Source organism: Balaenoptera borealis, assembly GCF_965194805.1.
Source record: "Balaenoptera borealis genome assembly, chromosome: 3".
Lineage (NCBI taxonomy): Eukaryota > Metazoa > Chordata > Mammalia > Artiodactyla > Balaenopteridae > Balaenoptera > Balaenoptera borealis.
Window position 1 is genome coordinate 170,889,493 of NC_138866.1, and position 487,587 is coordinate 171,377,079.

At 40.5% G+C, this 487,587-nt stretch overlaps 3 protein-coding genes, 4 long non-coding RNA genes and 1 pseudogene across 27 annotated transcripts; 2 read left to right on the plus strand and 6 right to left on the minus strand.

The window, feature by feature from the left end:
- Nucleotides 1–119,255: 119,255 nt before the first annotated feature.
- Nucleotides 119,256–126,895, minus strand: LOC309625685 (2-iminobutanoate/2-iminopropanoate deaminase pseudogene; annotated as a pseudogene). The gene has a single exon. The product of its transcript is annotated as a 2-iminobutanoate/2-iminopropanoate deaminase pseudogene (transcript).
- Nucleotides 126,896–194,586: 67,691 nt separating this feature from the next.
- On the minus strand, nucleotides 194,587–196,685 carry LOC309626268 (uncharacterized protein). The gene is made up of 2 exons (XM_082386797.1): nucleotides 196,122–196,685; nucleotides 194,587–195,693 (listed from the first exon to the last, which is right to left on the minus strand). The coding sequence occupies exons 1-2, from the start codon at nucleotides 196,547–196,549 to the stop codon at nucleotides 195,558–195,560; spliced, it is 564 nt and encodes a 187-aa protein (XP_082242923.1). The 5' UTR covers nucleotides 196,550–196,685; the 3' UTR covers nucleotides 194,587–195,557.
- A 16,089-nt stretch (nucleotides 196,686–212,774) lies between these two features.
- SKIDA1 (SKI/DACH domain containing 1) lies at nucleotides 212,775–226,261 on the minus strand. Of its 7 annotated transcripts, none has more exons than XM_082385355.1 (2): nucleotides 224,569–226,261; nucleotides 212,775–218,634 (listed from the first exon to the last, which is right to left on the minus strand). In XM_082385355.1, the coding sequence occupies exon 2, from the start codon at nucleotides 216,811–216,813 to the stop codon at nucleotides 214,069–214,071; it is 2,745 nt and encodes a 914-aa protein (XP_082241481.1). In that variant the 5' UTR covers nucleotides 216,814–218,634; nucleotides 224,569–226,261; the 3' UTR covers nucleotides 212,775–214,068. The 7 variants fall into 7 exon arrangements, with proteins under 7 accessions (XP_082241481.1, XP_082241480.1, XP_082241479.1 ...); XM_082385354.1 differs by having other exon boundaries at nucleotides 212,775–220,467; XM_082385353.1 differs by having other exon boundaries at nucleotides 212,775–222,887.
- A 6,876-nt stretch (nucleotides 226,262–233,137) lies between these two features.
- On the plus strand, nucleotides 233,138–485,067 carry MLLT10 (MLLT10 histone lysine methyltransferase DOT1L cofactor). Of its 14 annotated transcripts, none has more exons than XR_014242616.1 (24): nucleotides 233,138–233,564; nucleotides 233,697–233,856; nucleotides 236,389–236,468; nucleotides 284,304–284,358; nucleotides 325,865–325,974; nucleotides 340,020–340,123; nucleotides 343,729–343,822; nucleotides 345,750–345,845; nucleotides 375,685–375,780; nucleotides 406,974–407,226; nucleotides 410,520–411,089; nucleotides 418,293–418,337; nucleotides 419,186–419,218; nucleotides 455,589–455,767; nucleotides 469,034–469,151; nucleotides 470,506–470,578; nucleotides 473,623–473,777; nucleotides 475,714–475,902; nucleotides 476,518–476,606; nucleotides 476,742–477,103; nucleotides 478,159–478,255; nucleotides 481,920–482,114; nucleotides 482,789–482,915; nucleotides 483,854–485,067. XR_014242616.1 is itself a non-coding variant. In XM_082385304.1 (23 exons), exons 2-23 carry the CDS (start codon nucleotides 233,697–233,699, stop codon nucleotides 483,896–483,898), a joined length of 3,198 nt encoding a protein of 1,065 aa, XP_082241430.1. In that variant the 5' UTR covers nucleotides 233,138–233,564; the 3' UTR covers nucleotides 483,899–485,067. The 14 variants fall into 14 exon arrangements, 12 of the variants coding, with proteins under 12 accessions (XP_082241430.1, XP_082241436.1, XP_082241438.1 ...); XR_014242617.1 differs by having other exon boundaries at nucleotides 481,920–482,108; XM_082385304.1 differs by lacking the exon at nucleotides 482,789–482,915.
- Nucleotides 237,218–284,296, minus strand: LOC309625730. The gene is made up of 2 exons (XR_014242713.1): nucleotides 283,138–284,296; nucleotides 237,218–239,290 (listed from the first exon to the last, which is right to left on the minus strand). It is a non-coding gene; the product is annotated as an uncharacterized lncRNA (long non-coding RNA).
- LOC309625749 lies at nucleotides 308,459–311,242 on the minus strand. Its single transcript, XR_014242731.1, has 2 exons — nucleotides 309,657–311,242; nucleotides 308,459–309,620 (listed from the first exon to the last, which is right to left on the minus strand). It is a non-coding gene; the product is annotated as an uncharacterized lncRNA (long non-coding RNA).
- On the minus strand, nucleotides 329,097–340,007 carry LOC309625761. The gene is made up of 2 exons (XR_014242743.1): nucleotides 334,206–340,007; nucleotides 329,097–333,799 (listed from the first exon to the last, which is right to left on the minus strand). It is a non-coding gene; the product is annotated as an uncharacterized lncRNA (long non-coding RNA).
- LOC309625733 lies at nucleotides 392,479–396,931 on the plus strand. The gene is made up of 2 exons (XR_014242716.1): nucleotides 392,479–393,008; nucleotides 393,325–396,931. It is a non-coding gene; the product is annotated as an uncharacterized lncRNA (long non-coding RNA).
- Nucleotides 485,068–487,587: the final 2,520 nt, after the last annotated feature.

The following is a 487,587-nucleotide window of genomic DNA, read 5'->3' on the forward strand; positions in this document are numbered from 1 at the left end:
TGCCGGCCTCCAAAATAAAGCAAACTGTCCTTTCCACCAACCTTGCCTCTTTATTGGCTTTTGAGCAGCCAGCAGCCAGACCCCACTTTCGGTAACAGTAGGACACAAGCTCATTTACTCATTTTTATTGAGAACTCTGCGGCAGCACTTCTGGGTACATGCAGTGATGAGTAAGACAAAGCAGCTGCCTTCATGGAACTCATATTCTAATGGAGGAGACAAGCAAATGCATAGATAATAAAATGTATTATTTATTACAGAGGTATCTGCTTTAAAGAAAAATACTAGAGGATAAGAAGACAGAGTGATGTTGGGGGAGCCAGCAGTATCAGTCGCAAGCGGAAGAGAACACGGGAGGAGGTGCAGTCAGCTCAGTGACACCAACGAGCAAGCTAGTGATGGATGACCTGGAGAAAGAGCCTCCCTGGAAGAGACAGTAAAAAGCCTTGCAGCAGAACACATTTGCCAAGTCCAAGGAACAGAAAGCCAGCCAGTGTGACCAGCAGAATTGGGTAAGGAGAAGAATGGTAGAAAATGAGGTTAGAAAACAAAGCAGCAACCAGATCATGTAGGTCTCTGACCCATGCTGCTGACCTTGGATTTGAGGTTAGGTGTTCTAGGAAGACTTTAGAGGGTTTTGAGCAGGAGAGTGACTTGGTCTGACTTAGAGTTTTAAACAATCACTTAAGTTTCTATATGAAAGTGGACCACAAAAGAGCCAGGGTGGTAGGCCGGGGACCTATTAGGAAGTTGCAGCAGCTGAGGGGAGCCGTGATTACAGCTCAGATTGGAACGGTAGTGGTAGAGGAAGTGAAAATTGGTCATATTGGAATATTTCGAAGATGGAGCAAATAGTACTTGCTGAACAATTGAACACGGGACGTGAAGGAGAAACAAGAATGAAGGGCAACTCCTAGATTTTAGGCCTGAGCAACTGTGCGAAACGGGGTGCCATTTGCCGAGAGCTAGAACACTGGGGGGCAAGTAGGTTTAGGTGAGAAAGTCAATAATTCTATTTTAGATATTAAGTAGGAGATGCTTATTTGACATCCAAGAGGTGCTGAGTAGGCAGTGGGATATATAAATCTGAAGTTCAAGGAAGGAGTCTGGGTTGGAAATAAAGTTGAGATTCACCAGCATTCCTGAGTCACTAAAACCATGGGACTGGAAAAGGCCAAATCAGCTTTAATAGATCCAGAGAAGCCAACTGAACTCACAGGAGCCCCCTCCAATGACCTGTCACTCAGCAGGACTCTCCCTTAATGTTTCAGAAAGCTTGAAAGCCATCAATTTGTCCGGAGGGAAGAGACATGGAACAGCTGGCTTCCTCCAGAAGAGGCCAAAACAAGGCTTGGCTGTGAGGTATAACCAACACCCAAAGCCTCTTTCACAGAGAGAAAGGAGCAGACCTATAGAGATCAAAGAACAAGGGCCTTGAAAAGGTCACACAAATACAGCCAGAGGTCAGAAGAACCGGAAGCATGGATGTTTTTAGAACTCGACAATTGTTCTCCAAAAAGTGAGTGTACGGTGGCATTCGTCATTCACGGCAGTACATTAACTAGCATCTCTGAACTGAGAACAGCAAATAAAAACATTTGGGGTCACTAAAACTCTTACAGATTGCAGCTGTTAAAAAAAGATGTTTACCTTGTTCGCACACATAATTAGGGATCAAGGCTGCGTCAAGGCGGAAAAGGCATTTTACATCATGTATTGATTTATGACACACCTACCTCATCTGAGATGTGGAGATCATTCATGCTTCCTGAAATATAGGTCATCAGTCAAATCTCCCAGAACATATTACGAAATGGAAAAGAAATGACTTTTTTTTTTAAATGATATATTGCACCGTCTTGTAGCCCTTTATGGTAGAGAAGGGTTCAAGGCCACTGGCTTTGACATTCATAGCCCCCATAGTTTTTATTTATATGATAAAGTAGAAGTTGTTCCTCTCCAAATCGATTTTCCCTTCACCTGTACAAGATTAGCGTTCAGTAATTCTTTCTACAGGTGTTTTGTATCAAATCAATTCCCAATGCCTCTCACGGTCTCAATCACCGAACAGAAAATTACCATGGTTAGCAGTTTGGGGCAATGGCTGGAAATATAACCAAAAAAGACTACACCAAACGTTTAACAACTGAATTTTACACTGTTGTTGCTTCCAAATGTTTTGTTGTTCTGGTGCTATTTACTTACCTACTTTAAAAGTTTTTTAATAATAAGAAAAATAATTTAAAAACTCTAAAGATTCCCCCATTGCCTATCAAATTAAGTATAAACTTAAATCTGATATATTTTAGGCCACAAAATGAACCCAAAACTCTCTGCAGTCTCATAAGCACCGCACCTCCTTCTAAACTTCACTAACAACAATAACACCAACAGCAGCAGCAATAATAATAGCTAACACTTTTCAAGCATTTACTATAAATCAGGAGCAGGTCCAAGAGTTTCACACGTCTTAAAGAATTTAGGGCTTCCCTGGTGGCGCAGTGGTTGAGAATCTGCCTGCCAATGCAGGGGACATGGGTTCGAGCCCTGGTCTGGGAAGATCCCACATGCCGCAGAGCAACTAGGCCCGTGAGCCACAACTACTGAGCCTGCGCGTCTGGAGCCTGTGCTCCGCAACGAGAGAGGCCGTGATAGTGAGAGGCCCGCACACCGCGATGAAGAGTAGCCCCCACTTGCTGCAACTAGAGAAAGCCCTCGCACAGAAACGAAGACCCAACACAGCCATAAATAAATAAATAAGTAAACTAAAAAAATAAATATTAAAAAAAAAAAAAATTAATCCTCACAACTAGCCAGTGAGGTACTATTATTATCCCACCTCTTTACAGATAGAGGACTGAGGCCCAAAGAGGTTCGTGACTTATCTAAGGTCACAGTAGAATGCAGTAGAGCTGGGATCTAAATCCAGGCAGCCTGGAGCCTGAGCCTAAACACTTCACCACTTACATCCTTGAACTTGATGATTTTGTGGGTCCTTCTCTACCCTGCATCTTCAATACACTCCTTGAAAAAAAATCCATTCTGTCAAAGCCCATTTCACATGCCACGTCTTCCATGAGGAGTTGTTGGCTACTCCCATCAAATTAACATCTAATCTTCCTTGGAGCTTATGCAGCATTTTCTTCATGTTTTCGTATCTCCTTGATGACCCTAATTATATTCTACCTTTATCTATTGTTGGGTTTTTGACTTAGACCCTTCAGTAGCCTGCAAACCGTTGAGCACAGGGACTAAATCATCTTCATCCCTACATCCCGAGCAGCAGCTAGCAGAGTCCCTGGAACACTGAAGGCTCTGGATAAATGTGTTCAGCTAGTGAACTTTCTTCTTTGTTTCAGTCTAAATTTTCCCAGGGTGCAAAACAAAAACTAGTCTCAGCTTACAGGTGTGGTATAATGTGTCCTGGCCTTGTGTTATGTCAACCTCAGCACTGTTGAGAGAAAGCCAAATAAGTATTCCCCCATTTTCCATAAAGTCATTTCAGGGAAAAGGATAATTGTGTGGATTGGTACTTGCCATGTCAGCTAGGCAAATGTCCTAAATAGTTGCACTTTTTCCTAAGAGCTTAAGACGTAATCCAATTTTGCAATTTCATGAAAGTGAATATAGCTTTTCCTCTAAAATAAAGAAGAATGTGGGGAGGGGGGGATTGGATGAAGGTAATCAAAAGGGACAAACTTTCAGTTATAAGATAAATAAGTACTAGGGATGTAATGTACAACATGATAAATATAATTAACACTGCTGTAGGTTATATATGAAAAGTTATTAAGAGAGTAAATCCTGAGTTCTCATCACAAGGAAACAATTTTTTCTATTTATTTAATTTTGTATCTATATGAGATGATAGATGTTCACTAAACTTATTGTGGTAACCATTTCATGATGTATCAATATGTAAGTCAGATCCCTATGTTGTACACCTTAAACTTACACAGTGCTGTATGTCAATTAAATCTCAATAAAACTGAAGGATAAATAAATAAAATGAAGGAGGGAGGGCGGGGGGAGAAGAAGCTGGACTTCTTCTTCTAGGAAACTCAGCCCCCATCAAAAAAAAAAAAAAACACCGTGTAACTGCGTGGCAGGTGGCTGACTAGCTAAAGCGCGAGGTGTCTCTGATGTTGGTTTGGCAGGTTCAGGTTACCAAGAAAACGAAGGCTCTGGTTACCTTGACAACGCAGGAAACCCAGGGCTACAGCACGTTTGACTAAACTCCCTTTCAAAGCCTTCGTGGATTCAAAACCATTTTATCAGAACTACACGCCCGCAACTCTTGTTTCTGCGATAGAGTAAAAGTGCATCAGAAATGTGTTTTCCGGTAAATACATGTTTTGTTTCATGGATAAAGTTACACCGCTTTAATAACTCTGAGACACCCACTCTCCTATCTTGAGCTGCCTTGGTTGTTATCTCTACTGCCCAAAGTGTCTGAAGAAGAGTCCCAATGCTGTTCCAATTTACCCAGTGAGATGGGACAGCACAATTTACTTTTTTTTACAAGCACATTACAATGAGCTTTGGCCTCATGTTCGGATGCTAAGTATCTCACTCTTCATTAAAAAGAAAACTTCCTAGAAATTGTAATTTGATGAGATCAAATTATTTCCTCGGGGATCTAGTCAGTGGTTGCTGAGACCAAGGGAAACAGACACCTGTAAAACTCCTGCCCCGACCTTGCAGCCCTACTCAGCTACCCTCTCACTCCTGCCTCAGCCCTTTGCAGGCTCAGGGGAAGGACCTATTTTCAAGACTTCCAAACCTAGGATCTCTGGAGTGCTACTCCTCTAGAAGCTCCGGGGTTCCGCTCTTTGGGACCCTACCCACCCATCACCCCCATCTGCCAGAGCCTGTGGGACCTCGACCCCTCTCCCTTGAATTGCTGGAGTATGATCTTGGCCAACCTGGTGAGAACTCAGGATAGACTTTCCCATTAAAAACTGTTGTGAGTTGTATATATGTATATAATGGAATATTACTCAACCATGAAAAAAAAGAATGAAATTTTGCCATTTGCAAAAACATGGATGAACCTGGAGGGTATTACGTTTAGTGAAGTAAGTCAGACAGAGAAAAACAGATATTGTATGTTTTCACATATATGTGGAACCTAAAAAATAAAACAAACGAATGAATATAACCAAACAGAAACAGACTCACAGATACAGAGAACAAGCTAGTGGTCACCAGTAGGGAGAGGGTTGGGGGAAGGGGCAAGATATGGAAAGGGGATTAAGAGGTGCAAACTACTATGTGTTCAATAAATAAGATACAAGGATGTAACGTACAGCACAGGGAATATAACCAATATTTTATAATAACTTTAAGTGGAGTATAATCTACAAAAATGTCAAATCACTATGCCATACACCTGAAACAAATATAATATTACAAATCAACCATACTTCAATTTTTTTTAAAAGTATTGTAAGTGAGAGTTAATATCTGTATTCCGTTGGTACCATAAAATATGAGCTAAATTGAATTTTATAGACTGGCCTAACTACCCTTCCATGCCTGATAGCACTCTTTCTACCAGGAACATTTTCTAAGTTCAAACCAGTTAAGTTACAAACTCTTGAAACTTAATATTCAGTTGGATTCTGCCCATATTTACAGTTTTTCAATGTACTTTACATATTAGAAATCCCTTTATTAGTTTAAGATCATAAAGATTCATTGCATATAAATATAGCCTGGAGAAAATCAATCACTTGTTTTGCTAAAAAAAAAAAAAAAAAAAAAAAAGGAAAAAGAAAAGCAGTCATTATAATGTATTAAATATAAAAGTAACATTTAATATCCTTACAAGTTATTATTGGATTTATTTTTCCACGTTTTTAAAATTTATAACAGAGTTACAAGCTCAGAATTTAAAATATCATCTCTTAGTTTTGGCTAGCTTATGATAAGTAAGAAAAATCTTAAGATTAGAAGAAAACATTATTAACAAAGTTCTATTTCCTGGATTTAGTGTCTTCTATGATGTCCCCCCAGAACAAGCAGAGGGAACTCATTTTCAGAAACAGAACAGGGCAAAAAAAAACAGTATCAGAACTTCTCCCAAACTGTCTACAACTTGTGGCATGTGGAGCATTTTCTATTGAGCCCCGTTTTCTGGGTTTTCATACTTGGATTTCCTGCCTCTTCTGTTGCTTTATTTTTATGAACTTCACAGATTTGTGAAAAGGGGATTTCTTCCCACATTGGACCATGTTACCCTATCCTTTCAAATGTTTATTCCTGGGCATACACTCACGCTTCTGTCCTGATTTTATGTTAGTATCTCTCTAACATGCAATGAACTCCTCCTTCACAAAGTCAGAAGCTAGAAAACTCTGATGCCTGCAAAAAAAAAGAAAAGCAAGAGGCCAGGCCAGCCTGAACCAGGCCACCAAGCTGCCCATGGACCGAACTCCTTCAGCTCCCAGATTCTATTCCCAGGTGACACATTTGAGGCTGTTCTGCCTCCTGCATCTGGAAACATCTCTCCTACATGGAGCCGCACGAGTGACGGATGTTTTGCAAAGTAGTCAACGCAGCACTAACACAATCATGGCTGACATCTCTGCCTTTGTGCTAGAAAAATGTCCTTAGTGTATACTCTTGCCAAATGTTTTATGGTTGATGTTTAATTGTCATAAGAAGTCATTTGCTAGAGGCTGGAAAGAGAGACTGGCCTGTGAGATTTTTCTCCACACCAGGAGATCAGGAAAGGAGGTTCAGGTCCTACAGGGAGATCAGGACACAGGGACATCTGAGTCCAGTGTGGCCAGCAAGGGGGTGATAACCCTACCCAGCAATAAAGAAGAATTAAAAGACTAAGCCTGTGATGTTTTGTAAAATCAGACCAGGATCTGGTATCCCACATCTGTCTCAGTACATCTTGGTTCTTGAATTGACCCATATTTCCTCTAAGAAATGTCCTGTTGTACTGGCTGAGGGACACACAACTTACCTGGGCAAACAGAAGAAAGGAGGCATTTTACTAACAATCTATAGGTAGTTTGTATTTGCAAAGTATTTAGAGCATGTCAACATATCAAATGGCTAAAAAATTGACTGTTGTTCTTCAAGCCGGGACTGGAGAAAGGACTCGTTTGTTCAAATACCTCTATCTAAGGGAGTTGTAAACCAAGTCACAGGCAAAGTGACACATGGAATGTTCTCAAGGGCTAGGGAGGAAGGGCCAGAAAGAAAAAAGCAGCGGTTAACCCCGAGCATATTGCTGCCTTGGAAATCCAGCAGGCTCCTTCTCATAGCCAGGTTTGAGGTCTCGAGTATTTCTCATCTCACGAGGGTCTCAAAATGCTTTGGCCTTTGCTCTCTCAGCCATGCACACCTGAAGGAATGAATGATCAGGGGACCGATTAACAAAGCTGATTGCTACACCCTGGTGAGTCTCCAGTTGGAATCTGTTACAGCCCCCCTGTTCCAGGAGTGGGAAGTATCTAATGAGTGTGGTTAAAACTCACTGTAGAGGGAATTTCCTGGTAGTCAAATGCTTAGGACTTCACGCTTTCACTGCAAGGGGCACGGGTTTGACCCTGGTTGGGAAACTAAGATCCCACAAGCCGCGCGGCCAAAAAAAAAAAAAAAAAAAAAAAATCACTGTAGACCTCCATTCAAGATGTCCAAATCCCTGGTGAAAAAAGAAATAGCCAGTCTGTCAACCTGCAGGACCAAGCATAATCTAGCCGCTTCATAGGTAGGTGCTCCTGGGTGATTTATCATATTAACATTATTATTAACTAACAACAGGTATTGGGTCTTTACAACATGCCAGGAACCATGCCAACCACTTTACAAGCATTATCCCCTTAAATATTGCCAGCTACTGTATGAGGCAGGGACCACGGCCCTACCCGCCATGGTAGAACATATGCAAACATCAACCAGTGCTCCTTTCTCCATCCTGCCCCCATAGAGCAGCAATGAGCATGCTACACTCACCCCCTCAGTGTAAGGACGTTCCAGTAGAAATATAAAAAGAAAAAGTCTATTCTCAGTTACCAAATGTGCTTATGGAACTCAAAGAAAATAACTTGAGAGAAAAGGGTGCATTTATGAAGATGTAATTTATTTTTAATTTTTTACCTAAAAGAATTATAACAAAAACTAGCAATCCTCCATCCTACCCCTTCCCACTCTCCCCTAGCCTAAACCTTGGGAGTCACAACTTTCAACTCTTTAAACTTATTCTTATGTTTATTTTCTTATTCCCGAATTATGTACTTATACTGCTGTAGAGTGACTTCTCAATATTAAATATTTTCTATTGACTTTCTGTTATGGTAGATGAACTTCCACACCACCACCTCCACTTTCCCACCCTCCAATCTCCCAAAATAATTATATCGTAAGTTTCAGTTAAATCAGTTATTTACATTTATACTATTTTGATTGTGGGAATACTGTTTCACTTCATGGCCAAGTAGTGTACTATGATTACATTTCCTTTCTTGAATAATTAATTAGTAGACTAAAATTGTGGGGGTTTTCCCCACCTGGTAGAATGCCTCTCTCAAGATAGCAATAAAGATCAGCTATCAAAAAAGAAAGTTATTTTTGGCATGCCTGGGTTTGTGGTCTGAAATTTTATATCCACTCTACCTATTTTAGAGATTTTAAAAATTGGGGATTAGAGAAAATAAATACCTTGCCTAAATTCACACAGCTGTTAAGTGGTAGATCTAGCATTCAAACTCAAGACTATTCCCTTGAGGGCCTCTGTTCTTAAATGCTGTTGTTCCCTTGGAGATAAAGCCAACACACAGGACTTCCCTGGTGGTCCAGTGGGTAAGACTCCGTGCTCCCAATGCAGGGGGCCCGGGTTAGATCCCTGGTCGGGGAACTAGATCCCACAAGCATGCCACAACTAAGAGTCTGCATGCCGCAACTAAAAGATCCCACATGCAGCAACGAAGACCCAGCGCAGCCAAAATAAATAAATAAATATTTAAAATTTTAAAAAAAAGCCAACACACAGACTACAATTTTCCAAGAGGCCAATCCCACCTGTAGAATCCACATACCTTTAAAACAGTGGTTGTCAAACTTTAACATGCATAAGAATCACCAGGAGAGCTTGTTAAAACACCAGGGCCCCACTCCCAGATAGTATTCCAATTCAGTAAGTTGGGATGAGCCAGAGAATTTGCATTTCCCATCAGCTCACAGGTTAAATGATACTGATGCTCCTTGTCCAGGACACTCTTTGAGAACCACTGGCCTAATCGAATAGGAATTCCTAAGGACTGGTCAGGGACCTCCCATCCTGATGGGAAAAGAGTACAGGAGACACTGCCCAGCCCCTGACCTCATGTCATTCTCCAAAGGCCCCTGACTGAGCCATTCATTAAGTCTGAAGAAGAAAAAAAAGAGTGATTTATCCACCCTGTTTAGAGTTTAGGTTTTGGCTGAGAAGAGCCACAGACATTCAGAAAAACCTGTTTCTGATACAGTACCTGAATCTGAATAGCCCCATTAATACTATAAAAAGTTACCAATTTCTTAAGGAAAACTCTCAGTATAAACCTAGTTGTGAGGAATAAGCCTCCAGAAAGGAAGACAGCAAACACAGAACCTGGCCTCTGGCTGGTAACCATCAAGTTACAATCAGCCATTGATGGCCGCTATAAAGCCATCAGTTTACCACAAGCACAGGAGCAAGACAGGTGCCACCTCAGTGCCTCCTCGTGTTGGGAAGAAGTCACTGGGTTTAACCCTAGTGGTGAAAGGAGGCACCTCACCTGCCTCATTCCAAGAAGGAAATCCACAACTCTACCTTAAAAAAAAAAAGTCGGCATTTATAAAGGTCTACATCCTGAAAGAAAACATTTGGGGAGAAAGAGATAATACTGAACCCAAGAAAGCAGAAAGCTTAAACACAAGTGGAGACAGTGAATTTGGCCCATACCTATGAAAAATATCAGATAATTTATCAATTTAGACTAGACACATGTCAAACTATTGTGTACCTTATTCTATTTTGAATATCCTACTGAATAGACTGTACAAGCTTAATAATATTTATCAAATCAATTGTTGACTACAAGCAGTTTGTCCTCGTAAGAAAGTAGTGGTTTATCCTTGTATGTTTTTACTCATGTTTTCACAAAAACCTGTACACAAATGTTTATAGCAATTCTATTCATATTTACCAAAATCTGGAAACAACTCAAATGTCCTTCAACTGTTTAATGGATTTTTAAATTGTGGTACATCCATACAATGGAATACTATTCAGCAATAAAAAGGAACTAGCTATTGATACATGTAACAATTAGGATGAATCTCAAAAACATTAGGCTAAGTGAAACCAGCCTCTAAAGGTTACACACTATATGATTCCATTTCCTTGACATTCTTGAGAAGACAAAACCATAGTGATGGGGAAAAGATCAGTAGTTGCTGGGGTGAGGTGGTGGGGGAGGATGTGAATATAAAGGTACAGCACAAGGGAATTTGGGAGGGTGCTGGAACTACTCTGTCTGCTGGTGTGGTGGTGGTGACATGAATCTATACCTGTGTTTAAATTCACAGAGCTGTACAGCAAAAGGAAAAAAAAGACCATTTTATGTATGACAGTTGTTTTAGGTTTGTTGAATATAAGTGAACTATTTAAAAGTCACTTAGAAATACGTGAAGTTTTTTTTTTTTTTAAGCATAAAGAAACTTTAGATAACAGGAAGTATGGAGGTAGGGTAGTTTCAGAATTGGTTTGGGGACTCACTGACACCACCAGCGACATGGGCTTTTTCCATTTTTCTGCCTCAGCAGCAGCAGCAAGTTGGCTTGTCCGAAGGCTAGGACTGCTCCTGGTTGCCAGATAACTGTAGCAGTTCATGCAGCTCATTCAGGTGGCACCATAGCCAGTAGAAGAGAGACTGTTCCTTTCTTTGTGATTCTTCTTTTTCAAGATTTTTTTATTGTGGTAGAATATACATAATATAAAATTTCCTATTTTAACCATTTCTAACTATACAGTTCATTGGCATTAAGTACATTCACATTGTTGTGCAACCATCACCACCACCCATCTCCAGAACTTCCTCATCATCTCATACTGAAAGTCTGTACTCACTAAATAATAATTCCCCATTTCCCCCTCCCACCAGAGCCTGGGAACCACGGTTCTGCTTTCTATCTCTATGAATGGCTATCCTAGGTACCTCGCGTAAGAGGAATCATGATTGCATCTGCCCTTTTGTGTCTGGCTTATTACTTAGCATAATGTTTGCAAAGTTTATCCATGTTGTAGCCTGTATCAGAATTTCATTCCTTTTTAAAGCTGAATAATATTCCATTGTATGTATGTACTACATTTTGTTTATTCATTCACCCATCAATTGACATTTGGGTTGTTTATACATTTTGACAATTATGAATAATGCTGCTGTTAAGATTGGTGCTCAGATATCTGTTTGAGTCTCTTCTTTCAATTCTTTTTGTGCAGAAGTTAAATTGCTGGATCAAATGATAATTCTATGTTTAATTTTTTGAGAAACTGCCATTCTGTTTTCCAAAGTGACTGCACCATTTTATATTCCCACTAGCAATGCAGAAGAGGTACCAATTTATCTACACCATCACTAACACTTGTTGTTTTCTGCTATTTTAATAACAGTCATCCTAATAGGTGTGAAGCTTCCTCTTCCTGTGCCTCTCACTGTGGTTTTGATTTGCGTTTCCTAATGGTAAATGATGTTGAGCATCTTTTCATATGCTTATTGGCCATTTGTAGACAGTCTTTGGAGAAATGTCTATTTAAGTCCTTTGCCCAGGTTGAATTACATTGTTTGTTTTGTTGTTGTGGATTCTTAGTTTTTTATATATTCTGTATATTAATCCCTTATCAGATATATGATTTGTAAATATTTTCTCCCATTCTGTGGGTTGGCTTTTTACTCTGCTGACAGTATCCTTTCATGCACAAAAGTTTTAAATTTTGATAAAGTCCAATTTGTCTAGTCTTTTGTTGCCTGTGCTTTTGGTGTCATATCCAAGAAATCACTGCCAAACCCAATATCATAAGGTATTTGCCCTATGTTTTCTTACAAGAATTTTATAATTTTAGGTCTTATATTTAGGTCTTTGATCCATTTGAGTTAATTTTTGTATATGTATTAGGTAGAGGGAAGATCTTATTTAAACATTTTAATTTTTATTTAGTATCATTTAAAACAATTATTCAAATATTAAATTTATCTTTATAAGCCCCTCAATATAGTTCCTGAGTTTATCTAAAACCTTATATCTTAACATACTTCTTACAGTCTCAATACTGAGTTGTTCACAAGACAATTCTTACCCAAAAGGTACATCCAGACATTCCTCTAGGATCTGTCCAATAGAATTTTCTATAATGAAGGAAATTTCTTTGCACAGTCCAATACAGTAGCCACTAGCCACATGTAGCCATTGAGTACTTAAAATATGGCAAGGGTAACAGAGGAATTTGATTTTTAATTGTATTTAATTTTAATTAATTCAAATTTAAATACCCTTGTGTGGCTAGTGCCTACCATATTGTACAATGTCTACATATAGTACAACGTCTAGATTCTCTTAAGCTTTTCCCCCCAGAAAGTTATATACTCAGCTTTTTGTATTATTCTAGCTTTTCACACAAAAGCCTTCAGCACCTCACACTGATACTATACCCTTAGTTTAAGGTTAGATATAAGAAATGCCAAAAGAAAAATGTCCTTGAATTTCCTACAGAATTCCTATTAAAGAAATCATATTTCATGGTAGTCTCTGTTCCCTCTATAAATGCCCTTTATGACAGAGTCCTCTCATATCCAGTAATTTTAAAGCAATTTTTTCATCTTTTGGCATTAAGGTATGCTTCCTTGTACTAATAATAAGGTCCTTATAATCTTTCATCTTTCCCTTCTTTTCTTGGTTGCCCAGAAACCCAGGGCTAAGAAGAAGTACTTTTTGACGAATTGTAATTGTTTCTCTTAAACTTAAGTTTTCTAGTTATAATTATTTTCTCCTCTCCCCACCCCTCGCTCACTTTATGCTCCCATAAAATACACTATCTTTGCTTGTGATCTTCTACCTTGATTGTAGTGATTTGGTAGTATCTGTTTCTTTTATTTCCTTTTCAAGTAGTAGCTAGAGAGATACACAGTGATGTGGCAATTTTAACCTCAGTGCTACTCAGATACAAATAGAAAATGTAACTTGTTCATTTTCTACAACTGTTTACTCTTCCTCATGAGCCCCCATCCTTTTGGGTAGTAGCCAGGGTTGGGGAAGGCTATTTAAACTGCCAGTTTGTGGTAGCTCAGCCTCATCAGGTTGAAATAGTCCATTTCAGTTAGATCAATCTCTTTTGGGTGAATGTTCAGTGTTTAATTTTTCCTCTACCTGTGTAGTAGGTTGAATAGTTTCCCCCCCAAAAGTCACGTCCACTTGGAACCTGTGAATGTAATCTTATGTCTTCTTTTCCAAGAGTTCTCAAAATGGGGAACAGGGTAGAGAAATCCTCCTCAGCTTTCAGCTTCCCTCTCTCCCCATCTAAAGCCAGCCCCACATCCCGGGATGCTGATCCAAGGAGGGAAGTCAGGACTCATGTGTCTGCCGCTGGCTTCCTCTTCCTGTGTCTCTTCATGCTACATCCTCGGGACTGAAAGGCGCCAGCTTCTACCACTTCCCACGCATATCATAGCCTTGGCTTATAGAAAAGCCTAACGTTCAAGTCCCCCAGCTTTCGATGCATTAAAAGGAGCTTAAGAAACTTAGAAAACACTTCCTCTATTTCAAAGTCTGGTTTTCAATAGTCTTGCTGTGGACTCAAACATCCTATTTTGGATATCAAACACTTAACATTGATTCGGTCTTTCTTTTTGCATTTCTGTGTAATAATCCTAATCCTCCCCAAGGCAAGTAAATGCCCCTGGCAGAATAGGTGGAAATTCACACAAGCACTGAAGGCATACAAGAAAAGCCAAAAGTTGTTGGTAGATAAATAGATGATAGATAGATACAGATATATAGATGATAGAAAGAGAGAGAGAGGGAGGGAGAAAGAGAGAGAGAAGAAAGAAAGAAAGAAAGAAAGAAAGAAAGAAAGAAAGAAAGAAAGAAAGAAAGAAAGAAAGGAAGGAAGGAAGAAAGAAAGAGACAGAAAGAAAGGGAGGAACCCAGATAGATACATAGATAGATATTTTATATTAGCCTCCTTACAGGGAGATAGAAGGAAAATAAATTCCACTCTTTAATTTTAGGTGAATTCATTTTGGATCTTGTGATTCTTGTTGGGAGTTTTTAAGGAACTGAATTATCCAACAGTATAGGCCCGTAGATACTACACATAAAGTATGTACAACTTCACTGGGCAGAAAATATATGAATGTACAGAACAATAAGGGAGTCACGTGAAGGCTGCCTTAAAGCACATACGGGTAGTATGCCCTGCCTACCAAAGCAAGGCAGAAACCAGAGACCGCTGGCTGTGGGGTGTCCAGAGCAGGGAGGGCATGAGTCACAAGCAGAGGCAGCTTTAGGGAGGCAGAGTGGACGGCGGGAAGATAATCTGGGCACTGCTGCCCACAGTTTTCAGGTCAGGGCACACGGAGAAAGAAATATTGGCTTGGCATGCTGGGATGAACTAGAGGAGATTGAGGGAGGTGGCCACTTACATAGTACTAAGAGGAGAAAATTCTTACTTTTTAACCTTACATAATGATAAGGAGAAAAAATGTCAATTATTAGGGAATTTATTAAATATAAATTTTCATGAATTCCAAATAAACCTTTCTGATGTATTTAAATGAGAAACTTGAGCTTACTTGCAAGAATATAACATTTTTCCACTAAGTTATGCCAACAATGGCAAAAATGCCAGTTTTTTAAGGATCATATCTTCAAATTCTTGAACATCATCATCAGTGAGAAACTTTGCACAAATATGTGCTGAAGAACTTAAACCTATTTTTACAACTATCAAAAATGTACAGCAGTTGAAATTATATTTAAAGCCTCTATTAGTGATTCCTGGGAAAACCTGGTGGTCCAGTGGTTAGGACTCCACACTTCCATTGCAGGGGGCACAGGTTCTATCCCTGGTCGGGGAAAATCCTGCAAGTTGTGCAGCCAAAAAAAAAAAAAAAAAAAACTCTACTATAAAAAAAATGCCTATTCTTTATTGATAAATGTGACATTTAAATGCCTTATGATAATATGGATGGATTTCTAATTTAATCAGACCTCTATAAAGAGAATTTCAATATACTGACATATTCTTAATTTGCAGAGTGTACACGTATTGTTAAGGCAATTCATGGGTGGCTAGCTTGGACACCGCTTCAAGGACCTACCATCCACAAATGGACAGAAGTATCTGAACTACGTACAGAGGAAGATTTAGGACCACCCTGCGAGCTGCACCCACTAGGAGCCCCTGGACTCCACTCCATACCACTTGACTGCTCGGCCCTTGGGCAGGTGTCTTACACCCCGGGGACCTGGAACATGAACCGGACGCACCCAGGCAGCTGGTCCAGAACAGCAGGGACCCCGCTCTGTGGCTGGCTGCTGAGGTCAGTCCTGCCGGCGGACTATCTCCTTAGCCACAGGGTGCACTGTGGTGGGTCCTGGAAAGAAGGTGTCCCTGGAGCCCTCAGCCTAGGGACCCATGGGACAGTCGTCAGACTCTGCTCCCTCTCAGGGGCCCCAAACAAATCAACTGGAGTCTGAGGGTGATTCTCCCAGGAGCTCCAGCCACACCAGGCCCTGCAAGGCTACCCTACAAGTTGAAGAGAGCAATAGCTCACGGGCACTTCCTTATAGCCCATGAGAGGCACATATGGGAACTAGAGAGAGAGAACATCAAGTCCAAAGGCCAGATATGAGACTCAGCTGAGTATGTCCGTTATGGATGGAAAAAAAGACTAGTGGAGCTGGGAACCAAGCTGAAAGCTGGAAGAGATAAAAGTAGAGAGGCTAAGACAGCCAGAAGCAGGAAACGCATGCTCAGGAGCTGCCGTGCGATTTCATAATAAAGCCCCGCTAAGAAGTATTTCCCAGAGTGTAAGCTGTGCTGACCAACTGGCCCCTTGGGCTTTAACTCCCCTGAACCTGCAGGCTGTGCTTCCTGGGGCAGAAAACAGAGTGACACAAGCGTGCAGGAGGCATGGGACGCTGACTTGAGCCGAAGCTTGCACGGAACTTACCTCTGAGGCCGAGGCCGAAGTGAGGGGACACCAAGGGGTGTGGCACAAGGTGAGACTCCTGTGCACGAGAGCCGTTCAGAAAAGAGAGGGATCGTATTGGCTGGGAAGACTCCTGAGGGTAGCTGGGCCTGATCCAGGTCGTGCAAGATGGTGGAATTTGGGTGGAAAGAAGTCAGAGGACATTCAAAGCAAAGAAATAATATGATCAAAGACTACGAGGTGGGGGCGAGCCCAGCAAAGGACAGTGAGGGCAGAGAGAGCCTTGCCAAAGGGACACGCGGGAAATGAGAGCCGTGTAGGCAGGGGCCAGGTGCCACCCCACCTCCATGACAGGTCAATTGCAACAGAGAAACGAAGCTACCTGACTTATGCCAGAGAGCACTTGGGCAGGGCCAGCCTTACAGCTCAACCACTCTCTGCCCACATTTAGGGTCTCCTACAGCACTGGCCAGCTACCATGCATTCAGGTGTCGATTCATTCCGCACACACGTGTGGAGCCTTTTATGCGGCAGGCACTGTGCTGGGGGCTGAGCGTGCAAAGAAAAATAAGTCAGGGACTTCCCTGGTGGCGCAGTGGTTAAGAATCCGCCTGCCAATGCAGGGGACACGGGTTCGAGCCCTGCTCCGGGAAAATCCCACATGCGGTGGAGCAACTTAAGCCTGCACTCCTAGAGCCCGTGCTCCGCAACGAGAGAAGGCACCGCAATGAGAAACCCTTGCACCACAACGAAGAGTAGCCCCCGCTCGCCGCAACTAGAGAAAGTCCGAGTGCACAGCAACGAAGACCCAATACAGCCACAAATAAAATAAATAATTAAATAAATTTATTTTTTAAAAAAAGAAAAAGAAGTCACAAGGCTGCCTTGTCTGTTGCTGGAGATGACAAGGAAATAGATTTTTTCCCACGGAATAATAGGTAATATTTACTGAGGACCTACTTTGGGTCTGGCACTGTTCTATGTGCTTTAAGTGTTTGAACTCCTTTACTCCTCACAACAATCCTGTGAGAGGGGTAGTATTATGTCCCCATTTTATGGATAAGGAAATCGAAGGCCAGAGATGTTAAGTAACTTGCCCCAAGTGGTACAGCTGGTAGGCTGGTGACAGTGCCTGAATTGGGACACACACTCTTAATCACCAGTCTGTGCTGGTCGTTCTCCGGGGAAGGTAAGGAGGAAAGCACATGGATGCAAGAAGAGTGAGGGTTCAGCTCTAAAACTGATCCGGGACTTCCCTGGAGGTCCAGTGGTTAAGACTCCACGCTTCTACTGCAGGGGGCGCACTTCGATCCCTGGTCAGGGAACTAAGATCCTGCATGCAGTATGGCGTAGCCAAAAAAAAAAAAAAACTGATCCAAACAGCCTCCTAGTTCATCCCCACCCTTCCCTCCTAGGGTTCAGATGTAACTCTCCTCTCTGCTCTTGCCCACCCCTCCCTCCAGCCTTTCCCTACCCCGAAGATCAGGGCCTGGAGGGGACCTATGGTCATTGCTTCACCAGCATCCAACCCCTCCCATGCTTCCCTCTTGCAAACAGCACCCGGATTTTCCTTCAAGGGAACTCCAATCTTCCTGGTGGCAAAGCCCTGTGCTTGGGGTGGGATTGCCCCGCCTGTACACCCAGCTCCAGGGGATGCCCTGATTGGCCTAAGCCAGTCAGCAGCATTCCACCCCCCACCACCACCCCCGCCCCACCCCCCCCACCCCGTGCCACAGTGAAGGCTGCAGGGATGGGTAGTAATCGAGGCCTAAACCAATCAGCCCTGGCATTTCTGTGGCCACGAGGATCGCAAGTGCACCCCTGCAAGTCGGGGATGACCCCAGGTAGACTGGGGAGACGCAAGACTTCGTCTGTTGTTTGAAGGAGAGAGAGCTTCTCACTCGCTCTCTCTGAACACAAATACGGAGGCACATGGCCAAAGGCAGCCAGCAACCACCTTCACCAGGACAGAGGCCAGCCTCGGAATAAATCCGATACCACTGGGGGCAAAGCAGGAAGAGAGAAAGAAACCCCGTCCTTGGTGATATCACTGAATGACTGGATCCAACCAGCCTAGCCCTGCCTGAGGTCTGGGCCCTCCCATTAGGCAAAGCAGTATGGTTCTTCATTGCCTGAACCAGTCTGAATTGGGTTAGGTTGAAACGAAAGGATTCCTTCGTGATTGAGGTCCCCAGGAAGCCCCAGAACTTAACAATCCATCCGAGAATCTAGTCCAGACTTCTGCAGCCTCTGGCCCTTTGAGGACATCTCCAGACAGGAGTGGGTCATCCAGCTCCATCTTTCCCAAAGGCGCAGAAGGCTCTGGAAGAGCCCAGGCCCACAGTGTGCCAAAACAGTCAACAGGACCTGCTGGCTCCAGACACAGTCTGACGGGCTTCTTTCTTCTATCATTGCGTTTTCCATTTTCTTGTTTGCAGTTAGAAACATTTCCTTTTAATTTAGATAATTTCTCCCTTTTTCTTTTGCCTTCCTTTAAAATAGATCTGTACTGAAATGCCGCTTTGCAAACTGCCCTTGATTTTTCGTGTTCATTTGTTCAAGTATTTGGTAGGTTTGCAGCCAAGAAGCCTTAGGCTCTGGATCATTACGTTCCTCTGTTTTCCCTTTTCAAGTACTCAGTTAAAACCCATGATGAAACCAGACAGGCAGGGCTTTCAGGCATTTTTCTGAAGGTCGAGCCCTCCTCTTAGGCACCCCGGTCAGCCGGTGCTTGTACCTAGTAGCTCCTAAGAGCCAAGAATGCTGCCCTTCTGCGTGCCCTTCACTAAAGCAGCCACGCACAAAACAGCAAATCATTCAGACTGCAGGAATTTTCTTCAGAGATTCTTCTAAAAGCTCGGAGCAACAAACAATAAAATCTTGCAAGATAACATTCAAAACACTGGAAGAAACAAGCTCTCCCCATGTTTAAAAATCCCACGGAGGTGTGTAGAAGCGCAGCTGTAGCCACGAGGACAAGACGCTTTTCCATTTAAGTCACTAAGAAGGGAGAGTTGATGGCAATGGAGCTTTGATCCGTTGATCCTCTTATCGGCTGGCTTTCTTTGGTTGTTCTGCTTGTGAGGATATGCGTTTGTTTGAATCACTAATACTTTTTGCAGGTCTTGGCTGCAAAAAATATTAGTGATTAGGCTAAACACACCCCGGGGAAATGGTGGGTGTCGTCAGTCTGTACACGTAAGAAGCATCAGAGAAGTGGGGCTCACGAGACTCCAGGCCTCCCTGCTTATGCTTCTCTGCATGGAGGGTGACAGAGGATTCTCTAAAAAGGGAGCAAAATTATTGTGATTCCAAACTTCAAGAATGGACCCTGTGGGGTTTCCCTGGTGGCGCAGTGGTTGAGAATCTGCCTGCTAATGCAGGGGACACAGGTTCGAGCCCTGGTGTGGGAAGATCCCACATGCCGCGGAGCAACTGGGCCCGTGAGCCACAACTACTGAGCCTGCGCATCTGGAGCCTGTGGTCCGCAACAAGAGAGGCCGCGCACCGCGATGAAGAGTGGCCCCCGCTCGCCACAACTAGAGAAAGCCCTGGCACAGAAACAAAGACCCAGCACAAACAAAAAAATAATAATAATAATAAATAAATAAATAAATAAAACTTAAGAATGGACCCTGAGCCACACGATGAAAATGTTTTCATCCTGAGCACCCCGCCTGTAACCTAAAGAGCAGGGAGTGTCAGCTCCAACACATGCCCACGTGCAAACAAGAAGAAGTTCCCTGTGGCCTCCTCCGAGCCAGATGCACGCCCCCAGACTGTCACCAGGGCTGGGGCAGTGTGGCCGGAGAAAGCAAGGAAACTGCCCGCAAGGGTTCAGTCCAAACTAGCGCCTGGGATAATGAGCAGAGGCCGAAGAATTCTGAAAGCCGAAAGGCCCTCGCTTTTGTGAGGCTGCCCCCAACTGAAGGCAGACAAAAAAGGCAAAGATGAAATAAAACGGACTTTGTCTTACTAACCTGGCACGCCTGCTGATCAGTGGCTTAGCTGGCAAATTGCAAGGACCTCGATGGGAGGTTGGAAACTCAACAAGTCTCTGTCACTATGGAAACGGCTCAAATGAACCCCGAGAACGAAGGACCTCGGTCTGGGGAAAATGTCGGAGGAGGATGGGTGTTGCCTGGAATCTGCCATCCGCTAAAGCTGTGCCGGGGAGGAGGTTTAAGTGATGGAACAAATGCCTTTGCATCCTGAAGTCAACACAAGATGGTTGCCCCCAGGGCACAGGATTTAGAAATAATGGTGCCCTCTCTCCCCTGGGCTGGGGGCTGCCCCAGCTGCGAGAGTCTCTGCTGCCTGCAGGGCACAGCTGGCTCCGGGCCTCTGGCCCACGGGGCCTCTGAAGAGTGTCGGCCTTGCAGGGCCTATGGCACCAGAGCTGGAAACAGGGTGAAACCAGGGGAAGCAAAACTCATCTGGGATAGGAAACGAACCTGGGCCTTTAACTAATTCAAAGCTGTGGGCAGTTAAGTACAGAGCTGGATGCTCTCTCAGGAGGTGATCGGATCAAGGGCATATTTTGTAAAAGAAATTTCCCCAGAAAAGCCTCATTTGTGAGATAAGGCCTGGCTTGTGTCTGAGCTGGGGGATGGGGGCTGAGGGCTGGACTTAATGACATCTGTCCTTCCTTCCAGCCTGTGATTCCATGATAATTGCTGGCGAGTGTAGTGATTTCCAGTACAGCATGATTACAAGGCGCTCTCTAAATGCACAGTGTAGACATTCTAATAGCACGTTGGAGACAATTACCCAGACAGGAGATTACACAAAGGCAATAACTACCAGCATCGGGGGCAGAAAAGGCCGTCTGAAAACAGTTCCCACAGTCCCTGGGGGGTGGGGGGGTTAAGGAGGTGCAAATTTGTTATTCACTTTGAGTCTTCAGTGGATGCACAGATGTAGTTCTGTATTTTGTGCTCTCGTAATAATAATAATGGCAAGATAATAATAATAACAACAGCAGCTGAACACTTCACTATGTTCTAGGCATTATCCTAAGCACTTTCACGTGTATTAGCCTATTTTAATCCCCATATTTACTCTATGTTCTGGATTCTGCATTTGAAGAGACTGTTCCCAGTCGTGCACTCAGAAGCTTAGACGCTGGCTGGTGTTGGACGCACATCCACTTTACCCTGTGTCCTCGCTGAGGTGGCCCTGTAGGGACACAGCCTGGGAGCAGGAGCGGGCTGGAAAGGCAAAGGGGAGACACAAAGGACATCTCCACCCGCCCCGGGATGCGTCCTGGGACAGCGCTGGGCCATCTCAGAGGCCTTTCGGGCAGCATGTGGCCACCGTGTGAGGGGCTGGAGAAGAGGCATTTGCTGGATCTCGGTCCCAAGAGAGGCCTGGGCCATTGCCCCCGCCTCGACCGCCCCAGCAGGGGCAGAGGGCTGAACGGAGCAAGCCGACCCCCTCCTACAGGCACTATCCTCGGCTCTTCTTCCCATTCACTCAAAACATTAGCTGTGTGGGTTCTTACGAGATGTGAGCGGGAGTTTAAGCCGAACTGTGCTTCCTTTCTGGATGCCTGTGTCTTTTCTCAAATAATCCCAAACCTTTAGGGAAAGCACTATGGTTAAGATCACTCAAACTCAACGAAAGAGAAATCCTGAGCTTGGTTTTCAACCTTTGGAGTTTGAAGTGCCTTTAAACACCCAAGAGCTGGGCCCAGAGGAGATGAGGATATTGGAGTCCTCTGCCCACAGGGACCCTGAAGCTCCAAGACGACTGCCATCCCCGGTGTGGGGGGGGGCAGGGGAGAGGAGAAGGTCCCAAGTGGAGGGTCTGGTCAGTTGCCAACCTCTCCCACTCCACGTCCAGCCACTGGCCTGCACTGTCCAGGATCACCGAACCTGTCCTCGTCCTTAGATCAGCTGCCACACCTCCTCCTTCTCCCCCTCCACAGACACCGGAAGGAGGGGGTCTCCATGCGGGTCTAACACTTTCTAGACTCTGAGAATTTTAAATTACAACCTTCAAATGAGAATCACGTCTGCAGGTAGCTTGCAGGGAATTAGGAGCATTAGCTAGTGCTCTCTAGCCCCACTTCCCCTGGACCTGCCTTCAGGGGCCAGGAAGAAGGAGCGGGCACCTCTGCAACTGGGTCCCGGCCACAGACAGCTAAACAGAACCCAGGAGACAGGGCAGGTCCAGGTCCAAGGCCACCCACCGCTGGAAGGAGACAGGCAGGAACTGGTATTCTTCATAGGAACTAGAGCAAAAGGCTCTGCATTGCTTTTGAAATGGGGGGAATTTGCAATCCATTCAGAAGATAATACAGCACGTTAATTAAGAGCGTGGATTTTAGAGTCAGACAGACCTGGATTTGACTTGCACCCAAATGTGCAATAGCTAGCGTGATGACCTTGAACAAACTTATAAAATCTCTCAACCTCAGTGACCTCATCTGTAAGATGAGGTCAATATAATAAACTCCTGTCTATTAAATTGCTTTCAGCTGCAAATAATGAAGACTCCTAAATCAATGGCTTAACCAATAAGCAGATTTTTTTTTTTAATCTCACACGACCAGAAATCCAAAATCAGAGCAGCCTCTAAGCCCAGCCCATCAGGGCCCTGGTTCAACTTCTCTGCGCGTTGGCTTCATCTTCAGGCTAGTAGCACCATGGCTGCTGCAATTCCAGACACTTTATCTAGATAATAGCAACAACCAGAGGGGGGGAAAAAATGGGGAGCTGTTTCTTTGAATTGAGAAAAAGAAAGTTTTCCCAGAAGCCCCCAGCAGCCCTCTTCTCCCTTCTATTGTCCAGACACGGATCACATTCAGAGTTGCTGTTGGCCTACACCCCACCTTTATGCAAATTGGAGAAAGTCACCTCTTCTTCAAACAAGGTGTGGCTTCGGGAGGGCACCCAGCTGCTTGCTCTGGGCAGTGACTGTGTACATGCCTGCTCTGCTAAATGCTTTCTCAGTGGAGGGTACTGACGTGGACTTATGCTCTAGAACCACATTGTCCAATATGGCAACCATCAGTCACACAGGGCTTTTTAATCTTAGAGTAATTAAAATTAAATAAAAGTTAAAATTCAATTCCTCAGTCACACTAGGCACATTTCAAGCACTCAGTAGCTATACGTGGCTAGTGGCTACTGTATTGGTACACGCAAAACATGTTTGTCATCACAGAAAGGTCTGGGGGACAGAGCTGCTCTATGATTCAGCCAGAGTCTTCATGCTTGAACACTCTGATCAGTTAATATATGTCTACGATGTGAATGGTGCCTCTTTAGATGTGGTGCCTTTGTGTTGTGCTCAAGCCCAGGTAGGGCAGCCCTGACCACATGCTCATTCCTAAACCAATCACTGGCAAGGGAGACAAGACCCACCCAAGGATTGATTGGCTCAGCCTTCGGCCAATCATGACTCAGCCCTGGTGTTCGAAAGGCACCCCTCCCACAGTGCATGGCCACTCAGAAGAGAGTGGAAATTATAGAATTAAGACCGTACCAGCAAAGGAGTGGGTGAATTGGGGGTCTGAATACAACTCATAGTTCATTGTAAGAGTTAAATAAAATAATAGATCCAAAGCAGTTTGTATGATGCCTAGAATATAATAATTACTTAATGGACTTCAGCTGTCATAATCATTATTGGTTAATAGTTACATCTAAATTGTGTTTTGGCCACTGCCAAAGCTGAGCTTCTCACAAGAAGGTGAAGAAACACCACAGGGGTTCCCAAGTTCCTGCTGAGAACAACAGAGAAATAGAGGACACTTGTCACCTGTCCTCCCCAGTTGGCTTTGCATGAGGGCATCCCCAAGTGTGTCACAGCCTGAGTCCTCAGAGCGGGGCTGGCTGCGTGCGAAGCCCCAACAGCCATCTCAGGCAGGCCGGGCTCAAGCAAACGGGCCCCCCACAAGAGAATGTGAATTCTCACAGCCACCTCCAGAAAGAAAGGGCTGGGTTCACAGGGATGGGATCTCCCAGATAAAACCTTGCAAGAGCTTTGGGCTTCTTGGGAAACACTCTCAGTGAGCACAGTAGATGTAGTTGCTTTCATCTCCTTCACCCCCTAAAGACTCGGTGTTTAATATTCCTAAGCAGGCCAATTTGTCAAACAAAATAATAAATGTTCATGGTTTAAAATATCCAGCAACACCAGAACATTTTGACTTCAAAGCCTCTATTCTCTTTCATTATCAAATATTACAAAATATCAACACATTAGGATGGAGCCCACAGCTCATGAATGCTGAATATAATTGCATCAGGCTGTCCATACTGGCTTTTCCACTGGGCTGAATCTGTAGTTTATCAAGATTTGCTGTAGGGAATATATTTGCATATAGAGTGAGCGCCAATGTATAATAGAGTAAAAAGTTTACCTCCGAGGTGGTGGCCCTCCCTCCCAGCCTTGGTCTCTGGATCAGCTCTCTGCTGCCTTCTGTTAAATCTCATGGTAACTTGATTTGCACAGAGCAAATACTAAAAAGGTGGTAAGACCCAGCTAGGCTAATGAGACAACGTACAGAACTTAAGAGAAAGTTGAGGAGTTCTTTGTGTGTTATCAGATTCTCTATTGCTAATGTGCATGAACTCCATGAAAAATTACAGTAAGAAAATGATTAACATCTGAAACAGGTTCAACTATCTTTCTAGCCATTATCTCAAACTTACCACAACTGAACCTGTATCCGCAAAGCAAAACTCTCTGGAATTCCACTGAATAGTGGCATCATCTGGTGGACATAAGTGATACTGCAACTCCTCTACACATTTTTGCCATCCTTCTGTGAAAAATATTAATTTCTTAATTGTGTTAAATTGCTCAAGAATTGCTGTAAGCTACTGAAGTTTCCTCTACGCACATCTTCAGTTAAGTGGCACGTCTCCAAATTAGTGTAGCACTGACAGACCATTGTTCAAGCTTATAATCTGATAGAGTCTGAGCCTGTTTTCCATACTTTTCTAACGGTTTGGTGCATAGATCTTATTTCACCTCAAAAGGTCATGGGGACTTCCCTGGTGGTCCAGTGGTTAAGACTCCATTCTCCCAAGGCAGGGGGCACGGGTTCAATCCCCGGTCAGGGAACTAGCTCCCACATATATGCCTCAACCAGGAGTCCGCATGCCGCAACTAAGACCCGGCACAGCCAAATAAATAAATATTTAAAAAATAAAAATAAAAAAAGGTCATGGACTCCTTGAGGGCAAGTCTTTTAACTCTCTTATACACCGTATGCTTCCTACTATCTTAGTGGGTTCTGATAAGGGCTTGCTAAGGACTGAATAATTTACATAAGTATCTATATTAAGGCAAGCAGAACTCTGCAGTAGAAAGTGTACAGAATTTGAAAACAATACCGGGTTCTTGCTCCAGATCTTCCATTTGATGGCTATGTGGCACGGGGTCATCTCTAAAAGGTGGTTTCTGGATCTGTAAATTGGGTATATTAACAGTCTACTCACAGCATTATTTTGAAGAATGAATGAGATCATCAGAGTGAAAGGCAGTGTAAACTGTTAAGTTCTTGTTAGTTGCTCTTAGTGTCCTTTATATCCATCTTCCCTGAGCAGTTTCATTTGCACTTTTGCTTTAAGTTATTGTTATTATATCCATTACGGTCATCCTACCATTAAATTGCAAGATAAATTCTCCCCTTAAGCCCAGGACCACTCTGGCTATCTCTCTCCTTGGAGATGCAGAATGGACAAATCTCCTTTTTACACTCCCCCCAACAAGAACAAACAAACAGACGCCCAGGTACCAGAGAGAGAGGAGATCTGACTCAGCATCCGCTCACTGAAGGCAACTTGGGTCATTCATTCACTGACTGGAGGTTTCAAATAATGGAATTTGACAACCAGCCAGCGGGGGTTGGGAGGGGGGAACCAGTGGGCTCTCGGGCCCTTGGACAAGGTTAATAGAAGAGTGGTTTGTGTGGAGATGGGAGCTCCCCCACTTCCCAGATCCACTCTGAAGAGACCACATCCAGGACACAATATGCAGCTCTGAGCACCAATCTCTAACACTTAACCAGGACAGAGCACCTAAAGAAGCAGGACTCTCCCTTTGAGGGCCAGTCCTGTGAAAGAGGGAATTAACTTTCTCTGAAGGAGGATAAAGATGAAAGGGAGCTTCAGGGAAATAGGTTTCATTTCTGTGTAAGAATAAACTGTCTAATAGTCCTGAAAGGAGTGGGATGGAGAAAATTCCCAGCCTGGGGGACACCCTCTCCTTGAGCTGAGCTGAGGGGTTCATCACAGGGCTGGTAGAACTCGCAAAGCCTTTCGGTTGTGACCCACTTTGAGATGCTAGGGTTCCATTCCATATTCCATCTCTGTTGACTTTGAGGAGGGGACAGTCTCTCCCTGTGCCCTACAACCTCTACCAAGCATTGCTCTGTGGTCCAGCTGTAACACTTCTGAAGGGAAACACAAGAAAGACCGCCAGGCAGAGAGCGGAGCACCCCTCAGAATGCAAACTCTAGTCATGCCCTTGGGGGCTAAGACCCAGGAGCCAGGGTGCTGCTAAGTGCTGCTCTGCCCGTCCAAAGGGGCTCCCCCTCCTGAGACTGAAGGCTCCCTGGGGTTCTCAGCCTATCCCCATGTGTGACTTACCCTTTCACCTTCCTCACCATCACCCTTCCCCTTGCCAGAATTTGCTTACCCGCTCCCAGCTGATGCTGTCAGTTTTGTTCACATTGGCTCCAATGAGCCCCACCTCCCAACATTCACAGCCTTTGTAATTCTCTCCCCTTGAGTAACTTGCTTCTAATCAACAGAATATTGCAACGTTGAGGGGATGTTATTTCCACGCTGAGGTTACAAAACATTCTAACTTCCATTTTGTTAGGAGACTCTCCTGCTGTCCTTAAAAGCAAGCTGTCAGGTTAGAGAGACCCACGTAGCAAGAAACTGGGCAGAATCCAGCCAGCAATCAGTAAGGAGCCAAGACTCTCAGCCAACAGCCCTTGAAGATATGAATCCTGCCCACAGCCACGTCTGTTAGTTTAGAAGTAGATCCTTCCCCAGTTGAGCCTTCAGATGAGACTCCCATCCTGGTCAACACTTCTCTTGCAGTCTCATGACAGACTCTGAAGTAGAGGGTCCTCAAATGAAACCATGCCCAGATTCCTGACCCAGAGGTATTAGAGATAATAAATGTGTGTTATTTTAAGCCATTTTAGGCTTTCAATGAATGCACAGGCTCTCTGCATCTTTCTGCCCGAGGACATTCTCTGGCCTTAGAAGCATGCTTGGCCCCAGCCAATAACACTGCAGGAGCATCCCTCAGCCATCGGAGTTGGATAAGTTTCCCCAGCTTCCTGATCTTCAATGGCATGATTCCAAATATGCAGTATCTCAGAATGTTCCTAGCAGATTGAACCCCAGTTGCTCAGAGAGGTAATCAGTCCTTAACATACCCTTTACTAGCTCTCCTCCCTTCCCTTTCTCACTTCCCCACTCCTTCATTATGTTTACTGAGATCACCTCTGACAAAACTACTTGTCTGTCCCATATGCTTGTCTGCTTTAAATTAGAACCTAAACCAACACAGACCCATCACCTTACCATCTTACTGGGCTTATGAAAACCTAGAATCTTTTCCCTAAGTGTCAGAGTACTACTTTTATGAGGTTGATCCACATCCTTGGCAAAAAGTCTTCATCCCACCACAACCCTCCACCTCCCCACCCACATTCCCCAGAGAGACTCTGGAGCAGCCTTTCAAGTCTTTGCCCCAAGACCAGACATCACTTCCCATAAATCTTCCACTTCTTCCTCAGGGAAGCTTCTTGTCACCAAAACTGAGCTGCAAGGAGAACTTGGCAGTATGTCAGTCAAACCTTACTGCCCATGTCCTATAGGTACATGGCCTGGGGCCAATGTGCCTAATATTTCACGAAAATCTTTGTTCAAAGCAGTTCTGCCTGCACTAAGCAGAATAAGCCCCACTCTTTATTCATTTTGCTTCTAGTTCTGCTCTTCATTCATTCACTCGTTTATTAATTTGATTAAGCATGTGTTCCCCAGGCATCATGGAGGACCTCAACTCTAGGCACCAAGCAACATCTCTGAGTGGGTCCTTTGTATCTCATAAGCTTCCTACTGGCGTCTCAAAGTCTTGGGGGGTGGGGCTTGAGGGGGTGAAAGCCATTGTCATCAACTTGCATATTCTTAAAAATCATTAAAATGTCAGGTCCTGTCTGTTTCCCCCTCCTTGCCTATTTCTGCAACAGTGTCCCTTGTTGATGAATTGGCCTCAGATACTTATTTGTAGTGCTAACAAGTCCTCTGGGCTTCCCTGGGTGCAGGATTCTCAGCTACTCTCATTCTCTTCCTACTTGACCTTGAAGCTATGATCATGTTTTCCCACTGGCAAGTAGGAGGGCATTCTGGTCATCACCAAATGTCTCGTCCTCAGCAGCCTCCCTTAAAGGCGGCTTCACTGGATGGGTGCCTTTCTTCTGGGAGACTCAGACCCACCATCTCCATTCTGGGTTTAGCTCTAAAGGATTTCCACAGGCTCTGCAGGACATTTTCATTGTCCTGATTTCTCCAGGAAAGATTTCAAATGCAAATAAGATGGTTTATGTCTCTAAAAACGGTGAGTATGTTATTGAAACCTCAGTAGACGGAGCCCTATTGCAGGCTGAGCAATCAGTGTGGCCAGGCAAACCTGAGGTTAGTGATGTCTTCAAAGCTCCAAATTCTCCTTCAGTGAGCTCCCCAACTGTGCCTTCCAAAACACAGTGTTTTGGTTTTGTTCTAGAACATTCTACCTTGCCAAAATTCATTGTTGAGCCATTTGGTGTTGTGTGGCCCAACCTCTTCCTCCCCATTTGAGGTTGTGTTGCTAGAATTCAGCCATCAGGGGCCTGTCAGCTCTGTGATTCCTAGGTGGGGCTAGGTAAGTGCTTCCCAGCATTTCTGGTCCCTTGGCGGGGGTCTATGGTTCTTTTCTTGCTCACAGAACAACTGGCAGCCCTCTGATGTCCAAAGCCCTTAACTGGCCTTGCCTGTGCACAACTTCACCTCTAGTGATAAGAGCCATTTCCTGGCTGTGAAACCCTGGGCATGTTCCCTGACCTCTGAGCCTCGTCTTCTTCATCCAGGAAACAGGGCTGTTCCCAGGGTTCAACGAAATCATGTAAGTTATGCAAAGAGTGAGCTTAGCTCCCTAGCAATCCCCACCCTAACCGCTCTAGGCCTCTGCAGTCCAAGGCAGAAGCCACTAGCTCCATGTGGCTATTTGACATTTAAATTGAAATGAATTAAAATTCAGTTCCTTGTAAGTGGGCTGAAGAGGGGAAATGACCTCTGGTTTGGATGGAGAGGGATAATGAAAGACTTTTTCAGTGCAACAAAGAAAAAAATCAGTCCCTCACTTAGACTGGCCACATTTCAATGACTCAATAGCCACATGGAGCTGGTGGCTACAATGTAGGACATTTCCATGACCACAGAAAGTTCTGTTGGGGAATTTAAAAGATTCCGGTGCCCAGGTGGCACCCCTGAGCACTTATATCTGAATTGTCTATGCTAGACACTCTCCACAACCGAACTCTATATTCCTGAATATTCCACTTGCACACACTAACCTCTGACCCCCAGCTAGAGAATGCCTCAGAGATGTGTCCCTCTCCTAAACTCTAAGGCATTTGCTTCCTACCTCTGAGCCTCATTTGGCACCAAACCCCCTCCTCCCTCAGATTGTTCCTCCTTCCTGCACCTGGCTGTTCATGGCCCTGCTAGGCTGTGAGCATCTGTGGGGTAAGAACCAGGCAGGATTGTTCCTCCTCTCGGAACTTCCAGAGCACTGGCCTGAGACCCCAGCAGACCCTACACACAATCCTGTCTCCTGTCTTCTATCAGATGTTCAGCTCCTCGAGGGCAGGACCGGCCTCTATCTTTAGAGACCTCATGGCCCCTTACAGATGAAACCCCTCAAGGATATGAGCATGAGCTGATTCCAGCCGCCCTGGGACAGACTGCACTGTTTGTTGGGAAACTGGAGAAATATTTAAACTGACCTTGCTTCTTACAGCATTAGCTACCAGTCGATCGGTTTTTAAAGAGCAACTACCGAGTGCACAACCCCATCATGGGTGCAAAAAAGGGCCAGGGGAGTTTTCACAGCGTCATCACATTTAGTTCTCACAGTAACTTGTAAGAAAAGAACTAATGTTCCCATTTTACAGACGAACTAACTGAGGCTTGGTGAGTTTAGAAAACATACCCAAGAACCCAGTTAGTCAAGGGTAGATTCAGAATTTAAACCCTGGGTCTTTCAGATTAAAAAGCCCATGCTTTTTCTACTGTCCTAGGTAGCCAATATCTGTCCCAGCACAGTGGTGGTGATGAAAGGTAAGACAAGCACAGAGAGCAATCAATGAATATAAGATCACTGATAGAGGTTCAATAAAACAAGATGCTACCTTGGCCATTAGGGTGAAAGAAAAGAGCTAGACTCTCCTAAATAAAGCAGGCTGGAACTGGGTCTTTAAAAACGACTTCCATAAAATCAGTGGACATGAAGAGGGGAGGGACAAGATAGGGATAGGGGATTAAGAGGTGCCAATTACTATATATAAAATAATAAGCCACAGGATATATCGTACAGCACAGGGAATATAGCCCATATTTTATAATAACTTGAAACGGAGTGTAATCTACAAAATTTTTGAATCACTTTGTTGTACCCCTGAAACTAATATTGTAAATCAAAAACAACAAAAAGAAGTCAATGGACGTGACATTAAAGATGGTCCAGGCAGACTATGTTTATATGGAAAGGCTCCGAGCCTCTTGTTCAGAGGAACAGAAAAGGCGAGAGGCGGGGATGACGATCGGGGATAATAACAGAAGGTATTGGTTATTGAGCACTGAGTAATGCCAGGCACTAACTCTCACTCACTAATGTTTTATCCCACTAATCCACACAATAATATTATTGATCCTATCATTATTCCCATTTGACCAATGAGGAAACGGAAGCTTAGAAAGGTTAAGTCTGTCCCCCGAAGTCACACAGCAAGTGAGAATTATAAATAAATCCTCATACCTGTTGACTAAAAGTAGCCCAAGAGGAATGAGGCATCCATACTCCCTGTAAAGGAATGGGCTTTGATGTCACACTGCCTGGGTCTGTGCCCAGCTTCCACATCTCACAGTGGCATGTCCTCGTGCAGGACACTCTCTACGACTGTGTCCTCTGTGTGTGTCTCATTTGTAAAATGGGAGTAATTCTAGTACCTACTTCGTTGGGTTGTTGTCTGTATTAAATGACAAAAGGTGCATCATTGAGGGCAAATCGTAAGTGCTCAGGAAATTGTAGTTTTTTTTTTTTCATCTTTGAAGTATAGTTGATTTACAATATTGCATTAGTTTCAGGTGTACAGATAGTGATTTGGGTGTTTTTTGCAGATTACATTCCATTATAGATTAATCCCCTGTGCTATAGGGTAAATCCTTGTTGCTTATCTATTTTTATGTATAGTAGTTTGTATCTGTTAACCCTGTACTCCTAATTTATCTCCCCCCCTCTTCCCCTTTGGTAACCGTAAGTTTTTTTCTATGTCTGTGAGTCTGTTTCTGTTCTGTATATAGATTCATTTGTATTATTTTTTTAGATTCCACATGTAAATGATATCATATAGTATTTGTCTTTCTCTGTCTGTCTTATTTCCCTAAGCATAATATTCTCTAGCTGTTGTTATCAGCATCTGAATGATGATTGACTCCCTGAGGGGAAGAGCCAGCACCAGGGAAAATTCTGGTTGACGGGGCCAGAATACATGGCCAGATTACATGGCCTCAGAGCATGTGGCACTGCTCAGCTGGTCCCAACAGGCTCTCTGAAGAGAACCAGTCTAATCCAGCTGTGGGTTTGGGCTGCTCTGTGAGGAGGACCTAGACCCACAGAACCCGTACCTGATAGGCCTGGGAGGAGCTTTCAAATTTCTCGGGGGCCATCCTCCACTGAGGGACTCAGGCCGGCACTGCTTCTAACAGGGTTGCTCCACTTTTAGCTGTTTAATGTGTTAGGGGGTCTATGTGAGAATTCATTTGAGTAAAGATTCTGCTAAGAAGAAGCAGAGAGGGAGGGAGGACGTTTGAGAGCCACAGAGAGTACAACCCTCTCCTTGTGCAGATGGGAGGGTCTGATGCCCAGAGCAGTTAGGCCATCTGCCCCGAGCTGCACAGCCAGGGAGCTCTTAGCTGGGCCATGATCAGAATCAGGCCTTTCCTCCCCGACCCCCTGCCTGGGCTGCGGCAGATCTGGGGCCTCCTCCAGGGGGCACTCTGCCCATTGTATTTTTTTTTAATTTATTTTATTTATTTGGTTGCGTGGGGTCTTAGTTTTCCCATCATATTTTACGCGAATGGTGCCTCCCTGGGGTCCTGTAACTCCAGGGCCTGGCAATTAGAAAGCTCAAAGCCCCAGTTCCCTTCAGAAAGATCACGGCCATGATCAGAATGTCTTATGTGCATTAATGTTCAAATTAGAGATCAGCAACTTACAGGACAGTTAATATTTGGCTTTCGCAGGCCATTCTGTCTGTTGCCCTCTCTCACGTCTGCTGTGATAGCACAAAGCAGCTGCAGACAGTAAGCGAAGGAATCCATGGGGACTATGTTCCAAAAAAACTTTTTTTATGGACACTGAAATTTGAATTTCTTCTGCTGTTCATGTGTTATAAGGTACTCTTTTCATTTTCATCAACACTTAAAAAATATAAAAACCATTCTTAGCTTGCAGGCGATACAAAAACAGGCAGCAGGCTGAATTCTGCCCATAGTTCACGTGATTTGTTCATATTCTTGTCGCTCCTGAGCTTTGTAAGAGTTATGAAAAGTTGGAGGGCAAGTATAAAACGCACTTCCTACAAACATATATGGACCACAGCTCAGAGAGATTAATCTTATACCATAACCCTGTCTCTGAAAAGCCTCTGCCTCTCTGGAGAAGCTACAGGGTCCCCTAGAGACCCTAGAAGGAGACAGTTTTGAAATAACCTTCTGCTGGAGGCTGCCTAGAATCTGAGTTGATGGTCACCAAGGTCTTTTTCAGGATTTGTTCCACAAGCCGAAACCCCAGCGATGCCCCCTCAGCAAACTGGCAGCGGCCTGGGGTACAGGACACACGGGCAGAAGTCACACAACTGTCCCTTCCAGGTGTGTAGATTTCATTTCTACGTATGAGTGCTCACTCACACACTCCCAGGAACACCAAACCCAGAAGATCAGAGTTCAGTGCTGCCCTTCCAGCATGGCCCTAGGCTCTAGAAGAAAAAAGTAATTCCAAGTCCACACAGGAGCTGGACTTGGGATAGAGAGTGAGTGGGGAGGAAGATTCGAGGATTTCCAGCCCGCAGAAGCGCGTGAGGCAGAGAGGCTTCTGGGGGATGAATTGGGACAAGTTAGAAAGACGGGTGGCAAGAAGGTGTGGATGGCAAACGGGGGTCCCCCTGAGTCAGGAAGGAGCCCAGACTTGATGTAAGAGGGATTATGGGTTTCTTTGAGGAGAGAAGTGATATGAAGAAAGCAGGGAAATGCATTTTAATCCAGCAATGTTGTATAGGATTGTAGAGAAAGTAGCAGAAAGTCCAGGAGAAATGTCTAATTCAGGAAACTGTTGGAGTATCCCAGGGGGGAGCTCAAGGGAGCCTGACCCACAGAGGTGGCCCCAAGCTCACACACAAAGCCAAGTGCAAAGGCCCTTCCAAAGGAAGGCCCAGATTCACTAGACCTGGAGGGCCCAGCCAAGTTAACAGGGCCTCCAGTGGACCCAGCCTGGGTGAGTGGACAGAGATGGGATGTTGGTAGAAGCAGACTGTTTCCTCCTCCTAGGAATCTTCAGTTTGTCCACACTTACTACAATTAGTATAAATATGGTAAGCCTCCCAGGCAAAGTCCCAGCACTCAAGCTTAGTACAAGCTCTTTCCTTTTCTTTTCTTTTTTCAATTAATAGACTTTATTTTTTAGAGCAGCTTTAAGTTCGTAGCAAAACTGAGCAGAAAGTACAGAAAGTTCCTACATACCCCCCGTCCCTGCACACATACACCTGCCCTACTATCGACATCCTACAAGTGGTACATTCGTTCTAATCCATGAACCTGCATTGACACCACATAAGCCTCCTCCAAAGTCCACGGTTTACATTAGGGTTCACTCTGGCTGTTGTACATTTTGTGGGCTTTGACGACGGTATAACGACACGTATCCCCCATTTACAGTATCAGACAGTATCATTTCACTGCCCTCAAAATCCCCTGTGCTCCCTTTGGTCCTCCCTCCCCCCAACCCCCTGCTATCTACTGAACTTTTTACCATCTTCATGGTTTTGCCTTTTCCAGTATGTCATAAACCTTTTTCTTTTTGAAAAATAAGTGACTTTATTTTTAAGTAATACCTGCAGAGGTACAACATTCGAAAGATACAGTTTAAAAAAAAGTCTCTCTCCTTCTGTCCAGCAGCCAGCACTCACTCACCCAGTTCCCTTCCTACCAGTTCACACACACATACACACACACACACACACACATGCGCGTGCATTTGTGTGTGTGTGTGTGTGTGTGTGACTTTTGAGGGGAGATGTTGAAAATGAGGTGCTAGCAAGACGATTAGGAAAAGAGATCGGTAAACGTCCACAACAATGGAAAAGGAATTCTGGTGAAAGGTCAGACCTGCATATGTAGATTCAGGACCCCAACCCAGTGGGGCAGCTGAGAAGGGATGAACTCTCCCGGGGAGAGCAGTGAGCACAAACTAGAGATCCAGGCCTGGGGAGTTCCTTCACTGCAAGTATTTCTTAGAACCTACTATGAGCGAGGCCCTGTGGGGAGCACTGACATAAGGAAAGGTGCAGACAAAACAGAGGTTTGAGCAGGAGGCTGCAGGGAAGTGTAAATACCACAGCATCCTGGAAGGAAGCCAAGGAAAGAGTCTGTACAAAAGGGAATGTTACCCCTTTGCCACTGGATCTAGGAGCATTAAGACAAACAAAAAACTAGGGACTCTGGCAAAAAGAGGCCATGGTGAGAGCAATTTCAGCTGGATCCTGGGGAACAAAGCCAGATATTGAATGAATAGGGAATGCATCCTGAAGAAATGGAGGTCAGGGGCTTCCCTGGTGGCGCAGTGGTTGAGAGTCTGCCTGCTAATGCGGGGGACACGGGTTCGAGCCCTGGTCTGGGAAGATCCCACATGCCGCGGAGCAACTGGGCCCGTGAGCCACAACTACTGAGGCTGCGCGTCTGGAGCCCGTGCTCCGCAGCAAGAGAGGCCGCAACGGTGAGAGGCCCGCGCACCGCGATGAAGAGTGGCCCCCACTTGCCGCAACTAGAGAAAGCCCTCGCACAGAAACGAAGACCCAACACAACCACAAATTAATTAATTAATTAATTAATTAATTAATTAAAAATAAGAAGAAGGGATCAACCCCTTTAAAAAAAAAAAAAAGAAATGGAGGTCAGGAAAGAAAACATTTTACGACGGGTCATAACCCTTTATCTAAAACCTTTGGAGTCGGATGCAAATATTTCAGGATTCAGACCTTTTTGGATTTTAGAAAGGTAATACAGTGCACACCACCATGTTAGATTAGATATAACACACCCAGCAGAGTCGGGGATAAGCCCCCCTAATCAAACACATCAATGTTTCTGCAGTGAATCGTAAGAATATTCACACCAAGTCGGACAGATTAAGATCATAAAGCTTGAGCTTCATCTTAAGAAAATCTTTTTTGTTTTCAGAGCTTTTGGGGTTTCAGAGCAGATAAGAGCCAAGTAAGGGATCTGAGCTGAATTTCTTTTCAGCTTTTAGGTCGAGCATCACAGGCTTATTTAATATCTGGAATAAAGTCTTTTACCTCCACAAATAGTGAAGCTCCCTCAAGGGGTTTCACGCATGTGTTCTTCCTTTTAACTGGACCCTCAGTGGCTTGAAGACAGGATTCAAGTCTGATTGTCTTCGGGTCCTCAGCACAGGGCATAGCACCTGACCCATAGGACATGCCCCAAAATTTTGGCTGCACTGAATTTTCATGACCTCTAATAAGGCCTCTGCACAGCCCTGATCACTGTCGCATCTTGGCTCTTTCTGTGGCCCAACCTCCAGCCCGTCTGCCCAAGCTCCAGAACTACTTTCTCCTCTATTGATATGCAGCTGGCACATCCTATTTCTCTTCTTAAATCCAAACTCAATAGCCATCTGTTTGTTCTGGTATTCTAGCACTAATTGCCATTCCTGATTTTGTTTGATATGTTTGACCTGGTATTTTAGAACTAACTCTTAATTGTGTTTTTATTTAATATGGATGGCACATATAAAGCAAGAGCATAAGGAGTGCTATATAAATGCAAATTTTATTGTATTTCACTCCAGACCTCAGAGATTTGCCAAACTTGGTTCTGCTCTGAAGAAGTTCTCCCCTGGGGGCTTAGGGAAGTCTCTCTCTCTCTCTCTCCCTAACACAACTTCCTCAAAGCTGGGCAAATAGAGAGAAACACCCATCATACACAAGCCAACATCTCACTGACTGGTCCACCAACACCAAGGCCTTCAAATTTTACTGAGTTTTGTGTAAAATTAACATAACTCACGGGAGGTCATGACATTTTTTGTCTCCCTTTTGTGAACTGGTTGAACATTTTGCATTAAGAAGCGGTATTCTAACTGGGTCACTATGCCGCCACATAAAGTTTAAGTTTGCAATGTGAAGAGGACTGCTTTCATTTTCTGCTTTTTGAAGAACAGATTCACCATTACAGAAATGTGCCATTAACCAGTAGATAATTGATACAACTTGCAAAGCTCCACTGAAATTTTTCAAGATAAGCTATTCCACTTCTCCAGGAAGTGTCTAAAGTTATTATTTTAATGAGATTTCAGACTTTGTGAGAATTGAGTAAAGCATCAGTTGAGAGCAAAGGAGTAACTCTTACAACTTGTGAATCACCCTATTCAGGGGCCACTGAGTCACCACACTTGGTCCCTATGCAGCCAAGGCGGCCCCCATGCCACGTAGCGTTTATGCTCCCGCTGTCCAGAGCCTTAATTTTGAACTTCTCACCCTGACCCATTCCTCAGGCCACATTCCATGCAGCTCTCAAGTCTTCTGGCTTTTGACATCATTGTTCATTCTTCCATTTCTGGTTTGCCCCTCTCTTTAGACTTGGCCCTCAAATTATCTTCCTAGCTACGACCTTGGCTTTCTCTCAGCCAGTCTATGAAAGGATGAATGAATGGATTTTATTTTCTTTTCTCTCTTAGTCACTGATTCCATCCCACTGTGTCCTTGAAACAGTCCAATAAGTTATACATGTCTGCAATGTGAATAGCATATTTGGTTTTCATCGCTGGGAACAGAAAATGCTGGCCATTTCAGGAATCTTTCTATCTTTAATGGTTTATTTAATAACATTCTCTGTAGCCCAGAGCTGGTCATGGAAAATTACTAACATTCCCCATTTGTGGGGCATGGCCAGGCCAATGAAAAGCTACCAATATTATTATGAAGTCTCTGTTAATATCTGAAGAGAACTGCCACATTAAGAAAGACATTCTGGACTTGCCTGGTGGCACAGTGGTTAAGAATCCACCTGCCAATGCAGGGGACACAAGTTCGAGCCCTGGTCCAGGAAGATACTACATGCCACAGAGCAACTAAGCCCGTGTGCCACAACTACTGAGCCTGCACTCTAGAGCCCACGAGCCACAACTACCGAGACCACGTGCCACAACTACCGAAGCCCGCGTGCCTAGAGCCCATGCTCCACAACAAGAGAAGCCACTGCAATGAGAAGCCCGTGCACCAACGAAGAGTAGACCCCACTCACCGCAACTAGAGAAAGCCCGTGCGCAGCAACGAAGACCCAATGCAGCCAAAAATAAATAAATAATATAAATTAAAAAAAAAAAAGAAGGACATTCTGGTATTCCATGTGTTATCTCACATGTGTCACTGAGAGGTTGACTATGCCTCTACTATTTTTGGTCATTAGAAAACCAGATGTAGACCACAGCTGTGAAGATTGTAGGAATTGCACAAGAACTGGAAAGTCCATCTTTGTTTACACTGGAATGGCAGTAGTAGTAATGACAAGTATGACCAAGAAAAGGTGGTGGGGAGGCAGTGAGGCCATTCTGAAAGGAGAAGCCAGGTAAAGGGTCAAGAACCGAGTGATTAAGGTGAAAACCTGAACAGGACTCTATGATGAGACACCAAGGCCTGGTAAGGGTTCTAGAAGAGCCACTCCCAAAAGTAACCAGTAACAGACAAGCGAGCCTCAGCATCCAGGAAATCTGAAGACCACGGGGAAGTCAGCAGAGGCAAGTCAAGGTCAGGAAACCAGGAAGTCGTGAGAACACTGAGAGAGATGGTCATGAAGGGCCTTGGTTAAGAGTCTATATAAGCATATAGATGCTTATATGTGGAATGTAAAAAATACAACAAATGGGAATTCCCTGGCAGTCCAGTGGTTAGGACTCCACACTTCCACTGCAGGGGGCACGGGTTCGATCCCTGGTGGGGGAACTAAGATTCCCACAGGCCACGGAGCGTGGCAAGAAAAAAAGAAAAAAAAAAAAAAAAAGAAAACAACAGCAACAAACTAGTGAATATAACAAAAAAGAAGCTGACTCACAGATATAGAGAACTAGTGGTTACCAGTGGGGAGAGGGAAGAGGGGAGGGGCAAATTATGGGTAGGGGCTTAAGAGGCACAAAATACTCTGTATAAAATAAATAAGCTACAAGGATATATAGTACAACCAGGAAATCTAGCCAATATTTTATAATAACTATAAATGGCGCATAACCTTTTAAAAAATTGTGAATCACTATATTGTACACCTATAACTTATATACTATTATACATCAACCATACTTCAATTTCAAAAAAAGTCTAAAAAAATCAAAGAACCAGATAAAGCCTATGTTCATATCCAAATACTTCATGAGTGATGCCAGGTAAGCTACTATCTCTCTGAGCCTCAATTTTCTCATCTGAAAGAAAAGGAATAAGAACAGTAGCCTGTATCCCCATGGGGCTGTGAGGATGAAAATGAGATCACGCACAGAGAGTGCTTAGCCAAGTCCCTGGCACCTAGAAACCACTGAATAAATGGTGATCAATATGGCACCAGTCATCAAGGGGGTGAAGTAATAACAAGACATGAAAATAATTGCCATCTGCCTTCTTTTATGTTTTATGATAGAGCAGGAACGGGGACCTAAGCCTGATTGGTCCTGAACCTGAAAGAATGAGTGGGAACATAATTGCCCTGGTTGAATGAGCACCTTGTGGCCACAGGGGAATCCTGACACCAGCCTGAAGCTGGGTGGGAGCTCAACGACTCAGTATTCAGGGGGGACTGTCTGGGTGACAAGCATGCAACTCGTTCCTTTAGCTAAATGGTCTCCATTTTACTTTGATTCCAGCCCAGACCACCGGCAATCCAAGTAAAGTGTCTCATGTCCTCAGATTTGCATTTTCTGGACCGTGCTTTGGAATCATGCCCTTGGCTCACTTGGAGGGATGCTTAACAGCAGCTCCATGAACCTGGCTGTTGAAAATACGACGCTGTGGACTTTGTCCCTTATACCAGCAGTCCCCAACCATTTTGGCACCAGGGACCCGTTTCATGGAAGACAGTTTTTCCACGGACGGGGGAGGGGATGGCTCAGGCGGTAATGCGAGCGATGGGGAGCGGCAGAAGAAGCTCCGCTTGGTCCCCCTCTGCTCACCTCCTGCCGTGCGGCCTGGTTCCTAACAGGCCGTGGACCGGTACCAGTCTGCGGCCCAGGGGTTGGGGACCCCTGCCTTATCCCACATAACGCCCCTTTCTCAGGTCTCTAGGAAATGATCAAAACCACAAGGCCAGAATTCCTCCAGAGCAACTGGTGTGCTTTCATCTTGTGGAAAGTGAGATTTTTAACGTAAAACTGGGACTTCCCTGGTGGCGCAGTGGTTGAGAATCCGCCTGCCAATGCAGGCGACACGGGTTCGAACCCTGGTCTGGGAAGATCCCACATGCCTCAGAGCAACTAAGCCCGTGCGCCACAACTACTGAGCCTGCGCTCTAGAGCCCGTGAGCCACAACTACTGAGCCCACGTGCTACAACTACTGAAGCCCGCGCACCGCAACAAAGAGTAGCCCCTGCTCACCGCAACTAGAGAAAGCCCGTGCGCAGCAATGAAGACCCAATGCAGCCAAAAATGAATAAATAAAATAAATAAATTTAAAAAAATAATAAACGTAAGGCCAGCGTTCCTCTTTGCTTTGACCTTCAGGAAACTCACAGCTGAATTTAGACCCCATTGAGCAATTATGCAGGCCCTTCAGTTATACAGTTCACCCTAATATATTTTCGTTACTTAATTTTAACATTCTGAGTCTTGACCAGGGGTCGGAAAACAGCAGTTCACGGGCAAATCCTGCCTGCTGCCTGTTTATGGTTCCAGTGAACACAATAGACCCCTTGACTGTTTTCTACAGCTGCTGTGGCAACACAACAGCAGAGTTGATACTTGTAGCAGAAACTGTGTGGGCCAAAAAGCCCCAAATCTTTTTTTTTTTCTTTTTAATTATGTTGTGTTAGTTTCAGGTGTACAGCAAAGTGATTCAGTTTTTTGTTTCTTTTGTTTTTCTAATTTTTTGGCCACGCTGTGTGGCATGCCGGATCTTAGTTCCCCCACCAGGGATCGAACCCAGGTCCCCTGCATTGGCAGCACGGAGTGTTAACAACTGGACCTTAACAAGTGGACCGCCAGGGAGGGCCCACAAAAGCCCCAAATCTTGCTCTAGACTTATTTTCTTCCCATTGTGTTTTCTTGATTTTTACCTGGTTGTGTGTTTTGGAAGCTGCCTCAAATCCATTTTGGAAGAAAGCAAGTTCTAAACAAGCTAACATTAAAGAGAGGCAAAGAGGGCCATCGGATTCACTATAGTTCTTCACACACACACACACACACACACACACACACACACACACACGAGACTACAGGAAATTGGAACAACCCTCCCTGGTGTTTGCATAGATATTCTACCCTCATGCACGGAGCTATAGTCAGAGCAAAAGGAATCATCACATTTCCCCAGACTGGATTTCAGTCCTGGGTCTTGAGGATTCCTATCTCCTAGAACTCATTAAAGTTGTTCTTCTCCCTAAGAGCCTTACTAAGCTCCTCCAAATAATCAGTTTTCAGAAGGTCCCACTAGAAGCTAAAAGAAGAAATATTGGGCAAGGAGAAGGGAGTGCGCTGAGGCAAGAAGCCTGGGAGGGCTGGAGGCCCTGTGAGCCTTTCCGCTCAGTGCCAAGCTTGACATGGAGACTGGGTCATGACGATGACAATTACGAAAAATAAAAACCTGACTTCTTTCCTAATTAAATCCACATGCAGATAATAATTGCTGTTACGCGTTTAATGCCCAGACTTGTCCCTCTTCCAAAAAAGTGAAAATATCAGTCAGGCTATATAACTTAGTAATGCTCTTAAATCTGACTTAATAAGGAGCAAAACATCTGATTTTCAAGGTATTTGGTGTTTGGTTCTCTCTAGCTGAAAGTGGTTTTATTTTTCTCTCCACACAGGATATTTCTAGGGAGAGCCTTTCATCAAAAACAACCAATTTCAGGGCATGTGTTTATTTTGTATAAAATGTACACGTTTCCTAAGATCAAGTTTAATTAACAAAGCATTGTATGGTCTTATCTAGCAAAATCCTGAAAAATGGAAGTTGGCCATTAAAGTGTAAACCAGCATATCATTAAAACTGCAAGATGATCTTGGTCTCTCACCACCTAATGTCAATGCAAAAGACTGCATTTAAGAGGAAATTTATGGCTCAGGGTAAAATAAACAGTAGGCCCCTGAGAAATTTACTGAGAAAGTAACTTTAGGGACTTTTTCCCTGAAAACGGTTCAAGCCTTAAGCAACTGCAATTATACTTTTAATCTTACAGTAAATACTGTCTTTATAATTAGGAAAACATCCCTTGTGCCTAGTCTCTTAAAAGGGACTTTCCCCCCACCCCATTCACTTAAAAAGAAAATCAGCGTTTTACATTTTCTGGTGATGTCATAAGGAAAACCATGAAGGCCTCAATCACATGAAAGAAAAATCACATGGGCATCAAACTTAAAATTGTATCTTGGCAGAATAGGAAAGATACATTGCTTCCTTTGGTTTCTTTAGAACATAAGAGATTTTGTATCACTCACATTCTTGGCCTTTTTTTCCACCCACACAGGGAAACCAGGAGGAATGCAGGAATCAAAGAGCTGCATTCCTCTTCGCCACAAAGTACTCACACTTGGCGAAAGGCAAAGATTTGGGTCATCATTTTTTAAATGATTGCCAAGCAGTGAGGAGCTCAGGCTGAGCACAAGTAACAGCCTCCACAATCCCTTCCAGCCCTGCGCCTGTGGCGTCGACCACAGAGCCTGTTTGCAGGGAAAAAATCCAAATTTCTGTGTCCCAAGGGGAGGCATTCATTACTCAGCAGCACCCGCTTTGACCTCATAAGTAGGACAAGTGTTGTTTGCTGTGGGCAAGACTTTTTGACTTCCCTGTAAATGGTTTCTGCATCTAGTCCAATAGAATGGGTGTGGAAGTGTATTTATTGCAACCACAAGGATGTGCAAATTTATTTATAGTATAAACGGTCCTTTCCACAAGTCCTAGCTGTCAACAACTCCCTGTTTTCCTGGAGTACCCCAGGAGCCAAGAATGTTTTGTTTCTGAAGCCTGGTACCTGGAGAGCTAAAATAACAATCTTGTTAATGAGAAGACAATGACACTAACTGCTGTTTTGCAGTGTTTCCACGGGCCATACCTTTTAATTGCTGGCAATTTAACAGTCTGTAATGAGTACATCGTCCCTCTTCTTTTTGCACACAGCCCGTTGAGCGCGGTCGAAGCAGGAGTTTATTTTGTGTACGGAGCCGAGAAGACTTATTAAAAGCTGACGGAAGCGTTTGGAATGAGGAGTTTATTTTGACTGGCGAGGTATGTCTTGATGGTTTGCATTCAGATGCGAGAGAAAAAAAGAGATAAAGTGGATTAGCCTCAATCATCTGGGAGATGACATTTCTCTCCGTGTTTGAGGTATTTTATGAATTAGAGAATGGGACTGATTTTGAAGCCTAAATTAATTTAATCTGTTTGCTTTTGTTTGCTGCAGCAGCTGCAGCGACTCACCCTCCTTCTTTGAAAATCTTCAGCTTCGAGGGTCTGGGTTTAGACGAGCCAGTGCAGCCGGTGAGTGGCGGTAGGGAGGAGGCTGCCTTGGGTGGGGAAGGGAGTCGGTGTTCAGTTTCCCCCGGTGGACCGTCTGGCATTCCCCGATGGGGTTTTGTCTCCAGCTTCAAGCTAGACGCTCTCACACTTGCCCATCATGCTTTTTATTAAAGGACAACTTGCCAGCAGAAGCCAACAGGAGGGAAAGAAAGGAAATTATTATCCCAACTCCTTTTCCTCCTAGCACATTTTCATTGGGGCAGCGTGAGGGGGACCTTCAGGGTGAAGATGAAAGAGGCAGAAATGTTCCCATCGTTCATGGCCCATTAACGGTGCCTGACACCCAAGTCTCCCACACATTCCGCGCACCCGTAAAACCCCAGTTGTGTTAGAATCCGGATTTCTTTGGTGCGGTAGACGGGCCAATACGCTCGAATTCTTGATCATAACCATGCACATGGGTCCCGTAATCTTCCTAACTCCACCTCGGAAGGTGAGGGTTCCGTGTTTCCTAGCAGGACATGGAGAAAGTGTCTTTACAATAACATTGTCTGAATGTTCACAGTCAATATTCCCAAAACTCTCGGTTACTAAAAAGGAGATTAAGTTAACCTGGTTCATCCCAATACCAATCCACCACCAAATCAGGTTGGCTTATCACAGCCTGATAACACCGATGAGAGCCGATTTCAAAGTTGAGGGAAAGAAAAGTGAAATTTGCCTATCCTGGTGCTTGATTCGGGATTTCAGATAATATAACTCCTCCCCACGCTCCACCCCCCAACTTGGTCTGGAAGGAAAGTAAGTGAGCCAATTTTAGAAAAAGAAGTACTTGGAGAAATCAAGACGGCGCAAGAAGTGTCCAAGGACCGTCACAACTCACTGGTCAATTTCTGGTGGCAGAATGTTATTGAAAGTCTACATGGCATTTATGGATTCATTTCTATGAGGCCCTTTGAAGTTATAAGCTGGAGAAAAGGAAACTTGATGAATTTTCTGATGAATCTCATTTATCAGGGCATTTGCCCTGTAACACAAGTCACCCTACTTGTAAAGTGTTTTGGATTTGGGTTTGGAAAGCTGTTCCTGCCATTTGGAGTTGGAAAGAATCAGGGCCTCCAGACTTTTTGCACGGGCACCTTGAGCTTAGAAAGTTTAAAAACAATGATAAATCTCCTTAAGCCTTTGAGATGGCAAAACAATCCCAAATCTTCAGAGAAGGCCCTGAGAGGTCAATGATCTTCCCCCAGCAATAGGGACAACTCCCAAGGGAGCCCAGCAGGAATTCCAGGCTATTCTCTAGGCTCTAGCTCCAATTTTCATTTAAATCAATCTCTATAAGCCTCTGTTTCCTCTTCGGTAAAATGGGAATGAGAATTTCTACAGGACAGATAACTGTGAAGACTCAGTGAAAGGATTATGTAAAGCATTTAAACCCCTTTGCATTGTCAATGTTGTGCTGTAATTATTGTTACTGTTATTATTATACCCATCAAACTGCATCTCCTCCCCTCTGGGAATTCATTTTGAGGTTATATCTTCTGGTCTTTTTTGTAAGATGGTTATTTGCAAGAAAATGAAGGATAGTCTTAGCCAATATAAAATGAGAAACAATTCTTCTAGGAGTACATATTCTGCCATCACTGGATTTTGACAGCAATACCACACTAGAAAACAAAACACTCCTAATCAATACTCGTCCAAGATTGCAGCTTTGGTCAAAATATACTTTTCTATTCTCTTTGTGTATGTGTTTGTGTGTTAAGGATATCAAGTCATCTAATTTTTTGAGCACCTACTCTGTGTTAAATGCCATACTAAATATTAAGGAGAACAGACAAATGTCAGAAAAAGCTATCTTCATTCAATCCATTTATGAACCCACTGTCAACATAATATAGTCCCTGTACTAGTCTGTCATTTGCAAGGGACAGATTCCCAATTGAGGCTGGCTTAAGAATAATTTATTAGCTTGTGCACCCCATGGAGTAACAGAGCAGTTTGCTGAAGGAGAAAGAACGCTACCTAGAAAGAAGAGAGATGTCAGCGCAGGTGGTTACAATCCACCACACCCCCGACTGATAACATCCTCCTCCTCATTCATATAAACCGCCCCGGGAGTTCATACAGATAGCACACAAACAAGAACTTCTTTTTTTACACTGACAAAATGATACTTGAATCTTCCGGGAATTAAATCAAAGCAGACAAAAGATTCATAACAAGTGGTCTTGCATAGGGAACAGTATTTCAGTGCCTCCACTCAGCCTAATTCTACAAACCTGGAGAGGTGGGAAGAACAAAGATATGCTCCTTCTACCCAGCCCCCCCACCCCTCACTGCAATCTCATGAAGCCTCGCGCTGGGCAAGCCAGGCACCTGCTCCAGAGCTGCTGCCCCCCCTGGCACGCACTGTACCAGAGATTAGGTACCCTTTTCCTGTTGACTCTCCCTCCCTCTAAACAGTAAGCTATTGAGGGACAGCGGTAGAGTCTGCCCTGCTCACAATTTTTTGCCCTACTATGTGCCGGGGGGGCGGGGCAGTGTGGGCACAGAAGTGAACAAAACAAAGCCCTTTTTCTCAGGGACCTTGCCTTCCCATGCACTAAACAGGTAAATATACATCAGATGTGAGAGGTGCTAAGAAGAAAGTGGAAAGACAAGAATGGGACCCTCCAGGCCTCGCCTTCCCTGGAGGTCTGGGAAGCCCTGGGGAGGAGCCTTCCCAGTGGCAAGAGGACTGATGTGGTCCGGAGTCCAGACCCACTCCCCACTCCCCACTCCATCCCTTGTGAAGAGCAGCATTGGGTGGGGCTGAGGGTGGAGGAGGGGGGCCGTGGTAAAGACTCGGGTTTTATGCTAAGTCAAATGAGAAGCTGTTGAAGAGTCTTGAACAGAGAAATTGTAGTATTAGAATTTGGGACATAAATGAAGGGGAACAGGACCTGCCACCTGAAAATATGCCACTTTGGCATAAGAATTATTTTGAGCTGAAGACATTTGCGTTCTTGAAATCCCTTATCTGCCTAAAAGCATTGCCTTCCCGAAGAACTCGTTTGTCATAAATCCCTTTCCAGGGAGCAACTCTAATCTATTCTAGAGACAGAAGCACCTCACCCAAACAGACAGTGTCACAAAACTACCATATTTCCTATCTCTTCTCCTATGAGCCCATTTATCTTACAAAAAAGTCATCTGTTCTTCCAGAAGTGCCCCTTTGCCCCTCCCCATCCCCTATGATTATGGTGTAGAAGCCCTAAAATCTAACCACCTCCTTGAGTCACATTTCCTAGTGAACTCCCCTGCCTAAATAGGTAATTAAATCTGTTTTCTTCTCTTGCTAACTTGTCTTTTGTCGATTTAATTTGCAGGCCCCCAAGAAAAACACTAAACAGGATAGAGAAAAAGGTTTTTCTCCCTGACACTTCTGTTCCACCAATGACCCATTCATATTTAGACTGAATACATGAAAACAGGTTTATTCTCAGAATTTGTGAAATGATATGTTAAAGTATATAAATTCCCTCCTAAAAACAACAAATATGTAAACATATATTTTTTTTATTTCAAAAGTTTATTAAGAAGCCCTGGTACTGGGAATTCCCCCCTGGCGGTCCAGTGGTTAGGACTCCGAGCTTCCACTGGAAGGGACTCAGGTTCGATCCCCAGTCGGGGAACTAAGATCCCACAAGCCAAGCGGCAAGGCCAAAAACAAAACAAAACAAAATCAGAAAAGAAGCCCTGCTACTAACAATCTGTCACATCTCCTTCTCAACTAATCTTATAGACAGAGAGTTCTTCAAGGGGCCTACCTGGGTTCTAACCTCAGAACTGTGGAATTTCACCCTCTCCGTCTGCTCTTCTTTCTCAAAGACAGGGAAACCGGGCCCCTGCTGGTTATAGAATTTGGGGGAAGGAGGGCAAAGGGAGAGCCCAGAGATAAATGACCCAAGGTCAATGGGCCAGTGGAGTGGTCTAGGATGGATTTTTTCCCTCCTTCAGATGAATAGCCACTGGGTAGAATGTTCTTTAGTCCTGAATCAACACGTCATCACTATCACCGTCCGTGCCAGGAACAATCCTTGTAATAATGCTTACATTCTCCTAAGAGAATACTGAAACATTTTTTCTGAGACACACTGCATTGTCTCCTTTGGGAAACTAGATGGGTGGAAACTCAGGGAAGTTAAATACTTGACTGAGATACTCAGAAGGTCAGCCGCTGACACGGAAAGGGATCATAAATGCAATTCAGTGAGCCTGGTTCCCATCAGCTACAGACACTTCATCTTGGTCTAAGTACTGTTCTTAGTATCTGTGTAACTTTGTCAAGTAAAACTGCACACTCTCTTGGACACAGTCTTCACACTATTTATTATCTACCAGGCCCTTTGATGTCTTAATTATATCTGACTTGCCTAGATTTAAAGTCCAGTGGCCAGAAACTAGGGTCTGGTCTCCCTACGTTCCAAAGAACCCAGAGAGCAACACAAATATGAGGACGACAAGTGTCCCAGGAAAAGTCCTCCGTAACCAACTCAGAAATGCGTGGGCATCGTTGGTCCAAGAAATAGGACTTTTTTCCACCTCCACCCCTTTGCCTATAAAAGCTCTATTTCTTGTTACTTTAAGTTTCTGACATCCTCTCAGGGAAAGGCTTGTATTCATGCAGCCTTGCAGAAAATAGCTCAGAACCCCACAATGGCAGCAGGAAACCCAAGAACTGAGTCACCCACTCAAGCCCCCCACCCTCTCCCTGGCCCTTAAAATGTCAATGTTATTAAATGCAACAGTCAGAGAATCAAACCTTTACCTGGGCCTGTCTTGTCTTTCTGTTGCTTCCTTCTTTCCCCTCCCGTTGTTCCTCCAACCCATACAAGGATTGATCTCTAGCTTCTCCAAAGCTGGCGCAGCTACTCTCTCTTTTTGCAGAAACAGCCTTCCATGGTCCCTGTGGCCCCCGTGGCCCAGTCTCAGGGGTCACGACCCTGTAAGTGGGGTCCTGAGCCCCACAGAATGGCTGCTGGAATTGGGCCCCTTTGCATCCTGTCCCCAGACAGAGACAAGGGGTTACTCCTGGGAGAAGACACACTTGAAAGAAGCACACTGCATTTCAAGGTACAACAGTTATCACGGGGAAATAACGGCTTCTTGTGTGGCTCTAACATTGGTAACTTGTTCTATTTCTGGCTTTCACTTAGGAAAAAAAGACATTGGTCCACAGATCTTACCGTGTTTTTCTGCTCACTCAAGACAATATAGATTCTAATTTTCAGTATCGTCCACGAGAATGTCTTCAAGTCAGCTGGAGCGATTCAGCTCTTGAATCTGACTTATAATATCATCTTGCATTCTTAAAGAACTTTCCGGCTTCGGAAGCACTTCACGTAGTACATTTCCTCACCAGGCCTTCAAGGCGGGCAAGGAAGCCGGAGACGGTCCCATTTTACCAGGGCTTCTAGCTGCTGGTGCAACAGCCTACCCACCAGAGCATGCTGCTGTGACGGGGGAGTGTCTCAAAAGCACTTAAAATGAGCCACATTTCACACTAATGAAATTGCACAAAATGCATAGTTACTTTTAAGACTTTGCACACTTTATTCAACAAATATTTTTTAAGCCCCTACACTGTGCCACCCTCTGGCTAGGCACTATGGGTACCGTCGAGAGCAAACAAACAGAAGGCATGGTCCCCTTAAGTTCTAATGGACAAGATACACATTAATCTGCAATCACACAAAGTTGCAACTTCGAAAGGTATAGGATGCTGACTTAGTCAAGGAGAGCTTCCTGAGGGAGTGACCCCTGAGCTGAGATGTGGAGGACTGTGGCATCAGGAGAGGAGAGAAGGAAACAATATTGCAAGGAGCGCATGGATGGTAAAGGGCCCCTGAGAAGGCCAATGCGGGGGAGCACAGGGCACGAGAAGCATGGGGCAGGGGCAGGATGAGGCTGGAGGGGGAGGGGGGCCCACGTGCAGGGATTTGTAGGATGGCTTCCGGACCTGAGTCCTTAGCATCAGGGTAACAGGAAGCCACTGAAGGGGAGGATCATGATGAAATGGACATCGTCAAACACCACACTGTGGGATTATGAGAGGGAAGGAATCAGAGTGCGGAAAGGTAACGAGTCCAATGCTGTTGAAGCAATTCATGTGAGAAATAATGAGAGCCAAGGGGCCTTCCCTGGCGGCCCAGTGGTTAGGGCTTTGTGCTTCCACTGCAGAGGCCATGGGTTTGATCCCTGGTCGGGGAACCAAGATTGCACAAGCCACATGGCCCGGCCAAAAGAAAAAAAAACCAGAAAGAAAGAATAAAAAGAAATAATAAGAGCCAAGACGAGAGTGGTGAGACAGAGAGGGAGAGAAACAGGAGGATTCCAGAAACAGGAAGTAAAACCAATAGGAGTGAATGATGGATTGGAAGTGAAATGAAGAGGAAGACGTCAAGGTGTCCTTTTTAAAGGAATATTTTGTACTTTAAAGATATTCACTTAAAGTACTTAAATGTATGTAAAATCAAGACTAATGTCCCCCAAAGGAAGCTGTATCAGGCTCTCTCTGTGTATCATAGTGGAGTTCTCAGACTTGGCATCTGTGGAGTGTCCCAACAGGTTCTGACAGCTTCTAGAGCATCCCTTACCCTAGGGTCTTGCTCATCTGACCTGATTGGTTCTTTAATGCACTGAGTGTTTAAGTAAATAGCCCAAAGTGATGGCGCAGCCAGGATTTACTGCTGAAGACAGAACTAGGTATGAATTGAGACATTGTGGCTTAGGAAATTAAGGCATTGCTATTTCCAGAATCTAAGAGTTAATATCATATCAATTTACAGAGGAGAAGTAAAACAACATTTAAACAAAAATTCATGAAGGAAGAAGGTGCATTCATCAGTTCATATTTTTATACCTTAAGGTATTTGAAGGTACTTTAAGGCATTTAAAGCAGAATGCAGAAATCAACCCAATCGCATGCCAAGGAATAAAAATTTCCCCAAGTTCAAATCCACACCATGAAGTTAGTGCTTTTTATTTCATTCAACAAATGTTTATTAAGTAAGCTAGCTTGGGAAAGTTATTTAACATTTTGGGTCTCAGATTCCACATTAGTAAACAGCAGATACTAAGAGTACCTGCTTTATAGGATTGTTGTAAGGATCAAGTGAGTCGACTGAGGTAAAACACTTAGACTAGCTCTGGTGCCTGGCTGCGTCTTCAATGCTATCGTCAGCCGCTCTCCCCCAGCCAACAAACATCTAATATAACCCTCTTTTCCTTTCCTCAAAGCCTTCCCGCGTGCATTTTCCTTCACGAAAACACCCTGCCTCTGGCTGGCTTCTATTCTTCCTTCATGTGTTGGAAGAGCAGGAAGAGCAGAAAAAGATACAGGGGCCAAAGCTGAAACACACACACACACACACACACACACACACACACACACACACAGTAGATAAGTATGTTTGTGTGTGCCAGTGCACACGTACCCGCACTTGCATATTTGTATATAAGTCAGCAGTACAACGCGAGTAGGATTGGAGGCAGTGTCTACATGAAATCAACGTTCTAACAGGAGCATGACACCCTCATGCAGTAAGTGACCACACTACTGTCCTCTGTGTTAACCTGATCTTTATAAGAATAGTTCACTCTGTTGTGGCCCCTGATGTTTGGGGGTTTTTTTTAAAGCAATTGTGAATGTATTAGGGAGATTCCAAAAAAGTGTACCATGGATTATCAAAAGCATGAAAAATCAGTCCTGAGAAGAAAGCTGTAATGATTGGAAGAAAGACAGGACTAACAGATGACCAAATGCCTGCCTCTAGAATGACCATTAGATGCCATTTTAGGGAAGGCTGGGTCTGTGGAAGACAGAGGAAACAGCTTCCTTACACCACAAGACAGACCATTTTTATGACAATATAGTACACTGAGAACTGGATTATTGGTGTCTAAAACATCTAGATTGTTTTTCCTAGAATTTAGAACCCCTGAGTTAGATCCCTGACCCTACCACTAACTCGCTGTGTGACTTTAGGTGAGCAATTAATCTCTCCAAGTTTCAGTTATTCTCTTCTGCCAAAAGCGAATAATAATATCTACCTCCTAGGTTTCTGTAAAGTTTTAATGAGATAATAATTTGTTCCTGGCTTCTAGTAACAATTCAACAAGAGCTGGCTCTACTCACCACTTCCTACCTTACTCCCTCAACACAGGTCAATCAGTATTAAGAAATTATGATCACAAATTATGATCACAAAGTAAAATACATTTTACTTCTGTTTAAGCTATATATAAGCATCATTGAGTGCAAAGAATACTAAATACCAAATGAAATTACTCTGCAAAGGATGCATTTGGAAAAAAGAAGGAGTTTGTTATGGAACAATCATTTTAAACAGAAACAAACAGCTTAAAAGGTAGCAAAGGCATTCTTGATGCATAAGCAGTAGTCCATAAGATCAATAAAAATGTTTAGGCAGTCAGCAATTTGGCTAATTCACATGGGTGACTGACTGGGAGAAAGAAGGCTAAAGAGTTAAATTTAGATAAAGGAACAAACTCTTCCTTAGAGACAACTTGAACATAGAGATTGCACCACACATTTTTGAGTGATAGAAATGGAAGAGATGTATGCCTCTTTTGTCCTTATCTTTTAAGGACAGCTGAACAAATGGTACATTCTTCAGGAATAGAGTAAGTGGTGATGAACCATGTGTTTTCCAATATGACCTGGAAAATGAGTGTCAGCATCTACAGTGGGGCTCTCCAACCCCTGGGAGGACCCATAACGCTGCTGTAGCAAAATCACCACGGATGACAGAGTGGATTGGTTTCTTTGACGTCAGGGGCATTGTTCATGCAGAATTCATTCCTCAAGGTCAAACAGTCCATCGAACTTATGAAGAAATTCCAAAGCCTCTGATAGATTCTCAGCATGGCAGAAGGAGGAAATTCTAGTTCAAGGCTCCAACTCAAACTAAGCCTCCGCAAAGTACTTTTTAAAAAATTTTTTCTTTTTCTTTTTACTTATTTATTTTGGCGGCGCCGAGCGGTATGCGGGATCTTGGTCCCCAGACTAGGGATGGAACCCCTGCAGTGGGAGCTCAGAGTCCTAACCATTGGACCGCCAGGGAATTCCCTGTAAAGTACTTTTGATATTAAAAAAAAAAAGAAAAAACCTGACAAGACGCCCTCTTTGACCAAACTTTAGTCAGGCTCCTCTGAACCTTCTTGATTATCAGCTTGGCCTCAACCTTTGGAAGTTAGGACAGTCTTTACTTTGCCCAATTTTAGCAAAATTCCTGCTAAATCAGTTTAGCTAGGATCCTCACCCTCAATATCTCATCACCCTCCATATGGGATCAAATTTCTCACCTCTTCTGCTTGGTATCACATCACCCTGGCCTGCCTTCAGCAAGAATCCTAAAAGTCTGTTTAGCCAGAATCCCCCTTTACCCAGATATAATTTTAGTAATTTTCCATCCACTGACCCCCACCCTGCTCCTTGGCTAGAAATCCCCACTTGTCCATTCAGAATGGAACCCAGTTCTGTACTGAGGTCTCTCTACCCCTATTACAATCATTCCTGAATAAAATCTACTTTCACAGCTCTAACTTCTGTCTGGCTCTAGTTTTCTTTAACACTTGCCAACCTGATCACTCATCTTTTCTGCAGTCTTGGCTCCAATTACATCTAACTGTTCCTCAAAATGAAATACACTCTCAGAAGATGAAGATTCCCCACCAATAAAGAAAGGTATATGAAAGTCTGTCAATGTTGTAGGCTTAGAAAATAAAATCAGGGAATTCCCTGGTGCTCCAGTGGTTAGGGACTCTGAGCTTCCACTGTAGGGGCCACGGGTTCAATCCCTGGTCAGGGAACTAAGATCCAGCAAGCCGAGTGCATGGCCAAAAACAAAAACAAAAACAAACAAACAAAAAAAACCAAGAGAGGGGTGTGGAAATCTTCACATTGTTTGAACAAATGGCCCCAGGTGACTACTTTAAAGGTGATAACAACTATGTAACAACTGTTTATGCTTTGTTTTTTGGAGATTATACTGCATCATAGGCACGGCTCTTGCACTCATTAGGTTAAGTCACAGACACACATCATGCAAGTACTTGAACTAACTTGGCTGAGGGTCTTGGTTATCTCCAGTTTGACTTCCTAGCTCACTTCTACAGATTCCTCTAAATAAAGCTCATTTTAAACGCTTTGGTCTCTGACGAAGTGAAGCTCTTTCTGAATGATTTTTCCTTACCCTCACTCCAGGCCCACAATATTCTAAGGAGTTTATTAATTTCCTTGCTGGTTATAGCCTGAGATGTCAGACCTCACCTTAGACTTCCTCTCTCTCTCTCTCTCTCCCCCTCCCTCCCTCTTTCCACTTTTGATTCCCTCGAGCTACCCAGTCCCCATTTACACCTGTCACTTCCCAAGACTTTCCCTACTGCCTCCTTCACCAGACTCTGTTCCAAAGTCTGGCAAGCAGAGTCCTTAGTTTCTGTTTGAACATCTATCCCTCTAACTGCCCTACAGGCCTCCACCCTCATCCATCCCCAGTCATCCCCCTGGGGCCTCAATCTCACATCCTAGGGCACCCGAGCCCCCTAACTCCACTTACTGGTCACTTCCACCTCCACCCCACCCCCACTAACAAGGCAAGGTGCCCAAGGCATCATTGTTCTCAACATAATCATTAGACTTTTCTATTCTTTTCCTTTTTTTTTTTTTTTTTGGCTGTGCGGCGCGGCTTGCTGGATCTTAGTTCCCCGACCAGGGATTGAATCCAGGCCCTCAGCAGTGAGAGCTCAGAGTTCCAACCACTGGACTGCCAGGAAATTCCACCATTAGACTTTTCTGAACTTAATTTTTTCTTTCTTTTCTTAAACAAAGGGATTTTTCACATTAGCAGTCAGGGCTTAGATTACCCATTCTGTCCAAGAGAAGTCCAGATGGGACAGTTTAGGGACAAGAGTTCATTTAGCAAGTCCTTGAGAGCCTGACGAACGACAGGCACTGTTCTCAGTTCAGGTGAGCCCAATGCTGAGCTGGGGCTCATGCTCTTGGCCTGTGGTCCAGCCAATGAGCCTGCTGGTCTCTTGACAGGCTGTTCAGCCCTCAGGCACAGCCTGGCCTGGGGGTCAAGGACCCAGAAGCCACCCAGCCAGTGGGAGCAAGAAGGTTGGTTGTAAGGTGAGAGGGCGGCCAGTACTGAGTACATCTAAAGACCCTTCTGTTGTTTTCCTTCAAATAACTTCCAAAGGGGAATAGCTTAGAAAAATCTGAGAGCATTCAAAGAACAAAGATGTGAAAGGGGCTGGAAAATAGGACCCACGAGGGATGGGGAAAATAAGCTATGATTCTTAGTCTGAGAACGAGAAAGTCTAGAGACCATTTCACAACGGCCTGCAAGGTTTAAAGGGATATTCCTCAGAGGATGGAGACCAGCTGTTCACAGTCTCTAGTGAGGACAGAACAAAAGGAAATGAGCTTCAGCTTCCACAGGAGTGACTTAAGCTAGAAAATAATCTCTGCCAATGAGGATATCAGGCTTGGGATAAGTTATCAAGGGAGATCAGGGCCGCTCCTCCTCTGTAGTTCTTCAAAACACGGAGGAGCCCATTTTCCTGGACAGATGGGGTGCAATTCTGTTGGCAGGCAAAGGAGGGGAAGGGGACCAACGTCCAGTCTCACCAGCCACGTGAGCCTATGACTTTTACAAATAGCTGGCGCTTTTGTGCAGCAGCATAATAGTTTTTTGGACTCTGGTATTTGCAGAATTGAGTCAGGGGAGAGGTAAAAGGGAAGGCATGTGAGGAATGAGAAAAAGGAAGAGAAACTATCATTTTTCCGTGGGAGAAGGAAGGAGAAACTGCAAATAACCAAAGCGGGCCCTTAGTAACTGTCAATTTCTCAAGTAAGAATCTCTTACTTTTTCGTATGAAAATTAGCTTCTATATAAATACACTAATTGGCCATTCTTTTCCTTTCTTTCCAGGTTTCCTGACATCCATTTGTACGGTCCCCTTATACCTTCAATATTAGCCTGTTTCAGTTTCCTGCACAGTAAAAGCCAAAGACAGATTCTTGCTATTGAATCCAACACTTTACAAATCCAAAGCCAGAATCTTTGGTATGACATTACCCATCTATTTAAACTCAAACCTGGCACCAAACTCCTAGATATTTTTCTTATTTTTAATTCCTTAAGACCTTTGAGTGTCTCTCCAGCCTTCAGCCCTTTTCATTAAGTCCAACACTGAAGGCTGACTCCTACGTCCCCAGCGCCAGTGTCTCTGAATCTGATGGGCATCCAGGGACAGCCATGCCCACGGAGCTCAAGTACCCAGAAACACTCCCCATCTCTCCACGGACGCAGGGCTCCAGGAGCCGGCCGGGAGCGGCCCTCACAGTGCAGAGCGTGACATCATCTGTTCCTGGCACCTGCTCCCACTCAGAGCAGGCCCTGAGGGTGACTGGAAGGAAGGAACACGTCTCTGAGTCTCAGCCAGTGTCCGGTGGTCCGCCCCTGGAGTGGCCACCCGAAGGACCACCTTCCTCAGGCAGCTGCAATGGCAGGTACCAGGCTGTGAGCCCCACCAGAGCTGAGCCTTCTCTGTCCTGTTCACTGGGTGTGTCCCCGGTGCCTAGAACAGTGCCTGGTACATGGAAGGGAGCATCAATATTGATATTCGGTGACTGAACTCACAGATGCCAGGGTAGGAAGAGGCCTTGGAGACCATCCATCCCTACCCCTCATTCCAGACAAAGTTCAGCATGAGGCCTTTCTCAGGCTTGTCACAATCCTTTTCTTTTCCTTTTCCTTTTTTTTCTGGCTGCACCTCGCAGCATGTGGGATCTTAGTTCCCTGACCAGGGATCGAACCCGTGCCCCCTGCAGTGGAAGCACAGAGTCCCAACTGCTGGACCACCAGGGAAGTCCCCAAGTCCACACTAAGATGTTAATGGGTACTAATGAATTTCTCTCTCTCTCTCTCCCCCTCTAGGACTCTAGGCCTGAAGTTGACCTTCCCTCAGACCCTCTTGCATCAGCCCCTTCCTTGCTGGGCAGTGCGCACTCATCCCCAGTTGCAGAGAAGAAAGGATTCTCCTCCATCGTGCCTGAATTCTTGAGTTGACGCCAAGAAACAGCCAGCTGGAGCAGAGCCAGTTGAGATAGAGTTTCACGCATCGGCCAAGAACAGATTCTGCCCAGGAACTCGCACTCACATAGCCCTGTCCAAGTAGAGTGAACACAGAGCGAGCCCTCACAAGCTGTAGGAAGCAAAAGGGTGGCACTCGGGGGCCCCAGGAAGCCCTGTCATCACCCCAACCCGGGGCTGCCAGCAAGCCCGTGCCAGAGGAAGTGGGCTGTGCTGCCAGAGGCTGTGCTGAGGTGAGACACAGGGTAAAGGCATCTGGCTAGCAGCAGTGCCAGCTCCCAAACCTGGCTGTGTGTGCCCAGAACCACCTGGGAGCTTTTTAAAAGCAGCTCCATTGCACCCAGGCTCAGATCTACCAACTGTGTCAGAATCACAGAGGGTAGGTCCCAGAATCTGTGTTTTTTGAAACGCTGTGATTCTGATGTCCAACCCACTTTGAATAACTGCCCTACTGGCTGATTGACCTACATTCTCTCCCTACAACTCTTTTTCCTCTTTGGGAGGGAATTTATCTCCTCAAGTTGCACCAGTAGACTGTCAGCATCACTGAGGCTTTCCTGTCATTTCCAGAATGAGTCTGGCTGTGCTCCTCTGGGTCACACGTGAGTGGCCATCCCTAAGCCAGAATCTCCACTGAGTAAATGAGGTGAGTTTGACTCTTCCTCTGTTATGAATTAGGGGATGAAAGGCAAGTGCAAACATTTGTTTATTCAATTCAGGAAACCCTAACACCCTCTCTGTCTTGGAGAGGGGTAGCAAAGGTGTGTTACCACATTCCTTAATCTCAGGAGCTGAGGGTCACGCGGAGGGAAGCTAGACACGTAAACGGCTGAGCAGGAAGAGATGCTAATGGAAGCAGAGGTTCCCCGGGTGGACACAATCTTTGCTGGGACGGGGAGGATTCTGGTCAGTCAGAATGGGAGAAGTAGGTCTCCTTTCACTGCACCTGCAGGCTCTGGTCCCAAGCACGTCCCAGGTGAGGGCACCTTTACAGATTTCTGGGGTTATCTTTTTTATTTCACCACTCAGCAGGCTCTGGCCCCCTCCAATGCTTATCACCTGGAGCTGGGCTCCCGGCTGATTTCATGGGACGGAGCCCTGTGTTTAAGCTCCACCTCCTTCTGGCTGAGGCACCATGTGACACCTGCCCCCGACTCCAGTTCCTTCCTGGCTTCTCTTGTCGCCTCTCCGGCCTCTGAATCCTACTCCCTGTGCCTCACAGCCTCTACACCACTGCTGCCAATGCCCTTGGTCACATTTCTCCCCACTTGTCACAGCCCTGCCTCTTGCCTCTTGCTGGCGCTCCATGACCCTGGTCACGTGACCTCGGAAATGTCACTCCTCTCTGTCAGCCCCATCTCCTGGTTTCATACTCTGCCCGCTTCATCTCCTACTGTTCCCTTCAACTGTCATTCTCCCTGCCCCCACCCCTCCCCTTATTCTATCTCTAATGGGAGCATCTGATGATATGAATCATAAGTGGAAAGCACACACTTAGAGGATTTCATGTATAAATGACACTGTTTTCCTTATTTACTATGACTGCCATGCAATTAGTTGCCCTTTAACCAGTGAGTTCTCCCAAAACAATGTCTTTAAAATAAAAATGCCCTTTAAATGTTTTCATCTTTATAAGATTTCTGTTCCGTGGTAATAATGGTGGTTGCTGCTTCTTTTATACACCTAAAGAGCTAGAGAATGTGCATTTATAGGAATTCTTAGCCTTCACTAAGCCTCTTAATTACCTCTTAATTTTAACAACACAATGCCTGGCCTCCACCTTCAGGTGTTTCCATTCAATCGACCTGAAGTTGGGCTCTGCATCAATATTTTAAACACACTTCCCAGGACAGGCTGATGTGCAGAAAGGCTTGAGAGTCACTGATTTATAGGAAAATCATTCATGATAAATGTATATTCAAATAGTCAATTCCTGGAAGTCTTGATTTACAGCAATGGTTCCTAACCAAATCCATCTGAAGCAAGGCAAAAGATCTTAAATACCGCCCTACCCCACCCACTCCCAATTACCACTAGAAAAGAACTCTGTGATAAGGAATTGAAAGGCAACAAATCCGTGAGTTTACATCTAAACCAATGCTATAGGTACCTTAAAGGTAACCCAGAAATCTTCTAATTTGCTAGTGTTTTATCCATTATTTAAAGAACACAAGTTATTATTCAAAAAACACAAATTCATTGGTAGCATATCACCAATGATATGTGCCTGAAGAAGGAAATGTTAGGGGGGATTATATAATCATTCACTTCAGCAATAAGCATATAGATGAATACACGGATTAGGGACTAGTTACTCGGAAATAATAGGCCCAAAATACTGTCTATAAAAATATGCACCTAGGGATTGGTTCAAGATGGCAGAGTAGAAGGACGTGTGTTCACTCCTTCTTGCGAGAGCACCAGAATGACAACTAACTGCTGAATAATCATTGACAGGAATACACCAGAACTCACCAAAAAAGATACTCCACATCCAAAGACAAAGGAGAAGCCGCAGTGAGACGGTAGGAGGGGCACACTCACAATAAAATCAAATCACATAACCGCTGGGTGGGTGACACACAAAGTGGAGAACAATTATACCACAGAAGTCCACCCACTGGCGTGAAGGTTCTGAGCCTCACGTCAGGCTTCCCAACCTGGGGGTCCAGCAACAGGAGGAAGAATTCCCAGAGAATCAGACTTTGAAGGCTAGCAAGATTTGACTGCAGGACTTCGACAGGACTGGGGGAAACAGAGACTCCACTCTTGGGGGCACACACAAAGTAGTGTGCACATCAGGACCCAGGGGGAAAGAGCAGTGACCCCATAGGAGACCAAACCAGACCTACCTGCTAGTGTTGGAGGGTCTCCTGCAGAGGTGGGGGGTGGCTGTGGCTCACCATGGGGACAATGACACTGGCTGCAGAAGTTCTGGGAAGTACTCCTTGGTGTGAGCCCTCTAGGAGTCCCTCATTAGCCCCACCAAAGAGCCTGTACACTCCAGTGCTAGGTCGGCTCAGGCCAAACAACCAACAGGGAGGGAACTCAGTGCCACCCATCAGCAGACAAGCAGATTAAAGTTTTACTGAGCTCTGCCCAGCAGAGCAACACCCAGCTCTACCCACCACCAGTCCCTCCCATCAGGAAGCTTGCACAAGCCTCTTAGATAGCCTCATCCACGAGAGGGCAGACAGCAGAAGCAAGAAGGACTACAATCCTGTAGCCTGTGGAAGGAACACCACATTCACAGAAAGACAGACAAAATGAAAAGGCAGAGGACTATGTACCAGATGAAGGAACAAGATAAAACCCCAGAAAAACAATTAAATTAAGTGGAGATAGGCAACCTTCCAGAAAAAGAATTCAGAATAATGATAGTGAAGATGATCCAGGACCTCGGAAAAAGAATAGAGACAAAGATAGAGAAGATGCAAGAAATGTTTAACAAAGACCTAGAAGAATTAGAGAACAAACAAACAGAGATGAACAAAACAATAACCGAAATGAAAAATACACTAGAAGAAATCAATAGTAGAATAACCAAGGCAGAAGAACGGATAAGTGACCTGGAAGACAGAATGGTGCAATTCATTGCCACAGAACAGAATAAAGAAAAAAGAATGAAAAGAAATGAAGACAGCCTAAGAGACCTCTGGGACAACATTAAATGCACCAACATTCGCATTATAGGGGTCCCAGAAGGAGAGGAGAAAGAGAAAGGACCCGAGAAAATATTTGAAGAAATTATAGTTGAAAACTTCCCTAACATGGGAAAGGAAATAGCCACCCAAGTCCAGGAAGTGCAGAGAGTCTCAGGCAGAACAAACCCAAGGAGAAACATGGCAAGACATATGGTAATCAAACTGACAAAAGTTAAAGACAAAAAAAAATTATTAAAAGCAACAAGGGAAAAACAACAAATAATATACAAGGGAACTCCCATAAGGTTAACAGCTGATTTCTCAGCAGAAACTCTACAAGCCAGAAGGAGTGGCACAGTACATTTAAAGTGATGAAAGGGAAGAACCTACAACCAAGATTACTCTACCTGGCAAGGATCGCATTAAGATTCGACGGAGAAATCAAAAGCTTTACAGACAAGCAAAAGCTAAGACAATTCAGCACCGCCAAACCAACTCTACAACAAATGCTAAAGGAACTTCTCTAAGTGGGAAACACAAGAGAAGAAACAAACAAACCCAAAACAATTAAGAAAATGGTAATAGGAACATATATATCGATAATTACCTTAAATGTGAATGGATTAATGCTCCAACCAAAGACACAGGCTCACGGATTGGATACAAAAACAAGACCCATATATATATGCTGTCTACAAGAGAGCCACTTCAGACCTAGGGACACACACAGACTGAAAGTGAGGGGATGGAAAAAGATATTCCATGCAAATGGAAATCAAAAGAAAGCTGGAGTAGCAATACTCATATCAGATAAAATAGACTTTAACATAAAGAATGTTACAAGAGATGAGTTAGGACACTACATAATGATCAAGGGATCAATCCAAGAAGAAGATATAATAATTATAAATATATATGAACCCAACATAGGAGTACCTCAGTACATAAGGCAAATGCTAACAGCTATAAGAGGAAATCGACAGTAACACAAAAATACTGGGGGACTTTAACACCTCACTTACACCAATGGACAGATCATCCAGACAGAAAATTAATGAAGAAACACAAGCTTTAAATGACACAATAGACCAGATAGATTTGATTGAGATTTATAGGACATTCCCTCCGAAAACAGCAGATTACACTTTCTTCTCAAGTGCACACAGAACATTCTCAGGATAGATCAATCTTGGGTCACAAATCAAGCCTCAGTAAATTTAAGAAAACTGAAATCATATCAAGCATCTTTTCTGACCACAACTCTATGAGATTAGAAAACAAATACAGGGGAAAAAATGTAAAAAACACAAACACATAGAGGCTAAACAATATGTTACTAAATAACCAAGAGATCTCTGAAGAAATCAAAGAGGAAATCAAAAAATACCAAGAGACAAATGACGAGAACACGATGATCCAAAACCTATGGGAGGCAGCAAAAGCCATTCTAAGAGGGAAGTTTATAGCAACAAAATCCTACCTCAAGAAACAAGAAAAATCTCAAATAAACAATCTAACCTTACACCTAAAGGAACTAGAGAAAGAAAAACAAACAAAACCCAAAGTTAGTAGAAAGAAAGAAATCATAAAGATCAGAGCAGAAATAAATGAAATAGCAACAAAGAAAACAATAGCAAAGATCAATAAAATTAAAAGCTGGTTCTGTGAGAAGATAAACAAAACTGATAAACCTTTAGCTAGACTCATCAAGAAAACGAGGGAGAGGACTCAAATCAATAAAATTAGAAATGAAAAAGAAGTTACAACAGACACCAAAGAAATACAAAGCATCCTAAGAGACTACTACAAGCAACTTTATGCCAATAAAATGGACAACCTGGAAGAAATGGACAAATTCTTAGAAAGGTATAACCTTCCAAGACTGAACCAGGAAGAAACAGAAAATATGAACAGACCAATCACAAGTAATGACATTAAAACTGTGATTAAAAACCTTCCAACAAACAAAAGTCCAGGACCAGTTGGCTTCACAGATGAATTCTATCAAACATTTAGAGAACAGCTAACACCCATCCTTCTCATACTCTTCCAAAAAATTACAGAGGAAGGAACAGTCCCAAACTCATTCTATGAGGCCACCATCACCCTGATACCAAAACCAGACAAAGATACTACAAAAAAAAGAAAATTACAGACCAATATCACTGATGAATATAGATGCAAAAATCCTCAACAAAATACTAGCAAACAGGATCCAACAACATATTAAAAGGATCATACACCATGATCAAGTGGGATTTATCCCAGGGATGCAAGGATTTTTCAGTATATGCAAATCAATCAATGTGATACACCATATTACCAAATTGAAGAATAAAAACCATGTGATCATCTCAATAGATGCAGAAAAAGCTTCTGACAAAATTCAACAGCCATTTATGATAAAAACTCTCCAGAAAGTGGGCAGAGAGGGAACCTACCTCAACATAATAAAGGCCATATACGAGAAACCCACAGCAAACATCATTCTCAATGGTGAAAAACTGAAAGCATTTCCTCTAAGATCAGGAACAAGAAAAGGGTGTCCACTCTCACCATTATTATTCAACATAGTTTTGGAAGTCCTAGCCATGGCAATCAGAGAAGAAAAAGAAATAAAAGGAATCCAAATTGGAAAAGAAGAAGTAAAACTGTCACTGTTTGCAGATGACAGGATACTACACATAGAGAATCCTAAAGATGCCACCAGAAAACTACTAGAGCTAATCAATGAATTTGGTAAAGTTGCAGGATACAAAATGAATGCACAGAAATCTCTTGCATTCCTACACACTAACAACGAAAGATCCGAAAGAGAAATTAAGGAAACAATCCCATTCACCACTGCAACAAAAAGAATAAAATATCTAGGAATAAACCTACCTAAGGAGGTCAAAGACATGTACTCAGAAAACTATAAGACGCTGATGCAAGAAATCAAAGATGACACAAACAGATGGAGAGATATACCATGTTCTTGGATTGGAAGAATCAATATTGTGAAGATGACTACAGTACCCAAAGCAATCTACGGATTCAATGCAATCCCTATCAAATTACCAATGGCATTTTTTACAGAACTAGAACAAAAAATCTTAAAATTTGTATAGAGACACAAAATACCCTGAATAGCCAAAGCAATATTGAGGGGAAAACGGAGCTGGAGGAACCAGACTCCCTGACTTCAGACTATACTACAAAGCTACAGTAATCAAGACAATATGGTACTGGCACAAAAACAGAAATATAGATCAATGGAACAGGATACAAAGCCCAGAGATAAACCCACACACCTATGGTCAACTAATCTATGACAAAAGAGGCAAGGATATACAATGGAGAAAAGACAGACTCTTCAATATGTGGTGCTGGGAAAACTGGACAGCTACATGTAAAAGAATGAAATTAGAACACTCCCTAACACCATACATAAAAAAAAACTCAAAATGGATTAAAGACCTAAATGTAAGACCAGACACTATAAAACTCTTAGAGGAAAACATAGGAAGAACACTCTTTGACGTAAATCACAGCAAGATATTTTTTGAGCCACTTCCTAGAGTAATGGAAATAAAAACAAAAGTAAACAAATGGGACCTAATGAAACTTAAAAGCTTCTGCATAGCAAAGGAAACTATAAATAAGACAAAAAGACAACCCCCAGAATGGAAGAAAATATTTGCAAACGAATCAACAGACAAAGGATTAATCTCCAAAATATATAAACAGCTCATGCAGCTCAATATCAAAAAAACAAACAACCCAATCAAAAAATGGGCAAAAGACCTAAATAGACACTTCTCCAAAGGAGACATACAGATGGCCAAGAGGCACATGAAAAGCTGCTCAATATCACTAATTATTAGAGAAATGCAAATCAAAACTACAATGAGGTATCACCTCACACCGGTCAGAATGGCCATAATCAAAAAATCTACAAACAATAAATGCTGGAGAGGGTATGGAGAAAAGGGAACCCTCTTGCACTATTGGTGGGAATGTAAATTGATACAGCCACTATGGAAAACAGTATGGAGGGTCCTTCAAAAACTAAAAATAGAGTTACCATACGACCCAGCAATCCCACTACTGGGCATATACCCAGAGAAAACCATAATTCAAAACAACACATGCACCCCAATGTTCACTGCAGCAATATTTACAATAGCCAGGTCATGGAAGCAACCTAAATGCCCACTGACAGACGAATGGATAAAGAAGAAGTGGTACATATATACAATGGAATATTACTCAGCCATAAAAAGGAACAAAATTGGGTCATCCGTAGAGACGTGGATGGACCTCGAGACTGTTGTAGAGACTGAAGTTAAATCAATAAGAGAAAAACAAGTATCATATATTAACCCATATATGTGGAATCTAGAAAAATGGTACAGATGAACCGGTTTGCAAGGCAGAAATAGAGAAACAGATGTAGAGAACAAACATATGGACACCACGGGGGGAAAGCGGAGGGGGGGATGAATTGGGAGATTGGGATTCACATATATACACTAATATGTATAAAATAGGTAAGTAATAAGAACCTGCTGTATAAAAAAATAAATAAATCAAAATTAAAAAAAAAAAATGCACCCCGTCAGAATGGCTATTGTTACCAAACTCAGGTTTGGCTGTGTTACTGGAAGCTCAGCCTCTCCGTACACCAGTGCTGAATCAAATCTCGGAGACAGTTTGGAGTGAAGTAGAAAACGACAGCTTTATTACTTTGTCAGGCAAAGGGGGGCACAGTGGGGTCCTGCCTCATAAAACTATGTGTCCCCCCCATCCTGGGAGGATTTGATGAGGGTTTATAACAGTGGTTCGGAGGGGGGGGTGTCTCTGACAAGATTAGGGTGTGAGCAGGGCCTGCCCTCCCTTGATCTCCTCTCAGGTGGTTGGGCTTCTAATCTTGACGAGCTTCTCTGGTCCCTTTAATCTTGCCTCAGTTGGTTTTTTTGGCTGCTCCTCCCTTGATGAGCAACTGTTCAATTCTGCCCTTTGGAACTCAGGGAAGGTCATGGAGGACGGAGTCTTGCTTACAAGAAATGGGGGACAAAAAGGCCTCCATGCCTGGGAGCCCCACAGGGCCCTGCTCGTTCCAGCTGCGCTGCTCGCCACTCAAAAGCCAATACTTGAGAGACAAGTGTTGGTTGGAAAGGAAAGTTTGCTTTATTCAGGAGACTGGCAACCTGGGGAGAAGGCAGACTCATGTCGAAAGACCAACTCAGAAGATTCTGTTCAACTGTGAAAGTTTTTAAAGGGAGAATCATTTGGGGAGGGGGTCAGAGTCTTTGTGATCTTCCACTGTGTATAGACTTTCTTCTGATTGATTGGTGGTGAGGTAACAGGGCAGTGCTCCAGGAATCTTATACTCAGCCTGAAGTTACCATCCTCTACCTGGGTGGGGGCCTTAGTTCTTACAGAAGAACTCAAAAATATTGTTCTGTATATTTCTTGTGGAGGAACCTGCGCCTTGCCCCTTGTTTCACTACTGTTTCTTGATGGCTCCCCCTTAGTTTCTGCATTCCCTCCCTTCCTTGATAAGCAACTGTTTGAATCTGCGCTTTGGAACTCAGGGAAGGTCAGGGAGGTTGAATGAAGCCTATTTCCTACAAACAAGAAATGGGGGACATGGAAAGGATTTGTACCTGGGAGGCACCCACAGGGTCCTTCTCCATTTCGCCATCATCAAAAAATCTACAAATAATAAATGCTGGAGAGATTGTAAAGAAAAGGTGAGATACACTGTTGGTGAGAATGTAAATTGGTGCAGCCACTATGGAAAACAGTATGCAGATTCCTTAAAAAACTAAAAATAGAACTACCATATGATCCTGCAATCCTACTCTTGGGTATATATCCAGAAAAGATAAAAACTCTAATTTGAAAAGATATATGCACCTTAATGTTCACAGCAGCACTATTTACAATAGCCAAGACATGGAAGCAACCTAAGTGTCCATTGACAGATGCATGGATAAAGAAGGTGTGAGATATATATATATCTATGTAGATATAGCTATAGATAGATATATATAGATATAATGGAATGTTACTCAGCCATAAAAAAAAGAATGAAATATTGACATTTGCAGCAACCCGGGTGGACCTAGAGATTATCATACTAGGTGACGTAAGTCAGACAGAGAAAGACAAATATCACATCATATCACTTGTATGTGGAATCAAAAAAAATTGACACAAATGAACTTATTTACAAAACAGAAACAGACTCATAGAGATAGAAAACAAATTTATGGTTACCAAAGGGGAAGCAGGGGAGGGATAGGAGTTTGGGATTAGCAGATACATATTATGATCTATAAAATGCATAAACAACAAGGACCTATTGTATAGATAGCACAGGGAACTATATTCAATATCTTGTAGTAACCTATAATGGAAAAGAATCTATAATGGAAAAAAAAAATACATATATATATATAAAACTGAATCACTTTGCTGTACTCCTGAAACTAACACAATATTGTAAATCAACTATACTTCAATTAAAAGATTAAAAATAAGAAAATTAAAATTAAAATATGCACCATGAACCCTATCACCATCACCAAACATTACTCAAACTAACAAGAATTTATTATCTAAAAGCATGACTAGAATCCATTTGAAATCACAACCAGCTAGACAAGTGATATGAGGCACCCTTTCCCAGGTTGCAAGAATTCCTTAAGTACCTGTGTTACCAACATTATTAGCATGGCCACCAACATCTTATAATACTGATGTAGTATTATCAGTAAATGCTGGTATGAAATAGATTTAATATTCAATGTAACTATTCTAAATTATTCACTAAGTTAGTGGTAAGTAGCTCTATAAATTGAATACAAAAATGAAAATTTTGCCTCATTTGCCCAAAAGAATCCCCCCCAAACACGTTTATTTTTAATGTGCATCAGTTCATAAGGAAAACACTCAAGGACCATCCTATGAGATTCCTAGTTTTTTTGAGGGATGTTATTTTACTGCCTTTTGAGACAGGAAGCGCGTTTTATTACTCTTCCTAAAATGCACGTTCAGGTACAAATCTGATCTCCCCGGTTACAAATACCCCTAAAAGCAAACTTTTTTTTATCGTAATGAATGTGTTCATTTATTCACCTGATCTTTCAGACAAAAAAAAAAAAAATCATGTCTTTAATAAGTGAGAAGATGTAAATAGCAAGTTAAGAGAAAAAAAAATCTACTTTGAATAGGACATTTTCCAAAGGCAAATTTGGTTTAGCTTGAATGACTTATCCAAGTCTTTGATGGAAAACAATTGAAAATAGGAAAAAATCAGCCTAAAAAAATAGAACAAGTATAAACTCAAATATTCAGCTCAAACAGGACCAGTGAGATCTGAATATAAGAAAATCCAGGAAACCTGAAAAAATCTAGAGTCTCTGAGCAAAGACACTAGCAGTCTGAGGCTTAGCTGAAGTAGAAAAATAAAATTTTAATTTTTGTTCATTCTCATTCTCTCAATTTCCAGAAACAAAATAGCTGCTAGTTCTTGGAACTTTAGAAGCTTGCAATTTGTGCATAATTACTTTAATAAGTATAAAATATATCCTATAAATAGCATAAAATAAGACATTAATTCTGCAAGTTTAAAAGTAAGATGAGAATTGCTATTTTTAATTTTCTGGAGAACAGGAAGTTCATTTAGTTTTTAACTCAGGACTTTCCAATACCTGGCACCATACTTTTTATATTACAGGTGTTAACCAAAACCATATTTCTTCAACTAACTCATGTGCCTTTAGTGCTTGTGGATCAGGGAAGATCCTAGGCATAAACAGCCCCTCCAAAAAGCCATCTTCCAGAATACAGATTTGCCTCTAAGCTCACCAGAACAAGCTACCCCTCATGTTTTGGGGGACTCAACTCCTGCTTTCCAACAGGGACTCTGTGTGGCAGCAACAGAACCCACATCTGAAAAGAAGAAGCCTCAAGCTTTCCAGGTTTTTGCTTCTTTTATAAGGTAATCAAGACCATACTCTCATCACTCACCGGTATTTCCCAAATGTCTTAGTCAGCTTGAGCTGCCATAACAAAACACCACAGAGTGGGCAGCTTAAACAACAGAATTTTATTTCTCAAGTTCCGGAGGCTGGAAATCCAAGATCAAGGTACAAGCTGACTCAGTTCCTGGTGAGGGCCCTCTTCCTGGCTTGCAGGCGGCTGTCTGCTCACTGTGTCCTCACATGGCCTTTCCTCCGTGTGTGTGTGTGTGTGTGTGTGTGTGTGTGTGTGTGTGTGTGTGTGTGTGTGTGTGTGTGTGTAGGGGGCTGTGTGTGCACACGCAGAGAGAGTGAAACCTCTGTCTTCTTATAAGGACACTAGTCCTATCAGATCAGGGCCCCACTCTTATGACTTCATCTGATCCTATACATACAAAGGCCCCCATCTCCAAATACTCCGTGGGCATTAGGGCTTCAACATATGAATTTTGTGAGGACACAAACATTCAGTCCGTAACCCCAAACTTTTCTGATCGTTAGGAATCCCCTAAAACACTTAAGACAAACCCAAACAAAACCAGATTCCCAGTGCCTGCCCGTGATAGTTTAGTTTCGTTTTGTTTAATATTTATTTATTTGGCTACACTGGGTCTTCGTTGCGGCACGCAGGATCTTTAGTTGCGGCATGTGGGATCTAGTTCCCTGACCAGGGATCGAACCCAGGCCCCTTGCATTGGGAGTGTGGAGTCTTAGCCACTGGACCACCAGGGAAGTCCCCTGCCTGTGATGTTCTGATTGCAGAAGGTGGAGCTGGGAATAGTCCAGGGTGATTCTGATGACCAGGCAAGTTTGTGAAACACTGACCTGCTCTGCAATGTCTAAAGTGTGAGTTGACCTTCTCTCCATCCAGACTCTTTTCCTTGATCTGGCAGGCTGGGCTGTTTGGACCCCATCATACCCAGAACTTTTTCATCTTTCCCAAGGGAAGCTCTGTACCCACTAAACACTAGCTTCCCATTCCCCCTGCCGCAGTCCCTGGCAACCACCATTCTGCATTCTGCTTTCTGTTTCTATGAATTTGACTACTCAAGGTACCTCATATAAGTGGGATCATACAATATTTGTCCTTCTGTGATTGACTTATTTCATTTAGCATAATGTCTTCAAGGTTCATGCATGTTATAGCACGTGTTGGAATTTCCTTCCTCTTTAAGGCTGAATATCCCATCGTATGCATACATTTTGTTTATTCATTCATCTGACAATGGACACTCAGGTTGCTTCTACCTTTTGGCTATTGTGAATAATGCTGCTGTGAACATGGTTGTACAAATATCTGTTCAAGTCTCTGCTTCTAATTCTTTTGGGTGTATACCCAGAAGTGGAACTGCTGGATCACATGGCAATTCTATGCCTAAGTTTTTGAGGAACTGCCATACTGTTTTCCACAGCAGCTGTACTATTTGGCATTCCCTCCAGCAGTGCACAAGGGTTCCAATTTCTCCACATTCTCATCATTATTTGTTATTTCCTGGTTTGTTTGTTTTTTTTAAATAATAGTCATCTTAATGGGTATAAGGTGGTATTTCCTTGCGGGCTTAATTTGCATTTCCCTAATTATCAGTGAAGAGTCTTTCTTTGAGGGAACAATAAAAGGAAAAATGTAGCTCCAAAGATTTAGGTTGGAAGATGATCCCAGGAAATGGAGGCAAATGTGCAGAATCACAATGAAAGAGAGAAAATGATGTGGGAATGCAGCCTTACAAATGTTAATCTCCAAAACATGCTTTAAAAATAAATGTAATGCTGTTTTAAACAAAACAAAATCAGGAGGGTATCACTACCCCCAAGGTATAATAAGAAATTGATAAATAAAATTAAAAAAAAAAAAAAAAAGGGCTTCCCTGGTGGCGCAGTGGTTGAGAATCTGCCTGCCAGTGAGGGGACACGGGTTCAAGCCCTGGTCTGGGAGGATCCCATATGCCGCGAAGCGACTAGGCCTGTGTGCCACAACTACTGAGCCTGCGCGTCTGGAGCCTGTGCTCCGCAATAAGAGAGGTCGCAATAGTGAGAGGCCTGCGCTCTGCGATGAAGAGTGGCCCCCGCTTGCCGCAACTAGAGAAAGCCCTCGCACAGAAACGAAGACCCAACACAGCCATAAATAAATAAATAAATAAATAAATAAATAAAATTTAAAAAAAAAAAAAAAAAGAAATTGAGTTGCCACGAATAAGCTCACAATGTACTCAAGCTACATGCGGAAAATCAAGAAATAACTGTGGCAACATTTCTCCCATATTAAAAAAAAAGGATCAGTTTATTTATTTACCACTTTAAAAATTCAGAGGAAATTCAATCTACCATGAGATCACTTTCACAGTGATAAATCAAACTGATAAAAATCTTTTTGCAGCTTGCTGGAAGATAGGAACAAAAATTGCTGTGTCACTTTAAAACATCAAAACCTAGTGTTTTGTCAGCCAACATTCTTTGCCCAGAAGATCTACAGGTCTGGGGTTAGGCAAGACTCCCCAGGAGAGGGATCCAGATAAGAGATTAGCAATAGGAAGTTTGGCATCAAGCAAGGGAATGTTCCAGAAAAACAACAGTGTCTAAATTCCTTCCCCAAGTACACATAGAGTGTCCATTCATAATACAGCCATAGGCTTTAAGAATGTAGACTAGTTTAGCCTAACAGATAGGTAAACACACTTAGAATCGGCATTTGAAAACTCACTCTAAAGGGAATTGATACTGCAAATTCTGTACAAAATACAGTATAAAAACAGTACTCCATTTACTGTGAAGTACACCAAGTCAGCATTATTTTTTGTGGTTTCTTTTCTTTCTCAGAGGCAGTCAGTTGCAGTGTCCCATATTATTTAACCAGACACTTAATTCTCATGCTTCTCCCTCCCTTCTCAAATTACATTACTGTCTTAAGAGGTCAAAAATAAAGCCTTAAGAATGTTCTGGGGGTTGCATTTCTCGTGAGTAACAGGCAGAAGTTCTGTACGAATCATCATTACTGAGGCAACTTGGTTTCGTTCTGATGTTAATTCAAGGTCTCCTGTTCAAAAAGGCTGCGGGCTAGGGTGCCAGGTTGCACACCTGTGATTAATTGATCTGAGTGCTGGAACTGCAATTGTTTCTTCACTTGGCTGCAGCTGAAACAGCAGCCATTGTCAGTAAAATAAGTGTAACCCTTGAGTGCCTGGCAGTGGATAAACAGGAGGAGAAGAGATGATGGGAGGTTAGGGCCCTCCTGGTGGTCAAGGAGAAGATCTGGTGTCCATGAAAAGTCAGGGAGGACCAGAGAACCGTCGGAAACAGATGGTCTCTCCTTTCTAGGCAAGCAGTAGAATTCATTTACCCTCATCAAAATGAGCATACTATTTTCTTTTTTTTTTTAACCACTTTAGCCTTTTTTTTTTTTTAATTTTTATTGGAGTATAGTTGATTTACAATGTTAAAATGAGCATAACATTTTCTGAGCTCAGCTCCTACAACCAAGATTTCTGTTGGGATAAACTTCGTGTAGCCAATGATTAGCAGTTCTGCCAAAGCTCTTTGAATAGCACTTGACTCTGCGCCAAGGGGAGAGAGACATGATCTAACCCATTGGCCCTCCCTGCCTGGGCAGGACAGCAGGTATCTCCCTCTGTGGGGATGAATGGATCAGATCATCTTAGCCTGCCATCATTAAACATCTGAATTATGAAACGAACTCCCCTTGTTCCAATTTCTGTGGTCACTAAGCAACTTCCTCTTACAGAATTTGACTTCCCATGTAACCTGCCTTCGCCGTTGGCCAAAGACTGCTAGTATTCAGTCCCCTTGGCCCTTTGAGTCATAGGAAATTGGCAGTTACTTTGGCTTTTCCATCACTCTTTGAGTTTGGTTCATGGGACTCCACCCCTGAGAAACATTCCACTCTCCACAATTCACGGATTGATAAATTAGGTTTCTGTTCTTCCAAGACTTAGGAGGACAGTTGTACATGATTAGTTGAATCTGCAGATGCAGAACCCTGGAGACTGAGGGCCGACAATGGGACCTGAGCATCCGTGGGTTTTGTTACCCACATCGGGTCCTGGAACCAATCCCCCAAGGATACCAGGGTCTGTTGGTGCCCCTACAACCACCCCCCAACTGTTCAGTGCTCAACTGTATGCTCCTTTTTAGTTCATTTATAGTCCCGATTTATATGCCCCCTGCCATACTTCCAGAGGCAGGAGATATGTTTATTCATCTCTGATATTTCAAGAATACTCAAGATACATTATTGAATGAAAAGTGCAAAATGCAAGGTAAAAAATATAGACACAGCAATACCATTTATTTGTGTTTTTAAATATATGCATCCAAAATTTTTGGAAGGATAAACAAGAGACTATTACCAGGATTTACCTCTGGGGATGGGTGGGGAGGAAGGAAAGGAGACTTCTACCTTTTCTGTTTTATCTTTTACGTTTTACCATGTCATGTATCAATTTTATAATTAAAAAGAAGTGAAAAGAAAGTTATATACTTGATAATATATAAATATTAAGATCACTCATCTGAAAAGATAGCTCAAAAGAGGAAATCTGAGAATCTCCAAATCTAATCCAACTGACCAGGGCATAGGGTGCATGACCCATGTGAGTCTAACCCAAGAAGCCTGCAGCTTATACCCCTTTGATGGGGATGTTTTAGCAGAAGAAGGATACACAGCATGGAGACCAGAAAAACCAGAGCCCCAAGGAGGAAGAATTCTTAGTGTTTATCCAGTCCTGTCCGGGTAGAGAGCCACTAGCTATGAGAACATAAATATGCTGGTTCCTGGAGAACTGGACTCCACCGTGGGGAAGGAGCAGTTCACCAGATTTATCACATCTGGATGGAACATTCTTCACGGCTACCCAAATCCCTTTGCTCTAATTTCATGCTCACCACATGTATTCCTGGCTGCTGGAGTGAATAACCCTGAAATCACATTGGCTTAAAGCAATAAAATTTGTCTCTGGCATGTCACATTCCAGTGACAGTTGGGGCACCAGTAAGCTCCACACAGTCCTTCAGGGACTCAGGACCATTTAATATTGTGGCTCCACCATCACCTGAGTCCTTGGAGTGGGTGGATGTGGAGGGAGAGGGTAGAGAAAGTACACCCACTCTTCAGATTCTTGGCCCAGAGGTAAACCTCACTTTTGCTCACATTCCAGTAGAAAGAACTCCTCGCGTGGCCCCATGCCCAGAAGGAGGACACGGTCGTGGGTGAGCATCACGCAATTTTCCAGTGATTAATTTGGTTTGTCTGGAATCCAAATCTAGAAAGGGGGAGCCTTGAAAGATGTATATAAGCATTTCCATCACCAGGGAGCTATGTCTCCTAACTTAAATTAATACATCATCTTTTTAGCTTATAATTCTATCATGACTTTACTGTTATTGCAAATTACCCCCTAAGAACTTATTCATCTCTATATAAAAAGATAAATGTTTCTGGGAATTCCCTGGTGGTCCAGTGTTTAGGACTCTGTGCTTTCACTGCTGAGGGCCCAGGTTCAATCCCTGGTCAGGGAACTAAGATCCCACAAGCCTCCCAGTACGGCCAAAAAAAAAAAAAAAAAAAAAGATAAATGTTTCTGAATTTGTAAACCTGAGGACATAGCTTTGGACCATGGTCATCACACCAGGACACTGCAAACCTGTGAGAACCCTTCTAACTGGCCAGATGGGCCAACCGCCACTATCTCTCCACCACTTCTCTCTAAAATTTCAGCTGTTCCAAGAACTGTCAGCTTCTGCCCATGCAGAAGTATGGTTTGGAGTTTATCTGAACACAGAAAAAATTTTTCAAACCCGAATTCCTTGTAAGTGACTAAGGGGCAGGTAAAGGGTGAAGTCCTCACATAGGCCAGGTGTCTTAGTCCCCTAGGGCAGCTGCAGCAAATCACCACAGCCTTGGTGGCTTAAAACAGTAGACAGTTTGGAGGCAAGAAGCCTGAAATCAGGGTGTTGGCAGGATCACACTCCTCCAAAAGCTCGAGGGGAGATTTCGTCCGGCTTCTTCCAGCTTCCGGTGATTCCAGGTGTCCCATGGCTTATGGGAGCATCACCCTAATCTCTGCCTCTGCCTTCACATGACCTTCTCCACCTGTGCCTTTATGTATTCTCCTTTTCTGCCTCATTTAAGGAGACTCGTCATTGGATTCAGAGCCCATCTAAACCCAGGGTGATCTCATCCCCAGATTCTTACCTTAATTACATCTGTCAAGGCTGTTATTCCAATTAAGATCACATTCTGAGGTTCCAGGTAAACATATCTTTTGGGGGGGACACCATGCAGCCTGCTACACCAAGTAAAAAGCTTCCTGCCCAATATCATGTTCCATTCATACAGGCCCTTAGCAAATGTTGACTGAGTAGCCCGGGGTTTCTCGCTTAAAGGATGTTACGTGGTGAGTGATGCTAGGAGGGGAAGCCAAGGGCCGCAAGCAGTCCTGCCAGGACACAGGGCAAACTCCAAAGCAGAAGTGCTTTTCTTTTTTTTCTTTTTTCTCCTTTTGGCCGCAACTTGTGGCTTTCGGGATCCAGAGACTGAGCCCAGGCCCTGACAGTGAAAGTGCCGAGCCCTAGCCACAGGACCACCACGGAAGTCCCAGAAGTGCTTTTCCTTATCTTCTAAATATTGAGATTATTTTTCAGTCTCTCAAACGTAAAAGACTGCCCTGAGCTTTTTTTTATATATATATAAATTTATTTATTTATCTTTGGCTGCCTTGGGTCTTTGTTGCTGTGCACGTGCTTTCTCTAGTTGCAGCGAGCAGGGGCTACTCTTCCGGGCGGTGTGCGGGCTTCTCATTGCGGTGGCTCCTCTTGTTGCGGAGCACGGACTCTAGGCGTGTGGGCTTCAGTAGTTGTGGCACGTGGGCTCAGTAGTTGTGGCTCACGGGCTTAGTTGCTCCGCAGCATGTAGGATCTTCCCGGCCCAGGGATTGAACCCGTGTCCCCTGCATTGGCAGGCGGATTCTTAACCACCGCGCCACCAGGGAAGTCCCCGCCCTGAGCTTTTATATTTGGCTATGGTGTCAAATTCCAACAGGGAACTCCCACAACCAACCTTTTTGTAACCAAGAGTTTCCATGCTCACTTAGGGCAGGAGATGCTGACAGTTAAGGCCTTGAGAGGAACAGGAGAGGGGACCCTGCAGCAGACTATGCTCAAGAATCCTGGTTTGTAAAGAGAACAGTGTGATGAGCAGGTGGGTGGCAAGGAGGACGACAGAGCAGCATTAGTACCTTGGATGGCAATCCCTGACTTGAAATTTTGAGGTCTAACGATGCAAGCTGAGAGGTCTCCTGTCACCTCTCCAGACATCCTATCATTGCCCTATGCAGTGCAGTTTTCCACATCAGAATGTTCTTTTCATCCTATATTGCTATTATCACACCATCAAGAGTAAAGAAACAGCTAGATCCCTACATGGTACTCACAGTTATTGGAAGCAGTAATGAAGAAGACAAACAGAATAAACTTAATGTGATGTGACACTTCTAATTGTATTGCTTTTTTTGCACCCTCCTTTACCATTTAGGGCTAGACACCTTGATATTTATGCAGAGAGGAAAGGAATGGTATCGATCTCTGTATCCAATGAATTCATGCCTTCTCCCACGTGGCACGAAAGCTTTTGTATTGCTAAATTCACTGTATTCCCAGCAGCCTAAGAAAAGTTTTTCTATTCATTGTTATATAGTGCTTTCTTCCTAAGAACCTTAATATTTACCCCATAGAGCACCTCATTTCACTCTCATGCCATTCTAAAGGTAGAATACATTATTATCATCCCTGGTTTTCAGATAGAAAAACAAAGGCATGCATCAAGGAGTTGGTGGGGGAAGGGTAGGGGATTAACATACAGAGAACATAAGAGACTTGTCCAGGGGACTTCCCTGGTGGTGCAGAGGTTAAGAATCTGCCTGCCAATGCAGGGGAAACGGGTTCAAGCCCTGGTCCAGGAAGATCCCACATGTTGCGGAGCAACTAAGCCTGTGCGCCACAACTACTGAGTAGCCCCCTCTCTCCGCAACTAGAGAAAGCCCATGCGCAGCAACTAAGACCCAACGCAGCCAAAAATTAATTAATTAATTAATTTTTTAAAAAAGAGAGAGAGAGAGGCTTGTCCAAAGTAATAAGATCAGTAACCAGAACTCCTAACTTGTTCTCTTGGCCAAACTAAAATGTCTGCTAAAAGACCTGACACAGAAGAATACTTTAAATGACTCCACAACAAAGAAATCTGACACATCCAGGGTGTATTCATTAGCTAGGACAAATGACCTGGTTTTACCAACAAATCACTGAAAATAGGGAAAAATCAAATACAGTGTGAGGATCTTGTCTGGATGCTAATTTGAAAAAACCAGCTGTAAAAATACATGTTAAGAGTGATCAGGAAAATTCATTCCTTACCTAGAAAAGCTTCCACAGAGGAGAGCTGGCCAGGCTGGAGGAGAGGAGGCAGGCCTACAGGCTGAGTGAATGCCATGGTCCTTAGCTTGGAAGAGACCACTTCAGGCTGTCGTTTCAGGGAATTCATTCAGCTGCCGAGCAAAGGGTGGGCTTGATGAGAAGGTGCCCCAAAGAGGTGGGATGAGATTGGAGCCCGTAACAAGAGTCTGGATGAAAAGATGAGGCAGTCCCAACCTTCTAACCTCAGGTGTTAGAAGGGACCGTACAGAGAGAGAGACTGAGAAGCAACATATTTAGAAGAGGAAAAATGGGGCTCCAGGACTGACTCAGTGTCTTCAGATCTTGCTCATCTAACAGTCTGGGACTTGCAGGTGGGTTTACCCCTGTTCCAGGCCGGCAGATGGCAGTTCTTCAACTCAGGGCTTCCCAGGTTTTCCAAGCTGTGGCCAAGCCAGACTGCAAGAAAGGGGGAAAGAGCTGAGTCCAGGACCAGAGATTCCCTCAAGTAAGTGAATCAGAAGTTGCTCCCAATACTCCTGCACACATTCCACTAGTGAGAGCTGAGTCACACAGCCACCCTTTGCTGTAAAGCAGGGGTCCCCAACCCCCGGGGCCAGACCGGTAGCGGTCCATGGCCTGTTAGGAACCAGGCCGCACAGCAGCAGGTGAGTGGCAGGTGAGCGAGCGACGCTTCATCTGTATTTACAGCTGCTGCCCATCGCTTGCATTACCGCCTGAGCTCCACCTCCTGGCAGATCAGCGGTGGCATTAGATTCTCATAGGAGCCCGAACCCTACTGTGAACTGTGCATGTGAGGGATCTAGGTTGCCCGCTCCTTATGAGAATCTAATGCCTGATGATCTGAGGGGAGTGGCTGCAAATACAGATGTGATCAGTAGCAGAGAGGTTTGACTGTACAGAGACCATAATAAATCAATTGCTTGCAGACTCATATCAAAACCCTATCAGTGAGCGGCAAGTGACAATTAAGCTGCATCTTATGGAGTAGACTGGACATAAGCAACACACTTCGGGTGTCACTGTCTCCCATCACCCCCAGATGGGACCATCTAGCTGCAGGAAAACAAGTTCAGGGCTCCCACTGATTCTGCATTATGGTGAGTTGTATAATTATTTCATTATATATTACAATGGAATAATAATAGAAATAAAGTGCACAATAAATGTCATGCACTTGAATCATCCCGAAACCATCCCCCCCACCGGCCAGTCCATGGAAAAATTGTCTTCCATGAAACCGGTCCCTGGTGCCAAAAAGGTTGGGGACCGCTGCTGTAAAGTTGGGAGGGGAGCAAGAAATTCAGTCCCTGGAAGTGCAGCCAAGATCCCCAGTACCATTCTAATACTAAGGAAGAAATGGGAGAACAGTTTGGTAGACAGCTAGGAGTCTCCACTACTGTTTTTCTTCACCTAGTGATGCCTGACTCTTTTTTCTTTTTTTTTTTTCAAAACAAAGTGCCCAGCTTATTACTCATCTAGATTAGTGTTTATTCCAAATTGTGATTAAGATATAAGAATTGCTTAAGTACTTACCTTATATAATAAAAATTACCATTACCCTGTTAGTGTATAATCTGTTTTCTGAATTTGTTGATACCATGTTCATATTGAAATAACTAGACATTAATAGGCAGTGCACATACTTGATATATCTTTGATTTTCTTCTGTTTTAGGATCGTACTTAATTCTTTAAGTGTGTATGTGAGTGTGAGAAACAAAATAGTAGTAAGCAGGTACAACAATATATAAGAGAGCAATACAGAAAAGGATTGCATTTCATTTATTAGATTCCCACTATTTTCATTGTTAGTGTACATAAGACAATTTTTTAAGTTATGAAAAACACTTTGAAAATGACTCCTTTACTTACACTGTAGATTTTTTCTCTTAAGGCAATCATGATATTTTACCTTTTCTTACAGTAATTTGATTCTTCCCTTTTCCTTATATTTTTCTTTTATATTTTTCTAACATATTCTAAAATTATTTTCAAGTGTAAGATTGCTTTGAAAAAATACCTACATAATACTGTGTGAGATAATCATTATCATTTTTTTCTCCACTACCTTCTCATCAAATAAAAAAAGCCAAGAGTGATATAACAGTTGCCAAAGAAACAAAACGCATCTCAGTTTTTCTGGGCTGGGATAGCTCGTGGCTTGCTGTTGCTAAAAGCAAATAAGATATACATATAAATAAATAAGGTACAGCCAAGAAGCTGTACTGTAGTTGTTTAGTTGAAAGGAAAGTTCAGGGCACATATAAGGTTCAAGATGACCTTCAAGGAGATCACAATGTCAGGATCCTGCCAAGTCACACACAAGGGAATAAAATGTAGACTGACATTTCAATCTTCCTTCCCCCAGTAATCCGTGCCACCCCTGTCATAACTAGAAACAATAGCACAGGAAATATCTGGTCCTTTCACTGGTGATTGCCAGTTCCAACTTAGCTAATTGCTTGAGTTTCTGAAAAACAAGGAATATTTCAGAAACCTCATTATGAAAAGAGATATTTGCAATTTACAGGTCAATGAGGCAAGCATCGTACACACCCAGATGTGACGTGGTCTCTGTTAGGAGAACTCCGGGAAGTTAACCAAGCTGTGTCTTATCTCAAGCTCACCACAATGCTGGGAGGCGCCAGAGCCAACTCTTGGGGCGGGGGTGGGGGGGTGGGGGGGGGTGGAGTTTGAGGACAGGAAAGATGCTCCCTAACCCACAATGTTATCATTGCAGTTAACAAGATGAATACTCTATACCTTAACTCTCCATGAACTCACTTCACAGTTTATTGAATTGAATTCTCTGATACACTATGCTAGGTGCCTGGGGTGCAGTTCAGTGAGGGAGATAATTATATAGACGGATGATGACAGTACCTAGGGAACAGTCTAGGCCAGATTCCAGAGAAGGAGCCAAGATACCTGCCTGAAGATCAGGAAGGGCTCCCAGCCACAGAGATGCTGGAGCTGAGGCAGACAGGGAGTAAGGGAATTCCACTAGCTTAGGTTGAACCCCAGAAAACAATTAACGATTTACATGTGACTTATGGTCACATGTTTAATTATTGGGTTTATAGGAATTAAACATTTAGGAAGGTTTAACAGCCAGACATCTGAAGTACTTAAAAAAGGAATCAACATATTTATTGGTCATAAATACAGTTTTAAATATGTAAACGTTTGGATTTGTTAATGGGGCCAAATATTAAAACCGTTGCTTAAAGTGTTGAGATCTGCTAGATTTATAAATAAAATAAATTTCTAAGTTGACCTTAAGAGAAGGAACTTGAATATTTGATGTTGCCTAAATGAACGACAGTTTCTAAAACCAGAGTAAACCTCCGAATGCACTTCTTGGTGGACAAAACTATCCTCAGCGACACCAAAAATCTCTTGTTTAACACCAGGAGTGTACTAGGCACAAAGGTACAATGATGAAAAGGGGGTCCTTGCTCTTGTAACCCCTATAGTCTAGCAGGGGAGAGCAGACGGTTACGAGGCAGTATTGGCTGTAACAGAGACAAGCAAAGGTACGGCTGGAACTTGAGTAACGGGGCACCCACACTGGGAGTCAGAAAACCGAGGGCGACCACGAGTTTGTCCAGCAGATTAAGTGGGGAAGGGGGTACAGTTCAAGCAGAAGCAAAGAAACGTGACAGCCTCAGCTACCAGTAATTCAGCATTCCTGAGTCAAAACTTGAGTGGGAAACAGGTACAGATAAAGTCAGAGAAGTAGACAGAGGCCAGATCATGAAGGGACTTGTGTCCCTGGGAAAGGCGGTTGCTTTAACCTGTAGGCAGTGGTGAGACATTAAAGAATTTCCATCCGATTTGATCCAATTTTCCTGTTACAGAGTTCACACTTGGAGAACAAAAGCGAACCAAGATGAAAGACAGGAAAATGACTGAAGTCCAGGTAAGAGAGAGTGGAGAGGGAGAGGGAAAATGAAAGCAGAAAACATTAAGATCAGGCTAAGGGCAAAATTAGTCCCTAAAGTACATTCTCTTGGGCCATGTACACCTTGCTGCAAAATTTATCAAATAGAAGAACAGAAGGGAAGGAAGAAGGGAAGGAGGCTGAGTCAGGAATTGAGGTGAGAGGCTGGGCTAGAGGTATGTTTTAGGCATCATGAACAAATAGATGGTGATTGAAGCCAGGTATATAAATGAGATTTTCCAAAGAGAGCATGTAGATGAGAAGGGAGAGAACAGGGCCAAGGATAAAAACAGGGGGAAAGTCCACACTGAAGGTGCAGGAAGAGGGAGAAAAATCCGGTCAAGGTGATGGACAAAGTTCAGCCCAAGAGGCAGGAAGTAATCCGGAGAGTGAGGTGTCCTGGTCTCAAGTGAGGGCAATATTTAAGGAGGCAGAGGAAGGTGAGCCCTGGTGTTAGAAGACCCACAGGATAAACACTCGTATCATGAGGTCCTGTCCAGTCACTGTGTGGAGATTCTCCCACCCTTACCTTTGTAACATTTCTGATAAAATTATAAAGGGGAAAGGAGTCTTCTCTGCTTTCTAATTGCCTTCTGTTCTCCTATCAGCCCATTAAACTCCTTGAACAGCAAACAGTCATTTGTCAGTGAACCCTTCTGTAGCATCGGACCCCCAATGACCACCTCTGCCTTAAGAAACTCTGCCCTTCTTTGGCCTCTGTGATTTAGCCCTTTTGTGGGGTTTTTTTCCCCTCCTCCCTCTCTCTTTCTCCCTCCCCCCCCCCCACCTTTCTCCTTTTCTTCTCTCTCTCACCCCCTTCTGCAGGCATTTCTCAAGGCTCAGTGTTCACTCCTCTGTTGGTCTCATTCTACACTCCTGGAATAATTCTGCCAGACTGATTTCATTTCCTTCTTCAGTTGTAATTTTTTGGCTGATATTTCCTGGAAACCACAAAACATTGCTATTGTAGTTATTCAATACATCATTGCAGGGAAAGAACTGCTAGAGGTACATATCCTACATCCAGAATCACAAATACAAATGGATACCTCATCCATTATGCCCTGATTCTCTTTTTCTATTATTATTTTCAAGTAGCTCTAGGCAGCTTGGTGCTTCCAAGCTTCTGGGACCATTGGCAAGAATAACAATGACTTATCCAACTGTGGCAACAAATCCAACCACACAACCCTCATTTCTGCAAGTGAGTTGAAAATTATGTATGGTCCTGCCTGCAAGAACTCACCCTGAGAATATAGTAGACCCGCCAAGAAGTCACATTGTCAGCACCACCCATGCAAGTGGGTAACACAGCATTAGCCTCTTATTTGTATAAAAAGTAGTTCTACGATTTTATCATATTTCGTCGATTCTAAGACATATTTTCACATTATTACTTCTCAGAAATTGAAATGCATCTTACAATTATAGTTAGCAGCACTTTTCTTTGTTATTGGAATGTGAAATAATGATGTGTCACAGATTTGATGGAGTTGGGGTATTTAAAGAATAAGATGCAAAAATAAATTAGTTTCACTCTGGGAGACAATAAGCACCGTGATTAAAAGGTGAGCTTAGAAATCACAGACTGGGTTTAAATTTCAGCTCTGACACATACTAGCTCTAAGAACGTGCAAAAGTTGCTTAACCTCTCTGAGTCTCCATTTTCCAACATGAAAAATTGGACTAAGGGACTAACAGTACCTAGGGTTTTGTGAGGTGGAAACATTATTGTGTGCTGTGCTTAACCAGCGCCTGGCACCTGGTAAATGCTCAGAACATCAGCTAGATTCCAGTCCTCTTGCTTTTTCAAAAGGAAAATCGGCAAGAAGCATAGGAACAGTATTGGATTCTTATTTTGAATGAACTAGGCAAACAACTCTCTCTCATCACTACAATGAAAGAGAAAGAAAAAATAAATAGCCTGCAATTCAGAGCTGAATCAATAGGCTTAGCAGATTCTCATGCTTGTAAATCATGAGCAAAGTTTCTACAGATGACAGATAGGTCGGTGCAGCTCCTTCTCCCCTACCTCACACCACTTGCAGACAGATAAAGCACATGTTACATACTAAACCCAAATTCACTCAGTAGGAGATCCACCTTCCCTCTGTGAGAGCCCAGTCTGGCTTCTGCAGCTACCAAGGTAGTCATCTTAGTCAAAGTGATATATTTACCAAAAATATTTGGTTTTTCTTCTAAGGAAGAAATTATAAAACTATAAGATATAATCTGATTTTAGTAAATATACATATGTTTATAGAAGAAGCACTGAAAGAATTTATACCAAGTTGCTAACTGGATAGTAAGATTATGAAACTTTTGTGTTTTCTTTTCATTCTATTTAAAAAAATTTTTGTTTGTATTCACTCTATTTTTAAATTTGTTAATAATTGAAATGAATTGCCTTTGTAAAAAATTCTTTTCTTGATCTTTTTCTTTTACAAAAGAAAAAAGAAGTGATTTGTTTTCAATAAAGTTTAGGAGAGATTCTCTTTAGCCAATGTCCCAGAGGTTATTTTTGTGAATTTAAACACATTTAGGAGACACTGTATTTCTTATGAAGGCTTTTAAAGAGTCCCCAGAAGGCTGTTGCAGGAAAGACATATTGTGGTGATAGATTCATACTAACTAATGAAAAGTCCACTCTGGCAATTCAGAGTAAAACAGGACTTTCTAAGCAGGCATAAGTGAACCCAGTGTAGAAGAGACAAAATAATCAGCTTACCCAGACACAGCCTGTGATAACTAGTTTCCTTTGAAGTATGAAGAACTGTCTTTTAAAAATTATATAGCAATGCAAAGCAACATTAATATCTGTCATCCAGCATGTCTTAGCAAATAGACAAACAGCAGTAGTGGAAACCAAGAAATGAGCTTCATTCCTAATCTTTTCTGTGTATTAGTTCATGTGTGAGCTAAGCTGCTGTAACAAAGAGACTCCGAAACGATGACTCAAACAATACAGTTTATTTCCCTCTCCTGTAGTCCCAGAGGGAAGTGGGTGGCATGGGGTGGTAAAGCAGCTGTGCTCTAGGACACAATCTATCTCATTGTTCTACCGGGCAGGAGGGTGGTACTCTCACCTGTGTGATCAGACCTTCACATCTGCATCTCTTCCCAAAGGAAGAGGAAGAAGAGGAAGGAGAAGGCAAGCAATTTCTCTCTAAGAAAGTGATGTGGAAGTTGCCCACATCACTTCAACTCACACCCAGCAGTGAGAACTAGATCATATAGCCCCACCTGCTACAAAAAAGGCTGGTCACCATCATGTCTACCTGCTAAAGTTCAGGGAGAAGGGTGTACAGAGCTAAAAGAAAAGGGGGCACTGGAGGCTAGCAAAATAGTTGCAATTTCTGCTGCAAAGAGTAATTTTTAATGGCATGTTTCTATCTTGAAATTTTGCATTCTTTTCTGTCCACCCACTTTCAAAATATAATTGATAAATATTTCAGGTGCAGTGGCCGCCAGCACCATTTCCTTGCTGGAAGAGACAAGGAAGGGCTTCTCCCCAAGAGCCTCTCGAGGGAGGGAGTCTCTGCCATCACCTTGGTTTCAGCCCAGTGATACTGATTGCAGACTTCTGGCCTCCAGAACTGTGAGAGAATAAATTTCCTGTTGTTTTTTGAGCCACCTCGGTAACTTTACGGCAGGAAATTAATACAGTGCCATTATCTTTGACTTTAGTCTTGGAAGTTTTTTCATAACCACAGCCCTTGGTCAAAATGTTCCAGCCTGATTCTAGTATTACCTAGAATCTGGAGTTAGCAACTTGAATTTAGCTGAGCATTTATCTAAGAAAAATAAATCTCTCTGGGCAAAAGGAGTGGGTTATAATTGATATTTAGAGTTTCATAAAAGTCAGAATAAACATGGGTGCCCTAGTTGGGGAATTTAAGGTTGGAAAGAGGAAAGAAAATTCCCAAAGTTCGTTTTCACTCATTAACTCATTCCGTAAATATTCACTGGACACCTGCCATGGGCCAGGCACCCGTGCTCAGAACTGGGGAAACAATGATGTATAAGATAAAGTTCCTCTAGGGACTTCATCTAGTTCAGTTTTCAGTGAAAGAAAGAGAAAAAGAAAGAAAGCCTAAAATGGAATAAATAAATTTGAGAAGCCCTCTTTATTAAAAGATGCAGAAAAACATGTGAAATACTTCATAACACCTCTCCAAACATTTTAATACTGTCTATGAACAAAACTAATGTTTTATGAAAAAAGAAAACCTTCCTGAATGTGGAAATTAATCCAGGAGAAGGTCAGCATATCACCTGACACAGAACAAGCCCCCAGGGCAGACACAGAAATGAAACATCCCAAAACACAAGATATTATGAGGGAACAAGAAGGCAGAGCAGATGCATTTGCTTTCTATTACCTCGTGTTTGCAAAGGATCTCAAAATCCTATAAAAGAAAAGCAAGTATAGAGTTTCTTAATTTCTAAAGCTGAACTCTCTTTAGCAGCTGAGTCAAATGAATTAAAAAACTAAATTATCACGTTCACCAATCTACATAAAACAATTTTCCTATATTTAGAGCCTACCATAATCCAAATTCTACTATAGGTTTAAAAAGTCTGAAGCTGACACAATTATCTTCATATATGGAGGGCAGGGGAGTCATAATAATCTAGGGGGCAAACCTAAATTGCCCACGGGATTCGACTACATAATCAAATTATCCAGTTCAAAGGGCAAGCTGTTTAATTCAAGACCATAAAGGAAAAGAAAAGCCCCCCTGTATTACTCCGTAAGTTTCCATGGCTTCATATTTTCGTGTGAAATTGCCTTGATTCTTCATTTTATTTTGCATTTTTAGACACAATCAGTGGGAATTTTTTCACTGGAAAGTGGCAAAGTGACAAGCATTCTTGCTAAAGAAATCTAATATCACACATCCTGACAAGTCTCTTTGGACTTCCCTCACTTCATTCAAAGATTCAGAAGTGTCTGACAGACTGGTAGGCAGGCCAGCAGGAACCTTATTTGCCTGAGGGCCTGAATAGCTTCCTGGGAATTCTACCACCCAAGGGAAGCTGGCAAAGGTCAGGCGTAAGCTTGGCCGGGGAACAATGCCTCCCTGGTCCCAGAGGAAGGGTGATTCTGAGTGCAGCCTGGTCTGTGAATTAGATTTGTCCAGCAGCCCAGCCCCCACGGTCTCAGGTCAGAATCCCAGAGAGGGACAGAAAAAACTACAACAGCGTTTTTAACTAAAATTTGCTGATCAACTGTAACATCACTGAAAGGGAATAGTCCGATATTATGTGTCTCTTAATGACAGGCATTAGGAACTGCTCTGCACCACCTATAAAGTATTCTCACCCTCAAAATAATAATAACAGTAACTGAAGCAGAATCAAATCAAGCCTCTGGACCTCATTATTACCAATTTCCAGGAAATTCAGGCAACAGAGAAGCATTTTGAACTATACCATGATGATACAATCAGCCAAATCGAGTATGTGGAAAATTCCACGGGAAAAATGACCAACTTCCTTCAACAAATACATAGTTTTTAAAAGGAGTAAGTGGGAATTATTGTTGATGACAAGAGACTCAAGAGACACAACCAGGGCTTCCCTGGTGGCGCAGTGGATAAGAATCCGCCTGCCAATGTGGGGAACACGCGTTCAAGCCCTGGGCGGGGAAGATCCCACATACCGCGGAGCAACTAAGCCAGTGCACCACAACTACTGAGGCTTCACTCTAGAGCACACAAGCCACAACTACTGAAGCCCGCATGCCACAACTACAGACGCCTGCACGCCTAGAGCCCATGCTCCACAACAAGAGAAGCCACTGTAATGAGAAACCCACGCACTGCAACTGAGGAGTAGCCCCAGCTCACCGCACCTAGAGAAAGCCTGCGCGCAGCAGCGAAGACCCAAAGCAGCCAAAGATTAATTAATTTAAAAAAGAGAGAGACACAACCAAATATATGTGCAGACCTTTTTCAGATCCTGATTCAAACAAACCATCGGTACAAAGACATTTTTGAGACAATTTGTCTTACAAAAGACAATTTTGAGACAAAAATCAAACATGGACTGAAAATTAGATAATATATTAAGAAATTGTTTTTTATTTTTTAAGGTATGATAATGTTGTGCTTATATTGCAGAAAGAGGCCCTTAACTTTTCAAGATAATAATGAAGCACTTAAGGGTGAAATGATATGATGTCTGGGATTTGCTTTAAAATATTCCAGTGGGGGGAATGGGGGGGAGGAAGATGATGAAGAGTAAGGTAGGAAGATAAAATAAGAAGGATAAAATATTGATTATTGTTGCAGCTGGCTGATGTCGGCAGGTGATTCGTTAATACTATTCTACGTTTGAATATGTTTGAAGTTTCCATAACAGAATTTTCAAAAAGTACATAAGGCACCATTTTATCTTTCCACTCTTACTTCCTACTGCCCTGCAACAGAAACTCTCCACACTAGGTAGCCTACCATCTCCAGGGTTCCACACCCATGACAACACTATCTTGAGATTCTCTCCTAAAGCACTTTTCTTAACTGTCCTTCCATACCCAGCTCAAATCCCTGCATCCTCCTCTAAAGCTTCCCAATAGTTCCCAAATATCATGAGCCTCTCTCCCTTCTCTGGATTCTCATAGCACTTCAAGTCAGTTGGCACTTGTTGTAGCTCGGTTTATTTTCTTGGTTAACTTTTTAGTGTTTTGCATCCCTGGTGGGGTTTAAGGCTCTCACATAGCAGGGCACACATTGGTTTGTTATTCTCTTCTTATTACTATTATTATTTGGTGGGGGGGGGGGTTGCCACACTGTGCAGCTTGCGGATCTCAGTTCCCCGACCAGGGATTGAACCTGGGCCCTCGGCAGTGAAAGCGCCGAGTCCTAACCACAGGACCGCCAGGGAATTCCTGGTTTGTTATTCTCTTGACTCAACTTCACCCCAGAATCTGTCCTAAATAATTTTGACTAATTAGTACATCATGGGGATGTCTCTTGAAAAGCCATGACCTAAAGAATAACCTGTTGAGACAAGAATCTGGAAACCTGAGCTAGTCCTTGCATTAGTCAGGGGTGCAAGTGACAGACAATTGGAACGTAGCGATTCAAATAACTGGAAAGTTGATGTGTAAATTCAGAGACCTGATGGTATTTTCATTTCCCTCTCCCCCTCCCCTTTCTCCATCTCTAAGGCTTTGCTACTTGTGACAGACCCAGTTCTTTTCAGCCCAGCTTAGACAGCCTGAAAGAGAAGGTAATTTTTTTCTCTCAACATGCATAGATACAAACCTCCGTGAAAGATTCTGATTGGTCCAGACTGCAACTCAGTGCCCATCCTTCAGTCAATCTCTGTGGCTAAAGGAATGGGGAAATACAATTGGCCAGTTCTGGATCACATGTGGTCCCTGTGGCCAGTGAATAAGCAGACACATGAGAACTGCATGAAGTGAGGGACTGACAGTTCCCCAAAGGAAGGTTACTAAAAGAATGGGGAAAGGAATGCTGAGAAGAATCCTTCCATCCCCAAAAATGACCTCCACCACAGCCCTAGTTCTCACCTGACACATGGTCCTGGGCCAGCTGTTTAATAATAACATAATAATTGTCACACTTTGTTGCACTCTTACTACATATCAGATAATGTGCCAGTACTCTGTAATGTAACTATGTGTACATTTATAAAGGAATATAATGTCTGTGCATTATCTCTCACCCTGTGAACAAGGTTAATGTTATTAGGCTCATTTTACAGTTGAAAACCGAAGATTTAAATAATCCAGAGGACCTGTGTCTTAGTTCAGGTTGCTATAACAAAGTACCATAGACTGGGAAGGCTTATAAATAACAGATATTTACTTCTCAAATTCTGGAGGCTGGAAGTCCAAGATCAGAGTGGCAGCATGATTAAGTCCTGGTGAGAACCCTCTTCCAGGTTGCAGACTGCCTTCTGGGTGTATCCTCACAGAAAGCAGAAAGAGAGAAAAGAAGCAAGCTCTCTCATGACTCTTAAAAGGCACTAATCCTATACTGAGGGCTCCACCCTCATGACCTCATCTAAGCCTAATCACCTCCCAAAGGCCCCACCTCCTAGTACCATCACATTGGGAGGCAGGGTTGTAATACTATATGAATTTTGAGGGGATACATTCAGTCCATGACAAACTGCTCAGTGCTACCTATGGGCTTTACAACAACGGCATGTCTGTGCTTCAGTTTCTGTCTATGTGGAGGTTCTTAATACCTCTCAACCTCACAGAGATGTTTTAAACATGAAAAGAAGTATGCCAAGGTTTTTGAGAGTTACTCATTCCTCCAGCATACCTGGCCCTGCATCTTCCCACCTGCAGCCTTCCAAGCCTTCAAGGCCATGTCCTCCAGAGCTCTCCTGACTCCTCCACTGCTATCAGGAATGCTCCTTGCTCTGGGTCCCCTGGCAACACACCCACAGCGCTCTCCTAGATGTGCCGGCTTCCCTTCCATATCACGGACAGGGATGTTCGCTTCTCCACTAGCCCATAGTTGCTGAGAAAGGGGATCATTTCTCATTTACTTTCATATATAGCATGTGTTTAACCCATCCATGATAGGTTTTAAACAAACATTTTAAAATTCATTAATACTTTTTTAAAATTAATTGATGTGTAAGGGAGGAGTTCCCCTTAGATTCAAGACACAGCTATTTGGGTTTCAAATAAAAGTACAGAATGTCAGACTACAAGAGGTCCCCTAGGGAATTTCCTGGCAGTCCAGTGGGCAGTACTCCGTGCTTTCACTGCCGAAGGAGCGGGTTCTATCCCTGGCTGGGGAACTAAGATCCTGCAAGCTGCGCAGCATGGCCAAAAAAAAAAAAAAAATGAGGTCCCCTAAATCCAGGGCCAGTCTGCAAACTATTTGTTACTGATCCACAGCAAAATAGGTCAAGAAACTGAGAATAAGCATGTAGTAACTTTTATAACAATTACGCTTGTCTGTTGAATTAACGATAAAGAGAAAGTTAGACTTGTATTCTGTACGTCTTTGCTTTTTAGACGTATTTTTCTAATAACTCATTTTTCCTGTATTTTATAAAGTTTCAGTGCAAAATGCACTGGGAAGTAAAAATAATAAGTCTGCACCAGAGATCATTTGAGCAGCACAATTTCATCTAAACTCTCACTCAGAGCAGAAGCCCTTTCTCTATTTCTGGCCAACCAGCCTCTAAGACTTTCCGGTAAACATTCAAAATTCGCACCACCTAATTTCCACTTGCAGATGGAAGTTTTTTCCTAACTTAACTATTTGTATTCTGACGTTGGAAGGTTCTCCTGCTCTGTCAGAGGAGTTGGGGCGCGACAGGCTTCAGAGAGGCTAATGTGGATCTGAGGCTCAGTTTTCTGCAAAAGAACGAACCTTCCATTTTTGACATTTTATGGTCCCAGGTTTCATTCATGAGCTTTTCTATCCCTCTGAGAATTGAGGCAAGTCCCTGCCACCAAGAATAGTCCAGTGCAACCACTCGCTTGAAGAAAGCTCCCTTTTTGACATTTAATGACTTGATTACACAACTACAGTACATCCCATGTACCATTTACATGGGATAAATAATACTAGATTATTTGAATCCAAATAAAGTAAAGGTTAATAGAGTTGCTGTAGAAAGCAGGTCTCTGCTTTCCTATAAATCGTTAAGTTTAGTAGTAGTAGCAATAACAATAATAATACAGCTAACAATTATTGAGTACCTATTATATGCCAAGCATTGGGTTAAGTGCTTTACATAAATTATCTCGTTTATTCTTCAAAATAACACTTAGAAAGGTAATGTATATTTCCTATCTGTATATTCCCATTATACAGATAAGAAAACTGAGGTATGGAGAGGTTAAGAAACTCTCCCAAACACATGGCTAAAGAGGGGTTGGGCCAAGATTAGAATCCTACTGATGTGAACCCCAGAGCCTGCATTCTTTTTTTTTTTTTAATTTATTTTATTTATTTATTTTTGGCTGCATTGAGTCTTTGTTGCTGTGCACAGGCTTTCTCTAGTTGTGGAGCGCGGGGGCTACTCTTCGTTGCGGTGTGCAGGCTTCTCATTGCGGTGGCTTGTCTTGTTGCAGAGCACGGGCTCTAGGCGCATGGGCTTCAGTAGTTGTGGCACACGGGCTCAGTAATTGTGGCTCATGGGCTCTAGAGCACAGGCTCAGTAGTTGTGGCACACAGGCTTAGTTGCTCCGTGGCATGTGGGCTCTTCCTGGAGCAGAGCTTGAACCCGTGTCCCCTCCATTAGCAGGTGGATTCTTAACCACTGCGTCACCAGGGAAGCCCCAGAGCCTGCATTCTTTCTTTTTTTTTTAAAGATTTTTTTTTTAATGTGGACCATTTTTAAAGCCTTTATTGAATTTATTACGACATTGCTTCCGTTTTATGTTTTGGTTTTTTGGCCACAAGGCATGTGGGATCTTAGCTCCCCAACCAGGGATTGAACCTGCCCTCCCTGCATTTGAAGGCAAAGTCTTTAACCACTGGACCGCCAGGGAAGTCCCAGAGTCTGCACTCTTAACCACCGTGACATGGGGAGGAGGGAAATGAAGGGCATAAACAAATAAAAAAAAGTGAAGTATGCTGATTTTTCAAATATGGGTGCTATATATTTTTTTTTAAATAAATTTATTTATTTATTTATGGCTGCATTGGGTCTTCGTTTTTGCACGCGAGCTTTCTCTAGTTGTGGTGAGCAGGGGCTACTCTTTGTTGCGGTGCACAGGCTTCTCTTGTTGCAGAGCACGGCCTTCAGTAGTTGTGGCACGTGGGCTCAGTAGTTGTGGCTCACAGGCTCAGTAGTTGTGGCACACGGGCCCAGCCGCTCCGCAGCATGTGGGATCTTCCCGGGCCAGGGCTCGAACCCGCATCCCCTGCACCGGCAGGCAGATTCTTAACCACTGTGCCACCAGAGAGGTCCCATGGGTGCTATATTTTTCATGTCAAATACTATTCAACTATTTATTTAAAATAATAAATTTGGGGCTTCCCTGGTGGCACAGTGGTTGAGAGTCTGCCTGTCAATGCAGGGGACACGGGTTCAAGCCCTGGTCCGGGAGGATCCCACATGCCGCGGAGCAACTAAGCCCGTGCACCACAGCTACTGAGCCTGTGCTCTAGAGCCCAAGAGCCACAACTACTGAGCCCGCACGCCTGGAGCCCGTGCTCTGCAACAAGAGAAGCCACCGCAATGAGAAGCCCGTGCACTGCAGCAAGAGTGGCCCCCGCTCACCACAACTAGAGAAAGCCCGTGCACAACAACGGAGACCCAACGCAGACAAAAATAAATAAATAAAATAAATAAATTTGTTTAAAAAAATCTATTAAAATAATAAATTTACTTAAAGTTATTTAAATAAAGCAACATGGCATTCTCTCAGTATTTTTAATAGATTGAATAAAACTAAAATCCCTCAGGCTTATTGTAATTAAGCCCACCTGCATGCAGACTACAAGAAACCCACTTTATTTTTTTTAATAGCCTTGGAATATTTATTTATTTATTTTTATTATTTTTATTTTTTTGGCCACAGAGCACAGCATGCGGGGATCTTAGTTCCCCCACTAGGGATTGAACCCACGCCCGCTGCAGTGGAAGCATGGCGTCTTAACCGCTGGACCACCAGGGAAGTCCCAAGAAACCCACTTTAATATTAAGATATAGTTTAGTTTAAAATAAAACAACAGAAAGAGACGTGGTATGCAAGCACTAGTGACAAGAAAGCTGGAATGACCATATTAATATCAGCCCCGGAGATTTTAGGTCAAGCCATATCATCAGAGAAAAAGAGAGACATTTCATATTGACAAAAGGTCAATTCATCACAAAGACATAGTGATTATAAATCTGTGCACCTAAAACCAGGGCTTTAAAAATACATGAAGCAAAAACTGACAGAACCAAAGGGATAAATAGACAAATCCACATTTGCCATAGAAGATTTCAACATTCTTTATTCACTAACTGACAGAACAAGTGTCAGAAAATCAGTAAGAATATATAAAACCTTACTATCGAAATCAATCAAATTGACTCAGTTGACATTTATGGAAGCTACAACTAATAACCATAGAATACACTTTTTTAAAAGTGGCATGGAATATTCATCAGTAAAGACCATATGCTAGGATACAAAATAAGTTTCAATAAATTTAAGAGGACTGAAATCACACCGAGTGTATTTGCCAACTATAACATAATTATATCAGAAATTTATAACAAAAAGAAATATATGAAATATCCAATTATTTTAATATTAAGAAATATACTATAAAATAACTTGTGGTTCAAAGAAGAAATGAAAATGGAAGTTCAAAAATATTTTGGGGCTTCCCGGGTGGTACAGTGGTTAAGAATCTGCCTGCCAACGCAGGGGAAATGGGTTTGAGCCCTGGTCCGGGAAGATACCACATGCCACATAGCAACTAAGCCCATGTGCCACAACTACTGAGCCTGTGGTCTAGAGCCCTCGAGCCACAACTACTGAAGCCCGCATGCCACCAACTACTTAAGCCTGTGCGCCTAGAGCCTGTGCTCCGCAACAAGAGAAGCCACCGCAATGAGAAGCCCATGCACCGCAACAAAGAGTAGCCCCCGCTCGCCGCAACTAGAGAAATAGCCTGTGCACAGCAACAAAGACCCAACGCAGCCAAAAATAAATAAATTTATTAAAAAAAAAGTTTTAATCAGTATAATTCATCACAATAACAGAAGTAAGTTATTGAAATAAGACAAGAAAAATAAATAAAAGACATACAGATTGGAAAGAAGAAATTAAAACCATCTTTCAACACAGATGAAATAATTATGAACACAGAAGTCATGAAGAATCCATAAAAATCTCATTCTGTCAGTTCAGTGCTCCTGGGTTTTTTCTTCTTGCTGTTTGTTCGTTTTGGTTTGGTTTTTTTGGTCAAGCCACATGGCTTGCAGGATCTTAGTTCCCCAACCAGGGATCAAACCTGGGGCCCCAGCAGTGTGAGCACCAAGTCCTAACCACTGGACCACCAAGGAATTCCCAGTGCTCCTGGGTTTTGAGTCAGTTGAGTTTGAACTGTTGGGAAGGTTCCTGGATGAATAAACTTTACAAATTTGTCAGACACTATCATCTAAAAATTCCATTGAAGTACAAGACAATCAACTATATGAATATTTTTGTTCCAGATATTTTTATCCAAGTACCTATAGATTTAACTAACATGCAAGTGAATAAACAGATATATATGTAGAAATCAATGTTAAGAAATTCCATGCAAAATGTAGAGAAATGTCTAAGAAATCTGAGTTTAGGAACTAAGATTCAGAGATTCTAGACCCTTCCTAAGTAGTATGTCCAAAACAAAACTGGTATCAGGTAAGCAACAGCCTGGATTCTATCTTCGGTTTATGACTGTATATGAAAAAGGAAATAAATTTGTAGAATAGATTCCATACTCTTTAAACCCTTTCTTAACACATTAAGTTACATGTTTTATTAAATGCTTTAGAAACATAGGTAATAAAGCAACTAATAACATGGCATAGGCTTTACCACAATTAAATAAACAAAATTTTAATTGCAGAAAATGTGTTCTACAGTAAAACACATACATACAGAGTCAAGAGCCTACCCTTTGACCTAATAATTCTATTCCTGGGATTTTAGCCTAAAGAAGTACAAGATTCCTGAATTGTTTATGCACAAAAATGTTCATTGTAACATTTTTTATAACAATAAAAGAATGGATTCTGCCTAGGCGTCCAACAAAAGTAAACCAGAGTTCAACCACAGGACAGACTATTACGTAGACATATATGAGATATAGAAAGATGTAATAATATGGGGAAAGTAATCATTGCTAACATTTATTGAGTACTTTCTGAAAGCCAGGAATGGTGTTAAGGGCTTTCTGTTGTGCTCCAAGGACAAAGAACAAGATAAACTCAAAGGGCCAATATTGCCAGAACAAAGAGTTACAGGACTCCTATCATTCTGTCACAATGTGACCATTGCAATGTCCCAGAGCCCCCCCCAAGCAGCATGCCCTGTCCCTTTCCCATCCCATATAAGGAAAGACATTTGCTCCGTTTTTCTCCCGCTCAGCACGCTGAAAGTATACATACTCTGCCCACTCAGCAGATGACTTGCAGTTTCCGTGGCTATGAAAACAGACAAGCAACCCACCCTTCTCTTTAATAAACGCTATTTTCCTTACACTCTGCCTTGTGTCTGGAAATTCTTTTCCAACCCGCGCTCGGACCACGACAGGCTTCACACATACTAGCTCATTCCATCTTCATAAGAGTCCTATTGGAAAAAGTCCTTTCATTGCTCCCATTTTAGAAATGAGAAAGTAATCTGTAGAAAGATTACTAACTTGTCCAAAGTCACACAGATATTGAGGAAGCTGGCATTTGAACCTAGGCAGTGATACTCCAGAGACTGCCTGCACTTTACCAGTGTTAAACCAAAAATATAGGATGCAAAATTATAGAAAGCGATCATCTCTCCTACATTTTCAAAAGGGGAGAGGGGGACAGAGGGGGGAAAATGCATCAGAAGATTAACAATGGTTTTCTCTGGGTGGGGAGTTCATGGGTTTTTTCCTTTCTACTTTCTGCATGTTCTAGGTTTTCAATAATATAAATAGAGATGTTTATCACAGACATTCATTTTAATCCACCTTCCAGTCCTTGCTTATGCATGGTCTTTTAAGGTAAAAAGGAAATGGCCCTCCCCCAGATCTGCCCTCCAAGGCCACACCTGGGAGGATTGGCTGTGTCCACTCATGCTGCCCAGGCAAAATTTACATGAGACAAGGGTCGGATTTAGCCTTCAATGCTGAAGACTCATTCAATTTGCCTGCACAAAGCCCATCCCTCTTGTCCCACTTTCTATGACCCTCTCCACCGGCTCCATTCCATTCCCCAGCTTGTGAATCCCTCTGAGGAAAACGACCTAGTGTAACTCACATTTCCATCCCTCTCCAGGCCTAGACCAGAACCTCACATATAACTCCCATATAATTTAATAAATAAAAATTTGAAAAGCCAAGATGCTGTGATCAGAAGAGAAAATTTCCCAGAACAAAAAAATATGACTATGGACTTCAAAGGGGAGGAGGTCTTCTCTCACCAGGTGGATCAGATCCTGCTCCAAGAAGGCGTGAGGATAATGTTCTAGCCCTGTGGTGCCCATTGGGATGCACCACCCAGATTCCCTCCTGTGGGGTGGGGCAGGGTGGGGGGCAGCAGGGCAGCAGAGTACAGACATCACTCCTCCAGCTGCCGGGAGTGTTGGCTGCTAACGGTCACAGTTGAATCTCTTCCCTCTCCCTAGAGGAAGACCACAACCAATGACTGGGAAGTGTCCTGGTTACAAAGACACTCAATCCGGGACGACTCCAAAGAGCCATCCCAGCTCTGAGCTCCCCTTGAGGTTGGCTGAGGCCCTCGTTATTGCCTCGTAGCTCAACCGTTCCCTCTGCTCAGTCCTGTTTCCTTCACTCCTTGAGCTGTTGATACCAAGCGCACCCCTCAACACGACTTCTGCATGCGAATCTCCATCTCGGAGTCTGTTTCCCAGAAACCTGACTTAAGAGAACCTCTGGAAAACAACAGGTCCCGCTGGGGCCTGATTGTTAATAAGACAGAGGTGCCTCACGTGGGTTGAGGCCAGGAGTTCAGCCAAGTGGGAGGATACCCAATAGATTTTTAAGTCTTAGGAAGGCAAGGGGCAAGTTCAAGAAGGTGGGTAGTGGGGGTGTTGGGGTCAAATGCAGGGAGGGGTGATTGAGTCCTGGTAGCCGTAGGCAGATAGAGTCCGATAGGTGAGGTGGGCAGGGAATGAGTAAACCAGTTTTAAATTACCTTAATAAGGAGGTTGGTTAACCATGATCCTAAGACAAAAACAGATTTCATACTGCCTGCTAGAAATCAGCACTAGTGACCCAAGGGTGTAGATTACACAGGCACAAAGCCAGAGGCTTCAAGAAAGAATTTGCCTTTTATTGAGGCAAATAGAGAAATGTTGGATTACCTCTCACAACACCCCATAAAGACTCTGGTTACAGGAAGCATTCCACAGGAGGAGATAATGTCCTTTCCATTAAATCCAGGTGCCAGCCAGCATCTCTGATAATCCTTGAAATTGCTATTGACAGCTATCTGTGGCACATCATCATGTCACGCACCATTCTGACAAAACATATATGAGGCACAAACGCTACCACCTCCACAGCTGTATCGTGACATCACAGCCATTTAGCTCATTGTGCCACTAAAGCTTTCCAAGCACAGTATCTAAATCATATGAATGTTTATACCTTGAGTCCCCCACTCAGGTGTCCCCACACACTCACAGGCTGGCCCAGCCACAACCCAGGGCCTGCATGACTAAAAGCTACCTATCCAGATGGGACTATGGCCCTTCTCAGGATGTGGATACAACCAAGGCCCCCAGAAGGTTCCAAGGCAGACAAAAAGCAGAACCCTGAGAAGATGCAGAAAAGCAGGAGATATACCAGGTATACAGGTGAGGCTGTCAGATCCTGTCTATCAACTTAAAATCAACCAACCCAATAGCAATCAAAACCATTAGAAACAACTATTCTTTGACTCCACTCTTGGAAAGTTACCACAGTTACGTTGCACATGTGTCCAAGAATATTAAGCTAGGATAGTCACTGTGTTACCTTGATGTCAGCTAGAGACTCCTAGTTTCTTGGGATCCATGTAAGACCAGATAAAAGCCACACAGAGAACCAAAGCACCCTCATGTCCACCCCCCCAAGGTTTCTTCAAATTCCCAGGAGGGAATTTCCTGGTGGTCCAGCGGTTAGGACTCTGTGCTTTCACTGCCGAGGGCCCGGGGTTAAATCCCTGGTCAGGGAACTAAGATCCCACAAACCGAGTGGCGCAGACAAAAAAAAAAAAAAAAATCAGAGTTCCCCTACCCTCTCCTCAGGTTCAATAATTTACAAAGATGGCTCATAGAACTCAGGGATATGATAAAGGATACAGATGAACGGCCAGATGAAAAGATACACAGGCAAGGTTCAGAAGCATCCCAAGCACAGGAGTTTCTGTCCCTCTGGAACTGGGGTGCACCTCCTTCCCAGCACATAGATGTGTTCACCAATCCAGAAGCTCTCTGAACACCATTGTTCAAGGATTTTTACAGAGGCATCATCATGTAGGCATGACTGAATTTTAACTCAATTTCTAGCCCCCCTCCCCTCTCCAGAGAATACCAGGTGGGACTGAAAATTCTATGCTTCTAATCATGACTTGGTCTTTCTGGTGATCAGTACCCATTCAGGAACCTACCAAGAGTAGCCTCATCAGACAAAATATTCTCCTATTATCTGGGAAATTCCAAGGGATTTAGGAGCTCTCTATCAGACACTCCTACCACTCAGGAAATTACAAGTGTTTTAGGACCTCTGCCAGAAACCAGAGTCAAAGTCCAGATATGAGCAGGAACTGGGGGTCAAGACCAATATATATATTTCTTGTTATTTCACATACACCCACAGCAGGTCTCTCACTAGCTGCCTCATTTTGTACAACACCCAGCGTTCAACCATGCTTGGTTTCAATGAACGCGTACCAAGCACTATGCTAATCTCTTGACATACATTATCTCATTTCATCCTCACAAAAACCCTATGAAGAGGAAATTATTTTTATGATAAAGAAACTAAGCCTTAGCAAAATGACATAATTTATGCCAAAGTCACATAATATATTAGTTAAGGGATTAGCTATGCTGCTGTAACAAAAAGAGCTAAGTATACAGCAGCTTAAATAAGACAGAAATTTATTTCTCTCTCACATGACAGAGGTGAGAGATGGATCTGCTTTCTTCAACACATAGCTTCCAAACATGCTCCGATTATTGCCGATGCCCAGCCAACGGAAATGGGGGGAGAGAGTTAGAACCAAGCATCATTAAGAAGATGATCCAGAAGTTGCATGCATCACCTCTGCCCACCTCCCACTGGTCCAAATTTAGTCACATGTCCAGAGTTAGGTGGGCAATAGAGCCTGTAGCTGAGAAACCATGTGGCCAGTGAAAACTCTAAGACATGCTTTTACTAAAAGGAAGAAGAGAAAGTGGATGCTGGGAGAAGTTAACAGTCTCAGAAGACCAACTTCTACGTAAAGAGCTACACTGAAATCCTGGCCTGTTTGTATCCAGAACCATCTTTCTTAATCACATCAAAGTACCTCTCTAAACACTTGAAAAACTTTCTTTCCTTGGAGTCTGTGATTTTCCTCTGTTTCTGCTGAAGTTCAGGTCTCTTCAGGCCTGAAGGTGGGGATCTTACCCCCTCACCCTCCACTCTACCCCACCCTCCAGCCTCCCTCCATGACTATTACTGGCTCCTCAAGTACTAAATTATCCTTGTGGTTTTCCTATATCCTGCCCACAACTTTGTCAATAATCCCTTTTATAAGCACTCTGCAGGGAGTTCCCTAGCACTCCATTGGTTAGGACTCAGCACTTTCACTGCCGGGGCTGCGGTTCAATCCCTGGTCTGGGAACTAAGATCCCGTAAGTCCGTGCAATGTGGCCCAGAAAAAAAACACCACTCTGCAAAGTCCCCACTTGGAGTGTGCTATGTGTTTCCTGCTGGAACCTTGACTGATTCTCATCATTCATGGTCCACCCTGCAGGGCAGTGGCCAAAGATGACTTTCAGGTTCATCAGAGTGAAATATCTACAAAACTTAGAAATGCTTCCTCCTAACACTGACCTGCCTTCTTCAATAAAAAAATAAGCTCCAAGGGGGCTGTGACCCTCCGTTTTACTATTTATTCTTGGAGCCCAGCACAATACTTAGCACAGAGCAGGCACACTAAATATCACATACAAATGAACACTGAGTCGTACATATAGTAGTTTCTCAACAAATGTGTGTCTGATGATTACTCGAATGGACCCAACCATGTTTATAACGGCTTCAAACAATTCCTTCTGAAGCCATAAGAGATTTTTTTTAAGAGAAAAAATTACAGTACTTCCCTGGTGGTCCAGTGGTAAAGAATCTGCCTTCCAATGCAGGGGACACGGGTTCAATCCCTGATGGGGGAACCAAGATCCCACATGCCGCAGGGCAACTAAGCTCCGATGCTTTGGAGCCTGTGTGTCACTAGAGAGCCCGCACACCACAACTAGAGAGAAACCAACGTGCCGCAATGAAAAGCCTGTGCAGCACAACTAAGACCCGACACAGCCAAATAAATAATTTTTTTTTTTTTTTTTTTGATTAGCTGTCCAGGGCTTCCCTGGTGGCACAGTGGTTAGGAATCCACCAGCCAACACAGGGGACACAGTTTTGAGCCCTGGTCCGGGAATATCCCACATGCCGCCGAGCAACTAAGCCTGTGAGCCACAACTGCTGAGCCTGTGCTCTAGAGCCCACAAGCCACAACTACTGAGCCCACGTGCCACAACTACTGAAGCCCGTGCACCTAGAGCCCGTGCTCCGCAACAAGAGAAGCCACAGCAATGAGAAGCCCGCGCACCGCAACGAAGAGTAGACCCCGCTCACTGCACTAGAGAAAGCCCGCAGGCAGCAACGAAGGCCCAACACAGCCAAAAATAAATAAATTAAATAATTTTTTTTTTTTAATTAGCTGTCCAAAATGATTTTTTTAAAAAAGAGAGAGAGAAAACAGTGCACTATGTAACTTATTTAGCTGTGATACTCCTATAATCTCAAATCCTCGTTCACCTTTATAGGTTTTAATACATCCTGTCATTGCAACATGTTCACCAGATTTTTCACTCCCCTTTGTAATGCTTTGAAGTAGAATCTAATTGAAAAACTGCAGTTGAACTTGAGCAAAGTTCTTAGTAAACAGACCACAGACAATTTCCTTTAAATGTGATCTTAGAAAGGAGGAGTACATTAAGCACATCAGGACAAGAAATTTACCAAGAAAAGGACATGAGATTCAACTTTTCAATCCAAAGCAAATACTACCATATTTCATTTTAGACTTATTTAGTCATAGATTTTCATTATATATCACACTGCTCTTTTCCACACATTTTGGTAAATATAATAACTTTTTGTCTCAATGCCAAATCACAGTGAGATTATTTTGAAGACACTGTAAATGGCAACTAAATGCATATAACTCAACTACAGTGACAACAATATGAATAGCTATGACCAGATTCCTGCAACCATATCACAAGTGTGACTTGGAAGATAATAATTGTAGATGCCTTCAGTTGTAAGATGCATCTTGATTTCAGAGATGTTAAAAATGAGGTGGAGGGAGTATAGTAAGTGTTGGAATCAATGAAATGAGACTTAGCACAGAAGCCAGATTGAGGAGCTAAGTCCCATATTTCTCTGATTGTATCCTTTGTAACATCTCTGTTAGGAGTGGTGGGGGAAGACAAGAAGAATGGGTCAGGGAGGCAACAATTAAAGAATGCAAATAATCTCTAGTTTCAAAATTCATCTTTAGTAAGTCAGGCTACAAATTACTTTTTTAAAAAATCACTCCCTAAATATTGCCCATTAAATATTTTCTGGTTAATAATTGCTTAAGGTGACATTGAAAACTAAAGAATGATCCAATGGATTAATCAACGGACAGACCAGTCTAGATCTCAGGGAACACCCCCAAAATAGCCAGTAGGAAATGTTTCATGTGTTTAAATGCAAGCCAACGTGTTCCCAAAATTAACCCTCAGAAAAAGTGGAAAATTTTTTTATTTGAGTCCCTATGAAGTCTTTCATATTGTAAAGTACTCTTTCCATTACTCTATTTTGAACTACAAAGTATGGTTTGAGGAACACATATTAGCCTAACTTTAATTAATACTATTTTGGATGTTTATAGGTATAAACAAATGAAACTGATTTTTTAAAGGACATATTGTTATACGGAGGTACGAAAATTACAAGTATTGGATGTCATTATAATCAAGCCTTTCAAAAATCACCTAAAGCAATACAGAAGTAGTTTAGACTGTGGCCAGCATAGATGAGTCAGGAAGCCAATAGGAGAAATAAAAAACCCACTGGCTATAACATTATATGAATGGCTGCTTGTGACTTGGGTTGAAATTTCCAGTGACCCTCATCATTCATGGATTCAAAAAGTGCTCTGTCTCAAACAATTTAGATAGAAATACAGACAAAGTGCTCTGAAAAACTGTGACTCTGGTAATGATGAAAGAAAATAGATGCCAAAGATGTCTGTAATAGCATAAGTTAAAATTTTTCCATCCCTACTTTTAAAGTAATGCATTTTATATGTGACTTTAAATATCAAATTTTAAATATGTAATTAAATAAATAATTAAATATAATGAGTAGACATTGGACTATTTCCTCTATAGCCACAGAACTCTGTATATTCAAGTTGATAAAAATAAATATTCTCATTGTAAAAAAAAAAAGGAAATAGTATTACATTCAATGTTGCCTTATATTTGAACACATATATGATTTTTTTCCTGAATTAGCTGGATAATTTCCCAAATTCTTTATTTCACTTGGTCTTGTGAAATGCTTCTTCCCTTTCAAAATTTATGATAAAAACTATAAAGATAACGAGCATGAAATGATTAAACAGAAAAACTCTTAAGTGACTGCAGTTAAAGCTACATCAATTTATCACGGCATCCAGGAATCTGGGAAATCTTTTTAAGTCCAACTCAGTCTGGAAGTTTCTTTTTCCACCAAAATAAGCAAGTATATAGGCTTCTTCCTTCTGCCCCAGTGGGAAAGAGACATTCATTCAACAACCATTGATGGGAGACCCTCTGTGGGAGAGATGTTGGTCTAGATGCTGCAGATACAACAGTGAACAGGAGACTGGTGCCTGCCCTCCTGGCACTTAGCGTGGGAGACAATGCGTTGACAACTAGCCACACAATAAATGAGTTAATTACAGTAGAAGCTGAGCTCTGAGAGCATTTTGTAGGGTGTGGGGCAGAATTGAAGAGTACATGAACAACTAAAAAACAATACCAAGAGGTGGGAAATGGCATCTGCTTAGAACTTAGAGCTCTCCCATCATTTCTGAAAGTTAAAAGATACAGAGTATTAAAAGCAAAATTCAGCTGAGAAAATACAAAGATCTAATTGGCTTTACTTGATGATTCATGAATCGGGCAGCACCCCATCTAGCAGAAGAAAGGAACCCTAAGGAGCTATACAAAATAGAAGGTGTTTATAGTCATAAGGGGGCCGGAAAAGGAAGTTTCTAGCAAAGAGTGGAATGTTTCAGGCAAGGTCACCTTCCTATGGGGACGGAAGGGGTCCCTCGAGCTGAAAACCTCACTAGTGCGGAGCAGGCAATTCCAGATGAACTGGCTAAAGATCACATCCCTAGGAGAGGCTGAAACTGCAATTAGGTCAGGTATTAAGTCTTGGTTTGCTGATGTGGATTTAGCACAAGTGACTCCATTTGGGGTCTGTTGTCTCTTTTTTAACATGAGAAAAGACTTTCCCCGGCATAAAGTAGACAGCAAACACTTAGCCACACCCACTGGAGCTGCCTAACAGCCTTTACCCAGTAACAAGGACTCTGTTATTCGAGCTCTAAACGGAGCATTTTTGCTGTATGAGACGTTCAGTTAGTGGTAGAAAAAGGAAAGGCCCCCTATTGGACGAAGCAACCATTCCAGTGCAAACCAGTGCCAGATAAGAGTAGCATGGGACATTCTAAAAAGGTCAGCAGACAAAACACAGAACCTGGCTGACAAAAGAGGAGAATAGACACAGCGGAGTCCCTTCCTTTAGGCACACACAGCTAAAGGTTTCCCCAAGTCTCCAGCAGCGAAGGATTATAAATTAATAGCAGAACCACACTGTAAGGTATCTGTAGTTGTTATATAGAAAATGGTGCTTACATTCAGCCCAGAGTAAATTGGATCTAGGTCTCCTTCCATGTGAGCATTTTAGCATTCTTAATTAATGCCTTTATTAGCTCTGTGAAATTCCATGCTGATGAACCCTCCAGGTATTGTTACAGCCACATTCAGAGAAAACCCCTAACTGACAATGATGGTCCAGATCCCAGTGCCTCAAAGGGGTGGACCAGGTAAGCAAGGTCCCTTACCCTACAGATGCTGCCTTAATAAGCTACCTGAGACTTCCCTGGCGGTCCAGTGGTTAAGACTCCAGGCTTCCAATTCTGGGGGCGCAGGTTCGATTCCTGGTTGGGGAATAAGATCCCACATGCCGCGTGGTGCAGCCAAAATTAAAAAAAAAAAAAAAAAACTAAAAAAAAAAAACTGGAAAATAAGCTACTTGAGTGTGCAGTGTGTCAATTAGAAATACCTTTCAGCTCCTACTCTAGAAGAAAAAGAAGATGGATCAAATCAAAGGTTTTCAGTGCAGCCAACTGTTCAGGAGGAATATGTCATTTTCTAGATTAGAAAAAAAAAAGGATATCTTAGACTTAAAATTACTTTTGTCTTCTCTTTGTGCTTCCTGTTTCTGCTTAACCTGATACTTCTCAGACACCCCAGTGGCCTTTAGAGTACATACAAATTTCCCTGACCTTACTCAGCTCTCCAATCCCCTATTCTCATGCAAATTCACCCTATAAGTCCTCAGCTTTCTCATTCCTTTCCTATTTTGAAACATAAAAAGAACACCCCACCCCCACCCTCAGGCCCTGCAGTTGCACCCGAAGGGGTAGAAGCTAAATGACTTTCCTACCTTTTCCATCACAAATTCCTGAGCTGATCCCAATGTGTTCCCCTCAGTGCTGCAGCCTGACCATTCTGCAGTTTGAGTGTTTTCAATGCCCCCAGCAATTCACAGCCATAAAAAGTGAGATTAAATGTTTATAAGTGCTGGCCTGGACTCCTGAGTTCCCTTTCTGGCTCTAAGAATGATTTTTTTCACGGGCAGATTTTTACCCTCAGGAAATATCATGATGCCTCTCTGATGGTAGGAATCTTTTTTTAAGAAACCAAGCTGGGCTTCCCTGGTGGCGCAGTGGTTGAGAATCCACCTGCCGGTGCAGGGGACGCGGGTTCGAGCCCTGGTCTGGGAAGATCCCACATGCCACGGAGCAGCTGGGCCGTTGAGCCACAACTACTGAGCCTGCGTGTCTGGAGCCTGTGCTCCGCAACGGGAGAGGCCGCGATGGTGAGAGGCCCGTGCACCGCGATGAAGAGTGGCCCCCGCTTGCCACAGCTGGAGAAAGCCCTCGCACAGAAACGAAGACCCAACACAGCCAAAATAAATAAATAAATAATAATTTAAAAGGTGCTAATAATTTAAAAAAAAAAAAAAGAAACCAAGCTAAATCTCTCCGACACAAAATAAATTATTTGCTGAGTTTAGTAAATTCAGGGCAAAAGACAACAAGAGAATCATTCATTTGTTAAATAAATAGTTATTAATTATCTACTTTATACCCTACAGGAAATACACACAGATAGTCTTTATGCTCAAGAAACTTAGGATCAAGCAGAGGAGATAAAACAAAAACATTTTTTAACATGTGAGTGCTTAAAGGGCCACAGGAGTTCAAGGGAGGGAAAGAATTAAAACTTTCCTGTAGTTGCTTTTTAAATTCTTTTTGATTGGCTACATAAAAGCCTGTAACAGAATCCCAAAATATGACTGTAGGAGTTCAGGACACCCCAAAATATGCCACTTTAATACACTGATTATTTTGAGCTGTACACACTTGAAAAACAGCGGATGCAGGGAGAGGCTTTCCCTGAACTCCCCTTATCTACCTAAAGACAGATCCTCCAAAAGGAACTGAATTATCATAAATCCCCTGCTGGGCAGTTTCATCAACCAGGGAAGATTGACTCTTTTTTTTTTTTAATAATCTATTTTTTTTTGTTGTTTTTTATAAATTTATTTATTTATATTTGGCTGCGTTGGCTCTTTGTTGCTGTGCTTGGGCTTTCTCTAGTTGTGGCCAGTGGGGGCTACTCATTGCGGTGCATGGGCTTCTCATTGCGGTGGCTTCTTTTGTTGCAGAGCATGGGCTGTAGGCACACAGGCCTCAGTAGTTGTGGCTTGCAAGCTCTAGAGCACAGGCTCAGTAGTTGTGGCGCAGGGGCTTAGCTGCTCTGCGGCATGTGGGATCTTCCCTGACCAGGGCTCGAACCTGTGTCCCCTGCACTGGCAGGCAGATTCTTAACCACTGCACCACCAGTGAAGTCCCAAAATTGACTCTTATCACAGGAGAGAAGATGAGACAAACTTTGTCACAAACTGTCATACTTCCCATCAATTCTTCTAAGGGTCCATTCATCTTTTCTAAAAATTATTTACGCTCCCCTAGGAGACCTACATCCCCTCTCCACTTTCCCTATTAAGATGGCATTTAAGTCTGAATTCTAAGCCACCTCGGGGAGTTCCTCATCTTTGCCTGGGTATCTCCCATGTATACATGAGGTATACCTGTTAATAAACTTCTGTTTCAACCGACAGACATAGAGAACAGACTTGTGATTGCCAAGGGGGGATCGGGGTGGGGGAGTAGGGGAGGGAAGGACTGGCAGTTTGGAAGTAGCAGATGCAAACTATCATATATAGGATGGACAGACAAGGTCCTACTGTATAGCGCAGGGAACTATATTCAATGTCCTGTGATAAGCCACAATGGAAAACAATATGAAAAAGAATGTGTATACATATATATATATGTATAACTGAATCGCTTTGCTGTACGGCAGAAATTAACACAACATTGTAAATCAACTCGAATAAAATAAATTTTAAAAATAAATAAGCAAATAAACTGCTTTTTTTCTCTTGTTAATCTGTCTTTCATTACAGGGGTCTCTGCCAAGGACTCAGAAAGGTAGAGGGAAAATTATTTTTCTTCCCCTGCAGGCCCAAATATGCCACCTTCAATCCAAACTAATTCAATAGTCATCAAAGTCATAACATATAAAAACTTTGCTATGACGGCTACAAACATCACGATGAACAATGGTAGCCAAAGCTAACATTTAATGAATACTTGCTATGTGCCAGACACTATGCTAAGCACTTTACGTACATTATCTGATTTTACCTTCAGAGCAAACCTGAGAAGTAGGTAAAGTCACTATCCCATTTTACAGATGAAGTAAAAGGAAGTTCAGACAGGTTGAGTAATTTACTCAAGATAGATAGCAATGCAAGAATTTAAAAATACTCAACTCTGTCCAAATATTTAGTGCTACATGTACTATCTCCTCTTTTCCCAACAAGACAGTTATGTCAAGAAGAAAAAAAACGTTTTCTCTATCCTCTTATGTTGCGATGAGGGGCTTACAAATTAAGATGACAAAAGACAGATTAGCAAGAAAAATGACAGGTTTTTATTTACATATGTACACAGGAGTTCACAGAAAAATGTGACTCAAGGAGCTGGTTAGGGACTTCCCTCGTGGTCCAGTGGTAAGGAATCCACCTTCCAACGCAGGGGACGCAGTTTCAATCCCTGGTGGGGGAACTAAGATCCCACATGAGGGGGGCAACTAAACCCACGCACCACAACTACTGAGCTCGCGCACCTCAACTAGAGAGCCGTGTGCCGCAAACTACAGAGCCCATGTGCCCTGGAGCCTGCACACCGCAACTAGACAGAGAAAACCTGCATGCCACAACTAGAGAGAAACATGCACGCCGCAAGGAAGACCCCACGTGCCACAACTAAGACCCGATGCAACCAAAAATAAAAAATAAAAAAATAAATAAAATATTTTTTAAAAATAGAGCTGGTTGGAGTGGGGCTGGAGAAGAGTAGAGGGGCCATTTCTGGGAGAATAAATAGCTTCTTAGAAGGGGAGCACAAAAGGCATTCATGAAAACACAAATGACTTCTTGAAAGATAAATGAGATCTTAAGAGAATACATGGGAGATAGGATCATTTGGTTATGGTGCTTCTGGACTTGTGGACTTCTGTCTCCAAAAAAAAAAAGATTAGGGACTTCCCTGGTGGCGCAGTGGTTAAGAATCCACCTGCCAATACAGGGGACAAGGATTCGAGCCCTGGTCCAGGAAGATCCCACATGCCTCGGAGCAACTAAGCCCGTGTGCCACAACTACTGAGCCCGTGTGCCACAACTGAGGCCCGTGCGCATACAGCCCCTCCACAACAAGAGAAGCCACAGCAGTGAGAAGCCTGCGCACCGCAACAAAGAGTAGCCCCCGCTCGCCGCAACTAGAGAAAGCCTGCGCGCAGCAACGAAGATCCAACGCAGCCAAAAATAAATAAATAAATTTTTTAAAAAAGAAAGAAAATGATTAGAAATGAATGAAAACGAAAACACAGCATACCAAAACTTATGGGACAGAGCAAAAATGGTGCTAAGGGTAATATTTACAGCTATAAATGTTTACATTAAAAAACAAGAGGGACTTCTCTGGTGGTCCAGTGGTTAAGACTTCACCTTCCAATGCCGGGGGTGCGGGTTCGAACCCTGGTCAGGGAGCTAAGATTCCACATGTCTCGTGGCCAAAAACCAAAACATTAAAAGAAAAAGAAAACAGAAGCAATATTGTAACAAATTCAATAAAGACTTAAAGAAAAAACCCAAGAAAGATCTCAAATCAACAGCCTAACTCTATGACTTAAGGAACAAGAAAAATAAGAACAAACTAAACCTAAAGCTAGCAGAAGGAAGGAAATAATAAAGTTTAAAGTACAGATAAATGAAAAGAGAACAGAAAAACAATAGAGATAACCAATGAAACCAAAAGTTTTTGAAAAGATAAAAAAATATTGACAAACCTTTAGCTAGAAGGACAATGGAAAAAAAGAGAGAACTCACAAATACTAAAATCAGAAATAAAACTGGAGACATTACTACTGATGCTACAGAAAGAAAAAAGATTATAAGAGAATACTTTGAACAACTGTACACCCACAAACTGGATAACCTAGATGAAATGGACAATTCATAGATGCAAAACCTACCAAGAGTAAGTCATGAAGAAATAGAAGATCTGAATAGACCTACAACTAGTAAGAAAATTGAAAAGAATAATCAAAAACCTCCCCAAAATAAATGCCCTGGACCTAAATGGCTCCACTGGTGAATTCTACCAAACTTTCAAAGAACAAATACCAATCCTTCTCAAACTTTTCCAAAAAATTGAAGAGAGAACACTTCCTAACTCATTCCTTGAGGCCAGTATTATCCTGACACCAGAGCCATACAAAGAGTCTATAAGAAGAGAAAACTACAGACCAATATCCCTTATGAACATTGATGCAAAAATCCTCAACAAAATACTATCAAACTGAACTCAGCAGCATATTAAAGGGATCATATATGATAACCAAATGGGATTTATTCCTGGAATGCAAGGGTGGTTCAACATACAAAAAAATCAGTCAGTGTCAATGTAATACATCATACTAATCTAATGAAGGGGAAAAAAACACATGATCATCTCAATTGAAGCAGAAAAAGTGTTTGACAAAATTTAAAATCTTTTCAAGATAAAAATACCCAACAAACTAGGAATAGAAGGAAACATCCTCAAGATAATAAAACCATATATGGAAAACCCACAGCAAACATCATACTCAATGGTGAAATACTGAAAGCTTTTCCTCTAATATCAGGAACAAGACAAGGATGCTTACTTTCATTACTTATATTCAACCTGGTATTGGAAGTGCTAGCCAGAGAAATTAGACAAAAAAAAAAAAAGAAGAAGAAGAAATAAATAAAAGTCACCTAAATTGGAAAGGAAAAATTTCAATTATTTCTGTTTGTAGATGATATGATCTTATATGTAGACAACCCTAAAGGTTCCACACACAAAAACTGTTAGAGCTAATAAATGAATTCAGCAAAATAGTAAGATACAAACTCAACACACAAAAATCAGTTGCATTTCTACACACTAACCATGAACAATCCAGAAAGGAAATTACGGAAACAATTCCATTTACAATAGCATCAAAAAGAACAAAATACTTGAACAGAAGACTTAATATTGTTAGGATAGAAACTATACCCTAAGCAACCTACAGATTCAATGCAATCCCTATCAAAATCCCAATGATGTATTTGCAAAAAGAGAAAAACCCATCTTAAAATTCATATGGAGGAATTCCCTGGCAGTCCAGTGGTTAGGACTCTGCGCTCTCACTGCCAAGGGCCTGGGTTCGATCCCTGATCAGGGAGCTAGGATCCTGCAAGCTGCACCACGTGGCCAAAAAAATAGGAAAAAAAAATTCATATGGAATCTCAAGGGACCCCAAATAGCCAAAACAATCCTGAAAAAGAGAATGGTGCTGGAAGACTCACACCTCCTAATTTCAAAGCTTATTCTAAAGCTACAGTAATCAAAATAGTGTGGTAATGGCATAAAGACCGAAGTAAGGACCAATAGAATAGAATAGAGAGCCCAAAAATAACCTCTCATATATAGTCAAATGATTTTTGACAAGGGGGCCAAGACCATTCAATGGGGAAAGGACAGTCGTTACGACGATGGTACTGGGAAAACTGGATATCCATATGCAAAAGAATGAAGTTGGACCGTTACCTAACACCATATACAAAAATTAACTCAAAATGGATCAAAGGCCTAAATGTAAGACCAAAAACTACAAAACTTATAGAAGAAAACATAGGGTAAAATCTTCATGACATTGGATTTGGCAATGATTTCTTGGATATGACGCTAAAGGCACAGGAAACAAACTAAACTTCATAAAATTTTTTAAAATTTGTGCATCAAAAGACAGTATCAACAAGTAAAATGACAACCCACAGAATGGGAGAAAATATTTGCAAATCATATATCTGATAATGGATTAATATCCAGAATATATAAAAAACTCCTATAACTTAACAACAAAAAAATTTAAAAGCTTACTCAAAAAATGTGCCAAGGACTTGAATAGACATTTTCCAAAGGAAATATATACATAGCCAAAAAACACATGAAAAGACGCTCAACATCACTAATCACTGAAGAAATGAAAATCAAAATTATGAGATACCACCTCATATCCATTAGGATGGCTACTATCCTAAATAAATAAATAAATAAATAAATAAGTGTTGGTGAGGATGTGGAGACACTGGAACTCTTGTGAATTGTTGGAGGGACTGATAAATTATAAAGCTGCTTTCAAAAAGAGTATGGCAGTTCCTCAAAAAGTTATAAATAGAACTACCATATGATCCAGCAATCCCACTTCTGGGTACATAACTAAAAGAACTGAAAGCAGCATCTCAAAGAGATATTTGTACATCTACGTTCATTGCAACATTATTCACAATAGCTACAACATAGAAGCAACCCAAATGTCCAATGACAGACGCCTGATGGTGAACATTGTTCTCATATGTGCCGCTGCCATAAAAAGCTTGGGAACCCCTGCAGGCGTGTGGCTTTAACCTCTATGCGAAAGGGGAGTTTTTCATTTCCAAACATATAGTAGATATAAAGGAAGGTCTTTAAGCTACTGCAAGGAAAATGCACCATACAATTTTAAAGATATTAGTCTGATGATCATCTCTGATTTTGTAAATACCTGCCTGGCATCCTGATCTTTCAGAAATATTGGTGGGGGGAAATGCTTTTTGAGTGGTAGAGGGGTGTGTAGGGTATGTGCATGTGTGTGTCTGTCTGTGTCTGTCTGTGTCTCTAATTTTCATCTCTACTGCATAGATTCACATAACCTAAAACACAAGCACAAAAAGACCCCAGTGAATGTTATAGAAGCCAGCACCTGCTGCATGATCTTGGGCTTTTTAGACCCAACACATGGGAATAATTCATGAAAATAACCAACCAGTCTCATACCATATATCTGTTCAGTAGACCTTCCCTGTCTTTAAGATTATACTGGATGTAGCTAGAAGATCTCTTTACCAATTTTCACTGTACCCTCACTTACAAGGAAGGCTCCTTAGCTGGATAAACTTAATTAATGAATCACTCAGATGACTAGTCAAGATGTAGAAATAACAGTGGCTCAAAATGTGCCAGTTTGGGGGGTTTGGGAGGTCTGGGGGTTTTTTTTGATAGCTGAGAGTATTTCTGGCTAAGTAAAAGGGTAGCAGTTAACTACTGTCATAAATCACATTGACTTTTCCCAGGTTGTTTAAGGCAGTATGGAAAGTTCAGCCAGTCAAAGCACCAGGCTGGCTCTCTATTCCACACCTCATAAAATGAGCCCAAGTTTCCTCTGAAAGAAAGCAACTTGGACCATACAATGCCAGAGTCACTGGGGAAGAGAGAAAATGTGAAAAGCAAACTATAGGCTTTAAGAAATGCAAATCCAGGTTATGTTTGGACTCAGCAATTTTAAAATATTACCTCTCAGCTCACTAGCCACTCTGCTTGGAAGGAAACTCTTATTTCTAAGGAGTGGCAGAATTCATTAGAATCACAGTCTCCTCATCCAGCCTTATGGTTTTAAAAACTGCCTCTGGGAACTTGCCTAAAATAACTTTTTAGAGCCTGTACCTCAATAAAGAGTCCTTTGCTGAAACTTGGATCAGATGTTCATTTATTACCCTCACCTTTTAATCAATTAAAAAATATATCACAAAAGCACAATTCTTACGAGAAAAAACATGGGACTCCTTACTGTGCTCATGGCACAATTTTTCTAAAATGAAGGGAAACTACACATGTGTACTGAGTGTAGGAAATGCAGCATCATGGGGTAGCTCTATGAAATATTCTTACATTGTCAGAGTCAGACAGGGACTGATGGGCAGGAGGTAATAACTTCCCTTTGCAAGTGTTACCTCTGGACGCAGGTAGGAGTAGGAGTGTTTAAGAGACTGGAAAAAGGACCAGAAAATCATGTTTTTATTCCATTTTAAAAACTGAACATTCTCTAGGTAAAAGGAATCTCGCTTTATTGGTCTTGGAACTGGGATGATTACAAAGTGCTTGTGGAGATGGCTTATTCCTAAATCCCCTCTTCTTGAAAAAATACTTATTTAAAGCTCCAAGCCTGGGAGCCCTCACCAACTTTTCATTTGTTCTTCTAGGCACATGGCTGTTGTGCACCCAGCCAGCTCCCAAATCCAGTCATTGGGACATACGACGTCACAGTCTAGGAGGCTCTTTCCTCTCCCCGCTCCCCCCCAACACACACACACACACACACACACACACACACACACACACTCATAAAGAAATGAAACAGCTCTTAAATTCATGTACTTAAGCATGTTTGGTAAGGTTATGTGGCTGCATTCCCCCAGAGATGAAAGACAAGGAAAACCCAGAAAGCAGAGAGAAAAAAAGATGTTATCACACAGGGATTTATTCTCCCTAATCAGAATTTTCTGCTCTTGAAAATCAATGCGTTGGCCACTCATCAAATGAAAACAATAAAAAAAAAAAAAAACAAGACAAAACCTTTTGACTACAGCTTGAAACTCTTTTAAAAGAGCTCTTTTTGACGTGTTAAATCTCTGGTCCATCTGAAACAGCAAACTTTGTGACATGTGAGACTTCGTGTGACTTTGTCCCTCAACTGGGAACAATCATTTTGAGTGATCCTTATGTGCCTCATGTAGTAACCGGGATGGAGGGCTGGATGTCAGGGAAGTTAAGGTTTCTACTCACAGGAAGTCTGTAATCTAGTTTGGAAGGCGTAAGTAAGATGTGAAATAATTAACAAACTAAGCCAGGCAATATATAAAAAGGTGTAGAAGGGTGCGACTGTCATCAGTGTTGTGTATTCCATCGGGTGTGTTGCAGATCAGCCTCCTCAGAAAGCAGACTGAGGTAGAGATTAGGTCACAGGAAGATCTTGGGGAGTGCTCTCGGGGGCCACACCTGTGGGGGAACGGAAGGACTCAGCCTGGCAGATGGAGAAGCAGGGCTGTGGCACAGGCCATCTGTGGGAAGCTCTGAAGCTGAGATGTCCCTTCAGAATGGTCCACGTTGGGCCTTCAGACAGCCCCACACATTCCCACCAGTTGCTGGGTGTGGGATGCCCAGGTGGGAAGCTTGACGGAGAGCAAGGTGGCCCTTCCCAGGGTGGGCTGAGAGCTGGGGGCTCCCCGCCTGGCCTGCACACTCCCAGCAGCTGAGGAATAGGCTCTTCAACCTTGAAGGGGCCATCTGGGCAGCACAGCGTCCATGGGATGGTGGCTCCAGGTCACAACAAATTCCCCTGCTCTGGGAAAAGTCTCCCCTCAAAGGGAAGGCCCCAGTGGCCCCAGTTTCCTCACCCACCTCCACCTGGCTGCAAGATCTAAATCACCTGAGTTAAACTTAAACATGCCAGCTTCTCTTGGGACTTGAAACTCTGCATCCACGCCTGAAGGAGCAGTTCTGGAAGCCGAGGCACTGCCCTGCAAAGCGTAAATATTTCCACTGCTGAGATCCCTGGAGATTCTCTCTTCCTGCCCCCGGAAGCCAGGGTTTCAGCTCTCCTTCAGTTCTGTGAGGTACCCAAGGACGTTCCCAAGAAATCCATGTTTGGGTCTATATTCCAGAACTAGGTCTTGCTGATGGCAAAAAAAAAAAAAAAAAATACCCTGATTAATAAGGATTATAAAGAGGACTGAAAGGCTCTATTATTGTCTGATTTTTGTGTGTATAATACCTAAACTTTCAGTCCCATGAAGGCGGGGAACAAATCTGCCTTATTTACTTATTTTAAGTGGAATTCCCACTTAAAGCATGGTGATGGGCATAGCACAAGCATGTAACAAATATTTGTTCAGTGAAGGAAGGAAGGAAGGAAGGAAGGAAGGAAGGAAGGAAGGAAGGAAGGAAGGAAAATATAGGACTTCGATGCAGGCTGGGATCATCAAAAGGCTTCAAGAAGGAGATAAAACTTGATCTCGGCATTACATGGAAGGATTTAGCTGAACAGAAAAAGGGACCCTGCCAGGAAGAAAAGAGACATGAATACACAGATGAAGGAGGCCAGCTGCTTGGAGCAGAGGTTATGGATTACAGGATTAGGCCAGATTGTGCAGACTATTGAAACCCAGGGGGAGTGGGGTAAATTTCATGTGGAGGGCGGTAAGAAGATATTACTGGGTCCCATGCAGCGGATAACTGGATTCCTCATCAGCTTCCTTCCTCTCTAGTGAAAACTCACACTGAGAGACAATCTAATGCCAAAACCTGTTAGAAATTTCCATCCACTGTTACTGCCAATGGAGCTGGGTTGAGAAAAATCTAACCAGAGCCAGACTGAAAAAAGCAATAAGACATGCTATACCTCCCTGGGATTCTACTTCCTGTCTCAGAGACTGAGTGTCTGTGGCTACCAAAAAACCAAATAATGAGCTGTAAGGCAGGCAGGATAAGATGCCTCTGTGCCCCCTGTCTCTCTGCCAGAAAACTCAGGGCAAGAGAGAAGGGTTGATAGCAGCAGTGCATTGCATCCTGGAAGGTAAAACCCCACAAGTAAAATTCTATAGATTGAGAGAAGGATCTGGGTGGCAGTTCATGGGGATTGCAATCTACCCTGGAGGGTGTGGTCCGCCCTGGGGATTACAGTTGTCCCTGTGTTCCAATGGGTCAAAGAATCAAAGGACAAATCAAGAGGGTTTAGGAAGGCCTCATTCCCGAGTACCTCAAGAGCCCCACTAGATTAATTTCTTTGGGGACATAGGCAGAGGGCTGAGCGTATCAATCTGCCTGCAGCTCTGAATCTAAGAAGGGGAAGTACATATAGTGAGTAGGTAGAGCCAAGGACAATTAACAGCAATTAAAGGTCTGAGAGCAAATATCAAGTGTGAATAGATCTCTCTCTCTTGTTTGAAGCTCAGAAAAAGGAGGGGGTTGGTGGAAAACTTGAGGTCTGTGAAATCACATTTAGACATAGGAAAAAGGAAAAATGCCCAGAGAGCTCAAAGGAAAAGCCTACAACTGAAAAATGATCCTATGCGGGATCCAGGAAAGAAATTAGGAAATGGTTTAGTATCCTTTATACAATGAAGGCAAGAAGGTGCATGTGATAAATTGTAAAAGTAATAAATACCATAAAGAGAAAACAGCTTGAAATGAAGGCAAAAGTATTCATTATATTAATTAAGACTTTCCTTGCACCAAAAAAAAAAAAAAAGGTAAAAACAAAAGCAAAAAAAAAAAGAGAGAGAAAAGGGATTTATTGCAAGAACAGGGGGTGGTTTACAGACCCCTGGGGCACGAAGGAACAGAGCAGGGGCCTGAGAAAGGGCTGGAGCTGGACCACGGTGGGGTGGGGAGCAGGGTTCTGAGTTCTCTTTGCCCCTCTCCCTCACCACAATGGTATGATTAATATCCTTCATTTCTGTCCCAATGATAGGAGAAACAATACTATCTCATTTTAATATGCATTTCTTTGATTATTACGGAAGTTGAGCATTTTTCATGTTTATCGATATTTCCATTAAGGCTGTTTTGAGGAATGAGATGAGAGAATAGAAAAAAAAATTTTTTGAGAATAAATGAAGGCTGCTATGCTGCTCTACTTTTGTAAAAAATGAAGAGTGGTTTATATTGAGTACATATTTCAAAGAAATTCTGAAGTTCATCAGGTTTCTATTAAAGAAGAGTAATATGTATGTATACAAAGCCCATTTCAGGTGATGGAATTGCACCCAAGAAAATAAGCACTTGATGGTTACATACGATACAGATCTGTCATTTAGCCTGAAAGCAAACCCCCAAAAAGGGAGAAGAAAGGTAAAAATGGTAAAACTACAAGAAATTCCATGTAACAGGTCATCTTTTCTAGACTGTCTTTGGCTGATTTTTGTGGGACTCTTCTACAGAGAAAGTGTGTATGTTCACTTAGCTCTCATTATAAGGTATTTTCCTCAAGGTTTAACCCAACAAAATCAGAATAGCTACTAGGAATTATTTGACCCTGTTTTCAGGGTTAGTTTTCTCACGTAGAGGGTTGGTAAATACTAAAAGAAAGGGACAAATGCCTTTTCTAAGTTAGATTCTCAATGGCACAATGAGGAATAAAACTGAGTTATACTAACTCTTCCTCTTACTATAAAGAAGACATGATTCTACATGTATCTTCGAAAACAATAGTCTCCAGTTGGGCACTGTTTTTAGAGCATTCTTTTACATATTTTTTTCCCAACTGAGACTATGTCGTCACTGTAAAAACAACACATTGTGTTATTGACCCTGAATTTTACAGAGAGAGAGAGATTCTTCTCCAGTAATGACTTCCAGGTGGACAGAGCAGCTCCACTGGGCCCCATCACCTGGTGAAAAGGGATAATTCTAACTGGACCGAAGGATCCATCTTGCCAGAGTAAATCAAAGGCCATTAGCACTTCCAAATACTCTGCCAAATGGTTCATTATAATCAGAAAGACATACAGATGACCAAAAAGCACATGAAAAGATGCTCAATATCACTAATTATTAAAGAAATGCAAATCAAAACTACAATGAGGTATCACTTCACACAGTTCAGAATGGCCATCATCAGGGACTTCCCTGGTGGTCCAGTGGTTAAGAATCTGCCTTCCAATGCAGGGGATGCGAGTTCGATCCCTGGTCGGGGAACTAAGATCCCACATGCCGCAGGGCAACTAAGCCCACTCACCACAACTACTGAGCTCACGCACCTCAACTAGAGAGCCCGCGTGCCACAAGCTACAGAGCCCACTCACCCTGGAACCCACACGTCACAACTAGAGAGAGAAAACCTGCATGCCACAACTAGAGAGAACTTTTCCTTATACTGTTGGTGGGAATGTAAACTGGTGCAGCTACTATGGAGAACAGTATGGAGGTTCCTTAAAAAACTAAAAATAGGGCTACCATATGATCCAGCAATCCCACTCCTGGGCATATATCTGGAGAAAACCATAATTCCAAATGATACGGGCACCTCAATGTTCACTGCAGCACTATTTACAACAGCCAAGACATGGAAGCAACCTAAATGTTCACTGACAGAGGAGTGGATAAAGAAGGTGTGGTACATATATACAATGGAATATTACTCAGCATAAAAAAAGAATGAAATAATGCCATTTACAGCAACATGGATGGACCTAGACATTATCATACTAAGCGAAGTAAGTCAGACAGAGAAAGACAAATATATGACATCACTTATATGTGGAAACTAAAAACATGGTTCAAATGAACTTATTTACAAAACAAAAATATAGACTCACAGATGTAGAAAACAAACTTACGGTTACCAGCCTGGGGCGGGGGGGGGTGGGGGGGGGGAAGGGGGGTGGGGGAGGGATCAATTGGGAGATTGGGATTGACATATACACACTTGTATGGTCAGGCCACTCATGATGGCTCTTCTCTTGATCTCTGTACATCCCCTGCCCGACCAGGGCCTGCTTCACCTACACCATACTCACATGACTGAACTCCCTTTTGCCCCAGGCCCCAGCTAATGATAGTTTATCAAAAGGGCAATGAGGGTCATGCCCCTTTGCTGGTTTCCATGGTAACTAATGAGCCCACCTGATGTCAATTTCCTTATAACTGGTAATCTACTCCTTCCCCCTGGGAGCAAAGACAGCCACCATGTCCTGCCCGCTGTCTGCCACACATGGTGGGGTATCGCTCCAGGACCTTGCTTCAGACGCGTAAGCTCCCCCATCCATTAAACCCTTAATGTCTCTGATTGCTGACTCCGGGCTCTTTCTTCAGTCTTGAAGCTGGGCAAGCACAGGCCTTGTAGGCCTGTGGGGCATAGCCCAACAACACTCCTATATATATAATAGATAATTAATAAGGACCTACTGTATAGCACAGAGAACTCTACTCAATACTCTGTAATGACCTATATGGGAAAAGAATCTAAAAAAAGAGAGCATATATGTTATCTGTAAAACTGATTCACTTTGCTGTACACCTGAAACTAACACAATATTGTAATTCAACTATACGCCAATAAAAAATTTTTTAAAAGAATCAGGGGACTTCCCTGGTGGTCCAGTGGCTAAGACTCTGCCCACTCCCAATGCAGGGGCCCAGGTTTGATCCCTGGTCAGGGAACTAGATCCCACATGCCGCAACTAAGAGTTTGCATGCCACAACTAAAAGAAAGATCCCACATGCTGCACCTAAGACCTGGTGCAGCCAAATAAAAAAAAAAAAGAATCAGAAAGAAATGTTCTTTACTAATTAACAGAGGATGGAGCACCCTGACTCCACTAGGGGGTCTGTATATATGCAAATGAACACCCCACAAACATCTATAAACCCTAAAGTCTGCTTTTATTTTTTTCTATCCAGCTTCATTTTCTAACTCTCCATCCCACAGGTATAACAAAGGAAGTGGCACTAGAGACTATTTTCACCTAGTTCCTCACAGACCATTTATTTGGTCCACATAAGACATGCCAAAACATGCAATGCAAATCTGATCAATGTTGAAATAGATCCTTTTTTAAAAGAATCTATTTTTCTGACCAGAGGTAACAGGAACAGGATATCTTATTCTAATTCTCCAATTTTTTTTTTTTAATAGAAAATCTTTTCAGGGCACCCATAGAACAATAAAGGAAGCCAAGCAGAACTCCTACACTTCTTCCTCTCAACCTGGGGAGTTATGCCTTTTCTGTGTTAAGGATCAGTTTCTGATTTAGAAGGCCCCAAATATATAAGCTCACAAGGCCAAGTATCAAAAAGCAAGCCTCAACATCAAACATGTCTAGAACTGTGACGTGACTTTCCAATGGACTCTCACAGTGGGAATACTTCAGTCATCTGCATAACATTTGAAGGAAAAACGTCCATTAAAGGGGAGAAGGTAAGAACGAGCAAACCATTTTTCACATCTGAAAATCTTCCTGTTTTAAGAACTTCAAACAGTTGGAATTCAACTGGCCAGAAAGATCTGGATTTATACTTACTTCAAAGCAACTCAGCTAACACTGGCTTTGTTTCTTGAGAGGTCTCCCCATGTTTCTGCAGCTCCTCTAACAGATTAAGAACTCAGGGGTCCAGGGACCAGTCTTTAAAACTGCTCCTCTTGGATGAAGGAAAAGATGGTGTAAGCAGATCGGTTAGAGGGTCCCTGGAGAAGGAGAATCAGGCTTCACTTTCTTGACATAAGAGAACCCCTTTTAGCCTAAGCCATTTTGTGATCTAAGCCTGGCTACAATGCTTGCCCTTGAACAGGTCTCCATAATTAATGATCTTAAGGAAGGGAATGCAGGAGCAGTCAAGAATCAACAGTGCAGGCTTGGGGCAGGGTCCTGGTTCCTCAAGGGATATACATAATAATATATCTTTGAGTTGGGCAGGAACTAAGGCCCCCACCCAGGTGGAGGATGGAATGATGATGTTGACCCTCCTGACTTCAATCAACTAAAGCTTGGACTCTGTCAAACTTTGCTCCAATTCTATGCTGAATTCTCCTCTGCTCAAGCCCCTTCATGAATATGCATGTACCCTTAGCTTGTAACTTCCCAATTTTGCTTTCCTGGGAGACACTGCCTTGGGAGAGAACCCCAGTGGTCTCCTTACTTGCTGCAAGTAATAAATCCTTCCTTCTCCTGATCTTTGGCTTGGTTGTGTCTACTGGCTCAAAACCCACCAACAGATTGTTGCCAAAATCTTGGCTCTCTGTGTACCGATGCCGAACAGAAATACGGAGATGGAGTTATGGAGGAGAAAGAAAGGCTGGCTTTATTTCTTTCTTTTTTTTAACTTATTTATTTTATTTATTTATTTTTGGCTGCATTGGGTCTTCGTTGCTGCGCGTGGCTTTTCTCTATTTGCGGCGAGCAGGGTCTACTCTTCGTTGCGGTGTGCAGGTTTCTCATTGCAGTGGCTTCTCTTGTGAAGCACGGGCTCTAGGCGAGCGGGCTTCAGTAGTTGTGGCACATGGGCTCAATAGTTGTGGTTCACGGGCTCTAGAGCGCAGGCTCAGTAGTTGTGGCACACGGGCTTAGCTGTTCCCGGCACGTGGGATCTTCCCGGCCCAGGGCTCGAACCCGTGTCCCCTGCATTTGCAGGCAGATTCTTAACCACTGCACCACCAGGGAAGCCCAGAATGGCTTTATTTCTTTGCCAGGCAAAGAGGAAACACAGTAGGCTAGCGCGTCAAGAACTGTGCCCCCTTCCCTGGGGAAGAGGGACAGGTTATAGAGTCAGGACTCCTGGTGATGATAAGGATCATGTGATAAGGATCAAGGCAGTAACAGTCTTGCATTCTTCTTTCTTCTGCAAAGTTTCAGAAGGGTGGGGTTGCTGACAAGATTAGGGTGTGTGGAGGGTCTCAGGTGGTCTTCTAATCTTGATGAGCTTCTCTGGTCCCTTTAATCTTGCCTCAGGTGGTTTCCTGGCTGCTCCTCCCTTGATTAGCAACTGTTTGAATCTACCCTTTGGAACTCAGGGAAGGTCATGGAGGCTGGAGTCTTGCCTACGAGAAATGTGGGACAAAAAGGCCTCCGTACCTGGGAGCCCCACAGGGCCCTGCTCAGCATCAAGATGAACTCAGTTTTGGGGTATCAAATGTACCCAGTTTTCTAAGCAAGGTTATTTGCCTCCTTCACTGGGCATCCCCCACTCACACCACCCACATCTTAGGATGCAATTTTTTGTTTATCTGTTCGTTCCTTGGGGGAAGGGTCAGTGTCATGGACTCCCTTCCCCCTCGCTCGTTCCCCAGCACCTAGTGACCACAGCTCTCTCCTTGACCAGACGCTAGGCAGGCTCCTGTAAGTCCTTTTCATTTTCTTTGTTTTCATTTTTATTAGAGTATAGTTGATTTACAATGTCGTGTTAGTTTCTGCTGTACAGCAAAGTGTATCATTTATACATATACATATAACCACTCTTTTTTACATTCTTTTACCATGTAAGTCAATACAGAGTATTGAGAAGAGTTCCCTGTGCTATACAGTAGGTCCTCATGAGTTATCTGTTTTATACATAGTATATGTCAATCCCAGCCTCCCAGTTTATCCCTCCCTCCACCCCCCCACTCCCGCTTTCCCCCCTGGTAATCATAAGTTTGTTTTCTACATCTGTGCTAAGTCCTTTTTTTTTTTTTTTTAATATTTATTTATTTATTTGGCTGTGCTGGGTCTTAGTTGTGGCATGCGGGATCTTTCATTGCAGCATGTGGGATCTAGTTCCCTGACCAGGGAACGAACCTGGGCCCCCTGCATTGGGAGCGTGGAGTCTTACCCACTGGACCGCCAGGGAAGTCCCTGTGCTAAGTCCTTTTTCAACTAGACCTCAACCTGGACTTGTGTCCATCCATGTTAGGCCTGCACTGCCCAGTTTTAGCAAGAATCTTGTTAAGCTCAGTTTACAGAGAACCTCACCCTTAATATCTGATCAAATTTCTCAACCCGAATCATCCTCTGGGTGATATCTGATCACTGTTGCCTGCCCTCAGCTACAAACCTGTTCAGTTTGTTTAACCAGAATCCCCCCTACCCCTGATGTTTCCTCTTAGTAATTTCCTTCCACTAACCCCCTCCCTGCTCCTTGGCTGTAAATCCCCACTTTTTCTTGTTGATTCAGAATCAAGGTCAAATCTATGCTGGGGTCTCTTTTTCCCAGTTGCAATAGTTCCTGAATAAAATCTGTTTTTACAGCTTTAGCTACAGTCTGGCCCTGGTTTCCTTTGATAATAGCACAGTACCTGGGGTATTGTCTTCACTCAAAAACTGCATTAAATGAATGATGGATAAGACAAATATGAATGAACAAACAAATGCATGAGTGAACCTTCAGCCCACTCCACTCTCAGAGGGCAGGGGTAAGCAGCACAGATGAAATGACAGCCCTCAAGTGTCTCTCTCCTTACTCTACACTAGTACAGAATCGTTACCTCCTGCACGAATCTGACAGCCTTGTCGGGGAGGAAAAAAATCTCTTCCTCTACTCATCTTACGTTCTCAGGCTGGGGCCCTGTACACTGGACTCACAAAAGACAAATTAACAAGAGAAAAACATAAAAATTTATTTAGTATAAGTTTTATGTGACACAGGAGAATTCATAAGGAATGAAGACCAGAAGAAGCAGTTAAGCCCAAGTACTTTTACCCTAGGTTTGATGAAGACTGGAAAGCCATGGTAAAGTGTGATAAAACAAAAGAATGTGAGATAAAGTTAGTAAACTGGGGGAAACTTAGCAAGGCCTGATCATTCGGATTCCTCTTGGCATCACTCCATCTGTGAAGATAAGGAGGGCACATCTCTCATGAGGATCTCATGACCCACTTTGGGGAAGAGGGGAGATGAGAGAATCCTTTCTGCACCTGTTATATCCCAAATTCCTTCAACCCAAAATATTCAATATGTCAAGGTGCCATATTGTGAGGTAGCATGTGTTTTACCCCATCAGCCAAACCCCTAATAACAAGGAGATGGGAACCACAATATGAAGAAGTAATTGAGCTAAGAGGCTCCTCTGAGTAATGAGAAGAAAAACAAAAAAAGAAGAGTAGAAAGTGCAACAGAGTAGACACCTCCCCAAAACTAATAAAGACCATTAGAAAGGTCTGAGGCCTGACACCTGGGGGAGGGTTGATATGAGCCATTGCACCTGTGTGGTCACAGGTGCATGAATGAAATTTGATGACTCCAGCGGAGGACCAAGTATGCACCTCAGGACCAGCAAAGCAGTGGCACTAAAGAGGAGAGAGAATCTCAAAGTTGGGGCTTCACTGTGAAAAGTAAATTATTCTTATTTTATTGTCTTCATATATGTGCGATGTCATCGTCTCTGCAGGGTCAGGACCTCTACCACTCTACCCCTACACACACTCACAGAAACAATTTTTGCACCTCTGGGAACCTAAATAAAGAGCATGCCGAGGAACGCATGAGATGTCGCCACAGAGTAAAGAAAGACTGTTGTGAGCAACTTTGAAAACTGTCAGGCTTCCCTGGTGGCGCAGTGGTTAAGAATCCGCCCACCAATGCAGGAGACACGGGTTTGAGCCCTGGTCTGGGAAGATCCCACATGCCGCGGAGCAACTAAGCCCGTGCGCCACAACTACTGAGCCTGTGCTCTAGAGCCCGCGAGCCACAACTACTGAAGCCCGCGCGGCTAGAGCCCGTGCTCTGCAACAAGAGAAACCACTGCAATGAGAAGCCGGTGCACCACAATGAAGAGTAGCCCCTGCTCGCCGCATCCAGAGAAAAGCCCGTGTGTAGCAACGAAGACACAACACAGCCAAAAATTAAAAATAATAAAATAAAATAAATAAATTAAAAAAAAAAAAGAAAACTGTCTCACTATTTCCAGTGACGGTTTGTATATTTGTGAGCACACGTGTGATTAGAGGCTGGAGCTGAGTCCTCATGTGATTAGCTCTGTGTGATTGTGTGTTCGTGTAAATGTCTGTAGAAGCATTTGTACACAAGATGTGGGTAAATAAAGGGTCCCAAATGGTGTCCTAATCTCAGAAATGTTGGCTCAGAAGTGAGACAGATTGAAACAATCTATATAGAGAATAAGAAACAGAAAGGAAGTTAAGTCAGAAGAGGAAAAAGGCCAAAGCGTTACTGAAGAGGCACAAATGTCATAAATTTAAAATAGATGTTTAGCACTGGTTATAACTTTGCCACACTGTTGTGGCATTTAAAAATTACCAACTCCATAATATGGTTTAAAGCAGTGTTTACCAACCTTAAATGGGTTTAGACATTCATCACTCACATGTGAAAGAAGTTTAGGTCAAGCATAAGAAAAAACTTACTAAAGAACATAGAGTTTCTAGTTAATAGATGTAATTTGTGATAGTTTCATTAACCTAAGCTATTATAAAATAGTGCATTACACTACAGAAAAAAGCAAAATTACCAATTTATCATTCCTGGTTAATAGGAAGAAATCCACTTTCTGAATAGAAGTACAGAAAACCTTTCATTTTGATTGCCTTGGCCAATGTAAAAATGAAGAAATAGAATGTGACATTTTAAATCTCATAGACAGGTTTAGTGTAAACTGTTACAAAGTGGAAGAGGTATATAGATCTTAGCTGATTTCCCCCTGGAACCTGTTTTCTTGAAGGTTTAGGTATTTCACAAATCTCCTGCATTTGTGTAATGATTTACCCTTTTTCAAAGGGCTTTTACATTTCTGATTCTTGTTGATCCCCATAACAACTGTGCACAGTGTTTGAGTATTAAGTGTGAGCTACAAAGAGGTTGTGTGGTTTATTTGAGGTGTCACAGTCTGTGACAGCCCCACTACAAGTGATTCTTATTCCACAGTCATTAATGCCTCCCTAAAATAATACAAAGGGCATCCACACATCCATTCCAAGAACTGTAGAGCCATCCATTGTCCTGTGTTCCTGTGAGATTTCCTGCTGGGAAGGGAACACAAAGGCTGCCATCTTGGTGGTATGGGTTCATTCTGACCAGTTGGTACCCAGGCCATGATAAACATTTTAATATCATCTGTGATTACTTGTGTAAAGGAAAAGACCCTGGATGGGGGTCAGGAAAGTTGAGTTCTCATCCTGGTTTTTACTATTGAGAATACTGCAGCCAACGTGGCTAACACTTACTGAATGCTTACTTCAAAAAACACCAAGTGTGCCACATGGAGAATCAATTCTCACAGCCACCCTCTGAAGTAGATAAGCTCAGCTTGTACTTTACTGATAAAAAAACCTAGATCCAGAGAAATGAAACAAGTTGCCCAAGGATACCTAGCTTCCAGAGAAGCCAGGACTTGAACTTGGCAGTCAAATGCCAGAACTTGTGTTTCTGACCATTATGAGAACCTGCCATTCACTGGTTGACTGATTTAGGCAATCTCTTAGTTTCTCTGGGTTCAGTTTCCTTGATTACTTAGTAAAAAGGTTTCACTAAGTCCCTTCAAATTCCATATACATTATGGAAATTAGAGAAGAAATACAGCTGAAGTGTGATTTCTCCTTTGTTAATCAGTGTGTAAAAGTTGCTCTGAACCCAACAGATAAAACTGAAGGGCTTCACACCCCCACCTGTTTCCTCCATTGTAAACTTCGTGTATCATATTTTTTTATTTTATACTTTAGGTATGTTCCCAGTATGTTACAGACAGAATTTTTTTTTTAATTTTTATTTTTTAAATCTGCGTGTTATTTTATTTCCATTAGAAAAATATTACCTATATAAAATTTGGTCCAGTTTCTTCTCCTTTACCTCTACCATTCAAACTTAAATGCTTTAATTTTACTCAAGTAAAAGCAGAATCATGTATCTGACATGAGAACTAAATAGTTCACATCATTAAATTAATAGTTTAATTGAATTAGGTGTGCTCTTTATTATTTCTCAGGAATAGTTAACTCATCTTTCCTATATGCTATTTCCCTTTACTTTTATTTTTCTGAGTAACTATGTAATGTGTGTCTCTTTTCCCACATCCAGTAATATGAGTGTTATAGAAGTGTAATTTATAACATCAGTAACTAGATTCATCATTAATCTTCAACTCATGTTCAATTCCCCTTATTATATGGTATTTCCATAATAACTTCAGATATTTCAGTCAACCTTACACTTTCCAACAAATACTGTAAAAATTAAGATGTTAATTTAAAAACACTACTAAAATTCCAGACTAAATAACACTGGGCCCACTTAGAGTGATGCTGTCACGAGAGGTCCTTGGACAGCTACTGCTTCAACCTCAACATGGCCTCCTTTGGGCAAAGCAGCAACCTGGTAAGCAGCTCTTGCAGGAAAACTACTCTGGAAATATTGTTTGTAGTTGTCATTGACAGTATTGAAGTCATTTATGTCAGCCAGCAAAACAGTTGTTTTTACCACATTCGTGAAGTCACAGCCTGCTGCTTTCAGAATTTCACCCATGTTTGTAAGAGCTTGTTTAGCCTCTTCTGCCACCCCTCCTGGCACAAGCTGTCCACTTGCAGGATCCATGCCTAGCTGTCCTGAAACGTAAATGGTCCTGCCAACTAACACAGCCTGACTGTAGGGACCAGTGGCCGCTGGGGCTTTCTCGGTGCTGATCACCTTTCTGGTCAAAGACAACATGGCTAATCCTTTTCCCTTGCCGCCCCTCGGAGACAACTACCCCGTACGCTGCTCCTACTCGCGTCTCACGGGTCTCTACAGACAGAATTTTAAAATGAAAATGCCATGTTAAATTTACTGGATGATTAATCTTTTTAAAAATTCTATTGTGAATCTTTTTGTGTGTGTTGTTCTTAAATTTTATTATTTTTAAACCACTTCATTGAGGTATGATTCATATATAAAAAGCTATACATACTTAATGTGCACAACTTGATGAGTTTGGAGATAAGTATACACTCATGAAACCATCATCATAATCAATGTCATAAACCTATCCATCACCTCTGGAAGTTTTCTCCTGCCCTCTTATTTATCATTATTTTTAGTACTGTTATTAGTGGTAAGAACACTTAACATAAGATCTATCCTCGGGCTTCCCTGGTGGCGCAGTGGTTAAGAATCCGCCTGACAAAGCAGGGCACACGGGTTCGTGCCCCGGTCCGGGAAGATCCCACATGCCGCGGAGCAGCTAGGCCCGTGAGCCACAACTATTGAGCCTGCGCGTCTGGAGCCTGTGCTCCGCAACGGGAGAGGCCGCGACAGTGAGAGGCCCGCGCACCGCGATGAAGAGTGGCCCCTGCTCGCCGCAACTGGAGAAAGCCCTCGCACAGCACAGAAACGAAGACCCAACACAAACAAAAATAAATAAATAAATAAATAAAAAAGAATCCTCCCCTCTGGCCAGTTTTGAAAAAAAAAAAAAAGATCTATCCTCGTAGCCAGTTTTTAAGCATACAATATAGTATTGTTAACTATATTGTGAATCATTTGTAAAATAAAGAATCATCCCTTTAAAATTGCTTTTGTAAAACTCAGATTTTCATTGTGAAGTGCTTAATTAGAAGTGCTCTTATAATTCAACAGGTCTTTACACAGCTTTGTGCTTTTGTTCCACTATCGTAAACACAGCTCCAAAGAGGTAGTTCAATCTGATTAATATCAGTAATTCCTTCTTTCTTCCTAAATAGATTCTTCATTGTCCTCATTCTATGGAGGGGAGGCTTCTGGTCTCCCTGATGGTTTTCATTAACACATCAGCCATTATTTTACTTCAGTGACATATTTTGTGGTGATAGCCCATCAACAGATTAAGGAAACATTGAAATCTAACACAGTCTGGTAAATAATTGGGACAAGATTAATGGTTATATTTAATGAAAGCCACCTGTTTGTTACAGCAGCTCACTTGCTTTCTTCATTTCATTTCAGACTCCAATAAATTGTGAATGCCTTGAAGCATACTCGACCCAGGCGGAGTAAACATAGGTCTCTGGGAGTAATCGCCACCTCTTTGGGAACACACCCAATATCCACATGGTCTACAGTTAGAAGAGGGAAAGCATAGTCAACTGACAGGCTGTTTGTTGACTTGACCAACAGGCCTGTCCTTTTGTGTCCCCCTGGCTTCCATGAATGGACATGTGTTTTCTTGGTGTGCAGGCATCATCACAGAATGATGGAGCTCAGACAGCTAAATTCCTGGTCTTACAGGTCATATTTTACCCTCCTCCCCAAAGCATGGTAAGTCAACCACCATAAAAATTACCAAATTGTCTAAAGTGAAATAGACATTTCCAGCTTTGGTGACTTTTTAACGGAATGATTGGAGTAAAATACAAGTTGAAGGGAGCAAAAAAACTTGCAGTCTATCTTTTGAGGACACTCATCAGTGAGTGTGTACACTCAAAAAGTCTAGAAGGACACAGTAAAAAACATGAACAATGACTATCTCTGGAAGTAAGATTAAGTGATTTCCTTTTTTAAATTGTTTACTATTTGTTTTTTCAAAATGTTCTTTACAATTTTTTATTACCATCTTAATAAAAGAAAAATAACTTTTTGTTTTATTATTAGCTAAAATTATGTCATTCCCTGACTAATATTTTGGTGGCAAATTTACAGTTAGGACAGTGAATAAGAGATTAAAATTCATATCATTTTTATTCCCACGTTGAAACCAGGGCATACAAGGTTTCTCTGAGGAATCCATTTTCTATACAGTTATGCTAGTGATAAAATCTCATTCAGCTAAACTCTCCGTCGTGGAGTGGCAAGAACACAGAAAATTCTAGTTTTAAAATAGACCCTTTTGGGACTTCCCTGGTGGTGCAGTGATTAAGAATCCCCCTGCCAATGCCGGGGACACGGGTTCGAGCCCTGGTCCGGGAAGATCCCACATGCCGCAGAGCAACTAAGCCCCCGTGCCACAACTACTGAGCCTGCGCTCTAGAGCCCATGAGCCACAACTACTGAAGCCCATGTGCCTAGAGCCCGTGCTCCGCAACAAGAGAAGCCACCACAGTGAGAAGCCCGCGCACCGCAACAAAGAGTAGCCCCACTCACCGCAACTAGAGAAAGCCCGCACGCAGCAACAAAGACCCAACGCAGCCAAAAATAAATAAATAAATAAATTTATTTTTTAAAAATAGACCCTTCTTACACAGAAAACTATTTATCTGGAAGTCATCACTTATCAAGGAACCTCAGCTAATCAGAGTATAGCCAAGTATCTTGACAATCCAAAAAGGCCTCTGAACAGTCCAAAAAAAGAGACGATAAAACATCTTGCTCAAAATAGAACCACTTGGGCTTTACCCTTTGTCAATTTTTTCTTGCTTTCGGTAAATGGAACAGAGTCCCAGAGTACAGAGGGAAACTGGGTCTATCTGACTAATGAACCAGTGTCTGGGAGGGTATTTTGAGGGGGCTACCCTGGTCCCCCATGTTCCTAAGGATCTGCTGAGATCTATCTGCAGCCATCAGAGTAAGACCCCGCAGCTACAGGGGAGCGGGAGCCCCGTTAGCACTCCCGTTACAGCTCAGGTGGGGAAGGTCAGGTGGAGGCTCTGATGAGCATGAGGGCTGGGTGGCAGCAAGTGGCACTCCTGATAAGAAGAGCCAGCGCCCTAGGGACAACAGAGGAAAACAGAAGAGCAAGTGAAACAAAATCTGTACCACTTATTCTGTGTGAAACGAAGACGACTCCAGGCAGCACTCTGGGATGTCACACAAACACATCCCTGGAGGCTGATGGGAATGAAGTATTTTCTTATCTTCCTCTTTGAGTTATCCTTTGCTCCATAACAAATCATCCCAAAACGTAGTGACTTCAAACAACACACAGTTTAGTTGCTCACAATTCTGTAATTTGGGCTGGGATCAGCTGGGCAGTTTATCTCCTGGTCTTGGGTAGTGTGACTGGTGAAGCTGCAGTCAGCTGATGCCTTAGTGGATGGCTGGCTGGCACTGGCTGGTCCCGGATGTTCTCACTCATGTGTCTGAGGCTTCAGCTGAGACAGCTGTGCCTCTCTCCCTGTGTAGTCTCTTGTCCTCAAAGAGGCCAGCCCATGTTTGTTCACAAGGCAACAGTGTTTCAAGAGAGGAAAAGCAAAGCTGCAAGACCCCATAACGTCTAGCCTCAGAGGTCACACAACGTCACTTCCACCCCACATTTTGCTAGTCAAAGCAAGTCACAAAGCAGCCTGGATACAAGAGATGGGGTAGTAGCTGTTGGTGGGAATGTAAATTGGTATAGCCAGTGTGGAAAACAGTATGGAGATTCCTTTACAAACTAAAAATGGGGAATTCCCTGGCGGCCCAGTTGTTACAACTCTGCGCTTTGACTGCTGAGGGCCGGAGTTCAATCCCTGGTCGGGGAACTAAGATCCCACAAGCCGAGCAGCACAGCAAATAAATAAATAAATAAATAAATAAATAAATAAATAATAGTAGTTTAAAAAAAAAAAAGATGAGAAAAAAAGCTAAAAATAGAGCTTCCATATGATCCTGCAATCCCACTCCTGGGCATATATCTGAAAAAGATGAAAATTCTAATTCAAAAAGATACATGCACCCCAATGTTCACAGCAGCACTATTTACAATACCCAAGACATGGAAGCATCCTAAGTGTCCATGGATAGATGAATGGATAAAGTAGATGTGGTATATATACAATGCAATATTACTCAGCTGTAAAAAAGAATGAAATACTGCCATTTGCAGCAACATGGATGGACCTAGAGAATATCATACTGAGTGAAGTAAGTCAGACAAAGAAAGGCAAATATTATATGGTATCATTTATATGTGGAATCTAAAAACTAATACAAATAAATTTATATACAAAACAGACTCACAAACATAGAAAAGAAACTTATGTTACCAAAGGGGAAAGGGAGATGGGGGAGGGATAAATTAGGAGTAGGGGATTAACAGATACACACCAATATATAAAATAGGTAAACAACAAGGATTTACTATATAACGCAGGGAACAATATTCAATATCTTGTAATAACCTATAAGGGAAAATAATCTGAAAATATATACACATATATAACTGACTCACTTGGCTGTACACCTGAAACTAACACAGTATTGTAAATCAACTATACTTCAGTTTGAAAAAAGAGAGAGGGACTTCCCTGGTGGTCTAATGGTTAAGGCTGCGTTTCCAATGCAGGGGGTGTGGGAGGGTTTGATCCCTGGTGAGGGAACTAAGATCCCATGTGCTGTGCAGTACAACCAAAAAAAAAAAAAAAAGGGGGGTGGGTAGTAGACTGTAATCTTGAGGAAGGGAGTAGCAAAGTGACATTGTAAAGGGAGTGGGGCATGCAAGAGGACTTCCACAATGGCCAGGGCACGGCATCAGCCACATGCAAGGCAAGAGCTCATGGCCTGGTGAATAAAGAAGGAAGTGTGGATGGTAACCGAAAATTTCTTTGCTTTTTGAGTTCAAAGGGAAGGATTTGAATGAAGCTGGGATTCCCACAACTACACAGGTGAGGATGGAGACATCAAAATATTATCTTGTTATTAGGTTGTTTCTATTTTCTTTTTTATTTGTTTTATAACCTTTTAGAATAACCTTCTCGGGACTTTCCTGGTGGTCCAGTGGTTAAAACTCCACGCTGCCAATGCAGGGGCCACGGGTTCCATCCCTGGTGGGGGAACTGAGATCCCACATGCTGTGTGGCACAGCAGAAAATTTTTTTAAAATAAATAAATAAAATAAAATAAACTTCTTTTCCCCTTGGCTCATGGCCTGGGAAGCACATGGAATTCTAATAAGCTTGATTTACTGGCTTTCTAACCCACCCATAGCAGATTAAAAGGAGCATCTAGAAGGCAAGCAAAACAACTACTGGTTCTCAGTTCTCTGACAAAAGCTAAACTGACCATAGAAAGCCTGGCAGAAAGGAAGAGTCAGAAAACCTATAAAAAGCAAATTCAATAATTCAACAAATCTTAACAACCTGTAGGGACAGAACCTCCTGTATCATATCCCAACTGAATTTATGATAACCAAGACCCCAGACATTTTTATTATTTTCAGCATATTCAAGTAAAGAACACAGAAGACCATGTAGAGTAAAACCTCACAATAATGCAAAATTACAAATTTGAATATAACTTAATTGGTAATTGGCTCCAAGGGATAGGAGGAGAGGGATAAAGTGACCCCATGATCATTTGGGACATTCACTTAGTGTATGGTCAGTTATACAGAGTATAATTTTCTTACATTGACATTTCAAGGGGTTAGCCAACCCAGAAAATTCACTTTTATGAATATTCCAATGATACCAAACACATGAAGTGTTACTTTGCTATTTTCTGCCTAATCGGCACTTATTTCAAAAGAATGAAAATCTAAATTTTTTTTCAATGTCCCATACATTTCTGCAAGATGCTTTTTATTCACAAATATTTTCTTATTTAGTCAATATGACAATTTTTAAGGGACAGATGTGTTTATTGCCTATTTGAAGATGAGAATATAAATATTCAAGGAAGAAAAAGTAACTTGGCCATGGACACAAAGCTGGTTAGAAATCACATATTTTGATACTAGCTGAGTTATCACTCCTGTTACAGAGCCTGTTGAGAGGATCTTTTTTTTTTTTTTTTTGCATCTCCCTCTCTCCCACCCTCCCTATCCCACCCCTCTAGGTGGTCACAAAGCACCGAGCTGATCTCCCAAGAGGATCTTTAATGTGTTCTAAACCCAGTCCTGACATGTACGGCGGGGACGTTCCCCACACCAACAAGGAATTCTCAGACACCAGCTGGGTGTCCTATAATTCAACTCAATTCTGACACTATCTACCCAGAGACGGAGTCAGATTCCACAACCCTGTTCTCAGATATGTCATGAATATTCCTCCCTCCCTCTACTCAATTCCCTCTCTTTTACCTCGACTCTCCTATATATATGGTGTCTCCACCCGAGTCAGGTTGAGAAATTGATTTGGAAACTAAGTTCCCACTTCTCCAGTCTTTGGCCATTGAATAAATCTTGTGCTGTTCCAGTCTCAGCATCAGTTGTGTTACTGGCTGTGCAAATTCAAAAAGAAAAAGAACCGGGCCTTCCCTGGCGGTCCAGTGGTTAAGGCTCCACGCTTCCACTGCAGGGGACACAGGTTCGATCCCTGGTTGGGGAACTAAGATCCCACAGGCCGCCCAAAACAGCCAAAAAATTTTTTAAAAAGAAGAAGAAAAAGAACCACCCTGGCCAAGACAAGGGTCTTAGCCCAGGCTAGAACCCCTGCGCGAGTCCCGGAAACCAATTTGGTAACAGTAGGAGGGGGAAGACTCACAATATATTCAAGTCGCATACTCCCAGGTGGGCGACCTACACACTGGAGAATAATAACGTTGCAGAGGTTCTCCCAAAGGAGTGAGAGTTCCGAATCACATGCTGGGCTTCCAAGCCTGGGGGTCCTGCACCAGGAGCGATGAGACCCCAGAGCATCTGGCCTTGAAGGCCAGCGCGGCTTACTTTTGGGCAGACTCAGAGGGCTGTGGGAAAGAGAGGCTCCACTCTTAAACGGCGCATATAAAATCTCACACGTTCTCGGACCCAGGAGAGAAGCAGTAATTTGACAGGCGCCTGGGTCAGACCTACCTGCTGGTCTTGGAGTCTCCCGGCGAGGCAGAAGGCAACAGCAGCCGACGCTGGGGACACAGACACCGGCGGCGGCCTTCTAGGCCCCCAGTGCTGGCAAGCCTGCCGTTGTGGAATCCTCCCTCTAGCTTATTAGCTCAGGCCCAACAGCCTGCAGGCGCCAGTGCCTGGACGCCTCAGGCCAAGCAGCGCCTCAGGATAGGACACGGGCGCACTCCTCAGCTGTCAGGCTTCTTTAAGACGCCCAGAGCACAGAGCCCTGCCCACCAGAGGGCGCAGGACCGGCTCCGCCCGCCCGCGGTCAGAACCAGTCCCAGAATCCCCTGCGCTCGGCCCCTCCCCAGGGAGCCTGCTCTAGCCTCCCACCAACCTCTCCCGCCCGCGGGCAGACGCCAGAGGTGGTAAAGCCACAGCCTGCGGACCCAGCCTGCCCACCAGCAAGGTCAGACCCTGACTTACCACGAGCAGGCCACACAAGCTTCGGGACAGCCTGGACTTCGTATGCGACTGGGTCAGGAACCGGCTGCTCACCCCACCCACCCAGCAATCCGACACCAGCTGCGGGAGCCCTGGGCCCTGCAACCAGCCTCCACGACCCGGCTCTGCCCTCCAGTAAGCCGGCGCTAACCCCAGGACCTGGCTTCACCCAAAAGCCCAGACCCAGCAGTGAGGCCGCACTAGCCCTGAGGCCCCCTGGGGTCCGCCGTCAGCCGCTTCGTGCCCTGGGCCCGCCGAGCAGCGGCCGGCAGGGCCCGGCAACTAACCAGACCCGGGGCCAACCAAGCCTACCAGACCGCCCTCATAGTCAGCCCGCCGCGAAGAAGGACCCATGCAGCCCTCTGAGGGGGACCCCTAGAGCATGTGAGTCAGGTGACAAGAAGGGAGTGCGCTGTGGGGAAACATGGGACGTCTGCTACCAAAGGCCACTTCTCCAAGGTCGGGAAATGTACCTAACCTACCACATACATAAAAATACAGAGTTGGGAGCTCCCTGGCGGTCCAGTGGTTGGGACACCATGCTTTCACTGCTGAGGGCCCTGGTTCGATCCCTGGTCGGGGAACTAAGATCCTGCAAGCTGCGCAGTGCGGCCAAAAAAAAAAAAAGTTAAAAAAAAATACAAACAGCAATTTAGGCAAAATGAGGCAACAGAGGAACACCTTGCAGATGAAGGAACAAGATAAAACCCAGCAAGTAGAACTAAGTGAAGTGGAGACAGGCAATCTACCTGAGAAAGAGTTCAGGTAGTGATCGCAAAGGTGATCAAAGAACTTCGGAGAAGAATGGATGCAAAGAGTGAGAGGTTAAAAGTTTTTAACAAAGAGTTAGAAAATATAAAGGACAACCAAACAGAGATGAGGAATACAATAACTGCAATGAAAAATGCACCAGAGCCTGGGAACCCAGAAACACCCTGATAGGAGCAGCGGAAACAAAGTTTCAGAGTCCCTTTGTTATGTTCATATTTAACTGTATTAAAATTATTATATCCTACACAGATGCGTTCAAAGGACATGGTTCCCAGAATTGTGCCACCTGGATATGTCCACTTAACAGTCGACAGAGTATGAGGTGTCAAGACAGGGCTTCCTCACCTACCAGCTGTGTGACCTTGGGTAAGTTACTTAACCCCTTGAGCCTCAGATTCTTTTTCTATTGGATGAGGATGGTAATGTTATAGTGGGCCCCTGTTATTTTGGTCTAAGCAGCATCCATACCTTTGGGGATTCACGTCTTCCCCAAGTCATGTGTCAGCTCATAGTAATCACTCAGTAAATGATCATTTTTATTGATTATTATTACACTAGTAGCGGTAGAGAATGTACCTATGTCTCTGCAAAAGAAAGAAAATCTATATCATGATAAATATAGTCACTGACACATATTCTCATCAATGCTCTCTCTATTCTGCACCATGTGGATCCTGACCTGGAGGGTCTGTGAGGGAGAAACGCCCCTTACATTGTCACATGGTATGTCCAGAGGCCCTGCAGCAAACCAATTCTGTTTTTTCTTTCTGAGCATCGAGGTGTTCTTTTTGTCCTTTGTTTTCATCAAGCATTTCAGTAACCATCTTGGAGTTCTCTCTAACTAGTAGCCCCTGTTGTGAGAGCGATTGTATCACACTTAATGGTATGATGTCTGACCTGGGAGACTATGGGGATAATGTGGGTGGTGGTCACAGTTTAGCCAAAGTCTATATAAATTTCAATTACTACCTGCAGCTATCCCCTGCACGTACCCCTGTCCTGAGCCAGACGCCACTGCTTTCCTTTGCCATAAACTGCATGGGCACAACCTATAATCTTCCTCCATCTTTTTCCATTCCTTTTTTTTATTTTCATTCTTCTTTCTACAACTGCAATATTCACAATTCAAATGCCGTCTAGTGAAGCCTATGACATGCACCGTGGGTGAGGACATCTTTTATATCAACAAGATTGGTTCTTTCTCTTCCTGCTCATGCAAAAGTCAGAGTTGAAAACACAGGCATGAAGTACATACCTGAGTCATTTTTAAGCCCTCTACACCTAGGATTCAGCATTTTAAAAAATCACTAATGTTTCTTTTTTTTTTTTTTTTTTTTCAAAAGAGCATTTGCTGCTTTTTTATGCGAAAAGAGCTTCGTTAACTATAGGCCCACGTAAGTGCAATGGACAGAACACTTCAGGATGAACAGAAAAGCTCATTTAAAGGATGCTTCTACTTGCCCAAATAGATTTCATTTTCCAATTGTCTCATCCACTGCTGTCTTACTCTAAAGCAGCTAATTTCTGTAATGGTTCTGTTGCCATGGACTAAAAAAAAAAAAAAAAAGTGTTAAAATATAGCAGAAGCCCTATGTTTAGGGGAGCCAGCTGGCGTCAAATGTTGTAGCTACAGCCAACCTCTCCTCTTCTCCCAGGAGTCCCCTTTGGGCAGCAAAGGGACACTGAGTTTACCTGGCAGTCACTACTGTGTGGGAAAGGACATATTTTCCACCTGGGAGAAATCAAATCACAACTGCTAGAGGTGACTCTGAATACAGTTATCCTACACATTTCCAGAAACTACGTGCACAGCAGTTGGGCTGCAGGTGCATTTTTACTTTTTCAATGTACCATAAATTATATCTATAAAACATTGAACAGAAATCTCCTTGGTCAAAATAGCCATGGTTTTGTACATTCCAAAAATAATTTCTTTTTCTCTTGGTCAGGATTTTGAAGGTAAATGGTATGGTCTCCAGGCGGGACGAGAATCCTCGCTTGCCATTTCCCAGGCATGGGGCCTTGGGCAAGTCACTTAAGATTTCTGTACCTTAGTTTCCACATATGTAAAAAGGTGACATTAACAGTGTCTAACTCACATGCTTGTTGGGGTCATATAAGTGAGATAAATATAGTGCCTGATATAGAGCAGCAAGTATAAATTTTTTAAAAATCACCTTTTAAAAAACTTCACAATTGCTCTTTAAGGAGAAGTAAGATCTTGCAGTTATTCTGTATTATTGATAATAGCAGCAAGATAGCTAAGCCTATTTATTATGAGTCGTAGCTACTATTTTTACTGTTAGTATTACTAGTCTCATTTTGTTTCTACACATTTTCCATGTGTTCCAGAGCTCCCTTTCCCAAATGGAGCCAGCCTCCATGACCTCATTTACTGTTTTGCCTAAAAATTTTCATTCCCTCTTTTTTTACCCTTTTGCGTTTTTTCTTTTATAAATTTTTTAAATTTATTTATTTATTTATTTTTGGCTGCGTTGGGTCTTCATTGCTGCGCGTGGGCTTTCTCTAGTTGCAGCGAGAGGCGGCTATTCTTCGTTGCGCTACACGGGCTTCTCATTGCGGTGGCTCCTCTTGCGGAGCACGGGCTCTAGGCGCGCAGGCTTCAGTAGTTGTGGTTCGCGGGCTCTAGAGCGCAGGCGCAGTAGTTGTTGTGCATGGGCTTAGTTGCTCCGCGGCATGTGGGATCTTCCCGGACCAGGGCTCAAACCTGTGTCCCCTGCATCGGCAGGCGGATTCTTAGCCATTGCGCCACCAGGGAAGTCTCCCTTTTGTGTTTTGATTAACGGCATGCACAGTCAAATCTTTTCAGGGGTAGCAGCCATAGTTAACTTACGAAATTCTAAATGTCATTTTAAACTTTTTATTATTAAGGGTTGCCTACAGAGTAACATAATAAGCTCCTCCCCAAATCCACGTGCCATACTTGAAGTGCCATTTTGCCTACTTGTTTCACCTACACCTTTTTGCATTCTTTTCCTTGATTTTGCTTGCAGTCATATCTTTTTATTTTTTAATAATGAGTTAGAGCTAAATCACTGTCTTAGAGATGTATATATATATATTTTTTGGCTGCATTGGGTCTTCGTTGCTGGATGCAGGTTTTCTCTAGTTGCGGCGAGCGGGAGCTACTCTTTGTTGTGGTGCGCCGGCTTCTCACTGCGATGGCCTTCTCTTGTTGCCAAGCATGGGCTCTAGAGCACAGGCTCATGCGGCACGTGGGATCTTCCCGGACCAGGGCTCGAACCCGGGCTCGAACCCGTGTCCCCTGCATTGGCAGGTGGATTCTTTTTTTTTTTTTTTTTTTAATAAACCCACAACTCTGGGGGGTTTTCTTTTTTTTTTTTTTTAAAGATTTTTTGATTGATTGATTGCTATGTTGGGTCTTCGTTTCTGTGCTAGGGCTTTCTCTAGTTGCGGCAAGCGGGGGCCACTCTTCATCACGGTGCGCGGGCCTCTCATTATCGCGGCCTCTCTTGTTGCGGAGCACAGGCTCCAGACGCGCAGGCTCAGTAGTTGTGGCTCACGGGCCTAGTTGCTCCGCGGCATGTGGGATCCCCCCAGACCAGGGCTCGGACCCGTGTCCCCTGCATTAGCAGGCAGATTCTCAACCACTGCGCCACCAGAGAAGCCCAAGGCAGGCGGATTCTTAACCACTGCGCCACCAGTAATATCTTAATATTTTCAAGTAATTCTCATATAGCATGTCTTCATGCACATGTATAAATTAGGGCATTTCTGTATATGCATAACCACAATATTATCAGCTATACAAACAAAATTAATGTCATCTAATACCCAGACCAAAATCAAATATCCTGATTTGGCTCAAAAATGGCATTTTATAGTTGGTTTGCTCAAACCACGGTCCAAACAAGGTCTACACCTTCTATGTAATTGTTGTATTGCTTAAGACATAACAATGTACTTGAAGCATGAGCTATCTCTTAAGTCTTTTTAATCAATAATATAAGACCTTAATTCTCCTTAAAGACCTATTATGAAGTTTAAAAACAGGTGATTCTTTTTCTCTTTTTATTACTAAGCATTGAAATGAATTCTTAATTGGATTATGCTCCTCAAGCACAAAAAGAGAAAGAAAAGGGGGGTGGGGGCGGGTTGGAGCCGAAAGCCAGAAGAAGGGCATCTTCTCACTTCTGTTTTCTCTTCATTGTTTTTGTAGCCTTTCATCCTTCTGTTATTTCTTCCCCCGATACTTTGTTTTTTCCCCCATTTTCCATTATGTTAGGAGTGATCAAGCAGCATAAACACATTACCAAGGATAGAATGTAAAACCCTATCACCCACCTAACTAAAAAATAAGGAATTGTTTTACTAGACTGCCTTTATTTTACTTCCGGAGAAGTTAGTCAACAACGCCATTGTGTATCTTCTGTGTCCTTGCTGTCACCTTGCATCATCGTGGAAGTCAAGAAAGATACAGAAAACAAAGTCCTGACTTCTGGGCAAAGATGGAAGACTTGAACCTTTGCATTTATGTCTATTCTCTCCTAAAATCATGCTAAAATGACAGTATAGGGATTTTTTTTTTAATTATTTATTTATTTATTAATTTATTTTTGGCTGTGTTGGGTCTTCGTTTCTGTGAGGGCTTTCTCCAGTTGCGGCAAGTGGGGGCCACTCTTCATCGCGGTGCGCGGGCCTCTCACTATCACGGCTTCTCTTGTCGCGGAGCACAGGCTCCAGACGCGCAGGCTCAGTAGTTGTGGCTCACGGACCTAGTTGCTCCGCGGCATGTGGGATCTTCCCAGACCAGGGCTCGAACCCGTGTCCCCTGCATTAGCAGGCAGATTCTCAACCACAGCGCCACCAGGGAAGCCCAGTATAGGGATCTTTAATCCAATAAAAGTTGTGTTTTATTGGTAAAAAAGGGCAAAATATAAACATTAGTGCTTTAAATCTACTTTAAAATGAAATTTAAGCCAAACGTATCCAGAACCCCAACACATCTCTATGGACCTTCATTTGAAAACCTCGGGCTGAGCTCTGTTTTGGGGCTTCCTTCTTGTCCCTAGGAAGACGGTGGACATAGTAGCAAGAACTGGTAGCCTAGGAGTCACCAGATCCGGAAGCCAGTCCTAGCCCTGCCCCTCTCTGGCTGTGAGGTATTAAGCTAGTCTTTTCCCCTCTCAAGGCCACGACTTCAGCTTGTGGGAAAGGAGGGGGCAAGTCCCATATATGATCTCCCACATCGCTTCCAGTTTTGAGAGTGTTTGCTTCGGGTCGCAGTGCTAAAAATCTTAGGCAAAATCAAATGAAATCCTAATTTCAGAACCTACTGAACCAGTAGATGTGACCCAGTTCACCCAAAGGGTTTAAATAAATAAACAAACCCCCCAAAAAAGAAAGAATAGGAGAGAAAACAAAGCATGAAAACTGTGAAAGCCGGAAAGCAGATTATTAAGCGACAAATGATTTAGCACCCTGAAAAAACTAAATCCTAAACTGACAGTGAAGAAAGTCAAGAAACAACTGGATTTACATCAGAGAAGCCCCAAAAGGCTTGGGAATTGGTGGCATCAGACACTGCTAGAAATGGAGCTGAAATGGAGGCAGGGGTGAGACAGGGAAGGAGAATAAAAGAGAGACTTGAAAGTCTGTCTGAGAAGCAATTAGAGCTTCATTTCCCTTGCCAGCTATAAACAATCAAGTTACTGCCTCATCCCCACAAACAGGGAAAAGGCAAGTGGCTTGGGACTGGGGGGCACCAAGGAATGATTGAAAGCAAAGGAAAACGGAGGGATTCATTAGCATATGCAAACTGGATGCTGAGATACCACCTTTCTTTCTCCTGGGCTTGCAGAACATTGACAATCAGCACCTCCCTCAAGTAGTATTTGACAGTCTTTATAGAATGTGACCAATCCAAGAGCAAACACCTACGTGAAGGTTTCCCACTGAACAGCCAGCCTAATGTGAAGTGCAGTCCATGTGTAGGTACCACACACAGATTTTTAACCATCCATGCTTAAGTGGGAGCTGACACTCAAGTATCAACAGGTATCCAAGGAAACTCTCTAATATGAAAGACACTGCACAGTTAGAGGGAACAGTCCAGAGGACCACCCTCACTTCTTTTTTTTTTTATAAATTTATTTATTTAATTATTATTATTTTTTATTTTTGGCTGCATTGGGTCTTTGTTGCTGCGTGGGCTTTCTCTAGTTGCAGCGAGCGGGGGCTACTCTTTGTTGCGGTGCGCAGGCTTCTCATTGCGGTGGCTTCTCTTGTTGCAGAGCACGGGCTCTAGGTGCGTGGGCTTCAGTAGTTGTGGCTCGCGGGCTCCAGAGTGCAGGCTCATTAGTTGTGGCGCACAGGCTTAGTTGCTCCGCAGCATGTGGGATCTTCCTGGACCAGGGCTTGAACCCATGTCCCCTGCATTGGCAGGCGGATTCTTAACCACTGAGCCACCAGGGAAGCCCCACCCTCACTTCTGACACCAACTGTAAATTTGGAGGTCCCCAAGACCACCCTTAGGCTTTTCTTAATTCGCTAGAAGGATTCACAGAACATGCTGAAAGCTGTTAACATGCACAGTTATGGTCTACTGCAGCTAAAGGATATAGAGTAAAATCAGCCAAGAGAGGAAGTGCATAGGGCAGAGTCCAAACACAGAGTTTTCTAGTTGTCCTCTCCCCATGGCATCCAGGAATGATGAGTGGCAATGAGCAGACTGTTGCCAACCAGGGAAGCTCACCCTGTCGGTCCAGAGTTTTGACATGACCGAAAGCACCCACTCTAAATCATGCTGTTGGCGTGGCTCAAAGCCCCCAGGCAAACAAAAACAATCCTATCAGCCTGACATTCCAAGAGCTAAGAGATTACCTCCCAGAAGCCTAAGGCAAAGGCCAGAACATTTTTAGGGCAAAATTAAATTCTTTACTATACAGGCCACTGCTTGGTTTTTTTGCCAAGGCTTTTTTTTACAGCAAAACAACGAGTACCTAGCATTCCCATGATAACATGTCCCTGTACAGACCCTTTCCATTCTATTATGAAATTCTTCTGGTCATGGCCCTCCCCCATTAGAATGTTTTTTTGTTTTGTTTTTGTTTTTTTAAATTTTTTCTTCACGCAGCATGCGGGATCTCAGTTCCCCAACCAGGGATCGAACCCGTGCACCCTGCAGTGGAAGTGTGGAGTCTTAACCACTGGACCGCCAGGGTTAAACCCAGAATGTTTCTTCAACATCACCCAAGACATTTGGGGTATTTCAGGTTTCAAGATTATTTTATATCCTGCGGTCATAGAGGCAGTTTCAATTAAAGTCTGAGAGTAAGCTAGTAATCTCTCAAATGGGAATTTTATGGTCCAAACTCCCAGTGGTCACTGCTGGGTGGTGATCACTGGCTTTTACCATAAGCCTCAGTCTGCGCTTCACACAGTGCTATTGTGTAGAGAATTTGTCTGAGCCAGCACTCAAGCTTCTAACAGGGCATTAATTAAAGTAATAAACTTTTTGTCCACCAGATATTCTATATGTTTCAAATGAACAAACTGTGTGGGCTTGGGCAATCTTGTTGGTTTCCACTGAGCATGTCAAATCAATATTGGCTGAAGGGCAGATTTACATGACTTGTTTTACAATACTAAATAGGAGACATGTTCCTCAGCCAGACACAGTATTTATCCCCATAGTACATTCAGGTAAAGGAGACACAAACATTCCAGTTTTCTGGAAACTCTGTTCAATCATTCCAATTTTTATCCAAATTTTTACCTTGATCCTATCAACCACTGCATTCCTACATCCTCCCAATTTCAGTGTAGCCCTGTTAGGACTTTACCAACAGATTTTGGAATCACAGTGCATTGGGCTCCCATGTCCAGGAATCCTAGGAAAGTCTCTTCTCCACCCTCTGACCATTCTACACACTCACATGCACATGGCTTTGAGTCTTCAGACAGGGGTCAGGGCAAGAGACCCAGGCCCCCCTGTCAGTCCTTATCTTGATTATCAACGTGGGGGTTTGGAGATCAGATTTCTGTTTGTCATCTTTGTCTTCTGGCTTTTTAAATATCTCAAAACTAGGATATATAGAGCAGACTTGTTTAGAACCCTTCAGAGTTGGGGGACCTTCAGGGGTTCTCATCAACCCACCCAAGTTCCAAGAGTGCTGCAATAAGACCTTTGTTTTGACCATATCAATTCCACTTTATTCATCCCATTTCTTTTTGTTGTTGTTGTTGTTAATTTATTTATTTTTGGCTGTGTTGGGTCTTCATTGCTGTGCACGGGCTTTCTCTAGTTGTAGCGAGCAGGGGCTCCTCTTCATTGCGGTACACGGGCTTTTCTCATTGCAGTGGCTTCTCTTGTTGCAGAGCATGGGCTCTAGGCACGCGGGCTTCAGTAGTTGTGGCACACAGGCTCAGTAGTTGTGGCTCGCAGGCTCTAGAGTGCAGGCTCAGTAGTTGTGGCTCATGCGCTTAGTTGCTCCATGGCATGTGTGATCTTCCTGGACCCAGGCTCAAACCCGTGTCCCCTGCATTGGCAGGTGGATTCTTAACCACTGCACCACCAGGGAAGTCCCTATTCATCCCGTTTCTTAATCACCATTTAAAGAGTTCTATCCTGCTGGGGTAAGTTCTTTTTTTTTTTTTTTTTTAATATTTATTTATTTGGCTGTGCCGGGTCTTAGTGGTGGCACGCAGGATCTTTGGTGCTGTGTGCGGGATCTTTAGTTGTGGCCTGTAAACTCTGAGGTTGCAGCATGCATGTGGGCTCTAGTTCGCTGACCAGAGATTGAACCCAGGCCCCCTGCACTGGGAGCATGGAGTCTTAGCCACTGGACCACCAGGGAAGTCCCCGGGGATGAGTTCTTTAACTCTCCCTTCTCTCTTTCCCCATTCTCTTATGTATCACTCTAACCTTCTTCACTATCTGTTATTTCAACATAACTTTTCGCTTTGGTAATGACCCAGAGGCTAGCAGCTGTAGCTCAGAGTCCAAGCTTGGTTCTGTGTCAGGATCTGCCCTAACATTCTCCTTTAACTTCATTTTAGCTGTTTCAGAGAATAATAACCAAGGGATTGTATAGTTAGCTTATTTCTTGTTATCTTGCATTTCTGTGTGCATCCAGTGAGCCAGCTCCTTGGAGTTGGATTCATTTCTAAATTCCATTGTTAACTTTTACCTCCAGTAACTGATGGCAGTAGAATTGCAGTTCCATACCGTGGATGACCCTGTAGCCATCCAGGAATCAAAGGTTCATCATCCCACACCCTCATCCTTCCTTGTCCCAAACCACAGCTTTCAGTTCTATGAGTCCTTTTAGTGAGTTATCAGACCTAAGGGTGGCCTCAGGAACCCTTGAATTTGCAATTGGTATCAGAAGTGAGGGCGGTCTTGTGTACTATTCCCTCTAACTTCACAGACACCAAAGCAACAAACAGAAAATGGAAACTTGGAGGAAAAAGAAACTATGTAGGAAGAAAGTTTTAAAAAAACAAAACAAATAAAAACCCTCAGAGAGATAAGATATTGTAACACAAAACAAGAATAGAATATTCTAAAAAGATGAAATATCAGGAAAAAGAAAGTTTTTAGAAGTTATAAATATGTTATCAGAAACTAAAAATTCAGTGGAAGAGTTGAAAACTAATATTGAGGAAATTTCTCAGAAAGATGAACAAAATCTGTAGAAGGGTGATAGAAGAGAAAGAGGTGGATTTCCAAGCAATTATACAATTGTTTGCTAAAAGTATGCTAAAGAAATATTTTGTGATACACAAACATTTGCTTGAGCATTTTAAAGGAGAATTTTAAGAGAACAAATGGAACCCACAAGTAGAAAAATGATCAAATGGGGGAGAAAATCCAACAACAGAAGGATTGGCTAAATTGTGAAGTAGTCCATGACCACTGAAAAATATTATGATCATTAAAAATTGACATGAAAATATGTGAAATTGTATTTACTTAAAAATTTAAGTAAAAAATTCAGGTTACAAGATAGTATGTTAAATATGATCTTATTATTATAAAATATATTTTATCTATGGCTATTCACATTGAGTCATTTTTTAAAGACAAAGGATATAGAGCAAAGAATTAACATCAGTGTTTATCTTCAGATAGTAGGAATGCAAGTGATTTGTTTGTTTTTCTATCTTTTCCAAATTTCCTACGCTAAGCCCCTTGCTTTTGTAAATAGGAGTAAAAAGTGTTCCTTTAAAAGACATGGAAAAAAAAAAAAGACTTGGTACTTGGGAGAGCTTATTCCTTTCCTCTCTTCAGCTGTCATCTGGAGCAAGTGACCCACGTTCGGGTTGCCAACGCCCCTGCCTCATAGCTCTTCTAACCACCTTTCTCACATGTCCTAACTTCTCATCCTATCAGCTGTCATCTCCTTCAACATCTGATTTACTTCCTTTAATCCCATATATAAACAAGTTAAAGACCTTTAAAGGGACCCTGACATAGTTCTTCTGAATTTCACTCAATGCTTCACAAATAATAGGAATGAGGGAATTCCTTGGTGGTCCAGCACTTTCACTGCTGGGGGCCACGGTCCAATCCCTGGTCAGGGAACTAAGATCCCGCAAGCCATGCAGTACAGGCAAACAACAACAACAACAACAAAACAAATAATGGGAACAAAATAAACACTTATTGAAGAAATCAACGTTAGAGAAGAGGGAGACATGGTAGTGGGAGGACTAGAGAGCTGCAGAAAGGCTTCACGGAGGTTGGAAGACCTGAGCTGGGCCTTGAAGAATGGCTAAAATTTGGGTGGCTCAAAGGGAGAGCAAGCAGACATGCCAGGAAGAGTGAAGAGCATGGGAGAAGAGATGGACCTAGCTGCATAAGCTCAGGAGACATACAGTAAGCTCACCTGGTTGGAGTGCAAGTTGTGGGTTGGAAAGCAGTAGAGTAAGTTTGGAGAGGTCGAGGCTGGGTGAAGAAGCGTGAGGGTCAAGCCCAGCCTATACGCTATGGTCCTCAAACTTTGGCAGATTTTCTACACACCTTACTGGACCCAAGTCCCAGAGTTTCTGTCTCAGTAGATCTGGGGTAGGACCTGAGATGTTACAGTTCTAATGTGTTCCTAGGTCATGCTGGTTGCACATTAGAACCACCTGAAAAGCTTTTCAAAAAGCCAAAGCCAGGGCTCTACCCTTTAGAGATCCTAATGTAATCAGCTTGAAGTACCTGAGCTCTGTTGTTTTTTTTAAATAACCCAGGTGATTAAAATATGCAACCAGGGTTTTTAATCTTTCTAATTACTGGTGTAAGCAACAAGGAGCTCTTCGTGGTTTCTGAAGGAGAGGATGTTAACATATTATTTATTAGTCACACAAATAATAAATAATCAATGTCAAAAGATGAGAAATTACAAAGAAAAAAATCTAAATTATGTAAAATCCCAGTACAAAGAGCAACTACTGTTAATGATTTAAATAAAATCACCAGATCTTTCCCATGCAAACATATACATAAAGATACATATTTACAAAGATGGTATCATATTTACTAATTGCTTTCTTTATTTAGCAATACACTGTGAACAACTTCCACAACAGTAAATATAAGTATAAATCATAACTTATGATGGCTGCATGGTACTGTATCAGAAGGATGTCCTGTGCTTTGTTTAACCCATCAGTAGAGCATGTTTTAAGATTGTGGAAGGTGGGCCATACCATACCAGGTCAGAGACAAAGCCCAGGACTCGGGTTCTACTCTTGGCTTTCCCGTTTGCTGAGTGAACTTAGACAAATCAAAATCTATGTATGACGTTGAAAAGTCCTCAACTAGGGTATTATTGGTAGGAAACCCAATTTGAATAAAGAAACCCTAGGACTTGTTGATGGTTAAATGTGACAGTTAGAGAAAAAATATTTTAAATATGTAAATTGATAGTAGACAAAGAAACAACTTTTTTTTTTTAAAGAAAAGCCCAAGACAGAAATTAGCATACTTTCAAAAGCAGAGAGGCTTAAGATGACGATACATATTCTTTCCTTCTCCAAATCATAACGATACTTTCTTGAAGCGCTAGCTGATGTCTTGCCTAATCTATGAAGCCGGCTGTGATTTTTACTCTGTGATTTCCTGTTACACTTACAGTCTAACACATGGCTTAGCCCTTAATCATAGAGTCTTGTATCCTTCCTCAGTTATGTGTCTTGGCACCTCAACTAAGGTATAAACTCCTTGAGTATAGAGATAGCCCCTCCACTACCACACCTAATACTTTCTTTTTGGGCTATGGTGCCTAATGTAGTGCAGGATTCACAATAAGTATCTATTAGGAACATTTGTTGATCTTCAATTTTGCAATTCAGTAATCTGGTCAGCAGACCACTCTAGTTACCAATGCATATTTTCTGTCCCCATAGACAAATCTCTAGGAATCCTTAAATTTACAATTATGTCAAAGATAGCCACTTCAATTTAGACAGTCTCTAAATAATCTAGCATTTGAGGTTTTCCCCACCTTCCATTGGCTCTAGAAATCTAAGCTCCCCAAAACCCCCGTTTTTTTTCCTATTTTACACCAAATGACAGCTGCAATGACTTCCAAAGTTCAAATCAGTACACATATCATACTACCATGGAAATCCGCAGTTCAGCATATTTGGTGAGCTCATTACACAATAAAACTTGATGTCAGAGATTAAAGTCTATTTCCCAGTAGACAAAAATTGGTTTGACAATATGCAAACCAACAGTTTGTTCAATGTGATATATATGGAAAATTTTGCTTCTGAAGTAGTCAAAACATTTTCATTTTTATTAATATTTGGTTATAAAAGCAACAAAATTCACAATTCTCTTTTTTGCCTGAAAATAATACAGAGAGGTAGTGAGTGGTTTTTCTTTCTTATAGTTTATATTAACTAACTTAGAACTCCTAAATATGAAATCTATCAACTTGCCCAGACTCTAATAATATTCTCAATATTGGCAATTTTTCCAACATAATTCTTTACAGAAAGGAAAAAAAAAATCCAGTTGTAATCTTTTCTTTCTTTCTCTCTTTCTTTCTTTCTCTTTCTTTCTTTCTCCATTCCTCCCTTCCTCCCTTCCTTCCTTCCTTTCTTTCTCCTTTCTCTTCTTTTCAATTAACATTTAGTGCCCACTATGTGCCCCCCCTGAACCAGGCACTACACAAACAGTAGTGAACATAACATAGTCATAGCTCTGGTCATGGAGACAGATATAAACCAGAGATTGTAAACTGGCAGCTTTCAGATGTATCATGACCCACAAATGAATTTCGTTTGGCCCACACCATGTCTTTTTTCAATTGAATTATTTACCTACGTTTTAAGGCCGGGACATTTCCCACAAAAAGTCAGAGTTCTGGGTTATATAAAAAATTGGAAAATCCAGTCTCATTGAACCCCTTGCTCCCTCAAAAGAACAAGTAGCAGATCCAAGCGGGAACTGCCCTGGTTGGACACATGGAGTTCTTCCCAGCCCTCACACAATCTCCCTCACTCAGCACTGTTTGCAACTGCTATGTTAACAGTCACAGAAATAATAAATGCAGAGTTACCAATAGCAGCGAATGCTTTAAAGGGAAAATACAGAGCTTTATGAGAGAATGTAAGAGGGGGACTAATTTAGATTGAGGGTCAATCATGATCTCTTTAAGGACATCACATTTTTAACTCTCCTCCGTATTGACACTCGCCTCTTATGAAGTATTTATCCAAATAATAATAAGTACCATTTACTGAGAGTCTACTGGTGCCGGGTACCTTATTTAACTCTCACAGAAACAATTTTGCATCATCCCCATTTTGCTAATGAAACGCCTATGAAATACATGAGTTTCAAGAAGGTCAAACGATTAGCCCAAATATATAGAACCAGAAGTGGAAAACCTGAAGTCAGAACCAAATCCTGATTAATTCCAAATTATATGTTCATTCTGGTAAAAAGAGCTGTTTCAAATAAGTCCCATTTCCAATTCCAAAAGTCCATTCTTCTCTGCTCTTCCTAAAACACATGGCCAAGAATTTTCAATATGGAGCACCCTTGATTTTTCCTTACAATGAGACTGAGTTTATTCTCCGATTATTCCTCTACTTATACGTGGAGAGTGGGGCAGAGTCAACATTTGAAACAGCTAGTTCTGTAGCTGAATTCCAGAATCTCTGGCCAGATCTTGGGACCTGCTGGTGCTTTGGATGATCCTAACTTGAGCCAGGTTTATCAGGCTAGGTGCCTGCTTGCCTACCATGTTGGTGGGGATTTCCTGCCCCCACCAATCAGCTGGAACTTCCCATGTCCGTACCCAGAGAGCTTAAATTTTGTTTTCTCCTTATCACTTAACGGGTTGTGTGAGCATCTCACCAAATTCTGTTCTGATCTTTTAGGCTTTCCTCTCAAACCTCTGGGTCAGTTTGATGTTGCTGCATCTTTCTTTCTTCTTATTATGAGAAATTTTTGACCATTAAAATTCCTTATCATGCCACCTATTCCAAATTCTCCTCCAACTCATCCAAGATCCCAATTAAATAGTATCAGCAAGTAATTTCCCAAGGCATCACTGTGTTCCTACCACCTCTATCATTCAATTCAAATACAATACTCAATTAAAGTAATGACATATGACATTTTGAAAGTAAAACCAATAAAAAAGGAAGATATAGTATTTTGTTGTTGTTTTGGGGAGTTTTGTTTTGTTTTTATTTGTTTGTTTGTTTTTTGGTCTGAGGATACAAGGCAAAAATCTAGGTATTTTAGGTTTTGAAGAAAGTAGAATGTGAGCATTCATGGCATGATGTATACCTTAGTTTCGTAACACTATATTCCTCACCTGCAAGATATTTCTATCTTTTTAGGCCTTATTTTCCTCATTAATAAATTTGCTTTTCTAGTCAACTCGACGACTGAGCCAATGTAAGAAATCCTTCCACTTCAACCTCATAGGAATGCTGTATTAATATTTTATTATGTTAAGACATAAATGAGCTTGAAATCAAGAAGTGAAACTCTTAGGAATGCAGCAAAATTTAGGATGGTAACTAAGTCAAAATGCTCACAGGGGAATCAGAGTTGAATATAAGCCTTAACAGCTGGAGTTTGTGACATTAACACCTATGTGAGGACAGGAGTATAGGACTCTAGGTCAAGCCAGGACTCACACAGGGCTGGCCCTTGTGAAATGGAGCCTAGAAAAACTTGGCCCACCCATTTGAGGAAGCAGCAAGGAAACTTGCTGTTACCATGAATAGAAAAACAGTCACTGGAGAGAAATCCGAAACCCAGGCCTTTGCTGTGTGCAGAAATGAGGTTGGAATTCACACTCTTTGCATGATACTGGGACCTCAAGGCTGAAAAATTAACGTATAAACTGGTTTGACACTATGGAACCCACAGGTCCCCAGTCAGGGGGAAAAGCAAAACCATTCTGTAGGAATACTCCAACAACCTAACGCTCAAGAGACTTTCATAGAAAACAGAGCAACCCCTGCTGAAATAACTTCACAGTAAAAATCAGAAACCACACCAGAAAATAAACCACTGAGGAAAAGTCAGCAGACAGGACAAAGGTGATCCTTTATACCCAAGAACTGATTTTAGTAAAACTATTAGGAAGAGAGTTTAAAGTAAGTATGTTAAAAATGTCTGGGGAGATAGTGTAGGGGTAGAAAAATCTCTTCCTCTACCCATAATAGGTTCTCCAGCTGGGGCCCTGTAAATTGGAGGGACAAAAGACAGACTCACAAGAGCAAAGCATACAAATTTATTTACTATAAGATTTACATGACACAGGAGCCTTCATAAGGAAATGGAAATCCAAAGAAGTGGTTAAACCTGAGCCTTTTTATAACTAAGTTTGATGAAGAGTGTAACCTTGTAGAAAAATTGATAGGACAAAAGGATACAAGCTAAAGGTAGAAAATTGGGGAAACAGCAAGGCTTGATCTTCAAATTCCTCTCACAGTCCCTCGGTCTTGGGAGATAAGGATGGTCCTTTCCTCTGGGAATGGGGACGACATCTCTCACAGGAGGATCTCAAAACCCGCTTCAGGGGAGATGGAGAGGTCAGAGAATTCTTCCTGCATCTTCTGTTTCTCAAATTCTTCAGCTTAAGATATTCCATATGCCAAGGTGCCATTTTTTTAGGGTAGCATGTTTTGAACACTGTCACTGAGAGTCAGTACAAAATGAGGAAATGGGACTCTCTGACCATTATGGTCCCCTCTTTCAGCACCAACATTACAGTTGCCCAACCCCGCCTTCCACCCGTAGGTTCTGCATCCGCGGATTCCACCAACCACAGATCACTTTAGAACAAAATCAGTGCAAGGCTGGTGGAATCCGGGATGTGGAACCCAAGGATTTAGAGGGCCAACTGTACTAGGCCATTTTATATAAGGAACTTTTGAATTCAGAGTTTGGTATCTGAGGGAGTCCTAGAACCTATCCCCCCGTGAATATGCAGAGCCGGCTCTATTGGATTCTGTATGCAGTGAGCACCAATCTTAAATCTACAGTCTCAGGCAATTTTGAGTCCTCATTCCATTAGTCTGACAAGGAATGTTAACTTTTGCGGATTTCCCATCCCCTTCCCTATCATGTCAAAATGCCAGGGAACTTTCTACCAAAGCACTAGAAAAGCAAGTCATTCCTCAGATCATTTGATACAGATTTTACAACATTCCATTTGCTCAATAAATACTTGTTGATCTACTGATTTATGAAAAACACCTAGAAAGTGTTTTTATCTGTAGCCCACCACATTCTTAAAATGATCGGAATAACAAAGATATCTATACTTAAGCTTTAAAACACAAAGAAAGAAAATCAGAATCATGAGAGGGAAATAAAAAGAAAAAATGTTTCTAAGAATTGAGAACAGCCTTTTGTTCTAAGCACCCAAGTAGCCAAGGCAAGGAGGAAATGTGGGAGTCTATAGTTCATGCTATCAGAAAAGAAAAAATAACACTATTCCTTAATGGAAAGAATGTTTTACTTTACTTATCAATTAAGTTGAGTCTCTTGGGGACAAAAATATTTAAATTATGAGAGACTAGCTGCTTAGTGGTGTACAGAATGAGATAAAAAAGATACTGAAGTTAAAACAGTGTGATAAAGTTCTTCCAGATTCATGAAAAGTAGAAAAAAAAAATATGGTGTGTTGTTTGTTAAAGCAATTTTGAGAAGCATAGGAAAAATTTGTATGTGGTAATTTAGTCATTTTATTCCCACTTACAGCTGTTACAGAAATTGGAGACTTTAAGAACAGATATATATTTAAGGATGAATAACACTGCCATTTAGTAAATTATTACTGCTATTAATCCAAGTCAATTGAAATTGTTCCTTAAAAGTCTGAGCTAACCTAAGTCATATCAGAAATAATATGGAAGCATTAACAAAATCAAAAGGCAAATTTTGTCAGTAGGTAAAATCAAATCAAGCAAGCAATTTTCAAGGCTCAGAAATGTTACGGACCTAGCATAAACCTAGTTCAAGAGCAAATGATGTAGGGAATTAATGGCTGAACCAGAACTAGCACCATCGAGCCCTGCCAGGCTAACTCCTAAGGATGATGTAGTGTCTTTTGGAAAAAAAAAAAAAAAGGAGAAAAATATAGAATTGTGTTAAAAACTGCTCTCCCACGATCACCTTGTAAGAAAAAGGAACTGCCTGTTTACTGAATAAAATATATCTAAGAACACCTGTCACTTCAATGACAAGAAGAACAACAATAATAATAATTAAATTGTATGCATGTGAATTTTAGAGAAACAAGGTTAACCAGCCTTAATCTTGTTCTAATGTTACCCTGTGCGGCAGGTTTAAACACTAAGCTCTTCCAGAGCCACAAGCTGCTCAGGGCCCCAGGGTGACTTGACCGCATTGTTACTGTGATGAATAAATAGCACCCTTCTGACCTGAAAGAGTTAATATGATTCCCCTCCCCCAAATGTATTACTAGGGAGCTCTCTGAGATATTATTTGGTGCTGGAAGGAAAAAGGCCCATTTGTCCCAAGGTTTTTTTTCCTCATAAAGCCCAGCAAAGACCCCTTCTTTCTATGTCCAACCCCCGCTCCTGCCTACCCTACAAACCATATTTTGTAAACCAAATTTTCAAACTGTAAGACTGGTTTTTCTCATGAGGCAAAGGAAAAAAAACCTCTGTGATTAATGCTTGAGCTAAAAGCATAGAATGTAAAATGGGAAGATTATTTATGGTTCTTCTCTTCAGGAGCTAATAGAGTCAGATGTTAGCCTAAAAGGTTGGAAATCCTGCGGTGGGATTTTTTTTTTTTTCCAACAGATAAAAGTGGCTTCTAGAAACAGCATAAATACTGTCTGCAGCAAACCATAAGCACTAATAATTTTGCTGTAAGTGCTCAGTCAAAGGGAGATGAACATGTTAAATGTTATTTAAAAATGGACAGCATATTATCTTGAAAGCCACAGTGAAATACTAACCTAAGTGGCAAGCATTGCTTTCAGTGCCATGTTTTAAGATGGACGGTGGTCGGAGGGATTTACCAGGCCACTCTTCCATATAGTCAAATCACATTCAGTAGCTCAAAATGTAATGTGGACTGAATTTTCAATTTCCAGTTATATTTTCCCCAAGGCTGTTAAATTTCTTTTTTCCTGAACTGCTCATTCTTCTTCAGTTAGTTCTGTTCAAAAGAACTGCTTTGCTAATTACCTAAGGTAGGCAAGTGAGCATGAAACTTGATTTCACTACCTACGACAGTGTTAAAATTTAATTTGGCAGAGAAGAGTTTTATTTGTTTTAATATGTTATTTCCAGTGAAAAGCACTTTGCATTTTTTAAAATTTATTTTATTTATTTATTTTGGTCTTAGTTGCAGCACACGTGCTACTTAGTTGTGGCACGTGTGCTCCTTAGTTGCGGCTCACAGGCTCCTTAGTTGTGGCATGCGAACTCTTAGTTGTGGCATGCATGTGGGATCTAGTTCTCTGACCAGGGATCGAACCCGTGTCCCCTGCATTGGAAGGTGGATTCTTAACCACTGCACCACCAGGGAAGTCCCAAGCTTTTTGCATTTTTTTCCCTTTTTAAAAATCAGGAACACCAAAAGTTTCCTCTTCTTTAGTGGTGTTCTTTAAAAAAAAAAAAAAAAATGGATTTAATGAGTTACTGGAGACAAATAAGGAAATAACAATTTGGAAATTAAAAGGCCTGAGGTGAAATGCTAAGACAAATATATTGCCTCTTTATAATAAAAGAGACTTCCACAAACAAATGTGCTGGTTGTCAGTAAGCCAACAATTGCTTACTGGTCTAATTTTGGGGGTGATTAAAACATTCATAATGCACGGAAACAGCACTGTTACCAAGTGATTCCACAGGTGATTCCACAGGTGATTTTGGTCAAAGGAGCCAATGAATCACAGCACCCTGGAGGGACAGACAGCTCCAGAGGCGTGCTACCTCCATGTGGGTGGAAATAGTGTAGACGTGGGCCAATGTAAGAGGAGTACTCCAGATCAGGCTCCCTAAATATGTTCAGAGTGTTGTGCAAACGTGTATTGACATGAAAGCAGTTCATGAATCCGCACTGTTCAATTCCTTAACAGAAAAAAAAAAAAATCTGAAGCAAATAAAGCATAGATTGATAGATTATAGCTCTAGATCAGTCCAATTCTAACAGGAAATAGATATCACTTTCAAACTGGATAATTAAATGTTAATGAAAGGACTATTCATAAAGGTGCTGTATTTGTTTGCTAGGGCCACTGTTACAAAGTACCACAGACAGGATGGCTTGAACAACAGAATTTTATTGTTATACAGTTCTGGAGGCTGGAAGTCCAAAATCAAGGTGTCGGCAAGGTTGATTTCCTCTGAGGACTGTGAGGGGAGGATCTGTTCCAGGCCTGTCTCCTTGACTTGTCGATGGCCCTCTACTCCCTGTGTCTTCACATCTTCTTCCCTCTGTGTGTCTGTCTCTGTGTCCAAATTTCTCCTTTTTACAAGGACACCAGTCATATTGGATCAGGGCCCACCCTGATGACCTCACTTTAATTTGATTCTCTCTGTAAAGATCCAATCTCCAAATAAGATCACATTCTGAGGCCCTGGGAGTTAGGAGTTCAGCATAAGAATTTTGGAAGGACATCACTGAACCCATAACAGCTGTGTACACAGCATTTGAGGAAGCCGCCCAGGGATAGCACAGTATCCTGGGACTAATCACAGCAGAAAGCAGTTTCAACCCTAGGTGTGAAGAGATTATCAGAACCCAGAGAGAGAGGAGCTAGGTGGAGATGACTGTCATGTAGGAACCAGGGCTTTCAGTAAAAGGATTCAGCCAACAAGCAACCAGGATAGAGCTGGAGAGTGGAGGGAACAAATTCCCTGACCTCACCCACCTCCCACACTTCATCTCCCCCTGCAGGTTCCTCCCATGAGCCAAACCAGGTGGAAGCCAGAGAACAAGGCAGTGGATCAGTCCAGACTGGCCAGCCTCCTGGGGCCCTCTGCAGGGTTGCATAAAGGTAAAGAATGAACCTGGAGTGATAAGCAGAAGATAACTAGTAGATTGTCTATTAAAACTCATAAAACCAGCTAGTGGATATGCAAGAGTTCCTTATGTTTTTCTCTATGTATTTGAAATAATTCACAGTAAAAATCTTAAAAGAAACTTACAGTATATTGTTATATGGCGAAAAAATATACATAATATTATCACTACCCATGTTCTGAAGGATATACTCAAAAATGCAACCATGTTTATCTCGTGGTTGGGGGTTAAGGATAGTTTTTACTTTTATTTTCTTTTATTACTTTGGTATTACGAAGATTTTTACAGGGATGGAGAGTACCAGGAAAATAACACTGCCAGCAACCGTAAGGGATGTAGTAAGAAAGAGTAGCATCTCTGAGTAAATAGAGGAAGACTTCTGGAAAGAGGCTTAGGGTACAGGAGGGTTTGCTTATGATGGAAGAGATTCCAGAGACTAGACTACAACATTTGGAAGATGAATGGGGAAAAGAGAATGTGTAATATTATGGACCTCAAACCAGAGGAGAAGACGATACAAAGGGCTTGCATTTTGGGCGGTGGCCAAACATTCAGGGGGTTATATATGAGGCAGTGAAGAATTAACTACCTTCCATGTTTTAAATAGAACTCTGATGAAAGTTATTTTTAAACTCCAAGTGTCAGAAGCCTGACCGCACTAGCAATCAACAGTCTTTGTAGGACTCTATCCGGAATGTGTGAAAATCTCTTATGAAGCCTTCCAAAAAAAACCCTTTCCCATGGAGCGTCAGAACACTCAGGCCTACTTTGGTGGGCTATGAACATAACTGAGATCAGTTCTTGGAGTCACCTTTGTAAGATTTTCTATGTGACTTCTGCAATGTCGTGGTAGGATCTCTGTTTTTATATTGCTGAACAGATGTAAAGTTTGAACTTCAATGTAAAGGTTACAGCATAAATTCCATATGCCTTTGTAAGTTCTAAGACATGGTAAATAAAGTAAAAAACCAGCATCTACACATATGCTATAAAATTCTCATATCAATTTTCATCTGCAGACTAAGAGTAACGTACCAATCATGTGCAAACATGTAATATTAGAGCTTTCCAACTAAAAAAAACACTCAGCTTTTTCTCAAGCTAACAGTGATTGTATTCCTCAGAGAGCCATGAATATGTAAAGTTTGAAGTTTTTATGTCCAACTGTTCTTAAAGTTATTTGAGGGCAGAAAAAGGTCACCAGGATTTTTTTTTTTTAAATAAATTTATTTATTTATTTATTTATTTATTTTTGGCTGCATTGGGTCTTTGTTGCTGCATGCAGGCTTTTCTCTGGTTGCAGCGAGCGGGGTCTACTCTTCCTTGCGGTGTGCAGGCTTCTCATTGTGGTGGCTCCTCTTGTTGCAGAGCACGGGCTCTAGGCGCATGGGCTTCAGTAGTTGTGGCTCACGGGCTTAGTTGCTCCGCGGCATGTGGGATCTTCCCGAACCAGGGCTCAAACCTGTGTCTCCTGCATTGGCAGGCGGATTCTTAACCACTGTGCCACCAGGGACGTCCATTCACCAGGATTTTTTTAAATCATTTTATACAAAAGTAGCTGGACAGCTTTACTCTATCATCCCCCAGCTGTCAAATGGGAAGAAACCTGCCTTGCTTAAGCCTGAACAGTAGGACAACGCTTCAGAAAGAGAGCAAGAACATCTTTACATTGGAATGCGTTCTCAGATTTGATCATTGACCGTTATCTTTTAAAGCTGTTTTCACTCTGAAGAATGTGACTTCTCGTGATAAACAAAACTGATTTAAGAAAATATTTTCTCTAAAGTTTGGGTTATACCAGGTAAGAGAGAAAACAGAAACTCAAAACATCATGATTTAATTATTACATTTACTTTTCCTACCAGTCTATATGTGTATACACAGAAACTGGAGTAAAATTTAAAGAAAGAAGCTGAAAGACTATTTCTAAAACCCAATTAAAGTTCAAACTTTTCTCACACATTTTAAAATTAATCTTTCATTCCTCACCAAAATATTTATCTTAGCCTCGCTCTAAAGCACTCAAGCCTATATAAAGGTTAGCTGTGCATTGTCATTGCATTCTCATAAACAAAATGGTCCAAAATATGGCATCCTTGTCCATCCCTAGTGATGGATTTCTCAGACAATACGCAGATTTCCACTGGCCATAAGGAAATCTATACATCGATATAAATAGATAGTCAATATATTATTGAATGTTGGTGAGGGAAGGGAATTGGAGTGATGTCCTTGAAATTATTTACCAATAAAATTTAAGGGGGGACACTTAAAAATGGTTAAAATGGTAAATTTTATGTTAGGCATATTTTACCACAATAAAAATTTTCAAAAACACCGCATTGTACAACATATATATGTGTATATATATATACACATATATATATATATATATACACACATAATATATATTTGTATGTGTATATACATACATATGTATAGATAGGTTTTGTTTGTCAATCATACTTTAATAAAGCCGGGGAAAAAATTCGAGAGGGAAAATACCAGAAAAATATGAGAAAAATGTTCACATATGTTGAAGGAGTTCTGGTATTGCCTTGAATAAATAATGCAATTGCATCAAGCTCTTTGATTATGATTTGGCAGGTCTATATATCATATCTCATGCTCAGCAAAACAGCAAACCAGAAATGGCCAGTCAGTATAAGAAAAGAACTCAGGCCACCTATCAGATTTCATGTTAAAGAAGTGTGATTATAGTCACTTAAGGAGGAAAAGCAATACTTCCTAATTTTTAATTTCAAGAGTTGAGACCTGACTATCATCCTAGCATTACAAAATGTTAAGAAAGGAAGGGGCGGGACTTCCCTGGTGGTCCAGTGGGTAAGGCTCCGCGCTCCCAATGCAGGGGGCCCGGGTTCAATACCTGGTGGGGGAACTAGATCCCACATGCATGCCGCACCTAAGGTCCGCATGCCACAACTAAGGTCCGCATGCCACAACTAAAATATCCTGCGTGCTGCAACTAAGACCCAGCACAGCCAAAATAAATAAATAAATAAATAAATTTTTAAAAAAGAAAGGCAGGGACCATTTTTACAAATAAAGAATACTGATTCCACGTGAGAGTAAAGGATTTGCCCCAAATGACATATGCTCCTCTAGACTGGGGGCCTCAATCATGGAGTCCACAAAGGTGCATTTAGTGCCTAATGTGTGGCAGGCGCTGTGCGTTTGGGGGGCTATGAGGATGATGAGGGCAGGTGGACGCTGGCCTCGTGGGAGTGCATGTCACGCGTGGTAACAGACCTAGTTGGATGGCTGTGGAGTAGTGTGATGACTCAGTAATACAGTGTGCACTCACTTCCCTGGAAGTACAGAGAGTGATGAGCTCTGTCTCGAGGATTCTTTATGAGAAGAGTAAAAGAGAATTCATAAGAGGTTACCATTCAACCTGATCTCCATTCACTAGGTGAACCAGGAAGGAAAAGGAGGTGTCAAACAGTAAGAAGTTCAGTGTCACTGCTGCACTCAGGATGAGGGCATCTGGGATGGATGGGAGGAAAGAATAGAAAAAAACATGCAGCTTGGAGGGCAGGCAGGACTCCAGATGTCTAATGACCTTGTGCTAAATCACATATATTTCATTCTGGAAGCCACAAAGGCAAGACATTCAAGCTAGGGATAGGACTTGTATTTTAGAAAGATCCACAGTGGGCTGGAGGATGGACTATAAAGGAAGAAACTGGAGGCTGGGAGACCCATCACAAAGCTCTGGTAGTAGTCAAGTCACTACTATTATTTTCCTTTTCCAGCTAAGGCCTTGGGGTTATGATTTTTCACCCTCCTATGTAAAGCTGAGATATCAAACTGGGACAACTTACTGGTATTGCTCAATCTTTTTTTTTTTTTTTTAATAAGTTTATTTATTTATTTATTTTTGGCTGCATTGGGTCTTCGTTGTTGGGTCTTCGTTGCTGCACGGGGCTTTCTCTAGTTGTGGCGAGTGGCGGCTACTCTTCGTTGTAGTGCGTGGGCTTCTCATTGCAGTGTCTTCTCTTGTTGCTGAGCTCAGGCTCTAGGCGCATGGGCTTCAGTAGTTGTGGCACACGGGCTCAGTAATTGTGGCTCACGGGCTCTAGAGCGCAGGCTCAGTAGTTGTGGCACACGGGCTTAGTTGCTCCGCGGCATGTGGGATCTTCCTGGACCAGCGCTTGAACCCGTGTCCCCTGCATTGGCAGGTGGATTCTTAACCACTGCACCACCAGGGAAGCCCTGTTGCTCAATCTTGATCAGTCATTGGCTTCTCTTGAAGCTTATACACCACTCCATCCTCATGTAGGATAGAACATCCCTTTCACTTTCCTTCAAAAACATCAAAATTTAATCCTGTCTGCATCCTGGACTTCCCTAGTGTGCACACAACAGTATACAAAGGGGAACAAAGAGTCCATGGGTTTGCATCTGAAGGTACAGATCTCAAAGGCATCCATGAGGCATGAAGCCATAGAAAATCACCCAGGGAAACATACAAGCAAGAAGGAAAGAAGCTTAAAGGGTGGACAGAGGATAGGAAACCAGCAAAAGAAACTAATGAAGAACATAACGAGATATCTGATGCCCACCTGGTGTGATCCACAAGAGTAGCCACAGGTATGAAAGTTCCCAAAGATATACCTAACAGACAGATTACTTGTATGTAACCCAAAATTCAGCTGTCCGGCTGACCTAAATCCTTCAGTCATCTAGGGTCAATCTGTACTTCAAGATTAAAATTAAGCTGTGTTCTTTGGCCACTGAATAAAGCTTGTGCTGCATGGAAAAAAAAAAATTAGTCTGTGGAAGTGCACATTGGTACAACCGGTCTAGAAGGTAACTTGACAATGGCTATTAAGATTTTAAGGGAATTAATTCCCTGACTGTCCAGTGGTTAGGACTCTGTGCTTTCATTGCCGAGGGCCCGGTTCGATCCCTGGACGGGGAACTAAGATCCCACAAGCTGCCCAGTGCATCCAAAAAATAAGATAAAAATAAATTAATTTTTAAAAAAAAGATTTTAAGCACACCTATGTTGACCTAGCAATTCCACTCAAGGATTTATCCTATAAACATATTAACACCAAAAAAATATTTTTAATTTTAAAAATATTGTAAGTTAACTGTATCTCAATAAAAATTAATTAATACTTTTGTTTTAAATTATTTATTTACTTAGGCTGCATTGGGTCTTCGTTGCTGCACGCGGGCTTTCTCTAGTTGTGGCGAGCGGGGGCTACTCTTTGTTGCAGTGCACGGGCTTCTCATTGAGGTAGCTTCTCTTGTTGCGGAGCACTGGCTTTAGGCATGCGGGCTTCAGTAGTTGTGGTACTCAGGCTCAGTAGTTGTGGCACGTGGGCTCTAGAGCGCAGGCTCAGTAGCTGTGGCACACAGGCTTAGTTGCTCCACGGCATGTGGGATCTTCCTGGACCAGGGTTCGAACCCGTTTCCCCTGCATTGGCAGGCAGATTCTTAAACACTGCGCCACCAGGGAAGTCCCAATTAATACATTTTTAATTTAAAAAACAGCACATTTGCAAAACTACGTAAGTATAAGGATATTATAGCCTTATTTATAAGCAAAATATTAGAAAATCTGAATTTCCTTTATTTTATTTAGTTATTTATTTTTGGCTGCGTTGGGTCTTCGTTGCTGCATGCGGGTTTTCTCTAGTTGTGGTGAGCAGGGGCTACTCTTTGTTGCAGTACCTTGGCTTCTCATTGCAGTGTCTTCTCTTGTTGCTGAGCACAGGCTCTAGGGTGCGAGGGCTTCAGTAGTTGTGGTGCACCGGCTCTAGAGCGCAGGCTCAGTAGTTGTGGCGCACGGGCTTAGTTACTCCGCAGCATGTGGGATCTTCCCGGCCCAGGGATCAAACCCGTGTCCCCTGCACTGGCAGTCGGATTCTTAACCACTGCACCACCAGAGAAGTCCCTAAGTTTGCTTTAAAAAAGGATTAAAGGCGTGATGGTACTACTTTTCTTTTTCTTTTTTTTTTTTTTTTTTAATTAATTAATTTATTTATTTATTTATTTTTGGCTGTGTTGGGTCTTCATTTCTGTGCGAGGGCTTTCTCTAGTTGCGGCAAGCGGGGGCCACTCTTCATCGCGGTGCGCGGGCCTTTCACTGTCGCGGCCTCTCTTGTTGCGGGGCACAGGCTCCAGATGCGCAGGCTCAGTAGTTGTGGCTCACGGGCTTAGTTGCTCCGTGGCATGTGGGATCTTCCCAGACCAGGGCTCGAACCCGTGTCCCCTGCATTGGCAGGCAGATTCTCAACCACTGCGCCACCAGGGAAGCCCTACTTTTCTTTTTAAAGATATGTTGGTCATTTATTCTGAATCTTTTTTTTTTTAAGTGATTCCTTATTTATTTATTTATTTATTTATTTATTTATTTTTGGCTGTGTTGGGTCTTCGTTTCTGTGCGAGGGCTTTCTCTAGTTGCAGCAAGCGGGGGCCACTCTTCGTCGCGGTGCGCCGGCCTCTCACTATCGCGGCCTCTCTTGTTGCGGAACACAGGCTCCAGACGCGCAGGCTCAGTAATTGTGACTCACGGGCCCAGTTGCTCCGTGGCATGTGGGATCTTCGCAGACCAGGGCTCGAACCCATGTCCCCTGCATTGGCAGGCAGATTCTCAACCACTGCGCCACCAGGGAAGCCCTATTCTGAATCTTATATTGATAGATAATACCAGAAGATTTCAGCATAGCAGATAAAATTCAGCAAATTTTAACCAGCACAGGTTTTAGTGACAAGCAAGCCCATTCCATAGACATAGATGACTTCTTCAGATAATTACATTTTTCTTTTCCTACATGTTTACATTTCTTTACTGTGATACCTTCATATCAGAGACTTAAAGCCTGGAAAGCAGTATAAGGTGCTAGCTGGGAGTTATTGCATGGCGCCTCCATGGCATGGAATAGTATTTGGTGTAAAAGATGGCTAGTTAGCTGCAGCAGAATGAACATTTTAAGAACAGTAGTAAAGAACATTCCAAGCCTGGGGATAATATCTGTTGCAACATGTGTCGTTGTGTGTGTGCTCCTCCCCTCCAGCCCCTCCCCCAGCTCCCATTCATGGTCTTAACAGTTTGTCTCTTCAAAGTAGCCTGTAAGGTAGAAGACTCATATTACATATAGCTGGATCTCATTCTTTTTTTCTTTTTGAGAATAGCTATTAATATATAGATCTTAAGTATGAAATATCAGTTACAATCATATCTGGTTATCATTTCTAACTAGTTTAGTAATATAGTACCTTGTTTTGTGGACTGAAGCAAGTTCTACACACCCAAAGTGAAAGAAGGGTATCATAATTAGAAGTGATGGTACTTCTGACCATGAAATACTATGCAGCCAAAATTTAAAAAAACAAAACAAAACTCTATGTGGAGATATTAAAAGATATACCCAAGACATACCATTAAGTGAAAAAAAAGATGTGAAGAAGATTATGTAAAGTATGCTGCCATATGTGTAAGGAAAAAATAATGTATAAATTCACATGTTTATAAAAATGCTTGAGATATCTCTTGAAAAATATTCAAGAAGTTGATAACAATGGAGGCCTGAATAGCTAGGAAACTGAGGAGAGAAGGATGCTTACTTTTCATTGTATACCTCTTTTTGCTTTTTTAATTTTATACCATGTGTATGTAATATCTGTTCAAAAAATAAAGTTAAAGAATAAGCAATCACTAAGATTTTTTTAAAGCAAGAAAACATTTACAAATGAGATGAAGAAAAATATTTTTATAAAAATGTCTCACTGGCCCCTCCCATATACAGGGGGAAATCTAGTGTCTCTCCCAATAAGTCCAAGAATTCTTGGAGGGAAACAGGGGTTGACATCTCTCCCAGTCACCTCCTCTCTGGAATCTTGATTTCTCTGGCTTCTTAGGCTCAACTTTGAGTCTGGCCTTCTACATATGCTACACATCACTCTGAACAGTAGCGGCAGTTGCTGGCTCTAATTCAGCCTGTTTTTTCCTTAAAATCTCCCTGTCCTGGTCTCAGAGCTCTTTGCAAAACTCTCTTTAATAGTAACATAGGGACTTCCCTAGTGGTGCAGTGGTTAAGAATCCGCCTGCCAGTGCAGGGAACACAGGTTCGATCCCTGGGCCAGGAAGATCCCACATGCTGCGGAGCAGCTAAGCCCGTGTGCCACAACTACTGAGCCTGCACTCTAGAGCCCGCGAGCCACAACTCCTGAAGCTGCCCCTGAGCCTAGAGCCCGGGCTCCGCAGCAAGAGAAGCCACCGCAATGAGAAGCCCACACGCTGCAAGGAAGAGTAGCCCCCGCTCACCACAACTAGAGAAAGCCCATGAGCAGTAACAAAGACCCAACGCAGCCAAAAATAAAATAAATACTAAAAAAATTATTAATCATGTAAAAAAATATTTTTTTTAAAAGTAGTAACACAAATGCAGAGGTTAGTGCATTTCAAGTAGGTTAGTTTCTACTTCTGGTTAGTGCACAATCAAACACTTTGATGTATGAGTCCCAGCTGCCTCCATCCCAGTGGTACCAGCAGTATCCGCATCCTGTTCTTGTCCTTCACTACCGTTTCCCAGAGACCTGCCACTACTGAGCATCTCTGAGGTGTGGCCAAGTCACAAATCGAAGTCCTCGACTCTTGTCCTGATCCAATATCCACAGTCTCTGGCCGCATATGGCCTCCTCCAGGTCCTCTGCTGCTTGTCTAGCTGCCTGCCCTACCGTATAAGCCCAGCCTGTCAGGGATCCTCTCCCAGCAATGCAACTGGGTAAGAACATTGGATCAATCAAAACACACCTGTCAAAGATCTTTTCCCCTTCAGGAATTCTGTGGCCTACACACTATCTACACACTATTTTCCCAGATCCTCTCTCACTAGCTATTTCTGGAATTTCTTGGTCTTAATCCCTCTAGGAAACGCACACAATCCTGCATACACAATGCTCTCTTCCCCCTAAAACTTTTCTTCTTGAACTATAGTTTCAAGGACCATCTCAAGTAGTTTCAATAAGTTCTCTGACTTTGAAGTCTTGTTCAAGAATCCACATATCTTGTGCAGGTTAATTTATCACCAGGAGTTGGTTACGTGTGGTAGTCCTAGCAAAGATGTATTCCTGGCTTAAGTCTAGAGCGATGACTGAATCCAACATGCATCTGGTACTGCACCAGAGTTCAGAACTGCTCTAGACAGGCTCCCAAAATGTAACCCAGAAGTCAGTCAGCTGGGTGTCTCCCAGTCCTCCAGGCTGCAGGGTTTACTCCGTACCATGATATTTAAATTCAAATGACTCAAGTACCATCCCGTGTATGGTTGGACATCTAGGGTCTCGCCTCCAATATCTCTGGGGATTCTTGAGAAAAACATATTTCTCCTCATCTCTTGTTCCAATGCCCTACTTCTGCTGGATTCTCACATGTCATCCTGTGAAGATTTTTCCGCCTCAAAATCTTGTTTTCAAAGCATCCCACCCTTTGACCACTCCCTCTTATTCTTATCCTTCAAACTTGCTAACTTTAGATCCCCTGCTCTAGCTATTTTTGACCTCACGGGGCTCTTTAATCCATAGGTATAACTGTTTTTTCACTTCCGTAACTGCCTACGTGTTCTCACTTCCCTCCTTATTCATCTTAGATATCATGATCCAGCACTACTCCCCTGAAAATACACTTAACCCCTTTGCACCTCTCTTTCTTCTCTGCATTTGCCTGGAAAACCCCAGCCCTGACTAGACTCCTACGTCTATATCCCGTGACTGCATGTGAGCAGCTTCAGAATCATGCTGATTGTTGCCACATTAAATTAATGACTACAAATCCCAGGTACAGAATTAACACTGCCAGACCATCCTACTATACCTCCTAGCAAATTCCCTTACCCATTCTTGAAAAGGACTACTCTAGGGAATTCCCTGGCGGTCTAGTGGTTAGGATTTGGTGCTTTCACTGCTGAGGGCCCGGGTTCAATCCCTCGTCAGGGAACTAAGATCCCACAAGCCGCACAGTGGGACCAAAAAAAAAAAGACTACTTTAGACTCCTTTGCTTCGCTAACATAGTGTTTTAGGTCAACTATACCTCAATTTAAAAAAAGAAGGAATGTGGGGGAGGATAAATTAGGAGGTTGGGATTAACATATACACACTACTATATATAAAATAGATAATCAACAAGGACCTACTGTAGAGCACGGGGAACTCTACTCAATACTCTGTAATATCCTAAATGGTAAAAGAATCTGAAAAAGAATAGATATATGTATATGTATAAAAATCACTTTGCTGTACACCTGAAACTAACACAATGTTGTAAATCAACTATACTCCAATATAAAATTTAAAAAATTTTTAATATATAAATAAAAATAAAAAGCACAAATGAAGGCAAAAAAAAAAGAGTGTTCACAAACTATTTCAGGTATATCATAGGATCAAGAAAATAAATAGTTACATTACTGTTGTTTGGTACCAAGATTTTCAGCATGAGAAAAAAAAAGATAGGAGCATAAAATAAAAGAAGAAATAAATATCCGGAACTTGTTAAATTTTAATTGGAAATATCAACATGAACTTGATTTTTAAACCTATCTATCTATCTATTGAAGGGTAGCAGAATATGCCACCCCAAAATATGCCACTTTAACATGAGCATTATTTTGAGCTGAAAGCAACTGAAAAGAAGCAGATACAAGAAAAGCTCCCTACCCTCCCTCTAAGACAGGACATAAATTTACAAAGGGGACCCTCCTCTCTTCTCTGTCAAGAAGGACAAAGGTTGATCCTGGATGCAACTTTAGACCCTTATCAATGGAGAAGGCACCAACTTAAATCTGAATAACAAATTGTACTCCTGTTTACCATGCTTTTCCTTGTAACCTCCCCATAACTGGTCTCCCCCACACCTTTATTTCTTTTGTCTTTAGCTGAAGATGGTATTTAAGCTGGAGTTCTAAGTCACCTCTGAGAGCTACTCATTTTTCCCCAGGTATTTCCCATGTATACATGAAGTATACACGTTGACAAATTTCTGTTTCTTTTTCTCTTTTTAATCTGTCTTTTATTACAGGGGTCTCAGCCAAGACACAGAGGGTAGCAGGAAAAATTATTTTTCCTCCCCCATACTACCTATCTATCTCCTAACTCTAGTCACTCAAAGGACCTAGAAGCAATCTTAAACCAGTGGCAATGAGCGTGCCTAGTAACCAAATTTTGTGTTCTAAGTACCAACCTCCTCTAAATGGGAGCAAGCCTCCTTGGAGAAATAGCTAACTCCAAGTCTGAGGCAGGGAATACATGGTAAGGCTGGAATAAGTGCTACTATATGCTGTGTGCCTGATAAAGTAGAATTCAAGACTTTCCCTGGGTAAAGAAGCCAATAGCATATGTGCAGTTTATTGTATGTCAGGTATACCTCAATAAAGTTTTTCTAATTAGGAGGAAGGAACAGGAAAATAACGATATAACTCAATAGTTCTTAAAGTATAATCTGAAAATCTTGGGTGACCCCAAGATCCTCTCAGGGGATCTGCAAGGTCAAAACTATTTTTATAATATTACCAAAATATTATTTGCCTTTTTTCCACTACTTACATTTACACTGGTATTACAAAAGCAAAGGTGGGTAAAAATGCTGGCCACTTAGCACCAACCAGTACTGGTAGTCACTGGGTTCTTTTTTTTTTTTTTTTTTGGCCGTGCCCATGAAGCTTGCAGGATCTTAGTTCCCCAACCAGGGATTGAACCTGGACCCAGGCCCACAGCAGTGAAAGCACCAAGTCCTAACCACTGGACCACCAGGGAATTCCCTGTGTTCTTTATTATTATGCAGTCACAGCAAAAACAGAAAACAAACAAAACAAAAAAAGATAAATGGGGGCAGAGTCAAGGTGGCGTACTAGGAGGATGCAGAATTCACATCTTCTCACGACTAGGGCACCTACCAGGCACTGGTGGGCGACCACAGACACCTAAGGGGATGGGAGGAACCCCCAGTAACCAGGTAGGAAGTGGGGCATGGGGGGAGTGAAGGGGGAGGAGAAGTGGAGGCGGGACAGGACTGGCGCCCTGAGGGGTGGCTGGGGGAAGGGAAGGGATCCCATGCCAGAAGGGGGAAACTGGGGAACCGTTGGGAGGGCAGAGGATCAAAAGGGAGCGTGGCCAGGTTTCCCCTACCAACTTGGGCCCCCAGGAACCTGCTGAGATCCCGGGCCTGATCCTCTGCCCACCTAGGCCTCCTCCAGCCCTGCAGGTCCTGAGGGAGTGTGAGGGGGGGAAGGGGGAGCAAAAGTAAAGGCCGGACCTCCAGGACCGGCGCCTCTGAGGAGTGGCTGGGCAAGGGAAGGAGTTCCTACACTGAGGGGGACCCACCCATGGTTAGGGGTCCAGCAGTGATGGGAGAGATCCTGGGGGAGACAGTGGGGGAGGGGCACGAAGGAACGGAAGGGAACGCGGCCAGTGCTTTCCCTGTCCACTCAGGCACCGGGCAGCCTGTTGGGCTCCCCGACCTAAACCTCTGCCCTCGGATCCTCCCTCCTGCCACGCAGAACCCAAGTCCCGCCCCTACACCCCCACCCAGGGCCCCACCTCTACACTCGGAGACCCCCTCCAACTAGCTGGGACTAAACCCCACTCACACACCCTCACTCAGGGTCTTACCTCCAAACTGCGGAACTCCACACTCCAGAGGCCCTCCTTTGGACAGGCTACCTCTCCCCTTCCTCGCAGGTCCTAAGCAGAGGCCCCGCCCCACGCTTGAACAGAGCCCCCCCGCCCGCCTAGGTCCCGCCCCACCCTAAACCGCGCCCCTGCCTAAGTTCCACCCCCACCTAAACACCCCAATAGCCAAGGCTTTTTTTTTTTCTTTTCTTTTTTCCTCTTTTAGATTGGGGTTCGGTTTTACCTGTTGATTCATTGTTATTGATTCTTTTGTATTTTTATTTTTCCTAATAAATCTTTTATTTTTCTAATTTTATTTTATTCTTTATACTTTGTTAGTGATCTCTCCTTTTGGCTTGTTCCCCGCACTTTTTTGTTGTTGTTGTTGTTAAATTTATTTATTTATTTATTTATTTATTTTTGGCTATGTTGGGTCTTCGTTTCTGTGCAAGGGCTTTCTCTAGTTGTGGCAAGCAGGGGCCACTCTTCATCGAGATGCATGGGCCTCTCACTATCGCAGCCTCTCTTGTTGCGGAGCACAGGCTCCAGATGCGCAGGCTCAGTAGTTGTGGCTCACAGGCCCAGTTGCTCCACAGCATGTGGGATCTTCCCAGACCAGGGCTCGAACACGTGTCCCCTGCATTGGCAGGCGGATTCTCAACCACTGCACCACCAGGGAAGCCCTCCCGCACCTTTTTTTTTTTTCTTCTTTCTGTTGTGGTTTTATTTTCCCTCCTTGCAGTTGTTTCAATTATAGTTTTATTTTTCCTAATATATTTTTTATCTTTCTAATTTTATTTTATTTTTTTCTTTGATATTGCACTGCTCCTTCCTTTTTTTCTTTTTTTTTTTTTTTTTTTACCACGCCATGAAGCTTGTGGGATCTTGGTTCCCAAGCCGGAGTTTGGGCCCAAGCTCCTGTGGTGGGAGCTCCAAGTCCAAACTGCTAGACTAACAGAGAACCTCAGACCCCAGGGAATATCAGTCAGAGTGAGGCCTCTCCGAGGTCCTCATCTCAGCACCAAGACCCAGCTCTATCCAACTGTCTGCAAACTCCAGTGCTGGACGTCTCAGGCCAAGCAATCAGTAAGACAGGAATACAGCACCACCCATCAAAAAAAAAAAGAAACAACAAAAAAGATGTTACAGACGAAGGAGCAAGGTAAAAACCGACAAGACCAAATAAATGAAGACAAAATACGCAACCTACCTAAAAAAGAATTCAGAGTGGACTTCCCTGGTGGCGCAGTGGTTAAGAATCCACCTGCCAATGCAGGAGACACAGGTTCGAGCCCTGGTCTGGGAAGATCCCACATGCCGCAGAGCAGCTGGACCTGTGTGCCACAACTACTGAGCCCATGTGCTGCAACTGCTGAAGCCCATGCACCTAGAGCTCGAGCTCTGAATCAAGAGAAGCTACCGCAATGAGAAGCCCACACACCACAACGAGGAGAAGCCCCCACTCGCCACAACTAGAGATAGCCCACGCGCAGCAACGAAGACCCGACACAGCCAAAAATAAATGAATAAATAAATTTATTAAAAAATAATAATAATAGTATTTCAGAGTAATGATAGTAAAGATGATCCAAAATCTCGGAAACAGAATGGAGAAAATACAAGAAACATTTAACAAGGATCTAGAAGAACTAAAGAGCAAACAGTGATGAACAACACAATTACTGAAATTAAAAATACTCTAATAAAAAAAAAATACTCTAGAAGGAATCAATAACAGAATAACTTAGACAGAAGAACAGATAAGTGAGCTAGAAGATAAAATGGTGGAAGTAACTGTCAGGGAGCAAAATAAAGAAAAAAGAATGAAAGAATTGAGGACAGTCTCAGAGACCTCTGGGACAACATTAAATGCACCAACATTCGAATTATAGGGGTCCCAGAAGAAGAAGAGAAAAAGAAAGGGACTGAGAAAATATTTGAAGAGATTATAGTTGAAACCTTCCCTAATATGGGAAAGGAAATAGTTAATCAAGTCCAGGAAGCACAGAGAGTCCCATACAGGATAAATCCAAGGAGAAACATGCCAAGACACATATTAATCAAACTATCAAAAATTAAACACAAAGGAAAAATATTAAAAGCAGCAAGGGAAAAGCAACAAATAGCATACAAGGGAATCCCCATAAAGTTAACAGCTGATCTTTCAGCAGAAACTCTGCAAGCCAGAAGGGAGTGGCAGGACATATTTAAAGTGATGAAAGGGAAAAATCTACAACCAAGATTACTCTACCCAGCAAGGATCTCATTCAGATTCAATGCAGAAATTAAAACCTTTACAGATAAGCAAAAGTTAAGAGGATTCAGCACCACCAAACCAGCTTTACAACAAATGCTAAAGGAACTCCTCTAGGCAGGAAACACAAGGGTAGACAAAAACAAACCCAAAACAATTAAGAAAATGGTAATAGGAATATACATATCGATAATTACCTTAAATGTAAATGGATTAAATGCTCCACCCAAAAGACACAGACTGGCTAAATGGATACAAAAACAAGACCTGTATATATGCTGTCTACAAGAGACCCACTTCATACCTAGGGACACATACAGACTGAAAGTGAGAGGATGGAAAAAGATATTCCATGCAAATGGAAATCAAAAGAAAGCTGGAGTAGCAATTCTCATATCAGACAAAATAGACTTTAAAATAAAGACATTGAGACTTCTTCCCTGGTGGCGCAGTGGTTAAGAATCCGCCTGCCAATGCAGGGGGCAGGGGACATGGGATCGAGCCCTGGTCTGGGAAGATCCCACATGCTGCAGAGCAACTAAGCCCGCGAGCCACAACTGCTGAGCCTGCGTGCTGCAACTACTGAAGCCCGTGCACCTAGAGCCCGTGCTCTGCAACAAGAGAAGCCACTGTAATAAGAAACCTGTGCACCACAACAAAGAGTAGCCCCCGCTCACCACAACTAGAGAAAGCTTGCACGTAGCAACAAAGACCCAACGCAGCCAAAAATAAATTTTAACAAATAAAAACTATTACAAGAGACAAAGAAGGACACTACATAATGATCAAGGGATCAATCCAAGAAGAAGATATAACAATTGTAAATATTTATGCACCCAACATAGGAGCACCTCAATACATAAGGCAAATGCTAACAACCATAAAAGGGGAAATCAACAGTAACACAATAACAGTAGGGGACTTTAATACTGCACTTTCACCAATGGACAGATCATCCAAAATGAAAATAAATAAGGAAACACAAGCTTTAAACGACACATTACAAAAGATGGACTTAATTGATATTTATAGGACATTCCATCCAAAAACAACAGAATACACTTTGTTCTCAAGTGATCATGGAACATTTTCCAGGATAGATCATATCTGGGGTCACAAATCAAGCCTTGGTAAATTTAAGAAAATTGAAATCGTATCAAGTATCTTTTCCGACCACAATGCTATGAGACTAGATATCAATTACAGGAAAAAAATTATAAAAAATAAAAACACATGGATGCTAAACAATACACTACTAAATAACCAAGAGATCACTGAAGAAATCAAAAAATACCTAGAAACAAATGACAATGAAAACACGACAACCCAAAACGTATGGGATGCAACAAAAGCAGTTCTAAGAGGGAAGTTTATAGCAATACAGTCCTACCTCAAGAAACAAGAAACATCTCAAATAAACAACCTAACCTTACACCTAAAGCAGTTAGAGAAAGAAGAACAAAAAAACCCCAAAGTTAGCAGAAGGAAAGAAATTATAAAGATCAGATCAGAAATAAATGAAAAAGAAATGAAGGAAACAATAGCAAAGATCCATAAAACTAAAAACTGGTTATTTGAGAAGATAAAAAAAATTGACAATTCACTAGCCAGACTCATCAAGAAAAAAACGGGAGGACTAAAATCAATAGAATTAGAAATGAAAAAGTAGAGTAACAACTGACACTGCAGAAATACAAAAGATCATGAGAGATTACTACAAGCAACTATATGCCAAAAAAATGGACAACCTGGAAGAAATGGACAAATTCTTAGAAAAGCACAATCTTCCGAGACAGAACCAGGAAGAAATAGAAAATATAAACAGACCAATAACAAGCACTGAAATTGAAACTGTGATTAAAACTCTTCCAACAAACAAAAGCCCAGGACCAGATGGCTTCACAGGTGAATTCTATCAAACATTTAGAGAAGAGCTAACACCTATCCTTTTCAAACTCTTCCAAGATATATCAGAGGAAGGAACACTCCCAAACTCATTCTACAAGGCTACCATCACCCTGATACCAAAACCAGACAAAGATGTCACAAAAAAGGAGAACTACAGGCCAATATCACTGATGAACACAGATGCAAAAATCCTCAACAAAATACTAGCAAACAGAATCCAACAGCACATTAAAAGGATCATACACCATGATCAAGTGGTATTTATCCCAGGGACGCAAGGATTCTTCAGTATACACAAATCAATCAACGTGGTACACCATATTAACAAGATGAAGGATAAAAACCATATGATCATCTCAGTAGATGCAGAAAAAAGCTTTTGAGAAAATTCAGCACCCAGTTATGGTAAAAAACTCTCCAGAGGGCTTCCCTGGTGGCGCAGTGGTTAAGAATCTGCCTGCCAATGCAGGGGACACAGGTTCAAGCCCTCTTCCGGGAAGATCCCACATGCTGCAGAGCAACTAAGCCCGTGCACCACAACTACTGAGCCCGCGTGCCACAACTACTGAAGGCTGCGTGCCTAGAGCCTGTGCTCCGCAACAAGAGAAGCCACAGCAATGAGAAGCCCGTGCACCGCAACGAAGAGTAGCCCCCACTCGCTGCAACGAGAGAAAGCCCGCGTGCAGCAACAAAGACCCAACACAACCAAAAATTAATTAATTAAAAAAAAAAAAAAACTCTCCAGAAAGTAGGCATACAGGAAACCTACCTCAACATAATAAAGGCCATATATGACAAACCCACAGCCAACATCATTCTCAATAGTGAAAAACTGAAACCATTTCCTCTAAGACCAGGAACAAGACAAGGTTGCCCACTCTCACCACTATAATTCAACATAGTTTTGGAAGTTTTATCCACAGCAATCAGAGAAGAAAAAGAAATAAAAGGAATCCAAATTGGAAAAGAAGTAAAACTGTCACTGTTTGCAGATGACATGATACTATACATAGTGAACCCTAAAGATGCTACCAGAAAACTACTTGAGCTAATCAATGAATTTGGTAGAGTTGCAGGACACAAAATTAATGCACAGAAATCTCTTGCATTCCTATACACTAATGATGAAAAATCTGAAAGAGAAATTAAGGAAACACTCCCATTTACCATTACAACAAAAAGAATAAAATACCCAGGAATAAACCTACCTAAGGAGACAAAAGACCTGTATGCAGAAAATTATAAGACAGTGATGAAGGAAATTAAAGATGATACAAACAAATGGAGAGATACACTATGTTCTTGGATAGGAAGAATCAACATTATGAAAATGACTATACTACCCAAAGCAATCTACAGATTCAATGCAATCCCTATCAAACTACCAATGGCATTTTTCACAGAACTAGAACAAAAAAATTGCACAATTTGTATGGAAACACAAAAGACCCCAAATAGCCAAAACAATCTTGAGAAAGAAAAACAGAGCTGGAGGAATCAGGCTCCCGGACTTCAGACTATAGTACAAAGCTACAGTAATCAAGACAGTATGCTACTGGCACAAAAACAGAAATATAGATCAATGCAACAGGATAGAGAGCCCAGAGATAAACCCACGCACCTATGGTCACCTTATCTTTGATAAAGGAGGCAAGAATATGCAATGGAGAAAAGACAGCCTCTTCAATAAGTAGTGCTGGGAAAACTGGACAGCTACATGTAAAAGAATGAAATTAGAACACTCCCTAACACCATACACAAAGATAAACTCAAAATGGATTAAAGACCTAAATGTAAGGCCAGACACTGTAAAACTCTTAGAGGAAAACATAGGTAGAACACTCTATGACATAAATCACAGCAAGATCCATTTTGACCCATCTCTTAGAGAAATGGAAATAAAAACAAAAATAAACAAATGGGACCTAATGAAACTTAAAAGCTTTTGCACAGCAAAGGAAACCACAAACAAGATGAACAGAAAACCCTCAGAATGGGAAAAAATATTTGCAAACAAAGCAACCGACAAAGGATTAATCTCCAAAATATGCAAGCAGCTCATGCAGCTCAATATCAAAAAAACAAACAACCCAATCCAAAAATGGGCAGAAGACCTAAATAGACATTTCTCCAAAGAAGATATACAGATTGCCAACAAACACATGAAAAGATGCTCAACATCACTAATCATTAGAGAAATGCAAATCAAAACTACAATGAGGTATCACCTCACACTGGTCAGAATGACCATCATCAAAAAATCTAGAAACAATAAATGCTGGAGAGGGTGTGGAGAAAAGGGAACCCTCTTGCACTGTTGGTGCGAATGTAAATTGGTACAGCCACTATGGAGAACAGTATGGAGGTTCCTTAAAAAACTAAAAGTAGAACTACCATACGACCCAGCAATCCCACTACTGGGCATATACCCTGAGAAAACCATAATTCAAAAAGTCATGTACCAAAATGTTCATTGCAGCTCTATTCACAATAGCCAGGACATGGAAGCAACCTAAGTGTCCATTAACAGATGAATGGATAAAGAAGATGTGGCACATATATACAATAGAATATTACTCAGCCATAAAAAGCAACGAAATTGAGTTATTTGTAGTGAGGTGGATGGACCTAGAGTCTGTCGTACAGAGTGAAGTAAGTCAGAAGGAGAAAAACAAATACCGTATGCTAACACATATATATGGAATCTAAAAAAAAAAAAAAAAAAGGTTCTCATGAACCTAGGGGCAGGACAGGAGTAAAGACACGGAGGTAGAGAATGGATTTGAGGACACAGGGACCTGGAAGGGTAAGCTGGGACGAAGTGAGAGAGTAGCATTGACATATATACACTACCAAATGTAAAATAGATAGCTAGTGGGAAGCAGCTGCATGGCACAGGGAGATCAGCTCGGTGCTTTGTGACCACCTAGAGGGGTGGGATAAGGAGGGTGGGAGGGAGATGCAAGAGGGAGGGGAGATGGGAATATATGTATGCATATAGCTGATTCATTTTGTTAAGCAGAAACTAACAGAACACTGTAAAGCAATTATACTCCAATAAAGATGTTAAAAAGAAAAAAGAGGGGGCTTCCCTGGTGGTGCAGTGGTTGAGAATCTGCTTGCCAATGCAGGGGACACGGGTTCGAGCCCTGGTCTGGGAAGATCCCACATGCCGTGGAGCAACTGGGCCCGTGAGCCACAATTACTGAGCCTGCGCGTCTGGAGCCTGTGCTCCGCAACAGGAGAGGCCGCGACAGTGAGAGGCCCGCGCACCGCGATGAAGAGTGGCCCCCGCTCGCTGCAACTGGAGAAAGCCCTTGCACAGAAACGAAGACCCAACACAGCCATAAATAAATAAATAAATAAATAAAAATTAAAAAAAAAAAGTTAAATAAAAAGATAGACAACAGATAAAAATAAAGCTACTTTTAATCATTGATTATATCAAACCTCAAACCTATTTATACATCTTTTTAATATCCTATGTGAGGAAATGGAAATAAAACACTTCTGCTTCATACCCAAATGGGATGGTTGCCCCAAGGGAAAGCACTTGTGTGATTGTATGTGGTCTGAGTTGAACTAGCGGTTTTTTCATGGAACACTGTTTTTACTTGAGAGAACTGACAGACTTCTATGATTATTTTGACTTGGGTATTTGGCACATTTTCTCAAACATAAATGAAGTGAGCCTGTCACTTCAAGGAAAACAACTGACAGTGTTGGTTGCCAGTGATAAAATTTGAGCTTTTAAGTGAAAATTAGAATTTTGGAAAACTTCTAGCAGCTACTCTGAGCTTAACAGTTTCCCAATACTTAAGGGTTTTCTGTTGAGACCAGTGATAACAGTGACAATTCGAATCTTTTAATATTGTTTAAGGAGGTGTGTCAAAATTTGGAAGATCTGCACAATTAGGTGGACCAATATTTTGCATGTGACCAACACATGATGTGACAAAATTATGTGTGGGTAAAATATCCATTCAGAGTGCAAAGTAGGGACTTCCCTGGTGGTGCAGTGGTTAGGACTCCACACACCCAATGCAGGGGGCCCAGGTTCGATCCCTGGTCAGGGAACTAGATCCCACATGCAAGCCGCAACTGAGAGTTCACATGCCACAACTAAAGAGCGCAAGTGCCACAACTAAGGAGCCCACCTGCTGCAACTAAGACCTGGCGCAACCTAATTAATTAATTAATTAATCTTAAAAAACCCAAAGTGCAAAGTAGTTCAATGGGTTTGATATGATTTTAGATTCTACATTGCAACTAAATTTTAAGAAGCTACCACTCATCAAGTTTTGGTGTGATATCAAAGCATAATATCTATGATTATCTAAAAAGGCTACTAAAATACTCATCCATTTTCCACCTACTTCACCCAGAACAATATATTGCAATGGATTGAATGCCGAAGCAAATATGAGAATCTAGTCCCCTCTATTAGGCCAGATAATAAAGAGATATACAAAAATGTAAAGCAACATGACTCTTCTCACTAAACCCTTTTTATTTTGGAAAACATAGCTGTTTTCATAAAACATATTTGCATTAACATGTATAGGGTTTATTATTGTTACTTTTAAATGAATTAATGAATATATATATATTTTAAAGTTTCTCTATCTTAATTTCTAACATAGTAAATATAGATAAACAGAACCCTGAAATAAAAGTTCAATCATTTTTAAGAGTGAAAAGAGGTCTGGAGACCAAAAAGTTTGAGAACTGCTGGTTTAACTGAACACAGAAAATCACTTTAGAATGTACCTGCTTTTTGCTCAGGAAAAATGCATGAGTGGCCTTTATTAGTTATGAAATATACAATGAACAGACACCTGCTGCTCTGGGGGAAAGGGTAAGAGGACCTTTTCTGGCCTGAAAAAGGCTGTCTCTCAAAGCTTAGTATACAGAGGTGGTCACTGTGTGCACATTTGCACGGGGACCAAGATGCATCCTGGGAGGAAAGTGATCCAACCCTGACCCCTTCCTTGTGGGAGTCAGTGTCCTTGCAACCAATTGCTGTGAAGGCATGAGAACTGGTGGGAACAAAGACCATCAAAGTCTTCAGAGAGGAGCTCATTGTGATGGAGAATTCTGCACAGGCGACCCCGCTCCCATAGCAGCACCTAGAAGGCCACAAAGAGGAAGAGTTCACACTGAGTGTGAACCTGAGGGTGGATCCACATACTTTGCACCTCTTTGGATCCAGCTACCTTGTCCCCTTGGTTCAGCCTCAGGAATAATGATTGGAATGAATGTGAACCAGAAGAGCTGTTCCCTGGGAGCCCACATGTGGGCCTCTGGACTAGTAGGGCCATTCTTCCAGCAATGGGGGCCAGGCCTGGGTTGAACGACTCTTGTGCAGTGAGATGACAGACCTGTGAGGAAAGGAGCAGCAGCCTTAACCCAGAGCCCACTGACAAACGGATTCAATTCTCTAACTCTCTCTGCCTGATGTTTGAAAACAGAACTTATCCCTTTGGACTGAATAAGCCCCTACTATCCTGGGAAGACTGGCGGGGAGAAGTCAGCTTGAAAGGAGAGATTCTGGACATCATGCACATGTGAGACTTCAACTGATTAATAGAAATGATAGGGACTTCCCTGGTGGTCCAGTGGTTAAGACACCACGCTTCCAATGCAGGGGGCGAGGGTTCCATCCCCGGTCGGGGAACTAGGATCCCACACGCTGTGCCTCGCAGCCAAAAAATTAAAACTTAAAAAAAGAAAGAAAGAAAGGATTAACACAGGTGTTTGTATTAGCGTAGCGTGCCGACAAGCCAGTTACGGTCGTGCTGGATGCTGTGCTGGGCAGCCGTGAACAAGACACAAGCCCTGGCCTCAGATGGCTTACAGCTGCAGGAAGAAGCCAGAAAATAGGCATTTGCGGGGGCTTCCCTGGTGGCGCAGTGGTTAAGAATCCACCTGCCAATGCAAGGCACACGGGTTCAAGCCCTGGTCCGGGAAGATCCCACATGCTGCGGAGCAACTAAGCCCATGCGCCACAACTACTGAGCCTGCACTCTAGAGCCCGAGAGCCACAACTACTGAACCCACGTGCCACAACTACTGAAGCCCGCACACCTAGAGCCCGTGGTCTGCAACAAGAGAAGCCCGCACACCGCAACGAAGAGTCGCCCCCGCTTACCGCACCTAGAGAAAGTCCGCGCGCAGCGACGAAGACCTAAAGCGGCCATAAATAAATAAATAAAAAGTTTATTTTAAAAAATAAATAAATAAAATAGGCATTTGTGTTCCATAGAAAGAAGTTCTATATTAGGAATAAGTACAGGGTGCTATGGGGACAGATAGAGAAGTACTCAACCAAGTCTCAAAAGGGATGTAGGGGGGCTTCCCTGGTGGCGCAGTGGTTGAGAATCTGCCTGCCGGTGCAGGGGACACGGGTTCAAGCCCTGGTCTGGGAGGATCCCACATGCCGCGGAGCAACTAGGCCCGTGAGCCACAACTACTGAGCCTGCGCGTCTGGAGCCTGTGCTCCGCAACAGGAGAGGCCGCGATAGTGAGAGGCCTGCGCACCGCGATGAAGAGTGGCCCCCGCTTGCCACAACTAGAGAAAGCCCTCGCACAGAAACGAAGACCCAACACAGCCAAAAATAAATATAAAAATAAATTAAATAAATAAATAAATAAAACCTTTTAAAAGTCCTTTAAAAAAAAAAAAAAAAAAAGGAATGTAGGAACAGATTCCCAAACTGCATTAATCAGGACATTAATTGCCAGCTGGGAGGACAAAGAACCTCTAAATTTCAGTGTTTTAGCACAATATTTATGTTTTGTTCAGCTCAGGCACATTTCCTGGTATTCTCCTCCAAAGGTGTCCCAAGGACAGCTTCTACGTTGTGCCCATACCAGCTTATCGCTTCAAGGCTACCCCCGCATCATCCAGTTGGCATATAGGGCACAGGTGGGGTTGGGGATGGTGGTGTGTGAGGGAGAGGCACATCAGATTCTCAACAACTTGGGCCTGCAAGTAACACACATAACTTTCATTTACATTCCATCCATCAGGACTGGCCACGTGGCCCCACCTAGATGCAAAAGAAATGGGTCGTGTGGGTTTCCTGGGCTCCAGGAAGAAAATTAAACGACGTGGTGGCCACATAGCATTATCTCTGCCACACGGCAGAGGCAGTTTCTAAGTTAAAGGGTGAGGAAGGTGAACGGAGAAGGTGAGAAGGAAGAGACAGAGCATTTCAGATAGAGGGCCCTGCGGAGGAAAAATCCCAGAGGTGAAAGATCTTGGTGTAGAATGACTGGAATAAAAATGTCAGGGGAAGTTGTGATAAGACATGAGTCTAAAAAGGTAAGCAGGGCCTTATCATAAAGGGTCTGGGCACCGTGTAAATTAAAGTGGACTTTTATCCTGAGAGTGACGGAAAGCCTTTGAAGCATTTTGAACAAGGGAGTGACATGACCATATTCGTGCTTCTGGAAGCTCATCCTGGCCGCAGTGTAGGGAGCCAGCTGGAAGGAGGTAAGACCCAAAGCAGGAAGTCAGGAGGTTGTTGCAGTGTTCTAGAAGAGAAGCTCTGATCTGATCTGGGGTTGTGGCAATGGGCATGAAGAAGAGCAGGTAGACTTCAGGCAGATGTGGTGTAGTAACTGAGCATACTTGGTGATTGGCTGGACAAGGAGTGGGGAGTTGAGGGGTGAGAAAGAGAGCCCGGACGGTGCCTTTCACTGAAACAGACAATTTTAAAAAAACAAAACAAAAAGAGCTATTTTAAGGGGAAATATGATATGCTTGTAGAACAGCCAAGGGAAGCCAGAAGATATTTGAAAAGCTGGGCCTAAAGACAGATCTTAACTGGAGATGAAAGGTGTGATAGTCATCAATATAGAGATGGTGCTTAAAACTATAACTGTGGATTATCCAGGGGGGTGTGAAGAGCCAAAATGGAAGCAGTGATGTGCTGTTAAGTGTTTAAGGATCAGCTGTCCAGCAAAAGAAGCCCTGATTTGTAGCATTTGCTAATGTCTGTGGTGTAACTACTCCCACTGCAGTCAATTTCAGACTACTAACTTGTCATCACTGAATGTGGAGGTTTTTTTTTTTGGCTGTGTTGGTTCTTTGTTGCTGCTCGAGGGCTTTCTCTAGTTGCAGCGAGCGGGGGGGCTACTCTTCATTGAGGTACGTGGGCTTCTCTTTCCAGTGGCTTCTCTTGTTGCAGAGCACGGGCTCTAGGCCCACGGGCTTCAGTAGCTGTGGCTTGCGGGCTCTAGAGAGCAGGCTCAGTAGTTGTGGCTCCCGGGCTTAGTCGCTCCGCTGCATGTGGGATCTTCCCAGACCAGGGCTCGAACCCTTGTCCCCCTGTATTGGCAGGCGGATTCTCAACCACTGCGTCACCAGGGAAGTCCGAATGTGGAGTTCTGAAGAGATGCACTCAGTTGGTTCTAGAGAGCTGCTGGGAGCTGGCTCCAGCACACCACTGAATAGCAGACAGCCTGCAAATAACCCTAACATGAATATTTAAGGAATGCGCAGAACAAAAGAAATCTCAAAAGAAGAAACCATCCTACAGTCCACAGAAAGAAAGAATGTGAAGGAAGAAATGGTCGACAACTCACACACACACCAAAAAAAATCAGATACAATGAACACTAAAATGTGTCCATTGGATTTAGCATCAGGAGGTCTTTAGTATCCTTGGTAAGATCAGTTTTAATGGAGGCAGGTAACAGTGGGCCTAGAGGTTAATGTGAAATCAAGGCTTGGAAACTACAACTGAGATAATTCTTGGACACCAAGAATAATCAGGCTGGATTCTATTTTCCAACAGAAAATAAAGATGGACCAATCATTCAAAACCATAATGACACTATCCCTCACTCCCATTCCACTCCCCACACACATAAATGCCTAGATTTATGTACTTCTATGTTTCTCGCAATGGATCCCAAGTAAAGTGGTACCATTTCCCCAGGAAGCATGGAAAAATGTATAGGGTATGTGCTGGATTGTGCTGTTGTCAACTTGGTTAACTACAATTCCCAGAATCCCCTTCCCTGTGTGCTCCAAGTTGGAACTGCCCGGAACAGGAACTTGAGTGAAATTGGAGGCAGCAGTGAAGCAGCAACCATTATCTTCAGGAGGTCTTTAGTCAGATATGGTGAAGGACAGACTCAGAAGTGTTTGGCAGACCTCAGCCGGTCATCATCTTCCTTCACTCTGCATTCAGATCATCATCCCAACTGTTGGCGCTAAGACCAACAGCAGCCCCAGGTAAACCACCAGATGTATGGATACAGACCCACAGAGGAAAGAGTCTCCCAGAAACCTGTCCATGAGCTCTCCCTTTGTGGTCCCACTTCAGGGTCTGGACAGTGCATGATCTCTCAAATTTCTCTGCAGTTCCAACTTGTCTACCCACTTCAGTGCTACAGACGAACTGAGTAATGACTCTTCTTTTGATCCTTCAAGTCTCCTCCCAGACTTCCACTTCCTTACTTCCTTAGTTCCTCTTACATTTGTGTAAAGTCTCTGATTTCTAATCCCTTCTCCCCACAATGCTATTGATGGCTCTGTTTCTCTGATTGAATTCTCATTGACCCAAATATTGATACTGGGAGTGAAGTGCAGCCAGAACAAAACCTACAGTATGTGGCTTTGGTTTGGGGATGGGGCAATGCGTAGAGCCTGGAAAAGCAGCACGGAAACTGTTAGCAAAGGCTAGAAAAATGGTGAAAGGATCATTAGTAGAGGTTGGAAAGGTGGTGAAAACCTGTTTTTGCAGATTGAAAGGGTGATTTGTGTTACATAGCAGTAAAACAATTGGCAACGCTGTCTCCTGTGGTAACTAGAAAGACAATGTACCTAATGAATTTTTGGATCTAGCTAAGTTTATTTCCAAGCAGAATGTTTGAAGTGGAGATGAAAGGTGTGATAGTCATCAGTACAGAAATGAGGAGTAACCAGTTGGTTACTCCTAGCTGCATTTAATAAAGTACCACAAGAGAGGGAGGGCAGGAGGGAAAAGAAGGAACTCTAGTTTGCAAGTAGAATTTAGAAGAAACAAAAAATCCAGGACTTGTTTATGTTGGAAAACAAAACTGTGTCACATCTCCAGCTGCTATAGGCAGCAAAAGATTCTCTGAGGAAGAAATAGCCTCAGGTAAAGATCAAATCAAGGATTTGGCTATAAGACCCTTTGCCAAAACTTCAGAAACATTAAAGGTGGTGCCTAGTAGATACTCTCAGTTAGACAAAAGGGCTTCTAGGAATCTTAAGAACATGGTCCCAAAGAAGCCTAATCCTAAAATAGCTATGAAGAAGTCTAAAGGGTGGGCCTGTCTCAAAAAGAATTGTGGATATGATTTTATCTAATGGAGTAGACTATAAATCTGATGCATAGAAAGCCCACAAAGTTTTTTTTTTTACTTCTTTTTCTTTAAATTTATTTATTTATTATTTGGTTGTGCCGGGTCTTAGTTGTGGCAGGCCCACACCTTGGTTGTGGCATGCATGTGGGATCTAGTTCCCTGACCAGGGATCAAACCTGCGGCCCCTGCATTGGGAGGGTGGAGTCTTAACCACTGCACCACCAGGGAATGCCCAAGCCCACAAAGTTTTTTAAGGGACTTGTATCAGCTCAGACTAAAAAAGACTGAGGTCGTCCAAATTGCAAGTAGACCTCTTGTCCCCCAAGTTTCTATGGCTAGGAAGCAGGTGAGAAAACTACTCAGTTACAAACAGAGGCCATTTTTTATGGAAAACAGGATATCTCAGAAAGCAAAGTCAAGATCCCCAAGGGTAGAACTAAGAACCTCAAAGAGCAGTGGACTAAGAAGCCGCTCCACAGGGCAGAACCAGGTCCTAATCTAGGAACGTTCCCTCTCCCCAGAGTAGGGGGATTTGGCTACACGTGCCCAGTTGAATTTCAGAATTGCTATGAACCAATGATTGCTATGTACACAGTTGAATACACAAAATGTGGTAAATGCAGGCAATGGAATATTTTTCAGCCTTAAAAAGGAAGAAACTTCTTTTATTTTTTTAATTTTCTTGATAGATTTTATTGTTTTTATTTTTTATTATTTATTTATTTATTTATTTGGCTGCATCAGGTCTTAGTTGTGGCACCTGGGATCTTTGTTGCAGCACGCAGGATTCTTCGTTGTGGCACGCGGGCTCTTCATAGCGGTGTGCGGGCTTCTCTCTAGTCGTGGCACGTGGGCTCTGAAGTGCGCAGGCTCGGCAGTTGCGGCGCTCAGGCCCAGCCACCCAGAAGCATGTGGGACCCTAGTTCCCTGACCAGGGATCGAAGCTGTGTCCCCTGAATTGGAAAGGGGATTCTTAACCACTGGACCCCCAGGGAAGTCCTGAAAAAGGAAGAAACTTCTGATACATGCTTCACCATGGATGAACCTTGAAGGCATTATGCTAAGTGAAATAATCTAAGACAAATACTGTATGATTCCACGCATATGATGTACTTATAGTAGTCAAATATATAGAGACAGAAAGTAGAATGGTGATTGTCAGGGGCTGTGAGGAGGGGAGGAATAGACAGTTGTTGTTTAATATGTACAGAGTTTTAGTTTTGCAAGATGAAAAAAGGTCTGGAGATGGATGGTAGTGACAGTTGTACAACAATGTGAATGTACTTAATACCACTGAACTGTACACTTAAAAATGGTTAAATGGTACTAGTGGGGAGAAGAAGGGGGGAGCGGCAAGATAGGGGTAGGGGATTAATAGATGCAAAGTACTATGTATAAAATAAATAAGAGGGCTTCCCTGGTGGCGCAGTGGTTGAGAGTCTGCCTGCCAATGCAGGGGACATGGGTTCGAGCCCTGGTCTGGGAAGATCCCACATGCCGCAGAGCAGCTGGGCCCATGAGCCACAGTTACTGAGCCTGTGCGTCTGGAGCCTGTGCTCCGCAACAAGTGAGGCCGCAGTGGTGAGAGGACCGCGCGCCGCGATGAAGAGTGGCCCCCTCTTGCCACAACTAGAGAAAAGCCCTCGCATAGAAACAAAGACCCAACACAGCCAAAAATAAATTAATTAATTAAATTTTAAAAATAAATAAATAAATAAATAAGATACAAGGATGTAATGTACAGCACAGGGAATATAACCAATATTTTATAATAACTATAAATGGAGGATAACCTTTAAAAAAAAGTGAACCACTATGTGAAACCTGAAACTTATATAATGCTGTAAATCAACTATACCTCAATTTTTTTTAATGGTTAAATGGTAAATTTTTTATGTAATGTGTATTTTATCACAATTTTTAAAAGAAAAAAAATAGCCATACCCAAAGAGCCTTAGCCACATTGATATCTGATGAAGATCAAAAGTTCACTACTTGGGACTTCCCTAGTGGCACAGTGGTTAAGAATCCATCTGCCATGGACATATATACACTACCAAATGTAAAATAGATAGCTAGTGAGAAGCAGCTGCATAGCACAGGGAGATCAGCTCGGTGCTTTGTGACCACCTAGAGGGGTGGGATAGGGAGGGTGGGAGGGAGATGCAAGAGGGAGGAGATATGGGGATATATGTATATGTATAGCTGATTCACTTTGTTATAAAGCAGAAACTAACACACCATTGTAAAGCAATTATACTCCAATAAAGATGTTAAAAAATATGGGCTTCCTTGGTGGTGCAGTGGTTAAGCATCCGCCTGCCAATGCAGGGGACACGGGTTTGAGCCCTGGTCCGGGAAGATCCCACATGCCACGGAGCAACTAAGACCATGCACCACAACTACTGAGCCTGCACTCTAGAGCCCGTGAGCCACAACTACTGAGCCCATGTGCCGCAACTACTGAAGCCCGCGCGCCTAGGGCCTGTGCTCCGCAACAAGAGAAGCCACCACAATGAGAAGCCCGCGCACCGCAATGAAGAGTAGCCCTCCGCAACTAGAGAAAAGCCCACGCGCAGCAACGAAGACCCAACACACACAAAAATAAAAATAAAATAAAATAAAATCTACTTAAAAAAAAAAAGATGTTAATAAATAAATAAATAAAAAGCTGAATTCATACACATAGAGAGTAGAATGGTGGATGCCAGGTTATGAGAGGGGGATATGGGGAGATGTTAGTCAAAGGTACAAACTTTCATCTTTAAGATAAGTTCTGGGGAATCTAGTGTACAGCATGGTGATTATAGTTAATACTACTGTATTGTACACTTGAAAATTATTAAGAGAGTAAATCTTAAATGTTACTATCAACCACACACACACAAATAAAGGTAATTATGTGAGGGGATGGAGGTGTGAACTATCACCATTGCAGTAATCATTCTGCAGTATATACACGTATCAAATCATCATGTTGTATACTTAAACTTACGTATGTTATACGTCAATAATATCTCAATAAAGCTGGAAAAATGAAAAAAAGAAAAAAGAATCCACCTGCCAATGAAGGGGACACAGGTTTGATCCCTGGGCCGGGAAGATCCCACATGCTGCGGAGCAACTAAGCCCATGTGCCACAACTACTGAGCCTGTGCTCTAGGGCCCACGAGCCACAACCACTGAAGCCCACGTGCATACAGTCCATGCTCTACAACAAGAGAAGCCACCGCAGTGTGAAGCCCACACACCACAATGAAGAGTAGCCCCACTTACCGCAACTAGAGAAAGCCCGTGCACAGCAACAAAGACCCAACGCAGCCAAAGATAAAATAAATAAATAAATTTATTTTTTAAAAGTTCACTACTTCAAGTCTGACACAACACTTGGCATGAGTTTTGAGGGTCTTAGGATGTGGATAGGTATATTTCATAGCTGGGAGGAACATGAATAATTTATAGCCAGAGCATGGACTTTGGTAAACTGAAGAAATGGCCACAGAGTTTCCTCACTGTGCGTGTGTTTCTCTGCTGGGTGACTTTGCAGCTCCCCACCCGTCAGGAGTCGGAGTCCACTCTTTGCATCTGAGTTTAACCTTAGGACTTTTGTTGGTCAACAGGATATTAGCACAGGCAGTGTAAGCAGAGAGTTGAAAAATGTTTATGTTTGGGGGCTTGCCTTCTTTTGCTGCTGGGAACACTGCAAGCCCCTTGTAAAGAAGCCCAGGTTAACCTCTTAGAAGATGAGAGGCCCCACGGAGAGAGGACCAGACGTCCCAGCTCCAGACATGTGAGGGAAGCCATTCTAGACCATTCAACCTCAGTCAATTTGACTCAGCGTATATGTTCCACACCCCAACCCAGTGAATCATGAGAAAAATATTTTGTGTGTGCTTTAAGCCACTGAGTTTTGAATGATTTGTTACTCAGGAAAAGCTAACAGGTACACAATGGTTTTAGATTGTCAAAATGACTAGGGAAATTCTGTTGGCATTTAGTTGGTGGGGGCCAGGTGGGCTAAATGTCCAGCAGTGCACTCCTGCAGTCCTGCACAGTGAAGAATTATTCCACCCAGTCGCCAGTAGGGTCCCCACCAAAGAACACGACAACCAAGCTTGCTACCCTGATTGGAAGAGAGTTTAAGGAAGTTAGTATTTATTAAGTGGGTTATCTGTACCAGACATTTTACATGCATTACTTCATTTATTCTACGCAACAACTATCTATGATTAGCCCCACTTAACAGAAAAGGGGCTAGAGAGGTAACTTGGTTGTCTCATTTCACATAGTTAGTAAGTAGCATCACCAGGACTTGAACCCATGGCTGTCAAACGTCATCTCAGAGAGGTCTTCCCTGACCACCTATTCCAAGGTGCCTTCCACACCCACCACCATCACTCTTTATTAGGTTACTCGTTTTTTTTTTTCATAGCACCTATCTCTATTTGAAATCAGTGTGTTTGTTTACTTGTTGTCATAAGCCCCCTACCAGAATGTAAGTCCCATAGAAGCAGAGATTTTGTGGGATTTATTCACCACTACATCTCCAATGCCTAGAGCAGTGCTGGGCATGTAAAAAGCACTCAGAAAATTATTGTTGAATGAATGAAGTGAATGAATGGCTTTCCATCAAATCCTCATGCAGGCTGGGGTCTCTCAGCTTCTATTCCTGATGGTCCCAGATTCCTTCTCCTCTCCACTGGCTCTGATTAATGTGACCCAGCCTGAGACCTCTGACATGACTACAGGAACTTCAGAGATCCTCTAATCCAATCCTTTCATTTTCCAACTAAGAAAAATGAGGTCATCGACATTTCCCTGGGGATATCCCTTCTCAAGCCACATGTTGGTCTCAATACTTCTGTCACTTCCCTGAGCCTGTTTATTCATCTTTAAAATGTAGATAATAACCACCCTGCCTGCTTCACTGAGTTGCTGTGCAAATGATATAAAATAATGTGACTTCCTTAAATCTCACCAGCCTCAGGGATGAAAATTAATTATCATGATAACAATCACAGATAGTAACCTTGAGCCTGTGGTGCTAACTCGGGCTCTTAAAAATATGGAGAGCTCTTTAATTTGATCATGATTTGGACACTTGCTATATCAACAAATTCCTTCTCAACTTTATATGATTGTAATAACTGCGGCTAACAAGACAAGTGTGGTTGTCTATTGCTGTATAACCAATCACCTCAAAGCTTAGTGGCTTAAAACAAGAAGATTTATTATTTTTCATCATTCTTTTGGCTGTGTGGTTCCTCTGCCTGGGTTCATTCATGTAGTGGTATTCAGCTGGTGGATATGCTAGGCGCTGGGCTCAACGGGAGCAGCTGATACACAGCTGGGCCCCTCTCTCTCCTCAGGATCTTTCATCCCAGTCTTCTTTGTGGCATGGTGTTCCAAGAGGATGAAGATGGAAGGTGCAAAGTTTCTCCAGGCTTTTTTTTTTTTTTTTTAATTTTATTGAAGTCTAGCTGATGTACAATGTTGTATTAATTTCTTTGGTACAGCAAAGTGACTCAGCCATACATATATACATATTCTTTTTCCATTATGGTTTGTCACTGGATATTGAATATAGTTCCCATACTATACAATAACACCTTGTTTATCTATCCTATATACAATAGTTTGCCTCTGCTAACCCCAAACCCCCATTCTTTCCCCCACTCCCACCCTCTCCCCCTTGGCAACCACAAGTCTGTTCTCTACGTCTGTGAGTCTGTTTCTGCTTTGTAGGTATGTTAATTTGTGTTATGTTTTAGATTCCACATATAAGTGATATCATATGGTATTTGTCTTTCTGACTTACTTCGCTTAGTATGATAATCTCTTGGTCCATCCATGTTGCTGCAAATGGCATTATTTCATTCTTTTTGATGGCGGAGTAATATTCCACTGTGTGTGTATATATATATATATATACCACATCTTCCTTATCCATTCATCTGTCGATGGACATTTAGGTTGTTTCCATGTCTTGGCTGTTGTAAATAGTGCTGCTATGAACATAGGGGTGCATGTATCTTTTCGAGTTTTGTCTGGATATATGCCCAGGAGTGGAATTGCTGGATCTCTTCAGGCCTTAATTCCAAAACTTGTATAACATTATCTCCACTCTATCCAATTAGTCAAAGTCACAAGCCCAGCCTATATTCCAGGGAGTGGAGGATAGAGTCCACTTCTGGATGGGAGCAGCAAACTCACATTGCAAAGGGCTGTGCATTCTGGAATGGGACAAACTTGCAACCATTAAAAGAATTTTCGTGATTCCGCATTATCTTATTTTCATAGCTCAGACAAAGGCAAGTATTGTTAATGATGTGCTTCTGATTTCTGAAACCAACGTTCAAGTAAAGCTATTCTCAAATAGCTCTGTTATAATAGTTTTTCTTTTTAAAAATATGGTACGCTTCATGAATTTGCGTGTCATCCTTGCGCAGGGCCCATGCTAATCTTCTCTGTATCATTCCAATTTTAGTATATGTGCTGCCGAAGTGAGCACCGTTATATTTTTAAATCAATTGTCAAATAGCTTTTTTAATAAGATTATTATAAAAATTAACAAATGCTTACTTATCCTTTCCCTACAAATACACACACACCAGGAATAGTTGTCCCTCACCACTAGCCATTTAATTCCAAGTTCTTTTTTGTTTTTATAATTAATAAAATTTTTTTTTTTTTTTTTTTTTGGCTGCGTTGGGTCTTTGTTGCTGTGCGCAGGCTTTCTCTAGTTGCGTCGAGTGGGGGCTACTCTTCGTTGCGGTGCACGGGCTTCTTATTGCAGTGGCTTCTCTTGTTGTGGAGCATGGACTCTAGGCACGTGGGCTTCAGTAGTTGTGGCACACGGGTTCAGTAGTTGTGGTTCGCGGGCTCTGGAGTGCCCGCTCAGTAGTTGTGGCGCACGGGCTTAGCTGCTCCGTGGCATGTGGGATCTTCCCAGACTAAGGGTCGAACCCGTGTCCCCTGCATTGGCAGGCGGATTCTTAACCACTGCACCAGCAGGGAAGTCCCTCCTAGTTCTTTTTTAATGTAAAAACTTTCCTTCCGCTTTCTAATTAGCTATGGCAGAATTTTCATCGGTATTGTAGCTTGGCAGTTACCTAAGCTTCCTACTTATTTTGGCCAATTGCCACCTAGAATATTAAGTCCTCTGAGACAAGCTGTCAAAGGCAACATTCCTGGAACTGCCTATCACATTTTTTTCCACACTTAGGAAGAGCAAATCTCCCCATAGGGCAAAGCAATCTCCTCTGAATCTGGAAGGGAAAAAAAACAGGAAGAGCGAACTCTGACATTCAGCTTCTGGTAAAGTCTACAGAGCTACTTTTTAATAGCTGGGTGACCATTAACTGTCAGTGCGGCCTTTTTAGTTGTTCAGTGATTTTTGGAGCCAACAGATATTTTGTAAGAACTAAAAAAATATCTAAATTTACTGAGAGGAATATTCCTCAATTTTTTTCCTTAATTGGCAAAAAAAAACAAACTACTCCCTTTATCTACTTTTAACCATTTGTTTAAAAATTTAAGCAGGTTCAGTTCAAGTTCCAAATTACAAAAATTGTTGAAGATAGCATTTTTTTTTTTTTTTATTTCTGGCTGTGTGGGCTTTCTCTAGTTGCCGTGAGCAGGGGCTGCTCTTCCTTGTGGTGCGGGGCTTCTCACTGCGGTGGCTTCTCTTGTTGCGGAGCACGGGCTCTAGGAGCGCGGGCTTCAGTAGTTGCAGCGCACGGGCTTATTTGCTCCGTGGCATATGGGATCTTCCCAGAGTAGGGCTCGAACCCGTGTCCCCTGCATTGGCAGGCGGATTCTTAACCACTGCGCCACCAGGGAAGTCCCAGTGTTTGTTTTTAACATGTCTTAAAAATCGGCCGTTATGGACAAACGAAGTTAAAAATCTGGTGGCTATGAGTAATAAGAAAATAAAGTAAGTAAGCTTTCTGAGTTATCCATAAATACTTCTAAATTTGAATTAATATTCACATCAAAACATGATCTCTGAGATTTTATGATTATGGTATTTGGTACTAAAACTTAGCTAATAACATTTGTTCACAAGTAAATAAAATACATAGAAGGAGAAATTGATGCCAAAATAACAAGTTGACAAATTTTCTGCTCAAAAGGAAAAGTAAGAGAAAACAGATTTCTATAATAAATTAGGAGAATTTAAATTTATTTTAATTTTTCTATTGAGTCTAATATTCTATTTCTTATTAGTATTTTTAAAATTTTTATAATATGCAATTCATTATTTAATGAAAGCTATCACATATTTTCATATAAGGAACACCCCAGGGTTCCAATCAATTTTATTTAATTTAGGAATGATCATTATATTTATATACATAAATCCACATGTGTATTATGAATTGGATTTATTTAAAATTCTCCTATATTTAATAAATTATGAACTTTTGAAAAACATGCATATTTGTCCCATTCCTCTTACTACATTGGGTACAATTGTTCACTTAAGGTACAGTTAATTTTCCTTTTAGTGGCTGTTTTTGTTTAGATTTTTATTTATATAGTCAGACACTAACTTTTAAGCTTTGGTTAGATCTGTCTAATATATCACTTCGTACGAGCATTTCCCCCAGAGCACTATAAATCTGCAATGAGAAGGAAGTATGGGCAAGCGAGTAAGAAAAACGTCCAGGAATGAATCCGTACTAAAGATTGCACACAACTGAATATTTTGCATTTTAAGTTATTCTTATTATGTTATCTCCAAAGGGTCAGGCATTAAGTTTTAATTTACCCTGATGACCATAATCAGATTTGTTTCAGATTTATGAGGACTGTAAAATTAGGAAACTTTCATTAAAAAAAATTAAACCCCCTGGATGGCTTCCCAAAGCACATCCAGCATTACTTACGACTTTATTATTTCAGCTAGTTGGATACATCATAACCACAGCTCTAGCCAGGTCTGTAAGAGTTCTGTGACTGACGCCTAATGGAACCAATTTTCACTCTGGCAGAACAAGTTCAAGTTCTAATACTAACTTGAATCCTAGTTTTCTTTGAATGCCAGGAACTAGATCCTTGAAGAAGAAATGTATCAGAGCATCTGCCTATTAAGTGACATTCCATTTATTTCATCTAAATAGCTCCCAGGAACAATTGACTAAAATCGAATCTAAAATCAAATCTAAAATAGAAAACAAATAGTTTTTTAATTACTGAATTTCCTTTATTCTTTTTTTAGTCTTCTTTCCCTCTTGGCCTCAAGTTTCTACAAAATTCCCCTATTTCCACTGAGGACCAGAGACCTTTTTAAAACAGGAACAAATGTTTCAGTGCACTCACTCACCTACACTAACAACCATATTACAGTCACAGCTCATTGACTGTCACCCGCCCACATTTTTATTACCCTACATCTGATGAACATTGATGCACTTGGGTTTCTTCCTCTGCCACTGGAAGGAAAAAATAATAATTTAGATAGAATTCTAAAAACTTAGCATGTTTTGTCAATAGCTTCATTGTTCCTTGTGTCCATTCATCACATCTTGCCTGCCTGCTACTGAAATCTTTCCTTACTTTCCAACATTATTAAAGTCGGTCGTTATTAAAGCCATCTCAAAAAAAGATGGATACTTCTGCAACTTCTAAGATACTGTCAACTAAGAATCATATTTTCAACACTTCAAATTTTATTGTATTTTCAAGCTTCAGGAAAATGTAATATTCTTGCATATTTTCTAAGATGGAATTTCATGTAGACAATAATGTGATAGGAAAGATGAGGCTTATCTAATGATTTTGGCATTGCCCCTAGATAACTGTGCTCCTCTGAGAAAAGCAGCAATGGTTTTCTTATTATCAGAACACATAAAAGAGCATGTTCTGAAGTCCTACATGTCTTACGTTTGAGAGAGAAAAATCACTGGGAAAACAACAGTTATATTTGTATTCATCTAGTTTCATTAAAATATACTTTGGGCACTCTTTTTTTTTTTTTTAACATATATTCTACAAGACCACTTAACGGATAATTGTATTTTAGTTTTATTTTTCACAAAAGTCAGATTTAATTAAAGCTTTATGAAAAGGCTAAAAAGTATTCCACAGTTTCTAATTTTCCAACCCCTCCTTCAGTAGGAATGACTTAAGTAATTTGATCCAGATAGTTTAAGTTGTTGGAGTTCAATCTCAGTGAATAAGCCTCTCTAAATAGAATGCATGTTTTAGTCATTTTCAATTAATATGAAGTAGTTTTGCCAAAATATAACTGTAAATGGGAAGCCATTATTCTGAACATTTGGAAACTATAGTTTTTTTAAAATTATTTGTTGATATTTGATATAAAAATACTGTTTAAACCACTCATTAATGCTATTTTCCATTAATCACAAAGAAATAAATTCAAAGCAAAGATAATTGGTTTATTGGTTTACCAAAGATCCCTGATGAAATGCACACACCACCAAGAACAAAAGTTAGGTCCTCAACATGTTCCAAATTTCAATGGAAACAAGACATGGGCATGGATTTATAGATGATACATTACAGGCTGACTAGGGAAGCACATAATGTATATTCTGTGTGTGTGTTCATGTGTGGGAACGAAAGCCAGAAAGAGAGGGGAAAGGAGCCACAATCATATAATGGTTCTCTCTCTTAGATTTATTAATGGGGAATGGAGAGAAAGATAACCCAGGACTCTTCTCTCTGGTGACAATACAATACTAGGAAAAAAATCAGGCGTCATATGTAATTTACTATAGAATTGCTTGTCTTAGAAATAGACTAGAGGGAATACAAACTCTGTTGCATGTGCATACGTGTACAGATACATACACACATTTTCTCTTCTGAAATTTTTATTTCAAATCTGCTTTAAATTAAAATGAGTTGAGCTCAGTCTGGGGCTGGTGAGAAAGAACCTTCTAAAAATTTTGCTCAACCCAGCAAATGCTTTAAAAGTGAACTAATGAGCAGTATCTCTTAGCTACCTAACCATGCTTCAAGAAAGACTGGCTCTCTGTATTTTGATTTAGAAAGAGAGTGCTCGGGCTTTTAAAGAACAAAGAAGGAAAGCCTCCTCCATCCTTCCTTCCCTCCCTTCCTCTCCACAATTTGACCACTCCATTTTCCCCAGTTTTTCTTTTTAAATAAGGTCCGTCTCCTTTCTTTTGCCTTCTTTCCCTCCTTGTACCTCCACGACCACTAATTTGACTAAAAAGGATTTTCCACGAAAGACCCTTCTTAACACATAGGACCTTTCTTAACACATCAACGTGATAAGTGGACACCCACTATCTTGGGACTCGGCCCACCTGACCCGGGCGGCCTCCCCCGTACCCCGCCCTCTGCTCTCCTGCTTCTCCGGCGCCTCCCCCGGGGGCTGAGCACCGCCGGCAGGGCTCGCGGCAAGTTGAGAGCTTGCTCTGGCGCCGCGCGGTGTGGCCACCAACTTCTGCTTTCCCCCAGGGAAAACTGCGAGACTCGAAGCGCGTCGGCAAGTGCTTCTTGTGGTCGGCCTGGGGTCTCCGAGCCCCCGGACTGGAGGCCCAAAGCCCTCCTCCTCCCGCGCCTGGCGTCGGGGGACCCTGGGTCTGGGGATAATTCAAAGCCCTCGGAGCCCCCAACACCCAAGCACCCACATCTGCCCTTCAGCCCGAGCGAGAAAGCGCAGGATGGAGCTTGCACGGCTCGTATGGCCTCGGCGTGACCCGTGGGGGGACGAGATGCGCGTGGAGACCCAAGAGTTGGGGGAAGAGGGTGGTGAGAGGGCCCAGTCCAGGCTGCCCCCTGCGCTGGGGGCGCCGCCAGTACAGACCTCAAAGAGAGCAAATGTGAGCGCGGAGCCGTTTTCCGCTTCACCAGAGAGCGGGCTTTTCGTTGAGAAGGAAAAACACAGGGAAAGTCAGCTCGCGCGCTTGTTTTGGTTTTTCGTCTGTTTGCCTCCCAATTAAAAAGTGGCCGGCTAGGCGACAGCTTTGCGGTTTTCAGAGTGTAAAACGGATTAGAGGGAAAGCTCCAGCCCTCCTCGACTTTCGCTTGCGGTTTGCAACCCCCGGGAAAGGCGTGACCCTGCGGCACCTGCCGGGGCGAGCTCCTCCCGCTGCGGCCCGACCTGCGGCCTCGGCTTCCCTGGGGCGGGGCCCGGCAGGGCGGAGCCGAGACTGCGCGCCGGGTGGGGTCGGGTGGGGTCGGGTGGGGTGGGGTGGGGTGGGGTGGGGGTGGTGGGAGGGGGAAGGCCGGTTCCCTCTGTGCAGGTAAACTTCACGCTCCGGGCCGGCACTGCCTCCCCTCCCCCGCGCCCTCTCGGCGCCGGGACCTGAGCTTTCCTCTGAGAGTCCGGATCCTGGGTGTGCGGAAATCCTGTGACAACCCCTGGGGGACCCCTCTCCAAGACGCGGAAGAGGGAAGAGCAAAGAAAAGGAATTTACTGCAGATGGCACCGGAACCGGAGTTGGCTTGTTCGTGCCCTGCTCGATGCTCGTAGGTTTTCCCCAAGAATCTCGAGTTCGTTGAGGTCACTTATACCCAAGAAACGATGAGTTCACACGCACACTCTTTAGTTAAAAGGGAAAAAGGAAAGAAAGAAAAACTGCTTTTCGATCCTCTCTACGTTCCTTGCTTTCACCAAATAAAGCATCCGGGCGAGAGTGAGCTGAAGCCAGGGGCGCCGGAGGTGCACAAGGAGAGGTTTCCTGTGGGCCCGCCGCTCCTCCCCGGCCTCTTGCACCGGCACCTGCCCAGGAGTTTGCGGGGTGTGGGCGCTGAATGCGATTCCGGGACCGGCCAGGCTCATCCTGAACACTTACATCTGAAAGACCCATGGACAGGTCACCAACCCCCGGCGACCCTTTCCTGGTGGCCTTCTGCTTTTAATAAACGAAAATAAAAGTTTGCTTTCAAGTTAAAGAAACGCCGTTTTCGTCTTTCAGCCCTGACGCATGACTTAGCCTCTTTTTATACCAGCAGGGAATTATCAATGGTGATTGTCGAAATCGATACCGGGGCATCCGCGGACGAGGACCTTCAGGTAGCGGGGCCAAGGGGTCAAGGAAATAGCAGTAGGAGCCAGCAGCCTCCGACCGTTCTGGACTGCCAGGCCCGCTTCTCGAGGGAGACTCCGCGGGTGGAAGCACGGTTGCGGGAGAGCCGAACGCGCGGGTGGGGAACGAGGCCGGTTCCACCTTAAAGAGTCGGCGCGGCGGCTACAGAGGCGCCCGGCACCTGCAGGGGGCGCTGCTGCCCCGCGGTTCCGCCCGCGCCGCGGCGCGCCGCCTGCCTTGCGGCTCCCGGGCCGCAGTCCCCGGAGGGGGTGGGGACGCTGGGGGAGGAAGGGAGCGAGTGCAGCCGTTAGGTAAGGAACCCGAACCCTCCCGGATTCTGAAGCGGCCTCAGTGAGGCGTTGGCTGGAGGGAGCTTTTCCGTCATTCGGCCGGGAGAGGAAATGTGGCGAGGCGTCCTCCCCTGCCCCCACCGCCTGCCTTCCTGCCTCCCTGCACCTCCGCTCCGCGACCCCGGCCGTGCTTCCCAGACCCTTTGTTCTCGAGGTTGGGAGCTGCTGGGTGGGGGTTCCCCGGGGAAGAGGTCCCCCTGCGCCACTCGGAAGGGAGGGGACTCTCGCCTCGCCCCCCGCCCCAGCCTTCCCCAGCCGAGTCCCCCTGGCCCCCGGCCCCCTCTCCGCATCCCAGTGCCTCCTTTTCGACCCGGAGTCCCCCAGCTCCCGCTCCCAGGCCTTCGCCGTGTGTTTACCCGCCTCCCTTCCCACTTCGCCGCCGCTCCGAGGTCTCCGGGAAGAGGGTGGGAGAGGCAGACGCGAGGAGGAGGAGAAACCACGTTGCCACCGCGGCACGGAGAATCCCCGGGGACACTTTCAGGCTGCGTCCCCGGGGACCCGCTGCAGAGGCAGGGGTTTCCCGGCGCCGCCGCAGGGCGGAGGGCCCGCCCCAGCCGGGAAGCCGCCCGGCCAGCGCCCCTGCCGGACGGCCCGGGCACCCGCTGGCGCGCAACCCAGCCCGCCCTTGCAGCCGGGAGAGAGCCCCGCGCGGCGCGGCCTCAAGGTCAGGACCTGAGCCCCCAGGTCGAGAGAAGGGGACACTGTAGTTGGCGCCCCGGGGAGGCGAAGTGCAAACAAACGCCCCCGGCTTCCCCCTACCTACCCTCTGGGGCGCCACCCGCATCGCCACTTTGCCGCGCGCGACCCCGAGGGCTCCCGCGGATTGTATCTCCTTCAGTACAGTTACAGTTGCAAGCAGCTAATTTCTTACTCCGGCGAAGGCGTCGCGTAGTGGAGCGAGGGGACAGGGTTGCGGGGGGGAGGGGAGAACCCGGGGCGGGAGTGAGCGGAGAGGTAAGGGGAGTCGGGCAGTGAAGGGCCTCCCAGAGTTCCGAGTCTCCGCCGACGAGGCAGGACTGCCGGTGCAGGCCTGCGCCCCGGCCCGGCCGCCGCAGCCCAGCGGCCGAGCCCTTCACGTCCTCGTCTCTGGGGATGCGCCTTCGCCTTCCACGCGCCCGCACGCTCGCGACTGTAGAGGGGGCTCCGCACGAGCCCGGGTACAAAGTAGGTGTCCCCCTACCCCCGGAAATTGGGAGGCCCGGGGCTATCAGCTCGAGGCTTTCTGGAGTCCCCTCCGGCCTCTCAGCGTGACCCTGGACCTCACTGGCTCGTCGAGAGCCGCGCCAGCAGTCCTCTCGGCAGCGGGTTCCCCGGGACACACCCCGTCCCCACCCCCGAGAGCTGGCGGCCAGCTCGGGATGCCAGGCGGCCAGGCGGGCGCCTTGCCAAATTCCGCGTTCCTCTCCAGGAGACGGGGAGTTGCGTCCCAGGCTCGGGAAAGCCCGTAGTTTGAGCTTGGGACTCGCTTGCATAAGCCCCCCAAGGCGCCTGGGACGCCTCTGCAGGTTGAATTCCTGCTCCCTATCACTTCAATTTTAATTAATCTTTCAAAACACCGCTGTCACGTCGCTTGCAGAAAATTAATCAAACCTGAATCCTTGTTGCATAGCAAGAATTTCGATCCGAGTCTTTTAAAAAGGACTTGACTTTGCAAAGTCACGTCTTATACAGTTCCCTCATTCCCCCTTTAGCAAGGGAAATATTGCAGAAGTCAAGACATGTTTGTTTGGTTCTTCCTATCTTCAAAAATGAAACTTTGCTTATTTCTGATCTTTATTTTCTGTCTTTGAACAACAACAACAAAAATAATAACGAGATAAATTGCCTACCTCTGTTAATTCAAAATATAATTACTTTGAATGATCTTTAAGGGCCCAGATAAACTAAGATAATCTTAATTTTAATGTGACACGACCCCTATTTTTCCTTGTGAATAATGAGAATAAAGCAGTCATTAATTAATACCAAGATATCTCCATAGAAGATGGTATCTGGTCTCGCTGAGATGCTGAAACATCAGTTGTATTAGTAATTGATACTGTATAATTGAACATGAAGATAGTCGTCTATTTTTAACCTCAAAGCTCAGAGTTTATTTGGTGATTACTGAGCTCCTAATAATTAATTTTTGTTCCTTCTTGCGTAAATAATTCTTATTTTTCCCAATTCCCATGCAACAGAGAGGCTTCTCATTAAAATCTACCCCTCAAAATATAAGATTGTGAACCCATATTGTGCAACAACCCTTTCTATTCCATTATTTATAACATATTTGGTCTATTTCTATGTCTTCCTGTTACATTCCCCTTTGCTGTAGTTTATCTGCTAAAAATTGGGAGAATGTAACTGTAACATCTTTTACTACAACTTCGTCTTTCTGTGTTGCATCGGTTCAGTTTAATATATAATACTTAAAACTTCCTATTTTTCAAGTTTCTGAGGTTTGAGGATAAGTTCCATTGAAGAATCAATGTTTTTTGTAAAGCGAAGTTGCCATAGACTCTACTCCCACCTAACACAGAGCCCACACTATCTCACACTTTTCTGTGGTTAAAAATAGACTTTGCTCAAACACATTCCGTTTTTCCAACTTGAAGATTGGCTCTCAACAATTTCCTGGGTTAAATTTACATTTAACACAACTTTTGGCATTAAAAAAATTTCCCCTCCCACGAAATAGAGAAGCCTTCCAAATAATAATGGAAATTTAGAGTCCACCTTAAAGGTATCTAATTATTTCTTAGCATCAGTTTGCTGATGAGCCTCACTTTTTATCCAACAGAGGGGGACTATATTTTTTTCTCTCACATATGCATAAAATCTCCCTATACATTTCTCCAGTATGTCTCCCGAAATAAATATAAAATATTTTACACCACTTAAATATTCTTAGTACCTACCCTCCCAAACACTTAAACTTTACTTGTCAGTGCTATTCCTAAAGTGATGAAAAGAATATTGGTTTTCCACTTTTATTTCCCCCTTGGAGCAATTAAAACTTTAGGTCAATATATGATGGAGTAATTCTCTCCTCTTAGATTTTATATTTTCCCACTGTAATTTAGACTGAAATGGGATTAAAACAGGATCTAGAGTTCTAATCTTGGTTGATGTTTTGGTGTATTCACCGTAAAGAGTCCTATTCCCTGGGGTCATGAAGCTCCCAAATGTCAATCAAGCAAACTGATTCAGAAATGCCATTGTTCGACTCCCACGTCACTCGCCTTCCTCTCATTTTATTTAACAATACCGGAGTTCTCTGATCAGTCATTCGGAATATGAGGCATTATCTGGGGAAAATTCACAAAGTGTCTTGGTCTTTCTTTGGGAGATACTGTTAAGGGGTCCGCAAAGCAGAAAGTGCTTGTTTATATTTCTGCCTTTGGACCGCACTACTGATCGAAAGAACCGATGAATACCGCTTGAAAGAAAATCATACCGTAAATCCGTCAAAAATTAATTCGTCCAGTTGAATGTTACATTTCTATTTTCGTGTTGGAAGCATCCTGACTTGTCACCGGAAGAGAAGTATGACCGGGTCTGGGTCCAGTTGGCATGCCCCCCACTTTCAACCCCTTCTATTTTACCCCATCTAATAACATTAATGTGTTTAGTCTACACAAGTTAACCAAGAATTTATCTGGGGCGAGGAAGAGCCAACCTTTGCCCCGCGAGCTCTACCCAGCCCACTCAGACACATCCCAGAGCCTCCAACACTCGCATTTCCCATCCGCAGCCCTGGGTCGCCTACGCCTGGGTCCCAGCTCCGAGACAATCCCCAAAGCCAGAGGCGTTGAGTGTGTTACTGGCTCCGAGCAGCCCAAATTAATGACCAACTTCACGTAGAGGCTGTGAGCCTTCATCCTGACTTCCCTGAAGGCTCCCAGTGCGGAGCCCGGCTCCTGCGAGGACTTCCATGGCGGGAGGCGGGCGTGCCGGGACGGTTTCCTGGGAATAGCTGTCGCTTACGTCTTCCTCTTAGAGGGCTTTGGGCGCAGAGACGCGACTCCTACCCTCCCGTAATGGGTTCTTACACCAGGATTCATCCAAAATCGCGACAGCCGCTCTGGCCCTGCCTGTTTGACACGCATTCATACACAAATGCTCGCGTTTGCGGCTCGCATCTCCAAACGCGCCAACCCTCGCGCCCGCGTGTCTCCGCGCACACTTAGAGCCGAGGTGACAAGGGAAGGCGGTGGAGATGGGGACGGGGGTGGAGCCGCTCTCTGGTGGGACACGATCAATCACTTTAAAGGGTTCAAAAGTCCCAACCACCCTTTGGAGGGAGAGAGAACGAGCTTCCCGGGGCCTGCTTCTCTCAGCAGCCCGCGGGTTCCCAGAAGCCGCGCGACAGCCTGGGATGTCGGCCGCCCCGACAGGAGTGCCCTCTCCCGCCTGCGCGGCCGGCCGGATTTATAGGGCCTGCCGGGGCAGTTTGGCTCCCCCCGGAGCACCGGATCTCCCTCGGCACGGACACGCTCCAGCCCGCACGAGCCGGGGCGCGCGCTTTTCCCTTTCTCAGCAAGCGGGAAAGGCCTGCGCGCCGAGGCGGGCGCAGCGCGGGCGGCCAGGGCGCGGGGCCTCCGCGGAAACCCGAGCTCCCTGTGACCTGCTCTGCGAGAAGGGGCGGGGGAGAGCGCCAGCGGGCTGCCCCGGAGGCAGGCTGTGCGAATTCCTGCGAAAAACCCCTCTCGAAAACACCGAAACCTTCCAAAAGACGTGGCTCTGTCCCTCCCCCCGTCCTGCGGCCTTCCATCCTGTCGGTCCCCTCCTCAGCAGCCGGCCTGGCCCTCACCTGAGACCTTGCTAAGGGCCTCGCCACCTCTCCTCTTCCCCATCCCCGCTTTTAAGCTTCTTCTCCTCCCTGACCTCTCGCAGGCCTCGGCTAGGGTAGCCAGGGTGCCGCAGAGGAAATGAAATTGTTCTGGAGATTACAGTGGGGCTTTTGGCCAGAAGTCCCCCCCACACACACACACTTTTTCTCATGCTTCCATGTGAAGTGCAAACTTGTATTTCCCTTCCCAAGAATAGACAAATTTTCTCGCTTATTTGCAGTTTTGCAAAGTTCTACACACAGATCAGTGAACCTTAAGCACCCTTTTTCAGACCCACATTGTGGAGGTTTGTCAGGGTCCCTGGGCAGTGAGCGTAATGACAGGTGAATCCAGCAGCCCCAGGGGAAGCCAGACCTAACCCCCAAGACTTACAATAGGGCAGGGGCCCAAGGGCTCCCCAAGCAGCTTTAAGCAACAGGTACTTTACAGCAGAGCAGAGCAGGTTTTTCAGCGTTTAGGGCCTGGATGCAGAACCTGCTCCTAGGGAACTTGGGACAGAGAGTCCCTACCCAGGAGATTCCTTCTCTCCAGCTTTCCTCTCCTCACACAAGAGCAGGCATCTCTGCGCTCTGAGCCACCTGTCCAGACACAGCCAGGCCTCAAGTCAGCTTCAGCAGGCCCTCACACTGCAAGTCCGCTGGTGCCTTCAACCCGCTGTTCTTCCTGATGTGACATTGATGATGATGAAGAAGAAGAAGGAGAAGAAAAAGAAATGCAAACTAAAAGAAGGCCAAAGGGGGACCATAGCAAAACAGAGATTCCTTTCTTATCCAAATTGCCCCTGACTCAGTCTTTCCCACACTCAGGAAGAGAGAGAACTGGTTTCATGAACCCTAGCTTCTCAAAGTAACTTTTTTGAGTGATAGTTTGCTCCTGGACCTGAATGGACCCAACCTACTCACTCTCCCCAACCTCAAGAGAGGAAGGACCTATGTAGCTTTAGGGAAGTAAACAGCTTTATAGGGCAGAATCAGCCTCCCTGTAGGCGGTCATCATTCCACAGAGAGTCTGGTAGTTTCCAGCCGCAGGAGCCTAAGTGCTCGGTTGCACAAGCAACCTCGGCCTTCACGCAGCTCAACTTGGGTCGGCTCAACTTAGGGGCAAAGGAAATGGGAGATTTAGGTTTCCTTCTACTGCCTTCTACTGCTGTGAAGAAGAGCTTCATATGGAAATATGGCTAGTCCCTAGGACCATGCTCCAAGTGGGAGCTAGTCATCCTAACTAGGATGGAAGATGATTAGAAGACTGGAAGACTGATGGCAGAGAAGGGAGGGGGTAAGATAGAGGATAGATAGATAGAGATAGGTATATTTTGTTTTGCCCTACTCAGGGATTCCAGCCTACTCAGACCTTCCAGTTCATCCTCACTCAGCTACCAGGGTAAAATTGAGATCAGTTTCTGGGTCAGGGAGCGGCGGCGGGGGCGTGAGGGTGTGCTTTTCCAACCTCAGGCTGGTGTATAAGGAAGGATTTAATGGGATCTGGCAGAGGGAAGGAGAGGCCTGAACAGCAGCCAGAGCCCCCAGTCACTCTGAGGAACTCATCCTCATTAAAGAAATCCTTCGTATGATGCTGCATTTCTTTCCCAGATTTGTGGCAGACACACTGAAGGAGGAGGCAGCTGTGGTGGCCACCGCGTGCAGACGTCCAGCAGTGTGTTCCTAGCAGCAGACTCGGTGTCCCCAGTGTGAAGAGCCCAGGCCCTGCCCGTTAGGCTGTGACTGGAAACAATCCCCCACCCCAAGCAGCCTCCTCAGTGATGACCCCAAATCCCTAAACAGATTCCTGGACTGAGGGAAACACAGTTCATAGCATGAATGTCTAAGAGCTGGATTTGGTAGAAAAAGGAACAGAAAATCCCACCCAATTCTGAAGTCACTAACACAATCATGTGCAGCAGTGAGTATTTGTGCCTGGATATACGACGGGTTTCATACTTTTGGCCCCGGAATGACATTTCAAAAATATTTCTTCCCTACATAGCACCAACTGCTGTTTTTATGTCCTGCTATTGTGAAGCAACCCTCTCTAAACTATATAGTGCATTTTCCCCTGGATTTTAGTGAAAGAACTGTGCAAACGCAACTGCTTTGTCCCAGAGCCACTGAAACAAAGACTAATACACAGGAAAGGAGTAGCCTTTCCAAAATGTACCCTTCTCTGATTTGGGAGGAAAGCTCCTAGAGGCACCAGCCTGTAATTGTGGATGATATTTAATCCTCCTTAGTACAAAGGCTCATCTTTTCACGACGCAGAAGCACCGTTGACATAGGACTAACCTTTAGAGTTATATCCCAAACTGGGAGTCCAAAGCTTAGACGTGGATTGTCTATGCTTCTTCTAACCTGAACAAAAAGGATCTGAAGAAAATCACATTTTTTCCCTCGCAACAAAGCATTCCTAATCACTTCAGCTTGTTGGTGAATTTTTATTCCCGTGTCCACTTGGGATATTGAAATCGATCGCTGCAATATTTAATATATTACACTCCCTGGGTCATCGCTCTCCTAAGACCGAATTCTCTCTCCCTCATGCCCTCAACTCAGCCTGATTTCTACCCTCCCACTCCCATCTGTCCAGGCCCTCTGTTTTTCTGTCCACATAAGTAAAGCCTTTAATTCTCAGCCCAGCGCCGCCGACAACTTCACGTTTATTTTGTTTTCTGGTATGGAAAATACTGAAAGCTCTAGGCAGCACTGCACTTAAAAGGGAAAATGAGGAGCTCAGTAGTTTGGAGAAAATTAACCTGCCACAAACAACCTCATTAAAGAGCTGCCTACCAAGAGTTAAGAATTAATAGCAAAATGGATGGGAAAAAAAACCCTTGACTGAAGAGACCTTAAAACCGCTTTCCCTGAAAGGTGCATAATTTACAAGCCCAACCTAACGTTCGGTTTTATTTCCCTTTCCTAGTGACCTGTCCCATAACCTTGTAATCCACTGTGGGGCCGGTTTCTCTTTGGCCCCTTTCTTCTTTTTTACACACACCCCCATAGGTTTGCAAGTCCAAATACTTTCTGATATTTTTGGTTCAAAAATGCACTTAAATTGTTCGGGGCCTTTTAATTTAGAAAGACACTTTAAGAGACTCCTGGAATATCCTTTGGGAATTGTTAGATGATTTGAAGAGTGCCCTTAAAAGAATTGTGTTTGGATAGGAGGGGGTGGGGGGGAATCATGCAGAAAGCAGCAGGAAAAACCAGAGTGAGGACATTGTGTAGATTTAGTGTTCTGATGGCGCTATGGTTTACTTTGCACATGAAGTTCCAATTTAAGTAAAGCCCATGTATGTGGGCTGTAAGTTGCTTTTCTAATGTTTTATTGGGCATTGTATTCTATATTGGCATTTTATATGCATAATCTCATTTCAATGCAGAGCCGCATACTAAATCCTGGGGCAAGCAGATGAGAATGCGGTATGGATATTACACTCAATTTCATAGGCTTCAATGAGACTTTGCACATCGCGATTTCCATTGTAATGGCTTATCTTTGGCTAGAATTTTACACATCAACATGCTATTCCTTTGGCCAGGATCCTGAATGAAGAAACAGTGTCAATGGAACAGCCATAATGATTCCATTCACATTATAGCAGGTAACTGGGATCAATGGTCCTAACAGTATTTATAAAAGATTTCCTGCTTTCCTTTCTCTTAATAATCATTTTTGCACTCTTTTTTTTGAAGAAGACCATATTTAAAATCAACCTTGGAGTATACACTAAAGTAATGTTTCAAAACAGGAAGAGATAGGAAATCCACCATCGGGATGCTTCCAATTCCTCTAGAAATCCTTCTATTGTGTCAGAATATTATATGTAGCCCACATGTTATGTAGGATTGGATCCTATTCAGATAAATCAGCTAGAGATTGATACAAAGAACAAGATTTTAGAAGCCCTTGGCAACCTCCCTAAGTCTATATAATAAGGTATCTTTTCCTCCCATTTAAATTATACAAACTAAGTTCTGTTTTTCTCCTATTCAATGGTACTGTTAAACTACAAACCACAGACCAAAATGTATAATATAATAGGAAATGTTGATATTTCAGGGAAAGCAGATGTTTCTTAGGTCATTTTTCTAAAGAAGATGGCAGGCGTGTATGACTGATTCCCGAATTTACAAAACATAAGATGTAAAAAGATTTTAAAAAACAAGGATTAAAATATTTTTATTTTCCTGGAATTGTATGAGCAGCAAAGCAATTGAACAATTCACATGTTAACCAAGCTCTTCTACTTAAAATTTTTCCTTATTTAGGAGGGGTGGAAAAGTACCACCTCTCTTTTTTTTTTCACCTCTCCTTTTAAACTCAGATGAGAAACACTCTGGTATTAGTGACATACACCCTTTTAATTCTCAATCATATATTTTTAAGGTCGCTTTTTAAAAGTCTTTATTATAACAGATAAAAATCAAATTTGGCTTTCTGAAGACCACTTTGCCACATGATGTATAACACTTGGAACAAAATTAAAAGTATCTCTTTGCATTTGCATCTGGCAATGTACTCCATGTTAGAACCATAGCTGGGTGTTTATGGAGTTGAACCCTCCTCCACACTGTTTTTTATAGCCTAACCGGAATAGCTCAGCACATGCAGGACAAGAGGCTGGGAAGCTCTGGCCCCTCACCCCAGCAAGGAAGCTCAGGGTCACCACAGGCTCCCACGCCGCCTCTATCAGCATTGCTTTAAGTCCAGATTTTACCCTCTTTCCACCTCTGGAGAAAATGTTGCTAACTGTTGGTATTCCCCCATGAAGTCTCCTCTTGGGTGCAGTGTTAGGTAGGGGGAGGGGAAGAAGAGGACAAGCTGAGAAGGTAGAAGATAAAAAAGTGATGATAAAGGAAGAAGAAAAAAAAAACTGGCTATGGCAATTTCTACTATAGCATGCAGGTTTTTACTTTGAGTGGATCTAATAACCAGGCATTTGAAAGCTTAACCATCCCCTGGTTTGCACATTTGGATTCAATGTAGAGGAAGAAAACAAATCTTGCACATTTGCACCAATGACAATGAGGGTATTCATTTTGAAAGGGAGGGAAAAAGAGAAATCTAGAGAAACGCAAGGGAGAATGAACGTAAAATGTGCCTTTATTCCTGGGAGATCCAAGAATTTAGGTCCTTTCCAGTCATTTCAGACTGAAACTCTTGCCTCCTGACCAAGTTGTAGCCTCAAGATCCCTTACATATTTGCATCATGTCTAACTTTCACAGGAAGGAGGGAGGGCTTCTGCCTAAGCTTGGTGCAGTCTCTCTCTTCCCTACTGCTTTTCCTTGCTACTGCTCATCACTTATCATAAGTATTGTGTTGTTCCCGGAGCTAACTTAAACTGATCTTAAAGAGGGCAAGCACTAACAATGGGAATTATATTCCAACCCTTCCATGCCCCACATGTGCTTGCCCAACAGCCCAGACTCCAGGAAAATTGAGTTTGTTTGTCTGTTTGTGTTGATGGCTTGGGGAAGAGGGCAGGCAGCCACTCAGCTGGTTTCCCCTCTGTTTCCCTCCCTTCCTTCTGAGCATCCTGGCTGTGGAGGGCCTTGCAGACCCATGAGCAGTTGTTCTGCACTAGACTGGCGACATTTTAGGGCCTAAGTGTATTGACTGCTAAGCCTCTTCCATCCAAGAGGGTCAAACACAAACATACTGATGGCACTGATTCGATGAATAACTGGATCTTACTGGAGAGCCTCTAGGCTGCCTGCCACTTTCTTTCCACCTCTTCCTGTCTTGCTCCAGTCCTCTCAACTGAAGGAAGATCCAGGTAGCAGGAGCTAAGGAATCGGGAATACCCTAGCATCTCAGGTACTTGGCCTGTTTCCCTTGTAGCTGTTCTTTTCAGACTACATGGACACACACACACACACACACACACACACACACACACACATCTGCAGGCAGCAGGCTCTCCTAATTTCCTTTTGAAACCTCTCTCCCTCCACCTCTCTGGCCTTAACGTCCCCTGCAAGGGGACAACCAGTGCCCTTCCCCCAGTTAGGCACCAGTCTGTCCTGAAGCCTTGGCTGCAGCCACCAAAGAATAGGGAGCTTGCTGTGCTACAGCCCCAATAGCTCGGCTCTGGGGGAAGAAGTCGTGGGAGTCAAGTAGTGTCCCAGGACAGGGCCGCTCCCTGACCAGTGAAACATTTATTCAACCTGGCAAACGTTTTGTGAGCACCCACTCTGGCAATCTTAGGTGCTGCTGTTAGGTTCTAGGTAGAGAAAGAAAAGGAATGGCAGTCAGCAGTTCCCCCATGGAAGCCATTGACGGAGGTTTAACTCCACACGTTTTGGGATCCTGTTTTTCTAAACAAACTGGAGTGATCTTTAGGGAAAGCCAAAGACACATGATGAAAACAAACTGTTTTGAGAAGCAGGAACGGTGGAACCGCAGTTAACGGCCCACGAGTGCGTTAATCAGGAAAGGGGCTTGGGAGCCCAAGGCTTGAATTTGGTGAATTCGTGCAATTTGGAGCATTTCGACTTAATATTGATCCCTAAACTCAATTTTGAAAACAGCCTCCATCGCAGGAGTACGGGCTGTGTTATCCCAGTATTTGCACGCATCGATTGGGCTAAAATAAAATTCATCATACTCTCCGCAAAGAAGGAAGAGGCAGGGCCAGTCACAAGAGGAATAGCAGAAAGTGCATAGTTAATATGGGTTGTACGCGAATCCGCGAAACAAGTGCTTTAAACCCAAGGGGATTTCGCGTAATAGCTAATTTGGTGAGAGAGCGAGAGTGCGCAAGCAGAGGGCCATCTTAGAAGGGAAGGAAGATAGCTGAATATAGGTTTTTCTGACTGGAATTAACATTTCCTTGTGATTTGCATTCGCTAACGTCCAAGCCCTTACGTCCACCTAACCCAGGGTTTTCCAACCCCCAGTGCCGGCTCTCTCGAAGAAATTCCCTTCCCTCAAGCTGCACGGTCAGAGCTCAGAGGCTGCGGAGAGGCTGCTGCTGCTTTTCCCCCCGACCCACCGGGTCTTAAGTCCTGGAAAGGCCGCGGGGCCGAGCCCAGGGAGGCGCTCTCCGCCCGCCCACTCCAGGCCTGCAGGGCCCGGCGGGGTCTTCCCCTCCAAGTTAATCAAATGAACCCAGCGCCTTATAGGGTAGCCCATACCCTTCCCGGGTCCCAACTGGCTGGAAAGAGAACTGGAGGAGATGGGAAAAGGAGATGGGAATATCTTATCTTAGAAGAAAGAAGAAATCCTTTCCCTTGTTTAAAAACACACACGCACAAAACCAAAAACGGTTCCTCTTATTTCTCTTGTCTTCTGTGTCCATTTCAGGTTCCTAAAGGAGACGGAGAGGGAGAAAAGGAGAGAGAGAGAGAGAGAGAGATCGCGCGTGACAGAGAAAGGGAGAAAGAGGGAGAGAGAAAAGGAGAAAGAAAGCTTTAAACAAAAGACGAGCAGGCGCAGGCAGGGGTCTGGAGCCCTCCTTCAGGGACCTCTCTGCCTGTAGCCTCTCCAGTCCCCGGCCCTGCATTTTTGGGCGTTCGGCAGGCGTGGCCGAACCGGCCCGATCCCGCGCTCCACGCGGCCGGAGAACTGGAGACAAAGCCCAAGAACCAGTTCCACTCCCCCACCCCCCCCACGCAGCGCGGCTCGAGCCCGCGTCCGGGGCCGGCGGCCTGCGGTCCAGGCTGTGACCGGAGAGGGGCGCCGGGTCTCCTGCGCCCGTCCGCGGCCTCGCCGCCTGGGTCGCCCTGGCCCGCCCGGTTCTCCTCGCAGCACTCAGCAAGCTGCTCTCGTGGGCTCGCGAGTTCAAAACACGCCTTCTCATCCACGAAAGCCCGGACCCCCTCGCCACTTTCTTCCCAGGTCCCGCAGCGTCTCCGGGGGTCGCCGTGGCGCTCCCGGCCGGAGTCAGCTTCCGCCCTGGGCCTCGGAGGCCGAGCGGCCATTTACTGCCCTCTGATTGCGCCAGGACCAGGTTAGCTCATAAAGCCTTTCACACTCAACAATGGGGATTTTCTCAACAATTAACAAGAAACAACATAATAAAGCCATTTACAAAGACCTTGCTATTTACTATAAATTAGGCACTCTTTAGAGACCAGTGCGTAATTTCACACACTTTACAACTGGGACTGCATCTTAAACACCCGGGAAAACAAGCTTGTTGCACTTTCCTGTGACCTGTCTGCGGTGCACCTCTGTTTCCCCTCTTCCTCTCGAAGCAGCTTTGTTTGCATTGCTGCGCTCCAACCTCCCCAACCCAGGCTGGCTTTCCAGGTCACTGTCTCACGTTTCCCGTTTCCAGGTCATCATTCCACTTTCAGATGCACTGAGCGGTTCCAAGGGACAGGAACCACGGCGCCAAAGGAAGTAGGCCTGGCCGCATCGCGTTTCCCCGACTTGGGGGGTTCCGCCGGGCCTCGCCGGCGCGCCCGCGCCCTCCCCCGACTCCCGGTCTGGGCTCTTGGGCCACTTCCCAGGGGGCGTTCGCAGCCCCGCCGGCAGCCCCAGAGTGAAGCCCCATCCCTTTGCCACTTGCGTTCCGCAAACGCAGTTGGAGGCATTGGCCAGCCCTCCGCCCAAGGCGAAAAGTTGGGCCCCATTTGCCTGGGGAAGAGAGCTCAGGCCTGGGCGAGAAGGTGAGAAATGGCCAGGCGGCGTGTGCGTGCGCGGGGGTGGGAGATGACTCCGGGCCACACAAAAGGAGCGCCAAGGGACGGAAGGCGGTCCAGCCCCCGAGGGCCGGCCCCGGGGAGAAGGCCAGGCCGGCCGCGCGCCCCGGCGCCCCTGCCCTGCTCCGGGTAGGCCCGGCCACGAGGTCGCCGGGCAGTGAGGCCGCACGAAAGGCGCTGGGGGCCGTGCGCACGGGGGTACGGGCCTTTCCGCCCGGGGAGCGGGTTGGTTCATTCCGAGGAGAGCAAGAGCTGGGCGGGAAAAGAAGTCACAAAGAAATTTGTTTGCCACCGTGCAAAATGGCGGCATTTGCACATCTTTCTGGTGGTGGCAGTGGCCCAGGCCAGAGAGCCGGGAGCTGCCCTGGGTCAGCGCGGTGGCCGGAGCAGGCGGGGGAGAAAGGGACCCTGACGCCCCCTCGGCTCCCGGGCCGGCCTTCAGCCTGCTCGGCTGTCCCCTGCCTTCCCCCCCCAAAGCCTGCCAGTCCCCAACCCCGCGCCAGCAGCCCCTGGACACTGACCCCTGTTTACAAACACAGCCTGGGGGCGGGGTGGGGCGGCCGGAACGCGGGCTGGCGGGGCGGGGGAGGCGGCCCGCTCCCGAGGACGCCCCCAGCAGAGAGGGACGAGGAGTTGGTGCGAGAGAGCGGGCCCGGCAGCTGGAAAGGACTGAACGCCTTGTTTTTGAAACTGTCAATTCCCTCAACCCCTATTGTGAGGGCTTCATGCAAAACATCTCAGGCCTTTTAAAGTAGGAGCTTGTGAGGCCGCCACAGTTTGAAAAGGAGCGAGAGAGGAGAGGGGGCCTAGGGCATGGGCAAAGAATGATAGCTGCCCCCCCCCTCCTTTTTTTTCCAGCAAAAGAGGGCCAAACAGGTAAGATGCAGCCCTCCCCCACCTCCTAGATCTGCCCTACGTCCCCACCCCCCAGGCTAGTTTGCAAAATGCCCTCTGGCCTCGGGAGCAAACCAAAACCAAAGCTAGCATTAAAAATAGCGCTTCCTTACAGGGAAGGGGAAAATCGTGGCGAAGGCCCGGGTGACCCGGAGGACTCCCTAAGGTGGAAGCCCTGCTCCTCCTTGCCAGTTTCCTGAGGTTAGTTGATGGGGGAGCCTTTAAATCCCTGCTCCCCACGCCACGCCAGTTTGGCTCTAGGAGCTCCCTTTTTCACATTCTTTTCAGCAGGAAGTATTTTCAAGGTGAAGCAAAACTCACCACATTTTCTGTCTTTTGTAGATGCTAATACTTTATTATTTTTTTAATGGTTGTGTTTTTGTTTTTGTTTTAGAATAGAGGATTTTTGTTTCCTTTGAAAGAAAAAAAAATGCTTTTGAGGAATTAGTCTACATCTCTCCCTGCATGCACACAAAACTAGCATTCTCATATCAGCAGAAACTTCCAATTCTAGTGACTGGAACTTTGAGGAATTTCTAGACCATTGAAAGTCACCCAGACATGGATAAGATAAAAGTCCAAACACCAGCCCATCTAGTTTATGTTATTGCTGTTTAGTGGTGGCTCCTTGTTGTTGATTTTAAAATAAACAACCATTATTGAGTATACTCCACTGTAATCAAGTAAGCCAGTACAAAAGAATACCCACTTTAAAAAGTAAATAGTTGAGAAAGAGCACGCTGCATTTGCTAAAAAAGGCAGATAACCTGACTGTGGAAGACAGACTACACACATCTCTTAAAAAAATAATTAAATCTTCATTTCACAGTCTTATCAGGAAACTACTTTTACAGGAGACCAAAAATAACTTGTTTCCACAAAAAAGTCAGAAAAAGAGCCCTTTCCTGCATTTTTCTTACACCTATAAGTGTTGAGCTTTAGACACAGGAATCGGTGACCCTGGAACCATATAGTGCCTTTTTAAAAAAAATTCTCTCACCTGAAAACATTTAAATGTAAAAATGCGATCTATCAATGGAGGTAACTTTTGTTTTTCTCTCAATAAGGCTTAACTTTTTGAACAAATGGGACATTTATAGCATCTTAGAAAATCTAGATACTGTCATTAATCATAAACCAACCAAAATGAAGTAAACTGTACTAAGAATACAGCAGAATGGGAAAACAGCTAAGGGGCTCCCAGAAATTGAAAGAATACCTTGAATTTACAAGTTACTGTATACCATTTGGTACACTTTCCTAACAGAAGCCCCAACTCAGGTTTTGCTCTGGTTGGCTGGCTTGTGGTAATACTGTGGGGTGAAATTTGTGTTGACTATTTCATTTCTTTCCTTTTGATGGTATCACTCTGGAATGCCTCGGCCTCCATGCTGCTCATTCTCCAGTTGCTATAAACTGAAACTATTGATTCTCTGAGGGCTGGAGACCAAGTGTCAAAGCTGGAGGCCAATATTTTATGTCAGAAATTCCATAGGGTATATTTGTTTTAAATTGTGCTTATTCCATCTCGCAGTCCTCCCACACCCAAGGTCTGTAAGCTTCAAATATATTCTCAATTTATAATTTAGGCACAATGATTCCATAGCCAACAAGAAAAGTACTAGTCTAAATGTAGTAGTCATACTTTGAACTTCCTTGATTTAGCAGTAATTAAAGAGTAGAAATTACAGACTTCCAGTGTGTGTATGTCACACTTTTTACAGATTGATTTTACAGGACAACTCACTGCACCCAAATTCTGTATTGCCTTCCAAAGAGGAAAGAACTGACTGAGAAGCCAATGGTTCAGTTTTCTGGAGCTTTAACTGTAACTTGTACTGGTCTTTGAAATTACACAAACATGAATTCAAGGATAACATCCCCCAATTTTTGCTTTGACCATATCTATCATCCCAATAAAAAAAAAAATCCATTGAACCTACATCTGGCAACATTCAAGAAGGAAAGGAAGGGAGGCAGTTCAAAGCATCTGTTTACTCCATCCAAATGTATTTGGATGCAGGTACTCTCAGACTCTGTCCTTTACAATAAGAGTAAAACCACAGAGCATATACAGCAATTAGGGCTGAGACCATCCAGATCTATCTGAAACATTTATAGACAAAAGGAAAATTTCAAAGGGAATAGGAATTAAAAGGTTAAGAAAAAAAAACTGAATTTCCATGAGAACTAGTGACTTAAATTCACACAGTAAACATTTCATTGATGTTTTGTTTTGTTTTCTGATTTATGATCTATATATGCAACTTCTTAGGTTTAAGATGGCAAAGATCTGAGATATATAATTTGTCAGACTAGGGGAGGTGGACCCAAAATTATTAGGTTTAACTTTCATCAAAATAGCAAGTGATCTCTGCTTCACTTTCTTAAACCTGAAACTTTTTGCACTTGATTTGTAACAAGTGTGTAAAGTTTTGTTGTTATTTAGGAAGAAATCCACCAGTGTTTTGCACAGAACCTGACTGGCCTCATCACATGGTGTTACAACAAAACATTACACCCAATAAATGCATTTCTTTCAGGCAAAAACATTACAAGTGAAAATGTCAACAAAACCATTCATTCCTGTTAACTGTTCTCCAATCTGGAATAAGTAGAAATGTATGGAACCAGGAATTTTAAACAGTGTTTTTAATTGAAAATAAAGCTAAAGCATGCTTTTCAACAGTGCAAATTTCCATAATTTTGATTTACTGCTTTCATCATCACAACATAGTACACCAGCATGGCCCTTACCAAGGGCTAGACCCTAACCATTTGCATGTTGAACTACTTTGATTTTAAGTGCAAATATAGATAATCACCTCTGATTGTCACTTGCAGTAGAAACTCTCCTGCTCTATACACAGGATGGTCTGAAAATAGAAGTTTAGAGAGATGCAGAGAAAGTAAAAGGTAATAAAATCCAAGTGCCTGAGTTCTGGTACCAAAAAGCCCTGAACTAACTGTTATTTTTCATTTGGGGTATTCTTATACTTCTGACCCATTTTACTTTTCTCGGTCACTTTTACTGCTTTGTCACTATAAAGAGTCAGACCATAACATATTCCGCTATTAAGAGAAATATTTTCATTGTTTTGCAAGTTTGAGGAGTCATGTTCAGACCACAAGGTAAGCAGGACAGTAGTAAGAGTCACCTAATTTAAAATTTTGGGTGAGAACACAAAAAAGGACTTTTCCAATCGCAAGGAGTGCCCGTAAAAGTAAAATCACACCCTTTACAAAAAAAAAAAGAAAAAAGAAAAGACAATATTATATTTACTTTACTCAGTATATAAGAGGCAGCTTTTACCAGCATTCAATCAGGACTCCCCAATATTTCCACTCAAAAAAATAATAATAATAAGTGCAACGACTCTTGGAGAGGAAATGAGGGGAGAAAAAGATACCCCACAAACAAGACCTCCAGTAGAGAACACTTTGGGCTTTCTTGCTACCTCACTGTGTAACCATGTAACCTAACAAACTTTCACTGAATTAACAGTTACACTTTCAGGTCTGAAATCTAGTGCATAAACTTAATGGCTCATTGTAATATTTATTATTCAACCTTTTGACATTTATTTGTAGCAGTTGAATTGAGGTACCAGGTGCATTATTAGCATTGAAACAGTAAAGTGTTCCAGCTCTACCGTAATAACTGAGTTTTACTTGAGTCTTTAGCCTGAAGTATAGTCTGTGGAATGTAAACCAACCCTTCTCCCACCCCGCCCCCACCCTACTCCAAAAAAAAAAAAAAAAAAAACCCGCAATGGAAAAAAAAGTAATCCGATTTCTGTCTTCAAAATGCGATAAACCAGGACTCCAAAAGGGGTGTAACACATTAATGGACTTGTACAAAGCATCCTGTGCAGTTTACAACAAAAGGAAGGGAATATGGTTCAAGAAAATATCTTCCAAAACGCTTTTATGAATTAAATTTCCTGAATTTGTGACTAGGTGGAAGAGGTATTGCAGAACCGCCCAGCTGCCATTTCCATATAGGATGGGCCTTGTGAGGAGGTTGGGAATCCTTAGTGGTGTTTAAGGAATATGCTGGCCACAAATCCCCATCCTTCCCAATAATGAGTGATGGTGGACAAGGAAAATTTGCCATGAAATTAAATGGCCTTTTCACTGCTGATGCTACATTGCTGGCTACCTTTTTGCGTCTGTTTATAACTGTAAAATCATCCAGTGTTCCTTCATGTGTCTCAGTTTTACCTGTAGGACGAGGACTTCTAGCTGATTTCAGATTTGGTTTGACTGGAGGTGTCTGAAGTACAGGTCGCTTTCCCAGTACTAGTGTCCGGTAATTTTTTCTCACCCTGGCACCAAATTTATATTCCCCATCCTCAGGTTTTGGAGAACCTAAAGTGCATGAAAGGCCCTGACTCTGAGCCAGTGGATTTAAGGAAGGAGTTTCTTTTTCAGGGCATGCAAAACCTTCCTTGGCTGTGGTTAACAAGGCGTCCTCCTCTTTACTTTCAGTCACACTGTAAAACTCACCCTTTGTATCATTGCACTCGCACTTTAGCTTATTTGTAATAAGGTCAGGTTCATATTCTTCATTAGCACTACTGTCTTCTACTTTGATTTTAATATTGTGCAGAAATGGCAATGTCTTGTCGCCTGTGTCAGTGCAGGGATTCTCGGCTTTAGTTGCTGCTGCTGCTGCTGCATCCACCTCGGGATCAGTTGGCGAAGAGGGCAAATCCGTAGCAAATTCAGTGCAATGAGGGATTTTGGAATCTTTTTCTGAATTTGCTGCCACTCCTGAAGAATCATTACTTAAGAACCTAGCAGCAATTGTGTTGTTATCTGCACAGTATGTAGTAGGAGTTGCTTGTAGGCATTTCCTAGCCTCTCGGAGTATTCTTTGTTGTGGAAATGCATTGTTTGTCTTTGGGCTAGGTGAAGAGGCCCCCTCCGCCAGGCAGTTAATTGTCAGCTCAGTTCTCTTTACAGTACTGGAAATTTCAGAGTGTGGGAATGTAATCTCAGATACCCTATCGTTCCTTAACTCTGCGAAACAACTCCCCAGGCTGGCCGGGCAGTACACCGGAGACGCTTTGGGGGCCCAGCTCTGCAGATTCCACTCCTCGGGCGACTCCGCTTTGACACTACTCTTGAGGTCGGGAAGTCTGCCGGCATCCTCGAAAGCAGCGGGTTTGGTTGCAGCGGCGGCGGAGGCCAGATGGTACAAGAAGTTGGCCTGCGCCTGCACGCTGGGAGGCTTGCAGAAGCTGGTGCGCCTGAAACGGATGCTCTGCACTGACACTTGGCTGGAGCCGGAGCTGGAGTCCGACTCCGTGGACGAGTCCTCCTCCTCCGAGCTGACTTCACTGGAATCCGAGGCCCCACTGCCCCCCTCCTCCTCGTCCTCCTCCTCTTCCTCCTCCTCCTCCTCCTCTCCCTCCTCCTCCTCTTCCTCCGAGGACACAGAGTTGCTGGAGCTAGACAAACTGGAGCCAAAATCTGAGTCGTTGGCTGCATGGTCCGAGTAGGAGCTGGACTCGGAGTCGCTGCTGCAACTCTCGGGAAAGCTGCCCAGATGGGGCTGCGGCCGGTGGTGATGAGGGGGGTGGTGATTCGGCTGCGGCTGCTGGGCCCTGTGGTGGTGGTGGTGATGGTGGTGGTGGTGATGGTGGTGGTGGTGATGGTGGTGGTGGGGAGGCGGGCAGAAGCTGTTAACCAGATGAAACCTCTCCAGGCAAGTGGCCCCGGCGGCCGCCGCCGCCGCCGCCGCCGCGGCCGCCGCCTTGGCTTTGTAGGACCTGGGCAGCAGAAGCAGGCGGCGGGCGCCGGCGTGGGGTTCCAGCAGGCAGTCCTTGGCGCCCCCGCGCTTGCGCTTGCACCGGTAGGTCAGGCTCACGGGGCCTCCGGCGCTCGCCGCCGCCTTGGGTTGGGGCCCGGCCGCCGACGCCTGGTAGTAGGCGGCGGCGGCGGCGGCGGCCGCGGCGGCCGCGGCGGCGGCGGCGGCGGCGGCGGCGGCAGCCGGGTGCTTGCTGCACAGCAGGCTCCGAAAATAAGCAGGGTCCGAGTGGAAAGCGACGTAGTTTCCCTGGAGCGGGGCAGTTTCATAGTTTAGAGGGGGTTTGCAAGGCGAGCGCACGATTTCCGGGTAGTGCGAGCCCGGGTATTTGCTAAAAATCTGAGGTAGATGGGCGGCTGGGCGCACGACGGCGGCGCCCGGGCGCGGGGACTGCGCGCTGATTGGCAGGGGCCGCGCGGCTCCGCTCAGGCCCCGCCAAAGTTGGTGCTTGTCCTTCCAAAAACCCGGGCGGGGGCTGGCGGCGGCGGCGGCGGCGCGCTCTGGCGGCGGCGCCTTTGTGGCCAGGGCCCGGCCGACCCTCCTGCGCTTGGTCTTGAGGACGCGCTCGGTTTTGCAGGAGGTGTAGAGCGCTTCCACGTCTTCCCGGGAGATGAGAGTGCATTTGGCGGCGTGGAAGGCGATGCTGTTGATTGCCTTGAGTTTCCGCAACTCCTCCAGATCGCAGTGGTGCTTTTTCACTTTCAGATGATCCATGCGCTTGTGCACGGTCGTCCTCGGGATGTTTTTCAGCAGATCCGTGAAGACTTGGGAGAGGGCAAACATTTGCTTTCCTTTAATGATGAGGTAGCCGAGCCTCACGCCATCCACCTCTTCAAAACCTGACTTCAGGTCTCCCATCTCGGGCACTAAACGATCCCCACCATTTGCAGTAAATATATACGTGACGCATACATACACATGTATGTATGTTAATCCTCCACCAGATGCTGCGTGTGTCTCAAGGCATCCTGCTAATAAAATAACAAAGACTGTTATTCCCGGCGAAGGGAGTGCCAAACTCTAGGCGAAATTATTGGGGGGGGGGGGAAAACTATGAAATTACACTGACTTGATTCTTGCTTTTTTTTTGGTTTTCGTTTTTTTAAAAAAGAGGGAAAAAACCATCCGGTTTCTGATCTGCCAGTGTGTTGGTCTAAGTCCCCGATGCAGATCAGTACCTGGGCCCCTCTATTCCTTCCTTCTCCATTGGAGCACTATGATAATGGAATGTGAAGGGAGAAAGAGAAAAGAAATGCAGCTGCTATTCCCGCCGCTGCTTTAGCTACAAATAAAATGACAGAGTGAAGTGAGCTCGTCCGGAGACACCTTCATCAATTAATTCCCCTAAAGCCAGCGCTGATTGGACACTCCTGACAGGTGATGCAATAAAAATTGATATTCCACCCCTTCCCCCCAAAATCTCCCACTAATTAGCATACCCTTATACTGCCACCTCCCCTCCCAAAGTAAATAATACAGTCGGTATATAAATCTTTCCATTAAACTATCGGAGCTCAGAAACAGGCTGACTCACAGACTTCATCAGAAGCAGTGTGTGTACGCTTTAAAAAAAAAAAAAAGCCCTGTATATTCGCCTTTAAAGGAATATTGCCTATTTTTGCTTTATTTGCATTTTACTGCTATAGCTATTATCATTTCAAAGAAAAGCATTTTTAAAACATTATCAAGCCTAAATACATATACCCCACCCCCTTGTCCTTTGGAAAATGGAGCTTAAGTGAAAACGTGCAGAATAGCCTGGTATTTCCCTTATGGCAGTGGGGAAAGGAGCCCGGCTGGGAGCTCCAAAGTTAAATCCGCGCGTTGAACCACCCCAGTACAGACTTACGTTTTGAATTTCTCTCGATATTCCTTGTTTCCCCCCCCCCCCTAAAATGCCTTTTTACAACCAGAAACAAAGTTATTTGACCAAGGAAGCAGTTCAAGGCTCCAGCTCCGAAACACTGTAACAATTCAACTGGATTTTGGTTCTCTGCTGGGGGGTGGGGTGGGGAGGAGGTAGTTTCACGTCAGACCCATAACAAAGCATAGATAAGCCAGAAATGTGTACACTTTTCACAATTAACCAGGCTGGATTGGAGGCGGGATGGTCCTAGAGTCCCCAGCACAGCCTTAGCCAGGGTCCTGTTCACGACAGGTCAGAATTCCATGGAGCAGATTGCTTCTGTAGCAAAGAAAAGAAAATGTAAAACGCCCAAGGTGCTTCCATAGGTTTTAGGTAATAACGATGAAAAGAAAGTGCTGATGTACGATGCAGACTATTTCAGTGGTCTGTGATGCTCTTGGTTGGTAGTTTAAATGAATCTTCCACAACTCCCATTTTTTTTTCCCATGAAAGCCAAGCATCTGCTTAAAAAAAAATCACTTTGGATGAATATCAATATTGTTTAACCTCTTCTTAGTCAAATTAAAGTATATCTTGGTGTCATTTTCAAGGATATCCAAAATATTGCCAAATGAGAGCAAAGGTCTTCCCAGTCGCATTACCACGATCCCAAGGCGGTTTGTTGGCTGCTTTGCAAAATTCAACAAAATCTTCTTAACTGTTCGGTGTTTGGAACTACAGCATAAATGCAACTCAGGCATTTATATGTTTCCTTGTTCTTCCAAAAATAGACACATCCGTGTGGTTAAAAGAATAAACGGATATTTCTGAGCCTGCAAGAAAAAAAATGTACAATAATTTCTTCCTTCACATTCAAAAGTTCCAGCTTCCCCTGCTCTGGTCTGGCTAGCACAAGCAGGTATGGCTCAAAGAGAGAGAGAGAGAGAGAGCGAGATTAAAAACCGAGGAATCAGACATACAAAAAGGTAGTTTGCATGAAATGAAATCTCGGCCATAGTTCCCCACCCCCACCCTCATCTTCCTTGTAATTTCCCAGGAATTTTGAAGAGAATTGGGAATTTCAAGAAGTGCATCCGGAAATTAAGGAAGCCTATTTAAGAGAGTCTGTAACTCAGAGGTTGGGATTTGAAAAGTCAGCCCTGGACTACTGTTGCACTCAGCACAGATGTAATCGCCGCTCTTCAACTTAATCAATGTGTGTACAAACCGCGATGTCTAGTTCTTGCCTTTGAAATCTAAGGCTAGCATTTCCATCCAAGAAATCAGAGCTACAGCAAATTACATTTTTGTCCCTTGAATGAGAGAAGGATCATTGAATGGATCTCGTGATATTTCAGGCTTTAAACGTAACCGAGAGGCAGCAATGAACAATGCCTCGTCACAGCTAATACCATCCACCGAGTTGGCTTTCTTTTGCATCTGGATCTATCACACCGCGTTTTTCTCTTTCACTTTCGCAGGAGGCAAAATGCTAAAGGTTTAAGCAGAAAGCAAAGTTTCCAGGAAAAGCAGATGCTGGTGTTTTTTTTAAAGTATAATGACCAGAATCTACTGCCAGCGACAATAAGGTCGTTTTAAAATTCCTCCTGATGCACTTATATACTGCCAGCCCTCTCCCTCCCACCCCACCCCGTCCAATTCCCCTCCCCCAGCTTTTAAGATTTCCACCAAAGAGTCAAACAGCCAAGAAATAGTAAACTCAAAAAAAGCCTCTGAGAAGACATTACAAAAGGTTGGCTAGAACATTTTTTTTTTTTTTTTTTTTGGCCAGGTAGTTCTAGTTGTTCTCGATTCCTATTTAGATTTACACACACACACACACACACACACACACACACTCACACTCCTATTCCTCCTGCACAAGGCAACATGACTTAGTAACCATTTCAAAATCACCTTTTCCTCTCCTTCCTCCCCTTCCACCTTTAAAATACTGGCAATATGGGTGGTTTTTAAAACTAAAAGAATAGTATTTTTTAAACTAAAGTTACAATCTGTTGGGTCAAATGGAGAAAAATAAAGGCCAAAAGATTTGGGAACTGGGTCTATGTATACAATTTATGTGAATATCTTTGTATGTGCACTCAGGTACCTTCACACTTATACATTTTTATTACTCCTATTACACATCTTTCTTCTTGTCTAATACATTCTTTTGTTCCTTTAACTTCCCCATCGGGGTGTGTGTGTGTGTGTGTGTGTGTGTGTGTGTGTGAGAAGGCGTGAGCGCGCGCGCGCACACACACACACACACACAGAATGTGACAGACAGCTTTCTTGTGGCCATCAGGACACGTTGTATATCCGGGGTCTTCTCCAGGCACATTGGGGGTCGATCCCGATAAAAAGATCTAGCAGAGGCCCCTGAGCGCTCACACATGAAAGGCAGGGGACTTTAAGATGGATTTGCATGCACACAGGGGATTTCGATCAATAGCTACCAACATTTATGGCTTAGATTATTAATGTGAAAGCTGGCCAAAAGAATGGGGATGAAAAATTAAAGGTGTCTGTTATCAATTATGCTTAAAGTTATGCAATAATTTACTTACTTTGCCTGGATGTGCAGATCCAGATGTATAAAGTACTATTCTTCAAAAGCCAGGGGGTTTCTTTGATAAATATGTTGACCATGTCAGCCGCCTCTACAATCAAAGATGAACCCAATTCAGACGATGGACTGTATTCAAATTCTTTTTTAAGAAAAGATATATCAACTTCTCTGTTTCTCAAACACATATACATATGTGGGTGGATACGCCCAAATTAACATTTATGTGTATATCCATCTCTGAGGGTCCAGGGGATTACTTAACTGAGAATTCAGGCATATATATGATATGCATTGAGTTTGTTAATTAAATGCGATTATTTAGTCAGTGAGGAATGCATAACCTACACACTTTCATAAAAAGTATTTTAGCTTTGAAAACAAAGCTGCTTGCTAGAGGAAGATCCTCTGTGGCAAATACAGACAGAAATACATAAATGTCCACTTACTTCTGCATTTATTGTAAAAAATCAGCACTTTCAGTTTTTAAAGTGATGGGCTATGAAGATATGAACATATTTGTCTTTACTTATCCTGTGTTGATGTGCTACATTTATCTTCAAATGTTCTATTTTGATTTATTTTCACTGTATTTTATGTTTAAATACCATTGCAATTCAGTCTGACCTCTTTCCTCTGGAGCAAAGTAATGCACACGGCATTTACAGTCTTTTAAATGGTTAGCTGGGAAATGCAATAGCAATTTGCAGAAGTAGTTTACTAATGGGGAAAGTTCTTTTGAAAACCTGAAGGAAAACCTAAGAGTACTTTTGCATTTCTACACTACAATGTCATATAATTAAAGTACTGAAGAGCATTAAAATAATCCTTTCCCTTCCCAGCCTTCACCCATACATACATAATTTAAATGAGGATCACCCCCCTCCCAATCCCACCACCATCACCTAACTCTTCACCATATACATTTGTTTTAGTGATTGCTGGCACATTTTGTTCAAAATGAATTCAGACAGAAAAGACTAAGGAACATCACAAAGGCCTCAACAATGTAAGTATACTGGTTAGAAGAATAAAAGAAGTCCCTTGTACTGTTAGCCAAAAGTAACTATAATACTTACAACATAACAAAGTCTAAAATAATAATAATTTAAAGTCTTATATGGCTGAATTAATTGAGGATATAGGACAATAAAATCTTGTGTGAGAGTCAACAGTTCCTTACCTAAATTTATGTCATGTCACATGTTCTCTGCTTTTGGGGAGGGGAAAATGAGAATGGAGGAGGAGGAAATGGCTAAATTAAGGAACAACTTAAATTATAACTTAGTACATTTTCTTTAATATTTTTCTTTTTTGTCTCATCTAAACAAATCAGGGCAAGTCTCCAAAAGGGCCCATCCTTCTCTTCTTAGGCATTTAAAAATCCTGTTTTTAACAGAAGTTTGGGACACAGAGTATATGCCATATTGTCTACTGACCCATAATCAAAATGCAGTGACCTTCTACCCTTTTTTGCCCCCTGACCCATCTTGAATTCAATGCAGCCTTTATAAATTTGCAAATCCTTGGAGGTAAAGGGGGTTTTGTGAGGCTTTGTTCTGAAAAAGCCCTAAGAGTGTGCTTTCTAAATCAGACAAAGGTAAAGCAACAAACCCTAGTGGACAAGATTTTATACAGGTGAGCAATAGGCAACTCTTCAGATAACACATATTGCAAGCTAAAAAGCAGTTATAAACAAGGGAGACAAGAAGGTTACAGATTGTGTCAAATTAGAGTGTGGTACAAATCACTTTCACGATGTAAGAAATGGTTAGGCCACAATCTTCCTGCTCTCCTCATCTCAAGGGCTGTGGGGGACCCTAGTGACCATGGAAGGAATGGGGGGGGAAGGGTAGTAAAGAGAGAAGGGAGGGAGGGTGGCAGGGAAAAAAAGAAAGGAGCAGGACCTGATCTGGATCTACAGGCACATTCCCTTATCTTTCCTGCTATCAGCCAGCTTAAAGGACACCATAATTATGATGGTGATAAAACAATGCCTGCTTATGTGTGCTGAATAAATAATGTTTACAGCTCAAGAATCTTTTAATTCCAATTAAATGCCATCAAAGAAAAGCCACTTTTCCTGCTGCAACTGCCTTTCCCCCAATTATCTTGTTTTGTTGCAATATTTTCCTATGAGACACCAGGGCCTCTCACAATTGATCCTGAATGTAGAAAAAAAAAATCAGAGAAAGTAGTTTTCATTGTTGGTGTATCAAATAATACACAAACCTCAAGACCCACAATTTATTTGGATTACCCCAATTTTTGTTTATTTCCCATCAGGGCCAAACGTGTAGAAACCGAAGTGATGACACTCAGTGCTGAGGCCTACCTATGGGCTGCTGAAGCCATACTGAAATTCTGAGCACCCATGAGGGGAGAAGGGAAAGATAAGGCATGTGGGGCCTGATGGTCTCTGGAAAGGGAATCCTCTGGTTCTGTTCCCCTGGCTTCAGCCCAAATCCTTCTAGGAGCACTGGAGCCAATCACTGTCTTCCACTGCTGCAGCTACTGGGCGCACACAAAAAAGCGGGAGATCAAAAAACCCCAAGTTCACATTTATGGATACACAAGGATCATTTCGTATTCATGACTTCAACAAATCACATCATAATCAGATTTAAACAGGGTTTGGGCAGTAATGCCCACCAGGCTGGACACTAAATACTGACACATATCACACGCTAACCAGAAAAGTCACTTGCTAAATTTTGGAATCATAGAGTTAAAATTGTCTTTCAACTTTAAAAATCTCACTTTTTGCTTTTGAGGCCAATTTTTACACTAATTCATTTCAAGCAAGCGCCTCTCTTTAAGTCATTCCGCAATGTTATAATTCAAATTTCTCTTTGCTTCCTTTCTCAGTTCCAGTAGTGTTTTGAAAAAACACATGGCATAACAAACGTTATGGAAAACCCACTCGTTCCGTTAAATGTCCATACAAACCTGCCTTGTTACTCCATCTGTCTAAGCAGCACATTGCTAAGAAGAAACTTAAACACACACACACACACACACACACACTTTCCTCGAAGAAATATCTAATATTTCTTGGCAAATTCTATTTGGTGATGTGGTACAAAAATACACTAGTAAAAAATTTCAAGGGATACGTAAGTTTTCTGGGTACTTGCGGGCCCCTTTCCTTTTGAAAGTTTAGAGCTCCAATACCCTCAGTTCTACTGGCAGAATTAGGATGGACTTAGAGGGTCCTAAACGTGACCGATTCACTAAGGCGGGGGGCTACAGCTTGCAGCAACGTGCTCGGCAACTTAATCCTACGCTAAAAGAGGGCAGAGAACGAAAAAGAATGGAATACAAACTCTCCCGACATTCGTAGTTACTTTCAAGGTGGATTGTGTATTTTAAGGCTGATGGGAACGTCTGGTTTGGGGAGCAAAAAGAAGAGAAGGTAAGTGTTTGTCCTTGTATCCACCAGTTCGTAGAGAAACAATGAAAGAACAAAGGGAACCACTTCTCCATCTGAACATTTTCTGAATCTCCCTCCGTTTCAAGCCAGAAAGCGAGAGGATTCGCTTTACTCTACCGTAAGCAGTTGTTGCTAGGCTTGCTGAACTAAGAAAGAGAAAGAAGTTGATCGGCAGTGTAAATATGGACTAAATAATAATAATAAAGGCTTGCTGTGGCTAATCTCCACAGCTCCAGTCGCAGCAACTTAGAGCAGAAGTTGCTAAATGCAGGAAGGGAAAGCCCAAGGAAGAACCTTTACAGATTTCAAACTCAGTCACTTAAATAGCCTTACTTGCTTTTTGAAATGACTTCTGCGCACAAAATATGTAGGTTACTGTCTATGGGAAAAAAGAGCGGCATACTGTTTAGGTCGAAAAATGTTCTCTATTGCTATGTGGAAAAGAATTTTTCTAAAGGAAAGGGGATTCAAGAATTGACGCTACTGTTTGCTGATAGAAGAAATGGCAGCAGCGGTGGCTGGGAAAGGAGAGAGTCTATTTAAATGTATTTGCTTTTGGGTACGGTGGTTATCGGCAAGTCTGCCTTTGTGGGTCTGTGTGGCTGAATGAGTAAGTGACCGAGTGCAGTCGGCATTACATAAATGGATCGGTGTGTGGGGGGAGCCCCCAAAGCCGACGAGCACGTGAAACACACATTTTTTTACTGCCCCCCAAGCGGCGACCAAGCCCCCCTCCACCCCACCCCCAAATCCGTATATTACCTGCCCAGTTACAGTGACACATGTTTATGTTTATAGTCCTGGTTTGTAGTAGTGTCAAGAGCCGCAGCAAGAGAAGGGGGAGGAGAGAAGAGAGGGAGGAGTAAATGCAACCACCCCCACTTGTTGTTAAAGCAAATTTACTGCGTTATTGCAAGCCCGGTACGGGGGGCTGGGAAGTGAGTTGAGAGGAAGGGTAGAGTTGGGTAGTGTGTTGGTGGTGGAAGGGGGGTGGGGTTAGGAGATACGGGATGGAGCTCCTCTGCTCCAGCGGCCCGGGAAAAGCAGCGCGGTCAATAGGGGAGCATGCTGGCGCGGTCGAAAACAAAAAGGTTCCTCCTGCTCGCTGCGTTCACGTGGGGGGGATCTGCACGCCGGGCTCCAGGGCCCTGACCTCTGACCCCGGCTCCTCTCCGCGCTCTCCCGGTGCCGCGCGGCCACTTTTTACCCAGGATCCCTCGCGCGGGCCGCGCTCGTGCCGAGCTCGAGTCCTTCTTAATCCTCCATTCCCCGATTTCCATCCCCTCCCCCTCCCGCCGCCAGCCCCGGGGGAGGATTCTCCGGCAGGGAACCCCCGCCCCAACCCCCACCCCGAGAGCCCAGGCCTAGACGGCCGCAGTCAAACCGGGTGGGGCGGGGAGTGCAGAGCCGGCCTCCCCTGCCGGGCCGGGGCTGCGGGGGAGGGGAGGGAAGGAGAAGGGGAAGGGGGGAGGGGATCTGAGAGGAGGGGGCCCGGCCCCGCTGCCCTGCGGCGGCCTCGACCTGTTGACTGCTATTGGTCCACCTCGTCCTGCGCCCTCTCCCTGCCCGCCGCAGCCCCGGTCCTTCTGCGGAAACGTGGGGAGGAAATAAGGATGGCTGTTCTCTCCGCCTCCCTCCAACTTTAGTTTTTTCTTAGGGGATGAGAAAGCAAAGTAATCTCATCCGCTGCGCCATCCTTTCTCATAAAGTACCGTCATGCGCGGGCCCGCCGCCCTCCCGGCCCCCGCTATTTAAAACCTTCTCTCTTTCCCAGACTAGCTCCCCTGCCCGGAGCCCGAGGGCCCTCGACGCCCCCGCTGCGCCTCCCCCCGCCTGGCCCGGCTTCTTCTCCAGCGAATTGTGTTGCTTTTCTTCCCTAGAAGCTTACTCGTCCACGTTCCACTTTTTTACCATCCCAGGAGGCGTAAGATAAAACCTCTGATTTGCTGCGTGCTGCCGGACACATTCTCTGTCCTCTCATCAAAATGCACTTGATGGAGAGTTTAAAATAACAGTATTTAAAGGAGGAAATAAAAAGAGAAGAGAGTTCTTTTGCCAGGTTAGACGACATAAATGCGTTAAAATTAAAAAGAAAAAGACGTATTTAGAGTTAAAGGTTTTATGGGATTTGCTGTAGTTCCTTCTAGGTTTTGGATTTCCTGGGGGCATCTTTTCCAGAGGGAAATAGCAAATGGAAATTAAGGTGGAAGTGAGACATCTCAACCACTTCCGAAAATAAAGGAGAAATTTAGAAAATATATTAAGGAAATAGCGGGAAGGCGGCCGCAGCGAAAGCTGGAGTCGCCGAAGGCAGCGCCTCGGTGTCGCAGTCGGAGAAAGGAGGGCCAGCCCGGGGACGGGAAGGAGGCGCGCGGCGGCGGGGCGAGCGGCGGGCCGGGCCGCGGCGCTCGGGAGGAAGGCTGAGGCCGGCAGTGAGAGCGCGAAACCGCGGGCGGGGAGGGCCGCGGTGGGCGGGGGCGGCCGGGCGCGCGGCCGGCGCCGCCGAGGAAGCGGGAGCCGGGTCCCGCTCGCCCGGACGCCCCCATTGTTCGGCCCTCGTGCGGCAGTTCGCCGGGTGCGTCCTTCCCGAGGGAGGGGTCCCCCGGCCCGACTCGGCCCCCACCCCCACCTCCCCGAACTGCAACGCTTGGGCCGGGTCGGGTCGGCGCGGCAAGTTTTATGATCAGTGTCGGCCCGCGAGGGGTTCCCAACTCCAGACCGCGTAGGAAGAAGGCTTTACAACGTGCCGCTAAATTGGAGGAAGCTGGGCAAGGCTGCGACTCACACACGAAAAGAAGAGGGAAAGCAGCATAGATATGTTTGCAAAGTGATAAGTAGATAGAGACAAATGTGGGCGATTTTTTTTTCTGGATCTGGAAAGTTAGAGCCCATCATATCCTATTTTAAGTCTCTTTAAATGTATGGATTCGAAAATGAATGTCGGGATTCAAAGGAGTTCGGAAAAGCACGTTTCGCTGTCTCTATTTGTTATTATTCAGCTCTTTGTTGTATACAAGGAGTCTAATTTTAAAAGGCTGGGTTGAGCTACCCCTAACAAAAACAGGCTTGGTTTCTTAACGTGAAATGCATTTTCAAAATAACAGTGAAATTCAAAAGGGAAAAACGTGTCATTAGCTTTTATACCACGTTTTAGAAAGAAATAATTGTAAGCAATCTACGAAACTCTGCCTGTTTTCCTTTGTGAGGCATGTGGAAAAAATATTTCTGGCAAGCATCACAGTTTTAAAAAATGAAGATTTCCAACAAGTGCTCGCGAATCTTGAAGACAAGACCAAAGTCATCGTGCGTGAAAACTCATGAAGAAATAATTTCAGTCCTTTTGCCCAAACCTTACTAGGGCAAGACAGTAATTTCGACTTAGATTGATAATAGACTTTGCGGAAATTCCTTCTAAAATGCTCATTACTAGTCTGTGTATTATACAGCACTGGTTTCCCAAGGTGGATTTTTAAAAACCAATTAGAATTGATCTCTAATGGAATATTATATTTACACGTCATCTTGAAAACATCATTTGACAAGAGTTTTGAATTACCAGAAAGAAGTTAACAGATGATGTTCATAAACAGCATCTGTTTGAAAAGAACCCTTAAGAGTCAGTTAAAGGTAGTGGTGGTTGTGATTTTGCATTTGAAATGCTATAGAAGTGGTTTGCATTTTAACACTTTCATTTTGCGGATCTTCCTAAACTTGCATTTCCTCACGGAAATCATTCAGTAATTTCGAAATATAGGGAGAAATTCTTATATAAGAAATCATTTGAGGTGTAACTATGGAAAGGTTTGAACGGAAAAAAAATTGGTGTTGAAATTAGATACTCTCAATCTGTTCATTCCTTCCACACTCATCCTCCCATGGTCCCCCTCCCCAACTACTTGGATTCAATTTACATTTTTTATTTATAAGTCTTTGGATGTTTAGAATAGCTTTATAAGTTTATCTGCTATGTAGTTGACTGCAGAAGGTGAATCTTTTTACATCTTTTAGTGTTTCAGGCATTTGGGGGTTTTATTTAAATTTTAAAAAATATGTTGCAAGTCATGATATACTTGTGAGAAAAACAACAAATGGGCGGAAAACAGGGCATGAATGGGGGTGGGGATGGAGAGGGACAAGAAGCGTTCCAGGTCAGTCTTTGTAATACCTTTCTTTAGTTTTCTGTCATTATATTTTCCACTTCTGCTTGCATCAAAGATCATTGCTTTTTAAATTGGGGTAAATTGCCACCATATAAAAATTACCTACAGTTTGGCTCTTACGCGCCACAGTAAAGACTGACAAAAAGTGATCGGAGGCTTGTGTGTTTAATTCGCCAGGAATGTTAAGCTTCATAAGATGCACCCTATGGGGCCATGGTGGTATTTGGCACTGTTATTGTGCAATTCCAAGAGGTAAATATACACGTTATAGATTTAAAAAATCTAAGATGTACTAGGCAAACAGTTTATTGATTGAAGGAATAAAAAAATGAATTTGTCAACCTCATTCTTTCTGGGACACAATGCAGTTAATTAACATATTCTAGGGCTTGTTTCTGGATTTGATAAGCAGTGGCCCCTTTCAGAGAGGAAAACATTTAAATCTTAAAAAGTAATCTTCTTTGGTCCACATAGTATTTAGCAATTCGGTTTAATTTCTGATTCTTCTTTTTTTTCAGTCCAAGATATGTTTCATTTCTTGCAAGGTTCTCTTCCATTTCAAAAACTGATTTTCCTCTTTTCCATGTCCAGAATCTTTTCACTTGGATAACCTTATTGTATCCTATAAACAGACACTTAAATATGTCACTTTAATCACACTTTAATTATAACAGAAATGCAAATCTTCAGTGTCAGTAAAAAAATGGGAACATGGACCTTACACTCCTGCCCTTACATTATATTGATGATACTCTGAAAAGTCTAAAGTGTGACACCTTTAAGTATTATTGCATCATGGAAAAAAATAGCCCAGCTCTGAAATGTTATTGAGGTTTGTGTAATGCCTAGAGGATCTAAAGGCATCTTTTAGATATTATTTTTCTGTTGGTAATTACACGGTGTTTTACCTAAAAATGTAAATATAACCAATGCATATCAATTTTATAGCAAAAGGAGTGGCTCTGAAGCCAAACACAGGATTAACCAAACTAAACCCTTTAAAGTAAATATTAGGCCTTGATTCTTAAAAAGATTTTAAAATTTAAATTACATAAAATTTAAATTTCAGAATTACCTAACTAAACTTTTTAACAATTAAGTGTATGTAACAATAATATTAATTATGATTGATTCTAAGTTAGAGTCTGTTTTGTAAGAAAATGACTTTTACATGGAGAGGTGGTTAACATTTGAGGGCTATTTAAATACAGACAATTCTAAATTACCCGGTAAATAAAAACTCTTCACCTATATTAATTTCAACTATTGACAATCTTTAAAGCTAATTTATCTGAAAATTTCCTAATCATTACTTAGAAATTTTAGTTCAGGTGTACATACAAAATAAAGCCTTGCTTTACTCTGAAGAATAAAGCTCAGACAGCAATTAGCTTTTAAACAACAATACTGTACATTAAATGAATATTTATTGTGGGCCTACTACGTGCAGGACACTTGCTAGGCGGTATGGTGAGTTTAAAAAAATCACCTAGTAAGATTAATATGCTTCATTAAATGGAATTTTCCAAAAGCCATGAACGGAATATCAACTGAAAATATAATTGAAATGAATACCTTTTAATGAAATTTCTGATAATGCTCCATGATATAGGTGCCATGCACAGGTTTGTACCTATAAAGACACAATACTCGCTTACTGTGAGATAAATAACAAAACTAGTATCAGAAATACCTCAATATTTTAATCATACTAGTATAAATATATGGCTCATAAACTTTTCATGTAAAAGGTAAGAAACCTTGGATACCAAATGAGCAAAACAAAATTTTATTCAGAGATTCCTTTAAAAGAGGACATATCTTAAAGTTTGTGCAGATCATAAGGAATTGCCTTATTGCTTTTTCCAACTAATTTATTTAGAAAGAAAATTATAGTTTCTGATGAGGTTTAGTAGATGAATGAATTCTGATAATTGCTTTTTGTTTAAAAACCTAGGTATCAGAGCCAATACAGAATTTTAAACACTTTATGGAAGTTAAGAATCTGAGTTAAGGAAAGTGCGTCTAGTCTTAACATTATAGAAATATACCTCAATTTCTATACCTCATTAAAGAAATATACTTCAACAATGGGTATAATAGACTAAACATAACATGAGGCAAATAACAGAAGGCAAATAAAACTTCAATTTAAAAAGGAGATAAATATAAGCAATACTAACCTAGGAACCAAATTTGGTTTTAAGTATTTCGTTCATAAGTATCTACTAATGTAAATGATTATGGAAAAGCAAATCCAAAAATTTGGTGCCCAGGATGAGGAATAAAGAAAATTATAAGAAGATATATTACCCATACAGGAAGAAAATATGGTTTCCCATTATGGTAGGGTTAGAGGTTACATCATAAAATACTTTACTTGAGTTTTTTGTGGTTTGCCTCAGATGATTAGTTCAGAGAAACAGATGAGCCAGTACTGAGTTAGCTGCTGTTGTTATGTGAAGAAGTATACTGGAACCACAGGCTTTTGTTTTATTCTACAGGTACTAGGTGTACTTTTTCAAAGAATATTTTGAGAATGTGGAATCAGATTTAAAGGATAACATTATTTTAAGATTGAAATTTTACTTTTCTATGAAGTTATTCTATAAATCCCATGAATTTTTTTTTTTTTAACATTACCATGTGTTGTGAAAAACTTGCTGGAACTTTAACAATTCTGGCAATTTAACTGTAAGTTTTATCCATTCTGAGTTATGAGAATTAGCATATTCAGCCAATCATACACATATATATCGCACAAAGGACAAATATAACTTGCTCACTGCTATATTTCCTGTATCTAGTAAATGTTCCCTGGCTCACAGTAAATGTTCCATAAATATTTACTGAATGAATAATTAACTGTATCTCTGAACTATTTTGTAATGTCTGTTATTCTTATCACCTAATATTTTTTAGAAATATATTAAATATTATACTTCTGATATATAGCATAAGAAAAAGTTCTATATCTGGTACATGAGTTAAAATTAGAATGACCTATTTAGCTCATTATGTTTTTTCTTACAGTTTTCATAACATTTAATATGTTAAATATCAGTTTTAAATAATTTGACTTATATTTTGTCAACATTTATATGTACATCTTTAATAAAATTTCTTCTCCAGATGCTATTATTTATATATAGGCCTGTTCTTAAGAAATAGTGTATTTTCTCTATTTTTCTAAATTTCAAAAATGTATTACAAATGATGAACTTTTTTGTTTTGTTTTGGAAACAGCAAGCATTTACCTACATTTCTTCTATTAAGTGTTACAGAATAGGGTAAAGTACCCATCTTTCTTTACATATAAATTAATTCCATCACAAGAACTAAGCTCCAATGCATTAAAAATAAAATGAATGTATTTTCAAATAATTTATTTCATTAAGGTTCGACTGCAGTGTTTAGCAAGGGAAATTTCACATTAGTTTTAACTAAAAATTACTCTTCATTAAGAGTCTGAACCTGATCAGGAATTGGATGTTGAACTGGTATCCCTTGTAAAGGGGTAAAGATAAGGTATACAGTAGAGATACACAAAACAATATAGATTTGTTTGAACACGGTTCTAGTAAAAATATCAATGATATTTTAAGAACATCATTATTATATGTTTGGAAATTTATTATTACCATACCCTCCAAAAGAAGTTGCATTTTATAAGTATGTAATCTTGTAGCCACCTTTTTAAAATGCACTAATATAACTAAAAGCGAATTCTCATTTTTTGGTCTCTTTAGTGTACATTTTTCCCCTATCTTACACTTCTAGGTTTGCATTACTGTAGCCATCTCACTTCGCTTTTAGAATGTTTGAATATATTTGCTAATATATGCTTGCGTTGTATTATATCTATTATAATTCTTAAATAGATTTCTAGCAATTAATTTGCAATAGAAAAAGCAGCCATGCCACCAAATTTTTTTTTTTTTTCTTTATGAGAACACTTGGAATGCTTTTAGAACTTAAACCATTATCTTTTGGTGACTGACTAGGAGAACTTGGGTTCCTTCATCTTTTAGCATTTTATGTAACTGCATTTCCCAGATCCCCACATTATATTGCTAATTCCTGATAAACAGTCATTTTGTACCTTTAAGGTATTTATCAAAGTCATGAATTCGCCTTGTAACTATGCTTGTCATTTAAACAATCTATCTATATTCCTATTTCATGCTAAACTTTTATAATGAGACACTTTTCTGGCCTAAAATCAATATTGGACTAAAAAGGATACATAGGGGGTAGGGCAACAGTGGAAGATTTCACAGCTCAAAACTGCTCAATATCCAGCTAATTATTCAGATAGGCCTGATCCATTTTCTTTTTGTATGTGAGTGAGCTCCCATCTTTCTGCCACTTAAGTGGCCTTAGTAAAAAATTGACAAATTTTCAAGAGTAAATTTGGAGTACAGAGCCAGATCAGAGAAATCCTGAATTAAAAGGACTCCACTGTCACATGGTGTTAAATATCATTTGGTGACTGACTAGAACTTGGGTTCCCTCAAACTGCGGTTTCCTGATCCTCACATTATATTGCTAATTCCTGATTAACAACCATTTGTACTCCTACACGGCAAGTTGCGGGTAGCATAGGTGTTGTTCCCTCTTCGAGTACAACCCAACCTAGGCTTTTGACCCTGTCTGTGGTGCAGTTTCAGTTGTCACTGGGCCCAGTGTGGTGTGTAAACGGGCAGCCGACTTGGTGGCACTTCCACTGGGTGAACTTTGGGTAGAGTCCAGGATGTGAACTTAATGGGTGGAAAGGCTTCGGCACTACAGTGAAATTCGCGCGGCCAACTGCAGGAAGCCATGCTTCACTGCACCCTTCATGGAAGTTGGCCGACTTGCCCAACCCTTGTTACCCACGGGCCAGTTCTTGAGGAAAAGGCCTGCAGGTAGGTTCTCAGATGCCCGCAGGGAGTCCCCTCCACCTACTCAGACAAAACCCGTCCTCCCTCCCGGCCCTCGGAATCCTCCCTTCCCACCCTCCCTCCCGCCGAGGCCTCTTCGCTACGTGCACACGCAGCCCGCGCGGCCGGCGCTGCAGAAGGCAGCCCCAACGTCCCCGCCCCCGCGTGCGCGCCCCCGCGCCCTCCAGTTGGCTAGTTCCGGCCTCGGCGCGCCGCGGGCTCCCCTAGCCCGGGCTCCCCTAGCCCCCGCTCCCCCAGCACACCTCGGCGGCTGCGAGCGGCGCGGGGGAGGGGACGGGGCCGGGAGGCAGGCCCGGGCTGCCGGCCGGACGCGGCGGCGCGCACGCAGGCCTCGCCTCTCCCGGGCCTTTTCCCTCACGCTGGCCGCCGGGCGGGCGCGCACGCCGAGTGACGCTCGGAGGAGGAAGCGCAACCCCCTTCCCCTCCCTCGCTGCCCCTGGCCCAGCGGGAGCCCCCCCAGTGCGCCTGTGCGGAGGCCTACTTGATTATGTGTGCCCTCTCTGGGCTCCAGCGTTAGCCGCCGGGTGGAGGTGGGGAGGGAAGAAGACGAGGAGGAGGAGGCGGAGGAGGCGGTGGAGGGGAGGTGGGGGGAGTCAGCAAGGACATGGCTCCTGACTCCTGTGCGGAACGTGAGTGACTGAGCGGCAAAGCCCGAGTGAGCGAGCGGCCGAGCGGCGGGCGGGGGCCGGGGCGCCGGGAAGGGAGCGGGGGCGCGGGGGACTGGGCGGTGGGAAGCACTCATTGGCTTGCTTGTGTTTTTTAATGGTCCCCCCCAACTCCCTCTTAGATGGTCTCTAGCGACCGGCCCGTGTCACTGGAGGACGAGGTCTCCCATAGTATGAAGGAGATGATTGGAGGCTGTTGCGTTTGCTCAGACGAGAGAGGCTGGGCCGAGAACCCGCTGGTTTATTGCGACGGGCACGGCTGCAGCGTCGCGGTGCATCAAGGTAAACACCCAACCGCCCGCCGGGCCGAACCCGGCCTCTCCCAACCGTCACCGCTTCCCCCACCTTGGCAGCAACTGCCAGTTCCCCTCCCGCCCCTCCCCCCGCCCCGCCCCCGCCCCCGCCCCCGCCCCCGCCCCGTTCCGCGGCCGGGGATTGACTCGGAGGGTCGGCTGCGGGGCGGAAGGGGTGTGGGCTGCGCATGTGGGAGAAAGTGTGTGTGGCCTGGACTGTCATGTGATGCTGCGCTCACTCTCTCAAGTGTCATTCGGCCGCCGCCTGCGCCCGGAGCCGCGGGTCTGCGGACTCTCGGAGGCGGGGGTCGGCGGCGAGGGGGTGTCGGGGCCCGGGCGCGCGCCCCTCGGCCGTGGCCCCGCGGCTGTGGGTTCGGGTTGGGGAGTGGGGAGCTCCCTCCCCCTCCCGCCGCGCCGTCTGCCGCAGTGTCTGGAGACTTCCTGTACCATGGAGTCGGGCTCGGGAGCGCGGCGCGCGGCGCCGGGGCGGATCGGGAGCTCGGGGGTCTGCCCTGCCGCTTTAGATTTGGGGGCGGCGGGGGGAGGGCGCCGGCTGCCGCACCCCAAGCTTTCTGGCCGAGACCTTGCTGCCGCTCCTGCGGACTGGAGCTTCCCGCGGAGAAGAGGCGGAAGGCCGTCGCCGCAGTCGCGCCGCCGCGGGCGCGGCTGGGCTGAGCTGCTCGGGGTGGTGGATGAGGCTGTTGAGTGGCCGTCTCGGGCCCCTTCCTCAGCGTCAGTGACTGGACAGAAGAGGAGGTGGTGGCGCCGCCGGTGACTCGGGGAGCATCTTAGTTTATTTCTGGGTGTTTCCATTAGGTGAGTTTTGGGGATATACAGAAAAGCCGAGGACACTAGTTAAGGTAGTTTTCTGGCCGTTTGAAGGTTCTGACTTTTTCCATTTCACGTGGTAAGGAATTGAGGCTGAAAATTTTGGGGCCGAAAAACAGGTCACTTTTTTGGTGGCTCCTGTACTCCCCTTGTTGTGCACCAACCCGCCCCCCCTTCCCGTTTCTGAATCTGGCGTTGAGTGAGGCAGAGGTTCAGTAGTGGATCGGGCGCTACTAAACGAGAGAAAGCCTGAGCGTAAGGGACTAAACTGTATTCTTTATAGAACGGAATCTCAGAACCGGCAAGGGGGACTTAGGAGATAGTGAATAACCGAACCTGAACATGCATGTATCCCCAGTTCTTTTAAAGAAGGGCAGAGTTGCACACCTTACTCTTCTAAGGAGTGAAAACCATGTGTATTCAAACTAGGTACTGATTGTAAGGTCTCAGAACTGGTATAGTGTATTTCCGTTATAGTGTTCATTGGCACTTGTAGAGGTATTTCTTTTGAATTGGATGATATGATGCTAAGTAGTCTCATCTCCCAATTTAGAAAGTGTTCATTTAAGTGTTAAAATTTCCTTTCTAGAAGTATTTCTGAATTAAGCTATAAGTTTTTGGGCTCTGATGCTGTATTTCTTGGCTGATAGAATATTTTTACTCCGATACATTTTAAAAGGGATTAGAAGTTTAGCTTTTGGAGTTTTAAAAATTTGTGCTGATTTTATATTTTTTAAGTGCTTTCCAATATTTGATATATTTTCAAGTTACCTTTGAGCAAGCTCATTCAAGAGGATGTCAGTTGGATATTAGTGTTTTTAGGTTTTTGGAAAATGTTAAATTTTGAGTTAGGTAAATGTTAATATAAAAACAATTTTGTACGCAACTAGACTGTGATTTGGATGTGTGATATACAGATCACTTGTTGGAACATTAACATTATGTATTAGAAATGAACGTGTAGTTTCCTTTTTTTTTCTGACGGGTTTATTGAGATGTAACTCACATACCATACAGTTAACCCACTTAAAGTGTACAATTCACTGGTTTTTAGTATTCACAGTTTTGGATGTGTTACTACAGTCAATTTTAGAACATTTTCATCACCCTGATAAGAAAGCTTGGACCTGTTAACAGTTATTCCCCATTTCTTCCTAACTCCCCCAGTCCTAGACAACCACTAATGTACCTTCTGTCTTTATAGACAGACAAATGTCTATTCTGGACACTTTATTTAAATAGAAGCATTTTATTTTTAACATTACATTTCATTTTCTTTCCTGTAATGTCTTGTTTGTTTTGAAAGGTGATTCGGAAATAATTTTCACTTTCATGTATCTAAAATGCTTGCTATTTAAACTTCAGAGTATAGGAATGAATGAATTAATTAGAGTTATTCCATGTAAAGAAAAGTGTTAAATTTTATCTCATATTTTTCTGTTATAAAAGAAAAAATTTTGTGATGTTTATACTTTTTAATTGAAAAAGATTATTTTTCTAATATTTAGTTAAAATGTCAATTTTAGCTAGGTGATAAGTTATAAACATAAATATAGCATGTTTTAGTTCTTTACAAAGCAGGTGGTTTATGTGAATAGTTTCAGAGGTAATTACTTTAAAAGGGCTTTGAAAGGGTATTTGATTTTCCATAATTCAAATCTTAACTTACTTTAAAACATTTATTTCCCAACAGCTTGCTATGGCATTGTTCAAGTACCCACTGGACCATGGTTTTGCAGGAAATGTGAATCTCAGGAGAGAGCAGCCAGAGTGGTAAGGACTGTTTATCAAAAACATTAAAATACTTCAGTAAGTAGTTTAGGATGCTACACACTCATGTTTCAGTTTGAAGGGTTTTCAGTCTTTTGTTCAAATATTGAATTTGGGCCAAGTATTGACTTACAGTTTTAAACTGGTTTTATAAGATCTGAAAAACAAATTGAATCACATAAGTATATACTGATGGATGCTTAGAACAGGTAAAATATAAAGTTGTATTTGGGTTTTCTTAGCCCTGCCTACTGGTTTGGGGGTTAAATTGGCTAATCATAGTTGGAATATAATGGCAGTAGGACATAAGTAAGTTATATTGGGATAATTTTGCTAGGTTCTGTTTACTGAGTTAAAAAAAGTGTTTAATGATTCACATTTTTTTTTTACTATACCTATACATGTACAGTTTAACTTTGCTCAGTATTTTCAGACATTCAGTCCCTTTGGCAAAGCAACATAAAAATCTTCCTTTTTTTTGACTTGGCTGGCTAACCTTCTTTCTGAACACTTCTGTAAGCCTTCTGTAAGAATGAGGGAGGAATGTTTATTCTTTGTGGCCAAAATCATTTTTCCAGTTGAACTTCTAGAAATATGAGGGAAAAAAAGATTTAATCTTCATTAATCACATGAAAGTATTAGCATTTGCAGTGTGATAGTTTCTTCCTTTTGTTGTTGACTAGAGAATGTGACAGAAGGTAGAAAACAAATATTTCAACTTCTCTACCTACATGGATAGTAAGAACAGAAGCTTTTATTTTTGTCTGGGCAATTTTTGATCAGAAATAATGGCTGAGTAGCTTCTATAGGATTGTGAAACTCAGAGCAATATTCTGTTGATGTGTTTTCTTTGTGTGTGGGAATGCACTGTACCAGAGTTTCAGCTATTCTAGCATTACAGAAACGGGAACTGGCAAGTGGAGGATGAAATTAATCATGAAAATTTTAGGACTTAAAGTATGTATAGGTTTACTCTGTCTTTTTTCCTCTTTGTAGCATGTTATGGTTTGGGGTTGATGGGTCACCAAGCAAAGGAAGTTATGCTTTAATTTGTTAGTAAACACTGACAGTAAGGTGAGGCTCTTCCAGGGGATATCACAGTAGATTCATGGCCAGAGAAAGATTAGAAAATAGGAAAGTGGGCATCAAGAGAGGGAGGATAAAGAGGTGAATGGGGAGTGGTAAAATGGCAGTGTTATTTGCCTCAAATGCCACTTGTTGCCTGTTTCTATTTCTTTTTCCTCTCTGAAGTCATGGTCAGGATATTCAGGTGAATAAGGTATTTATCTTAAAAGGTATATAAAGGTATATTGGAGGACCCATTTTATTTTAGCTTTATTTGGTAGGATGGTGGGGGTCGTTAATGAAAGAAGAGGCACAGCGTCTTCTAAATTCCTGTAGTGTACAATTATACAAGGTAGCGTTGTTTGTAAAAAACAAAAACTCATTCCAAGCTTAAATAAGCAAAGAAAGGGCATTTTGTTATAAGGATATAGTAGCCAAGAAATCTAACCTGAAAATGTACCCATGAATTAGAACGGGAATGGAATTAGTTTTAATATTATTTCTGCTTTTCTCTGTGTGTCTGCTTCATTCTTTTCCTTTCTGCAGATTTTCTCTGCTACTTACTCCAAAAATCAATAGTTAACTTTTTTGATTGTTAACCATTTGTCAGATACTGTGCTGAATGTTCTATACCAATTATTTTCTTTACCTATCAAATATATGAGGTAGATATTCTGTTACTTTCATTTCATAGATAAAGATAGCGTAGTTTTAAGAGAAATACATATCTAGTTGGAGTCTGGGCTGTGATGAAGCTCTCAACCAAGGTGTTGTATATTGCCTCCTGTGGTGAAAGATGGCCATACACTTCAGCTCTTAATATTTTCTGTCTCTTGTCTCAAGAGGCTAAATTGCAGTGCGAATCTCATGTTCCTTTTGGGGGGAAAAAAACTGTCTTGGCTTGTCTAGTTCTGGACCAGTTAGCTAGCCATGGCTAGACAATAGGGTTGAGTTGCTCAGACACAGGGAGATCTCTGTGGGTTTGGGATAGCTCACTTTTCAGAAGAGGGGTAATTATGAACTGGTGGTACCTTGACAGATACTGAGGAGTAAAAATCCAGAACAATAAAGCAGTATCTTTAGACAAGAAGTTTGGTTGTATATAGAATGGCTTTGAAAGGGGAGGTTAGAAACTGAAAGTCTCAGGATGCTGTTACTATAAAAATGTGAGAGTAGAAAGGGAGGGAGTAGAAAGGAAGAGAGGGAGCATTTTGAAGGAGGAAATGACAGAAATGGATGTGGGGTGAAGGAAAGGGAATAATCAGAGATGATTCTGAGATGTCAAGGTTGAGCACTCTGGAATGGTGATACCATTAACAGTAACAAAGGAAGGAGAGCAAATTTGAAGAGTAAGGAAAGTTCTGTTTGGGGCATGTTGGTTTTGATGCCGCTAGGACTTTTCATTGGAAATATAGGGTTAAAGTAATGAAGACAAGTTAGACTTGGAGCTGCGTAGAAGGAAGATTGGGAAACAAGTGATATTTTTTGTTAGAGAAAAGAAGAGTGAAGACAGAACTATGGTGAATGTTCACATTTGGGAGAGTAAGAACGAGTTTCCAAGGATGGATAATGAACTGTCAGGAAAGGAGAACCTGCAGGGTCCAGTAGCAACAAAGACAGTTTTTGTTTTTTTGTTTTTTTTAAATATTAACATTCTATACCCATTTTATTTTTAATTTGTTTTTTAAATTAATTTATTTTTGACTGCGTTGGGTCTTCGTTGCTGCGCGCGGGCTTTCTCTAGTTATGGCGAGCAGGGGCTACTCTTTGTTGTGGAGCACTGTCTTCTCATTCCGGTGGCTTTTCTTGTTGTGGAGCACGGGCTCTAGGCGCACGGGCTTCAGTAGTTGTGGCGCGCAGGCTGTAGAGCGCAGGCTCAGTAGTTGTGGCACACGGGCTTAGTCGCTCCGCGGCACATGGGATCTTCCCGGACCAGGGCTCGAACCCGTGTCCCCTGCATTGGCAGGTGGATTCTTAGCTGCTGCACCACCAGGGAAGTCCACAATTTTTTTTTTTTTGAGAAAGAGTTTTTGATAGTGACATTGCTGCTAAGGATGCTGAAGGACTAAGACAAGTACTTGAGACAGCAGTTGTAGTTCTCTGGTTTGGGCAGAACCCTCATGATAGGGCATCGAAAAGAGTAAGGATTGTAGGGTTAGATTGAATGTTGAAAATAAGGAAAGAGGGAAATAAAAATAGATGGGGAATTGAGGGAAAGTTTGGTTGGTTTTTAAGGGAAGCTCTTTGTTAGGCATTCATTGTTCAGAAAAAACACTCAAATTGCTTTATTCACCTCAAGTGAATAAGAATTAAAAAAAAAAAATTAATTAATTAATTAATTTTTGGCTGCGTTGGGTCTGTGTTGCTGTGTGCAGGCTTTCTCTAGTTGCAGCGAGTGGGGGCTACTGTTCGTTGTGCAAAGGTTTCTCATTGTGGTGGCTTCTCTTGTTGCGGAGCACGGGCTCTAGGGCGCGCAGGCTTCAGTAGTTGTGGCGCGTGGGCTCTAGAGCACAGGCTCAGTAGTTGTGGCACACGGGCTTAGTTGCTCCATGGCACGTGGGATCTTCTGGGACCAGGGATCAAACCCGTGTCCCCTGCATTGGCAGGTGGATTCCCAACCACTGTGCCACCAGGGAAGCCCAAGAATTTTTACTGCAATATTTTCATTAGACTTCATTGTTTACTAACTGCTGTCACAGTGGTTAGAGTTTTTTTTTTTTTTTAAATAAATTTATTTATTTTATTTTTGTCTGCATTGGGTCTTTGTTGCTGTGGTGGGCTTTCCCCTAGTTGCAGTGAACGGGAGCTACTCTTCCTTGCGGTGCGCAGGCTTCTCATTGTGGTGGCTTCTCTTGTTGCGGAGCACAGGCTCTAGGCACGCGGGCTACAGTAGTTGCGGCTTGCGGGCTCTAGAGCACAGGCTCAGTAGTTGTGGCACACGGGCTTAGTTGCTCTGCGGCATGTGGGATCTTCCTGGACCAGGGCTCGAAGCCGTGTCCCCTGCATTGGCAGGTGGCTTCTTAACCACTGCACCACCAGGGAAGTCCTGTGGTTAGAGGTTAAAACACTCATTGATGACTGTTTTTTTTTCCTTTAATAAATTTATTTATTTATTTTTCGCTGCATTGGGCCTTTGTTGCTGTGTGTGGGTTTTCTCTAGTTGCGGCAAGAGGGGCTACTCTTTGTCGTGATGCGCAGGCTTCTTCCTGCGGTGGCTTCTCTTGTTGCGGAGCCTGGGTTCTAGGCGCGCAGGCTTCAGTAGTTGTGGTGCGCCGGCTCCGTAGTTGTGGCTCGCTGGCTCTAGAGTGCAGGCTCAGTAGTTGTGGCGCATGGGCTTAGTTGTTCCGTGGCATGTGGGATCTTCCTGGGTCAGGGATCAAACCCATGTCCCCTGCATTGGCAGGTGGATTCTTAACCACTGTGCCACCAGGGAAGTTCTGATGACTGTTTTTGTATTTAATGTGTATGTGTTCTTTTTTTTTTAATTAACATTTTTTAAAAGTAAATTTATTTATTTTATTTATTTTTGGCTGCGTTGGGTCTTCATTGCTGTGTGTGGGCTTTTTCTAGTTGCGGCGAGCGGGGGCTACTCTTTGTTGTGTCACGTGGGCGTCTCATTGCAGTGGCTTCTCTTGTTACGGAGCACAGTCTCTAGGCGCGCAGGCTTCAGTAGTTGTGGCACCCGGGCTTAGTTGCTCCACGGCATGTGGGATCTTCCTGGATCAGGGATCAAACCCATGTCCCCTGCATTGGCAGGGGATTCTTAACCACTGTGCCACCAGGGAAGTTCTGATGACTGTTTTCGTGTTTACTGTGTATCTGTTCGTAACTACCACAGGCTGAAGAGATTTATTAGAAATTTTACCTACTTATACAATTTTAATGAGATACAGAGAGAGGATATTTTAGATATTTAATTATTCTACTTGGAAAATGTGTTGACAGTGGATTGTGTAAAAAATAAAATGGCCAAAAGCCCTTTAAGAATTTGCATTGTTTAGGTCTTGCTCTTCTTGCTCTAAATGAAAGATGATTCCTTTCCTCCAGGAGGTGAGCTGTAACTTTCTTCTATTGCTCTGCCTCTTTTTATTGCAGTTCTTCCTGGCTTTTTACATTGTTAGGGAGGAACCACTGGATGAACTCAAAACCAGGGCTTTAGGGATTGATCTAGGGATGCACTATTTTATTTTTAAATTTTTTCTTATTGAGCATACATAATGCAAATAAATTACTATAAATCTATAAAACCATATGAAAAACAATCACACTAAGTATATATTTAGATTTAATTCTACAAATTAAAATTATATTAATATGCATTTGATTATCACAAGTAGTTCTGAGCAGTATAAAACATAATAAAATGACTATCTGTGTGTTCCCTACCCAGAATGAACAAATGTCCATTCTTCATATTTGCTTCAAATCTTCCCTTGTGCTTAAAAAGAACAATAAATTAAAAAATTAAGTTGAAGTACTATTTGTATCCTCCCCAGTCTGGGTCAGCCATTACCCTGTTAATGTCTGTGGGGCCAGTTTCTCTATATTTTTTTCTTGCCAGTTTTATTGAGCTATAATTGATATGTAACACCAGAATGTTTAAGGTGTACAACATAATGATTTGATATATGTATATATTGCAAAATGAGCACCACAGAGGGTTTAGTTAACATCCATCACCTCACCTAGTTGCAAATTGTTTTTTCTTTTGATGAGAACTTTTAAGATTTATTCTTAGCAGCTTTCAAATACACAATACAGTGTTGTTAACTACAGTCACCATGCTGTACATTACACCCCCAGAGCTCACTTATTTTATAACTGGAAGTTTGTGCCTTTTGACCACGTTCACCCATTTCCCCCAACCCACTACCCACTGCCTCTGGCAACCACCAATCTGTTCTCTGTTTCTGAGTTTGGTTTTTTTAGGTTCCATATATGAGTGGGATCATATAGTATTTGTTTTCTCTGTCTGACTTGTTTCATTTAGCATAATGCCTTCAGGGTCCATCTATGTTGTCACAGATGGCAGAATTTCCTTGTTTTTAAGACTAATAGTCCATTGTATACATGTATTACCATCCATGTTTTAATCCTTGTTACTACACGCATATATCCGTACACACCACCAAGTAGTGTATTATTTTACAGGAATGGTAAATTCTATATATGTGTTCTGTGATTTGTGACATAGCTACTTGTGACATCACTACACTGATATATATTGATCTAGTTCATTCTTTTTATCTGCTTTTTAGTATTGTGTCACAGAATGTACTGTAATTTATTTAATTCCTTTATTGATTGTCATTTAGGTTTCCAATTTTTCATAATCACAAATAGTGCTGCAGTGAACATCCTTGTAAATATAGTGAAGCTTGGTTTTTAAAAAAAATATAGTCTAAGAATCTGTATTAACATGCATTACAGATTATTTGTTTACATTTATAGTAATGACTAATACATTTGGGCTTACTTCTTAAATTTTTATTTTGTGTTATATATTTACCATGCTTATATTTTTTCCTCTTTTTTTTTCTTCAGTTGGAGTGATTGTTCTTTATTCTTTTTTTAAAAAATCTGGTCTGATTTGGAGGTTATGTGTTCCATTTCTTTTCTTCTAGTGATTGCCCTTAATATATTTTTTTTTTTAAATTTTTATTTATTATTTATTTATTATGTTTATTTTTGGCTGTGTCGGGTCTTTGTTTCTGTGTGAGGGCTTTCTCCAGTTGCGGCGAGTGGGGGCCACTCTTCATCGCGGTGCGCGGGCCTCTCACTATCGCGGCCTCTCTTGTTGCAGAGCAGAGGCTCCAGACGCTCAGGCTCAGTAGTTGTGGCTCACGGGCCCAGTTGCTCCGCGGCATGTGGGATCTTCCCAGACCAGGGCTCGAACCCGTGTCCCCTGCATTGGCAGGCAGATTCTCAACCACTGTGCCACCAGGGAAGCCCTGCCCTTAATATTTTAATGTACATGCTTTATATTTTTTCTGTGAGTCTAAGATTAATCTTTTCTTTTTTTAAAAAAAATTAATTAATTAATTTATTTTGGCTGCATTGGGTCTTTGTTGCTATGTGCGGGGCTTTCTCTAATTGTGGTGAGCGGGGGCTACTCTTCGTGGCGTTGCGCGGGCTTCTCATTGCAGTGGCTTCTCTTGTTGCGTGCAGAACACAGGCTCTAGGCACGCGGGCTTCAGTAGTTGTGGCATGCGGGGTCAGTAGTTGTGGCTCACGGGCTCTAGAGCGCTGTCTCAGTAGTTGTGGCGCACGGGCTTAGTTGCTCCAGGGCGTGTGAGATCTTCCTGGGCCAGGGCTCGAACCCGTGTCCCCTGCATTGGCAGGCAGATTCTTAACCGCTGCGCCACCAGGGAAGCCCTAAGATTAATCTTTGTACTCCTTTTGAACAAAACCAAGGACCGTAGGACACCTTGTGTTCACTCTCTTTACCTTGCAAAATCAGTTTTATTGTTGTTTATATTTTAATTCCACCTTTTTTTTTTTTTAAAGAATCAATTTTATTTAGTTTTTTATTTTTGGTTGCTTTGGGTCTTTGTTGTTGCACGTGGGCTTTCTGTAGTTGTGGCGAGTGGGGGCTACTCTTAGTTGCGATGCACGGGATTCTCATTGTGGTGGCTTCTTGTTGTGGAGCATGGGTTCTAGGCGCACGGGCTTCAGTAGTTGTGGCTCACGGCCTCTGGAGTGCAGTCTCAGTAGTTATGGTGCACAGGCTTAGCTGCTCCGTGGCATGTGGGATCTTCCCAGACCAGGGATCGAATGCATGTCCCCTCCATTGACAGGTGTATCTTTAACCACTGTGCCACCAGGGAAGTCCCTATTATAGTCTTAAGGAGTATATTTATTTACTTATTTGAATATTTAAAACATAACTTATTTTGGCCTCTTGCCTTCCGAGACAGCCCACGCATTGTCTATGGAGTGGGTTTCTGCCTGAATAAACTTTTCACTTAAAAAAAAAAAAAAAAAAAAAACTCTATTAAGAAAGAAATATTTATTATTTATTTATTTTGGCTGCGCCAAGTCTTAGTTGTGGCATGTGGGATCTTCGTTGCGGCATGCGGGCTTCTTAGTTGTGGCAAAAACATACTTTTTATAAAACTTAAATTAATTAATTAATGAATTAATCAATTTATGGCTGCGTTGGGTCTTTGTTGCTGTGCGTGGGCTTTCTCTAGTTTAGGCAAGTGGGGGCTGCTCTTTGCTGTGGTGCACGTGCTTCTCATTGCAGTGGCTTCTCTTGTTGGCAGAGCACGGGCTCTAGGCATACGGGCTTCAGTAGTTGCAGCACATGGGCTCAGTAGTTGTGGCTTGTGGGCTCCAGAGCGCAGGCTCAGTAGTTGTGGTGTCTGGGCTTAGTTGCTCCGCGGCATGTGGGATCTTCCCGGACCAGGGCTCGAACCTGTGTCCCCTGCATTGGCAGGCAGATTCTTAACCACTGCGCCACCAGGGAAGTCCCCAAAACATACTTACTTTAAAATTTCTCAGAGATTCTGCAATTCTTTCATTTGTTTTGTTTTTTAACTGTGGTGGTAGATGTCTTCACATACTTTGTAATTTTTGACTGTGAGCTAATCTTTAAGAGTTGTTTTTTTTCTTGGGATTCCTGGTCCTCTAACCTGGGTTTGTGGAGGTGTCACTGAGGGAAGTTTTTGCATTTGCTCTGTATCTGTTAAGAATTGCTTTTGGCTGCTATAAGACCAGATTACAGTGGCTTCTACAGATCAGCAATTTACAAATTTACTAATTTCTTATTTGAAAGGAGTTGAGAAATGCATTTAAAGCTTTTATGACAGCTCTGTGAGATCTTTATTTATTTAGTCTGCACCATGTGGCATGCGGGATCTTAGTTCCCTGACCAGGGATTGAACCCGTTCCCCCTGTAGTGGAAGCGCGGAGTCCTAACCACTGGACCACCAGGGAAGTCCCTCTGTGAAATCTTTAGGGATCAGACTTTCTCTGTTTCTCTACTATACCAATCTTAGCAGATAGTTTTCATTTTCAGCATTGTTCTATGGTCACATCATGGCAGTCATTGTGACTGCAGAGAGATGTTCCAGGCAGAAAGAAGGAAGGGTAAGGTTGAAAGTGGTTCTCCTCCCAGCTGAGTTATCCTCTTAAATGAATTTTCTCTAGTTTTAGTGGTCCAGTCCATGTTTTTTTGAGATAGATTCCCCTTCGGTAGGATTGGCCCTTACCATTTCCTGTCCTTACACAGCACATCTAGGGTCTGTGCTGGTGTCATGGTCAACCCCAGCCTCTAAGGTATATATTAGATCAGGTATCTTCATTGACTTTTTCAGCTTGAACCAATGTTGATTCTTTTAGCTTTTTTTTTTTTTTTTTGATTCTTTTAGCTTTTAATTTCTTTTCTATTTGTACCACAAGAAGATTTACCTTTATCTACGCAATTAAAAAATTTTTTTCAAATTTATTTATCTTATATACCTCTGACTTATGAGTACAAGAAGCCAGGATGGGGTGTCTTCAGTGGCAGTTTGAAAAAGGTATTGTAGGGGCTTCCCTGGTGGCACAGTGGATAATGTAGGGACACGGGTTTGAGCCCTGGCCCTGGAAGATCCCACATGCCGAGGAGCAACTAAGCCTGTGTACCACAACTACTGAGCCTGTGCTCTAGAGCCTGCAAGCCACAAATACTGAGCCCGTGTGCCACAACTACTGAAGCCCGTGCGCCTAGAGCCCGTGCTCTGCAACAAGAGAAGCCACTGCGATGAGAAGCCTGCAGTAAAGAGTAGCCCCCGCTCGCCGCAATCAGAGAAAAACCTGCGTGCAGCAACGAAGACCCCATACAGCCAAAAATTAAAAAAAAAATTATATATAACTTTTTTGTTTTATTCCTGTATGAGCTTTTTAGCCTGTATGCTTTATTTATTTATTTAAAGTTTTGTTTTTAATGTGGACCACTTTTAAAGTCTTTATTGAATTTGTTGCAGTATTGCTTCAGTTTTATGTTTTGGTTTTTTGGTCGTGAGGCATGTGGGATCTTATCTCCCTGACCAGGGATCGAACTTGCACCCCCTTGCATTGTAAGGCGAAGTCTTAACCCCTGGACTGCCAGGGAAGTCCCAGCCTATATACTTTAAATAGAATGCCTTCAAAGTTTAACATTTGCTAACGTTTTTTTCACTTACTGATGATTCATGTCTACTCTTTGCTTTTAAATTAAGTGTAGCATCCTGAGTTCCTATAGCTTTGAAAGAGGTGATTTTAAAAAGTTAACAGATTTAGTGCTTACCACCATACATAAAATAGCAAGTAGCCAATTTCCATTGTCTCACTTCTTGAATTCCTTTCTTTTACTGTGAGAAAAACTTAGCATAACAGCTGACGTGAAGTAGGCATTTAATACTTGCTTGTATCCTTTTCTAACCTGCCTACATAACTAGTAAGAGAAATGAAAACACTGGGTACATTGATACATTGCCCATTGTACCTATTTATTCCATTTTTTGTTTAGATTTAATTATGTTTATCAAAGTGAAAAATGCACAGTCAGTAGTACCAAAAGATTCTTTTGCACACACAGTAAAACAGTACCTTGCTGCATGACTCTTGACAAGGAATGTAGAAGCAGCTATTCTTTTTTAAAAAAATAAATTTATTTATTTTTATTTATTTATTTTTGGTGGCACTGGGTCTTCATTGCTGTGCGTGGGCTTTCTCTAGTTGTGGTGAGCAGGGGCTACTCTTTGTTGTGATGTGGCTTCTCGTTGCGGTGTCTTGTTGCGGAGCACAGGCTCTAGGCACGTGGGCTTCAGTAGTTGCAGCACACAGGCTCAGTAGTTGTGGTGCATGAGCTTAGTTGCTCTGTGGCATGTGGGATCTTCCCGGACCAGGGCTTGAACCCGTGTCCCTTGCATTGGCAGGTGGATTCTTAATCACTGTGCCACCAGGGAAGCCTGAAGCAGCTATTCTTGACATACCAGTTTTAGGTGTTGTCTTTCAGTATATCACAAATTTTGGTTAAGTCAAGAGTGTTAAACAGAAAATTTTATGTTATTATGACTATTTAAATATTTTGTTTATTTCTGGGCCAAAAGCATACTAAGATTGTTTTCTTTCGTAATTTTTTTTTCTTTTTTCCTGGGATTAATAATTGTCTTGTATTTTCATTTTCCTTGTGTTCTTTATTTAAGGCTAAATCTTTGCATACTTTCTTCATGTAATTTTCCACTTTAATGAATCAGGTAGTCTATAAATTCAGTTTTCTATACATTCTAAAATTCCAAAAAGGAAAAAAGTTTTACCATCTTACTTGATGGATAGTTTGCCTGAATATAGAATTCTTTCTTGGTTGGAAATAAGTTTCCTTCAAAATTTTGAAGATATTTCTCCATTACTTTTTAGCTGTCAGTGTTTCTTTTAAGAAGACCAATGAAGTTCTGATTTCTAATCCTTTGTATGTGATTGTTCTTTCTGGATTTAGTGTGTTTTCTGTAGCCAGTTTACCTGCTATTTCTCATGGTAGTTAGTATGCTGTCCCTCACTCGTACTGGGCACACAGTGGCCCTTTCAATTTGGTAAATCATGTTACGGAACATGAGTTTAGGTAAGGGAGAATTTTTTGGAATTATTTTTGACAGTTCCTCAGTTCTGTTATCATTGTTTGCTTTTTCTGTATTTTTCTTTATTTGGACGTTGGACCTTTTGAACTGATCTTGCATTTAAGTTAATCTATTTCTGTTTTATTTTCTGAGGCAGTTTCTTACTTTATTTTCCATTCTTTCACTTAAATTTCTAAATTCTATTATACTTTTAATTTCCAGAGGCTCTTTTATGCTTTCTGAATGTTTATTTTTTATTCTCTGCTTTTGTGCAATGTTTTCTCTTAATTCTGTGAGGATGTTAACCAGATGGTTGTTTTTGTTTTGTTTCAGTGTTCTGAAGTTTTCTTCTGCTCCTGGGACTCTTTTCCTCAGAGTTCCTTTGTACCATTTGTTTTGGCCTGTCTTGTTAGGGACTTTGCTTACAAATCTAGTGACTGGTAGCCGTCCATTTGAATTTAAGACAAGCTCCTAATGAGGTGACTGGAAGTTCTGTGTGTGTGGCAGAAATTGTTGGCAGATTGGCTTCATTGTAGGTGTCTAGCTGGGTTCTTTTATTGGGATGCCACCAACTGGTTAGTTTATTCAGAGAAAAATCCTCCAGTCATCTGTTTGGGATTCACAAACCTGGTTACCAGTATTCTTTGAGCCATTGGTTGCTGGAATTTCATGATCTAGAACTAGATATTTCAGTACGCCTTTGCTCAGATGTGTCTGGTGTCTCCAGGTCCAAATTTCCTTTTGTTTACCCTTTGTGTGGTTTTCTCGGCTGTGGGAGATAGAGTTACCTGGTAGTGTGTAGAGAAGGGATTAGGGGGGGTGTTGATTATCTTTCAGGTTTTATCTTATCCCTCGTCCTGTTTTGAGCCCTACTTGAACCCGTCCCTCTCAGGGGCGTGCACCACCGCTATGATGTGGCGCCTGAGGTCCCTCAGCTGGGGCGCCTTGTGGCCCGAGACGCGTTGCTTTTGGACTTGCCTTACTGCAGCAGCCTTTTCTCATGCGCTAAGTCATTTGCTACTCTTTTCCTTCCTAGCTTCCAAAGTTTTAGAACTGTTGTCTTCCTTTATGTTTGTTTACCTTTTGTGATTTGTGATTTTGCCCTTTTAATGTCATTCAGTGGAGTTTTGGGAAGGAGAGGAGGTAGTTTTCAAGTGGAATTAACTGCCTGTTCTCATGATGTAGTCTTTTCCCACTTCTTCCAGGGTCTTGTTTTACCTTTTAGTCTGTCCTTTTTACTTGATTTTTTCCCACGCAGCTCACAGTCATTTTTTTTTTTTTTTTTAAACTTTTGGGTTTATTTATTTTTTATTTATTTATTTATGGCTGTGTTGAGTCTTCGTTTCTGTGCGAGGGCTTTCTCTAGTTGCGGCAAGTGGGGGCCATTCTTCAGTGTGGTGCGCGGGCCTCTCATTATTGCGGCCTCTCATTATCGCGGCCTCTCTTGTTGCAGAGCACAGGCTCCAGACGCGCAGGCTCAGTAATTGTGGCTCATGGGCCCAGTTGCTCTGTGGCATGTGGGATCTTCCCAGACCAGGGCTCGAACCCGTGTCCCCTGCATTGGCAGGCAGATTCTCAACCACTGCGCCACCAGGGAAACCCTCACAGTCATTTTTGAATCTTCCCATGGATTTTACTTTCCCTTTATTACATTTTTCACCTTTTACTCGCAGGCTTCCTGGAAGAATAAAACCATTAGTTGATATCTCTGCTTCTTCAACTGCCTACTGTGGTCTAGCCTTTCAGTTGTGCTTAATGATTAAGGTGTAACTTAATCGTCTTGTTTTTTTTTTTAATTTTTTTTTGGTCGCACTGCATGGCATGCGGGATCTTAGTTCCCCGACCAGGCATTGAACACGTGCCCCCTGCAGTGGAAGCAAGGAGTCTTAACCACTGGGCTGCTAGAGAAGTCCCTTAATTGTCATTTTAAACAGTAGCATATGAAGTCAGCGTTTGCTGTAACACTCTCATTATGGACACTGTCCGTTTTGTCTTTCAGTGACCCTTATATAAAAATCCATGTACAAGAAATTCTTCTAATAATTTAGCATAAGGAAAATTGTCTCCCTTTAGAATCTGGTATATTTCCTCCTTCTTTGATAGCTCTATGATACGTATTCCGGTTTTTCTTTTTTTCTGGCTATCAGGCAGCCCAGAACCAAATCTGGTCTTTAGTTACATCAGCTATGTTAATCTGATTATTAGTATATTTGTTTTCTCCTCCTGGTCCTGTTTAGGACTTCACCTGTTATCTCTGTTTCTCTGCGTGTTGATTTCATTCTCTCATACTACAGACTCTACTTCATGAGGCTGGAACCATGACTGCTGGCAGCTCTTGGCTCTCATCTTCCTAGCCCCTTCTACCAGAAGAAGGGGCTGTCTTGAAGAATCCTGGGAAAGACTCTGATTGGCCTGTCTTGGATCATGTACCCACCATCCCTGTGGCTGGAGTGGGGAGGGTACTATGAATGACAACCCTCACTAGAACTACATAGTTGGAGTCAGGGGTAAGAGCAGTTTCCCTAAATCAGGGGATGTCCCTCATACTGGCTTTCACTGTTCATTTTTCTGTTTTTTTATTATAATACAGGTCCTTTATTTGTAGTCTGCCTCAAATCCTTTTCTGAAAAAAGTTTTAGGTATAAATAAGTAAATAAAATATCACAAGTTCCTGTTCATTCATTCTTCACATTGTTACATTTGACTCTTAAGTCTACCACTCTACTGATTTTGCTATTAACTTCACACGGCCAAATTCAAAATTTCTTTTTCACTTTTCATTACACTTGATCTACTTTCAGCATTTAAAACTCTGATCACTCATCTTTCTTGCAACTCTCTTTTCTCATGACTTCTGATAAACTGTTTTCTACTTGTACCTCTTTAAACATTGCCTTTTGGATTCCTATTTGGCATTACTTATTTACTTGTTTAAAGTTTATGTTAGATGCTTACTGTTCTGGCCTGTCTGATTACCTCACCCGGATAAACTTAGGCGTGCTTATGGATGCCTCGAGGCGTCAGTGTCACCTGAAACATTGTCTAGCCTTTAGACCCGTATTTGCAGTTGGCTTCTGGATATCTCTGTTTAGATACCCTAGGCATCTTAAATTTAATTTCTCTACTTCTGTAGTCACTGACACAATCTAGATTATTTTTTTGTCTAAATTATTTCAACAGCTTAAATTATGTAACTATTGGTTAGATGATATATTGACATGGTTCAGAAAATATAAAAAGATACACAGTGAAAATTCTTCCTGCTAAACCTGCCTCTTATTTGCCAAGTTTAGCTTTCCATCTTTCTCTGTTGTTACTAGTTTTTAATTCATTTTTCTAGTTTATTCATGTATGTATATATTTCTACATATATAAACTCTTGTTTTTCTTTCTTTTCTACAAAAAGGTAGCATGTTACACATTTTTAGAGTGAACTTTTCTCCCTTGTCTTTTTACCTCTCTCCTTTTCAGTACTGTCCCCCTCCCCAACATTTCAAGATTATCTCCTATAAAGCAAATATGATTGTTATTTCCCAATCTCCTATAGTGGCATGTGGGATCTTAGTTCCTTAGTTACCTTGTTGGTGCAGGGAAAATTCTTTTGTCAGGTCCGCAGTATTTCCACTCTCACACATGTAATTTCTGCATAGGGTGTGGCTGGGTAACCACCCACCCCCCCAACCCTGGCCCCAACAATAAAAAATTTAGTTCTGTAGTTACATAGTAGGGTCAGAAATTTATGGTGGTATTGCTCTAGAGACAAGTAGAAATTATAGCTGCCCTAACATGATGTAAATTTTTCTTGTTCCATCTATCTTGTCCCTACCCCTCCTATTTTCACTTTCTGCACTGTATCCTCCACATAGCCATGAATAGACAGATAACCCCAAAAGATTACTTCAGCATTTTATTCTCAGATGCTACAAGTGCTTTTCTGTTCTCTGACTCCCAAAGCCCAGAGTGTTTGTTATCTTCTGTATTAAAAAATTTTTGCTCTAATTTTAGTATAGTGCAGGCCTGCTCATTTTTGATAATTAGGGAAAGAAAGAAAGATAAGTGGAAAGAAAAAAATCCATAATTCATAATCTCATGTAGAGATATCCAAGTAGTATGGTAGTAGTGTTAAGATCATGGGCTTTGGAGTCAGATGGACTAGATTTATGCCTGTGCAATTTTATCTCATATGCCTCAGTTTCCTCATGTGCAAAATGTCATGGAGCTCTAATAACATGCCAGGTAGTGTCAGGTGCTTAATACAGAGGAATACATCATTTCACCCTCTCAACAGGACAATGAAATAGAGGTACTATTTTAATATAAATTTTTTTAGTGAGGAGGCAACTTGAGGCAAAGAGAGGTTTAATGATTTGTTCAGTGTCACATAAAAGTGGGTAAGCCAGGTTTTGAACCCTGGGCTCTCCAGAGATGATGTTATTTATTTATTTATTTATTTAGCTGCATCGGGTCTTAGTTGCGGCATGCAGGATCTTCATTGTGGCATGTGGGATCTTTCGATGTGGTGCACGGGCTTCTCTGGTTTTGGCACGTGGGCTTCTCTCTAGTTGTGACACGTGGGCTCCAGAGTGCGCAGACTCAGTAGTTGTGTGTGGGCTTAGTTGCTCCGTGGCATGTGGAATCTTCCCAGACCAGGGCTCGAACCCCTGTGCCCTGCATTGGCAGGCGGATTCTTAACCACTGTGCCATCAAGGAAGTCCTTGATGTTATTTTAGAATAGGAGAAAGTGAAATAGCATCAATGTGGTAGGATTAGGAAGTATATTATCAATAATAAGGCCACTATTCCCTCATGTTTGGATCTTTTCTGAGGTTCATTAGTTTCTGCTATTGTATGTGTATGTTTTAACCCCCGTAGTTCCTACCTGATTCTTTTTGTCTTTAAAATTAGGATGGAGTGGACTTCCCTGGTTGTCCAGTGGTTAAGACTCCACGCTTCCACTGCAAGGGGCACAGGGTTTGATTCCTGCTTGGGGAAGTTCCGCATGCTGTGCTGTGTGGCCAAAAAAAACCAAATTAGGATGGGGTAGTTTAGATGAGCTGTATCTCTGTACATGAAAGTTTCATTTCACTTAAGACTTTCCAGGGCTTCCCTGGTGGTGCGGTGGTTAAGAATCCGCCTGCCAACGCAGGGGACACGGGTTCGAGCCCTGGTCCGGGAAGATCCCACATGCCCCGGAGCAGCTAAGCCCGTGTGCCACAACTACTTGAGCCCACGTGCCACAATGAGTGAAGCCCCCACGTCTAGAGCCTGTGCTCCGCAAGATGAGAAGCCACTGCGATGAGAAACCACCGCAATGAGAAGCTCGCACACTGCAGTAAAGGGTAGCTCCTGCTCGCTGCAACTAGAGAAAGCCTGCATGCAGCAACGAAGACCCAACGCAGGCAAAAATAAATAAATAAATTAAAAAAAAAAAAGGACTTTTCAGAAGCTTTTTTTCTCTTCACTTCTTTGGCAACATATGATTAATATTTATGGATGTTTGAGTGCTTTTGGCGACTAACTTTTGGGGGGAAGTGCTAGTTTTCTCTGCCAAACACACTCCATCCTTCGTGTTTCTTTGATATATGGATAATGTATGTTAAAATATATTTCTTTTGTCCTTTGTACAAATAGCTGTGCATAAGCCATAAGAGTATTGATATTTTACTCATATTCAAACAAAGACTCCTAATTTCTTTGGACCCACCCTGTGCATTTTAATTTACTTTTCTCACTTGTGTGTGTTTATGTGTAGAATTTTCATCACCTATTATTATTTTTAAAAGATTATTTTTGGCTGTGTTGGGTCTTCGTTGCTGTGCGCGGGCTTTCTCTAGTTGCGGCGAGCGGGGGCTACCCTTCATTGCGGTGGCTTCTCGTTGCGGAGCATGAGATCTAGGCGCACGGGCTTCAGTAGTTGTGGCTCACGGGCTATAGAGCGCAGGCTCAGTAGTTGTGGCGTCCGGGCTTAGTTGCTCCACGGCATGTGGGATCTTCCTGGACCAGGGCTCAAACCCGTGTCCCGTGCCTTGCAGGCGGGTTCTTAACCACTGTGCCACCAGGGAAGCCCCTTATCACTTATTTTTAATTGTAAGATCTTTGATGCAAAGAAAAGAGGGTGTACCCAGTATATGGACACTTAAAATAATAAAGTGAGTATCCATATATTTAGCGACCAAGCTTAATAAGGAGAACATTTTGCCCGTACCTTTGACTCTTGTGTGCCTCCCTTTGAGCACATTCCTCTCTTCACCTGAAGGAGAAACTACTGAATTTTGTGTTAATTCTTCTTCCTTTACTTCTAAACAGTATTTTATTTAGTTGTGGCTGTTTTGAACTTCATGTGAATGGAGTAATGCTGTATTGATTTTTTTGATTTACATTTTGTTTTTGAGATTCATCTATTTGATGCATGTAGCTGTAGTTTATTAATTTCCTTTGTTCCATGATTTCAGCATTTGAATTACACCAGTGTCCATTCTCCTGTTGATGGACATGTAGATTTTTGTCAGTGTTTTGCAATTTATGAACACTTTTGTGAATATTCTTGTACACTTGCAGGAATTCAGCTCACTACTAATCAAACTGCTGGGGTTGCTCCAAAAAGGGTCATAAAATCAATTTAGTGGGGAGCAACCAGCATTAAAAAATGAACTAGAACAGAAAAAAATTGACAGTGCAGTTTTAGTATTCTGTGTATATATATGGGGTTGCCGTATAAAACATATTTCTTAGAGTGGTTCATGGTCAGAACAGCTTGAGAAATGTTACTCTAGGGTATGTGCTAAGAGCTGGAGTTGGTAGGTTGCCAGGGAGGCCACTCCTTTTTTAGAAGTGGTTATTTCACTTTCCCACCAGTGAATGGCTTTTTTGCTCTACATCCTTACCCAGTGCTTAGTATGTCAGTCTTTTTAAGTTTAGTCATTTTGGTAGTCTCATTGTGGTTTTTACTTTGCAATTCCCTGATTACTAATGATGGTGAAACCCTTTTTGTATATTTATAGGCCGTTAAGATTTTCTCACTTGTGACTTGCAGATGGCTTCTCTGTGTTAGTGGTTCATTTTTTATCCTTTTAATGCGAAGTTCTCAATTTCACTGTAGTTAAAATTTTCAGGTGGGTTTTTTTTGTTCTACGGGTTTTTTTTTTTTTTTGGTGCTTAGTGTTTTTTGCAACCTGTTAAATCTTTTCCTAACTTGAGGTCATGAAATGATTTTCCTATAAAAGAATTATTTTTTTTTAACTGCTTTTTACATTTAGGTCTATAACCAACTCATGTGGATTTGATTTCATGTATAGAGTGAAATGGGGGAAAAAGTATCTATTTTACGTACATTATATATTTATATATTTTATACATATTGTACACATAATATATATTACATATTATGTTAAAAAGGAACATCCAGTTACTTTAACACCATTCTTTCCACTTTTGCTGTACTGTGCCACTGTGTCATGAATCAGCAGTGTATGCATATATGTAGATTTGTTTTTGGACTTGCTGTTCTGTTCTTTATGCCGATACCAGTTTTAAAATTACTCTAGCTTCTATTTTTCTTTTTTACTCTAGCTTTTTAAAGTCTGGACATATGTCAGATAAAATTAGTATTTCCCTCTTGTCTTTTTCTTTTTTTTAATATTTTGCCTCTTGCTCTTTGCATTTGATAACCATTTAGAATCTTACTGTTCCATGAAAAATCCATTTAGTGTTTTGATTAGCTTTGCATTGATTCTGTAAATCAATTTGAGACATCTATTTACAGTTTTGAATCTTTCAGTCTATGAACATAGTAATGTCTAGTTGTTAGGTTTTCTTTTTTAATTCTGGTAAAATGTATACAACATAAAATTTACCATTTTAACTATTTTTGAGTATGCAATTCAGTTCAGTGGCATTAATAAGCACATTCATAATGTTGTATAACCATCACCAGTATCTATTTCTGGAACTTTTTCATCATCCCAAACAGACACTCTGTACCCATTAAAGAAATCCCCCTACCACCCTCTCCTCAGCCCCTGGTAACTTCTAGTATCCTAGTTTCTATTTTATGAAATTTGTCTGCTATAGATGCCTCATTTAAGTGGAATCATGCAATATTTGTCCTTTATTTCACTTAGTTATTAAAGCATTTAATGTTCATCCATGTTGTAGACATGTCAGAATTTACTTTTTATGGCTGAATAATAGTCCATTGTATGTATGTATCACATTTTGTTTATACATTCATGTTTTGATGGACTCTTGGATTGTTTCTACCTTTTAACTATTGTGAATAATGCTACTGTGAACATTGGTGTACAGGTATCTACTTGAGTCCCTCTTTTCAGTTTTTTTGGGTATATACTAGGAGTGAAATTGCTGGATCATATGGTAATTCTATGTTCAACTTTCTGAGGAACTGCCAAAATGTTTTTCACCATGGCTGCACTGTTTTACATTCCTATTGGCAATGCATGAGGGTTCCAATTTCTCCACATCCCCTCCATCTCATTTTTTTGATAATAGCCACGTTAATGGTATGAAGTGGTATTACCTTCTTATGGTTTTGATCTGTATCTCCCTAATGGTTAGTGATGCTGAGCGTCTTTTCATGTGCTTTTTGGCCATTTGTCAATCTTTGGGGAAATGCCTATTCAGTTCTTTGCCCATTTTGTATTTGGGTTGTTTGTCTTTTTGTTGTTGAATTGTAAGAATTCTTTATCTAGTTTTGGATCTAGACCCTTATCAGATACATGATTTACAAATATTTTCTCCTATTCTGTGGGTTTTTTCATTCTTATGCTAATGTTCTTTGATGCACAAAAGTTTTAATTTTGATGATGTTCAATTTATCTATTTTTGTTTTTTGATGCCTGTGCTTTTGGTGTCATGTCCAAGAAATAATTGCCATATCCAGTGTCATGAAGATTTCCCTTACATTTTTTTTTTTTTTTTTTAAACTTTTTCTCTTTCAAGTGTTTTTTAAGTTTTAGCCCTTAACATTTATTTAGGTCTTTGATCCATTTTGGGTTAATTTTTGTATATGGTGTAAGGTAAGAGTCCAACTTTATTGTTTTGCATGTGGATATCCAGTTTTCCTAGCATCATTTATCGAAAAGGTGATTTTCCCCCATTGAATGGTTTGGCGTCCTTGTCAAAAGTCATTTGACCGTAGTACATGCAAGGATTTATTTCTGGGCTCTCTATGCTCTTCCGTATGTCTGCCTTTATGCCTGTACAGACCACTTTGGTTACTGTAGCTTTGCAGTAAGTTTTGAAATCAGGAAGTGTGAGTCCTCTGACTTTGTTCTTCATTTTCATGATTTTAGTGTCTATTCAGGCAGGGTTCCTTGAGATTCCAAATGAATTTTAGGAATAATTTTTCTATTTCTGCATAAAATGTTCTTGGGATTTTGGTATCAATTGCATTGAATCTGTAGATCACTTTGGATAGTGATGACGTCTTAACGTTCTTCCAGTCTGTGAACTTACATTTATTTGTGTCACCTTTAATTTTTTTCAGCAACATTATGTAGTTTTCAGTGTACAAGTTATTTGCCTCTGGGTAAGTTTATTCCCAAGGTTTTCTTTCTTTCTTTTTTGATGGTCTTATAAATGCAGTTAATTGTTTTCTTAATTTCCTTTTCGGATTGTTCATTTACAATTATTTTTTATTTATTTATTTTATTTATTATTTTTTGGCTGCATCGGGTCTTAGTTGTGGTATGCGGGATCTTCATTGCAGCGTGTGGGCTTCTCTCTAGTTGTGGTGTGTTTTCTCTTTCTAGTTGTGGCACGTGGGCTCCAGAGCGTGTGGGCTCTGTACTTTGCAGCGTGTGGGCTCTCTAGTTGAGGCGTGAGGGCTCAGTAGTTGCGGTGTGCGGGCTTAGTTGCCCTGTGGCATGTGGGATCTTAGTTCCCCGACCAGGGATTGAATCCACGTCCCCTGCATTGGAAGGCGGATTCTTTAACACTGGACCACCAGGGAAGTCCCTACAATTTTTTTTTTTAAATCAATTTAAAAAAAAAATCTCTTTATTTATTTATTTATTTTATTTTTGTCTGCACTGGGTCTTCGTTGCTGTGTGGGGTTTCTCTAGTTGCGGCGAACGGGGGCTACTCTTTATTGCAGTGCGCAGGCTTCTCATTGTAGTGGCTTTTGTTACGGAGCACGGGCTCTAGGTGTGCGTGCTTCAGTAGTTGCAGCATGCAGGCTCAGTAGTTGTGGCTCACGGGCTCTAGAGCGCAGGCTCAGTAATTGTGGTGCATGGGCTTAGTTGCCCCGCAGCATGTGGGATCTTCCTGGACTAGGGCTCGAACCCGTGTCCTCTGCATTGGCAGGCGGATTCTCAACCACTGTGCCAACAGGGAAGTCCCCTACAGTTATTATTATTATTTTTTAATAAATTTATTTATTTATTTATGGCTGCATTGGGTCTTTGTTGCTGCGTGTGTGTTTTCTCTGGTTGCATCAAGCAGAGGCTACTCTTTGTTGTGGTGTATGGGCTTCTTATTGCAGTGGCTTCTTTCGTTGCAGAGCACGGGCTCTAGGCACGCAGGCTTCAGTAGTTGCAGCATGTGCGCTCAGTAGTTGTGGCTCATGGGCTCTACAGCACAGGCTCAGTCGTTGTGGCGCACGGGCTTAGTTGCTCCGCAGCCTGTGGGATTTTCCCGGACCAGGGCTCGAACCCGTGTCCCCTGTATTGGCAGGCGGATTCTTAAGCACTGCGCCACCAGGGAAGTCCCTACAATTATTTTTTAATTAAAGCCTTTTGTGTCAAATGTAGAGTCACATACAGGTATAAGAAATAATTACTATTTACCCAATTTCCATTTATCCATTTTCCCCAATGCTAATAACATCTTGAAGAACTGTAGGATGGTATCCCCACCAGGATATTGAAATTGATGCAGTTAACAAACAGAATATATGCATTACCACAAGGATCCCTCATGGTACTCTTTTTACAGCTACACCTGTTTCCTTTCTGCCCCCAGGCTTAGTCCCTTGTAACTACTAATATATATATATTTTTAATTATTGTTTTTTGTTGAGGTATAGTTGATATACAATATTATGTGAGTTACAGGTGTATAACATAGTGATTCACAGTTTTTAAAGGTTATACTCCATTTATAGTTATTATAAAATATTGGCTATATTTTCTGTGTTGTGCAATATATCCTTGTAGGTTATTTATTTTATACATAGTAGTTTGTAGCTCTTAATTCCCTACCCCTGTCTTGCCCCTCCCCACTGGTAACTGCTAGTTTTTTCTCTGCATCTGAGTCTGTTCTGTTTTGTTATATTCATTAATTTGTTTTATCTTTTAGATTCCACATATAAGTGAAAACATACAGTATTTGTCTCTCTCTGACTTATTTCCCGTAGCATAATACTCTCCAGGTCCACCCATGTTGTTGCAAATGGCAAAATTTCATTCTTTTTTATGGCTGAGTAGTGTTGCATGGCATATGTATATACATGTATATGTGTGTGTGTGTAATGTGTGTGTCACATTTTCTTTATCCATTCATCTGTTGATGGACACTTAGGTTGTTTCTGTATCTTGGCAATTGTAAATAATGCTGCTGTGAACATTGGGGTGCAAATATCTTTTCGAATTAGTGTTCTTATTTTTTTAAGGTGTATATTTAGGAGTAGAATTGCTGGGTCATATGGTAGTTCTATTTTTAGTTTTTTGAAAAACCGCCATACTGTTTTCCACAGTGGCTGCACCAGTGTACCTTCCCACTAACGATGCATAAGGGTTCCCTTTTCTCCACATCCTCACCAACATTTGTTGTTTGTGTTTTTTCTTTTTTTTTAATTTTTAAATTTATTTTTGGCTGTGTTGAGGCTTCGTTGCTGCACGCAGGCTTCCTGTAATTGTGGCGAGCGGGGGCTATTCTTTTGTTGCTGTGTGCGGGTTTCTCATTGCAGTGGCTTCTCTCGTTGCAGAGCCTGGGCTCTAGGCGCGCAGGCTTCAGTAGTTGTGACACGCGGGCTTAGTTGCTCCGTGGCATGTGGGATCTTCCCGGACCAGAGATCGAAACCGTGTTGATCCCTGCAGTGGCAGGCGGATTCTTAACCACTGCACCACCAGGGAAGTCCTTATTTATTTTTAATTTTATTTTTGGCTGCATTGGGTCCTCACTGCCATGTGTGGGCCCCCTCCAGCTGTGATGAGCGGGGGCTACTCCCTGCTGCGGTGCGCGGGCCTTTTACTGCAGTGGCCTCCCCGGCCGCGGAGCACGGGCTCCAGGTGCGCAGGCCTCAGCAGCTGCAGCATGCAAACCCAGTAGCCATGACACGTGGGCTCCAGAGTGCAGGCCCAGCAGCTGTGGCGCAGGGGCTCAGCCGCTCCGCAGCACGTGGCATCCTCCCAGACCAGGGCCCGAACCCATGTCCCCTGCATTGGCAGGCGGATCCCCAACCACTGTGCCACCAGGGGAGTCCGCATTGTTGGTTTTTACAAACATGTATAGGAACTTCCCTGGTGGCGCAGTGGTTAAAAATCCGCCTGCCAATGCAGGGGACACGGATTCGAGCCCTGGTCCGGGAAGATCTCACATGCTGTGGAGCATTTAAGCCCGTGGGCCACAACTGCTGAGCTTGCACTCTAGAGCCCATGAGCCACAACTACTGAGCCCACTAGGCTGTGCGTCTAGAGCCCGTGCTCCGCAACAAGAGAAGCCACCGCAACGAAGACTAGCTCCTGCTTGCCACAACTAGAGGAGGCCTGCACGCAGCAATGAAGACCCAAAGCAGCCCCCAAAAAAAGAGTATATTTTAGCATAACCTGTCTTTACCTGTCCAAAAATCTTGCTAGAATTTTGATAGGATACTATTAAACTGAATAGCAATTTGTGGAGAACTGACATCTTTACTCTGTTGAGTCTTCTAATCCATGAACGTTCTGTGTTTTTCCATTTATTTAGGTTTTCCTTGTTTTTTTTTTTTAATTTTTATTTATTTATTTATTTTTGGCTGTGTTAGGTCTTCGTTTCTGCGCAAGGGCTTTCTCTAGTTGCGGCGAGTGGGGGCCACTCTTCATCGCGGTGCGCGGGCCTTTCACCGTCGCGGCCTCTCTTGTTGCGGAGCACAAGCTCCAGATGCGCAGGCTCAGTAGTTGTGGCGCATGGACCCAGTTGCTCCGCGGAATGTGGGATCTTCCCAGACCAGGGCTCGAACCTGTGTCCCCTCCATTGGCAGGCAGATTCTCAACCACTGTGCCACCAGCGAAGCCCCCTTGTTTTTTTTGTTGTTGTTGTTGTTCAGTTTGGCATAGTTTTCAGCCTATAAGTCCTGTGCGTGTTTTGTGGATTTCTAAGTATTTAATTTTTGGGGAAGCAATTGTATATAATGTTGTATGTTTAATTTTGGTGTCCATGCATTTATTGGTAGTGTTTTGAAATAACAACTGATTTTTATATGTATCTTGCATCCTATGACCTTGTTGAATTCACTTATTCTGGGAGTTTTGTTTTGTGATTATTGTGTCATCTGCAAATAGGGTTATTTTTATTTTTTCCTTCTCAATTTATATGCCCTTTTATGCTTGCCTAATTGTTTTGACTAGAAATTTCAGCACCATGTTCATTAAGATTGTTGAGAGTGGACATACTTTTTTCTGACCTTAGGGGGAAGGCATTCACTCAGTGATGCAAACCACTAAGTAGGATGTCACTAAGTAGGTTTTTTTGTAGATGTTCTATATGAAGGTGAGGAAATTTACCTATTTTCCTATTCTCAGCTTTTTGAAAGTCATGTATGGGTGCTGAATTTTGTTAATTATTCTGCATCAATTGATGCATGTAATTTTTTTCCTTTAGCCTGTTAATATGGTAGATTACATTCACTGATTTTGCATATTTAACCAGTCTTGGAGTAAGCCCCACTTGATCATGGCATATAATTCCTTTTATATGTTATGGGATTCTGTGCTTATTTTGTTAAGGATTTTTGTGTCTCTATTCATGATACATATTATCTATAGTTTTTTCTTTTCATACTCTTTGGTTTGGGTATTGGAGTAATACTACCTTCATAAAATGAGTTGGGAAATGCTCCTTCATTTTCTGTTTTCTGGAAGAGATTTCATAGAATTGGTGTTAATTCTTCTTTAAACATTTGGTACAGTTCTCCTTTTAAACTATCTGGACCTTCCTATTTTTTTGGTAGTTTTTGAAGTACAAATTAAACATTTTAAATATAGAGCTATTCACATTATCAGTTTCATGATTGGTGAGTTGGAGTAGTTTGTATTTTTCCAGGAAGGGATCCATTTGGTCTAAGCTGTGATATTTATGTGTGTGAAGTTGTTGGTAGCATTCCCTTATCCTTTTGATGTCTGCAGGATTTGTACTGATAGCCCCTGTCTCATTCCTGTTATTTGTCAGGTGTTGATAGAGGTTTAGAAATTTTATTGATCTTTTCAAAGGACCTGCTCCTAGTTTTGTTGATTTTTTTTTCTATTTTATTTTTTTATTTTTAAAATTTATTTTATTTATTTATTTTTGGCTGCACTGCGTCTTCGTTGCTGCACATGGGCTTTCTCTAGTTGCGGCAAGTGGGGGCTACTCTTCGTTGCAACACGCGGGCTTCTCATTGCTGGGGCTTCTCATTGCGGTGGCTTCTCTTGTTGCGGAGCACGGGCTGTAGGTGTGTGGGCTTCAGTAGCTGTGGCACGTGGGCTCAGTAGCTCTGCAGTGTGTGGGATCTTCCTGGACCAGGGCTCGAGCCCGTGTCCCCTGCATTGGTGGATTCTTAACCACTGTGCCACCAGGGAAGTAATTTTTTCTCTATTTTAAATTTCAGTGATTTCTGCTGTATATTTTTTTACTTACTTCTGCTTGCTTTGGGTTTACTTATGTTTTTGTTTCCTGAGGTGGAATCTTAAGACTACTGTATTGATTTGAGACTTTTCCACTTTTCTTTGCATTGTTACAGACTTCCCTCTTTCCACTGGTTTGGCTATGTCCCCCAAGGTTTGGTATGTTATATTTTCATTTTCATTCAGTTTTTTAAAAAATTTTATTTATTTTTGGCTGTGTTGGGTCCTCGTTGCTGCATGTGGGCTTTCTCTAGTTGTGGCAAGTGGGGGCTACTCTTTGTTGCGGTGCACGGGCTTCTCATTGCAATGGCTTCTCTTTGTTGCAGAGCACAGACTGTAGGCGTGCAGGCTTCAGTAGTTGCAGCATGCAGGCTCGGTAGTTGCGGCACGTGTGCCCTAGAGTGCACGGGCTTCAGTGGTTGTGGCGTGTGGGCTCAGGAGTTGTGGCTTGCAGGCTCAGTAGTTGTGGTGCATGGGCTTAGTTGCTCTGCGGCATGTGGGATCTTCCTGGACCAGGGATCGAACCCGTGTCCCCTGCATTGGCAGGCAGATTTTTAACCACTGAGCCACTGGGGAAGTCCCTTCATTCAGTTTAATATATTTTTTTCATTTTCCTTGAGGCTTCCTCTTTTATTGTTGTGCCATGTCTTTCTGGCCTCTGTGGTTTCTGATGAGAAAGCTGCTCTCTTTTAAATTATGTTTTCCCTACATAGGTACACCTCGTTTTATTGCACTTCACTTTATTGTACCTCACAGATGCACTTATTTTCTTTTTTTAACAAATTGAAGGTTTGTGGCAACTCTTCATCGAGCAAGCCTGTCTGTGCCATTTTTCTAACAGCATTTGCTCACTTCATGTTTCTGTATCACATTTTGGTAATTCTTGCAATGTTTCAAACTTTCTCATTATTATATTTGTTATGGTGATTTGTCATCAGTGATCTTTGATGTTACTCTTACGACTTGCCGAAGACTCAGGTGATTAGCATTTTTTAGCTGTGTGGCATGTGGGATCTTAGCACCCTGACCAGGGATCGAACCTGTGCCCCCTGCATTGGGAGCATGTAGTCTTACCCACTGGACCACTGGGGAAATCACAAGGCTCTTTTCATTTTTTTTTTTTCAGTCTGTTTTCTCTCTGTTGTTTACATTGAGCAATTTTCACTGTAATATCTTCTCATTCACTGATTCTTTTCCTCTCTTTCTGCTCTTGAGGTCATCCAGTGAGCTCTTTCTTACTGTACTTTCCAGTTCTAAAGTTTCCATTTTGTTCTTCCTTATATCTTCAATTTTTTGCTAAAGTTTTCTAGTTTTCATTTTTATGTTCATAATTGTGTGTTGAATAATTTTTATCAGGGTTGCTTTAAAATCTTCATTAGATGATTCTAGCATCCATGTCAGATGTTAAAATTACAAACATCTTGGAATCTCCTGGCAGTCCAGTGGTTAGGACTATTTTTACTTTATGTTTTTTGAAGCTGTTATTAGGTGAATAAATGTTTTAGATTTTTCGTATTTTCTTAATGAGCTGTACCCTTTCTCTTTGAGAAATGATCCTCTTTTATGATAATATTATTGATTTAAAATTTTAAAATTTTAAAATTTTATTTTTTTAAATTCTTGGCTGCGTTGGGTCTTCATTGCTACGCACAGGCTTTCTCTAGTTGCGGCGAGTGGGGGCTACTCTTTGTTGCGGTGCGCGGGCTTCTCATTGTGGTGGCTTCTCTTGTTGTGGAGCGCAGGCTCTAGGTACCTAGGCTTCAGTAGTTGTGGCACATGCTCAGTAGTTGTGGCTTGCAGGCTCTAGAGAGCAGGCTCAGTAGTTGTGGCGCATGGGCTTAGTTGCTCCACGGCATGTGGGATCTTCCTGGACCAGGGCTCGAACCTGTGTCCTCTGCACTGGCAGGTGGATTCTTAACCACTGTGCCACCAGGGAAGTCCCAATATTGTTGATTTTTATTAATTCTACTTTATATGAAATTAATGTAACCATTTCAACTTTCTTTGATTCTGCAGTATGTAATATATCCTTTTTCTCTGGCTGCTTTAAAGATCTTTATTTCTGGTTGTAGGCGATTTGATCATAATATGTTTTGGTTTACATTTCTTCATGTTTCTATTGCTTGGTGTTTATTTAAAGAGTGCTTTGTTTTAGCTGTTTATAGTTTTCATCAAATTTGGAAAATGGTTGATGTTATTTCTTCAAGTATATTTTTCTGTATTATCTCCTTTGTGGCTCCATTTATAAGTGTACTTGGCTTCTTGAAGTTGTCTCAAAGCTAATCTATGCTCTGTTCATTTTTTAAAAGTACTTTTTTTCTGTTTCATTTTGGTTAGTAACTATTACTTGGTTTCATGTGCTATAAATCTCACACAGTATGTTTTTCTTCTTAGACCTTATGATTTTCATCTCTAGAAGTTCACTTTATTTGATGTTTCTACTTAACAAGTTTAATATTTCCCCTGTCTCCTTGAACATATGAACTGTATTCATACTAATTGTTTGAAAGGACTTGTATACTAATTCTTCTTGTCATTTCAAGATTGACATTTCAAGGTTTGACTGGTTTTTGTTTTATTATGGGGTATAATTTCCTGCTTCTGTATATGTCTTTTAGTTGTTGTGAATTTTATCTTTTTTTTTTTTTTTTCTTTTGGAGCAGAGAAAGGTTTATTTCAGGGCCAAGCAAGGAGCTCATGCTCAAAAGACCCAAACTCCCCAATGGCTTTCAGGGGAGCAGTTTTAAAGGCAACATTTGGGGGTGAAGGCTGTAGGATTCATGACTTTCTTCTCATTGATGTGTTGTGAAGTAACAGTGTGGTGTTTTAGGAATCTTCATCATCAGCTTTCTGGTCTGAACAGCCTGGGGTCTAGTGCTTGTGCTCAGCAGGTAGTCGCCATCCTCCACCTGAGTGTGAGGGTCTCAGTTCCTGTAGAACAACTGGTCTCAGGACTTAATGAAGCTCAGGTTCTTGATGTCTCATCGCAGAAAGAATTCAGTGAGAGACAAAGTGATAGGTAAGAAGTCGATTTATTTAGAGATAAACACACTCCACAGGCAGAGTGTGGGCCATCTCAGAAGGTGAGAAAGGCTGTGAATTTTATCTTGTTAGATTCTCTGTTTTATAAAGTATGCCTAAAAATATTTTTGGACTTTGTTCTATGACATGGTTAAGTTACTGGAAAACAGTTTGTTGCTTTTGGGTCTTGCTTTTATGTTTTGTTTGAATGGACCAGAGCTAGGTTTAGTCTAGGTTAAATTTTCCCCTCCTTCTGAGATATTATGCTTCTTAGTATTCTGATGCAGTATGAATTAGTTGGTTTTCTATTCTGGCTTTTGAGAACAGCCATTATTTGTATCCTTGTGTGGGGTGTGGGTGCTGTCAATTCTAAATGTTTCGTGGTTCTTTCTCTGGCCTTGAATAGTTCTCTCACAAGCAAGTGCTGATTAGTTACTCAACATATTGTAGGGTGAGCCTCTGTAGATCTCTTCATTTTTCTCTCTCTCTCCAGCTTTCTACTCAGTGCTGGTCTCCCTTGTGAGCTCTAGCCACCTTGGCTTCCTTGGACTCCCAGCTCCATTTCCTCAACTTGGGGAGCCCACAGGTTCTGCCTGGGTTCCTTCCACGGCCTGGAGACTCTCAAGGCAGTAAGCTGGGCAAATGTATGCTTGTGTTGTTTGTTTCTTGTCTCCCAGGGATCACTGTCTTGCGTTACTTGTCTAAAATCTTCAGTATTATTGTTTCATACATTTTGTTAGGTTTTTATTATTTCATGCAGAAGGCTAAGTCTGGTCTCTTTCATTCCATCTTGACTGGAAGTGGTATTATTGTGGTTTTATTTTGTATTTTCATATTGACCAGTGATATTGAGCACATTTTAATTTGCTTATTGACCATTCATGTGTTTCTCTTGTGAAGAGTTTGTTCAGAGCTTTAGCCTTTTTCCTTCTTTCTCTCCTTATTTTTTTCTTTGTCTGTTTTTTTTTTTCTTTTTTTTTGTTTTGCATTGCAGAAGGTCCTTATATGTTTTGGATACCAGTCCTCTGTTAGATAAGTGTTTTGTAAGTACTTTCTCCAAGTCTGTTTCCTATTTATTTTCTTAACTGTGCCTTTTGATGAGCAGAAATGTCTAAGTCTGATGAAGTCTAATTTATCAGTTTTTTCTTTTATAGTTATTGCTTACTGTGAGCTAAGACACTTTTGCCTAACCCTGAAGTCATGAAGGTAATTTCCTTTGTTTCCTCTAAAACTTTTTGTTTTTGCTAATTTGTATTTAGGTCTGTGATGCATCTCAAATTAAGTTTTATAGGTTTTGTTTTTTGCATAATTGTTTCTGCACCATTTTATTAAAATGTAACTTTTTAAAAAAATTTATTTATTTTATTTTTTTGGCTGCATTGGGTCTTCGTTGCTGCACGTGGGCTTTTCTCTAGTTGCGGCGAGTGAGGGCTTCTCTTGTTGCAGAGCACCGGCTCTAGGTGCGTGGGCTTCAGTAGTTGTGGCATGTGGGCTCAGTAGTTGTGGCTCACGGGCTCTAGAGTGCAGGCTCAGTAGTTGTGGTGCATGGACTTAGTTGCTCTGCGGCATGTGGGATCTTCCCGGACCAGGGCTCGAACCCATGACTCCTGCATTGATTGGCAGGCGGATTCTTAACTACTGTGCCACCGGGGAAGCCCTGCACTATTTTATTGAGAAGAGTTTCCTTTCCTCACTGGGTTGCTTTGGTGAAACATTACATGGCTGCAGAAGTGGGTTTGGTTCTATTTCAGAAATCTTTATTCTGTTACACTGATCTGTTTGTCCTTATATCATTACCAAACTTTTTTTTTTTTTTTAAACATCTTTATTGGAGTATAATTGCTTTACAAAGGTGTGTTAGTTTCTGCTTTATAACAAAGTGAATCAGTTATACATATACATATGTTCCCATATCTCTTCCCTCTTGCATCTCCCTCCCTCCCACCCATTACCAAACTTTTGATTATTTGTAACTTTATAGAAAGTCTTGAAATCAGATTTGCAAGTCCTTCAATCTTTTTCATCTTTTTCAAGATTGCTTTGCTAAGTCCTTACCACTTCCATAAAAAGTTTGATATTTGCTTTTGCATTTCTCTGAAAGGCTGATGGGATTATGATTGCAGTTGCTTTGAATCTGTAGATCAATTTGAGGAGAATTGACATGTTGACAATGTTAGATATTCTTGTTCATTAGCATGGCATATCTCTCCATTTATTTAGGTCATCTTTGTGTTTTCCTGAGCAGTGTTTTGTAGTTTTCAGCCTTTGGTTTTGCATGTCTTTTTTTTAAAAGTTATTTTTATTTTGAAATATTTCATGTTATTTGATATTATTGGAGGGAGTATTTTAAAGAATTCAATTTTTAGTTATTCTTAGTATATGGAAATAGAATTGACTTATGTTTATTGATTTGTGTCTTAACAACCTTAACTCACGTTAGTTCTACGAGTTTTTTTCTAGACAACTTAATTCGATTTTTCTAATAGTGATCACGTTATAAAGATTTTTACCTCTTTCCAATTTGTAGTTTTATTTTCTTCTCTTATCGCATGCACTTAGGTCTTGGTCCCATTCTTTGGGGAAAGGATTCAGTTTTATGCCATTAATTATGTGAGCTGTAGACTTTTATTGATGATCATTATCAGGTTGTTTTAAAATACTGGTTTTATTATTGCTTAAGTATGGCAGGGAAGGCTAACAGATCAGGAGATGATTGCCATTGAAAAGATAATTCGTTATACTCACAGATTCCCCAGAGGAGGGGGGTATACCACAGCCTAGGAAGACACATGGGGAAGCACCCTAATTAGGATGCAGCAGGTGTGAACGGGGGGAAAAAGTAAAGGCAAGAGCCTTTATTTTGGTTTCTGTGGGAGGAAATAGTCAAGGACTTGTAATCAGGTTTAGGATTGTCTAGTTTGAATAATATCAAGGGCTTTGGGGTATGGGGCCTGCCCCTAGTTGTCTGGTACCTGGCCCTGGGGTGATTAGGGCAGGGGAGTATAGTAGCCAGTGTAAAATAGAGATGGTTGGGGGTATGAGCTTTTAGTTGGTTGGTTTGCATATGAAAGCAAGCTGGGGAGTTGTTTGCTATCTCCAGGAATTAGCCTTGGGAGGGACAGCCCTCCAGGGTCAGCAAGGCCTCAAAGTATCAAAAATACGAATGAAAAGGTATGATTAACAGGTTGAGTAGGATCTCTTCTCTTCCTAGTTTTGCGACAGTTTATGACATGAATGGATGTTGTTTTGCCAAATGCTTTTCTGCATCTGTCGAGATGATTATGTGATGTTTTTGCAGAATTAATATGAATTTCATTGTTTTATTTTCATATGTTATATCAACCTTGTATTCCTGGAATAAACTCTGCTTGGTCATGGTGTATTATTCTTTTTTTATATTGCAGGATTTAAATTGCTAGTATTTTTATTAAATATTTTTGCATCTATGTACTTCAGAGATGTTAGTCTGTAATTTTTTTTGTAGTTTGTTTTTAGGTTTTGGTAGTATTGGTATATTCATTAGTACTTTTTGTGCTGAACTTAGAAAATGATTTCAGAAGTAGTCTATTTTCTAGAAGTGTTTGTGTGAGATTGATTCTGTTTTCTCCTTGGTGTTTGATGGAATTTACCAGTGAAAAAATCTGAGCCTAGAGTTGTATTTTGGGGAAGGATTTTGATGATGGATTCAACTTAAGGGCTCTTCAGATTTTGTTTCATCTTGTCAATTTTGGTAAATTGTATTTTTCAAGGCATTTTTCCATTTCATCTAAGTTGTTGAATTGGTTAGTGTAAAGTTAATCTTTGGTTTTTTAGTTATCTGTGGGTTCTATAGTGATAATTCCTGCTTTATTCCTGATATTGGTAATTTTTGTGTATGTTTTAAATTAGTTTAGCTAGAAGTTTATCAACTTTGTTTATCTTTCCGAAGGACAATTTTTGATTTTAAATTTTCTTTAGTGTTTCTATCTCATTTTTTTCTGCTCTTTACTATTTACTTTCTTCTTCTCACTTTGGGTTTAGTTTGCACCTTTGTAGATTCTTCAGGTGAAATCTTAGGTTATTAATTAATTTTATAGCTTTTTCCCCTAGCATGGTCAGGGAACATACTTTGTAAGATTTCTTTCTTTCTTTATTATTTTTTTTTTTTAGAAATTCACGTTCTATTTATTTATTTATTTATTTATTTATTTATTTATTTATTTATTTATGACTGTGTTGAGTCTTCGTTTCTGTGCGAGGGCTTTCTCTAGTTGCGGCAAGTGGGGACCACTCTTCATCGTGGTGCGCGGGCCTCTCACCATCGCGGCCTCTCTTGTTGCGGAGCACAGGCTCCAGACGCGCAGGCTCAGTAATTGTGGCTCACGGGCCCAGTTGCTCCGCGGCATGTGGGATCCTCCCGGGCCAGGGCTCGAACCCATGTCCCCTGCACTGGCAGGCAGACTCTCAACCACTGTGCCACGAGGGAAGTCCCGGGTTTCACTTTTATGTCTGTGCCAACACACTCTGCCTTTTAACTAGTCTCTTAAGTTTAGTCTCTTCACATTTAATGTAAATACGTGATTGGGTTTACATCTACCATTTTATGAAGTTATTTTCTGTTTGTCTCATTTTTTTTTCTTTTTAATATATTTGAGAGTTACTTTTTTTAAAATTAATTAATTTTTTTGGGGGGGCTGCGTTGGGTCTTTGTTGCTGCACGCAGGCTTTCTCTAGTTGTGGTGAGCGGGGGCTACTCTTCATTGCAGTTCATGGACTTCTCATTGTGGTGGCTTCTCTTGTTGTGGAGCACGGGCTCTAGGTGCGTGGGCTCAGTAGTTGTGGCTTGCGGGCTCTGGAGAGCAGGCTCAGTAGTTGTGGCGCACGGGCTTAGTTGCTACGTGGCATGTGGAATCTTCCCACACCAGGGCTTGAACTGTGTCCCCTGCATTGGCAGGCAGATTCTTCTTAACCACTGAGCCACCAGGGAAGTCCCCCCAAAGTTACTTTTAAAAAAATGGTTTTAATGATATAAAATTCACATATCATACAGTTCAGCCATTTAAAGTGTACAGTTCAGTAGTTTTCACTATATTGACAGAATTGTGCAGTTATTGCCATTATCAGTTTTAGAACATTTTTATCACTTCAAAAAGAAGCTTCTTTGTTCATTAGCAGCCACTCCTCATTATCAAACTTCTCCAACTCCTGGCAACCAGTAATCTAATCTCTGTCTCTGTTCTGGACATTTCATATAGATGGAGTCATACACTAGGTGGTGACTTTGTGTGAGTGGCTTTTTTCTTTTAGCAAAATGTTTTTAAGGTTCACTCATGTTTTAGCATGTATTAGAACTTTATTCCTTTTTTTTGTTGAATAACATTCCATTGTACGGATCTGGCACATTTTATTTGTTCACTCAGTTGATCGGCATTTAGATTTTATCTATATTTTAGCTATTCTGAATAATGCTGTTTTGAACATTTCCATACATGTTTTTGGGTAGATGTATGGTTTCATTTCTTTTGGGTGTGGAATTTTTGACCCATGTGGTAACTGTTTAACTTTTTGAGGAACTGCTGAAGCAGCCACACCATTTTATTGTATTTTATTTTATTTTTTTAAATATTTATTTATTTATGGCTGTGTTGGGTCTTCGTTTCTGTGCGAGGGCTTTCTCTAGTTGCGGCTAGCGGGGGCCACTCTTCATCGCGGTGCGCGAGCCTCTCATTATCGCAGCCTCTCTTGCTGCAGAGCACAGGCTCCAGACGCGCAGGCTCAGTAATTGTGGCTCACGGGCCTAGTTGCTCCGCGGCATGTGGGATCTTCCCAGACCAGGGCTCGAACCTGTGTCGCCTGCATTGGCAGGCAGATTCTCAACCACTGCGCCACCAGGGAAGCCCAGCCACACCATTTTAAACTCTCATCAGCGATATATGAGGGTTCTGATTTCTCCACATTCTTGCCAACAGGATTTGTTTATCTGTTATTGTTTATCTTTTGATTTTAGCCATCCTCGTGGTATCTCATTGTGGTGTTGATTTGTATTTCCTTTTTTTTTTTTTTTTAAATAAATTTATTTATTTTAATTATTTCCTTTTGGCTGCATTGGGTCTTCGTTGCTGCTCATGGGCTTTCTCTAGTTGTGGCGAGTGGGGGCTACTCTTGGTTGCGGTGCACGGGCTTCTCGTTGCGGAGCATGGGCTCTAGGCATGCGGGCTTCAGTAGTTGTGGCACATGGACTCAGTAGTTGTGGTTCATGGGCTCTAGAGCGCAGGCTCAGCAGTTGTGGCGCACGGGCCTAGTTGCTCCGCAGCATGTGGGATCTTCCTGGACCAGGGCTCAAACTCGTGTCCCCTGCATTGGCAGGTGGATTGTTAACGACTGCACCACCAGGGAAGCCTGATTTGTATTTATTTAATGAATGTTAGATGTCTTTTCACGGGCTTGTTTTGGTCATTTATGTGTTTTCTTTGGAGAAATGGCTATTCAGATCCTTGCCCCAGTTTTTAATTAGGATATTTATCTTTTTTTTTTTAAGGTTTTATTTATTTTTTTTGGCCATGCCTTGCAGCATGTGGGATCTTAGTTCCCCAACCAGGGGTCAAATCCGAGCCCCCTGCAGTGGAAGCACGGGGTCTTAACCACTGGACCACCAGGGAAGTCCCTATATATCTTTTTTTCTTTTTAATGATTGTTTTTTTTTTTTAACTTTTTTTTGGGTTTATTTATTTATTTAATTCATTTATTTATGGCTGTGTTGGGTCTTCGTTTCTGTGTGAGGGCTTTCTCTAGTTGCGGCAAGTGGGGGCCACTCTTCATCGCGGTGTGCGGGCCTCTCACCATCGCGGCCTCTCTTGTTGCGGAGCACAGGCTCCAGATGCGCAGGCTCAGTAATTGTGGCTCACGGGCCTAGCCGCTCCGTGGCATGTGGGATCCTCCCAGACCAGGGCTTGAACCCGTGTCCCCTGCATCGGCAGGCAGACTCTCAACCACTGCGCCACCGGGGAAGCCCCCCTATATATCTTTTTATTATTGAGTTATAGAGCTCTTTATACGTTCTGGGTATAAGTCCCTTATCAGATATATATCTTGTAAGTATTTTATTCTATGGGGTTTTTTACTTGATGGTATCATTTGCAGAACAAAAGGTTTTAGGTTCGGAAAATTCCAATTTATCTATTATTTCTCTTGTTGCCTCTGCTTTTGGTGTTGTATCTAAGAAACCGTTATCCAACCCTGAGTCATGAAGAATTTACTCCAGTTTCATTCTAAGAGTTTTATAGTGTTAGCTCTTACATTTAAGTATATGATCCATTTTGAGTTTTTTTATGTATCATATGAATAAGGGGTCCAACTTAATTTTTTGCATGTAGAGAATTTTTAATGTATCAGTTTGTAGAGCTATTTCTGTTTGCCTTAGTTTCTTAGTGTTTCTCTAGCAAGTTCAGTGTATTTCCTTAGCTTTTTTACAGTCTATTTAGCGTACCCACTTACAGTTAATATTGTATCACTTCTTGTAAAGTGTAGAAATCTTGTAACTGTAGAGATTCTTTTACATCACATCACCTCTGTCCATTGTTATTTATGTTATTGTCTATTGTCATATGTATTAGAGCTACATATATTATAAACCCCAGAAGACAGTATTACAATTTTTGCTTTCAGTAATCATATGTATTTTTAAGAATTTAAGAACTAAAAGTCTTTTATATTGGGTTGGCCAAAAAGTTTGTTCGGATTTTTCCATAAGCTCTTACGAAAAAACCCAAACGAACTTTTTGGCCAACCCAATATTTATCCAGATATTTACCATTTATGGTGTTCTTCGTTGCCTCCTGAAGATTTGTGTTTTTCATCTAGTACCATTTCCCTTTATTCCAAAGAATTTCTTTTAGCCTTTATTGTAGTCCATATCTTCTGGTGATGAATTCTGTTTGCTCTTTCTTACCTAAAAACGTTTGTTTCACCTTCATTTTGAAGGATATATTAGTTAGATACAGAATTCTGGATTGACAGTTCTTTTTCTTCAAGCACTTTAGAGATGTTTGTTTTACTGTTTTGACTTCCATAGTTTATGATGAGAGATCAGCTGTTAATTCAATCACTGTTTCCCTGTCTTTGATGTGTCATTTTCTTTTGGCTGCCTCTTGAAGACTTTTGTTTGCTTTTCATGAAGCAGTTTTGCTTGTTTGGGATTCACTGTGCTTCTGGAATCCATAAATTTGTCTTCAAATAGAGGAAATTTTCATCCATTATTTTTTCAAAATTTTCTTTACTGCCATATTCTCATATTAATATTCTCTCCCTCACGTCCTCCTCCTCTTCCAGGCCTTCAGTTATACATGGTGGCTTCTTGATACTGTTCAATAGGTCCCTGAAGCTCTGTTCATGTTTTTCACTGTTTTCTCTTTTTCAGGTAGATCCTATCTATTGATGTAGCTTCAGGCTCACTGACTCTTTCCTTTGTCATCTTGATTCTGTTGTTAAGCCCATCCAATGAATTTTTCACTTCATGTATATTTTTAAGTTTAAGAATTTTTATTTAGTTCTTTTTTGTTTTTAAAGATTTATTTATTATTTATTTTCTTTATTTTTGGCTGCATTGGGTCTTATTTGCAGCACGCAGGGTCTTTGTTGAGGCATGTGGGATCTTTTGTTGCAGCGCGTGGGCTTCTCTCTAGTTGTGGCACGCAGGCTCCAGGGCATGGGGGCTCTGTAGTTGTCGTGAGTGGGTTCCAGAGCACATGGGCTCTGTAGTTTGTGGCACGCGGACTCTAGTTGAGGCGTGCGAGCTCAGTAGTTGCGGTGCGCGGGCTAAGTTGCCCCACGGCATGTGGGATCTTAGTTCCCTGACCAGGGATCGAACCCGCATCCCCTGCATTGGAAGGCGGATTCTTTAACACTGGACCACCAGGGAATTCCCTATTTAGTTCTTTTCTTTTTGTTTTGATATTTATTTATTGATTGATTGCTGCGTTGGGTCTTTGTTGCTGCATGTGGGCTTTCTCTAGTTGCTGCGAGCGGGGGCTGCTCTTTGTTGTGGTGCGCGGGCTTCTCATTGCGGTGGCTTCTCTTGTTGCAGAGCACGGGCTCTAGGTGCGTGAGCTTCAGTAGCTGTGGCACGCAGGCTCGGTAGTTGTGGCTCATGGGCTTTAGAGCGCAGGCTCAGTAGTTGTGGCGCACTGGCCCAGTTGCTCCACAGCATGTGGGATCTTCCCGGCCCAGGGCTCAAACCAGTGTCTCCTGCATTGGCAGGCAGATTCTCAACCACTGTGCCACCAGGGCAGTCCACTCAGCAATTTTTGAAGTAGAAATTCATTTTATGATGGATTTTAAAATATTTGGTAGTTTTCAGTTTATTGCAGTTTTTATCTCTGTTTAGCATTAAGTGATTTCATCTTTGGCCAGCAGGAGCCTCTTTAGGTTGGACCATAGGTCCTTTTGACATGACTAAAGCAGTCTTTTATAGCTTTCTTGCTATTTGATAGAACAAGGTATTCAGGGCATACTTGACCTAGACCTAGAATCATCCACTTCTTTCAGTAGTTCTGGTTCCTTTGGGAAATGCTGTTTGGAGACCCCAGCCTGGGTGCTTATTTCTACTGTGGTAGTCATGAGTCTTTCTAAAACACAAGAAAAAATAGGTTAATTAATATGTATTTTTATCTTTTGCCTAAAAGAGGAAGTAATGATGGTAAATGTTTTATCCTACACATACTTCTTTATGCCACAATTACATCTTTTATATGAGGAAGATCAAACTTAAAGCTTGAATTTATTCTTCTTATTTAGCCTATACTTTTTTTAAAAAAATAATTATTATCTTGCTGCTCTCTGTAATACAGTGGTGTTCGAAGTCTGAGTAAACCAGTATAGCTGAATGGCTTGTTAATAGCCAGAGCCTCCTAAAAGTCAGTATTTTGGGTGAACTTGATTTAGTGAAGTATACTGAGTTTTATACTTTGGAAAAGAAACTAATGTAAAGTAGAAAAAGTATTTGGAAATTGATGCCTGCGTTATGAAGATGGAAAGTAGTTGCATGCTTTCTTACTATACTACATGATGTAAAAAAGAAGGAACCACCTTATATAACTTCCGCTTGTTTGGACTGTTTCAATTAAAACGTTTCCCCCCCCTTTGTTAAAATGTGAGATCTTGGAATCCAAAAAATAAAACAAATGAATGTATATAACAAAACAGAGGGACTTCCCTGGTAGTCCAATGGCTAAGACTCTGCACTCCCAATGCACGGGGCCTGGTTCGATCCCTAGTCAGGGAATTAGAAGTCACATGCCACAACTAAAGATCCCGCATGCCTCAGTGAAGGTCCTGAAGAAGCCCGCACACTGCAACAAAGATCTTGCGTGCCACAACTAAGACCCAACGCAGCCAAATAAATAAATAAATAAATAGTGAAATAATATAGAAACAAACAAAACAGAAACAGACTCACAGATACCAAGAACAAGCAAGTGTTTACCAGTGGGGAAGGAAGGAGTGGGGGAGGGGCAAGGCAGGGGATTAAGAGATACAAACTACTATGTATAAAATAGAAAAAAAAATGTAAGATCTTTAATGTGTGCTTTTTTTTTTTTTTTTTGTCTCCTTATAATCTGTGTACCCTCTTACAAGATTTACTTGTGCATTTTAACAGTACCTCTCACTTATTAAATAAGAATGCATCTGTGGAATTTTAATAGTAACATGTTTAGCTGCAAGCCTGCCCTGTGAAACTTTTCAGGTTGGATTAGTTTACTGTAGGGTCTGGAATCTCTGTTGTCCAGAACCTGATTCTTTTTTCCTGAGCTTAGGGTATAGCCTCTAATTATAAATTAATCTTCTTTTCCTGTAATTATTTCTTTCTCTCAAGTCTTCTATATATCTATTTTTACCTTTAGTAAAAGACTAAAGGTAAAGACATAGTAATAGTATTTTACTTATTAGCATGTAGTTTTCTTTTAGAATTTTCTTCTCTGCATTTTATAACTCATTTAAAATCTTTGTGAATATAGCATTAGTTCCCTCATTGTTATATAGTTGGACTTACAATAAAAACTTTATAGTCATAAACAGTGATATAAAATATTTCTGTACACATATCTTTTCATGTCTTGAAATTAAAGTGTAAGTGATATAAAAGTAACACATTGTACTTAATAATTGCCATTTCTATCATATTTCCTTTGGTTCTCTAGAAGTGAAGTAATTAGTATTTTTCTTTTTTTATAATGAATGATACTATTGTCTTTATTGTAAATTTCATATAGTGCATTGATTATCACAGAATGCTTTCATTGATTTAAAAAATATTTTTTAAAAATTTATTTATTTGGCTGCATCGGGTCTTAGTTGTGGCACACAGGATCTTTGTTGCGGTGCGCGGGCTTCTGTCTAGTTTTGGCGTGCAGGCTTCTTTCTAGTTGTGGTGTGTAAGCTCCAGAGTGTGCGGGCTCGGTAGTTGTGGCGCATGGGCTTAGTTGCCCTGTGGCATGTGGGATCTTAGTTCCTTGACCAGGGATCGAACCCGCGTCCTCTGCATTGGAAGGCGAATTCTTAACCACTGGACCACCAGGGAACTCCTATTTGTAGACTTTTTAATGATGGCCATTCTGACCAGTGTGAGGTGATACCTCATTGTAGTTTTGATTTGCATTTCTCTAATAATTAGTGATATTGAGCATCTTTTCATGTGCCTGTTGGCCATCTGCATTTCCTCTTTGGAAAAATGTTCAGTTCTTCTGCCCCCTTTTTTTTTTTTAATTCATTTATTTTTGGCTGCATTGGGTCTTTGTTGCTGTGCGCGAGCTTTTTCTAGTTGTGGCGAGTGGGAGTGACTCTTCATTGCAGTGTGCGGGCTTCTCATTGTGGTGGCTTCTTTTGTTGTGCAGCACAGGCTGTAGGCACATGGGCTTCAGTAGTTGTGGCATGAGGGCTCGGTAGTTGTGGTTTGCGGGCTCTAGAGTGCAGGCTTAGTAGTTGTGGCGCACGGGCTTAGTTGCTCTGCGGCATGTGGGATCTTCTGGGACCAGGGCTCGAACCCGTGTCCCCTGCATTGGCAGGCAGATTCCTATCCACTGTGCCACCAGGGAAGTCCCCTTCTGCCCATTTTTCAATTGGGTGGTTTTTTGATGTTGAGTTGCATGAGCTGTTTATATATGTTGGGTATTAACCCCTTATCAGTCACATCGTTTGCAAATATTTCTCCCATTCAGCAGGTTGTCTTTTGTTTTGTTTATGGTTTCCTTTGATGTGCAAAAGCTTTTAAGTTTAATTAGGTCTTATTTGTTTATTTTTGCTTTTGTTTCCTTTGTTTTAGAACACAGATTAAAAAAAAATTGGTGTGATTTATGTCAAAGAATGTTCTGCCTGTTTTACTCTAGGAATTTTATAGTATCTTGCCTTAAATATAGGTCTTTAATCCATTTTGAGTTTATTTTTGTATATGGTGTTAGAGAATGTTCTAATTTTATTCTTTTATATGTAGCTGTCCCGTGTTACCAACACCTTTTATTGAAGAGACTGTCTTTTCTCCATTGTGTATTCTTGCCTCCTTTGTCATAGATTGACTATAGATATGTGGGTTTATTTCTGGGCTCTCTATTCTGTTCCACTGACCTATGTGTCTTTTTTTTTTTTTTTTTTTGCCAGTACCGTACTGTTTTGTAGCTTCGTAGTACAGTCTGAAGTCAGGGAGTGGGATTCCTCCAGCTCTGTTCTTCTTTCTCAAGATTATTTTGTCTATTTGGGGTCTTTTATGTTTCCATAGAAATTAAAAAATCATCTGTTCTAGTTCTGTGAAAAATGCCATTACTCATTTGGTAGGGATTTCATTGAGCCTGTAGATTGCCTTGGGTAGTATGGTCATTTTAACAATATTAATTCTTCCAATCCAAGAACATCTTTCCATCTGATTGTGTCATCTTCAGTTTCTTTCATCGGTGTCTTATAGTTTTCTGAGTACAGGTCTTTTACCTCCTAGGTATTTTATTCTTTTTGATGCAGTGGTAAATGGAATTGTTTCCTTAATTTCTCTTTTTGATAGTTTGTTGTTAGTGTATAGAAATGTAACAGATATCTGTATATTAGTTTTTTTTTTTTGGCTGCATTGGGTCTTTATTGCTGTGCGTGGGCTTTCTCTAGTTACGGCTAGTAGGGGCTACTCTTTGTTGTGGTGAGCAGGCTTCTCATTGCGGTGGCTTCTCTTGTTGCAGAGCACAGGCTCTAGGTGCACAGGCTTCAGTAGTTGTAGCTCATGGGCTCTAGGGCACAGGCTCAGTAGTTGTGGCATACAGGCTCAGTAGTTGTGGCACATGGGCTTAGTTGCTCTGCAGCATGTGGGATCTTCCCGGACCAGGACTCGAACCCTTGTCCCCTGCATTGGCAGGTGGATTCTTAACCACTACGCTACCAGGCAAGTCCTGTATATTAGTTTTGTTCCCTGCAACTTTCCTGAATTTCATTGATGAGCTCTAGTAGTTTTCTGGTAACGTCTTCAGGATTTTCTTTTTTTTAAAAAATTAATTTATTTTATTTATTTATTTTTGGCTGTGTTGGGTCTTCGTTGCTGTGCACGGGCTTTCTATAGTTGCGGCGAGCGTGGGCTATTCTTTGTTGTTTCGGTGGCTTCTCTTGTTGTGGAGCACGGGCACTAGTCGTGCGGGATCCAGTAGTTGTGGCATGTGGGCTCAGTAGTTATGGCTCGTGGGGTCTAGAGCACAGGCTGAGTAGTTGTGGCTCACGGGCCTAGTTGCTCCGCGTCATGTGGGATCTTCCCGGACCAGGGCTCGAACCCGTGTCCCCTGCATCGCCAGGCGGATTCTTAACCACTGTGCCACCAGGGAAGCCCTTCAGGATTTTCTATGTGGAGTATCATGCCATCTTCAAACAGTGACATTTTTACTTCTTTTCTAATTTGCATTCCTTTTTTTTCTTTTTTTGTTTTTTTCTTTGACTGCTGTGGTTAGAACTTAGAAAACAATGTTGAATAGCGAAATTGGGAATCCTTATTTTATTCCTGATCTTAGAGGAAATGTTTTCAGCTTTTCATCATTGAGTATGATGTTAGCTGTGGGTTTTTCATATATGGCCTTTATTATGTATAGGTAGGTTTCCTTTCTGCTCACTTTCTGGGGAGCATAAATGGACGTTGAACTTTATCAAAAGCTTTTTCTCCATATATTGAAATGATGGTATGATTTTTATTCTTCAATTTGTTAATGTGTTATATAACACATTGATTAATTTGTGGATATTGAAAAACTCTTGCATCCCTTGGATAAATCCCACTTGATCATGGTGTATAATTCTTTTAATGTATTGTTGGATATGGTTTGCTACTATTTTGTTGAGGATTTTTGTATCTATGTTCATCAGTGATAATGGCCTGCAATTTTTTTGTGTGTGATATCTTTGTCTGGTTTTGGTATCAGGGTGATGGTGCCCTCATAGAATGACTTTGGAAGTGTTCCTTCCTCTGCTGTGTTTTGGAATAGTTTAAGAAGGATAGGTGTTAACTCTTCTTTAAATATTTGAATGTTTGGTAGAATTCACCTGTGAAGCCATCTGGTCCTAGACTTCTGTTTGTTGGGAGCTTTTATTTTTTATGTATTTTAATTTTTTTTTTTTGTTTTGGCTGCACTGCATAGCTTGCGGGATCTTAGTTCCCTGACCAGGGATCGAACCCAGGCCCTTAGCAGTGAAAGTGCAGAGTCCTAACCACTGGACCGCCAGGGAATTTCCTGTTGGGAGTTTTTAAGTTACTGATTCAATTTCAGTACTTGGTCTGTTCATATTTTCTACTTCTTCCTGCTTCAGTCTTGGGAGACTGTACCTTTCTAAGAATTTGTCCATCTCTTCTAGGTTTTCCATTTTAGTTGTGTATAGTTGCTAGTAGTAGTAGTAGTTTATGATTCTTTGTATTTCTGTCCTGTCAGTTGTAACTTTTTTCATTTCTCATTTTATTGATTTGAGCCCTCTCCCTTTTTTCTTTTTTCTTTTTGATTTTTTTTGGCCACACGCCACGGCATGCGGAACTTCCCTGAACAGGGATTGAACCTCTGCCTCCTGCAGTGGAGGTCTTAACCACTGGACCACCAGGGAAGTCCTCCCTTTTTTTCTTGATGAGTTTGGCTAAAGGTTTATCACTTTTGTTTATCTTTTCAAAGAACCAGCTTAGTTTTATTGATCTTTTCTATTGTTTTCTCCATTTCTATTTCATTTATTTTTGCTCTGATCCTTATGATTTCTTTCCTTCTACTAATGTTGGGTTTTGTTTGTTCTTCTTTCTCTAGTTGCTTTAGATGTAAAGTTAGGTTGTTTATTTGAGATTTTTTTGTTTCCTGAGGTACAAGCTTGTATTGCTGTAAACTTCCCTTTTTTGCAACTGCTTTTGCTGCATCCCATACGTTTTGGATCATCCTGTGTTTTTTTTTTTTTTCTTTTTTGACCACATCACGTGGCTTGCGGGATCTCAGTTCCTTGTCCATGGATTGAACCTGGACCATGACAGTGAAAGCCCGGAATCCTAACCACTAGGCCACCAGGGAACTCTCTGGATCATCATGTTTTTGTTTTCATTTGTCTCTTGGTATTTTTTTTTTTAATTTGCACTTTATTTATTTACTTATTTATTTACTTATTTTTGTGGCTGTGTTGGGTCTTCGTTGCTGCGCGTGGGCTTTCTCTAGTTGTGGCGAGTGGGGGCTACTCTTCGTTGCGGTGCGTGGGCTTCTCTTGGGGTGGCTTCTCTTTGTTGCGGAACACGGGCTCTAGGCACGCGGGCTTCTGTAGTTGTGGCACGCAGCCTCAGTAGTTGTGGCCTGTGGGCTCTAGAGCGCAAGCTCAGTAGTTGTGGCGCATGGGCTTAATTGCTCCGCAGCATGTGGGATCTTACTGGTCCAGGGCTCGAACCCATGTCCCCTGCATTGGCAGGTGGATTCTTAACCACTGCGCCACCAGGGAAGTCCCATGTCTCTTGGTATTTTTTAATTTTCTCTTTTGATTTCACTAGTGATCCATTGGTTGTTTAGTAGCGTATTGTTTAGCCTCCACATGTTTGTGTTTTTCATAGTTTTTTTCTTGTAGTTGATTTCCAATCTCATAGTGTTGTAAAAGATGCTTGATATGATTTCAGTTTTCTTAAAATTTACTGAGGCTTGTTTTGTGGCCTAGTATGTACGTGATCTATCCTGGAGAATATTGCATGTGCGCTTGAAAAGAATGTGTATTCTGCTGCTTTCGGATGGAGTGCTCATATATATAGATATACATATATCTCTCTATATATCAGTTAAGTGCATCTGCTGTAATGTGTCATTTTAGGCCAGTGTTTACTTAGTGTTTTTCTGTCTGGATGATCTGGCCGTTGATATAAGTGGGGAGTTGAAAATCCCTTACCCTTATTGTATTACTGTCAATTTCTCATTTTATGTTCATTAGTATTTGAATTGTATATTTAGGTGTTCGTATGTTGGGTACGTATACGTTTACAATTGTTATATCCTCTTTTTGGACTGATCCCATGATCATTATGTAGTGTTCTTTGTCTCTCGTAACAGTCTTTATTTTAAAGTCTGTTTTGTCTGATACTGGTATTGCTGCTCCAGCTTTCTTTTGATTTTTCCATTTGCATGGAATACCTTTTCTACCCCCTCACTTTGAGTACGTGTGTGTCTCTAGATCTGAAGTGAGTCTGTTGTAGGCAGCATATATGTGGGTCTTGTTTCTGTATCCATTCAGCCAGACCATGTCTTTTGGTTGGAGCATTTAGTCCATTTACATTTAAGGTAATTATCGATATGTATGTTCTTATTGCCATTTTGTTGTTTTGGATTTGTTTTTGTAGGTCTTTTTTTCCCCATTCTTCTTCTTCTCTTGTTTTCTTCTCATTATTTGATGACTATCTTTTGGGTTATGATTGGATTTCTTTTTCTTTTTTATGTGTATATCTATCATAGATTTTTGGCTTGCAGTTACCATGAGGATTTGTTATAGCAGTCTATATATATATACGGGATTGTTTTAAGTTGCTGATCTCTTAATTTCAAATGCATTTAAAAAACCCTGCATCTGTATTCTCCTCCCCTCATGATTACTGTTTTTTTTTTTTAAATTAATTAATTTATTGTTGGCTGCATTGGGTCTTCATTGCTGCGTGCAGGCTTTCTCTCTAGCTGTGGCGAGTGGGGGCTACTCTTCGTTGCAGTTCACGGGCTTCTCATTGTGGTGGCTCCTCTTGTTGCAGAGCATGGGCTCTAGGCACGCGGGCTTCAGTAGTTGTGGCTCGCGGGCTCTAGAGTGCAGAGTCAGTAGTTGTGGCGCACGGGTTTAGTTGCTCTGCGGCATGTGGGATCTTCCCAGACCAGGGCTCGAACCCGTGTCCCCTGCATTGGCAGGTGGATTCTTAGCCACTGCGCCACCAAGGAAGCCCATGATTACTGTTTTTGATATCATAGTTTACATCTAATTGTTTTGTGTATCCCTTAACTGCTCATCGTGGATGTGGATGATTTTTACTACTGTTGTCCTTTAACCTCCCTACCAGCTTATTGCGTGCTTATTCACTATTTTATTTTAATTTTCTGCTCGTATTTTCCTTTGTAACTCATTTATATTGCTATATTATATGCTTCAAACCTCTTTGGAGAGTAAGGTAGGGTACAAATAATAAGTAATCATATATGATTTCTAGGAATGTAGTCTTCATAGTAAGACAGTGCCACTGAAACTCTTTATTATTTTTACAGTTATTTCAGTACTCTTGTCAGTAGTGAAAAGAAATGGCAATACTGGCTTGGTGTTTATTTCTGGTTTTAAATTGTGGGAATGGTAGAGAGGGATCCATAATAATTCTGAGTATCATTGTGCTGTGAATGAAAAGAGTAACTAGAATAATTAGAGCAGTTCTTTCCTTCCAAAGGCAGGTCAGCACATGTGAGATCATGCCTTCCTACTTGAATCAAAATTCTGAATTTGAGTTTGGCTCTTTATTTCAGGAGAAACCAGATCCCAACTGAGTATGTAATAATCCTGGTTGATTCTACTCAGAAAGCAAAGGAGTAGAGGCAAAGGTTAAAAACTGTGCCCCAATCCTATGTTGAGAGAATCTTTTTATTTTTATTAATGTAATATTAGAAAAAAAATTGTGGCAGGAATTTAAATGTTAAGTAAAATTACTTTTTAGAAGTTGTTGTGTGGTACTCTGAGGAAGATCAGATGTCAAGGAGAATTACTTTGTGAGGATCTTTCTGATAACACTCTTGGTGGCAACTAGTACAAATGCCACTACCATATTTTTAATAGTTTTGAAGTTACAGGGAAGATGTTATACTTTGGTAATCTGAAAAATCTCTTTGTTCCCCCCCCTCCTTTAATAGAGATGTGAACTGTGTCCTCATAAGGATGGAGCTTTAAAAAGAACAGATAATGGCGGTAAGTGCAGAGAATTCTCTTGAACATTTTCTCTTGAAAATTTTCTTGAACACTGGAGTGCAGATGTATTTTAAAATATCTGGTAGTTCATATTATATCAAAGTGTTTGCTGCTTAAATATTTTTAACAGTACTGGATGTAATTCATGAATTTTTAAAAATTGAAACATAACTTTTCTACTTTCTGGACAAACTTAAGTTTTATTTTGTTTTGGTGCAGAATGATCCACATACTTCTAATTAAAATCTTGATTTTTTTTTTTAAATGGATACAGTTTCTTATATTACTGTTGGGAAAAGCCACTTTTTTTTTTTTCTTTGTTAGAGATAAAAATCTGTTTTAGATTCTTTTTCTCCTGTTTTGTGTATTGCTAGACAAATGATGTTTCTAATGCGTGTTAATTTTAACACCCTGTGGATCCTTGTTGCTTGAATATAAACAAATTCTGACTTCTCTTAAATTTTAGTGTGCTTTCATAAGACCCCTTTTGTATTTCTAATTTTCATTTCCATTTTTAGTTACCTTTCTTAGAGAAATCCATGTTTCTTTATAGCTCAGTACCATTCTTAAATGTGTAGACATCAATTTATTAAACTGTGGCATTTTATGAAAATTAAGCAACTGATGAGGAAACTCAAAATAGTAGAGATAAAACTAGTACTATTAGTATATACTTACATTTTGGGAAGCCAGCTCTAAAGTATTTTTGGCATAGAATAGTTTCATGGCATGAGTAAAAAAAAAAGGGGAAAATACAGTGTTTTTGGCTAGCACTATATAGATATATATAAATATTTAAATCTAATGTTTAGACTATAAGTCACATTATCCAAAATTTTATATATTAAAAATCCTCGCTCCCACTCCTGATTCACCATTATCTGCACAGTTTCTCAGTACAGTTTCTGCCACCAACATAGTTGCTGTTACTACGTTTTTGGATACACAAATAAATATGAGGAAACAAAAATTCTCTGCAATTTTATACAAATGGATGAATATTATATATACTCTCTTGCATCTTAAGTTTTTCCCTGAACAGTTTATCTATTATCAGTATAGAGCTTTCTTTATTATCGTATGTTATGTAATCAGCTGCCTGTTTCTAATCTTTTGCTTTTATGACTAATGCTTGTATATATGTCATTTTGCTTCTATGCAAAGACATCTGTAGGATTTTATTAATTCCCAGCAGTGGAACTGTTAGGTCAAAGAGATTTTACAATTAGTTTTGGTAGATATTCCCAAATTATTCTCTTTAGTGGTGGTACCAATTTGTGTTCCCAGCAGCACACATCTTTTGTAATCCAGTAGATGAAAGTTGGTGTCTCAAACCATGCATTTTGCGTTTCTCTTATTATGAGTGAATCTGAATATCTTTTCATGTTTTTAAGAGCAGTTCAACTGGTATTGTCCCATCTGTGATCTGTTCTTTTTCTGTTTGGTTGTTGATTTTTTCCTTTTTGATTTGTTGAAGCTTTCATAGGAGTACCTCATATATTAGGCTTTTGTGATGAGTTGGACTAGTTTTGGCCCTGTTGTTGATCTTGCTCATGTGGCTTTTTCTCATGCAGAAAATTTTGATTTTTATTTAGGTGAATTTCTTAATCTTGTCTTTCTTGGTTTCTGTGTTTTGAACCATTAGTTAAGGCTTTCCCTACTTCAGAGTTATAAAGGAATTCTTTCATGGTTTTCCTTTAGCTTTTTTTTTTTATCTTGGCCGCAACACATGGCATGTAGGATTGTTCCCCAACCAGCGAGTGAACCTGTGCCCCCTGCAGTGGAAATGCAGAGTCCTAACCACTGGACCACCAGGGAACTCCCTCCTCTAGTATTTCTTTTTTTTTTTAGTAAATTTATTTATTTTATTTTATTTATTTATTTTTGGCTATGTTGGGTCTTTGTTGCTGCACGCGGGCTTTCTCTAGTTGTAGCTAGCAGGGGCTACTCTGTTGCGGTGCGCGTGCTTCTCGTTGGGGTGGCTTCTCTTGTTGCTGAGCAGGGACTCTAGGAGCGCGGGCTTCAGTAGTTGTGGCACAGAGGCTCAGTAGTTGTGGCTCGCAGGCTCTAGAACGCAGGCTCAGTAGTTGCGGCGCATGGGCTTAGTTGCTCTATGGCACATGGGATCTTCTTGGACCAGGGCTTGAACCTGTGTCCCCTGCATTGGCAGGTGGATTCTTAACCACTACGTCACCAGGGAAGCCCCTCCCTCCTTTATTATTTTTATAGTTTCTTTCTTTCTTTTCTTTCTTTTTTTTTTTTAACAGTTTAATGTTTGATACATTTGGAATGTATCCAGCTAATACAATGTGAGGTATGGTTCCAGCTTCATTTTTTCCTAGATGATAAAATGCTACCATTTGTCCCATCTCCATTTATTGAACAGTTCATTTTTTCATATTGATTTGCAATGCCATCTTTCTCATACTCTAAATTTGATGTGTATTTTAAAAATTCTGACTAAATTGTGTTCCAAAATTATTTTGGAGCCTGGTATGCATTTTATTATAGAAATGCCAATTGTATTTCCAGACTGGTTAACAAAACCTCACAGTGTACCTGATGTATATAGTATCAATGATGCTGTTCTTTAATATCTAGTACCCATTTTTCATACCAGAAAATATGTTCCAAATTTTAGTTTTTCTGGTGATCAGGATTAGGAATTTTTCAATTTAACTGTTACTTTTCTTCAATGTCAATCACTCCATAGTTCTCAGTTGTTGAAGGTAAGTGTTTTAACATAGATTGATGTGTGAAAGGTGGGTTATTATAGGCAAAGGGAGAAGTAAATGATAAAAGACACAGGTATATCAGGGATTTGCATTGTAAAGTTTGAATAGTAGCCCTTCTGAGAGGTGGAGCTGATGGTATAGGCAAGATTTTCTTTCTTTTCCCTTTCCCCTGCTCATCCTTTTCCTTCCTTCCTCCCCTCCCCTTGCCTTGGCTTGCCTTCCCTCCCTCCTTCCCCACCTTCCCCTTCCCTCTTTCTTCTCCGCCCCTGCTCCACCCTTTCATACTAAGGACTTGATCCTGTTGATTATGGGGAGCCACTGAAACTGAGGTATAACATATGAGTTTTCTGTTTTAGAAAGATCACTCTGACAGCATTGTGGTAAATGGATTGGAAGGATATGAGACCAGACCAACTATAAAAAAGAAAGGCGAAGCTGGATGATAAGTGCATTTAACATACTTAAAACCAGCTATATGGCCTAGCGGGTGGGGGGAGATAGAAAAAAAATAAATTATGGAGGTAATTCAGTCTGCCATTTTACTCACTGAGCTCTAGGCAAACCTATATGGAAATCCCTTGTGAATTATTGTAAAGCTTTCCCAACCATCGCTGACAAAGACATGAAGTATACTATTATTGAGGGGGCCAGGCAAGAGGTGATGTCGGCTTACTTATATTCTTGAAGAGGAAGTTTTAAAATGAGTTGAGGATCATTGATAGATACTATCTGACAGCACAGTTAGAAGAACTTGAATAAAGCAGGGTTGTGTATTCAAAATGATGTACAGTGTCTTGCACTTTCTCTATTGGGATTTTAAGGGGTTTTTCAGGGATAGTTTTGATTATACATACTTTTTTGGGTTTTATACTCTGATGTTAGAATGTACACTCCACAGAGATAAGACTCTGCTTTATTGTAGCAAGTCCAAGGGAGAGATACTGAGGAACTGTTTGAGACAGAAGTAGGAGGAGGGATAAAAATGAGGGAATGGACATCAGAGATACTAAAGTGGTAAATTTTTACAGGTATATTAAAAAAATGCTTTTATTATTGAAAAATTTCAAGCATACATACAAGTAGAGAGTATCCCTACCTTGGTACCTAGCTTTAACAGTGACCAAGTCATGGCCAGCTGTTTCTTCTAAACCCTTCGCTACCCCAGTCTTCTGATTATTTTGAATTATGTGAGCATTTCTAGTTTACGTGTATATTTTAAAAATGCACAATATATTATCACACCTAAAATAATTGACAAGGATTTCCTAAACCCATCAAATATCTAGTCATTGTTCAGAATTTCCTGATTGTCTCCTGTTTTCTTCTATAGTTGTTGAATCAGGATCCCATAAGGTCCATAAGCTGGATCCAAATAAGGTGCATACATTGCAGTAGCTTGGTATGTCTCTTAGGTCTCTCTGTAATCTCCTTTGTCTTCTTTCCCCCTTTGTCAGTTTACTTATGGAAAAAATCTGGGTCATTTGTCCTGTAGAGTTTGTACACAGCAGACTTTGTTGATTAATCTTAGATGGTGTGTGTGTGTGTGTGTGTGTGTGTGTGTGTGTGTGTGTGTGTGTGTGTGTGTGTGTGTGTGTGTGTTAACATGTCACTTTGTTCCATGTATTTTCTGTACATTAGTAGTTAGATATATTCAGAGACTTGATCATAATCAGTTTATTGTGGGGACAGTCAAGAATACTTCATAGATAGTGTTGTATATTTCCTTCAAGAGGCATATGATAATTGTTTTGTGTATGTGTGTGTGTGTGTTAACAGCTGTTGATCAGTGTCTAGATCCATTTTCAGGTTCAGCAACGTTGCAGTCTGTATTAGTACTTCATTCCTCCTTATGGCTGACTGATATCCCATTGTATATATACAGGCCACATTTTATCTATCCTTTCATTTGTTGAAAGACATTTGGGTTGTTTCTATCTCTTTGCTGTTGTGAATAGTGCTGCTGTGAACACTGGTATAGATGTTAGAACATTGGTATTTTGGGGGGTATATACTACTAGTGGCGTTGATGGGTCATATGGTGCTTCTGTATTTAACTTTTCAAGGAACTACCAAACTGTTTTTCATAGTGGCTGCACCATTTTTACATTCCCACAAGCAGTGTATGAGGGATCCATTTCCTTCGCATTATCACCAACACTTAATATTTTCTGAATTTTTAGAATTATAGCTATCCTAGTGGATATGAAGTGGTACCTCATTGTGGTTTTGATTTGCATTTCTCTGATCATGAATGATGTTGAGCACTTTTTCATGTGCTTGTTGGCCATTTGTAAATCTTCTTTGGAAAAATACCTGTTCATGTTCTTTTTTTTTTTTGGCTGTGCCGGGCGTTCCCCGACCAGGGATCGAACCTGTGCCCTCCTGCAGTGGAAGTGTGGAGTCTTAACCACTGGACTGCCAGGGAAGTCCCCCTGTTCATATTCTTTGTCCATTTTGTAATTGGGTTGTTTGTCTTTTTTTTGTTGAGCTGTAAGAGTTCTTTATATCTTCCGGATTCTAGACACCTATCAGAGATACATGATTTACAAATCTTTTCTCCCACTCTGTGGGTTGTTTTTTCATTTTCTTTATATTGTCTGTTGATTCACAGTAGTTTTTAATTTGATGAAGTCCAATTTATCTAATTTTTCTTTTGTTGCTTATGCTTTTAGTGTCCTAATAATCCATTACTACCCGAAGATATAAAGATTTTACACCGATTTCCTTCCTTAGAGTTTTATGTTTTTAGCTCTTTTTAGGTTGTTGATCCATTAAAAAAAATTTTTTTTTCTTTATTTTAACAGACAAGGAAGTTGACACACTTCATGGTTGAAGTCCTAATCCCCAGCTGCTCAGAATGTGACTACATTCAGAGATAGGGTCTTTTTTTCTTTTTTCTTTTGGCTGTGCTGTGCAGCATGCAGGATCCTAGTTCCCCAACCAGAGATCGAACCTGTGCCCCCTGCAGTGGAAGCACGGAGTCCTAACCGCTGGACTGCCAGGGAAGTCCCCTGTTGATCCATTTTGAGTTTTTGTTTTGTTTTGTTCTTTTGGCTGCGTTGGGTCTTTGTTGCTGCGTGCGGGCTTTCTCTAGTTGTGGTGAGCAGGGGCTACTCTTCGTTGCACTGCACAGGCTTTTCTCATTGCAATGGCTTCTCTTGTTGTGGAGCATGTGCTCTAGAGCGCAGGCTCAGCAGTTGTGGCGCATGGGCTTAGTTGCTCCACGACATGTAGGATCTTCCTGGACCAGGGATCGAACCTGTGTCCCCTGCATTGGCAGGCGGATTCTTTTTTTTTTTAAGATTTATCAGGCATTTATTAGTGTAATTTTCAATGAAGACAGATTTTGTAGGCACATTACACTCATACCAACATTTACAGGTGTGCTACAATTTTAAAAGTACTTCTTGATATACCTGAAAAGGCAGGCGGATTCTTAACCACTGTGCCACCAGTGAAGACCCTTTTGACTTAATTTTTGTATATGATGTGAGTTAGGGGTCCAACTTCATTTTTTTTTCTTGTGGGTATCCAGATGTCCCAGCACCATTTGTTGAAGAGACTATTCTTTCCCCCATTGAATGGTCTTGGTATCCTTGTTAAAAATCAGTTGGCTATATGTGCATGGGTTTATTCCTGGACTCTATTATATCCTATTGCTCTTTTTATCTATTCTTATGCCAGTGCACACTGTTGTGATGACTGTAGCTTTGGTAATAAGTTTTGAAGTTGGGAAGTTTGACTGTTCCAGTTTTACTCTTTTTTTTTCAATATTGCTTTGGCTCTTTGCGTTCTATGGAAATTCCATATGAATTCAAGGATTGTGAAAAAGGCCAGTGGCATTTTGATAAGGGGTTGCATTGCATCTGTAGATTGCTTTGGATAGTATTGCTGTCTTAACAATATTAAGTCTTCCATAATATGAACACAGGATGTCTTTCCATTTATTTATGTCTTTAAGTTCTTTCAGCAATGTTTTGTAGTTTTCAGTGTAAAAATCTTGAATGAGATCATCCTGGCCTAGTGTGGACACTCAATCCAATGACAGATGTCCTTGTAAAAGTATGTGGAGACACAGACATAGGGGAGATGGCCATGTGAAGACTAAGGTTGAAAAAAAAAAAGAGTAATGTGGACATTGGAGTAATGTAGCTATAAACCAAGAAATGTCAAGGATTGCGAGAGCCATGAGAAGGTAGGAGAGAAGCATGTTGATTTTGGACTTCTGGCTTCCAGAACTGTGAGAGAATGTATTTCTGTTTTCTTAAGCTACCAAATTTGTTGACATTTTTTATGGCTGTTCTAGGACACTGATATACTTGCTTTGAGAATATTTGCATTTATATTCATAAGGGGTATTGGGCTGTTATTTTGTTTTCTTATGTTTGTCTGACCTTGGGGGCATTTGCTATCATACTGGCCTCATAGAATGAGCTAGGAAGTGTTCCCTCTTCAAGATTTTTGGAAGAGTTTGAGAAGGATTTTTGTTAATATTTCTTTAAATGTTTGGTAGAATTCACTTATGAAGGCATCTGGTCCAGGGCTTTTCTTTGTGGGGAGGTTTTTGCTTGTTGGTTGATTCAATCTCTTGTTATATAGGTCTGTTCAGATTTTCTCTTTCTTGACTCAGCTTTGTTAGTTTGTGTTTCTAAGAATTTGTCCATTTCCTATAGGTTATCTAATTTGTTGGTCTGTATTTGCTCATGGTATTCTCTTGTAATTCTTTTTCTTTTTGTTAAGGTCAGCAATAATGTTCCCACTCTTATTTCTGAATTTAGTAATTTGAGTCCTTTTTTTTCTTAGTCAATCTAAAAGTTTGTCAGTTTTGTTGATCTTTTCAAAGAACTTTTGGTTTTGTTGACTGTCCCTGTTATTTTTCTATTCTCATTTTATCTCTAATTTTACACCTTTCTTCCTTCTGCTGGCTTTGGGTTTAGTTTGCTCTTTTTCTAGCTCCTTAGCGTAGGTATATAATTAGTTTATGAATTTGAGATCATCTTTGCTTTTTTTTAAACAGCTTTTTTGGGAGATGGTTTATAGCATGTGTTTCACTCATTCGAAGTGTGCAACTGATTTTTTTTTTAAGTATTTACAGTTTGTGCAACACACCACAGTCAATTTTAGAACATTTTTATCACTTCAAAAAGAAACCCTGTTTTGTTTTTGTTTTTTTGTATAGGACAGGGAACTGTATTCAATATCTTGTAATAAACTATAATGGAAAAGAATCTGAAAAACAATATATACGTATATAAAACTGAATCACTTTGCTGTACACCAGAAACTAAGACAACATTGTAAATCAGCTATCCTTCAATTAAAAAACCAAAAGAAACCCTGTATTTTTAAACTATCACTCCCTTATCTGTCCACCCTCCCCCATTTCACCCCCCTCAAGCATCTTCTTTCCAACATAGATATTTTCAGGTATGAATTTAACTCTTGAGTGCTGCTTTCTATGTATCACATGAGGTTTTGTATATTGTGTGTTTTTCATTTGTCTTAGGGTATTTTCTAGTTTCCATTGGATTTCTTCTTTGACTCATTGGTTATTTAAGAGAATATTGTTTAATTTCCATGTATTTGTGAATTTTCCAATTTTCCTTCTGTTGTTGATTTCTATTTTCATTCCATTGTAGATTGATAAGATCTGATTTCAGATCTTTTAAAATTTATTGACACTTGTTTTGTGACCTGAATTGTGATCTTGGAGAATGTTCATGGGTATTTGAGAAGAATGTGTATTTTGCTGTTTTTAGTTCAGTGTTCTTTATATGTATATTGGGCCTAGATGTATTGTAGTGTTATTCAATTCTTCGATTTATTTACTGATTTTCTAATAAGTTCTGTCCATTATTGAAACTTGGGTACTGAAGTTTCCAGCTATTACTAAAGAGCGGTCTGTTTCTCCCTTTAGTTTTGTTTCATGTATTTTGGAGCTCTGATGTTTGGTGCATATATATTTATAATTGTTTTATCTTGGCATTTTTTTTTGTTTTTTTTTTAAATTTTTGGCTGCATTGGGTCCTCATTGCTGTGCACGGGCTTTCTTTAGTTGCGGTGAGCGGGGGCTACTCTTCGTTGTGGTGCATGGGCTTCTCATTGTGGTGGCTTCTCTTGTTGTGGAGCACGGGCTCAATAGTTATGGCTCATGGACTCTAGAGCGCAGGCTCAGTAGTTGCGGTGCACGGGCTTAGTTGCTCCACGGCAGGTGGGATCTTCCCCGACCAGGGCTCGAACCCATGTCCCCTGCATTGGCAGGAGGATTTTTAACCACTGCACCACCAGGGGAGCCCCTTGGTGTTTTAAAAAAAATAAATTTATTTATTTATTTTTGGCTGTGTTGGGTCTTCATTGCTGCGCGTGGGCTTTCTCTAGTTGCGGCAAGTGGGGGCTACTCTTTGCGGTGTGTGGGCTTCTCATTGCAGTGGCTTCTGTTGTTGCGGAGCACGGGCTCTAGGCGTGCAGGTTTCAGTAGTTGCAGTACGTGGGCTCAGTAGCTGTGGCTCGCAGGCTTAGTTGCTCTGTGGCATGTGGGATCTTCCTGGACCAGGGATCGAACCTGTGTCCCCTGCATTGGCAGGCAGATTCTTAACCACTGCGCCACCAGGGAAGTCCCTCTTCTTGGTGTTTTGACCTGTTTTTCAATATATAATGTTCTTCTCTGTTCCTTGTAACAGATTTTAATTCTTATTTCATTTTCCATATATATATTTTTAGTAGCTATCCTGGGGATTGCAATTAACTTCTTAAACTTAACAACACCCTGAGAAACACCCAGGTTAGGGAATACAAAGGCAAATGCCTTGAGTCAGTCCTTTGGGTTCTTTCTCTCCCCCTCCCACAGTTAGGTCAAAACTTAAAATCACAGTTCTTTGAGAACAAGCTCTGCTCAACCACTTCTGGAACCAGGGACCAGAGTTTGGCAGTAGGAACATGGGGTGCTGTCTTCAAGACCATTGTCAAGCCAATGAGGGGTAGAGCCAGGGCAAGTAAAAATGATGCAAAACTCTTACTGTTTTTAAGTTGCCTCTTTCTTCTTTTTTTTTTTTTTTGTTTGGTTTTGGCCGCGCAGCGTGGCATGTGGGATCTTAGTTCCACGACCAGGGATTGAACCCATGCCCTCTGCAGTGGAAGTGCAGAGTCTGGACCACTAGGGAAGTCCCAAGTTGCCTCTTTCTTTATTGTTTACTTGGGTGCATAAACTTTTGACTATCTTCCAGAGTTCTGACAAAGTTGATTACGACATTTAATGCTCCATTGTCTGGTGTTTCTGTGACAGCACAAGCTCTTGGAGATGCCATAGGTCCAAATGCTTCATTTTTAACCCTTATTTACCAGTTTTCAAGAGACAAGTATATTATTTGGTTGCCAGTAACAGGAATAGATTCTGGATAACTGAAGCAACAAGAATATATGAAAAGGTATAACTCACAGACTTAAGGAAAAATTGAGTGCTCGAGTGTTTGCATTTTGGAGTGACTGGAACCAGAAATGAATAGAATCTCCTGAAGCGTGGTATTCTAGCAAGAAGAGGGAATGGATACTGAATAAGCAGTTTTTTTCTTTTAAATTTGTTTATTTAATTTATTTATTTTTGGCTGTGTTGGGTCTTCGTTGCTGCGCCGGGCTTTCTCTAGTTGCAGCCAGCGGGGGCTACTCTTTGTTGCGGTGCGCGGGCTTCTCATTGTGGTGGCTTCTCTTGTTGCGGAGCACAGGCTCTAGGCACACGGGCTTCAGTAGTTGTGGCTCACGGGCTCTAGAGCGCAGGCTCAGTAGTTGTGGTGCACAGGCTTAGTTGCTCCGCGGCATGTGGGATCTTCCTGGACCAGGGCTTGAACCCGTGTCCCCTGCATTGGCAGGCGGATTCTTAACCACTGTGCCACCACAGAAGCCTGTGAATAAGCTTAAATCGTGGCTATCTACGGTAGTATTATATGAGTTAATGGATGTGGGTTGAGATGAGGGAAGGGAGCTGCTCAGATTTCTCTGTGGACAGCTGAATGTTGATGGTCTTAACTGAGGTAGAGAGTGTTGGGCAGAGGGTTGTTTTGAGAGTAAAGATCAATGTTGAGATATACTTATCATGTGTTGAGTTTAAGGTGATGGTGAGATTGCTGAAAAATGTATATGTCAGTAGGAAATTGGATATAATTACCAGCTTTTAGCTCTTACTGTTCCTGCTTCCTTACCATGTAGTTTGCTTCCTGGGGAGGTTACCGCATTCTTGATATCTGTCCGGAGCTATTTTCTGCATACATAAACACTTTTTACACAAATGTAGGATATAGTGTTTTATGAATTGCTTCTTCATTTCATAATATACCTTGGAGATCATTGCACATAAGTAATAAAAAACTCTCTCATATACATCTGCAAGATACTTAATTGTAAAAATGAACCGTAATTTATTTAACCATTCTCTTGATGCACATTTAGTTATTATTGTTATTACTATTTTTAAACAGTACTGTAGTGAATGGCCAAGTACAATGTAATCATGGATAAGTGGGTGATTAGCTATAGGCAAAAATTCCTAGAAGTGGGATTGCTGGGTCAGAGGGTATGTGCATCAGAAATTTCAGTGGATTTTGCCTAATTCCCCGCTATTGAGATGTACTAATTCACAGTATATTCACAATACACGCGAAGAGCCTGTTTTCATCATATTTTCCTCAGCACAGTTGTATGACCACTCGAGTCAGTTTCAGTTCTGGATTGTTGATCAGACTCACAAGTCACAATTGGCTTATCCAGCACCAAATATACCTGTAAAGGAAAAGCATACACCATTGCGATACAGAGGCCTCCAAACTCTGATGCAGGATTTGATGTTTCCAGCATTTTGATTGTAAGGTTGACAAGAAGCTAATGCGAGTGCAGGTCCCATTAGCAGAGGGAAGCCTCCAGGTTTGGGGACCCTTAGTTTAAATCTGCCTACTAGCCATATAGCCTCTCTGTTTGTAAGTGGCTAGCTCTTCTATTTTAATGTAGTGTAGACTATAAATTATAAGTTATGCAATATTCATTCCTGACAGCCAAGTACAGCAGGCTAAAGAGCATTCTTGGATAAATTATTAGTACATGGCAGACACTATAGGACCCTCATCTATCTTCAGGGTTGATCTTGCAAGAACTGTGAAGATATTTTCCTCAAGAGCCTGAAAGAGAGATTCAGAATACAGATTTTAACTCTTTCCATCTGTCAGTATTAAGAATCTTTTTATATTTGCCATTCTGGTAGGTAAGAATTATGTAAACCTAGCCTTAATCTGTATTTCTCTTATGAGAGAAGTTGAGCAACTTTTCATATGCTTAAAAGCTATTTGTATTTTCTTTATGTGAAGTATTCATTCATATTGTTAGCTCATTTTCCTCTTGGTACATTCCTCATGGCACATGTGGTTTTTTTTGTTTGTTTTTTAATATTTATTTATTTTTTAAAAATTTATTTTGGCTGTGCTGGGTCTTAGTTGCGGTATGTGGGATCTTTTAGTTGCAGCATGTGGACTTCTTAGTTGTGGCACACGGACTCTTAGTTGCAGCACGCAGACTCTTAGTTGTGGCACGCATGTGGGATCTAGTTCCCCCACCAGGAATCGAACCTAGGCCTCCTGCCATGGGACTGCAGAGTCTTACCCACTGGACCACCAGGGAAGTCCTGGCAGATTTGTTGATTGTTGTGTAAGAACTCTTAGTGTATTATGGAAATTAGTCCTTTGTCTGGGGTATTGCAGAATTTTTTCCTCCTAGATGGTGGTTTGTGTTTTGATTTTGCTTTTGGCCATACAGAAATTTAAGTTTATAATCATGTTTATTATTATTATTAACAAATATTTTCCTAATTTTGTAGCATACTAGAAGGACTGTTTTCTACACCAAGATTATTTTAAACTTTTTTTAAAAAATTAATTAATTAATTAATTAATTTATTTTTGGCTGTGTTTGGTCTTCGTTTCTGTGCGAGGGCTTTCTCTAGTTGGGACAAGCGGGGGCCACTCTTCATCGCGGTGCGCGGGCCTCTCACTGTTGCGGCCTCTCTTGTTGCGGAGCACAAGCTCCAGACGCGCAGGCTCAGTAATTGTGGCTCACGGGCCTAGTTGCTCCACGGCATGTGGGATCTTCCCAGACCAGGGCTCGAACCCGTGTCCCCTGCATTGGCAGGCAGATTCTCAACCACTGCGCCATCAGGGAAGCCCCTATTTTAAACTTTTTGTATGGTTTTTTCTAGTAGGTGGTTTGAAAAAAATTTAGATTGTTGATCCATCCAGAATTTATTGTAATGTAAGCTGTGAGGTATGGAGCTATTTATTTTTCACCTAGATGACTGTCCATTTGTTCCAAATACCTATTTTGAATAATCTGTTTTCCCTTGATGATTCCAAATGACACTTTTTAAAATACAAAGTTCACATGTGATTTGGCTTTATTTCTGGACTTTCATTGTATTCAGTGATGTGTCTTTTTATGGGCCAGCACCACACTGTTTTAATTATTTTAGTTTTCTATCTTGCAGATACAGCCCTTCCTCATTACTGTCTTCCTCCTCCTCCCTTCTTTTTTCTTCTCCTCTCCCACATTTTCTTGTCTTTAAAAATTTTTTTTAATTTTTAAAAACTACTAATGGGGTTTTTGGCTCTACTCGTTTAATTTTTCTTTAGGAAACTTTTTAATCAGTTTGTTTAATTTGTTTTAATTAATTTTTTGTTTTGGAGTAATTACAAAAATTTTTTTTAAACAGATTTATTTAATTAATTTATATTTTGGCTGCGTTGGGTCTTTCATTGCTGTGTGTGGGCTTTCTCTAGTTGTGGCACGTGGGCTTCTCTCTAGTTGTGGTGCATGGACGTCTCTCTAGTTGTGGCGCTTGGGCTCCAGAGCATGTGGACTCTGTAGTTGTGGCACACGGGCTCTCTAGTTGTGGCTTGCGGGCTCCATAGTCGCGGTGCATGGGCTTAATGGCCCTGTGGCATGTGAGATCTTAGTTCCCCAACCAGGGATCGAACCCGCAACCCCTGCATTGGAAGGTGGATTCTTTTTTTTTTTTTTTTTTTTTTTTTTAGATAGCAGATATAATTAAGTTTGCTAATCAGCCTGTTTTTTTAAAATTTATTTATTTATTTATTTTTTTGGCTGTGTTGGGTCTTCGTTTCTGTGTGAGGGCTTTCTCTAGTTGTGGCGAGCGGGGGCCACTCTTCATCGCGGTGCGCGGGCCTCTCACTGTCGCGGCCTCTCTTGTTGCGGAGCACAGGCTCCAGACGCGCAGGCTCAGTAGTTGTGGCTCACGGGCCTAGTTGCTCCGCGGCATGTGGGATCTTCCCAGACCAGGGCTCGAACCTGTGTCCCCTGCATTGGCAGGCAGATTCTCAACCACTGCGCCACCAGGGAAGCCCCGGAAGGTGGATTCTTAACCACTGGACTACCAGGGAAGTTCCAGTTCCTGTATACCCTTTACCCAGTTTCTCCCATTATTAACTTTTTACATTACCGTGGTATATCTGTGAAAACTAAGAAACTGACAATGATATATTACTATTAACTGAATGCTACACTTTAAAACAGTTTTCATCAATTTTTGTCATTAATGTCCTTTTGCATTTAGTTGCCATGTCTCCTGATCTCCTCTGGTCTATAGCAATTTCTCAGTCTTGTCTTGTTTTTCATGACCTTGACAGTCTTGAGGAATACTGGCCAGGTACCTGTTGAATGTCCCCTGATCTCCATTTGTCTGATGTTTCTCTCATGATTAGATTGGATTTATGGGTTTGGGGAAAGAATACCACAAAAGTTAAGTCCTCTTCTCATCATATCTTATCCGGGGTACAGATATCCATATGACATCACTGATACGAAAAAGACACTCGACATTACCACAGTGAGGTGACAGCACACCTATTAGAATGGCTACTATTTAAAAAAAAAAAAAAGCAAACCTAGTGTTAGTGAGGCTGTGGGGAAATTGGAACCCTTGTACACTCTTGGTGGGATTGTAAAAGGTTGTAACCGCTATGGAAAACAGTATGGAGTTCCTTCAAAAAATTTAAAAAGAACTATTATAAAAAAGAACGATCCAGCAATTCCACTTCCAAGTATATATCTGAAAGCAGAGTCTCTTAAGAGATTTGTACGCTCATGTTCATAGCAGCACTATTCGCAATAGCCAAGAAGTATAAGCAACTCAAATGTCTATCAGTGGATTAATGGATAAGCAAAATGTGGTATATACATAAAATGGGATGTTATTCAGTCTTAAAAAGAAGGGAAATTCTGCGGTGTGCCACAACATGGTTGAACCTTAAGATCATTATTGTTAAGTGAAATAAGCTGGTCACAAAGGACAAATACTGTATGATTCCACAATATAAGGTGCTTAGTCAAATTCATAGAGACAGAAACTGTAATGGTGGTTACTAGGGGTTGGAGGGAGGGGTAGAAAGGGAATGGGTGTTTATTGGATATTGATTTGCAAGATAAAAAAGTTCTGGAGATCTGTAGCACAACAACGTGAATATACTTAACGTTACTGAACTGTACACTTAAAACATGGTTAATGTACTGAATTTGGTTATGTGCTTTAAAAAATTACAGTAAAAGTAAATCTTTATCATCTTATTTATTTATTTTTTGCCTTAATACTTTGGCCAAGACTTACAGCACAACATTTAATAGAAGTGGTGATAGCAAGCATTCTTTTTCTACATTTCAAAGACATTGTATTGAGCATTTCACCATTAATTGTGTTGATATGTGTATATTTTGTTTTTTGTTGTTGTTGTTTTTTGGCCATGCCACAGAGCTTGCAGGATCTTAGTTCCCTGACCAGGGATTGGGCCATGGCAGTGAATGTGCTGAGTCCTAACCACTGGACCACTAGGGAATTCCCTGTTCTGGTTTTTTCTTGGCTTTTGTTTAGTTTTTGGGTAACTATTCCTACCCTGATAAGAGTTTGTTTTTTTTTTTAATCAAGAATAGATACACACTACTATATATAAAATAGATAAACAAGGATCTATTTTATAACACAGGGAACTATATTTAATATCTTGTAATAACCGATGATGGAAAAGAATCTGAAAAAAGAATATAACATATATATATATAATATATCTGAATCACTTTGCTATACACCTGAAACTAACGCTAACATTGTAAATCAATTGTACTTCAATTAAAAAAAAAAGAGAGGAGATATTTTGGTCTCTACTGAGATGATATAATTGTTCTACCTTATTCTGTTAGGAATTAAATTGATTCAGTTTTGAATGTTAAATATACCTTGTTTTCCTAGAGTAAGCTCAAATTGTTATTCTGGGATACAATTGGCTATTTTCTTTATAATTTTGGCACCCGTGTTTATGAGGGACATTAGTATGTAATTTTTTTTTTCTTATTATGGCCTTGTCAGATTTTGATTTCAACGTTATGAGGATGTCATAACAGGTTAGGAAGTATTCTCTCTTTTTTTATTTTCTGGAAGCATTTGTATAAGGTTGGCACTATTTTATCCTTAGTGTTTGATAGGATTCTCTGGCAAACCTGTCTGTGTCTTGAGTTTTCCAAAATTAGAATTATGTATTTATTTTCTTTAGTGATTAAAGAACTGTTTAAAATTTCTATTTTTTATTGTGGTTAATTTTGGTAAGTTATACTTTTGGGGAATTCATCAGTTTCACATCTAAATTTTAAAATTACTGGCAAAAGTTCTTCATTACCTTCTTACTCTATTAAATATCTGCAGAGTTAAAATGTCCTTGGTTATTAGTGCCATCTCTTTTTTCCTAAGTTAGTCTAGCAATGGGTTTACCCGTATGTCTTTATTTACAAGAAGCTGTTAATACTTGCAAATATTTTAATTTTCTTCTACTTTTTTGGGGTTTATTTAGCTATTTTTTAAAATTTTAAGATGCAAATTTATTTAGCTCATTAAGTTCCAGTCTTTCTAATACTGCTTTAAAAACTTTATTTCTAGGGAGAAATTTAGTTTATCCTACAACTTAGATATTTTTATCATAAGTTAAAACTTTTATAATTTCCTTTCTAATTGCTACTTTGACCTATTGATAATTAAGATGTTTATTTCTTAATTTCCAAATACATGAGTATTTTTATCTTTATTATCGATTTCTACTTTAATTTCACCATTGTCAGAAAACATAGTCTTTGATTTTAATCCTATGGAGTGTGTTATGAGACTTGGTTTATGGATAGGATATGGTCAGTTTTTAAAGAAGTTCTCTGTGTGCTTTTAAAAAGTTATGTGGTTGGACTTCCCTGGTGGCACAGTGGTTGAGAATCTGCCTGCCAATGCAGGGGACATGGGTTCGAGCCCTGATCTGGGAAGATCCCACATGCTGCGGAGCAACTGGGCCTGTGAACCACAATTACTGAGCCTGCGCGTCTGGAGCCTGTGCTCCGCAACAAGAGAGGCCGCGATAGTGAGAGGCCCGCGCACGGCGATGAAGAGTGGTCCCCGCTTGCCACAACTAGAAGAAAGCCCTCACACAGAAACGAAGACCCAACACAGCCATAAATAAATAAATAAATAAATTAAAAAAAAAAAGTTCTGTGGTTTTGGAATGTAGTGTTTTATATAAATCTGCATTTACATAAAATTTGATATTTGGCTTGTTGGATTTGATATTTGGGTTGTTAACATTTTCTGTATCCTTTCTGATTTGTTGAATGTGTTCTATCATTTACCGAGAAAAGTATGCTAATATTTCTTATTGTAATTGTGTAGTCTCAGTTTTTGCCTTATATGTTTTGATGATGTTATTAAATGCATGCATATTTACTATTACTCTTTCTCTTCTTTAAGAATTGAATTTTTTTTCATTGTGGAATACTCTTTTTCTCTGGTGCTATTTTTTACCTCAAAGTATGTGTATTTCAACTTATATTAACATAACTACCTCAGCTTTCTATCAGTTTTTGTTTTCAAATGGTATATCTTCTTTTTAGTTTTAATTTTTCTGTATTTGAATGCTTTAACCTTTTTTTTTTTTATTTCTTTATTTATGGCTGTGTTGGGTCTTCGTTTCTGTGCGAGGGCTTTCTCTAGTTGCAGCAAGTGGGGGCCACTCTTCATCGCGGTGCACGGGCCTCTCACTATCGCGGCCTCTCTTGTTGCGGGGCACAGGCTCCAGACGCGCAGGCTCAGTAATTGGGGCTCACGGGCCTAGTCGCTCCGCGGCATGTGGGATCTTCCCAGACCAGGGCTCGAAGCCGTGTACCGTGCATTAGCAGGCAGATTCTCAACCACTGCGCCACCAGGGAAGCCCTTGAATGCTTTAGATTTGGCTCTTGTTAACAGCAAATAGTCGCCTTTTTCCCTAGTTGAACAGTTTTTGTATTTTAAGTAAATTTTAGTTTGTTTACGTTTAATGTATGCATGTGGGTTTTTGTGTGTTTGTGTGCATGTGTGTGTATTTGTATTTGAATTTACACTTTCCATTTTACTAAATGTTTTCTATTTGTTTTTCTTGCTTTATGTTCGTTTTCATTCTTGTCTTTTTTTGAATTAAAATGTTTAAAAAATAGACTTTATTTTTTAGAGGAGTTGAATGTTCCCAACAGTATTGAACAGAAGGTACAGAGATTTCCCATATGTCCTTTGTCCCCACAGATGCATAGCCTCTCTCATTATCAACATCCCCCACCAGATTGGGACATTTGTTACTATTGATGAACCTATAATGACACATAATTATCATCCAAAGTTATTTACAGTAGGGGTCTCTCTTGGTATTGTACATTCTCTGTGTCTGGACAAAGTTATAATGACAGATGTCCAGCATTATAATATCACACAGAGTATTTTCATGGCCCTGAATAACCCTTTGTGCTCTGCCTATTCATCCCTCACTACCTCCTAAACCCTGAAAACCACTGATCTTTTTATGGTTTTCATAGTATTGTGTTTTCTAGAATGTAATATACTTGTAATCATATAGTTATGTAGCCTTTACAGGTTGACTTCTTTCACTTAGTAATACGCTTTTAAGTTTCCTCCATGTCTCTTTACGGCTTGACAGCTCACTTATTGTTAGTGCGGATTTATTGTTTGTCTGGAGGTACCACAGTTTATCCATTCACCTGTGGAAGGACCTCTTGGTTGCCTCTTAAGTTTTGGAAATTATGAATAAAGCTGCTGTAAACATCCATGTGCAAGTTTTTGTGTGTACATAAGTTTTCAACTATTTTTGTAAACACTAAGGAGCATAAGCTTGATTGTATGGGTAAGGTATGTTTAGTTTTTGTAATAAATAGCCAAAGTATTTTCCAAAGTATTGTACTGTTTTGCATTCTCACCATCAGGGAATGAGAGTTCCTGTTACCCTTCACCCTTGCCAATAGTTGGTGTTGTCAGTGTTTTGGATTTTGGCCATGTTAATAGGTGTGCAGAGGTTTCTATTGGATTACTTCTTATTCTGTTCTACCCCTTCTGTTAGCTTCATAAAATTTAATATTTATATTTGCTTTTACCCTCTTTCTGAACCCTATGAATTTGAAATTCATTTATTAAACTCCTGACATAAATCTTATTGTTGTTATGTACTTTAATTCTCCATTTCTTTAAAAATTGTAATATTTTTGTCAGATTTTTTATGCAAGGGCTATAATAGTCCTTTGAAATGAAAAAGTTTGTGTAATACGTGTTACTTTCTACTTGAATGGTTTGGCAGAATTTACCAGCGAAACCTTTTAGTGTTAGAGTGAAACTTTTCTTGGGAAGATTTTTGATAAAAAATTTATTTTTGAAGAGTAAGTATATATAGTATTTTTTTATTAGCCTGTTAATGTTTGTTGGATCAGTAGTGTGTCAGTAGTCATAACCCTATTTTTATTCTTAATATTGGTAATTTGTGGTCTCAGCTTTTTGTTTTGCTTTATTTTGTTTTTGTTGTCGTCTTGGTTTGGGTTTTGGAGTTTGGTGTTTGGTTTTTCTTTAACCTGTGTACCTGGAATTTGTCAGTTTTGTTCACCTTTTTAAAGAAATAGTGTTTGGCTTTAATTTTTAAAGTCATCTGCCTGTTTTCTGTTTTACTGATTAATCTTTATGATTTCCTTCTTTCTACTTACTTTGTATATATTTAGCTCTAATTTTTTAACTTCTTCATGGGGCACTTTAGGTCTTTTTTTTAAAAAATTAATTAATTAATTTATTTTTGGCTGTGTTGGGTCTTCATTGCTGTGCGCGGGCTTTTTCTCTAGCTGTGGTGAGTGGGGGCTATTCTTCGTTGCGGTGCGCAGGCTTCTCATTGTGGTGGCTTCTCTTGTTGTGGAGCATGGGCTCTAGGCGTGCAGGCTTCAGTAGTTGTGGCGCACAGGCTCAGTAGTTGTGACGCATGGGCTTAGTTGCTCTGCAGCATGTGGGATCTTCCCGGACCAGGGCTCGAACCCATGTCCCCTGCATTGGCAGGTGGATTCGTAGCCACTGCACCACCAGGCAAGGTGCACTTTAGGTCTTTGATTTTAGATCTTCTTTTCTAGTAAAAGTATTTAAAGCTGCAAGTTTCCCTCCTAACACTTTTGCTGCATTTCACAGGATTTGATGTGTTGTATATTTGTTGCCATTCAGTTCAAAATGTTTTCCAAATGTGCCTTGTGATTTTTCTCTTTGACCCATAAATTATTTAGAAGTCTATTATTTATTTGCCATATATTAGTGGTTTTGCTAGATAGCTAATTATTATTGGTTGCTAATTTAATTTCATTGTGGTTAGTGATTACACTCTAGATGATTTTAGTCCTTTAAAATTCACTAAGACTTATTTTAGGGCCCAGCATATGGTCTGCGTTGGTGAATGTACCATATGTATTTGAAAAGGAATCTGTATTCTACTGGTTTTTTTTTTTTTTTTAAATATTTATTTATTTATTTATTTATTTATTTATTTATTTATTTATTTATTTATTTTTGGCTCTGTTGGGTCTTCATTGCTGCACTTGGGCTTTCTCTAGTTGAGGTGAGCGGGGGCTACTCTTCGTTGTGGTGCTCGGGCTTCTCATTGCAGTGGATTCTCTTGTTGTGGAGCACGGGCTCTAGGCATACGGGCTTCAGTAGTTGTGGCATGCAGCCTCAGTAGTTGTGGCTCGTGGGCTCTAGAGCGCAGGCTCAGTAGTTGTGGCACATGGGCTTAGTTGTTCCACGGCATGTGGGATCTTCCTGGACGAGGGCTCGAACCCATGTCCCCTGCATTGGCAGGCGGATTCTTAACCACTGCACCACCAGGGAAGTCCCTCTACTGTTGAATATAGTGTTCTAGTTAGTTAGATCAAGATGCTTGTTATAGGTAAGCTCTTTTATGTATTTATTGATTTTTTTCATTCTATTTAAAAAAAAATAAATTTATTTATTTATTTTTGGCCGTGTTGGGTCTTCGTTGCAGTGCGCAGGCTTCTCATTGCAGTGGCTTCTCTTGTTGCGGAGCGTAGGCTGTAGGTGCGCGGGCTTCAGTAGTTGTGGCTCGTGGGCTCTAGAGCACAGGCTCAATAGTTGTGGCACATGGGCTTAGTTGCTTTGCAACATGTGGGATATTCCCGGGCCAGGGCTCAAACCTGTGTCCCCTGCGTTGGCAGGCAGGTTCTTAACTACTGCGCCACCAGGGAAGCCTGATTTTTTTCTTTTTTTGGTCTAGTACACCTGTCATTTGCTGAAAATGGTGTGTTAAAAATCTGTTATGATTGGAACATTGTCAGTTTCTTCCTTTAATCCTGTCAAGTGTTGCTTCATGTATTTTAAGGCTTTATTTTTAGGTGCATATACTTTTCTAATTGTTATGTCTTTCTGTTGAATTATCCCTTTATTGTTATGTCCCTTTCTATGGAGTGTTTGTTTTATAGTGTATATCTGATATCAAAATAGTCACTCCAGCCTTTATATTCTTACTGTTATTTAGCAGGGTATATTATTTCCCGTCCATGTGCCTTATTTTCTTTAAACTTATCAGAGTCTTTATGTTTATTAAAAGTGTTTTTTCTCTTATAGGCAGCATATAATTTGGTCATTTAAAAAAAAATCTACTCTGTCCCTTTCAGTCTCTCTTTAATCTTACCTTGTCCCATCAACTGTTGTGTATAAATGATTTAACATTTAATGTAAATTAAAGTTTGGATTGAGATCTATTTTAAGATTTTTCTTTTAAAAACAGCTTTATTCAGATATGATTGACTTTCAGTATATGACATATATTTAAAGTGAACAATTTGAAAAGTTCTGACTAATGTATGTACATGAAGCCATCCACATAATCAAGTCAGTAAACATATCCATCATTCCTAAAACTTTCCTCTGATTTCTTTGTACTATATCTGAACCACCTGTTCCTTCTTTCAGGCTTGTCCCAGGTAACCAGTGGTCTGTTTTCTATTACCATAGATTAATTTGCATTTTCTAGAGTTTTATATAAATGGAATCTATACGTGTGTTTCTGTGTGTGTCTAGACACACAAATATATAATAGACACACAGTGCATGGGCAAATAGGAATGAAATGGCTAGTTTATAGTGAGTCCATGCTTAACTGTTTACGGAACTGACAAACGCTTTTCTGCAGCGGCTGTAGCGTTTTATGCCCTGTCAGGAGCATGTGAGAGTCCCACGCGCTCTGCATCCGGTTCAGCGCTTAGTATGTAGGCAGGCTTTTGTTTTTTCTTTTTAAGTGGCCTTAAAAGAAGTGTATAGTTGGTATCCTTGTGGGTTTTTTTTTTCCAGGTATGTGTATATGTACATCTTTGAGATGATGTTCTGTCATCGGTTATTACAAGATATTAAATATAGCTTCCTGTGTTATACAGTAAATCACTTTTGCTTATCTGTTTTATGTAGTAGTGGGTATCAATCCCATACTTCTAATTTATCTCCCCGCCTCCCCTTTGGTAACCATAAGTTTGTTTTCTATGTCTGTGGTATCTTTGTAGTTTTAATTTGAATTTCCTTAATGAGTAAATAAGTTTGAGCTCCTTTTCATGTGCTTACTTGCCATTCTCACATCTTCTTTGGTGATATGTGTGTTCAAATCTTTTGCCCTTTTAAAATAATCAGTTCTCTGTTGTTGATTTTTAAAATATAACAGCTTTATTCATGTATTATACAATCAATTGAACCATTTAAAGCATGTAATTCAGTGTTTTTTTACAGTATTCAAAGACTTGTGCAACCATCATCACAATTAATACTTGCATCCAGCCAAAAATATACACTAATCATTAGCATTCACTTCTCACTTGCCCTCAACACCTCCAACCTAGGCAGCTATTTAGTCCAGTTTCTGTCCATTTGCCTATTCTGGACATATCGTATAAATGGAATCTACAGTATGTGGTCCTTTGTGACTGGTTTCCTATTTTTGAGCTTTATTCATGTTGTAGCATGTATCAGTACTTCATTTGTTTTAATTGCCAAGTGATATTCCAGTGTATGGATATGCCAAATTTTGTTTATCCATTCAACAGTTGAGGGATATTTGGGGTTGTTTCCACTTTTGTTTTTTTGGTGTGTGTGTAAATATGTTTTAATTTCCCTTCAGGTTATTCTTAGGAGTGGAATTCCTGGGTCATATGTTAAAACTCTTACCCTTTTGAAAAACTGCCAGTCTATTTCCCAAAGTTGGTGAACCATTTTGCATTCCTACTACTGGTGTGTTAGATGTCCTATTTCTCCAGATCCTTGTCAACGCTTTTTAATGTTTGTCTTTTTTATTTTAGCCATCCTGATAGATGTGAAGTGGTATTTCATTTTTTGATTTGTATTTATTGAATGAGTGATGATGTTGAACATTTTTTCATGTGCTTATTGACCACTTATTTATGTGTGTTCTGACAATCTGTGCCTTTTAATTGGGGTATTTAGTGCATTTACTTTTAGTGTGATTAATAATGTGGTTAGATTTAAATCTGTCATCTTGATACTTGTTTTCATTTGTTCCATCTGTCTTTTGCTCTCTTGTATTCTTTTTTGGCTTTTGATTTTTATGATTCTATTTTATCTTCTTTGTTGTGTTACTAGCTATATATTTTGTTGTGTTGTGTTACTCATTGCCTTGGGTTTAAAATATAATAAATCTTTTCCTCAGTACAGTCTACCATCAAGTGATGTTATTATTCTATGTCACCTATAGTATAAGACCCTCAAAATAATACAGTTCCATTTCTCTTTATTTGGCCTTTATGCAATTGTTGTCATGTATTTATCTTTGTTATAAACCCCACAATGAATTATTATTTTTGTTTAAATAATTGTTTGTTAGACTCTTCCATGACTCTACTTAACTTTTTAAATATATGGAGTAAAGTTATAGTAACCGTTTTGTTGCTTTTTCTGTTAATTTTATCATTTATATCAGTTCTTTTTTTAAAAAATTAATTAATTAATTAATTATTTATTTTAATTTTTGGCTGTGTTGGGTCTTCGTTTCTGTTTCTGTGCGAGGGCTTTCTCTAGTTGTGGCAAACGGGGGCCACTCTTTATCGTGGTGCGCGGGCCTCTCACTATCGCGGCCTCTCTTGTTGCGGCGCACAGACTGCAGACGCGCAGGCTCAGTAGTTGTGGCTCACGGGCCTAGTTGCTCCACGGCATGTGGGATCTTCCCAGACCAGGGCTCGAACCCGTGTTCCCTGCATTGGCAGGCAGATTCTCAACCACTGAGCCACCAGGGAAGCCCATTTATATCAGTTCTTGATTGATTATTCTCATTGTGGGTTGTGTTTTCCTGCTTCTTTTCATGCATGGTAATCTTTGATTGGATTCCAGACATTGTGAATTATACTATTTTGGGTGCTGGCTTGGTGTGTGTATGCAATTTTAAAAACAGATAACATTAACATAACAAAATTAACTATTTTAAAGTGAACAATTCATTGGCATTTAGAACATTCATGATGTTGTACAACCACCACCTCCACCTGTACGTAATTGTAAAACATTTTTATCACCTCAAAAGGGAACCCTCTACCCTTTAAACATTTGCTTCCTATTACCCTCATTTCTTGTCTAACTCGTTGGTCGTTTAAGACTGTGTTGTTTAATTTCTAAATATTTCTAATTTTTTCATTTCCTCCTTTTAATGATTTCTAGCTTCATTCCACTGGAGTTGGAGAAGATACATTGTATGCTTTAATTCTTTTTAAATTTATTGAGATTTATGTTCTAACATAGAGTCTGTCTTGGAGAATGTTTCATGTGCACTTGAGAAGAATGTGTATTCTGCTGTTGTTGGGTTGATTGTTATTTTAGGTTTAGCTGGTTTATAGTGTTGTTCAGGTCTTTTGTTTCCTTGTTTATCTTCAGTCTAGATGTTATATCCATTATTGAAGGTGGGGTGTGGAAGTCTCTAAATATTAGAACTGTCTATCAATTCTTTCCATTTTTGCTTCATGTAATTTGGGGCTCTGTTGTTTGATGTGTGTGTTTTTATAATTTTAACACTGATGAATTGACTTTTAAATTAACATATAATGTCCTTCTTAGTCTCCCTCCCTCCTCTCTTTCCCTCCCTCCCTTCCTCTCTCTCTCTCTCTCTCTCTCTCTCTCTCTCTCTCTCTCTCTCTCTCTCTCTCAACAACTTTTGACTTAAGGTCTTTTTGTGTGGTATTACGGTAGCCATCAAGGTCTGGTTTGGTTACTATTTGCATGGAATATCTTTTTCCATCCCTTTACTTTTAATGTTTGTGCCTCTGTATCCAAAGTGAGTTTCTTGTAGACAGTATTCAGGCAAAGCTTGGAGATACTTTGATTTTGGTTCCAATCACTGCAGTAAAGTGAATCACATGAATTTTTTGGTTTCTTTCTGCATATAAAAGTTACATTTATACTATACTTTATTAAGCATACAGTAGCATTATGGCTAAAAAAAAAAAAGTACGTGTCTTAATTAAAAAATACTTTATTGCCAGAAAATGATAGCCATCATCTGAGCCTTTTTTTTTTTGTCTTTTTAACACAGGCTTTATTGAAACATAATACTAATACAGAAAAGTACACAAATTATAAATGTATAAGTCAATAAATGTTCACAAAGTGAGCACATTTATCTAGTCAGCACTAGATCAAGAAACAGACCATTACCCCAGAAGCCCTCATGTCCCCCTTCTAATCAAGGGTAACCAATATCCTGACTTCTTACAGCACCATAGGTGAGTTCTATGTATCTTTGAAATTTAATAATTGGACTCATTTAGTAAATACTTTTTGTGTGTCTGGCTTCTTTTGCTCAGCATTATATTTGTGAGATGAATTCAGTGTAAGCATGTAATTTAAGGTTATTTTTGAATTTAATTTATTTTTTTATATAGCAGTATAGTCATCAATTTTATTAGTCTTATTAGTCATCAATTTTATACACATCACTGTATACATGTCAATCCCAATCTCCCAGTTCATCACACCACCACCCCCACCCCCCGCCGCTTTCCCCCCTTGGTGACCATACGTTTGTTCTCTACATCTGTGTCTCAATTTCTGTCCTGCAAACCGGTTCATCTGTACCATGTTTCTAGGTTCCACATATGTGCGTTAATACACGATATTTGTTTTTCTCTTTCTGACTCACTTCACTCTGTATGACAGTCTCTAGATCCATCCACGTCTCTACAAATGACCCAATTTCGTTCCTTTTTATGGCTGAGTAATATTCCATTGTATATATGTACCACAACTTCTTTATCCATTCGTCTGTCGATGGGCATTTCGGTTGCTTCCATGACCTGGCTATTGTAAATAGTGCTGCTGTGAACATCGGGGTGCATGTGTTTTTTTGAATTATGGTTTTCTCTGGGTATATGCCCAGTAGTGGGATTGCTAGGTCATATGGTAATTCTAGTTTTAGTTTTTTAAGGAACCTCCATACTGTTCTCCATAGTGGCTGTATCAATTTACATCCCCACCAACAGTGCAAGAGGGTTCCCTTTTCTCCACACCCTCTCCAGCATTTGTTGTTTGTAGATTTTCTGATGATGCCCATTCTAACTGGTGTGAGGTCGTACTTCATTGTAGTTTTGATTTGCATTTCTCTAATAATTAGTGATATTGAGCAACTTTTCATGTGCTTCTTGGCCATCTGTATGTCTTCTTTGGGGAAATGTCTATTTAGGTCTTCTGCCCATTTTTGGATTGGGTTGTTTGTTTCTTTAATATTGAGCTGCATGAGCTGTTTATATATTTTGGAGATTACTCCTTTGTCCGTTGACTTGTTTGCAAATATTTTCTCCCATTCCTGAGGGTTGTCTTTTCATCTTGTTTATGGTTTCCTTTGTTGTGCAAAAGCTTTTAAGTTTCATTAGGTCCCATTTGTTTATTTTTGTCTTTATTTCCATTACTCTAGGAGCTGGGTCAAAAAGGATCTTGCTGTGATTTATGTCATAGAGTGTTCTGCCTATGTTTTCCTCTTAAGAGTTTTAAGTGTCTGGCCTTAGATTTAGGTCTTTAATCCATTTTGAGTTTATTTTCGTGTATGGTGTTAGGGAGTGTTCTAATTTCATTCTTTTACATGTAGCTGTCCAGTTTTCCCAGCACCACTTATTGAAGAGACTGTCTTTTCTCCATTGTATATTCTTGCCTCCTTTGTCATAGATTAGTTGACCATAGGTGCGTAGGTTTATCTCTGGGCTTTCTATCTTGTTCCATTCATCTGTTTCTGTTTTTGTGCCAGTACCATATTGCCTTGATTACTGTAGCTTTGTAGTATAGTCTGAAGTCAGGGAGTCTGATTCCTCCAGCTCCGTTTTTTTCCCTCAAGACAGCTTTGGCTATTTGGGGTCTTTTGTGTCTCCGTACAAATTTTGAGATTTTTTTGTTCTAGTTCTGTAAAAAATGCCATTGGTAATTTGATAGGGATTGCATTGAATCTGTAGATTGCTTTGGGTAGTGTAGTCATTTTCACAATATTGATTCTTCCAATCCAAGAACATGGTATATCTCTCCATCTGTTGGTCTCATCTTTAATTTCTTTCATCAGTGTCTTATAGTTTTCTGCATACAGGTCTTTTGTCTCCCTAGGTCGGTTTATTCCTAGGTATTTTATTCTTTTTGTTGCAATGGTAAATGGGAGTGTTTCCTTAATTTCTCTTTCTGATTTTTCATCATTAGTGTATAGGAATGCAAGAGATTTTTGTGCATTAATTTTGTATCCTGCAACTTTACCAGATTCATTGATTAGCTCTAGTAGTTTTCTGGTGGCATTTTTACGATTCTCTATGTATAGTATCATGGCATCTGCAAACAGTGACAGTTTCAATTCTTCTTTTCCAATTTGTATTCCTTTTATTTCTCTTTCTTCTCTGATTGCCGTGGCTAGGACTTCCAAAACTATGTTGAGTAATAGTGGTGAGAGTGGACATCCTTGTTTTGTTCCTGATCTTAGAGGAAATGCTTTCAGTTTTTTCACCATTGAGAATGATGTTTGCTGTGGGTTTGTCATACGTGGCCTTTATTATGTTGAGGTAGGTTCCCTCTATGCCCGCTTTCTGGGGAGTTTTTATCATAAATGGGCGTTGAATTTTGTCAAAAGCTTTTTCTGCATCTATTGAGATGATCATATGGTTTTTATTCTTCAGTTTGTTAATATGGTGTATCACATTGATTGATTTGCATATATTGAAGAATCCTTGCATCCCTGGGATAAATCCCACTTGATCATGGTGTATGATCCTTTTAATGTGTTGTTGGATTCTGTTTGCTAGTATTTTGTTGAGGATTTTTGCATCTATATTCATCAGTGATATTGGTCTCTAATTTTATTTTTTTGTAGTATCTTTGTCTGGTTTTGGTATCAGGGTGATGGTGGCCTCAGAGAATGAGTTTGGGAATGTTCCTTCCTCTGCAATTTTTTCGAAGAGTTTGAGAAGGAGGGGTGTTAGCTCTTCTCTAAATGTTTGATAGAATTCACGTGTGAAGCCATCTGGTCCTGGACTTTTGTTTGTTGGAAGATTTTTAATCACAGTTTCAGTTTCATTACTTGTGGAGAGCCTATGCTTAGTACCCACAGGGCTGGAATATTTTCTGTTTCTTCCTGGTTCAGTCTTGGGAGGTTACACCTTTCTAAGAATTTGTGCATTTCTTCCAGGTTGTCCATTTTATTGGCATAGGGCTGCTTGTAGTAGTCTCTTAGAATGCTTTGTATTTCTGCGGTGTCTGTTGTAACTTCTCCTTTTTCATTTCTAATTTTATTGATTTGAGTCCTCTCCCTCTTTTTCTTGGTGAGTCTGGCTAATGGTTTATCAATTTAGTTTATCTTCTCAAAGAACCAGCTTTTAGTTTTATTGATCTTTGCTATTGTTTTCTTTGTTTCTATTTCATTTATTTCTGCTCTGATCTTCATGATTTCTTTCTTTCTACTAACTTTGGGTTTTGTTTGTTCTTCTTTCTCTAGTTGCTTAGGTGTAAGGTTAGGTTGTTTATTTGAGATTTTTCTTGTTTCTTGAGGTAGGATTTTATTGCTATAAACTTCCCTCTTAGAACTTCTTTTGCTGCATCCCATAGGTTTTGGATCGTCATGTTTTCATTGTCATTTGTCTGTAGGTATTTTTTTATTTCCTCTTTGATTTCTTCAGTGATCTCTTGGTTATTTAGTAACGTATTGTTTAGCTTCCATGTGTTTGTGTTTTTATGTTTTTTCCCTTGTAATTGATTTCTAATCTCATAGCGTTGTGGTCAAGAAAGATGCTTGATATGATTTCAATGTTCTTAAATTTACTAAGGCTTGATTTGTGACCCAAGATATGATCTATCCTGGAGAATGTTTTGTGATCACTTGAGAAGAAAGTGTCATCTGCTGTTTTTGGATGGAATGTCCTATAAATATCAATTAAATCTATCTGGTTTATTGTGTCATTTAAAGCTTGTGTTTCCTTATTAATTTTCTGTTTAGATCTGTCCATTGGTGTAAGTGAAGTGTTAAAGTCTCCCACTATTATTCTGTCACTGTCGATTTCTTCTTTCATAGCTGTTAGCAGTTGCCTTATGTATTGAGGAGCTCCTATGTTGGCTGCATGTATATTTATAATTGTTATATCTTCTTCTTGGATTGATCCCTTGATCATTATGTAGTGTCCTTCCTTGTCTCTTGTAACATTCTTTATTTTGAAGTCTATTTTATTTGATATGAGTATAGCTACTGCAGCTTTCTTTTGATTTCCATTTGCATGGAATATCTTTTTCCATTCCATCACTTTCAGTCTGTATGTGTCCCTAGGTCTGAAGTGGGTCTCTTGTAGACAGCATATAGATGGGTCTTGTTTTTGTATCCATTCAGCAAGCCTGTGTCTTTTGGTTGGAGCATTTAATCCATTCACGTTTAAGGTAATTATCAATATGTGTGTTCCTGTGACCTTTTTTTTAATCGTTTTGGGTGTGTTTTTGTAGGTCGTTTTCTTCTCTTGTGTTTCCCACTTAGAGAAGTTCCTTTAGCATTTGTTGTAGAGCTGGTTTGGTGGTGCTGAATTCTCTTAGCTTTTGCTTGTCTGTAAAGCTTTTGATTTCTCCATAGAATCTGAATGAGATCCTTGCTGGGGAGAGTAATCTTGGTTGTAGGTTTTTCCCTTTCATCACTTTAAGTATATCATGCCACTCCCTTCTGGCTTACAGAGTTTCTGCTGAGAAATCAGATCCCGCAAGTTGTGCTGGTGGGGCAGCGCGGGGTGGGGTGGGAAAAGGAGAACAATAACAAAGTAAAGAATAAAATTAGACTAGGGAACTAACAGCTATGTTAGAAAAAATACAGAAATAAAAATAAAGGTGAAAGAACAACTAAAAGGTAAAAGAGAACCACAATAGTAAAAAAGAGGAGGAGGAAAAAGAAAAGGTGGAAAAGGTCTTGGCTGTGGAGGTCGAGGCCTAAGCAGGGGTGAGGTTTGGGTGGTGGGCAGGGCCTATGCTTAGTACCCACAGGGCTGGAAAAGTCCTGGGTCGGGGTGGCTTAGGCTCCACAGAACAGAATGGGCCCAGACATGCCTCCTGCCTCTGGTCTCAGAGGGTGGGGGACCCCACCTGGGAGCCCAGAAGGCTTTCTGGGCTCGAGTGGATGGGGCAGAAGCCCTCCTCTCCTGCTCCTACAGTCATGGAGGGCCCCTCGCGCCTGCCTCTCCACATCTCCCCAGCCTCCCTCCTATGCCCCCAGGGCCAACACAGCTGGGAGGGGGCTTTTTAGGGCGCGGGCCTGTCTGGGAGCTCAGCAGGCTCTGCTCCTTTCCCAGCTCCTCTGGTCCTGGAGGGCCCCTCCCGCCTGCCTCTCCTGTTCTCTCCACCCTCCCTTCTACGCACCCAGGACCAACCCAGCCCAGAGGGGACCTTTGAGGGCATAGGACCCGGCCTAGCCTGAGCCTGAGCCGGGCAAACATCCCCTGCTAATTGGGCAGGGGAAACGCTGGGCCCGCTGCCCCCTGATCCGAGCCCCTGAAGGTCCCTCCAGGTGTGGATACCCCTCCCCACCTCAGCCACCCCTCAGGGACGCCGGTCCTGTCCGGCCTCCACTTCTCCTCCCCCCCTCAGTCCCCCCACATCCTACCGGTTTTCTTGGGGGTTCTTCCTGTCTCCTTGGGCATCAGGGTCCCCCACTGGTGTCTGGCAGGTGCCCCAGTTGTGGGGAGATGCGCACTCTGCGTCTTCCCACACTTTCATCTTGACTCCTCCCTTTAACCTTACAAAATGTATTTCTTAATTTTTAAAACTTTAAAGTTGAAATTATTCTTTGATCCATAGGCTGCAGAATGGAAAATATGTTAGCAGGCCTGAAAGCGACATAAAACTCATTGTACATCTCCATTAGAGTTCTTGAGTGATGAGGTACATTGTCGTTGAGCAGTATTACATTGGAAAGAATCTTTTTTCTGAGCAGGAGATCTCAGCTGTGGGCTTAAAATATTCAGTAAACCATGTTGTAAACAGATGTACTGTCGTCCAGGATTTGTTGTTCCATTTTTAGAGCATAAGCAGAGTAGATTTAGCATAATTCTTAAGGATTCTAGGAGTTTTGAAGTACTAAATGAGCATTGGCTTCAACTTCAAGTCACCAGCTGCATTAGTCCCTAGTAAGATAGTTGGGGGTGTTGTCAGGGCCTTTGAAACGTTGAAGCCAGGCATTGACTTCTCTAGCTATGAAACTCCTAGATGTCATCTTCCAGTTGAAGGCTGTTTCATCTACATTGAAAATCTGTTGTTTAGGGTAGCAACCTTCGTTAATTATCTTCGCTAGCTCTTCTGGATAACTTGCTGTAGCTTCTGTATCAGCACTTGCTGCTTCACCTTGCACTTCGATGTTACGGAGGTGGCTTCATTCCTTAAACCTCATGAAACAACCTCTGCTAGCTTCATACATTTCTTCTGCAGCTTCCTCATCTCTCTCAGTCTTCTTAGAACTGAAGAGAGTTAAGGCCTTGCTGTGGATTTGGCTTTGTTGTGGCTGGCTTGATCTTCTATCCAGACTCCTGAAACTTTCTCCATATCAACAATAAGGGTGTTTTACTTTCTTATCATTTGTGTGTTCACAGTAGTGTCACTTTTAATTTTCTTTAGGAACTTTTCCTTTGCATTCACAACATAGCTGGCTCTTTGGTGCAAGAGGCCTAGCTTTCAGCCTCCCTTGGCTTTTGACATGCCTTCCTCACTGAGCTTAATCATTTTTAGCTTTTGATTTAAAGTGAGAGATGTGCAATTCTTCCTTTCGCTTAAACATTACTTGAATTGAACACAATTTCAATATTGTTGTGTCTCGGAATAGGGAGGTCTGAGGAGAGGGAGAGAGATGGGGGAACAGCTGGTCAATGGAGCAGTCAGAACATACAACATTTGTTGAATTAAATTTGCTGTCATGCATGGGTGTGGCACCCCAAAACAATTAAACAGTAACGTCAGACATCACTGATCATGGATACTATGACAAATATAATAATAATGAAAAAGCTGAGATATTGCGAGAATTACCAAAATGTGACAAAGAGACATGAAGCAAGCAAATGTTGGAAAAATGATGCCAGTAGACTTGCTTGATGCAGAATGGCCACAAACCTTCAATTTATAAAAAACTCAACATCTGTGAAGAGCAGTAAAATGAGGTATGCCTGTATAGTTGGAGCATATTCTTAATTCACTTAGCCAATCTCTCTCTCTTGTTTTTGACTGGATAGTTTAACCCGTTTCCATTTAAAGTAGTTACTGATAATTTATGCCATTTTACTATTTTTCCTGTACGTTTTATGCCCCCCTTTGTTCTTCTATTTCTCCAATATTGCCTTTTTTCTTAAATTGATTTTTTTGGCTTTGTGCCCTTTTGATTGCCTTCCTTTTTTTTTTTCTTTTCTTTTCTTTTCTTTTCTTTTCATTTCTTTTTTTTTTTTTTCTTTTCCCCCCTGCGGCATGCGGGATCTTAGTTCCCTGACCAGGGATTGAACCCGTGCCCCCTGAAGTGGAAGCGTGGAGTCTTAACCACTGGACCACCAGGGAAGTCCTGTCTTCCTTTTCTTTTTTTTTTTTTTTAAAGATTTATTTTTTATTTATTTATTTTAGGCTGCGTTGGGTCTTAGTTGTAGCATGTGGGATCTTTGTTGAGGCACACAGGATCTTTCGTTGCGGCGTGAGGGCTCTTTGTTGTGGTGTGCGGGCTTCTCTCTAGTTGTGGCGTGCGGGTTTTCTCTTCTCTAGTTGGGGCTTGCAGGCTCCAGGGCACGTGGGCTCTGTCGTTGTGTCGTGCAGGTTCCAGAGCACGTAGGCTCTGTAGTTTGTGGCATGCGGGCTCTAAGTTGAGATGTGCAAGCTCAGTAGTTGTGGCGCGTGGGCTTAGTTGCCCCACAGTATGTGGGATCTTAGTTCCCTGACCAGGGATTGAACCCATGTCCCCTGCATTGCAAGATGGATTCTTTACCACTGGACCACCAGGGAAGTCCCCCGCCTTCCTTTTCTTTTGTGTATATTTTTAAGGCACAGTTGACCTTTGAACAACATGGGAGATAGGGGCACTGACCCACTGTGTAGTCAAAAATCCAAGTATAATGTATAGTTGGTCCTCCATATATATGTGCTTCCTCCATATCCAAGGTTCCACATCCACGGATTCAACAAATTCTGGATCGTGTAGTACTGTAGTATTTACTATGGACAAATTGTGGGTAAGCGGACCTGCACAGTTCAAACCTGTGTTTTTCAAGGGCCAACTTCATTTCCTTGCTGGTTTCCATGAGGATTACAATTAACATCCTAAATTTGTAATAACTTTGAATTTTTTTTAAAAATTTATTTTTGGCTGCATTGGGTCTTCTTTGCTGTGTGTGGGCTTTCCCTAGTTGTGGTGAGTGGGGGCTACTCTTCGTTGCAGTGCACGGGCTTCTCATTGTGGTGGCTTCTCTTGTTGTGGAGCATGGGCTCTAGGCGTGTGGGCTTCAGTAGTTGTGGCATGTGGGCTTCAGTAGTTGTGGCATGCAGGCCTTAGAGCGCATGGACTTCAGTAGTTGTGATGCGTGGGCTCTAGGACATGCAGGCTTCAATAGTTGTGGTGTGTGGGCTCACTAGTTGTGGGTTGTGGGTTCTAGAGCACGGGCTCAGTAGCTGTGGCGCACGGGCTTAGTTGCTCCGTGACACGCGGGATCTTCCCGGACCAGGGATTGAACCCGTGTCCCCTGCATATTGGCAGGCGGGTTCTTAACCACTGCGCCACCAGGGAAGTCCCACTTTGTTTGAATTGATACCAACTTAGCTTCAGTAGCATACAAAAAATTCTGCTCACATTCCCCCACCTTTCTCTTGTTTTTTCAAAATTTGTGTCTTTATACATATCATGTGCCCATTAACATAGACATAGTTATTTTTTTCATGCATTTGTCTTTTAAACCATGTAGGAAATATAAAGAGGAGTTACAAATCAAAACTATCATAATGCTGGCTTTAATTTTTACCTATATTTAACTTTTACTGGCGTTAAAAAAATTTTTTTTTTTTTTTGGTACGGCTTTTAGTTACTGTCTAGTGTTCTTTCGTTTAGCCAGAAGGACCCCCTTTCCAATTTCTTGTAGGGCAGGTCTCTTAGCAACAGATTCCCTCACCTTCTGTTTCGTTGGGAATGTCTGTCTTTTTCCATATTTGAAGGATAGCTTTGCTTGATTTAGAATTCTTGGGTGACAGGTTTTTTTCTTTCAGAAATTTAAAAATGTCATTGTACACACCCTAATGGCGCCTGTTGAATTCGTGAGAAATTTGTTGTTTAATCTTACTGAGGATTCTTTGTATGTGACAAGTTGCTTTTCTGTTAATCCTTTAAAGATTATCTTTTTCCTTGGCTTTTAGCAGTGATTATTATTTTATCTCAGTGCAGATCTCTTTGTGTTTATTGTTCTCGTGGTTTCTTGAGCCTCTTGAATGTGTAGATGCACGTAATTATCTAATTGGGAAGTTTTTGGCCAATATTTCTTAAAATATTTTCTCTGCCTGTTTCCTGCCTGTTTTCTTCTGGAATTCCCATTGTTTGTATGTTAGTAGGCGTGATTGTGTCCTACAGGTTTCGTAGGCACTCCTCTGCTCCCCTTTTTTAAATGCTCCTGAAACTGGATAATTTCAATTGGTCTACCTTTAAGTTTACTGAGTTTTTTTCTTTACCTACTCAGATCTGTTGTTGAGACCCTCTAGTGTATTTTTCATTTTGGTTATTATAATTTTCAATGTCAATGTTTCTGTTTGATTCCTTTTTGAAATGACTGTTGATTCTCTGTTGAGACATCATTGTCCTGGTTTCCTTTTAGCTCCTTGACCTTGCTCTCCTTTATCTTTGAGCAGATCTAAGACAGTTGATTTAAAGTCTGCATTAAATGTCTGTGCTTCTACAGGGACAGATTCTCTTCAGTTCTCTTGTGAATGGGCTATACTTTCTTTTTCTTTACATGCTTTGTAACTCTCTTGAAAACTGGATGTACTGAATATTATGATATGGTAACTCTGGAAAGTGGGTTCTTTACTCACGGTTTAATTTTGTTGCTTGCTGTATGCTGCAGTTATTTGCCTTTTTAGTGGTCTTCTATACAATTTTTTAAAAAGTGTACATTCTTTGTCACTTTGATCTCTAAAGTCTGTTTCTGTAGTTTGTGTTCAGCTAGTTTTTTTTTTTTTTTAATTTATTTATTTATTTTTATTTTTAGCTGCACTGGATCTTCGTTGCTGCGCACGGGCTTTCTCTAGTTGCGTCGAGCGGGGGCTACTGTTCGTAGTGGTGCGCAGGCTTCTTTCTCATTGCGGTGGCTTCTCTTGTTGTGGAGCACTGGCTCTAGGCACGCGGGCTTCAGTAGTTGCAGCACGCAGGCTCGGTAGTTGTGGCTCACGGGCTCTAGAGCGCAGGCTCAGTAGTTGTGGCGCACAGGCTTAGTTGCTCCGTGGCATGTGGGATCTTCCCAGACCAGGGCTCGAACCCGTATCCCCTGCACTGGCAGGCGGATTCTTAACCACTGCGCCACCAGGGAAGCCCTCAGCTAGTTTTTTGACAGAGATTTGCTTGAATGCCAGGTGCCAAAATAACGAGAGAGAGGGAGAATCAAAAAAAAAAAAAAGGAAAAAAACAACACCTCTTCCAGTCTTTGCAGATTGGCTCTGTGCTAGGACCGTTCCCTCAGTGAGTGGCTAGCCAGTCTTCTTACCACTCTCCCTTACTTAGCCTTCACTTCCTGCTTGCCCTGTACGACGAGAGACCAGAGATGAAAGTTTAGTGTCTTATCAGGTCTTTTAGGAATATGCATCCTGCCCTGGGCATGTGGTGCTGTCTAAATTCCCTAGAAGGAACAGACACTTTTCAGTGCCCCAATTTCCAAGAGAAACTTTGTCCCCAGCTTTTCCTCTTAGGCTCTTGGCACTAGGTTATATGCTTGAACCATGATCTTTTGCCCCAGGAACCTGTGGGTATTTTATCTGCCTTACAGTGATTTGAGGAATACCCACCACTTTTCTGCCCTGAGTGAGTTCTGAGCTTGTCAAAAGAATAAGCATGTTGTGTCAGTTCTTCAGTAGCCCACAGACACTTTAAAATAGAAAAACACGGGGCTTCCCTGGTGGCGCAGTGGTTGAGAGTCTGCCTGCCAATGCAGGGGATACGGGTTCGAGCCCTGGTCTGGGAAGATCCCACATGCCGCGGAGCAACTGGGCCCGTGAGCCACAATTGCTGAGCCTGCGCGTCTGGAGCCTGTGCTCTGCAACAAGAGAGGCCACGATGGTGAGGGGCCCGTGCACCGCGATGAAGAGTGGCCCCCGCTTGCCACAGCTAGAGAAAGCCCTCGCACAGAAACAAAGACCCAACACAGCCATAAATAAATAAATAAATAAATTTAATACTTGCTACTCTAACTAGCTCCTCTGACATCTCTCTGTATTCACTATAAAAAAAAATAAAATAAAATAAAATAGAGAAACACAATTCTTTGCAAATAAAGTCTGCTCTGCTCCTTCTGAAGCCAGAAGCTGGGGTTCTTCACTGGGAATACAAAGTGCTATCTTCAAGACCTCTGCTGAATCCATGGGTCAAGGGAAAGTAAAAATTCCCAAAGCTTCCCTGCCTTTTTTTTGGGGGGGGGGGGGCTGCGCTGCGTGGATTGCGGGATCTTACTTCCCTGACCAAGGATTGAACTTGGGCCCACAGCAGTGAGAGCACTTGAGTCCTTACCACTGGACCGCAAGGGAACTCCCACTTTCCTGCCATTTTTAAGTTGGTTTTTTCTGACTTAGCGTTTGCTTGGTTGCTGCAAACCTTTCACTCTCTTTCCCAGAGTCCTGACAAAATTGGTTCTGATAGTTTCTGCTTGACTTCTTGATGTTTCTGTGGTGGAATGTGCCCTTGGAGTGGCCTTCTCCCCCATTTTTGCTAACATAAATCTGGATATTTTTGCATCCCTGTAAGTCTCCTTGAGTTTTGTTCTGAAATACAGTTATGTTCCTTGGAAACAGTTTGATCTTTTCAGGTCCTGCTCTTATGATTTATTCAGTGGGTCCAGAGCAGCGCTCAGTCTAGGGGTACTTATTCCCACTACTGAGGCAAGACCTTTATGAGTCTTTTACCCAGTGAAAGCCCTGTGAGTTAGGAGTTTTTCCAGTCTGGCTCAGGGAACAGGCACTGTTCCTAGCCCTTTGTGCCAGCTGGATACTGTTCCCTCTAATCTTTTTGGATGGTTCTTTTTCCAGCCTCAGGTAATTTCTCTACTCACATGTTCTCTGTTTAATACTCATGTAGTGCTGTTTCTCTTTCTCTGTCTTTGAGTGTTCTCTCTCTGAAGGGCTTTCATTTCTGGTACTTTGCTCTGCCAATTTTAGCTTTCTTGGTCTCACCCATCTGCTATACTTTGAGAGTATCCTGGGCTTGGCCTCAGTTTCTCTCCCTGAGTCTTGGCCTGGAAGAACTCTCAAGACATTAAGAGGGGGCAAACGGAGGGCTCACCTCATTTGTCTCTTACCTCTTTGAGATTGTTGTCCTTCTGTACCTGATACACAGGTATCTTGAGAACCATTGTCTGAATTATTTTGTCCATTTTTTTTTTTAATTTTGAGAGTGTGGGGTATGCATTGTTTCATGCAGGAGGATAAATTTGGTCCTTGTTATTCCATCTTGACCAATTTCCTTCTATTTCTTCTTAGCGTTGATATTTTCTCGTATTTCATTATTTTTTTGTTTCCTCTTTTCTTCCTTATTTGTGATTATAATGAATATTTTTAACATTGCATTTTAATCAGTTTAATAATGCAGTTATTTAATATTGCATTTAAATTTAATTGTAAATTAAATTACCTTTTGGGCCATATCTCTTTCTGTATATACAAGTATTAATATTTATCTGTGTAGTGGTTGCTCTAGGGATTACAAATTTCATACAAATAAGTTCAGTCTACTATGTGTACCACTTCACGCAAAATGTAGAAACCTCGAAACTGTGTAAATCTGTTTTACCTGCTCCTTCCCCAATCTTTGTTATAGTTTTACACACATTGAAAACTTTACAAGACAGCATTTTAACTTTTGATGTAAGCAGTCATATATATTTTAAGTGAAAGGAGGTATTATGATTGCTTTATCAGCCAATAATCTATCAAAAGTACCTGCATGTTTATCATGCTTCATTTTCCCCTTCATCTTGGAGCTTACTTCTTGGGTCATTGTTTTCTGCCCGAGGAAAGTTGTTTGGTATTCCCTTTAACGGAAATTCGTTTAGAGATATTTTTTGGCTTTGTTATTTATCCAGTTCTTTTAATGATAACTTGCCTTTGGGTTATATTAAGATTTTTATTTCTCTTTTTGGTTTTCTGTAGTTTTATTAATGTGCCTGTATGTGTATTTATATTTATTTACCCTGGGATTTATTGTGGTTCTTCAGTCCATGACTTGCCATCTTTCTTCTGTTTTAGAAAGTTTTTAGTTATTATCATTTTTTAAAAGATTTATTATTTATTTATCTATCTATATCCATTTATGTGTTTATTTTTGGCTGCGTTGGGTCTTAGTTGCGGCACGCGGGATCTTCATTGAGGCATGCAGGATCTTCCTTGAGGCATGCGGGATCTTTCGTGGCGTTGCTTGGGCTCTTTGTTGTGGCGTGTGGGCTTCTCTCTAGTTGTGGCACACAGGCTCCAGGGCATGTGAGCTCTGTAGTTGTGATGCATGGGCTCCAGAGCGTGTGGGCTCTGTAGTTTGCGGCACACAGGCTTTCTAGTTGAGGCGCGTGAACTCAATAGTTGTGGAGCGTGGGCTTAGTTGCCCCACGGCATGTGGGATCTTAGTTCCCTGACCAGGGATCGAACCCGCGTCCCCTGCACTGTAAGGCGGATTCTTTACCACTGGACTCCCAGGGGAGTGCCAGTTATTATCATTTTAAATATTGCTTTTGTACCATTTTTTTTTCTCTCATATTTCTCTGGGACTCTAATTACATGTGTGTTAGGCCTGCCCATCATGTTGTTTTTGTTTCCTGTCTTTTTGTATTTTTCATACTTTTGTGCTAATGTTCTGAATATTTTCTTCTGACATATTTTGTTGTTGTTCTAATTCTGTTTTCGGCTATGTCTAAGCCATTGTTAATCCCATTTATTGATTTTATAATTTTTGTTTTTACTTCTGTAATTTTTGATTTAGAGTTTTCAGTTCTTTGAAGAAATTTTAAATTTTGTGTTGTGTGTATTTGAACATAATAAGCATACTTTTTATAAACGTCCGTATCTGAAACTACAAAATACAAATATGTTTTGATCTTCATGTTTCTGCTGGTTTTCATTCATGTTGTCTTGACTCTCATGTGTTTAGTATTTTTCATTGTGCCGAAAATGGTAATGAACTAGTATTAGAAATTATTTGTAGCCAAAATGACATTGTTTTCCTCTAAAGAGGATGTATATTAGCTTCTGTCTGGTGTCTGGGGGCACTTGTAATTTAGGGTTATGTGAGTCAAATTTCAGAGTTTGAGATGATCAAAGCCCAGCTGCAGTCTCTGGGCGGGCCTATGTACTTTTAGTTTATTGTCATTCCTGGCTTGCAGCCCCTCAGTGTTGCAGCTGAAAGAGGGAAAGGATTTACTAGTGTTCTTCTTTTCCCTTAGTTGTCTATGGACATAGATCCCTGTACTTTCAGCCCTCTGAGTTTGTCAGAAGTACCTTCCACTCTCTCAGCTGCTTTCTTTGAAATAGGCAAATGTCCCCTGGGCGGCAAAGTGGTCAAAAGTTGTACTTAACTCCCTTGACTTCCATCCTTTTCAGGTTTTGGCCCCAGCAATTTCTTACTATGACATCAGCTCTTTGATACCTTTAGTCACATTTTGAAAATTAAAAGAAACAGCATTTAATATTAATATTTAAATTGATAAATTGTTAATATATTTTAAGTGAAATATTAAAATAGTAGAACAATGAATGTTATAGTATTAAAAATGTCAACATTTGTATAACAGTTAAAAATTTAAAGTTGACATTTAAGATTTAAAGTATTAAAGTTTTTATTATAGGTTTTCAGCTATAAAACTTCATACTTTAAAAATTAATTAATTAATTAATTAATTAATTAATTCTTGGCTGTGTTGGGTCTTTGTTGCTGTGCACGGGCTTTCTCTAGCTGCGGCCAGCGGGGGCTACTCTTCGTTGCGGTGTGTGAGCTTCTTGTTGCGGAGCATGGGCTCTACGCACCGGGCTTCAGTAGTTGTGGCACACGGGCTCAGTAGTTGTGGCTTGTGGGCTCTAGAGTGCAGGCTCAGTAATGTGGCACATGGGCTTAGTTGCTACGTGGCATATGGGATCCTCCCGGACCAGGGCTCGAACCCATGTCCCCTGCATTGGCAGGCGGATTCTTAACCACTGCACCACCAGGGAAGTCCCAAAACTTCATACTTTTATAGTGGTTCTCAGAGGAATTATTGATCTGAATTATTCAGTTTACTCTTATGAAAAGTGTCAGTGCCAGCATCTGAATTAAAAATTTCCCTTGGGGAGTTCCCTGGTGGCCCAGTGGTTAGGATTCTGGGCTTTCACTGCTGTGGCCCCAGGTTCAGTCCCTGGTCAGGGGACTGAGATCCATCCGGCAAGCCTTGCGGCACAGCCAAAAAAAAAAAAAGTTTCCCTTTATTTGTGTTACTGTGTGTATTAACTGGAGAAACGACTAAGCGTCTTATCAGTGGTGGTTTGACGATCAGTCAGTAGTGATAATTTGTTAATGTTTTTGTTGTATATTTCCTAAAATGGACATTTAAGGGATCTGTTCATAAAGTTAATAATTTAATTTATCTTTGAAAAAGCTTTATTGAAAAATGGAAAAATGACATTATTTTTGTTTATTTATTTTTAGGTTGGGCTCATGTGGTTTGTGCCCTGTATATTCCAGAGGTACAGTTTGCCAATGTTTCTACAATGGAACCAATTGTTTTACAGTCTGTGCCACATGATCGTTATAATAAGGTATAGTAGATATTATTTTATTGATGTTTGAATATAATTTTTTTGTTTTAAAACTGGGAAGTGTAAAGGAATTTTTAAATTTTGTTTTATTACAGCCCTTCATTAAAAAATTTAAATTAAATGCCTCCATTGATTTGGAAAAAGTGTAATTACTGTGGTAAACTACAAGTATTAAAATATGTTACTAAGGTCATAGGAGTACAAAACAAACACACACAAAACTTTATTACCTTTTATATTAACCTAGGTATTTAAGCTTCTAACATTTTAATCTGTATAGATTTGTTCTTTTTTTAAAAAAAAAATTTATTTATTTATTATTTTGGCTGCACCAGGTCTTAGTTGTGGCACTTGGGATCTTCGTTGCAGCATACAGGATCTTTAGTTGCAGCATGCGGGATCTTCTAGTTGCGGCATGTGGACTTCTTAGTTGCGGCATGCAGACTTCTTTGTTGTGGCATGTGAACTCTTAGTTGCAGCATGAATGCATCCCTGGTTCCCCGACCAGGGATCGAACCCGAGCCCCCTGCATTGGGAGCGCAGAGTCTTACCCATTGGACCACCAGGGAGGTCCTTAGATTTGTTCTTTAAGAATTACTTTTATGTTCTTTCAGACATTGAGGATCTATTAAATTTGAATTAATCATTATTTGGTATAATATTCGTATGATGCTACACATCCTGTCTTAAAAATAATCCTATCATAGAATATTATTTGCTCATCTCTCCTCTCCACATTATTTTGTTCCCCCGAGATAAGATTTTTATTGTTGCCTTTTTTAAAAACCTTAGTTAATGTTCACTTTTTTCCTGTATCTTTTTCTTAATTTATATTATTGTTTCATTCTCTTTTGCATATTATTGGATGATTTTTTTTTTTATTAGCCACTGTGTCTTTAAATATAGTGTTACCATTTTTAACTGAAAGTACCTGTTGATTTATTCCATTGGTGAAGAAAGTGTCACTGCAGCCAGTTCTAAGGTTTCAAAATACTAAACATTTTGTAATGTAGATCGTTAGTATTTATTTTTTAAAAATGGAAAATATGGAGAAAAAAATAGGAAAATGCGAGACAGAAGTCATCTAAAATCTTTTTTGTGTGCATTTTTACATATACTATATAACTGTAAAAAGTTTGGATCATAGTGCTTATACTGTTCTGTTTTTGAAACTTAATAACCCTGAACATCATTTTGTGTTAATAAATTATATTTTGCCATTATTTCTAGTGGATATTTAGCATCTAATACAAAGTATTATTAGTTTTGATAAAATATAATTTATTAGGAACGCCTTCTTGTTGAAGAGCCTCACTTGGTGTTTGGCGTGTACATACCAGCTGAATTTTTGTGTAAAAGAGTATGAACATTTTGGAAGCTTCAGTAAATATATTGTGTGAAGTTGTTCTAGCATGCAGTGTCTCATTTAATAATCACACTAGTTATATGTGAGATTGCACATAATCTTATATCCTGTTAAGTGCACTGTATATTACCATTAAAACAGTCTTTGCTATTCTTTTTAGTGAAAAATATTACAGTGTTTGAATGATTTTCTTTGAATATTAGTAAGGTTAAATATTTTAAAGTTTTTTAAAAAGGTTATTCATGTTTGTTAATTGATCTTGAATAGCTCTTCGTTCAATTTAATATTGTAATGTTTTAATTTTTTCTTACAAAATGTTTTTTATATTGGAGATGTTATTCTTTATTCTTATATAATTGCTGTGAATGCTTTTGCCCATAACTTAACATTTTCTTTTTAATTTTCATTATGTCTTGATGGTTTTTATTGTTGTTGGTATTCTAGCAGGTTAATTTCTTCTAGTTTGAAGTTTAAAATTTTTATGTAATTTATACAACTACTCTTTATTGTTTCTGCCTTTGTTGCCATGGAAAGAAAATCTTTCTCTACACTAATGTCTAAGTATTTTTTTAGTACTTTCAAAATTCATTTCTAAAAATACTTGTTTTTTTCCTTTCAATTTTGAAATAATTTCAAACTTAATTTAAGGTTGCATTAATAGTACAAAGACTTCTTCCTCTCCTAAACCATCTGAGAGTAATTTATCATATAACACCGACACCTCTGAATGCTTTAGTTTGTATTTCCTATAAAGAAGGACTTTCTTCTGCATGACCAGAATACAGCCAAAATCAGGAAATTAACACTTATGCATTATTACTGTCTAATCCAGAGACCCCATCATTATTTGCCTAATTTTCATTCATGTTTTCTTTTTTCCCTTTCATAGCAAAAAGATCACAGATTGCTTTTTGTCTCTTAAGTCTCCTGAATAGTTACTCAGTCTTCCTCTGACTCTCATAACTTTGATACTTCTGAAGAGTATAGGCCAGTTATTTGTAGAATGGATTTTTATAATGTTTCCACATGATTAAATTCAGATTATGTGTTTTTGGCAGGAATATCACAGAAACGATGCTATGTTCTTCTCATTGCATCCTGTCAGGTGGTACATGATTTCAGCTTTTCCCATTACTGGTGATTTTACCTTCATCACTTAGTTAAGGCAGTGTCTACAGGATTTCTCCCCTGGGAGTTTAATCTTTATTCCCTTTATAATCAGTAAGCATTTTGTGGGGAAGTACTTTTTATGTAAATATCTTGTTCCTTGTGCCCTTTACTCACTAATTTTAGCATTCATTGTTGCTTCTTTGCTTTATCTATTAGATTGATGGCAAGTGGTGGTTTTCTAATTCCATCTTTTACATTCATCAGGTGGCATTCCATTTTAAGGAAAAGCTTTCTCCACTCCCCAGTTATTTATATTAGTATGGACTAATATTGACTTACATGTTAATATTTTATTTTAATGGGTCATTCCCCATTACTGTCACTTATTGTGATGTTCGTATTGTCCCAGGTTTGGCCAGTGGGACCTCTTCATGTTGGTTCCTGTGTCTTCTGACATGGTTCCATCATTGTTTGAGCACTTCTTTACTTCTGACATGACAGTATGTTCTAGGCATATCTTGAACCATTCCTGTCTTAGCCCTAGAATAACATTTCTCCAGGGAGCCTTGATTTGTTTTCGGTGAGAATGGTATTTAGAAACCAAAGTGGACACTAGGTGTGCTCATTGTTATTAGGATGTTGCTACTTCCAGGCCCTCTCAGTGTGTATAGATGCAGAGATACACACACATTCACATCTATGTCTTCTTTATATTTTGAAGTTGGTGAGGTCACACAGATACTTCTGATTTAGTATATGGATTTATGTATTAAATACAAACATATCTGTATGTATTTCTGTACCTGTCTATGTATCTATTTATTTATCGAACCATAAACTCCTAGGAATTTCTTAGTAATTTCCCTAAACCTAATCCAACAGCACAGGGTTCATTCTAATGTTTTTTTCTTTTTGTGTTATGACTCTCATGCCAGACAATGAGAAACCTGACTCCCATTATCCTCAATATATTTATTTGATCATTCTCTCTTATATTAACAAATCTTCTGTTGCTGCCACCCCATAATACAGAGGCCAGCCTAACCATGTTGAGGCTCAGACCTCACTCTGGGTTGCTGCTGCTTCCCTGCATGTCTGCCTTTTTCTTTTTAAACCATTTTGGGGGTTTGACACCCAGCTTCAGTCCAGAACTACCCCTTCTCCCCTCACTTTGCTCACTTTGCTCAGGTTCTTACAACTCACTTGGACACCACCTCCACCCCAACCCCCAACCCTCTCATGAGCGCCAACACTACTGGGGCTCTGATACTTGAGTTGGCCTGCCCCTTCCTTCCCAGGATAGATGCTAGCATGCTTGGCCCCAGCTCATGGCTTTAAGACTAAAGTACTCAAGAAGTAAGGGAGGGAGTATAGAGGAAGAATGAATTAATTTAGATATAAATCTCCTATCCAGTTAGAGTTAAGTTTAGAATATGGTGAGATGTGTGTGTAATTTTTCCCCTCCCACGTGGTTTAGTCATTCTTTTCAACACTATTATTGAATAATCTATGTTTTGCACAGTGATTTGAAATACTGTTTGAATCATTATTAAATTCTTGGGTATTCTTGACATTTTTTCTGTTCCATTGATGTGTCTTTCTATTCTTATTCTAGTACCACACTGTTTTAAATTATTATGGGTTTAAATACATCTTGGTACATGGTAGAACAAATACTGTCATGTATTTCTTTTTTTAGATGAACATTAAGAGTAACAATACAATTTTAATTTTACTGGTGCTACAGTGAAGTATTATTTTGGGGAAGAATTGATCTTTTTGGAATATTGAATCTCCCCTTCCAGAAACATGGTGTATCTCTCTGTCAAATTTTTTTCCTTATATGTTTCTTGGATTCTTATGGTTGTTGGTTTGTATAGTTAACCTTAAAAAGAATAATATTCTGTTCATGAATATTCAGTATGGTTAATAGGGGACATGTAATTCTGAAATGATAGGAACAATTGGAAAATGGATTGTTGCATTTTGGAAGACATCAATCTTTTTTTTGGGGGGGGGGGTGGGGGTGGGGGCACACCATGCGGCTTGTGGGATCTTAGTTCCCTGACCAGGGATTGAACCTGGATCATGGCAGTGAAAGCGCCAAGTCCTAACCACTGGACTGCCAAGGAGCTCCCCTGGAATACATCAGTCCTTGATGAGTGGTAGTAAAGGATAATGTGGAGATTATTAATAAATGTATTGGGCACTTAAAATGGACCTGCTTTGCATTGTGCTAGACGCTAAGAGTTCAGAGTTGCATAAAATACAGGGTTTATCTCCATGTGACACTTAGACAGTCAAGTAAATATATAATTACAATGTATGAAAATAATAAGAGATTATAAATAATAAAAAACCTGAATGGAGTATTATGTAACATAATGAAAGGAGGGATTATTTTTGTCTAAGGAACTGAATAAGGCACACAAAGATATAAGGGCTGTGCATGATAATAAGAAATTTGACCTGTGGAAGAAAGAATCAAATAATAATTCTAGACAGAGAAAGTAGCATAAATTAGGGTAATAGGTGCAAAGGGGAGGTGCTAGGCAGTTCAGAGAATAATAAATAATCCTGTGTGGCTGGAACACTGTAGGATTTAGAAGAAAAAAAGGAAAATTTCTAGACTATTTGTATAGTATATCCAGTTGCAGAGAATTCACTGTGTTGACTTATGTTGTTAAATTTTCCAAGTCATTACATATATAGTGGCCAGTTTCTGTACCATTTGTCATTAGATTCTCGTTTTTATTTTTTGACCTCTCACATTTTCTCGTATCAATTCCTTATTTCACTAACATATACATTTTGTTAATAAATGTGAGTGGCATATGTTACCTTTAATTGCGTTTCAATAATTTTTAAGAAATGGGAAGATTGGGGCAACATAGATATTTGGGAACTTTTTTGGGTGGTCTTGTGTTCTTTAGAGTCAAGGAAGCATTTAGTTTAGAAGGCTGCAATTTCCATAGAGAGTAGTTGGCAGATGATGGGTATATCCTGGATTTATCTTTTTGAATAGCTTTTATTTACTGAATGGTCATGAAGGAACAAGTATTTATAAGTATAGGAAGGATCATAACAGACCAACCAGCCAAACCAAAAATACTATAAAACATGGTGTCATTGAATTATAAGAGGATAACGGTAGAGGAAAACTTAGAAATTGCTAGCCCAACTTCCCTTTATCTTTTTTCTAAAGGAATAGATGTGGAAAGCTTTAAGAATTTTTTTTTTTCTTGAAGTATAGTTGATTTACAAAGTTGTGTTGGTTTCAGGTGTATAGTAAAGTGATTCAGTTATATCTATGTCTGTATACACATACATACATATATATGCTTTTTCAGATTCTTTTCCATTATAGGTTATTACAAGATATTGAATATAGTTCCCTGTGCTATACAGTAGGTCCTTGTTGTTTACCTATTTTATATATAGTAGTGTGTATATGTTAATCCCCAATTCCAAATTTATCCCCCATGTGGTGTGTGTGTGTGTGTATACACACACACATACACCCCCCCACACATGTTCTTTATCCATTTATATATCGATGGACATTTAGGTTGCTTCCATGTCTTGGCTGTTGTAAATATGAACAGTGGGGTGCATGTGTCTTTTTGAGTTATAGTTTTCTCTGGATATATGCCCAGGAGTGGGATTGCTGGGTCATAGGTTAACTCTATTTTTAGTTTTTTAAGGAACCTCCATATTGTTCTCCATAGTGGCTGCACCAGTTTACATTCGCACCAAAAGTAAATACCTCATCTCTTGTGTCTAGGCTGCTCTGTAACTTGCTTTGGCTAATAAAGTGCAGTGGAAGTAACATTGTGTGACCTCTCTCTGTGGCTTGATGATCTGTTTCCTGAGCCCATTGGGGTGGCCCTGCCCCTTCATCCTCCTCTAATGATACCTTATGTTTAGGTTGAGGGCTGGAATATTGGGTGATTTGGTGCCACAGAGGTTGGTTTCTTTCTGTGCTCTTCCTTTTACCACACGTTTGCCCCACCTGTTAGTGCTAGACTGCTGCTGTTTATTATTTGATGTTTTGGGCTTTTGATTTCTTGGTTGTTTTGGTGCAGCCTCAGTCCTTGGTGGGCTCTGTATATCTGGGCCTCAGGGTTTCACCAATTCATTGCCTCCTCCTTTTGGCAGACTTTGCTCTACATCTGTGGAAGGACTTGGGAGGGAGACAGCTTCCTGACTCTCCCCAAGTGCTAGAAGATCTCCGATAGATTAACAAATCCTGGGGTCAGGAATTTTTCTTGCCCCTTGTTTAGGGGTAAAAGATTTTCTCCTTTGTCCTCCTAGCCATCATGGGTCTTTACTCATGCCCTGGGTGTGACAGGATTTGCTGCCAATCCCCCAGACACTCAGGGCTTTTGAGAGTAGTGTCTGGGCAAGAGGTGGGATTTCATATCTTTGCCTCAGTGGCACCTGATCCTCTCCTTCATGCCTGCACCACCAAGGGAGATTCTTTCTGGTTGTTTTGTCTCCTTGCTTCCAGTCTTCCCCAAGAGCTCCTTGTAAGTCTTCATGGAGTGGAGCCTGTGAGTGAGTGTGAACTCCGGTCTCTGGTTCCAGTGGTTCTGTACTATTGCAGTAGCCCACAGTCAGCCTTTAGCAATTTGTTTACATTTTAGCTGGTTTCTTATCTGCATGTCTTCCTCCACATTTTCGTCCCTTGCTCAGTCGTTAGTGGATAGTCTGAGTGTCTTGTGGTTTTTAGGCAGCTGAAGGAGAGAGTGTGTCTGCCCTTGGAATTCAAACTATTTGGTTGCCTTTGCAAGTGCAAATCTTTCATAGTTTCAAGAAAAGTTGTGGGTTTTATAGTTTAAATGGCTTTTTCTTGATAGGTTTGGAGTGATGTTCTTTCAGCTCTCTACTTTTTAGGTAGAGTTGGAATTTGGCCCCTGAATCCTTTTGATATGAACACTGTTTCTTTTATTCAAAATATTAGGTCAGACTGTGACTTTTTTCCCCCTTAAAATGAAAGCTTTCAGGCTGTAAATTTGCCTCTGAGTATAGCTTTATTCACATACTTGACATTTTATTTAGATGCGATTTTGTTGTTTGGGATCATTTTCTCAATAAACCTCAAGTTAGTTTATAATTTTTCTTCTTGATCCAATAGCTATTGCGCAATTTAAAATTTGCAAATCACTTTTTTCCTCCTTTGATTCATGTGTCTTGGAAGCTCTTGTTGGTTGCATGTATATACGCTTATAATTGTTATAGCCGTTTTATTATTATAAAATCTCTCTCAACAGTCTATTTTTTTGTCTGATAATAAGCCACTTGTGTTTGCTTGCCTTTTGCATGGTATATCTTTTTTCATCCTTTTAACTTACTTGTGTCTTCAGATCTAAAGTATGCATTGCCTTGTGTTTGCTTGCCTTTTGCATGGTATATCTTTTTTCATCGTTTTACTTTTTTTTTTTTTTTTTTTTTTAAAACAGCCGATTATTTATTTATTTTTAGCTGTGTTGGGTCTTCGTTTCATGTGAGGGCTTTCTCTAGTTGTGGCAAGCGGGGGCCACTCTTCATCGCAGTGCGCGGGCCTTTCACTATCGCGGCCCCTCCCGTTGCGGGGCACAGGCTCCAGACGCGCAGGCTCAGCAGTTGTGGCTCACGGGCCCAGTTGCTCCGCGGCATGTGGGATCTTCCCAGACCAGGGCTCGAACCCGTGTCCCCTGCATTAGCAGGCAGATTCTCAGCCACTGCGCCACCAGGGAAGCCCCCATCGTTTTACTTTTAACTTACTTGTGTCTTCAGATCTAAAGTATGCATCTTATAGATGGCATATGGAACTTTTTTTTTTAATTCAGTTAATCAGTCTTTGCCTTTTGATTGGATTATTTTCATATTCAGTGCTATTAATGTGGTTGGGTTTACATCTGCCGTTTTACTTTGTTTTCTTTCTTACTTTTTTTTTTTTAATAGCAATTTTTTGTTTTTGTTTTTTCGGCTGTGCTGGGTCTTTGTTGTTGTGCGTGGGCTTTCTATACTTGCGGCCAACAGGGGCTACTGTTTGTTGGGGTGCGTGAGTTTCTCATTGCGGTGGCTTCTCTTGTTGCAGAGCGCAGGCTCTAGGTGCATGAGCTTCAGTAGTTGTGGCTCGCGGGCTTTAGAGTGCAGGCTCAGTAGTTGTGGCGCACAGGCTTAGTTGCTCTGCGGCATGTGGGATCTTCCCAGACCAGGGATTGAACCCGTGTCCCCTGCATTGGCAGTCAGATTCTCAACCACTGCGCCACCAGGGACGTCCCTTACTTTGTTTTCTTTGTCTTGTGACTACTTTGTTTTTCTCTTTGTACACTACCTTCTTTTATGCTTATAAGTGGATGTTTTCTGGTGTACCGTTTTCATTCCTTTCATGATTTTTAAATTATATTTTCTTGGGTTATTTTCTTAGTGGTTGCTCTAGGGCTTACAATATTCATCTTAACTTACCAGAATCTACTTAACTCCAGTAAGATATAGAAAATTTATAACATTCATTTTATTTCTTTCCTCCCCACCTTTGTGCTATTATTATTATAGATATCATGTCTCTATATATACTACAAGCCCCAAAATAGTTAAAATTATTGCTTTATATAATCTTATATTTTTTTAAAGAAGCTAAGAGATGAAGACCACAGATATATTTATAGAGTGTGTCTTTTCCTGTTTACCATTTTTATTTCTCTTCATTTCTTCCTATGGGTTCCAGTTACCATCTTGTGTTATTTCCTTACTCCAAAATAACTTTATTCCCACTCTCTTTCATTGTGTTGTCATTGTCACATACATTACATTTCTGTATGTTATAGTCCCAACAGTACAATTTATGAACATTGTTTTATGTGATTGCTTTTTAAATTAAGAGAATGAGAAAGAAATATCTCATCATACTATCTTTTATCATTTCGTATATAATTACCTTTGTCAGAACTTTCTTTGTTTTTTTAATTTTATTTATTTATTTATTTATTTATTTATTTATTTATTTATTTATTTATTTATGGCTGTGTTGGGTCTTCGTTTCTGCGCGAGGGCTTTCTCTAGTTGCGGCAAGTGGGGGCCACTCTTCATCGCGGTGCGCGGGCCTCTCACTGTCACGGCCTCTCTTGTTGCGGAGCACAGGCTCCAGACACGCAGGCTCAGCAATTGTGGCTCACGGGCCTAGTTGCTCCGCGGCATGTGGGATCCTCCCAGACCAGGGCTCGAACCTGTGTCCCCTGCATTGGTAGGCAGATTCTCAACCACTGCGCCACCAGGGAAGCCCCTCTTTGTTTTTTAATTGGTCTATATATTTATTTTTTAAAATTTCAGCTTTATTGAGGTATAAGTGAGGGAACTCTTTGTTTTTTTGTGTGGATTGCAATTACTGTCTAGTGTCACTTAATTTTAGCCTGAGGAATTTCTTTTTGTAGTTCTTGTTAGTGAGGTTTGGAGCAACAAAGTATCTCAGTTTTTTTGGGCCTGAGAATGTTGTTATTTTGCCATTATTTCTGCAATATAGCTCTTCTGGATATAGGATTCTTGGCTGATAGTTTTGTTCTTTCAGCATTTTGAATGTTATTCCACTGCTTTCTGTCCCCTATTTTATTTCTAATGAAACCTCAGGTTTACTTGTATGTGATGATCCATTTTCCCCATTTCGCTTTCGAGATTTTCTCTTTATTTTGCCTTTCATCATTTTGAGTGTGCATCTCTTTGTGTTTATCCTGTATGGTGTTTGTTGAGCTTTTTGGTTGTGTAGGTTATTGTTTTTCATCACATTTGGGAAGTTTTCAGCCATTATTTCTTCAGGTACAGTTTCTATCCTTTTCTTTCCTCTCCTGATTTTCTCATTATACATCTGTTAATGCAGTTAATGGCATACCACGTTTCTCTGAAACTGTTCTTTAGGTAGTATAATCTAAAAAATCTGTTCCTTAGATTGTATAATCTCTATTGATCTATTTTTAAAGTTGATTCTTTCCCTACTGCCAACTCAAATCTACTGTTGAGCCCTTTTAGTGAGTTTTAAACTTGAGAATTTCTATTTGGTTGGTTTTGGTCTCCTAAGTCCAACATCTTGATTCCCTGCAAAGACGGTTATCGATGCCTGCTTTTTTTTTCCTTATGAATGGGTCATACTTTTCTCTTTCTTTGCATGTCTTATAATTTTTTGTTGAAAATTAGACATTTTATTTTATTTTATTTATTTTTTTGGCTGTGTTGGGCCTTAGTTGCGGCACACGGGATCTTTGTGGAGGCACGTGGGATCTTTTTCATTAAGGCACGTGGTCTGCTCAGGTTTCTTACTAGTTGCGGCGCGCAGGCTTGTCTCTAATTGTGGCGTGCTGGGTTTTTTTTTTTCTTTCTCTCTATCTAGTTGTGATGCGTGTGCTCTGTAGTTTGCGGCACGTGGGCTCTCCCGTTGAGGCATGTGAGCTCAATAGTTGTGGCACGTGGGCTTAATTGCCCTGCGGCATGTGGGGTCTTAGTTCTTCCACCAGGGATCGAACCCACGTCCCCTACATTGGAAGGTGGTTTCTTTACCACTGGACCACCAGGGAAGTTCCTAAAAATTAGACATTTTAGATACTATAGCCACTCTAGAGAATGAGTCTTCCTTCTCCTTGTAGAGACAGAACCTCTGCACTAGTGCTCTGGAGCTGGGGATGGTGACAACACTCTGCTTCTCCTGAAGAGGCACGTGTACTCTGACAGGGTGCTGGAAGGAGGGAAGGGTATAGTAGCCCAGATTATCCCTCCTAGCATGGAACTTCCATTCTGCTAGCAATCTGGGGAAGGAATGATAGGGCCCCAGGAATCTTGGCCTGTTTTTAGAGTGGGAGGCTACGAGTGGGAGCTACCAGGATGAGTAGTAGTATGAGAGTAACTGGAGACCTGGCCCTCCTCGGGTAAAATTGTAGCCTTAGACTAGGATCTGTGGAGAGGGGGAGCCCTCATCTTCTTGACAGCGCCACCCAGAAAGGAACTTCCATCACAGGAAGCAGTATGTGGGGGTGGTGGTGGTGATGGGGGCAGATCATGGCTCAAATGCCACTGGCTCTCACTGTTCTTATTGAGATTTAGTAGATTGTCTTGGGTAAAATATTCTGTTTTCTGCATGTCTTTAGGACAATTTTCAGAGACTTTATCATTTTTATTTTACTTTATTGAAGTGTAATTGATAAACAGTACCATATAAGTTACAGATTTACAATATAGTAACTCATAATTCTTAAAGGTTATATTCCATTTATAGTTATTATAAAATATTTGCTATATTCCCTGTGTTGTACCATATATCCTTGTAGCTTATTCTATACAGAGACTTTAAATGGTTCTTTTTCACCTATGAAATGGTTAATTTACTGAGGAGAGGATCCGTGGACCTCTTCACTCTGCTATTTCAGAAGTCTGGAAGGCCTAACTTCTTTAAAAAAAAAAAAAATCTGTCATTATTTTAGTTTTACTGAGTGGTCAAATGATGGTGTCTTTTCACTGTCAGCTCTTGGAAGTTACTGAGATATTCTTTGAGGCCTATTTGCATATTTTCCCTGAATTTTGCCATTTAAAATGTTATTGTTTCGGGACTTCTCTGGTGGTGCAGTGGTTGGGAGTCTGCCTGCCAATACAGGGGACACGGGTTGGAGCCCTGGTCCGGGAAGATCCCACATGCCACGGAGCAGCTAAACCCATGTGCCACAAGTACTGAGCCTGCGCTCTAGAGCCCATGAGCCACAACTGCTGAGCCCGCGTGCCACAACTACTGAAGCCCATGCACCTAGAGCTCCCGTGCTCAACAAGAGAAGCCACTGCAATGAGAAGCCTGTGCACCACAATGAAGAGTAACCCCCGCTCACTGCAACAAGAGAAAGTCCGTGCGCAGCACCGAAGACCCAACGCAGCTAAAAATAAATTAAATAAATAAATTTTAAAAAAGTTACTGTTTCAATCTGCTCTGTACTTTTCTTTTTAAAATTTTATTGGTCATTTATAGGCTAAAAGATGTATGTTAAATGCTTCCATTGTAATTGTTTGATACTGCCTTCTGGTAATTTGAACAGTTAGAGGTGCTCTTTTAAAAAATTAATTAATTTGGCTGCATCAGGTCTAAGTTGCGGCACGTGGGATCTTTTGTTGTGGTGAGTGAGCTTCTCTCTAGCTGTGGCACATGGACTCTAGAGTGCGCGGGCTCAGTAGTTGCAGCATGCGGGCTTAGTTTTGTTGCAGCACGTGGGCTCTTTGTTGCAGTGTTTGGGCTTCTCTCTAGTTGTGGCGCGCAGGCTTCTCTCTAGTTATGGCGCGGGCTGTAGAGCGCGCAGGCTCAGTAGCTGTGGCACGTGGGCTTAGTTGCCCTGTGGCACGTGGGATTTTAGTTCCCCAACCAGGGATCGAACTCACGTCCCCTGCCTTGGAAGCTGGATTCTCAGCCACTGGACCACGAGGGAGGTCTCTAGAGATGCTCTTATTCAGTGTGTCTAGGTTAGTTTTGTTGTAACTAAGGATTTTACTTTTTAGAGATATAAAATAATTTTTGTAATTCAGTTCAGTCTGAATCCATGTCTTTCAGCAGAGGAGTTGAAATTCATTTACCTGACTTTACTATATATTAGGCTTTTTTGGAAACTGTGTTCTTATCAATATTGTTGAATGGTGTTATTTGGCACCACAGTGCATAGTGGGGGAAACTTCTCCAAGTTTAAAAATACATGTGGTCCTGTTGAAGTTTGCTAGGTTATACCTTGTTACTGTTCAGAAATTGGTTTCTTTTTAGAATTGTATCATCTGAGTATATGTAGTTAGGCATTAATTTTTGTATACTCAACTTACAGTCAGTTGATAATTTTATTCATTATACACTTGTAGATGACCATTTTTATAATTTAGTCTTTCATGAAAAAGTGGTACTGTCTATCAGCTATTTTCAACTGGGAGAAGGACCAGATAGATGTCAAAGTTGCTGGGAGTGTTCATTGGCCAGTACCTCTTGGGGACATCTCTGATCTCCTAAAGTGTCTTCCTCCCAGGCCTATTATGTCAGCTTGGCAGGGCTGAATGATAGGTCATGTGGGATTCTTGTGGACAGTTGGAATGACCTAAACCTTGCTCGCTCATTTAGGACTGTCCTTCACCTCTAAGTCCCAACTTCCTGTATCAACCTCCTTTATTTATGCTTACTTCCAGCAGAAAAGAAAGACAAATCTCTTTTTACACCTTTTTACAGGAATCAGTTAAATATTGGTGAGGAGGAGTATATTAATACTGAGGTGGGGTAGGCTGTGTCATGCCCCCTGGCCTCAGTTCCTGTGAAGATTCTTCCTATCTTATGGGGTTTTTGAGTCTAAGGAAACACTGCCTTGTGAAATCGTACTAGGACTGTTTATGTCTGTATTGATGTTTTCATGTTTGTATTGTTTGTAAAAATTAGATTACAGTCAGAAAAAAAACGAATTCATGATTTGGAGTAGGTTAGATAGTAAACCTGATCTTGACTTCTGAAGATAACTATAAAATCCATATTTGTGTGAAGCACTCGTAAAGTTTTTGTTTTCATTTCAATTTTGTTTTGTTTCTTTACTCTAAGACTTGCTACATTTGTGATGAACAAGGAAGAGAAAGCAAAGCAGCCACTGGTGCTTGCATGACATGTAATAAACATGGATGTCGACAGGCTTTCCATGTGACATGGTAAGTATGTTTCTGTCATTGTACAGAAGTGAAATTGGGAATACCTTGTAAGTTAAAAACTTAGGTACCCAAATATTATTAAAGTAACTTTCGTTGGGATAGTGTCTATGTTTATATTTATTGTAATAGAGATAATTCTAATAATTGAGTGTATTTACCAGAGTCCAGTAGGTGGACCCTGGTTCTAGTGTCTTATTCAGTTGCATTTTGTTTAAAATACTTCTGTTGGTTACCTACCCTTGGATTTGTCATTAGGATTAAAAGAGCTGATTAGATAAATTTAGTGCAGTGCCTGAAATACTAGTAAGGATTTAATGAATGATAGCATTTTTTCACTGTCTGTGTTTCAAGAGGGGGAAAAAAAAGCAGTAGCCATCATTCTCAGTATTCTAGTGGCTGTTTCTTAAAGAGTTACTTAAATGTTTTTTTAAATAACATATTCTATTTTTGTTTTGTTCATGTTTCTTTTCAGTTTTTATCCATGTACCTATTTGTTGCATAATTTTTTTAAATCACAGTTTAAATGTAACATTTTTTTTTTTTTTTAACATTGTTTTTTGATAATTTTGGTAAGATGATATAGACCACTAGCAACATTGAAATGGCTGCATTATATCCTATCAAATGTTAGTATTTTATTTAATGTTTCTCCAATTTCAGACACATTGTTTCCAAATTGTTTTATAATATGTGGTGCTGTAAAGAACGTTTTATGCATTCAACAAACATAAATGTAATTTCCTTAGAATAGTAACTAATGATAATTAATAGCTATTATGTATTGAGTATTTACTATGAAGTGGGCACAGTTCCATGGAGTCTGATTTCAGGGCAAAAATGGTGAACATTATTATTGTTCTTAACACGTGTTACTAAATTTTTGGAGGCAGTGTAAATTGATACAAAACTTGTACTTATATGTTTTTTTTGAGCATAAAATTTCAAAAGCATAAATTATCCTAAAACAAAACATTCAACATAATAGACAACAATTAAAAATAAAAGTTCGGCGAGACTTCCCTGGTGGTCCAGTGGTTAAGACTCCATGCTTCCACTGCAGGGGGCACGGATTCAATCCCTGGTGGGGGAATTAAGATCCCACATGCTGTGCGGCCAAAAAAATATAAATAAAATAAAAAATAAAAGTTTGGGAATAACTCATGTAGTTATTAATTTTAAAAATCAGTCCATATTTAGCAGCCAGTATAGGAACAGGCTTTATTTCCTGAGCTTTTAGTATGTGGATTTATGAAGTCCATTTTAGATTACTTTTGGGGAATGGAAAATATATATTTTTTAATATTTATTTATTCTTTTGGCTGCGCTGTGTCTTAGTTGCGGTATGCGGGATCTTCATTGCAGCCTGCTGGATCTTTAGTTGCGGCGTGTGGGATCTTTTAGTTGCGGTATGCGGGACCTTTAGTTGTGGCATGTGGGATGTAAATCCCTGACCAGGGATTGAACCTGGGCCCCCTGCGTTGGAAGCATGGAGTCTTAGCCACTGGACCACCAGAGAAGTCCCATGGAAAAGATTTTTGTTTCTTTTAAATTCTCTTAATTGAAAAATGGGCAGAAGACCTAAAGAGACATTTCTTCAAAGAAGAAATACAGGTGGCCACTAGGTACGTGAAAAGATGCTCAAATCACTAATTATTAGAGAACTGCAAATCAAAACTACAGTGAGGTACCACCTCACACCAGTCAGAATGACCATCATTAAAAAGTCTACAAATAACAAATGCTGGTGAGGGTGTAGAGAAAAGGGAACCCTCCTACACTGTTGGTGAGAATGTAAGTTGATACAGCCACTGTGGAAAACAGTATAGAGGTTCCTCAGAAAACTAAAACTAGAATTACCATATGATCCAGCATTCCCACTCCTGAGAATATATCCAGACGAAACTGTATAATTCAAAAATATACATGCACCCCTACGTTCATAGCAGCACTAGTCACAATAGCCAAGATGTGGAAACACCCTAAATGTCCATTGACAGATGAATGGATAAAGAAGATGTGGTATATATATATACACACATATATAAACACATACACACACACACACACACACACACACACACACACACACACACACACAGTGGAATACTACTCAGCCATAAAAAGGAACGAAAGAATGCCATTTGCAGCAACATGGATGCAACTAGAGATTATCATACTAAGCAAAGTAATTCAGAAAGAGAAAGACAAATACCATATGATATCACTTATATGTAGAATCTAAAACATGACACAAATGAACCTATCAATGAAACAGAAACAGAATCAGGGACATAGATAATAGACTGGTGGTTTCCAAGGGGGAGGGGGATGGATTGGGAGTTTGGGGATTAGCAGATGCAAGCTGGTATATATGGAATGGATAAACAACAAGGTCATACTGTATAGCACAGGGAACTATATTCAGTATCCTGTGATAAACCATAGTGGAAAAGAATGTACATATATGTATAACTGAGTCACTTTGCTGTAGTACCTCAGTAATTAACACAACATTGTAATTCAGCTATACCTCAATAAAAAATAAAAAGAATTCTCTTAATATTGTATTTAAGTTTCCAAAGATGAAAGACCTTTTTTGGGTATGAGATACATACTAGTACTTTAATTTTGGAATGTTAAAAGTGGAAGGTCAAATTGACAAGACGATGATTCTAAACTTTAGCACTTCGTGTTTTTTAAAAATATGAATATCATAGCCTTAGGTTTCAGTTCCATTTCTTCCATTGTTTTTTTTAATTTTTTTTTTTTAATTTATTTTTATTTATTTATGGCTGTGTTGGGTCTTCATTTCTGTGCGAGGGCTTTCTCTAGTTGCGGCAAGCGGGGGCCACTCTTCATTGCGGTGCGCGGGCCTCTCACCACCGCGGCCTCTCTTGTTGCGGAGCACTGGCTCCAGACGCGCAGGCTCAGCAGTTGTGGCTCACGGGCCCAGTTGCTGTGCGGCATGTGGGATCTTCCCAGACCAGGGCTCGAACCCGTGTCCCCTGCATTGGCAGGCAGATTCTCAACCACTGCACCACCAGGGAAGCCCTCTTCCATTGTTTTTGTCTAGAAAAACACAGCTTACATTTCTCTTACCTACTGTACTATGGTATGACTTGAAGCATTTTCCTTCTAACAGTATGTAATCTACATCCATGAGTGAATACCATCGTATGTCATGTCAGCCCTTTACACGCCTGGCCTTTCCAACTGTACCTGTGATAGAGATTGGAAAAGTAAAATGAAATGTTAGGTTTGGGGTGTGGGGATATTTTAAAAGAAATTTAATGTCTACTTGGTGACATAAAACGTGAATAAATCTTCATCCTTGTTAGAGATGGATGAAAAGTTTATTTTAAACCATGTATATAACTTTAAGAATATATCAGTCGTAGGATGGGATGAAATGTTCTTGCTCTCAGCTAGAATAAAGCCTTTTATTTTCCCTTTTTTTCTTAGGAGATGTAGGGTTTTCTTATAAACCCTACATGCTTGGAAGTGAATTTTAAGTTTTATATATATCTCTCTATATAATATATATAGATATATATACACACACCATGGTTTGAAATTTTGTTGATATACTTGGCTTTTTTTTTCAGTGCTCAATTTGCAGGACTACTTTGTGAAGAAGAAGGTAATGGTGCAGATAACGTCCAATACTGTGGCTACTGTAAATACCATTTCAGTAAGCTGGTAAGAATTTGTCTTGAATTTAATTTTAAAATGATAATAATTAGTTTTGACAGTAGAGTTGAGTCTTTTATAGAAAAGGCATAATAGCCATTACTTTTTTTGGTTGTTTGTGCTTCAGATTAAGTTTGCTTAGCGTGTTCTTTGTTGGGAATTAAAAGCTCTAGTAATTTTAAAAGATTTTGCTTTGCTTGGGTTCATTTATAAAGGTGAATATTCTAAAATATTCTACTTTAGAATATATATTAATAGTTAATAGTAAATGTTGGTGTACATTTAGTAGAAAATACAAATGTATAAAGAACTCTTTGTAATTTACCACCGTTTTCAGTTAATTTAATTTTTTAAGTTTGATTATGTATTTTGTGATTCTCTATCACTTCTCATCTTTTTGCTTTATTACTATTACCCATTTTATTATTTATTTTCATTTTTATTTACTTGGAGATAGTAAACCTGAAACAAGGCTCTTTTGTAACTTCTTGGTTAAAGATCTTGAGAAAAATATATTTAAATGCAACTTTGGAAATATTAGATTTGATCACTCTTTACTGTCACATAGTAGCATGGATGAGTTAGTATTATTTGATTAACCATTACATATTTTGTGTCCATGTTCCTTTGACAGATCAATATTTCCTAAATGCCCCATTGTCTATTTCTCAGTCTTTAGTGGTATCAGATTTGTATACTGAAAATTTAAGGCTTCTTTGTTTTTCTTTAGTGTCTCACTGTTATTTTTTATTGTTACCTCTCCCCTGTGAATAGGGCTATTTCTTTCTTTTTTAAAAATAAATAATATCATTAGGGGCCCCTTTCTTAAGAAATGAGCAGCTCATGACTCCAGTATTCTGGTTCATGCATATAAAATATTTAAGATTGTACATATATATTGTTTAATATTGAAGACTTTGATTTATTTTAATGACTGTCAAAGAACATTGAAGTGTTCTAAGAGAAATCTTGAGATAGTAAAATTGAAAATTTGCTTTAGGATGTTAAAACCACATTGGAATGTTCATTTTCTAAATCAGAGATGATATAGATAAAATACAGAAATAATGAAAGTGGATTTTGAACTTTGCGTAAATAGAATTTTTTCATTGTTACTTATTAATATGCTGTTATCCCATTTGGTGGTTGGGGGAAAAAGTCTGTTTAATTTAATAAGATTGTATAAGATCTATGTTTGCATGGAAGTTGATCATCTTTTATAGTCACTTTTATCTAGTTTAAACTAATTAGTTATGGTACCACCAAATTTTAACACCTCCAGTAACTCTGTCATACTTTATTATGAATCTGTGTAAGTATTTTAAATAGAAATGTGTAATAGTTTTAGTAATGCTTTGAAAAATGCATGGGTCTAATGCTGACATTTCCTTTCATTTTTTTTTTCTATATGAACTGCAGAGACAAATTTTTAGAAAATTGTATGCCTTAATACTGAACGTATGAGATTAAAAGGCTTCTTGCTTTTCCTAGTGGCATAAAGTAACTCTTCAGATATTTTCTTTTCTTTTCTTCTGGTCTTGGCATCCTCTTTCAATATGGCATTCTCTATTTTTGGTTGAAACATCTTTAGTTTTTTAAACCAGACATTGAAAACTATAGTTGATCTCTTTAATGAGGTGGTTTTGTAATAAAATGACAAATAAGCTACTGCTTGTTTGAAAATATAGTCTGTTTTCACACTTTTTAATAAACGTACAAAAACATGGCATTAATGTTAGATTTAGGGTTAGATTTTCCTTTATAATGCAATATATAATATATGGATGGTGTCTGGAGTATATAGTTTGAAATAGACTTTTTTTTTCCTTCAGTAGACATTTTACAGTACTTCACACTTGAATTGGTTTAAACCTAACAAAAAAGATTTCAAATTTTATATACATATACCTATATGTATACATATTTTCTTTTTTAGAAAAAGAGCAAACGGGGATGTAATAGGTCATATGATCAAAGTTTAAGTGATTCTTCCTCTCACTCTCAGGATAAACATCATGAGAAAGAGAAAAAAGTAAGTGGATTTGTTGTTGCTAAATCTGTAGCACATCTACTTAATAGATTTTTTTCCCTTTTTTAGATAAAATTAAGTTCTTGATAGCTGAATGAAAACATTGAAATACTGAAAAATTTTGGCTAATACAGAGTATTAAGTCAAAGAGTAGGTTTAAAATAATATGCCATATTTGTGAATATGGTTGTACCCATTTCAACTGAAAATTTGAAATATTGAAAACTTGATTGAAGGCATGTGAGGGATTTCTTGCATGTGTTACTCTCGTCTTTTGAAATCTTTGGGTAACTTTAGCAATAATGGTTTGTTGCTAGATATTATTAACTGATTATTTCACATGTAAGTAAAAATCTCATCAGCCTTTTCCCTTTATAATATAGAACAATTTTGAAGTTCTATATATTCTTGACTGTTATTTTTTCCCCAGTGGTGCTAATGGTTTATTATTTTTTTAATGACCAAATGTCATACCATTTGTTTGAGAATATTCTGTCTTTTAATTAAAACACTAAAAGCTTGCCTAATACTAATCTGTCTTCTTCTGACTTACCTGTTTTCTGCTTACATTTTTACTTATTGTAAAGGATATGAGTAATTTTTAGTAAACTACTGATAAATACTGTAGAATCATTCATAGGACACATTGCCCACATAGGAAAAGGGTACTGCTATGGACTGTTTTCAGCAAAGTGAAGATACAAAGGACTTCTTCAGTTAGGAAAGAATATTACTTTTAAACAGTTGGTGGAAACTAGTTTGGAAGATATTTCTACAGATTGTGTGAAAAACTAAATCACTTAACATTTTCATGTTTGTAAATACTTAGGAATTTGGTTAGAATTTGTTTCTTTTTTCAAGGTAAACATTTTGAAAGCTTAAATTTTTTGTTTTGAGATTAATTTTCCAATTATTAGTGAATAATAATTATAACTTTATATCCTCCTTCCGAACATTTGTCAGGTTTATATATTTTTGGTAGATCTTAGGCAACAAGTACACATATTCATTTTGAGTTCTTTAATGAGGTGGTTTTGTGATAGTGACAATAGTAGGGTTTGGTTTTGCTGTTTATTGTTGCTTGCGTTGCTCATGGAAAAATGGCAGATTTGGTTTAATTAGCAGTTTTTGTAACAAGCATTGTGAGATTTTATTTAAGCTTTTTAATCACGATTGAGGAAGTCTTAGGTAGGGCTTATTATAAATTGTGAAAAGGGAAGTCATACCAATGATGTTCTTATATTCTGCCATTTCATGAGCATTATCTTGTTTAAAGAAGTATTTGCTGTATGACCATATTTATCTTAATCTATGCCCTGTCATGTTATTTTTAATGGACAATTATTAAATGTAGTACAGTGTTTAATAAATATGGTACTGGTGACTATATTTATTTATTAATCTTTTTTTCCCTCTAGGAATGAATTAAAGTTTTCATTTTATGAGTTTTTGCAGTTGTTGAATACTGTATTAAAAAACAATGTATGAAGTTAGTCAAACTTGTTTAGCTTTAACTTCTAGCAGTTGGTATTTTCATTAGTATGTAAATACTATTTGAATTTTACTTTTAACACGTATAAGTTTAGTACAACTTGATTTTGTTGTCTGACTTAAAATCAGTTTGTGCATTTTATTTTCTAATAATTAAGATTTTCTGATACTCTATAAAGGCTGTGAGATAAACATACTATAAATTTATTATTATTGTTAGACTTGTTGGCTTGCCTTAGGAATATTTGGGGAGGGACTTTTTTTATTATGGTATGATGTTAAGTGATAACGTAGCTGTAAAGATTGGGTGTTATAGACTGTCTTTCTCTTCATCCCTCCTTACCTCTTTTAAGATTTTAACATCTAATAGGGTTGTCTTGAAAATATGCATATCGTGTTATAAAATGTTTTGACAAGTAGTACTTATAATCTATTTGGATTTTACTAATTTAAAATATTATATATTATGAACTAAATTTTGGTGATATTGTTCATAAGATACATCTGTGTTCATTCTGTCACATGTTTATTAAGTTATAAGTAAGTGATGGTAAAGAATATTTAATACTAAATATTGTATTATCCAACTCACTTATTTTTAAATGAAATCAATTTATAAGTTAACTTTTTATATATAACTATAAGAAGATTAAAAAAAAATTGGACTGGCTAAAAAGTTCGTTCGGGTTTTCCATAGGATACAAAAACCCAAACGAACTTTTTGGCCAACCCAATACTTAGCCTTTGCTTTTCAGAGAATTTCTGTGTGGCCCAAGATATATTATTACTGGTTAGATATTAACTGTGAAATGCCGCAAGGAGAGAGGAAAAGTTAATGGTGAGATATACCTTTGAAAGAGAGACAGTTTCTCTAAAAATTGGCATATATATTTTTAAAAGAATCAAAGTACATGTTTGAAATGAATGAAAAGCTATGCATATTATAGGAGGGGCTTAATTCAATCATGAAATAGTTTGGATCATGAATTACTGTTTAAGAAGAATATCTTCTAAGACTATTAATGTCAATTAATGCTCATTGTAAAATAGAATTTTTTTTTTAAGCCTAGTGTTTTTGTGTTTACAGAAGCACTGTCATAGAGTGAGATGTGGGCAAGAGTTAGGAAATGGAGATGCATATCAGACTTGGAGGCATGCAATTGTTTTGTGAGGCTCCGAGCTTCAGAAAGGATTTTTTTTTCTAAAGGCTAAGTTGGAGGTCATCATTTAGAAATCAGTGGTTATTTATTGCATTGAGATAATCTGTACCAGTTCATTTGATCCTCACTTTATCCTCTTCCCACTCATCAATGTTAACTTATATTGTATCAGTAGTATAGTATTATGCTATACTAGACTTACAATACTTTACAACCACATTAACATTAGTGGCAGTGTATCTTGTGGAAATATACTCAGTTCCAAATAGGTATAACAGAAATCCATCTGTCCCCTACTACAATTAGAGGGATTTATCTCCCATCCTGTACTCTACCCCCTTACTTGCCCTTGGTTCCATTCTGTTATTAATAACTGGCAACAGATAAAGGAGTTATTGCTAGTATAAATACTGTTAGGGTGCTTTGGGAGGTTGGGGGAGATAAGCTTTTTGGTTAGTGTTTTGTGAACCTCAGGGAATTGACTGGACTTCCCTTTTGTTTAGGACTGTTCATCTCTTTGAAGAGAACTGGGCTACTTCTGTGGTCCTTGGAGGAATAAAACTCTCAATCACAGAGCTGTCATTACTTCTCTGTATTTTTTTTTTTTAAGTTTTCAGTTTTGAGAGTCACCCGTTAACACGCGTGCGCGCGTGCACATATACACACACACACACACACACACCCTTTTTGTACTTCCTTTTGGAAATCTTCCACTCAGGTTAAAGCTTTAAGCTTCTACATGTGCAAAGAGTTAAGAGAGGGGAAAGGGCAGGGCTTTGCAGGAACAGTAATTTAGAATGTTTGGAGTGTGTGTTTGGTGGGGCTGAAGAGTGACGGGAGATGAGACTATTTAATTAAGAAGGTCATTTCCACAGATGTAGAGAACAAACGTATGGACACCACGGGGGGCAAGGGGGTGGGTGGGATAAACTGGGAGGCTGGGATTGACATTTATACACTAATATGTATAAAATAGATAACTAACAAAAACCTGCTGTATAGCACAGGGAACTCCACTTTGCTGTACAGTAGAAACTAACACAACACTGTAAAACAACTATACCCCAATTAAAAAAAAAAAGGTGTCATTTCATGAATAGTTTTATAAGTAACGCTAGTTTTATCCTTCATCCTGGGGTGTTGGGCAGCCAGCTAGAAGGATTGACATTTTTTTTTTAACTTTTGATTTTGCAGTAATTTTAGACTTTTGGGAAAAGTTGCAAAAATACTACACATTATTTCTCTGCACCATTCACCCGGACTCCCAGGATGTTAGCATTTCATCCTGTGAGCTTTATCATGTCCTCCCTTACTCTCCCGCCTTTGCCCTCTTTCGCTCACTTTTCTATGTATAATCTTTTTTTCTGAACTTGAGGCAGTGAATTATAAATATAATGCCCTATTAGCCTAAGTACTTTAATGTGTAGTTTTAATAAAAGGGGAAATTTCCTACATGATTACAGTACAGTGATCAAAGGCAGTAAATTAACATTGTTGCAGAACTATTAGATCTATAGATCCTATTTGAATTCCACCCACTAATGTCCTCCATACTAAAAGAGGGAGACTTTTTTTTTCTGCTCCAGAATCCAATCCAGGATCACACATTGCAGTCAGTTGTCCTGTCTCTTAGTTTTTCCCAGTCTGGAATATTTCCTAATTCTTTCTTTGTCTTTCCTGACCCTGACACCTGACATTGTTTCAGGTTCTCTGAGGCTCACTAAATCTTAACAGTGGATTTTACAGCCACACCCTTGCTTTGCTCTCATATAGTGGTTTTCTGACAGTAGCCTAGATTTTATGTTTTTCTGGAAGCTAGTCCTTACTTTAGCATTGTTTTACTGTCTGGAAAGACTGGCAACTTATAAAACCAGCAGGTCTTGGTTCCTTTTTTGTCAGTGGTTTTCCTAGTTTAGTTTATCTCTATACTGCTTTTTTACTATAAATAGCAAAAAGACTGCACTTTCAACATATTACCTAGAAAATCTCCTTGTTAAATCATACAATACATTGAGTACACTTTCTCTTTTCTATGTTACCATGGGCATAATGTTGCTAAATGTTGTTACTACATAACAAGAACCCCCTTTCCTCTAATTTTCAAGTACATTTTTTTCTCTTTTAAGCCCTCCTTAGCAGCGTCCTGAAAGGCTAGGAATAGTCTCTTCCATGCTTGTTAGGCTTTCACGCATCATCTCCTAAGAGTCCTTCCAGCTCCTGCCCACTGTCTAATTCCTAGTGACTCCCACATTTTTAGGTTTTCTCTTATGGTAGCATCCCATGCCTTGTAACAAAAATGTGTATAAATTACCAATTGCGGCATAACAAATTACTCTGAAATTTAGTGACTTAAAAGTATAATAAACATTTATTGTGTCATAGTTTCTGTGGGTCAGGAATTTAGACTTAGCTGGGTGTTTCTTGCTCAGGGTCCCTCATCGGATTACAGTCAAGATGTTGGCAGGAGTACAGTCATTTGAAGGCTTGACTGAGGCTGATAGGTATGCTTGCAAGATGGCTTATTTACATGGCCACTAAGTTGGTGCTGGCTGAGCAGGAACCTCAGTTTCTCGCCGCATGGACCTTTCCATAGGGCTGCTTGAGTGTCCTCATGACATGGCACCTAGCTTTTCCTAAAGTGAGTGACCTTTGCCCAGAGTAAGAGAGAGCAAGGTGAAAGCTGCAGTATTTTTTGTGACCTGGCCACAGATATCACATGGTGTGTGTGTGTGTGTGTCTGTCCCTGTCCTCCCAGTTAGATGCCTGTTTTTCTAAACTATATTTTGGTGGTAAAATATATATAAAGTATCATTTACTATTTTAACCACTTTAAAGGCATACCATCATTTTTGCAATATTCTAATGGATACATAGGGCAGTCTGTTCAGTGTGGGTGGATACTGCCTAGGGACAAAGATCATTGGGAACTGTCTTGGAGCATGGCTACCACACCCTGAGAATTACTCAAATGTCCTGATTCTTACAAATTTTCACCCACAAGTTTTAGCATCCATTGATGATGCCACAAGTGTTTGACAAAAGGTGATTTTCTAATCCCATCATTCATTCTACATCCATTAGTTGGTATTCTGTTGTAAATTAGTCCCTCCCTCCCTTTCTTACTTCAGCAGTAATGGGGAAGGGAGAAGTCTGTGGCGGAAATGAAGAGGTGGTATAGGTATAGGAGGAAAAGTAGGAGAGACTGGTATTTTGGAATCTAGGGAAGTGAATATTTCAAGAAGGAGGGTCATTGCATATGAAAGATCAAGTAGTATAATAATAATAAATATACTGTTGGCCCTCCGTATCCATGGGTTACATATCTGCAGATCCAGCCAACTGTGGAAGAAATTCCAGAAAGTTCCAATAGGAAAAATTTGAATGTGCCAGGCTCAGGCAGCTGTTTATGTAGCATTTACATTGTATTAGGTATTATAAATAATCAAGACATGATTTAAAATATATGAGAGGATGTGTAGGCTATATGCAAACACTATGCCTTTTTTTAAAAAAAATTATTTATTCATTTGTTTATTTATTTATTTATGGCTGTGTTGGGTCTTCGTTTCTGTGCGAGGGCTTTCTCCAGTTGTGGCAAGTGGGGGCCACTCTTCATCGCGGTGCGCAGGCCTCTCACTACCGCGGACTCTCTTGTTGCGGAGCACAGGCTCCAGACGCGCAGGCTCAGTAGTTGTGGCTCACGGGCCTAGTTGCTCCGCGGCATGTGGGATCTTCCCAGACCAGGGCTCGAACCCATGTCCCCTGCATTGGCAGGCAGATTCTTAACCACTGCGCCACCAGGGAAGTCTTGAATTATTGTTTCTTGACTGCATTTCTGTTACCGAGTCCAAGCTCGCTCTGCTTGCATCAAGACAGGCCAGTGAATCGCAGAGGAGGTGTTGAGGCAAGGAATACAACTTTATTCGGAAAGTTGGCAGACAGAGAAGGTGGCAGACTGGTGTCTCCGAAAAACCATATTATCGGGGTTTGGGTGCCAGTTTCTTTTATAACACAGAGAGGGGTAGATGAGGAAGTAAAGTAAAAAGGCCGTAAGTTTTGCACATATCCCCTGGAATGGCCAGCCTCTGTGAGGGAGTGTGTTAATTTCTTCTTTCTTGCAGCCATCCACAGGTGGACAGGGTCAGATTGTCTCCCGGTGAGCTGAACAGAGGCACTTTAGTTTAACATTCAGGCAGAGGGGCAGGGTTCCCTGAGGCAGGCCATTATGTATGATTAAAATAACAAAAGCAACAAAAAGCAAACGTTAATGAAATCAAACAGATCGAATATGCAGTCTGATTTAGCTCTTCCCTGTTAATTTTCCTTTGTTCCTGCATTTCCTGTAAGATCAATAATTATGGAGACCTGTTCAAGGGCAAGCCTTGCGGCCAGGCTTAGATCACAAAATGGCTTAGGCCAGAAATGGCTTCTCTTATGTCAAGAAAGCCATGCCTGGTTCTCTTTCTCCGAGACCCCCCTACCTGATCTGCTTACAACTTCGTCACCTGGATAATGGAACAGAGAAGGTAGACGAGGGCAGAATCCTAGGGGAGATATTGCTAAGCAGGTTGGGTATTAGGATAAGGAGACAAGTTATTTTCAAAAGTGTTTAAAGTGAAACTAGGGAATGGGGGCATATAGATTTGGAGGAAGTGTTGGAGCAAGGGCCTGGAAGAACTCAGTGAGGTCCCAAGAACAAGTAAGAGAGTGAGTTAACTGCAAGGTTGTGAAGAAAGAATAGATCATAGTGGTTGAATATTTCATTGGTCTGTTTTGGCATCAGTTGTTGGGAGACAGTTCTCCGTGGGACTCTGACATTTGTACACGTCTTGTGAGCAGTGGCCTCAACTGCCTTTGTTTATCTTTTCAAAGTTTTTATATAATGAATACCCTTGGAAAATGGAGGCACCATCCAGAGCAAAGGCAGAGTTGCATATAGTCTTGGGAGGTACAGAGATAATACCTCTTTCTGGGGTAATTGGCAAGCATGCTTACTGTTCAGAATTGGGTTCCCTAAGCCCAAGATTGCTCTCCTTAAATGCAACCCACTCTGTGTGCAAGTGTCATCTGGCCTCCTTCGGGTTATCCTGTCAGAATTGGGGGTTGGGGAACGATGCAAATGCTGACACTCTGGCTACTGCTATTGCTATGAGTAATAGAGCCCTTTGTGTCCAACCCAGGAGTCTTGTGTCTTCTTCCAGCACTCATGAAACTGGTGGGCTAATTGTTAGCTTGCAAGTACGGTAAGATCTTAGACCCTTCAAGTTTTGGGGCACAAGATGTGATTATATAGGCATACCAAAGGAGAATCTAAGTGAAAGCCATTGGAACTGAGAATGTTTGGGGACCCTGAGGGTTGTCCACATAGGATTGGCCTTGTCTGTTTAACACACCCACTCTTGTGGTCCGGAGTATTGGGTTACTGTAGTTGAAGGTCTTAGCAAGGTCACAAGGAGTAGGGAAGAGTTACCTAAAGAAAAATAATGGGCAGACAAAAACAGGAGATATCTATTAATAAATGATGGAACAAGGATTTAAGACCAAGCATGCCTGACTCCAAAGTCTGTGAATCTTTTTTCTTTTTTAAAAAAATTTATTTATTTATTTTTGGCTGCGTTGGCTCTTCATTGCTGCGCGCGGGCTCTCTCCAGTTGCGGCGAGCGGGGACCACTCCCCACCGCAGTGCACGAGTTTCTCACTGTGGTGGCCTCCCTTTGCTGCTGAGCACGGGGTCTAGGTGCGTGGGCCCCGGCAGCTGTGGCCCATGGGCTCTAGAGCGCAGGCTCAGTAGTTGTGGTGCATGGGGTTAGTTGCTCCGCGGCATGTGGGATCCTCCCGGACCAGGGCTCAAACCCATGTCCCCTGCATTGGCAGGCGGACTCCCAACCACTGCGCCACCAGGGAAGCCCCTGTGGATCTTTTTTTCACAAGTCTTTCTGCCTTTTACTTGGAGGTTTAATAATCACATTTCTTTAAAAGTTAGATAAATCAGATGTATTACAAATTGAACTATTTTTGGTCTTAGTACAAATGGTGCAGTTTTCATGTGTTCTAAAAAGAATGCTGATACAAAGAATCTCTCGTGAATCCTCTGCTTTGTTCCAGGAAGTTCTTACTTAGACTAGTGTTTGGGAGAAGAGACTTAAAAAGAGCTTGTAACTTAGGAGGGAAAGATTCCTTGTCAAAAGAGGATAAACAGACAAGTTTCAAGTAGATGTGAATAGCCTTTTTGAAATTTTGCTTGAATTTAGATATTAAAGATAAACATTAATACAGTTTGCATCAATTAAATACCATGCCCATGAAATGGAATTTTATGAATAATTGAATTGGCTGAGGGACTAATTTCTTTATTCAGTAGAGTTACTATCTTTTATAAGGTTGAGATTACACATAATGTGAAGACTTAAATTCATTTAGGTGTTTAGAGTTGAATTCCAACTGTCTAAAATCTTAGAATTATGGTGACGGTAACAAATTTTTTCCATTAATAGTAAAAATTTGTTAATATACTTATTTCCTATGTTACACTATCTAGTTTAATTTCCTTTTCCATGGATGAAGAATAGGGACATTAATGTTTAATTGAATTTAATAAATGTTTATGTAGCATCTACTTTATATAGTCCATATCCAAATATTTCCTGTTGTCCCAATAATGTTCTTTATAGCTGACTTAAAAGAAATTGATCCAGGATTCAGTTAAGTATCAAGCATTGCATTTAGTTACATCTCTTTAGTCCTCAGGCTTTTCTACCTTTGGCAATGTTGACATTTTTGAAGGTTCGGTACTAGTTGTTTTGCAGCATGTCCCTCAACTGGGATTTGTCTTTTTCATTTCCTTTTGATTAGATTTATGTTAAGCATACTTGATAGAAATACCACATAAGTGGTGTATTGTTCACAGTGCATCATAACCTTTTTTTTTTTTTTTTTTTTTTTGCTATCATTGTATCATATTCTTTCAGTGGGGATGGTATTTAGAAACCATTTTTCTTTGGAGTAAGTCCGTGTCCTAGAATGGGCCCTTGCCTGGAAAGTTAATTTGAGACCCCACTTTAGCCCTTCTTACTGGAGGCTGCTTGCATTTATCTGGTGTTGGCCATTGCAAAACCCTTTCTTGTTTCAGCTGCTGTCCTCAAATTAGCCCTTAGTGCTTTGCAGTGGATACTGTTGGTAATTTTGTGGTTTTCCTGTGGCTTCCTTCTCCCCTCACAGATGCTGTTACCATGCAGATCTTGTAGTTCTTTGTTCCACTCTGTTTGTATTTTGGGGTTGATGGAAGTACTTTGACACTTGGTTTTGTTGTAAAATGTTATTCCATGGATTTTTGGTTTTCCTAAATTGTCTGTTTTTATATGGGGATTCAGAGAGATTGAGAAACTACTCTGTTGCCACCATCTTCCCTTTGTTAATTTCTTTCTTGTTACTTTAAAAGGGGTTTCACTATTATTGTATCTTCTTTTATTGTCTGTTTATAAAGACTGTTGACTTTTATATGTTAATCTTATATCAGTTACCTTATTGTTTGAGGTAGTAGTAGTAGAAAGTACTTTTACAGTACTGTTCTACTGAATACTTTGTGACATAACAGTTGTATTTTATTTTTTTTTAATTTTTATTTATTTTTAAAATTTTATTTATTTATTTATTTATGGCTGTGTTGGGTCTTCGTTTCTGTGCGAGGGCTTTCTCTAGTTGTGGCAAGTGGGGGCCACTCTTCATCGCAGTGCGCGGGCCTCTCACTATTGCGGCCTCTCTTGTTGCGGAGCACAGGCTCCAGATGCGCAGGCTCAGTAATTGTGGCTCACGGGCCCAGCTGCTCTGCGGCATGTGGTATCTTCCCAGACCAGGGCTCGAACCCGTGTCCCCTGCATTGGCAGGCAGATTCTTAACTACTGCGCCACCAGGGAAGCCCCAACAGTTGTATTTTAAAAGCAAGTGATTTTGTCTTGTTTGGTTTGTTTCTGGTATTCCCTATTTTTTTTTAAATAAATTTATTCCTTTTATTTATTTATTTTTGGCTGCGTTGGGTCTTTGTTGCTGTGCGCAGGCTTTCTCTAGTTGTGGCGAGCGGGGGCTACTCTCCCTTGCATGGGCTTCTCATTGCAGTGGCTTCTCTTATTGCGGAGCACGGGGTCTAGGCGTGCAGGCTTCAGTAGTTGTGGCACGCGGGCTCAGTTGTGGCACACGGGCTTAGTTGCTCCGCGGCATGTGGGATCTTCCCGGACCAGGGCTCGAACCCGTGTCTCCTGCATTGGCAGGCGGATTCTTAACCACTGCGCCACCGGGGAAGCCCCTGCTATTCCCTATTTTTAAGCTGAAAAAACCACCTCAGTCTTAGTTGTAGCATTTCAATTAAGTGGGGGAATGGATGAAGAAAAAGTAAACAGTGCATAGACAGAATGTATTATATAAGCAGTTTGGGGCAGCTCTCCAACTACTTAAACTTCTCTGTGTGAGCTTGTTTCAATTCTTTTATGATAATGGTAATGACAAGGGCCCTAGGTTTCTCTCTCTCTCTAGTAGTTATCACCCCTAATTTTTAAAGTGGTAGAACATACATAAGATTTACTGTTTAAACCGTTTTAAAATGTGCAGTTCAGTAGCATTAAATATATTTATATTGCTGTGCACCCATCACCACCATCCATCTGCAGAACTCTTTTCATCTTGCAGAACGGAAACTCTGCAACCAGTAAGCAGTAACTTCCCCCCCAACTCCCCCCCCAAGCCCCTGGCAGCCACTATTCTCCTTTGTGTTTTTAGGAATTTGACTACTCTAGATTCCTCTTATAAGTGGAATATTCTGTTATATGTACATGCCACATTTTGCTTATTCATTTATTTGTTGATGGAGACTTGGGTTGCTTCCACATTCTAGCTGTTGCGAATGAATAATGCTGCTGTGAACATGGGTGGGTATACAATATCTCTTCAAGCCTCTGCTTTCAGCTCTTTTGGGTATATACCCAGAAGTGGAATTGCTGGATCACATGGTGATTCTGTGTTTAATTTTTTGAGGAGCCGCTATACTATTTTCCATAGCAGCTGTACCATTTTACATTTCTACCAACAGGGTTTCAGTTTCTCCACATCCTTGCCAACACTTATTTTTTGTTTTTGCTTTTCTCAGTAGTAGTTTTGTTCCTTCATGATGATAAGTTATTTGGTCTTCAGCTCTTTGTTTATTTTCTTGGGGCTGATTATTGTTAAATAAACTTTGTCTCATAGCTACATTAGAGGAAAAGTGAGAGGAGTACATTCAAATGTAAATTTTTATTGATTTATTGTGAAGTTCTAGACTAGACCACAGTTAAATAAGTTAAATAGCCACGTGTGGCAGGTAGATACCATATGGAAAGCACGGCTTTAGAAAATAATGAGAGCTTGGTTGTTCATGTTTACGGTTTCTGGACAAATATTAGTGTTACTTTGTTTAAATTATGAAGTGTTTTTATTCAGTTTCTTGTTTACTTCATCATGAAGTAAATATGGGAATCACATGGGCACTAAAAAGTTTTAGGTTCAACCACTAATAGGTAAGGAATTACTTTGTACTAAGTCTTCCAGGTAACCAGTAGACTGGAAAGTTTTTGTGATAAAAAAATTATGGGGATAATAGTAATTTATTCTTTTTAAAAATATTTATTTATTTAGCTGTGTTGGGTTTTAGTTGCGGCACGCGGGCTCTAGAGGGCACGGGCTCAGTAGTTGCATCGCCTGGGCTTAGCTGCCCTGTAGCATGTGGGATCTTAGTTCCCCGACCAGGGATCCACCCTGCATCCTCTGCATTGGGAGGCGGATTCTTAACCACTGGACCACCAAGGAAGTCCCCAATAATAATTTATTCTTAATTGATGAATTATTAGGTGACTCTGCTTAGAGGATAGTTACCTATTATGATTCTGTGTGGTAAAATCACTCACTCAATTGACGTTTTTACTGAATAAATTGTTGTGTAGACCTACTTTTTTTCAAACCTTGTCCTATATAACCACAGCTGATTTTTAAAAATTTTACTTATTTATTTATTTATTTATTTGTGGCTGTGTTGGGTCTTCGTTTCTGTGCGAGGGCTTTCTCTAGTTGCGGCAAGCGGGGGCCACTCTTCATCGCGATGCGCGGGCCTCTCACTATCGCGGCCTCTCTTGTTGCGGAGCACAGGCTCCAGACGCGCAGGCTCAGCAATTGTGGCTCACGGGCCTAGTTGCACCGCGGCATGTGGGATCTTCCCAGACCAGGGTTCGAACCCGTGTCCCCTGCATTGGCAGGCAGATTCTCAACCACTGTGCCACCAGGGAAGCCCCCACAGCTGAATTTTTTTTAAAATAGCTTAGGTTAGGCTGAATGGTTAAAATAAATATACACGTGAGTCAGAGTGAGATTGGTCCAGTGAGAAGAAAATAAAGTTCTTGTGGAAATTTGGCAGAAGTTTCCTGTGAGGCAGTAGGAAATGCTAAGTGAAAGTAGTGTTATTTTAGAAACGTTTTGAATGTTGTCACTGATTTTTCCTAAGGAGATAGGAGAGGACAGTGCTCTCAATTGCATGAACAATATCTTCAGAGTACAAAAGCTAGAAGCTTCACAGTATTTTGAACATGGAGAAGGTTCAGTTTGTTGAAAACATGGGGTAGGGGAATAAGAATGATAAGCATGAAAATATAGGTAGGGGCCATTTATGGCAATCTCAGTAAGAGGAGTTTGCATTTAATAGTGGTACAAGGAAGATTATTCACCCAGTTTTGTATGAGGGGACAGAATTTGTGAACTACTATGATGACTGATAGTTCTCTTTATAACATGTATCTAAGTTTTGTGTATTTGTCTTCCCCATTGAAACAATGGAATTTCTCCATAAATTTTTGTCCTATTTACGTTTGTATTATCAGCATTTGTGTACTGAATAAATAATTTTACTTAATAAGTAATTGAAATAAGGAGACCAGTTTGTAGAATGATGATGATGACAACCACAATGACAGCCAAGCAGCAATAACTAACATTTACTGTATGTTAGACATTTTTCTAGGTACTTTACGTGTATCATTAACTCATAGAATCCCCAGCAACAAACTTGTGCGATAAGTACAATTATTATTATTGTTTACAGATATGAAAACTATGCCATAGAAGTTTAACAGTGTGCACAAGCTAATAGTGAATAAGATAGAGCCAAATGTGAACCCACATAGTCTGGCTCCTGAGTCCATGCTCTTTAACCACTATATTATGTTGCTTAAGCACGTTAGCCTGAATCAGATTAAAAGTAATGAAGTCTAAACTGAGTTTAATAGCTATATGAGTGGAAAGATATGGGAAATGATATTCAAGGCACTGAAGCAATAAAATCTATAAGGCCCGGGATCTGATTGGTAGCAGTAGGGCAAGGGGAAGAGTGCATTGTAAGTGATGGATGGTTACAGGCTGTCTTCACTAGGGGACACGCTACCACCATAAGTACAAGTAGGGCCTTGAGGAAAAAGTAAACATTATAATTACTCATTATAATGAGTAAACATTATAAAAAGGAGGAACTGATAATTCTGATTTTAGTCACATTAGGTGTGGTGGAATGGGAAACATTTTAAAGGCAGTTAGAAGTGTGAAACTGGAGTTTGAGATGGGTTAGGCTAGATGTATATTTGATTCAAATAAGTGAAATTATTACTATTTTAAGAGTTGTAAATTATAATTAATATTGTAAAATAAGGAGATTGATTTGATAGTAAAAACGAAGAGTTGTCAGAAAGACTTAAGTGACAAAAGACTTAAAAATGACCACGGTTAAAGATTTGATGACAGTTCATAATAATGCAGTTGACAAGAAAATTAGTTATTTCTGAGATATACATTTTAAAGTAATAACTAGGATTATTACTTATAACATTATACATTTTTAAGTCTTTTGTCATTTACAGACAGTTCTGGGTGTACTCTGATGATTTTGCAAATATGTTCCTATAAAAGGGTTTCATCTTCAAGAAATACATGGAAAAGACTCTGACAAGTACAGGTTTCTGGTAACGGACTGTACTGCTGAACTGAATGAATAAGCATTTTCAGAACTCTAATGAAAAACTGATGAACTCATAAAAGTGCTAACAAAAGATCAAGATGGAAAAAAAAAATTAATTACATGGGACTGAGTGAACTGATGAGGATGAGTATAATTTTTGTGACTTTCTGTCTGAATTTAAAAAAAAAAAAAAAATTTCCACAAGGACTCAGAGGCAAAGAATATACAAATCAATTTTCACTGCAAAGTAAAGGAGCTGTTACAGTGGAGGATTACTGGACTGAATGTCAATACTATGACATAGTATGAGTGTGTTTCATGTTTGGTAATTGCAATCATTGTTGCTTTTGTTGTGGTCATCCATGTACAATGCTTGGTGTCAGTCGATTTACCTCTTGTAAAAATAAAATACAGTGTGTGTGTGTGAAAAAAAAAAAAAAAAAAAAAGAAAAACTGACATAGGGTGCCCTTTCCACCCCCACAGAAAAAAAAAAAAAAAAAAAAGAAAGACTTAAGTGATGAGGCTTTGCTTGGACTGAGGTATTGGCACATTACATGTAACAGAAGGGAAAAACAATTTGTTTGAATCATATTGTACCCATTGCCTCCAAATAAGCTTTGGGTTTTTTTTTTTTAAACATTATTCTGTGTGCTCCAATTATTCTTTTTTTGTCAAATAATGATGCTCTTCAGTTTTCATTTTCCTGTTTTCTTTCTTCCATCTCAGTTCAAGTCCAGCACTTAGTTCTGGCTTTCTCATGAAGCTAAACTTTGTCTTGTGTGACTCATGCTGTATCTCTTGCTTTGGATATCTTTTACACAATTTTCTTATTTTTTCATTTCACTTTTTTACTACTAGTTGTCATTAGTATATGTCTAACTGCCGGGCTATATTGTGTTTTGTTTTGTTTTTTGTTTTTGGCCGTGCTGTGTGGCATTCGGGATCATAGTTCCCTGACCAGGGATCAAGCCCATTCCCCTTGCAGTGGAAGCTCGGAGTCCTAACCACTGGACCACCAGGGAATTCCCTACATTGTGTTTCAAAACTGATCCGTATCTTTTGTACTTTACTGTTTTTTCCACAGTGCCTAATATGGTTTCTTGAACACAGTGAAACCATGTGAAATGCTTGCTTTTTAAACAAACCCAGAATTTTAAGTATGAGGGTAATGAAATAAAGGTAGTATTATTGACAACTTTTGAGTAATTAAGAACTGATTTAGGAGGATTTATAGTTTTAGTTGCATTGACTATAATGTAGTAGTTACATATACATTTATAGGAATATGAAACTGTAGCACAGGATGTTAATGGAGTAGGAGGGGTCTGCTGAGGTCATGAAAAGGGATAATCTCTGATGAGACGTTGAGAAGGGATGGACTTTTATCCATGGAAGAAAAAAACGATTTAGTATTAAATGTTGTAAAATGGATATACTTGTTAAGCAGGCAGAGAGAAGTTAAAGTGAGCATTAAATCATTTATTATTCATTCCTTTGTGTGTTTACATAGTTTGTTTCCTTAACTTTTTCAGCCACTAGGGTATGCCCACATCCCTTGCTTCATGGCCCATCTCGTCTGTTTAAAGCCAGCAACGTTGCAGCTCTCTGAGCAGTCTTCTGTAGTCATATCTTCCATTGACTCTCTTCTTTTGCCTCCTTTTTTCTTTTCTTTTTCTTTTTTTTTTTTTTTTTTAAGGATCATTTCAGTAGCCAAGTTTTTTTGTTTTTTTTTGTTTTTTTTTTAACACCTGATCCTTGGGGTCATTTGCATTCTTAATTAATTAATTAATTAATTAATTTTGGCTGTGTTGGGTCTTTGTTTCTGTGCGAGGGCTTTCTCTAGTTGCGGCAAGCGGGGGCCACTCTTCATCGCGGTGCGCGGGCCTCTCACTATCACGGCCTCTCTTGTTGCGGAGCACAGGCTGCAGATGCGCAGGCTCAGCAGTTGTGGCTCACGGGCCCAGTTGCTCCGCGGCATGTGGGATCTTCCCAGACCAGGGCTCGAACCCGCATCCCCTGCATCGGCAGGCAGATTCTCAACCACTGCGCCACCAGGGAAGCCCTCCTTTTTTCACTTTAAGGATCCCTGTGATTGCATTGGGCCTGCTGGATACTCCAGGATAAGTAAATATACTTATATTTGCAAAGTGCCTTTTGCCATGTAAGGTAACGTATTTACAGATTCTGAGGGTTAGGGTTTAGACATCTTTCAGTACCATTATTTTACCTTCCACAGAAGTATTGTCTGGTGCTGTGAGAATGGCTTGAATTCTGCCTCCTAGTGTAGTGATGGCCTGTAATTTTGGATCAGTTTAGCAAGTACTGAGGCTGAATAGCTGCTGCAGCCCAGTGCATACCACATACCATTTGGTTTCAGTTTAGTTGAACCAGTCAGTGAACCAAGCTCATTGTTGAAGGGAAGCTCTATGAATTGAGGTCCACATTAAGCCAACAGCTTTGCATCAGGTGACAGAACAGAGGTAGCTGTCACATTTTAAATACAAAGCTGAGATGCTGATGGGACCAGGGCAGTTGTGTTCTTGAATATACCATTTCCATTTGACAAGTGAGGAATTTTGGGCCCTTGCCACATTGTTAGTCATTAAGTCTGACTTAATATTAGACATCATAGGCTGGAGAGTCACATTGTTCCGTGGGTCTAGTTTTGACAAGGGCCCACTGGCAAGCTAATAGCTACTTTTCAAAAAGGGGTGCCCCTGATAGCTGTGTCAGGGAGGCAGCAAATCTAGAACCCCAATGGGAGCCTCTGGGTAGAGGCTTTTTGCCAGAGTCTCAAATGAGCAAAATCATCAGTCACAAAACTTGTAGCTCAAGTGCATAATGAGGATTGTGGGGCGCTGAAGGTAGAGAGTATTAGCTTCCTTCTTCCCACTGTGAATCTTTCCACTGATGCTGGTGCCTTTTTCTTCCATAGGTCCCGGTAAGATAGTAATCTGGGTAACCCTGTGTGACAGGACTATAAAAATTTGTGTCTCTGCTGTCTCCAAATTCTCCAGCATACTTGGATGGGCACCTATGGCCATTAGTTGATTTCTCTTTGGGGACTGGGAAACCTTATCCTCATCTCTAATCATTTTTCTTCTTAAAGCAACTGTGATCACCTTAAAGTCTGAGGAGGTTGAGGAAGAGTGAGAGACTACGGGGGTAGAGATGGCTCCACACTGTTAAATTCACCTTTGGGTTTATTTTCAATTTCCAAGGGCATGACGGCTGCTGGTGGGTTAACCAAACAAATTTCCCGTGTTTTCAGCATTCACAGTGCTCTATATTTTGATGTCCTCATGGGTGACACCATTTATTTCAGCCCAGGGGGCCCCATGATTCAGCAGCCAGTTTGCACTCTCTGGTCAACTTGATTTTGGCTCACACAGTAGGAACCCGTTTTGGAGCGCTCTCCTCAGTCTGGGGTATCTGCTACCCAATACAAAGTTAAACTCTCAGGTTTTCACCTAGTTTCAGTAAGGTGCTAGTTTCATAAAGACTGGGAGAGTTTTTCAGGGTGGCAGTGGTGATTGGAAAAATTTATCTAGATTTCTCATTCTCCAGTGGGTCATCTTTATTATACTGTAAATGCTTTATTAATATTGTAAATCCAACCTGGGGCATCAAGAGCCTGAATACTACTCTAAGTCTCAACTGTAATTTCTCATGGGTGTTGGTCTGTCTCTGGGAAATCTCCCTGAGATTTCCTGACCAAAGCTGCCTTATAGCAACCAGGATCCATGGCAAAAATATCTGAAGTCTTTTATTGTCATCTCTAATTGAATTTAAAGTTGGCTCGATAGATCGCAGGTGGTATTGAGCTGTGAGGCAACCCAGCTATTGCCATTCTTCCTTAACATACATTAAGGCCCCTCTACCTGCATTTTTCAAGCGAACCAGGGTTCCTGTGATTCACCTTGTTTCTGCCCATAGTGATTGCTTGCCAGTTTCCCTCCTTTCATGCCCAGTATAGGTGAGTGGCTCTGTAACTGTTATCTGAAAAGGGTTAGAACCTTCTGTTCACTAGTTATTATTATGGTAGGATGGAACTGAAGCCAACTGCCAGATTGGTGAGGAAATCATCCTACCTGAAGGTTTTTTGTTTTTTGTTTTAATTGAAGTATAGTTGATGTACAAAATTATATATGTTGCAGGTGTACATATAGTGATTTACAGTTTTTAAAGTTTATACTCTATTTATAGTTATAAAATCTTGGCTGTATTCCCTGTGTTGTACAGTATATCCTTGTAAACTGGAGGAGGTTTCAACAGCCACCTCCTCAGTTCTTCCTCATTGTCAGGCAGTAAAATGAAGGACCGTTTACTACTTGATTGACCATACGATTTGCTCAATATGTTTGTTAGTCGTTCCCACAGACTTCCCTCAAATCCCATTAACTGGCCCTTGAGGCCCTTATTCTTCCTCTTCCAGAAAGCCATGTCTCTAACAGCATCACATTCCTATTACCAAACTGTCAAGAACTTTGAAAGAGGTCTGTGATTTTACTCTACTTATAAGGTAACTAGTTAGGAGACAAGAGAATTCTGGGTCAGAGATGAAGTATAGTTTATTACTTAAAGCAGTAGAAGTAGCCAGAGTATCAGTGTTTTTGCACTGCTCCCCCAAGATCCAGTTTCCATAGGGCAATGCAAAGAGGACCAGATGACATCTGCTCATGCAGTATTTTGCATTGCAGTAGAGGAACTCTGATCTTAGGGCACCTGAATCTTTTGTAATAGACAGTAAGTGTGGCTGCCCTTTGCTCCTAAGGTACACATTCTGTCTTCTAAGTCTGATCATTATACGAACAACCTTGAAAAGATAGTTCAGAATGATGGTCAAGTCATTGTCTCATTCTCAAGACATACAGAAACAGTAGAGACTCATGTAAGAACTTTCTCCTAACACATGACAATCTTCAGATTATGAGGATTAATACAATGTTTATTTTTCATTGACAGCTAAGTCCAGAATGGGTGTTGCAGACAGCTTTCTTTCTTATAAGGCATGAATCAGGAATTTAAGTTCCTTCCACCTTGTGACTCGGCCTTCTTTTCATTGTTCCTTCGTGGCTGCCGTGTTCACTTGCATTAATCTCTGGAAGAGGACGGAGCATGGACACTCAATACTTGGGGCTATGAAGGACCAGGCCTAGAGGCAGCACATGTCGTTTTTCATTCAGATTGCGTTTGACTTCAACCCAGTTAAATGCCACATTGAACTGCAAAAGGAAACTGGGAAATGTCTAGTTATACTCTGAATAAGAAAAGGAAATGGGTTTGGTGAATAGCTAGCTGTCTCTACCTCATTTTAGCCCATTCTTTTTGTTAAGCCATATGTAGTTATTAAAAAAAATTCAAACAAGGCAAAGCATTTTAAAAAATGCAAGTTAATTAAAAAAAAAAAAAGACCCACTCCAGAATCCACCATCCAGAAATAGCCATTATTACTACTAAGTAAATTTTTATATATAGATAGCTATATAATCCAGATTTTTATATATAGATGGAAAATAGATTTAAAAAAGGATAGAGCAATAAAAAAATGTTAAAATGATATAATACATTAATTTTTTTAATATTAAAGTTAGATTTACTTGGCTATATAGAAGAAAAAGAAAGTGAAGCAAAATAGATAACATTGAACTTCATATAAAATTTCCTTACCACAAGAGATATTATTTCCTTAAATTTATACCTTGAAGCTTAATAATAGAGATTACAAAAACAAACAGAAAACATTGAGAGGTAAGATTGTCTTTCCAGTTCAGATGCTTTTAGCTGTAACAGAATATTGCTAAAGCAGTAGGAAATTTATTGTTTTGCATAAGATGTTCAGAGGCTTTTCTAAGATTGGTTAATTTAACAATAGCCAGTTCAACGGTGGCAGGGCATTGTTGTCTTTCTTGTGGTTCTCTTGGCTTTTCTAGGCATAGTTGTCAGGTCATTACAGTTGTTCCAAGGGTCATGGCCTAACACTTGAGCATCTGAAGGCAGGAAGGGAGTACGTTTTTAAGAGAGAGAACATTCCCAGCCATCTCACAGAAAATTTACCCTTCTGTTTTATTATCCTGACCTAAATCTGTCCCAGACCTAAGGCAGTCAGTGGGTAGGGAGGGTAGATTTATCTAAATTGACTTAGATATACCATGTTCACCTCTGGGCTGGAGTTTGAGGATGTGAGAGGGTGATTAGCCAAAGAAAACCAGACTTTGTCTACAAGGAGGGGATTTATGTGTAATTACTATTTGGTGGCAGGCTATTTTGTTTTAACTACATGCTTCAAAATCTATATTGAGCTCCTGCCTTGAAAGGCTAACAGCATCCCCATGCTCTTCTCATTTCCTGTGCCCTCCAGTTTGTTTGTTTTTCAAAGATCTTTATGTTATATTTTTCAGGTCTGGGACATTCTCTTCTGTAAACGCAATCCTCAGAGTTGTTTTAGGGATTTGTTCTGTATTTTTAAAAAAATATTTATTTATTTGTTTGGCTGTGGCGGGTCTTTTTTTTCTTCCTGCGTTGGGTCTTAGTTGCGACGCGCAGGGTCATTAGTTGTGGCATGCGGGCTCAGTATTTGCAGTGTGCGGGCTTAGTTGCCCCACGGCATGTGGGATCTTAGTTCCCCGACCAGGGATTGAACCGTTGTACCCCGCATTGCAAGATGGATTCTTAACCGCTGGACCACCAGGGAAGTCCCGCTCTGGCGGGCCTTAGTTGCGGCACACGGACTTCTTAGTTGTGGCACATGGGATCTTTTTTTTTTAGTTGTGGCATACAGACTCTTAGTTGCGGCATGCAAACTCTTAGTTGCGCATGTGTGTGGGATTTAGTTCCCCAACCAGGGATGGAACCCGGGCCCCTGCATTGGGATCATGGAGTCTTACCCACTGGACCACCAGAGAAGTCCCATTTGTTCTGTATTTAATTTAAATTTGTAGGATGGTCACTACCAGTCCTTTCACCACAGCTTCTCCAGTGAGTTCTTTATATCATGTCTTAAATGGCAGAACTTTATTGTTCAGTATCTTTTTTCAAGAATAAGTTCTGCAGACCTGTATTCTCTGAGTTTGTTCATAATGGAAAGTATTTCCTTCTTGTCCTGATTTTTGAATTGTATCTTGGCTGTATATAATATCATTAGGTCACACTTTCTTTCCTTTTAAGAATTCAAGCAGTGGACCTGGACAGTATTGCTGTGGGGAGGACCAGGGACAGTCCCACCCCCCTGACCCCCTTGCAGTCTACTGAGTTTAACTACAGTAAGTCTTGCCGTTGAACATTCTGTAACTGAATTTTTCAGAATGCATTTTTTCCAATTTTTATTTTGTGTGCTTTTATGTTTAAATACATCTTCTGTTCTCCATTCATTGGATTTTCTACTTTAGGGACACAGGTTATACTTACGTTTGATTATCTTGTTTTATGTAGCTGTTAGTTCCTCTCTAACCCCCCACCCCCTTTTTTTTCTTGGCCACACTGTGCGGCTTGTGGGATCTTAGTTCCCTGACCAGGGATCGAACCCGGGCCACAGCAGTGAAAGTGCCCAGTCCTAACCATTGGACTGTCAGAGAATTCCCTCTAACCACTTTCTTTTTTTTTAAAATTTTTATTGGAGTATGGTTGCTTTACAATGTTGTGTTAGTCTCCACTACACAACAAAATGAATCAGCCATCCACATATAGATATCCCCTCCCTTTTGGACATAACCACTTTAATATCTGCTGATTTTTCATTTGCATTACTAGGATTGTTTCATGCCCCTTTTTAAGCAGTATTTTTATTCTCAAGAATGTGTATTTTTTTCCTTGCTGATTCTATTTTATTTACTAATTCTGTTTTAGTTTTTAAATTACTTTGGTTCTATAATCCCTTTTTTTAACTTTTTTTTGTTTCATTATCTCATTCTTGTGCTTTGTTTGAAGTTTTATTTAGCATGAAACAGTTTTGAGAAACATCTTCAAATTGCATTTTTTAAAAAAATTATTTATTTATTTATGGCTGCGTTGGGTCTTCATTGCTGCGCATGGGCTTCCTCTAGTTGTGGCGAGCGGGGGCTGCTCTTCGTTGCAGTGCATGGGCTTCTCATTGCAGTGCCTTCTCTTGTTGCGGAGCACGGGCTCTAGGCGCGTGGGCTTCAGTAGTTGCAGCTTGTGAGCTCTAGAGCATAGGCTCAGTAGTTGTGGCGCACGGGCTTAGTTGCTCCGCAGCATATGGGATCTTCCCGGACCAGGGCTCGAACCCATGTCCCCTGCATTGGCAGGCGGATTCTTAACCACTGTGCCACCAGGGAATTCTGAGAAATATCTTTATGCTGAGTTATATTTATTTGTAGGGTAAGATTTTTGGTTCTCTTATGCACGTTTTGCTCTTTATATTGTTTCTTTTTTGGCTGTGCTTTCTTTGCCATGCAGCTTTTTTCCCTCTCGCTCATGTTTGTGAGGCTCTGTGTAGATACTTGCTCCACTGTAGTTCAGGTAATTTCTTGAATCTCTTCTCACCATTTTTGAGACTAGGGTTTGAGGGCTAAGTATTTTGCCTTTTTCTGACGCCGGAGGAAATGGCAAGGATGCGGTGTGAAAGCTCAGCTGGGGCAGTATGCAGTTTTTGGGAAAACCTCAGGCCCAACTCTCTTTTCTAATTTTTGATTAAATGTCTTATACTAGGTTTTAATCTCTTAACTGTGTGGGGGTATCTCATACAGTTAAGAATACCCTCTGATTTTATATAATTCACTCCTAGCCTAGATCCTTTACTTCCAAAGAGTCAGTACTCTCCCTTCCTCTAGTTTTCCCTGTTTCTGCCCTGAAGCTTGCACTACTCTTTAGGCAGAGAAAGAACAAATTAAGTAGGCAGGAAAACAAAAAGAAAAGATTGCTTCTCTGCAGATTGAGGGTTTTTTGTGATATTCTCAGAATTTTAGCTAGTTTTGGAAGCAGGATTATTAATAGCTGAATTCTATAGTACAGTCCAGGGCATTTTCTCCTCTATTTCTGAAGTCTTCTATTTCACTGCTTGCTTGCCAGTTTTCGTTTAATGCATTATTATCTGCCTCTGCCTCTCCCCCAGTTTTGGTTGCTATTTGGTTTGTTGTTTTCACTGGTTTTTGTTTGTTTGATTTTGAATCGTTAACATTGGAAAAATTTGATGTGATTTCAAATCACCATTTTTTAAGTGTTAGGAGTTATTGAATCTAGACACACTCTCCTTACTAGAAATTTAATTTCTAATATTGGGCTTCCTGATGAACTCTTCTTTGCACTTAGTGATGATGAAATTCTTTCCTACAGATGAGCAAATCGTTGTTGATAACTTAGAATTTTTCTGGGGAAGTAATAACCTCAAGCCCAATATTGCATTCCTTTTAGAATTCACTTTCTAATTTACCCCCAATATTTCTACCAGTTGTTCATCGATTGCATGTGTACTTTTCAAACTCTGAGATATCTGATTTCTCTGTGTCTGAAGACATGAACTTATTTCAAGTGTTATCTCTACTGTATTGTACTTTAGTTTTCCTTTAGCAGTTAATTTCTTTACCCATTCCAGTTTGAACACTGGAAACATTGGATGTCTTTTAGTTGTTTATCTTGCTCTAAACTTAGGTTAAAAATTCCTGTATTGTCCCTAGCTTCTACATGGAAAATAGTTCATTCTGGAGCTAAAGCTACTTTAAAATGGAAACATTTTCTCTCCCTTCTTTTATATCTTTCTTCTTTCCCCATCTCTTTCAAATTTCCTTTTTTTTTGTTTTTTGGTTTTTGTTTTTTGGCTGCATTGGGTCTTCTTTGCTGTGTGCGGGCTTTCTCTAGTTGCGGTGAGCAGGGGCTACTCTTCGTTGCGGTGCGTGGGCTTCTCATTGTGGTGGCTTCTCTTGTTGCGGAACACGGGCTCTAGGTGTGTGGGCTTCAGTAGTTGTGGCGTGTGGGCTCAGTAGTTGCTGCCCGTGGGCTCTAGAGCGCAGACTCAGTAGTTGTGGCGCATGGGCTTAGTTGCTCCGCAGCATGTGGGATCTTCCCAGACCAGGGATTGAACCCGTGTCCCCTGCATTGGGCAGGTGGATTCTTGATCACTGCACCACCAGGGAAGTCCAAATTTCCATTTTATAATTCGTCATCATGGGTAGCTTAACTATATTTTTCTTTAAATTAAAAAAAAAAAAAAATCTTTTTTTTTTTTTTTTTAAAGGTTTCAGTTAACTTTCTTGGGAGGTGTAGGTTAAAGTCTATTTTGTGCTTGTTTAAGCCATTCCTTTGTGATCTGTAAAAATAGATCCTTACAGGGCTGTTTTAAGGATTAAATGAGATAATATATATATTTGTAAATTACAAATTGCTACAATTCTGATTATTTTTATTGTTAATTATACACACTAATATATTTAGGAGTGACGCTGGTTGTCCTTACCTATGGTTTTACATAAAAATATTCAGTATTTGTTTATTTCCTTCTGGTTGGTACTCTTTTTGCATAAAATTTTATTCACTTATTTATTAAATTTATTTTTTATGGAAATAATATAGTTGATGTACAGTATTAGTTTTAGGTGTACTATGTAATGATTTGATATTTACATACATTATGAAATGATCGCCATAATAAGTCTAGTAACCATCTGTCCCTGTACAAAGTTCTTAACAGTGTTATTGACCATATTCTTTATGGTGTGTATTATAGCCCCTTTGCTCACTTATTTTATAGCTGGAAGTTTTCTCCCCCACCCCGCTCAGTTTGTTCTCTGCATCTGAGTCTGTTTTCATTCGGTTTGTTTGTTTTGTTTTTTAGATTCCACATAAAAGTAAGGTCATGTGGTATTTGTCTTTCTTAGTCTGACTTATTTAACTTAGTGTAATACTGTCTAAATCCATTCATGTAAAATGGCAAGATTTTATTTTTTTAATGGCTGAGTAATACGACACACACACACTGTCTTCTTTATCCATTTATCTACTGATGGCCACTTAGGTTGCTTCCATATCTTGGCTATTGCAAATAATGCTGCAATGAACATTGTGCATATGTCTTTTTGAATTAGTGTTTTTGTTTTCTTTGGGTAAATACCCAGAAATGAAATTGCTGGATCATATGGCAATTCTATTTTTAATTTTTTGAGGAATCTTCACATTGTTTTCCATAGTGGCTGCACTAATTTCCAATCCCACCGACAGTTCACAAGGGTTCTCTTTTCTCTGCATCCTTGCCAACACTTATTATTTGTTGTCTTTTTTTTAAAAATTTATTTATTTTTGTTTATTTATGGCTGTGTTGGGTCTTCGTTTCTGTGCGAGGGCTTTCTCTAGTTGTGGCAAGCGGGGGCCACTCTTCATCGCGGTGCACGGGCCTCTCACTATCGCAGCCTCTCTTGTTGCGGAGCACAGGCTCCAGATGTGCAGCCTCAGTAATTGTGGCTCACGGGCCCAGTTGCTCCGCGGCATGTGGGATCTTCCCAGACCAAGGCTTGAACCCATGTCCCCTGCATTGGCAGGCAGATTCTCAACCACTGCACCACCAGGGAAGCCCCTGTTGTCTTTTTGATGATAGCCATTGTGACAGGTGTGAGGTGGTATCTCATTGTGGTTTTGATTTGCATTTCCCTGATGATTAGTGATGTTGAGCATCTTCTCATGTGTCTGTTGGCCATCTGTATGTCTTCTTTGGAAAAATGTCTATTCAGGTCCTCTGCTTATTTTTTTTATTGGGTTGTTGGTTTTTGGATGTTGATTTGTATGAGTTCTTTGTTTATTTTGGATATTAATCCCTTATCAGATATGTTGTTTGCAAGTATCTTGTCCCATTCAGTAGGTGGCCTTTTCATTTTGTTGCTGGTTTCCTTCACTGTGCAAAAGCTTTTCATTCTCAATTTGATGTGGTCCCTTTTGTTTATTTTTGCTTTTGCTTCCCTTGCCTCAGGAGACATATCTGGAAAGATTCTGCTAAGACCAGTTTCAGAAACCATGCTGCCCATGTTTTCTTCTGGTTTTATGGTTTCAGGTCTTCTTTTTAAGTCATTTTGAGTTTATTTTTGTATATGGTGTAAGAAAGTAGTCTAGTTTGACTCTTTTGCATGTAGCTGTCCAGTTTTCACAACATCATTTATTGAAGAGGCTGTCTTTTCCTCACTGCATATTCTTGCCTCCTTTGTTATAGATTAACTGACCATGTAAGCATGGGTTTATTTCTGGACTCTCTGTTCCTTCCCATTGATCTGTGTGTCTGTTTTTGTGCTAGTACCATAGTATTTTGATTACCATAGTTTTGCAGTATAGTTTGAAATCAGGGCCTGTGATGCCTCCAGATTTGTTCTTCTTTCTCATATTTCTTTGGCTCCTTGCATAAAATTTTAAAGCAAAATTCATATCATATTAACCATTTTCCCAAATCTTTAAATATTCCTTCAGAACATGCTTTTTAAGTGGCCATTACATGGTTGTATAATAATTTTTTCAACCACATCTGTGTCGTTGGACATTCAGATTGTTTTCAGGTTTTTTCTCATCACAAATAGTAGCATAATAAACTGTATTTAAACCTTTGTTCACTTCCTAAAGGTGAAGTTACTAAATCAGATAATGTATTCATGGTTTCTAACTCTTACCTTTAAAATGGTCCTTTGCATTTTTACATTCTCTCAAGTAATGTATGCAAGTACTCATTTCATTGTAACTTGGGCGACATTGGGTCTTATTATAAGCAAAACCCCAACAATTTTGATCACTAGGTAATAGAAAAATATTACCATTAAGTTCTCTAGTAGTTGGGTTGCACATTCTTTGTTATTGTTGCTTAGTGACTCTGTTTCTTTTATAAATTGCCCTTTGTACATTGCTTTATGGCATATATATTTTTTCTTACTGATTTATAAAAAATTTAAACAGCACTGAAATACGGAACATACTAACTCACTTCTCAGTTTGTTTTTAGCTTTTTAATGGTTTTTAAATTGATGTAGAAGTATTTTGAATTTGAATAGCTAAAACTGCCTTTTCCATTTCTGATTTTCTTTTTAATCTTATTGGAGTATAGTTGCTTTACAATGTTGTGTTAGTTTCTGCTGTCCAACAAAGTGAATCAAAGTGAACCATATCCCCTCCCTCTTGAGCCTCCCTCCCACCCTCTTTATCCCACCCCTCTAGGTGGTCACAAAGCACTGAGCTGATCTCCCTGTGCTATGCCGCAGCTTCCCACTAGCTATCTATTTTACATTTGGTAGTGTATATATATCAATGCTACTCTCGCACTTCGTCCCAGCTTCCCCTTCCCCCGCTGTGTCCTCAAGTCCGTTCTCTATGTCTGTGTCTTTATTTCTGACCCACCACTAGGTTCATCAGTACCGTGTTTTTAGATTCCATATATGTGAGTTAGCATACGGTATCCATTTCTGATTTTTTAGTGAGTTTTTTACTCTTAGAAAAAGTCTTTCTTTAAAGTTTTAAAAAATATTTCCTTTAACCTCTTAGATTATTTTAATTTTTATTTAACTCTTTAAAGTAATCCATTTGGATTTTGTCTTACTTTGTATAAGATACTTTCCCCTAAATTATTAACCAGTTATTGTAGTACCATTATTAAATAATTTCAGTCTTTCCTTGCTGATTTGGAATCCCGTCTTTGTCATATGCTAAATATTTATATTAATTGAATATTTTCCTGGAATTTCCTTTTGTTCTATTAAAATCAGCCTATCTTTTTAGTGTGAAAGTCATTAGACTGCGTTGATTCATATTTTACCGGCCAATATTATGAATATAATCTATTCATAGTCTCTTCCACTGAGCATTTGCAATCTTCATCTCAGGATGTATTTCTTGGCGTATTACAGAGGACCAAAAAGTTCTGTGTTATTTCATGATGACTTCCATACATTCACATTTTCATAGATTTACACATGCATACTTTACTTATTACTCTCGTGTGCTTTCCAAGATTGTAGAGATTGTTTATCTTGTTCTTATTCAGACTCTTTACATGATGACTGGGACCTAAGGGGGCAAAGGTGAAAGACATAGAAGACTTCTCAAGGGTCTTCTTGGCTCCAGAACTTGTACATGACATCCTATTACAAAGAATTGGAGGCATGAGTCCTTATGATCTTATGATCTGTCACAGTTAAAATATCTTCATAGTAAGAAAATTTCCTAAAAAATCTGAATAAAAACTATTATTGTGTTATTTTACATTTTCTTTTACTAAAGTATTAACATTGCAGTCAAGAGGTATCTAATGTACTTATTAAATCAGGAGTTAAAAGCAAAGAGTGGCAGTACTCTTGGGTATTATAGTAAAACATCTATCCTTAATTCTTATGCTTTTTGTTTTGCTGGTATGTAATCTGTTTTAGGGCAGGGCCAGTGATATTATTCTTTCATGCCTTGAATAGATTAAGTGCTCCAAATGTTTAAATTTATGAACTATGACAAATAAGTTGAATTAACTAAATAGTAGTAAACTTCACACCAAATACTGACTCTTACCTACTGATTCAAACATCTGAGAATGATTTGGTTAAAAGTTTTTGATGTTAAATAAGGTTGGGCTCCTAATATGTAATTAATTTCTTATTAATTGAATTCCTTTGTTATATTTCAATTCATCAGTTTTAGCAGAGATAACTAATTCATCTATTTTTGGAGTAAACCTCAGAAAGAATTTTTTGCCTGAGTTTCTATGCCCTGTTCTGTAGTTTGTGGGCCATAGAATTTAAAGCATGGTGATGGAGAATCCGACATCATTATGATGTGATAGTGCATGTCAGAGGGCTATGTAAATTTTAAAGTGCTATTTATGAAATGTATGCAACAGTATTTGGTGTTTTTAACAGAAGAAAAAGTTTGTCAGATATAAAAGTAGCAAATAATTGTAGACTTCAGTTGTTTATATATTGTTCTACATTGGTCAAGGATAAGGGAACTGAAGTCACCTTAAAATAAGTTATACTAGTATTACTATATATTTTAATATGTAGTAATATATATAGTAATACCATAAGTATATTACTAGTATTGTTTATATTTAAAATAATATCATGGTTAGAAGTGATTTTGTTATTTTTGACAAATATTTGTTAACACTGTAAATTACTTAAACACAATTATATAGAAATCTCATCTTTATTGTATATATATGGATTATGATTTAAATTTAAATTGGATTTTACTTCTATTCACTTTTAGAAATACAAAGAAAAGGACAAACACAAACAAAAACACAAGAAGCAACCAGAACCATCACCTGCATTGGTTCCTTCCTTGACTGTTACTACAGAAAAAGTAAGTTTTAAGTGTCATATTTTGTTTTACATAATAACTAGTTATGTGCTGACTTTTACTGTTTAACTAGTTATGTGCTGAATTTTGAAAATACTTGAGGAAGTGTCCTGGTTTCTTCTAAGCATTTCCACCTCTCTAACCCTACATCAAGTGCTTTAGGATTTCCATTCTTAGTCCTTTATTCTATCTTCTGTTTATTCTGTGCTTATTTCTGAAGAATGTTAAGTGAGGATAACAAGCGGGGGGCATCACTGAGATGTAAACTTTAGGCTGTGCAGTGGGCTTTGTCCACCTGTGATTTTGAATTTTGGCTTCACCACTTACAGACCAAGCTCTTAGGTTAATTAACCTCTTTGTAACTCAATTTCATCATTCGTTAAAGTGGGGGAGATAATTGTTGGAATTGAATGAGGTAATGCGTATAAAGCAGTTAGAACAATGTCTGGTTCATAGTAAATATTACTTAGTAAATGTTAAATATTATTAAGATTATAATCATGTGGTTAACAAGAAAGCAAGTGGGGATGGTGTTGGGCAGCTGGGACAGAGTGAGAAAGGGAGGTGGGATGGGTGCAGTAGGAGAAGAGGCCAGGATGAGAGGCTAGTCACATAGGGCTGTATAAGCCAGTGGAAGGACGTAGTTTTTAGTCTGAGTGAAAAGATAGCCATTAGAGCAGCGGTCCCCAACCTTTTTGGCACCAGGGACTGGTATGTATGTGTGTATGTATGTATGTATGTATGTATTTATTTATTTATATTTTTATTTTTGGCTGTGTAGGGTCTTCATTTCTGTGGGAGGGCTTTCTCTAGTTGCGGCGAGCGGGGACCACTCTTCATCGCGGTGCGCGGGCCTCTCACTGTTGCAGCCTCTCTTGTTGCGGAGCACAGGCTCCAGACGCGCAGGCTCAGTAGTTGTGGCTCACGGGCCTAGTTGCTCTGCGGCATGTGGTGTCTTCCCAGACCAGGGCACGAACCCGTATCCCCTGCATTGGCAGGCAGATTCTCAACCACTGCGCCACCAGGGAAGCCCCAGGGACTGGTTTTGTGGAAGATAATTTTTCCGCAGATGGGGGGTGGTGGGGGGTGGTTTCGGCATGATTCAGGTGCATTAAGTTTATTGTGTACTTTATTACTATTATTATTACATTGTAATATATAGTGAAGTAATTATACAACTCACCATAATGCAGAATCAGTGCGAGCCCTGAGCTAGTTTTCACTTGCCTCTCACTGATAGGGTTTTGATATGAGTCTGCAAGCGATTGATTTATTATGGTCTCTGCAGTCAAACCTCTCTGCTAATGATGATCTGTATATGCAGCCGCTCCCCAGTGCTAGCATCACCGCCTCATCTCCCCCTCAGATCATCAGGCATTAGATTCTCATAAGGAGCACGCGACCTAGATCCCTCACATGCACAGTTCACAGTAGGGTTCTTCCCCCTTGAGAATCTAATGCTGCTGCTGATCTGACAGGAGGCGGAGCTCAGACAGTAATGCGAGCAGTGGGGAGCGGCTGTAAATACAGATGAAGCATCGCTTGCTCGCCTGCCACTCACCTCCTGCTGTGCAGCCCGGTTCCTAACAGGCCATGGACTGGTACCGGCCTGGGGGTTGGGAACCCCTCCATTAAAGAGTTCTGATCTGAGATGTAACATGGTGTTACTTAGGTTTTGTAAGAACCTGTGGCTGCTTTGTTGTAAATGGACTATAGAGAGTCAAGAATGAAAGGAGGGAGGCCATTAGGAGGTTATTGCAATAATCCAGAAAGGGATGGTGGTGACACTGGAGGGTGGTGAAAGGTGATCAGGTTATGAATACATTCAAAAGTAGAACCCATGTAACTTTCTTATAGATAAGAGGTGTAAGAGAAAGAGGATCCAAAGATGGTTCCAAAGATGTTAGCCCACATAACTAGAAGGAATGGAACTGCTGTTGACAAAGATGTGAAAGACTGTGGGTGTGGTAGGTTTAGGGGAAGAAGAGGAATTCAGTTTTGGGTATGGTACTTGTGTTCTTTTTTAAATTTTTTTAAATTGAAGTATAGTTGATTTACAGTGTTGTGTTAATTTTTTCTGTATGGCAAAGTGACACAGCCATACATATATACATATTCTTTTTCATATTCTTTTCCATTATGGCTTATCACAGGATACTGAATATAGTTCCTTGTGCTGTACAGTAGAACCTTGTTATTTATCCATCCTATATATAATGGGTTGCATCTACTAATCGCCAAACTTCCAATTCTTTCCTCCTCCACATCCCTCCCCCATGGCAACCACAAGTCTGTTCTCTATGTCTGTGAGTCTGTTTCTGTTTCATAGATATGTTCATTTGTGTCGTATTTTAGATTCCACATATAAGTGATATCATCTGATATTTGTCTTTCTCTTTCTGACTTACTTTGCTTAGTATGATAATCTCTAGGTCCATCCATGCTGCTGCAAATGGCATTATTTCATTCTTTTTAATGGCTGGGCAATATTCCAGTGTGTGTGTGTGTGTGTATGTGTTTGTGTGTGTTTAGGGTTGTCCAAAAAGTTCGTTTGGGTTTTCCTGTAAAATCTTATGGAAAAACCGGAACAAACTTTTTGGGCAACCCAGTGTATACCACATGTTTTTTATTCATTTGTCTGTTGATGGACATTTAGGTTCCACGTCTTGGCTATTGTAAATAGTGCTGCTGTGAACATAAGGGTGCCATGGAGCTTTTCGAATTATAGTTTTGTCTGGGTATATGCCCAGGAGTGGGATTGCTGGATCATATGGCAACTCTAGTTTTTGAGGAACCTCCGTACTGTTTTCCATAGTGGCTGCACCAATTTACATTCCCACCAGCAGTATAAGAGTGTTCCCTTTTCTCCACAGCCTCTCCAGCATTTGTTATTTGTAGACTTTTTAATGATGGCTACTCTGACTGGTGTGAAGTGGTACCTCATTGTGGTTTTGATTTGCATTTCTCTAATAATTAGTGATGATGAGCATCTTGCAAAAGTGGTTCTAGAGGGAACATATCTCAACATAATAAAAGCTATTTACAACAGACCCACAGCGAATGTAATACTCAACGTTGAAAAGCTGAAAGCATTCCTGCTCAAATCTGGAACAAGACAAGGATGCCCACTCTCACCACTTCTCTTCAGCATAGTATTGGAAGTTTTAGCCACAGCAATCAGACAAAAAAAAGAAATAAAGGTATTCAAACTGGTAGGGAAGAGGTAAAGCTGTCATTATACACAAATGATATGATACTATATGTAGAAAACCCTGAAGACTCCACACAAAAACTGATAAACGAATTTAGCAAGGTAACAGTATACAAGATTAACATACAGGAATCAGTTGCATTCCTTTACAGTAACAATGAAATAACAGAACGAGAATGCAAACAAACAATCCCTTTTAAAATTGCTTCAAAAAAGAAAAAGAAACTTAGGAGTGAACCTCACCAAAGAGGTAAAAGACTTATATGCTGAGAACTACAAAACCTTAATAAAGGAAACTGAAGATGATTCAAAGTAATGGAAAGATATCCCCTGCTCTTGGATTGGAAGAATTAATATTGTTAAAATGGCTATACTACCCAAAGCAATCTATAGATTTAATGTGATCCCTATCAAATTACCCATGACATTTTTCACAGAACTAGAACAAATAATTATAAAATTTATATGGAAACTTTATAAAAAACCCAGAATCGCCAAAGCAATCCTGAGGAAAAAGGACAAGGCAGGAGTTATGACCCTCCCAGACTTCAGACAATACTACAAAGCTACAGTAATCAAAACAGTGTGGTAGTGGCACAAAAACAGACATACAGGTCAGTGGAACAGAATAAAGAGCTCAGAAATAAACCCACACACCTATGGACAGTCTTTGACAAAGGACGCAAGAATATACAATGGTAAAAGACAGCCCCTTCAGCAAGTGTGTTGGGAAAGTTGGACAGCTGCATGTCAGTGAAGTTAGAGCACACTCTCACACCATACACAAAAATAAACTCAAAATGCTTAAAGACTTAAATATAAGACAGGACACCATAAAACTCCTAGAAGAGGACACAGGCAAAACATTCTCTGAAATAAATTGTACCAGTGTTTTTTTAGGTCAGTCTCCCAAGGCAATAGAAATAAAAGCAAAAATAAACAAATGGGACCTAATCAAACTTACAAGCTTTTGCACAGCAAAGGAGACCATAAATAAAACAAAAAGACAACCTTTGGACTTGGAGAATATATTTGCAAATGATGCGACCAACAAGGGCTTAATTTCCAAAATATACAAACAGCTCATACAATTCAACAACAACAAAAAAAGGCTGGGACTTCCCTGGTGGTCCAGTGGTTAACACACCATGCTGCCAATGCAGGGGCCCTGGCTTTGATCCCTGGTCAGGCAACTGTACCCCACATGCTGCAACTAAAGATCCCACACACTGCAATGAAGATTCCGCACTCGGCAACAAAGATCCCATGTGCCTTAAATAAGACCCAAAATACAACTAAACTTGTACTTTTCCAAATTCTGCTCTGAGGGATTGATAATAACTGTAACAGTGAGACCTAGTGAGTGATAAGGTCTGATGTTTTGAGGTTTTATACCTGGAGGGCTTCAGAGAGAGAGGGGTTTATTTTTATTTTTTTTAAATTTAATTTATTTATTTTTGGCTGTGTTGGGTCTTCATTTCTGTGCAGGGCTTTCTCTAGTTGCGGCAAGCGGGGGCCGCTCTTCATCACGGTGCGCGGGCCTCTCACTGTCGCGGCTTCTCTTGTTGTGGAGCACAGGCTCCAGACGCGCAGGCTCAGTAGTTGTGGCTAACGGGCCCAGTTGCTCCGTGGCATGTGGGATCTTCCCAGACCAGGGCTCGAACCCGTGTCCCCTGCACTGGCAGGCGGATTCTCAACCACTGCACCACCATGGAAGCCTGAGAGAGGGGTTTAGAATCAGCATTGAAGAGCAAGAGAACCCAGCCCACCTGCATAGCCAGTGAAACCAGAGTAGAGTAGCTGGAGTAGAGTATCCATTACTTGAAGTAACTGTGAGGTAAACAGGATGTTCAGGGCGACCCCTGGTTTTGTTAGAGCAAGAATCTGCAGGGAATATTCTGAGAAAAGGTTGAGCTTATTTATTTTTTAATATTTATTTATTTATTTGGCTGTGCCATGTCTTAGTTGCAGCATGTGGGAATCTAGTTCCCTGACCAGGGATCGAACCTGGGCCCCCGGCATTGGAAGTGTGGAGTCTTAACCACTGGACCACCATGGCAGTCCCAAGGTTGAGTTTAATATAGCAGCTTTTCCTGATCATTCTGAGTTCCAGAGAGAACAGTGGAAGGGTTTCAGCTGTTGAGGAGGGAGCGGCGGGGGTGTGTGGACAAAATATTCATGGCTGAGTGAGAAAGACGCAGGTGAGGATTAAACTGGATTCTGGGCTTTCTGTTAGGGAGTGGCAAAGAGGCAGGTGAGGATTGACCTGGAGTCTGTCTTTTGGTAAAGTCATAATCAGATTAACCCTTGGATATTTAAGGCAGATAATCTGGTGAGGCCTTGAGTATTTTTTTATAAATTTTAAAATTTATTTATTTATTTTTGGCTGTGTTGGGTCTTCATTGTGGTGTGCGGGCTTCTCATTGCGGTGGCTTCTCTTGTTGCGGAGCATGGGCTCTAGGCACATGGGCTTCAGTAGTTGCAGCACATGGGCTCAGTAGTTGTGGCTCATGGGCTTAGTTGCCCCGCGGCATGTGGGATCTTCCCGGACCAGGGATCGAACCCGTGTCCCCTGCATTGGCAGGTGGATTCTTAACCACCGCGCCACCAGGGAAGCCCAGGCCTTGAGTATTTGAAAGGGGTAGGTAGTGTGGGCTCCTTTTAAAAAAATTTTTATTTATTTATTTATTTATTTTTGGCTGTGTTGTGTCTTCATTTCTGTGCGAGGGCTTTCTCTAGTTGCGGCGAGCGGGGGTGGCTCTTCATCACGGTGCGTGGGCCTCTCACTGTCGCGGCCTCTCTTGTTGCGGAGCACAAGCTCCAGACGCGCAGGCTCAGTAGTTGTGGCTCACGGGCCTAGTTTTTCCGTGGCATGTGGGATCTTCCCAGACCAGGGCTCGAACCCGTGTCCCCTGCATTAGCAGGCAGATTCTCAACCACTGTGCCACCAGGGAAGCCCTGGGCTGCTTCTTGACCCAGTGGATGGATGGTAGAGGATTTGAGCCATAGATTCCTTTTAGGAGGGCAGTGTTCCTTTACTGTTGGTTCACCACACTTTTTATTACCTTCTATTGATGGAAACATAGGGCTACGTCAAGGAATGTATGGCTGAGTTATATTCTGATCTTCAAGGCTCCTTTTAGACCCCATGGTTAAAATTTGTAGAGCACATTTAAATTGAGTCACTGGGAAGTTTAATTTACTATTGCAGTTTTTAAATACCTGTACTCTATAGCCAGTTTCGATTGTACATTTTTGAACCTTACATTTGTCATTTCTTACACCTTAAGGCAAAATTCCATTTTATTTCTTTATTAACTTAGAATCGACTCTGCCGGTCTTAAAATTTTTAATTGTACTTTATGTCTAATTTTTAACCCTTTTTTGACTCTAAACATTTTTCAGGCTAGAAATTAGCAGCAAGTAAATGCCTCGATGTCACCACCATGTCAATGTGGTGTCACTGTAATCCTTTAAATACTGCAACTTTAATTTATCAGTATAATATTTTCACATAAATCCTTGATAACCGTGGTAGTGTACTCCTGGTGATACATAGATATATAAAAGTCACTAGGAACAGAGTAGGATTTTAATATTAATCATTAAGATTGTATATGTAAGTGTCCTTCCTGGAAAACACAGCTTGTTGTTTCTGTCATTGGGAGGTTTAGGTTTTTAGGTATAAGAGGATTAGATGGAACAGATGGGATTAGATTCTGAAGAGACTTGAATTAAGGGAATCCTTTAATATAATACATCAAGTTGAGAAAGCAGAAAAGGAGGCTCACCTTGTGTTTGTAGGACAGTGTGGTTGCTTCCCCTGATTTCCTCAGTTTGGTCTTTCTGAGTACTTCAAATCTGTTTCCTTCTTTCCATAGTGTTAGTAGAAGGGTATATTGCCAAGGAAGGATAAGAGAAGAAATTCTTAGCTCTTTACCTTGTGCCGATTTGTTTGGTGTCAGTGTTATTTTTCTGAAAAAAATCTTTGAATGAGGGAAAGCCATAGTTAAGTTCTGTTTTCTTGTATCTCTTGGCCTTTCAGTAAGTATAACTTTTAAATAACTGTTAAAGTTTATGCTGTTTTTCTAAGATTTTTTGATAGTAGAACAAACATTTTTCTGTAAAATAGGTTAATTGATTTCTTAATGTTTAAAAACTTCTAATATGCTTCTTTAAAGATTAACTTTTAAAGAAATCTGTAGAACTTTTAAGTTACTAAGAAATCCAGGTGTAGATTTATCCACTATGTTTTTAGTATATGTCAGTCTCTTTGTTCTTTTCTTGTGTTATTCAGCAACACAACACCCTTGAATGCTAATCATCCTTCAACAAATTTTTTTTGGAGACTTAATTTTTAAGGAAATACACACACATACACAATAATCTTATGATAAAATAAGTATTCAAAATTTTAGTGTATCAAATACATTGGACCTTTTGTTAGCTTTCTTGAAGTAAAATTGACATACAATAAATTGCACATATTTGAAGTGGGAAATTTGTGAATTGATTTGCTAAATGATTAGCAAAAGTTTCCTTGTGACTTAGTGTAATCCCCTTCTTGCCTTCGCACGACTACCCTTGCCCTGGCAACTATTGTTGTTTTTTCTGTCACTGTAAATTAGTTTGAATTTTCTAGAATGTTAAAAATGGAAACATATAGTATGTATACTTCTTTATCTGACTTCTTTCACTCAGCATAATTATTTTGAGACTCATCCATATTGTGTGTATGAAGAGTTCATTCCCTTTTATTCCTGACTAGTATTCTGTTGTATGGACATACCATAATTTGTTAATCCATTTAATAATTGATAGACATTCAGGTTGTTTCCAGTTTTGGGCTATTAAAAATAAAGCTGCTAGGAACATTGTACAATATTTGTATGGGCATGCACTTTAATTTTTCTTGCATAAATACCAAGGAGTAGAATAGCTGGGTCACATGGTAGGTATGCCCTTAATTATTTAAGACAGTGTCAAACTATCTTCCAAAGTGGTTATACCATTTAACAATTCTACCATCAGTGTACGAGAGTTCTTGTTCCTCTACATTCTCTGCAACACTTGGTATAATCAGTCGTTTTAATTTTAGCCATTCTAGCGGGTATGTATCAGTTTCTCATTGTGGTTTTGATTTGCATTTCCTTAATGGCCTAAATTATGTTAAACATCTTTTCATGTGAATATTTGCCATTTATTTATTTTTTCCTTTTTATTGGTTTGTTTGTTTTCTTATTACTGAGTTTTGTGAGACATTATATGTTCTGATGCAAATCCTTTATCAGATATGTTATATGTTTTCTTTTAGAAGTTTTATATTTTTATGTTTTACATTTAGGTCGATGATCCTTTTTGAGTTAATTTTTGCATATGATGTGAGTTACACATCAAAGTCCACTTATTTGAATACTGATATTCAGTTTTTCCTGAGCCATTTGTGGAACAGACTGTCCTTTCTCCACTGAATTACCTTTACTCCCATTTGTATAAAACCAGTTGACCATATATGTATGGGTCTCTTTCTGGACTCTGTTCTGTTCCATACCACACAATCTTGATTACTGTGGCTTTATAATGACCCTTGAGGTCAGATAGGGTCCACTTCCAACTTTGTTCTCTTTCAGTTGTTTGATCTAGGTTCTCTGCATTTTTATATGAATTTTAGAATTGTCAATTTGTAGAAATAAAACTGCTGGTAGGGCTTCCCTGGTGGCGCAGTGGTTGAGAATCTGCCTGCTAATGCAGGGGACACGGGTTCGAGCCCTGGTCTGGGAAGATCCCACATGCCACGGAGCAGCTGGGCCCGTGAGCCACAACTACTGAGCCTGCGCATCTGGAGCCTGTGCCCCGCAGCGGGAGGGGCCGCGATAGTGAAAGGCCCGCGCACGGCGATGAAGAGCGGTCCCCGCACCGCGATGAAGAGTGGCCCCCGCTTGCCGCAACTAGAGAAGGCCCTCGCACGAACTGAAGACCCAACACAGCCAAAAATGGATAGATAAATAAAGTAGCTATAAAAAAAAAAAAACAAAAAAACAAAAAAACAAAAAAAACAAAACTGCTGGTATTTTGACTTGAACTGTAATGAATCTTCAAATCGTTTTGGGGGAGAATTGATACCTCAGGAATATTGAGTCTTCTAATCTGTGAACGTGTGTGTGTGTGTGTGTGTGTACACAACATCTTCTTTATCCATTCATCTGCCAGTGCACATTTAGGTTGTTTCCATGTCTTGGCTATTGTAAACAGTGCTGCAGTGAACATTGGTGTGCATGTATACTTTTGAACCAAGTTTTTCTCCAGATATATGCCCCGAAGTGGGATTGCTGGATCATATGGTAGTTCTATTTTTAGTTTTTTAAGGAACCTCCGTACTGTTTTCCGTAGTGGTTGCACCAAGTTACATTCCCACTGACAGTGTAGGAGGGTTCCCTTTTCTGCACACCCTCTCCAGCATTTATTATTTGTAGACTCTTTAATAGCCATTCTCACTGGTGTGAGGTGATACTTTGTTGTGGTTTTGATTTGCATTTCTCTAATAATTGGCAGTGTTGAGCATCTTTTCATGTGCCTTTTGGCCATCTGTATGTCTTCTTTGGAGCAATCTGTTTAGGTCTTCTGCCCATTTTTTGATTATGTTGTTTGTTTTTCTGACATTGAGTTGAACATGAACTTCATACATGAACTGTTTGTATATTTTGGAAATTAAGCCCTTGTTGGTTGCATCGTCTGCAAACATTTTCTCCCAGTCTGTAGGTTCTTTCTGGTTTTGTTGATGGTTTCCTTCACTGTGCAAAAGCTTTTAAGTTTGATTAGGCCCCATTTGTTTATTTTTGCTTTTTATTTCTTTTTCCTTGGGAGACTGATCTAAGAAAATATTGTTATGATTTATGTCACAGAATGTTTTGCCTATGTTCTTCTCTTATAGGAGTTTTATAGTGTCATGTCTTACATTTAGGTCTTAAAGCTATTTTGAGTTCATTTTTGTATATGGTGTCAGTGTTCTGATTTCATTGATTGACATGAGGGTTTCCCAGCACCTCTTGCTGAAGAGACTGTTTATATATTTTTAATAGATATATTGATTAATTTTTTTCCTTTTTTAATCTGTTAATATGATGAAGTATGTTGATTTTTCAAGGGTTGATTTTTCCAGTGTTGAAAAAACCTTGCATTCCTGGGGAAATCCCACTTGGTCTTGATATATTACCATTTTTATATACTGTTTGATTCTACTTTTAGAAATTGTACAGGAATTTTTGCCTCTGTATTCATGAGGGATATTGACCCATATTTTCTTACAGTGTCTTTGGTTTTGGTTTCAAAAGGAATGCTGGCCTTATAGAATGCATTGCACGTATTCACTCTTGTTTTCTGGAAGAGTTTATGTAAATTTGGTAATATTTCTTAATGTTTGATAGTATTCACTTTTTTTTTTTTCTTTTTGCTGCACTGCACAGCTTGTGGGATCTTAGTTCCCTGACAAGGGGTTAAACCTGGGTCCTTGGCAGTAAGAGTGCAGAGTCCTGACCACTGGACTGCCAGGGAACTCCCACTAGTATTCACTTTTAAGGCCATCTGGGCCTAGAGTTTTCTTTAGAGGAACGTTTTCAACTGTAATTTCATTTAAAAAAAATAGATATAGGGCTATATTCAGGTTATCTATTTCTTCTTGAGTGAGCTTTGACAGTCTTTTCTCTTTTTTCTAACCAGGCTGGCTATGAATTTTTATGATCTTAAATTATTAGCTTTTGGTTCCAGTGATTTTTCTCTGTTGTTTTTATGTTTTATATTTTAGTGATTTCTCTTCTAATTTTATTTTTTCCTTTTTACTGCTTGCTTTGGGTTTCTTTTACTCTTCATTTTCTAATTTATTAAGGTTAATATGAATTTATTCAGGACCTTTCTTTTCTCTAAAATAGGCAGCTTAAAAAAAACTTTATTTTTTAGAGTGGTTTTAGATTCAGAGAAAAATTGACCGGAAAGTATAGAGATTTCCTGTATAACTCCTGACACTTTCCCCCACTGTCAGCATCCCACACCAGAGTGGTACATTTGTTACAATCTGTGAACTTCCACTGACACATCATTAAGGCTTAAAATCCACAGTTGGCATTAGGGTTCAGTTTTGATGTTGTACATTCTATTCTGTGGTTTTTAACAAATGTATAATAACATGTATCTGCCATTATAGTATCCTGCAGAAGAGTTCACTACCCTGGAAATCCCATCTTCTACCTATTGATTCCTCCTTCTTCCCAAGTCCTGACAACCACAAAAATTTTTACTGTCTTCATAATTTTGCCTGTTTCAGAATATCATATAGTTGGAATCATATAATATGTAGCCTTTTCAGACTAGATTTTTTCACTTAGTAATATCCATTCAAGATTCATCTGTCTTGGGCTTCCCTGGAGCTGCAGAGGTTAAGAATCCGCCTGCCAATGCAGGGGACACAGGTTCTAGCCCTGGGCCAGGAAGATTCCACATGCTGCGGAGCACCTAAGCCCGTGCACCAGAACTACCGAGCCTGTGCTGTAGAGCCTGTGAGCCACAACTACTGAAGCCCGTGCGCCTAGAGCCCGTGCTCCGCCACAAAGAGAAGCCGCCGCAGTGAGAAACCTGCACGCCACAACAAAGAGTAGCCCCCGCTTGCCACAACTAGAGAAAGCCCACACATAGCAAAAAAGACCCAACACAGCCAAAAATAATAAATAAATAAATTTAAAAATAAATCAGAAAAAAAATTCGTCTGTCTTTTCAAGGCTTGATAGCTGATTTTTTTCCTACAACTGAATAATATTCCATTGTCTGGATGTACCACAGTTTATTTATCCATTCATCTACATATAAAAGGACATCTTGGTTGCTTCCAAGTTTTGGCAGTTATGAATAAAGCTGCCATGAACATCCACATGTAGATTTTTGTGTGGACACAATTTTTCACCTCCTTTGGTTAAAAATCAAGGAGTGTAATTGCTGGATCATAGGTTTAGTTTTGTTTTTTTGTTTGTTTGGTTTTTGGTTTTTTTTTTGGCTGCACCACACTGCTTGTGGGATGTTAGTTCCCTGACCTAACCACTGGACCGCCAGGGAATTCCCTGATATGTTTAGTTTTATAAGAGACTGCCGAACTGTTTTCCAAAATGGCTGAATCATTTTGCATCCCTGCCAGCAATGAATAGAGTTTATTTTTCTCTACATCCTTACCAGTTATTAGTGTTGTTAACATTGTTTAAATTTGCATTTTTCGGACTTCCCTCGTGGCACAGTGGTTAAGAATCCACCTGCCAATGCAGGGGACACAGGTTCGATCCCTGGTCCGGGAAGATCCCACATGCCGTGGAGCACCTAAGCCTGTGTGCCACAACTACTGCGCTTGCGCTCTAGAGCCTGCAAGCCACAACTACTGAGCCTGCATGCCACAACTACTGAAGCCCGTACAGCTAGAGTCGTGCTCCGCAACAAGAGAAGCCACCGCAGTGAGAAGCCCATGCACCACAACAAAGAGTAACCACTGCTTGCCAAAACTAGGGAAAGCCTGCACACAGCAATGAAGACCCAACGCAGCCAAAAATAAATAATTTATTTTAAAAATTTGCATTTCTCTGCTGACATAGGATGTGTAGCATCTTTTCTTATGCTTATTTGTCATTTGTGTATCTTCTTTGGTGAGGTGTCTATCAAGGTTTTTGGCCCTTTTAAAAATCAGATTGGTTGTTTTCTTACTGTTGACTTTTAAGAGTTCTTTATGTATTTTGGATAATGGTCTTTTTTTTTAATAAATTTATTTATTTTTGGCAGCGTTGGGTCTTCGTTGCTGTGCATGGGGTTTCTCTAGTTGCAGCGAGCGGGGTCTACTCTTCTTTGTGGTGCGCGGGCTTCTCACTGTGGTGGCTTCTCTTGTTGCGGAGCATGGGCTCTAGGTACGCAGGCTTCAGTAGTTGTGCCTCACGGGCTCTAGAGCGCAGGCTCAGTAGTTGTGGCTTGTGGGCTCTAGAGCACAGGCTCAGTAGTCGTGGTGCACGGGCTTAATTGCTCCGTGGCATGTGAGATCTTCCCGGACCAGGGCTCAAACTCGTGTCCGCTGCATTGGCAGGTAGATTCTTAACCACTGAACCACCAGGGAAGCCTGATAACGGTCTTTTTTATCTGCTATGTCTTTTGCAAATGTTTTTATTAGTCTGTGGCTTATCTTTTCATTTTCTTGACAGTGACTTTTGCAGAGTAGAAGTTTTCCATTTTAATGAAATCCAGCTTACCAGTTCTTTGTTTCATGGATCGTGCCTTTGGTGTTGTAGCTAAAAAGCTATCACCAAACCCAGGGTTATCCTGTTTTCTCTTATGTTATTTTTTAGGACTTTTATAGTTTTCTGTTGTACATTTAGGTTTGTGATCCATTTTGAGTTCATTTTTGTGAGGGGCTATAAGTTCTATGTCTAGATTCATTTTTGTTGCATGTGGATATCTAATGTTCTGCACCATTTGTTGAAAAGCCTGTTTTGCTTCACTGTATTGCTTTTGCACTTTTGTCAAAGATCAGTTGACAGTATTCATGTGGGTCTGTTTCTGGGCTCTGTGTCTGTTCCATGATCTAGTTGTCTGTTCTTCCATCAATACTATGATGTCTTAATTACTGTAGCTTTATAGTGAGTCTGAAATTGAGTAATGTCAGTACTCCAAATTGTCTTTCAATATTGTGTTGGCTATTTGGGTCTTCTGCTTCTTCACGTATAGTATCATTGTGTCAATATCCATGCACCAAAAAAAAATTGCTGGAATTTTGATTGAGATTGTATTGAATCTGTAGATGAAGTTGCGAGGAACTGACATTTTGATGATGATATTGGCAGCTTATCTATGAAGTTGGAATAACTCTCCATTTATTTAGTTCTTCTTTAATTTTTTTCATCAAAGTTTTGTTGTATCCTCATATAGGCCTTATACATATTCTGTTAGATTTAACCTAAGTATTTAATTTACCTATTGTATATGGTATTGTATTTTTAATTTCAAATTCAATTTGTTCCTTGCTGGTATATAGGAAACCAATTTTCTTTTTTATATTGATTTTGTATTCTGCAACCTTGCTATAATCACTTTTTTTTTTCCAAGGCTTGATGCTTTCATTTTATTTTACATTAAGTAAAATTATACATCAAAGTTAAAAAAATGGGTTATGGTTGAACAGGTAGCATTTGTCCTTCCTCGGTGTCTCATGACATAATGGTACATCATGTAATTAATGCTTCTTAGATTTCATTAAATACAGTATTATCTTTTTTTCCCCATTCTTTTTCAAGTTCTTTTCCCTTTTAGGTTATTACAGAATATTGAGCGGAGTTCCCTGTACTATACAGTAGGTCCTTGTTGGTTATCTGTTTTTTTAAAATAAATTTATTTATTTTTATTTTTGGCTGTGTTGTGTCTCGTTGCTGCGCAGGGGCTACTCTTCGTTGCCGTGTGCAGGCTTCTCATTGCAGTGGCTTCTTTTGTTGCAGAGCACGGGCTCTAGGTGCAAGTGCTCAGTAGTTGTGGTTCACCAGCTCAGTAGTTGTGGCTCGCGGGCTCTAGAGTGCAGGCTTGGTAGTTGTGGCACACAGGCTTAGTTGCTCCACGGCATGTGGGATTTTCCTGGCCCAGGGCTCGAACCCGTGTCCCCCTTGCATTGGCAGGAAGATTCTTAACCACTGCACCATCAGGGAAGCCCCTGGTTATCCGTTTTAAATACAGCAGTGTGTATATGTCAGTCCCAAACTCCCATATCGTCTATTGTTCCTTGCGGGGGGGACTGCTAGCAAGTGAGAGGATCTCGTTGGATGCCGTATCTTAAAATGCGTCGCTGTGGTAACAGGGGTTAGAGGAATGAGGCTGGCCTGTGGGGAAACAGGCGAGAATACATGCTCCTGGAACGGTATGGAGGTTCCTTAAAAAACTAAAAATAGAGCTACCATATGACCCAGCAATCCCACTCCTGGGCATATATCCGGAGGAAAACTTGGTTTGAAAGTATATATGCACCCCAGTGTTTATTGCAGCACTGTTTACAATAGTCAAGACATGGAAACAACCTAAACGTCCATCAACAAATGAATGGGTAAGGAAGATGGGGTACATTAATCACTTATTAGTTCCAGGAATATTTTTGGTCAATAATTTTGGATTTTCTGCATAGACAATTATGTTATCTTTGAAAAAAAAGGTAGTTTAATTTCATTCTTCCTAATCAGTATACATTTTACTTTCTTTTCTTGTCTTATTACATAAACTAGGACTTCCAGTATGATGTTGAAATAGAGTAGTGAGAGGTAGAATCCTTGAATTATGGTTTTCTCAGGGTATATGCCCAGTAGTGGGATTGCTGGGTCGTATGGTAGTTCTAATTTTAGTTTTTTAAGGAACCTCCATACTGTTCTCCATAGTGGCTGTATCAATTTACATTCCCACCAACAGGGCAAGAGGGTTCCCTTTTCTCCACACCCTCTCCAGCATTTATTGTTTGTAGATGTTTTGATGATGGCCATTCTGACCGGTGTGAGGTCATATCGCATTGTAGTTTTGGTTTGCATTTCTCTAATGATTAATGATGTTGAGCATTCTTTCATGTGTTTGTTGGCAATCTGTATATCTTCTCTGGAGAAATGTCTATTTAGGTCTTCTGCCCATTTTTGGATTGGGTTGTTTGTTTTTTTGATATTGAGCTGCGTGAGCTGCTTGTAAATTTTGCAGATTAATCCTTTGTCAGTTGCTTCATTTGCAAATATTTTCTCCCATTCTGAGGGTTGTCTTTTCATCTTGTTTATGGTTTCCTTTGCTGTGCAAAAGCTTTTAAGTTTCATTAGGTCCCATTTGTTTATTTGTGTTTTTATTTCCATTTCTCTAGGAGCTGGGTCAAAAAGGATCTTGCTGTGATTTATGTCATAGAGTGTTCTGCCTGTGTTTTCCTCTAAGAGTTTGATAGTGTCTGGCCTTACACTTAGGTCTTTAATCCATTTTGAGTTTATTTTTGTGTATGGTGTCAGGGAGTGTTCTAATTTCATACTTTTACATGTACCTGTCCAATTTTCCCAGCACCACTTATTGAAGAGGCTGTCTTTTCTCCACTGTATATGCTTGCCTCCTTTATCAAAGATAAGGTGACCATATGTGCATGGGTTTATCTCTGGGCTTTCTATCCTGTTCCATTGATCTATAGTTCTGTTTTTGTGCCAGTACCATACTGTCTTGATTACTGTAGCTTATAGTCTGAAGTCCAGGAGCCTGATTCCTCCAGCTCTGTTTTTCTTTCTTAAGATTGCTTTGGCTATTTGGGGTCTTTTGTGTCTCCATACAAATTGTGCAATTTTTTGTTCTAGTTCTGTGAAAAATGCCATTGGTAGTTTGATAGGGATTGCATTGAATCTGTAGATTGCTTTGGGTACTATAGTCATTTTCACAATATTGATTCTGCCAATCCAGGAACATGGTATATCTCTCCATCTTTTGTATCATCTTTAATTTCTTTCATCAGTGTCATAGTTTTCTGCATACAGGTCTTTTGTCTCCATCAGTAGGTTTATTCCTAGGTATTTTATTCTTTTTTGTTGCAGTGGTAAATGGGAGTGTTTCCTTAATTTTTCTTTCAGATTTTTCATCAGTAGTGTATAGGAATGCAAGAGATTTCTGTGCATTAATTTTGTATCCAGCTACTTTACCAAATTCATTGATTAGCTCTAGTAGTTTTCTGGTAGCATCTTTAGGATTCTCTATGTATAGTATTGTGTCATCTGCAAGCAGTGATAGCTTTACTTCTTTTCCGATTTGGATTTCTTTTATTTCTTTTTCTTCTCTGATTGCTGTGGCTAAAACTTCCAAAACTATGTTGAATAATGGTGAGAGTGGACAACCTTGTCTTGTTCCTGATCGTAGAGAAAATGGTTTCAGTTTTTCACCATTGAGAATGATGTTGGCTGTGGGTTTGTCATATATGGCCTTTATTATGTTGAGGTAAGTTCCCTCTATGCCTTCTTTCTGGAGGGTTTTTTTTTTTTTTTTTTTTTTTTAAATTAATTAATTTATTTATTTATGGCTGTGTTGGGTCTTCGTTTCTATGTGAGGGCTTTCACTAGTTGTGGCAAGCGGGGGCCACTCTTCATTGCGGCGCGCGGGCCTCTCACCATCGCGGCCTCTCCCGTTGCAGAGCACAGACTCCAGACGCGCAGGCTCAGTAATTGTGGCTCACGGGCCTGGTTGCTCCGCGGCATGTGGGATCCTCCCAGACCAGGGCTCGAACCCGTGTCCCCTGCATTGGCAGGCAGACTCTCAACCACTGCGCCACCCGGGAAGCCCTGGAGGGTTTTTTTATCATAAATGGGTTTTGAATTTTGTCAGAAGCTTTTTCTGCATCTGTTGAGATCATCATATGCTTTTTCTCCTTCAGTTTGTTAATATGGTGTATCACATTGATTGATTTGCATATATTAAAGAATCCTTGCATTGCTGGGATAAACCGACTTGTTCATGGTGTATGATCCTTTTCATGTGCTGTTGGATTCTGTTTGCTAGTATTTTGTTGAAGATTGTTTCATCTATGTTCATCAGTGATATTGACCTGTAGTTTTCCTTCTTTGTGACATATTTGTCTGCTTTTGGTATCAGGGTGATGGTGGCCTCGTAGAATGAGTTTGGGAGTGTTCCTCCCTCTGCTATATTTTGGAAGAGTTTGAGAAGGATAGGTGTTAGCTCTTCTCTAAATGTCTGATAGAATTCTCCTGTGAAGCCATCTGGTCCTGGCCTTTGTTTCCTGGAATATTTTTAATCACAGTTTCAATTTCAGTGCTTGTGATTGGTCTATTTTCTATTTCTTCCTTGTTCAGTCTTAGAAGATTGTGGTTTTCTAAGAATTTGTCCATTCCTTCCAGGTTGTCCACTTTATTGGTATATAGTTGCTTGTAGTAATCTCTCATGATCGTTTTTATTTCTGCAGAGTCAGTTGTTACTTCTCCTTTTTCATTTCTAATTCTATTGATTTGAGTCTTTTCCTTTTTTTTCTTGGTGAGTCTGGCTAATGGTTTATCAATTTTGTTTATCGTCTCAAAGAACAGCTTTTAGTTTTATTCATCTTTGCTATCATTTCCTTCATTTCTTTTTCATTTATTTCTGATCTAATCTTTGATTTCTTTCCATCTGCTAACTTGGGTTTTTTTGTTCTTCTTTCTCTAGTTGCTTTAGGTGTAACGTTAGGTTGTTTATTTGAGATGTTTCTTGTTTCCTGAGGTGTAGGGTTTTATTGCTATAAACTTCTCTCTTAAAACTGCTTTTGCTGCATCCCATAGGTTTTGGGTCATCGTGTTTTCATTGTCATTTTTTTCTAAGTATTTTTTGAGTTCCTCTTTGATTTCTTCAGTGATCTCTTGGTTATTTAGTAGTGTGTTGTTTAGCCTCCATGTGTTTGTATTTTTTACAGATTTTTTTTTCCTGTAATTAATATCTAGTCTCATAGCATTGTGGTTGGAATAGATACTTGATACGATTTCAGTTTTCTTAAATTTACCAAGTCTTGATTTGTGACCCAAGATATGATCTAGCCTGCAGAATGTTCCATGAGCTCTTGAGAAGAAAGTGTATTCTGTTGTTTTTAGATGGAATGTCCTATAAATATCAGTTAAGTCCATCTTGTGTAACGTATCATTTAAAGCTTGTGTTTCCTTATTTATTTTCATTTTGGATGATCTGTTCATTGGTGAAAGTGGGGTGTTAAATTCCCCTCTTATTATCCTGTTACTGTCAGTTTCCCCTTTTATGACTGTTAGCATTTGCCTTATGTATTGAGGTGCTCCTATGTTGGGTGCATAAATATTTACAATTGTTATATTTTCTTCTTGGATTGATCCCTTGATCATTATGTGTGTCCTTCTTTGTCGCTTGTAATAGTCTTTGTTTTAGTCTATTTTGTCTGATACGAGAATTGCTACTCCAGCTTTCTTTTGATTTCCATTTGCACGGAATATCTTTTTCCATCCCCTCACTTTCAGTCTGTATGTGTCCCTAGGTCTGAAGTGGGTCTCATGTAGACAGCATATATACAGGTCTTGTTTTTGGATCCATTCAGCCAGTCTGTGTCTTTTTGTTGGAGCATTTGATCCATTTACATTTAAGGTAGTTATGGGTATATATGTTCCTATGACCATTTTCTTAATTGTTTTGGGTTTGTTTTTGTAGGTCTTTTCCTTCTCTTGTTTCCTGTCTAGAGAAGTTCCTTTTGCATTTGTTGTAAAGCTGGTTTGGTGGTGCTGAATTCTCTTAGCTTTTGCTTGTCTGTAAAGGTTTTAATTTCTCCATCAAATCTGAACGAGATCTTTGCTGGGTAGAGTAATCTTGGTTGTAGGTTTTTCCCTTTCATCACTTTCAGTATGTCCTGCCACTCCCCTCTGGCTTGCAGAGTTTCTGCTGAAAGATCAGCTGTTAACCTTATGGGGCATTCCCTTGTATGTTATTTGTTTTTTTCCCTTGCTGCTTTTAATGTTTTTTCTTTGTATTTATTTTTGATAGTTTGATTAATATGTGTCTTGGCATGTTTTTTCTTGGATTTATCCTGTATAGGACTCTCTGTGCTATGTGGACTTGATTGGCTATTACCTTTCCCATATTAGGGAAGTTTTCAATTATAATCTCTTCAAATATTTTCTCAGTCCCTTTCTTTTTCTCTTCTTCTTCTGGGACCCCTATAATTCGAATGTTGGTGTGTTTAATGTTGTCCCAGAGGTCTCTCAGACCGTCCTCAATTCTGTTCATTCTTTTTTCTTTATTCGGCTCTGCGGTAGTTATTTCCACTATTTTATCTTCCAGGTCACTTATCCGTTCTTCTGCCTCAGTTATTCTGCTATTGATTCCTTCTAGAGAATTTTTAATTTCATTTATGGTGTTGTTCATCATTGTTTGTTTGCTCTTTTGTTCTTCTAGGTCCTTGTTAAACGTTTCTTGTATTTTCTCCATTATGTTTCCAAGATTTTGGATCATCTTTACTTTCATTACTCTGAATTCTTTTTCAGGTAGACTGCCTATTTCCTCTTCATTTGTTTGGTCTGGTGGGTTTTACCTTGCTCCTTCATCTGCTGTGTGTTTCTCTGTCTTCTCATTTTGCTTAACCTACTGTGTTTGGGGGTCTCCTTTTCGCAGGCTGCAGGTTCGTAATTCCTGTTGTTTTTGGTGTCTGCCCCCCAGTGGCTAAGCTTGGTTCAGTGGGTTGTGTAGGCTTCCTGGTGGAGGGGACTGGTGCCTGTGTTATGCTGGATATGGCTGGATCTTGTCTTTCTGGTGGGCAGGACCGCATCAGGTGGTGTGTTTTGGGTTGTCTGTGACCTTATTATGATTTTAGGCAGCCTCTCTGCTAATGGATGGGGCTGTGTTCCTGTCTTGCTAGTTGTTTGGCATAGGGTGTCTAGCACTGTAGCTTGCTGGTCGTTGAGTGGAGCTGGGTCTTAGCATTGAGATGGAGGTCTCTGGGAGAGTTTTCGCCATTTGATATTATGTGGAGCCAGGAGGTCTTTGGTGGACCAGTGTCCTGAACTTGGCTCTCCCACCTCAGAGGCATCATCAGCCTGACACCTGGCCGGAGCACCAAGACCCTTTCAGCCACACGCTCAGAAGAAAAGGGAGGAAAAGAAAGAAAGAAAAAAATAATAAAATAAAGTAAAGTTATTAAAATAAAAAAACTATTAAAAATTAAAAAATCATAAAAATAAGAAGAGAGCAACCAAACCAATAAATAAATCCACCAATGATAACAAGCGCTAAAAACTATACTTAAAGAAAAAAAAAGAAAAACAGACAGAACCCTAGGACAAATGGTAAAAGCAAAGCTATACAGACAGGATCACACAAAGAAGCATACACCTACGCACTCACTAAAAGAGAAGAAGGAAAAATATATATATCTCTATATTAAAAAAAAAAAAGGAAGAGAGCAACCAAGTCAATAATAAACAAATCTACCAGTGATAATAAAGTCTAAATATTAAACTAAGATAAACATAAAATCATAAAGAAATTAGATGCAGAGAGCAAACTCCAAGTCTACAGTTGCTCCCAAAGTCCACCACATCAATTTGGGATGATTCGTTGTCTATTCAGGTATTCCACAGATGCAGGTTCATTAAGTTGATTGTGGAGATTTAATCCGCTGCTCCTGAGGCTGCTGGGAGAGATTTCCCTTGCTCTCCTTCATTCGCACAGCTCCCGGGGTTCAGCTTTGGATTTTTTTGACCTACATCCTGCCTCTGCGTGTAGGTCACCTGAGGGCATCTGTTCCCCATCCAGACAGGACAGGGTTAATGGAGCAGCTGATTAGGGGCCTCTGGCTCACTCAGGCCGGGAGGTGGGAGGGGTACGGAATGCGGGGCGAGCCTGCGGCGGCAGAGGCCAGCGTGGCGTTGCACCAGCCTGAGGCGCGCTGTGTGTTCTCCCAGGGAAGTTGTCCCTGGATCATGGGACCCTGGCAGTGGTGGGCTGCACAGGCTCCCGGGAGGGGAGGTGTGGGTAGTGAGTGATCTGTGCTCGCACACAGGCTTCTTGGTGGCTGCACCAGCAGCCTTAGTGTCTCAGACCCATCTCTGGTGTCTGCGCTGATAGCCGTGGCTTGCGCCCATCTCTGGAGCTCGTTTAGGCGGTGCTCTGAATCCCCTCTCCTCGTGCACCCCGTAACAATGGTCTCTTGCCTCTTAGGCAGGTCCAGAATTTTTCCTGAACTCCCTCCTGGCTAGCCGTGGCGCACTAGCCCCCTTTTGGCTGTGTTCACGCAGCCAACCCCAGTCGTCTCCCTGGAATCTGACCTCCGAAGCCCGAGCCTCAGCTTTCAGCGCCATCTGCCCCGGCGGGTGAGCAGACAAGCCTCTCGGGCTGGTGAGTGCTGGTAGGCACCGATCCTCTGTGTGGCAGCCTCTCCACTTTGCCCTCTGCACCCCTTTTGCTGCACTCTCATCTTTGGCTCCGAAGCTTCCCCCCCAGCAGCCCCCGTCTCCAACAGTGAAGGGGCTTTCTAGTGTGTGGAAACTTTTCCTCCTTCACAGCTCCCTCCCAGTGGTGCAGGTCCCGTCCCTATTCTTTTGTCTCTGTTTTTTGTTTTTTCTTTTCCCTACCCAGGTACGTGGGGAGTTTCTTGCCTTTTGCGAGGTCTGAGGTCTTCTGCCAGCATTCAGTAGGTGTTCTGTAGGAGTTGTTCCACATGTAGATGTATTTCTGATGTATTTGTGGGGAGGAAGGTGATCTCCATATCTTACTCCTCTGCCATCTTGAAGGTCTCTATAATTCTTTTTATACATTGTTGGGTTTGATTTGCCAATACTTTGTAGAGAATTTTTGCATCTATTTCATGAGTGATATTATTCTGTGTTTTCTTTCTTCTAATGTCTTTGTTTTGATATAGTATTGCTGTCCTCATAGAGTGAGTTAGGAATTATTTCTTCTGCTTCTGTTTTCTGGAAGAGGTTGTAGAGAACTGGTGTAATTTTTTTCCTTAAGAATTTGGTAGAATTTACCAGTGAACCCATCTGGTCTTGGTGCTTTGTGTGTTTTGGTGGGGATGCTTAATTATTAATTAAATTTCTTTAATAGATACAGGCCTGTTCAGATTGTCTGTTTCTTTTTGTGTGTAAAATTCCTTGATTATCCCTTAATGTCCATGAGATCTGTAGTTAATGTTCCGTCTTTCATTTCTGAACTACTGTGCCACCAGGGAAGTCCCTGCCTCATGTATTTAATGTTTTGTTTTTAGGCACATACACATGAAGGATTGTTGTGTCATCTTGTAGTCTTCATACCTTTGTTGTTATATAATGTCATTGTTTATCCCTGTTAACTTTCCTTGCTGTGAAGTCTACTCTGTCTGAAATACAGCTATTCTTGCCTTGTTTAGATTAGTGATAGCATGTTATACCTTTTTCCATCCACTGATTTTTTTTTTTTAAATCACAATGTGTCTCTATATTTACTGTACCTGAGTCTTGTTTTTTTGATCCACTCTGACAATTTCTGTCTTTTAATTGGCATATTTAGACCATTTATGTTTAGGATGATTGTTGATACAGTTAGGTTAGTATCTACAAAACTTGTTACTGTTTTTTATTTGTTGTTCTTGGTCTTTGTTCCTGTTTCTGTCTTCCACATGTTTTCTACCTTTTGTGGTTTTAACTGAGCATTTTATACGATTCCATTTTCTTTTCATTTCTTAATATATCAATTATACTTGTTTTCCTTCATGGTTGCCCTCATGCTTGCAATATATCTTTACAGCGTATCTACGGCGTCTTTCAGTAACACTATACTGCTTCATGGTAGCACAAGTACCTTATAATAAGAAAATATTCCTAATTTCTCCTTCCCATCTTTTCTGTCAATGCTGTCATTCATTTCACTTATACATGAACATACATAAGCATATGAATGCATAAAACTATATAATCAGATACAACCATTGAGCAAGCTATCTGTTAAGGTCAATTAAGAATTTAAAAAATCAAAGTTTAATTTTACCTTCACTGATTCATTCTCTGATGCTCTTTTTAATGTAAATCCATGTTTCTGACCTGTTTCATTTTTCTTCTCTCTGAAGAACTTTTCACATTTCTTGCAAAGCAGTCCTACTGGCAACAAATTCCCTCAATTTTTGTTTGTCTGAGAAAGTCTTTGTCTTTCACGCTTACAGGATAATTTTGCAGTGTGCAGAATTCTAGGTTGTTTTTTTTCTCGCAACACTTTAAATGTTTCACATCACTCCCTTGTTTGCATTGTTTCTGAAGAGAAGTCAGATGTAATTCTTATCTTTGCTCCTTTGTAGTTAAGGCTTTCCCCCCTTCTGGCTTCTTTGAGTGTTTTTTCTTTTATCTTTGATTTTCTGCATTTTGAATATGATATGCCTAGGTGTTGTTTTGTTTTCTTGCTTGCTTTTTGGCATTTATCTTGGTATTCTCAGAGCTTCCTAGATCTGTCATTTGGTTTCTGACATTAATTTGGTTAAATTCTTAGTCATTATTGCTTCAAATACTGCATCTGTTCCTTTCTTTTCCTTCTGGTATTCCCATTACACCTATGTTACACCTTTTGTAGTTGTCCTGTGGTTCTTGGATATTGTTCTCTGTTTCATAGTTTCTTTTTCTCTTTGCTTTTCATTTTTGGAAGTTTCTATTTTCATATCCTCACGCTCTGAGATGCTTTCCATAGCCATGCCCAGTCTACTAATGAGCGCATCAAAGGAATTCTTCATTTTTGTTATGGGTTTTTTTATCTCAAAGAGTCCTTTTTAATTTTTTCTTAGAATTTTTTTCTGCTTACAATATCCATCTGTTGTTGCGTGCTGTCTATTTTTTACGTTAAAACCCTTAGCATACTAATCATAGTTTAAAAAATTTCTGGGTTGGTAATTCCCACAGTCCTGCCATCTCTGTCTTTGTTTCTGATGTTTGTTCGTTCTCTTCACAACGGTGTATTTGCCTTTTAGTGTGCCTTGTAGTTTTTTTGTTAAAAGATGTATATGATTTACTGGATAAAAGGAACTGTGGTAAATAGGCCTTTAATAATGTGATGGTAAGAGGGACAGGAAGCATTCTATAGTCCTGTGGTTAGTTCTCAGTCTTTTGGTGAGCCTGTGCCCCTGGACTGTGAACCTTACAAGTGATTCTCACCCCCTACCCTGCTTTGCTGGGACAGGATACTGGTGGGGATTGTAGTTGGGTATTTCCCTTCCTTCACGTACTTGAGGCTCTGATACAACCCCAGCAGATTATGCTCTGGTAAAATAGATTCTCCTGATAATAGGCCTTATTAAGAAGAACAGAATACCTTGACATGTTAGAATAGTTCCTTTCTGCCTCCCCTGCTGGAAGCATGAGTGTATATTTTTCCTCTGGTATTCACTGTCAAGACTTGGTAGAGCTCCTGGAGGTAAAACTTGAAAAGTGTGAGGGTCCTCCTGGAGTTGTTTTTTTTTTTTTTTTTTTTGGTTTTTTTTTTTTTTTAATGAGATCTATCTCTGCCTTACCTTTATCTTTTTTAAAAAATAAATTTATGTATTTTATTTATTTATTTTTGGCTGTGTTGGGTCTGTTGCTGTGCGCATGTTTTCTCTAGTTGCGGTGAGCGAGGGCTACTCTTCATTGTGGTGTGTGGGTGTCTCATTGCAGTGGCTTCTCTTGTTGCGGAGCATGGGCTCTAGGCATGCGGGCTTCAGTAGTTGTGGCACACGGGCTCAGTAGTTGTGGCTCCCAGGCTCTAGAGCTCGGGCTCAGTAGTTGTGGCGCACAGGCTTAGTTGCTCCGCAGCATGTGGGATCTTCCCTGATCAGGGCTCAAACCCATGTCCCTTGCATTGGCAGGCAGATTCTTAACCTCTGCACCACCAGGGAAGCCCTTCCTGGAGTTTTTAATCTCTCAGACTTGTCCACACTGAGCCTTCAACAATTTGTCAATTACACTTGAGGTTTTCCTACCCTGATACTGGCTGCCATGGAGATTTCTGTCTGGGTACGCTCTGATTCCCTTTATCTGTCTGTCTTTCTCTCTAATTTTGGTGGCAGTGGTTTGCCCTGTGACCTTGCTTCTCTGATGGATCTAAGAAGAGTTATTGACTTTTCAATTTGTTAGGCTTTTTACTTGTTAGGATGGAATGAAGACTTCAAAGTTCCTTATTACATGCTGACCAGAAAGTGCTAATATGGACATTTAATGCTAAAAACTTTGTTCTAAGCCCCACTTACAAGTTACGATATGTTGTATTTTCATTTTTACTTAGTTGAACAAATACCTTATGGTTTCTTTTTGATTTCTTCTTTGACCATAGGTTACTTAGAAGCATTTTATTTACTTTTGAAATATTTAGGGGTTTTTCACGTATCTTACTGTTGATTTCTCATTTAATATCTTTGTGTTATAATTTCTTTTAAATTTTTTTGAGGTTTTCTTAATGACACAGAACATGGATTATTTTGTTTTTCTGTGTGCTTTCAAAAGGATGTGTATTCATTCTGCTCTTATTGTATGAAGTTTTTCTATAAATATCAGTTAGGTCAAGTTGACTTATATTGTTTAAGTTCTTTATATCCTCATTTTTTTGCGTCTGTTTGTTCAGTCAATTATTGAAAAAAAGATATGAACCTCTCTTACTATAACTATACATTTTGCTGTTTCTTTGTTTTCTGTATTCAGTTTTTGCTTCATTTATTTTGAAGGTCTCTTATAATTTGCAGAAACATTTAGGATTTTTATATCCTCTTGATGAATAGACCTCTTTATCCTGGTGGTAATTCTTGTTCTGAAGTGTACTTTGTCTGATATTAATGTTGTGAATTCAGCTTTCTTTGGATTAGTGTTAGATTGATATGTCTTCCCCATACTTTTAATATCTTCTGTATTTATGTTTTAAATGGGTGTCTTGTAGACAACATAAAGTCTTGAGTTTCTTTTTTCACTGTACAATCTCTGTCTTTCAATGGGGATGTTTAGGTAATTTACATATAATGTGATTATTGATATGGTTGTATTTAAATCTATCCTTTGTTAGTCCTTTTTAATTTGCCCATTATTTCTCATCTTCCTATTTTCTTTTTTTTCTCATTGAATATTTTGTATGATTGCATTTTGGCTGATTAGTAATAATTGTATTATTTTATTAGTTGCTTTAGGGTTTCTATATCTTTAGCTTGTCACAGTCTGCCTTCAAGTGATATTATACCATTTCATGTATTATATAAGAACCTTACAACTATATACTTCCATTGCTACCCTTTTGGCTTTGGGCCTGTTTTTGTCATGTTTTAAAATTTTTACATATTTTATAAACTTCACAATTCATTCTTATTATTTTTGCTCTAGATCATCAATTACCTTATAAAGAGACTTAAATAATTAAAAAGTCTTCTATATTTATCCATGTAATTACTGTTTCTAGTGCTCTTAATTACTTTGTGTACATCCACATTTCCTTTGTTGTTTTCCTCCTGCCTGAAAGACAACCTTTAGCATGTACTATAGTGTTAACCGCTGGTGATTAGTTCTTTCAGCTTTTTTATCTGAAAAACAATTATTTTGCCTGTGTTTTTGAAAGGTATTTTAGCTTGGTATAGAATTCTAGGTTAATGATAGTTTGTTTCTTCTAGTACATTGAAGATTTTACTCTTCTCTTTTCTAGCTTGCATCTTTTTCATGAGAAATCTGTTTTCATCCTTATCCTTGTTTCTTAGCACATAAGCATATTTAACCGCCCCCCCAGCTGCTTTTATCATTTTCTGTTTGTTGTTGGTTTGTAGTGAGAAGCCGTATGATTATGATGTGCATTCATGGCATTTTCTTTATGTTTCTTATACGTGGGGTTAGTTGATCTGTAGATTTATAGTTTTCATCAAATTTCATAGTTCTTCTATTATTTCTGTATTTTTTCTTTTTTCCCCCTGCTATTATTATTTTTAAGTCCCTCCCCCTCCCTCCCCCCTGCTCTTTTTTGGGTACTGCAGTAGCATGTACATTAGGCTTCTTAATGTTGTCCCATAGCTTACTGGCACCCCTCCCCCCCTTAAAAAGTCTTCATTCATTTTGTGCTTCATGTTTGATAGTTTCTGTGCTGTATCCTAAGAATTGGGCTAGTGAAAAATGTGTGACTTTTATGAGAGACTTGAATAGTATATAATTTTATTTATTTATTTATTTATTTATTTATTTATTTATGGCTGTGTTGAGTCTTCATTTCGTGTGAGGGCTTTCTCTAGTTGTGGCAAGCGGAGGCCACTCTTCATCGCGGTGCGGGGGCCACTCTTCATTGCGGTGCACGGGCCTTTTCACTGTCGTGCCTCTCTTGTTGCGGGGCACAGGCTCCAGACGTGCAGGCTCAGTAGTTGTGGCTCACGGGCCTAGTTGCTCCGCGGCATGTGGGATCTTCCCAGACCAGGGCTCGAACCCGTGTCCCCTGCATTAGCAGGCAGATTCTCAACCACTGCGCCACCAGGGAAGCCCGAATAGTATATAATTTAAAAAAAATTTTTAACAAGCATTATTCTGTTTCACCATGTTGGTGAAAGGCACAGCTACTGCTTGTTTTCCTTCCCTCTGCCTCCTTCTTCCAAACATGGATTACAGAGCCTTGTAGAATAAAACCTAAGGCAAGCATACCTTTAAAATATAATAACTGCTATTTCTTTGGTTACCTCTGATAGCCTTTGATTAATTATGAGTCTAAAAATTTGTTTGAAGTTAGAAATATTTTTTGTTCCTAACTAATGCTATTTAGTAGGTATATTGGCTTTGCATCTCATCTGAGGACTAATAATTGTAGTTGGCCATGAAACAAAAATCACACACATTGTAGATGTCTATTTTAAAAGATTCATTAAGTTGCCTGTAAATCACAAAGTGTTTATACACTTCTCTAAAGACTGTCAATATAGCCAGATATCCAGTTTTCTCTCTAGTGGAAAAGAAGAAAAAGGAAGGCTATATTTTACTTAGTTGAGTACCAATTGATGTAGTTAGTTTGCATTTTATGGTCAATTTACATGAATATGTATTTTTAAGCACTATAGTGGCTCTCAGAACAATGAGATACTAATGCTGTGAGAGTTACTTAGGTTGTGAAACTGACTGAGGAAACAGGTTTGTGATGTTGGGGGCATGTATAAAAGTTTTTTTAACTGTTAGAATCTTCAGCTAAAGTTTTTTTTTGTTATTTTTTTTTTCTTACTAAGAAACCTGTGGTATCTTTTTAAAAAAATTTATGTATATTTTATTTATTTATTTATGGCTGCATTGGGTCTTTGTTGCTGCAGGCGGGCTTTCTCTAGTTGCAGTGAGTGAGGGCTACTCTTCGTTGTGGTGTGTGGGCTTCTTATTGCGGTGGCTTCTCTTGTTGCGGAGCATGAGCTCTAGGCATGCGAGCTTTAGTAGTTGTGGCGTGTGGGCTCTAGAGCGCAGGCTCAGTAGTTGTGGTGCATGGGCTTAGTTGCTCCGCGGAATGTGGGATCTTCGGGACCAGGGCTTGAACCCGTGTCTCCTGCATTGGTAGACAGATTCTTAACCACTGTGCCACCAGGGAAGTCCCTGTAGTTTTTGTTTTAGTTTTTGTTTTTGTTTTTGTTTTTTGTTTTTTGTTTTGAAACTTACAAGGTGTTGAGGTTTGTAAAAAATAAACGTTATGGTTTTATTTAATATGACTTTGGTCACTGAAATTTGTTTAATTTTCATTAAATGCTTTCTTTGTAATACCTTCTCTTCCAAGTATCATGTTTTCATTGGATTTATGGACATATTTATACTTCAGGGGTAAGCAAGTATATTCTATTAAATGACTGGGAAAATTGACCAACCCTAATTTAGATTATGTGGAAACAGCATATTTCTGTTGTTGGTATTCTACCCAGTTTTCTCTCCTATTCCTTATTTGACACATAGAGTACTTGAATGAAGAACCTCATTGTGTTTTCTTTAGATGACTTTTAAACTTCACTAGGGTCAAATGAGTGGGTTGGAAAATCTCAGGATCAACTTGAATTATTGGAAAAAAATATTGGAAAAGTGAAGTGTCAGGTGATTTTGAAAGTGACCTGTCTGGATGGGAAAGGTAGTCATCCATGAAATTTAATCAGCTTAAATATGATTGTTTTGTTAAATGGGAGTGTGTTTTCTCCTGAAATTTAGTTTGAAAACTTTTTTCTTATTTGTGGATTATAGTTTATTACAGTAGTGATTAGTTTTTTATGAGATCATAATGTCTCTTGTACTTGATGGTGAAAATCTATTCTTGGCAGTGAGATGCTGTGGGGTGCAGCAGCAACACGGGGCAAGTAGCAGAAAAGTAGTAGTAAAGATTTGGTTTTCAAAACAGTTGAAGTTTCCTCTTACTCCTTTTTTCTGAACACTGATTTGCTAAAAATGATTTGCTAACAAACCTGATTTTTATCGTCACTTTCTCGTTTTTAAAATTTATCTGATGTTTTGTACTGAGTGGTTGTTAATATGTGAAAGATTCCAGTTTTGCATATTTTCAGATTTTTCACTTGTGTTACATTGGAGATTTCAGATAGAAGTATTAGAAAATTATTTATTTATTCAACAGAAATTTAAGGCTAGTTATAGTTCAGGCACCAATTTAACAATGGCAACAAAAATCCCTGACCCTTTGGACCATATAAATCTTTAATTTCAAAGCATGTTGATTAATTTACATCTGGCATCACACTTTCATAGTCATTTAATTTGTCATTATTTGCATGCATCTTATATTAAAATGATTATTAAAAATGGAAACTGTTTAAATTTGTCTTTATCTTGCTTTGTTTCCCTACCATAACTAATTATAGGGGGTGATTGTGAATCAATTTTATGGTATAATTGTACTTTTAATTTTTTTTAGAAATCTTAACTGCAAAATGTAACTGTTTCCTCAACTTAATACTGGGAAGAAATCTTTTCTGTTTCAAGGTTTTAAATATTTCCCTTTTGAAAAGCAGCCTTCACCTGAATTTAAAAAATTCTTGCTCTGACCTGTGCTAGATCTGTATAATATAATGGATATAGTCAGGTAGTGAAATTGTAGTACCTTACTTCTCTCTAGCTGTTGCCTTTCAGTGATGAACACTAAAGCTGATTTTAATTTCATGTCTAAGAAGTAGATTGTTCTTGTTGAAAATTATGTTGCTTGAGAAACAAGTATCTTCTGTATTGCTTACTGTGTGTCACTTAATAAATACAACTAATATGTACTTTTACTAATTGCTGCAATTTGATGCTCAGTCATATTATAAATTATCTACATTTTTAACAGAAATATTTGTACCAGACTCTAAAATAAATTGTTTTTACATGATTTTCTTAGGCAGACTGACTTGTTTTTATAACTGAAACTTTCATATGTTTATTTTTCAAGTCCAATAATTATTTATTATTAATGTGCCATCTTTTTTTCCCCCTGTAGCCAAATTTTAATCAGTTCTTTTTCCTTTTACTTCCTTTCTCAATCAAAATGTTAGACTTATACAAGCACTAGCAGCAACTCTATATCTGGATCATTGAAGCGCTTGGAAGATACTGCAGCACGATTTACAAATGCAAATTTCCAGGAAGTCTCTGCGCACACTACTAGTGCAAAAGATGTTTCAGAGGCTAGAGGGTCAGAGGGCAAAGGGAAGAAATCTTCAGCTCACAGCTCAGGTCAAAGGGGAAGAAAGCCTGGTGGAAGAAATCCAGGAACGACTGTATCAGCAGCTAGTCCTTTCCAGCAAGGTATTAATTATGATATTTTAGTTGAAATACTTGTTCTTGTGATGATCAATAGTAGTTAAGTTTTATAAAAGAATTTACCTTTTACTTATAACTATTGGATAATTAGAGATTATTTTATGATTAGATGCTATAGTAAGATTACTTCAAAGACTAGTATTCCTTCTTCAAATGTTTCTGGGAACTTTGCTTTCTTTTTGTGTTATGACCTGTGCTTCTAAAGTTGAACTGTAATTTTTTTAATGTTTAAATAGATGTGGAATAAAGTTTAAGTCTGAGGAGAAAAACAATAAAAGCTGGAGTTTTCCTTTCCTTTCTGCTCAACAGAAAAGTCATTCTAATTTATAAATTGTTTTTATTTGTCTTTCCCAGTTGAACACTAAAACTGTCAAGGTATACATTTTCAGTAAGTGAATAAGTACTGAGTAATTTTTAGGGGAGCTAAATAGTTCTCGGTAAATAATACTTGCTGATTATTAATGTATTTATTATAAAGCTTGAAGATGAAAGTAGAATTTTGCTCAGCCTGCATGTCTTTTGGTAATTATGGCTGCTGTATGTACAGGATGCCCAGGTAGTTTTGAGTTTTAGTTAAACAACAAATTATATTTTTCAGTGTGTGTCCCATGCGTTTATTTGGGACATACTTATACTGAAAAATAGTTTGTTGTTTAACTGATATTCAGAATTAACTAGGCATTCTGTGTTTTATATGACAAGTCTGTTTTATGGAGAACAAAATAACTCAGCTAAACCTTAGATTCTAGGTTTTTATTTTGAAATAAATATGTTGAGAAATGTAAGTGCTGAAACTGAGACAAATATATTTAGTAAAATAAAGGCCTCCTCTCCCTCGCCCCCACCCCCGCCCTTTGTCCCTTAGGAGTAAATGAGGGAAAAAGTTGTCCTTTTCTTTACCCTGTTAAAGCTTTTGCTGACAATAAAAATTATACCCGGAATCTACCAGAACATAATTTGAATATGTAGAGAGATGCTTAGTCTCCTGACCTCTTCATTAAAAAGTATATTCATATATTTTTAAACTAAGTTATTTTGGGCTTCAAGATTTTCAAGTCCTAGACTTTTTTTTCTTTTTGCCTCCTATAACAAAAAATTAGACAAGTAGAAAAGAAATGAAATGCTAAATTTGCTGTTTTATGTTTAATAAATTTACTGTATATTATTTTTATGATACTTTGGAAAACAAATAGTAAAACTGTAGTTTTTGGTTTTTTTGTTTGTTTGTTTGTTTTTGTCACATGGCTTTCGGGATCTTAGTTCCCTGACCAGGGATCAAACCTGGGCCACGGCGGTGAAAGTGCCGAGTCCTAACCACTGGACCACCAGGGAATTCCTGTAAAACTAATTTTTATGTAACTTCATTCACGTTTTGAATGTGATTAGCAGAATTCAGTCATCTCTTCTCTATAATTAAGACCTTATTTTGTACTTCTAAAATTGCGTTTTTGAGTTTTTAATGTTATCTTTGAAGTACTAATTCATTTAGAAAAGAGAGCTCTCATTTTCTTAAACTTCACAATATTGGAGAGTCTTTCCCTGCTTCTGTTAAGATATGGTAGAGAACGTGTTATGTTTTTATATCTGAAGTAATATCCTAAAAAGTTTTAAAAGTTGAAATTTAAAGGTAGGGCATTTAAGGTAATTGGTTGGCTTTTTTTTTTTTTTAATTGCAGGTAGTATGTGAATTTTAGAAAATACACATTTAAAATATTGTGTATACTAAGTGTTTTAAAGTATTTGCTATGCTGTCGTGAGCTTTTAACACCAGCTGTAAAAACAAAAATGTGCAGGAAAAAAACAGATGGTGACAGATCAGAATGGATAATAAAGAACTTCTTTATAGCTGCTAATTAAGTGGCAAATTGCAGTTATCCTTAAATGATTGATGTAATGTAAATGGCTTCTTAATATGTATATATTTTTTTTACACAGAAATGGCCTGAAAATGGTCACATAGGTACAAGTAATTTTGTAAATTAATAAGGCAGATATTCTCTTGAAGGAGTTAAATTTTAGAACTATTAATTGTTTTTAATGAGCCATTTTAGAAGAGCTTAAAATTTAAAAACCAAAACCTTGAGACTTTAGTTAAAAAGAAATTATTTCTTATGTGTAGGGAAAAAATATCTTTGTAAATATTTAGGTGGATTTATGTGTGATTACTTACGAATGTGCTCTGCAGTACAATTTAACACTTAACTTGGAATTTCCTTTCCACTGCCAACAGAACACGTTATTTTGAGCTTTCGTTTCTTAAAGACATTAGTTAAAACATGACATAGTTTAGTTTTATGAAACACAATAGATGTTGGTCAAAACTGAGTCTAAACACTTGTTACTTCATTTGGCAAGCGTGGCGAGAGTGTTTGATGAAGTGGGATGGTGGATCGAATTTGTTTCATCCCAGCCATTAGTTTTAACCTGGTAAATAAAAACCTTGAGGTTTTTATATCTCATAATGACACGGTGGGCTTACTAATATTCTTTAACTAAAGAGTGGGGAAAAAATAAGCAGTTGTGAGAGATTCATGAGAGGTGCCCCTCCTATGATTTTACTTTCATAAAAGCAATAACAGAATATAAGTGGCTGGTTTCTTTTCTTTATGCATCTCCATGGGAGGTGGACTGGGAGAATGTGAGTTATATCGATTAGGTTCCATATGATCATTATTAGATCAAATCCATGTTTTGGTGGGGTAGATATAACTGAATGATAACATTCACCAACATTATCTTGAAGTTAAAACTCAGAACTTACGACCTGAGCAACATCTTTTGGATCTTATTGTATGTTGGGAACATTTATAATCATACCTTCAATAATTGCAAGAAAGGAAGTTCCCAAAGCCATTCAGAGTTCAATCATAGTCATTTCAGAGTCTCCTTGAGACTTTGCTTTTCTTTGGTCCTTGCTCAAGCATACACAAGGCATTTGGGGGAGAGTAGAGGAATGCTGCCATGGTAAAAGGTAGGTTAAATAAAGCACATCTTATATCTTGGTAATTGTACAAGTAATAGCTTATAATTCAAGAGTTAATATTCAATTTAATAACTATAAAATAAGTATTTTTAGAATATAATTTTATAGATAAACTTGATTTCAGTAATAATCCTTAAAAAAAAAATCTAGCTTTGTTACGTACTGATGTCCTAATAAGTTTTATAGTTTTTTTCATCCTCTCTTTTTGATGATTGTGTCATTTCTACTGCTCATGGGAACTTTTGCATCCAATTTTTTCTTTTCCTACCCCATTTTTTTTTTTCCCCCACTACAGGCAGTTTTTCAGGAACTCCAGGCAGTGTAAAATCATCTTCGGGAAGTTCAGTACAGTCTCCCCAGGATTTCTTGAGCTTTACAGACTCAGATCTGCGTAATGACAGTTACACTCACTCCCAACAGTCATCATCAACCAAAGATGTACATAAAGGAGAGTCTGGAAGCCAGGAAGGGGGGGTAAATAGTTTTAGTTCCATAATTGGTCTCCCTTCAACCTCAGCTGTTATTCCGCAGCCTAAAAGCTTTGAAAATTCACCTGGAGATTTGGGTAATTCCAGCCTTCCTACAGCAGGATATAAGCGGGCTCAAACTTCTGGCATAGAAGAAGAAACTGTAAAGGAAAAGAAAAGAAAAGGAAATAAGCAAAGTAAGCATGGGCCTGGTAGACCCAAAGGCAACAAAAGTCAAGAGAATGTTTCTCATCTCTCAGTTTCTTCTGCTTCACCAACGTCATCTGTAGCGTCAGCTGCAGGAAGTGTAACCAGCTCTAGTCTCCAGAAATCCCCCACGCCGCTCAGGAATGGGAGTGTGCAGAGTCTTAGTGTGGGCTCCTCTCCACTTGGTTCAGGTAGGCTTGGCCACTTGTTTTCTCCCTCCCTCCCTCCCTCCCACTCTCCCTCCCTCCCACCCACCGCCACTGCCACTGCCACTGCCACCACCACCAAGCAAAATTTATTTTATTAAAAAAATTTTTTATTTATTTATTTATTTTTGGCTGCATTGGGTCTTCGTTGCTGTGCACAGGCTTTCTCTAGTTGTGGCGAGCAGGGGCTACTCTTCGTTGCAGTGTGTGGGCTTCTCATTGCGGTGGCTTCTCTTGTTGTGGAGCACGGGCTCTAGGCGCGTGGGCTTCAGTAGTTGTGGCACACGGGCTTAGTTGCTCCACGGCATGTGGGATCTTCCTGGACCAGGGCTCAAACCTGTGTCCCCTGCATTGGCAGGTGGATTCCTAACCACTGTGCCACCAGGGAAGTCCCCGCAAATTCATTTTAAACTATCATTATGATAATACTGTGAGTTGCTAAGTGACATTTAATTATCTTAATGAAAAGGGTTATGATCTTAGGAGGACAGTTTGGTCTTTGGAAAAGACATTTGGCACTAATCCAGTTTTACTTAATATAGGCTAAATAGTTGTTGGTTATTCATTTCTTTTTTTTAAGGAATATTTATTTATTTTTAAAAATTAAGGCTGTGCTGGGTCTTCATTGCAGCTCGTGGGCTTCTCTAGTTGTGGCACTTGGGCTCTAGAGCACACGGACTTAGTAGTTGTGGCACATGGGCTTAGTTGTAGTATGTGGGATCTTAGTTCCTCGACCAGGGATTGAACTCCAGCCGCCTGCATTGGGAGCTCGGAGTCTTACCCCCTGGACCAGGAGGGAAGCCCCGGTCATTCATTTCTTATGAAACACCTAGAATTAATTTCCCATTTTTGTTTTTGCTTCACTTGCATAGTATTTTAAAAATCAACTCAGAATTCACATTTAAGATGTGAGAGTTTTTGCACTGTTTTTGATTGGTATTTGTTTTGGGGCTTCCTTTCCCTACACTTCAGTTAGTCTTCATTTTCTCAACAATTCCTCACACAAATTCTACTTGAATTAACTCCATCTGGAGTATTTTTTAATCAGTGATAAATGATTTAAATTTATGGACTTTAAAAATCACATTTTATTTCAGGAGATATCTGAAATGACTTATATCATTTTTGTTTTCAACTGTGTTTACCAGTATTTTACCATTATCTTTACTGTAGTATGAATGAATTTATATATGTTCTTATTCACCACATTGGGATGCTTTTTTAACCTATAGTTTGTAATGTGAATATTATTTTCAATTTAAAAAATTTTTAAGATTCGTGTTTTTAGGAACTTAACAGTGTGTATATTAGCTAAATGTCAACATTTATCTTTTAAATTGCATCTTCAATTTGAGATAAATGATTTTAAATAAGTGTTGATTGTAAATCTTAGCCATGTTTTGATTTTAGATTTCTGATTGTAGAAATGATGAAATTTTGGCTTAAAAAAAACCATTATGGGTTTTATCAGTTCTGTTAGTTGATGGAGAGGATAGGTAGAAAATGGCATGGAAAAATAATAAGTAGAATTTAAATGAAGGTTGTTCACGTATATTATATAAATATAGAATTTTGGATTGTTTTTATAATTGTACAGATTAATTTCAGTAAGTAAACATAAGAAAAACCATTATAAGGGAGAAAAGAGCACATGTAAAGGTCAGATATGAAAAGTAGTAACTATTAACTACCATTTGTTTTGTGCCAGCATCTGTTAAGTGCTTTACGCTTATTAACTTGTTTAATCTTCAGAGCAGTTTTATGAAGTAAGGGCTATTAATACCCCTGTTTCACAGCTGATAAAACTGAGGCTTAGACAGACAAAATAAGTTGCCCAAGATCACACAGCCAGAGATTTCTTTCTCTTTTTATTTCTCATAGCTAGCTTCTGTGCCTGTGGTGGACCTGTTTGACAAATTTTTTGGAGAAATGAGTGGAAACTATGGAAGGATTGTTTCATTAGTAGTGTTAAAGATGGTTGAGAGCAAGATTCCCCAGTCTTAGCACTATTGACATTCTGGTTGGGATAATTCTCTGTTGTGCATTGCTGTCCTGTGCCTTGTAGGATGTTTATCAGGATTCCAAAACCTTACCCACTAAATGCCAATAGCACCCAAGACTCCCCCGCCCATAGTGACAGTCAAAAAATGTTCAGGTTGGGGAGGGGAGTATTGCCCTTGGTTGAGAACCACTGTTTTAGAGGGGAAAAATAATAAATTGCAGTGAGAAATAAGTTCATTGAAAAGATTTTAATATGTTGCACACTTAAATATACGTTTTATTTATATAGTATGTTTCCTTTGAGATCAGAAGAGCTTAGCAGTTAGCCATAGCCCCTAGTCACAAGAAATAAATTTAGACATTTCCTCAGAAAAAATTTTAGTTCATATTTATTTTTAGCAAGAGGCACAGAAATCAGGTGAGTAACATATTGAGAAAATTAGGCCTAAATTTGCTCTAATGAAAAGAGATCCTCACCAATATACTGTCCATAGGGGCATAGGGGGCATAGTCTGAAAATTACTGAATTTCAGAAATTGCATTTGATGCCATTTGAAACACACATCCTCAATTTAATGGACTTAAGCTATTGATTTACATTCTTAAAAGATTTTCCTAGCTGTTATTGATTTAGGGAAATTTTAGGTATGGGAAATCATGTTTTTTACACACTGATTACTTTGTGAGGGCAATGTTTGTGGTACATCTGTGGCAGAAAAATAAGAATTTGTATCCCTTTTACCTCACCAGTAGGTAGACAGAAATGTAGGGAGAAATTCCCATAAATGTTATTTCACCAAAATAAATGACTTAAATTTAGACTTGTCAGGATTTTTTTTTTCTTAAACTTGAGTTTTAAAATCACTCTGAAGAGTGTATATATCTTGTTAAAGCCATAATTAGGGAATAAGATTAGTTGTTGAAAACTATTTGAGGTAATATATTATTTAATCTTACACATTTTACTAAAAGTTTTATGACTAGATCAGAGCACTCTCTCACTGATAAGCGTAGTACTAAAAAGTCTATTCTTATCTAGAAGCTGGCTAAATGCCATGAGTATTTAGGAATTACGCCTTCTTACCATAAGTTAAGAATTGCTAACTGCTGTTGAAACTTAGCATGTGCTGCACACTGTCTTAAGCACTTGACAGGCATCAAGTATTATCGCTCATTATATAGAAGAGGAAACAGAGACAGAATTCTCACAGCTCTCAGTGGTGGAGCTATGCATTTTCCTTGATTCCAGAGACACTTAATTATAAAATTCAAGGGATGTTTGCTGATGAGGGTGTAAAACCTTGCTAGTATACTGTCAGTCATGCTTTAAGCAATGGGATCAACAAGAGAGTTTGAGCCAATAATTTAACTTGCAACAATAGTACCTCCTACTAGTATCAAAATGTTAATTTTTCCTTTGGACTAATTTTAGATTGAGAAAGCACTTAGTAATTGTAAAAGCAGAGAACTGGCTCCTGTATAAATAAGTCAGAAGGAGAAAATGTGTACTGTGTTATCAAGAATTGTTTTTCATGATGCCCTTTTAAAGATTCATGTGCAAGTAACAATTCAGGTGACCTTGTAAACACCTGCTAGTTATAAGGTCAGACTATAACAAGCACTATAATCCTAGCTGCAGGAGGTTAGGGGCTGTGTTTGTCATGTTCATTACTGTCTCCTCACTGCCAGCACAGTGCTTTGACCATAATAAATGCTAAACATGAAAAAACAAAAAAAAGAATGAATACTGTTAGTAATCACTGAGAATGTTATCATGTGTTTAGTAGTATCCTGTGTGATTTTGTACTTGTCTTTCAAGTGTTTTTGCCAGATTGCAAGTGAAATTATTTATTGTAAAGCTTTTCACGTATCAATAGTATTACAGACCAGTTTTAGGAAATATAATTAGTTGGAAAAGACCATGGACAAGATGAAATTTGAATTGTACTTTGGAGTAGGCAGAAAACGAAGGCCAACATTATTATCAGAAAAGATAGTAAAGGTATATTTGAAGGGTAAACTTCATAGAAACAAGAAGCTTGTGTTTGCGGGATAGTTAGAAGTAACGTTGATTCACTAGAGCAGGATGAGTTTATGGAGAGTTGAATGCCAGGCTGAAGAAATCAGACTTTGAGGCTAGTGGTCTTTCTCCTAGAATTAGCATTCTGGACTTAATTCTGGCAACTTACTATTAAAAGAATTTTAGAGTAATCAAAATTCTCTCATGACATGTTCAAATTATAGTAGAGCATATGTAGCAAGATATTTATTCTAGGAGGCCTAATCTAGTCAGAATAGAAACCCAGAAAACACCTCTAAACTTGTCTGATCAAGGGTTTGTATTGTAATATTTTTATTAAATCGCAGTACATCCTGATAAATGACCTACTGTTTTATACTGACTTGTACAAAATGTTTTAAGCAGCTACTAAAGGTTGTAAGTTTTGGCTTACAGATTATATTAAACTTTTGATTGAATTCTTTCCTACATATGTTCTTTTGAGCTCTTAACAGGCACCTGGTCTTTTCAAACATTGAAAATTAAGATGTTGAAAACATTGAATATTTTGGAAGAGTTGACGTGCTGTATTTGTCCTGTTCTGTTTTCCTTTTATTTTTTAATTTATTTGTTTGTTTTTGCCTGCGTTGGGACTTCGTTGCTACGCGCGGGCTTTCTCTAGTTGCTGCAAGCGGGGGCTACTCTTTGTTGTGGTGTGCGGGCTCTAGGTGCACGGGCTTCTGTAGTTGTGGCTCTCTGTCTCTAGAGCGTAGGCTCAGTAGTCGTGGCGCATGGGCTTAGTTGTTCCGCGGCATGTGGAATCTTCCCGGACCAGGGCTCAAACCCGTGTCCCCTGCATTGGCAGGCGGATTCTTAACCACTGAACCACCAGGGAAGTCCCCGTTTTCCTTTTTATCTCAACCACATTAGGAGAGTTTATGATTTAGTAAAGTGAAAGTTAGCATTTTTTCTTCACAAAAATCAACATCTTATTTTCTCTGAGAAAAGTTTGGTATTTTTTAAATGATGGTGGTTTAACATTAATTTCTTTTCTTTGGGCATGCTCTGTCCTTTCAAAGTATACGGTTCCCTGCTTTTTTTTTTTTTTTTTTTAAACTCAGTCTCTAATTCTTTAATAGAATGCTGCTATACCTTTCTCAGTTAAGATACCTGAAATCTGTTTCAGTGATGGAATTCTTTAGTGGTGATACATGCTATAAAAGGAGATTCTGGAAAGGCAGTCCTTTGGTTGTGAGACTATGTACTTAATCTTAAATTGTTGCTGATTTCACAAAGACAAGTTATTACTATGAGTATATCGCCTCAATAGAAGTTTCTTCTGGCTTCTACTGAAATATGAAGGTTATGAAAGTTTAACTTGAGCCTGTGTAACTATGAAAGGGAACTTGTTAAATGTATCCCTGTATATGTCATATCTACTTATGTTGATAAAGTGAAACTGAGAAGTCTTTTTTTGATAAAATATTTTAATTAGAAATAGACTGATTCTGTAAACAGGTAAGGGAATCATATAGATAAAATATTAATCTAATAAACTCATGAGAGTAGAGTTACTAACACAGTACTGTAGATGAAGGAGTAGTTACAGTTAGTGAACATAATTCACATCTAAATGACTCAGGTTCATGATCTTACATACATTGATTATATTGGATTATAAATGAAAATCATAAAGGATATTGGATGCTGCTAAGACCAGGATATACCTTGGAATTTGCTTTCTTAGAAAATCCCCTGATTTTGTTTTGGCCTTTGATGATCTGAAAATTTGCTGGCCCTATGTCATGGCTGTCTTTCTATGAAAGTACTAGATCAAAGGCCAGAATAGCCATATTCCATTTTTTTTGTCCCCACTGAGAAAATCCTTCTCATGAGTGTCCTTTGATTATTTTTTTAGCACCATTCCAAACAACTACCATTTCTCTATAATGTAACATGTCTATCTCTTTAATAGCCTTTTAAAATCTCACTTGTATTGCATTTGTTAATGAAGCATTAAGGTGGCAAATTCTCCCACCATGGCTCATTTTCGAGGGTCATCTGGAAAGGACTTAACACTAAACTGGCCTAAGTGTTTGATTTTTTAACAGTATCTAATGTCAAGTTCTTTTAACATTACAGTGATTGAAAGTGAGTGCTGGCTTCCTCTACCTTGCTCTGTCTTTCTTCTTAATTTCAAGTTATTCAGAGTGGGCCCATGATTAGACTTGAGTTCTGAGGTAGATGTGTGAGTGATGTTGCCTGGAAGGCTCTGCTGTGCACATGGTTCCTAGAGGTCATGTTTTTGGTTAAGTAATAGCCAGAGAATTCCTGTGGTGGCTTGCGGGATCTTAGTTCCCCAACCAGGGATCGAACTCTTGCCTCCTGCAGTGGAAGTGCAGTCTTAACCACTGGACTGCCAGGGAGTTCCCAGGCCAGGACTTTTGAGTCACAGCCTTAGCACTGGTTTTATCGATTACTTTTCGTTTGGAGTGTCATGTGGAAATTAATTTCCCATTTCTGAGCAGATTTTGCTTTTAGCAGTGTTTTATTGCTTCATGTCACCCTCTGCTCGTTCTCCTCATTTGGGTGGAGTAAAAGAATAAGAGTAATGGCTTTTCATTCATTACCATCATCAAAAATGAAAGGTACAAGAAAGTAAGCAGAGTGTAGTTTAATGAGTTTTACATTGTTATGTAAGTCATAATGGATTTCTGCTCAGATATAAACTAAATAATTTTCATACTTAAATTGTAATTTCTAATTGAACATAGGATTCAAATGTGTTTGATACACTGTTCTCATCTAATGAATTATATAAAGCACGTTAGTTTATCTCATTGCCTAACTGTACTTCCTCATAGAAGTGAATCCATTTATTCTTAAATGCTTGTTATGCAGATTCATTTGTAAGCTCTTCTGTCTTTTCCTCATTCGTTGCACACATATACATGCACACACATTTCTACACTGTCCTGTTAAGATTTGTGAGAATGCCATCATGTTTGGTTGGTCCTCCTACCCCTTATGTCCCAATTACTGGCTCATAATTTCTGTTCTTGCATTTGTTTGCCCTGCTCAGCTAGACTTTTAGGTGAATGTTTTCCTGTTTTTCTGGCCTGTTTCTTTTCTGCCCTTAACTCACTGACAACTTCTTTGCTGATTTCCTTTCTCCTCCCTCCCAACAGAAATTTCCATGCAGTATCGGCATGATGGAGCTTGTCCAACAACTAGTAAGTTGTCTAACTGGGTTGGTAACCCAGACTTTTTGACTCCTACTCTAGTGCTTCTTCTAGTATATTATGCCACTTCTGAACCTTTAAATTTTAATTTTCTAAAATGCAGTTGGTTCTTAATTGAATAGATTTCTTTCTCCTACAAAGGTAGCTTAACTTGCTGCTTTGTCCTGTGTTCAGGATCCATATTATAGTCAAATTGTGACCAAATTTTGTTGATTGCTGGCCTTTTAATATGGTGCTTCCATTGTAGAATTGTGACTTCTGTTCCCCAATGAAGTAATATTTTCAGTTTTTTGGTTTTCACTAATCTTAATGTTAATAATTGTATATTGGCATTAGATATCTTTTTTGCTTAGGCCTCTGCATATCTTGAGCCTATTATACTAAAGTCTAGGAATTGAGAATGTTTGATCAGGTTAGATGATAAAATGAGGTTTTTCGTTATAATAAATACTATTAAGTGTGACCAAAGGTGGATTTACCTATATAGAATTGCATCTTATAGATACTGACTTTCAGCCAGAAAGACATTACATAGTTAGACTACTAAACGTCTTTTTAAAAGTAGCTTTATTTATTACTAAGGAGATTTGTCATCATTATGACAGTATATCTGACATATTATTTAAATTTAGTAGGTAATATATTGGCAAGTGAAATGCGATATCTAGAAATTTATACCATGTGAAGACTGAGCCAAGCTTGTAGTTTTAATGATTTAAGGAATGATCCAAGGTAGACTTACTGAGATTTTATTATACTGATGCAGCCTATGCCTATGTATTTCTTTTGTGTGTTTGAGAATGATCTTAACCTGAAGTCCTTTTTTCCTTACTTAAAAGCTTTCTCAGAGTTGCTGAATGCAATACACAATGGTAAGTTTTATTAGAATCTTCTCTGGTGGTTCATTTATTACAAAGGTTGCCTTTTGTAGAGAATCCCAATTGAAAGCTTGCATGTTCTATTGATGAAATGAAACCTAGCTCTGAATCAATTGTTCAGCACCTTAGTGAAAACTTTTTGTGGATTGCCTACAGGAGGATAATAGGTCAACTTAGTTCATCAGTTTGGCTTTTATTGTCTCTTTGTAAGGCAAAATGGTGATAGTGTTGTTCTACCTTTATGAAGGTCATTTTTCTATTTTTGCAGATAGTTTTTTCTAGTTCTTTTGAGCTCTGGCTTGCCAGTGCAGTTGGTGATTGGTACCTACATCAGGAATTTGCTGCTTCTTCCACAACTGGGAATGTGAATTTTATTTTTAGGATTAAAATAATAATAATAGTTTTATTATTCTATCTCTCTATTCCATTTAGTGAATAAACATAAGATAGCCTTTTAGATTATGTCTAATTTGAGGCCAGGTTTTTACAGGGGACTTGCATCTTTTGCAGGATTGGGTTCTGAAATCAGAATATAAGGCAAATGCTACCATTTTTTTAACTGTTAAGATATAATTATAATGGAGTTTATTTTTGCAAAAGTGATAGTTTCTTCAGTTCCAAGAACCTTCCTTAATTCTTTGCTGTTCAAAGAAAATTCTTGAATCTAGTATCATCTTTGTTGATTATCTTTTTTAGTCATTAGCTGACATACCTCTTATTTGTTCAAGACTGTTTAAATGATTCCAAGCAGTTTTCCCAACACATTTTCATTAACTTTCTGAAATCTTGCGTATTTTGCTAATGTAGTTTAATTTGCATTCGTTTTGCATTGCACTTGGATTAAATTGTCAGGTGTTTACAAACCTATAGCCAGCAAGAGACTAATGGCATGATGAACAGGCATAGACACTGTGTTGATTTGAGGGCTAGTGTGGTTGGGATGGGAAACCCCTAATGAGCATTTTATTAATGGGTACATTTTTAAAATAACTCTTGCTTCCCTGTGTAACCTGGAACTGCAGACTCTTAGAATAAATACTCCAGATAAAAAGGAACTCTTGAATATTAGGTATCTAGAGGAAAAGAGATTAGAAGCATTCTTAAAAATAAACCAAATATGTTACCATTCTTTGATAGGAAAGTATAAAGCATTTTCAGTTTGCATAGGTAAATTTAGACTTGCTCTTTAATTTTGGAATATTAGAATTTGGAGGCATGCTGAAAGTTTGAAAAGAGTATATTTGGGGTAAAAAAGAAAGTAGATACTATTGGGAGCCACCGAAATCCTTTGCCATTATTAACTGACGTAGTACTGGGTTGTATTAATTTAACAGGCCAATTGTCATGTTTCTTTGCATGGGTGAATGAAGTTAATGTCATGGGATTAATATAATGAACACAGGTTTTCTTTAAAATCTTGGGTTATTTTGTAACTGGAAATTTGACCCTCATCACCCATTCCATCCCATCCATTGACGGACATTTAGGTTGTTTCCATGTCTTGGCTATTGTAAATAATGCTGTAGCGAACATGGGGGTGCATATATCTTTTTGAATTAGTGTTTTTGTCTTCTTCAAATAAATGTGCAGAAGTGGATCCATGTGGTAGGACTTTTTTTGTTTTTTAAAGGAACCTCCAAACAGTTTCCCAATAGTGGCTGCACCAATTTACATTCTCACCAACAAGGGTTCCCTTTTCTCCACATTCTCACCGATACTTATTTCTTGTATTTTTGATAATAGCCATTCTAACAGATGTGAGGCGATATCTCGTGACTCTGATTTGCATTTCCCTGATGATTAGCGATGTTAAGCATCTTTTCATATGTCTGTTGGCCATCTGTGTATTTTCTTTGAAAAAATGTCTCTTCAGATCCTCTGCTCAGTTTTTAATTGGATTTTTTTCCCTCTTGAATTATAGAAGTTCTTTATATATTTTGGATATCAACTTCTTATCAGATACAATTGACTCTTCAACAGTTGAAGCAACTAGGGGTTAGGGGTGCTGACCCCTGAGCAGTTGAAAATCAAGTACTGCTATCTCTGCCTTAGAAACAAAGGAAATGACAAATGACTCACCCAAAGCAAGAAGCAGAAACAGTTTAGATAGAACCAAAACTTAAACCCTGGTTCATTTGATTCCAGTATTATGATTTTGAAGCGAACACAAACTTTCCCCCACACTTAAAGATTTGTAAAATGAAAATACAGGTACTATGTTTATTGAAAAAAAAACATTAAGTGTACTTGTGCAGTTCAAACCCATATTCAAGGGTCAGCTGTGTATGATTTGCAGATATTTTCTCCCTTTTGGTAGGTTGCCTTTTCATTTTGTTGATGGTTTCCTTGGCTTTGTGGTAGCTTTTTACCACTTGTTTATTTTTGATGTATTACCACTTGTTTATTTTTGTTTTTGGTATCAAGTCCAAAAAATCATCACCAAGAGCAATGTCAAGGAGCTTACTGCCTATGTTTTCTTATAGGAGTTTTATGATTTCAGGTCTTACATTCAAGTCTTTAATCCATTTTGAGTTGATATTTGTGTATAGTATAAGTCAGTGGTCCAGTGTCATCCTTTTGCATGTGGCTGTCCAGCTTTCCCAGCACAATTTATTGCAGCGACTGTCCTGTCCCCATTGTATATTCTTGTCTCTTTTGCCGCAAATTGACCGTATATGCTTGGGTGTATTTCTGGGCTCCCTATTCTGTTCCATTGATCTATGTGTCTGCTTTTATGCCAATACCATACTGTTTTGACTACTGTAGCTTTGTAATATAGTTGAAATTAGGGAGCATGATGCCTCCAGGTTTGTTGTTCTTTCTCACGATTGCTTTGGCTATTTGGGGCCTTTTGTGGTTCCATACAAATTTTAGGATTGTTTTTTCTATTTCTTGGAAAAGTGCTGTTGGAATCTTCATATGGATTACACTGAATCTGTGGCTTCCTTTGGGTAGTGTGGACATTTTAACAGTATTAATTCTTCCAACCCGTGACTAAGGAATATCTTTCCATTATTTGTGCCTTCAATTTCTTTCATTAATGTCATTTTAGTTTTCAGTGTAGAGATCTTTCACCTCCTTGGTTAAATTAATTCCTATGTATTATTCTTTATGATGCAGTTGTTAATGGGATTGTTTTATTAATTTCTCTTTCTGATAGTTTGTTATTAGTGTATGGAAATGCAGCTGATTTTGTATATTGATTTTATATTCTGCAACTTTACTGAATTTGTTTATTTGTTTAACATTTTCTTTTGTGGAGTCTGTAGGGTTTTCTATATATAGTATCATGTCATCTGCAAATAGTGACGGTTTTACTTCTTCCCTTCCAATTCGATGTCTTTTATTTTGTTTTCTCGCCTAATTGCTCTGGACTTATATTTTCAATTACGAAGACAAATGTAGAATTGGCACCTAGCGAAGTAATATTTAGCCTGTGGAGGATTGAAGGAGAGTTGCTTGGACTTAGTTGGAAAAATCCATATGTTTGTGTTTTCTCTTTTTTCAAGTGTATTCCATTTTTTTGTTTTAATTGTGGTAAAATACACATAATATAAAATTTGCCATTTTAACCATTTTTAAGTGTACAGTTAAGTAGTGTTAAATATATTCGCATTGTTGTACACCCAATCTCCAGAATTTTTTGATCTTACAAAAACTGAAACTATAGTCATTAAACAACAGCTCCTAGATACCTCATGTGAGTTAGAATCATGTAGTATTTGTCTTTTTGTGACTGACTTACTTCACTTAGCATAATGTCCTCAAGGTGCATCCATGTTATAGCATGTGTCAGAATTTCCTTCCTTTTTAATGCTGAATAATATTAATACTGCATTGTATCATATACCACATCTTACCATTTATCTGTTAAGGGACACTTGGGTTGCATTCACCTTTTGGCTATTGTAAATAAGCTGCTTTGAACATGGATGTTCAGATATCTTTTCGAATCTCCATTTTACCCAGAAGTGCAATTGCTGGATCATATGGTAGTTATATTTAATATTTTTTTAAATTGAGGTATAGTTGATTTACAATATTGGTGTACAACATAGTAATTCAAAATGTTTATAGATTATACTCCATTTGAAGTTATTATACATTATTGGCTATTATACATCCCTGTGCTGTACAGTAGATCTTTGTAGCTTATTTATTTTATACAGTTATATTTTTAATTTTTGAGGAAGTATTATACTGTTTTCCATGGTGGCTGCACCATTTTATATTCCCACCAACAGTGTACAAGGATTCCAATTTTTCAATATCCTTGCCAACACTTAATTTTTTTTTTTTTGATAGTAACCATCCTAATGGGTGTGAGGTGTCAAATGTTAGCTTAAAATTTTTTTTCTTCTTCATTATATTGAGCATCAAGCAATAAAAACCTTGAGACTTGTCTCTGGGGGAGGAAAGATAAAGAAGAATTTACATTCCATCTTATTCTTCTGTATTTGTTTTTTATGGTTGCTCTAACAAATTATCACAAACTTAAAGCAATACACATTTATTACAGTTCTGTAGAAGTCTGACATGGACCTCACTGGGTTAAAATTAAGGTGTTGGCAGGCTTTGAACCTTTTCAAAATCTCTAGAGGAAGATCTCTTTCCTTATATTTTCCAGCTTTGGGAGGCTGCCTGCTCTGCTTGCCTTGTGGCCCCCATCCTCCATCTTCAGAGCCATCAATTATGGGGAAGTCCCTCTAATGCTTCAGTCTGTCTGGTTTTCAAATACACTTTATGAGAACTCTTATGATCAGACTGGGCCCACCCAGACAATTCAGGATAAGCTCTGCATCTCTGGGTCCTTAACTTAGATAAATTTGTGTAGTCCCTTTTGCTATTTAAGGTAACGTATCCATGGGTTCTGGACATTAAGGCATGGACACCTTGGGGACAGGTGGGGGGGGCATTATTCTGCATACCATGTCTGCTCACAATTATTCTAACTGCCATACTTTAAGATGTTACTTAAATCATTTCCAGGGTTAGGTTTTATTAGTACATGTACTTATTGAATAGTTTTGGTTTTAGCACCTTTTTTGTTAGCTTTTTTTCCCATAAATTACTAGTGACCAGTTCTGGTTCCCAATTCCAGGAGGCAGGTTTTTATCTTACTTGATTTCATTTCAGAGAAATTGTTGGCCATTCTCTTTTGAAGCTTTCTGTATTCCATTATAGCATTCTCCTCTATCTTTTTTATAAATTATAAAATACTTCAAAGTTATAGAAAAGTACAGAGATTATGAATTTATTACAGATATATAACACCTGTTAATATTTTGACATATTTTCATAAATCCTTTTTCAACTTTTATTCTGAAATATTTGATACATTGAAAGCAATATGTATAAGTTATGTGGCCACACTAATAAAATGAGCACTCAGGAATCTACTACTGATTTAAGAAATAGAATGTTACCAGCACTGTTGAATATAGTGCATGCTTTTCACCATTGCATTCCCCAAGGTTAATGACTATCCTGAATTTTGTTTATCATTCCTTTGCTTTAATTAATTGTTTTGCATGTATGTATAAAATTACACCCCTTATTTCTTTTTCATACTTCTCTCATCCTTTTTCAGAGTAAATGGTTCTTGTTCTACTTCTCCAGTATCTTATCTTTTCCCCCCAAAGATTTTTTTTTTTTTTTTAAGGTTTTTTAAAATTAATTTATTTTTATTTTTATTTCTGGCTGTGTTGGGTCTTCGTTTCTGTGCAAGGGCTTTCTCTAGTTGTGGCAAGCGGGAGCCACTCTTCATTGCGGTGCATGGGCCTCTCACTTTCGTGGCCTCTCTTGTTGCAGAGCACAGGCTCCAGACGCGCAGGCTCAGTAGTTGTGGCTCACGGGCCTAGTTGCTCCACGGCATGTGGGATCCTCCCAGACCAGGGCTCGAACCCGTTTCCCCTGCATTGGCAGGCAGATTCTCAACCACTGTGCCACCAGGGAAGTCCCCACCCAAAGTTTTTAATGAAGTAAAATTTATGTAATATAAAAGTTACAATTTTAACCATTTTAAAAGTATATAATTCAAAGGTTTTTGGTATACAGTTGGCCCTTGAATAACTCAGGGGTTAGGGGCCCTGACGCTCCTCACATGTAAAAAAATTTGCCTAAAATTTATAGTTGGCCCTTTGTATACAGCTTTCATCCCTATTGTCAGTTTTGCATCCATGGATTCAACCAACCGAGGATCATGTAGTAATGCAGTACTTACTGTTGAAAAGAATTCACATGTAAGTGGACTCATGCAGTTCAAATCCATATTGGTAAAGGGTCAACTGTATTCATAATATGGTGCAACTGTAACCACTATCTAATGCCAGAACATTTTTTAAAAAATTTATTTTATTTTATTAATTTATTTAATTTTTGGCTGCATTGGGTCATCGCTCCTGCACGGGGGTTTTCTCTAGTTGCTGAGAGCGGGGCTACTCTTTGTTGCAGTGTGTGGGCTTCTCGTTGCTGTGGCTTCTCTTGTTGCGGAGCACGGGCTTCAGTAGTTGTGGCACACGGGCTTCAGTAGTTGTGGCTCGCAGGCTCTAGAGCGCAGGCTCAGTAGTTGTGGCACATGGGCTTAGTTGCTCCGTGGCATGTGGGATCTTCCCGGACCAGGGCTCGAACCCATGTCCCCTGCATTGGTGGGTGGATTCTTAACCACTGTGCCACCAGGGAAGCCTAATGCCAGAACATTTTTATCAATCCGGAAATAAATCACATACATCCCAATATATTCCCCTCCCCCTCCATACCCTGGCAATCAGTAATATACTTTCTGTCTCTATGGATTTGCCTTTTGTTGACACTACATGTAGAGGGAATTCGTGTCTGGTTCCTTTTACTTGGCATAATGTTTTCCATATTTAAGCATAAGTTTTGTCTATGTTGTAGCACATATCAGCACTTCCTTCTTTTTTCTGTGGCTTGATGATACACATTATATGGATATATACCACATTTGGTTTATCCAGTCATCAGTTGATGGACATTTGGGTTGTTTCCACTTCTTGACTGGTATGAATGATACTGCTGTGAACTTTCACACAAGTTTTTGTGTGAACATATTTTTTAAATTTGTCTTGTGTATATACTTAGGATAGAACTTCTGGGTCATTATGGTAACTCCTGTTTAACTTTTTGAGGAACTGCCAAACTGTTTCCCACAGCAGCTGTACTTCTTTACATTTCCATTAGTAGTATATGAGGGTTCTAACTTCACCACATCCTCACCAAGACTTGTTATTTTCTATTTTTTTTTCCTAGCCATCCAAGTGAGTGTGAAATGGTATCTCATTGTAGTTTCAATTTGCATTTACCTTATGACTAATGAATTAGCATCTTTTCATGTTCTTTTTGGCCATTTGTATATTTTCTTTTGAGAAAAATCTATTTATATCTTCTTGTATCAATTTTTGTAGTTTGGATGTTTCTAAGAATTTGCCCATTTCATCTAGATTTTTAAATTTGTTGGCATACAGTTATAGTATTCTCTTCATAATCCTTTAAAAAATTTTTTTTGGTAATGTGGGTAGTAATATCCCCTTTTATTCCTGATTATAGTATATTTGAGTCCTTTTTCCTTTTTCCTTTGTCAGTTTAGCTGAAGTTTAGCAATTTTGTTCTTTTCTTTTAACTGGAGTATAATTGCTTTATATGCTACTTTGTTCTTTTAAACCAACTTGTGATTTCATTCTTTTTTTAAAAATCGTTTTCCTGTTCTTTATTGTATTTCTGCTATTTATTTTTTTTCTTCCTTCTGCTTGCTTTGAGTTTCATTTGCTCTTCTTTTTCTGATTCCTTAAGATAGGTTAGATTATTTATTTCAGATCTTTTTTTTGAAAGTAGGTCTTTATAGCAATGTCTTCCTGAGAGTATTGACAGTATCTTTTACGATTTGTTTGTGTACCTCTTGTTTTATTCCTAGTATCCTCTCCTCTACTTATTCACTTCTCATTCTGTGCCTATTCCGTTGGAAGATATCTTATTCATACCTACAGATTGAGCAGTCATCTATATTCGTTAGATTGCCAAATCTCTGCCTCCAGTGTAGAATTTTATCTTGATTTTCAGACTCATTCCCAAAAGCGTAATAAACCTCAGTTCTTACATTCCCACTCTAAGCCTGCTTCTTCTCTGGTGTTCCTTATCTCTATATGATAGATTAAAAGAATTAAAAGTTCTAAACCAGAGTTATGCTAGGGACTTAAAGAAATGAGAGGGCGGCGTTTAGTTTGTCACCATTTGTTTTTTTAAAGGTTTTTCCTGTTATTCATCACTTTAACTTGTCTTTTCCTTTATGTTTCCACTGCTCCTGCTTTGGCGATTCTACGTAATTTGTCATATGAACTCTTTCAGCAACCTCTTAACCTTCATTCTGTTCTCCAGCTCCTTCTCTAGGTGTTACCAGAATCTATTAGGGTCTATGTAAAGATGCAGATCAGGGACTTCCCTGGTGGTCCAGTGGGTAAGACTCCAGGCTCCCAAAGCAGGGGGCCCGGGTTCCATCCCTGTTTGGGGAACTAGATCCCACGTGCATGCCACAACTAAGAGGTCCGCGTGCCACAACTAAAGATCCCACATGCCGCAACTGAGACCTGGTGCAGCCAAAATAAATAAATGAATGAATGAATAAATAAATATTAAAAAAATTTTTTTAATAAATAAAGATGCAGATCAGACCGTGTCACTGTCCTACTTAAATCCTTTAAGGATTTTCTGGTATTAATGGGATAAATTCATATTGTTTAGCAAGGCATAAGGAGTTTTTCTGGCACTGACCTGCCTCTCCAGTCTCATTTCTTCTCTCCCACTTCTTGCTGCATCAGTATAATCTACTCATACTTTCCCGATAGACTGTTCTCTGCAAAATCTATGATATAGACTTTGGTTGTGTCTGTTGCTGGTATGGCCTTCCTCCTTTCCTTACTAATGAAAGTAGAATTTAAAACTAAGCATAGATTTATCTCCTACAGAGTTGTTTTTTTTTTTTTTTAATTTTTATTTATTTATTTATTTTTGGCTGTGTTGGGTCTTCGTTTCTGTGTGAGGGCTTTCTCCAGTTGCGGCAAGCGGGGGCCACTCTTCATCGCGGTGCGCGGGCCTCTCGTCATCGCGGCCTCTCCTGTTGCGGAGCACAGGCTCCAGACGCGCAGGCTCAGCAACTGTGGCACACGGGCCTAGCCGCTCCGCGGCACGCGGGATCCTCCCAGACCAGGGCTTGAACCCGTGTCCCGTTCATTGGCAGGCAGATTCTCAACCACTGCACCACCAGGGAAGCCTCCTACAGAGTTTTTTCCAAAGTCTTTTGATAGTATTATTAACTAAAAAACAAAAACAAAAAAAACACTTCCTGGGTTCTTGTACATAGTGATCTAATATTTTCTTCATTCTATTTCTGCTGCTCCTCCAGACAATTGTTTTTGTTTCTGTGATCTATATCTTAGTCATACTTGTCTCACATTTGTGAAACTTAAAAAACGAAAAAGACAAACCCATAAACTCTTCCGTTAGAAAGTTGAAATTCTGAAAAGTTGAAGACTGGATTACTTTCATTATTTACTCTCTAGTATCTGATACATCTCAAAATGTTTTATTATATAGAACTTTATAAAATTAAAATTTACTATTTCACTGAGACTTGTTTTGAAAACTATAAGAACCAAGGAAATATTGTATGTTTAATAGTCATAGACGTTGAATTTTAAGCATATATCTTGACTTGGTGTTTCTCATAGAGGATCTTAGGACTTAATGGTGGAGGTTTTTTTGAATGTGTGTAAAATATTCCATAAACTTTTTTTTATGCATATAAATTTTTCCCTTTATTGTGTGTATTTTTATTTTTTTTATTGGAGTATAGTTGCTTTACAATGTTGTGTTAGTTTCTGTTGTACAGCAACATGAATCAGCTGTACGTTGAAATTGGTGTTTCTCAAGGAAATAAGAATATCATCAACACAAAGAAAAATACTTTCAGGAAAACACTTCACCAATATATTTGTAAAAAATAGGCCCAGTGAGATGAATTTTATGTGATCAGAGAAATTTAGGAAACTTAAGAGTTGAAGAAATAAAATTATTGTACTAACAGAGGAGAAAGAAAACTGAACAGATAGGAGAAAGATATAATGTAAAAATCTTTTAGTAAATTTTTGAAACTTTTAAGGCAATTTGGAAAGGCAAAATAGTCATTTGACTATTTTAGAAAACAATGTATGGGGGCGGTAAACTTTGAATAGATGTCCATGAAGTGAAGTGCCTTGTATTTCATAACATTTTGTTTTATGGTGGTACCTTTGAACTAGCCAGCTTGAGTAAGAGAATTTAGATTTCATGATATTACTAAACTCTAAGTTTAACTTCTGTTTCATTTGGTAGGTGTATTTAAAATGCTTATAATGATGAAACAAGTACTATGTATATAGGGATTACAGTTTAGTTTTATAGTCCAGTTAAAAACTAGCACGTCATCAGCCTGGTTTTCATCATCCTATTTCAGGTATGATTTTGCTCTAGTGCTTTCTAGGTGGTTTAATAATTTATTTGTTCATAGTTTTTCTTCCTCACTAGAGTATAAAGCTGTTTAGCATAGGAATTGGGTTTTTTCTTTATTTCATTGGTATTTAGTTCATCATCTAACAGACTCTCCATTAATGTTAAATGAATAAATTGTCGTCAGTTACTACACAGCCCTTGAATAGGTTTTATATATTCTTTGTAATGTGTTCGTTTTCTTCGGGAATTAAACTTTGCATTAGGCAGTCTTGTTTCTATCAGAGTAGGAACTTGGTCCTTTGCTGCAGTAATGGAGTTTCTTCATTTGTTTGTCTTGGCAGTTCTCACTTTTAATATAACTTTGAAATAGAAGATTAAAGTAGCTAGAGAACTTGGATCTGTTTTCACCACAGTAACATTGCTAATTGATTTCTGTGCCCGTTTCCTATGCTGTTGAATCCCCTTTAATTATGGTGCCCAGAATTTGTCACAGCCATGCTCATCAAGCACATCTCACTTGATGGAGGCGGCAAAGTAATGCCAACCAGTTATTCGTAGATATCTCCTATAGGATTGAGAGTAATAGGGATGCTAATTGATTTTGGGGGTGAACATTCTCCCTCAAATATGGGATCCTATCCAGGTTTTTTCAGAATAGTTTGTAGGAAACTAGATTTTTATTCTTCATATGTGTCCCCTTTTCATTTCAGGGAAGCATTGAGGTGTAGGGATTTAAGAAAAAAGATGAGTAGTTCTCAGACAGAACAGTTCCGTAGTACATCTGTGAATCATTTGAGAGTCACTGTATGGGGGCTTCCCCGGCGGTCCAGTGGTTAGGACTCCACGCTTCCAGTGCTGGGGACGCGGGTTCCATCCCTGGTTGGGGAACTAGGATCCCACATGCTGCACGGCGCCGCCAAAAAAAAAAGATTCACTATGTGTAATGAGGCATTACTGATGGGAGAAGCTGTCTCTTTGAACAGTGTGGAGATTGAGAACAGTGGATCTAGATTATTCTAGATCTAATTTCTTTTTAATCACAATAGACTTGTTTTTCCTTCTTACCCAATTAGTTGGTGTGTTACTTTTATACAATAAATTGTTAACATCCCAGGATACAGCAAATGCTGCTGTTTGTTTCAATGTTTGTTTCTGTATAGGAAGGAATTTGATTGATTACTATATAGCCTTGCCAAGTAGTATAAGACATATACTATAGATAAGACAGTAAGACTTTTTCCATTTCAAAGCATCCAAGCTACTTTGTCTCTTGGATCTCTTTAAGTTCCTGAAAGGTAGCCTTCAGAGACTCTTAAGTGATAAACAGAGAAGGATATTAACATTTGGATGGTGAATCAGCCACTGGGCAGATAAAGTCATTTTCAGTATGCATGTTAACTACTTATAAAGTGAAATGAATTTATAAGCATCTCATTGAAACTGCAAGAGAAGAAGAACCTGAAAAGTTCTTATTGAGTGAAGGAATTAGTGTAAATGGAAATGAATTTATAAGAATTACTTTTAAATTAATTAAATGGTACTGCCATTGATAATATATTTAGGGTGCTACCTTTTTATTTTAGTGAAAAATAAATTTATAATGACTGAAAATTCCCCTTCCCCCCTTTTTGACTTTAACCCTACTGATTTTTCCTCCTCATAATGTCTTAAGTTCCTCAACTTGTCTATCATGGTAGTTTTTAGGAACTGGTTATTAAAAATTCAAAATTAAAGTGTGTCCTTTCTTTAGACAGAGTTGACAGTTCTACACTAACAAAGCAGGAACTTAAATTCATAGGTATGTAGCAAACTCAAGCGTGGTTCTAAAGGTAATAGTGTTAAATTAATCCTAATGTACCTTGGAAGCCTTCACATATAAAGCAGTATTAGAGATCTGTAGTCACAGAAATGATAGCTGAAAGGAATTCTCCATAATTTTAGATGGTTGGTGGGATGAAGAATTTTATCATGTTCTTATTGTTGTACTTGTTTGTTATATTAAGACATGGTACCGTGGGTTTTAGGATTCCTTAAACTATTTACTGTCAGGGTCTGGACGCCTTAAGTCTTGGATTTTTTAAGAACATCTGTGACCCTTCTCTCTCACTGAGAGAAAGAAGAATGTGAACCATATTCTATGATTTACAATAATTCTTTAATTCTGTAATGTGTCTCTCTAATACTTCTGCAGTAGTTTGAGAGTGAGCATGTGTATTCTGAATCTACTACTCTTAACCAATTAATGTATGCATCTACTCCACCCCTTTCTCTCTCCTTAAACCCTTAGTTTCGCATATTAATAAAAGGAATCTTGCAGGCTGTGAGTATCTGCAATATGAAACATTCCTTCTCAAGAGTGTTGAAACTATTTTTCATTTGACAAGTATATATTAAGTTCTTTCTGTCTCTAAGATCCTGGTTAGTTGCTTTGGCAGAAATAAGTATATACTGTAAATGGATCCTGCCTTTAGGAAACATAACATCTAAAAGGAAAAGAAATGTGTTTATAAATAATTTCAAGATATGTAGTTTTAACTTCTTTAATGATCTACAGTATAATAAGAGTTCAGGGTCAGAGGAAATTACTTTCAACTGAGGGAAGGAGATGTCCCGAGAATGTAACATTTTACCTGATGCTTAAAGAGCATGTAGAATTTAGCTATATGGAGAATAGGGATCGGGGCTAGACTCCTAATCCCAGGAATACAAAACAGCACAAGCAGTGGCACATAAATGAGAATACACAGGCTGTGTAAAGTGATGGTGATACTGCTATTTGATGTGAATTAAGAAAAATAACACCCTTAGATACTAGGCCAAAGGGTTGAGAGTAGTTAGTGTTTGAGCTGGGAATAAAAAGATAAAACCTGTTGTTTAGGAAGGTTCATCTGGCTGTAGCATATAAGAAGATTAAAAGGAGCTAATGCTGGAACAGAGAAACCAATTGGATTTTTAATATAACATAGCCAAATGTATTGAGTGCCTGAATGAGAATAATGAAGTCAGACTGATGGGACATATATTACCCAAGAAGGAACTGGTAGTAATTGTCAATGAACTGAATGGTAGGAGCTTGGGAAGGATGGGTATTCATTTACTAACAAGGTATTTAGGTAGAGACGTTTAGCATGCAAATGGATAGATGAGATTAGAGTTTGGGCATGAAGGAGTATTGATAGTAGTCCTCCACATAGGGGTAAATAACTAAAACTCCAAGATTGGTCAAGGCTGAGAAATATTGATAGAGAAGAAGAAGAAAGGTTGGATCAGGTTTATTTTAAGATAGGAAAGTCAGGGTGGAAAGGAAGACTCTAGAAAAATCAAGGATCAAGACATAAGAGAAGAATATTTGATGGACCAAAGAATGGACAGATGGGAAGAGATCAAGTGAGCAAGTAGAAAACAAGTAGAAACATTCAATATAAAAAACTCCACAGTATTCATAAATTTTGGATTAATGCATGTTTAAATTATTAGAAATTTTGAAAGTAGCCTTTTCCCTCCAAAAGAAATGATTGTTACTTTCAGGTATGTGTAGTAACTTGAATGTGTTTACTACAAAAGTGGTATCCTTTTAGTGTACTTCAGAATAATGTTTTAATGATTATATGAGTAATAAATAATGATAACTACATATGTAAAGGTTATGGTTCTGCGCTACAGTATTTTCTTTTGTAATACTCAGTGTCTCCTGAAAGTTACCTCCTCTCCTTTTGTCAAGAATTTGTCTGTCTCTCATTGTATTCTCTGCCTTCGCCTAACTGAATCAGTCACCAAGTGGTACCCTTCTAAATATTTTTTCTAATTAATTAATTGGAAACTTCCTAGATATGACTTTTATATCTGATTTCTTTATTATTTTCAGACTCCATCTTCTTCCTCATGGCTATGGGTTGGTTCAGATCCTTACTTACCTCTTTCACAGATTATTGTAATATACTAGACTCCTTTTGGTTTTGTCAGTATACCTAGAGTTGGTCAGGTGGGCTGACCCAAGACAGTATCTCAGAAATGAAGGTAGGAAAGAATGTCATTTAATCATTAATGATAAAAACATAAACTGTCAAGAATGCCAAATGTTGCTTGTCTTATTCTTCCTTAAAATAATCTTGGGGAACACATCATAATAGGGAAGTTACTTGCTTAGTGAATCTGCTACCAGAATAAGGAGTTAGATTATGTTTAAAGACTGTCACCATCTTGATAACATTCTTTTTTCTCTCTTTATAATGCAGTTCATTGCTTTGCAGCTTCCTTTTACATTAATGTCAGGTCATGTGTTTTCTGAAAATCTGTCCCAATCACCTTGATTAAACCTGGAGTTATAGACCATGTCTTATGGTGAGCTGTTTCTATAGATGGCCGATATTACTTGTTTCACATTCATAGGGTCATTTTATTTCAGGATATCTGGATTTATGTATGTACCTATTTCTGACAGAATAGTATATTTATATAATAACAACTAAGTATTTGGAATTATGTTTCTCAGATTTTTCTCCAGGATGCTTGTAATATTAGGAGCAACTAATATTTTTATTCAGAAGTGTATTAGGAAACTTTTATTGAAAGTTGTTTCTGGGTGTGTCAAGATTTAGGAGACTAAAAATCTGATCTTCTACCCAGATCAGTCCTTAAAGCAACATTGGAGAGGAAACAAATCAGTGTAATAAACATATAAAGACATAAGGGAAAATAATTTGAAACAAAGAAAATATTATAAAAAGAAAAAAGTAGAAATTTTAGGTATGGAAGGCTATTTTAATGGTTGAAGTAAAGAATGCAATATATGGGATAAATATAGCCAAGGAAGAAAATAATTAATGGAAAGTTCAGATTAAGGAAATCCCTAGAAAGGCAGAGAGGATCTATATATAAAAAATTAAAACTATATCATATGGAGAATAGAAGTAGAATCCAGATAACAGGAGCCCCAGAAAGGTGGAGAGAGAAAGATGGAGAAGAGGAAATAACCTGAAGAAATAATGGAGGTAAACTTCCTTTAAAAAAAAAAAAAAGTGAGGTCTTAGATTGAAACAGCCCATGAAGTGTCAAAGAAAAGAGTGAAGGAGGGCTTCCCTGGTGGCACAGTGGTTAAGAAACCGCCTGCCAACGCAGGGGACACAGGTTCGAGCCCTGGTCCGGGAAGATCCCACATGCCACGGAGCAACTAAGCCCAGTGTGCCACAACTACCGAGCCTGCGCTCTAGAGCCCACGAGCCACAACTACTGAGCCAGTGTGCCACAACTACTGAGCCTGCGCTCCTAGAGCCTGTGCTCCGCAACAAGAGAAGCCACCTCAATGAGAAGCCCGCACACCGCAACTAGAGAAAGCCTGTGCACAGCAACGAAGACCCAATGCAGCCATAAATAAACAAACAATCATCATCTGGACACATTATTGGGAAATTTAGACATATCAAAGAAATACATTGGACTATTATTATGAAGTGCTTCTTGGGGAGATTTAAAAGGACTAAATAGAAGTGATTACTATTCTAAGGAAATGGTACAACATATGAAAAAGCTAGACTTACAGATAGATTTATCATAACAAAAAAGTGGAAGTACTGGGAATGTGAAAATTATACTTCTATTTCTTGTAGTATCTCCTGGATTTGATTATCAAGTTTTATTTAGGAAGTTTACCTAAGTAACTTGAAAATATATCCAGGATATATTTTCCCAGACACCAAACCCAGAACAACAAATTGTATATTATTATGCATAAATAATAACTATATGGTAAAGGACTGTCGATTCCTTATAATATGATTCTTGTTTTCTTGGTGCTCAGATTCTAGTTGGAAGAGTCAGAAATGTAAATGAGTAATTGCAGAATAAAATGTTAGACAAAATTATCATAGTGGATATGTTAAAGATTTATGTTATAGATTTGAGAGTAGTTTTTTCCTTGTTTTCATTTTCTAAAATTGAATGTGGTCATTACATTCATTCATTCCATGCTGGGTCGCAATTGCTGCATGCGGGGTCTTCGTTGCAGCATGCGGACTTCTTAGTTACGGTGTGGACCTTAGTTGCAGCATGCGAACTCTTTAGTTGCGGTATGCATGTGGAATCTAGTTCCCCGACCAGGGATAGAATCCGGGCCCCCTGAATTGAGAGCACAGAGTCTTACCCATTGGACCACCAGGGAAGTCCCTATGTTTTCAATTAAATCACAAAAAATTTTAATGAAGAATGGCAAATTGTTTTAATAGCTGCCACATCTAATAAGATTATGTTTTTCATTTAATTGGCAATTTTTCTTTTCCTATTAAACCTTCCTTTTAATTTCCTTAAGCTAAAGAAACAGAACAAAAAAATCACTGTGTAATGAACTTCATGTTTCTCATCTAGGTTTATGATTGATACTAATATATGTGTGTCTTATCTCTTCTTAGTGAAGTACTCTCCTTCATTAAACTGACCACCTATATATATATATTTTTTTTTAAATGGATGACCACAACAAAAGCAATAATGATTGCAATTACCAAACACGAAACACACTCATACTATGTCATAATATTGACATTCAGTCCAGTAATCCTCCACTGTAACAGCTCCTTTACTTTGCAGTGAAAATTGATTTGTACATTTTTTACCTCTGAGTCCTTGTGGGATTTTTTTTTTTTAATTCAAACAGAAAGTCACAAAAATTATAATCATCCTCATCAGTTCACTCAGTCCCATGTAATTAATTTTTTTTTCATCTTGATCTTTTGTTAGCACTTTTATGAATTCATCAGTTTTCCATTAGAGTTCTGAAAATGCTTATTCATTCAGTTTAGCAGTATAGTCAGTTACCAGAAACCTGTACTTGTCAGAGTCTTTTCCATGAATTCCTTGAAGATGAAACCCTTTTATAGGAACATATTTGCAAAAGCATCAGAGTACACCCAGAACTGTCTGTAAATGACAAAAGACTTAAAAATGACCACAGTTAAAGATTTGATGAAAATTCATAATAATGCAATTGACAAGGAAAATTAGTTACTTCTGAGATACACATTTTAAAGTAATAACTAGAATTCTGACTTATAACATTATACCAGAACATATAAGATTTTTAGAAATTTCATGTAATGTCTGAAACATTTATATTAACATATTTCCATACAAATACCCAAAAGAAAGTTCAGTATTAGTTGTTTTGTTTGTTTGTTTTTATATACTGCAGGTTCCTATTAGTCATCAATTTTATACACGTCAGTGTATACATGTCAATCCCAATCTCCCAGTTCAGCACACCACCATCCCCACCCCACCGTGGTTTTCCCCCCTTGGTGTCCATACGTTTGTTCTCTACATCTTTGTCTCAACTTCTGTCCTGCAAACCGGTTCATCTGTACCATTTTTCTAGGTTCCACATACATGCGTTAATATACGATATTTTTCTCTTTCTGACTTCATTCTTTATGACAGTCTCTAGATCCATCCGTGTCTCAACAAATGACTCAATTTCGTTCCTTTTTATAGCTGAGTAATATTCCATTGTATATGTGTACCACACTTCTTTATCCATTCGTCTGTCGATGGGCATTTAGGTTGCTTCCATGACCTGGCTATTGTAAATAGTGCTGCAATGAACACTGGGGTGCATGTGTCTTTTTGAATTATGGTTTTCTCTGGGTATATGCCCAGTAGTGGGATTGCTGGATCATATGGTAATTATATTTTCAGTTTTTTAAGGAACCTCCATACTGTTCTTCATAGTGGCTGTATCAATTTACATTCCCACCAACAGTGCAAGAGGGTTCCCTTTTCTCCACACCCTCTCCAGCATTTGTTGTTGGTAGATTTTCTGATGATGCCCATTCTGACAGGTGTGAGGTGATACCTCATTGTAGTTTTGATTTGCATTTCTCTAATAATTAGTGATGTTGAGCAGCTTTTCATGTGCTTCTTGGCCATCTGTATGTCTTCTTTGGAGAAATGTCTATTTAGGTCTTCTGCCCATTTTTGGATTGGGGTGTTTGTTTCTTTAATATTGAGCTGCATGAGCTGTTTATATATTTTGGAGATTAATCCTTTGTCCGTTGATTCGTTTGCAAATATTTTCTCCCATTCTGAGGGTTGTCTTTTCGTCTTGTTTATGGTTTCCTTTGCTGTGCAAAAGCTTTGAAGTTTCATTAGGTCCCATTTGTTTATTTTTGTTTTTATTTCCATTACTCTAGGAGGTGGATCAAAAAAGATCTTGCTGTGATTCATGTCAAAGAGTGTTCTTCTTATGTTTTCCTCTAAGAGTTTTATATTGTCCAGTCTTACATTTAGGTCTCTAATCCATTTTGAGTTTATTTTTGGTTATGATGTTAGGGAGTGTTCTAATTTCATTCTTTTACATGTAGCTGTCCAGTTTTCCCAGCACCACTTATTGAAGAGACTGTCTTTTCTCCATTGTATATCTTTGCCTCCTTTGTCATAGATTAGTTGACCATAGGTGCATGGGTTTATCTCTGGGCTTTCTATCTTGTTCCATTGATCTATGTTTCTGTTTTTGTGCCAGTACCATATTCTCTTGATTACTGTAGCTTTGTAGTATAGTCTGAAGTCAGGGAGTCTGGTTCCTCCAGCTCCGTTTTTTTCCCTCAAGACTGCTTTGGCTATTCAGGGTCTTTTGTGTCTCCATACAAATTTTAAGATGATTTGTTCTAGTTCTGTAAAAAATGCCATTGGTAATTTGATAGGGATTGCATTGAATCTGTAGATTGCTTTGGGTACTATAGTCATTTTCACAATATTGATTCTTCCAATCCAAGAACATGGTATATCTCTCCATCTGTTGGTCTCATCTTTAATTTCTTTCATCAGTGTCTTATAGTTTTCTGCATACAGGTCTTTTGTCTCCCTAGGTAGGTTTATTCCTAGGTATTTTATTCTTTTTTTTGCAGTGGTAAATGGGAGTGTTTCCTTAATTTCTCTTTCAGATTTTTCATCATTAGTGTATAAGAATGCAAGAGATTTCTGTGCATTAATTTTGTATCCTGCAACTTTACCAAATGGATTGATTAATCAGCTCTAGTAGTTTTCTGGTGGCAGTTTTAGGATTCTCTATGTATAGTATCATGTCATCTGCAAACAGTGACAGTTATACTTCTTCTTTTCCAATTTGGATTCCTTTTATTTCTTTTTCCTCTCTGATTGCCGTGGCTAGGACTTCCAAAACTATGTTGAATAATAGTGGTGAGAGTGGACATCCTTGTCTCGCTCCTGATCTTAGAGGAAATGCTTTCAGTTTTTCACCATTGAGAATGATGTTTGCTGTGGGTTTGTCGTATATGGCCTTTATTATGTTGAGGTAGGTTCCCTCTATGCCCGCTTTCTGGGGAGTTTTTATCATAAATGGGCGTTGAATTTTGTCAAAAGCTTTTTCTGCATCTATTGAGATGATCATATGGTTTTTATCCTTCAATTTGTTAATATGGTGTATCACATTGATTGATTTGTTTATATTGAAGAATCCTTGCATCCCTGGGATAAATTCCACTTGATCATGGTATATGGTCCTTTTAATGTGTTGCTGGATTCTGTTTGCTAGTATTTTGTTGAAGATTTTTGCATCTATATTCATCAGTGATATTGGTCTGTAATTTTATTTTTTTGTAGTATCTTTGGTTTTGGTATCAGGGTGATGGTGGCCTTATAGAATGAGTTTGGGAATGTTCCTTCCTCTGCAGTTTTTTGGAAGAGTTTGAGAAGGATGGGTGTTAGCTCTTCTCTAAATGTTTGATAGAATTCACGTGTGAAGCCATCTGGTCCAGGACTTTTGTTTGTTGGAAGATTTTTAATCACAGTTTCAATTTCATTACTTGTGATTGGTCTGTTCATATTTTCTGTTTCTTCCTGGTTCAGACTTGGAAGGTTATACCTTTTTAAGAATTTGTCCTTTTCTTCCAGGTTGTCCATTTTATCGGCATAGAGTTGCTTGTAGTAGTCTCTTAGGATGCTTTGTATTTCTGCAGTGTCTGTTGTAACTTCTCCTTTTTCATTTCTAATTTTATTGATTTGAGTCCTCTCCCTCTTTTTCTTGATGAGTCTGGCTAATGGTTTATCAATTTTGTTTATCTTATCAAAGAACCAGCTTTTAGTTTTATTGATCTTTGCTATTGTTTTCTTTGTTTCTATTTCACTTATTTCTGCTCTGATCTTTATGATTTCTTTCCTTCTGCTAACTTTGGGTTTTGTTTGTTCTTCTTTCTCTAGTTCCTTTAGGTATAAGGTTAGACTGTTTACTTGAGATTTTTCTTGTTTCTTGAGGTAGGCTTGTATAGCTATAAACTTCCCTCTTAGAACTGCTTTTGCTGCGTCCCATAGGTTTTGGATCATCGTGTATTCATTGTCATTTGTCTCTAGGTATTTTTTGATTTCCTCTTTGATTTCTTCAGCGATCTCTTGGTTATTTAGTAACGTATTGTTTAGCCTCCATGTGTTTGTCTTTTTTACGTTTTTTTCCCTGTAATTCATTTCTAATCTCATAGCGTTGTGGTCAGAAAAGATGCTTGATATGATTTCAATTTTCTTAAATTTACTAAGGCTTGATTTGTGACCCAAGTTGTGACCTATCCTGGAGAATGTTCCATGTGCACTTGAGAAGAAAGTGTAATCTGCTGTGTTTGGATGGTATGTCCTATAAATATCAATTAAATCTATCTGGTCTATTGTGTCATTTAAAGCTTCTGTTTCCTTATTTATTTTCATTTTGGATGATCTGTCCATTAGTGTAAGTGAGGTGTTAAAGTCCCCCACTATTATTGTGTTACTGTCGATTTCCTCTTTTATAGCTTTTAGCAGTTGCTTTATGTGTTGAGGTGCTCCTATGTTGGGTGCATGTATATTTATAATTGCTGTATCTTCTTCTTGGATTGATCCCTTGATCATTATGCAGTGTCCTTCCTTGTCTCTTGTAACATTCTTTATTTTAAAGTCTCTTTTATCTGATATGAGTATAGCTACTGCAGCTTTCTTTTGATTTCCATTTGCATGGAATATCTTTTTCTATCCCCTCACTTTCAGTCTGTATGTGTCCCTAGGTCTGAAGTGGGTCTCTTGTAGACAGCATATAGATGGGTCTTGTGTTTGTATCCATTCAGCAAGCCTGTGTCTTTTGGTTGGAGCATTTAATCCATTCATGTTTAAGGTAATTATCAATATGTATGTTCCTATGACCATTTTCTTAATTGTTTTGAGTTTGTTTTTGTAGGTCGTTTTCTTCTCTTGTGTTTCCCACTTAGAGAAGTTCCTTTAGCATTTGTTGTAGAGCTGGTTTGGTGGTGCTGAATTCTCTTAGCTTTTGTTTGTCTGTAAAGCTTTTGATTTCTCCATCGAATCTGAATGAGATCCTTGCCGGGTAGAGTAATCTTGGTTGTAGGTTCTTCCCTTTCATCACTTTAAGAATATCATGCCACTCCCTTCTGGCTTGTAGAGTTTCTGCTGAGAAATCAGCTGTTAACCTTATGGGAGTTCCCTTGTATGTTATTTGTCGTTTTTCCCTTGCTGCTTTCAATAATTTTTCTGTTTCTTTAATTTTTGCCAATTTGATTACTATGTGTCTCGTCGTGTTTCTCCTTGGGTTTATCCTGTATGGGACTCGCTGCGCTTCCTGGACTTTGGTGGCTGTTTCCTTTCCCATGTTAGGGAAGTTTTTGACTTTAATCTCTTCAAATATTTTCTCTGGCCCTTTCTCTCTCTCTTCTCCTTCTGGGACCCCTATAATGCGAATGTTGTTGCGTTTAATGTTGTCCCAGAGGTCTCTTAGGCTGTCTTCATTTCTTTTCATTCTTTTTTCTTTATTCTGTTCCGCAGCAGTGAATTCCACCATTCTGTCTTCCAGGTCACTTATCCGTTCTTCTGCCTCAGTTATTCTGCTATTGATTCCTTCTAGTGTAGTTTTCATTTCAGTTATTGTATTGTTCATCTCTGTTTGTTTGTTGTTTAATTCTTCTAGGTCTTTGTTAAACATTTCTTGCATCTTCTCGATCTCTGCCTCCATTCTTTTTCCGAGGTCCTGGATCACCTTCACTATCATTATTCTGAATTCTTTTTCTGGAACATGGCGTATCTCCACTTCATTTAATTGTTTTTCTGGGGTTTTATCTTGTTCCTTCATCTGGTATATAGCTGTCTGCCTTTTCATCTTGTCTTTCTGTGAATGTTGTTTTTGTTCCACAGGCTGCAGGATTGTAGTTCTTGTTGCTTCTGCTGTCTGCCCTCTGGTGGATGAGGCTATCTAAGAGGCTTGTGCAAGTTTCCTGATGGGAGGGACTGGTGGTGGGTAGAGCTGACTGTTGCTCTGGTGGGCAGAGCTCAGTAAAACTTTAATCCACTTGACTGTTGATGGGTGGGGCTGGGTTCCCTCCCTGTTGGTTGTTTGGCCTGAGGCGACCCAACACTGGAGCCTGCCTGGGCTCTTTGGTGGGGCTAATGACAGACTCTGGGAGGGCTCACGCCAAGGAGTACTTCCCAGAAATTGTGCTGTCAGTGTCCTTGTCCCCACGGTGAGCCACACCCCCCCCCACCCCTCCGCCCCCGGCCTCTGCAGGAGACCCTCCAACACTAGCAGGTAGATCTGGTTCAGTCTCCCCTGGGGTCACTGCTCCTTCCCCTGGGTCCCGATGCGCACACTGCTTCGTGTGTGCCCTCCAAGAGTGGAGTCTCTGTTTCCCCCAGTCCTGCCAAAGTCCTGCAATCAATTCCCACTAGGCTTCAAAATCTGATTCTCTAGGAATTCCTCCTCCCGTTGCCAGACCCCCAGGTTGGGAAGCCTGATGTGGGGCTCAGAACCTTCACTCCAGTGGGTGGACTTCTGTGGTATAAGTGTTCTCCAGTTTGTGAGTCACCCACCCACCAGTTATGGGATTTGATTTTACTGTGATTGTGCCCCTCCTACCGTCTCATTGTGGCTTCTCCTTTGTCTTTGGATGTGGCGTATCTTTTTTGGTGAGTTCCAGTGTCTTCCTGTCAATGATTGTCCAGCAGCTAGTTGTGATTCTGGTGTTCTCGCAAGAGGGAGTGAGAGCATGTCCTTCTACTCCGCCATCTTGGTTCCTCCTCCCACCTATATTTTTATACTTCATCTTAGCTAAGTGTTTCTATAGACAAAATCACACCATGTACATATTCCTGCCATTGTAGATTCATTATATTAGCCTTGAGTGATATTTAAATTGCTTCGCAATGCTAGTACACATCTCTAGGAAGCTCTTAATTTTTGCCATGATTGTTCATTTTTTAACTCTTCCTCCCCTTTCCCCATCCCCCAGTATATTAGATGTCTTTGCCTCTTACTCCCAGAAAAACCTTGATCTTCTCATAACTCAGTTCTGCAACCTACTTGATTTGTGTCCATCGTCTTTTCCTTCTCTCTAGTCCTGCCTACAATCAAAGGCTAATCCTTACTTGTGCTCTGGATCTCATCTATCCTTTTTTGCCCTCTCAGAGACCTTGCCATTTTAGATTCCTTACCGTCTCTTTCACTATCACTTATCTTTGCCCATCTACATCTAAACATGCTCTAGTCTTTTCCTCTTGAAAAAAACACCAAAAAACCCAAACTCTTTAATCCCACATTCCTATTTGTGTGCCTAAACCTCGGACTGTTTTCCCCACACTCCCTTGTTTAAGATCTTCTCGTACTTCCTCATTGAGAGAATTCATGTCTGCTATCAATTCTGGACACAATTGTAGCCGTTATATCTTAAATTATTACTCTTCTTATTCTTTCTATTCTTGAGGAATTTTTTTAAGATTTTCATGTGTCTTTCATGTCCCTTACCCTCTCTTTTATAATTTCCACTTCTTAATCTCTCTGTGCTATATCTGTGTAATTTCTTTAGCTCTTTTTTGTTCACTCATCATTTCTTTAGCTCTATTAATTAATTGTTTCTATTTAGTGAATGTGTTTTTAAATTTTAGGAATTCTTTGTTGTTTTTTTTTAATGGACCTGGTCTGGTTTTGTTTTTCTTTCTTGTTTTTTAAGAGTGTTCAGCACTTTCCTCACATCTAAAAATATTTTTTTTATTTTGAAACAGTGTCAAACTTATAGAAAAATTGCAGATATAGAGAACTTTATTTTCCTCAGCCATTTGAGAGTAAGTTACAGTCATAGTGCCCCATCAGCCCTGAATACCTAAGTATTTCTTACAAACAAGGATATTCTCCTACAAAATCATTGTACAGCTATCAAGAACAGGAAATTAATATCACCATATTACTAGCATCTAGTCTTTAGACACCATCTGAGTTTTGACAGCTGCCTTAATTTTTGAGGATTATAGGCCAGTTATTTTGGATTTGTTTTTTTTTAAGTTGCTAGGTTCAGGCTATTTGTTTTATTTTATTTATTTATTTATTTATTTTGTTGGCCGTACCACGTGGCACGCAGGGATCTTAGTTCCCGACCAGGGATCCAACCCGTGCCCCCTGCGGTGTAAGCGTGGATTCTTAACCACTGGACCACCAGGGAAGACCCAGGGTTATATATTTTAGAAGTGATCTTTCCATTGCATTTTGTCACATTGCATGTAATGAGACTTTTCCAATGAAAAGGTTTTCTTTCCCCCTTGTAATTAGTATTTTGTGGAATAAACTGTGAGACTATGTAAATATTCCATTCCTCATCAAACTTTCAGTTTATTTCAGTATGGACTTATGGATTTGTATGGGTTATAATCGATTTGTTGTGATGCTCAGATTGTTCACAGTTAGCCATTGGGAGCCCTTTAAGCTGACTCCACGTCCTTTTGATATGTCCCCACTATTCTTTTAATGCTTCCTTACTTTCTGACACTGCAGGTATATTAGTTTTCTCTTGCTGCTGTACCAAATTACCACAAATATTAGCAGCTTAAAAACAGACAAATTTCTTAGTGCACCATCAGAAGTCTGGGTTGGGTAAGTTGGTTTCTCTGCTTAGATTCTCACAAGGCTGAAATCACGGTGCTGGCCAACTCTTACTGTCAGGAGACTCTGGGAACAGCCCGCTTCCAAGCTCATTCAGGTTGTTGGTGGAATCCAGTTCTCTCCTTGGAGTGGTAGAACCAAGGTCACCATTTCTGGTCAGTTAAGGGCCTCCCTTAGCTCCTAGAGGCTTCTCTCCCATCCTTGCACATGTGTCCCTATATCTTAGAGCCAGAAAAGGTGATGATTTGAATCCTTTTCACACCTAGAATCTCTCTTGACGTCCCCTTCTGCCGCATTTCTCTTGCTTTCTCTTCTGCATCTCCCACTGACTCTTCTGCCCTTCTTTGGTTTTTAAGGGCTCATTCAATTACACTGGGCCCACCCTCATATTCAGAATAATCCACCTATTTTAAGGTCAGCTGATTAGTACCTTAATTCAATCTGCCAAGTGCCTTCAGAGCAGTACCTAGATTAGTGTTTGATTGAATAACCAAGAGATGGGACACATGGGAAATTCTGCTTACCAGAGAAGGATATCCCAGGTTCTTCTTTTTTATATAGAATGTTGTTCCTTTCTCATATTTTTGATTTCTTCTCTTAGGTTCTTAATCATTTAAAATCTTTATCTCATAACCTTTATTTGCTGTTTCTATTTTCTAAGGTTCTTAGAAGATAGTCAAATCTTAATGTCCGCTAACTTGTGATCAAGGGGATTGTTCTTTCCATGTTTTCTAATTTTGGATTGCAAACTCATTTTCTAGCCTGGGTTGAGGATATATCCCTTCAAAGAGGTTTTGCGTTTGCTTCTGCTATATATTCAAGTGACGGTACTGCCTGACCCCTTCTTATGTTGATTCAGTACTTGGGATTTACCAGACCAGGCAGATGGTGTAAGTTCAGACCCAAAAACCTATTTGAAGGCAAGGCTGTGGCTGTAAATTGTCAAGGCAGATCTTCCATCCTCTATCCAAAGCTCAGATCAAATTGGACAAACTTCCTTATTTTATTTTTCTCCCTGTGTATGCTATGATTTTGGGGTTTTGTGTTTTGTGGGGGTCTTTGGGGGTGGAGTGGAGAAGGGATGGGTTAGTTTTCCCCTAAAAGTGTAGCCATGGGAAAGTCTAAACTATATAAACAAGGTCTCATCAATTTCAGCTTTCCCTCCATTGGAGACCCAAGGTTTTATCTCTTTTCCTTGTGGTGGGCATTAAAGCCAAAGCTCCTAGGTTCCTGACATAGGCTGGCTGCTTTAGGGCAGCTGTTAAAGCCTTTCCTCTTTATTTGGACCCCTAATTTTTTGTGTGTGGGTTTAGCTATTCACATTTAGGTACTTTTAGTTAGGAAGGTTTTTAGGTTGTCGAGTCTGCCTTGTTGCCAGAAACAGAAATTCCCCCATTGATTGATTGATTGATTGATTTTTTAAAACCACTTCGTATTGGCTTCTGCAACTACTACTCCGCTCAGGTCAGGAATAGCTTTCACATTGTCAAGTCCAGTGAGTATTTTTCAGTTTTCTTCTTACATGACCATCTTACATCACTTCCCCTTCTCTTCTTTTTCCACTTCCCCTAACTTGGTTGTCCTACTGTTTTGACCATTTCTTTTTAGTTTTTTGTGACTTCTCCTTTATCCTGATTTGGTGTTGAAATTCCTTGGGGCTCACTCCTGAGCCTCTGCTTTGCTCACTCCATAATTCTTACCAAATTTAAGTTACTTAAAATCTTTTGTGTAAAGTATTGCAATAACTACCTAACTTATCTCCCTGATTCTACTCTTCTGTTGTCTTTTAAGGCATTGTTCACTTTGTATTCAAAGTGATCTCTTTAAAAATGTTATTCTGATCATGTCACTCTCTTGGTTAAGACGCTTTAATAGCTTTCCATTACTACAAAATTGGAAAGTCCTTTATGGCCTGCAGGGTTTTACCTGAGCTGACTCTTGGGCTGGATTCTAGCTTCTTTTTTTTTTTAGTTCCCCAACCAGGGATCAAACCGGCACCTCCTGCAGTGGAAGCTTGGAGTGGGTCCTAATCCCCCTACAGCGGTCCTAACCACTGGACCACCGGGGGAAGTCCCTAGCTTCATTATGAGCATCTTGTTTCTTTGTTTATTATACCACAGTGGCTGTGTCCATTAGGGTCCATTGTACGTAAGCCACAGAAGTAGGTTCTGTTGAATGTAAGCAAAAAGTAATTTATTGGATATATACAGTTATTTTAGAGAATTAATAGAAAAACCTTATTCTAAAACTTTTGGAGGAGAGAAATAAGGGTAGTTTAAAGGGCGAGGTGAACAAGAACTAATAGACTCCTAATATTATTACCATTAGACTAACTTAGGGATCATTCCCTAAGTTAGGGAATTCTCGGATCTAATTCAGGGATCATTCTCGGCCCTTATGAGCATGCATTCAAGGTGTAATTTCCCAGCAGAGATGGTTCGCCTCAGATTGGGTTACATGTTCATCCCTGGGCCAGGAGTGCATGAAGTGGAGGAGGGGTACTTCCCTAATAGAAAATAGGGTGCTATTTGGAAAAGAAATGGGAAAGAGGTCTAGGCAAGTAAAATTAGAACTTCCCCTAAGGACTTCCTTTTAGTTTATGTGTCACTTTACAAAGGCCTACCCTTTACTGCAAATTTTTCTTTTCTTTTTCTTTTTCTTTTCTTTTTTTTGGTACTGCTAATCTTAAGTTACCCCTCGTATTCTGTCATAGCACATTCTACTTTTTCATCATAGCACTAATATTTGTGTGATTATTTAACGTGTGACTCCTTCACTTTAAGCTCCACGAGTGCAAGGATGGTATCTGTTTTCTTCTTTGTAGCATCTTTAGCAGCAAGTATTGTATCTGGGCATATTAGTTGCATAAATATTTGTAGAATATTGTAAAATCAGGTCAACTGTGCAGTATTCAATTGATATCAAAATGATATTCAAAACATTTTAAAATATTTTAAAATGAAATCAAAATATGTATGGTAAGTGTAAGAGTATTAAAAATTCTTTGTCCAGTATATAGGCAACTGTGTAGAGCAAAACCATAAACTCTGCACCAAAAAGTTTGAAAATATATAAAAATATTAACAGTCTTTGTGGTTGTTTTTTTTCCTACTTTCCCATCTACTTAAAGTTCTTAATAATGAGTATGTGTTGTTTTTACGGGTAAATTCAAAAGAAACAACATGTAATGAACAAAATTGGGATTGATGCAAAATACTTTACTGTGTCTACCAAATATAGCTTATCAAGTTTAGGTGATTCTAACTTCTAGATGCACTTCAGACACATCTTTCTTCATGGTCAGTTCTACTACTATTTTCAGAGGATCATAATCTTTCATCTAGTTTATGGAATAGCCTCTTAAATGATCTTTCTGTTTCCACTTTTCCTCCTTTCTATTCATTTGCTACATAGCAGTTAGAGGGATGATATTTTAAAAATCCAGTTCTCACTATTCGTCTTTATTGTCTTCCCATTGATCTTTTTAAAAAATATTTATTTATTTATTTTTGGCTGCGTTGGGTCTTTGTTGCTGTGCACGGGCTTTTCTCTAGTTGCAGAGAGCGGGGGCTACTCTTTGTTGCGGTGCGCGGGCTTCTCATTGTGGTGGCTTCTCCTGTTGCGGAGCATGGGCTGTAGGCACGCAGGCTTCAGTAGTTGTGGCGTGTGGGCTCTAGAGTGCAGGCTCAATAGTTGTGGCACACGGGCTTAGTTGCTCTGCGGCATGTGGGATCTTCCCGGACCAGGGCTCGAACCCGTGTCCCCTGCATTGGCAGGCGGATTCTTAACCACTGCACCACCAGGGAAGTCCCCTTCCTATGATCTTACATAAATTCCAAACACCTCTACCTGGCTTACAAGGTCCTGTGAGATCTACTCCTTCCCCTCTCTAACCTTGTCTTCTACCACTCTCTCCACTATACTTTAGCCATATTACCTTTTTTTTTAACTTGTCTTTTGAACGAGCTTTTCTGCTTCATTCTTTGTTCAGTTAACAACTACATACCTAACCTTTAGGTCTTGTTATATCATTTTTCAGACAGATCTTTTCTGCTTCTTAATTTTTCACTCTCATTATACCCTTTCTCTTCCATCATATAGCATCTGCCGCAATTTATAGTCATGTTTGTTTTTTTAAAAAATATTTATTTATTTACTTATTTATTTGGTTGCTCTGGGTCTTAGTTGCTGCCGGCAGGCTCCTTAGTTGCAGCTCGTGGGCTCCTTAGTTGCGGCCTTCATGTGGGATCTAGTTCCCTGACCAGGGATCAAACCCGGGTCCCCTGCGTTGGGAGCATGGAGTCTTGACCAGGGAAGTCCCATGTGTTTGTTTTGATGTTTGCCTCCCTAATTGTATATTCTTGGAGAACAGAGATCTTTTCTGTCTTGTTCCCTACTTTATTACCTGCTCCTAGCACAGTGCCTGTCTTTTAGTACATATGAAATAAATATTTCTTGGGTGGATGGATAAATGAATCAGTTTGTTACTGCCATTCTCTGTATCCATTCTGCATCTTTGTTTCTTTTGTTTGTTTGTTTTTCATTTCATTCTTTTTTTAAATTTTTTTATTGAAATATAGTTGATTTACAGTGTCTTTATTATAAAACATCCCATTGTCGTGAGTAAAAAATGGGGACTGTTTGTGCTGAGACTCCAGTTCTTAAAAGTACCTGTGAAGGTGGCCTAGTTCGTTCACAGCATGATAAATTTGCTAGAGTGCACACGTGTGCACACACATTTGCACACACATGCACACTTGCCTCAAATGAGCAGCCTAGAAACAGAAAAGACAAACCAAGACTGCTAGTCTACACAGCTTATGAAACAATAACAATAGCCTCTAAGTGTCTAGTGTGTGCCAGGCATTTAATCCTTACATCCCAATCAAGGACAAGGTGTTCTCATGAACCCCACTTCACCTCTTTTTTTGTTTTTTAAAATAGATTCATGTATGTATGTACGTATGTGTGTATGGCTGCATTGGGTCTTCGCTGCTGCATGTGGGCTTTCTCTACCGGCAGCAAGCAGGGGCTACTCTTCGCTGTGCTGCGCGGGCCTCTCATTGCTGTGGCTTCTCTTGTTGCGGATCACGGGCTCTAGGCATGCGGGCTTCAGTAGCTGTGGCACGCAGTCTTAAATAGTTGTGGCACACAGGCTTCAGTAATTGTGGCTCGCGGACTCTAGAGCGCAGGCTCAGTAGTTGTGGCGCACGGGCCTAGTTGCTCCCTGGCATGTGGGATCCTCCCAGACCAGGGCTCGAATCCGTGTCCCCTGCATTGGCAGGCGGATTCTTAACCGCTGTGCCACCAGGGAAGCCCCCCACTTCACCTTTAAGGAAAGAAGCTTAGGGAAGTTAAGTTGCTTGACCAAAGTCACGCAGCTGATCTCAGGTCCAAATGAGCCCAACCCTGCAAGTTTAATTACTAAGCTATACTGCCTTGCCAAATAGAATTTCACTCACTGAATACTGAATGATAATAATAAATATGTATTGCAAATCTAGTATGCCTGGCACTGCTCTAAGTACAATACTGGGAATAAGGCAGTGAACAAAGCGGACTCCCATCCTCATGGAGAGTACATTGCAGAGGGACATGGGAAAGACAGTGAACAAAAGGAATAAGGAAAACATGCAGGATGATAAATGTGATAATGAGTATGGAGAAAAATAAAGCAGGGGAGTACATGGGGGCAGTGAGGGGGTTGCAGTACTCAATAGGGTGGTCAAGGAAGGCCTCTCTGAGAAGGTGCCATTTGAGCCGAGACCTGAAGGGTACAAAGGCATCTGTGAGGAACCCAAGGAAACTTCGGACAGAGGAGGAGACGCAAGCACGGTCTGTCTGGCATACCCTGATGCTAAGAATCCCAGAAGGGGAGCCTTTTTCAGGACAACTGCACATTATACCTGCGCTGCTTCTCTCCCTCGGGCGCCCGTGGGTGGGTGAGCAGGTCTCCGGCCTCACCGTCACCACACGTGATGGCTGACCCTGGCTGGTCCTCAGCCGGGGCCTCCTCTTTCTCCAGTTCCATTCGCCAGAATTCATTCCACACGAGGAGCGCTCCTCCTCACACTGCTCATTCCACACGTCCTCCCACGCTCGGTCACACACAGGTACAAATGTGGTCATGCACCTTTGTTTGCCCATTGGATTAACAAAGATCTAAAGACTAGATAAAATCTAGTATGATGTAGAAAACAGGCACTTGGTCTCTGCTGGTGGAGTGTGTAAACCAGTACAACTACCGTGAACGGCAGGTGCACAATACTGTATCCTGAACAGGTGAATTTGAGGGTATTTTCCTTGAGCTTGTGCATTGCAGGATTCAGTTCTATTTAATTAGATGAATGTCACCTGATTTAGATTAAAATAGCATATAACTTGTAAAAGATGAAAATAGAGTGAAGTTAAATAGAAAGCAGGTACAGAACAATCTAAGGAGGATTATTTGCCTTGTGAAAAAGGATCTAGAGGTCTTAGTGAATGGTTAATGCTGTACCATCATACCTGAGGTATGAGGGAGTTGAGGTGAGCCAGTGATCCTCATTTGCAGAAAAAGATTTAGAATTCCATGCTTTCCTGACTTGATAGGAAAGGAAAATTTTGATTTGTTCTATTTTATTACAGTAACCTGAGTACCAGTTTCAGAGTGTGATTGCTGAGTTTTTAGCTGTGCAGTTTCCCATTTAAGATCAAGCTAATGCAGTATAAAAACAGACTTAAGTTTAGAGATTGAAGATCTTCAAACACACCACAGTTTTGCTTCTCAGTATTATACTTTCATGATATATTATTGCATGTGGTAATGGTATTTGCAGTTTTCAAAGTGTAGTATGGACATTAGAGGACCTGACAATTAAAATACTGTACTTCCCTGACTTAAAGATAAATTTTTAACTAGAGCACTAACTCTAAAATAGCTATAGCTACCACTTATGGCAACTTACTGTGTATTAGGCACTGTTAGAGCCTTTACATGGGTATTCTCAAAAACCTTTAAGGTAGCTATTATCTTGGTTTTTAGAAAAGAACAGTATGGAGGCTCACAAAGTTTAAGATCGCAAGGTTGGGAGAGCCAGGACGTTTGTCTCAGTCAAAAACTTGTCCTGTTGTGATGTCCTCTTGTGATTTCAGCCTACTGCCTCCAGCTCACTTTTGTCTTTTAGTGTTGGGAATTGGAGATTCCACATATAGTATGCTTTTCGACATTAAAAAAAAATCAGCACTCTACCTTTTAAGGTACTTTGAAAAAGCTGAGTTCAAGTACTTCTCTCTGGAACTCTTCCACCCCAGTCTCTTCCTCTGAACTTAAGTCTTTTTTTGTATCATATGTCCTTCTTATGGTATTTAGCATTTCCCTCCTGTATCATAGTAGCTTGGGAGTACTTATTAGCTCTGCTGTGAGACTATAAGTTCTTTGAAGGATGAATTCCTTTCTGTTCTTTACTATCTTCATTGCCTTTTTAAAAATTACTATTAGAACCTCAGTAAGTATTTGTTGAAAGAACTATGGGGTAAACAGCTTAAAACAATTTTTTTTTCTCACCTGCGTGCCTGTCCTTTGGAATGTAGGTTTATAAATATTCACTGCATTTATGTGCTCTTTTCTGTCCTCCACAGCCAAACTTCTTAAAAGAGTTATCTTGCCAAAATTTCTTGTTACTTTTCATGACTCCTTTTTCTGGCTTTACCTTAAATGACTAATAGAATCATTTGACCTTTTCCTTTGAAATTCTCTTAGGTGGTTTCTAAGATTCTCTCTCTTTGTTTCCTTATTTTGTTCTTTGTGGTCCGTCTTTCTTTGTCTACCCTTTAAATGGTAATGTTCCCTAGGTCCTGTCTTTAGTCCTCTTCTCTTGAGCACACCGAGAACTTCCCTGGTTGATCTCAATTTTCCTTGCCTTGCCTTGCCTTTGACCAGCTTCCATATCACAGGTTTTTAATCAAATACTTACAGGAGCTAGGTAGGTAACATAAATGAGTGACGAAGAGGTGAAGCATAAGGAATGGTGGGACTCTGGTGGATTAAAGAATCAATGCCCTGTCCAGGGCTCCAGCGGATTGTTGCTGTTTCAGAATATAGTATCCAGTGTTGACAGAGCTTCAGGTTTTTCAGGAGAAATTAGAAATCTAGACTTTTTAATATGAAATTTCCATGTTTCGAAATATGAACTAGTTAGCAAGCCAACAATAAGCCTTTTTGAGTTTTCACATTTACTTATTCTATCTTTGTCATCCTTCTGACTCCTGATTTGTATCTCCAGACCTGATTTTTCTGCTGAGCTTCAGGCTCATCCCATTCTGTTTTAGATGATCTAGGAGTTTTGTGTCCCACAGGCATCTCAAAGACTGTGATGATCAACCTCAGCCTCAAACATGTAATTAGGAAGTGGTTTCGGTTGTAAAGTCACATGGCTATGAGTTTGACTCTTGGTTCTACCATCTACTAGGTCACTAAAGAAATTAGTTTATTTCTTCAAACTTCTGTTTTCTCTTATGTAAAATGGGAGTAATATTTACTTTATTGGTCTGTTGTCCTAGCACAGTGACCTACACATAGTAACAAGTGCTGGATACTCTCAGTTGCTGTTTCTACTTCAGTGAATGTTACCACTCTCACAATCACTTACTGGTGTTTAAGAGTCATTTTTGACTCTTCCCTCTTATTCTTCAGATCTAGTTAGTTACCAGTCCTATGAATGTTATCTTTCTAATGTCTCATTACTGCTGTTACCTTAGGTTTGTTTTTTTAAAATATTATTTTTGCTCATCAGTATCATTGTAGCAGCCCTTAACAGCTTTCTCAGTCTCTGTTTAAATCCCCTCCCCAATCTGTTCTCAGCCTTGTGCCAGTGATTTATTTATGTTTTGCTGAAACACCAATCTGATCACACCAAACTTCTGCTTATAATACTTCGGTGGCTTCCTATTGTCTGTAAGTTTTTAACTTTTAACATTTTAACTTTTAATGTTCTGCTTGATTTGATTCCTGCTTATTTTTTAGCCTCATTTCTTGCTTAAGCTACACAGATGGCACTTATAAGTTCTTAGAATCTACCTGGCTCTGTGGCACGTGTTTCTTCCTCAGAATGCCCTTCACCTCTGTCCTGCAGCTCCTTTAGAAATTAGCTTTAAAGGCACCCATCTCTCCCAGTTCGCTTTTTGACCCCATCCTCTCTCACTCCAGGTCTGGGTTAGATGCCCCTCTTTATGCACTCATAGCCTCCCAAGGATATCTCTATCATAGTACTCTTCACGGTCTTTTGTAATTGTCTCTTTTTTCCACTAAGCTTCTTGAAGGCGGAGACCACATATCTTGAATGGCTTTGTATCTCTAGGGCTTAGAATAATGTCTGGCAAACAGTGAGCTCTCAGATGTTTGTGGAATGAATGTATTTGTTAAGTGGATAAATTATCTTTATTCTGGAGAAATTGTAGATATAAAAAGGATCTTAGGAGCCTCAATTATAGTTGTAAGGCCTTTAAAAATGTCCCAATTTTTGTATTCCCCTTGTTTGAAGATTATAGGTACTTTTATTTATTATGAATCAGTAATATTTATATTCTTTAGAACAAAGTAAATTTTACTGTTGATATAAATAACTAATTATTGTTGCCTTCAAGCACTGTGTGTTCTCAAAAAATTTTTTTTGACTGTAGCCTACTTAGGTTCTTCTTTTCTGCTTTCCTCTTGTTTATAGTGTCAAGTTCTTAGGATCTTACTCGCTCCCACCCCCCACAGAGCCCTGGTTTGTTGTAAGATTTCTCAGCTTGCATCGCTGTTGACTCGTGGGCCAGAGACTTCTGAGCCGTGAGGAGCTGCCCCGCGCTGTGCGGTGTTGAGCGGCATCCCTGCCATCACCTGCCAGGCGCCAGTAGCACCTCCTCGTTTTGACAACCAAAAATGTGTCCAGACATTGTCAGATGTCTCCTGTGAAGCAGGATCACCCCTGGTTCAGAACCCCACTGGTTTATAGAGATGCCTGTCTCTTAACCTTGATCCTCAAAGAGCCTTTCCTTTTCTGTGGACTCTTTGCATGATCTCCCATCTTGAAAAAAAAAAAAAAAACCCACCAAACACTTTTTAAAGTAACTCCTTGTTTCTTCTTAACTTTCGCTCATTTTCTCTTTCTGTCCTCTGTCCATCCACTTTTCTAGAGTGAATTGCTTCTACTCTTTCTTTCTGGCTTTTTACCCCTGTGGTGCTACTGAAAATGCTTTCAAATCTCTTTCCTCTTTCCCTGTGTTCTCTGAAGTGAATGCTACCACCACCTAGCTTTCCACGTCACCATCATCTCTTAATCCTCTGTTCCCTGGCCACCCCGACTGCTACTTAGATGCCCCATTCGGTCAGTCATAAAGCCCTGTTTATTCTACCTCCTGAGTATCTATAGAACCCACCTGTATTCTCTATTCTCACTGCTGTGTCCCGCCAGTGGCGTCAGGCTCTTTGTTGTTCTCGGAGTATCAAGTCTAGTCCTGTTCCATTTTATTTTCTACTCTGTAACGTGGATGACCTTTCTAAAACAAAGTCTCTTCCCATTTCAGACCTTTTCAATCATGAGTGCTGGGGCTCTAGTATCTGTATTTTTGAAAGGCTTACCAAGTGATTTTTATACAACTCTAATTTCTTCATTCTCCTATTTCAGAAACATGTCACTGCTCTTAGGAATTCCTAAAACCCTTATTATTATTTTTACAAAGCACTTCCTGATGTGATCTCTGTCTCTTAACAAATCATCTTTGACGTATAAAAAATGTGTTAGTTTCTTTAAGACAAGTGCTTTATGAAAAGTCAGTATTTATACATTTAGTTACTGTTTTTTTTGACATCAATAAAATTTATCATTGTGGGAGGGATCAGGAGGAAATGTGGGTATTCTAACTTATCGATTAATGTGTGTCTGTGACAAATTTGACTGCTAAATTATAAAATATTTAAATAAGGTTTTTTTCTTGTAGGTATTTATAGCAGCAGTGATGTAGCAGTATCATTTCCAAATGTAGCATCTGGCTCAGGATCGAGTACTCCTGTCTCCAGTTCTCATTTACCTCAGCAACCTTCTGGGCATTTACAGCAAGTGGGAGCGCTCTCCCCATCTGCTGGGTCGTCTGCACCCTCTGCTGTTGCTACAACTCAGGTAAATTATTACAGTGTTACAAAGTAACATGTACATCCGTTTGTCTTTTTTTTTTTTTTTAAACATCTTTATTGGAGTATAATTGCTTTACAATGGTGTGTTAGTTTCTGCTGTATAACAAAGTGAATCAGCTATACATATTCATGTATCCCCATATCTCCTCCCTCTTGCGTCTCCCTCCCACCCTCCCTATCCCACCCCTCTAGGTGGTCACAAAGCACCGAGCTGATCTCCCTGTGCTATGCGGCTGCTTCCCACTAGCTATCTATTTACATTTGGTAGTGTATACATGTTCATGCCACTCTCTCACTTTGTCCCAGTTTACCCTCCCCCCCTCCCCCCTCTCCGTGTCCTCAAGTCCATTCTCTACGTCTGCGTCTTTATTCCTGTCCTGCCCCTAGGTTCTTCAGAACCTTTTTTTTTAGATTCCATATATATGTGTTAGCATACAGCATTTGTTTTTCTCTTTCTGACTTACTTCACTCTGTATGACAGACTCTAGGTCCATCCACCTCACTACAAATAGCTCAATTTTGTTTCTTTTTATGGCTGAGTAGTATTCCATTGTATATATGTGCCCCATCTTCTTTATCCATTCATCTGTCGATGGACACTTAGGTAGCTTCCATGTCCTGGCTATTGTAAATAGAGCTGTGATGAACATTGTGGTACATGTCTCTTTGAATTGTGGTCTTCTCAGGGTATATGCCCAGTAGTGGGATTGCTGGGTCATATGGTAGTTCTATTTTTAGTTTTTTAAGGAACCTCTATACTGTTCTCCATAGTGGCTATATCAATTTACATTCCCACCAACAGTGTAAGAGGGTTCCCTTTTCTCTACACCCTCTCCAGCATTTATTGTTTGTAGATTTTTTGATGATGGTCATTCTGACCGGTGTGAGGTGATACCTCATTATAGTTTTGATTTGCATTTCTCTGATGATTAGTGATGTTGAGCATCTTTTCATGTGTTTGTTAGCAATCTGTATATCTTCTTTGGGGAAATGTCTATTTAGGTCTTCTGCCCATTTTTGGATTGGGTTGTTTGTTTTCTTGATACTGAGCTGCATGAGCTGCTTGTATATTTTGGAGATTAATCCTTTGTCAGTTGCTTCGTTTGCAAATGAAAGTAAGTTAGATTATAGGGGAGATAAATGAAATAGGGCTTCCTATAGGAATTTATAAAATATCTCAACCTGTATTGACACGAGTGGAAATAATACACATTTTTACATGATATTCATGGGAGAGCACAAAAGAATATGTTGACACCAACTGATTCTTTTCAATTTCTGAGTTTCTGATTCTGTCCTAATGATGTAAAATAGTAATTTGGGGGGAGCTTTTATTCCCTCTTTTAAAAGTAGGACTTAAAAAGTATGAACCACTTTTGGACTTCTGTGGTTTAAAAAATTCCTTTCATAATTTTAAAATCACAGAAATAATATATGAATATCTGCAGTGTAAATTTTTAAAAACCAGTGAAGGAGAATATAGGATTAAGGGTGAATGATTCCTTTAAATACTTATATGGTGTTCTTTCTTATGAGAAAGAAGGAATATTTATAGTATTATAAATAATGGTGACTATGTTGGTGGTTTTGCATTTATTTATCCTTTTCCTTCATTTTAGATCTGGAACTTGATAGGTGACCTAGTCTACAGGAATGCTCTAAGAGCCAGAGTCAAACCAGAGAAATCATAATCATATAAATAGAATAGTAAATGGGCACAGCTGTGCGCGCACACACGCACGCACACACACACACACACACACACGCACATGCGCACACACGCACAGACACACACGCAAACATGCACACACACGCGCACACACACACGCAAACATGCACACACGCGCGCACACATGTGCACACACGCACACACACACAAGCACACACCCTCACTCCCCATCCGCAACCCCCACGTTTCCTCAAAGGTAATAATTTAAAATTCCTAAAGTATATATATTTTTTCTTTATTGGAATTCTTTATAATTTTATTATTTTCATTTTACCCAATGCCTCTAACAGTCTCAGAGTTTTAAGAAAATTATGACAAAGACAAATGTCTAATTATAAACAACTAGTTAAGTAGTTGTTTGTAAGTTGCTGTAAACTTATGCTTTATGTATGTGTTCATAATTTCTATTGTACAGGTCTTAGAATATATGTACACTTTTCCAGCATTTTCTGTAAGTTGTACATTCAAAGCACAGCATTAAGTTATTTTTAAAGTATGTAATGGTGTAGTGCAAACGATCACCATTATCATTAGATCAAGAATTAGAATAAACAACAATTCAGCACAGAAAAACAATGGCATGGTTAGTGGTATTGTCTTTGAAAATGAAAGTTAACAATTTGGTGAACTTCTCAATCTGAAGAAGGGGAGTTTGACTAGTTTAGGAGAGTTCTTCTCTAGTTCATTTCACTAGCCTTGGTGAGGTATAGGCATAATGATAGGGGTTTGGGGTTAGGGTGAAAGGATAAATGAGAAAATGGCTCTTATTAATAGTTTTATCTCTTTTAATTAAGTGTAACCATATGCTGTTGATAGCTTTATATCCTTGGAAAGAGTCTCACATGAACATTTTCAGTGTGTATTTTTCTTTCCTTTCTTTCTAAAAGTCTGTTTTAATTACCCTCTGGTTAATTCCAGGCTGAATTAAGCAAAAGTCTCATTTCTTCCCATTCATTATGTTTGTGGTTTTGGGGGTTGGCTTTAGGGAGGTGGGTGGGGGAAGTGGTAGTGAAAAGAAATTTATAGTTAGAGGGAAGATTCCACTTAACATATGACTCAGCTGAAGAACAAAGAAATCATAGTTGCAAGTAATCCAGGATTCAGTCCAATTAAAATCTTCACTGTTTATCCTCTTCCGTGTTTCAGTAAGATGGGTCTCTTATAAATATGATCATCCAGTGAGACTCACATGCTGCACGCCGAGACAGCTGCATCTGTGTTTCTGTCCAGCAGTAAACACTTTCTGCCTTCAAGCCGGAGCTTATTTAGCCTGGCTTATCTGGTGCTGCTGTAGCAACCATCAGTCTCCAGGCAACTGAGGCAGGTTGACCTCTGAGTTGAACTGAGTGCAGAACTACTTCAGTTTAGCTGCCTTAGACAATAGTATTGGTGTTGAATGTGCAAAGTGTGAATTTTCTAGGCAATGTGCAAAGGAAAGGGTACAGAAATATTTAGAATAAATCGAATGTTTAGATAGAACTCCTAAAATTGTGATGCACTTGGTAATTTAATCTTCTTTCCAAAATGACAAAAGTTTATTTGTTTAACTTTCGTATAGGCCTTGTATGTTTTCAGATCATGCAATTCAGTGTGTTTAGATAATCACATCCTGGCCTTTTATTTAGAGTTTCTTTATAGGTAGTTTATTTAAAAATGAAGAGAGTAGTGCTATAAGTGTGTAAATTAAAACTATCAATATTTAAAATATAATTATAGAAGCCTTGTTACGATTATTGAGAAAACCATCACACCAGCAAGCAAATGTTTTAAAAAATATAAATCAGAGAATACAAGTGTTAAATTTGAACGATGTGTTGACTTTCCTACTTTCCCTCCCAAAAACTTAATGAAAGTAGTAATTTTTAGTGATGGGTTTGGTGCCAGCAGGATAAAAATCCGTAGGTCATTCTTGATCTTTCTGGCCTTGGTTTTAAGTAAGATAGACAGGCCTCTTCTTTGGTTTATTTGCTGTCTTAAGGATTGTTCCCAGGCAAGTGGTCAGGGAAGTAAGATCAGGAAGAGCTAATAGAAATTAAAAACTGAAACTAGATTTGTGCCTTTAATGGGGCAAAAAGGAGACACTTTTAAAAATGTGGGGAGACAAAGTCTGATGCTTAGCAGCCCTAATTTGAAAAAAACCTTTAAAAATGTTTGATAACCTAGTTTTATATTGTTTGATGTCAAATCCTTTTGCTTTATTTGATAAAATTGTTTTTAGGCTAATTATTCCTTCACAGATATCAGCAATATAGTTACAATTATAGTTCCTTAACATTATTGAGAGATAGAACTGCTGTCCTTGTGATGTTATAATGATGGGTGCTCTGCTCTTGTATCATGGGTAGAGGTATAAATTAGTTTCTATAGGTGTGCCATTAATTTTTCATTTTGCCTTTCAAATTCCACTGTTTCTTAGTTCTGCATTCGTTCTGTTTTGTCTTTGGAGGAATTCTGGTGCTTTTGTTTGAAGGATGATTGCTTTAATAGAGTTTAAGACAGAATGTAATGAAAATGTATTCTAATATGTCTTGCATTCTGAGTTTTGCTTTTGGATACAGTCTTCATGTAGATAATCATGGTTCCTTGTTTACTCTGTGTTACTATTATAAAAATGATATAGGTTTAAAAGTAATTTAATTGAAGGAACTTCTAAGGTTTATTTATGTGATATTTAGTAAATGCAGATAAATTTAATTATTTTAAAGGTATAATTTAGTGACTAATGTTTTGCAGATTTCTGTGAGACTTTTACTTTCAAGTATCTTAACTTTGGTGTGTGTGTTGGGGAGTTGTCTTAGATATAATCCTGATTTCCTTTCAGAGGATGTCTGATAGGGCACTTTGATTCTGTTTGGGAAAATGGTTCAGTTTCCCAGGCCGATTCACCTGTCTTTGGAGGAGCTCTGACTTGATTGGTCAGAATGAAAGTTTCATCTATTTTATTTTATTTTACTTTACTTTATTTTATTGTTGTATCCTGCTTTTTTTTTTATTTATTTATTTATTTATTTATTTATTTATTTATTTATTTATTTATTTATTTATTTTTAGGGCTGCATTGGGTCTTGCTGCACGCAGGCTTTCTCTAGTTGCGGCGAGCGGGGGCTACTCTTCGTTGCGGTGCGCGGGCTTCTCATTGCGGTGGCTTCTCTTGTTGCGGAGCACGGGCTCTAGGCACGTGGGCTTCAATAGTTGCGGTACGCGGGCTCAGTAGTTGTGGCTTGCGGGCTCTAGAGCACAGGCTCAGTAGTTGTGGCACACGGGCTTAGTTGCTCTGCGGCATGTGAGATCTTCCCAGACCAGGGCTCGAACCCGTGTCCTCTGCATTGGCTGACGGATTCTTAACCGCTGCACCACCAGGGAAGTCCCTGTTTTAAATAATTACATAATGACTTGTAATTTTAAGGAAGTTCACATTCTGAGCAGAATAAGTTGTTTTTTTTTTTTTTTTTTTTAACTAACAGCTACTTTATTTATTTATTTATTTTTTTAGCTGTGTTGGGTCTTTGTTTCGTGCGAGGGCTTTCTCTAGTTGCGGCAAGCGGGGGCCACTCTTCATCGCGGTGCGCGGGCCTCTCACTATCGCGGCCTCTCTTGTTGCGGAGCACAGGCTCCAGACGCGCAGGCTCAGCAGTTGTGGCTCACGGGCCCAGTTGCTCCGTGGCATGTGGGATCTTCCCAGACCAGGGCTCAAACCCGTGTCCCCTGCGTTAGCAGGCAGATTCTCAACCACTGCGCCACCAGGGAAGCCCAGAATAAGTTTTTATAAGTGCTTTCTAACTTTACTTTTGGGTGATGAAGAGGTTAAGTGACATAGATCATGAGTTGTGTTGAGGGGTATCTCTTTGAAAAAACATTCTTAGGAATTTTACTGTGTCTGTTTGTGTGGCACAATGCAAAATAGCAGAAATTTGGGTCCGAAATCCTAGATTCCTGGAGCATTGCTGCTCACTAGTGTGTCTGTAGGTAGGTCTTTTATATTTGTGGATGTTGATTTTTTTTTCATATGTGAAATGGAATACTTTAAATACCTGTTCTACCTGCAGTACAGGTATATTCTGAAGTTCAAGCGAGAATAAGCACTTTGCAGACCATGAAGTACTTTGGAATTAATGGTTATTACACCCATTTAGTCATTTCACATACAGCTGTTGACTAAGGTCTTTTCCATTCTTAAATTATTTCAATAGCCTCTTTAGTCCTAGGGACTTAATTTCCACCCCAAAAGGTAGGTGATATATTGATTAGGTATTGACCAATTAAGAAACCTGCTTAGAATTGGTGGTTATTCTGCACAGTCCTGTTGTTCAATCATGAGTGTTCATTGATGGTTTAACTACAATTTAATCCCTCCCACTACTTTATAAACTCAATTGTGGGGCATTTCAGCATTAGCCTAAACAATGGTTTTGAATACGTTAAGCTCCTAACAATTAGGGAGCAGTTTGGGGCATTGAATAAAGTGGAATGATGCAATTGAACCTGACAGCTTTAACAGTCAGCCTACTCATGGGACCTGAAAGTTGTTCACACATGGTTTCTTCTCTCATCACACGCTGAGTTTTAAAGCCCGATGGTGGTAGCTGACACAGAAATGGGTCTCTTATCAGGATATATTTTAGAGTACAAAGTTCGGATTGAGTTGGAGAATATATGAAACTTTCTGTTGTTCTCCAGTTTTTCCTGGAAACTTTTCTAGTCAAACAAATTGTGTATAAATTGTCATTAAAATATTTGAATCCTTACATTATATTTGCTGTATTGCTATGTTATTATAGAATATATAGATTAAAATATCATTGCATAATGAGACAATACTGTCCAATTTTTCTTAGGGAAATGTTTTACTCTGAATATAGCCATGTTAATATCAGAATATAATTGGCAAATTATGTTCTCTAATGAAGTTAATGGAAAAGATGGAAACCATAATAGCTTATGAAAAAAAGTCTTAAATAACAAGGTAAAGTCAGAGTGCTTGCCATCTGCCACGCCTTCTTCTCAGCCCTGACGTGCAGTAACTCAAGTCTCACGGTATTCTTATGAGGAAGGTACTATTTATATCTCCATTTTTACAGATGGAAATTGAAGACAGAGAGCTTTAGTGCCTCACCCAAGGTGAGATAGTTTGTCTTATGGCCGATATAGTGATAACAAAAAGTTTTTTCTTGTAAGAGTATGGATGAAGTAGGAATTTTTAAAAATAATACTGTTTAGTGAGCTGACAGTATTTCAGAAGAATGCATTTTTAAATCATGTGTCAGGGTTGGAAAGTTTGAAGAAGAAGCTACTGTGTTTTAGAGCTTGTTTGAATCATTTGACTTTAATGTTTATTGACAGGTTAATTGTGCATTTAAAAAATGCTTGCTATGACCTCTTCCTGTATGATTGAAGCATGATGTTTCATACTCACCTCTAAATGATGCATTGCAATGATACTTTCCAAAGGTGAAATTTTGATAGGTACTGTTCTTTCAAACCTAATTTTTCTTCTTTATACTTTATTTTTCTTCCTTTACCAACATTAGGGAGGGAAAAAATATTACCAAAACAATACCCACTTTTAAGTCTGATACTCAGATAATTGAGTAGATTTAGCCGGATTGTTTTCCTCTCTACTACTGACTCCTTTAGAATGAGCCAAGTGCCTAGGAGTTTGGTAGACTTACTTCACTCTACAACTAGAACTCTTTCAAAACTTCTCTGTGGTCATAAGGAGACATTTGAAATGTAAGAGGTGAACTATTAATGGGAAAATTCAAGCTGAACTCTAATTTTAATCTTGTTAATATTTTAATAGGGTATGTCAGTCTACTTAGGAAACACTAAATTTCTCTGATTTATTTTGAGTTTCACTACTCCCTTGGTGTAGGGACTTGCATATCTTTCTAGATGCTTAACATAGTAAGTTATTCTAAATTTGCTAAGGGTATTCTTTGACTCAGGTACTAAGCATATTTTGCTTCACCGTGACTTAGATTTACCTCAGTAATTATTCAGTTTATTTTTACTTTACTTGGCTTTGGGTCCATCTTGTAAAATAATTATTACACTTAATGAGACTTTTACTAGGGTATTAGATACATCTAATATCATATAGCTCACATGTGTAATTGAAAAAACATCTTGCGTGGAAGTGGTTCCTTCAATTATTAGTCTTAGGGAGGGGAAAAAAAACCTGTCTAAGGTATCATATATTTGGAAGTGAAAGCAGAAATTTATTAAGGCAATATGAACTTATAATTTCATAAAATATTTTTATCTTGATCTAAAACCTGTTTTTACATTTTGAGTAGATGACTTCATTTCATCAGGACACTATAAAGCCAAGTAACCAGTTTTTTGGCAGTCATATTCTTTTTTTTTTTTTTTTAAACGTCTTTATTGGAGTATAATTGCTTTACAGTGATGTGTTAGTTTCTGCTGTATAACAAAGTGAATTAGCTATATGCATACATATACCCCTATATCCCCTCCCTCTTGTGCCTCCCTCCCACCCTCCCTACCCCACCCCTCTAGGTGGTCACAAAGCACCGAGCTGATCTCCCTGTGCCATGCAGCTGCTTCCCACTAGCTATCTATTTTTACATTTGGTAGTGTATATATGTCAATGCTACTCTTACTTCGTCCCAGCTTACCCTTCCCCCTCCCCGTGTCCTCAAGTCCATTCTCTACGTCTGTGTCTTTATACCTGTCCTATTATAAGGTATAATAGTACCTTATACCTGTCCTAGGTTCATCAGAACCATTTTATTTTAGATTCACATATATGTGTTAGCAGACGGTATTTGTTTTTCTCCTTCTGATCCACTTCACTCTGTATGACAGACTCTAGGTCCATCCACCTCACTACAAATAATTTCATTTCTTTTTATGGCTGAGTAATCTTCCACTGCATATATGTGCCACATCTTCTTTATCCATTCATCTGTTGATGGACACTTACATATCCTTTTTTGTTTTAGCTTCTTACTTTGAAATAATTTTTGGGTGTATAGAAAAGTTGCAAAACCAGTACAGAGTTTATGTGTATTGTGGATGCCTTCACTCAGCCTCCCCAGTGTTTAACAACTCATACTCTTTGTAGTGCCAATAGGCCTGAGAACATATTTGCCCACAGTAGACATTCTCTTTCCCAGGGAAGATAGAATTGAAATAAGGTATGTACTTCCTTCCAAACACAATTGCCAGTTTTTTTGTTTTTTTTTTTAATTGAAATCTAGTTGATTTACAATGTTGTGTTAATTTCAGGTATACAGCAAAGTGATTCAGTTATACATACATATATATATATATTTTTTTTCAGATTCTTTTCCCTTATAGTTTATTACAAAATACTGAGTATAGTTCCCTGTGCCATACAGTATGTCCTTGTTGGTTATCTATTTTATATATAGTTGTGTGTATATGTTAATCCCAAACTCCTAAGTTATCCCTCTGCCCCTTCCCCTTTCCTCTTTGGTAACCATAAGCTTGTTTTCCATGTCTGTGGGTATATTTCTGTTTTGTATATAAGTTCATATGTATCTCTCTCTCTTTTTTTTTTTTCAATTACACATGTGAGCTATATGATATGATTTTTTCTTTGGCTTACTTCACTTAGTATGATAATCTCTAGGTGCATCCATGTTGCTGCAAATGGCATTATTTCACTCTTTTTTATGGCTTAGTAGTAGTCCATTGTATATATGTACCACATCTCCTTTATCCATTCATCTGTCAATGGATGTTTAGGTTGTTTACATGTCTTGGCTATTGTGAATAGTGCTGCTATGAACATTGTGGTGCATGTATCTTTTCGAATTATGGTTTTCTCTGGATATATGCCCAGGAGTGGGATTGCTGGATCATATGGTAGCTCTGTTTTTAGGTTTTTAAGGATCCTCCATACTGTTCTCCGTAGTGGCTGCACCAATTTACATTCCCACCAGCAGTGTAGGGGAGGGTTCCTTTTTCTCCACACCATCTCCAGCAACAACAACTGCTAGGTTTTTTTGTTTTGTTTTTTTTAAAAGATAGTAGTCATCTTTTCTTTTTTAAATTTATTTATTTATTTATTTATTTTTGGCTGTGTTGGGTCTTCGTTTCTGTGCGAGGGCTTTCTCTAGTTGCGGTAAGCGGGGGCCACTCTTCATCGCGGTGCGCAGGCCTCTCACTATTGTGGCCTCTCTTGTTGCGGAGCACAGGCTCCAGACGCGCAGGCTCAGTAGTTGTGGTTCATGGGCCCAGTTGCTCCGCGGCATGTGGGATCTTCCCAGACCAGGGCTCGAACCCGTGTCCCCTGCATTGGCAGGCAGATTCTCAACCACTGTGCCACCAGGGAAGCCCCCAGCTGCCAGTTTTTATACCAGGTCTTCTGAAGCAGACCTATGGTACATTAGTAATTTGCTTTCAGTGCACTTTAAAAATCCATGTCCAAAGTGTGCTTTGGAGAACTGTGTATATATTGTTTCCTTTATTCCTTGTTCCAGATTCCTTTTATATAAAAGCTTTCAGTGCCCTTTGTGCTTCATAACTAGCTTCTTTAGGTTCTCATGGACTTCCATGAATCTTAGTGCTTTCACTTATTAATAACGAAGGTTTTTGAGTCTACAAAATGCCAGTCATTATGTGTATACTCTCCTCATAAGTTGTGTGTCTCTTCTCTGCTCTCTCACTTATCCTTCTTCATTGCTACTAAGCTGAAGAATCTTTTCACTAAAATATTGGGAGTTTCTTGGCCCTAAGGTGCCTACAGAGTTATCAAGAGTTTCCAGCAGTAACCATTGTAAATATCATTTCAGAAGTGTTGGCCAAGCAGTGTCAGACATTTGTGGAATCTTTGGTAGCTCATGTTACCTGCTTAAAATGATGGTAATGACTTGAATTTTAACGTGGAGTGGTTTAGATGTTTTCATATACCACAAAACCCTACATGGTAAAATTAGTAATTTATTTTCAGTCTCTTGAAAATTTCTTGTTTAGATAAATACAATAATTTTTAAAAGACAAAACTACCAGATAATTTTTAAACATTCAGAAAATTTGGGAAATTGATCATTCAGGATAATGAAGAATATATTTCTAATTTATTATTTTATTATTAATTTTACCTTTTCCTGCCATCTTTATAAAATACATCTTTCCTGCTTTGGAATTATGCTAACGATGATTGATTCTCTTCCTGTTGATAGTCATTATGGAAATCAGTTATGCTGTGCTGCTTTGCATTTTGATCCGTTAGTGTAGTGGGCGTAGTGTGTGATTCGGAAAGTAAGATGATTTGGAGACTACATCAAGAAATTTGAAGCTAACAAGGATAAATATAAAGCTCTTGACAGAAGGAACCCTTCCTGAAAGAGAATAGGATCTTTGATTCTTGTCAAGAGACTAAGGCAGCTCATAAAACTGATAATTGGAACTAGAAAAGCAGTTCAACTGGTATGGTAATAGTTTTGATTCAGCCAGTGGATGAGCGCACAAACATGCGAGTCAAAGGACAGGGTGCAGGTGCAGAGGGCCCTCCTGTCCCTGTACTCAGAGCACAGCCCCACCAGCAGTCGGGAGTGCAGTCATTCTTGCTCGTATTTTTCTCTCTCCTCTCTTGCTGTCAGCTGTTACTTCTTGCTGCCAACAAAATGTCTCAAGATATTATTTTTTCTTCCTCTTTCTAATTAATTTTCCACTTCTAATCTGTTATATGCTTAGTTGATCTTTTTAGAATTGTGTCTAGAGTAAGTAAATTGGCTCTGCAAAGAGCATTTTTAAGTGTGAGGTGCCCAAGATTTTAAACTGGGTTACTGGTAACATCTGATCTTTCTGTGTGTCTCTTTGGATTTTTCTTGTTCTAAGTTATTTTATGAGTATCCAAGATTCCCAAGTAGTTAACTTCTGGAGAGGTTAAAAAAAAAGTCTTCCTATATTTCCATTTTTGACTCATATTTTATGTATTCTATACATGGTAAGTGTCTAGTGGGATCTTTAGGTTAAAGTGCTGACTTAGCTTTTGCTGAGGGCTAATTGATTGTTAAACAGTACTATGTAATCCAAACTACTGACTTTGTATACATATCTTTAATAAGAGGAAAAATGAAGCCCAGAAATTGACCAGTTGAACTTAGACATTACAGTATGAACTATGAAATACACCCTTTGAAACAATGGAAAGCAAGGACAGGATTCTACATCACGGGGACTGTTGCTGTGAATTGTAAAGTCCAACTTTTATGCTTAGTAAGTTGGCTAGAGGCCGAATATTAATATCAGGGTCTGAGTCTTTCCAGAAACACAGTTTATTCTCTTGTTTATATTTTGCTTGTTGTCATTATTATGTCGTCTTGGTCTCTTTTGTGCAGTTAAACATGTCAAAATGTCCCACATCTTTTGTTCTGCTGTTATTCAGCTGCTTTATATTAAAAACGCCTCAGTTCTTTTAAATTGTTCTCCAGAATTTTGTTTTTATGAAAGGTTAAGTTTGATTTCATTCATAAAAAGAAAAAGAAATCTACTTTGAAATTCGTGGTTCTGTTAAGTCTGAAAAGTATTTCAGGCTAGTAATAGCCTTCTGTGAGTTAACAGTGTTTTGTGTACAAGAGATTTGCTTCTAAAATGCCACATTTTTAAGGTTATAATATTCTTGGAAAGTGGGAGAAAGTATTCACATCAAAGAAGGCATTTTTATTACTTTGGATTACGCAAGACTTTGGCCAGCCTCCTTAGCTTCATCTGTTTAAGGGTTCATTTTCGCTTGTTTGGCACAAGTCCCAGTGGAGGCCTTCAGAATTGTGGTTAGCAACATGAATGAATCACAAACTGTGGACCAGCTCTTCAGTTCGTAGAGCTGGCTTACTGCCAAAAAGACAGTGCCTTATATGGGGTCAGGGCAAAGCTGTGATTCGTTGAGCCCTGCATTGTATAGAAAACATACTTGTGATGCCTGTTTGCTTTCTTTTAAAGTAAAAACAAAACAAAACAGAAAAAGCAGCAGGCTTCCAAGTCTATCAGAATAGGAAGTAACAAAATAGTGTGCAGGTTTTACTAATGACAGAGTTAAGCAATAGAAATATGGCTCTGTGTAGTTAAAATACTAAAGGTAGGAGTTGGACCTTTTGACCTCCTCAGCCAGCCTGTGAGGTAAGAGATTGAAACATTTGTTAGACATCTGTTGTCTCCCTGCCCTTATTTTGTAAATGGTTTAATAAGATTAAATAACTAGTCATATGTTCACATGGTTACCATGCCACTGGTTTTGGTATCGAATAGGTACTTTGAAATTAAAGCATGAATAGTTAACTTTGTGCCAATTCTTTTTCTTTCTCTCTCTCACTTTTTTTTTTTTTTTTTTAAATTTAGAGTTAGGTAACTTTTCAGAAACTGGAGTATTGGAATGGTAAAACAAGAATGAAATTTGCTCTTCAGAAAGTCAGGAATTTTTGCTTATATTCTTAGGTTGGAGAAAATAGCTGTTACTAGATCTATTAGGAGGAAAAGTATTAAGATATTTTTAAGTATAATTCATTTGTCTTTGTAATTCTTTTCATTTAGGCAAATACTCTAGCTGGATCTTCTCTTAGTCAGGCATCATCTCATATATATGGCAATAGATTAAATCCAAATTCATCAATGGCAGCTCTTATAGCTCAGTCTGAAAATAATCAAACAGGTAAGATTTCAAGAATTTTTAAACTCTGAAATTCTGTTCCCTTCCCCCAATGTAATTTTTACCCCCTTCAGGTCATTTCATTTGAAAGATCTAAAGGTGTGGTTAATAAGTAAAATCTAAAGGGTGGGGGGGGGATTGTGCCCCTCCCTTTTTAAATCAAAAGAATCACAGTTGGAAGTAAATAGTATGCTGTGCTGCAAAATAGTGATGTGCTTTTTTACTGTCTGAAATGTAAATGTTTAAGCAGAGCCATCAGCAGGCAGGAATGCTAGTGTCTCCTGTGACTTTTGTGATTGATGTGTTCAGTGCTCAGTTCTGTGCAATGAAAGTAACATAACACTGGGCTTTTCTGTGAATAGCCTCAATCTTTATTTGCATAATTCATGAAATTCCATTACACAAACTTGGTAAAAAAATCCTGTTAGAGAATTTCTACAGTGTTTAGTAATCCTGTGAATTTTTACCAGTTGACGTTTTGTAGCATTTGCCTCTTGTACTGTTTTAATGAGCCACTGGATTTGCTTTGTCTCATTCCATCCTTAAGGATTTGTTGACATGTCCAAGTAGTCATGCCTGTTTGGGGGAAGGGAATGGGTTTAGCAGTTCACCAAGAATGGATCAGTCATGTCTTTACCCTTTAAGGGTCAGAGGTTACCTGACTCAGAGTAAGGGGAGGACAACCTTAAAGAGGCCAGATAGGATGATTTTATAAGGAACTAACTGTAGAGGAAATACAAGTTATTTTTCAAGCAGAGATATTCGGTGTTACCTAAGGAATATTCTGAAGAAATGAATTTCTTTTTCCTTTTAAATACAGAATTCTGTGTTCCTACTTGTTACTGTCCATTTGGATATTTAGTGTTGTGTGAAATGATCCATGTAATAGATGCACTTCTAGTTTTGGTGTGTAGCTCTGTGTAATACATATGTATTTTATGACTTGTCTTGGAATGCAAAGTGTTAAAATATACAAAGCATAAGGATTTGCTGTGATAAGCATACAGATTAGCTGTCCACAGCTGTGATTCATTACTTTAACCGTAGAAATTAAAAGTGGCTGAGGGGAGGGTACTGCAAATGGAAACCACGCTTCTGTGCTGTAAAATTGAAAGGAATGAAAGAACGAACATAATCCATGGCCTTCTCCACCCACAAAAAACGTGTAGGGACAACGCCTTACATGCCACAGTTCAGCAATTCTAAACTAGCAACATACTAGATCTTCTACTTTCATAGTAACTGCAAAGATAGTGGTAAAGGTTTTATGTATGTTTTAGAAAAAATCAGGGCCAGAGCTTAAAACCTGTTATCTAGTGAGAGTCACTTTATCAGCTGTGAAATATTTACACTGCAGATCAAGAACTCGGAGACAATGGCCGCAGCCTTGGTGGCAGAGGAAGCTCACCCAGAGGGAGTCTCTCACCAAGGTAAGCCTTATTTGCACTGCAAAGTATCGGCAAAGGAAACATTTCTCAATTTGGAAACTTCTTTAACTCATATCAGCAGAGCATACATTTGTGAGGCTATAAAAGCATTCTGTAGATAAGAAGCATGTCTGGACAGTCAAGAAAAATGATTCTAAATTGACTTGAATATTAATTTAAACACATGGTTAGATTTGTAAGCTTTGTAGAAGATACACCTTTTCTTGGATTTCTAATCAATTTCAGCTCTCTTGTATATTTAGCTCCTGGTACTATTAATGTATTAATTTGGGTAATTCTTTTTGGTTATAAAATAGTCTTGAAAGTCTCTTAGGGCTTCCCTGGTGGTGCAGTGCTTAAGAATCTGCCTGCCAATGCAGGGGGGACACGGGTTTGATCCCTGGCCTGGGAAGATCCCACATGCCGCAGAGCAACTGAGCCCGTGTGCCACAACTACTGAAACCCCTGCGCCTAGAGCCCGTGCTCCACAACAAGAGAAGCCATGACAATGAGCAGCCCGTGCACCGCAAAGAGTAGCCCCCGCTCACCGCAACTAGAGAAAGCCCACACGCAGCAACAAAGACCCAACACAGCCAAAAATAAAAACAAAGCAAACAAAAACAAACAAAAAAAGTCTCTTAAAGCTGCAGACTCCAGACTTTCAACTTTGGGTTCCAGTTTTAGCTCTGTTGTGGGCAATGCACTTAACCCTTTAGTCTCTCGTTCCTAATTCAGTAAATGAAGTTCTTGTGGCTCGTCTCTAAAATCCCTCTAGTTCTTAAAATTGTCTGAAGCAAAGCATAGCAAATATGTTACATTGTTCTGTGAAATTATCTTAGGTATTATATGAAAGAGTTCAGGTACCATTTATTAATATATAATATATAAGGTTATTCCTGCTAATAGCACATTAGGCTATCTTTTTATTAACTTTATTCCACTCTCAACTCCTATAACTGTTTCTAGTTTGTTTTCTCTCTGTTCTCTACTTTTGTAAACTGTCTCAAGCATAGTATTAGATTGGGTGAGAATGGAGCAGAAGGAGGAAGAAGCCCATTCAAGAATCTTTTTCAACTGTGGAAATTTTAAAATTCTATTAAAAATAAAATTTCTTCTGCCATGGCTACCGTGAATATCACTGTTGTTGTGTTGCTAATATATATGGGAATGTCTGTTAAGGAGCATCTTTAACGTGAGAGAGATTAGTCCAATAACCTCTTAATTTTGCTGTTTTCTAGTGCTGCATCAGTAGTGCCTTTTTTCTAATCCCTGAGTGAACTAAAGGTAGTATTGTTTTTCCTAATTGAACTCTGCAGAAAATTAAATATTCTTCTTTTGAAACTAGGAACCTGAAGTACAATTATAACATCATCTGACCAATCTGTAATTTATGCTGTGTTACTTCTGTACTGTTTTATTCTTTTTTTTTCAAAGAAGAAAGTTAATGGATTTTTTTGCTCATATGTTTAGTGGAGGAAGCATCTCTGTGTTCTCCTTTTTTTTTTTTTTTAATTAATTTATTTTTGGCTGCGTTGGGTCTTCGTTGCTGTGCGTGGGCTTTCTCTCGTTGTGGTGAGCGGGGACTACTCTTCTTTGCAGTGCATGGGCTTCTCATTGTGGTGGCTTCTCTTGTTGCGGAGCACGGGCTCTAGGCGGGCGGGCTTCAGTAGTTGCAGCACATGGGCTCAGTTGCTCCGTGGTATGTGGGATCTTCCCGGACCAGGGCTCAAACCCGTGTCCCCTGCATTTGGCAGGTGAATTCTTAACCGCTGCGCCACCAGAGAAGTCCCTGTGTTCTCCTTTTAAACTTAAAATATCATTCAAGCTACCTAGAAATTATTCAGGATTCCTTACTGCAATTTTGCATTGTGCAGTTCTTCGTGTTTCATTAGCTAAATGGTATTTAACACAAAAAAATGGCACTAAATTACTTTAGCACATACTTCCAACTGTATATTATTCTTTAAAAATCAGCCTGAAATATAATGGCCTAAATTATCCTGGCAATAATATACTATTTGGAAAGGGATGGGCAGCTGTATGTAGCATGTGATGTTTACATGTGCAATAAAAAGCCTCATTTGTTTAACTTCTAATTTAAAGAGATTTTTGTAGAGATGCATATCAGGGATGCGGCAGAGCACTCTCGGGCTGTTGGAAGACCTGAGCTGTAGCCCAGCTCTGTCACTTACTAGCAGCGTGTCTTTGGACAAGTCACTAAAGCCCCATCTTGTTTCCTCAGATAGAAATGGAGCCAGTAATGCAGGTTTTGACTTCTCACTAGGTTGTTGTGAAGTTAACTAGGTGGAAACACTTCAGAAACTCTAAAGCCCTTTACTAATTTATTATATTTTTATGGAGGCTGGAGACCAGAAATGGCCACATTTACTTATTTAGAACAAAAAGTGGATGAAAGAACATAACATGTTCATCTTAATATAAGTGATACTTATTTTGGAAGAGGTGATTAAGTTGTTATCATTTGAAGTACAGATCTAAGACATTTTAGAAAAAACTTGTATAAAGGGCTCAAATAAAAATTGCTTTGGTCTTGATAATGTTCCCTAATTCTGAAAATACTTGAAACTAAGTATTTTTGAATTTATAACAAGATACTCCTTCAAAATTGTTTAAAAATTCTTTTTACTGATATTTGAGATTTTGTGGTTATGAATTAAAATGCTCTCTACTTTATTATAATTGTACAGTGTAAGTCTTTCTAGTCCTGTCTTTCTCCCTCTTGTCTTATAAAGTTGCATCAAGTTCTTTTACAGCCTATTTCAGAGATTATTAGTGGTGTGTTTATATTTTCTAGTGGTTTTTAATTATCGAGCATGGCCAGCTATTCCCTTCATTTTTACCATTTGGGGAGGAAGGATGGTAATTACTAAATTTTAGGGTAGATTATGGTTTTATCGTTCTAACATAGGCAGCCCGGTGTTAGAAAACTTGTACAGGAGAAGGCTCAGCGTAAGGTGAGAAATGTGAATGTGCTTCCTTCAAAGGGTCCTTCTTCTGTTTAACCTGAGGATTAATGTTTCCAACAGGTCCCCTGTAAGTAGCTTACAGATCCGCTATGATCAACCAGGCAACAGCAGTTTGGAAAACCTGCCCCCAGTAGCAGCCAGCATAGAGCAGCTTCTGGAGAGGCAGTGGAGTGAAGGACAGCAGTTTTTATTAGAACAGGGCACTCCTAGTGACAGTAAGTATTCTCTTCTTGTCTTTAAAGAAAGGTCAATAGATGGATGGATGGATGGATGAACAGATAGGTGGATAGATGTTGAAGTCACACTTCATCAAGAATAGCATTGAAATTATGATATGTCTTACATAATATGGTGAGAAAGTGTGATGTAGTGGCTCAATAGAACAAATGCTACAGGTTTACTGCTTGGGCTTGAATTTTGTTTTTACCTGTTATTAACAGCGTGATCTTAGGCAAGTTTCTTAATGTCATTGTGCTTTTAGATTTCCATTTGTAGAATGGGTATAATAATGTACCTATATCATAGTATTGTTTTGAGGGTTAAATGACATAGAATATATAAAGAACGTTGCCTGGCTCATAGAATTCACTGGTTTTTGTTACTTTTTATAATTATTAAAATTTTGGTACATTGTTTCTCCATTGTACTTTGTTCTAATCAATTTTTAAGTTTTACTAAAATATGAGTTATAGCTTCTTTTAGCTTAGTTGTTTGAATCAAACTTGCTCACCTTTGGAGAATTTATTTTAAAAAATGTGTATAGTCAAGTATGGCCAACCCTCTTGATCTTACAATTTGGGTGAGAAAGGAGAATAATTACTAAATTATATATATAACTTATATATATTATCTATATCATTTACTTGCTAAATTATGTAATACATATTACATATACATATTTAGTATCTTTACAATTTTAAGTATTAAGGAGAGCCATGGGTGAAAAATGCCAAAAACAAAAACTGTTACTACAGATTCTGTTAGCTAGAGAAGTGGCCTAATGTTAAGGATATATATATATCTGGGGGAAATAATAGGTGTTTTGTTTTGGTTTGGTTTTTAATCATTTTGGGGGTGGGAGGTATAAGCTTTTGCTGCTTTATTTTTTTAAAACAAAACAAAATATTTTGCTTATTGTTACACAGGTGCCATAAATTGGTATTTTTATGAATGGTGCTCTGACAAAAAATGCTAATTGTGAGGAAATTCATGCCGGGATAATCCTTTGAACATGATAGCTGGAGGACAGGTTTAGCTTAGTCTTACTGCATCTCATTTGGGTATACTAAGGGTTTATTTGTGGGATCTTGAAGAGGAGGGATAAAAGTTAAATCCTTGGGAAATGACCGTATGTGTCTGTACCAGTAGAATTGTGTGTTTTCAAGGCCCTGAGGGCATGTTAAACAAATACAACTTTTTAATACATAGAACTTTTAAAGTGTCCATCACCGCAGCATCACACAGCCCTCTCTCTCTGCTGTGTCGAGAGGTCTGAGAGCTGTGGCAGGAACGGAAACGGTACTTGAGGTGGTGAGGCAGGACAGAAGCTGAGCCTGTGCGCAGATGACGCGCCCTCCCTCGGAGCCGGGAGCGGGGCTGCGGTGCGCACACACTGCTCTCTGCTGGCCGAGTGGGGATCCGCAGGCCTAGCGCTGGGCTTCCTAGTCCTGTGTCGGGTGGCTTGCTTAACTCAACCAAGCAACAGACAAATACTTGTGCTCCTTATTTGTGGCGAAGGATATTGGTGTGATTCTTTGCCCTTTGAAATATTATTTTAATGAAAACTCATGGCAAGCACTTTGAATTTTTAATTAGGTTTTTATTTTGATGAAAATAAAGTGGTCTCATGATTTTTCTTTGAGAATGGAAATTACCTGAACTAGGTGGGGTTTTTTTGGTCTGTGGCGACAAAGTTTCCCCATGGTATATCTAGGAACAGTATCCCTTTATGCTTACGTAGGTACAAGTATATTATGGTATATTTATATCTACATATAAATTTAGGAGTAGAACCTAGTCACTTAGAAATGCTTTATAGAATATCTGCTTTTCTATTTTAATTTATTTCTAAAGTTATTGACACTTAAGTCCATAAAATACCTAGTCCTGTGTATGAAATTCTTTATTAAAAACCATTCAAATGTCTGCTAGTTTTAGGAATGCTGAAGTCATTACACCAACTTCAAGTAGAAAATCGAAGATTAGAGGAACAGATTAAAAACTTGACTGCCAAAAAGGAACGCCTTCAATTATTGAATGCACAGCTCTCAGTGCCTTTTCCAACAATAACAACAAATCCCAGCCCATCTCATCAAATGCATGCATTTTCAGCACAGAATGGTAAGTATGAATTTATTGTGGATCTAAGGAAAGTAGGATGGACTTCCATTATCTTTTTCATAATAACTGAATAATAACTGGTCACCAGTTATATGCAGTTGTAGAAAAGGAATGATAAATTATTTTCTAGGAGCATAAAGAATCCTGTTCATGTAGAGAACAAGCGTATGGACACCAAGGGGGGGAAAGTGGTGGGGGGCTGGTGGTGGTGGTCGGATGAATTGGGACATTGGGATTGACGTATATACACTAATATGTATAAAATAGATAACTAATAAGAAGCTGCTGTATAAAAAATAAAAAATAAAATTCAAAAATTAAAAAAAAAAGAATCCTGTTCAGTGTTCAATTTGAATTTGCTCTAACTTCTTTAGTACAGAATTTAATGGTAAAATTTAAATATGTAATGATCTCTTTATTGATTTAAAGCCATGATATTCAGTAGAGATAAAGATTTTTTTCATTCAAATTGGTCTTAAGAATAACAAGGCTTAATATTTAAGTGTTTTTAATGTGGGCTTCAGGGTAAGCTTTTTTAGACAAGCCTTTAATCTTACACATAATGTAATTTAACAGGTAAATAGGTTTTTTTTTTCTTTGTCTTTTTTAATCTAGCTCCTACTACTGATTCCTTGAACAGCAGTAAGAGCCCTCATCTAGGAAACAGCTTTCTACCTGATAATTCTCTTCCTGTATTAAATCAGGTAATTTGGGTGTGGTTAGTTTCATTTGTGTGTTTCACTTGTAAACAGTGGTATATCACATTGAATGGTTTAAACTTATTTCAAACAGTTTTTCTGTGTTGTTTACAACTTAGCTTCTACTCTTTCTTACGTTAGGACTTAACCTCCAGTGGACAGAGCACCAGCAGCTCCTCGGCTCTTTCTACTCCCCCTCCTGCGGGGCAGAGTCCAGCCCAGCAGGGCTCAGGCCTTAGTGGAGTTCAGCAGGTCAACGGTGTGACAGTGGGGGCACTGGCCAGTGGAATGCAGACTGTGACATCCACCATTCCTGCCGTGCCTGGAATGGGTGGAATAATTGGAGCTTTGCCAGGTAACCAACTGGCAATTAATGGCATTGTAGGAGCTTTAAATGGGGTTATTCAGACCCCTGTCACAATATCCCAGAACCCTACCCCCCTCACCCACACAACTGTACCACCTAATGCAGCACATCCAATGCCAACTACACTGACTAACAGGTAAGAAATTTACTTAAATACCTTTTGGGTTTTTTAGTGCAACATGGTACCAGTGCTGTCCATACTTTAGATTGGGATTTGAAATGTGTTCCTTGTTAGATGTACTCTAAGAAATTAAAAACCACCAAACTTAATATATTATACCAAGAGCCATTTATTTTTGACACTTATGTAATTCAGGTTAAAACAAAATTAAATCACCTTTCGTAACAAAGCATTAGGTTTGTTCTATACTGAAAATTTCAATTTTGATCTGTGATGTGTGTTTTAAATGCTAATTTTTCTTATCCCCATGTATATTGCCTTCATGTGTCATAAATCCTGAAGAAAAGTAATATTATAATGAAGATCACATATGAATGTTGGTTTCTTAAAATTCAGCTATGTAATTTTGTTAGCTTTGTAGTCAAAGATTTTGATACAAGATGAAGGTCAAATATTTATCTTGAATTTCCAGGAAGTGAGACTCGCTGTTTCACTGTAGTGGAATTTCATTTGAATGGCAAAGCCATGTTGTTATTGCACATACTTTTGAGGAATAAATCATTTTAAATGGATTTGCAATGGATAGTAGTAAACTATTTCTTCTGGCTCTCTTTTCATTGGTGCTTAATTTTACCGACCATTGGGACTGTAAAAAAAGTTTAAGTCAAATCAATTAGTAGTATGTTTGGATTCTTTCTTTGTTTTAAATATGTGTCACTCAGTGTGGGTTAAATTATCCTTGAATGATTAAAAATAAAGTATTACATGTGCATGTTATAAACACATGTAAATTTTTATTCCATAAAACAACTGAATGCCTGCTTGGTTTACAATATAAAGGGAAACAAAACATTTACTGACAATGTGAATTCTTGTTTACCTGTTGTATATGTGCAGAGAGAGAGAGAAAGAGAGAGAAAAGAAACTTGTACATCATTGTTTTCAAAAAGTGTTATGGTTAGAAACTTGTTAAGTTATTAAACATCAAATTGAAACAGTTGTTCATTTTACATTAAAAAAAAACGTTAAAAGGTGTACAGTAGAAAGTAAGAATTTTCATCGTTTTTCAGTGCCTCAGGACTAGGATTACTTTCTGACCAGCAAAGACAAATATTTCTTCATCAACAGCAATTCCAGCAGTTGTTAAATTCGCAGCAGCTCACACCAGTAAGTTCTTCCTTTTGATAATACTTGATCTTTATTAGGAGCAAGTGATCCAAGCTATAATAACTATTCAGCATAGGTATAGATTGCCCACTTTGTGAAATGACATTGTGGTGTAGTCTGTGATACCTGCAGTGACATTATATTGATTCATCGACAAATACTAGAACGTGGTCTATGCAGCTCTGGTAGACTCTGTATTTTCATGGAGACTTGTATTTTCATGGAGCTTCATTCTGGTAGGGGTGATGGACGATAAATATATACACACTTTTTGGTAGTGATGAGTACTGGGAAGGAAAATGAAGCAGGATAAGGGGATAGATAACAGTCGGATGGGAGCCATCTTAGATAGGATGGTCCAGCCTCTGAGTAGGTGACTTTTGAGCACACACCTGAATAAAAGTTGAAGGAGCATGACTTTCTGACATGGGGGGGTGGAAGAGAACATGCACTCAAGGTGGTGGAGGGACCAGGGCCTGTGTGCTGTGTCACTGGGCTGGTGTGGAGGAGAGCAGTCAGACAGGTGGGCGTGGGCTGCAAGGTTGTGGGCTGCCTTGTTTGGCTCTCCATGGCATGGAATTTAGATTTACCTTAAGTGTGATGGAAAGCCATTGGTGATTTTTTTAAAAAAACCTTTCTTTGTGGAAATAAACATTCGAGTGTACCAGAAGTAGAGAGTATGGTATACCGATTGCCTAGCTTTAATAATTATCCCAGTTAAAAAACTCTTTTTTCGTATATCCTCATTTTTCCTTTCAGAATTTTAAAGAATTAATGGTAGGGTTTTTGTTTGTTATTTGTTTTGGCCGCATAGCATGGCAGGCAGGATCTCAGTTCCCCGACCAGGGATCAAACCCGCGCCCCCTGCAGTGGAAGCTCCAAGTCTTAACCACTGGACTGCCAAGGAAGTCCTGTAATTGTAGGGCTTTGAACACAACAGTGACATGACATACAGTGATGTTTAGATTTACGGGATTCTCTGAAGTCAGTAGGGAATGAAATCGAATGTCTCAGGACTGAGCCCTGGGCACCCTGGAGGAGGAGAGTAATCTAGCCAAGGGTCTAGGGAAAAAGTGGCCAGTGAGTTAGCACAGAGAGTGGTGGCCTAGTTCCATGTGAAGAAACATTTCAAGAAAGGGAGGACTCAGCTGCATAGAATGCTTCTGGTGAGACAGGTAAGAACAGCCCGTTGGATTTGGGTGTCTAGAGCTTTCTGAGAACGTGGTTTTGGTGAGAAGTGAAAAGCTTCACTGAGTGGTTGGAAAGAAAATAGGAGAGGAAGCGAAGATGGGGTGCAGGCAACTCAAGATGTTTTACTGTAAAGAGCAGAGAAATGAATCGGCAGCTAGCATTAGAAGGACGTGGTCTAAGGGGGGTAGTTTCTAATCATTTTGAAAATGACAGCATATGTGTATGTTGATTGGGAATTTTCTGGTGCAGAGAGAGGAAGGATAACGCCAGGGCAGCAGAGCTCTTCAGGAGGGAGCAACTTCCCCTGTGATAAGAGGGAGGCAGAGAGGCTGTCGGTGGGTTTTATGACAGGAGGTTGAGGAAACCCACTTCTAATGGTTTTAGTTTTTAAATGGGAGTTATAAGTAAAGTCATCAGCTGAGGGAGATAGGGATATTGTGGTTAGAGGAGAGAAAGAAGGTGTGGAACAGATATCTTGGAGGAGGGGAGAGAGCTAAGGCAGATGTGGGAGGGTGTGTCTAGCACACCTCACTGCTAGGAGAACACCCATTTAATTAACTTTGGGGTTTCAGCCTTTGTTTGTAACTTCTTTCTAAAATACATCTACCTACTCTCTTGCTTTAGTCAAAAATGTATTGAAAATGCCTGTTTTACAATTCTGGATCATTGTCACTGTCACTGTTCTTACAGTGGTATAAGGACAGAGTCTACATAAATTCTTACATGCTTACACTAAAATGTAATCTTGTTTTCTTATCTCTTGCCTCATCTTAATATGAAGTTCTGGAATTCAAGTTATTTGGGGTTCTTCCTGTTAATCAAGATTTTACTCTAATAACAGCACATATAGGTGCCTCGTTTCTGGAACGTGGTTGATCAAGGAATTTTTAGCACAAATTATTACCCAGAGACCGTGAAGACTGAGTGGATTAGATTTGACGTTTCCTTTGCAGCCAAGGTTGTGGCGTGAGGTTTGTTTATTTACAAGCATCAAACTTCACGTAGTCAGGAATGGTACTGTGAGGCACCTCCCTCCTGCCACCTTAAGCAAAACTCTTGCTCGACCCTCCTCCTGACCCTCCTCCCGACCAGCTGCTGCCCCAAGCGCAGCCCTGTCCGTTTCTGCCTGGCATCGCCCCTGACCTGGTAACGGCTTCTGCCCACTGGAAACACGTTCTTCCCTTAGCTCCCAGGATGCCACATTATCTTGGTTTGCTTCCTACCCAACTGGTTCTTCCTTTTTAGCTTCCTTTTCTGGGTCCTCTTCTTCTCCTCAGCCCCACTCATTTCAGAGCATCCTAGAATTCAGGATCTCCTCCAGCTGCAAAGCTTTAAATACTGTCTGTGCTGATACCGACGTCTCCAGCCCGGGCCTCTCTCTGGAATTTCAAACTCCCATATCCACTGCTTACTTAGTTGCCACCACTTGGCTTTCTTTATAGATGGTGCAGGCATAATGTGTCCAAACTGAACTGCTGACCCTCCACATGGCTGCCCCACCTCAGCTGATGCACCTCCATCCTTCCAGCTGCTCAAGCCGTTACTCCTTCACCCCGCTCTTTTTCTGACACCTCACATTGAATCCATCAAGAATCCTAGGTCAGGTTGTGTCACTCCTCTGTTCAAAACCTTGCTTTGCCTTCCTGCATTACTTTGAGAAAAACCAGAGCTCTCGGCCGACACTACAGGCCCTCATCCTTCTCTGGCCTCCTTCCTGCTCACTGCACTCCGGCCCCGGTCTCCTTGCTCGTCCTGGGTCATGCTGGGTGTGCCACGGGGCCCCTCAGCACTGGCTAGCATTCTCTCTGCCTGGAACCCCCCCTCCGCCCCCCCATATCCATATAGAGAATTCCCTCGTCTCCTCGTGTCTGTGTCCAAGTGAGAATCGCCCTGACCCCTACCCCGCCCCCGCTGTCCTCTCTCTCACATTCCTGTTCCCCCGACCCTGGGCAGTAATCATTTCCTAACATTTCTTCACCCCAGAACAGTGCCTGCCACATCATAGTAAGCGCTCAGGAGTGCTCGCTGGAAGGCATGGTCTCATAACCGCATCAAGAAAGCACTCTTTCTGTTGGCATGAATGAGAACTTTAAAAGTTATTTTAAGTTCCCAGAATTATGGGAGGGATTTCACCATGCAGTGCATTCTAAAGCCAAACGCAGGTCACGTGGCTGCTCTAAGTTGCCGTTCTCCTTGATTATCATGGGCAACCTCATATGAATAGGGGTCTCCTACGTTTGTTTGCCCCATTTTGAAAATAAAGCCATTCCCTGATGATATTGACATTTTACAGTAGATGGTTATTATCTCGTGCAGTGTGTTCTTCCAGATGAGACTCTTGTTGTCTTTCTTAGTAGTATGACCTTGCTGTCACTTAAATACCTAATGTCAGAGCAAAGAAGAGAGAAAGCAGGCTGTCCTGACTGCCGGGTCCGCACTGGGACTCACCCTCTCCTGCATGTTCTTACCTAAGGAGCAGCACCAGGCCCTTCTGTATCAGCTGGTGCAGCAGCACCACCAGCCTGATCTCCAGCAGCTGCAGATCCCGGCACCCACGCAGATGCCCATCAACAACCTGCTCGCAGGCACGCAGGCGCCTCCGCTTCATCCAGCCACCACCAACCCGTTCCTCACCATCCATGGCGATAATGCAAGTCAGAAGGTAACAGTAAGTGTCTGTGCTTTGTTACAGCTAGTGAAATACCAAAACGAAGTTTATTGATTAATCAGAGATGACTGTCCAGTCCCCCTCTTCCTCCCCACCCCCCTTAAAATATATTATCCCCCTGATAATTTCTTCTTAAAACCAGTTGTTTCAGCACCTGGATATTGTAAACACAAAGGACCTAAGCCAATTTATATATCCTCTAAGTATATCAGTTTGAATTTGCACGTAAGGTTGGAAGACTGTTTTATAATACAGCAATTTTTCAAAATGAAAATGTGTTTCAGTATGGTAAGTGGTATTGGACAGTCCAATCAGAAGATAGTAGTTGGTGTTTTGAGAATCTTTGTTTAACTAATTTGTTTAATTATAGAAATAGTCTAGATAATTTAAGAATATTTTTATTATTTTGCTCAGACATGCTAAAATTGAATTATATTCATAATAAAATTAATACATAAACTTTAGGGCAATCTAGTTATTCTACCTGATAGAAAGTAAATCATAATCATATTTGTAATGAAATTTAAATTATTAATCTCATGTAAGTGATAGCATCTTACCCTTTCAATGTACAAGTTAAGATAAATAAAAATGGGTGCAGGAACAGTATACTATACATATAGTAACACACATTTTAAGGCTGTTTCTTTCTATTAATTCTCCCCTTCAATCAGGTCTACTTTACTGGAGTATAAATGTTTCCCCTAAATTCCAGTTCAGGGCAGAACCCTGTTAGAGGAAGGATATTGGGATATAGAATGGAGACTGGACATCAGGAAAAGGAAGAAGGGAAAGAATGAGGTGGGAGACTTGGCAAAAAATGGTGTTAAAAGTCACAATGTTTGCTCTTTCCCATTACTTTGAAAGTTTGCTCTTTACTGTGCTTTTAGTTTTCAGAAACTTTAGTTTGTATTTAGTAACAAGAATTGGTTCAAAATATAGAATTATTGGTTTTCATTAACTCTTCAATGCTTTTTGTTTGCCCCACTGTTCCTCTGACTTCCTGACTGTGAATACTGTCATTATCACAAACCTAGTTTTGCAGATGTGGAAAATTTCATTGATTCTGTATTAATTTAGAATTTTTTTTAACCGTTTTTTCCTAAGTTTTTTCTTGTGTTAAAAAAAGTTAGACAGTATGAAATGTATTTTTAATGGAAAATCACAATAGTAAACACTATAAAATAAACAATATTATCTAATGTAGAAAAGCAAGGCTGGGAAATAATATTTATGAGTATCCTGCTATGTGGCAGTCATCTTTGTTAGATACAATAGTATACGTGGTGCCAATCTTTAAAATATTAATAGGCTGTAACCCCATTTTTTAAATAGGGAGATTCAAAGAGGTTAAAGCTCAAAAGACACATAGCACATGTGGGATCAGAACCCATGACTTTCTTAGTTCATTTTCCACACTACTATGTTGTTACTACTTATGTGGAAAAGTCAATCTGAGGGGATGGTTTCTACATTCATTCCTTATGAATCCTCCCTCAGAGGGGCACTTCTGTCTTTGTATACTGCTGAATTTAATATAAAGCAACTGAATGTTTACCAGTAAATTCATGTCTTTATATTATGCTGAAAAGTAGCCATGCTGACTTGTAGAAAAAAAGGAATAACCGTATACATGACCTTTTATCTCAGTTATAATTTCAAGTAAGAGGATATTATCTCAAGTGGGGGCCAAAAATTCATTTAGCTAATGCATCTTATTTTGTTTGTTTTAACTGCAGAGACTTAGTGATAAAACTGGGCCTGTTGCTCAAGAAAAAAGTTGACACTTGAGAAACATCTAGAAATGGACTATCCTGCTGCGCTAGCACTTCATCTGGCTGCTGTTGCAGTCCCCTTACTACAGCTATGAAGAAATGCAACAAGAAACCAGCTGCACGACAAAGGATTAATTGCCCCAAGAGCATTCTTGTAAGGCTTTGATTGATTTTCTTGTTGCTTTGTTGCACTGAAATGGAATTCCCATATCCCCCACCCCTCACCCACATTTTTTGAATTTTGAAAGAAAATTTAATAGCTAACTTTTGTCATTGAAATAATTTACATGCAATGAGTTTATCAGCCTAAGAGAAATTTAATATAGTTGGTGTACAACTAATTTTGTTATAAATTGGAGAGATGAATAGCAAAACTAAAGACTTGTTCTATTTTTAAACCATTTGATTTTAATGTAAAAGTTGGAACATGAAATATGATCTTTTGTTTGGGTTACAGTATGCTTGCTCTGTGAGTCAAAACAAATTTCAAGGAACTGTCTAATTTCTTCTACTGGAGTTTTATTGGTTAAATATTACAAATAAATAGGTCATCCACTTGGACTTGGCAATCTTTATTATAAAAATTTCCTTTCTAATGGGATTTGGCCAATTTTGGTAATCAAGTTAGGATGGTAAATGTCTGCTTCTGCTAAAGGTAATTTTCTTTTGCTAAATGCTTTTTCTTTAGTGTTAAGACCTACTCATATTTTAAAGAAAGCTTGAGTTCAGTGATTTCTAAGGCTGCTGAGGGAACCAGCTCAATTCAAAGTGAAAGAGGGGCCACTCTGAAACTGCTGGTAGGGTTTGGCCTGAATCAAGTGCCTGTTAGTACCTGCCTTGTGCTGAAGTGGCTCTGGACAGCTGAGCCTGCGCTCTCAGTCCTTGGGAGTAGTAGGGACAGTCGGCGTTGCACCAGCAGCCTTCCCCATGGTTCTGCCTTTATTAAGAACTTTCTATGCCACTGTAGCTAGCTCAGGCAAAACTATTACCTGGGTATTTATCCACTAATGAGTCACAAGAAAAGTGAGTGGATTTGGTAAGAATTTTCTTTTTTTCTTAAGTTAGACAACTTCCCATTATTGACAATGATTTGAAACAAACAAAACAAGACAAAAAACCCACCACTGCAGTTCCTGAAACAGGTGAAATCTGTATTACAGCCCTTCCACGTTGGGTAGCCCCACTCCTGGTGTGACAGTATAGCAGAGTATAAATTAAACAATTGGGGATGTAATCATTGAACTATTCTTAAATGTGTGAATTATTAGTGGAAAAGACCCAGCTGTAATTAGACCTCCACTGTGTACTTAGCTGGAAGAACATGTTAATTCTGCAATATGTCTCTTGGTTAAACATTGCACAGTTCTTACCTCATTTCTGTAAATAAGGTTTTGTGAATCTGTTTTGTATTGTGAAAAATTCATAAGATAACATTGATATTTTGATTTGTAATATTTCTAATTGGTAGATTTAATTGAAAAGTAAAATTAATTTATTTTTATATGTTCAGGGGAATTTTAAAGAAAGTCAAATCTTTTGTAGATAATTAAAAAAAATCGGTGTGGTTTATTTTACTTATTTAACCCACTGGTTGTTATTCTGTAACAATTTGTATAAATGGTAAATTTTGGATGTGTTGTTATTTTACTTAGATGTAAAATTCTACATGTATTAAAATGTACAAAGTTTTTGTTAATAAAATTTAATAATGTTTATAACTCTGCCTTTTTTTCCAGTTTTATTAAGATACACTTGACATACAGCACAGTAGGAGTTTAAGGTGGACAGCGTAATAATTTGACTTACATATAGTGTGAAATGATGACCACAGTAAGCGTAGTTAACATCCATCATCTCATACAGATAATAAAAAAAGAGAATGACAAAAAGAGTGTTTTCCTTGTGATGAGAACTCTTAGAATTTACTCTCTTTAACCACTTTCCTGTATATCGTGTACAGCAGACTTAACAACAGTCATCATGTTGTACTTTTACAGTCCTAGTACTTATCTTATAACTGGAAATCTGAACTGTTTGACCACCTTTGTCCAGTTCCCTCTCCCTCAACCCCCACCTCTTTTCTATGAGTTAAATTTTGTTCTTTTAATAAGATTCCACATATGAGATCATACAGTATTTGTCTTTCTCTGTTTGACTTAATTCACTTAGCACAGTGCCTTCAAGGTCATCCATGTTGTCACAATAGCAGGGTTTCCTTCCTTTTTTATGGCTGAATAATATTCTATCATACATTGTATGTATGTATATGTGTGTGTATAGACACATATATATATACACACACAAATACATACAGACTCATATACCACAACTTCATCCATCAGTGGACATTTAGGTTATTTCCATATCTTGGCTATTGTGAGTAATGCTGCTATGAACATATAGGGGTATAGATATCTCTTTAACATAAGTGGTTTTCTTTCCTTTGGATATGTTCCCAGAAGTGAGGTTGCTGGATCAGATGGTAGTTTTATAATAGCCATTCTAACAGGCATGAGGTGATATCTCATTGTGATTTTGATATGCATTTCCCTGATGATTAGTAATGTTGAGGAACTTTTCAAGTGACTTTTCATGTATCTGTTGGCCATCTGTATGTCTTCTTTGGAAAATGTCTGTTGAGGTCCTTTGCCCATTTTAAGATTGGATTATTTGGTTTATTTTTGTTTTTTTCTGTTGAGTTGTCTGAGTTCTTTATGTATTTTGGATATTAATCCCTTATCAGATACATGATTTGCAAATATTTTTTCCCATTCTATAGGTTGTCTTTTTCAGTTTTTTGTTATATCTTCTTGATGGATTGACCCCTTTATCATTATATAATGACCTTCTTTGTCTCTTTTTATCATTTTTAGTTTAAAATCTATTTTGTCTGATATATGTAAGTACAGCTACCTCTCCCTGCTTCTTTTTGGTTAGTTTTGCTTGAGATGTCTTTTTCCATCACTTCACTCTCAGTTAATTGTCTTAAAGGCTAAAGCAAGTCTCTTGTAGGCAGCAGCATGTTGTTGGATCTTGTGTTTTTATCCATTCAGCCATTCTTTTTATTTTTATTGGAGAATTTAATCTATTTTTGTTTAAAGTAATTATTGACAGGTATGGACTTGCTGTTGCCATTTTGTTCATTGTTTTCTGGCTGTTTTGTAGACCCCATTGTTCCTTGTTCCTTATCCTGCTGTCTTTCTGTGTTTTGATGTCTTTGGGTATCAGTATGCTTTGACTTCTCTATCATGTTCTTTTTGTGTAATTACTACAGATTTTTCCCATGTGGTTTCATGAGTCTTACATAAAATATCTTAAAATTATAATACACCCTATTTTTTTTTTTTTTAAATTTATTTATTTATGGCTGTGTTGGGTCTTCGTTTCTGTGCGAGGGCTTTCTCTAGTTGTGGCAAGTGGGGGCCACTCTTCATCACGGTGCGCGGGCCTCTCACTATCGCGGCCTCTCTTGTTGCGGAGCACAGGCTCCAGACGCGCAGGCTCAGTAGTTGTGGCTCACGGGCCTAGTTGCTCCGCAGCATGTGGGATCTTCCCAGACCAGGGCTCGAACCCGTGTGCCCTGCATTGGCAGGCGGATTCTCAACCACTGCGCCACCAGGGAAGCCCATACACCCTATTTTAAAATGACAACAACTTAGATAGCTGTCCTAAGCTTCACACTTTTACTTCTCCTCCCC

Excerpts from the sequence above, each read along its gene's own strand:
- LOC309626268 (XM_082386797.1), bottom strand. The coding sequence starts at position 196,549 with ATGCGGGTGGCGCCCCAGAGGGTAGGTAGGGGGAAGCCGGGGGCGTTT. Across the intron at positions 195,694-196,121 it reads CGAAGTGGGAAGGGAGGCGG|CGTCCCCACCCCCTCCGGGG; the intron begins GTAAACACACGG and ends TTCCTCCCCCAG.
- SKIDA1 (XM_082385355.1), bottom strand. The coding sequence starts at position 216,813 with ATGGGAGACCTGAAGTCAGGTTTTGAAGAGGTGGATGGCGTGAGGCTC.
- MLLT10 (XM_082385304.1), top strand. The coding sequence starts at position 233,697 with ATGGTCTCTAGCGACCGGCCCGTGTCACTGGAGGACGAGGTCTCCCAT. Across the intron at positions 343,823-345,749 it reads AATACCATTTCAGTAAGCTG|AAAAAGAGCAAACGGGGATG; the intron begins GTAAGAATTTGT and ends TTTCTTTTTTAG. Across the intron at positions 476,607-476,741 it reads CTCTTCCTGTATTAAATCAG|GACTTAACCTCCAGTGGACA; the intron begins GTAATTTGGGTG and ends TTCTTACGTTAG.